This window comes from Candoia aspera, chromosome 6 (genome assembly GCF_035149785.1).
Source record: "Candoia aspera isolate rCanAsp1 chromosome 6, rCanAsp1.hap2, whole genome shotgun sequence".
In the NCBI taxonomy this organism is placed as follows: Eukaryota; Metazoa; Chordata; class Lepidosauria; order Squamata; family Boidae; genus Candoia; species Candoia aspera.
The window spans coordinates 43,848,210-44,282,062 of NC_086158.1; the positions used below are offsets into that span (position 1 = coordinate 43,848,210).

Here is a 433,853-nt window from a genome sequence, read left to right on the forward strand (position 1 = left end):
TTGCATCAATTAACTGTCATCCAATGGCCCTGTTTAAGATTATTAAATCCCTATTAGGGAGGAGTCATTAGAGAAATGTCTTGCCTTGCACTGTGACCAATTTGCACAGCACTTCATCAACAACATTGCTTGGATTTGCTACAGTTTTACCTCCACAGGGGCACAGTATGTACTGGGGACCAGAGCATTATCTTGGCCTCTGAGCTCCAAAGAAGTGAATGGAGTGCTCTCTTCTGCAACATGGATGTTGGGGGAATGGGTGGAGGAGTGACCAGGTGGATCCATGAGTTTGTCAATGCCTCCTTATATGGGGGACAGTTCCTGGCTACATTGAAGGAGGCCATGGAGCATCCTTTGCTGAAGAAGCCATCTTTCAATCCTATGGTCTTCAATAATTATCATCCAGTCTCCAACCTTCCCTTTTTGAGGAAGGTTGTTGAGATGGTGGTAGTAAATCAGCTAGGCAGCACCCTAGAAGCAGTGGATTATCTAGAACCTTTTCAGTCTGAGTTCGGGCCTATGCATGGGATTGAGATGGCAGCATTTGCTCTTCTGGATGATCTGTATCAGATCTGGACAGGGGTATTGCACTTCTTATTGTCCTTTTAGACCTCTCAGCAGTCTTTAATACTATCAATCATGGTATCTTACTAGACCACCTGTGGAGGTTGGGGATTGGGGGCACTGTTTTGCAGTGGTTCTGCTCCATTCCCTATGGATGGTTTCAATCTGTTGGAGAGGTTGGTCCAGTGACCCCTCACATATGAAGTACCACGGGAATCAGTCCTTACCCTCTTGATGGTTACCATTTATATGAAAAAACTGCTGGGGAAGGTCATCCAACAATTTAGGATATGATATCATTAGTATGCTGATGATATTAAAGTATAAATTGTTACCCTGGGTTTTGGGGGATATGCTGCTGTTACTATATCCTAGTACCTGGAGCCTGTGAGAGTCTGGATGGGGGAGAAAGGGCTCAAATTGAACACAAGCAAGCAAGAGAAAGTTGCTCTTTGTGCATTGGGGTTCTCCTTTTGTCCCAGTGTAATCCCTGGGTAGGCAGTACCCATCCAGGAGCAGATTCATGATTTAGCAGTTCTTCTGCATTTGCAGCTCCTGCTTGAATAGCAGATGGAGGCCATGGCAAGGGACCCTTTCCCAGCTTCCGACAGCATGCCAATAACATCTTTTGTGGTGCCAGTAGGACTGAGCAACAGGAACTCATGCTGTCAGCACCATCTACATAGACTACTGCAATGTATTTTACTTGGGGCTGCCTTTGAAGACTATTCAGAAATGATTATTTGTACAGAATGCAGTGGATGATGTCTTAACTGGCTTCTGAAGTTGGGAGCATATTACACCTATTTGCAGCCCCTGCACTGCTTCAGTTCCAAGTACAGTTTAAAGTGGTGCTGTTAACCTTGAAAGCCCTTTATGGCTTTGGTAACAACAGGACCACCTCCTCCAAGTGGATTCGGCCTATCCTACTAGAGCGTATAGGGAGGGGCTCCTTGTCATCCCACATTGTTGCTCTTTTCTCAGAACTGTTCAGTAACCACATGTGACTCTTGTGCATCATTTTTGTCTCCTGCTTTGATTTTGTTTCTGCAATTTGGATTACATCTTCTTAAAATTTCTTTGTTTTTATTGTGACATTGTAACCACCAAGAGTTGCAAGATTGTGTTGAGATAAAAATGGAATAAATAAACAAATAAGCAGGAGGATATATGTTGAATCAGCCTGAACAGATTAGTTATGCCCCAGCACATCTGGAGGGCACCAGGTTGCAGAATAATGTACTAGAATAGTCTGTGGCACTCCTGAATTAAAAAAAAAGTATTATGTTTATGCTTTTAATTAGTTTATATGTTAACTAGTGGTCTTAAATGTAGGTTAAATGAAATAGCTAATAATATTAATTCTGTCCCCATAACAGCCCTTGTGACAGCACTTATGACATGAAGTACATAATATTTATTTATTTATCAAATTTATATGGCCGTCCATCTCACAAAAAGTGACTCTGGGTAGCATACAACAATCAAGTAAAACAATAAGTATATAAAAAATCATTATATTAAACATACTGTATAAAACAGTCATTATAAAAAATATAAATCACCAGGCACAGGAGACAGTAGATATTAAGCACAATGATGGAGACATCTTAAAATGTCACCATTCCCCTGGGACCCCCAGGCCTGATGATGTTGCCAGGTCTTGAGGGACTTCTGGAACATTAAAAATGATGGAGCTAACCTGACTTTGGGGACAAAATGTTCCATAACGTGGGTGCCATGGCAGAGAAGGCCCACCTCCTGGGACCTGCCAAGTGTAAGTCCCTCACAGATGGGATCTGAGGCACACGTTCTCTGCCAGAACTAATAGGATGGGCAGATGTAACTGGAAAGAGGCAGTCCCTCAGATAACCCAGCCCCAGGTCATACAGGGCTTTAAAGTTTAAAACCAGCACCTTGAATTGGACCTGGAAGCAAAGTGGCAACTCACCAAGCAGAAGTATGACATGTGCTGTTTTGGAAGCACATTTAACTGCCCGTACCGCTGCATTCTGCACCAGTTGAAGCTTCTAGATACTCTTCAAGGGCAGCCCCATGTAGAATGCATTACAGTAGTCCAGTCTGGAGGTGACTAGAGCATGAGTGACTGTGAACAGGGCCCCCCAATCTAGGAATGGGCACAACTGGCACACAACATGAAGCTATGCAAAGGCCCTCCTAGCCATGACAGCCACCTACTCCTGCAGCAGGTGTTATGAGTCCAGGAGGACCCTCAGACTGTGCACTGGGTCTGTATCAGTATCAAAGAATCCATATGTGTTTAGAAGTAATGATTGAATGGTTGTTGCGCTTGTATAATGACTGATCATCAGTTTCTATTCACTCTTCACTGTATGAAACAGATATAGTTAATGTTAATGGCTAAATCAACATCTGCTGATATTTCCATCCACTGCATAAGCCCCTGTAGTCACCCCTGTCTCTGGAGCTGCAGAGTGGGTGCTGGGGGAGAGCAGAAGCTTCCATCTCATCCAGTCCCCCCAGTTCCTTTGTATTTCCCCTTCCCTTCTGACATCAAGTCATCATAATGTTTTGCCACAGTTTCCCCATTTTGGGTGTTCTGAGAAGACTTTGCCACTCCCTTGTGTAGTTGTTGAGTTTGGATCTGCTTTGCAAAAAATAAGAAGTGAGGAGATGCTCATGCAGTTCACATAAGTACTGCAGAGAATTAGTGGGGGTGAAGCCCATGGCTGTGTGGAATAACTCCTACAGTATTAATTTAGAACTGTTACCCTATTAGTTTCATGTATTCATGTATTCACAAGATCATACATATCTACCCTCCATATTCTGCCATCTATTCTCTTTCCCTGTTCCTGAGCTGTAAGTTGCCCTCCATGGATATAAGGCTATACATAAAAATCCGTTTCCTAGAAGGACGCCCCTCAGGCAGATGACCACATGTTAAAGCTTTGTATTTGTAATCTAATCACCTTAAAGGCATGTGGGGCACTACTGCTATCACAAGTAGCTCCTCATGTGGCGGATTGTCTTGCTCAGGGCCATTTTAGGATTCAGATCCATGTTCCCATATAAGCCCATGCTTCACTTTTAATCAGTTCCTATTTCAAAGTAATTTTCCATCTTGTTTTGTTCTTTTGATGTCAGTGACCAAGTGAACTTATAATATTTGAATATTTGGGAAGATTATATTTTACGTACATGTTTTAGGAGTAAAAATTATTAATCTATCTTATTTCAAATATTTTAGATGGAGTCCTTTCCATGTTTGTGACTTGGGTAGTTCCCCTCCCCCAAAGCTCTGATACATGCAAATACACATATTGATATAGATATGGATATGAATTATCTTCCAGCTATTAAACTTCTTGAAGCGGACTTTTAATTCAAGGTATTGGCATGTGCTAAAAGCAGAATATTATCAAAATAAATAACTATAGCTCAGTGAGATAAAAGCACAGACTTCCCAAAAACATTCTTTCTGTCTGAAAGCAGAGGTACAGAAGGTTTTGTGGGAAAGTTCCAATGTCTTCCAAAAAGTCAGTTGTGTAGTGATAAATAAAAGATAGGCAAAGCATTCCCCCCCAAAATTCCATAAAAATGTGAAGGTTATAAAAGAAGAGGCCATGGGTAAGGAATAACATTTTTAGAATCTGTTTAACTTTAAAATTTTGGAGCTGCAGTGGTTTCCTGGCATAGCATCCTGAGGCCCAAACTTCCATGTCAATATTTGCAGTAGTTTAATCATCAGCACATAATTCTCAATAGCTTTCTTTGGTAGCTGATCTAAATAGCACTTTGTCCTTCCTAATCAGGTAAGAGAGCACAACATTTCTAATTTGCTACAACCAAATGGGGGACTGTTTCCTTTAGGACTGTCTGTTTTTTTCCTGTTTATTTCTTTCTTGTTTCCTGTGAGACAAAGTTTCTGTTGTTGGATGTCAATAGTTATTTGATGAAATGAGCGTAATCAACTGCTGTCAGAAAAAACGAAATACAAGCTGTTCCCATAGATTGCCTCCTACAGACTTCAGTTTAACAGGAGATTAAAAGGAAGTGGCCCCTGCCTGCTTGCACTACTTTTCTTCGGATGTTTCCTCACTCGTACACATTGTATATAGCCATTGCTAGTACATCAGATCACTGATAGGAAGAGACATTTCTATCTTCCTCAACATGCTAATTTTGCTCTAAGAGCAGAATACTTGAGTTATTATTCCAGTATATTTAATTTCTGGTTTTTGAAGATATCCAAATATATTAATGGTCACAAAATAAATTTGGCTTCCTATTCCCTTTATTCCTAGGTTTGTATCCTTCTCTCCTATTCCCCATCTTTGTTTTTCACATACAAATAATCCTTATTCTCTAGTTCTCTCTTTCTCATCTCAGGTGCTCTAGGAATACCTTGTTTAGTCTTGTTTCCTATGTGTAGGTGACTGTCTACAAATCAGTATATTCTGCTATTCACTTTGGATATACAATGGCTAGTACTTCCTTGGGGCCAGCCTTGATTTTATTAATCTGCTGCTTCATCAACTTTTCACATTCGTTATCAGGTACTTATTATTCATTTCCAGTAATCACAATATGAACCACATATTAACAACCATAGTAAAGGTAAAGGTTTCCCTTGACATTAAGTCCAGTCGTGTCCGACTCTAGGGGGCGGTGCTCATCTCCGTTTCAAAGCCGAAGAGCCGGCGTTTGTCCGTAGGCACTTCCGTGGTCATGTGGCCAGCATGACTACATGGAACGCCGTTACCTGCCCGCCGAAGCGGTACCTATTAATCTACTCACATTTGCATGTTTTCGAACTGCTAGGTTGGCAGGAGCTGGGACTAGCAACGAGAGCTCACCCTGTCACGCAGATTCGAACCGCCAACCTTCCAATCGGCAAGCTCAGCAGCTCAGCGGTTTAACCCACAGCGCCACCGCGTCCCTATTAACAACCATAGTTAATGTTTAATCCCATATGTTTCTGATTGTTAGTTCAGGAACAATGCTATCCATTTTAACTTTGTAAGTGTTGCTCTGAGATGAATTTTGGAGATGAAACTCAGTCACATGTTCTTAAATATATTTCTTTTATGGATCATTTTTTTTTCATATTAAGCACAGGGGAAATGACCAAATGTCTCCTTCACCCAATTTAGCCCTATAGAATTCTGTAGATCCAGGTGTGTTCAATGGGAATATAAATATTCACTCTGAATTGAAGAAACTGGATTCATAGTGATATCTTACTCTTCATCTGCAGTATTTATGAAAAAAGAGGAGGCAAACCAGGTTCTGAGGGTTCAGAAACGTGCTAACACCTTCTTGGAGGAGATTCGCCCAGGAAATTTGGAGAGAGAATGCAGAGAGGAACAGTGTTCATTTGAGGAGGCAAAAGAGATTTTCAAGTCGCAGGAGAAAACGGTGAGCAATGGAATTGGAGGCACATCCAACTAGTTCTTGCAACTGTGAAAGGAATGCACCTATCCAAGTATCCCATAGATATTGCTGGTTCCTCAAAATAGTCACATTCATAGAGATCATTGTTTTGTTTTTATTTGTTTTGTTCTTGTTGTTGTTTATGCCTTTGAGTCAATGTTGACTCCTGGTGACTGCCTGGACAAATCCCTGCAGTTTTCTTGGCAAGATTTTTTCAGAAATGGTTTGCCATTGCCTGCTTCCTAGGGTTGAGAGAGAGTGACTGGCCCAAGGCCACTCAGCTGGCTTCATGCCTAAAGTGGGACTAAAATGCACTGTCTCCCAGTTTCCGGCCTGGTGCCTTAACCACTACACCAAACAGGCTCTCAGATTTCAGTGTACTTATTGTTAAAACATTTAAAATTAACAATAATTTGGTACTGCATTAAAATCAATAAATATAATAATTAATTAAGCATACAAGAGCCAGCAATCTTCTGGATTTCAGTGGCTAGAATAAATATTTCTATTTCTTCAAAGAGTCAGCAAAAAAATCCTCACATACCTAAAATGGAGCTATATACATACAGTACCTCTCCAGCTGAAATCATGGTTTCCTATCATTTGTCCTCCACCTCCTATAGGTCTTACAGGATGTCGCACTAAAGAGGTGTGGGAATTTTGACCTTTTTTTCCTATAGCCCAAATCCGCTCTGAACAGGTCAGCTGTGCTATGTAAGGAGGAAATGATAAAACAAAGCATTAACACAATGGAGTATAATAACCCACACCAATCTGGGTTAGCTTCAAGGTTGTGGAAGCTATATATAAGTGTTTTTTTTAATAGAAGGCTTTATCTAAGAAAAAATTCTGCACTTAGCAATTTGCCTTGAATGCCAAATCTGAATAGTGCTCAGACTAATCTTGTCATGCTTGATTACACTCGCTTTTTAGTTTCAGTGACATAATTGAGGCAGAAGGTGAATCGTTTCAACCAGACACCTCCTGCTGATACAAACACATTTAACAGCATTAATAAATTGTGCAGAGCCTTACTTTGGAGCAAACTGCTGGTGGAATTACCATGGGCCCTTTCCTTAATATAGTTGACAAGAGATCTTTCAACCTTAAAAAAAAACCAGGTCTTTTATAGCTTTTAAGGTCTTTATATTCTTGTTTGTGTATGTGTGTGGAGAGTAGAATAATACAAAAGTGGGTACCATATATATTTGTATATGTATAATAAAATATGTATATTTATGCTGGGAATCCTTATAATCTACCCAAATCACCCAGCAAGCCAGATTCACCTTCTGTCCAGAACTCTTCTACAGAACCAGCTTAATTTTCAATCATACATGTCTTAATTAAATACTTACATTGAATTGTTCAAGTTAATCTGTAAGAGTGTTTTGGCCTAGTCACATCTATTTTTATTTTTTAATTATTTTGCAGATGGAGTTTTGGTTCAATTACAAAGGTAGAAATTTTGCTCATTTTCTGTGTACTCTGCACAAATATTGTTCATTAAAATTTAAGGCCTACAAACACCTGTGCTAACTTTGGCCCCATAAATCTTGACTTTCCTACTGAAGATGTTTTTGTTCTGATAAAAATTTTGTGTACCTGATGGAATTGTGTTAATGAACTGTTATACATGTTATATAACAAACTGTTACACACTTCCCCCATTGCCTATATATTTATTTTCATACCTTATTTTATTGACATTATTTTTTGTTGTTATTTACAATTTTAATATTTTAGATTGTATAGTGTGTTATTGGAAATTGAAGTGGGTTAGAAAATGTTTTAATAAATAAGAAATCACTGTAAATACTTATCTGGCTTTGATTTGTATCATCAACCTCTCTTTTTCCAAACAGATTCCAACCCCTGTAAAGAAAATGGATGTAAAAATGGTGGAATATGCAAGGTCAAACACTATACATATTCCTGTACTTGTCCCCCGAGGTATGGAGGAAATCAGTGTGAAACGGGTGAGTGGGGAATAACATTAGCCTACCAGCTCATATTCAGATAGTTTTTGTTATCTTGGTTGTTGTAGCAATATACTACCTTTCATGGCAGTTTTCCTAACCTGGCAAGACCTTGCTGGCCAAAAGCCATACTGGTGAAGGGAATAAAGTGGTAGCTTGGAGGTCATGTGTCAGGAAAAGCAGCCATCTAGTTGGGATCAGAGAACCAAAATGATAGCCTGGTTCCAGATTTGTCAAATTGATCCTAAACAGACTTTTGCTTCAAACTTAAGATGCAGCATGTGTTATCAGGAAAAAGGACCAATTTCAGAGGTCCCACCCTGACTTTTGAAAGCTCTACAAAGAAAGGAGCCACCCCATAATCAATCAATATCATCCTGGCAGAGCAAAAGTTCTGGTCAATGTTGGTGACAAACTTCTGTTCCCCCCCAGTAGCTTCCTCCATTTTAGAACCAGTAACATTTAGGTATATATATTCCTATTGGCCTTTGGGTGTACAGTATTTAGAGTTAGATCTCTGGTGAATGTTACTTTATGGTTTGCTCTAGGATGTGATTTAAGCATAGTGCTAATTGTAGAATGATCCCATGGTGCAATTTTGTTTACATGTAACTCTTGGCATTCAAAATTCTATTGGCATTAGGGTGAACTTTATGTAATGCCAAGCTTAACTGAGTTCTCAGGTTAATGATGGAGGATTTTATTTAGAGTGAGGTTCTAGGGTTTGTCCTGTAGAGAAGCATCACAGCTATGACTAATCTATCCATATTCATTTTTCTTCCAAACTTGTGCTAAAGTTTAACTCAACCATCATAACAACTAGTGCTCTTTCCCCTTTCCATTTCCAAATTGTGAATGATATCATGATATCTGTTTTCATTCTCCATGCAAACAGAGATTGCCAAAGTCTTTTTTGTAATTAACTAGAATGTATAACCCACCCTCTCTTGAGAATTGTTTGAAGTGGCTGAAAGAGAGAGAGAAAAAAGCTGAAACACTCAAAGAGACCAAGTTTGCAGTCCTTGCATCCAGAGAATCATAGATTTCACTGGATTTCATTTTTTTGTGGTTGGAGAGAGGGTTTCATTATTCAGAATAGGATTGGGGGAGGCAGGAGGATTGTCTCCATCTGTGCTGACTGTTTGAAGCTCCAACTGCCATCCAGGGTAGAAATAAACCCTCAGAGCCATCATAGTAACCTCTTTGGACTTTCTGTGGCATCCAGCAAGAGAGAGCAAAGCAGATGCTGAGTCAGGGGAAGAAGGCAGTGAACATTTCTTCCCTTTCAAAATTGGGAGGAAACCTCAAGCCTATCTCACATGCTGGTCATCATAGCTTGGCAGACTACTTGTCATGGTGAAGAAGATGGGTAATATTACCAAAGTTTTTCTTCATTATGTGAACTACAGTATAATTATTTAGAGAGCCAGTTTAGTGTACTGGTTAAGGCACTGGGTTAGAAATGGGGAGACTGTGAGTTCTAGTCCTGCCTTAGGCACAAACCCAGGTGGGTGACCTTGGGCCAGTCACTCTCTCTCAGCCCTATGAAGAGGCAATGGCAAACCACTTCTGAAAAACCTTGCCAAGAAAACTGCAGGGACTTGTCCAGGCAGTCTCAGAGAATTGGACATGATTAAATGGATGGATGGATGGGTGGATGGATGGATGGATGGATGGATGGATGGATGGATGGATGGATGGATGGATGGATGGATGGATGGATCTATCTATCTATCTATCTATCTATCTATCTATCTATCTATCTATCTATCTAAAATCCCTTCTCACCCCTATGGGTGGTATGTGTCTTCCTCAGCCTCGGGTCCTCTACCAGAGGCCTGGGAGTCTGAAGGTTCTGCGCAGTACCTTAGCTGTTTCTAACACTGCACTCTTCTGGACAGAGAGCTCTGATGTTGTTCCTGAGATCTGTTGGATCCACTCTCCCAGCTTGGGAGTCACAGCCCAAGTGCTCCAACCACCACTGGGACCACTTTGTCCTTCACTTTCCACATCCTCTCTAGTTCCTACTTCAGGTCCTGGTATTTCTCCAGTTTCTCATACTCCTTCTTCCTGATGTTACTGTCACTTGGCACCTCTACATCTATCACCACTGCTGTCTTCTGGTCTTTGTCTACTACCATGATGTCTGGCTGATTGGCCAGTACCTGTCTGTCTGTCTGAATCTAGAAGTCCCACAGGATCTTAGCCCTGTCATTCTCCACAATCTTCTGTAGAATCTCCCATCTGGACTTGGGAGGGTCTAGCCCATACACTGTGCAGATGTTCCTGTATACAATGCCAGATACTTGGTTGTGTCATTCAGTGTATGCTTTTCCTGCCTGCATCTTACACCCTGCCACTATGTGTTGGACTCTCTGCACAGTCTGTACCTTGGGTTCTGTCTAGTGTGGTAGACCCCTTCTTCTATGGATCTGGTGCTTAGTGCCTGTTCTTGTGCTGCTATGGTCAGTGCGTCAGTGCTGTCTTTTAGTCTAGCCCTTCCCAGCCACTGGTAGGATTTCCCAAGGTCAGCCACGTCAGCTATCTGTCAATGGTACATCCCATGCAGGGTCTTGTCTTGCCATGGCACTTCCTCTGCTTGATCTTCCTTCCATGTCTGTTGCTGCCTCAGGCATTCTCTCAACAGCTCATCTTTAGGTGCCATCTTACTGATGTACTCCTGGATGCTCTGGGTCTCATCCAGGACAGTGGCTTGGACACTCACCAGACCCCTCCCTCCCTCTTTCTGCCTGGTGTACAGTCTCTGGGTATTAGACTTGGGGTGGAAGCCTCCTCCTGTGAGGAGCTTCCAGGTCTTCACATCAGCAGCCTCCATGTCCTCCCTTGGCCAGTTCACTATACTGGCAAGGTATCTGATGACTGGCAGGGCATACATGTTGATGGTGTAGATCTTGTTCTTCCCATTAAGCTCGCTCTTCAGGACTTGTTTTCTCCTTTGGTGGTATTGGATATACCACTAAAGGATATATAATCTGACAAGTACTGTATAAGGATGATACAAAGTCACAAACACTCATCCAAGAAAATGTCAAGGAATCAGGAACACCTATGCATAAACTTCTGAGGACAAGGAGATTAGGAAATAATCCATGGAAAAGTAAAGGCAAGGTGTGTGTTTTTTTTCCTGCACCCCATATGTTGGATGTGATTTACTGCAGAGTTTTTTCTGTACACAACTACATCCACCAGAAGGGCAGCCCCAAATGGATCACTTTGTGTTTATTTGAACCTGGATAATATTGGACTCTTCTTCAAAGATATGCTCTTATAATGCCACTTAGCATTCACAGGATTCACAGTTGCTTCCCAGAGAAAGAATATACAGTATAGGACATCCCCTTGTCTCAAGCAGGGTCTTCCTGGGCAGAGATGCTTACTTTAGCACACAGCAAAACAGAGATCCCCACAGTCCTCTCCCTCTCCAGGTGGAAATGTTTTTTGTTATTTTGCACATGTGGTTCTCTGGCGGAAGGGAGACAAGCAAGAGGGGGTGTGCCAAGATGGGGCAAAAGAGAGAGATAAGAATCTCCTCCAACCGTGGGTTACAGTGGAAATTTGCAGGAAGGAGGAGTTTCTAAGTAACAGATTGGCAGAGGAAGAACTGTTCCAAGAATTGTCTATTCTCTAAAGCAGCGTTTCTCAACCTTGGCAGCTTTAAGATAGGTGGACTTCAGCTCCCAGAATTCTTAAACTTGCCAAGGTTGAGAAATGCTGCTTGAAAGGAATAGGAAAAATTTGTTAAGAGCTGCACTGAGTTTAATTTCTTGTGCTGTGGGTTTAAGTCCAAAGTATTGCCTCTGATATTCATTGTCTCTGTACAAGCTCAGTCCTTGTGTGTTTTCAAAGTCTTATCTTTTTTGTTATTGTTCAGTCGTTAAGTCGTGTCTGATTCTTCTGACCCCATGGACAATAGCATGCCAGGCCTTCCTGTCCTCCACTGTCTCCCAGAGTTTACTCAAATTCATGTTCATTGCATCGGTGATGCCATCTAACCATCTCATCCTCTGCCATCCCCTTCTCCTTTTGCCTTCAGTCTTTCCCAGCATCAGGGTCTTTTCCAGTGAGTGTTCTCTCTGCATTAGGTGGCCAAAGTATTTGAGTTTCAGCTTCAGTATCTGTCCTTTCAATGAACAGTCAGGGTTGATTTCCTGTAGAATTGCCTGATTTGACATCCTTGCAGTCCAAGGGGCTCTTAAGATTCTTCTCCAGCACCACAGTTCAAAAGCATCAATTCTTCAGTGCTCAGCCATCCTTATGGTCCAACTCTCACAGCCATACATCACTACGGGGAAAACCATAGCTTTGATTATACGGACCTTTGTTGGCAAGGCGATGTCTCTGCTTTTTAAGATGCTGTCTAGGTTTGCCATAGCTTTCCTCCCAAGGAGCAAACATCTTTTAATTTCATGGCTGCAGTCACCATCTGAGGTGATCTTGGAGCCCAAGAAAATAAAATCTGTCATTGCTTCCATTTCTTCCCCTTCTATTTGCCAGGAAGTGATGGGGCCAGATGCCATGATCTTAGTTTTTTTAATGTTGAGTTTCAAGCCAACTTTTGCTGGCTGATAAAGTCTTATCTTTACTTCATTATTTTTCTGCTGAAGGTTCTTTTAAGGTGCTCTCTTGATTTAAGCAGCCCAATATATTTATTTACTACATCATTAACTGTATTGCACATAACTTTTTAAGTTAAAAAGGAATGATAACATTCTTTTTTTAAAAAATAAGACTTGTTCTATTTATTTATTATGTGATTAATCTATCTCCCCACAAAGGAGGACAGGCTGAATTCCCTAGCTACATATTACAGGTCAGAAGTTGGTGCTATAGAATGTATTTCTTTTTTATATTTACATTTTCCCCTATTGCTTGCTAGTAAGATGGCTAGCCTGTGGGCGTCCTCTCTCTCACATGCTGGGATTGGAGAAGACATCAGGTAGAGGCATGGAAAGGAGGAGGTAGCAACCAAGGTGCTATGACAAGGCAGGTGGGGAAGCTGGGATCAAAGGGGTTCTGGGGGAGAAGGTGTGAGATTCCAATTTTTCTCCTTAGGGAATAAGTCATAACACTAAATAGGCCATAGGTGATCCAGTAGAACCTGGAGAGCCCGTTTGGTCTAGTGGTTAAAGGCACTTGGGTAAAAACCAGGAGATGTGAGTTCTAGCCCTGCCTTAGGTATGAAGCCAGCTGGATGATGTTGGGCCAGTCACTCCCTCTCATTCCTAGGAAGACAGCAATGGCAAACCACTGCCAAAAAATGTTGCCAAGAAAACTGCATGGACTGATTCAAAGGCACACACAAAGGCACAAGTATAACTTGAAGAAGGTCCCTCTAATAATTTTTAAAATGAATTGTGATTTGTGTTGCCACCACTGATAGCTTGCAATGGTTATTATTATACAGATATTGTCTGTTGGACAGAGTATGTAGTAATGACTCAAGGAACCCCCCACCCCTCTCTCCAATGCAGAGAAGTTCGAATGCTGGTACAAAAATGGCGGGTGTTGGCAATATTGCCAAGATACTGAACATTCATTTCGTGTGATCTGCTCCTGTGCAATAGGATATAAGCTAAATGAGGATGGGAAGAGTTGCACGCCCTCAGGTAATGACTCATCTTACTAGCTTAAAAGGGTGGGTTTAGAATCTAAATTTTCCAGCAGACCTTTTCAGTCTCTAAATGGGTTAGTGTTATGGTTCCAGAATTTCCAGCCAGCTAGCATGAAGAACAACAGATTGGCTTCTTTGGATGTGCAGACTATGGGGTTGGATGAAATTTGATCAAATTTTCTCCTTATGTGTAGAATAGCACTCTGTGAGTGCTTTAGATAATTCATTTTGCCCATGCACTGCTGAAAGTAAGTAAGCAGTGGCGGCTCAGGACTACCCACTTAAGTTTATATATGGGTGTTTTTTAGCCAGTTTGGGCCAGTTCACATGAACTGGTTGTTCATTTTTATTCTAAGTTACGCTCATCTTTTGTCATACTACGCTAAATTGAATGAAATATACAATTTTCATGATTGTTGTAAAATATACAGTTGAAGATGGAAATTCAGCAAGAAAAAAACACTGGGAGATCAGAGCAGTTGGCTGGCAGAAAGATTAGAGGCAGCAGCAGGAAGATGCTAGGAAGATGTTGGGAGGTATATTCAAACCAGCTGTTGTCTGAGGCTATATCCTGACAGTGATGAAGCATTATGGATTGGAATTTCCCTTGTTTGGAATGTATGGATGTTGCCTGCATTGGATGGGACTGCACTCTTGCTGAAGAAGCAGATGCATAACCTAGGATAATCCTAACCCTGTTTCTATCAATGGAGGTGAATGTGTCCTCCACCCTGAGATGGTAAAACATAAAGAACCTTTTATATCCCTTTTTTTTAATCTCCCATTGTTTTATCTTCCATCGCAGGATCTTTGTTTCAAGTAGGCACAATCACCACACACAGTACAACAACTGCATAGGCTTATTGATTCAAAGCTATTCAAAGCTAGTTGTCCATTAGCACATTTCTCAATTCAGCACAAATAATTAGAGGTACCCAAGGCTGATCACACATTTTTCGCAACCAATGTAAGCAGGGAGGTTACTTAAATCCATAATTAGATAGTTACCAGAAGCTGACTTGTGGCTCCTTGATTCCAGCTTTTTTATATATATACACACACACATATATACATGTGTGTATGTGTGTATGTGTGTATATATATATATATATAAAAGCTGTTCTGTTCTATAACTTGTAATCTTAACAGTTGCCTTTTGCCTGCTACTTCTCTTGCTATCTTTTCTACATTAGGAAATCTTTATGGAATCAAGGAGCCACAAGTCAACTTCTGGTAACTATCTAATTATGGATTTAAGTAACCTCCCTGCTTACATTGGTTGGGAAAAACTCTTTTTCATTTCCTGTTTTATAACCTAAAAATGTTGGGCTCTGATCAGCTGTTTTTCATCCATCTTGTCATGGAACATTGTTACAGTTAAGAAGACAATTAATGGAGATGTCTAGCAATTAGTGGAAGTTCATGTCCTAGCTGGCTTTTGGTACTTTTATCCATCAGTCATACTTTGATCTTCTCCTAGTGTTTGGCAGATCATTGTTTTAGTCCACCATAGCAAGCCGTTGTATTTCCATTCACCCATGTGTTCAGATGGACTGTATATATTTAGACTAAGTATTCATCATATAGTTAATTAAGCTTGGTATTCATCATGACCACTAGAAAAGGTTATTTCCTAGGGAAGACTGCAAAGAGTTTACTTCCTTATTTATTTATTTATTTATTTATATTGAGAATTTTACACGAAGTAAAAGACAAATCTAAAGAAAGAAAAAAGAAAGAAAAGAAACTAAAGTTATGAAATATAATGACTTCCAACCTTCTCTTCAACAGATAACAGTCTTACAATCTTCCCTCCCTTTTAGATGTTATACAAATCCCTTCACCTCCTCACTTAGTCCACATCTTTTTTACTTCTCAGACCAGACCCACAAATCATCATATCACCTTTTTCTTCTTTCAGCAAAATGTCCATATAAGTTTTCCAGTCTTTTAGAAAAGTTTTTGTTGTTTTTTCTCTGACCAATCAGCTTTGCCATCTCAGCAAATTCTGACATTTTCACAATCCATTCCTCCACTGTAGGAATTTCATTATTCTTCTATTGTTGAGTGTACAATAATCTTGCTGCAGTTACCATATACAAAATCAATCTGCCATGAGTCTTTTCTAATTCATTATCCATAAGTTCCAATTAAAAACTTCCAGTTTCTTCACAATATTTATTTTTAAAATCCTTTGCATCATCAATGAATTTGTATCAAAATTTCTTAGCTTTCTCACAAGTCCACCATGCATGATAAAATGTCCCCTCATGTTTTTCACATCTCCAACACTGGTTTGAAATACCTTTGTATATTTCTGATAATTTCTCTGGTGTCATACTGTATATCAATGACACGTTGTTTTATAAAAGTTTTCTCTTAAGTTATGGCACAGTGTAAATTTAATACCAGTTACCCACATTATCTCCCAAGTGTCCATCTATATATTATATCCAAAATTAATAGCTCATTTTGTCATGCAGTCTTTAACCTGTTCTTCTGTTTCAAATCCTAGGAAAAGTTTATACATTTTTGCTATTACATGTTCATTGTTTGTACATAGTTCAATTTCAAATTCCATTTTGAGTTTTTCAATTCCAATTATCTTTTTGTCCATATTAAACCCTTCTTTTAACTGAGCCTATGAAAACCATTGAAAACTATGTCCTTCTGCAGTCAGCTGTTCTCTTGACTTCATCTTAAATTCTCCATCGTTTTGTATTAATATGTTAGCCATTTCTATCTGCTGTTTTTCTTCTATAAAAGGCTTCTTGTGCTGAATAAATAAAAGTATCCTTGGACACAGCCTGGGCCTATACAAAGAGGTTACATTCCATTCAGACATGAATTCTATGTGGTTCAGCTAGCCCTTGGCTCCTGTTTATCCAAAATACCCTTCCAACTCAATGGCAAAGAATGCCTTTTCAAACTTTTCAGAATATTTATTCATTAGTTCTGGTTGTTCCTAGATAGGCTGAACCATGCGTTATGCAATGCACTACATGTGGGGGAAGTCTTGAGGTTGGTCTGGAAGCTGCAGCTAGTACAAAATTCCACATCTAGATTGCCATAGAAAGGCAAAGACATGCTACATCTATTCTGAAGGAGAGGCACTAGTTACAAATTTCCTATCAAGTCAAATTTCAAGATAATTGTTATGACATACATTGCCCTGTATGACTTAGGATCTGGATACTAATCAGTGACCACCCTAATAAGTATGATGCCGTCATCAAAGTTCTAATGGGGATGTCCTGTTCAGACTATGCAACCAGGCAGAATAATATCAAAAATAGTCTTTATTAAATAACTATTTACAATAAATAAGTCCTTCATATATGAAGACTTGAGTTCAACAAGCCCAACTGGGCCACAACAAGGCAGCAGAACAGGACTTCTAACTGGAACTGAGATGCTGGAGGAGACCGGATTGCGAAATGCTGCTACAGCTGAAAATGCAGGTCTCAAACTGGGGCTGGTGACTGGAGTCTTGAAGCAAGGCTACAAACTGGAAACAAGGCTGGACTTGACTGGAAACTCTGGACTAGGTCAGAGGTTAAGATCAAGACTGGAACTCGGAACAAGGTTAGGCTCGGCTGGATACCCTGGACTAGGCTGGGTTCTCTGGACTGAAGACTTGGAGAAAGGCTGGGAACTCTGAGCAAGACTGGACTTGGCTGGGAGCTCTGGACTGGGCGGAATTTTCTGAACTAGACACTTGGAGCAAGGCTGGAAACTTGGAGCAAGGCTAGACTCAGCTGGAAGCCCTGGACTGGGCTGGGTTCTCTGGACTGGAGACTTGGAACAAGACTGGAAACTCGGAACAAGGTTGGAGCTGGCTGGAAGCCCCAGCTAGGCTGTATTCTCTGGACTGGAGACTTGGAACAAGGCTGGGAACTCGGAACAAGACTGGACTCAGCTGGAAGCCCCGGACTAGGCTGGACCACAGATCCCGAAAAAGGTAGGTGTGAAGTACCTAAACACAGCTGAGCACACAAAGCACGGTTGGACGGAACCGAGGACACACGGAGGTGCTAGAGTTTCAAGGCACGAAGAAGCTGCTTGGAAGATCACAGAGTTTCAAGGCTGGAAGCAAGGCTGAGACTGCTGGTCTCAGTGAGCAATGGATCCTCAATGGCAGCAGAAGCGGGATTCAAGTCCTCTTCAGGGCAGAGCAAAGGCGTTGGTTCCTCTTCGGCAACAGAGACTGTCTCTGATGCAGGTAAGGACTCTTCCGTGGATGCTGGAAGCTTGGAGGATCAGTTGTCTCCAGCAGCTTGCTCTTTGTGCATCTGCCTTTTATCCCAATACTTCACGCGCCTTCTGCAGCCAATCAGGCTGCCTTCTTCTTCACGCGCTTTTCTGCCTGTCATTGGCGCACACTGATTGGAGGATTCGAATCCTCCCCTGAATCCTGGCCAATCAGCACCTTGCACTCTTCCCGCGCTGCTGGGTCCTCTTGGAGTTTCATTTTCCCGTTTTCAGCCTGGTAAATTTCCAATTCCTCCTCGGACTCACAAGGTTTCGCTTTCTGAGTCAGAGGCAGGCTTGACTCTGACAGGGGATACTTCCTTGAGGTGCCACTTATGCCAGTGATTTGTTTTGTGGTGACTTGAAAGCAACCATTCTTGATACATATCATCTAGTTCTTGAACTCCTTATTTAATTACAGTTGAACCAGGGCTTGTAAGCTTCTAGCACCAGCTTAAGACTATCTAGTCATCCAGGCCTTTGGCTAACTAGTATTGTTGCCAATTGCTATCCAGGTGACATCACTGTTGGGTGTTCACAAACTCTAAGGAGTTCATAGTTTTTAAATATATGCTTTTAGAAATTTTATTGAATTATTCATTTTTTATTGTAACTACATTAATTTACCTTTAAATTTTAATTGAATTTTTCCCCACCTTGAGTGTGTTAAAAAAAAGGATAAAAATTTAGGATATAAACAAAGAAATAAAAGTTCATTACTCTTTTTACACATTTTTTTCAATGATTCAGTAAAGAAGATAACATCTAAGATATTGAAAGTAACTATTAAAAAATTTAAGAATAAATAGATCATTACTTTTTCATATGAACTGTCTGCAGCTCCCTAAAGCAGCTGAATCTTTTTCCAGGATCATGCAACTAGTGGGAAATACATTTCTGGTTTAAGGATTTGCAGATGAGGGGCTGCATTTTCATCTTTTCCCTTCAAATCTGAAGTGCTGCAGAGTCCTAAGCATGAGGCTTAGTGCTGTCTTCATTAGCTTTCTATCTACTAATGTTTAAGCTACTGAAAATATAAATAACCTTCCTTACACTCAGAGGTTTAATTTCCCTGGTTTTAGATCGCTTTCCCTGTGGGCTGGTTAAGCGATCCACACGTTCCTATGAGGAAGGAAGAACCAAACAAAGTGAAATGAATGCTCAGGAGAACGTGACCAATTGGAATCGGACATTAAGTTGGGCTTCCTCAGGACTGTTGAACTTCACAGGAGAAACTGAAGAATATGACATGGAAAACCTAAAGGAAAATTTCACAGAAGAGGATTTACACAGATGGCAAAATATCAACTACACAGATGAAGAAGATTCCAGAATAATTGGAGGGTCTTTCTGCCACCCGGGAGCATGTCCTTGGCAGGTAATACTATTGAACTTGAAGGCTTTGATAAAATGGCCTCATTTAACATTGTTAGAATTGCAGGGCCAAGCTCCTTTATGAACCAGGAGTGTGCAATCTTTTTCAGTCGAAGGCTGAAGTGTACTTCTGAGTGGCACGTTAGAAGATGAATTCCAAAAAGCAGAGATAGAACACAGAAGTCAGAAAAATTAAATTTAATTAACCTGAAATCAAATGAAAGGAAATGCAAATTATATTACTCCCAGTGTAGTTCATAATTATCTCCTTATCACATTCAAAACATTTAGCAGCATCTTTTGCAGAAACCTGGGCCTATTTCAGGCTGTGGAGAGTTGTGTGCAGCCCTGGAGCCTCAGGTCATGAACCTCTCCTTTCAACAAGCACATTGTAAACAGGACCTCTAAACACAGGTAGTCTTCGACTTACGATCACAATTGGGACTGGAACTTCCATTGCTAAGTGAGTCACACCTGATTTTATGACCTTTTTTGCCCCGGTCGTTAAGTAAATCCAGCTTCCCCCATTGACTCTGCTTGCTGAATTTTGATCATGTGACCGCAGGGATGCTGCAATGGTCGTAAGTGCGAGGACTGGTTGCAAGTCACCTTTTTCAGTGTCATCATAACTTCAAATGGTTGCTAAATGATTGGTCATAAGTCGAGGACTACCTGTAATTGTCAAGACCTGCCCTTAAACGATGCCTTTGCCTCCCAAGGTAGGACAACTCACTGTGGATGCTGTCCTATTGTATAAATTGTGGAATAAGGAGGCTTACAGTACTGTTGTGGGCATATGAAGAAATGTGTTGCTTCACATCACTGCATTTTTGTGTATGACAGTCATCTGCTTCTGATTCAGTACTAAATAATTGAAATGAGAGTGTAGAAAATCCATACAGATATGCAGTTGGGTTAGGGAATCACTGATGATTCTTCTTCTTCCTAGGTACTGATTCAGAATAATAGAGGTTACGGTTTTTGTGGGGGCAGCTTGATCAGTAGTCAGTGGGTACTTACTGCAGCACACTGCCTCGATACCGTTATCCCACATCAAGTTACAGTGGGTAAGTTGTAGAGAGACACAACACAATTACAGTCTTGTAATGCTTGTTTTTTGCCAACAATGCATTTAGAAGAAGCAGTGGACTCTCCTGTCCTGGTATCAGATTTCTATTTTAAAAAATAAATCTATTTCTTGCCTTTGAAATCATAGAGATAAGCAAACATACCTCAGTGTTTCTCAGCCTCAACAACTTTAAGATGTGTAGACTTCAACTCCCAGAATTCCCCAGCCAGCAAGTCCACACATATTAAAGTTCCTGAGGTGGAGAAATACTGATATAGCTTAACCAATTTTATAAAATGATTCTCTGCCCTGATTATTTACCAGACTAAGTGTAGTTTGGAGTGTACCTGATTGCAGATTACTTGATTTGCCCAGGCCTTTGGAGACGACCACTGATGCCTCTTTCTTTCTTCTCTTCCCCTCTGGGTTTATTTTCTTTGCCATCGTTGTTCTTTTATCTTCTGCTGTGTTTGTCTTTTTTGTCTTGTTCTTTGTTTTTAAATGTTTTAACAATTGTAAACTGCCCAGAGTCACTGGGAGTCGGGTGCCGTATAAATTTAACACATTATTATTACTATTATTATTATTACAGAGAAACCACCTGGCTTGTTCTAGGACAACTCCTAGAGCTATTAGTCAAATGGTAGTATATAGCTATTCTTCCTTTCTTTTTAAGTAGTAAAAAACTTGGAAGCACCAGTGGGAGAACAATGAGAAAGAGGATGTCTTTTCAATTTCTCACCGAGTTCTGTAAATGAGGCAGGTCAGTTGCACAATAACAACTTCGTCTAGAAGCTCCCTTGTTTTTGAAATGCCTAAGAAAAAATCTGCATACCTTAGAAACATTTTTAATTTATTGAATCAATATTTCAATAACTCAATGAGACTATTTCTAGTTGGATCTAAGGCTCTTCTTAATTCAATTTTCCTTGTTTTCCACCGTCAGCGCCTGCTTGGTTTTTGTTTGTTTTTACACCTTCATTTGCTTTTCAGGAGACTTTGACAAACATCAGCGAGAACGAGATGAGCAAAAAGTGGGAGTGCGGCACTACTGGAGACATCCTCAGTATAACTCGGTGAACTACAACAACGACATTGCTTTGATCCAACTGACTAGTGATGTGGTTTTTAGCCAGAATGTGCTTCCTATCTGCCTTCCTCGCCCTAACCTGGCTACTTTGCTGATTGAAGAGGTAGCCCAGGGAACAGTTAGCGGATGGGGTGCAACTCATGCTAAGGGTAGGTTAACTCGCTTTCTCATGAAAGTTAGGTTGCCCATTGTGAGCATGGAGACCTGTCAGCAGTCGACCAAGAAGCTCATTACAGACAACATGTTTTGTGCAGGCTATGATGCAGAAGGGCAGGATGCCTGCAAAGGAGACAGTGGCGGACCTTTTGCTGTATCTTATCGCAATACTTGGTATCTCTTGGGCATTGTCAGCTGGGGGGAAGGTTGTGCTGAAGTGGGAAAATACGGAGCTTATACTCTAGTATCCAATTATATTTCATGGATAAAGGAAGTAATTGAAAGTGTAACTCATTCTGGAGGCTTTTTGCAGACCCTGCAGTGAAAGTCAATCTGTATAAAATATAATTTTTGTGCATTTGGTAATATTTACCAACTTGAATAGCCAGATCACATTGCAGGCTGGTATCCCCTTGCTACTCTTAGCTCCAGTAACCAGTTAAGTTGCCATTTTCTTTGTGTGGAAGCAGAACTGTTCTAGAAGTCTGTACCTCAGCATCTGATCCAGATGTAAGCATAAGCAACTGGATAGGTAGAAACACTGCCTCAGCATCTCCTTTTGTGAGGTGGTTCTTCAACCCTCACAAAATACTTCACAGGCATTGACAAAAACAGCATCACAGTGTCACACCACAAGCTCCACCTCTTTCATATCTGTGAGTGAGATCAGGATCTGTGTAAAGAAAGGGGTGGGGCTTGCAGAGTGATCCTACAATTCTGCTTTCATCATCCTGATCCTCCCTTGAAACCTCCCCCTTCCACAAATGCTATGTGGTTGTGTGATCCTGCAGAGTGCAGTAGTCTATTAGGAAAAGGAAGAGCTAAACATTCAACTTGAGTTCATATAAACATACATAATTTGGTTATTGAATTAAACCATTCTCTTGGATTAACAAAATACGTTTGAAATATAAAATAACCAGATGAAAAACCTGCAGCTGCACAACTTGCCATGCTTGGTTACTGTTAATCTTAGATAGCTTTTTTGTGCTGGCCAAAAAAAAAAAAGCCACAAGTTGTGCAGCTGCAGATTTTTAATTGACCTGGTTAGTTGTCTCAGTAATATTTTCAGAATGGTGAATGCAGGAGCTGTTTCCGTCAATCCATTTCCATGCATCTAAATAATGACCTCAGTGACTGGAACAATCCAAGGAGCAAAAAGGGATCTAAAGCAGCCAGTGAAACTGAGTTAAACAAACAAATTTTTAAAAATGTATTAAAATGGTATGATTGCTTTTGAAAGTAAGAATTGCAGGCAGTGTTCAGGTAAGCACGCTGCCCTATTTGGGGTCTTTATCTCCACCCCCAGATTGTGCTGGCAAATTTTGGTGGCAGAACATGATCATTCAGCAGCGCAGATTGGTGGACAGGTTTGTTCCCAAAACATGGAAAAGAGGTCTATAAATATTCTGCAGCTTTTATCACACTTGTTTCCCTTAAAAAAAACCACCACTTTCAAACTCCTCCAGGAATGCCAAAGCTCTTGAAACCTGTCCCATAGAGGTCACATGTAAATACATAAGGGGGGGTATTGTTCTTCCCCCTGGGATGCCCATGGCTATAGCCCACTCCCTTGTTCTCTGGTGAGCATTTAGAGACATACTGAATTTGAGCCTTTGGCACAGAACTGCACTCAGTCGTTGAATGGTGTGCTGCAGACTGCATTCTATAAAGTGGGCAAGGCCAGGTGAAAGAAAGGGTTAGACAAATAATTTGATTTTACCCCATTACCTTAATTAAACTTGAATAAAATATTACTTCACATTATTACTCTTGAAGCAGTATGCTAAAGGTATGCATTTCTGCCTCAGAGCCGTAGGAATTCCAAACTTCAGCACTGTATCTTGCAACTACAGGTCAGAACAGTAGTGCCAGCAGCAAACCAAAATGATGCCAGAATGACATGTGCATGACAACATCATTCAAATGCCACCATTATGGACTTGCATTCTGGCATCTGATGCACACCAGTCATGGCATTTGCATGACACCATTGTCAGGCAGGTTTTGCCACTTGCTCCCCTCAGATGCCCATGCCTCTCCCCCCCTCCACTTTTGGAATTCAGCCACCAATATGCCCCACAAAGCCCAGCGCAGCCTCAAGCCAATCTGTTGCATGTGCCTGAGCTACAAGAACAAGCTCCTCTTCCAACATGGAAAATAGGTCTACAGAACATAATCTTCTGCTTAATTTAAGCAAATGGTGAGGGGAGAGATCTCAAGAAAGGAATGTTTCACATTCCTCAAGTCATATTCCCAAATATAGTCTGGATTGGATCAGTCGTAGTCATGGCATGTGAGCCCCGATTACGTTTTGAAGCTTTTGAGCATTATTACAACTGAACAGATGAAACCCTGTGAATGAAAACAGAGTTCATTTTAACTATTAGAACTGTGAATTTAAAAATGACTGCAGAAAGCAGTTTCTTTTTTAATTCCTAGAAGACACCTTTTTTTTAAATCTTCTGTCTGCATCATCCTTTGATTTCGAAAAACCCTATTTATCTCTCACATGTTAGAATCTAGCTGCTCCCTAGATGCCTAAGTTAGGAAAGTACTCTACTGAAAATAACTATAAAGGTCTTGCAATCTTCAAGGACATTTTAGCAGTGGGGAAAGACCCTTTAGGCATTTTACAACTGAACCAAAGAACAGCATCTACAAAACTAAAGACAATTGCGAATATATCTAGATATAGACTGGGGAACCAGGAACTTTCAATCAGGGCCCCTGGTCCCTCAAATCATTGAATAGCATGTTCCATCCAGCTATAATACAACTATATATTGCTCATGAATTGCCAATTACCACGTGGAGGTTGTAAGTGGAAAAGTTTGGAGAACATAAGCCATCTAATCCTCCTCACATATTCTTTAACGATTGCAGGTAGCTAGTGTGCCTGAAGAGAGCCAATTTTGTGTAGTGATTAAGGCACCAGACTAGAAACTGGGACACTGTGAGTTCTAGTCCTGTCTTAGGCATGAAGCCAGCTGGGTGACTGTGGGCCCAGGAAGGAAGCAATGGCAAACTGCTTTTGAAAAACCTTGCCAAGGAAACTGCAGGGACTAATCTAGGCAGTTGCCAAGAGACAACAGACTTGAAGACACCAAAAAGAAAAAAGTGTGACTATTTAGTATTTTTATTTGGTATGCACTTATATCCGACGTTTTCTGCCATCAAGATTGCATTCTCAATAGTTAAGATTTTCTCTTAAATTTTACTGTAGGCTATGCCTTTTTCTGGTACTCCTGTAACTCTAAATTCTTTTTTACAGTATAGAACTGACACCATGTTTGGATTATCTTTATCTTCCCACCTTTTCCCTCCCATTTTTCTGTGTGTAGCACCCTCCTAGTGTACTCAAAGAAAGAAAAATGGCATATATTGTATTTCTTTTACCTTATCACTAATATCTGTGGTAATTCTTAGCTGTTACGTCTTAAAACAGGTTGTGTTTAAGTTCATATTCATTTTTAATAAACAGCATATTCCTTTGCCCTCTGTTCTCTTCATTGTTCTTATAAATGGATGCCTAACTTTGAGCTTTATTGACTATTCTAAAGCCTTTGACTGTGTGGACCATAACAAATTGTGGCAAGTTCTTAGTGGTATGGGGATACCAAGTCATCTTGTCTGCCTCCAGAAGAATCTGTATAACGACCAAGTAGCAACAGTAAGAACAGACCACGGAACAACGGACTGGTTTAAGATTGGGAAAGGAGTACGGCAGGGCTGTATACTCTCACCCTACCTATTCAACTTGTACGCAGAACACATCATGCGACAAGCTGGGCTTGAGGAATCCAAGGCTGGCGTTAAAATCGCTGGAAGAAACATTAACAATCTCAGATATGCAGATGATACCACTTTGATGGCTGAAAGCGAAGAGGAACTGAGGAGCCTTATGATGGTGAAAGAAGGAAGTGCAAAAGCTGGCTTGCAGCTAAACCTCAAAAAAACCAAGATTATGGCAACCAGCTTGATTGATAACTGGCAAATAGAGGGAGAAAATGTAGAAGCAGTGAAAGACTTTGTATTCCTAGGTGCAAAGATTACTGCAGATGCTGACTGCAGTCAGGAAATCAGAAGACGCTTAATCCTTGGGAGAAGAGCAATGACAAACCTCGATAAAATAGTTAAGAGCAGAGACATCACACTGACAACAAAGGTCCGCATAGTTAAAGCAATGGTGTTCCCTGTAGTAACATATGGCTGCGAGAGCTGGACCATAAGGAAGGCTGAGAGAAGGAAGATAGATGTTTTTGAACTGTGGTGTTGGAGGAAAATTCTGAGTGCGCCTTGGACTGCAAGAAGATCAAACCAGTCCATCCTCCAGGAAATTAAGCCAGACTGCTCACTTGAGGGAATGATATTAAAGGCCAAACTGAAATACTTTGGTCACATAATGAGAAGACAGGACACCCTGGAGAAGATGCTGATGCTAGGGAGAGTGGAGAGCAAAAGGAAGAGGGGCCGACCAAGGGCAAGATGGATAGACGATATTCGAGAGGTGACGGACTCGTCCCTGGGGGAGCTGGGGGTGTTGACGACCGACAGGAAGCTCTGGCGTGAGCTGGTCCATGAAGTCACGAAGAGTCGGAAGCAACTAAACGAATAAACAACAACTTTGAGCATCAGCCCAGCAGAATGCTACCAGACAACAGAACAGATTGCAGGAATTTCAATGAATCCACATATTTCTGTTGTGATCCTAAGCATATTAACGACTGCCAGAGGAGGAGGATTATTTCATATGACTTCCAAGTATTGTTACTCAAAGGCACCCATTCTGTGATGAGCATTAAAGTACTGTAAATGAATGACTATGCGTTTATAGAAGAGATGACACAGATTATACGGCTTCAGAAAATTCTTAAGCCCCATGAGATATAAGCTTATTAAATGTTTGTGTTCTTTCTCTCTCCCCTAAAGTGTGTTATATTTGCTCTTAGTAAGTCAGAGTAAATGGTAGCTTTTTTGAAGAAAAAGATTACTTTTCACACTGTTACTTGTCAGTTAACAGAAATCTATATATGTAAACAGAGGACAAACACACCCTAATTTAAAAAATATAATGTAATCACAGCTCCTGTGTACTTTGAGGCTTCAGAATGGTAAAGCTTCTAAATACACATTCGACACACAAAACCTCACACAACCCCCACCTCAGAAACAGATTTTAATGTATGGTATTTGCAGCAATACAAGGCTTTATCTGTACAAAGGGGACAAGAGGTCAGGGTTAAATAAAACCATAATGAACCACGTCCCAGGGTTCATAACCCTCAATCAACATGTATTACAATGAGCTGAACCAACAATTTGAAGACGCGCTTAAAAAACCCAAAGTCTGTTTTAAAAATGCAGACATCTTCTGAAAGTCTATACAGGAGACATCAAAGGTGGTTCTGGGGAGGGTCACAATGGCATTTTATTGCCTTCAATGCTGATTTTCACAGCATGGGACGTTCTGCTTTTTTTCCTGATGTCTGTGAACTTCCGCATCTGTTTGTCCAGGCGACTGACCCCTTTCTTTGAACTTGCCTGGAACTTGAAAGAAAACCTTCATTTAGTACTAGGACAGTCATCAATGACCTCTTGGTGTTTATAGACAACACACACACACACACACCATCCCTTGTGGCAGCTGCTATCCTCCATTACAGAAGCTGGTAAGGCCATGAGGGACTCCCAACAACTTATTTTCAGATGCAGACTAAGACGCTGTTCTTCACATGCAGCTGAAGCTCAGAATCTAGCTCATGGACTTAACACTCAGGCATTAGCTAAACTACTCAGACCTGATTCATAAGAGGAGGATAGAACACAGGCATTCCATACATTACCCGAGTATGCAAAAAGAAGAGTTCACAGGAACATTAAGGACATAATAAGAAATCTATTAAATGACCCCTCTGATATCTTAGCCAAAGCTGGGTTCCCTTTTAAATTCAATGTTCAGTCAGGTTTCTAAGCATTAAAGGTAGCAAGAAGTACTTAGGAGATGCTGTGATGGAAGTATAATTCTGACTCTTATTCTCATGATAAATGCACATGTTCACTCTCTGCTTAAGAACTGGCTACCGACATAACAAAAAGACTGACCAATATTACAGGTAGTCCTCACTTAACAACCATTCGTTTAATGATGGTTTAGAGAGATGATGGAGCTATAAAAGCTACAACCCATCCTTGAAGTTATGACCATCGCACCACCCCTGAGGTTACGTGATCGCGATTTGGGCACTCGGCAACCGGCTCGCATTTACGGCCAGTTACATTTACACAGTTACCGTAACTGCGATCACATGGTCACAAGTTGCGACCTTCCCAGCTGGCTTCCAACAAGCCAAATCAATACAGAGCCACTGCTTCGCTTAATGACTGTGGTAAAAATGGTCATAAAATCAGTTCCGGTCACATGACACCTTAACGACTGCATCACTTAGTGACCAAAATTCTGGTCTCAACTGCAGTCGTTAAGCAAGGACTATCTGTGTTGTCAAGGCTTAACGCTATGTTTAAAAACAAAGTTCTTTTCCCTGTGTTGGATAATTGTTTTTGTCTTTTTCCTTTTTTGGATTTTTGTTGTACATTAAATAAAAATCTATTTTAAAAGATTCTTAAACCCTCAGCCTTTTGCAGATTGGCTCTGTAACTACTGTACAATATGGAAAATATAACAGTGAGGAAATGAGAAAACTGAATGTTTATGATGCATCACTACTTCTGTCTAGAGCATTAATCCACTGAACTCCACAGGATTTCTTTCAACTGGCAATTCTCTGTCCCAGAGTATGTGATTGGAAGCTCTTTCAAGGGAGATGGCACGATCTGTTGAGCAGCCCTTCTCCCAAACCGCTGTATTTCTCTCTCCTGCTTCCCTTTGGAAATTTCTAATGAAATTGGTCATAACAATAGGAAACATCTGAATCTGCATGTGAATGGGATTCAAAACCATTAAGGTCACTAGTAATACATGATATGGATACTTTACAGGAGCAACATACTGTACAAGACAAAATAGCAAAGACAAAACGTACATACATGACAAATCAAAGAAGGGTATTATTAAACAGTGTCAAAAGGAATGTTTTACAAATTCAGCTTACAGGGTGGTATTCGTGGCAACATACACAACAAACTAAAACAAGAAGCAAAATCATCCATAGAAAATAGCCTGAAATCTATATTAGGACACAACCTTTATTAGACCAGCTCAAAGTTCACAAAATAATGTAAAAGATCTTGGGTTCTTTAAACCAACTTCAACATGTACAGGATTCCTTCTGCTTACTCCTTGGAACTTAAATATGTTTCCTCCTACCAGGATACTGCCTTTCCAGGACATATTTGTTAATGGCTTTTCCAATGAAACAAAATTAAATTGCCAGTCTGGTTGTTTAAGAGAGAGACACAACTTTATTAGCCAAATAAGATACTCTTCTCACTTTACCTTCACAATGCTTTTGTTAATAGGATTAGAGTGAGAGGCAGAGGCTTGCTCTTGTCCATTCAGGGAATATGACAAGTGAACTGAGATTTGAATTTTGATCTGAGAATATCAAATGCTGGGTTTCAAGAATTACCTTCTCTAAATGGAAGACCCCCCTAGATGTTTAAGAACAGCACAAATAATTCTCCCTTGTTTGAAGAGATCTCCACTTCAGCCCCACCCCCCACTTCCCAAACTGGCTTATAAAGGAAAGGGGAACCCTTCAAAATGGATGCAGGAGGTTGCATGGGAATATAGGTTAGGCTTTAGGTAGATATATTAATGCCTATACCATGGTGGCAGCTAGGGCTTATTGCTCAATCTGCTAGTCTTGTTGTAATGAAATGGGCTGGGAAAAAAAAAACAAAGATTACCATTTCCTATTAAGAAGAACAATCAGATCCAAGCTAAGACATGTTTCTATGCAACCTAATTCATGTTTCTCTGTGTTGGAGACATATTTCTCAAATTACAGTATAATTGGGCCCAAGGAATGTTAGGATGGTGGACTACCAAATAGCTATTGTAGGCAGCATGCTGCTTCTTTTGCTCTATGAACTATGCAAAAGCAGTTCAAACCTATCTTCTCAGGAATTACATTTATTATAAACTACTTCATGCAAGGTATTTTATCTAATGTTGAGAAAAAAACTTGTTTTTTCATTTAGCTGTACTATATTTAAAACTATTTTCATCATTAAGAAATTCGGTTCAACTATTTAAAAACATACATGGCAAATAACCTTCCATAGCAGTTTTCTCTGGCATAATATTTTCCAGAGGTCTTGGATTACAATTACCATCCTCTGTAATGATATGGTCAACTGACTGATCAATAAAGTTATACTTGATACTTGACCTGATACTCATCTGCAACTAGTATGAGCTGGGATGGTACGAGTTGTTAAGATACAGTAAAAGCGCAAAGTTGGGGGAAGTTCAGGCATGAAGAAAGCTCACCACCACAAGATAATGATATATAAAACTGCTGTTAGTATCCTTGCTGAAAAGCAGTCTAGTTTTGAACTTCAACCCTTTTTAGTTTTTCAGTCATGAAGCTCCAATACTTAAGATAGTGTATTAGTTATTTTTCCTGACCAGGAAGCTTTAATGAAACCTCTCAGTAGGTGAAAACAAGCTCTTTTGTCTAAATGGACAACGCTGGCAAGCGCTACAGCACATGCATGGCTCACACCTTCTTTCAGGGATACCTCTTAGACCAGGGACAAGTGGAAACATAAGGCTACAAGGGCATCCGGTTGCCTTCAATGCTGAACTTGACAGCTCGATGCACCTTGCTGAGTCGTTTCTGTTCAGCAAACCGCCTCTTGTGTTTTTCCAGCCGATTAATACCCTTTTTAAGAGCCCCAGGCTAGAAATAACATTTCAGTTAAAGGATGGACTATTGATAACAGGTAACACAATCAATTATGGCTCATCTCCTTTGCCTTGTTTCACATACAAAAAATAAAACTCAGAGTAGATGAATGGCTCTCATTTCATACCATGATGAACAGAAAGAATGGAGCAAAGAAAGACACTTACACAAAACCCACTGTGGAATAATTATGGGTTGAATTGAGAAAAAAAACTCTTCTTGCAAATATCTCAAGGTCACAGATAACCACAGCAGCAATATAAAATGGCTAAAAAGTATTTGGGCTGCATTTTCACACTGGACAGAATAATAGCTTCTTAAAGCATATGAAGTACATGGATGGTACCAAGGAGATGATACTGAAGGAGAGCAGCAGTGAAGAGGTATGTAAGCAATTCCTGCAACATCTAACTTAGAACTGCTCTAAATTCAGTGCTATAGAACGTCTTCCTTTTCTTCTCCATTAGTCACTTACCCGAGAGGACTCCATTTCCACATTCCACTTTGGCCTCACTACATAATCCTTGTTGGAGGGCATTGGAACTCTGGCACGAGCACAGAATCCTGGATCACCAGGTCTGAGAGCTCTGAAATATATAACAAAGGTACTGCTAAATAATATGAGAGTTTCACACTTCAAGATCTCTCTAACTAGTAAGTTGGCTTTTTTGTCCCACAAAAACTCAAAACTCTTCTTCGTCACAAACCACAGAATGAAAGCATGGAGATATCAAAATGATATTAGAAGAACCAGCAACACATACTTTTCCTCTCCTGTTAACACTTTCTCCAAGTCCCTGCGGGGTGTCTGACCACCAGAGCTGTAAAAACAGAAGAGGGATAGTTAACATTGCAGAAGATGAGTGAACCATCATAATCAAAATAGTCTCTTTCCTATATATCAAAATAAAAAACAACAAAAATAGTAATAGCAATAATAGATAAAGCCTGCTTAGCAATTTGCAACCCACAGGAACAAGAATGTTTCCAACTTCAGGAGGAAGCAAATGAAAGGTTTTTGAAAATAAATAGGACTTTCATATGATCAAAACTTTTAGCAGCTGAATGACAAGTTTCAAAACATTCTAGGGAAGGGAATCTAGGGTGCGCACAAAAACTTTTATGATTACCCTTTAAATTAAACATAATTGAAATCACTATGTAGCTTTTGGGGTCAAAATACTAAAGGCACTAAATATTAGTATAGATACCCACCTGCTCAATCGCCTTCGCTGAGGCATCTGCTCCAGATCTCTCTGTTCTCTTTCTTCTCTGGTCATTCCCTTATAGTTTGATGTTAAACCAAAAATAGGCCGGGACCATTCATCTGGGAGGGGGAGGAGGAGGAGGAGGAGGAGGAGTTGATGAATTAGAAGTAGCAAAACGGCACATGCCCAGTATCTACCATCCAATAAGAAACTTGACCTCAGGCAGCCACTTGAACTGCCTAACCTTAAACAGAGATTTTAGTCCATTTAAAATAGCACAGGATGGGTTTCCTTTGATCAATTTTAACAAAATCTGAAAGTGTAACTTAGAATTATTATAAATACTAAAAAAACCAATACATTCCAGTTACTATTAAATCCAACGCATGTATAAAAGTACTATACCAGATTGACTTATATTTAAGACCGCTGTAGTTTAGGCCTATCAACTTAAACTTAATAGTAAGTTTAAAGAACTGAAACATACAAGCTTTATGTATGTTTAGGACTGCATGTATCAGCGGTAATCTTGCATAAGTCACTGCCCTGAGCTTCTCAACACAAACAAAACAAAATGATAAATAAAATGACAAATGTTTTAAAAAAATGAAATATTGAAAATACAATAAGTAAGATTGCAAAGCACTGCATCACATATTCATATTATAACAGGAGAAAAGATTGGTCTTAATTTCTCTTTTATTTTTCAGCTGTAGCCTGCAGTACATCACAGTTTACTTACTAATTAGTTTTCCTGCCATGTCCTTGTTGGGCCGTGACTCCTTAGGGTGCTTATAGAGATACATCACTGCTCTTCCAATCCCACTGTGTTTTAAGGTCTCTTGGCTCACACTAGGTAACTACAAAAAAGAGTGATGGAAAACCATAGTCTGCTCAAACTTCAGAACTGTAGTTGTGTTTTGATAGATAGCAGCAAAAGTCTCAGCATATTAGATGTAAATATCAGGAAGCTTTTTTAAAGTGGAAAGAAATAGTTGCACAGACGGGCTGTGGGGTCCCAGATATGTAAGCTGAGAGCAATTAAGCATCTGTTGGAAATAATTTAAATCCAGAGATTCCCACATTTTCAAAGGTTTCTTTCTTAACTCTCATAGAATTTGGTTTCACAGAGCAGCTACTCTTCATTATTGTATTAGTTTTAAAATGAAAGAGCTTCTGTAGGTACTGCAGGCATCACAATTCATCTTACTGTTATGTGCCTATTAATTTCTCAAAGATTAATCTGAGCAGTAATCAAAGCAAGTCTTCCATATAACTTATGCTGGCTCTGCATGTATAGGAGGCTGACCTCTTGCAGAATCTTCAGAAGCTCCTCTCGAATTTTCAGGGCAGGAAGACTCCGGTCTGGTAATGGAGAAAGCCACTCTTTGATGGCTGACATTACACCACTGTCAATGAAAGTTTCCTTCAAGTCCTGCCTAAAAATTGAAAACAAAATTTTGAGCTAGCAGTTCAAAAGTAAGGAAATAGGTGTATTTGTTTGAAATCCATCAAGTTCATTCCTTATTCCTACTGAACAATCCATGTTTAAAGTGACAAAAATATGAAGACAGGATGGGATGGCATTTTTAACATGCTTAAATCATCTATGTATGCACCTTCTAGCTACAACTCTTTGCACTGGTGATCTGTCAGCTTGATTTCTATACTGAGAAAGATCTTTGAACAGATTATCAAGCAGCATCTCTATGAGCACTTGGATAGACATACTAACAATTAACAGGAGCTGGCAAAGGTTTTTGCAAAAAAACCATGCCAGACTAACCTTATCATCTTCTTAAGACAGAATTATTAGTGGATCAGGAGAACGTTGTAGACACAGTGTTTCTGGACCTCAGCAAAGCCTTTGACAAACTGCTCCATAGTAAAATACAGACTAGATACTACTGTCAGATGGACTCACTGTTAGCTGGATGAACTCATCCAACAGTACTTATTAATGTCTCCACTTCAGCTTGGAGGGAACTTATTGAGTGGAAGGCCACAAGGTTCTGTCCTGGGCTCTGTGCTGTTCAATATTTTAACTGATTATTTGGATGAGGGAGCTGAGGGGACACTTAGCAAATTTGCATATGACCACAAAACTGGGAGGAATAGCTAATACTTTAGTCGAAAGGCAAAGTATTCCAAAGGATCTCAACTTTAGCAGTGGGCTGAAATAAATAGGATGGAATTAATGGGGAAAATGTAAAATTCTACATCAAGGTAGGAAAAATATAAAGCACAAGAATGGGATGCGGGAGACCTGGCTGGGTAGCAGTATACGTGAAAGGGATTTGTGTGTCTTTGTTAACTACAAGTTAAACATGAGCCAGCAGTGTGACGCAGCTACTAAAAGAGAGCCAGTTTGGGCTAGTGGTTAAGGCACCAGGCTAGAAACCAGAAGACTGTGAGTTCTAGTCCTGCCTTAGGCATGAAAGCTGGCTGGGTGACTTTGGGCCAGTCACTCTCTCTCAGCCCAACTCACCTCACAGGGTTGTTGTTGTGGGGAAAATGGGAAGAGGAAGGAGTACTAGGGGAAAATGGGAAGAGGAAGGAGTACTAGGAGTACTCCCCGCCTTGAGTTATTTATAAAAAATAATAAAGATGGAATAATAAAATCTGAAAAAAAAAACTAATTTGAGGTTCAATTACAGAACAGAGAATACAGATCATGAAAAATAATTGTTCTACTCTACTCTGCCCTGGTCAAAATCCATTTGGAAAACTGTGATTAATTCTGTACTATAGTTCAAAATAGACAGTGGAACAAGTTCAGAGAAGGGTTACCAAAATCATGAAAGGTCTGAACCCAAGCCCTATAAAGAATGGTTAAATTATCTAGGTATGTTTGGGCTTCAGAAAAGATGAGCAATTGGAGATATGACCGCAGTCTTCAATTATTTGAAATGTTGTCACACAAAACAGGGAATAAATTTATTCTCTGTTGCCTCAAATGGCAGGACCAGAACCAATTGGTCAGAACTTCCTGACTGTATGAGCTGTCAACCAGTGGAACAATCTGCCACATGATATGTTGAGTTCTTCTTTGCTAGATGTCTTCAAAAGACATGGATTGAGACTGGACTGTCATCTGTCAAAGATGGTCTAATGGATCATGCTCTAAACAGGTACTTGGACTAGATGAATTCTAAGTTTCCACTGAATTCTGTGATTCTATGTAACACTTGAAGAACACCTTTTAGACAATATTAGCTAACATGGTGCAAATGCCAAAATAGTCTGAGTGTACATAGATCTTTAGACCCTAGTTATTGCAAGAAAATGATTCACTGATATTATCAACAGATTTGTAGTTAGGTTGGTTATGCTCCAAACAAGTTATTTGAAAAACTCTTATCTAGATAAGTTTTATTCACCTTATTTAAAATCCTCTGCATGTACAGTATTTAAATCTTTAAGAATGTATGCTTAGGAAGAATTCCACTAGCAATTCACTAATTTTAATAAAACCTTTGAAGGTATAGCAAAAAGTTTAAAAGCTGTAACAGTTGTTTTCAACATAATGTTAGTCTTCAAAAATTTAAATTTATCTCATTTTAAAATGATGAAACAAATGCATTTAAGAGCAAGGAGAATTACAGCATCTACTTCCCTAGATAAAAGCAAATGATGATTAGCATATGACCATCCACAATACATCATACCTTCTTTTTTCCAATATTGTACAATAAAAAGAATTAGAGTTTTACTTACTTTTTAAGATGCATGACTACAGTTGGGAGCAAAGTTAATTTCTTTAGTGCTGGTTTCTTCTGTGTATTCAACTGTCTGTCCTCCTGCAAGAAATTACACATGGCATTAAAAATAAGCAGAAAAAACCAAAATGCTCAAAACACAAATCAAACCAATTAAAACTTTTTGTAATGAAATAACTAAAACAAAGAAGCCTAAGCCTAAACTAAACTAAATAACTCAGCTTAAACTAAATAACTAAGGAAAAAGAAGTAATTATGGTTGTGTAAATTTCACTGATATTTTCTCCATTTGTACATGACTTCTTTTTATGCAGTGAATCAATGAGATTTCTATACCAAGTTGCAAGGAAATGATTTCTATACCAAGGTGCAAGGAAACAAGTTGGCAGAATTTCTTTCAGTATACAAATTACCCACACAGGAGCACATATACTCTTGAGATATAAAGCAGAGGCAGGAATAGCAGCTTTGTCAACGTCTTGATACTATTCTCCTATAGAATGTGAACTCAATAAGCAGTAAGAATAGCAGCAAGCAATACTGTATTTTGGAAGTAGAAAGAACATGGAGAACCTCTTTTAAAAGATTTGCAGATTAGACATCAGCATTTAGATCACTGTAACCTCTGGCTCTACTCAATTCAGTGTGATTACCACAAACATAATGCCTTCCTGCAATCTGCAGCTGAAAATAATTTCATTTGCGTGAACTACATCCTTACGAGCCTTGGAAAGCAACAAACACACCTCTGCTGCTTCATTCATCTTAACGATCATTGCGCTGACTACATCATCAGCATCACTAATGAATGTCCCGCCATCACGATTGCGCCGGCGTTTGCCACTCATGCTCTTTTTCCGTTGTAACATCATATCAAAATCGGACATGAAGTCCATGCTGAAAGACAGAGGGTTTCACAAAATTCAAAAATTAACAGTATATATTCACAACAGAAGCTTAACCAAACGTAACCAAGAATGGTTCCCATATATATAATACATCACACAGCATGGCAAATGCAAACATTTACAGTCTGGCTTCTAAAGGGGCCTAAGTGTTTATAAAAATTGTAAATTAGCAGTAGCACAAAAAGGGGAAAATCAGAAATTGCATAGTCTTTTTTTTTGTTTTCTCCTTTTCATTTTTTGGTATTTTAAATGAATTGGCACTGTTTTTCTTCTCTTTTCTTTTTTCAATATACACAAACAACATTAAGTAACAATACAGTAGATATCTTAATACTAAATAATCAGTTCAAGATCTTTATTGTACAACAAACACTTTGATGCAACCTGCAGCATTTTTTAAATGTTATATTCAATTCTGGATGAAAAAGCCAAATAATCTTACATTCATTATTATTGACATTTTAAGCATAATTAAGATTGACATAATACTTCTTTTTCGATGTTTTAAGTTATTTAAACATTAGAGCTTTAATAATTTTTAATCAACACTGTATAAATGCCACTATATCAAAACAATATAATATATTATGTAAATTTTACAATATAATAAACAATTACCCTGTAGCCTGATGTATTTGGGTCAGGTCAATCACCACCTTAAAGAGCACTTTATCTACTCCTAAAAATTATGGTGTACAGTTTAGAACATATGCCACAGTCCTGAGATTATAAATGTACTGGTATTTATAAAGAATCAGCTAGCACCCTAAAGAATTATAAAAAGCAATGGTATGGGAAGGTTCTGTTTTGTTACTAAGGAAAAGCAACAGCTTAAAGCAGTAAATTAGGATTTAAGTCATCAGTCACACTACAGAATCTGTGAAACAGCAAACTGTTGTTAACCTTAAGACTACAGTTGTATCCTTTACCCTGAATCCAATGGGATATGTTAAAGGATCTTCACAGCCCTTATATTACACACACACACACATATTCAGTAAGACTGTAAGATGCTCTGAATTAAGCTTTCACTAAATCCACTTTCAGAAATATCCTCTCTCCAACTCACTCGTTTAATGAATCTAAACAAATGTTCTGTGAAACACAGAAGCTAGTCGGCTATGAAACCAAAATACAAATAATAGAAAAGTGCCCAGCTTTCAAAGTGTATCTTGTCCAGCATATGGGGTGGGAGCATGGACAGACAGCTTTGTAGAGGCTTTGATTAATATCAGAAATAGAAGTTTGAATTAGAGAAAGTATTACAGCTTGACATCCTCACCTGACGAACCCTATCTCCTTTGTAGAAGAAAGCAACACAGAATTCTAATAAAAACAAAAAACAGCCTAATTAAAACTTTTTGCTGAAGTTTAGTTTGTGGCTCTTCCATTTAAACTGGGGAGGGGGAGAGAAATATGTATGCTATGTTGATATTCCTAAACAAAAGGCAGAATTTTTAAATATAATATATTATTTGATATAAATCAGATTGATTTGGTTTCTTGTAACAATCACAATAGACTCACTGTTTTCCTCTTTTGATGTTGTCATCAGAGTCTGAATCATCTGCTACTTCTTTTCTTTCTGCTTTCTCCTCTTCCAAATCCTCTTGGTTAAATCCCTTGGGTTAAACACATTAGAAGTTGGCTAAATGTAATAGAAGTTTTAAGAAGATTTAACACAGATCAATCATAACATCTGTATAAAACTTTCAAGGTTCATACTAATAATTTCATCCAAGCCAATGGCCAAGGCTATCGATGACGCATCCAGCAACCAACAAAGCTGACAAACTAATACAATTCAAAGGTAATGAAATCGCATGCAGGATTTTTGAAATCTCCAGAATATTTTCATCAGGGAAGATGGTAAAAAGGTAAAGAGAGGTAACCCAACTTCAAGCAGAGCTGACACGCCCACACAGTTTTCTTGGCAATATGGAAGTGTCTTGCTATCGCCTTCTAGGAAGTTTTTCAACTTTCCAGTTGTATTTGCTAGCATGTCTTCCATCCAGGTATTAACAAGATCTGGCCTTGTTTAGCTTCCAAACCAGACTAGATTTTTTTTGCAGGGGGTGGGGTAGGAGGCTACCGCTGAATCATTGAATCTGAATTAATTAAGCCACAAATCATCATTCACAAATCACTTTGTCTTACTTTATGGAAACAAATCAAACAATGGTCTTCAGAAGGTATGAATATAGCTAGTCTCTGACTAAAGCAGACCACATGGCTTCAACACCAGCCACTTATGTTTGGTTAGGTTATTCTTTTCTTGTTTTGTTTTTATTTCTATTTGTTTTTATGCTTTTATATGTTATGGTGTAAAGTGGGGGTTGTCTTTCAAGTCCAGCAGTAGGAAAAAAACAATAAATATCTTCCCAGTGACATGTAATAGTGAACCTGAAAATGGCATACTATTTTGTTGACTGGATGCAGTCTAAAAAAGCTACTGGCCTAATATGGAATTTATTGTATGTACGTACATTGGCAGATGCTTCAAACATACAGGAAGGGGCAATGGTTGGGAAGAAGAAACAATAAAATATAAATTCATAACATACTTACTGTAAATTCCTCTTCTTCCTCATCTCCAGATTCTCCGAATATATCTGCAATGAGGTTTCTGAAAAAAATAATCTCTTTGTTGTTCATAATCATTTTCTATGCATACTATCTAAAGCCGTAACTTTTATTTAATTAAAGAATTTATATAGCCACCCAACTTAAAACACTGCAACTCTGGGTGGTGTCCAATAAACTAATAAAATAAATAAATTATATATACTGTGTGTGTATATTTCTATATAAATATCCGATAACTAAAAAAGTCTCATCTATTCACTGATGTTCCAGAACTTAATCTTGTAACTTAAAATTACTTACTCTTGCTCATTTCCTGACTCACTATCACTTCCAAAGAGATCCTTCTCTTCTTTCTTCTTTCCATCGTCACCCTTGTCATCATCTTCCTCACTATCAGAAGTGATATGCTTCTTTTGCTTTTCATATTTTCCTGTGGCAGCATCACTATCTGATTCATCACCATCTGAGATAACGCGCCCCTTTTTTGCAGCTGCCAACAGATGAATAAATGAATGAATCAAAAACTGAGCCAACTTGGAACAAAATAATTATCAACTAGCTGAGAAGAAATCTCCTTAACATTACATGCAAAAGGAATTATTAGCAAAGATAACTTTCCAGAGAAAACTAAATGTGTGTCAAGTAACAGCAAGTCCTAAGTCCATTAATAATTCCAATATCAACCAGCCTAAGAAATAAAGTCCCATTTTAACACCTTTTGTATATAGTTTGCTTAAAAACAGCATATGAAACTTTTTGTTTTCAGAAAAGTCGTTGTAGATTTCTGCCTGTTCATTTTTAATCATACTTCATGTTAATCAATTGTACTGAGACAAAATTATTTAGAGATTTTCAACCTACTGGGTCCTAATGTCAAGCAGCAGCAACTTTGGGGGGTACAGTGTATGGCCCACTTGATTTAGTATGGAAGATGAATCAAGCAAAGATCTGTTTTCTCTTCATTTTAATTTAGATTCATCTATCACATATACCTTAGGAAGTTTTTTTTTGGATTGCTGCAATACTAATATACAGTCAAAAATACAGCATTTTATACACTGAAGATTGAACATAATGTCATTTTTAAACACTGCCTGCCATATACAAACATGAAAAGAAATTTGTACTTTCTGCTTTGATATCTCCTATGTATTGCTCTCCCTACCCTACCTGGAAAAAATTATACTCCTCCAATCTTTCATTAATGGTGTGGAAAGAAGGGTAGAACAGAAAAGTGCTAAAGGGGGAGCAGAAAAAGTAAAAACCTACAATCAAACATATTTAGGGCAGACAGAGAAGTTGCAGCACATGCAGTAGTTCCAGTGCTTTTCTCTACAATTAAGTGAAGACGCTAAATTGCATTTGATGAAGTTTTCCAAACTGGATGTAGATTGAAGGCAACTTTTAAAGAAGTGCTACATTTATTCTATTCCAAATTACTAGGTGATACTGTTATATATATCAAAATGAAACAGCCCTCCATGGCTGTATTTGCACATTTATCCTCTGTTCTGCATTATGTTTATTCTACTGAGTATGCAAGACCTAATGGCTGGATTGCTTATGCATGTTAGTCACCTGGATGATGCAAATGATAATATGCTGATGTTAGATTCATCACAGATAAAACTTCAGAGCCAAAACTTTTATATCTGTCTCAGAATCACATTTAGTTTGGAATCATCCACTACTGAATAATTCAGTAGTATGTATGGACTGAAAATTAGTTCCAAATTTATTTTTCCTTACGTGTTCTTTCTTCATCTTCGCTATCAGACAGCACAACAGCCTTCCTCTTGGCCAATTTTTCCTCCTCTTTTCCATCTTCTTCATCACTGTCTATCTTCTGTTTTTTGGGACTTCCTTCTTCTTCACTGTCAAAGCCATGAAGTCTCTTTCCAAACTGATCACCATCTGAAAGCTGAGCACTATTCACTAGTTCCCCTTCTTTCTTATTTTCTCCATCACTGTCACCTACCTCTATTTTCTTTTTATTTCTGAGAGCATCTTCAGATTCAGAGTCACTGGACTGAACCTTTTGCTCCTCATTTTCAGAGTCACTGGCAAGAGGTTTTTGCACCATCTCATTTTCTGATTCAGTATCATGATTTTTTGGGTGCTCCTCAATTTCTGAGTCACTGGCTGGATGTTTCTGGGGCTCCTCGTTTTCTAAATCACTTCCATGCCCTTTGTGCAAACCCTCATGTTCAGAATCACTGCCCGTGTGCTTCGGAGGTTCCTCATTTTCAGATTCACTACCGTGGCCCTTGGGAGGCTCCTCTGTCTCAGAATCACTCGCCTGATTATTTACAGCATCCTCATTCTCAGAGTCACTGGCAGGGTGAACAGCATTATCCTCAATATCAGAATCACTATCTTTCTCTCTATCAACCCCTTCATTCTCTGAGTCACTGGCATTATGATTAGTGGCATCCTCGTTTTCTGAATCACTATGTTTCTGCCTGGGAGTATCTTCATTTTCCGAGTCTGTCATGGGATGTTCTATAGTTTGTCTGTCATCTTCCACATCGCTAAGTTCATTCTGGAAAAATAAAAATAATAGTATCAAGTAAGCCACAGAAAGTAAATGAAAGGCAAACCTAAGTAAGATTATGATTGCATCAAAGTCTATCTCAAGTCTTACACTGAAATTTTTAGCATTAAAATAAAATTTAACTGTAAATTAAACACCTGATTGCACTGAAAAGACCCTACTTGTACAAGACCTCTCTGTACCAACGTCTCAGCTTTAGCAGCCAAAAGAGTCTCTTTAACTGTACTTCTTTAAAACTATTCTTTTCTCAGTACTATTCTGTCAAGAACTGTATCCCCCAAATAACTTTGGCATTACTTATTATGGGCAGATGTAATTATTTCAACTTTATTTACAGTTTCCCCATGGACACACACAGAATGTCAACCAGACTTCAACAGTAATTGATCTCTGAATTTCAACTTGTAGTTCAAGCATCTTAGATTCTAAATTTCAAATAATATGGACCTTTTCTCTTCTACCCAGGTAGTTTTACACCTGCAAGAAAAGAAGCTCTTGAGTTATGTTCCTTGAGCAGTCAACTTAATTCTTAAAAATATTTCAAAAGCAATCTATGTAATTTGCAATAAAAAAATTAAGATTAAGGCTGCTTGCAAAAGGTCCTAGCTCATGGGTCCTGGTTTTAATTGTACTTTTATTTGGAAGAAATCTGAAAAGTATTAGTTATGGCATCTTGATATTAATTAGGGCAACCTGGCATTACTCTCAAGAACATATTTAGTTTATTAAATGTATTGCACACAAGCAACTATAATTATAGCATTTGCTTCCATTCTAGTTCAAATTAGCATTCCATAGTTGTCTGGGGATTTGAGGCAATTTTATTAACTTTACTAGCAAGTAAGCTAAACTGCACTCAAACAAAAATGAATACTAAAGGATTTAATTTCTAGATCTCGCTCACATTATAGATCATCAAACAAATCAACCCAGAAGCACAAATGACCAGGCTCAAATTATCCTACTTCAGACACATTATACAAAGACCCAGCTCTCCAGAGAAGCCTCTAATGCTGGGAAAGGTGGGAGAAAAAAGAAGAAGAGGGTAACCAGCAGCAAGGTGTGTGGACTCAGTTACAGTGGTACACCGTTGGAAGACCTAAAAGACCAGATTAGGGACAGATCATCATAGAGAGAATCTATCTATGTGGTCACTAAGAGCCGACAATGACTTGATGGCACATAATCACTCATATTGAAGGCGAAAGGTCCCCTGTGCAAGCACCGAGTCATGTCTGACCCTTTGGGAGGATGCCGCTTTCGCGATGTTTTCTTGGCAGACTATAGTGGGGTGGTTTGCCATTGCTTTCACAGTTGTCACCTTCCCCAGCAAGCTGGGTACTCATTTCACAACCAATTATTTTAAAATCTTTCATTCATCCGATATACAATCATCACTTAACAACAAACACTTATTTCCATTAAAATAATGTAGGAAAATATTAAGTGAAATAGTTTCAAAGGCAAAATTCTGCTCCATCCCAAATTACTATTTTTTTCAACCTGGACCCTTTTTTAAAATGCTTCCTTACAATATGAGTATTAATAGCTACATAGTAATTAGTACTATTACAAACTTTACTGAAATATACATATGGAATCTATGCAAAATAATAAAAAATGTTAATCACTTTTATTTCTTTGTACATTTTGAAAAAGGTAACTATAATATCAAAACATTACTATCCTTCCTTTATAGCAAAATATTGTAATTTACAGTTACCTTTTTAAAAATCATCTTAATTAAATATTAAATTCTAAGAAATGCTTCACTTAAATACTTAAGAACCATAGGCAGAATAATTTCCATTTAATTTTTAAAATTTATTTCATGACTACCTCTGAATGTTGTCCTATGCTTCCATTCTCTGACCCAGAGTGTTGTTCATTTCCGTTATCTTCCATGTCTGATCCTGAATCACGCTCATCCTGTACTGGTGTAGCTCCACCATCATCTGCAACACATTATTTGTTTAAATCAAACTGAAAGTTGACAATGACTTTCAATACATAGAAACAACTAGACTGATGCAAATGAACACCAGTTTAAGTTAGTTATCTCTATATTCTTGCCCCTTTATTTAATAGCTATATGAGGCTGCTGAGCACGGTAATCCACCACTTTGGAGTCAGATATCATCAATATGTGGATGATAGCCAATTATATATCTAAACCCCTGACCAGCCAAGTGATACTGTCAGTCTTCTCTGGAGGCTGTGGGGGACAGGATGGGGAAGAGCAGTCTTAAACTCAACCCTGACAAGACTGAATGGCTGTGAGTTTTTGGAACCCCCACAGACCAGGGATGTTTTATCTTTAGTTCTGAGTAGGATTGCACTTTCTGCTTTGGGACTGGTGCACAATTTGGAGATCTTTATAGATTCACCACTCCTGCTCTGCATCCTCTATCGCTTGTGTGCCAATTACCCCTTACCTAGACCAGGAGGCCTTCAGGAGGCCTCTGGTCACCTCAACACATTGCACTACTGCAATGTGCACTACATGAGGTTGTCCTTGAAAACCACTTGAAAACTGCAGCTGGGCGTGGAATGCAGTGACATGGGCAATTACAGGTATATCTTGTCAGGCCCGTGTAACACCTTTACTCTGTAAGTTGCACTGGTTACCAAGAGATTTCTGCATGCAATTCAAGGTGCTGGTTATTACCTATAAAACCTTTCATGGCCTGGATATCTAAAGGACCACCTGTCTTCCTGGGCTTATGTCCAGCCTGTATAATCAGGCAGAGTTGGAATGCCCCGGGTACCACCCTGTAAGCAGTGTCACCTGATGGGACCTAGGAAATATGCTTTCTCTGTTGCAGCATGTGCCCTCTGGAACACCATCTCCTCCTCATATATGTCTGCCCTACACCCTGGCTGTGTTCAAAAGAGTTCTGAAAACCTGGCTGTTTCACCAGGGCTTGGGTTAGAGGAGTGTTGAATCCTGCATGCTTTTTAATCATTGCTTTTATTACAGCATTTGGGTGTGGGTTTTTGTTTGTTTTCACTGTATTTTGTGACTGTTTTTACTGCATGCTGCCCTGGGTCATTGTAAATTGGGCAGACTTAAAAATGGCTAAAATGGCTAAAATATAAATAAATAACAGAAACAAAACTTTGAACTAGAACATTCCATAATTAAGGCTTCTTTAGGCATTCAACTTTAATTTCAGGCAGGGGATGGAATACCATGGAGCCAGAAACTGAACACAGTCACGATTCCCAATCCTGTGAAATATATAATTTTATATAATAAACAAACAAACAAACAGTGAACCATGGAAACAGCTGTTATTTGGAACATCTCAGTCCATAGTAGGTATAAGAATGTAACACAGTAGGTGCAAGAATGTAACATCTCATTCCAGGTAGAAAGGTGTAAGAGTGGGGCAGCAACTACATATATAATATGCTTGAAGAAAGCTTATGTTCTAGACCAGGGTTTCATGGAACCCTATGGTTCCACAAAAGGTCATCATGATTTATTTAAAAATTATTTCAAATTTGGGCAACTTCACATGAAAGAGGTAAGTTTCATTCTTTATTTTTAGTTTAAGAACACTGTTAATGCATATATACAGGCCTACACATGAAACGAATAAAATAATTTTGTAACTTCTGGCCTATATTTGAGCCAGAATGTGCAGGGGTTCCCTGAGGCCTGAAAATAGTTCAAGGGTATCTCCAGGGTCAGAAGGTTGAGAAAGGCTGCTGTAAACCAAGTTAAAAAAAGACGAGACAGAACTAATCAGCTACTGCAATGAAACTAACATGAGTTAAAATGTTAATGATACAATTGCACTTCTGGGGCCTTGTCCTAATAGTTCCCATTTACAAAAAGGTACTGGAACCTGCCAGCTAACTACTGGCCTACCAGTCTCCTCAGCATTATCAGCAAATTATACGCCAGACATCTATCCATTAAGTTCCAGGACTGGCTAGACCTAGAGAACATATTAGCCAAGAAACAAGTTGAATTTAGAAATGCCCACTCTATTTTTGACCATGTTTTTATTCTGCAACATCTGGCAAAAAATTACATTTCAAAACCATATTCAAGGCTATATACAGCCTTCATAGATGTTATAGCAGCCCTTGATTTAATTTCCCAGCCTAAACTTCCATATAAGCTTCAAAAGTCTTCTACAGATAGAAGGTTCCTTCTGCTTATCTATAAATTATAGGACAATTCAACTATAAAGGTCAGATGCATCCCCCAGAGTCATTGTATCAAGGAAATTTCTGCTAACAGAAGAGTTTGGCATAGGTCTATTCCGGCACCATTATTATTTATTACATCAATCTGTAGTTGCCAGGATGAACCATTTCTCCCATTATCCCCCAGAACAGGCAGATAAATATACAGCAATCTGCTTATAAGCAGATGACATTGTTCTGCTCTCCCAAACCTGTATTGGACTAAAAAGAGCATTGCAAGCTCTGACTGAATACTGAATGCAGAAGCCCTAGAAATTAACTATAATAAGACCAAGGAACTGGTGTTTGCCAAACATTCTAAAACATATGTCTGGAAATTAAACAATCATCCAATTGAATGGTTAAGTTATTTAAGTATCTCAGTGTTGTATTTCATGGCATAACCATACACAAGATACATACAAAATATGTAGCTCAAAAAGCCCAAAAGTCAGCTACAGCCCTGAAAACATACTTTTACAGTAAATGGACATTGTATGTTCCCACTGAATTTTGAGTGCACTCAGTCCAAGTTCAAACACAGTTATTATTTGGTGCCCAGATAGGTCCATATACCTCTTTTACCCCTTGGAAAGGGTTCAGACTAAGTTCCTTAGACCTTATTCCAAGTCCCATGTTGTGTTTCAAATGCAATTCTACTTTATGAGGCTGGAGTTAATAAGACTGAATCCAGTGCCTGGATACGCATTGTCACGTATTGGACTAAACTGTTATTTTCCCCAGAAGGTCTAACTCCCCAGGTCCTTTCTGATACTTTTGTTTCCTCTTGAAAACAATACACAAAAAACTAGAACTCTTGGGTATTTCCTTAATTCAAGTATGCATGCTAGGGCATGACCATACAACAGAGGCAATCAAGTTGCATTGGTATTCAATCTGACCTGGTGTCCCTCCCTAACAACACATTTTTAAATAGTTCTTGCACACCTTTCAGACCTGCCAGTTACCTAAACCAAATTACTGTCCCCAAACTAAGGATGGCCTTAATGTTGACACAGTTCAACACACTTCTAACAGCAGTTTTAGAGGGGAGATACAAGGGCATCCCATTCAAATCCAGACTATGCCCATGTGAAGGAGCCAATTAAACACCAAACATGTCTTACTATATTGTTTGTTCTATGCTAACACTTGTAGTCAGCAGCTGTTAACCTCACATTTAACTAAATTTCCTGGTCATTCTGATCAGTTTTATTTAAAACTCTTATTCAAATGACTCTATTTCTTTAAGTGTGGCCAAATTATGTCACATAATATGTAAGATGCGCAGCAATTTGATTGATATGCTTACCTAATTAACATTAGTGTTATGTAAGTAATGTGATTTATGAAATGGTCACTGACTGCAGTAAAGAATATATCTTTCTCCTTCAACTGCATTTCAGTACATTTCCATTCTACACTGGACACAAAATTGAAAATAGTGTAGCTTCCTTAACATACTGTCTTCCATGGATTTTTGACTACAATATCACTCACCATTAGCCACACTGTTTAAGGCTGACATAAGCTGTAGTTTAAATTACCCAGACGTTAATAAAAGCTGTCATCAGAAAATGCAATATTGTTATAACTACTGGACTGTACAGAAGCAGCTTGAAGATTAGGCAAAGAAGACGAAACTTTACTTGAAGATTTTGCTCAAAAAAACCCAACATTTCCTTTTTGGGGGAAATGTTACTAACTCAAAACTGATTCTAACTTTGCACTGTGTAGTAGAATAAAAACAAACTAACACAAAATAGATAAATCTGTACATTAAGTGAAATGCATGCATCCCTTTCAAACACATAGCCAACAGCTCTCTTCTTTGAAAGAATATTTGCTTTTCATAATTAAAACTTCAATATTCTGCATAGGGTCCTAGTAGAAAGAATAAGCAAAAATTACAGTATTTGGGCTGTGCAGAGAAGCAGATCAAAGGGCAAAATGTCATTTGGACAGTGTGCAAGCACAACACTTGTCCAGAACACCTCAAAGCACTTGTGTCTTTTCTTGGGCTCGCAACTGCCCTCTCCAACTGATGCATGATCCCAGGAAAACATGTGCCTGGTTTAAGGTGTTTCCAACAAGTACTATATCCACACACCAAATCCCATCTTGCCTTTGAATCTGGATTGCTGTATAGTTTATTCAGTATACTGTAAAGCTAGAATACAAATGGATGAAAGGAAGAATGCTGAGTAGTCTTCAGTTTCTGAATAATGCAATTTATGGCCTATACAATAATATAACTATAGATATGGAAGGGACCACAAGGATCGTAATTTATCACATCCCATACACCAGACCAGCTAATAAAGATCACTAAGTGGAAGGTCAATTAAATCACTGCAGTGCCCCCATAAAGATCCATTTTAGATCCATGCATGAACACAGCCCAAGCACAGCTATAGGCATACAAATCCAACTACATCTTATCTATGTTCCTTTTTTTGCTCACTGATTGGAAAATTAAACAGAAGCTTCAACAAATGAGTTGGTGGACTGAATGTTTCATTCTTTTGCCCTGCCACAAAAAAATGGTTGGCCTGAAAAATCATAGATCAAAAGAGGCCAAATCTGTAGTCCTTCCTTCTTTTGAAACTGTATTTTGAAAGATATCAATTATAAGAACATAGAGATATGACACCCAATTAACTACTTGTGGCAAATTTATCAGTAGCAGAGCTGATTTCAGTCTTTCCCTGCCAGGCGGCATCACTCTCATTAAATGTATCAGCTCCGTCCTGACTGATTACGGAAACGGTAGTCCAACAGATCTAGAAACTCCTAGGTTGAGGAAAGGGAGATTACAGGGGCTCAGGCATACCACGTACCAACAGATTCATAATATCACGGGGCCTAACCGGAACGCTACGCACCCAGTTCCCGGAACAAAACAATACAGCAAGAAAGCTCGTAAATCGCCTTGCTCGCATACGTAACCCTATAGCAGCCACTCCGTCTGCCGTTCCCATCAGCCGCGCCGAGCGCACCCTCCCGCCTCCTCCGACTGTACCTGACTGCTCCCCACCGTAATACTCCGTCTCCATAGCCCCGCCTCCCACTACCACCGGGTGAACAGCGGAGAGGGGCGCTCCGATGGGGACAGCGGGAGCCAAAGGGGAGCTCAAAGACCGGATCGAAGCAGGGGGGAAGGGAGGGAAGGGGGGAATCACCTTCCAGTTTCTAAGCCGGAAGCAACAGTATCCACGACCTTCCCATCAACCCTCGCGCCGTAGTTAGGCAGTTCCGCAGCTCTGAAATGGCGCCTCCTCCCCCCCAAGCACTTCCGCCTGCGCTGATTGGCAGGACAGTGCTGTCGCAGGAGCGTTCCAGGAGGAAAGGCGTTAGCTCCGATGAGCTTGTTGGTGTGAGGTTCTCCGACTGGGGAGATACTGAGGGGGAGAGTAGCGCTGCCGGCGCAGCATGGAGATTTTCGTCTGGTTATGAGAATTGAAATCCAACATGTCTTGGGGAACTCGATGAGAGAAAGTTGATATTTTTTCATCCTGGGATGGCCGCGAAAGCTACCCATAAAAGGTGAAGAAGAAGTAGGAAGCATGAAACAAGGAGTTAGTCCTCTTATTTTCAGTGTGATCACGTGGGGGGGGGGAAACACAGTGGTCTTTACAAATTTTTTCTTAGCTCCTTTCGCCTCGAACTTCACCGCACGCAGCTTAAAAATACAGGTGATTAAGCCGAGCGGCCGTGCTCTCTGAACGAGGATTTCAATCCTGGTTTCTTAGTCCTAGTTTTAGACTCCGCATGTGCCTCCTGCCTTTTAACTAGTTTAATGGCGCGGTAACATCAATCCGTTTCCACTTCAGCCTTGAATAAGGAGGACTACAAATTCTTTACTACAAAAATCCGGCCGCTCCCTAGATAACAGCAGGATTAGTTTTCCTGTACCTTATTGGTGCCATTTAGCGGATTTCGGATTAGATTGGATGAAAGGCTTAACAGTGTAGCCCATTGTTATTAATTGATCAGGTTAGAAGAAGATTCTCATTTGCAGTCAGACGTCCCCCTCTAAAGTACCCTTCAGAGTGCAGCAAAGTTGGGGTTCCCCCCTTCGTCTTCCATAAAGACCTCTGGCTTCTATTCCGGGGGGCGGGGAGTTTCTGAAAGCTATAAGCAGCCTGCATAAGAACATCTCCTAATAAAAAGTGGCATTCTAGGACCAGAAGGTCACACTAAATCCACTGACTAAAAAACCATTAGGTAACATTACAATGTTTCATGGAAGTGGGAGGATTAAATAAATTTCCATAAGCTATTCCTAACTAATGACCAATACCAGTGATCCCCAAACAAATTCTACAGTGATGCAACAGTGGAACCAATAGACAAAAAAGGAAGTCTTGTTCAGCAAGAAATCGAATACAGTCCCACAGCAAGTGATCAGTAGTTTTGACAGCTCCACAAACTGGACATAAATTATCATCCACCTTCCCAATAATCAACAATGTATCCCTTGTAGAGCAGTGTCCAGATAGGACCCTCAAAAGAGAGAGCTGGTGGGCTCTGCCAGAAACATCAAAAAGCTGAATGTACCCTCCAGCTGGTAATATCAACATCCCATTCCTTCTGCTTATCTCTTGTCTTACTTAATTCCTGACTTCCTTGGCCCCAAAAGGAACCTGACAGTCCTCATCTCAATGATCCAATGCTGCATCTACTAATTAATTCCCAAAATACCAACATGAAATAGAATCCACCGAAACCTAACATGAAAGTTCCTGGAAGAAACTATTATTCAGACTCCAAATCTCAGCTACCTCTGATGCGTGATCATCAAACACTATGTTTGTACAGCCTATAAGCCAGAGAAGGAATCTGACAATATCACAAAATTGCCAGGACACGAATCCAATAACCATGCTAAACTCAGATAAACTGCAGTAAGTTCAGTTGTCATAACATTAATCCCAACCATCAGGCAAAAGCTCTTACCCACTTTCAGCCTAGGAACAACGAACAGCCAAAACTCAACCACCATGTGCTGCCTTCGATTTATCAGTGTATGTTTTACAAAAATCAAACTCCAAAGCTGATCAAAAGCCAAAGATCTCTCCCCTGCCCCCGATTCCTAGCAATTTGGAATATAAATTTGGGAGGCGTGGTAAGACAATAGAATAAAGTTCTTTGTAACTTGGAACAGTTGTTATTACTATTATTATTTAGAATAATTGAAGGTATGATTTACATCTATTCTCAATATATTAAACATGGGGAATCCAAGTCAATTTACAATCAAAAATTACACCCAAAAATTTGAATTGAGAAACTAACAAACTATAAAAAGCAGTTTGGGAGTTGCTAGAACTCTCTTCCACATAAAAAACATCCCCAGTTTTAGTTTGATAAAACATAAAACCTCAAGCATTCCCACACTGTTCCAAGTTACAAAGAACGTATTCAATTGTCTTGCTGCTGCTCCCAAATTTCTACTCCTAAGTCAAATTTCACAGTCACCTGCAAACATAGTACAATTCACCTCTTGAGGTGAATTTACCTAAGGTAAATCATTCACCATTACATTAAACAAAGTAGAGCTTAAAACAGTACCCTGAGGAGTACCATCAGTCACATCCTGGAAACTAGAAAAAGAATCCTACACCATAACCCGGATCTATCTTCCACTCAAGAAAGACATTACCAACCATAAAAATTCCCCAATGATACAATTTACACAACCCTCATACCACACCATATCATGCACCTTTTCCAAATCCAAGAAAACCACAACAACAAAACCTGTAGTACAGAAGGCTCTCCATATATTTGTTTTCAATCTGACCACGTGATGTAACTCTTCCTCTCACAATCTCTTCCTCTGATAGGGAGAGGGTAGGTCCAAATATCACACAAATTGACAACAGTGAAAATGGCTTTGGTTTCCTCATTTGAAGTGGCCATCTTGTGAACCTTGTGGAGTAGTGGCATTAAGCTTCTGTGGTTTCAGGTGGAGGGGTGAATGAGGTGATGGTTTTTATTGTCATATTTATTTATTGTCATATTTCTCCCCACCCAACTTGTACTATGACAACTCTGGGCGGTTTACAAACAAAAATAGAAGAATAAAATGCCATTAAAACAATATAATATCAATATAAGTATATATAAAAATATAAAATAAGTAATATAGAATAATTAATATTAAATTAAAGATGGGAATAGTGATGTTAACATTGGTCCCAAAATTCTGTTTTGTTTTTGTAGGTGTGTTTGGTTATGGTTGTTGCAGAGATCTAACTTTAGGTTTTTTCTTCAAAAGAATTTGTGCCCTAGTCCTATGTCTTAGCTTCTAGTCTTGGCTCTTGCTTAGAGAGTTGTGAGAGAGACTCTACATTGTTAAACCCCAAAGCAGAGACTGTTATAGCAGAAGTGGAATTTTTACATTATATAACCCAAACCTATGCATGCTGTACTTGGAAGCATCCATGAATCTAATTTCTACAAGGTGGGTCAGTTTGGAATGCTGTGCAGCAAAAAAATAAGAGAATGCTTCTTGACTGAGGTCTTGTAGTACTAGCAAACATTGAGAAGCCATTGTTCTGTCTTTAATTTGGAGCTGGGTAATGAAGGAAACAGAAGTAGTAGAAACAGAAGTAGTTGAAAATAAGAGATATAAATGGAAAGCAGTGTCATTGGATTCCCTATAAAGTTCATGAACAAGGAAGCATGATAAATATGCCTCCTTTTAGTTTCATGGATTCTTGTTTGGAATAGGCATTAGGATAATAGGGAATACATCTCTGATCTAATATTTTTGCTTGTAGTAATTAGTGCATAAAATAACAGAAGAAGTTAAAATACACCTATTTTACTCTTTCCTAATATGTATATGTAGACTGTAGTGGCATACCTGAACCCATAGAGCAGAAGGGTGGAGATCTCAAATGTCTTCCAGAATCTCTCTGAGACTTCATACCCTGTCCCTGCCTCCTTCCCCCTGGATTAGTGGTTTGGTAGTTTTCACTGCCACCAAGCATGGCCTGGTGTGTGACAAAGATCATCACCTTCGTGACCTCGAATAGCAGGTGGCAGTCGTGACCAGGAGGGCCTTTGCACAACTTCATGTTGTGTGCCAGTTATGCCCTTTCCTGGACTGGAAGGCCCTCCGAAGAGTCACTCATGCCCTGGTCATCTCCCATATAGACTACTGCAGTGCACTCTACATGGGGCTACCCTTGAAGAGTATCTGGAAGCTACAGCTGGTCCAAAATGCAGCCACACAAGCAATTGTTGGTGTGCCTAGATCAGCACACATTACGCCATTGCTTCGTGAGCTGCATTGGGTACCAGTCTGCTTCCGGGTGCAATTCAAGGTGTTGGTTATCACCTTTAAAGCCCTTCATGGCATGTGTCCAGGGTACCTGAGGGACCATCTCATCCCTATTACATCTACCTGTCCCACCTGATCATGCAGAGAGGGCATGTTGTGGACCCCGTCTGTAAGAAAATTTCATCTGGTGGGGTCCAGGAGGCACACCTTCTCTGCAGTGGCTCCCGCCCTCTGGAACATCCTTCCCCCAGAGATAAGACAGATTCCATCTCTTGTGGTCTTCCGAAAACAGTTAAAAACCTGGCTCTGCCACTTCACTTGGGGAAGGAGGGGGAGTAATCATCCCTGGAGATGGTTAGTGCCCTAAAATGGCCTCTTAGATACACATGAGTGATAGTCCAACGGGTATTGTCATCTGGATTTTATACTGTATCTCTAATATTATATTTGTATTTATATTTATTTATGGTATTTCAATGTTTTTATTTGTGTTGTAAAATGCCTAGAGTCCCCCATTTGGGGGGAGATGGGCGGTGGCAAAATTTAATCAAGAAAATATAAAAATATAGAGCTGGTCGTATAATTCCCATAAATTTCCCATATAAGTGTCCAAACAAATCACAAGTTGATATTGGTCTACTCATGATTTAGAGGCAACTGTGCTGCAAAGAGATTCCAGGTTACACAGAACACACAGTTACAAAGTTATTTCTGTCTGGTTGTGGCCACTGTACTGACGGTGGTACTTCACCACACATCTCTGATGGTGGTGCTTCCAAGTGATGTAGCAGGGGTACCCATGGATGGGGCTCCAAAAAATCAAATCAAAATGGTGGGCATGATGCATGATGAAAATCCCCCCCCCTTTTTTAATGTGTTTCAGTGCCACCATCCACAGATCATCATTCAAATGGAGCATGTATTAAAGGATTTCAGATTGCGTTTACATCACCAGAAATGAATCCCTCCGCCCACATATCCTCCATAACTGCAGTATTGTGTAGATCATTGTTGTGGGAAATAATAAGAGAGAATACTTAGTATCCTACCTTGAGCTCCCATACAAAAATTGGGATATAAATCTATCAAATAAATAAAAAGTAAAAAAATATGTAACTTGAAAAACAAAACAAAAAATTCAAGACACATTCATTATGTGCATCTTTTATACAAGCTTGCCATTGTTGAGCTGAATAGAATGTCAACAGAGGAATATTTGAAGTAATAAGTGTGATGAAATTAAACGTGTTTATTAAAATAGTCTTTTCCTGCTTTCTGATGGCCATGTAAACAATTCAAAGGTAAAAAATAAAAACGTACAATAAGCAAGTTACAAGCAAGTAACATTAAGAACAAATAGTAGAACAGATCATATAAATGAAGCAAATCCCACCATACTCAATGGGACTGATTCCTGAGTAATTTGTATAGGACTAAAGCCTTAGGTTGCAGTCTGGTACATGCCTGAGAAAAAAAATCCAATTGAAGCCTAAGTGGTTTGTTCAGAGGACAAAGGTTTGCTTTGCATAAAATTATGATAAACAATTACTGAAGTATTCATGTAAAGTGCAGCTAAGCCAAAATATTTTCAGTTGATGCATGAAAGCATATAAGCATCTAAAATGTTTGGTTTACAGATAAATTCCTTGTACAATGTTTCATAAGAGTGCCCTTGAAGGGAAAATAATGCTTGATTCTGTACCTGACTGCTCTAAAATAGGGACAGAAAATGTAGCAGGACATCCTCTAAAGTAGTGTTTCTCAACCTTCGCAACTTTGAGATGTGTGGACTTCAATTCCCAGAATTCCCCAGTCAGCCATGAGTTGAAGTCCATGCATCTTAAGATTGCCAAGGTTGAGAAACACTGCTCTAAATACTAAAGTATCTATCACAATAATTTATATACATGAAAAGACTGTGAATAGGGTACCAGTTGAAGTTGTAAAACATTTATTGTGATAGATGCTTCTGTTCATCCAGGAACACAGATAGCTCCAGGAGTATATGGAGAATACTCCATATATGTGAACCTGGTCATTTATGAGAAGAATGCATTTACCATCAGCTTGGCAATGAAGATAGATTTGGCCACATAAGCCCCCCTATTTTCTGGATCAAGATTACCCACATTTATTAATCCAAATTGATGGTTCAGGATGTCTGCTGAAGCTCTGGCATTAATTAATGGAAAGGAGAAAGATGTTTGGCATCATCCTGCTGAACATTGAATAAACCCATCCTTTGTGTGTATGCGTGTAACAAGCCATTAATCATGGTAATAGTAAACTGGTTTGCTGCAATGTGCAGCTGCTAAGTTTGGAGAAGTGTACCTCCAAATGCTATTCTCACAATGTACTGCAGAGGGACATGCTTGATAGTATGGAAATTCTATTGTATCATATCCTAAATCATTCAGGCTACAGCTTCAGTATTTTGTTTACATTTTTGATATCAATGGTTAGTTTTGAGATCCAAATCTAAAACGAGCTGTATTACCTGGCAAAGCACCAGAAACGTTCAATGCATATTCTTCCCTATCTAGTTTAGGAAACAGTCAAATACACTCCTCTATAATAAGGGAATAAGTGTTTTCTTGATATGCTACATCTTTCTGGCATATGTGGTATTCTGTCCAGCTTCTCTGCAGAAACAAGGATAGGTTTGTGCATGTACCAGTACAGGGGATTTGGCAGTGAAATTCATGCAAGCAACAAAGCACTCCCAGTGATCCATCTCTGATTTTATTAGAATTCCAATTATTGCCCCAAATGCTTATTAGGAAGGATTGGGTTACTCATCTCCCTATCCATTACAACCCATTCTCCTAACATACGGTACATAATATGATGTGGTACCCTAGAATTTTTTAAAAAATGTTTAAGCAAAGAGAGACTACCCTATATGCTCAGGAATACAATCTAATATGCATATGAATATTTATAGATACATTGTTTCTTTGTTGTGTGTGTGCATGAATATTTGCTTGGATTAGATGAGCCAGGACTTGGTACAAAATAGATTCAGTGTATGCATTTAATGCTTTGTTGGCTGGGTCCCAAAAAGAGGGATGAACGGATCACGTAGGTTGTAATAAGATTGCACAGCAGGAAAGGATGACCTACCTTGTAACATCCAGGGTAAGAAGCCCCTCTTGGCAGTATTTATGTTCAGGTACTTGGGTGATAACCTATTTTGACTTTATTTTCACAGAGGCATGAATATGGTAATGATATAATGTTTGAGATTATTGAGAAAATACTAGAGATCTTTATTTTAGTCTCTCTCTTCCTCTCTTTCCCTCTCCAATATCCCCTACCAATGGTTTTTAAATTTAATTGTAGCAGACAGTGACATGAAAAAAAAAGAACTCTGACTGGATATAGAATGATGGTTAATGGGAAGTTGCAGAAGGCAAAAGGTACATCCAGTCATCTAAAGTTAGCATTAAGCTGCAGTGATGTTATATCCAGGATTGCAGAACTCCAGGGCTCACAGAGCTGTGATTGGGACAGCTTTATACCGTTTCATAGCCTGTGTGACAGAAGAATATCTACAAGGTTATTAATTTTCATGAAAGAAGAGCTGTGTAAGACCCGTGTGCTATTTAAACTCTTTAATCCAGTGGGCAGGCTATTAATTAAGACGCTTCTGAGAAGTTCTATCCATGTATGTTCACACAAAGAAACTTGTTCTCTAGAACAGCAAAATTAAGTTGCTCAGCATTATATAGTTGACGGATGGTGGTATAAATGAGTTTTCATTCATCTGATCACTAGTAATTACACTTTCAAATATATCTACTACAGAGTTGTCTAATGAAACTGTTGGCTAATTTCATTGCAACATGACATTACAGACTTTTTTTAATATGCAAGTTTGCTTTTAAATTCATCTATTGAAATATAATTAGAACCTCCATTTAACACTAGCACAATGAATGAAAAACATGGAAAACATAAGCAAACAATACAAAGGCAAATATTACAAATAAAGAGTTATAATGTGGCATTTGGAATGGGTTTTAAATAGAACTATCACTTGACTAAAAATTGTAATAGGTTAATTATTTCAGTCTTACTCAATAGCTAAACCTGTTTATGTGCTCTTATTCATAAGGTTTCTGAAGAAAAAAAACTTAAACCATAACCTGACTGCTGTTCATGAATGCACAAGGCTAATTCCAGGACTGTTTTCTTGTGTTTCATGTGATTTCTTGGAGGCACCATATCAAAAGTAGTTTTCCTTCCTTTGTGAAAAATAAGAATGAATTACTCTTTTGGGAAGGCACCTGCTAACCATGGATTTTTTATTACCTTCTCTGTGCTTGAAAAAGTTAACTGGTAAATAAAAAATAACTTAATTGATAAAGCTTATAATCAACAAATTGCTTAATACAGTACTGAAATTATTATGACTATTATATTCAACTAGGTTTTCATAACGTCTTCTCATAAACATAACAGGTATAGTGACCAACACAGCCTTTTAACTGTCAAGCTCTTAGCAGCTCTTAAAACCAAGAAGCAAGAATCTCAGAATTGTCTTTAACTAGATTTACTGAAAGGGAAAAGAAAATTATATTACAACAAGCTGGACAATTGGATATATTTACTTTAATACCCAATTTATTTCTAAGTTCATAAGGGTGGAACTTTCTTGATTTTTTTACTAACAACTTGTTGATTCCCCGGAAAGGTAGTTCCATGTTTTCCAGATAAAGGAAGAAAATGCAGAAGTTTTGTGCTTGTGGCATTTTGAAAACTGCCATCCATTTCCTAGGCTGTGCCCATTACACTGCTTATCATCATAGATTCATTTTGGATGGTACAAAGCAAACAGGGTATTGAGTAGGAATACATTCACTTTGCAGGGGGTTTTTTTCTACTTCATTTTTTAAATTGCTTAGCCCTTCAGGATAGCCAAATAAGGAAATGGACTCCACAAGCAATACTGGAACTCTATTTGATATGCAGGCTATAGTAAGAGAATGGTGAAAGCCTGGTGGTATTTTCTCTTCCGTCCCTCTTATACCAAAGAGACTCAAGGCAGGATCACTTTAAGTTTCTTTCTAACATCATCTTCCCTTCCTGGGCTTGATTCATGTTTTGCTACCAGTCTCCACATACCTTCACTAAAGTCATCTCTGTCCTTGTTCCTTACAGCTAGTACACAAAGAAAAACCTGTATCTTCCAGAAGATCTACCTTGGCTTCTAACCAAGAACATAGAAGGTGTGGGTGTGGAAGGGGGACTTCCTCTTTTTACCATTTTGCAGCCATACTGCAGTATAGATGTACATGGGAAGAAAGAGCATCTTCCAAGCTCTTTAATGAAAACCTCCTTCCACCCTCCCATTTGAATCATGATGTATAAGAACCAGGGCTTCAGTTTTTCTTCTGAAATAATTTTTATATGTTATGAATCTTGGTTTTCCATGAGGAGCTAAATATTGCCAAGATAGTCTGCTGAGCACTATAAAATCAGTTGTTGATTGATCTCACCCAATTAAAATGCCAGCTGCAAAAATGGAAGATACTCTGAACTAGGGGCAAAGTCCTAGAATAAACAACCATGAAAGGACTTCAGCCACTTCCTGACTTCCTCATGGAACAGACAGCTCTCTTTTTCAGAACAGAGTTCTTCCATGGATTCTCTGCCAGGGTTTTCTACATAGTTCTTCTTTCTTAACACATGCTTTCCCTGAAATGGAGAACTGGAACTAAGCTATAACTTCTAGGGTAGGTAATGTGATTTTGGTCTTTTCTTCACTGTGTCTTGTTGAAGGTATGATCCAGAAATGGAGAGATTGTTACTTGGAAACCATCATTGTAAATGGCTTCTATGGTATTTTATCAATTTATACTGTACAGATGCAGCCACTTGCTTTGAGGACAAATACAAGTGCTGGGATAAAATTGTTGAAGGTTCTCTAATGTGAAGAGTTAAGGCTGAGTCCTCTAAATTTTGGGGTTTATTAATTTTTAATACAAGCATTATTTGACTGTCAGTTACATTACGCCTAAGGCTATATGGTCAGGTCATGAGCTTCCTTAACACTAAACATATGGGAATTAAATTGAACTTTACCACTTTTTTTTTTTTTTTGATAACGTCACATATGTGGGCCTGGAGGAAAAATATCCCAAGACTCTGGGTCAAGAAAGGAATTTTAAAAAAATGGTTCTTGGTTTTCTACTCAGTGTTGATTTATTTGTTAATAGTTATTCTACCAAATACGTTAGGAGATTTTAAGTGTGAAATAATGAGATAAATTTTGGACAAATGTCCATATTTTGTCTTGTGGCTTCTGAAATGCATTTTTATCATAATTATATTTTGTCCAAAGGCTTTAAGTAGAAGCCTGCCCCACCCCTGACATACCCACATTTCTCTGTCTCTGCAAAAGTCACTCTTTGGCTCATCACTCTTGAGTATGAATATTTAGAATAAATACTGAGGATATAAGGTACTACATACTTATTTAACCATGGAGTACACATAGCAGCTTTAAAAAAATGTTTGCATTTCTGACCTTCAAATTCTAAATTCAGTTGAAGTTGTAATCTCAACCACTGTGGTTACAGCACAGCCTTGTATCAGAAGTGAAGAGAAGCACAGCACTTTAGAATATTCTCAAAAAGCAGCTGGGGACCACATGCTTTGCAAGAGCAGGTATTCTTGACACAAATGCTGAAAGCTGAGAGTGATGAGCCAAAGCACTGCATCTTCTGGAAGGGCCTAAGACTCGTGGCCTCCACTATCTCGACCCTGACAACTTACAGCAGTAGTAATCAAAATGATGGTGGAAATATTTTTTGACTATTGCCTTTAATAATTTTTATCACACAGAAACAACATTTGGTAAAAGTATATTGCATAATTAAGTATTTTGGAGTGTAAATATGATTGTGGGGGTTGTGGAAGCCAAATAATTTTGCCTTCTTGTTACACAGAGCAAATACAAGGAAGTAGTATATAATTACTTTTGAAAGAATATACTGCTTCTTGAAAGAGGATAGATGGCACTGAATAGATAACATCTGGGAAATAGCACTAAAATTTAGATTTCTTCTTCCTGCTGCTGTAAGGTTTCTCTTAATATTTCATGAAGGGCAGATCTGTACTTTCTGCTTGGCCCATTGCCAGTACGGGCCACTCACCACTTCCTGAATGCGGGAATGGATGACATCCGCCTCCCACTCTCAGCCCACTACAAATGCACTCCACACCCATGCTTTCCAGCTTTGCTTCAAACTGCTGTTTTCTGATCTGAGCCATCTTAAGCCCTTCAGAGGAGACAGTCTCCAGCACTTCATTTCCTTCAGGAGCAACCCAGCTCCAACTGGCTGCAGACCCTGGCACGTCTCCTCACTTCTAGTGGCTGGTCCCTGCCCTGGGCAGCCATTTTGTCCTAGGGTGCCTGGCTGCTATGTTCTCTGTGGTCAATAGCCCATTAAGTCAATGCTCTGTTCCAGGGCCACAGCTGGGAGTGGGGGCAAGCGGGGCATGTGCCCCGGGCACTTTGCTGGGGGGATGCCAAAATGAGCACTGGGGGGGGGGGGCACCAGAATGAGAGCTGGGGGTGCCAAAATGGGCATGGAATCCATGTTTGCCCGGGTGACCCCGGGTGACAGTTGCGGACCTGCTCTGTTCTCAACCCTGGAAGCTCATGCTCCACTCAGTGCTTACTTCTCCCTTAATGTTTTTGCCTAGGCTGAGTAAAGAATGCTTCCTGTGTTTCCCACCCTTTGCCTACAGTACTGCAAAGCTTCCCTTCCCTTTTCTATGTTTTTTAAAAACATCTTTAGGTTGCAATATACTTTGTTTTGTACTTTGCATGTCCTTCTGAAACAGCTGACAAAAGGAAACCGACAGGTCATTGACACTAAGCCTTGGAGGTTTAGTACTTTGTTTCTATGAAGCTGAACTATCATTTCTTCCTTGCTACAAAGCTATCGGGGTGTAACGGGACGCGGTGGCGCTGCGGGTTAAACCGCTGAGCTGCCAATCGGAAGGTTGGCGGTTCAAAACCGCGCGGCGGGGTGAGCTCCCGTTGCTAGTCCCAGCTCCTGCTCACCTAGCAGTTCGAAAACATGCAAATGTGAGTAGATCAATAGGTACCGCTTCGGCGGGAAGGTAACGGCGTTCCGTGTCGTCATGCTGGCCACATGACCCGGAAGTGTCTCCGGACAACGCTGGCTCTAAGGCTTAGAAACGGAGATGAGCACCGCCCCCTAGAGTCGGACACGACTGGACTTTACGTCAAGGGAAACCTTTACCTTTACTACAAAGCTATCAAGGTGCTACAGAGGAATGTACTGTAAGCTCAAAAGAACGACCATTCCCTGCTGCTTTGATCGCTGTTGCAGAGCTATGATGGTACCAAAAGGGAAAAAAAAAAGAAAGAAGCTGCATTAAAGTAAAAAGAGATAATGCGGGAAGGGAGGAGTGAAGGCATTTGTGTGTGCAAACATCTGGGAAACCAAAGGAAAAGCACAGGGACTAGTAAGGAGGGAACAAGCTCTAGTACGAAAGACAGGCACTGGTAGACCTAGACCAGACCACACAAGACCTGCCTGCAGAGCTTGCTCTCCCTGCACAGATGGGAACAGCAAGAAGCAGGGGAACAACCAACTGGCCTTGCAATGGCTGTAGTTTGGACTGAGCACCAGCCTGGTCCCATTGCCAACCATTGTAGTCTGGACTGGAACTTCTGAAGGTGACTTAAGAAGCAGGTGGGAGCTGCACGGGAGGCAAGCGGCTTAGGTTGTAGTGCTGAATTGCCTTAAATGTTTTAATAAAGCATGTCATCTTTCTCCATGTTTATTATTGTCATCATTTCTCAAATGGAAGTGAAAGATAAAGTCCTGCTGCAAATTGCCCAAAGATGTTACAGTTTAGCAAAAAAAATTGAAAAGTTTTGTTCCAATTCAATATGCTACTCAGTAAACCTCCAAGGCTTAGTGTCAATGAAGTGTTGGTGTCCTTTTGTCAGCTGTTTCAGAAGGACTTGCAATATCTGAGTTTTGAATCAAGTTGCTTTTAAAACAGAGGATAAATCAACTTATTTCAGCCTGATCTAGTTATATAAGATAATTTAGAATCGGGGTAAATAATTTTGATTTATATAAATTTACTAGGCATTATTTCAGTATCATCTAACACTCTCTTGTCTTTCATAGGAAAAATGCATACTAGTCCTAAATCTAAACTTATAACCTACTCAAGAATTCTGGATTTTTGTTCATGTTTTTTGCTGAAATATTTAATCTTTTTATTCTATTCCTCACCCCCATCCCCTGCTTTTTTCCCCCAAAACAGGCTGCATATATCACCCTGTTAAAGCAAGATGGTTGTTCTTCAACCTGTAAGTCTATACATGTTTGTATTCATGACATATATTAAATAACATGCTGTTTGAAATCTAAGCTAGGCCTGACAAAAAGCTATATATTTCTTTATTGTTATTTTACTTAACCAAATGCTGCTTGGGGAATCTACAGGTTGAAATTCAAGTCATATGTATTTAATGAAGGTAGGCCTTTTCCTTCCCTCCTCCACACAGTAGCTCTCCAGAAGTAGTATACAGAAGGCTAGGAAGAAATTTAAAAATGAACACACTGTGGTGCAGCTGGCTGAGAGGACAAAGAATTTCAGAACAATTGACCCAGCAAAGAAAAAGAACAGTATTTTCTTATTTGAACCTTTATGTGCCTTTGAATTTTTAGAATTTTCACCCACTTGCAAACAGAATGCTTCTTCCCAGTATTAGTCCATGGTGATATCTTGCTATCCTAGGTTAGACTATTCTTTTCTTTCAACATAAAGTGTTTGTATGTAAAATTAATTGTACTTGGATTGATCCTCCCTTTTACAAAATATATAATTTTAAACACACACATAATACTCCACCATTTGCTTATATAAGTGCTTGAGATGGTTTACAACAATAAAACAAACAAACAAAATTACAGTAAAATCAAAATGATAATAAACACATTTAAACTCAATTAACAAACGAAATTAATTTCGTTTTGATGACGAAAATGTGTTTTGGCCATTTTTCTTAATACTGAAAGAGAAGTTCCAAGCACACCTCCTTGAGAAGTATGTTTCATACCCTGCATAGCAGAAAGCTTCTGTAGGGGGGCATTTTCAAAATAGTGTCTCCTGCTGATTAAGTAACTGGGTAGTTCTTAGAGGGAGGACTAGTCAGATGCTAAGCCATTTGAGACTTTAAAGGTCAGTACCAAAGTTGTGCTCAGTAGACAGTGACCACGCAGTGTAGATCTTTCTGTATAGACATGATGTCATCCTTGTACCTTGCTCTAGTAAGCAGCCTGTCCACTGCATTTTATACCAATTGCAAGTTCTGTATACTTTTCAAAAGTAGCCCCACGTAGAGTGTGTTGCAGCAGTGAAGATGGATTGTAACCTAGGCATGAATAATTGTCAGCAAGTCTGCCTGGCTCATCTGACAACAAAGGTCCGCATAGTTAAAGCAATGGTGTTCCCCGTAGTAACATATGACTGCGAGAGCTGGACCATAAGGAAGGCTGAGAGAAGGAAGATAGATGCTTTTGAACTGTGGTGTTGGAGGAAAATTCTGAGAGTGCCTTGGACTACAAGAAGATCAAACCAGTCCATCCTCCAGGAAATAAAGCCAGACTGCTCACTTGAGGGAATGATATTAAAGGCAAAACTGAAATACTTTGGCCACATAATGAGAAGACGGGACACCCTGGAGAAGATGCTGATGCTACGGAGAGTGGAGGGCAAAAGGAAGAGGGGCCGACCAAGGGCAAGATGGATGGATGATATTCTAGAGGTGACGGACTCGTCCCTGGGGGAGCTGGGGGTGTTGACGACCGACAGGAAGCTCTGGCGTGGGCTGGTCCATGAAGTCACGAAGAGTCGGAAGCGACTAAATGAATAAACAACAACGAATGCCTGGCTCAAGAAGGGCTGATGTTGGTGCAGTAGTTTTAGCTGTGCAAACTCCTTTCTCATCACAGTTGTTTCTTACAAATTCAGTGACAGCTGAGGATCAAGAACTTCTCACAACTGCATCCTCATCCTTGTCTGAATTTAATTTTAATCCTTATCTCTCATCCCATCTATTAGCAAGATTAGGTGATATTCAAGGGTATGATTGCTTCCTTCGAGTTAGATGATAAGAGGCAGTAGAACTGGAAGTCATCAGAATATTGATGGCAACTATGAATGATCTGCATTCATACACATGCATGGCATATGGTGACTTGTCTTTCTGACTTCTATAACCTAGTTCCTATATTCGTCTCCCACAGTCCCTACTGCACTCTCCCACAGTTCCTTGGGAAAGCCTGTTCAGTTAACAAACATCCCTTGGGATGAGATCTCTCCCCATTCACTATACCTTCCATAGTGATTTCATGTAAATGGTAAACAGCATGGGGAACAAGATAGAATCTTGTGGGATTCCATTGGTCAGTGGTGAACCTTCTCAACATGATCCAAGAGGAAAGACTGCAACCACTACAAAACAGTGCCCCCAAGGTCCAACCCCACCAGATGACCCAGAAGGATATTATACTTGCTAGTAATAAAAAAACACCAAGGGGTCCAGGAGAACTAGCAGGAATCACATTTCCATTGCATACAATACAATAGAGTTTAAAAAAACAGAGCTAACAAAAACAAATAGGATAAAGACAAGATACAGAACAAGATGGCGAATCTGGCCATGTTCCACAAAGAACAAATATCAAAAGCAGTCTTGGTATCATAACCTGGATGAAACTCCAAATGAAATAAGTCCAGATAATCTGTTTCATCCAAATGTATCTGGAGCTGCAAGACCACCAGTTGCTTGATCGTTTTACCCAAGCATGGAATATTTGACACTGGACTATAATTACAAAAATCTTCCTAGTCAAGGGAGGGCTTTTTTTTAGTAAAGGTCTTATATCTGTAAGCTGGCAGGGATCACATGCCACCCTCAAGCAGGATCAACTCCCTTAACCTCCCTTATAGTCTGGCAGATTTAATCAGTCAGGAGGGGCAAGAGTCAAGCAAGCAGATAGTGACTCTTGTCTTTTCACATATATATCGTCTCTGTTGTACAAGCTGCAAAAAAATCCATATTGACAGGACAAATGATTGCCAGAGTTACATTGTAATAATTGTATCACTGCAAAATTGATGAGAATTGCTCAAGGTGAGGCTCTGGCTGCTCTTCTCTAACATCTTGGTGGAAGAGATGTCACACAGTATCAAAAAAAGCCTTTGGGCCAGTCACTCCCTCTCAGCCCAACTCACCTCACAGAGTTGTTGTTGGGAAAATAGGAGGAGGAAGGAGCATTAGGTATGTTCACCACCTTGAGTTATTTATAAAAATAATAATAATAAAGGCAGGATAGAAAATAAATAAATTAAATAATTAATAATAAAAAGCATTACTGGCCTGTTCTGTGCAGATGCAAGAGATGTAGAAAAGTAAGTTCTCTCATTACATCCAATGCCATGGACTAGGATTTAAGATGAGCCTTAAAATGACTCAGTGCCTGCTTAGCATAAAGGCTGCTCTGATGAAGGAGCAGGTGTGGGTGTTGGAAAAGAAGGATGAGGAAGTCAACAGATGCCAGGGGACAACACTGGGAAATCTACAGAGAAAGTACCTGCTGAATTACCCTTATCAGGCCTAAGTACAAACAAATTCCCACCCTTCTATGCTGCCTGGCTTTGACTCAACTCCTTGCCCAGGGAGAGAAGAGAGCTGGGGAAGGGAAGAAGTCAGAGACTACACAAGTAAGGAGTTGCTTATATGCCCACAGCTGAAGCTGGAAGGCTTACTGAGACTATTTGTGCAAGAGTAGGAGAAGAAACCTCAAACAGCTTTTGCCAGAACAGTTTATCTCTTTGGTTAGGCACTTTATTTTGAATATTACTTTTGAGTTCTTAGTTTGAACTGCTTAGGTCCCAAAGAGTCTGTTTTCAAGACCAGCCCCTGAATACTCAAGGGACTGGGGAGAATAAACTTCAGCAGGTTCTCTATACCATTGGAGACTCCAGTGTTTGCCTTCTGTTACTCTCTAGACAGTTCCCCAGCTCTCTGTCTACAAGAACCGCTTGGACAGCACGCTCACTCTTTGGACTACTAACATAAGCTTTTATTAATAAATAACTTTTGAAGGTGCTGCAAAATTCTCCTGATAAAAGCTCTTAGAGTTTAACTGTGCATGAGTAGAACTATCCTGTTCAATGTTTTCGTTGACTGGGTATGGTTTATTTATCAAATTTGTCACCACCCATCTCCTCCCACCAGAGGGACTCTGGGCAGTTTACAACAAATTAATCAATAAAACCATAGATAATACAATATAAGTATTATATAAAACTACAATATATAAAAATACACAGTAGACAATAAATATACAAAAAATAAGATCCAAATGGCAGATGATCTAACTCAGTCCTTGTGCGTGGCAAGCATTCTAGGGCACTAGCCATCCCCAAACATGACGACTCCCCTGCCCACCCCAAGCCAGGTGGCAGAGCCAGGTCTTCAGATTCCTCCGGAAGCCCATGAGCAATGGGGCTAGCCTCACCTCTGGGGGCAGGATTTACATATGTGGCTGCTACTGATGTTTCATTTTGATTGAAAGCTATTGTAAATCTGTTGGATTTGGCTGCATATAAAGCAAATAAATAAGAACAAGGAAAATCATCAGATCTTTTATAGATGATTATTTCTTCTAGGGTGATCATGTATGGCTGGAATCACTTTCAGGCAAGGAGTTTAATGTGCCCATTGCGGCAGTTGTCAAGATATCTAACTTGGGACGGCTCTTGCTGGAGGACAATGAAGGCAAGGTAGGCTAATTAACACTTTAGTCTGTATTCAGTTGTGGTATACAGGACTTAAGAGCTGGAGGAATGTGTAATTTTTTTAAGGCTCAAGATCACACTTGGACTTTTAGTGGAGTGTTTTGGTGCTCGGTTCCAAAAAGTGGGGATCCAATCAAAAGGTAAATGTGATTTCATTTAAACTTGTATTTCAATTAATGTAATGCAAATTAATTACATGCGATTAATAGGAGTTCTTCCCACGTCTTTAATAATTTTCCTCTTCTGTTATTTTAAAAATTACAGTTTGACAGCAGCTTTGGGAGGTGTTTTGGAGCATCGTTCACATTTGATACTTATGCATCCCAGAGCTAGAAGTTTGAATTCAGCTGTATAGCCACATCTTTGGATTTGACAAAGCTCTAGGATTCATAACCAAAATTAAACAGCTGTTACGCAGTGTAGTGGGACAAACCAGAACCCCATATCATGCTTTTAACTGCAATATTTTCAGATAATGTCCCAATGCTATCTATAGCCTGAGTCTAAAGCTATTTTCATGAGCAGATTAAGCTAGTATATGAAATCCAGACAGTTAAATGTACTTGTGTTTAAGGAACACTGGATCACAGCTCAAAACATTAGCACAGTGCGACCAATGGATGCTGCCTCCATCCAAGGAGTGGAAGATATGATACATCTTGGAGAGATGAATGAAGCTGGCATGGTACACAACCTACTCATCCGGTATAAAGAGAACAAAATCTATGTAAGACTTATTCTTTAATAACAATATGTAGTCAATCCAGATTCTGAAGCCCTTTTTTAAAAAATTCTTTCTAATGAGAGAATTATATATTTTCTTTTGCTAGGAAACAAAATCACATACAGAAAAAAGGCTTTCAAAAACAAGCTAAACTTCTACAGACTAATTTGTTTACAAATATATGCACTTTGCAAATGTGATGTATTCTGAGACCCTTCAAACACTTTATTCAAATCCTCTAAAAAGTATACAAAAATGTAGATCCATTTTACATAAACAATAATAATGTAACACTTATAATCGCATTGCTAATGTACAAAGCATGTACATTAATTTTATTTATTCATTCAGTCGCTTCCGACTCTTCGTGACTTCATGGACCAGCCCACGCCAGAGCTTCCTGTCGGTCGTCAACACCCCCAGCTCCCCCAGGGACGAGTCCGTCACCTCTAGAATATCATCTATCCATCTTGCCCTTGGTCAGCCCCTCTTCCTTTTGCCCTCCACTTTCCCTAGCATCAGCATCTTCTCCAGGGTGTCCTGTCTTCTCATTATGTGGCCAAAGTATTTCAGTTTTGCCTTTAATATCATTCCCTCAAGTGAGCAGTCTGGCTTTATTTCCTGGAGGATGGACTGGTTTGATCTTCTTGCAGTCCAAGGCACTCTCAGAATTTTCCTCCAACACCACAGTTCAAAAGCATTGATCTTCCTTCTCTCAGCCTTCCTTATGGTCCAGCTCTCGCAGCCATATGTTACTATGGGGAACACCATTGCTTTAACTATGCGGACCTTTGTTGTCAGTGTGATGTCTCTGCTCTTAACTATTTTATTGAGATTTGTCATTGCTCTTCTCCCAAGGATTAAGCGTCTTCTGATTTCCTGACTGCAGTCAGCATCTGCAGTAATCTTTGCACCTAGAAATACAAAGTCTTTCACTGCTTCTACGTTTTCTCCCTCTATTTGCCAGTTATCAATCAAGCTGGTTGCCATAATCTTGGTTTTTTTTAAGGTTTAGCTGCAAGCCAGCTTTTGCACTTTCTTCTTTCACCTTCATCATAAGGCTCCTCAGTTCCTCTTCATTTTCAGCCATCAAAGTGATATCATCTGCATATCTGAGATTGTTAATATTTCTTCCAGTGATTTTAACTTCAGTACGTTAATTACTTAAAATATAATCACATTTTAAAAATATGATCACATTTTTCATCACTATAAAAATACTGAATATTCTAAAGAAGTGTTATATACTTTATATTTAATCATTCTACTTCATACAGTTTCTACTTTTCCTAATATAGTCACCTATAATTTCATGTATTTCATAAAGAACATAAGATAAGAATGTTGTGAAGATTCATATCAGTAATCTATTTTGAGATTGATGTTGGTATTTCATTTGAAAACTCATAACGTATTCTGAGGTTCATGTATCCACTAGCCTAACTTTTTAGACCTACACAGGCTCTATCCTTGTAGCCATCAATCCATATCAAGTGCTGCCACTATATACCATGGAACAAATCCAGCTCTACTACAACAAGAGAATTGGGGAACTACCTCCTCATGTCTTTGCCATTGCTGATAATTGTTATTTCAACATGATGAGGAATAAGAAAGATCAATGCTCCGTCATTAGGTAAGGGGCAAATAATGTGATGGAAACAATGTGCCAGTACTGTGAAATATTTAAAAAGCTTGGAGGAAAGAAATAGAAGAAGAATTAAACCAATTTGAGAACAAGTAAGATAGCATCTTGCTTCCGTGGCATAAATAGCCTGATGTTCTCCAAATATATGTATTGGTCTAGAACAGTGTTTCTCAACCTTGGCAACTTTAAGATGTGTGGACCTTAACTCCCAGAGTTGAATGTGGGATGCTGGCTGGGAAATTCTGGGAGTTGAAGTCCACACATCTTAAAATTGCTGAGGTTAAGAAACACTGGTCTAGAACTTCTGAGTGAAAGGTGAAAGGTCCCCTGTGCAAGCACCAAGTCATGTCTGACCCTTTGGAGGGATGCCGCTTTCGCGATGTTTTCTTGGCAGACTATATTGGGGTGGTTTGCCATTGCCTTCCCCAGTTATCATCTTCCCCAGCAAGCTGGGTACTCATTTTACCAACCTCGGAAGGATGGAAGGCTGAGTCGACCTGAGCTGGCTACCTGAGAATCCAACTTCCACTGGGATCAAACTTGGGTCATGGGGAAAGTTTCGGTTGCAATACTGCTGCCTAGCACTCTGCACCACACGAGGCTCTCTAGAACTTCTAGCCTCACCCAAACCTCACCCAATTTTATTTAGAAAAAATCTTGTTGGGGAAAACAAGTGTCAGCATTATTCTTTTCATCAGATTGGCTCTGATCAGGGGCATTCGCAGCAATGATCACTGGCTTCAAAAGGGTTAGTGTGACTGGATGTTCCTTTCTTACATGTGTGCAGTGCGTGCAACACATGTTAAGAAGGAGAGCAACTTTGATCAGCTAGTTGCACCTACTATTTTGAAGGCACTGATTGTCTTTGCAGACACCTCTGGCTCTCATTAAATTGTTTGGTTCAGCGGGTGATACATATAGCCTATATAAATGTAAAGTTAAAACAGGAAGTGGCAAAAAATCAAAACATAAGTAGAGGATTAATAGAGAAATAGAAATAATAATTATATGGAAAGTAAACAGTTCTGCAAGTGTGATGGTAGAAAGTAGGCCTGTGCAGGCTTTGAAAATAATTCTGAAAAGTTACCAGGGAATACTTGGGAGTGCAAGCACAGCATATCTTTAAAGCAGTCACCTCACAAAACTCATTAAGTAGACACATCTATTTACAGATTTGTATGGAAGCCTGGAAAAGATGTGGGTATTCTAGCAAAGTTATGTAATTGTGTTCATATTCCAAAACACTTTTTATTAATTATTTTGGAAGCATGCAGCTGTGGTAGAAAATAAAGTTCACTTTTCTTTCTCAAAGATTTAATCAATATTATTTTTTTTAAAAAGTGGGGTGGGGGAAGAATAAATAACTCTGTTTGGTTAATACTTCTGATAATTGATTTAACTAGATTTACAAAATGTATTTCAGTGGAGAGTCTGGAGCTGGGAAAACTGAAAACACCAAATTAATGTTGCAGTTCTTAGCTGTTATTAGTGGTCAACATTCCTGGATCGAGCAACAGATTCTAGAGGCCAATCCCATTTTGGAAGGTAGGACTCACTAGGAAGGCGAAATATTGAGAACTTTCCTTTGCTTTACATCCTTTTTTAAAATCATCTTGCTCTTACAGCATATTTCATTTTTCTAATAACAGTATTAGAAAGATGACCTTGGCTTTCAGTCCCTAGTTTGAAATCCAGTTGGGTAAGGGCACTTCCATGCAAGGATTTTTTGCCAGTTTGAAACAACTCCAGACATCAGCAGTGCTGGAGGACTGAGCTGATGTAGTTCTAAGTTGAACGGGTTGCAGAACTGTGGTGTGGTTTGGTTTGGTTTTGAGACACCGTGGCTCCATTTCCTCAGTCTTCTAGTTTTTGAGCCAGGTTGAGAAAAAAAGCAGCCCAGACAAAAGAAGGGATGAAACTGTCAGACAGTTTCATTGCCAGACTACAGCTGTTGTTGTTGTTGTTTTCACCTTTTGTGTGGAACAAGGATGAGATTATTTTTGTTGCTGCCAAACTTAGAACATTTTGGAACAGGGTGGTGATTTTCCATACTTTACAGCATTTCAAGTCAGAAGTTATGATCATCATGGATTGCTTTGAAAATACTTCTGAGCCACCCCACCCCAGAAATCATCTCTTATTCCCAAATTTTGCCCTTTGTACATTCCTGCCTTACCTCCTGCTGTGGATCCAGCCTTTCTATATTTATTGTATCCCCCTTTCAGCGAGGGATCAGTCCTCCTCTGCCCTTCCTAGCATTGGAGCCATGTCAGCCAAGGATTCAGTGCTCCTCAGCCAAGTTCCTGTGCTACTCTATCTGTCCCTCTCTGCCTATGATCGCTCTCTCAGATCCAGCTTTCCTCCCTTCTGTAATAGTAGTAGTATTAATACAATTGCTACTGCTAATAGTAATACTAACATAGCTTGGGAAGCACGGGAAATATTATATATGTATATATTTGTCAGCCCCACTAGGTAGACCAGACCAGGAAATCAAATCCACACGAAGGCTAAAACTGCTTTTGTTGAGATTGGCAATAAAACAGAATTGCAAGTCTGATTGTGCTTTATTCCCCCCCACCCTGCCCCTTCTTATACTCCAGTGAATTAGAGAGGTATCTGCCTGAGTTGCTTCAAAATGTTACCTCACTGTCCTGGTCTTTAAAAATGTTTCAGGCCCTTTTGCCTAGGTAGTGGTTCTTGCATATTTCCATCAAGGCCATCTTCCTTACTCTCTATAATATTTATGAGTTCTGTATGAGTATGCCTGTATGTGTGTATATGTTTAATTTCTTTACTTGATGATCCTCCCGTTTTTTGTACATGTTCCCATGTGGCCCTCAGCCCACTAGAAATTTTGCCCCTCTGATTTAGGTCTTCAAATGTAGAAATATTTTAGAACTTGTTTTAACATTGCATGTTGATGAGGGCATTTTTTAGTACCAAAGTGGAAAGCCAGCTCAGTTCTGCTTACAGCAGAAAATCTGTATTGGTGCTAGCAGTAGTTTTATCTGGAAGAACTCCCAGTGTTTTAAATGATTTCAGATACTGCAGGTGTAGTGAATGTCACTTGCATGCCAGACTGTGGCTCACAATCCACATCCTTATGAGTAAGAGATGGCTGTTGGCTACATACAGAGTTGGATTACCCCAGTCCCTCCTTCTATGAGAGATAGTTTTGTCTTTTAAAAACAAATGAAGATGTCCATGGAAAGAGGCTTGGTAAAGGAATAGGACTTCCATTGTCCTCTATAGTTTCTAATGAAGTCTGGAAAATTGAAGCAGAAGACCATTTGTTTCAGGCATGTAGAAATACACATGGGCAGCCAGGAATTTGTACTAGGATTTGATTTCTTTTTTTCTGTGTTGCAGTAAGTCTGGTTTTCTTTATCTCTCTGTATGAATTATGGAAGTGGATTTTAATTTCAGCCTTCATTCATATTTCAAGCTATATTCATAAGATACAATTTTCCCCTTAGAATCGTTCTGTGATTTGAATCCCTCGCCAGTTTCTTTTCGGAGATTCCTTTCTTTAATTTGCAAGCTGCCATATTATTGTGATCTGGGAGCTCTGTGGTTATCTTCTTCCGTACCAGAGAAGATAACTGCATTTTAATTTTTAAAGGTGGTTATATTTTCCTTTTTTTAAAAAAGCCTGAGTCTATGTATCCCTTGATAAATTGGTTTTATCTCCAAATAAATAATTGATGAGAAGGAAGTGCTGAATCCTCTAATCACCATGCCTCTATGCTACATAGCCAGGAGGGGATACTATTGGAACTATTTCGACTTTTGCATTTTGACCTCTTAAATACCAGAAAGTCAGCACAAAGTGTGAAATCCCGTATCTCTTGCCTGCTGGGTTTAGGGCATAGACGTCAGTGCGATGTCTCCTGTAAGACATGTGGTGGCAGCAGCAACTATCAAGCTGCTGTCCCAAAACAGGAGGTGGGACCAGGGCGTGAGCGCTTCTGGGAGAGGAGGTTGGGGACCTCCAGCTTTCTATCCTCTGAACCCCAGCATTGCTACAATAGAGTATACCTTTTTGGTTTTGTTTCACAATATTGTGAAATATTGTGGCTCCATTATTGTCTCCATGTGATTTGTATATTTTAAAATTTTTATAGCTTTTTTTCATTTTAATAATGAGTTCTTATATTTTTATAATGATTGCTTTTATTTTTTATTTTTTTGTTTTATTGATTGTTGTACGCTGCCCAGAGTCGCTTATTATGAGATGGGTGGCCATATAAATGTGATCGATAAATAAATAAATATTGCCTCATCTCCTACAGCATTTGGCAATGCTAAAACAATTCGAAATGATAACTCAAGCCGCTTTGGGAAATACATTGACATTCACTTCAACCAAAATGGTGTAATAGAAGGAGCTCGGATAGAACAGTTCCTTCTGGAGAAGTCTCGAGTGTGTCGCCAGGTAAAGATATATACTAAGAAATACTATTTCATTGGGCAGCTTTTCTGTTTCTGCTACTATTTACATTTTTGTGGACTTTCTACTGTTTTAGGCTCCTGATGAAAGAAATTATCACATATTTTATTGCATGTTAGTGGGGATGAATCTGGAACAGAAAAAAATGTTGAATCTTGGCACTACTTCAGAGTATACCTACCTAACTATGGTAAGGAATCAAAAGTTGGATATGTGACAATGGGCACTTTCTCAGGTCCTGAACATTCCATCCAGAATTGTGTAGCTGTGCTCCAATGTATTTTCTGTAAAAATTGTTTTGTGATGGGGAAGAAGACAGTTAACTACAGATAGTCCTCACTGCTCATTCAGCCACCATCTGAAGTTTCAACAGTGCTGAAAAAGAGATATATGAAGTTGTGGCCGTCACAGCATCCCTGCAGTCATATGATTGCAATTTGGGTGTTTGGCAATCAGTGGGCATTTATGATGGTTGCAGTGTCCCATGGTCACATGATTGCCATTTCCAGCCTTCACAGCTGACTTCCAACAGGAAAAGTCAATGGGGAAGCTGGCAGGAAGTCACAAGTCATAGTCACGTGATGTCATGCTCAATGACCACAGCCATAAATGTTGTAAGTTGGCAAAGTCATGTAATGTTTCACTTTATGACCTAATTGTAGTCAGTAAGTGAGGACCCCCTGTAATTCTTCATGTGTAATTTTTCTATAGAAGTTTGTGTGTCTGTGTGTTTAATTACTTTTTCCTCTCACAGCATTTAAAAATAAGAGTTTTCATTTATTTTAAAGTACTAGATATAGGCATTTTGAGTTTCTTTATATTATGCATATTGTTGTATTTGAAAGAGATCTCTTGCATTATTGCTATGCTGACTTGCAGGGCAAATGCACTTTCTGTGAAGGCCGTAATGATGCCAAGGAATATGCTCATATATGCTCAGCTATGAAAATTCTCATGTTCTCTGATTCTGAGCAATGGACCATAAGCAAATTGCTGGCAGCCATTTTGCATCTAGGAAATGTAGAATTTGAAGGTAAGCCCAGTGCGTGTGCACATTTACAGACATATGGGACACTTTCACACCGTTATGTTTTCCTTCCCAAATCTTCACAGCTTTTCTGCACAATGACCTCACCTTCCTCCTGAGTGAATTGAGTAGACCACTGCTCTATTCAGCTGGCCAGTAGAGAAGCAGAAAGAAGTATCAGCCAGCCATTTTCCCCATCTTTTTCTTTTTCTCAGTGGTCTTGTTTTCCTAGTGAGGAAAAAAATGCTGATAAACCAGCCATTGTATGTGGGAGTAGCAATGCTGCCCCTCAGATCAATTAGGAAGGACAGGATGGTTTCAAGGTGCAATGGGGCTTTGAATTCACAAGACAGGGCAAGTTCTGAGAAACTGGGATGAGATCTCTAAACCCTTCCCCTATAACCCTCCCATACTCTTAGGGAGAGCACTTTTGGTACACTGCCACCATTTTATTCCAGAGAAAAATCCAGGCAGGGGTATACTTGTGGGGAAGAAAGTGTTATATCTCTTCTGACTTCTCAGTAGCTTAGCTGAACAGGAAGAAACTAAAGCCCTTTCAGAATGAGAATGCTCATTAGGTAAAGAAAATCAAGCTTTTGTTATGTATATCATGAGTAGGGAGTTACTACTGGACGAAGGGATAAAGGAAAAGAAAAACCCTATATAGCCAATTTGATATGGTTTCTCTCAGCTTGTTGCTTCCCCAGCCAGGATCACACACAGAAACAAGAGAATATAACTCCCAACAGCTCAGATCATTCCATAAAACAAATAAAAAATCCTGGTCTGCATCTATTTTCACTGTTCCCTCGACTGCTACATTTTTCCTCGTTCTCCTATCCTCTACCAGATTGGGTTTCTTTGCTTACTTGTCTGGAGCCCATCTGAGAAAAGATGCCCTTCTTCGTATGAAATATAAAAACATGGAGATGTTTTTGCCTTTTAAAAGCTCATCTGTGGAGGGAAATCTTTAAGCATCCTCGCTGGCTTTTCAGCTTTTGGATTTCCTGGGCTTGAATTGTCTCTACCCATGACATAGATTGACAGATTCAATTTGACTGACAGATCAGATTTAGCTTTTTCCTTTAACTCTTTCAAATCTGAACCTCTTCAGATAGGATTTCTCCCCTTCACTTTAAAGGTAAACAGTGATTGAGAGAAGATAACAAATATTTTTCAAAGGATTTCCTGTGTCATAATGTATCATTGTTTAAGTAATGCCCACATTTACATATTTTAATTTTACATTAAAAGAACAACATAAGAACTTCCAGTTTCAGTTCAGGATAATGCATAATATTATTGAATAGGAGAACACTATAATGTTTACAGAAACTAGAATTTTTGTTCTTCTTTGTTCTTTACTTTAGCCAAACAACTGCCTCCTGAATGGAATAAAACAAACAAATGCTGCATTTTTTATTTTGTAATACTTATTAAGACTTACTGTTTTTCTATAATTAGGTGTTGTGTATGACAATTTGGACTGCTGTCATATTCTCGATTCTGTACATTTTTCCACTGCAACCAAACTACTGGAGGTATTGGCTTTCTTTATTATATTTATTACATTTACTCCAGGGAATTTAGAACAGTCCCTCCCCAGTTTATTCTTGCAAACAATCTTGTGCAGTAAGTTTGATGGAGAGATGGTATTGTTTCTGTTTCCTATTAATAAGTTTCTCTATTCCTTCATTAGATATAGCTCTATTCTTCCTTGATAAATATGCTATGGATATATAAAATCATCCAGTGCAATATCAATTCCTACAGGTGGATTCTAGAGAACTCCAGAAGAGCCTTACAAACCATTCCATCATCATCCGAGGGGAAAGTGTCTCTATGCCCTTAAGTGTGGCTCATGCAGCTGATGTGAGAGATGCCTTTGCCAAGGTAAAGGAGACAGCACTGTTTTTTCAGTTATGTTTCTCTAGGGATATGTTTGTATTCAAAGCTGAAGAATAGAAACCCAAGATATTCTGTTTGCAGAAGGCACCCATGTTAGTTGAGGGCTCTTCCACCCAACCACTGGTCCCCAAAATTTTGTGTGAATACTAGGGAACTGTGCTGTTCTCATATTGATTTCCATGTGATGAAATAGATTTTGGTCCATGAAAACTTATTATATTACCAATTAATTAATATTCAAGTATCTCCAAGGCTCTTTAGTGTCATTGTGTATGTGATTCCTGTATTTCCGTTTGATCTTTTTAAAAAAGTGTGTCTCAAATAGCCTCATGTTTCTGAGCTATCTAGAAAGATCCAGTTGTCTCTGCTTAGCCATTACTTCTGCCCTTGGTGATATAATTTATCCATTTTCTTTATGTTAGTGGAACTATTTACTGCATAAAATCTAACTCTGATCAATGTATCACACCCCTCCACCTCTTTGTGATGTATACAATCCCTTCTGGAAGTGCTCTTTATGCTATTTTCATAGATCTGAAAGCAGCATTTGATCTAATCCTTCATGAGAGATGGTGGCAAAAACTAGCAGCTTCCTCCATCAATTGCTGGCTTTTTTAACTACTTACAGGTAGTCCTCACTTAACAATCACTCGTTCAGTGACCATCCAAAGTTACGATGGTGCTGAATGAGGAGACTTATGACTGGTCCTCATAGTTGCAGCCATCTCAATGTCCCCACGGTCACATGTTCACCATTTGCAACCTTCACTGCCAGCTTCTGACAAGCAAAGTCAATGGGGAAGCCGGCTGGAGGTCGCAAATGATGATCACGTGATGTGGTTAACAACTGTGTGGGATTCACTTAACAATGGCAACTGGAACTGCCACAACTGCCATTGTAAGTTGACATTCACACGATATTGAGCTTTACGACCGTGTTGCTTGGTGATGGAGTTGTTGATCCCAATTACCGTAGTTAAGCGAAGACTACCTATATGATGTTGCATGAAGGGACTGCAAGGGAGGTCAAATAGTGGAAAATTGATTGACTCTATTCCAATTTCTAAGGGAATTAAACAGGGATTATCCTGCCCTCTCTATTATTCAATTTTTGTATCGTAATATTGTTCAGGCCCTTACCAGAGCTGAATTTCATCCTTCTCTGACAAGTAAACCAATCTCCATTTTGCTATATGCTGATGATGCTGTAATATTGTAAGTAGAGCTGTGACATACCCTTCATGCGTCAGCATCCTACTGACAATGTAAAATGCTAGAAACCAACCACATGAAAATCAAGATGCTTGTATTCACCAAGCAGGGTGGTGTATTCACCACCCCTGTATTTGGAAGATCAATAACGACCAAATTGAGCAGTACCTCAAAGGCGCTATTGGGCAGACACAAAGGTATTACCTATCAAGAGCATTTGTGTATTTGCTCAGACTTTAAAAACTGAGGGGGTAGCACATGTGCCTCTGAAATGTCCTCTTTGCCACTTTCAGAGGGTAGAGTTTATGTTGCCTCTAATTACAAACTTTTTAGACCTCTCTCATATGGCAACCACATGCTACCTCCTGGCCAGTCTCTAGAACTGTAGCCAAATATTGTACCATCACTATGACAATTAAAAATTTCTGGACCTGATTGCTTCTCCAGGTGTTTCTAGTGCAGGCATGAATAGGCTTTTATTGGATAGCTGTGTAATATATTTTTAATCTCTGTGGGTTGGGCATATGAATGTATATTTTAATAAACTTTGTGAAAAAAAACTAACCTTCCTTTATTACTTTTCAAACCCTAGGGGATCTATGGGCTCCTCTTCATCTGGATAGTGAATAAGATCAATGCTGCAATTTGCAGTCCTCCCTCTCCAGATGAGAAAAATAAGTGCAAGTCCATTGGGCTACTGGACATATTTGGCTTTGAAAATTTTAGCACTAACAGGTACATTACAGTTTTATTTCTTTGAGAAATTTTAGGGAAATAGCATTTCAGGATTGATTTTTAGTGCTATCAGCCAAAAAACATTATAGTTGGTGGCACTAAAATATATTACATTTTAGTATACTTATATTTTATTGTTTGTTTATATTATATATAATTATAATATAGTACAGTATTATATTATATTATGGTTAATTGTTTTTTTATTGTAAACTGCCCAGAGTCCCTCCTTGAGGGGGGAGATGAGCAGTGATAAATTTGACAAATAAGTAAAAAATAAAAATAAATTGTAGTAGGAAAAAATGGATAAAGCCATGGGGAGCACATAAATGTATAAATAAGAGGTGTCTAATAGAATACATTTCTGTATTTTCCATAAAATTCCATAAATGAGGTAGAGCTTTTGTGTATTTACTTACTTACCTGATTTATAACTCATCTTTCTGTTCAAACTGAACATTCAATCTGAATAAAAGACTAATCTGAATGTACTTTAAGTCATAATTGGATTCTGATATTATTATTGATAAAACTTATCTTTCAATAAAGAATTAATCTCAGCGATGGCAGGTTGTTGTACATGCATCACACTGAAATATACAGGACATACCAAAAGTCAGGCCCCATAGATAATTTATTATATAAATTACATTCAGTGTTTGAATTGGTTGCCATTTTTTTCTAAACACTTCCGTACTTGTTTGATGCATGACCTTTGAACATTACTAAGTACCGTAACATGTTCTCTGAAAAAAATATTAATTAATAAAACACATTGTGATTGGCCTATGGGGCCTGACTTTTGGTACACCCTGTATATTCCCATTGGACAAGCACATGATATCATCATCATCATCATCACCATCGTCGTCGTCATCCTGGTTAGCTCCAGAACTGGCTAATTAGCCTTACAAGAGGGATATCCTGAAGTCAAGCAAAGGTTTCCAGACCTGGGCTGCAAACCTCTGTAACAACCACTAGATGGGAACAAAGAGGTACAGAAAACATCCTTACTGCTGCTATCTAGAGCAATGTTTCTCAAACTTGGAAGCATGGCTGGCTGGGGAATTCTGGGAGTTGGAGTTCACACATCTTAAAGTTGCCGAGTTTGAGAAACACTGATCTAGAACCTTCAGCTATCATCCAGAGCCTTGCAGTCTAGATCTGGTAGCCCAATTTTAACCAATAGCAGCTTGCCAGAAGTAAAAGGAATTGATAGCCAAAACATCTGGATGATATCAGATTGTGGAAGTGTGAATTACTGGCCACCATAGCAATATTACTACTCATTGATATCTAGTGTTGTCCAAGAGTCAAACTTACAAATGGAGCAGTTGTGAAATACACAGTATATATTACACCATTGTTTATTATAGTTTAATCCATGCACTATGCAATCCATGCAATATCAGTTGTCACTGTGCATCATCGATCTCATAGCTTTTTTCAGTGGACTCCTGACATTTAATATTTGTATTTATTTAGTTAGTTGGTTTTTTATCTCCTGAGGGTGGCATTTGAAACATGTTTTCAATAAAAACTGTCCCTACAGTTTTGAGCAGTTTTGCATCAACTTTGCCAATGAGCATCTCCAGCAATTCTTTGTACTCCACATCTTCAAACTGGAGCAGGAGGAATACTTAGCTGAGCAAATCACCTGGAACCACATTGACTTCAAGGATAACTGTACTGCTTTGGAAGTAATTGTTCTCAAACCCATGAACATTGTTTCACTCATAGATGAGGAAAGCAGATTTCCTAAAGTAAGTGTCATTTTTCTGTAGGCTTCTGATTGTTGGGTGTTATAGCAAATAGCCTATATTTTATTGAAAATACTGATTGTTTGATGTATAGTTATATATTTTTCATTTTTATAGGCTATCAATAGAACAGAAGTCATCTGCCTTTCAAAACTGTGAAAGGAGAAGTAAAACTGTCATCCCACCTTCCTTTTGTCTTCCAGCTACTGGCTTGTTCTAAACAAAGCAATCTTTTTAATTTGACTGCTTTTAACTTTGTTTCTAGATTCTGTTCTTTCTTCCCACCTCTGTGTCATAAAAGAATGACATACTGTACATTTGCACTATAGTCAGATTTTCTCTTGGGAAAAAAACAGATTTTCTTCTCACCAAAATCAGAATCAGTCCAATCCTTTTTCTTTTCTTTTTGGCGTTTGGAAAAAATGACTTTTCATGTATGACTGTCCTGTAAACCTAGCAGTTTTGAACTCTATACTATGCAGCTTGATTACTTGCTTTAAACAAGTGGAGCAATTTATCATGTTGTAGGGATTTTTTCAAGTAGCCCTGGCTAGAATCTTCCAGTCCATCCATAATTAGCAGAGTGTTCAGCTGTGAGTCGGACCATGTCTATGGCTGTATATATTTGCTCAGAAGTAAGAAGTGAATTTGCTGTTGCCATAATGAATAAAAGTGAGGATATTTTTCTTTTGAACCCACCATACCTCATTATAGATCAGAGTTGGCCCTTGTTACTTTTATTACAAGTTTGTTGTTGTTGTTGTTGCTCATTTTTAGCATATTAACATAAAAAGAGTGAATTCATTTTGCTTCAATTCATGTTGAATTTGAATGTTCCCAGGGGACAGACACCACTATGCTAAACAAAATCAACTTGCATCACGGCAGAAACAAAATCTATATTTCTCCAAGGAATGTCCATGACACAGTTTTTGGTATTAACCATTTTGCTGGTGCTGTTTATTACCAATCAGAAGGTGAGTTTCAGCTATTCTTCCATAGGTTAAGAGATCCTTCTTAAGCCTGAACTGAGTATTGTTATTTTGGCACAATGATGGCTAGATGTTTGTTTGTTTGTTTATTTATTTATTTTTCAAATTTCTATCACCACCGATCTCTCCCGAAAAGGGTACTCTGCAAGAAACTCAGGGCTGTTCCTCACATTTCTCCCATGCCCCAGCAACCTCTTTTTTCTGCCATGTCCTCATGACATTTCCTTTGTCTTATCACCAGCCCATATCAGAAAGAATGTAAAGTTGCCCTTAACTGTGCTGGTTTTAAAATAGGTTTCCCTCCCTTGCCCTGATGAACTATTTCTGCAAATAGGATCTGGCATACTTCCCTGAGTATTTGGTTGTCGATGAGGGCAGGTTTCAGAATCTGCTTAGCTTCTGTTGGCCTCTTGAGGCTGCTGTGGGCATTTCTGTTCCTTCTGATAGCTGGTTGGTTATCTTCCAGGGCTGGTTCAGCTTGGGATGCAGAACAGACCAGACACCTGGATTCCACACTGGCATCTGCCCATGTAGTGCATGCCTGGCACTTTTTGTAGTGCTTGTCAGCTCATTTGCAGGCTCCCTAAAAACATGAGTTTAGTGCTCTTTAAAAAGAGTGCCAGTCCCTGTGTTGCACAGAAAATTGATTTAAACCAGAAAGGAGAGCTGAGTTATGCCAGCTGTGTGTTGCTACTTCTGTTGCTTCTACTCAAAGGGCTTTTGTGTAGCTGTACTTCTTCCTTGTTTTATTATTTGTATTAACTAGGCAAGTGTCTCATAAAACTGCAGTTTCTAAACCTTCTTTTTGTGCAATGCACCCTAGTTACTTATATCTTCCTTGGTGTGGGGAAGAAGGCAGGGGCCATTCTAGCTGCTCTGCTCAGGTTCTGGCAACATGACATGCTGTGAGATTTCATGCCAGACACAGTAATGAATCTTGACTCTCCAGACACTTAACTCCATATTTAGGAACTTGCTTATGGCAGAAGCTGACAGACATCACATGGCTAGATAAGCTTCTTTATTGCAGTTCAGAAAGAAGCCATATAGAGATAGAAAATCTGCTTTCTGCAGTACACAGAAATCAAAGTGTGACACGTATGTATGTATGTATGTATGTGTATGTACATATATATGTATGTATGTATGTATGTATGTATGTGTCTGCTCCAAGATTTAAATTTTGAGTCCTTTTTCTCTTATCCTTTTGACTCAACGGAAATTTGACTGCTCTCTTTTTGGCCTTGGCATTCAAAGGTACTTGATCAATGTTTACATTATGATTCAGTCTCATCTGGGAATTTGTCAAGTAATAGATGTGGAGTAGAGGTTGCTCAGAACAGGAACATTAAGAGCACTCCCTGCCACTTCACCATGTACACACACACACACACACACACACTTGCTACCAGTAGATTGTTATGTGACGGGTGGCCAAACTCACCTGCCCCATCCCACGTTAGGAAGAGTGATTGGTGGTTGTTTTTTCATTGACAGATACTTGGCAAGAGTGGAAACAAAGGCAAGGGAATCCATCAACCCTTTCCCTCAACTTAGTCCACAATAAGTGAGGACAGACCATTTGCAAGGCTTGTTACTGTGTTGGTGAGGGGATGCGCAACAGAACTTATGTCAGTATGCTTTTCTGCTAGCTCAGTGACTAATAGCTAGCACTTCCAACTTGCCCATGAGAAACAGCCCTAAAACTCTTTTAATTGCAGAGAATCAGTTTAAATGGAGTGGTAAAAACTAGCTATTTATGCAAGGAAAAGGCTTAGCCCAATAAACTGAACATGAAAATGCAGTTAACATCAAATGGAAAGAATATACCTTATTGTGTTTCTTCCCCACAGGTTTCCTTGAGAAAAATCGTGACATGCTTAGCTCAGACATAATGCAACTTGTTCATTCATCCGAAAACAAATTCCTCAAAGAGATTTTTCAGGTGGACACAGGCACGCATGTGCTGCCTTTTGGCCGTGGGACCATTAAGCATCTTGGAAAGGATTCCTTGAAGGTTAGACTTATGAATGGAAGACACTTTCTACTCCCACTTTCTTAGTAAATTTCGATGGAGTTATGTATCAGATTTAAGCCAACTGCTGCTCAGGGCATAAGTTGAGGTCTCTGGTTCCCAAGCCAAATCTTTCAGATGGCAGGATGACAAAGCCCAGGTGCTGAGTCTCCAACACTACGACTAGGCACCAGCAATTGAGGGCAAGTGGGAAAAAAGGAAGAGAAGGACTATACAATCAGTTTTCCTTGCTCTAGCAGCAGACCTGAACACCAGGTAGGTTTCCCCTCAGCTCTTCACCCAAAGTGTCATCCAAAGTATCCTCTCCCCTTCCATTCAGAATACTGGCATACATGACTTTCCTTACTTCTTGTCTTATTCATGTATATACCTAGGAATCATTAAAAGAATGATTATGGAACAAACAGGAGCAATCTAGAATAATTCAGAAACAAAAATAGACCCAAACATATTGTGTCCCACTGCCTCTGTCTAGATTTTTGTATCTCTCATATTTCTGGTGTGATTGAAATGTACATTAAGGTGTGTTACTAGTCATCCCTTCCTTATGGGTAATTTTCTTCTCACAAAGCCAAGCAGGTAAACAGGAACCTGCTGGTAGAGACAAGGATTCATTTCATTACCTGGAAAGTTCTGTAGGCAAATATCCCCTAACTCTCCAGTCAACCCCCTTGTCCGTCTGTCTGTCTATACACACACACATACACACACATACACACATTCAATCTTGTCTGATTCTTGGAGACTGCCTGGACAAGTCTCTGCAGTTTTCTTGCCAAGGTTTTTCAGAAGTGGTTTGCCATTGCCTCCTTCCTAGGGCTGAGAGAAAGTGACTGGCCTAAGGTCACCCAGCTGGCTTTGTGCCTCAGGCAGGATTAGAACTCATGGTCTCCCAGTTTTTAGCCAGATGCCTTAACCATTTCACCAAACTTCAATATAGTTCACCTTTTATTGGACATCAAGCAGCAAACCCTATATCTCTCCACAGTTGGAAGACATCCTGGGTAACAAAAACATATGAGAAAGGAATATTAGGGTTGGTGACACTTTGGGATACAGGATGCATGGGACTGTGGCCATTCCCATCGTAGAGATGCAGATTTGCACAGTTCGTTTATCTTGGCTATTATGAAATCCTTTTCTGTCATTCCGTACAGAGTAAGGAAGATGATCTTGACAGAGATAGGCCAGATCTATTACCAAAGCCCAAGGGGAAAACATGACTTAAGTGCAAAACAAGAAGGAAGCATGCACAGAAGACATATTCCTAATGCACATGAGTGGGGGGTGGGGAGTAAAGCACCATCAGACCATCAGACTTGCAAGGCTTTGTTAGTTATAGCCAAAATTAATAAAAATCGCTTTAGTCTTTGTATGAAGTTGATTTCTTTGTTTGGTCTGCATAGTGGGGCTGACACATGCCTCCTGTAAGATGATGTAATAACATAGTATTTTACATCTCACAAGATTCAGGGAGAACTAATATGTATCCTTCTTTCTCCACATGCAAAATGATTTCACAGCACCTTCTCATGTATTTATCTTCTTTAGATTTGGATTGTCATATGATTCTTGCTGACAAATGGAATAAATGAATACACTTTCCCTTTTTTATTTCTTTCTTGCCTAACTTAGTCATTTTTCTAATCCAACAACTGTTCACATCACATACCCAAAATATATGAGTTTCTGCTTGTTAAAAGTCACCTCAGAGTAAATTAAAATCCAGGCATCATTGTTTTTCTTGCAGTTTTGGTACTCTACTTGCAGGCCATGGTACTCCAAATCCATAATTTAAAGGTGTATTCCTTCTGTTTTTTCTCACTGTCCAACTATCACAGCTGTACATTACCATGATTTAAATATTCTGATCTTTGAAATATCTTTATAGTTCATGATACTGACTAATTTTGCCATTGCCTTTGTCCCTGGTATAAATCTTGTATTTACTTTCCAGCACTCTATCATTTTCTGGGCCCAAGAAAACATTATCTACCACCTTCACTTCTCCACTGTCAGTTGTTAGTCAAGATTATCATCTAAATGTTTCAGATTTTTCACTTTCCACTTTTACTTACTTTCTTACTTTCAGCTAACGAAGTGATGTCATCTGCATATCTCAATGTTTCGACTGCAATTTTAATTCCAGCTGTGATCTCTTTCAACCCTGCCACAATATAATTAAATCAGTATGGGGGCAATATACATCCTTGTCACATTCCATTCCCCTTTGTAAATCACTCTGATTCTCCAAATTCAGTCCTTACAGTAGCTTTTTTTAAATAAAGATTCCTCAGGAAAAAAAGTTTCCAATAACCTTCACATTCCAGTTATTTGTGGGTTATGTTAGTACTTTAGTTGTCTCTTCTCCTGCAGCTTTAAACAATGTAGTGCTATTGTGTTGGTACCTTGTGCTTTCCTGTTTGGCAGGTCATCTGTTGCTAGTCATACTTCGCTGTCTGGTGAAGTCATTTCCTGAATGTATCCTGTCTCTATAAATATTTCTGCTCTTCTATAATCACATCCATAATGAGTTTCAGTATAGCCTTGCCACATACCCTTAATCTCATTTGCCTCTTTCAGATTTCTTCCATGAATGCCTGTTTGAATATTCCAATCTTAGGTGTAAATTACAGTGACCATATTTTCTTGGAAAAAATAAAAGACGAACCTGAAAAGCGGGCAAATTTGAAAGAGATTCATGTGGATAAAAAAAAAAAAAGCTTGTATTTAAAGCTTTGCTTTGCAAAGGAAAATGCCATCTGGCCTGGGGATCAGAGAGTGGTGTAGATCCCATAAAATGGTTGTACTGTTTGTGAATTATTGTGCTCTCCTGATGAATGTATTGCATGATTTTAATTGTTTTTGCTTTAATGTTTTGTATTGTTTGTATGGTTGTTTTATTCTGTGTTTTTGGTATTGTTTATGTTTTCATTGTAAGTCACCCAGAGTCACAAATGTGAGATGGGTGGCTATATAAATCGAATAAAATAAATAAATAAATAAAATTCAAGGGCAAAACCAAGAAAATAAAAAATTAAGTAAATCTAAAGGGCAGCTTTCTGAAATAAAAGACTGTCCTTTATAATAAAGGATGTATGGTTACTGTAGTGTAAATTTACATGAGTTTTATTTTTTCTTCTTTAAAAGGTCTCTAATTTCTTTTGCTTATTATATTCTTTGATTTGATGACATTCTGGATTAAGATACCTTCATTTGTCCTTTTTGGCTTGCATTCAGTTATAATGTTGCTCAAGGATTTTGTTCTCTCTTTCCCTATCATGACAGCTTATTCTACAAACCACTTGGATTTTTTTCATCTTTGAAATTTTAGGATTTTTTTCCCAATTTGCTTTCCATAATAAGGGTTTTCTTCTCTTTCACATAAATTAGGGTACTGAATCTCTTCCTAACATTGATTTTATATTCTGACTATGTTCCCCAGGCCATATCTTGTTAGCACCTCTACCCTTCTTAATTTTCCAACTCTGTGTGTGTGTATTATATATGTGTGTGTATATAACATATCAGTGATGTGCATATATAGAGTCTTCATTTATGTTACTTGAAACAGATACAGACAATAAATAAAAGAATTATTTTTGTAAAAGTCCATTAAACTAGTTACTGCAGTGTGCGTATTCAGGTTCAATGTACAGGTCACCTAATTTGCTTTATGGTTTTGGGAGGGCATTTGTTCAAGGAGAGTTGTAAGATTGCAAAATTATTGGTAAGATCCAGTAATCTGCAAAGCTCTGTACTGCAAAGCTGAAATTTGTGCTGCTCCTTTCTCCTTTGAATAATTACATGGCATTCACTGTGGGACACAGAGGACAAACAGCAAGCTTGTAAGAAATAAAAACAGAAAGAAATGGGGCAGCCCTAAAGGTGTATTGACTAGCAAAGCATCTCGAATACATTACATGGGAATGTTGTTCAGTGAAAGACAGAAAAAAGCTTTGCTACATGCATATATATCAGGTTCATTCTGAGCTCCTTTCAATACTGAGCAAAATGTGAGCTGTTGGTATTTGAAACTTGCAAAGTTAATATGTGGACAATAGCTCTGTATATCTGCATTCAACCACCTAGGTCTCATGTTTCTTTTCCTCTCAAGAGTACAAAGCTTGCCCTTAACTGTTTGCTGATGTTAATTTGGCATTTATGCCATTTCTGTACCTATTCTCCTCAGGGATCAGATTCTGCCAAACGCTTGCCTACACTAGGGGGGCAATTCAAACAGTCTCTGGAGCAGTTGATGAAAATCTTGAGTAGCTGTCAGCCTTATTTTATCCGCTGCCTCAAACCCAATGACCAAAAGAAACCTATGGTAAACTTTCATTATACTCTTCATATGTCATGTCCTGTGGTTTCTGGGGGGAAAACTAATTAATTTTGTAGGACTTTTGTAATTGATTAATAATGTACTTCTTAGATTTTTAACTATTTCCAGAAGAGGTAGCCATGTTAGTCTGTGCACCAAAAACAACCAGAAGGTGTCTCGTGACAACTTCTTTTAGCTTAGTGTTTTTCAAACTTGGCAACTTTAAGATGAATGCCCCAGCCAGCCCGCTGGTGAGGTAATTCCAGGAGCTGAAGTCCACACATCTTAAAATTGCCAAGTTTGAAAAACACTGTTTTAGCCTAACTGTTAGTAGAATATATTCCATTTTTTAATTTTCCTCATATAAAGGATATTACCACATGAAAACATGTATAATAAAAATTTCAAATTGAAATAAGTAAAATTTTAGTAAGTTTATTCTGAACTTGGAGCTTTCTTGATTAGTTTAAGTCAGATATCATAGCATCTTCAAGATGTACCATGTCTATAAGAAAAGTAATGCTGAAAACCTCCTTCTCTTGTTTTCACAGGACTATTCATACCTTGCAAATTGTAAATTATTTTCAAGGGAGCAGACAATCTTTTTAGAAATTTCCAGGCAGAGGGAAAAATTGACTTTATTTTATTGTACTTTACTTTAGATGAGCACATGTAGAGCTACACTAAGTATTCCTCATAAGTGGCAGTATCTAGCTGAGCTTGGTTGATCTCAAAAAGCTAAGCAGGGTAAGACTTGGTTAGTAGTCAGAGGGGAGACTACCAATAGCAGGGCTATAGGCCAGACTTGGGTGTGGAAAAATGGCAGGAACAAACCATTACCATATTGTTGCCAAGAAAACAACATGGATGAGTTGATGAAATCATCAGAAGTCAAATTTGATGCAAAGGTCTTTGTTTCGGAGTTATGCTTCATCCTCAATTCGCTCAGGTTCACCTGTATATAGACATACCTGAAAATATGATTAAATACCGCCCCCCAACAATATTTTTCATTAAATCAGCTCTGCGTTTCATCAGTTAAAGAGAAATATGCTTTTGTAATGTTGTAATGTTCATGCCCAGGATGCTTCTGTGGTACATTTTGTGTTGCTTTTACTTTCAGCAATTTGACAGAGAACTCTGTATCCGACAGCTGCGCTACTCTGGCATGATGGAAACCATCCGGATTAGAAAAGCTGGCTATCCAATTCGCTATAGGTTTGCAGATTTCCTTCACAGATACAAAGTCCTACAGCCAGTGTCAGCTGGAGAACAGGTATCCTCTTGTATACTACAAAGATTGGTTATTGTTTTAAATTTTTATTCTGATAATAAAGCATGTTGATCTGTTCTAAAATCTGTTCTTACAACATTTATTACAAGTGCAGCATCAGTATCTGTATTAAATTCTATAAATATTCTTAGTTATCCTTTAGTACCTAGCAATTTATTTCTTTTATTTTTGTTGAACACTAGTTATCAAACATTACGAAGTAACTGAATAACCTAAGTCTGTAATACATAGGAAAAAATAGTAATTGCTAACATTGGAAAACCTTAGATAATCTAACAACTAAGATGTGAATTAACAAGGCTTCTTCAGTCAGCATGTTAGAAAAGATTGCAGATAAAGTTAAAATAATGAAACATCAGAGGCAGGAACCACAATTCTACCAAATTAGGAAAGGTGTTACTGTAACTAGTAATTTATTATGTGTTGTAATAGCATTTCTCACGTTATGGGATATTTCTTGCAAACAGAGAAGAAAAAATCTATAAAAAGGCACTTCCTAAGCATGCCAGGGTTTGAAATGGCAATTGTATAATTATATTTCTCATGCAACCTTCGTATTTTTAGCCTAAATTGTGATCATTGCCTTCCATTCCAGCTGAAAAATGATGTTCGCCAGTGTTGCATTTGCATCTGTAGGAGAGTAATGGGAAAAGATGATGAGTGGAAAGTTGGCAAAACCAAAGTCTTTCTGAAAGTAAGTTACACGGGCAGATGCCTTTCATGACTAACTACGCAGACCTACGTCTGTATCCTAAGAAGCAAATCCAATTGGATTCAGTGGGGTTTATATCTAGGTATGTCCAATTACATGCAGACTGGCAGTATAATCTTAAACATTTTTACTCAATGAATTCAGAGAATATAATTCAGGGTAAATATTAGATCCAGGAGCCCCATTCAGTTCTGTGTGATAAACCAAGGGCCACAATCAAAAGTTAGAGTATCCAAGGAGAAAATGGGGATAGGTGGAGTCAGAACAAAAAATGCAGGGTAAAAAATTAACATTGAATACATAAAATAAATATTCTGTCTCTGGTCAACTAAATGCTCCTTAGATGTCCAAGAAAGGATGTGGAAATCATAGGAGATATGATTTAGATATACTTTTACCCCATATCTCTTAATTTGTTTCTTAAATATAAGCCAGCCTGCTCACTTGAGGGAATGATATTAAAGGCAAAACTGAAATACTTTGGCCACAAAATGAGAAGACAGGACACCCTGGAGAAGATGATGATGCTAGGGAGAGTGGAAGGCAAAAGGAAGAGGGGCCGACCAAGGGCAAGATGGATGGATGATATTCTAGAGGTCACAGACTCGTCCCTGGGGGAGCTGGGGGTATTGACGACCGACAGGAAGCTCTGGTGTGGGCTGGTCCATGAAGTCACAAAGAGTCGGAAGTGGCTGAATAAATAAACAACAAAAAAACAACTGCTCATTACCAATAATATGTATTTTTGAACATCTGAATACTTGAATGGTAAAATATTCCGATGTACATATATGCTCATTACTTTATTCCCTTCTGGGTAAGCAGTGGTATGTGGAGCACAGAAGAGGAGTAAGACATAAATCCTCCCTTTTTGAGGGTCTCCTCAACCCTTTCCAAACATTTTTTTAATTTTATTTTTATCCTGCCTTTATTATTTTTATAAATAACTCAAGGCAGTGAATACCTAATACTTCTTCCTCCTATTTTCCCCACAACAACAACCCTGTGAGGTGAGTTGGGCTGAGAGAAAGTGACTGGCCCAAGGTCACCCAGGCGGCTTTCATACCTAAGGCAGGACTAGAACTCTCAGTCTCCTGGTTTCTAGCCCGTTGCCTTAACCACTAGACCAAACTGGCTCTCAGTCTTTCTTTTCTCCCCATTTATTCCTCCTTCAAGTATTTGCTTTGCAGTTTGATCCTGATTCATTCTTTCTATATGATCAGACCCAGTAGTGTGCTGGAACTGGCTCATATGGGCTCATGAAAGCCGATAGTTTTGTGGGCTAGTCAATAGCAGAGCTGAGCCACTATGCCTGGCATGCCAACTGGCTGTTCTGCAGCTAGTGGCATGGCAGCAGCAGTGGAGCCAACAGAGCTGGTTCTTAAACATTTACCAGCATACCACTTTTTTTTTTTTTAGTATGGCATAGCAGTTCGGTGTTCATGCTGCTTTTCTTGCTGGGAAATCCTTGTGAGGTCCAGCAGCCAGATGTGTAGACTATTTAGCTATGACAAGTCACGTTGCCCGTTGTGCACCATGAGGAGGCTAGTCTACATTGCACCAAGTTGGGCTGAGAGAAAGTGACTGGCCCAAGGTCACCCATCTGGCTTTCATGCCTAAGGCAGGACTAGAACTCACAGACTCCTGGTTTCTAGCCCAGAAACTTAACCACTAGACCAAACTGGCTCTCAGCATACCACTGATCAAATCCCAGTGGGTTTAGTAAAAGATTGAATTGTTAAGAAGAACAGTTAAATCCAGCTACTGTTCTGTATGCAGAATCTTTTAATCTGTTTTGTTACAGCCTGTGCTCAAATAGGTGGGCATTTATTTGTTCCCATATCTTTGATAGGATTATCATGATACAGTCCTGGAAGTACAGCGAGACAAGGTACTCAGAGAAAAAGCCATTCTAATTCAGAAGGTGCTGAGGGGATTCAAAGACAGGTAAACGTGTTTAATGGTAGTGAGGAATGTGGATTATTGTTTATAGCTTAGATCAGGGTTTTTCAAACTGTTTTTTCTGTGGAATGCTTAGGGTCCTTGAGAACTTGATGGGGTTCTGTGACAGACTAAAAGCAAAAAAATAAAAATTCATTTCATAGAATCATAGAATCATAGAATCATAGGGTTGGAAGGGACCTTGGAGGTCTTCTAGTCCACTTGAATGAAGCCAGTTTTCTATCACTAGAGCTTTGCCTTTTGATCAGGGGTTCTGGAACTTTTTTTTTAAACCCAAGTTCTCCAGCCTGAAAAAGCTTGAAAACCCCTGTCTAGAATACAAAAAGGTCCTCAAAAAGCAAAACTGGGCAGGAGGGAGAGAAAGGATGATGGCCTAGGAGATTGCTGTGCAACCTGGCAAAACATTGTCCTTCTGTTCCAGAATGGGAAGGATGAAGGGAAAGAAAGAGAACCCATAACCAGTAGTGTCCACATTATTGCCCACCATAACGGAGCAACAGCAGATACCTAATTCCATCTAGGAGCATGCTTAGTCACTTTAACTCATTTAGGCACATGTACTTATTTCTCTCTAATTTCACAGTACATTGAGCATTAAAGCAATAGAGTTAAAGGAAAAACCATTTGGAGTAGGTCATGTCTATTTAAGATCATCTCTGTACACATCATAGAAAAGAGAGTTCACTTGTCATTATTTTCATAAAGAAAAAGAAATAACTTGGCCTTGCTACAATTAGGGTGCTTTCCTGATTTGTTTCTTGGGGTAGGTCAGTTCCTCCTCCAATACCTATTCCATTGAATGTGCTACTGAACACTCCTTTAACATCCTTTTCCTTTGTCGAATAACTTAGTTGTGTTTGTTGTTCTTTCTGTGTAAAGGAAACAGTTTCTGAAGCAGAGACACAGTGCTGTAGTTATACAGACAGCCTGGAGAGGTCACTGTGCCCGGAAAAATTTCAGGATGGTAAGAACTTGCCTTTCGCCCTGAGGTCCAGCAACAGAAGATGTTCTGCATCCACAGTTACGACAGATTCCTCTTTCTCCCATATAGATCATGTTGGGGTTTGAACGCCTGCAAGCCCTTTTCCGGAGCAAACAGCTTGTGAAAAAGTACGAAGAAGCCCGTGGCAATGTGATTAAGTTTCAAGCATTGTGTCGAGGTTACCTGATGCGCCAGAAAATTGCTGAACAGCTGAAAGCTGTGTGTGTGATACAGGCTTATGCTAGAGGAATGTTTGTTCGCAAGAGTTTGCACCGAATGAAGAAGGTAGGTATGATTGGAGGATGGAAATAGGTGTCACAGCAGCCAAGTCTTGTCCATAGGAATTCCACAGAGGAGTGATTTTGATAAGACAATAGAATAAAATAGCTATATTCCACCTAATGCCTCCAACCAGAGTGACTGCTTATAGCTTAATTATAGTTATAATTAAGGTGCATAGTCTGGGAAATCATGAGTAGGGCATGAGAACAGAATGGCTAAAAATTAGTATTAGAGCCAGCCCGTTTTCTGTATTAAATGCTTAAAAATAACAATGTCAAAATTACCCAAGATGATTTTCAATGTGGTAATCCACTAGTACAGAACCCTGACAGATGGCAACTTGGCCTCTATTTAAATATCTCCAGAGAAAGAAAGTTCACCCTTTCCTGAGGCAGTCTGTTTCGTTGGTGAACAGCTATTACCATTAGTATTTTGTCCTGATGTCCAACCAAAATCTATTCCCCTCCGGTTAAAACCTGACTGCTTCTTGTCCTGTCTCCTAGAACAACTCTGAAAAATTTTGCCCCAACTTATTTGTGACAATCCTTCAGATACTTGAAGATAACTATTTTATTTCCCTACAATCTTTTGTTCCCAGGATAAACATATTTAATACCACCAATTGTTCCTCATGAGTTTTTTTCTTTAAGGCTCTTCATTATCTTGTTTGCTCTCCTCTGGACATGCTCCAATTTGTGATGTCCAGAATGGGATGCAAAATTCTAAATGTGGTGTGCCCAATGCAGAATATAGAGGAACTTGTCTTCGCACTAAACTTATCTTGATACAGCCTAGAATTGCACTTTTTTAAGCTGCATCACTCTCTGTGGCTCATGCCCACTTTGTGAACCACCTAAACATCAGATCCTTTTTCTTAGATGGCCTAACCCTCTTATCATACCATTGATTTTTCCTATCAACATGTAGGATGTTATATTTGTCCTTGTTGAAATTCATCTTGCTGGTTTCTGCCCATTATTCCAGCTTGTCAAGATCCTCCTGAATCTTGTCCTCCTGACAGAATTGTCTTCTAATATGTTAGCTATTCTACCCACATCCCACCCCCATCTTTGTGCAGTCTTCGAATTTGATAGTCAGGTCTTCTAACCCCATGTGCAGGTCTTTTATAAGGATATTGAACAGCTAGAATGGAGCAGTGTGCCACTGAACACTTGATTCTGGTCTTGATATACTATTGACATGGGGACATATGATTGTTGAATCAGCTCTATATTCATCTAATGATAGCACAGACCAGCCCACATTTTGCCATGTCTTCTACTAAAATCTCATGTTGTTCAGATGTCTCATGCACCATTTCTAATTGTGCCATCCTTTCCTACCCCCTTTTCCATCATATTTCTTTCGAGAAAAGTTCCATTAAGGAGGATCAGGCAGAAATGTGGCTGAATGTGAATTTAGTGGTGGTGAGATTTTTTCTATGTAAACAGAAACATTAGGAATTCAGTCTAATCCTATCCATCTGGATCTGTTCCCTTTACTTTCTACTGAGTGGGCTCATTTCATTTGTAGATTATAGTCCTGTAGGTCCTGAGAATTCTTTGGTCAGAAATGGCTGGAAAAATGATATAGCTAATAAGCAAGGCACTGCCTGATCTGAGAAAGCTTATTTTAGCATGCTGCTTTTATTGCCAAAACTTTGAGAGCCAAGAACAACCATCTCCTCTTCTCTTGAAAATCCAAAGCTAGGTTACCAAAAAAAAAAAAAAAAGTGAGTTCTAAGAAGCAAACAGTTTTAAAAAGAACAGAAACTTCAGAAATATTTGAAAATCTCTGGAGTCCATTCCCACACCATTTAACCTTATGATTAAATAAATACACCAGGTCTAAGACTGCTTTTCAGTCTCTATTCTATAGTGCAACTCCTATGCAGATTAGATCTCCAGCCCAGCTTCTGGGTCAGGACATTGCTTACCTTGGCTTTGAGCCAGCCTGGAAGAGATGTGCTCATTCCTCCATGAAAGACAAGGACAAAATCTTAGCTCATTTCTGTTTGATTTTTGCAGGCTTCAGATGCCTCTACCCATTTATCTGTATCAACAGATCAGGTTTTCCTTTAACACTTTCACTGTCTGAATCTCTTGGAAGGGATTTCCTTTGTTTAATTAGATGAGGCATTTCACTGGGCCAGAATAAAAGGTACTGTAGCTTTGCTGTTATCATTTCAGTCAGAAAATTGGCAGGAATAAAACTATTATTAAAGTTTCCAGTGTATGATCATTGGATAGTAACTAATTTTGTTACCTTGTTTGTTCTGATGATGCAGGAGTAGCTATAATGAGCAATCTGTACGTATAAAGTCCTAACTCAATCCCTAGGTCCAGCTTAATGGATTCCTATCATTTATTTACAGGAACATATGGCAATTCCAGAATCAGAAGATTATGCCAAGAAAGTAAAGAACTCTGAAGAAAACAAACATGAAACACTGTATGATGTCATCAGTGACCAGGAAATGGTGGACAGAGTATTTGGTTTCTTGCCTTCCTTCATTGGGGGGCAAGAAGGTCAAGCTCCGTTGGGCTTTGAGGTAAGAAGATGTGGAGAAATAATTCAGCTGGTCATCCACTGTAATGGTATGTGGCAATGACGTCGGGAGACAGGAGGAAGAGTGACAGCCTAGACAATGGTCTGATAAACAAAATTTGAGTCCAAAGGAGGTGGGGTGGCAAACACGTCTCAGAAGGGACCCTCCCTAGTTTTCAGGAGAATAAAAGTGAGGGACAGGAGGGGACTTTCAGACTTGCAAGATTCTGTTAATGTAACCTTGCAATAAAGATAGAGCTAGTATTTCTGGTTGTGCTTCTTGTCTGGACTACCTCACAAGGCTAACATCCACAAAGGAAAAATAACAGATGAAGTGAGTTTGGGGAGCTAATGAGCCCATTTGAATTTTTCAAAATATATCATGTAACGCAAGTGGTTGCCATGCTGATTGTGATCAAAATAAAAATAATGAGTTACCAGAAAGCAAACTGATGAAGTTACTCCATGCTACTTCCTTTATCTACCACCTCAGCTTACAGTTGTCCTTCTTCTGGGCAGTGAGCACCTTCCAAGCAGAATAGTGGACTTCAGCCATTCACAATTTTTATTTTCTATGAATATATAAATGAAATGGGAGTCATGATGGACTTTGCCAATCAGAGAACCCCCATTTATCGGAAGCCAAATCTCTGAGGTTGCTCTAGCTTCCTAGGATCTTCTCTGCTACCTGAATTTACCTTTCTCCTTTTTTCTTGGAACATTTCTAAACAACAGCATTTTCTTTTCTAAGAATTGTATTTACTTATTCAATTTATATAACAGCCCATCTCACATATGTGACTCTGGCGGCTCACAAAAAAAGCATCAAAACAATAAACTACGAATGAAAACAACATACTGTACATACAAAAACATGTTAAAAACCATTATTAAAAAAACATATTTAAAACTTGAAACATAATCAGCAGCAGAGTACAATCCATTCATAACAATCAGAACAACAAGGTTCTGTGCTGGTCCTCTAGCTGTCCATTTTTTAAATTAATGATTTGGATCAAGAGGTGGAGGAATGGTCATCAGATTTGCAGATGACACAAAATTGGCTGGGATAGCTAATTCCTTAGAAGACAGAAATATGTGGAATTATTGTGATAGATGGAGGTGTTCTTGAGGCTGGTACTCTGCAGCATGGTGGCTTCCCTTTTAAAATATATGTATTATTAAAAGAAGCTAGCAAAAATAAAATAAAATCAGGTAGGACAGCATGACAGTGGAGGGATCCAATAGAGGTTTGTCTGGGCACTAGTGCTATACCGGTGACTCAGGATTTAGACCTAAGACCATTATATATTTTTTTCATGATGTTTGAAACCAATATGAATAGTAGGCATTTCCACCCAACCACTGGCCTCAGCCCTCAAATTCTTGTCAGCAGTTTCCACCACTGCACTAGTGTCCACACTGCTTCATTTTGTCCTCCCACAGAGCTAGAATGTCTTCTAGCTGGCTAGAGGGAAGGTGCAGAAACCAGCAGCAATCAGTATGCTGCTTTTGCCCTTTGCTTTGCCCTCACTGCATTTGACTGGAAGAAGAGGCTGAGAAGAATGGCAAGATGCCAAGTGCTTTTGCTACAGGATGGATAGGGGATAAGTCAGGAGATGGGATAAGTCGGGAGTTCCCACTGATGTGCAAAATTGCCTTCACAGAACTCAATTCCATGCTCATCTCAGATTGACACTATCCCTGAGTGGGTTTTTTTTAGTAATTATATTAAAGATTACAATTACAACAGTAAAAACTAGTATTATACAAACAAAACAAAGAAAGAAGAGAATAAAAAGAAAAGATACAGAGAAGATACAGAAAAGAAAAAAAGAAAAAATAGAGAAATAGAAAAGAAAGAAAAAATAAGAATATAGTAAAGAAAAAGAAAATAAATATATAAAGAAATGACTTGCTCCTTCATCACAACAAGTGTAAACAATTTTAGTAATTTATCACCCCCTCTTAAAATACAACAAATGATCTCTTCTTTCTATATCCCATCTCTTATCTATAAGCAAATCCATAAAGCCTCGTCCTTCCAGTCCTGGTGTCAGCAAAAGTCCATTAAGTGTTACCAGAGATAACAACACATCTATTTTAATCTTGATTGAATAAGCCAACTTTATATTCCTTCCTTTTAACAATCTTGATTTTTAATCCTATCAAATAATGTCGTAGGACTTGATTTCTTTTCATTTTTTCTTTGTTCCTTCTCACAAAATTCTTCAAAACTTTAACAAGCCTCTTTTGTAAATGCAGTATAGGAAAATTATCCAGGTCACTCTCTTGGTTTATTATTTGTATATCCCTTTTGATTATTAAGACATCAGCCAGTTTCTTCTGTATGTCCTGTATAACATCTTATTCCATGTCATTCTTGTAGCTTGTCATTTTTAAATCCACTTTCAGATCAGTCTCAATCTTGTCAGGTAAAATTTGTTCCTCTTCCATAACATCTTTTAAACACAGTCTATCCATAGAGGCAGACACTTGTAAAATTAACTTCTGGGTCCATTGTTCAAAAATATCCTTTAATATGTCCAATGTTAAATATTTTGCTTCATTCTGTAATTGTAAGTTGAGTTTGAGTGTTCTTCTCCTTTAATTATCATCTTTAGTTTCCCCTGGCTCCCTCTAGTGTCTAATTTATCTTATTTATCATAATCTTATCTGATTATGATTTTTTTTAGAAAAGAATTCAAAACAAAAGCATTTTCCCATAGGAAGGATTCTTTACACTTAATTCCAAAATATTATTTCAAATTTATCTGGACCCTTAGTCCATTTGTAACTTTTTAAAATCAAAGTTTTAATCACCCCTTTGTTGTTTATTCCAAACAAATTTTTTTTAAGTCCTTAAACTTGTAGTTAAAACTTCTTTCACTAAGGATTGAAAGAAACTCGCCCGGTGCTGTAAAACCTGTCTATGCGAAGGTTACTATTAGCTGAAAAGCAGTTAACAAGCAATTTTCAGAAGTGATTAGAAAAGGAAGTATGCAAACTTAGTGTACTTTCAAAGGTGTCCACCACGGTTTGAGCAAGATGGCTATTCCTTTGTTTCCCTGAGCTCTAAACCCACTGGAGACTATTGTCTTGCAGTCATCTTGCGAGAAACAGCTGTCTGGAGCACTTGCGGGCAGTCTCAAGTCCTCTCCTTGTCCAGAGAGGAATTATCGAAGAGCTGGTCTACTCACCAGTTCTTCATTCTGCCGTGGTCGTCGGCTCCACTTTTCATGGAGCCATGTTCAGTCCTCCATTTCTTCCCCAGAAAGCAATCTCTGAGTGTTGAAGAGGACACTATTTGAAGCTTTTCTGCCTGCAGCTTCAACACGTTCTTGTATCAAGACAGAGAACAGAGGTTAACAATGCTGGGGAAATAAAACCAAGCTGTTTTTCTACTTCTGTACCCTGCAGGACCTGGAGAAGAAAACACAGATACACAGGCTGAATGAGGTGGACCTGGATATGATCCCTATGACTGTGGAGCTGGATGAGGAGGCAGATGATTTGGCACAATACACCTTCCCCAAATTTGCAGCAACTTACTTCCAGGGATCTTCCACATATACACATATTAGACGTCCACTGCGCCACCCCTTGCTTTATCATGATGAAAAGGATGACATTTTGGTAATTTATTTACTTTTGTTTAATATATTTTTTAAAATCAAAACTCCCAGTTCCTTGAAGCAATTGTTAATAAATTGCCTTTGGAATAAGTTTGGAACAGCTTGTTTTCTTTCCCTGATAATCAGGCAGCCCATGATTAAAACACATGTTTTCCAGAGCCTTCAGAGACTGAAGAGTAAGTTGTTTTGAATTGGACTATGTTTTTCCTGCTAACTGAGAGAAAGGTGCTGCATAATGAATGTTATGCTATGAATGTTGATGCGATGATCTGGATGAGAATTGTATTTTGTTACGTTACTTTTTATTGTATTTGCATATTGCATATTCTATACATATTTTAAGGCACCAGGTTACAACCCAGGAGACTGTGAGTTCTAGTCTCTCTTTAGGCATCAGCCAGCTGGGTCAGTCACTCTCTCTCAGAAGCCCTAGGAAGAAAGAAATGGCAAACCACTTCTAAAAATCTTGCCAAAAAACTGGCATGGACTAGTCCAGGCAGTCACCAGGAGTTAACACTGACTCAAAGGCAAAAAAAAAAAAGTCTATTTATATTGCTATACTGTGGTATTGTAAGCTGCTTAGAGTTAGATAATTGAAGTGGTAATAAATAGTAAAATGAAAAATAAGACAGGAAAATGTAAAAACCTGGAGAACAGATCAAAAGCCTGTGTGGTCGAAGATTCTGTTCCCATAGTAGCCAGCCAAGATGCCTATCCTCTGAAGCATGAGATGAACTCAGTAGTACATTTCCTATTGTCTCTTTCTCTGTTCCTGCTCTCCTAATCACTTTTGAGAATCTTCTGCTCCTAATACTAGAGATAATATTAATCTAGATGTTTATTAGTAGAAGTTACCATAGCAATTGATGACCATGGCCTTATCTCCTATAAATTGGTCTTTCATAGTCATCTACAGTAAGTTGGTGAACATCAATAGCAGCAAATTTAAAAATTTAACTAAGTGCAGCCTTATTTCAATTTTAATTAATCTGTTATGTATAAAACAGGGAACATTTATCACTCCAAGCTCAGTGAAAAAGTTACCAGCAATATAAAGGTCAGAAACAAGGAAACCAACCTAACCTACCATGGCAAGGAGTTCCATGCAACTGACACAATGACCATGTACAAAATTGTCTGCCTTGAATCTCCATATTCTCATTTTGTCTAATTGCTGAAAGACATAGAATGACCTCAGACGAGGAACACAATTTGTCCTCAATGTTTTTAGGGATGTCATAGGCAAGAGCCAGCATAACGAACTTGGCACAGAAACAAATAAGCAGCCTTTGTGGCTATTGCAAGATGAGTATTCTGCGGAATTTTTCGTTATCTGTTGTTTTCAAGCACTTTTTAAGGACAAGTCTATGTAGAAAAGTGAAAGCTTAGTCCCTGATAGAAAACTCTGCTATAGTGTAAATCTTCTGCATAGTATATCTTATTACTCTGTCAACTGTCCAGAGAACTAAATACTAACAGCACCCTATTTGGTCCTTGAAGGCTTTAAAGTATTGTTAATTCTTTACTAAACAATCTAGTTAGAACAGCAGTCTATTTGTTGCATCAGTTAAGTGGTTTAAAATCTTTTTGTTCAGTCAGTCAATTTTGAAAACATTAACTATGTTGAACATGTTGTTGTTGTTAGCTGCTGTCGAGTCATTTACATAGCATGTAGAAATATTGTGGCATCATTTCACCATCTCTCTTGCAAATGGGAATATCCATTAAAAATGGCACATGCTAGGATATATGATTTGTTTGTTTATTGTAGTTTTATACCACCTAATTAAAAAATGACTCCTGGCAACTTACATCATAAAACATGATAAAGACCTGAAATCAAGATAAAAGGCAAATATGTAGTAAGACAATAAGTGCAATTTAGATTAGCCTTCTCCAATTTGCACACTCCAGATGTCTTATTATAATATTTTCAGATAAAAGTTGTGCCCATTTTTTCATGGCAAAATTCATACAGATGCAATTATCAATATTTAACTGTATTCACGTTTTATTTTGGGAAATACACATTAGGTATAGTAATTGTATTTAATGTGAACCACACACATTTTTCTCTTTCCTAAATTTTAGGCCTCAAAATAAGATAAACATTTAAATTATAATAAAAATTGATTCGATTGGACAAAATGGCAATATCAGCTACTGAATAAGTTGCCACTGTTACTTTTGCCACAATCATTTTTATTATTATAGCTCTGTACAGTAAACATAGAGGTGCACTGATTATCATAACTTTCAATAGGAATTAAGTACATTCATGTGCTGATGTGCAAAAACCAGGGAGGTTAATTTATGTCTAGTCAGCTAATATGTGTATGTTAATTAAATGCATCACAATGGCAAGAACAGTATCTCTACTATTCCGTTCTCACTAGGCATCTTTAGCTGTATGGACCATCATTTTGCAGTTCATGGGTGATTTACCAGAAAGAGCGCAGAATATCAGCAGCAACAGAAGTTCCAAGGTGACTCAAATTTATGAGAGCTTTGGCAAGAAGAGCCAGCCACAGCCTGTAAGCAGATACCATCCAGATATAGTAAGGAGAATATATTTTTCATTGGTATGATCTTATTAAAATAGAAAGATTACAACCCCCAATTATGCCTTGCTCCATGCCGATTTACCACTAATCGTTATTTGCCCACCAAAGTGTTATTTGCAATGACAGTTTCTGGGGATTGATTCTCAGAAGAATAAATTTATCTTGGTGCAGGAAGTCTCCCTCTCCCTTCCTGAAGTGATCCAGATTAGCGCTGCCTGATCCAGTTCAAAAGGAACATGTAGAGCCCAGAGACATTATTGGAAATTCAAATTATGCTTCATACGGCTACTTTGCTTTGCAGCATGTTAGCTTCGCATTATTTTTAATTAAAAAGATCTAACAGAATTATACACTCCATCCAGAATCAGGTGGGACAAGTAGCCTAATGAGCATCAGGAGAGGTGTCAAATGTCACTGACTATGTTGACACCTAGGATGTGGGCAAGTTCTGCAACATGTAGTTCACTGGTTCATAACATAGGCACCTGTGTGCAATTTGAGCCCTGCAGCCAACACATATTCGTAGCCTGTGAAGTGTTTGATAACCCCTGTCTTTTCAGAGCATTACCAAATATCTGGAGTGTCATCTTGGGTGCCATGTACAGACCAGAGACATGACTGATTTTAAAAATGTTTGCTCTGTCTTTCAGACTTAAATGTTAATTTATTTCAGCTAGAGCTTGCAGATTTGAATCAGTAGAGCTACTGGGGACAGGGTAGCCATCTGTAATTGTGCTATTGTTAATTGTAAGCTGTTCTGGTTTAGCAAGAAAATTGGGTCATACTTTATTGGGGCTCTGTTTAGTGAAAAGAAAGCACTACATTCCATTTGCATGATGGAGTGTATGATTCATAACACTGCCAGGAAGTTAGTCTAGAGTGTCTATAAGACACTAGAAAAGAGTCAGCATGATCCTCATCTTGCTCTCCTTAAGAGAACAACTTCTTCCTAAAGTGGAAGCAGACCCAGATCAGTGTTTTCTATATATCCTGTAATAGACTAGGAAACTGCTTAGTTTTGCTCCATATAATAAAATAAGATTAGAATGCTTTGCTGCCACAATTTCTTCTTAAATTCAGCCTTCTAAAAACCCTTCTCATCCAGTTTGGAATGTTTCTGACTTTTAAAATTTCCTTAGCTATGCTAGTTAATTTTCTAAAGCCTCACTGTACCCTGCTAGTATAGCAGTAATGAGTTAGAATATGAACATTTTTCTAAAATAACTGTCTATATGACAAATGTATTGAGTCTAATGAAGAATGTAACCTTTGTATTTGTCATACTATGGGATCAAGATAGTCATTAATTAAGTAATAGCCATTATTCAATCAATTACTTGTTGCAGCTTTTATGCCATTCCATTTCTGAAGACTCCCAAGTGGCTTAAAATAGCAACATAAAATTAAAATATAAAAAAATTAGTAACATAAGCAATAACATCTTGATGGGTAATTGATTATTGATTAAGTAACACCACAAACAGGAGCACAAGATCACTTTCAGAAATTATTTGCTACAAATAATGATAAAAAAACAGTGTTTGAGCCTTTAAAAAAGGCTTTCTTTGTATCACTCAGTGCTTATGAGTGATGACTCCTCTTTGTTTTAGCAGTTTCTACTGTCTTTTGCGAACCAAGCTAATGCTTTTTTTGTATATAAATTGTATAACTTAGGTAAACAGCAAGAAAGATATCAAATTCTCCAGGGTAATTTCTTCTGTGAAACTGAAGCGCAACTCCAAACTGACTGATGAGGTAGGTTGTGTATTTTCCTTCTCACAGTCCAGTAGCCATTACAGCCTCCTGGTGAAAATATCCTTTGTGTGGCTTATAGCAATGCAAAAATCTTCTTGGAGGGCAGAAGAGACATGCAGATGTTTTCCCCTCCTCTGTGTATCTCATATATAAAATGAACAATCTCAACAAAGTAGACTGCAGGTAAACAGGCAGACATCTCATGTCCAAAGGAACATGGGATGAATAGAGCATATGTCTTGCCTATAACAGGTCCCTTCCCACTCTGTTTTGAGATTAGGAAGATAGTGTGGTCCAAACATCTAGCGCACACCAGGCTGGAGGGCTGGGTTAGTTTTCCATTCTAGAATGGAAAATAATACTTAGCGAAAGAGGGTGAAAATGGTTTTCTGCTTAATTTAGATAAAAAGCCAGCTGATGAATGGAGAAGACATGTTTCAGAAGGAATGCTCTGAGTCTGAGAGACCTATGTCTAACCTTGAAAAAGTGCACTTTATTATTGGAAATGCTATCCTGCGTCCTGCCATCAGGTATTAAATTTATCAAATAACACCTTTATTTTGAATAGTGAATGTACAGATCCAGATTCCAGATGTGCGTGTGAAATGGGTATGAATAAAACTCAGTTTTCCTTCAGTTGTTGGCATTGTGTATGTGTATAATTTGTGGAACAATGCTATATAAAAAACTATTTAGTTGTATTGGATGGCTGATTTGGTTGGTGGCTATGGCACTTGTCCCTTATAAGTCTGGCAATAATACTCTGAAGCATTCTTCTACTGATGGCCTATGCCATTTTTTATTTTCTTTGCAAGGAGCTTGAAGCAAAAAAAATTTCACTCTTTTTGAGCTGAATTTTAAGATTTTTGCATATAAAGTATATTATACTGTTTATTTTTGCATCAGTTGCATTTTTTAAACAAAAGTCTTAAAATATTTTAGCTAAGCTTACATTCAAGTGAACAAGGATATGTGTGAGGTTTTAAGTTTCTTAAATTTCACCTGAGATCCCCCATTTTTTTGTTCAGTCAATCTCATAACAAGTGTGAAGTTTTACGAGTCACCTAGAGGATTCAGTGGCTTGATTTATTTTCCCTGCACGATAGTTGAAATAAACATTGTTACAGGTAAAACTGATGTGCAAGACATGAAATAACTCTGAAAACCAAAATGCATGGCAAGCAACAGAGAAGGAGGAGCATCTCCAACACTTCATCTACCTTTCCCCAGACATTTCCACCTATGGCTCTTCAACTGTGCATTTTTCTATTCATATTTGTTGAGAAAGTATTTGGGTTTTTTAAATCTTTTTTTCCTTTAAAATTATGCAAAATAGGAATGTCATCTAAACCCCACATTCCCAAATGAGGGAAGGCAAACCTTTTGGCTCTTCATCCCTGCTGAGGCCATCAGAGAGCAAAGACCTTTTTAAAAAATGTAATTAAATGTGATATCTGATGGAGTTTTTAAAGGTTAATAAAAGAACTCCAAGCAGCTAACAGCAATCTTGCAGAGTAGAAGCATGAACCAAAAAGAGAACTTGCACATTAAGCTTAATTACATTCAGAGATAAATTCAGTCTTCACACTGTAATTAGATGAAATAAAAATAGAGATAGCTTACTTTTATTCAGTAGATCTGGATACAGGTAGGTTCATAGTAGAAAGCACTTAATCATTACTGGTTCTTTGTAGACATTTTTTAATGGAAATAGAAATGTCTGCATGCAAGCGAGATGAAAGGATGAGAGCTGCATTCTGCAGCACCTCCTGCTTGCAGATGTGCCAAAAGGGTAATGGAGATTGTTAATCCCCAAGCCCAAGAAGGAGGAGGAAGTGGAAATCAGGTGACCCATGTGACATCCCACAAGCACAACAGAGATGCGTTTGCTAGAGAGACCCCCTTATGTTTATGAGACAATGCTGAGTTGACCCCTGATAATTCGAACAATATCTGTCCAGAAAAAATTGCCAGCCTCTGAGATAATGAACTTGAAACATTACAAAATGCCCGCTTACTTATTTTCTATAACAGGGATGAGATTTACTGCCAGATCTGCAAGCAACTCACTGAAAATAACAATAAAACTAGTTATCACAGAGGTTGGATCCTGCTGTCACTCTGCCTTGGTTCTTTCTGCCCTTCAGACAAGTTTGTGAAGGTACTGATTCTGCAGTTGTTGCTTCTAGTGAAAGCTGCCTCAATCAGTTAGTAACTGAGGAGCATGCTTGGAAGAAAGCTTTAGCTTAGGGGTTGGAAAACTTCTTCAGTGTAGGAACCAGAGGCCATACTGTTGCCAACATTTCTGGGGTACTTGTTGCACCACTTGCACCAAGGCAGCTGGTGAAAATGGCTGCCTGAGGAGGCAGCAAGTACCTCTCCCCCCCTTGTGCAGGCTGGGTAAATATATTTCTTTTTAGGACCATGGGCTGGATGATTTCAGGTGATGGGCCACATCTGGCCCATGGGTCATAGGTTGCCAAGCCCTGCTTTAGCCCATAGTTGCCTAATGCAAACTTCAGTGGCAGCTATTCCCTATTATTTCTGGTGTCCCCATTCTTATATCTTGACCTTCTTCCTCTTCACTCCCAATTCCTGACTGCTTCCATCTAGACCTAGTGCTATCCTAAAAAAGCCTTACTGGCAACATTTGGACTTCGATACCATTGCGGAGCTTTTTTCTGTTTTACAACTGAAGGTTGACATTTGCAGTTTTCAGAGGCAAGCCAAATATTTTCATATTTGCAACCTAAAAAATTATTTCACTTTCCACTTTGTCAATCCCATGTTAAAAAATATTCAAAGAATATCATGATCTCGGAGACATGATGTTCAAAGTACAAAAAGGAATGTGGAACTGACTGTAAACATATCCATATATTCTACCTACCTGGTATAGAAGTTCCTAACATTCTTATCAGGACATATACTTTCAAATAACTTATTCTATTTCATACTAGTATCTGCTAAATTTCATCCGGGATGGACCGTTATTGTATGCACCATATTGTTCTGAAAGGTTGAGGCGAACGTATATGAATGGAACACGGTCTGAACCACCTAGCTGGCTGGAGCTGCAGGTAACTATTTCCCATATTACATTTTATCCCCTCTTTCCCTTTTTTCCCCCTTATTTTTGCTTATAATAAAAAACTATGTCATGATAGGACAGAGGGTAGGTAGCCCCCTAATGATCTAATGTAATCTTTTCCAGTCTGGTGTCCTCCAGCCGTGTTGTTTTATAGTTGTCATCATTCCCACCAGAACAGGCAATTCTTCTGAATCCTTTTTCTGATGTCTTGAGTTTGCTTTCATGCCTGAAGTCACCTATAGAGAAGGTTCTACATCAGCTCTCTTCACTCACTTCTTAAGAGGAATCCATCTGATACCTTTTAGCCAGTGTTCTTGGGAATTCCATGTTCTCCCTTTCTTTGCTGCACTAGCCATTCAAAGTAGGCAAGCAAAAATCTGTATTTTTTTTTTCAGAACCTTCTTTAAATTGCACTAATGCAAGTTTATTTCCTGTGAAAGAAAATAACAAATGTTAATTACAGAATTACTCTTTCTGGTTTTTCTTTCAAAATTTGAAATAATATTTTGCTATAGAAGGGGCAAATAGATGAAAAGCTAGTAATTATCTCCTTCAAAAGAAATATAAAATGGCAGGGGAGGAAGATCAGCTATTCAAGAGAGAAAATATCTTACTGATCTCTTAAGAGAACAGGAAAGATTAAAGAGGTAGGACTATCAAACAGAAAAAGATTAATGGTGGAAAGGACTTTAGTGGATGTAACTTTAACTTTGTGAGTAAACATCATAGGAGGAACTTGATGAGAAAGAACATCTCTGGATAATACAATTTCCACTTAATTTTAGAACAGAATACTTTTTAGCATAAAAGCACTAAAAGGCATGAAAAAAGTTGGATGTTAATCTCTTCTAGTCTAACAGTTTCTTGAAGTCTTACCTAACCAGATGTAGATCATACTAGTATCTACTAAATTTCTATATACACTGTATTGTAAAAGTTGAGATTCAATCTTCTGTTTCCTATAACTGTAATTTGGAACATGTGGAGAAAAGTCCTCTGTTTCTTAGTACTTCTTTAACTTTTGTTTTTCAGGCAACCAAGAGTAAGAAGCCAATCACACTCAGTGTAATCATGATGAACGGCAACAGTACCAAAGTGCTTGCAGATTCAGCCTCCACTGCAAAGGAGATCTGCCAGCTGGTAGCTGATAAAATTAAGCTGAAGGACACATTTGGCTTCTCCCTCTACATTGCTTTGTATGACAAGGTGAAATGAATGTTATGCATCATACCCCTCTAAATGCCCTGAAAAGACACATGTTTTTATAATTTCTGTTTCTAATCTGTTGCTTTTCTATCCCAGGGTGAGAAAGTTACTTCATAAAGGGCTCTGCTAGGTGTTTTTGGCTTTTATTTTGCTGCCAGTCCAAAGCTCTACATGTAAAAATGCAATTCCCATCTCTTCCCAGATTTCGTTAGCTGCTTACCATCTTCTCATGTAATTAGCAACAAACAGGTGTTGTATAGCTGAAGGCAACAATCAGAATTGGTATTTTGCTTTTTAAATTGGTGCAGCCAGAGGATTTTTCCCATATATGCTTGTATTTAACCTGTTCATCTGAACATCATTATGTGAGAACAAATTAGCCCACATGATCTAATGGGCTATATATTTTTCTCATATCTGTCATGCTGACCATTTATTTTATGTTCATTTTAGTCAGTCTACATAAGTAGTTCATTCTTTGCACACTTAATCTGAATGGACAACAATTTTCCAGTTAGCCCAATATTTTTATATAAAGTCCCCTTTGGATGTTCATGTTGTGAATGTTTCTTGGAATTATTTGTTTAATATATGGCCATAGACCAAAAGAGTAAGAAATCAATGAAATTATATAGTAATAGGAGAGAAGATAGATAGATGATAGGTAGATAGGTAGATAGGTAGATAGGTAGATAGATAGATAGATAGATAGATAGATAGATAGATAGATAGATAGATAGATAGATAGATAGATAGATGGATGTTAGCAGTGTTTGGTGTAGAGCAAAAGCCAATATGATATGGGTTATAAAACTTGGCAGAAAATAAAAAAGAGGTTGTAGAGGTGTGTCTGTACACAGATTGGCAGGAAGGCTCTGGCACAAGACAGTCAACAAATATAAATGTAAGTGGACAGAAAAGCAAAAAACTGGATTTAGCTGGTTGTAGAGTAAACCCACTGGTGCCTAAAGACCACAGCTATGGCTAAGAATTCTGTGACCTTCTTAGATATTTCAGTACATTGATCTTACAGGAACTAATCTATAATCACTTATTGTGATAGGTGGGAAAGCTTACTAATATGTAGTTCTATGAGATCAAGGCACCAATTCCAATATAGGGGGCATTCTAGTAAGGTGCCACATTACTAGAACCTTGCAAAAGTGATTCTGATAAGGAATGCTGTGATATCTACTTGTAGTAGCCATTGAGGATGGGCATCAAATCATGCCATTGTAAATGTCCTTATGTGGGGTGTGAAGGATGTGATAAAATTATCTAGGTATGAGAAAAGGAACAATTTCTTTTTTTCTATCTTTTTGGATATCTTGGTCCAAGATTCTCTGCTTGACCTCTTCCAAGCCTTTATCTAGCCCCCAGAGCATACATCTAGGGGGGATAGGCCACAATAAGACAAATGCAGATCTATTTGCTTTTTCAAGGGAAAGGTGTAACTATCCAAAAGTATAATCTATTCCAAGGACTCACCCTAGAATGTTCCTTTTTACCAGAATTTAAGTCAGCAAAGTCTCAAGCAAATGCAATCAAGTTTCAGTTGAGAATCTTGGAATTAAAGAAATGGAGTTATGTAATAAACGTTGGTGTAGTTTACAAAGAGACATGTGCCAGCAAATTTATTTATATTCTTACAATAATTTTTGTCACTTCTGAATATATATAATTATTTATTAGATTGTTTTTTTAACCTGCTGCAATCCGACAGCCTCTTGGTGGCATTTCTTTTCCTTCTTTACCCAGACACACATAGGAATATTAATATAATCTAACTTTCCAGTCCATGTCAACTCAGAGACTGTTTTGTTTGTTTCACCCTGCCCTACAAATAATGTGGAAGAACATATAATGAGACCATCTCTTCCTCTTGCATCCTATTTACACATGGCTATACACTATGTTGTTAATTCTCCTTCATAATTTTTGGGTAATTTTTATTTTATTTACTTATTTATTTTCTATCCTGCCTTTATAATTTTTATAAATAACTCAAGGTGACAAACATACCTAATACTCCTTCCTCCTCCTATTTTCCCCACAACAACCACCCTGTGAAGTGAGTTGGGCTGAGAGAGAGTAACTGGTCCAAAGTCACCCAGCCGGCTTTCATGCCTAAGGTGGGACTAGAACTCTCAGTCTCCTGGGTTCTAGCCCGTTGCCTTACTGTATTAGATTTTTCGTGGCTATTTGTACTTTTTTAACTGAGCAGACTATTTGTCCTTAACATGGAGCTTAGGTCTGGTCACTAGGGAGTGGACGGGATCATATCATGGATGCCATTTCCCAGTGCGAACAACAGGAAGGAGAGAAGGGTGGCCATGTACAGTATACTCCTTGGCGTCTCTACTTCAGAAAAGAGATCTTCACTCCCTGGCATAACTGTAAAGAAGATCCCATCAGCACTGAACTCATCTATCATCAAATAATACGTGGCATCCGGTTTGGAGAATATTGCTGTGAAAAGGTAGATTTTTGTACTCTGGTTATGAGGCCAAAGCCACCTGAAGAAGAAGTGACTTTTTAAGGGCACTTCTCTACCAGGAATTATTTAGCATTCTAAATCCATTGCTCTACATTCATTTTAGCTTATTTCTTCTGGAAATAGATTAAAATCTCATTTGTTTGGTCTAGCTAATGAGGCACTAGGGAATGATAGAAGTTGGATTAGGAATTCTTCCAGAAAATTGACTAATCTGGTTAATTGTTATAGGAGGAGGACTTGGTGGAAGTAGGAGCCAAATATTGTTATATGAAGTTTGGAGAGTCCATCCAAAGTGAGTTGGTTCAAAATATTCTCCAGGAATATATCCCAGCAAAGCTACTAAGATCCAAATCCCAAGAGAAGTGGGTGAGCCTCATCACGTATGCTCATGCTAAGGTATGAACATCCAAATTATATAGGATTTGACATTAATATTAGCTTCTATTTCAGTTAACTCTTGTTATAATATACCTTTCTCCAGTAGTTTCTTCCAGCACAGCAAATCAAGGATATGGCAGAGAAAAAAAAGGTTTTCAATGTTTTTGTTCTGTGGCTGATTAAACAGAACTGATTGGGATAGGGATTTGTTTGAGAATAAAATACTCAGAACCTTTTATAACAATTGATGGATTTCTGCAATCTCAAATGGTGTCAGGACTTCAGCAGTGTGACAAAATGCAAAACCTACTTTTCCTCCCATTTTACTTAGCATTCCTCCCCCACCCCACAACACACACATATTTCTTTCATTCCATTCGGCAACAGGTTTTCTTTCCCTCTGTTCTCCTTCCTATTTGTAACTTTTCTCTTCTTAAATAACCAGTAGTGTACCAAGCATGAGCTCCACCGATGAGATCTTGTCCACTGCCCTGAGAATTTCCTCCTGCTGCTGCATGTGCAACATGATAGATAGCCCACTTTTGTGTGGCTCTATACATGGGAGCGTGTGACCCTCACTCCCATATTTGTTATTGTTCTGCTGTCAGTTTTGCTGAATCCCAATATTTATATACTTACCTTTTTCATAACTGATGGGTTGATTCCTCTTCATTTTCTAAATGTAGAGTTGCATTACAGATGTGTGTGCAGGTAAATTCAGTTTACTGTTTGTGTTAGGAGGGCAGTATTTGGTCCAATTGACTTTTTAAGGGAATAGTTTACAAGAATCTGTCAAATATCTTATGTTCATACCTCATGGTAATCTTTTTTTCCCACTAATTAAGGAACTTTAATGAACATTTCTAGAGAACTTTTTAAAATGTAAATTACCCTGCTTTCATTATTTGACACAAAGATCTCATTGCACACTTTTTAAATGCAAACTTTTTTTTTAAGCGTAACTACTGCTGTTTGTATCAATCGTTCAGTGGCATTTGTATTTATTTTTTCATGTATCTTTAATTAGGGAAAGACTTCATTCGCTAAAATCTGTGCTGCTGTGAAGTCAAGTATGAGTGGAATGCTTAAATTCACTTCCAATATAATCTGTGATAAAGTATCTTTTTTATCTTTAACTTGCTGATGTAAATAATAGATGATGTGAAGATTGTCTGAACCCTTTGAGGGTACTTCAGGGCCTTCATTCAAGGACTGCATTCAGGAAACATACACACTGAAGTGCAATATATTGTTTATATGTTGTAGGCGCCTTACACACAGGACCAGATTTCCCCACAATGTGTAAAGGAGCAGCTGGTAGACTTTGCCCATGATCAGTGGCCTCTGCTCTTTTCTAGATTCTTTGAAGTTACTAAATTTTCAGGTAATGTCAACATACTTTGTGTGGGAGACGGTATAGTGGGAGGTAGAATAAGGCTGCTACTCTATCTTTATATTGCATTTGCAGGGCCCAGTCTGCCAAAGAAACATTTCATTGTGGCAATTAATTGGAAAGGTGTATGTTTCCTAGATGACTCTGAAAGAAGACTTCTAGACTTGTCTTTTCCAGAAATTACTGGCATCCATACCAACAGGTACTGTCATTGGACATGCTGGACTGAAAAGAGGTCTTTGTCAACATTTACAGGAGGACAAGTGATGCTCAGCTGCTATCATACCATTGCCTGTATTTGATTTGTCTGTTATTGTGTCATAACAACTGAATAAAGAGGAATTTTTGTGTTCCTAGACTTGCAGCTTTCTCTGCCTAAGGAATAGTCCTAGGGAGTTCTGTTTACTCTGAAAGTATTAACTCTTATCTTTTTCTATAGTACTCCTATCTCTTAAAATATTGTGTCTTCCAGGTTGGGAATCTAATGTAATATAATTCATCTCTGTAATGAGACATGAAAGAGTTGAATTAACTCAAGTAATTCTATTTCAGCTTCTAGGAGCCTTGCAAATATTTCAATTATACAACCATATGATTTGTACACAACATTTTACACAGGATCTGGACCTCCATTTAAAACCTTCCTGAGTTTCCATTTATAACCCTGCTGTGTTTCCTTACCATTTTTTTTCTGTACAAAATATTGATAAAGAAGGAAAACCTATGCAGTGCTATTTCTATGGTGGCACTAGCAGTTGTCCATTTGGAACACTCCTATATTTGCAAGTGTTCTTAGATCAGTTTTAATCCTTGCTTATGTTAGATATTGAAGGAGGCCAGAGTTTTGTTTTCTAGCCATTCTACAAACTATTTTCTTTCGAAATACTTTGTGAACACAGGGCAGTCAAGACATTTGGGCAAAGCTGCACCCTTACCACACTGCGTGCAGAAGAGTTTGTCTTGACATCTGTCAACAGTGTTGCAATTGCAGAATTAATAGTCATGTTCCTGGAAGGATTGAAAAAGAGATCAGTGTATGCAGTGGCAATACAAGACAATAAGCAGCAAGGTAACTTAGTTTTATTTTATATGCTTTGTTGCTGTTTAGCAGAAAAAAATCTTTATCATGCAGAGGAAAAAGTTCAACTTCATGCTGTGCTGTAAGATATACTGTAGCAATTAACAATATTTAATTTTCAAAAAATATATTTATTGACAATTTTTAAAAAACAATAATAAAAAACAATACAAACTAAGCTTAGAAAGGAAAAAGAGAAAGAAAGAAAGAAAGAGCAAGAGAAAAGAAAAGAAGAGAAAAAATAAGAAAAAAATAAAAGAAATATTTAAAGAAGTGACTTTCGATCTTCATCACAAGTACAAGCAACTTAGTGATTCTTCGCCCCATATAAGGTTACATGTAAATATATCTTCTTCCCATAACCCATCCCTTATCTATACACAAATCCATAAATCATTAAATTTCAGTCCTGGTGTCAGCAAAAAGTCCCATAAGGGTTCCCAGAAATTTATAGAAACAAATTTATAGTTTAACCTTGGTAAAAAAAACAAAAAAACTATTTTGTACTCCTTTCTTTTGATTCTAGCTATCTTGATCTTTAATTCATTGAGATGTTGTTGTAGGATTTGATCTCTCTTCAATTTTTCTTTTTCCCATTTCAAAATCATCTTCGAGGCTTTAGCAAACCTCTTTTGTAAATCCAGTATGTAGTCATTATCCAGGTCATTCTCTTGGCTTGTCATTTGTATTTCCACTTTAACTGTCATCTCTGTCTTATAATCCGTATTTTTTTCATTTTATGGTATTTCAACAATTTCTTTATATTCTAATATTTCTGCATCAGATGAGGTTTGCTTCAGCTCTTTAATCCTGTAGATGTTCCAAGATATTCTCTTTTACATCTGTCATGACATCTATCATTTCTTCTTTAACATCTTTTGGACATAGTCTATCCATCATTGCTGATACTCTAGCTGCTAGTTTCTGTCCCCATTCTTCAGATATCTCCTGGAGTATTTCTAATGTCACACCATTTACTGTCATTTTGTTTCAATGCTGACCAGAGATAAAAGGCAAGCCTGTCTCATTTTTTTTTTCTTTTTCCTTTTATGCCTAGAATCTTTAATCCCCTCTAGTGTCTCATTTCTGAAATCATAAAGTCTCGAATATCTGTTATGACTTAAGGTAGACTAAACAATTTAGATCCCAAGAAGGCACTGTTTATTTATATAATTACTTCCAAACTCTTATAGCAAAAGTCCTAATAATCCAAATTCATCTGGTCCCTTAATTCATTTATAACTTTCTTGGATTAAAGTCTTATTTAGCGCTATGCCATTTATTTCAAATTCTTTCATTAAACTTCACGAAGGCCTCTTTTAAAGAGTCTACTTTGTTTTTGATGGTAGTTAGCAGCTCGAAGATGGAAAGCACAGTTTGTGCTGTCAGCAGGCTTTGTCTGGTTAGAAAGTCAGTTATATTTTCGTTCTTTAAGTTTATCAAGTTTGTGTTCTCACTCCCATCCTGCAAAAGCTGTGCAGCTGCTGAACAGATAGCAGCAGTCTGTTCAAGTGGGGAGGGTGCGTCCTCTTCCATAGAAGATGAGAGATCTATGAGTTGTTGGTTTTAGATCTCTGCTTGTAAATCCCACTGTAGTGCATCATGTCCATCGGGGAGATTGGAGGGGATTAGATTACTTACAGGAGATGGCTGCCTGCTTGTTAGGTAGCTGTTGACTTTCAGCTGTTTCATGGGCTTGGGAGTAGCTTGTGTTGCAGAATGTATGCAGTGTCTCTTCTTTTTTTCCCCCCATGATGATTAATGATGTCCAAGAGTTTTCCTCTACTCTTTCTGTATGTTGCGGGTTCCAATAAAGCAGCACCAGGCTGTCACATTGGAGGGGTAAATGTAAAAGATAATAAAAAGTAAACTTTGGAGGAATTCTTTACAGCAGTTGATGCCTCATCGCCATCTTGGCTCCTCTTCAAATTCTTTAAATTCTTAAGTCTGTATTTAGTCATTTTTCTTTTATTCTGGCACTCACCAGGTGGCTTTGCAAACTTGTCGTTTTGAAGTTCTCTAATAGCCTTAAGATAATTAAATAGATAATTTCTGGAAGTGATTAGAAAATGAGGTTAGCAAACCCAGCATCCTTTAAAAGGTTCCACCGCAGTTCAGGAGTGTGATGACTTCTCTTCATCTCCCAGCACTCAAAACTGTGGGAAACCACTATCCTGTGGTCTCCTCGTGAGAAGCAGGTATTCAAAGCAAAAGTGGGCAATCTCCCATCCTCTCTTTATCTGGTGAGGTTCCGTGGGGCCAGTCTACTCGCTGGTCCTTCAGTTGTGGCTGTGATGTTGTTTCCACCTGTTTGGAGGCATGCCAGCTCACCCTTCTCACAGGAAGTCCACCCACAATTAACAATATTTAAGATCTCTTGAAGATTGGTATGGTGAAGTAATATGTGCCATAAATGAATCCATTCTCATGCCATTCTCCACTGGCCCAAGTAATATAGGGTAGGCATAGTGATGTGATGCAAAAAGAGCTACAGATGTATCAGGTCCTTATCCTAATCTATCTTTTGAAAGAATTTGTTTATATATAGTTTTTACATTCCTTTTTCTGGAGAAACAAGGTTGGCTAGAAAAGGTTGGGTTTGGGCTCTTTCCCCCAGTTCCTGTCAATTGATATTGTTCCCCTACCCAAGTTCTACTTTAGGCTCTTTTCAGTGTCTTTCTTGTGAATTCGTGAGTACTTACTTGTTATCTTTATGTAATTTGGCTTTTCCTGGTGGTGTACGCTATAAGTTGCAGAGAAAAATGTCATCAGGCTGGTTTTTCCCAGTAATACTTGTAAAAAAGCCTCATTCAGTCTTCTCCTTCATAGCAGACTTTTTGTGGAAATGAAAAAGATGGAAAAAGTGGTAGAAACTGGGGAGAATGAGTTCCTGCCAAAGGGAAAATGGACCACTCAAAGCTGTGTGGAGTTTCATGAAGTTAGATGAAAATACTAGCTTTGTTTTGATTTCGTACATTGCAGCTAAGCCAGCAATTAAGCAATTTGCAAACATAATTTTTTTTTGTGGGGTAGAGATGGGTGGTGGCTAAATTTAATAATAAAGGAATTTAGTTCATGGACACAACTGATGTTGTGAGATCAAACAGTCCAGGTCTGATTCTGAACTAGCACAGTGATACTGTGTGAAAGTGTGCTTAGATTCATTAATTTGAGAATATAAAGGAGATTCCCCCAAGATGATAGGTAGAAAAAATATGTACAAAAGAAACTAGAAAGAAATTATATTAAGTCACATGAATTAAGTCATGAGCACATAGCAAGGTTTGATACATATTTTCCTCATGCAGTTTTTGGGGCAGGGGGCATTATAAGCACTGCATGACATAGCCTGAAATATCTGCACTTACACAAAATGGTATTTTGTCATTCTCAGAAAGAGGACTCATGTTTCAATCTGAAACATCATCCCATAAACTTTATTTCTGATGTATAATAGCTGAAATAATATGCTTCAGTTTTTGTTTCCTAGACGACTCTACAATTTTGGCCTTCAAGAAGGGGGACTTGTTGATTTTAACCCAGGACAAAAAAAGATTAGGAGAAAATCAAGGCTGGATCCCTGCTCAAAATGAGCGAACCAATAGTTCTGGGCTTGTGTCACAAGAGACCATCTATGTCATTCCTACGGTTACAAAGCCTTCCAGTCAAATATTGGTAAGAATCAAATCATGCAGACACAGTGCTTAACTCTGACAAATGGCTGTCATTCTATCCTCCGAATAATAAAGATAGTAAACTAAAAATGGAAAAAGGGGGCACTCTTATGTTCTTCACTACCCCATCTTATCTTTGTTCTTGTTTTTTTTCTAGCCAGGTGGCAAACAAGACATAGGACTTCAGCTACCTGCTAGGTTTATTTTGTAAGAATACCTAAGCCAAATTCCTGTTTCATTTTTTAATTACAATAATCTTTTTTTTTTAAGTGACATAGGGCAGTCTTTTTAATGGCACCATGGGAGGTGTCTTGGGGCATCCTGATGCCTGCAGTCACCAGTTTAAGGATCCCAGCATTACTCTTTAGATGCTGTGCTGTTCCTGATAATGTCAGAGTCTGTCTAATCCCTTTTGGTAGCCTGGTTGAGGCTTTCCAACAAGCACAGTAAACATTCTTAAACTTCTCTGCATCTTTTCAGGTCTGATGATTTGAAAACAGGCTTCTAATAATTGAAGGGATTAGTAGTGAATCCAGGTGATAAGATATATTGTCCCTTTCTTTTCAACATGAGGAATGTCAATCTTTTTAGGCCTCTATAGGCTTTGGCCCCCAAAAGTTTGTACAGCTTCAGCTGTACATGCTTGGGTATTGAACCATCTGCAGAGTTTTCTCTAACAGTTGATTTGAGGATGTTTGACTCTCCACTGGAGTTTCCCCTTTAACTTGGGACTTCAAGTTGTGTTCAGCTGTGGATGCTCAGAATTTGCATACACAGACAGACTACCATTTGTGTAGTTTTTTGACTTTAAAGATTAACTTTGCTCTGGTACTTATTTTCCTGCATGACTTGGTTTAATGGCAAAATCAAGCCTGCACTGAAATTATTGTAATCCATAGATAACTGATATAATAAGTTATAAATGTGATTATTTTTGTATTGTTTTAATCATTAAGGTTGTTATCAGAATCTGAGATAAAAATTCTGCCCACATTTCTAAATAGATAAATATAAAACAATTAATTGCTAAATTTTAAATTGTGTTCTGTTGGTCCTCTTCAAATACAGCACTTGCCCTTTGAGAATCCTTTTGGAATTAATCCTCTACATTAGGAAAATTTTGATTTGCTTCCTTCCTTGTCTTTTTCTGACAAACATCTTTGAGCAAACCTAGTAGAAAGAGAAGTCCTGCTCACAAATCTTACCCCAAAAATCCACACATGGGATTAAATTCTGTTATCATGTTGCTGCCATGGCAATAAGTGAAGAGTCTTCAAATGGCCATATCTTTCCAGAGCTTGTTAATGATGTCACCTGAACAAAGGAGATTAGTATCACTAAACTCTCAAGCAGAAGAACCTGAGGAAGAGAATGCAAAAGTGAAGCCATACACTCTTGAAGAATTCTCTTACGATCACTTCAGGTATACCTTATTTTGTTATGTACAATGTATACAATTCCTTGAAAAACGTACTGCCTTTTGAGCCTTAACTGAGGCAATGGGTATTGCATTGAAATCTGTATTAGTTACTAGATTCTATGTTGTCTTCCATATTGGTCTTCTCGTGTCTCATCTGACAGCTATGTGTGGTTGTTCTGTGTGATGGATGTCACTAAAAGAAATTATTATTCCTAATATGCAAAAAATAGAGTGAAGTACACAAAGAGCTCTTCTGTATGGCAATACTAAAGTGCTGGCTTAAAGAAATACTGATTGCACTCCCAAATATCTCAGACTGATAAGTGCTGCAAGGGCATATTGGCAATAAGTAACCACAGCACCCAGAAGTATTCCATGGAGAACATAAAATGACATTAGAAGAGGCAAAATGGCACTGCTTCACTCCATTTACATGGGATATTCCTCTGTAGGACAACAGGCAGGGAGAAGCAGTTACTATATATAAAATATGTGTATATGTATATATGTGTATGTGTATATGTACATGTACATGTACATGTGAGAGAGAGAGTTGTAGCCATATACATTTCCTAAATAAATAAATACCAAATGACCTGCCCACACTGACTGAAATTCTTTTAACTATTCAGCAGTAAATTGGTGTCTCACTCACATAAGACCTGGTGAATCCAAAACACCAGTATTTTCAGGTTTATATGGAGCCCATGTAAGGCCAGAGACACGACTCTCAAAGCTTAGCATGGTTCTTTCTAAGAGGGGCAGGCAGTCCGTCAGCCCAAGAAGCAATGACAATGGAGAGTACTTACCAGGAATTGGGAGTAGGGGGGGAACACTAGCTGGTAGGAGTAGACCCGTTGCCAACAGTGAAATGAAGTGTGCAGACAGACCATATAGCACTGCTTGTTGGAAAACATTACTTTTGACACAGAGAAGAAAAGAGGAGCAGAAGCTGCCCTTATGATGAGTTGGGAGTAGGTTGAAAACATGTGTTTGCATCCTCAACAGTGAGTGGAGAGGGCAAAACAAGAATTCTCAAGTACCAGTATAGTGTAGTATTATGGTTTTGGATTAGGACCAGGGTGACCCAGGTTCTATTGTCCTCTCATTCATGCTCTCTGGGTGATGCAGAGTCAGTTGTGCTCTCTCAGCCCTACTTATTTCACAGTATTGTTTTTCTAGGAATAAAATTAGGGTAGACCCTGCAGTAAACTGCCTTGACCTCTCATTACAAAGTAATAGAAATTCAGTAAACAAATAAATCATGCAGATGCACCATTTGGTAACATGGGGTATATAGCCATATCAATTCTTCAACTTGCATGATTCTTCCTGATTGATGTAACTAGAGAGGTACAGGACTTTGCTACATGGAAATGGTTTCACCCTTTTGTTATTGTATGAATTAACCAATCCTAAGGATTTGATAAGTGGTGGTTGTGCTAGAGAATCTTAGGAAAGATCCAGGTTCCAATTATTTTAGCCTGTTAGCAACAAATGTGAGTCAATTGTCTGTATTGATCAGGCTACAGTTTGAGACAGTGTTGGTCTTCTATGTTTCTCCAGAGTTCCTGAGAAGGAGTCAATCAGCAAGGCTGTTTTACCCAAGTCCCAAGGACAGAGTCATCTGTGGGCTCATTCTAGACAGCCTCTGAAAAAGCCTTTGCTAAAGAAGGTGTGTTGTAATCCAGACCTCTGGGACTTTGCTTGCCAGACTTTCATTGATATCCTTCATGCAAAGGTCAATTTATTTGGTAATGGACAAAAAATAATTATTTTCTCTGAACTGGTTTCTATGCTTCTTTCCCTGACTTGGAAATATTCTTAATAAAAAGGGAAGAAACAGACAGGTAGATGATAAATTATTTTTATTAATTTTTTGACATGGTTTGGTTTATCTGAGTGCAGAAGATCAAGAAAAGGATGAAGAGTAGACCCAGATTTTAGGTGACCAATTTGGATAATCCAGGATAAAATTTACATTAATGGTAACTGCCAGAGCAAACAAAAGGATTATGCTAAGAGAATTTGGGGAAAAGAAAAAGTTAAAAAGGCAACAAAATGAGTTATATGAGATAGTCATATAAGAGAGCACTATCTTAATAGTCAAATCTAGCTGCTACTAAAGAGCAATTACAAAGGAATACATGCTGCTTTCCAAAGGAGCTTTGAGTTGGTTTGTAGTTCTACTTAATTTTTGTAATTCTTTCCTTATATTTTTTGCTCACCCATCATGAAATACATGGGAGATTATCCCTCAAAGCAAGAGAGATCTCCTGTGGAACTTACTGACCAGATATTTTTAGTGGCAATCCAGGAGGATATTCTGCATGATGAGGTCTACTGTCAGATCTTGAAACAGCTAACTGAAAACCACAACAGGTAACAAAAAAAGTATTCCCAACCAAACGTGTTAAGCTGACATGGCCATTTTGGCTGGCATTGGAAGTGTCAGGTTGGGAATATTAGGCTAGGGGATCTGCCTATAGATAGTTTTTATACCAGTGGATGCATACAGTGAAGAAGTCTATTGATCTATGAGCTCTAGGGGGCACTTGGCTTCCAGGAACTCCTTGAGCGCAAATCAGAAAACCAGTCCACGTTGCCTAACAGATTTCTAAGTCTGAAGAACTTTTGTATTAGATTATGGATACTTGTATGCAAAGTTTTGAAATTATTCATCAAATTGGCAGGTATAGCCTGAATAGTGGTTGGCAGTTACTCTGGCTCTGCACAGGCCTTTTTCCACCTACTAAATCACTGCTGAAACACGTTCAGAAGTTCATTGAGACTCGTCCAAAAGAGAACCTGGCTTTGGAATGCAGACATAGGATCCAAAGAGTGATAAGGTACAGGGTTGTGTTTAATTCTCTGTGATTGGCTCATGCCTTTTATTCTTTAAATAACTACAGAACACTAATCAGGTCTGTAGGGTCTATATAATGTATAACCTAATCCTCTCTTCAGGAAAAAAAGATTGTCCCGTTCATAATCTACAATCATTATGAACGGGACAGTCTTCTTTTCCTGAGGAGCAATTAATTTGGTCTCCTCCTCCCACAGCTGTTTTGCTTTTCATTAAGGTATTTCTGTGAGTGCAATTTGCTTTCTCTCCCTTCACTCTCTGGTCCAAAATATATATGATGTTACTTGCATATATGGCTAGGAATTGTGTCTGTGTTTAAAAAAACTTCATACTAGCTGAAGTTGTCTCTACTTTTACCCCCCACCCCAGCCACGTTTCCTGTGGGGCCAGTGAAAACTGACCCTCTTGTGCAAGTGTTAAGGAGCCCTCCTCCATCAAAGGAAGTGCCCACTTCTAAGGTCCATTTGTATTTCTGTTTTCCAGGAGTGGCTATCGGAAGTGGGCCCCACACAGTGTAGAAGTGGAGGCAATTCAGAAGAATATCACCAAGATCTCGCACAAGATTCATTTTCCAAATGAGACAGAGCAGGTGAAGCTCATTCTCTTATTTTCATACTCATAAATATACCAAGTTTAAGAGGACTCTTCTTCAGGGCCAGTCACTCTCTTTCAGCCCAACCCACCTCATAGAGTTGTTGTTCGGGGAAAATAGGCAGGTATTAAGTATGTTTGCTGTCTTGAGTTATATATAAAAATCTCATCTTCATCATCACCTGATAGACTGTTGGTAGGGAAGAGAAAAAAATGCAAAATCAGCTTGGATGAGATGGCCCTTGAGAGAAATTGCTATGTTGGATCAGAATAGGGTTCCCTCTAGGCTAGCACTGGGTAGCCATATGTCCCTGAGCAAATCACAAGGAGGGATTGTTGAGGTTTTCCTACTAACAGATTAAGCTACTATTATACCTAATCATTTGGCCCGGTGAAAAGGTTGCAAGTGATTGTCTCCTCTCACGTGCTTCATGCAAATAGCCTGGGGGGAGGGGAGGAATCCTGCCCGGACTTGTCTTCTCACTTCTTCTTCTTTTTCTCTCTGCCGGCATGTAGCAAGCCAGGTTGCTCTCAATGAGAGCTAAGTCCTTTAAATATGTTTTTGCTTTTGTTTTTGCTTTCTGTAAATAAATTATTTTTATAGAAATGCTTGGTGTGTGACTTTTTTGACCTCTCCTGGGCTAAAGGCTTTCCCAGCATCTGCCAACAGGTTATGTGCCCAGTAAAACCCAGAGAGAAAAGAGAGATCAACTCCACACCTCGTGCACAATTTAAAGGCAGGTAGCAAAGACCTGTGAAGATTTTCTTTGGAGCCACCTGGAGATTTTCCAGCAACTGCTGGTCTGCAGGACTTAGAAGCTAGCTGAGGTGACTTGCAAAAGAAGGAAGAAGCCATGGCTGCCTCCCAGCCCTCAGCGATGCCTCTGGAGCGCCTATCAGAGACCAACTATTTGAATTGGGCCCTGAAGATGGAAATGTATCTTCGCAGAGAGGATCTTTGGCTGCAAATTGGTGAGCAAACCCCCCAAAATCCCAGTGCTGAATGGCTGAGACAGGATAAGCGGGCTAGAGCCACCATTATCTTGGGAGTTGAGGACAATCAGCTAGTCCACGTGCGAGGCATGCAGTCTGCAAAGCAACTTTGGGACGCTTTGAGAGACTTATATGTAAAGGCAACAGCAGGGAGTAAAGTTACTCTGACGAAAAAGCTGTACAGAGCCTACCTTGCAGAAGGAGAAAGCCTTCCTGAGCACCTGCATTATATTCAGCAGCTGTTTGTTGAGTTGCAGGAGAGAGGAATGGAATTTACACCTCTCACAAAATCCTATATCCTCCTGTCCTCACTAAATGCAACATGGGACACGCTGATTTGTACCCTGGAGGCTATGCCTGAAGCAGACCTCACCCCATCGTATGTTACACAGCGCTTACTCGCTGAATGGGAGAAGAGAGAGGAAAGATCCCCCCCCATCTCTTCTGGAAAGCTGCAAGACCAGAAAATGAGGGAAAAGAAGGGAAAGGAACCTGAGGCCACAGCACTAGCCAGCCAGCGATGCTTCACTTGTGGTTCAGCTGGACATTTGCAAAGAGACTGTGCCATGAGACCCAAGAGTAGAAAGACAAAGAAGAAGAACACAATGGCAACACAGAAGAAGGCTCTTCAGACAACCCAAATTGCACAGGTTGCTGAGATGGGTAATTCTGATGTATGGGTGTTAGATTCTGGGGCCAGTTGTCATTTATGTAATTGTAAAAGCTCTTTTGTGTCACTGTCTAAAACTGAAAGACAAAGTGTATCTTTGGCTGATGGGTCTGTGACCAAAATTATGGGACAAGGTGACTTGTATTTATCCTGCTTAGGAGAAACTGTAAAAGGTGTGTTGTATGTGCCAAATTTACAATCAAACCTTTTATCTGTGGCACAATTGGCTGCAACAGGGTATATCATAACATTTAAGAAAAATGGTTGTGAGATACGTAAAAATGGGAAATTGTGTGCTACTGGTATGTTAAAAGACTCCTTGTACATTGTGCAAAATGCAAGGAAGCCAAGCTGCAAGGCTGCAGTTGGCAACACTCCATAACATGACCAATGTGTACACCTGATGCACAGGAGATTTGGTCATGCTAATATCAAGTATATAGCACAAATGCCACAGCTGTGTGCTGACCTAAAGATAAAACCCTGTGATAAATACTTAGATTGTGTAGTTTGCAAAGAATGCAAAACACTAAAAGCTCCTGTGAGTAAGCACAGTGACAGAGTTACAACTAGACCTTTGGAAATTGTACACTCTGATATTATTGGTCCTTTTGCTCCAAGTCTTGGACAAGCAAGGTATGCAATGACCATCATTGATGATTTCTCAAGATACACATTTATCTACATCTTAAAACATAAAGATGAGGCATTTGAGAAATTTAAAGGTTTTGTGACATGGGCAAATGGAAAATTCCCTAGGCCTGTATCTGCACTCCAATGTGATAGAGGAGGAGAATACCTTTCTCACAAATTCAGAAGGTTCTTAGTGGAAAAGGGGATAGAACAAATTCTTTCTAACCCGTACACCCCTCAGCAAAATGGTGTTGCTGAAAGAAAGGGCAGAACCTTGCAAAATGCGATGGAATGCATGTTAAAAGATTCACGATTATGTTTTACGTTCTGGGGAGAAGCTTTATCGACTGCTTGTTATGTTCAGAACAGGTTGTATAACTCTATGATTCAGGACACTCCATTCCATTTGTTTTATGGTGTGAAACCAAAGGTAAGCCATCTTAGAGTGTTTGGTAGCACTGCATGGGTTCACATTCCAAAACAGCAGAGAAGGAAAGGAGGCCCCACAACAAAGAAAGCCATCTTTGTTGGCTATGAACAAAGCCAGAGGAGCTACAGGTTCATAATGGGAGAGAAATTAATAATTAGCAAAAGTGCTTCTTTTGCTGAACAAAACTGGGGGAGATTAAATTCTAGCTCTCCAGTTGAACTGACCACCACAAAAGAACAGCAAGGACTTGCTGATGGTGATCTTTTGCCTGATGAGGACATTAAACCAGAAAAGCAAACTGAAGATCTGTCTGATGAGACAGATGCTTCTCAGGAAAGTGATAGGAGTCAAAATTTAAGCCCTGTATTACCTCGCAGATCTCAGAGGAGTAATAAAGGCGTTCCTCCATCACGTTTTCAGGCTGAAACAGTAAAGGCTTTTCACATATTCACAGAACCTGAGTCTTTAGAACAAGTGAATGCTTTACCACCTGAGATTGCACAAAATTGGCATTCTGCCATGCAACAGGAATTAGCATCCTTGAAAGAAAATAAAACATGGAAACTGGTAAATCTACCTCCCAATGAACGCTGTCTGGGTTGTAGGTGGGTTTTCAAACTGAAAAGGGATGCTGATGGCAAAATCCAAAAATATAAAGCAAGGTTGGTTGCAAAAGGGTTCACTCAAAGGAAAGATTTAGACTTTGACAAGACTTTTGCACCAGTTACTAAAGGTGAATCAATTAGATTACTGTTAAAAGTTGCTGCACTCAAGGGAATGTCAGTTAACCACTATGACATTCAAACTGCATTTCTCTATGGTGATTTAGACCACAGATTATACATGCAGCAACCCCCTGGCTATGAAAAAGGGGAGAATCTAGTCTGTGAACTGCAGAAGTCAATCTATGGGTTAAAGCAAGCTGCTAGATCCTGGAACCAAAAAGTAGATGAAAAACTGCAGAATTTTGGTTTTGAAAAAGGAAAAGCAGATCCCTGTGTATATATGAAGAAGGACAAATAAGGCTGTATGTATCTGTGCATTTATGTTGATGATTTGCTGCTATTCACATCAACAGAAAAACAAAGGCTTGATTTTGAAGCCTGCATGAAAAGCCATTTCATATTAAAAAGCCTTGGAGTTGTGACCAATTACCTAGGTTTGGAAGTACACAGAGACAAGGATGGTAGCTTTCTGTTAAACCAACGTAGTAAAATTCAAAAGCTCCTAGATGATTTTAATATGCAAGACTGTAAACCAGTCTCTACTCCGATGATAATAGATTTTCAGAAAGATACAGGAGAAACTCAATTAACTGAGGCAGAGAACTATAGATCTGCAATTGGAAGTTTACTGTACATTGCAAATCATTCTCGCCCAGATATCTCAAATTCTGTGGCCATTTTAAGTAGACAGGTAGAGAAGCCTACATCTACTGGAAAAGCAGCATTGAAGAGGTTAATGAGGTATTTGCAAGGAACAAAGAATTATTGCCTGATGCTAAATGCCTCTGGAACTGAGAAATTGCAGGCTTTTGCCGATTCTGATTGGGGAGCAGATGTCAGTGACAGAAAATCCACTTCTGGGATTTTAATTCAATTTGCTGGATCTAGCTTAGGCTGGCATTCTAGAAAACAAACACTTGTTGCTCTTTCCACTGCAGAAGCAGAGTTTTATTCTCTAACACAAACCTGTAATGAGGTTACATGGTTTAAACATTTGTTAAAAGACATAGGCATGGAAGTGAACCAGCCTATAACTGTTTATGAAGATAATCAAGCTTGCATTGCTATGGCAAAATCTGAAGCCTGCAGAAGTAGAACAAAACATATCGATATTAGATATCAATATATCAAAGATATGATAAGCAAAGGAGAAATAATGTTAAAATATTGTGAATCAAAAGACATGATTGCTGATATTTTAACCAAACCTCTTCCTGTACCAAGACACAAAGAGTTGTCAGAGAAGATTGGTTTGCAACTTAATCTATAGTGTAAAAAGGGGAGTGTTGAGGTTTTCCTACTAACAGATTAAGCTACTATTATACCTAATCATTTGGCCGGGTGAAAAGGTTGCAAGTGATTGTCTCCTCTCACGTGCTTCATGCAAATAGCCTGGGGGGAGGGGAGGAATCCTGCCCGGACTTGTCTTCTCACTTCTTCTTCTTTTTCTCTCTGCCGGCATGTAGCAAGCCAGGTTGCTCTCAATGAGAGCTAAGTCCTTTAAATATGTTTTTGCTTTTGTTTTTGCTTTCTGTAAATAAATTATTTTTATAGAAATGCTTGGTGTGTGACTTTTTTGACCTCTCCTGGGCTAAAGGCTTTCCCAGCATCTGCCAACAGGGATAATGGTGAAAGTCATCTCCTGTTGCTTATCCTCAGCATCTGATAATCACATTGTGTTCTTAAAGATATTTAGCGTCATTTCCCAGTAACAAACAGCCAAGCAGGCAGGTAGCCTGCTTTTAGCAGACTGTACACCTGTGCAACTTGCACCCATTTTCTTTCTTTCCAACCTATTTATTTTGGTCTCCTGTTCTTACGTTCCAGGTTTTTCAGGTAGGAACAAACACAAAAGTATGGGATCTGTGTCAGATGATTGGCAAAAAGATGGAACTGAGCTCCTTGGAAGGATTTAGCCTCTTTATCAAGATGTCAGACAAGGTAATTTGGCATGAACATATCAGTACCATCTAATGAAGAGATCTGGAGAACTTGGAAGTTTGCACATTCTTTAATCTCATTTTGGTCGGTCTAAGAAGTACTTTGGCTTTTTATTCCTCATAGCTCAAAATGGCTGTTTTTTCATCTTATTTTTTATGAGCTCCACTGTGCATCATTTCTGTCACTGCTCTGCAGCTTTTGTTTAATTTCTTTATTTTTTTTTCTTTTAGTCACATTCTAAGAGGTTCTTGTTGATGCTGATGTTATTATTTTGGCTCAGTGATTTTTATTTGCCACTTAATCCAACAACTCTCAGCTCTAGGCAATTTAGAAAAAAATATAATAAGAAACAATAAAATTCAGTGCATCAGTCCATGAAGATCTTAAGTTAAATTCTGTGTTAAAAGTTATATTTTAAGCTTCCTTCTATACTGAAACTGAGAAGAGGCCACCTACAGCTTCAATAGCAACGGCAATAATTCTGTAAGATTGGCTTCAGCACAGAAAAAGTGGAGTAGCTTGCTGCTCTTAAATGTATTTACGGGGACCTACAAAAATTACCCAGTTAATGATGTAAGAGCAGGAGCAGAATGTCTGGGGGAAGGAGGTGATCCTCAAGGTAATTTTAGACCAAAACCAGTAAGGTTTTATATCCCATAGAGAGCACCTTGAATTGTGCCAGAAAGGCAACTGGAAGTTTCTTACGCTGGTTCTTCTGAAATGTTGTATCAAAGCACTAATAATCCTAATGTTTTTGTACTAACTCAGCTCCCTTCTATTGTCTATTTTAGGTGATCAGCCAGAATGAAGCAGATTACTTCTTTGACTCCTTGAGGCAGGTGACAGACTGGACTCAGAAGAATAGGCCAGGAAAAGAGGGTATGGAAGTGGGAAGATGAAATATGGGGCGCTGACATTAACCTGGAAGCCGTCTGTGCCTTTATCAGGAAGGAAGAATCTATTTGAGAGTTCAGGACGTAGCCATTTTTTCATAGGATTGGTCAATATTCTCTTAATTATCCTTGTTCTATAGTATCTATAGAGCAATGGCTTGCAATTGCAGTTACAAAAGTAATAAGTGACTGCATATTATTTATTAGCTCTTGAACTGTTAATTAAATTAATTCAAATTGCTACCTATGATGCACCTTAAAAGTTGTCAAGACAATTCTGATCCCTGCGGACAACTAAAACTGTCAGTTTAAATCTTATATTAAATGAAGACTTACTGCTTGCAAGCTATATCCGCCAAAAATGTATCTCTTTTGAAAAATAGTTGAGAATTGTGAGTCTTCCTTAAAACAGCCGCCTCTTTTTAAATTACCAGGTACCAATTGAAAAGCAGCAAAAATGCCCCAATCTCAATTTCTCCCCTTTTTTGAAAAACTCCAGTAATTGGAGGGTATTTTTTAATATATGTTGCAGGGAGGGGAAATAATTTCTGTTGCAGAAATGTATGTACTCTCCCATTTCAGCTTATTTCCACTTCTGTACCTGCTAATATAATCCTACTGTCTTATATACCAACAACTTTCTATAGAACTTTTTAGTTACAGTGTATGTCTATTTTGCACGTCTATTTGGAAATAAGCTCCATTGTATTTAATATGGCTTTCTTTCAGGTAAATGTATATAGGATTTGCTGGAGGATATGTAAGACAGCCATGGCTTCCAGTCATAACAGCTATATTTTAGTCTTAGTATGAGAGGCAGTAACCTGGTTGGAGGGTGCTATTACATCTTACTTGTGGGGTTTCCACATCATCCCAAACCAAGCATAACGGAATAGATAGACTTGACTTGATTCATCAAGCCATTGCTTTGACTAGGGTCACAATAGCTGAACTGCAAAGATTTGGATGACAGCTACCTGGCAGTAAAGAGATACATAAAACTGGGAAGTGAGTAGGAACCACTTTTTTTTGGGAACTTGCTTTATTAAAAATGATTTGCAGTATCTGAGATATTTTTTGCATACATACATAACCACAAACAAAACAGGATAAAAATGAAACCTTCCTAACTTCAAGTTTCCCTCCACAGACTTCTGAAGACTCTGAGGTAACACTATTGCAAGCAAAGCAGGCAGTGAGGCAACCATTTTCCATGCATTTCTTTGTTATTTAACTGCTAAATTGATACAGGATGCTTTTTGTGATAAGGAAAAATCACTCTAAAGTAACTTAACACTGTATCAGGAGGCATCACATGGATGCTCCATCAGCTTTCCCCCAACTGCTACTCTCACAAGGCTGAGCATGCTAATGATCATATTGGCTGAACATTTTGGGTAGGATCATGGACAATCTCAACCCATGTGGAGGTGCCTAGTGAGAAGGGCTGTTCCATGTTAATCATCTCCTCCTGAAAAAAAAATGTATTGAAGTAGGTAGACATTTATGCAGAAATGTGGATTTCTTGAATGTTTACCACCCGAACGATAATTAACTTGAAAAGTAAAATAACCTTTTTCCAGCTGCCAGAGAGCTTATTTTTCCTCCAGCTCTGGTTCAATGTACTTTCCAAGTCCTTTCTTCCAAGCAGCTTTTTATAGGACCCTAAAAGAAATCATTAAAAAGTGGGCTTGCAGAGGGTAAGTAAAAACCGTTTGCATGCAGTTATCAAAACATGAAATGCCAAGGCATAATTAGCTTATGTGTCTAGAAGCTAGCAGGAACAGAGGCAAGAATTTTAAATGTCTGTACATGCTTTTTGTAATGTTTTACTTAAATGTCTGACATTGCTTTTCTAGTGTTTCCCATCACCATGAATTATCAGGTATATTTCATGAGAAAGTTGTGGCTGAATGTGATACCTGGGAAGGATTTGAAGGCTGACTGCATCTTTCATTATCATCAGGTAAACAGGATGGATGTTAGTGATGAAATGATCGCTAGCAGGATGGACTATTGTCTTAATGAATGTTTGCATCAAGCTTGACTGCCGTAATATATTCATTTCACCACATGTATGAAATACTGCTTACACAATGTAATTGATGGAAATGAAACCAATCTCTTGGGTATATATAGGATTGGTAAATCTGAAATTATTCAGATTAAAACATCACAGTCTTCCCTATGATAGCTGAACAAAAGTGACCAAAAATACATTTTTACAGCTGACTCTGCAAGTAACTTAAATAACATTTTGAAACAGTCACAGCTAACCAGATAAACAGGCCCTCAGAATGTGTCTAAACCAGAGGCTTTCCCACTTCCAGGTTGGTGTTTTACTGCAAAACAAGAAGCTTGCAAGAAACTTTCTAGAAATAAGGTTTAGATGGCACAGGACAGCAAATATTTTCATGTTTTCATTCATGCACACATCATTTCATATATCCAAATAATTTCAGCCAGCACTCACCTACAGTTTCTCTTCTGCATGTACATTTCAGCCAAACTGCAAAATGGGTCAATGTACTGATGGGCTTTGTTTCAGGAGCTGCCAAAGTATCTGCGAGGCTATCACAAGTGCTCAAAAGAGGATGCCATCCAACTGGCTGGGCTGATTTTCAAAGTTCGCTTTAACAATGATCGAACACAATACACTGCAATACCTAAAATACTGAAGGAACTAGTGCCTGAGAACGTGATTCAAGCAATATCTCCAGAGGAGTGGAAACGGGTATAAAGAATCTTACATTATTTTAGTTATTTATTTAGCACATTTTTCCACCGCCCATCTCAAACATGAGTCTGAGCGGCTTACAATACATTAAAACAACAATTCATATCAATTAAAAACATTATAAAATATAATATACAATATAACAAAACTCTAGAAATATATAAATATTATAAAATAGGTAAATAAAAACCTAAATATTAAAATATATAAAATAAATGGTCTCCGGCTGCTGCTTCTGAACGCTGGGTCAGTCAACAACAAAGCCCCCCTTATGAGTGACTTGATCACAGAGGAGGAGGCAGACCTGGCATGTATCACCGAGACCTGGCTGGGTCAGGAAGGGGGGTAGCCCTTTCAGAAATGTGCCCAGCCGGGTTTCAGGTGTGGCACCAGCCGCGACACCGGGGCAGGGATGGTGGGGTGGCAGTTGTCATCCGAGAATCTCTAGTAGCCTTCAGGAGCGCTGCTCCACAGGTGGCCGGTTGTGAGACCCTGTTTCTCAAGTTGGACACCCGAGAACAGTTGGGAGTGTTGCTGCTGTATCATCCTCCCTGCTGCGTGGCAACCTCCCTGCCTGAGCTGCTTGAGGCCGTCTCAGGGCTCGTGTTGGAGTTCCCCAGGCTTATGGTCTTGGGGGACTTCAACCTACCTTCCCTGTGGCATACCTCGGATGCGGCTCAGGAGTTCATGGCTACCATGGCAGCCATGGGCCTGTCCCAGATCATCCGGGACCTGACTTGAGACAGTGGCCTCACTCCGGACTTGGTTTTCTTGTCGGAGCAGTGGCAATGTGATCTGAGGGGAGAGGTAGATCTGTCCCCATTGTCATGGTCAGACCACGCCCTGGTGGCCCTGAGATTCTCTTGTGCTGCCCCCCCTCCGCAGGGAGGCAGGACCCATTCAATTGGTCCACCCCCGGCGACTGATGGACCCAGTGAGGTTTCAGAAGGAGCTGGGGGTTATACCCGGTGATCTGCTGCACGGTCCAGCAGAGGTCCTGGCCGCAACCTGGAATAGAGAAGCGGCTGAGGCCTTGGACAGGATCGCGCCTGTGCGGCCTCTCTTGCCCACTCAAACCCGGCACTCCCCATGGTTTACGGAGGAACTGTGGGTTTTGAAGAGGGTGAAGAGATGCCTAGAACGCTGCTGGAAGAAGACAAAGACTGAATCTGACCGAACACAAGCTAGAGCTGCTATTAAGGCCTACCTTGTGGCTGTGATGAATGCCTATTCCAATAAAGTTCTCAGACTCATAAAACAAAGTTTAAGTTCTGATTTTATTAGAAATCGAATGCAAACATAATGAAAGCTGAGAATAAGAAAAGCGCACCTAAAATCAAACTAAATAGCCCCGATACAAACGGAGTCCCACCCACCCCCTTCAAATGTCTCAAATTCACATTCCCAGGTGCTCCTAATGAATTCTGCTGATCAACGGGCAAAAAGACCTTGAACCAAAAAGATAACCCAAACACATTCCTGCCTAACGAGCAGAGATAGAGTGCTTGGTACAAGGCTTCTCAGCAGCTCCCTCCCAGCTAGGAATGTGCGTCAGTGCCCTGGCATGCGAACCGTTACGATGTACCATGCACATCGAAACGATGAACATGACAGTGGTGAAACGTCAATATTTCTCCACTCTTACTGCATCCACAGAATGCTGCCCAACGGCCCTGTTTAAAATTACGTGATCGTTATTAGGTGGGGGGGCTCTGTCTCCCACCTACAGGGCCGTGCGGAGGAATTTGCTGAGCATCTGCAGGGTAAAATCGCTCAGATTCAGTCCAAGTTGGACTCTAAGTGTGGGGCAGAGTCTGGGGAGATGCTGAGGGAACGTACTTACCCGGTTATCTGGGACCAGTTTGATCCTGTTGGGCCTGAGGAAGTGGACAGGTTCCTCCGGATTGTAAACGCCACCACGTGTCATCTAGACCCATGCCCTTCCTGGCTTGTGAAAGCAGCCCAGGAGGTGACACGTGGTTGGGTCCAGGAAATGATTAATGCATCTTTGAGGGAGGGAGTGGTTCCAGTTGCCTTTAAAGAGGCACTGGTACACCCCCTCCTCAAAAAGCCATCGCTGGACCCTGCTGTCCTGGACAATTTTCGTTCAGTCTCCCACCTCCCCTTTTTGGGGAAGGTGGTTGAGAAAGTGGTGGTGTTACAACTTCAGAGGATTCTGGATGAAACGGATTATCTAGACCCCTTTCAGTCAGGCTTCAGGCCGGGATATGGGACAGAGACTGCATTGGTCGTGCTTATGGATGATCTCTGGTGGGAGCGGGATGGAGGCAGTGCATCCATCCTCGCTCTCCTTGATCTCTCAGCGGCTTTTGATACCATCGACCATGGTATTCTTCTGGGACGGCTCAGGGAGTTGAGGGTGGGTGGTGTAGTTTTGCACTGGTTCACCTCCTTCCTCTGAGGCCGGTCCCAGTCGGTGGTGATAGGAGATGAGAGATCCGACCCTCGACCCCTGCTCTGCGGGGTGCCGCAGGGTTCAGTTCTCTCCCCTCTCCTGTTTAACATCTACATGAAACCGCTGGGTGAGATCATCCATCACCACGGGATGAGGTACCATCAGTATGCTGATGATACTCAGATATATATCTCCATCCCGGGTGAAATAAGTGATGCGGTCAGTGCCCTTTCTCAGTGCCTGGGGGCTGTGGGGGCCTGGATGGGGAACAACAGGCTTCAGCTGAACCCTGGTAAGATGAAGTGGCTGTGGATTGATGGCTCCTCGGTATCCGGGAATTTGTCATCTTTAGTTCTGGATGGGATTGCACTGCCCCATTCAGAACCCGTGTGTAACTTGGGGGTCCTCCTGGACTCACGACTCCTGCTTGAAGAGCAGGTGGCAGTCGTGGCTAGGAGGGCCTTTGCACAACTTCAGGTTGTGCGCCAGTTACGCCCTTTCCTGGATCGAGATGCCCTCCGGACAGTCACTCATGCCCTGGTCATCTCCCATATAGACTACTGCAATGCGCTCTACATGGGGCTACCCTTGAAGAGTATCCGGAAGCTTCAGTTGGTCCAAAATGCAGCTGCGCAAACAGTGATGGGTGCTCCAAGATCAGCACATGTAACACCTGTACTGCGTGAGCTGCATTGGGTTCCAGTTTGCTTCCGGGTCCAATTCAAGGTGTTGGTTATCACCTTTAAAGCCCTACATGGCATGGGGCCAGGCTACCTGAGGGACCGTCTCATCCCTATAACATCGACCCGCCCCACCCGATCATGCAGAGAGGGCATGTTGCGGACCCCGTCTGTAAGAGAATTTCATCTGGCGGGGTCCAGGAGGCGGGCCTTCTCTGCAGCGGTGCCCGCCCTGTGGAACATTCTGCCCCCCGAGATGAGGCAGGCCCCTTCTCTCCCAACCTTCCGGAGGGGTTTGAAGACCTGGTTCTGCCGCCTCGCCTGGGATGGGAAGGGCAATAGCTCTTCCTGGGGGTGGCTGGTGATGTAGAGTTCTCCCTACGGAATGGAAATCTCCCACTTGGATTCTATATTTATATTTTTATTATTTTAGTATTGTAGCTGTTGACCTGGTGATTTTATGATGTGAGGTTTTAAGGTGAATTTTATTATAAACTGCCCAGAGTCCCCCTTTTAGGGGGAGATGGGTGGTGATAGAAATGTGAATAATAAAATAAAAAATAAATAAAATATAGTCTTTATTTTAATGAAGACTATATAATACTAAATTATATATTCTTTAAAATTGCATTGGTCTTCCTCTTTTGATCAGCATTGTAAGGCTACTGATTTATTTCCCATAATTTATTTCCCACCATTTATATGCCACCCCAGTCATAGATTCTGGGTGGCTTACAATACTGATCACACCTCAATATTTTTTGTAGAGTTCATCTGCAAATAAAACTAGTACTGTTCCTTGCAAAACTTCTCACTGACAATTCTTTCAAAAAGTCTGCAATTGTTATAGTTTTTATACTTCGGTTTCATTGTTGCAGGTGCCACACTATACTTATTTCTTTGAATTCTTATTTGGAGATTTAAGGAGTAATTTACAGTGTGCAGGGACATCATTTCTGCCTATAGCAAAATGTATTATTTTTAATCCTGGAGTGAGAAGTTCTAAAGTAAATCAATTCGTGTAATTATGGATACAAGGAAAGGATACTTGCTCCCTACTCAGGAAATCAGTTCTAATGGGGAAAAAGAACTTGATTAGTTTTGATTCATATTGTATTACAGAATATTATTTCTGCTTTCAACAAACATGGACAAAAAAGTGTGGATGAGGCCAAGATTGCCTTCTTGAAGTTCATATATCGTTGGCCAACTTTTGGCTCAGCCTTCTTCGAAGTGAAGGTCAGTTCAATAGTTCCAGGGTTTTAGTGGGGAGGGTGCCACCATCTGAAGTTGTTTTCTGCAGAAAAGAAGTGTCTTACTGATGGCCTGCTTTTGTGAGTCCTGTGAGGACTCATTCTCATGGCCCTAACCAATTTCAGTTGCCTCTCCCAGAGCACCTTTTCACTTATCCCTGTTCCTGCAGTAGTTTGTCCATAGCTCTTGTGATTCCAGTGCTTAATAACAGAATGACAACTGGTGAACAATTAATGCTACAATATGAAAAACCAGCTCTGTGACCCAATTCTGCCTTCTTCTATTTTACTAGCAAACTTCAGAGCCAAATTTCCCTGACATAGTATTGATTGCTATCAACAAGCAAGGGGTTTCCATAATACATTCAAAGACTAAGGTAAGAGATCTCTTTTAAAACTTGGCTTAATTATGGTCTCAAAAGGTGCACACAATTGATTTATGTTAGAATTAATTACATACACTTCTTAGGGTAAATGTGTAAAGAGTTGTGAGAGATTGAGGCAGCCTATAAATTTTATAAATAAATAAATAAATAACTAGATTGGCCATAGCTGTGGACATAGCAGGACCTAAGTAGTTCTACTCCTGTTTCTGTTGAGAATATATATTGGCTAAAACAATTTGTTCAAGCCTGAATCACTTTCTTTACTGCTCACATTGGCTCTCCAGAATGCTTTCACATAAAAATAAAATGAACCATAAGAAATTTATGTACTTAAGTCTGGTGAAGCTAGAAAGGAGAAACTTATTGCTAAATGAAGTTTGTTATGAGGTGGCTTCCTGGAAGGGAACTTCCATGCTGAATTGCAAGAGTGAAAATAGAGGAAAGACGATCCATGATTAGAAGAATTTAACCTAGGGACAGCCCTCTCTAAAAATAATATATTTTAAATCAAAAGAGGTTGGCAGGGTAATGTGAAAAAACATCAAGAGTGCACTGCTTCTTAGAAGTACCTGATCTGATGTCCCCCATGAGACTCAAGTCTCTTTTTAGAGAAATAGTGAACTTTTCATTTATCAGTCTTGCATGTATCATTTATGTTGTCCTACAGGAGATCTTAGCTGTTTATCCCTTCAATAAAATTTCTAACTGGAGCAGTGGTAGCACATATTTTCACATGACAATAGGGAACCTGGTACGAGGAAATCGAATTCTTTGTGAGACATTTCTGGTAAGAAAAACTGAAGATTTCAGATTTGCTAAAGACCTTGCATTAAAGAGGGGAAAAAAGAATTGGATAATGACTTGTTGAAACTGTCTTTTCTTCCTCTAATGAAAATAATATAGTGCGGCACCTAGTCCTTTTTTTTTATTGTTCAGCACTAACAATTTGGTGGCAAATCACCAAATTATGCAGAACATTCCTGCTAATTTTTTATATAAAAGGAAAGAAAAAAACATGAAAGCCTTTAAGTAAGCAGGACACTCCTCCCCAGCCCTCCAGAAATGTATGAAGTTTGGCCTGGCCAACCAACATTTTACTGCATCACAGCTATAGCCCCTTGGTTGCTAAGAGGGGAGGAAAGAAAGATGCATGGTCTCCAGCCAGCAAAACGTCAGCCCGTGTGACTTCTACATTTCCTAAACACATTTCATCAAGGGCCAAATCTACAAATAGCTCATCACAAAATAGACTTCAGGGAGTCTACTACTTTATTTCCTAGAAACAATGTTTGATTCATTATATTCCTATATACATTTGTTTTGTTTTGTTTTTGTTGTTTTGGGGTAGCATTTAGTCTAAGTGCTGAAGCTGACAAATGTGCTAGTATATTTGTGAATCATCATAGAGATGTAGAAACTATATTCAGGAAGGCATTGAACCAGATTTTGTCTCCTTCCTGTGGTTGTGTCTTTGGAATTAGTTTGGGTCCTTTTTGTGAAGTAATCAATGAAGGGGGGGGTGCTGCTTTCTACAAGGGTCAATATCATATCTTTGGAGAGTATCCATCAGTAAGTATCAGTTCATCTATTTTCAAACTTGGAAAGTAGTTCCCTGTTCTACATGATAAACAAAAATTCTGAAACAGAGGGCATCCCCAATTTTTATTCTTGCTGGAAAAATGTTCTTGGGCCAGAGTGTCAACAGGAGAAATCCCTCTTGTTTTAGGATATAGTATAAGGGTATGACTGTGTGAGGAACAGATTAATAGCCATAAGAGTAACTCTGGTTTGTACTAAAATAATACTTTAAGTAGGAGTACCAGCACAATATTTTTTGCATGGATTGATAGAGATAGATGTCCTTTCAACTATTAAAAAGTATTTGCAACTTTTTCTAAGGGATGATTAAATATTGTTTTGCTTTTTTCCAAGGGTTACAAAATGGATGATTTGTTGACATCATATGTTCATTTGCTAATGAATATTGTAAACAAACAGAAAAATCCCAATATCCCTGCCTGAAGATGCCAGCTGTCATCATGCACAGGTTGTGCCAGATTTACAATATTGAAAGAAATGAGACTTGGTTACCTCTGCAATTTTTCTCAACCCAAAAGGAGTGAACCATAAAATTGCTGCTATAGCAGAAATAAGTGTGGACTTATGCTGACTACAGTTTAATCATTTCTGGCTTGGTGTACAAGTGGTGCCGAACTAATCTCTTTTTAATAATTATAGCCTCCTTCCTTGGAAGTATTGATCACATTCTCTTACTGTATTCTAGCCATCAGCAGCAAAGTGCAAAATTATGTCTTTGCTATGTTATCTTTTACTCATAAATACCATTACATTTAAAGAAAATAGAAAACAGCATGTTCGTGAAAGATTCCATTTTCTGAGGATTACCTGAACTTGATAAGATAAAATATGGCTCTGTGTCATATATGTCTACTAGTCTCCAAATTAAAAAAAGCCATTGGATTCAATGTTGCTCCCTCCCTTTCTTATTTTCTGGAACTTGCTTGCATGATGTTACCATGAATGAAGACTGGCATCTGCTAAAATAGTTCTGTAAATTTACATAGTATTTATTGCTTGAGAGAGATTTGCAGTTGTATTGCTTTTCAATATTATTTGATCTTTTTGCTTGCTTTCTAAGGCTGTGATCTGTATACCACTGAATAAGCACAGTTCCCACTGAGCACAGTGGAACTTCAGCCTATGTAAAGTATATAGGATTGTGCTTTGTCAGATAATTTCTGACAAAGCTGTAGATCCCACCAAACACAGCCTTTGTTCTTCTTGCCCTTTGCCACCAATTATTTTGGCTGAACTGATAGTTTTCTTGGAATAGCTTTACTGTAAGAACAAGGAGCTGAAAAGCTGTGGTGGATACTATGCTTTGTGTATGAGAGGAGACACTGAACTTGTCTTTTCTAAATCAGACATTTCATATTATGAATATCATAATGTATTTTTATCCAGTTCTTGAAGTACTTTTTAGCAATTGATGAAAACCAGCATGTTGGCTGCTGCCTTTTTTTGCCCAAGTAATCACATAATTTCCTGTCAACCTTGATGAAGGCATATTATTCAGGAAGTAACGTTCATGTGCATATGTGTGACAGATTACTGATATTTCTGTGTAAGTAAAAATGCCATAGTTTTCAAAATATAGCATGTAGACATTTTATGTGCTATGTCTGTTGCTGATACTGGATGCTGTGAAATTACCAGGATCAAGATGACAGGGACTATACTGCAATTCCTGAATTCTAAATGTAAATTCAGCATTATGTTGCAGCTAAATATATTTTGTCTACTTGTTTTATGTTAATTGTATACCCAAAATATTTCTCCATTTTAAACACACATGCAAAATATATGCAATTTCCTTTCTTCCAGAAATAAATAGTACTAAATCAAATATAAACCAATAAATCCCTGAATGGTCTGGTCATGGTCTGGTGTTATCAAACCCCTTAATGATTCTGACTACGTCAAACAATGTCTATGGCAAAGCAGAAGTTAAACATAAATAGCTGCAGCAATTCAATCAATATACCACATATTAGGTAGTAAAATCCAGGACAAGCTGATACTTAAAGGTGAATGTACTTTTTACGCCCTAATCAAAGATTGCAGAGAAGATGGTAATTTGTTACATACAGATTCATCATGAAGAAGCAGATGCTGCAATAAAGCTGTAGAATTTATCTGGAAGGATCTCACAGTTATGGAGAGCTGCACTGCATTCGAATCCGAAGGAAAGAGGCAATGCCATAGTTAGGAATATATCTATTTCTCATAATATAACACATTTCTTTTCCTTAGGAATAAATGGTGGACCCATCAAGAGGAGACAAATTGGCAGGTTATAAGTGGCCTGTGGAACATTATTGGGCAGTATAGCTTAAAGCTACAGGATACTTATTAGTAACTACAATGTAGTTAATCTTACCATTGTGTTAGGCAGAGATCAACCACAACAGCAATGACAACAACAACAAAAAGACCTGCAAATAGAAGTAGAATGACTGTGGCAAAAGAAAGGAGTAGTAGTACCAGTTGCACCTTGGGTGCAATTCCAAGGCATCTGGAGCACCACTTGAACACCATTGGCATTGACAAAATCATTGGTCAATTGCAAAAGGCAGCTTTACTTGGAACAGCTTGCATCCTGCGACGATACCTTTAACACTATCAAACAATATCTGCTTATCCCAGGTCCTTGAGAAGGATTTGATAGGTGGATAAAAATGCCAGATCTAGTCTAAACATCTGGCTGACTGTGCAACCATAATAAAATAAGTCCTGCATTGAATGAAACCATATTTTACTGCAATGAAAAAGATTTTGCACAGTACCTGAATATTATATTAGGGAGCAAGATGCATTAGAATGAACTCCATTTGAAATTCTGTGACACTGGTATCTACTGGACAGAAAGAAACCAAATACAGACAAAAGCAACACAGTGCTGTACATGCAACTTGTAAAACAACTTTTAATGTTATATTTAAAAGATACATAACCGTGTTTATCATTCCAAATATAGATAGTAAATACAATATTTTAACCCAGCAGAAATTACCTTTTTGCTAGAGAAATTACTACGGAGCAAAAATATTTTAAAATGTGTGCCCACTTTGTAAAAAGTTTTACATCCACACACTGAAAGGTAATCAGAATCTTGCACAACATGAAAACTTTCCATCTAACCTTACACACTGAAGTGGTTTACATGCTAATAGTCAAGGGTGGTCTAAATAGTTGAGGGAGTTACCTTGAAAATGTATGTATCAGATGGTGCTGTTAGTCACAATGTGCTCTAATATTTTAATGCCTGCAGTTCCTTTCAATTGAAGATTATCTCTTGCAAAATATTTAGCAATGCCAACAGTACTGCATGATAACGAATGGGTACATTGCAGTGGTTAATAAAAGTTAATTTCAGGATTATTTGCTAACTTCAGGAATCCTAAGTTTAGATAAAGGAAGTGTGCATAAAATATGTAAAAAATATTTACTGTAACAATATAGTGCAAGCAAGCATGGTGCATCTACTGTACATTCAAGGTATTGTTGTAGAAAGAATAGCATACTCAATATGAACCTAGTTTGCTTTTTGTCTATAATTTTTGACATATTTGGATTGGATTTAAAGCAAGTTTTATTTGTCATGTGCTGGGTAACAGTGGCATCAACTATTGAATGTTTTTGGAGTGAAAAATATGCTTATGATCAGTGAAGAAGCTACTATTTTCAGCTGTTCCATGGTATTTCTCACGCTTCTCATATACAGTATATCAAATGCTCTGATCTATTTCAGAGTTTTTAAATAGCTTACAAACTGTGAAAGCGTTTCTTCTTTCTCCTTCATCAACTGATTGCAGTTAGTAATTATGTAGTGAACTTTATGTCACTATGATTTGTTTGATGATAAATGATGGCAAATGAAGGACACTCTATAGATGCTAATGAGCTCTAGTCATACTGCAATATACATTTAATTCCTATATATATTCCCACATTCATTTCAAATGTGTGTTCTAATGCATATCTTGCCAATACTTTGTTATGTCATTGTAGAAAAGCATGCTTACTTCCTTCACTAATGCTCTTATGGACAAAAAATGGAAAGATTTTAAGGGCAGAAAAGTGCTAACAAAACTCAGTTCTGTGTTATAGCTCAGGATTGCTGTTTACCACATCAGGCAGTCATAGAAAAGCCATGTCATGTCATTTCCACTAGAGTGGGACATGAGATAAAAAGTTTCAAGGAACAGATTCCATATTTAGAATATGCACCCTAAAAGGACATTGCAGAAGAAGGCACTTGTTTAGATAACCCAGAAATTAGTACAATGATTATTTGACAATAATTCCATATATAATTCATGTAACATTGCACTTCAAAGCTGCCATCTCACTGAATATTCCTACATTTTAAATGAATTGTAGAAAGCATATTTTGAAATGCTGGTCCTGATTTCCCAATATGACACAATGAACTGGAAATCTGTCCCATTATGGCACCCACCCATTTATATCTGTGGGTATGTAAAGGAGTAAGAATTTGTAAGAATCAGGCTGTATAGTTAGACTTCATGTTTTTCAGGGTAGGGTGGTGCAGCGGGGTTTGTGTTTTGACTTGCTTCTGGTTGCGATAACACCATTGAGGGGGGAAAAGCCTTCAGTCTTCTGGCCTATGTTATGTAAAAAAAGTGATTAAAAGCTATTTTAGTAAGAAGTGGGAGACCACCTAACCTGACCTCAGAAGTTAACATCACTGCAATAAATTTATTTATTCATTTATTCAATTAACTGCCTATCTCACGTACGGCTAAATAGCTATATAAGCGTCAAGGTACTTCTGACTAGCATTTGTGCATTGTTCTTCAGCAATGTAATCAGTCAGTTCTGCTGCTCTAGCAAAACTGGAGCCCCAGTGCTCATATACTTTTCTAATGCAAGTGTTGTTCCAGCATTTTAATGGACTGAGCAGGCCGCATAAACATAAGGCTTTGTTTACTTCGCTTAAACGGATATGGCACTGCACAGACACATAAGCTCAAGCACCTTACTGGATCACGCAGGGAGCTCTCGACGAAAGCGATCCATTCTGTGAGAATGTGCTTGCTGCTCTTACCCTATGTATAAACATTATGCCAGTCCCTGGGAAATACTTTCTTCCTCTTTTCTTTTATACTTAAAGTATGATTTCAGATTTAAAAAAACGAACCCTCTTGTGCTATTATTTTGACAAACATGAAGTGCCAATAATATAATCAGGCGGAGATAAATCATTATAGTAAAGGTGTATATTAAGAGAAATTAGTGTTTTCCTGATTTATACTATGAACCGCAAGGTTTACCAAATAAGCATCTTGCTCTTCATCTTACTTCTGCTCCATTAAATGTTCTGACCACACAGGAACACAAATACTATGGTGCAATGTTACGAGAACAGACTATTTAGGTTCAAAATGGAAAACCCAAACTATTTGGGGACAAAGTATTTGCTAGAACAACATACAGTATAGGTCTTTGGAATGCCATTAGCAGAATCACAATGAAATAAAGAGAATTTGTAAAGATGTAGCATATGGATTACACCAAATGATGTTCATAAAACCTTGTTGCTGTTAGAATTGTCACTGATGCCATTATTAAGCAGGAAGAAACAGCTGAACGTTCTGAGAAAAACCTCCCGGCCCCCACCAAATACCCATTCTAGCTATATTTGCCTGGAACATTGTATCTCAAAAAGTAGAAGCTTCTAGCTCAGCTGCTTTGGTCCATTCAGACCTTATGTTCTGCTGTTTCTAGTTTACAGCTTGAGAAAATGTAGAAAGGAAGTTTAGCTTAAGCACAAGTAGCTGTTTCAGCAGCTGAAATAGTTGTTGGCATAAGAAAATAAACACATCCAGCTTCACTATTACAGTGATATGGGCAGCCATCTAATAAAACCAGTGTAGATTTATCATGTTGTTATAATGACTTAATTGAAATTGCTAGATCACTACTTAATTCTCATTAGTCCCATGCAATTTCAAGATAATGTTCAGAAAGGGTAAACCTCCTACCTCCCCCTTACTTTAACAATTCACGAAATACCATGACATACAGTATAAATCTGGCTCTCAATACAGAAAGATGAAAAATCACAAAATACAATTACAACAGAAGGAAAATAGTGCATGTTCATGTATACACACAGCTTTCTTCCAAAGGCCAGATTCTGTGCACTATACCTGAGCACAAAACATTCAGATTGCAAGGTGTAACTGGTGAGGTTCTGTGTGTCTTGGGTCCTTTAACCATTCTTGAGTGATCTGTAACTGAGCAGATTACCACTGGGGAAGAAGAGGGCAGCCATGAGGAAGCAGAGATCTGTTTAAGCAGAATTCAGATCCAGAGCTTTGGGATGTGTTTTCTTGGAGGACAGCTCAGACAACTTCTTCAGCCTTTTTTTCAGCTCCAAAGGGAACTTCTCATAGCATTTCTTGCACACTGGCTTCATGTCAAATTCCACAAACTTATTCCTTTCAAAGAAATACACAGGCATTAATTCTACTCAAAAAGCCATATCAGGCTTGAAAACTAAGTAGGGATGAGGTGAGGTTCATTTTCCCTATATTTACTATTAATGGGCAAATCTGTTTAAATACTGTATCTCCAAAGTCCTGGTAGCACATATACATACAAATAAGTGCCTCCTTCATCCTGTTTAAAATAGAATGCTTAAGTGACTATCCGAGAATAAGACACTATTGGTGTTTTCAATACTGTTAGATATGTCTAATTCTGTTGTGTACTTAACAATTATTCTTATGCTCATCTTGTCCATGAAAGAATTACCCTTGGCAATGAAGGAAGAACCTAATACTGATCTTGTATTTTTAAAAGAAAAATTTCTTTGACTGCTATTTTGGCCTTACCCAGGTATATCCCCTTACACAGTTTTTCCTGTTAATCATGTTTTTTTTCCCTTTGCTGTTAGAATGTGCCCTTGACAGACACACCCAAAGGTGTCAGCCAGTTATTCCAGCTACAATATTATATTGTGGCAATCTCTGTAGTACTTTGGGTACTTATGGACTCTCCGGATCCATAAGAAGAATAACCCTGCTGGGTCAGAGTTTTGGGTTTTACTCAGTGGTCAACCAGATGTCTCTGGATGACCGCAAGTAGGAGATGGAGACAGACCCCTGTTCTGCTATTGTTCCCTGCAACTGATATTTAGAGGGAGGCTGCTTTCAAACCAGAGATACAGCTGAATGCTAATAGCCCTTGATAGACATGTCCTCTATGGATTATCCATTGCTCTTTTAAGTCATTTTTATCCATTCCTTTTTAAAGTCATTTAAGTTAGTAGCCATTGCCATGTCTACTAATAAATTCCATAGGTTAGCTGCACACCATATAAAGAATAGCTTTCCTTTGCCTGTTCTAAATCTGCTTTCAATCAACTTCACTGGATGACCCCTGGTCCTAATATTTTGAGAGAGGGAAGGAGAAAAACTTCTTCCTCTTCACTCTCTCCAGGGCATACATGATTTTATAGACTTTAATCATATTCCCTTCCAGCTGTCTCTGTTCCAAGCTAAAGCATCCCATACATTTTAACCTTTCCTTGCAGAGAAACTATTCAAGCCCTCCAAGCATTTGAGATGCTCAATTCTGTTATATGAAGCCTCGACACAGCATTCCAGGTGTAGAGGGACCATGTCTCAGGGTATTACAATGCAGGCTGTTTTCTTTTCAATCTCTTTCCTAATGAAAATCCCTTCTGAGATAGTCTTTCCTTGCCACTTACTTCAGTGTGAGCTTGATGTTGCAGGTAGAACAGGAGAAGCAGTTTACACACCAAGCTTTGTTGAGAGCAGATACCACTAGTGAGAATAGTAAAGAATAGGATGTTATCATACTGTGGCGTTGTTCGAAATTCAGTAGACAGATGTGAAAAGAATCATTGAACATTGTGCATGCAGAGCTGCAACAGAAGTATTGAAAGTCTCCAGCTTACCATCCCCCTCAATCACATGGCTGCAGTTGTAGCAGACGTCTCCAAAGAGCTGCATAAAAAAGAACAAAAGCAGTAATTTTCATTGAAAATATACTAAAGGAATGAATGTTTCAGTCCTTGTAGTTTATTCATTTGGTGCCCCTGGAAGAGTGATCTCAGTTATTGCTCTGAATTTCAGTCCCTTCCTAGTTTTATTTTCACAACTGACAAGAAACAAATTTGTATCCTTAATTCCTGAGAGCTGCATATCTCACACAGTTTTAAAGCACATTATTATCAGGGCAAAATGTTTGCTTCATTTAACTGTATTTTTTGAAGTTGAAAGCTGTTGAGGACCTAATGAGGGAAGGAGAGTTTATATACATGCTTGAAGAGTTCTCCTCCTTCATAAAGTTCAGATTTTTTTTTTCAGTTTACACCTAGGAATGAATAAGGTATGTACCTGTTGCTTTGGAAGAACTCATCTACCTTCAGTTATATGGTTTATCTCTTTTAGGCTTGAGAGGACTATAGATTATCTTACGTAATTTCACCTAAGATGTTCTACAGTCGAGGGGCCCCTTGGCCATGTGGGAAGGCTCCTTTAATTGGTGATAAGTCCTTAATAATAATTGGAAAGTGTTCTATCAGTATGACAGGCTGTATTTTTAATTTATTTGAATATTTAAAATATCTCTAGGTTAACCCTCCCAAACTTTAAATACTTGTAGTATTTTTTAGGCCCACTAAAATCAATGTATTGCAGAGGAAAGAAAGGAGACCGGATTTGGTGCGCAGTAAAAGCCTGCTACATGCTCTAGACCAGTGTTTCTCAACCTTGGCATCTTTAAGATGTCTGGACTTCTGGCTGGATGGAGAAATCTGGGAGTTGAAGTCCAGGCATCTTAAGGTTGCCACGGTTGAGAAACACTGCTCTAGACAATGAAAAATGGATAAAGAGGTAACAACGCAAGATTTCCCTCCTCAATTCTAACCCCATAATCTGAAATGCAGCCTTGCAGAAATTGCACAATGTGAGATGAGGGGAAAGGGAATTCCATGTGCCCTTTTAAAAAATGGGAAAAGAGATCTGAGATCCTGGTCTCCCAGTGCAGGGATGCCCCACAGAGCAGTGAGGAGACACCTAGAGAGCTGCCCCAAACTGCAGATTCTCTTGTAGCTGAGCAGTGCTACAGATTAGTCTCCTCTGAGAAAGCTGTGGAAACCTATGTCGTTTTTAAAACACCTTTTTTCTTTATAAAGCAGCATGGCACAATGAAACATACTGTAATCTACTTCTTTCAGCAGTTAGTCTAGCTTGCATCAAACAATAACTTATGCCCCATTTCCCACTGCAAGACATTATGCTTTCTTCCAGCAAATTCCAACTAGGAAACTCTTGGCATTCACTTCTTCCCTTTCTCCTGTTCTTCATCAGCTCCATACATACAAATGGCTATTTATGGTTCACAGACATAGAGGCAATGTGATTTGCATTTCCATCCCATGTATATAGTATTTCTAGCTGTTCAGGACCTTTTAAGACTGCTATGTCTGTCATAACTTTAACTTTACTTTATATTTTTAATACTCGCCCATTCAAAATTTGTATCTTGCAGGTAGAACATTATGCCTTGTTCCCCCTGTCAAAAAAAGGAAGTACCATATATAGGACAGTAGACTTTACCTGATTGTAATGTGTCTCACAGTAAGCCAGACCCTTTTTCTCATAATGCCGGTGTCCCAGGAATGGCTTCTCACATTTGGCACAAACGAAGTGCTATAAGGTTAAAAGGACATATTAGGTCAAGGAGTCTGTGTAAGGAGTTTCATATGGGGAAAAAAGCAAAACCAGAAATATCAACCTCATGGTATTTCATTGTTTTGTACATAGTGAACTCCTTCAAGGCAACATTGTTGTGGAAGGGTTGAGGTTTTCAAGTAATGCTGAACTAGAAACAATAGTCTAAGGAGGTACCACCTCTGAACATCTTTCATTTTTATGCTAGTGTATACTGACTTTCAAATGATACCAGATAGCTGAGAAGAAATGGGAATTACATATTCCAGAATCATACTCTGCAATAAAGTCTGTTCTGTCCTACTCCAGAATCCAGAATGTTACCTTCGTTTCACAGGATTAGTGATGGAATGTCAAATTTCATGTGAAACTAAATATTCTGAGTAACATTCATATTTGTGCTGGACTTGAATTCCAGTGCTTCTAAACATGTTCACAGTTGGTGACTCAAGAGTCACAGCAGTGACTCTTGAATCACTGCTATCACAGCAGTCCTAGGTGAATATCTGTTGGTCATAAGCAGGAAATATTATATTTTCTTTAAACATTTCCTTTTTTTATTTAGTGATAGTTCTACACTGGCTTCTCACAAACACCAACAAGGTGAAATACCAAGACATCAAAACATAACAATAACAAGAACAGAACACTCAGCAATAAAATTATCTTAAAACATTAAAAACAACTTGGATATATCTATCAAATATGAACTATACCATAACATCTGAATTACAGCATTTAAAACAGTATATGAAAGTCAATATGACCAGTAACTTATCAGTTGGTCTTCTAATGTAGTGTTAGTCACTGAATCATATTGTATGTATGTATGTTCCAACATTTGCATAGATGTCTGGTTGCCTTAATCACATTTTAATCTGATATTCTATAAAGCTATGAAATATCTTGATACGATTTACCAAAGAGAGTATATTTTTCCCTGTCTTGTTGAGATTAACATTTGTACTTATTTGTACTTGCTGTACTTATCTTGCAAAAGACAAAGAGAGATTCATTATAGCCAACCTCTTTTGAAGCACAGGAAGACTATTCATTGTTATTATTGTAAGATTTTAGTAATGGGATTTAAAAAAAAAAATAATTGTGGTCCTTCAGATGTTTCTCAATTCCTACTCCTAGTATCCTTCAACATGGATGATCCTTCAGAAGCTGGGAACTGTAGTACAGCACCATTTGGAGGGACACGATTTTCCTATCCTGATATATTGCTTAGTAAATTTATCTTTCCAGGCAGAAAACTGTGTCAGCCATTATTGTTTCATGTATTGTTTGCTATTAAAATATCTGGGACAAGGCAGGCTAGAAATCTAGCTAAATGCAAAATGAAGTTTGATTTTGATTTTGAGTATGACGCATAAAGAAACAGTGGCAGCATCTGTTCATTAAATCAGGAAAACACTCTGTGTCAGAAGTCACTGGGCAACATTGATTTCCAGCAAGCAGCAGATTTGGGAAGTGCTCACCTCAACGTGCCATTGTTTCCCTAGAGCATTGACCACTCGACCCTCAATAGGCCGGCGACAAGCCCCACAGATTGGAATGCCCATCTTGTCATGGCATGGCAGGCAGTAGAGCTCTCCTTTCAGCTCCCTGGCATCAGCGGTCAATTCCTTCCTATACACAACATTAGTAATTAAGACTTTGGGACCAACATTTGTCACTGACAGTAGGTGCTAATAGTCACTATATAGTCTAAAACAGGCACTGACCCGACTTTTTGCCAAACAAGAAAAGAGGAAAAGTTCTTAAATACAAATATACCTCCTTAGACTCCCTTTGCCTCATTATTTTTTATGACACATACTTTGGAAGAACTATTTTATAATGGTTGATCTTAGTTTTATGACTCATATTTTAAAACTTTAAATAAACAGGTTCCATCAGAAATAATGGAAATTCTAAACCATTGTCCATTAAACCTCTACAAAGGTTTTCCATAGTTTATCTAATTCATTTTGTAACTTGGAAACTTTATAACTAGCTTCTTAGTGAGTGATTCATGCTCCAAACATATCCAATTCAATTATTTACTATATAAGAGGAGGTTTATAACTCCTCAGCACATGGCCAACATACCCACAGTGGGTGCAGCTGAAATGATCCGGATGATAGGAGTCATTCCTAAACATAAGAGGCTGTTCATCAATTATCAAGTGACATTTCTGGCAAATATATTTCCCCAGGCCTTTGGCTTTCTCACGATTATGGCAAGGCCGACAGAGGTGTCTAAAGTGCAGTTGGAAAGAAGGAAGAATGTTGAGAGACATAATTCAAATAACAGTAATTTACAAACAAGTTGCTTGCTAGACTTCAGAGCTTCTCAGTCTTCATGAGAACTTTAATTCATAAACCATGTTTAAAGCTTGTGTATGATTGCATAAATGATGTTAACAGTGAACTGATCCTGGTAAATGTCAATTTTATTTTCTTCAGCCAATGAAATTTTTGTGCATCTACTTACAATTTTCTTCAGCAAAGGATCGTTACCTTGTCGTGGTGCTGGAGCTTGAGCACCTCAATGATGCCATGAGCTAAACCGTGAAGGGCCACCCAAGATGGGAAGGTCATGACAGAGAGGTCAGACTAAATGCGATCCCTGGGGAAGGTAATGGCAACCCACCCCAGTATTCTTGCCGTGAAAACTCAATGGATCAGTACAACCAGAGATATGTCGGTATACCATTGGAAGATGAGACCCCCAGGTCAGAAGATGGTCAAAATGCTACTGGGGAGGAACAGAGGATGAGTTCAACTAGCCCCAGATGTGATGACGCAGCTAGCTCAAAGCCGAAAGGATGGCTAGCGGCCGACGGTGCTGGTGGTGAACGGCGAATCCGATGTTCTAAGGATCAACACACCATTGGAACCTGGAATGTAAGATCTATGAGCCAGGGCAAATTGGATGTGGTTATTGGTGAGATGTCAAGATTAAAGATAGACATTTTGGGCGTCAGTGAACTGAAATGGACTGGAATGGGCCACTTCACATCAAATGACCACCAGATCTACTACTGTGGACAAGAGGACCACAGAAGAAATGGAGTAGCCTTCATAATTAATAGTAAAGTGGCTAAAGCAGTGCTTGGATACAATCCAAAAAACGACAGAATGATCTCAATTCGAATTCAGGGCAAGCCATCTAACATCACAGTGATCCAAATATACACCCCAACCACAGATGCTGAAGAAGCTGAAGTAGAGCAGTTCTATGAGGATCTGCAGCACCTACTGGACAACACGCCTAAAAGGGATGTTATTTTCATCACAGGAGACTGGAATGCTAAGGTGGGCAGTCAAATGACACCTCGAATTACAGGTAAGTATGGCCTGGGAGAACAAAATGAAGCAGGACATAGGCTGATAGAATTTTGCCAAGACAATTCACTCTGCATAACAAACACTCTCTTCCCACAACCTAAGAGACGGCTTTATACATGGACTTCACCAGATGGACAACACCGAAATCAGATTGATTACATCCTTTGCAGCCAAAGGTGGCGGACATCTGTACAGTCGGTAAAAACAAGGCCTGGCTGACTGTAGTTCAGATCACGAACTTCTTCTTGCACAATTTAGGATCAGACTAAAGAGATTAGGGAAGACCCACAGATCAGCTAGATATGAGCTCACTAATTTTCCTAAGGAATATGCAGCGGAGGTGAAGAATAGATTTAAGGGACTGGACTTAGTAGATAGGGTCCCGGAAGAACTCTGGACAGAAGTTTGCAACATTGTTCAGGAGGTGGCAACAAAATACATTCCAAAGAAAGAGAAGACCAAGAAGGCAAAATGGCTGTCTGCTGAGACACTAGAAGTAGCCCAAGAAAGAAGGAAAGCAAAAGGCAACAGTGATAGGGGGAGATATGCCCAATTAAATGCAAAATTCCAGAGGTTAGCCAGAAGAGATAAGGAATTATTTTTAAACAAACAATGCATGGAAATGGAAGAAGACAATAGAATAGGAAGGACAAGAGACCTCTTCCAGAAAATTAGAAACATCGGAGGTAAATTCCAGGCCAAAACGGGTATGATCAAAAACCAAGATGGCAAGGACCTAACAGAAGAAGAAGAGATCAAGAAAAGGTGGCAAGAATATACAGAAGACCTGTATAGGAAGGATAACAATATCGGGGATAGCTTTGACCGTGTGGTCAGTGAGCTAGAGCCAGACATCCTGAAGAGTGAGGCTGAAAGGGCCTTAAGAAGCATTGCTAATAACAAGGCAGCAGGAGATGACGGCATCCCAGCTGAACTGTTCAAAATCTTGCAAGATGATGCTGTCAAGGTAATGCATGCTATATGCCAGCAAATTTGGAAAACACAAGAATGGCCATCAGACTGGAAAAAATCAACTTATATCCCCATACCGAAAAAGGGAAACACTAAAGAATGTTCAAACTATTGAACAGTGGCACTCATTTCACATGCCAGTAAGGTAATGCTCAAGATCCTGCAAGGTAGACTTCAGCAATTCATGGAGCGGGAATTGCCAGATGTACAAGCTGGGTTTAGAAAAGGCAGAGGAGCTAGGGACCAAATTGCCAATATCCACTGAATAATGGAAAAAGCCAGGGAGTTTCAGAAAAAGATCTATTTCTGTTTTATTGACTATTCTAAAGCCTTTGACTGTGTCGACCATAACAAATTGTGGCAAGTTCTTAGTGGTACGGGGATACCAAGTCATCTTGTATGCCTCCTGAAGACTCTGTATAACGACCAAGTAGCAACAGTAAGAACAGACCACGGAACAATGGACTGGTTTAAGATTGGGAAAGGAGTACGGCAGGGCTGTATACTCTCACCCTACCTATTCAACTTGTATGCAGAACATATCATGCGACATGCTGGGCTTGAGGAATCCAAGGAGTTAAAATCGCTGGAAGGAACATTAACAATCTCAGATATGCAGATGATACCACCGATGGCTGAAAGCAAAGAGGAACTGAGGAGCCTTATGATGAAGGTGAAAGAAGAAAGTGCAAAAGCTGGCTTGCAGCTAAACCTCAAAAAAACCAAGGTTATGGCAACCAGCTTGATTGATAACTGGCAAATAGAGGGAGAAAATGTAGAAGCAGTGAAAGACTTTGTATTTCTAGGTGAAAAGATTACTGCAGATGCTGACTGCAGTCAGGAAATCAGAAGACGCTTAATCCTTGGGAGAAGAGCAATGACAAATCTCGATAAAATAGTTAAGAGCAGAGACATCACACTGACAACAAAGGTCCGCATAGTTAAAGCAATGGTGTTCCCTGTAGTAACATATGGCTGCGAGAGCTGGACCATAAGGAAGGCTGAGAGAAGGAAGATCGATGCTTTTGATCTGTGGTGTTGGAGGAAAATTCTGAGAGTGCCTTGGACTGCAAGAAGATCAAACCAGTCCATCCTCCAGGAAATAAAGCCAGACTGCTCACTTGAGGGAATATTAAAGGCAAAACTGAAATACTTTGGCCACATAATGAGAAGGCAGGACACCCTGGAGAAGATGCTGATGCTAGGGAGAATGCAGGGCAAAAGGAAGAGGGGCCGACCAAGGGCAAGGTGGATGGATGATATTCTAGAGGTGACGGACTCGTCCCTGAGGGAGCTGGGAGTGTTGATGACCGACAGGAAGCTCTGGTGTGGGCTGGTCCATGAAGTCACGAAGTCAGAAGCGACTAAACGAATAAACAACAACTTACAATTTTAAAAAATAAATTTCAAATAACCTTTATATGTACAGTACACACTAATGCATTTACATTTACTTTTGCAATTTCTGCTTCCCTATATAGAACATGCTCCATTTTGTTTATCTATAAAGCTGAATGCATGGATACCATGAAGAGCTGATAGATACAACTGTGCAAATACCTACTAGAAAAGAGCCAAGAAGCTCAAATTAATGCTACGCAGTCTCACAGGCTTCCTGAAAGATTGAGCAAGGTCATTTGGCCTCTAGGTCCTTATCAATAGAAAGAAGCTAATAATAAATCTCAGTTCCACAAGGCCACTGTGGATCTTGTGTTTCTTACAAGTCCCAAATAGAAAGCCCCAGTCAGCATAAGTGGAAAGGAATGTTATTAGCACACTTGCTTCACAAGCCTTCTCTGCTCTTCCTCCCTAAAGCTGAAGATACTGAGACAAGAGCTACAGTCCACAGAAAGAAAGCAGACAGCCTCCCTTTATAAATGGGAGTATGCAGCTGTGTTGCTCTCAGGATAAAGGCATCAATTTTATTCCTCACTGTGGAATGAAGCCTAATTATACAGGGCAAGACATAGAGACCCTACTGCAAGTGTCCTAAAAAGAATGCCCTCCCATTTTACTGAATAAGGGGCCTTCAGCCCTTTCTACTGACAAACCATTAGCGCCCCAGCTCATTTGGAAGCCCCTGTCTACTATCCTATAGATCCTTGTCCAGCGCAAAGCAAAGGGAGGTCTCAGAATCACAAAGCCGTTACTATGGTAGCCGTCCTTCTCACTCACATTCCCACCATTATGGAATTATCCCTTTCTGAAATGTCCTGTTGTGTCTGTAGCACTAGATTTCCCCTCCCCTTTTGCAATACTCTCCAAGACCTCTAAGGCAGCCAGAGGACTCCAAAGACACAGTGTAAAAGGCAGAGGGTTAAGAGAGAGGCTTTAATGAGCAGGGAAAACATTGGAATATTCATAAATACAACAACAATTAGCAACTCCCTCTTCCAACAGCCTAGTTGGAATGAATACTGTCTTTCACAACAGGCATGTTATCTCCCCTCCTCTTCTGTGAGCAAGATGATAAAGGACTATCACACCTAACAGAACTCTACATAGTCAGGCTCCCCTTTCACTGAACTTCCTACAGTCAACATCTGTGGAACTTTTCACAGCCGTGTTTTCTTTCCTAAATTTGCTGGCATTATAAGCAGCTCAAAGATTTTTCATCACAACTCAATCAGACTGCAAGCAGACTGCAAGAGGTAAGAACTTTGGTATCAGGGTTGAGAATTAACATCTATTAGCATTAGAAAATACAGCATTTCCTAACTTGTATGGTGCTTCCAAATGAACAGTTTCTACCATTACTGTTCAAAAGGTGTTGCCTATAATGCTAAGATAAAGAGTTGGGCATCCTACTTAATATTACTAGATGTATCCATAATAGATGGAAGATTCTTAATTAAATCTGACATTTATGAATGAATTAACCACTAATTAAAACAAATTACCTTGATATAGATATACTCTTAACTATTATAATACTCATAAAAATTTAACTGTGGGTGAATGAAGGATGAAAAAACCTGTTGCTGTTCTAAACCAGAAGTAGCTGTGATTTCTAATGCATTTCTTAAGACATTCCTTAATAGAGAACTGAATACAAACAAAAGGCAATCTGCTGCATGCCTAGAACTTGGGAATGTCTGTTCAAGCTTCATTAAAATATAAAGTAATATTAACTTTTTTTGCTGCAGAGGAAGTCCTTTATCTTTTTTGAAATGTCTGGAACCCTCAGTGGTCAACTTGAGGAATTAACACTTGATATTAGTACAAAGTGTTCTGTGTTCCAAATATTACTACAGTTAGATCCAAATAATACTTTTACATTTATATGATTTCTATACTTCTCATTACATCTAAAGATTTGAATAAGTTTAACCACAGGAACACAAGCTTTTATATACACAAGTCTTTATATAGCATTTATTTTCAAAGACTTGTCTACAAAGCACTTTGATAATCAAACTAATATATAACAAATGGTTCAGGCAATGCACAGTATATACCACTTCTTTGGAATTGCAAGTGAAAAATATATACATAATATATTATAAAAACATAACATAATATTGCATATTATGTATAGGGCTAATTCGGGTTTTATACTTGTTACAGCTAGGACAATTTGCTGAAATATGGCTAACCAAAATTTTAAAAATAGGACATCCTCTATCAGAATAGTACCTAATTTACACGATAGTTTATAAAAAGTGTAGCCAGGATCTGTGTGCCCATATGTAATGTTTTTGTTTATGCATCTAATTCTAGAGGATCTTCCAATTATCTGGAGGTAGCTTTTTCAAAAGCCTGGGAATGAGGTTGTCGGATGAAGCCTAATCAACACCCAATAGCAAGGAAAACAAACAGCAAGCTTTGCTAGTTCATATAATAAATAATAAAACACAGATTTCTTGGCACTGTAATATTTTTATCCAGCTTTATTTATTTGGTATTTCAGGTTCACATTCAGGACCTGTTGTGAGGAATGAACAGCCAAGCAGACTCTTCAGGCCTGTTACTCAACATCTCCCTGGCAAGTTCAGAGCAATGTGGCAAAGAGAGTCACATGGAAAACATCCTTTTTGCTATTTTCTACCTTCTCAATTTCATCCTAGCCTTTCTGGGCAACGTTCTAGCACTCTGGCTTTTCATCCGGGACCAAAAATCAGATACCCCTGCCAACGTTTTCCTGATGCATCTGGCTGTAGCCGATCTGTCTTTTGTGCTCATTTTACCAACTCGGTTGGTCTACCACTTTTCAGGCAATCACTGGCCATTTGGAGAGCTTCCCTGCCGACTCACAGGGTTTCTTTTCTACCTCAACATGTATGCCAGCATCTACTTCCTCATGTGCATCAGCATCGATCGCTTCTTAGCTATCGTGCATCCTGTGAAGTCCCTCAAACTCCGCAGGTCCATCTATGCTCATTTGACCTGTGCTTTCCTGTGGGTTATAGTGGCTGTGGCCATGGCACCACTTTTGATCAGTGTGCAGACAGTTGAGATGAACAACACTACCATCTGCCTCCAACTCTACAGAGAAAAGGCATCACGCCATGCTCTTGTATCACTGGCTGTAGCATTTACTTTTCCATTTTTTACTACAGTAACTTGCTATTTACTGATCATACAAAGCCTGAAGAAGGGGCACCGCATTGAAAATCATTTAAAGGAAAAAGCCATCAAAATGATCATCATGGTTCTTATGATCTTCTTGGTCTGCTTTGTGCCCTATCATATCAATCGCTACATTTATATCCTCAATTATGATGGTGTGAAGACTTCTTGTGAAATGCAGCGGATCCTGGCACTTGGCAATCGCATTACTTCCTGCCTCACCAGCTTAAATGGCGCCCTAGATCCCATCATGTATTTCTTTGTTGCTGAAAAGTTTCAAGAGGCTTTGTGTGGTTTGTTTTGCAGCAAAAGAGCTGTGAGGTTACCTTCAAGTTATGATGGGAAAACAAATGACAGCTCTTTAAGTGCTAAATCTGAACTGTAAATACATGAAAACAAATATTTCCTCAACAAAACTTTGCTTTAATTCCCTAGAAAGCAGAACAGCTTTTCTCCAAAAGCACAAGATCTAATACTTAATTTTTAAGGAAACAAGGCATATACAACAATCTAACTGGGGAGGGGTAGTGAGGTGGTAGATGGCTGCCACTTCCAAAGCCCTGCAGTTCCCTGCTGGCCAGGATGGATGGTATCTCCCATTTTTCCCCTTCTACTAGCATTTTTTAAGGTTTTCTTCAGGGCGGGGCAGGGGGGAGGGGATTAACTATAATAGCTACAGAGACTATTGGGAAACATAGTTGTTCTGATTCCCTGGAATACTCTTTTGAGTGTAACTGTCAGTGGAAATATTGCCACCAAAAGATCTTCTCATAAACATAATTTGGGCCTACAGACTATTAAGAGGCACCTATCCCTTATCATAACCATTTCAGGAATCAGATCAGGGTGTTTGAAATTATGAATCTTGTGATAATTTTTGCATAGCAAGTAGTAGCAAGTTATAATTCTATTAGGATATAGATTGAAATTCCAATGAACAAAAGTTTAGTAACTTCTCCAAAAAAATAGATTTTCATAGGTGATAAAATAATTGACCATCTAAAACATTCAAACAGTGGATAGTGAAGTTTCAGTAATATTCAGGAGCTGTCCAATCCTATTTTGTGCAGTCTACAATATAACAAGGGAAGGAGGAATTCAGCCCAAAAGCTGTTCAGCGTTTAAGTCTACAGTACAAACTTTTGAACAGTTTATGAATGTGGGGTTTAGTTTAAAACAACGTTACAATAGTCCCACCATAGCTGCAGAAGATTACAAAAACTGCTGATTCTTTTGACTACACATCAGACGGAATAAATTATAAATATCGTGTTAGAACAAAGTGCTGTTTATTACAGCTTTGGCTGTAGATACCATTTTCAATAGCAGTGACTGCACAAACCACATTTTATTTTATGTGCAGATTTTTATATGACTGAATATGGTTAATGAATTCTTAGAAAGCTTGCTACAAATTATTAACTTAATTCAGTTTAACAATTTAAAATGTAAGTCATGCTGGTGCACTTAGCCCTATGTAATGTAGACTGTGTCTGCCATAATGTCTTAGCACAGCCTTTCTCAACTTTCTGACCCTGAAGGAACCCTTGAAATATTTTTCAAGCCTCAGGGAATCCCTGCACATTCAGGCTCACATATAGGCCAGAAGTTACAAAATTATTATATTCGTTTCATGTGTAGGCCTGTATATATGCATTAACAGTGTTCTTAAACTAAAAATAAAGAATGAAACGTACCTCTTTAATGTGAAGTTGCCCAAATTTGAAATAATTTTTTAAATAAATCATGATCACCCAGGGAACCCCTAGTGACCTCTCGTGGAGCCCTAGGGTTCCATGGAACCCTGGTTGAGAAACCCTGTCTTAGCAGAACACTTATCATCTGAGGCTGGAGCAACTGTGCTGGTACCTCTGTCTCCTTTACTTTGCCAATATAACATTGCTGCAATTCTATCACAACAAGTCTGTACTTTCATGTTTATGATCTTCCTACATATCAGATCCTAGTCAATTTCTAATGTGCAACTAATCAGTAATGTTTTCTGGTATGTTTAGAACTTATGCACAAAAATGTTTAGCTGTAACAGTGTAGATTCATCCCATTTGTCTTTTAGCAGTTCAATTCTAACTGTTTTCTAAACTGAAGTTTGCTGTGACCACAAATACTTAATATCTACTAAAAGAAGGGCACAAGGACTGCCTTTTTAAAAAAATTTTTTTTTTAGTAATCTAAACTTTATTAGCCAATACAGCACAGAAATATAAAAACATAAAGATAGGTTCAGAGGATTCACAAACAAATAAAACAAGCAACTTTCCAATAATTATTTTCATTATGGAAAATAATATAAATGCTAAGAATAGGATTTGCTAAGAATAGGAATATGCTAGAAATCTGAAAATTGCTGCATGGTATTTCTATTCTATTCTGTTCTGTTTTTTAAAAAATGATTTTTGCATTTGTCCTTTTACTTTTATTTTCTTTATATTCAAATTTATACGTAAAAACTTATACTTAAAAACTTATATTTCTTACATAACTGGAAATATATTCAAAAGGAGAATAAAGAAATTTTGTTTTATTGTTAAGCAAAATTCTGACTATCCCCCAACTGATTGTTGGTAAGTATTATCCAATTCAATATAGATATATTTATATAGCCTCTTGCTACTTCCTGGCATTTTGTCTAAAACAATTACCATTTTGAGAATGGCTGCCAATACATTCATTCTCCAGACTTTTTAGAGACATACCTCCCTTTCCGTAACATATCTCTAGTCTATATAATGCATTCAACTTCACATTTACTTTCCATGCCTATCTCATCAGCTATTGAACATTTTAACATTAAAAAATACAGTCACAGTTCACATGCTAATATTTTTGTGTGAAAAGGAGCTGAGTGTATTTTGAAAAATGTGTTCTGTACATACATGCAAACTGCATCTGAAAACCATACACTTTTATTAATTCCGCCTTACCTATAACTTCCTCTACAGAGTGGGAAGTGGCCTGCACTCCTGAAGTCCTAATACAAATTCAAGGTGCCCTTTATCATCTCAAGAATTATTTCCTATTTGTGCCCTCTATCTATTCTTACCTGCCAGCATTCTTCACAAAGCCCAAATCAGCAAGAACTACATCACAGAGTTCACAACGAAAGCATTCGGGGTGCCAATTATTGTTCATTGCTTTGATGACTCGGCCAATGATGAACTCACCTTGAAACAGAAATAGCACACTTCATAATTCAGTTCAGAAGACTCCCTGCTCTTGAGAATTCCATAGTAATAGTTGTGTGACAAAATCATTTGTAAGTATTTTTACGTCTGCTTTATTACAGTAATGAGAAACTGAAGAGGAGTAAGACTAACTTGCTCAAGCCCACTAACTGAGGCAAAGCCAAGTTTGTTAGGTGCACAACTAATATCTATTCCACTGAACCACAAAGATTCCCCTATAAGGTTTTGAATTTCAGGATTTTTTTAAAAAAAGCTAAATGTTTCCATGTAATATTTTTGTTCTTACCTATGACCCCTGGAGTCATAAATAAATAATAAATAATACTTTCATCTTAATTTGCTCTCTACTGCCTCCCCTCAATAAGTCAGTTATAGAACACTCAGAATTTCACAACTGGATAGTTTACAAATGTTGTTAATAAACAAACAAAAATAGATTTAAATAATTTGGAAATCTCACCACATTCCCCACAGCATGGTGCAAATAGCATCTGGAAGTCATGCTCACAATATTTTCTCCCTTCAAACTGTAAGAGAGATGCAGGAGAAGGTATCTTTATCAAATATTCACCACAGAAACAACTGTAGACAGTGCTGGTGCAAAGAAATTGAATTGTTGTTACTATCTGGGGGATCTTGCACCACTGCTCCTTACTTTCTGGAAGCTCATTTCAAAACATTCTTCCACCTTCAAATCTTCAAGAGCATTTTAACACATGCTATTATAACTGTAACTTCAATTAGATTTTTAGTAATAGTGCTCTCACCTTTGATCATCTCACTTTGCTAGTTACAGTCTCTGACTTTAAATATAATGCCTTTTTCACTGGCAGTAAAGATATTCTTTAATGTATAAGAGATAATACAACCTGATCTTCTGATGTCTTGCTCTGCATTTTTATCAAATCAATAACATTTTTAAAAAATCAAAGGAAGGGAGATATAACTGGATCAATAATATTTTTCTTTGAACTCTGGTTTTGTTTGGAGACCACACTTATCAATAATTTAGTACTAGATTAAGAAAAAGCCTGTCTTGTTTTCTCTTCCTTCTGTTTAACTATCATGGCTCCTAATTTTAACTGACTACAGTGTAGCATTATGCTTAAAGCTGGATAAACTATGGTTACTCTTAACTATGGTTAACATGTAGGCTTTCATGCCTGATTTATGACATTGGCTTACAGTCATCCCAGAAAAAAATTAATAATTATTTAATATTTGGTTTTGTAATGTTCAATTAATGTTCACAGAAACAAAAGCTTCCAATATCCCCTTTGTAGTTGTGCTAGAGGATGTGAGTGGAACACAGGATCGTACACTCTAAAACTGTAATTTCTCTCTAAACTGTAATTTAGCATAATCTTAAATCACGCTGACTAGAAATTTTTTAATTCTAACCCCAAAATTTCTCCAAGATTCTAAGCTGAAGAAAACTAGTTTAGCACTGTACCTGAACTAGTCGTTGTTGAACTTTTCTAGTCACTTGTCTTAGAAAGTGAGACCTTGTTGAAAGTTGGATATTAAAAATTACATATGGAAGAAAAGGGAATTGGAACACTAAGATTAGACCTGAGGCAATCATATACACCATAGAAAACAGTTCAATCAAACTTCTCAGTCAGTGAAGGAAAAAAACTAAGCAACTTTCCAGACTATTAGAAGTATAATAAACTCACATCATAGAAGAGGCCATCTGGAAACTGACGAAAGCATTGAGCACAGACAAAGCAGTTTTCGTGATACAGTTCTCCATTGCTGTTTACAATTCGTTCAGTAGGATCAAAACGGGCTCGACAGCGTTCACACACAGCATTTGCAAGGGCATCTGACATATTACTGAGAAACAAAAGAGAAAAATGAAAAAATAAACAAAAGTCCATTTTTATACATTTATTTAGATTCAGACACAGTGGAGAAGCCAACTATAAAAATTATCAGAAGATAAATATTTAAGGTTAGTGGTTATGGACTTCAATTGTGAGTTTATCTGACTCTAAAGGTGCAATCCTACGCATATTTAACAGGGAGTAAATTCATAATTGGACTTCTCAATCTGTAACCTTTTATAGTATTGAGTGTTAATATGTACTGGTCTTTGACTGGTATAAAGATACTTGACTTGACAACTGACTGACTTATAGAAACTATACTGGCTCCATAGTCCTAGAAGTATTATTATTAATAATTAGATTTGAATACTTCCTATCCACCCAATAAAAATTATGCTTAAGAAACTAAATAAAAAGAAAAAAATATCAGATAAAACTATTGAATATAACATTCAAAACAAAACATAGTAACCGCAAACCTAATCTTTAAACAATAACAAACACCCTTACTAACCAATCTCCAAAACTAAGGTGAAAAAGGTGTTTCTTACCCACTTTCTGAAAACAAAGAGACCAGTTGTGATTCCAGAAGAAGTGTGTTCAAAAACTGGGGAGGCCCAATCAGCTTTTTGCTGCAAGCTAAACAAAGAAGCCTCTGCAAATGGGTCCCTTAAAGGGGTTCTCCTGCAGGGTTGTAACAGGACAAGTGGCATTCTCATTGATAATCTGGCTCAAACAGTCTATGCCTTCAAAGCTTAAAAATCCTGAAATAAGCCCAGAAAACCTTTAGCAACCAGTGCAGATCTTTTGATCTAAGCATGCTGTGATTATGATACTGTGCACAGCTTTGTAGCCTACTGGTCACAGTTTGCACCAAAAGAAGCTTCTAGATCAGCTTAAAAATCTGAAATAAGCCCAGAAAACCTTTAGCAACCAGTGCAGATCTTTTGATCTAAGCATGCTGTGATTATGATACTGTGCACAGCTTTGTAGCCTACTGGTCACAGTTTGCACCAAAAGAAGCTTCTAGATCAGCTTAAAAATCTGAAATAAGCCCAGAAAACCTTTAGCAACCAGTGCAGATCTTTTGATATAAGCTGCTGTGATTATGATACTGTGCACAGCTTTGTAGCCCCATGACAGCTGGGGGATTCTAGGAATTGAAGTCCACACATCTTAAGGTTGCCAAGGTTGAGAAACACTGGTCTAGATGCTCTTAAAGATTCTTCTTACAGATAACACATTGTAATTACGGAATCATGTTGTTACCGAAGCACAGATAACCACTGCAAGGACCAAAGGATTCAAGAAAGGATGCTGTTGGTACACAAAACGTAACCGTGACAACACACTTCTTGCCACTTCTCCCACCTGAACATCCAGGAACAGTGCCTGATCAAGGAGCACTGCCAACGCATGGACTTGGTCTTTTGGGGGATGTCAGTCCTTTGCAAAACAAATGAACCCCACTTTTGAAGTCTGATTGTCCGCTGACAAATAATACCTCATTAATTAAAGGTATTTGATCTGCTTTCCTTTAAAATATTTTAACTGTTGATTAAGCAGCTGCTAAGCACAACCTGATTCTATAGTGTGGTATGACTTGGCCGGTAAGACATTTTCACACATTTGTGATGCCTGGCTGAAAACATATCCTACATTTCATGTTCTGTTAAAATTACCTCACAGGGATGATGTTGCAGGAATAAATAAGAGGAAGGAGCAATATATATGCCACTTTGCTCCTGAGTGAAAGGTAGGATATAAACTAATAAATAAATATCACTAGAATATCTTCCTCTCCCTATTCAGTAAACACTAAATGTAACCATTCTCTTTCCTATACAGTATTGGTTAGGCTCTTTACAACTAATATGCTGGTTTATGTATTCAGCTCTACATGCCATTTTCGCTATATAATTACTTTTTCTTTTGTTTGTAAAAAGCAACAAAGTATTAATTTTGCTGCAATAGATTAACACAGCTACCTCTCCCATTACTGGTCTTTTTTGTGTATGTACTATATGTAAAATAATCTTTTTAATTCTTTGAGATTTTATGCTTGTTTCAGCTTTCTTGTTGTTTGTGAAGGTGACTACTTATTAACTTTTCTCCAAGATTTGTGAATTGTGAGGCCATGAGCTTAATGGGCCAGAGATCCCTTGGACTAAAGTATATTGGAAGTATTATCAGTATATCCTACTGATGCTTTCAACTTTTATGCTAACTGTTCAAAGCAAGGACTGCCAAAATAACTGAAAAGCATTAATAAAGTAAAGATGAGAGAGAGAGATTTTCATGACACAAATATCATTCCAGATGAGTGCTATGTGAAAAACTAAGTGCCACAAGAAACAGCAGTGAAAACTTCCATGAAGGAAAACATGATCTGCATCTTGGCAGAGCCATAGTTATGCCTTTTGTTACTTCTGACCTTACAAGCATTTCTGGATTTTCACACTGCAGCACTCATCCAACCCACACAGCCACCTACTTGCAAAAGGCTAAAAATGTCAAATAGTAAAGTATTTCTTGTATTAGAACAGCAGCAAGCTTTCATAACTTACATTAGGAGTTAAAGATAGGAGTTAAACGTCTTCCAACAAAATGGACACCCACACAACTTTATCAAAAAGCGTCTAATCACACAACCCGCTACAGCACAACCAACACAACCCATGAAAAGGATAACACTACCACACATCAAAAACATCTCAGAAACAACCAACAGACTATTACAACTGCACGGCATCACCATAGCACACAAACCAACTAAAGCCCTCCGAAACATCTTAAGCAGACCAAAAGACCCAGTAGCCCAAGGAAAAAAAACAGGAGTCATCTACAACATACAGTGCAAGGACACACTGGTAGAAGACCAGCAGAGCGCATCCACGAACACCAACTAGCTCTCAGAAGACATGACAAAAACTGCTTAATCTCACCACACACGGAATCAACCAGTTTCAATTGGGAAACTATTAGCATCTTTGTTGTTGTTGTTTATTCGTTTAGTCGCTTCCGACTCTTCGTGACTTCATGGACCAGCCCACGCCAGAGCTTCCTGTCAGTCGTCAACACCCCCAACTCCCCCAGGGACGAGTCCGTCACCTCTAGAATATCATCCATCCATCTTGCCCTTGGTCGGCCCCTCTTCCTTTTGCCTTCCAGTCTCCCTAGCATCAGCATCTTCTCCAGGGTGTCCTGTCTTCTCATTATGTGGCCAAAGTATTTCAGTTTTGCCTTTAATATCATTCCCTCAAGTGAGCAGTCTGGCTTTATTTCCTGGAGGATGGACTGGTTGGATCTTCTTGCAGTCCAAGGCACCCTCAGAATTTTCCTCCAACACCACAGTTCAAAAGCATCGATTAGCATCTTAGACTAAGCCAAATCCAAAAATGCTAGGGAATTCCTGGAAGCTTGGCATTCAGACAAATCAGCCGTCAACAGGCACACAGGTAAACCACATTTACACACCATTCAAAAGAGACAATAAAAAAACCTAGGAACAAAACAAAAAGACTAGAATCCCTCCAGCAGCCAACATTCAGATAAGCAGGGATCAGCACCAAACAATCAGGCAGAAAATAATATTCTAATCAAGGAACCACCAAAACTGTCAGGGCAAGCTATGGGATATAAACAGGCAGCAAGCCCTACACTGATGATGTTACCTAATGTGGTAATGAAACATCTGCAAGCAAACAACCAAGCTCAGAGAGCACCAAGAACTCCACAATTCAAAGTTAAAGATAACTTCCCTAACTTTATAAGAATGAAAGAGTCAGTTAATTAACAGAGATTGCTGAGTGTTCTATTTCCAAAGTATCTTGGAATATAGATAGGTACATAATAAAAAATGAATAAAATCTAACGAGACAAATAGATTACCACAATGACATTAAGGTCTGAAGTAATACTACTATATAAAATATTAAAATAGAATATTCCAAACACCCATTAAAAAATTATAAGCAGTCCTTGCAAATGCTATGATCTATAACCATTGGGGAAAAATATCAGAAAATACATACTTTGTAGATATATTAAGGCCTGAGTCCTTTCATTCTTGTCTCAGCCTTTGCTACAACTACTGAGGCTGTCCAATTTCTACTCCTTGAGTTTAAAAAGCATAAACCCATCATTTCTGCCCTATAAACTTGACTGCCTAATAGTATATTCCAGGCTAGAAGTAATATATGCCAGAAACTAGTTTTCTCCAGCCAGCCTGATCTGGAATATATACTTTAAGGTATACAGACAAGGTCAAAGGCAGGAAAATGGAGAGCTCTGAAAATTGCCATATGGGTTGTTTTATGTCACTTCACAGAACTTCACCCCTATTAGTATTTCCAAGCCGAAGGACTGTACAACACAAGTTGACTGATGTCTACACCAGCGGTAGAAGTAAGCAGAGCAACCAGACCAACTGTTTAGAGGGATGCTATGGAGACAAACTCAGCACAGAAGGAAAGGGAATTGGGTACTAGGCAGATCCCAAGTTTGCTTTCTTCCCGATCTTTTAAGCTGGAGGAAGTGCTGATTGGCTCATTGACACTTTTCAGCAGCTGTAGGGAGGACAATTACAGACCACTTCAAAGATGATTCTAGGGGTCTGGGGAATGTTTGAGTGAATGAAGATGACTATATAGCAGTACATTTACCTTGAATGTAACTAGCTCAGGAGGATCTAGTTGTGGCCCTTTTGGGATTGGGATAATCTCGCAATAGTGACTCATTAACTCACAGCATGACTTTGTGCTTTACATGAGGCTGCCTTGAAGATGACACACAAGCTGTAACTGGTCCAGAATTCTGTGACCTGACTGCTGATGGGAAGAAGTAGATTTGTTTATGCAATATATATGGTGGGGTTGTTACACATACTGAGAGATTAATGACCAGAAACCAAGAAGGCCAACGCTCCTGTATATTTTAGGTAGAAGACAGATGCCTAGTAAGCATGTTTTTTTCATTCTTGTATAATGAGATGGATCAGCCAACAATTTATTTCCATAAAGTTATACTGAGACACAAAATCTTGTTATCTGAGCTCCCATTAGAGTTATTCTAGTGTAATACCTATTACAGACTATATGTCATGAGTAAGGACACTATAGTTCCAACCCATCAAATCCCTCTGTACCAAAGTAGAAGGGGCCATATAAATTGTTATGTACAGCACGTAATTTTATTTCTATAGTGTTTTTCCTAAACACCTCAGAATGGTTTACATTAAAATTTAAACCAAAGTATTTTAAAGGTAAATACTGTAAACAGATAAAAAAGATAAAAATCAAATAAAAATGTAAAATTATTAAATATTAAAAGAGACTGAAAACAGGGATTTATAGCTTCCTTGAAAGCCTCTTAAGGGAGTAGACCCTTGATACCTACATGGGCTGCTTTCTACAATTTAGGAGTAATGATTAAGAAGACCATTCCTAAGCCATTACTAGATAAGCTGGAGGCACCCAATACAGATGTCTCTGATTATCTTAACATTGGGGATTATACAGAGAAAGGAATTATCTCGAACAACTCAAACTTTAGGTATTTTGGGTTTTAAACTGATAGCCAATACTTTATAGTTTGTCTGGAAGACAACCCCATTTCCTGAGGAAAAAATTATATGAATAAATAGATTTGGCTATCATTTATTTATCATAGCATATTGATAATAACCATCATCCAAACTCCTGATGACCTCACCTAGTGGTTTCACATATGTGTTAAAAAAGCATTAAAACTGACTAAAGTTTTAAACAGCATATTACACTTTTACGCAGTAACCTGCTGTTTGGCCAATGATTGTAAATGCCTCACTATACATGAAATTTTCCATTAAGGAGAAAGGAAACATTTGTTTGTCTGAACTATGCATATACATACATACATACATATCCCCTGAACAATTTCTAAAGATCACCAAACTTTTACAAGGCAGCTTTTCTTGTATTTCAAAGACAGAAAATATGCCCTGGAACATGTTGCCCTGCTTCAAAGGATTAAAACCCTGTTTCTTTTGCCGTATGATCATACATGCTGAACACAAAGAAAAAGTAAACAATAACTTTAAATAAAAAGTATTGATAATACTGTAAACTTATTTTAGATGGAAAAAAGTATCATTTGATTCTTGATGTCAAGTAAGGTTCAATCAATTATTACAAGATGCAGAGATACTCTTTAAGTTTATTTATACAGGGCCTGTTACCATACCATCCTATTATCTATTTTAATTTCAAGGGATGAAGTTTTCCATAGCTGGTTTCCTGTTTTTGTACAAAACTGATACTATCAGAGCCAAAGACACACTTCCCTCAAGCAAAATTTCAAACCTGGTTTTCTTTACTTCCTGCTTCAAAGTAAGTCAGAGCAAACACTCTAAATATATCAGTGACTATCAGTCTGAGGAGGTATCCCAATAACCTACCCTAATGTCCCAGCTGCCCTCTCTTTCTCATCATTCAGTAATGACACTGTGCCACTCAGGCGCTCTTGTCGGCGTTGGTAGAGTTTGGAAGATGCTAGACCCCGAAGCCTCACACCAGCCATGGTTCTTACCGCTGGGAAGAAAACTGCACGAGGATAACAGAGCAGCAACTCTGAAGTAGAAACTCACAAGGTTCAGGAAATGGGTTTCTTCCAGAAAAACTGTCTTCTTATATTTGCTAATTAAAAGAAGTAAAGTCCATTCTTCTTATACACCATTTTCTGCTCAGGAACTGTATAGATTTCTTGCCTTACTTCTTTCTTCAATCCATCCCATTAATAACAATGTTGTGAATTCAGAATTATTGTACTTGTTCAGAGCCATTTAACAAACACTGAATTTCAAAATCTTATTCACCTTAATTCCCTCACTAAAAATCACAGAAATCATAAAACTGAGCCATCTCAGGAAAAAAAGCTACAAGATTTTTAATAGTAGATATTTCATCAGTAAATAATAATAATAATAATAATAATAATAATAATAATAATAATAGAAATATATCCTTTAGTATCAGCCTTCCTTAACTAGTTTTCTATTATTCATGCCCTATCTACAGTTCTTTATGTCACTTGAATAAAAAGTGCTGGAAAAAAGCAGAGTGACTTTGAAACTCACTCCAAAAATCACATACCAGTAAAATATCAAGAAGCTCAATAAAGAAACATTTTACATTCCTACTCCCCCACCCCCTATACATAAACTCTGGACACAGAAAAGTTACTGACTCAAGCTGTTGTTTACTCCACACCCACTTTGAAAGAAGGATCATATTGCACAAATCAGTCTTAATTCTGAAGTTTAAATTGTTTTGGTGATCCGGTCCTCCTTGTCGTTCTCTCATTTATCTATTGCTCTGTTATCTTTTGTTATCATATTTTAAGTGAGGTTGCTTATTATTATTCCTTATTCTGTCTGTATAAATTTTTTTAAAAAAACACTTTAACAGAAACAAACTGGAGTAGAGTATCAAACTCTAACAATATGCAAGCACCTAAAAAGTTATTTTTAACAATTAAAAAAACTCCCTTCTCACCCCTATGGGTGGTATGTGTTTTCCTCAACCTCGGGTCCTCTACCAGAGGCCTGGGAGTTTGAGGGTTCTGCACAGTATCTTAGCTGTTCCTAGCACTGCACTCTTCTGGACAGAGAGCTCTGATGCTGTTCCTGGATCTTTTGGAGCCTCTCTCCCTGCTTGGGAATCACAGCCCCGAGTGCCCCTACCACCACTGGGACCACTTTGGCCTTCACTTTCCACATCCTCTCTAATTCCTCCTTCAGGCCCTGGTACTTCTCCAGCTTCTCATACTCCTTCTTCCTGATTAGCTAGCTAGCTAGCTATCTTTTGGTTTTATAAAGATTGTTGGAAGCAGTAATACTATCTTTTAGAGCAATCATTGCCAAGGGTTCAGCATAGTAGCCTGACAGATTCTCTGGTTTCTGCACTCATTATTCTCACAGATCTGGAAGTGAAAATATCTTGGGTGTGCCCATTATCTAATTTGCTATTATCATACATAGCCATGATAACATGCCTTAAATCAAAGGGTCCTATCTTTTATCTCTTAAATCCCACGAGTCATCTATTAAATGACCAAGGTTCACCATAGTATGGAAAAATGTCAAGTTTTCCCCAATAAGAACCATTATATGTTTACAGGCATTCTGTTATATTTATCACATTGACTCACCCATACTACTTTACCAGTCTGTCCTACTGTCATAATCCATTAATCATGGGTAACAAGACTGATTTGGCAACCACAGTTTCAAAAGATGTGGTAATTTATAACAGAACAGAGACAGAAATACTACGTCATTAACAATGACATTTTTTAAATAGTAGGCATTTAATTTTTTGTTTGGAAGTATTTATTTTATTAATTTTCTATCCTGACTTTATTATTTTTATAAATAACTCAAGGCGGCGAACATACCTAATACTCCTTCCTCCTCCTATTTTCCCCCAACAACAACCCTGTGAGGTGGGTTGGGCTGAGAGAGCGCGACTGGCCCAAGGTCACCCAGCTGGCTTTCATGCCTAAGGCAGGACTAGAACTCTCAATCTCTGTTTGTGCATCCTCATAAATCGTACAGCTTAATTTTATGTTAAATAGTTCATGAACACATGAACATATAGTACTACATAGATTTTTTTTTAAATCATGTAAGAAAGAAATGTTTGGAACATTATTTTTTGAATAACCCTGAATGCCATCATTTGCACTCACAAAACACAAAAAATAGAGTCCACCACTGGACTAATAGAGCCCCGTCATTTCAGTCTCTCATGATTTCTTCTTGCTATTCCTGTCATGAGTACTGATGGTGAGCAGGAGGGGGCCCCTATCCAGGGGGGAAAATGCATGCGTAGTAGAGAGTTTGAGCTGTCATTCAAAGAGACACAGAACAGACCCGCCTTGACTTTTGGGGTTTATCTGTCTGGGTTTTCCCACACTTCTTCAGTTTGTTAGGATTCTGTTTTATGTAGCAGTAATAAACACTAGAGACCTACTCCTCATCACAGCGTGATTCCTGACTGTTAGGACAATTCCTCATTGTTTGTTTGTTTTTGATAGGATTAATGTATTTATTTATGCAAAGTAAAATGAAAATGCAGAATTATTACTATCCCCATTGACAAAAAAAATCAAATAATAGAATAGTAAAAGCAAATAATAATGTAATAGTAAGAGCAAATATAATATAGTTGTGAACCTGCCTTCACAAAACTCTAGCCTGGCAGCTGCATGTCACACAAACTGCAGATTTGTGTGACATGTGCAGGTTTTCTCTGATCCTTTTAACAATCTATTTGAACAACTCTGTATTTTTATTTCCTTTGCCATTAAATGCTTTGTTCTTTCCAACAGACCTCTACACAGCATTCACCCTCCCCAATGGATAGTCATGTATTTTATAGTTTAAATTTATTTTATAGATGGTAAAGTAGCACAAATCTTCAATAATATACAGTCAATTCAAAGCCTAGAGATGGATGCCTGCAATTATAGTGGTTCAGAGAGGCAAATAATAGTGTCTAATATTTAAACAATGATGTTCCTGAAGACTCAAAGCAATGGGGTAAAAGTTTTCACTCTCCTAATGTAAAGTGCTTGTTTGCTACACCTCACCATTTTGTAAATGTTTATTAGCCAACAAGATCCCCATAAAGATTGTTTCAGATAAAGCCAGCCCCAAGTGACAAGTGTACTTTACAAGTGACTTCTTTGATTACAGGGATTATGGCAGCAGTAGGCTGCCTTCTTTCAGGATGTTTTCTGACTTCCCAGTCTAGGTGGAAAACCTGATTTCCTTGTGGTCTCCCATCTAAGTACTATCAGGACTGGTGCCTGCTTCGGTGTTTTGCATCAGCCAAGGACAGCTAGGTGCTGCCACCTGCTGTTAACAATCTAGTATTTGGTTTTCAATATCTGCAAGGCCACTTAAAGCAAAAATGATCGCATCACACGTAAGGGAAATGAGCGCTTGTAGCCAGAAGAACGAGACTTCGCCTTCTTTAGTAAATATATTGCGGCACAAAGGTTAACGGGCAAAGAAGCCTTCTCTTCAACTAGTAGCCGTGTTCCATAAAAGCCCTCCCGAGCTCACGAGACACCGCGATCGCAAAGCCCGACTACTCCTTTTTAACTCCAACGGAAGCGGGAATCCTCCCAGCTACTGAGCCCCCGGAGGTAGCTGTCGCGGGCGCAAGCGGTCCCAAGGAGGAAGGCGGCTAGGCTGTTTAGACGTTTAGTCAGCCCCCGACCTGGCAAGTAAAGCCCAACCGAGCTTCCGGGCGACCTCGCTGTCTTTCTTCTCCTACCTGCCAGTCATGGCGGCCGTGGGTCCAAGCTCTCTTGGCCAGCGACCTTCCGTGCGGGGACAGCTGTCTCGTAGCCGGCCGTGGGGAGAGCGACGAGCGGCGCGCTAGGGCACCCCGGTCCCGACTACAGCAGCCCCGCAGCCCGTCTGGTCTTCTCCTCCGCCCTGCGCTGGCTGGCGTGGCGGGCCGCCCCCGTGGCTCAAGACGGGCGGCCTTATCCTCCCGCCCCTCGGCCAGGCACATATTTTTCCTAGAAAGGGAATGAAATAATAAATAATGAACTAGCGAGGGCGGCCGGCCTGGTGCGGTGGGACCTCGTAGAGTCGGGCGGTGGAAAGCCAACCGCGGCGAGAGTATGGCTACCACTTGCTCTGTAGGGCCGGGTAGAACTCCGGAGATACTCTAAACAGCTTTTAGAACTAGGGAGTCCACTCTTTTGAGTAGGTACTGTTAAATCCACGGTATACCGCATTATGTGCGAATGGCCATTTTATGTCGCCATCTTTTGGGGAATATTCTTAATACCCCGATACACCAATTCACGCTGAAGTACTGATACTGAAACATCAACCTTTGAATGTGAAAGCTGCAATCACTTACCGACTTCCCACCGCATTAGGAATGGTTATTCAGATGCAGCTATTCCTCCAAATAAAATTAGTTTTTGTCCATTATGTTTTGAACATTTCCGATGGATGTCATACTTTTCAGGGACTGTGCATGCTGCTGTAAATGGCATTTTGTGGACAAGGGAAAGAAGATCTGTTCTGGTTGTTCAGTGGTTCTCACCCTTTAGTTTCTTATGTCCCAGCCACCACGGTCAGAATCCTGGTCCCATCAAGGTAAAAAAAAAAAAAGCCCCTTTTTGCATGCATTCTATTTTGTCAGAATACATTTTAAGAAGATAAAGATATTACAATAATATTGTTCACAATTATTATATTGAAACCAGGGCCTGAACTGGGGTCTGTGTCACCTGGGGCAAACAGGGATTCCGTGCCCACTTTGGTGCCCCCCAGCACTCATTTTGGCGCCCCCCGCGCTCATTTTGGCACCCCACCAGGGGGGCACCTGTGGCACATGCCCTGGTTGCCCCCCCTAGTCGCGGCCCTGATTGAAACCACAAAAATAATTTCATTACCAATGAAGTTGTAATAATTGTGATGCGTGTACAGCATATCAGTCTATGAGGTTGAGGAATCCTGCAAGTTTTGATTCCCTTTTCAGGGATGGGGATGGGGGACTTGGGAACATGAGGCAGTACAGCAGGACATTCCCTAGAGACTGGATCCTGTAGTACATGCATTGGTATGTATCTATAATCAGTATGATGTTACGAAGCTAACTATCTGGAACTGGAGTGCGTACATTGTAAAAGAGCCTAGGGGTAGACCATGAACAGATCAGGTGTGCTTATTGCTGCAATTACAATACCTAAGGGTTATCACAATAATAACCCAACCTTATTAATAAGCCTGCAGTTGAAGTTGAACTTGAAATTACAGATAGAAGACCTGCTTGAGTTACTAAATTTATTTTGCACGTTGATGTAGCAAAGAAAGTATGCTCACACAAATGTACTAATGGGAAATTATCACCGTTAATTTGTCCCCTTGATTACTGATTACGTGCCAACAAGTCGTTGTCAACTTAGTGACAACATAGATTTTTTCGATGACGATCTGTCCCTAATTTGGTCTTTTTGTCCCCTTATTCTGAATTAATGAAGTATTAATCAAAATAAAATTAAATAACCCCTACTCTGAGGCCATAATGTCCCCGATGTGGAGTAATAGTGAACGGCTACCTAAGTAACCTCGCATCCTTAACAAACAGCACAACAATCAAGAATACAGTATTTTACAAACCGCCCAGACCTGAGAACTAGTCCCAAGTCCCGCCCTCTCTAGAAATAGCCAATCAGGAGCGACAAGTCTTTCTCCCGACCGTAGAGTACGGAAGCACCGCCCCCGTTTCTCCTGCCTTCTGCGAATGCGCAGAAGCATTCATCTTTGAAGCGGGGGGTCGTGCGCCGCCTGGTGAGGGGAAGTCGCCCGGGGTCACGGAGCGTTCCGAGGTGCGTCCAGGAAGGACTCTTCTCGTTCAGGCGCCTGCGAGAAGGTTGGAGGGAGGCGGGGCCGGGCTGCCTGCGCAACCTCGTTCTCCGCCCATCTGAAGCCTGGACGCGCGCGCGTGCTGCCTGAACGGGGTCACGTGCCTCCCAAAGAGGCTGGTGCCAGCTTTTTTAAAGAGACCAGCGGAGGGTTGCGCGTCCCGCCGCAACAGAAACACCGAGCCGGAGAGTAGCGTTGTTGCTCATCTACTTCTGCCCTCGCCTCCCGCCTCTTCCCGAAAGACTCCTCGCCAAGATGGCAGATCTGAACCGGCAGCTGCAAGAATACTTAGCCCAGTCTAAGGGCGGCGGTAGCTCGACGGCTTTGTCAGTGCCTCAGACCCCTCCGCAGGACGAGGCAGAAGAAACTGGGTCGGGCTTGGGGGTCTGGCTGCGCCGCATGAACCCTTTCCCCGCGACAGGAGCGTGGTCGTGGGCGGCGGACCCGGAGCCGGATCCGTGGCTCCCGACAGGGGTGTCCCGTTGGCAGCGACTGGTGGGGAGTGCGCTGTGCCTGCTGCTGGCTGCTCTCTGTTTCGGCCTCGCCGCGCTTTATGGGTCGCTCCTGCTGCTGCGGAAGTTTGCGCTGCTCTGGTCCTTGGGCTCGGCCTTTGCGTTGGGAGCCGCCGGCTTCTTGCGGGGCCCGAGTCGCTTCCTGGGCGACCCCGACCGGCGCGGCCTGGCCATCCTTTATTTGGGCTCCGTGGGCGGAACTCTCTACGCTGCTCTCGGACTCCGAAGTACGCTGCTCACCGTGCTGGGAGCCGTGGTCCAGCTGGGAGCCGGAGGAGCCTACTTGTTTTCCTCGTTGCCTGGCGGGGCTGCTGGGTTGCGCTATGTCAGCAGCTTCCTGGGCAGCTTCGTGCGACGAAGCGTCTCTAAAGCACTTCCAGTGTGAGTTGATCTGTCGTCGAAAGTCCACCTCCTGGACTTGGGAAGACCGCTCCGGAAGAAGACACCAGGGCTGCTTTTCAAAGCAATGTGCAGAGCAGGATATGTAGGCTGAATCCCAGAAATCGTGGAATAGAACATTTCTTCTGCTACTACTTGGTGAATTCCAGGAGACAAAAGACAAGGGGATAATTCAGTTGCCTCACTGTGGCTGTCTTACTGCTGAGCAGTAGTAGTAAAACAAAGGTTGTGACTTAAAACTGAACTACCTACACTGGAAGGTAGAAGTAGCCAAAGGAGAATGCCTGTTTTTGCAGGCTCCACCTGTTCCTCTAGCCATTGTACAAACATGCCCCACTAACCATTTTTAAAATTTACAGCCTCATGATTTCTCTCATCCTCAGACCATAGGAGAGGCAGCGTAATGTTTCATTTACCTATTCCAGTTATACAGTGTCTTCTGACACAATTTTGGGTGGATGTGATTAGGATGCTTTGTCAACCATCTTAATTGATGGTGTTGTTGCATTGGGATTTGTCCAGCTGCTATTGGCCTTTGGGCTGCTGTGATTACAACTTCTCCCCTCTGGTCAGTGGCACTGCCCTAAGTGGCCATTTTGGCCTGGGCTGCAGAACAGACCTGCATTAGTTGAGATCGGAGCTGAACATAAAAGTGTACATTGCCCTATAGTTCTGTTCCTTTAGAATAATATCTGAATGTATTAGCATGTAAAGCCATACACATGAACAGATTTTCTGTACATGTTCTGGAATCCCTCGGCTGAATCTCTCAGTTTTGCTCTTTGTTGATCATTCCCTCCTGCTGCTCCTCTGCACTTTTTAGCTCCATTCACCAGGGAGTGTTCCTGACAATGCTTCTGCACCTTCCTGAACAGCCCTTTTGAAAAAAAAAACAACTACTACTAAACTTGTATCCACATAATAGCCTGGCTGGCAGTGCGTAGAAGAGAAGAGGGCAACTCTTAACTGTCTCATGGTCTTGCTGTCTGTCACTTTCTTACCTTGCTGTGTTTCTTGTTTCTCTCTCTTAGGTCTCCCTCCCTCTTCACATCTTTCAGAGTGGTAGACCCACGGTCAGAAGTAAGCCGACGGACTGGTCAGAGGTACAAAGCATCTTGGCTGGTGCCTGTGACCTGTCCCTTGGGCAACTTGAAAGATACCCCAAACCTTTGTCCCAGGCACCCATCTTATCTGCATGGTGGGAGAGGGTTGCCCAGTTAAGCAAGAGAGGAGAGTTTTCCGACTGAGCAGCCTCTGAGCCCTTTAAATCAGCTGCCAGCCCAACATCAGTGGGAGAGGCCTGCCCTGTACAGGGCTCTCCTCTCTTGCTTTCCTGAGCAGCCCCCTCCTACCTTACAGCTAGGTCTGGATCTAGCTATCTGAAAAATTTGCCCCCAGCCCAAATTAGGGCAAGAGATTGGTGTCTTTTTCTGTTGGGAAGTGAGGAGGAGAAATGAAGCCCGAGGAATCCACTAATTATTGTCCTTAAATTGTCCTGCATTAAAAGTGTAAGAACACAAGGTTTGCCTTGTTACTAAAGAATAGGGCTCAACATTAATGGAAGCATAACTACAGCAGCATTACTTTTGTGCCAGCTCATGGACTGGAAGAAAGGACTTTTAGTGCAGCCACAAGAATGAAACTAATGTCTGACTCCAAAGGTTGAAGGAAAGAAGAAATGCTGGGCAAACTGTCATTAATGATGGAGTGATGTTTGAAAGGACTAAAAATGTGTGTCTGCCTTACTATATGCTGCTTAGCTGTTTTCTCAGTATCTGGCAGTAACTTTTGTTTTTAATCATCTAGCTCATTACACTAACTGGTGTATGTGGCAGTGGATTTTGCACTGTATTTGCTGGGTAATAGTAAGCTGACCTCAAGTTTGGTCCTTTGAAAAAAATTCTTTAAAAATGCATAGACCAATGGTCAGTTTGTGTGTCTCTTCAGCCTTTTAAGAGGAACTTGGGTCTCCAACATTGCATAAAACCCTTGCATTCTGGAATTATTACTCTGTAAATGTATATTTATCAAGATTAGTTTTATCAAATTCTTGCCTAAGCAGAATTTGTAAAGGGTCCAGTAAACTCTTAACAGACTTCAGTTTAGTGGACTTTTAATTTAAAGGGCAAAATCTAGATCCTGAGAGTTGCTGTAGTTGGTATCCTGTGGTACTTTGCTTGCCTCTGAAGGCTTCTTCTCTGGCTCTTGGATTGGCCCAGTCATAAGGCTGGGCAATTGTTCTGGCTCTGGTGCTCCCGGGCTCCAATCCTCAGCCTCCACATGGCCCCTCAGCTGCAGCTTCTCTTTGATGTGCCAATTAGCTGGGCTTGTGTTTGCCAGAGTCTCAGGCTATTGTTAGAATGCCTATGGCTTTCATTGCTTTTTGCTCCTTGGTTGCAGCTAACATTCTTTGCGGGAGGGACATGTTCTTGGCCCTCAAGATGGAACCAAGGGAAAAGCCACAAGTATGTTTTTGGATTCACAAAAATCCCACTCCTTTTTCTCTTAGTTAGTTAGTTTCTCTTAATTAGTTCATTAAGCAGAAGTTTTACTGTACAGAACATGTCTGACAGTGTTCAAAATTGTATGACTACATGAGTGCTAAAATATACTTCAATCTGAATTCACAGTCGTTAATATATAGGTTAATTCTGCCGGAATGGGTTATGAAGTTATTGGGATTTGAGGAAATGATTTGAAAAATCTGGATAAGTTATTCCCATAACTTAATTCCTTTGAGGATTGGAATTGCCCTGACGATTAAAACTGTCATGATTTAAGTGTACATGAAACCTTCCATTATGTCTGTGTGTTGCTTTGAACAGCTTTGGCTCCTAATACTTAATGTATGGCATAATGAATTATTATGCCATACATTAAGTATGCCATACATTAATTATTATGCAGTATTATCTAGACGGTTTAGTGTATCAAGAAGCTGCTTCTACCACAAAGCAAAACAGGTTGATCTGTGATATTTTCTGCAAAACTACATTCATTTCATAGTACAACTACATCTATAAACTACATAAATTCAGAGTTGGTGTCATAATTTTGCTCTGCAAGTATAGTTTATTTCTCTTAAAATTGTAGCCTGTAAAGCAGTCTTATAACTTTTAAGTGTTGTATTCTCTAAAGTCAAAAGCATTAAATCTAGGGAAATGGGTTTAAATATTAAACTCATATGCTTAACAAATTAGCAAATTCTAGAAGGTAATTTATAACAGGTTAAACATATGCACATAACTATGTCCAAGTGTATATTATTGCATAAGGAAGGTCTTATAGTAGTTTTACTAATGAAGGGAACAACTTGTAAGCAAATGCTTATATTTAAGTGGATACTTTGACTACTTGCACAGAAAATCTACAGTAGAGCCCCATCTTAGACAATTCACTCAAAACCAAGTCTTGCTGATTCTAGTGGCACTTCCAAATTAGTGCATTAAGAATGGATCTTGGTAGTGAGCTGCAGAATAATGAAATGGTAATTTTTAATTTAAATTGGCATTTTTGAGTCATAGTGATTTGTGAAGCATATGTCATGTAATGCAATAGAAAATAGTTGTGAATCAAAAAGTTGCTAAATAATTAAATGGATTTTCATGCAATCATTTAAAAGATTATTTAAAATAGTCTCAGAGGAGTACAATAAAATAAACACTGCAATCCTTTCTCTATTTACAACTTCAATGGGACTTATTCCCAAGAAGGTGAATTATCGGACTGCAAACCAAGTGTATTTTTACTACATAGACTAGCCTACAAACTTGGAGTATGTTATTCTATTCCAGCTTTTCTCAACCTTTTTATCCTGAAAGAACCCTTGAAATGATTTTCAGGTCTCAAGGAACCTCTGCATAAAAATTGTAAAATATACAAAAACATAATATAATTCACTTCTAACCTGCACAATCCACATTTTACAACCTTTACAAGAACAGCAAACTGGCAGGTCAGCAGCTGAGTCATGTGTAAAAATTCCCATTACTGTGAGCTCTAGCATTGTGTGGTATGCAAGGTTAAAAAAAAAAGTTTGGTTTTTTTTTCAGTCGCAGTCTCTCACAGAACCCCTAGCAACTTCTCATGGAACCTTAGGGTTCCATGGAACTCCAGTTCAGAAAGACTGTTCTATTCCATGATATAATGTGGCATTTGGGGGAACAATATTTTCAAAAAATCTTTAATAAAATGTCTGAAATGCGATGTCTCTTTATTTCTCTGTTGAGTTCAAATGACCTTGCAGTAGATTGTGCCAAATGTACCAATTTATTAGCTGTACTTTTTTTCATTTACTATTTGAATTCCTATGCAGAAGAGGATAACTACTTTTCTGTGGTGCTCAACACTTGGAATTTACCAAGAATTTATTTAAAATTTTGTATTTTAATTATTTTTTATACCTTCTTAAAAATGTGATCTGTTACAAAATTTATTTGCATTTCAGTGAAATGGTATCTGCTGGTTTGGGGCAAGATAAATGAGATCAGATTATTGTATTAATGAAACACAATTTAGACTTCCCCTTAGCTACAATTAAAGACGTCATTGAAAAAAAGTATGGTCCTGCTTTTTCTACTGGACTGTTCTTGTCTCCTTTTACTTCAAGTGAAGGGCAGCATCATCACAGTCATAAACATGGCTAACACTAGTCAGTTTCCCTATAAGCAACAGCTGAAAACTTTATTGATGTAGATCCTGGTTAGAACTAATTCTGTTTAAGATTAATGCAGTATTTTCTATTTAATTTGTAATTACAGTGGTGAGACAAATTTACTTTTGAGCAAAAGTAGAAGATATTCCCAGAGCTAATTCATGACCACTACTCGGATAAGGAAAAGGCAGATATTCAAAATAGAATAGGCTTTACAGTTTAAGTATCTAAAAAAAAAAAAAGAATGGAGAAATATCTGTACATTAGATGTAATGATTCTATACAAAACTGCGTAATTTGTCATTTTTGCTCATACAAAAACAGTTCCTTACAAGGTAGCTTAGTTCACTTTTCTTTAACTGTATAACCAATAACTTAACAATAAGTGCAGAATAGGCACAAAACACTTGATTTTGTTACTTTTACAACTTTCAAAAAACAAATGAACAAATATACCTGTTTTGCATACCCCTAATGAGTATTGTTGCCTAATTCATTGTGTTTTGAATTAAGTTGGTTGGCTTACTGTACAACTGGCCCTAAAATATTTTAAATTCTTATCAAGGCTAGTCTGACCAAGATCTCAATTATTTTTTAAAGGCTCAATAGCTATGTATACAGTCTATAGAAATTCTTAGGCTGCAATTGTTTATACATTTTATAACAAATCCTACCATATATGTTAAGCTAGGTTTTAAACCATGATTTACAAACTATACTGACCTGCCTTGTCCTTTATGCTAAATCATAATGTATGGATTCACACATCATGCTAAGCCAAACCACATTATGGTGATGCATGAAACCAAACTTTGATAAATAAAGCTTGAATTGTCTCAGAATCAGAATGTTGGATAATAAACATCTCAACTGAGGACATTTCATTGCAAAATAAAGGTAAAACAGATACAGAACTATGGACAGAAACTGTGTTCTTACACCTTTAAGGGAAATATGGAGAATATTTAAAGGGTTTTTTTGCACGGGGGGTAATGTCTATTCAGACAGTGATTAGCTATTCTTGATATTGCTAAAGCTTTGTTCAAAGAAAAATTTAAAAAAATGTTAAATGGTTTGGTTAAATTATGGCTTCAGAAACAACAGATTCAAGACATTTGAATTTAAGAGGCCATTCAGACTCTTCAGTAGGTTTCATTAGAAGTTAGCTATCTTTTTTCTTATTTAGTTGAGGTCTTCCACTGCACTTCAAGATGGTCAGATGGCAGACTATATTGGAATGTTTTTCTGGATAAATCGGAATCAATCACTATTAGATCAGAGAATAGTAGCCGATATATGTTCGTATGTTTCAGCTGGATGTTCTTATTGTACCATATAAAGTTATATTCACTCTATAGACCAAAAAGTACTTAGGGAATCTATACACGGAACTCTTCTGCTCATTTGGTTACTGAAGGGAAAGGCATTCCCATCAATCAACAAAAGTGATTTTCATTTATTTATTTTTATAACATGCTAACTGAACTTGTGAAGCTTAAAAACTTCCGTAAGTAGATGCAATAGCTAGTTCTGTGGCAAAGCATGTATCCAACATAGAAATTTCCCCACAGGAATTTTAGGGGATGGTTCCTCTATGATATGTGAAAACGTGTATACAAAATCACACACACTTGTTAATTTTTGGACAAATTGCATTCTGTATTCATACAAAAACAACTTAACTTTTCCTGACAACTGTACATATAGAAACAAGTTCTTGACATAAACTGAAATCTGGAGGTGCTCCATGTCTCACATCACTAAAAAAAGAAACCAGCTTTACCTTCAGATATCAATTTAGGAAATATGGATATGACAAGGGATTGGGATGGTGTAGAAATGAAACAAAGGTAATTGTGATGGTGTTACTAGCTGGTATTTAATGTTTGAAAAGACCTTCTTAGGAACTAATGAACAATCATTTATCTCCATCTAGAGTCCATATTTGTAGGATTGCAGAATTACTTTTGCAATGATTCTGCAAAAAGTAGAAAGACTGGGTTTTGCCCAGTCATAACCTCTTCTATCGACCCCTTCCTCCACCTCTAGAACCTCCTCGCCTTGACTGGCTTGAGTTCATGTTACTTCCTCTTCCCCAGTTACTCCCACTTCTTCCTCCTCTAGAAGGATTGTTTCCTGGAGGTCCTCCAAATTCTTCTCTATGATAACCATCATGGTGCTCTCCATCCAAAGAATTGGATCTTCCAGACTTTGACATTCTCTGTGAAGGTCCTGATTTTCCACGTCCTACAATAAAAAAAAGTGCAAACTGAAATTAGATCGTGCTATTGCTATCTTCCTGATGGAAAATTCAAAGAATGTCATCTCAATTTTTTTACACTCCCCCCAACTGCAGAATCAATAGGTGTGCATGTGTGTGTGTGTGAAGGAGAGAGTGCACGAATATTTTTTTTAACAGTTGTTGATAGAGTCCTGCTGCTGTATTGGCTAGTAAAGATATTTAGAATCTATAGCTATAGAAGAAAGATGTACTCCATGCTTTGTCAGATCTCAGTCTTGGAAAGCTAAAGATGGCATACAATATTCAATGCTATCATCTTTCAAACTAAAGGCCAGCATGTGGGACGGCATCATCTACTGTCTTAGCCTTTCATTTGAACGTCCCTCAACATTTTATTTCTCTAAGCCATCCCAGTTATTCTTATTTCTAGCACAGTATGAAGAACCAAGGAAAACTGCTATAAACACCTGTTTCTTCAGTATGCTGTAACAGTGATGCTGGACAGATTTTTTCCACATTTTAATGCTGCATTTAATTTGTAATAATACCTATGGCAGTCAGACTGGGCAGTTTCAGGTTTAATTAACTTTTTCAGGTAATGTTATCTGTATGAGATAAGTAGAAATATCTTTGGCTCTCCAAATTTTTAACAATCTTCATTGTTTCCACATTTAAATAAGTATATGTTACTTTATATTTGCTACTGAAAAATCTAAGGAAAAGTGCATCTATTGAGAGTCTAAATATATTCTAGTAAACTTAATTTCTAACTAAATATTTGCATTTGTTGACTAAGACTTGCACCACATTATCTATACAATTTTACTCAGAAATAAGTCCTACTGAGTTCAATAAGCTTATTCTCAAAAATTGCCACTGGTTTACTGAATTTTGTCCTAGTTAAATACTTAAATTCAAATTTGTGTTGGTTTTAGGAAACACTTCTGATATATTAATGATGTAAAATCAGTATGAAATCTTATTTTGTGGGAAGAACTCTTATTCTTATGTTCTCAAAGGTAAATACCTTCAGAGGGAAAGCAGAGGTTAGGCAATGAGGGGATAGGGACAAAAAGTGACACACAAGCAGACTACAGTACTGAGATTTTTATTTGGTTTGAACACCAATCCTAAGGGAGGCCAGAGGGATAGTTTCTCAAATAACTAGAAATAATTTACTTCCATTTATCTAGATAAATATAAATTGGGATGAACTGGTAGGAACAAATAGTTTTGCAGACCCAAACTTTTATATATGGATTTAATTTTACAAAAAAGAAAAAAAATAATGAAGTAATAGTTTTTAAATGACATTTTTTATTAAGATTCATTCCCAGCATTTCTCAGTTTGTCATTTATTGTATAAGCTGAGATTTTAGGTGCCAAAATACACCCCCAAAATTGGGTTTGGATTATACATGGATGGGCTTATCCATGAGTATATATGGTAATACTTTTTAGAAGTACCCATATATCCCATATATACACGCAGATAAGCCGACACTCGAATTTTTAACCAAAATACCATGAAAAATGTGCCACCCAAGGATAAGCCAATTGTGAAAATTAAAACGTGGAAATTTCGAGGGTTGGCTTATCTGTGGGTGGCGCATTTTTCATGATATTTTGGTTAAGAATTTGAGGGTCAGCTTATCCACAGATGGGCTTATATGTGAGTATATACAATACTACTCAATTTCTCAAAGAATTGTAACTTACCTTTTCCTCTTTCCTCTGGATGTCCAGGTTGCATTTCCATTTCTCTGTGGTCAGAGGTTCCTGGTCCATCATGCCAAGGACGTTTGCGGGGTGGTAGCGAGGCCATATCCATTCCTTGCAGTGAGGAGGAACGTTCTCGATTTGCAGGAGAATGTCCATCGTGAGGATGATCTTGGCGGGGGCCTATCATGACAAAAGACAACAAGGTGAGAAATTTAGTCCATGAAAATCATTTCATACTAGAAATTTTCTGTCAACTCCTTTTTGTTAAAAACAAAACAAACCCCAGAGAGAGAGAGAGAGAGAGAGAGAGAGAAAGAAAGAAAGAGAGATGCATGCCTTAAATTACTTTCAGTTAGTTATCATCATTTATTACCAACTGTTAATTAATTACGCACGCACATACACAATTATCTGAAAAAGTATTTGCTCCCTTTCACAATTTATGAATGTTTGTATAACTTTGCCAATATTATCAGAAGTTCTGTGGGTCATTCTGATATGTAAGGGGAGCCTAAGTGAATAATAGCACCAAAGTTTGATCCTTGTTTCATATATTTCATGAACAAAGTCATTCAACATACAATGTACCATTGTGAAAAAAGTAATTGCCCTTAAATTCAATTAACTGTTGCAGGTGTGTACTGTCTTTAGCTGTAATTACTGCAATCAAACACTATATACTGGGAATGCAAGCTATTTGGATGTCAAAAGGGATAGAATGAAATAAAAGATATTGTTCAATTTTTTTGAAAGATAAGCTGAAATGTCTAGTAGCCCCTTATAGAAAACTGCAGCAGAATTTGGGAGGTGTATGGAAGAAGCTTTCTAGAGGAATCTAAAACACACTGATAAGTATCAAAAGAAACAAGCCAGTTTTAATCAGTAATTATATTAGCAAAAGAAAGGAAACAATAGATATAGCATGGCTTTTGCCTTTCAAATCAAGTATTCTAAGAATGCTAGTTTTTAAGTAATGTGAAAGCAGTATTAGGATGCAAGTAGAAAACAGAGCATGAATACTAATATTCAGTGGTGCTCAGTCTAGCATAACTTGATTTTCACCTGGTTCTCGATTTCCATCCATTCGGCCTTCAAAATGAGGAAACTCATCTGGAGTGGGGAGGAGACCTTTTCGTCCCCCTACATAAAAAAACAGATTGGAGTATTACAAACTACAAGATGTGCTTAGAAAAATGTGAACTGAATCATATCCCCAACTGAACATGAACTATACCTCTTGGAGTACCCCGACCTCTTCCCCGACCACTGTGATCTCTTCCCCTTGCATTTTCCTCTGACGAGTCAAAATTTTCTTCTGGCACAAAATCATCAGGTCCAGGAAAACTGTCTCTTCCTCTTGGTCCTCGGCCTTCGTGTCTTGAGGGTGTGCCTCTCCTAAAGCTTCAGCAAACAAAGAATATTGCATTATGTAGAAGTCCATGCTGATGATGGTTATGTTCAGTTTAAAAATTAATCTTTGTTTAAAAAATTCAACTTTGAAACACTGCTGTAGTTACATAGGATGACATTATTAAGCTGGAAAGGCTTCTCAGCCTTTTGGCTAAAATCAAATTTAGATATTATTAACAACTATTTACTTTGTGACTTTGACCGAAATCAGAACTTTCTGTTAAAGTCACAAAGTGACTTTGCAACAAATAAACATGTGTTTGATCATCTGAGTTCCAATGAATTAACTAATCAAATTCAATACATTAATATACTACATAACACTCATGAAGGTACCTTTTGAAAATTCTGGATGACGTGTAAATCATCTATCCATGGTGGAAAGGGGATAAGGTTAATCTTTAACATTCTTTTTAATCACATTTGGGGAAATGGCATATTCCTAATTGCAGCAAAGAACCTAGTCAAAACGGGTTCAAACATGTGAACATTCAAAGTCCATCTGTATTATGCTCCCCTTTTCTCTCTCTCAACCGTGCAGTTTTATTAGCCTCTGACATTTATTATCACAAGGAGGGCCACTGTAGTACCACCTTGCCTGCCAGAAAAAAAAGGTTCAGTATTATGACTGATTAAAAAAAACAAACAAATTACAGATAAGAACTATAGTGGATTATCTGTTGACAAATAATGGCAAATGAACTGGTAACTGAACAGCAAACCAGATTCAAAAAGAGCAAAGTGTCATGCTCCCAGATCAAGCGTTCCCAGAACAACTGATCCAACTCGCATGCATGAATGGAGTCAACACGTGTTGAGACTGGCGAGTCAGTAAAAGTGGGAGGGGGACAAGCCAGGAGTGTGAAAGCATCTTGTTTGGACTATCTCTGGCATCCAAGGTCAACCAGAAGAGCTGTTGCAGACATCTGCACAGAATTAAATGGACTGGCACAAAAAGGGGGGCTGCATACCAAAGAAGGGGGAGGGGGTTGAGTTCATTAGGCTGTTTAACTTGGGGAAAGCGTGGGAACTTCTATTCGCAACTTTTTCACTGTACTGGACACTACACTCCATTAAAGAGATTTCTACTTAATCATGTATGAATTGGATTTAATGGTAAGCTGAGTAGGCAGTCATCACACAAAGTATGATTTATGCTAAGTATAGTTTGTTATGATATCCAAGTCAACAAAAAAAATTATGCTGTTGTATAGACAGAGAGGGGACGCGGTGGCGCTGCGGGTTAAACCGCTGAGCTGTCGATCGGAAGGTCGGCGGTTCGAAACCGCGCGGCAGGGTGAGCTCCCGTTGCTCGTCCCAGCTTCTGCACACCAAGCAGTTCGAAAACATGCAAATGTGAGTAGATTAATTGGTACCGCTTCGGCGGGAAGGTAACGGCGTTCCGTGAGTCATGCTGGCCACATGACCCGGAAGTGTCCTATGGACAACGCCGGCTCCAAGGCTTTGAAACGGAGATGAGCACCGCCCCCTAGAGTCGGACACGACTGGACTTTACGTCAAGGGAAACCTTTACCTTTACTATAGACAGAGAAGTGAATCTGTGAATACTCAGCTTCATGAGAATTGAATGAATGGAAAACTAAAGTGAAAAAGTAGCTGTAAGCCATAGGTTCCCTGTTGCACAGTTTGGAACCTCAGAACATGATTTGTATTCTAAACACATGTGAACTGAACTAAAGTGTTTGGGTAGTTTCCAAAGTGCTTGGCAAAATGAACTAGCAGTTCAAAAATGAATCTACTCAAAGCATCGTGCAAGATCTTACGGGGAGGCCACAGTTTCAAACAGAATATGCAAGAGGGTACTAGGCTTAACACCTGGGCAGTAGCTACCTAACAGAAATATCTTGTTTCTATTTGCTTCAGGCTACCTTCTGAAACTGGCTTCCTTAATTTGTTCCTATATGCCTAAAAGAAACTAAACAAGAGTGAATGCTGAAGAAATTTTCTGGGAGAGCATAAAATTTTACCTTGACTTATATAGAGCTGGGAACAAGATAATCCAATTATTTCTACTGTTTTTTTTAAAACTATTCTACTATTTCTGCAACAGTGTAACAGTGTTAACAGTGCAACAGAGCAACAAGGTAAAAGTTGCTATTTTATATACAAGAACTTTTCATTTCAACTAAACTCAATTAACAATATTTGTCTAACTTAACTGGTATCCCACCTCTAATACCAATCAATTAAAGCTTGCAGCTGTATTAGAATCAATATACTTAGTAAATTAAATCTTGCCAGCTGTTTCAGAGAGTGACTATGGAAGAAAATGGGGACAAAAAAAAAAACTTCAGACAGCTTCAGTCATTCTACCATTTTCATTACCAAGCTATAAACAAATGTTTCTATTTTAGTATGCAGATGTTAATAAAATATAGCCCAATATCTTCAAGAGTAGAATTTATGCTTAAGTAAATGTAAATGTCTCAGTGAGCTCATTTTTTCCAATATTCTGAAGACATAGGATTGTTTATAATAGTGCTGAATTATTGGCAATGTTATTTTTATTTATATATCTATAGCTATCTCAAAATCAAGGAGAGACTTCAGTGAAGCATTCTTTCAATAGAATTCATCCTAATATCTATTCATAGTTTAAATTTACGTATTCTATTTTCAATGTAGTTTGAAGGAGAACATCTTCACCCTGATGCCAGTTTAATTGCATATTTTTTCACTATTAATTCTAGAAAGTGTAGCTGGCTCAACTTCATCAGCTGAGAAAGGAAGGAGGGTTACAGATTAAAGAAGAATATAATAATTAAAGGTCTAATTATTAAGCCTCTAACTTACAGCTAAAATAGTTCCTTGCGTTCTAACCAAAGGGACTGATACGTATTAATTCTGTTTCACAATTCCTTTATTTGGTATCTACAGAGATAAGTGCTGTTTCTAATAGAAAACAAAATGAAAATTGTTTTCTGCTACAAAAAGCACTTATCTCGGTAGATAAATATTAAAACTTCCTTTTAATAATGATCTGATAAACACTAACGCATAGGAATTTTAATATGTACATATATTTAAATTAATTCATTTATTAGGATTAAATACCTTTCTTTAAATATGAAACAGGAGAGAATAGTTTTACTTAATTTTCAATTAATAAAATAATTAGAATTCTTACTTTTCATCTCTTCTTCCTCGATATCGTGTATCCTCTGGATCATGAGGGAATCGCTCATCTGAAGGTCTCCGTCCATCCCATGGCCCAGGAGGTCCACGGTTTGGACCCCTACCATCTCCCTCATTGAATTCCCTGTGATCAGGAAGGAAAGGAGGGCCTGGACCACTTCTTCTCCATTTCTCTTCTTGAGGCGGACCTCCCCTTCCCTCAAATTCACGTAAACGATGCCCAAATCGCTTGTCTGGATGAAAGTCTTCACGAAATTCATCTGGTCGATCAAAGTCATCATGGAAATCTGAATGAGGTGGTCTCCTGTCTGGCATCCCCCTACTGTCTCTACCATCACTCCATTCTTGACCACCTCGGAAGGGGCCTCTTTCAGGGCCATGATCTGGGCCACCACTATTCTGGTCATGTCTCCTTTCTGAGAGTGGGCCAACTTGATGGTTTGGTGGACCACGAGAATCACCTTAAAAATAAATGAAAAATATCTGAAATATTTAAAATAATTTTTCAGTCCACTGAAGATGTATTTTTGTACTGTTTTATGGGAAAAAAAACTCCCAGCTGTTAAAGGGAAGCGTAACGGGCTATGAGAATAACCTTGAGACAGGAGGAAGACCTGCAGCCTAGACAATGGTCTGATAAATAAAATCTGAGCCCAAATCAGAAATGTAATTTGTATCTCAGAATTGACCCTCCCTAGTTCTTTGGAATGAAAAGGCAGGGGATGGGGGAAGTGCTTTCAGACTTGCAAGATTCTGTTAAGGTAACCTTACAATAAAAGTACTGTTAGTATTCGTGATTTTGGTTTCCTGGTTTGGACTACTTTGAAGGGTTGACAGCAAGCTACTTAAGGCTTTCTTTGTTCCCCAAAATCTCATAAAGCATACATATATAGGATTTATAAAAGCTGAAAGAACGTACAAATCCATATTCCTGACTTGTTTATAATCTAATAATAATAATAATAATAATAATTATTATTATTATTTTATCCTGCCTTCCAGATGGCAAGCATTGCAGTAAAATCAGTCAAATATTAAAACTAGAAAATTTCCTATAATGCAGACATTCTCAAACTTTATGGTGTTATGACCACAATTAATTAAAATAATTAACTTGTGTAACTGTAATGGGCAGTAGGAATAACTTTGAGGAACAGGAGGAAGAGCCACAATCAAGGCAACTGTCAGATAAAAGAAATCTAAGTCCAGGGCAGAAATGTAATTTGATTAAGTATCTCAGACATGACCCTCCCTAGTTCTCATGAAGATAAAGGGAAGAAAGGGAGAAGTGCATTCAGACTTGCAAGAGTCTGTTACTGTAACCTTATAATAAAGTAGTATTAGCATTCATAACTCTGATGTCCTAGTCTGGTCTAGCTTGAAGGGCTGACAGTAACCTTGCCCCCCTGAATAAAATTTTCAGACTACATTTAGACAGTTTGCTTCTGCTGGCACTAGCTGGCTGTTGACTTCTCCAGGAAGAATGGGAAAGCAATCTGGAGTGATCCAGCTGCTTCTGTGCAAGTCAGGCTTGCATACCCAGAGCTGGACTGATATCAGAACTTGCTCTTGAAGCTGTGGTTCAACAGCCTTTGCAGTCACAGCACTGACTCCTGCATTGGCCTCAATCTAGTCCTGAGCCCGGTCCAATGTGATCTGGGCAGGATTGAGGCACTCTTGCCAAGTCTTGCCTTTGCCCTCTTCTAAGGGGAAATCTTCCTAGTTTTTTTCCTGAGGGTGGTCTTGGTCCTGAACCTGTGTGCCTACTCCAAGTAGCCCAAGAAGACTGGCCTCCCATCACAAGACACTGTCCTGAAAGAAGCTATAGAGATGCAACACTTGGGCTACCTGGTGCATGCATGCAGGTTCAGTGCCAGGATCTACTGTGACACCCAGAAAGAACTGACCTTGGAATGGGTGGAGAGTCTGACTCAGTCCTGATCAGGTCACCTTTGACAGTGCACAGGAGTAGGTTTGGGCTGATGCAGGAGTCAGTGCTGTGAGCACAAAGGTCATGAAGAGCCCTGGCACCTAGGGCAAGCAACTAGGCAGAATGGAGCCATGCTCAAATTTGCTCCCAACTCCTCAGGGAGTTGCAACCCACAATTTCTAAGCCTCTGCTATAATGCATGCTATATGACCAATTAAGCTACCTGAGTTAGAACCACAAATGTCATCCCTTGTTGAAATAATGGGAATTCTTTTCTATAAACATATACCATTGAAAGCAACCTATACTGGCAATTCTTTTATTTCATTCTACTGGCTACCTTATCATCCTGTCATCAGTTACGTCTTCTAACTGAGATGTTATAATAAAGACTTTGTTATGAGAGACTTTCCCAGGAGACAATTTCATTCATGATACTGCTGTTTAACTATTGGTCAGAGCTAGTTAGTTGAAACACACAGTTAAGTATTTACAGTGCTAGATTTGTTACAGTTTTGGTCACAATTCAAGATATTATATGTTAGAATATCCCTGAGTAGCACATGAGACGCACCAATGTATTATTCTTCATAGTTTTGAAGGTTATATGAACAGTCTAGCTCATTTATTCCCTGCCACTATAAGATTTTAAGAATGCTTTGTGTCATCCATTCTGACCAAACCATATGTTTAATTACCTTTACTGGCACCAGGTCCTTGGTTGTGAGGGCCATGACGGCCTGGTCCTCCATGCTGCCCCAGTCCTGGTATCAATGGTGGAGGACCTGGATTCTGTCCTTCCTGCAAATTTAAGTGAGATGAAAAAAGAAGTTTAATTTACTATGGAAGTCTCTAATGTTTGAAAGATAAGATATAGTTAACTCTTCCTCTGATTTTAAAGGCAAACCCAAACCAACATCCTCTTTTGGAAAGGAATTCCCTTAAGTTTTGGAATAACTACAGCTATAAATATAATACACAGAACAAGAACACAATATTGCAGTACTGTGAAATTCAGGTACCCAGTAAGGGAAAGGTAAGCTGGAAAAAATAAGAATTTTAAAAAAAGTTTTTGGAGGCCATATATTTAGAATATATATTATTCTGTGGGTACCATAAGCACAACCAGCCTAATTCTGAACGAATCTGCGTATGTAAGATAGGAAAACACTGTCACAGTAAAATGAAATTATTTTTCTTGTCCTTGAATAACGCAACAAAGTAATATGCTTCCCAAGCAATATATCATCCTAGAGCAGACCTGTATAACAAACCAAGCAGCCTTGTGCAGCCCACCAGCATTTTTTAAAAAGTCAATTAAATTCACTTCCCCCAAAAGATGCACTGCCAAGCGCCTCCAACGCTTCTAGGTATTATGGTTATCACCAGCTCCACCACCCACAAAACAGCTGATTGGTGCACTAGGTATTCCTTGGCAGCCTGCAATGATTTTTAAATTATCAATGTGTCCCTTTCCCCTCTACAAGTTTTACAGGCCTGTTCTAGAGTAATCAAGTGGGGACTTTGAAAAAAAAGATGAAAGGATTCTAAAATTTATTTTTTAAATTTAACTTAATATCACAGCCATCCATAAGATTTAAATTCATACTATTTTAGTTGGCTGTAATTTATTAATTTTTCAAAATTTTCAATAAGAGAATAAGCAGCTCAATAAATAATAAGCAACTCAGTAAAAACTGTCAGGATACTGTATTACATTGGTGCCAAAATTTGCTAATGCTGATGCAATGAAGTAGAGTATGGTGGCTATAGTAAAATATCAAGAGGACTGGTAAAGGTGTCATAGCTTAAAATGTGCTGTATGCCACACAGGACTCCTGATTCAGAAGATGAATTAATTCTATACTGTCTATTCTCCTGTCATGAGGTAAGTATTTCTGATTTTCAATATTCTCTCATCATGACTATGTGACTATATTACTACTTCTATGACATTTATAAAACCGAATAACCAGTAAAATAATATACCCCGTAGGATTCATTTATGTAGTAGGACTGTGTGGTATTTCAGATTCAGTTGGGAGGAGATGCTTTGGAATGCAACACCTATTGCAACTCATTAATACAGCTATGTCTGCTTCCAGGAATACCCAGCGTTAGCAGAAATTTCATCACAAACATGGGATCCCTGGAGAAAGACACAGCTGCTTTAATGAATTGCTAAATTCCTGCTCTTGCACTTTCTGAGGCACTTTTTCTCTGTCAAACCTGAAGCACTGCACTATATAACCATTTGTGCAGGTAAAGAAGAAACATAAATAACTTAAACTCTGATGCCGTGTTCTCCATATGCATGTTCTCCTAAATAATAAGGTATGCAAGGGTTACAAAGTAATAACCGTACAATTATGTATAACCCAGTATGCGTATTTACATTATGAGATACTGCCAACCAATCCCGCCTTCACATACAGTGTTCAATATTATCAATGCCTTTTCAGTGGCTAGGCTCCATATACTGTATATTTACACACAGACACACACACACACGCACAATGATACTGATGGTAGAAAAAACTTTTGATTAAATAAGTGTTCTACAAGAAATAAGCACTATCATACAATTTCATGTAAAGTTGTAGATACCACAAGACGCTTTAGTTACATACACACACACACATACAATTTTTAAAACAATTAAACCATGCCCCCAAACTCATGAGATCTCATGAGTATAGAAAGATCTTTCTAGATTGGCCTCTCTTGTGAAGTTTTTGCTATTTGTCTTTTAACTTTTTAAAAAAAAAATTAATTTGGAGGATAGGGATGCCATGTTGCTAACTCCTTGGGTTAAACTGAAACCCAACAAAAAACAATCCAAAGAGGTAATAAAAACCTTCTTAACTGTCCCCTAAATTGAATGTGGTAAGGTTTTTCTTTTCTTGATTCAGTGATCAAATAGAGGCTTGGGGTATCATACATATCTGCACAAATACAGTGGCCACATTCAGAGGAGTGGTGAATTTTGCCCCCTTAGAAAAAGATTACAAGAGGGAATTTAGGCTTGTATTGCCTTCTTGTTCTCTGCACAGCAAGCTATTCATGTGAAAATGCCAGCTCCTATATGATTTTAAAACTACAGAAGCTTTTAATATACTGTGTCTTTATCTATACAAATGATATGCAAATACAGGTAGTCCTCATTCAGTGACCACTCGTTCACGACCGTTTAGTTACAACAGTGCTGAACAAGGGGACTTACAACTGTTCCTACGGTCACATAACCGCAATTTGGGTGCTTGGCAACCAGCTCACAATTATGACGGTCACAGTATCCCACGGTCATGTAATTGCCATTTGCCAGTTTCCAACAAGCACAAAGGCGAAGCCGACAGGAGGTCGAAAATGGCGATCACATGACTGCGGGATGCTGCAACCGTGCAGGATTCACCTAATGACAGCAAATGGAACTGCTGCAACTGCCATCACATGCACTTTATGACTGCATCATTTAGCAACAGAGTTGCTGGTCCCAATTACCATCATTAAGCAAGGACTACCTGTACAGAACAAGCTTAATAATATACTAATGATTCACTTGGACATAGATAAATTAAACAGTTACAAACCAAAATTTTTAAAAAACCCTTGAAGAACAGGGACCTGGATTTTCCTAACCTTTGGAGGCTTAACTCTCTTAATGCTTGGTACAGCAAATAGTGTTGTCAAGGTCAGTGAGACAAAATAGTTATTATTTGGAATTCACTTAGCAATGTGCTTTACATAGCTGTGAGCTCCATTTTTACAACAACTCCACGATGAAAATCCACATTTTAAGACTTTGAAACCTAAATTGTGCACCTTAAATTCCAGTTAACTTTGCTAGTACTGAAGTTACAACAATATTCATACACTGTTTTCAACTGGACCTGGTGGTCCAATTATTGCTCTCTCAGATAATTAAGTTACTTCATAACATAGATTTATTATATATTTTGAATTGATACAATTTTCTTCCTGATAGGATATCGTGCAAGAAAAACTACCTCTCCCATACATACCTGACCAAATGGGGCCCGAGGACCATCACCAAGTAAAGGAGTTTTCTGTTGCTGGAAAGGTGGAGGACCCTGGGAAGGATGGGGCCCCCTTGAAGGATTCTGTTGTCCTTGAGGCCCGGGTGGCCCTTGCATATTTCCTTGAGGTGCTACCATATTACCTTGTGGAGGTCCTTGTTGTCCTTGTGTGCCTGGTGGCCCACGCAACTCCTGTGGAGGTCCCATCATTGAACCCTGAGGTGGAGGACCCCTCAGCTCCTGGGGGCCATGCCCCAACAAACCATGAGGTCCTCTAATTTCTTGTGGTGGATGACCCATCATCATCCCCTGTGGACCAGGACCCTGGCTCTCCCGTTGTCCTGGAGGTCCCTGCATGCCTCTTGGATTAAGTCCCATCAAGGGTCCTTGTGACACAGGACCCTGCATCCCTTGAGCTCCTTGTACTCCATGGGGCCCTTGCATCCCCCTTGGGCCAGGTGGTCCCTGACCAGCAGGTGGCCCCTGAGGACCTAAATGGCCTTGTGGTGCAGGTGGACCTTGTTGACCTAAATGAGCCTGAGGCCCAGGTGGTCCTTGTGGGCCTAAGTGACCCTGAGGTCCAGTACTACCTGGTGGACCTGGAGGGCCCATGGGCCCATGAGGACCAGGATGTCTCTGCATTCCTTGATGTCCATGAAGTTCTTGGGGTCTTGGAAGTCCTTGCGGAGGTCCTTGAGGACCAACAAACCCTTGTGGTCCACCGCCTCCTTGGTGTAAAGAAAGACCTTGGGGTCCCATTTGTCCTTGAGGTCCTGGAGGCCTGAACTGTCCCTGTGGCCCTGGTGGTCCAATCTGAGGCATATTCATTGGCATCTGCTGAGGTGGATGGGCTTGCTGAAATCCTTGAGGCACCTGAGACATTGGACCTTGTCCTGGAAAATGCTGGGGTCCATGAACAGGTCCTCCAGGAGGAGGCTGCTGTTGACTCTGTTCTGCTTGCTTCTGTGCAAGCCTCTCAATCTTCAGTTGCTGTGGAAAAAAAGCAATATAGTCACACGTATGCCTAAAATTATTAGGAACAGCTATTTCTATCTGTAGTTTTTATTTTTAATCATTGCTTCAACTGGAACAAAATAAAGAAACTGAGTGGGAAAGGATTATAATATCTGGCCCAACATTACAATGGTAAAACAGAAGAAAAGGTAGTTGTCAGGAGCAGTACTCATTTATTCACACAATAAATGAACAGCATCCATTTATTAATTATTGTTATTTTTAGACTCTATTCTTCTTCCAAAGGCTTTGGTCTATATTTCTGTGCAGTCTCTCATCTAATCAACTCAAAATAATAGCAATTATTTGTTTTCTTTAAACCAAATATTACATGTATTATACCTCCAGTGATAACCCAGTATGTCCTATCAGTATCCTTACTGCTTTTCTCCATTTTTTTAGTGTGATATAGATGCTTTCAAGAATGCTAATGACTAATCTTACTTTTTTTACATACCTCCAGAAGCTGTGGATTAGTGTACTGAAGTGCTGCCATTTCTTGCTCTATCTCTGCTTGTGTCTTTTTTTTCTCCTCTAATTTAAGATCTTCCTTTCGATCATTCAAGGGCTCAGCTGGTGAAGGGATAGGAACTTTATTCTGCATCCAAGCCTAAATAGGATAATAAACGCTTTGGTTATACTAATACTGATATTACATATTCTACTGAGATTACTAAATTAATTATGTATTACTAACTGCTAAGGAAAATTTTGAAATACAATGAAATATTAAAGCCTCCTGGTGATTTGGGGGCTCCTTAATTAAAAAAAAACAGTTTATGAGAGATAAATAACTCTTTAAAAATCTTTATCTTGTAATACTTTCCTCATTTTGTCAGCCTCCCAAGTAGATCAGACAGGAAACATGACCAGATGAGGTAATTCTACTGTACTGTTAGGCTACATTTAGAGACACTTGCAAGTCTGAAAGTACAAATCTGCCGCTGTCCCTTTTTACCGCCTGATCACTTACGGCAGACCCTTTCTAAGTTTCTTCCTCTTCCCATTACTCAGCTGTGAGCAACTCCCCCTTTTATCTGATCGTTCCCTGGGCAGCATCTCTTCCTTCCATCTTCCAAGGTCATTCTCCCATTCCATTACAATTTTATTCTCTAGGGGCTAGGACTGTACTTGCCACAGAAACTATGTCTGGGTCTCTAAAAGTTGGCACCCTGCTAAGGATGATGATGGATGACGGAACAAAACTTTGGCAAAATCCAAATTATCACAGCCACAAATTACAGAAGGATTCTTACAGTTTAAAGCCATCATTTTTCTCAAAATGGAAACTCTGGTCAATTTCTTTTAACACTGTAATTAAAAATTATAGGATACAAAGAGCCTTCAGACTTGAGACAACTGGGGTAGGGATTATAGTATTGGACTTGCATCAGGGAGACCCAATTTCAAGCCCCGAGTTCTCTCAAAGTTGATTGGGTGATTTCTCTCTGCCCAACCTACCTCACTGGGTTGTTGTTGTGAAATTAAAATGAAGCCCATACCTATGTATACCACCTCAACTATCAAGGGAAAGGGCAGGATACAAATGCAATGATTAACCAAAAATAGTTTGGGATTTGTCATATATCTATATGGCATATATTCTGTGTATTCTGAAAAGTTTTGTATAGATCAGGTACTTTAGAATGCAAGCTAGAATTTTTTGAAACACACAACAATTTAGAGGTAGGCAGATAAATGCTGAAAGACGTCCAGAACTTAAATCCACTGCATTATTTTATCCATATAAGAACAGTGCAGCTTAAGGTCTAATGACATTGGCCTAAATCAATACTGCATTTTAAGTACAGATGTTCAATTTAGCTCTGTCTTTTATCAAGAGTTCATTCATTAGCATGCATCTATTTTTTACATTCTAATAGGTACTGGCTTGTGAAATAATTCTTAAGCACCAATGTGACGAAGTAGTAAACTCATTTCAATCAAATTATTTAAGATATCATATTGTTACTAACCTGCTGAAACTGGGCGGGGATTGGTTTTGCATAGGGAACTTTTTTTTGTGGTACTTTCTTTTGGTCCTTTTGCATTACCTCCTCCATACCCCAGTCCAATCCTGGGATAGTCATTTCAATTTCACTTGTCTCATCTTTCCCTTCAAAAACAGGTTGAAATAGTCAGTTCTGTAGTTTTACATTTCACGTTTTTCCACCCAAATAAGATGGCAAAGAAAAAGGAAGAATTTTCCCAGTTCCTATTATTCAGAAAAAATCATTTTCAGAAATGGCAATACAATGTCATTCATGTTTATTCAGCAGTAATATTTCACTCTGTTTAAGTAATGTACTTCCAGAAAGTTATTTATATTATTGCTGCATGATTTCTTTCTTACCCATCTGTTCTTGTTCCATGGCTAGTTTCAATTGTTCAGGAATTCCCATCCCTGGAATCACTGCAAGACTATTGGGCTCTAGGTCATCTAGAAAGAAAAAATACAGTTATCAGGTGAAACATGTTTGCCTTGGAACATATTGAAAATATTTATTTTCTATAACATTAGTATTAATTGAGATGATGAGAGAGAAAAACTGAAGAAAATGCAAGTTTCCTTCTCAAGATTCTATATTGGGTGGACTAAGTTGACAAGAATGGAACAAATATCGAGAATTTAAAATGCTATAGACTTTACATTTGAAACTGATTATTTGATTAAATAGCAATCACCACAGTTTCTGCACTGTGCTGAACTAGACTATAAAACCTAATAAAAAGAAATGCAACAGCAAAGAAAAACAGCAAAGGAGACAATGCTATTAAGATGCACAATTTCTGACACTGTCTGTTGCATATCAGTCTTTTGCAGCTCTTGAAAACTTATGTCTTTTAATAATATTTCTTAGTCAGAAAAAGTGCTACCAGACTCAGGGATTTTTTACCACTACAGACTAACATGGCTCTCCTCCTGAAATATCAGACTTTTGTCACTCCTATACTAATGACCATGAAAGCCAGTATTATGTTAGACTAGGACTGTTGACTTGGGATTGTAACATAACACAGGGATGCTGTGAGGAAAACATCATCTTAATATAGGATAAGGATGTTCAGTGTTCCAGATCTGAAACGGAAAGTGTGATTTGGAATGTGTGTGGATGCACATACAGCACTTTTTGGCAAAACATGATCTTTCCTGGGCTTATGAGGGGCAGTGACATGATCCAAGAAAAAGATACATTTGATTTAAAAATCTGCCAACAGATGTAATGTCTGTGATCATGCATACTCCGATCTGAATCTGAACTGCTGACAGCCCTTCTATATGCATGTATGCCACCTTTTCTCTGGGAGCTAAAGGTATCACGGAGGTCTCCCTTCACCTTCCCTCCACAACAACAACCCAGTAATGTAGACTGGACTGAAAGTAAATGGTGCCAAATCACTCAGTGATTCCATATCAAGTAGAGACTTGAACCTGGGTGAGTTTTCCTGGTCCAAATACAACAACTTAAACCATTATAATATGCTGTATAGGCAATAAATAACTATACCATATTCTACTCCATCTTCTGACATTCCTGGAAGGAGGTTCAAGTTATACCGGTCTCGCATTTTATCTCCAGGTCGATTCCGGGTCCAGAATTTGCTGTCAAAATAAAACTACATGATAATATCTTTTGTCCCTTCTGAAAATCAAATATATAAATAAATCATCATCATGATCATCCTCCTCCTCCTCCTCTTCCTCCTGTGGCGCCAGAGTATTTTCCTGCTCCAGAGGCAGGGCTAGAGAAGATTCTGACGTTGGTTCCAGTTGGTTCTCTTCTTCAATTCTGGCCTTGCATTGTTCCAGACAGCATGCATGCCCACAAACTCCATCTGCCAGGACCAATTCAATCACAGATCTTCACCTCTATTTATTTTTCTTCATTTGCTCTTCTTCATTTTTGCTGTAATCTTCACCTTTGTTGCTGAAATAGTCAGCAAGTTAATGGACAACAATGCACTAATGGGGAATATCTCCAAAAGTCTTTCTGGAGGCATGTGGCAGGCAAAGGGCTTGGTTTGCACAACTTCACATATTTACCACAATCTCTAGGAGCATATGATCAGTGTTGTGTCTGTTGACTCATTGGTGACACAACTGTGCACCTTTTGTAGCCATCGGATGACTCATCACTATCCTTCATGGAAAAGGACAAGAAGCACACCGATGGAATGGAAACTGGTTTCTACAGTTTTCTACTATGTAACTTCAAACTACAATAGTTACAGAATTGGATGGCCAGCTGCTTGAACAGAGAGCAGATGGAAAATACCTATTCCTTAGAAGAAGGAGTAGGTATTTATATATCTTAAAATAGTGGAAATTTGTTCACCATCCATAGATGTGTTTCCTATCTTCTTAGATGATATTTATGCCATCTCATGTTATATAAAATGCATTTGTTTAGATACCCTAACATATATTTATTAAAATATTTATATCCAATCTTTAGGTATAAATAATACCAGGATAATAAAAAACAGATCTAAATAATCTAGAACAAACTGACCAAATTTAAACATGAGCGAGTAAGATTCTACAATAAACATGATACTAAAAATGTGGATTTGCATTACTACTTTTGAGAGTGTTGTGAGAAATTATTTTCTTGTTTTATTAATCTGGTAAGAGGAGGCCAGGAGATTACAATAATGTAGATGACAATGTTTTCTTCAAACCTAAAAATATTTTATTTCTAATTATAGTTGAAACATAAACTGTCATAATTAGATGTTTGCAGCTGACTACAGGATGTGTATGACTGGAGTGTCTTCTACTAAAATTAATAAAAATAATAGTTCAAAACTTGTATATGCATGTATGAACTCCACAGTTCAAAACTAATTATAATTTTCTCTAATTGCCATTTTTATTTTTTACTGACCTTATAAAATTAAATGTGCTTTATTTTCTCTCTTGAAAAAAGGGGGGATAATTGATGATGATGATGATGATAACTGAGACAAATGTTCTTGGGATCAAAAGAATGCCAAGCATCATACTACACTCAAAATACCTGGTATGATCATTTGATCCTGAGCACAGAATGTGTCCTAGAGGATGCCAAGCCAAACTCCAAATCATTCCTTCATGGGCTATTTCCATACCACCCACTTCCTTTTCAACCCTGAAACATATAAAAAGCAGTAGTTAAATAAATAGATAGATAGATAGATAGATAGATAGATAGATAGTTTCAGAACAAGCCTCCAAATCAATTTGCTATTCAACTGCTTAAGGTCTAAAATCTTGTTCAATGCACGTTCTTTTCTCTGTTGTACACAATCACTTGTTTCGGCTTTAAAATAAGCTTGTTTATTCAGTTGTGATTTTTATTTTATTTTTTCAGTTTTTACAGAATCTTGGCATATAATTGACATACGAAGTCAAATTCTTTCCATGTATACCAGTTAAACAGAAATATTTATAATGAAAACTAATCTAACACCTGATTGTGCCAAAAACCAATTAAGCTACCTTAGATTTTTTTAGAACTAATGAGAAAGATTTAAAAATTATCTCAAAGATAATTCTACAGTTTCAAAAGGTTACATTAATATATGCTGAATGTCTACTGCAATTTCACATCTGATGGGTGAATGAGATACTCACCCCACGTGCCAGAACAGCAAAGAACCATCAGACCCTCCACTGGCAAAAAGGCCTTCATGAACAGGATGCCAAGCCACAGCTATATTACAAATTCAAAAATCATGATTACTACACATACTTTCTGTTTTCTAAGAGAGTGCTAGGTCAGAGATGACAGTATCTATCTTGAGGTTTGATGCTCAACATGGCAGAACAGGGATTAGCATGTGGGAAGGGCAGGGAAGTTTAGTGATTAGCAATGAGCATCAAAGGAGATATAGAAAAACATCACAGTATAACTTGGAGCTTAAATTTTCTATGTCCTTTTTACCTGGAGGTAAATGAATGATTCAAAACAGCATCAGTTATATTTCACACACATACACACATATGTCCCTTAAACATATGCCCCTTAAACACTGCAGCCTTAAATGACCTCGCAGCCCAAGTCACCTCACAGGATTGTTTTGTTGTGGGGAAAATAGGAGGAAAGAGTATTAGGTATGTTTGCCGCCTTGAGTTATTTATAAAAATAATAAAGGCGGGATAGAAAATAACTAACTAACTAACTAACTAACTAACTGCACAGACATACAAAATGGAATTACAATTACATCAGTTTGATGATTCAGGATGGGCTTAAGCAAAACCAACCAATAGAAAAGGAACTTTAACCTGTGGCCTCCTTTTTATGACCCCTGAAGACCTGTAGTTCTTCTTTCAGATTTCTGATATCAAAAAGTTTGCAAAGGTGATCACGAGATGCTGTAAGCAGCCAATTGCCATTGAGATTCAGCTTCACCTCCATCACAGTGTTTTTATGAGCGTGCCTGAAAGAAACTGCATTAATGAATAACAGTACAGATTGTAACAATTACATGAAACTGAGAGAAGCTCAAAATGTAATTACTGTTTCACTTAGAATTTAGCATTTAGCAACTAAATTCCAGCATTTAAAATAAGTGATCTTAAAAGAAATTATTTAATTCAAACTGTTCAGGTTTGTTATTTTACTAGAATTTAGAACTGCTAATCTCATAGTAGAGGAGGGGTGAGCAGAAACTCAAATTAACTCTTTCCTTTTCAAGATAAAATTCCTAAAAAGTGTAAGCAGTAAGCAAGTGAAAATATAAATGCTTCCATAAGCAAACATTATTATTTACTGAAGTAATAGCTGTCATCTGATCATTTCTTTCAATAGCAGATTATTGATTTAAAATAGGCCTGGAAGGGACAAAGGGATTGCATTGGGACCATGGTGCTTAAGGAATAGGGATTAAGCCCTCTCCCTCATATTTTCCATTGTAAGGCCATCCTTAGCAAAATTTACAAGTTTATTTTCCATAGTACATCAAACATCAGCTAGTAAGTGCATGGGAAATAGAATGATATTGAGAAAATGGCATGGGGAGAAAGATTAACTCCCTTCCAGTACCTTTGTCCCAATGTAATCCCATCATCCTCTTTTATGGAGATGGAAGATCAGATCATAGACTTCCAGTATCTTATTTCCCCCTTCCTGCTATAAACCCAGTCTACATTAAAAATCAGGCTATAAGAGGCAAAGACTGTATTAATAGTCGAGCAATATTAGACTAGTAATTTACTGAAGGCATGATCAATGGGGACATTAAACATTTACTACTGTATGTATATTGCACCTTTCTTCCAAAGAATTTGAAGCAGTGTACATGATTGAAAGTACAAAAATATTAGGCAACAACTGCAACTGCACTTACAGTGTAGCAAGGCTTTGGCCAGTCTTTGGATCCCAGAATTTGATTGGCTGCTGGCTATCTTTACTTCCAGAAACCACCAACCCCTTTGTTGGGTGCCAGTCAACACATTTGACATCGGCACCATGGCCTTTTAACAGTGCAAAAAAGTTAGTTAGTTAAATATTTCACACAGCAACTATACGAATGAAAATAGAACCAAATTGAGAAGCAGCAAATTTCTCTGAGAAAGCTCCACCGGTCTTTTAATAAGCTTTAAACAAGTTTGTAAATCTCTTTCAAGATTATATAAAACTTATTTATTCCCAAATAAAAGTTTTAGTTATTACAATATGATAAATACGTATCACAAATGTAAAATACATGCTCAAAATGTAGGAAACTATAATACGTAGCTAACATGTAGAGTCACTCTTTGAGTGAGATGGGCAGTCACTAAATTCAAATATAAATAAATAAATACAGAAATAAAATGTAACATTCACATTATTGTTTTTCTAATGGCACAATCAAATAAATGATGTAATGTGGCATGACTTGAGCTTACAAAGATTATTTTTAAACTTCTTTTAAATCCAAACATTTTAAAACATTATATAGGTCTCCAATAATGCAGGGATGAATGAATATAAGGTTGATGTATGGTTGAATGAATGTAGCTGTTATTTTAATACCATTTTTGTCTTATTATTTATTTATTAAATTTATATCACTGCCCATCTCCCCCAATGGGGGACTCTGTATGTATCTCTTTTTAGGTATGTATCATCACACATTCAAAATAATCAACTTTAATTAACTCCAATCCAATTTTATTTGAAAAAGCTTCTCATTTAGGATTCATTAAAAAACCTATAAATTTTATTTCACAGAATCATAGAATATGCAATTTGGAAGTGATTTTATATGTAATCCAATCCAACTCCATTCTCAGTGCAGGAAGTTTCTATTCCTGAAAGGTGGCCATCTGGAATATTCTTAATTTTTCTCCCAGAAATTTTCAAGTAATTCCAATAGTTAATGAACAGCATCTGAGTAGAAGAATTAAAATAGCAATTTCAATTTTGAAATATGTTATTGAAACTTGCTATATCAAATTGATGTATTTTCCGTCAAGCAGCTGTTTGATGACTTTCATGCAGAGTATATACACAGATATTGGGAGGCTTTAGGTTTATTCAGAGTAATCTTATTTCTTTGTTTAATAAAAAATGCTTAGCAACCATACTAGCAGGCTTCAGCATATAAGATAGCTTCAAGATATGACAGTTTTACAGTCCTAAAAAGCTATATCTAATTTAGAAGCTTGTTAAAAGAAAACATAACATGAAAAAAATAATTTTACTGAGTAAGAAATAATTATTTAGAGTTTGTGTAGTGCAATTCTAATTATATTTATTTCAATATGGAGAAATACTCATATGCATAAAGTTACAGCTAATTTAATCTATTTACATTGCTACCTGTTCAACATTTTACCTTCCATAAGATAAATAATTTGTCTATCTGTACTAGTTGAACTAAACAATTTATCAGGAAATTGGAAATAAATGATAAAATGTCTAAAAACATAAAAACAGAAAGATCTACAAACAATACAGATTGATAAAACTTTAAAAGTTTCAGCCTGGGGCAGCACCTGGCCAACATTGTCTGAGCTCAGAACCTAAGCAGAACTGGATCTGGTTAGTGTTTAGATAGAAGACCACCAGGGAACAGCATGAAACTACATGAATATGTACATAAAATCACAAGAACTTGACTTAAAGGAGACTTTAGAATTTTAAAATGTTCTGAAGGAACTTATTCTATTCCTTTTATTTGTCTAAGAAAGGAAACAAAGTTGGTCTTCAAAATACCAACACCATGCTAAAGCTTCTAAATTCTACATACAAAGTATGGCTTTTCATATATTACTAAATACTAAAAGTCCTAAGTATTTAGTAATATATGAAAAGCCATACTTTTCTTTGTACGTAAGTCCTAAGTGCAAACCACCCCGCTTATAGTCTGAAAACGTCGTGAATGCGGTGTCCCTCCAAAGGGTCAGACATGACTTGGTGCTTGCACAGGGGACCTTTCACCTTACACTTCCAAAAGTCCTAAGTGTAAAGCACATCCAAAATCAGTAAAATGACTGGAACAGCTCAATGTGTAAAAACCCACTGTATGTGAGGAATTGTTCTCCCATTGCTGCTGAATGAGGAAATACAGCTGCATGCAAAATTGAACAGAGGCTAACAGCTTCCACCTGATAGAAAGATAAATGTATCTTCCTGAAAACTAGAATAATATTATTTATGCAGTTGTATACCATAAATAACAAAAACAGTGAATACGGTAGGTGTAGGAATTTCGACACCCCATCCAGTCAGTACTTGTACTTTATAATACTACCTTGGGCAAAAATAACAGCTTCCAAATGTTTCCTGTGGCCAACGAAGTTTTTCTATTCTTGCTTTTGGATCTTCATCCCACTTTACTGGGGGAATTGTTTTGCTGATTTTTTTTCCTAGCTCAGAAATATTCTTAGATCTCTTTGCATGCACTGAATACTTGAAATTCTCTTCATAGTTTCAGTAATATTCAATGTGGAGACTGTGAAGATGATTCCAAAATCTTAACTTTTTTTTTTCTGCCAGTAGTTAATGACTGATTTGGAGGTATGTTTTTGATTGTTTTGCTTAAATCCAACCTTTTTTCAGCTTCATTTTTTTTTATCTGAGAGAGAGAAGTTAAAGGAAGAAAATGCATGTATAGGTGCTATGGAAGCAAGGATAGTCGACAAGGACTTAGACCGCTCCTCGATAATGGAGAGATATAAGTGAATAGTGCTGGGATGAATTCATTCATTCTTACCTACATTCTTATTTCTGTTTACTACTTCCTTCTATCTTTCTGAGCTCCGCATAATACTGCATACCCCAAGAGGGGATAGAACGAGGAAGCACATGCATAGAATGAAATACCTCGGAAATTTCAGTGACTGCAGGAGTGTAAGTAAAGCAAGAAGGACTCCCACCCCTTGTTATGTGGAAGCTGAAAACTCTAATTATATCAAGAATCTTTTCATGTAGAAAACAGAAGAGAAGCAACTTTATCCATTAGTTTGTTAATCTTCATATTGGCAACAGAAAGCAATAAAACACTAGCCTAGCAGAACGAATTATGTTTTCAGGACAGGCAGTTGTCAAACAAATCACACATAAACGTATCTTCTTAAATATGTTTATGTCTGATGGAGATTCCAATGTCTGTTTCAAACCTGTCCATTCACTAAGCATAGAGAGAGAGAAAAAAAATTAAGCAGCTCAAGAATCATTAGAACATGTCTACTTAGAAGAGAATCCCTTTGATTTCAGTGGGGATTAATCCCCATAAAGTGGTATAGAATTGTAGTTTAAGGGTACATTTTGAGCTTTTGAGAATTCTTCATTATATTTCAAAAAGTAGGAGTGAAATATAAAAATTATGTTATATAAAAATATATATGCTTTGAGCAGAATATAAACTTGTATGTGGTAACTCTATCTATAAAGAGGTGCTTATCAAACTTGTAGTGTAGAATGTCTCTCCAAAAACTATGATTGTCTAAAAACAAAACAACTGTTTGCTTCTGAACTGTTAAATTTAGGCAAATATATGCAAAGCAGATTAACCATTAGAACTAAAATTAATATAACTGACAAATATTTCTTTAACTGGGTGGCAGTCCTATTAATCCTGCATTGTTAACAATATGTCCAAAGACAAGCACTAATAGGATCTCAAACCACTGCAGGGCAAAACCTGAAGCAGCCAGGTTCAGTGAGGTTTCCAGTTACATGATTAAAACATGGTGGTCCATGGTACCTGAACAAATGCAAATCTTGGAGGCTTTTCATGGATCACAAGCAGTTGTCTACAGAGACAACTCTGTAACTTCTACTCCAGGCAAATTACGCCTTGCTATTGTTATACTTACAGTAAAGTGAAATATGCTCCCCCACATGTGCACACATTTGTATGTATAATCATGAGATGATGACTATGATATATTACACAGTGACTGCTATATTTAAAATTGTTGGAAGATAACATGGGTATTAGAAGACAATCAGAATAATTTATTAGAGATCCTAGAAAGTCCCTAGGCTATTTTTATAACACAATAGAAAATAAGCATTTCAATCTCAATTTTTCCCTACTATCAGGTTCACTACTGAAATTATTCCACACACCCAAAGCCTCTTTCCACACGCCCTCTTTCCACACTTTCATAAGCATTACTTTCGGAAACAAGAGCCTGCTTATTTTGTATAACTAAGGAGTTGTCAAATAACTTTCAGATTTATCGGTTAAGTAGAACACACATAGAACACAGCTCCTATAACAGCTTTTTTCAGAAAACGTAAGAACTGGTTACTTACGTAACTTCTTTGAGTGGACATCTGAGAATTCAATACATGGGTTATGTGCGTATGCAGACCCCTGTTCAAACTTTCTAGAGTTTACATAATTGTTTGGTGGGAACACTGATCCCCAGCCATATTGCACAGCTCCTGCTGGAAAATTTCAGTTTATTTTTCTATTTCTTTAAATTTATAAGCCACTCAACTCCATTAGGATTCTGGGCAGCATAGAATATATGAAATTTAAAATAAAAGAACAACACAAAATACAAAAAAGTAGTCTGGAAAAAACAACAAACACCATTTACAAATCAAACAAACCACAAGAGGCCCTCCAACCACTCTAGCTTAAGGTCTGAGAAAAGAGCCAGGTCTTAAGGGCTTGTCTAAATAAGGTCAGGGTGGGGGCCATACAAATCTCTGCTTGGATGTTATCCCAGAAGGCAAGCACTACAACAGAGAAGGCCTGCCTCCTGGATCCCATCAAGTGGCATTGCTTAATTAATGGACCTGGAACATGCTAACTCTACTGGACTGTATAAGACAAGCAACAAGTATGGAATACAGGCAGTCCCTCAAGCAATTAGGCCCTATGAAGATAGAAAAGTTGCCACAATGAAGATAGAATGAGAGAGGCACCAATTAGAAATCTGTAATATAATATGCAAAGGAGGAATTAGCTTTGTACCACCTTAAGTTCTAGATTAATTTGAATCTGCCCAAAATAACTTGGAAAATTTGGCCATGGAATTAAAGTTGATTGATATGTCATGATGCTTCTTCCTTGGACTAAGCATGCTGGAAGCAGAGAACTCAGGGATGAACCAGAGGGCTGTGAAGACCTGGTTCTTCCCCCAAGCACTGGGCTAGGATGGGGACTGAACTGCCAGGATGACTGGTCTGGTGCCTGTGGGGAAGGGTACTGTTGTTTTTAACTTTTTTTTTTTATGGATTGTCGTGAGTCACCTAGAGTCATCATATGAGATAGGTGGGCATATAAATCCTGTAAATAAATAAATACTCTCCAACTAGACATTGATGTGCCAGTAGTGACATGTATCAGAGGGGTGATGGTGATGGTGAAGGGAATGCCAGACACCAGTGGAGAAATTCCTCGACACAGGGTAGAATTGAAAAAAGGCATCTTATGTCTGTGCCCAGGAAAGTGGAATAGAAATACCACACTGTAGGGGGCACATCCAAAGACCGGCAATGTGAACAATTGAACGACTATAACAACCGAAGTCATAGCCATCAAATGTCCCAGTAATTGAAGAACAATATAGGCTGTTATTCTCATTTAAATGGATCCATCTATTTTGAGTAGCACTAGCATTTATGATGTAGCTGGATTAAAAGAACATCTAACTGTTACTGAGTCCAGAGTGAAAAGTTAATGCTGCAAAATATATATGGAATGTCAGAAATATGAACCAAGGCAAATTTAGTTTTTAGTTCAGGTGGTCCCCTAAAAGCCACTGTGAAGAAACATCAAAGATAAAATGACACTCAGAACCTTGAGGCTGGTTTCTATGGCTATGTTGTACTATGTACATAGATACTGCTGAACATAGGCAAGAGCCCATGTTCCTTCCATCTGAATGACTGGTGGCCTTTTGATTTAGTTGAGTAGGACCATGGACAGTAGCAAGAGGGGATGAAGCAGGCTTGCTGCAGTCCCCATCTGTACACTGTTGTACTAAGTTCTGGAACCCTGCCCAACTGTTATTACTGAATAATCTGTCCTCACTGAAGAAAAGTTTGCTAACAATTAATCCTCACAAAAGGGTCCTTAATCATAGTCTTAGACTTCATGTTAGTCTAGTGGTGTGAACCAGCATGGGGATGCAGAACGGAAGATGCCATAATTTAATGACAATCCATATTTAATCCCTGTTGACAAAACAAGCTGTTTCAAAAATCTGAACTATTTTCTTGTCCTCTAGCAAATGAGATAGGAATGGGGATAACTTCCCCTACAAAATAATGATGGTATTTTGCTATACATAGTACAAAAGGCCTTGAAGACTGTTTTTTGTATCCAAGACTGTCCAATTTTCTGCCTCCTTGGTCCATGGATAGAGTGGAGTCTGACTGTGATGTTTCCAGTATAAAAGTTAGATGATAGATATTGGAATAAGAAATAGTATCCCTTTCTCTTTGCTTTGTAAAGATTCCAAATGCATTGAGAGGTCAATGGCACAGAAGACGGCTTCAGCAAAACTTGAAGAATTAGAAGTAGCATTGAAGAAGTGATAGCATCTTGGACTAACCAGAATACCAGGTCTTCTATCATCTGAAGTGGCTGTTGAGTTTCAAGGCCAAAACTGTATGCCATCTTAGAAATCTGTTTGCTGAAGAAATGAATACAAGCACAAGCTTTTCTAGGGAAGCAAAAGGATGAACAGGACAGCAAATGGCTTGACAGCAATTTCATAACTGAGATCAACTGGCCTCATTGAATGTGGGCCTTATTGACAGGGGGGAAGATGGTGATTTTTGGCAAGAGGCCATGCTGGTCTGGAACAAGGCATAATTAGGCAGTAAAAAAGAATATAGAACAGAATGACAATATGGATAATGGTCTGCCTCATTGTATTTTTAGTTATTACTTAGTCCACATTGGTTTCAAGGTTCTAAAAGAACGAGTGATCTGCCCTAAAAGCAGCCCTATGCTGTTGAATCCAGATTTTCCATGTACTAAATGCTGAAACATGATGCTTTGTTTTGGATGAGGGGCAGAGGAGAAAAATATTTTTAATGTTTTTTTCCATCCCCTTATGGTTTTCAGCACTATTGCCCACTTTGATCATAAGGTTGCCTTTGCTGTTCAGAGCAAGTTGGGGGAGGGCACAGAAAGCTACAATGGGGAACTAGAAAAAAAATTACATCCCCTTTTCCCAGGGGAGAGAGTCAGCTGAATTTCAAATCTTTCTGTAACTGGAGGGACCCTTTTGTTTTTAGAATGGAATGTCTCCATCCAGCTTGCTAAACCCTTTAACTGAATTTTTAAAACTCTGGAATTTAATTTGTCTCAATCTGCATAAAATGAAATTTAGTACAATCAAGAACTGTACTATAATAAAGCCAAATCTAATATAATTGCTTTTAAAAGAAATTCTAATTTCATTTGAAAATGTATTCCAGAATTTAATACATTTCACAATAATGCCCTATATCATAAATGCAAAAAATCAAATTGAGAAGACTCATCTTTGGACAATCCCACAGACACAAGTATGAACTAGCTTTATAATTATATAAAGAATGAAATTATTTTATGCCAATTAAAATGTAAGAAATGTTGTATTTTTACAATAAAATATTATGAGTATAATTGACACAAAACTATTATCTTATGAAAAACAAGAAGTTAAGCCAAAGCTTGATCTACAGACAAGCAATATTTATTCTCCATACTCACAAAGGCCAAGAATTAGTTAAGTTACTGCATTCATTAAAGAAAAGTCTATAAACCAGTGACAATGAATGGGATTTCAAGATAACCTATTATAAAATTCTCAAGTATACAGATTACTTGGATTCTTAAATATACAGATTACATACATTAAATATGTAAGTACAACAAAGAAAGATAATTGTCCTAAAGATGTTTAATTTGCAGAAATTAAAGAATACAAAGCAAATACAAATTTAGCCAGTTTGGTCTAGTGGTGAAGGTGCTGGGCTAGAAACCAGGAGGCTGTGAGTTCTAGTTCCACTTTAGGCATGAAAGCTGGCTGGGTGACCTTGGGCCGGTCCCTCCCTCTCAGCCCAACCCACCTCACCAGGTTGTTGTTATGGGGAAAATAGGAGGAGGAAGGAGCATTAGGGATGCTCGCCTTGAGTTATTTATAAAAATAATAAAGGTGGGATAGAAAATAAATAAATAGTAGCACTAAGCAGAAATATATGTTGGGACTGATTTCCTGTGTTAGGCCTTCCATCTTTTGAATTAGAGAACTCATGGCTGATCTGTAGTTCAGGTAGTTTGGGAAAGACAGTTTGAACATATGTGAATATTAAAACTGCCCAGAGTCCCCCCCTCTTGGGGGAGATGGGTGGTAATAGAAATTTGAAAAATTAATTATTTTATTAATTAATAAAAATGAGTAATGTTTTAGTATGTTCCCAAAAAAATAATTTTAAGTACTAATCACATTTTTTAATAAAGGCAAAAAATGAACTGAGCAGTCCTTTAGCTGCTAATGCAACAAAATGGCAATTCACTTCTCCAAGATGCCAAATATATTAATGATTTCTAGCAAGTAACAAATAATAATATAATGTATACATATTTTTCTAAAGACAATCAATCAAAATATATTTCCTTTTATTCTTACATAATATTAACAATATCATCCTGGCTATGTTATTGAGAACAAGAATTTCATTTTTTCACTTGGTGAGACCAGTGATGTTTCCTATATACATGCAAGTTTCCTGAATGTATCCTACGTTGCTTTCTTTATATTCTGCCTATATAGCTGATATGTTGCACTGGAGCCAAGACCAAACTTCTCAGGTTTTGGTAATGGTACATAAGGTATGTATCCAATCTTAGTCACATGGATAAAAGATACACATATTTTATTTATCAAATATGTATAGCCCCCCATCTCACAGAAAAGTGACTCTGGGCGGTGTATAACACTTAATTAAAAAACCAATAAATATACTTAAAATTCATTATTAAAAACTATAAAATCACAAAAACAGGAGAGGAGGAGGTTAGCCGCAGTGAAGGAGCCATCACAAGATCTCTCCGGTCCCCTGGCACCCTCAGTACTGAAGGCAAAGTCAGGTTTTGAGGGACCTATGAAATGTTAAGAGGGGTGGAGCTAATCTTACTTCTGGGGGAGAAGATTCCCCAAGGCAGGCGCCACAGCAGAGAAGGCCCACCTCCTGGGACCTGCCAAGTGTAGTTCCCTGACAGACGGGACCCGCAGCATGCCTTCTCTGCCAGATCTGGTGGGATGGGCAGATAAAATTGGGGAGGGGCAGTCCCTCAGGTAACTCAGCCGCATGCCATGAAGGGCTTTAAAGGTCAAAATCAGCACCTTGAATTGGACCTGGAAGCAAACTGCAACCAATGCAGCTCGCGGAGCAGAAGTGTAACATGTGCCATTCTAGGGGCACACCTAACTGCCTGCGTGCACCACTGCATTTTGCACCAGCTAAAGTTTCTGGATACTTTCCAAGGTAGAAAGCATTACAGAAGTTCAATCAGAAAGTGACCAGAGCATGAGTGACAGACAGCAGAGCCTATATTATCTTCAGATGAAGTCAAGAGAACAATTGACTGCAGAGGGGTATACTTTCCAATGGTTTTCATACACACAATTAAGAGAAAGATTTAATGTAGATAAAAGGGTGATTCGAATTGAGCAGCATAAGACAGAATTTGAAAATGAATTATGTACAAATGATGAACATATAACTACAAAAATGTATACACTTTTATTAAGGTTTGAAACTGAAGAACAAGCTAAGGACTGCATGATAAAATGGGCTATGAATTTTGGTTATAATATATAAATGGATAAATGGAAGAGAATGTGGGTAAATGGGATGAAATTCACATTGTGTTATAATTTCAGAGAGAATTTTTATAAAGTTACAAACCATTGGTATATGACACCAGAGAAACTACCAAAGATGTATAAAGGTGCCTCAAATCAATGTTGGAAATGTGAAAAACATGAAGGCACATTTTACCATGCATGTTTTGTTTTTTTTAAATCATATGGCATAGCAGTTCAGTGTTCATGCTGCTTTTCTTGCTGGGAAATCCTTATGGGGTCCAGCAGCCAGATGTGTAGACTATTTAGCTGTGACAAGTCACGTTGCCCGGCGTGCACCACGAGGAGGCTAGTCTACATTGCACCGAGTTGGGCTGAGAGAAAGTGACTGGCCCAAGGCCACCCAGCCAGCTTTCATGCCTAAGGCAGGACTAGAACTCACAGACTATATTTATATAACTCACAGACTATATATATTTCCTTTTACATTTCTGCCTCAATAACCAAGAAAGTGGCTTTTATAAGAGGCTGTACAAATATGCTCACTGAATCCACCATTTAGTTCATGTCTAAAATAATGATGTTATAAAAGATAGAACAGAATTAAACCTCACACTGAACCATGATTTGTTGAACTAGTCTGACTGGTTTATGACACTATGCCATAAACCCTTTTTAACAAATAGTAATACTTCAATTGACACACTGAGCTAATCCAAAAGCAAACAATTTAACATTATGGTTTATCATGACATGTGAACCAGAGGGAAGGAAAAATTAGAAGCATACATTACTCATAAAGGAAACTGATAATCAATGGAACAGTTGGTTCTTAATCAACCAATCTTTGAATTAATTTGCTATTTTTGCCACCTTCCCTCTATAGCCTAAAGCTCGGAACACATAATCAAATATTAATAGCTAGAGGAGACACTGCATCTTTGTGTTGTGACTAAATGTTGTCAGCCAAGGCTGGCTAAAAGTAGGACAGAAATAAAATTATAATCATTAAAACAATGAATAGGATTATACAATAATCCTTTCTTAAGAATGTATTGCATGTGCCTGATGAACTAGGTGGTGATCATGAAAGGTTATGTGATTATATAAATCATAAAACTTTTTGTTGTCTTGTAGGAAATAAGTAGCAGGTTATCATTCTAGAAAATAATACATGGAACCAGTTAAGTTTTCCTCTTAAATTATAAAAATAACTTCCAAGAAGCACTTTCAAAGCGTCTTCTGTCATTAAAGTTTTTTGTGTATAAGCATTTGTGCTTAAAGAACAGCATATTGCTCAAAACTTATTTCAATATAGTTCCTGGCACTAATTATTTTTGGAGAAGAATTTAATAATAGTATTTCCCCCAGTACGGTTTTAAAACTCCACACAGCTACCTTGAGTAAAAAATAGGACAGAGGTAGAGAAAGGAAACATAAAAGGAACTGTGTACCCAGGAAACAAAATCTTTGAATTACTAAACCAGCAGGGAGCATCACTGAAGTTTGGTCCAACTAGATGGTAACAAGTGGGGGGAAAGAGGAGAAAACTATAGTTAATGAAAAATATTCAGACAAAATTAAATTATGAATATTGAACAATTAATATTTTTATTTCCTTATAAATGTCACACTAACTTTTTTCATATAGGAAAGACCAAACTATTGGACAGAAAATAAACCTATCGTTCTATATAATAAAAACAGCAACTGCCAATTATTCCTAATTCCTCATGTTTACAACAACAAGAAAAAAAATCACCCAATAGCATAGATCAATTTAAGACAATCAAGATTTTAGGAAATCATAGTTTAAATTAAATCATATTTTGGAGAACTGTTAATCCTTTTCTCATAGTTAATTAAAATAGCATTATATTTTTATAATGCTATAAAACGTAAAATTTTGTTTTCAGGTATGCTTGTGAAAGCAACTTAAAACCTCTACTTGTGAAAGTATATACCTTTATGGTTTCCAATGGGTAAAATATTAAGATAACTGGAAGAACCCAATTGTTACGTGCCTCCTAAGATTCTAGTCTGCTAACAGAAGCAATGTCCACTAAAAATATGTGTTTGTATGTATGTGTGTTGTAGATTCCCCTATTCCTAGCCTGAAGCTTCTGTTCCCCTGCCCTCAAATGAGATTCTGAAAGTGGACAACCCATTAGATTGGCTTTCCCAGTTAGTTATGTTTGAAGATGAAGTGACAGAATTGTTGATCTCTACTGCGCATATATGCATGATCTTCTGCTCAAACAGTTAGATCCTTGGATTCAAGCCTCCATTTTCAGACAAAGAGTTTTGTTTTTCCATTAGAAAATGTCAGCATATGCTTTGGCAATCCTTACTAGCATGAGGGCTAGCAAACAATATGTCATTTAGTGGAGAATTCATGCAACTTCTATTTCTCTGATGATATGTAGCTATATAACATCAAAACTTAGATGACTATAGAAATTTATTTATTATTAGATTTACACCCCACCTTTATTTGTACAACTCAAGGCAGCATACATAATGCTCCTATCTTCCCCACCACCACCACCCTGTGAGCTGAGAGTGATTGGCTCAAAGTCACTCAATCAGCTTTCAAGGGAGGACTAGAATTCATGGCTGGTTTCTGGTCCAGCACCTTAACCACTATACCAAATTGAAGACAGACAATTAGATTATCTTAGTTGCAAATTCACTGCAAATATGTGAGATTCCTTTGATTCTTTGAATTCTGGCTAATGTAGAACATAGTGGATCATATTCTGACCAGCTTATCAACAGTCTTCTAACTGTACATCAATGAATCAGGCTTGTTCAAGGGTACTCAGTGAAGTTTTCTCTGTCCTGCATTTTAATTCAAGAACTCCCTTCTCGCACAGATTTCCTAAGCCTAAGATATTTTTGGAAACATTACAAGATTTTTAAAAATATAACTTAGAGTGATGATTAAATACTAAAAATTTAGTGGAGTTATTTCATAATAAATACCATGGGCTTGTGTATTACAATTGCCACAATCAGTTGAATGCAGCTTTGTTTCTCCTGGACAGTAATGTTTGCAATAGAACTATAATATTTTACATTAAATTTTCTCAAGGGAGGAAACACGTCATAATGCATATTTTCCGATTCTATTTTTGTTATTATTGTTGTTTAGGATTTTATACCAGTATGGCACGAAATACTTCTCAGATAAAAATGATCTCTACTAATCTAAAATCAGGTAAATAAAATAAAAAAATAAAACTGGGACATTTAACTCTTATTATTGCTTGAATTATCAAAGCAAACTGGACAGAAGCCCTTCTAGTATTGTGTGTGTGTGCCTTCAAGACAGTGTTGACTCCTGGTGACTGCCTGGACAAGTCCCTGCAGTTTTCTTGGCAAGATTTCAGAAGTTGTTTCCCTTTGCCTCCTTCCTAGGGCTGAGAGAGACTGACTGGCCCAAGGTCACCCAGCTGGCTTCGTGCCTAAGGCGGGACTAGAACTCACAGTCTCTCGGTTTCTAGCCTGGTGCCTTAACCATTACACCAAACTGGCTCTCTTCTAGTATTGTAAGTATTTTCAAATAGTTCTTGTTGCATGAAATATAGCTTGATTCTGAACTTTAAAAAGGGGAAGTTCATATTCTGATATAAATGGGGAAGTGCTTATAACACCATTTTTTCCATTCCTTCAAGTCACTCCTTTAATTTTGTGAATATAATCTCTCATCCTGTAACACTGCTATTTTTTTTCTTACAACTTGATGAGCATTAATTACAATCTGTAAAATATTACAAAAAGAACATAATACAGCCGTATGAGCTAATGCATTTCTAATTAGCATCATTACATTTCTATTAAAACACATATGTGCAGTTAACAACTGCAAAGATCCATACACATTTTGTGATGAAACTGTTAATGATACAGTCCTATAGCATTAGTACAAATGTCTTGAAAAGGAGTACATATTGAGTTGTAGCCTGTATATATCGTATCAGTACTCTTATAATGAACTCTGACTGAAGCGTAATCTTTATATAGCCATACATAAAAGACAACATAATTCAACTTTCATTCTTAGAAAAAAGGATGAAAAAAAAATCAGCCATAAGGGTTGATGCTTAACAAAAGAATTCCAGAGTGAAAAAAAATGAATGGGTAAGTTGCTGTTACTTTCTCTTAGCTTTTTAAATATATATGTAATCATCAAAATCAAGACTTTATTCCTTCCTGTTTTCTACATCAAAAGCAAAATTACTCACCTTGTGGTTAACTCTGTCAACTTACTGTATTTTGCATTTTCATGGACTTATAAAATATTCCTAAAGTGAAATGTGCGTATATATAATTTGCCCTGAAAGATATGATTAAATGAACTTTTCTTTTCCTGTCCTGAATTGCAACTGTTTCAAAAAACATCTGCACAATGTTGATATGATGCGTAAGAAACTAATTAAAAAAGGAAAAAATCATTCCATACTAAAATTACCAGTGGGATTCAGTAAAATGCTTATGGAATTTAAAGAGGGGAAGAAGAAGAAAACAAAGAAAACTATTCCTGAATTAGGGTTGGGAGAAAAGGCAAGAAACAACGAATTTAAAAAATGGTTTATTTTTTAGCTTCTCTTTCACTAGGCTTCTGACATGATAAAACAAGCCAGAAATAGGCCAGGTTAAGATATAATGAATTAACCAGGACATTGTAATGTAAGGAAAATAGCAAGAAATTTATTTATGGCCAGAATATTATGCCATGTGAACATAAAATCAGTATTGTACATTTACATAAATGACACATTTTTAATTCTGAGCAACCCTAAGGGATATAGTCAAACTGAAACTCATATGTAGTGCAGCATTTACAATGGTTATCAAAATATTTTGGGGGTATACAAAATATGCAAGATAGATCACTATGGTGATGGCATTCTAAAATGACTCTTTGAGTATAATATACTTGTCCTAACTGGTATATGGTTGCTGTCATTCAGTAGGATACACATCAAATGTAATTTTCTGCTTTAAATTTTATGCATTCACTATCACAAATTAAGGAACTTTCTATAGATCTAATGTCATTTACAAATCACTATATGATGGAATTTAGACTAACCAACTGGGAGCCTTTATAAGAGCATGGAACTACAGAAGCTGATTAATCCAAATTATTTTCTAACTGCTCTTTTAATTTAATTGAAGCCCTTGTTCTCTGGAAATGGGAAATGCCCTCAGCATTCACCTGGTAAGTGTTCCTGAGTGTTCTTTTCTTGTGGGTAGAGCCAAATGAGCTTTCAGTTTTTTAGAGTTGACAGTAATGAAACAAACATGACAGTGGAAATAAATTCAGAAATAATCCAATGACCATTATCCAGAACCCATTTGAACGTCTGTGTTGCAGTAGTGATAGTAGCAATTGTTCTTCTCTGAAACCCTTGCATCTGCATATAGTTATCCAATATGTCTATTTTTGAAGAAGGGGTCAAGGGGCTACAACACTGGCTCACAGGACCACAATAATCCACTGAGACCAATTTGCACAGTAGTCTGTACATAAAGTGTCAAATATTTTATCTATGTGGATGCTATGATTGATACCAGTTCAGCAAATATAGCTTTCAATGACACCTTTCAATTAAAATGACAGAAATCTTGGGAAGTCATATCTACCATGTGTATACCTGAGTTTTGTTCATCCTAGCTAACAGAAGCAGCTGGAGTAGACTGGTTTAGTCAGTAACTCTAAAAATAGCAATGAATGCCTTTTGTAAAGTCTTTATACTCAAGAGGTGCTGGTTGAAATCTTTCTTTAAAAAACATCCCTGAACTCATTCATACTGGATAATTTCCAGTCAGTCTTCAAAATTCCATTCATGGTCTGGGTGCTGGAATATTTGATGACATCTTAATTCTTAAGATTGTTGGATGATGCTAATAATTTAGATCAGTTTTCAATCTCACTTCAATTTTCCAGATGATCTGCACTGGAAACTGGATGGAGGTTTGATTTTTTTGAGACTGATCATGGTATACTCTGAAGGATATTCTCGTAGGATATGACTTGGAGTCACTGTTCTATAATGGATCCAGTTCCTGGAGTTATGACTTTAACAACAGGGGGAACTATTCTTTGAAAACAGGTTATTATCTGTAGTTTCCTTCAAGGCTTCATCTGGTCCACCACAGTATTTAATTAACAAATACATGAAACCATTAGAAGATGAGCTTGGGGAATCACACACCTTTATGCTGATCATACTGCTGTGGGTGACAGCAAACATGTTGAAATATAATCCAAGATAGGCCAGAAGTGTTCTTGCTCAGAAAGAAGGCAGAATAAAAATTTAACTTGTGCTGAATCGAATCTTAAGAATATGATTCAGGTTCAAAATTTGGGGTGCTTTGGGGCTGAGCCCTAAACCAAAATGCATGTTTTAATAATTAGATTTGCATTTGCAAATTAATTTGCAATTAAGAGTCCTTAAAATTAAGAGCCATGTTGCGAAAAATGACAGATATCACAATGAATCCATGTTTTAGTTGCTGGCCATTTATAGTTTTGCAATATAACCTATACTTTTGAAAATCTTTGGAAAATTCAGATGGTCCAGAATGTTGCAGCTAGCCAAATGACCAGGTCTCATTTTTTAAAAATCTGCTCCATGGTTACCAGTATAATTTAAAGTGTTGGTTATAATATAAATCGCCTATCTGATTTGAAATCAGGCTACTTGAATTATTTTCTTTCCTAATGATTCTACCTGGTAACCGAGTTCTTCAGAAAAAGTTTTTTTTCCCCCACTCCCAATGGAAATGTAAAAATCCTTCATGGTAGCTGATTATTTGGCTCTGGGATTCAATAATGAGAAAAGTCAGGATAGCTCACTGTCATCCTTCTACTGATAAACTTGATATTTTTATTTAGGGAGATCTTTGGTGTATAAGGCGGCTTTGGTTTTTGAAGTGGAGGGGCAGGAAGATGCGTGGTATTTGTTTTATTTATTACAATAAAATAAAATAATTATTTAATATACATAAACCTGAGTCAGTTTAGAATAAAATAACTTTTCAAGTAAACATTTCAGTAAACAAAATTATTACTAACCACAGATTATCACGAAGTTAAAGCAATCCACTAGAAGACAAATTCTAGGAGTTAATGACTTAGAAGGCCAGAAAAGGTATTTTTCCAAAGGTCCCTGCCAGTATAAACATACTGTATATGTTATTCCTGAGGTACTGTAGGCAATTTCACAGGACAGGTGCCACCAGTGGTCTGCCTCTGTGTTGATAGCAAGCAGTACTCCACTAACTATGACCTCTCCCAAAGATTATGGGTGCCTATGTGGCTGATGTTACTGAAAATGGATTTTAAAACATAACTTGTTTCTTCAGTTGTTTAAGATTATATACAGTAACAGCTACTCCTTACATCTGACTCATAGTGAAATGGCAGCTGGATGCAGATCTTTTAGCTAAAGTGTAATGATGAGAAAGACATTAAGTACTAGCCACTGCATTCTGCAGTAGATTCTAGATCACTCCCAAGAGCAATCCAACATAGTGTTAAAATAATCCTGTTTTGAGGCTTCCAATGTGTAACTTGTAGAGGGCAAGCAATTTTGTCCAAGAACATGTATAGTAGTGAACCAGTCTAAGCTAGTAGTAAGTGTTTTGAGATATAGAGATCAGCTGGATTTTCAGTGCAATAACAGATTCAAAAGCAACACAAAAATGCAAACCTGTTCCTTCTGGACAAGTGTCCGTCCATAATAGGTATTTCTCTAATTTCTGGAAGCAGGAACCAGTCACAGCCCTCATTGACTATGCTTAAGCAGTTGTTTCATCATATGCAACCTCTTCTGAATTCAAGAAATCAAACTGGATGTCATTGGTATATTAATGATACTGTGTCCCAAATCACTGAATGACTATGTCCAGTGTTTTCATAAATATTAAATAGCATTGGAGATCAAACGGCACCTTAAGGAAAAATTTCCTCACAGCAAAGAGATGCTAACATTTCCAAGGGTTATTTTCCAGGTAATATACTCCACAGAGTCTGAAAAAGTTCTGCTGAAAATGTAAAATATAATGGAGGCAGAAAAGGAAGCTTTCTTTCTTGTATTTCCGTAAGAGAAGTATAACAGTAGCTCAATTAACATCAGTCAGATGCCACCTGCACTTAGTTGTCTTTTAACTTGCTTCAGAGCTTGGAGCTATTTAGAAGAGCAGAATTATTCAGGCTTCACAGTATCAGAGGGATACTCGGTAACATTCATGCCTGTTGCCTGCTACATATTTTGCTAATAGTGGCATATACTTAATTAAGGAAAAATCCCCCAGTATATTTACATATCTATTAGATACCATCTTAAGAGGTCCCATCTCCCTTTTGCAGGAGAGGAAAGTTAAGGGATATAAATCCACATTTGGATTTACAATGACCTGATAATGACAAATTGGTTAGTAAAACCTATCCTGTTCTGTGAGAAAAAGACCAAATTAAGGATATCTTCTACTCTGTGGTTTATGCCAATGACTACATGATTCACATGGAGGCCACAGTGGTAAGCAGACTCACTTATAGTGACTTCATACTAAATTCACCCTGGACAACTGATATAGAATTCTCCAGTAAAAAGATAATTTCTGTCGGGTCCGTCAAAGCCACTGTCAGTGGCTTTTTATCTTTTATCTTTAGCATGCCGAATAATCTCACCCAACTCACTCCCACAGCTCTCTGAAATTCATGCTAAATTAAATAATTAACAATCTTAATTTTGTTACAGACCAATTTGACATTAAATAACACCATCACTATGTTGAATGATACAGTAGCTAAGCTATCAAGACTCTGGATGTTAAGGGTAGTTCTGAAACAAGATGATTTGCAGCCATCTACATTTCCTCTTCTGATTCTGTACGTCATTTTCCCCTTTTCTGGCAACTTTCCCTATGGTGATCCTTCAGTGTTTTCCAGCAATGCTACATCTGTGCCAAATGCCTCAATACAAAAAAGAACCTGACCTAAGCAGCCACCCCATTTCAAGCAGTGGAAAGCCCACCCAAATCCACCCAGGTTGCACCTGAAGACACCTTTGTGGGTCTCAGCACAAGAAGCATTTTATAGATAAGAAATAACAGGCAAACACAAATGGCTAACTTACTGTGAGATACTAGAATTTTGTCAAGGGGAATGTAAAATAATATCAAGAGAAGAACTAGTGACAGAGAGATATACCTGTCAATTGTTCTCTAATTTACAATTACTAGGAAGATTTAAAGTAGACAAAATAATGTATGGTTTTGAACACTGTAAGACTGAGTTTGAAAGAGAATTGTGTACAAATATTGAACATGTAATTGCTAAAATGTATAAACTGTTATTGAAACTTGAAACAGAAGAACAAGTGAAAGAATGTATAATAAAGTGGGCTAAAAATTTGGTTATAATATACAGATGAACAATGGGAAATTATGTGGTTGAAAGGATTGAAATTTACACTATGTCATAATCCTAAATAGAATTTTTATAAGTGATGTACCATTGGTATATGTCGCCAGAGAATTGTCTAGAATGTATAAAGGCACTTCAAATTTATGTTAGAAATGTGAACAAGAAAGGACATTTTATCACGTTTGGTGGATGTGTAAAAAAAAGCTAGAAAATCCTGGATTCAAATACATAAACCGATTCAGAGGATTTTAAAAATTAATATACAATTGAGACCAGAGGTCTTTCTTTGGGTATTGATGGACAAATGGTTGGAAAAAAGTCGTGGAACTTTGTTTTTGTACATGATTAACTGCAGCGAGATTATTGCATGCACAAAGATGGAAAGATTTGGCACTACCCACAATGGAGGAATGGTTGGTGAAGATGATGGAACTTGATGAGATGGCTAAATTAACTTCTTTGATCACAGAAAAGACAATATCTACATTTACTGCTGACCGGAAACCCCTTATAGAATTTTTGCAGAAAACAGAAAAAAATGAACTTATGATTTATGATTTTGATGATTAGACAGGCTAGACTATAGAAAGAAGAGCATTATGTTGTAACCAGAGTAAGAGGTAAATTTATGATTGTATTTATAACTGCTATAAAGAAGATTGGAAGCTACTTCTTTGTATCTTTCTTTTCCTTTTCCTTTTCCTTTTCTATTTTCTATTTTTCCTTTTCTTGTGCTTTTAGCTTTCTCTTTGATATCTTTTTTTTTCTTACTTTATTTAGTTTTAGTTTTTATCTTCCTTTTAAAAAATATTTAATAAAAATTATATCTATATCTAGCCCACCCAAATCCAAACATCAACACTCTCAAACATTATTGTATTTTACCCATACAGTTTTCATTCATTGACTCCCAAACAAGAGCTCACCCTGATCAACTAAACTCTCGCTTTTGCAGCTATCTCTAGCTATCTTTATGGTTCCACTCCAATCTCTTATCTGGGAGACAAAACAAAATTGATTACTGACTAAGGAACCAAAAATAAAGGTCAGTCTTTTGTTCTGGGAAGCAGTAAAATGGAAAACACTAAAATGGCACAGTACTGACTGAAGTGCAAGGAGGAAAAAACAATACGAGTAAACCTCTTACATACAGCTCATATCTGAGGGAAGCATGAAAATACTTGCTATTACACAGGTGGTGGCACAACATACATAATTGGATAATTGGCAGTGTATCCTGTTAACTTCAGTATCCTTAGATCAGATAATCAACAAATCCATTTAAAAATGTGCAGCATAAGCATAAATTACTAGCGTACAGACCTAGTATTGGTGATCTTCAAACCTCCCCTACCAAAGAAAAATGTCCACATTGTCAAGAAGTTTCTAATACCTGTTGCAGAACTTCCAATCATTACAGAAAATCCTGGGTCATGTTCTATGGGAGGGAATCGGAACTTTCCAGATGGCATTGGATACAACAGCCACCATTCCTGACCATTAGAATCCTCTAAATCAGACACAGCCTTTGATGCCATTAGTGTCCTAACAGCCAGGAACCACGCTGAGACAAGGAACAGGTCTCTAGTGTTTTATTGTTGCTACATAACAGGGAAATCCTAACAAACTGAAGAAGTGTGGGAAAAACCCAGACATATAAACCCCAAAGGTTAAGGCGGGCCCGATCGGTGTCTCTTGGAATGGCTACCTAATTCCTCAGTGCTACGCATGCGCTTTACAGCCTGGATGGGAGCCCCCTGCTCGCCATCCTTACTCATGACAATTAGAAGTGTAATCATTCAACTTAATTACAGTTTCAACCTGCCTCCTATATTTCAGGCAATTAATAATAATGAACAAATTTGTCAAGTTTCAAATGATGAAGCAGGAAATGATACTCTGCTAATCCTGAATGCTTGTCAACTTCCATCTGCTTAAACAAAAGTTTTTCTCTGGATTAAATCTAAGGTTATGAAAACAGATTGTTTGTATAACAGGACTTCCCTTGCTCAACTCCTTGAATGAGTCCCAAATCTACTAGGGCTCCCCCAACACTGAGGGATTATGAAGGGGTGAAGGAAGAATATGTTTCGTAGGTGGATGCCATTTTGCTAGTAGAATAGCATCACCAGATAGCTCAGGATGTTAGGAAATCTAAGGCTGTAAATAATACTTGTTTGTGTGGTTCTACTTTTGGAGAATACATGAAAGTGGGATGCTTTGTAACTCTGTAATTTACTGCAATTGGCTTGAATACCTGATTGTACTGCTTTCAAGACAACACAGGAAAAGCATTTATTCTCTCTTGATGACAGATACATGATCTGTATTTTAATCTGAAGTACGTATTCTCTCTCACTTGAACTATCATTTTAGCCCATGCCACAACACATGAAATCATCCCATGTATAACTACTACTCAGAGCACAGTACAGCTTACCTATGCAGACTGTACAGATAGAAATGGTTTTGTATGATAAGCTTAAGTGGGTCAATACATGCAATAGCATGTCATGCAAATCCATTAACTCCATCATGGTTGGGGCATGAGAGAGGGAAACCCAAAATCTAAATAGTAATCAGAGCAATTGTTAGTCAAACTTTTTCTCTCCTTGGTCAGTTCTGTTATGCAGACCTGGAAGGCAGTTATCATGAAATTAAACCTCTATCCTTTTTACATTTCTCTGGGCACAAGTGACCTGTAAGCCTTACCCCATCCTGCTGACAGTGACTCAGAATCCAACTGGGACATCTTGGTTTTTTTTTTCTTTTTAACTGTATTTTATACATCACACCCAAATGGAGCAGTTTGATATTTCACCAGGACAGGACGAGTTTTTCCCATTCTCTGTTGCCAGATCACCAAGTATGTAATTATCCAGAGTGTAGAACAGCAGACTGGGCTCAAGTGTGATTTGTGAACACAGCCATACAGTTACATCACATACAGTACCACACAATCATACTCTAAGATATGAAAACTGATGATTTAGTAGCAAACTACCCAGATCCTAGCGTGTTCACATATACATGCTGATGGAATCCAGACCTGCCTAATGGGAGGCCACCAAATTCTGCATGACTGCAATTCAATGTGGATAATATATTAATGTACTGTAGGTTCATATTATGAATTCCTGGGGAACTGTGCAGCCATAGTCCTTTTTGACTGAATGGTACTCCTAGCCATTGCTGCAATTTTAAGTTCTCAGCTGCTTCATTCTTACCTGAAGTACCCAAACCTACAAGCCTGCATTATCACAGTAGTGGTGTCACACGCCCTTGCAAATTTCTGAAGAAATTGTAACAGCAATATCCTTTGGGAACTCTCTATTAAACACACCTCTCTAGAAGAGAGAGAGCCCAAGTGTGCTATCAAACTGTGCTTTTTGCACATTCCCTTTGCAGCTTCAGAACAAACAGCAAGTCAATGAAAACCAAGGTATGCATTATTAGGCTATAGATTTTTTCTGCTGCAAAGCTGGACCATCAGAAAAGCTGAATGAAGAAAAATTGATGGCTATGAATTATGGTGCTGGAGAAAATTGTTGAAAACACCTTGGATTGCAAGAATAACAAATAATACAATATTTATAATAGAGGGGAGTAAATGCAGGCTGCTCACTGAAGCACAAATAATGAAACTAAAACAAACATTTTAGACATATAACAAAAAAGCAAGTCATTGGAAAAGATGCTGGTACTTGGAAAAATTGAAGACAAAAAAGATGCCAATAAAAGACAAGATAGATACTACCACTGATAATTCAAACATGAACTTAAAAGAACTCAAAGCAGCACTGACTGAAAGGCAATCCTAGTGATGTCTATTGAGTCATGAATAGTCAGAAGAGACTGAATAACTGAACAATGTAAGGGATAATATGATTTTCTATGGGTTTGGGCACAAAACCTCTAAATCTATATTAGATTTTTAAAAAGAACTATGAAATCTCAAAAACATTTTTTTAAAAGCCCAGAAAATTTCATGCTACTTCTTCGAGTTACGTTATGATGTTCCTTATGACCCTGAGCCACACCAAAAGTGGATTAGGAAAAAAGGGTGGCCGCTGACCACAAAAAGGTCCCTTAACATGTTCTAGAATATCTAGTTTCTACAACATTATTTCAGCACATCAGTGTTATTAAAAATAAAAAAAGAGAAAAAAAGCAATAAATATAATTTGTCCTTCCAGTATAGTAACGTATCAATGGCTTCAAGCTCTTCATCATGACTGATTTAGAAGCCAAACTGAAATATATACAAGAATAGCATATAAGTATGCATGAAAGTATAAGAGCAAATTTCATGACTTCAGACAAAAGAAGGTTGGACTAGAATCAGAGAAATCAAGAAATCAGAGACAGGTGAATTCTTGTTTAAAGCCAGAAAACTTCTTAGGGTTTTCCAACCAAGAACCACCTATTTGCTTGCTAACAATCACCTATGTTAGTAAATGCACTGGATTAATTTGTATGATTGTTTTGGACTCCAACGCTTATGCTTATGTTTCCAAGTGTGTTAATTATGGAGCCAGTCATCTCTGATTTAGATGTAATAATGAAGTCTGGTTTGCTTTAAGCCAAGGACTCTACATTTGTACATGACAAAATGAGGAAGGGAAATGTTGAGAAGACACTTGATCCCTAAACTTAGTCATATTGTATTTATGAAGTCATGAATGACATCTGAATTGAACCATGTAGTGCTCTAGAAGGCAACACTTAATCTAATCGATACATAAAGGACAACACTGAGTTCCCCCCCCCCGATATCTGAACGTAATGGCCTCTATTTAAGTCAAATTCACATAATTTTCTCTGCAGACCAGTGTATTCTATATAATATACATCCAAGATGAATACAGGCTTATTCCTATAAGAAATTCCTAAATAACGTATCTGATAATGGAAGCAAATCCTCCAGAATTAGCCTACATGGAGCACTTCATTATTTACCCCTATCAAGTTTACAAACATTGTGAATGAACTCATAGAGAGTACAGTACTGACAAGAATATAATTTCATATTGGAATATAGACTTACGTAATTTATGATTCTTCCCTCTCCAATACAGATTTTATTGGAAACCTTTTCTTTAACCCCAGTAGCATAAAGATATGAATAGTATATGATCTATTACTTTCAGACTTTCTGGCTTTAAATATTTCCTTCTACATTTGTCTGTAAGGGACCTGAATTGTTGCATGGGAATCCAGAAGTTTTTTTACAGTAGCTCCTTCAAATGTCATTATTCCATTGCATTGAATTGGCAGTAAGAGCTAGAAGATGTCCATGCAAGGGATGACAAATAGCAATTAGTGGTCTTATGCATTTCAAAGGAACTTATCCACTATTATGGATCACCCAATTAGAAAAAAAATCTGATAAAACTTCTGAGGCATTGCTCACAAAATGAAAAATCCTATTGTCTTACAATACCAGCAATATATTTATGGCATAACTTCACTCCCCATAACTTCTGAAGAACGGGGAAACAGTAAAAAGTAAAAGTGAGTTTTTGCTAGCTAATAAAGTACTAAAATGTTGTAAACATTCACTTGGGGGCTGCCACATACATATCGTTAGGAAAAGCTCCTATCAAGATATATTAATTTTTTTGATAAGCAGCATGCCCACTCATGTAATATGGATGTATCGGCTCTATTTCTTTAGAGCTGATATATCTGTATTAGGTAACTTTAAATGTTTTAATAGAAAGTTATTTTATTTTTGACAAATTATTTCTATATTAAAAATTATCAAGAGGAAAGACAGGCAGTACAAGGTATACCATAATCTGAATTGTTAATATCGTAACATCAGATTTTCCTTAAAAATACTATGGTGGGCAATCCTAAATGTCCTAAATGTCACAGAATGGCTTTCAAGTTTATTCTAACTTTTCGTATTTCTTTGCTTTGCTAACGGCTTAACTGATACAAACGTTTATATCTTAATAAGTATCTTCTGTATTTGGAGTACAAGTCTGCAAGATATACCTTCATTGCTGGCCACTCACTCCACTGGAATACAAACAGACAGACCTTAGAACAGATGTGTACCAAGTATATTAAGTGCCCTGATTAAATTATTAATAACTCCTGTGTTAGAATTTTTAAGTAAACACCTGATTTTCACAGCACAATCATAATCTACAGTCAGTTATAAGTAACTTTTGCTTACCTGATATTCTTCTATTTGTTTCCTAAACAGAGTGATTAAGTACTAAGGCTACCATATTTGGGCTGCAAAAATGAATAAACTGCAGTAAAGGGTTAGTATTTTCTGTATTTCTTTACTGCCATCTAGTGGCCAACTGGATTTTTGCAAACCAGTTATGGTAGCCCTAGGAAACAGCTAAATTGGGAGAACAGATTTTTAAAACTGTATAAATAGAATTGTGGCATCTTTCAGTAGATTGGAATGGTAGAAGACATATAGAAGCTTTTAAAAAGTTTCCTATGCAAGAGTTATTAAAGGCTTTGTATATTTAGAATTTGAAGGAAAATGTTCTTTTCTAGCTACTGCAAAGGACCAGGATGAAAAGTATGTATTTTTTGCTTTCTGATGAGCAGTATTGTAAGCATTCATATTATTGCCCAAATCAGCAACAAATGACTGGTGAACTACACATGAACAACAGGATTCTATGGCTGCATATCCTACACATATTTACATAAAAATACCAAAGAACACAGGCTTTAATATATTCAGGTTATTTTTTTCATTATCAAACATACTTTAAGAGTTTATATCCAATGGATAAGGGAAAAAATGAAGCTATGTGCCATCTGCCAATGGTTTTCTTCTGCAGCCACCATTGGCCCACATCTCTCAATCTGTGGTTGAAAAATTGGAAGCGCTTTGGGAATGATGTGCAATGTAGTACAGAACACTGTAAATGTAGTTAGTAAGACTGCACTCCACCCCACCCCATGTAAGAGCAACTGAATATCCAAACCAAGATCTTTTGAGTTCAGTTTTTATAAAGTTTTACCTAAGTTCAACTAAGCTCAGTGGAGCTTACTTACATATAAATATACTGTGACAAGGCTGCTAAATGTAATTGCTTCTATTTAATTCATAGTATGAATATAGCCTCAAACTGTGAAAAGATATAAGTTGGACTGCTTTTCAATGCTCCCATTTTTTTGTCATGAGGTGTTTGATTGAATTGCAATAAATAAAGATATTCCCTTGTTTCGGTTTTATACATCAAATAAACGTAGCGTATAGTCCATTAAAGTAGAAATAAGACACGTTCAGGATCTGAAGTGTGCAAATGTTTGGGGAAAAAAAAAGATATGACAATTCAGAAGACCTGAAGACTGGGGATGTGTTTCTTACAATTTTCAATAAATATTTCTTGGAAATTGTTTGTATTTTTTTAAAGCACCATAGGGGTACTTTCCTTAGATTAGATTTAAAAATGTCTTTACAATAGTTTGTGAGCCAAAGTATTTGCTGATGATGTATCAAAAGAAACCCAATGCAAAATAAGGGCGTTTCTGAAAAACAGTAGTCTTCGGATAGTTGCTGTTTATCTTCTACCTTACAATGTCAATCCAGGTCTAAAACTATGCTAGCAATTCTACCTAAGGTTCATTTCTCAGTAATATGAAATCAGTGCTAATGTACCAAATATAATGAAAATAAAAGCAGTAGAATGACAACTTTTTATCTTCTTGGTCCAAAATTGCTTTCACACCCTTAATAATTCTAAGAATATTTTTAAACATTTTCTTTCTTTTAAAAATGCATTATCTAACTTCCGTTTATTAAAAGGTAAGGTAACATATACTCTAAAACTGTGTAGTGACCACATAAGTTGCAAAGTCAAGGGATTCCAGGTATGCTGTTTGTGTGTTTTTTACTTGCTGAAAAGCTCTATTTCCCAAAAGGTGGTATAAACCTGACATATTCAAAAGTAAAAATATAAAAATGGCAAGAGTCAAAAAGTTAGGGGCAAATAATAGTCTCCTTGAGTGACTGCTTTTGGAATAACTTATTGTAAAAGCTGGATACTGAAACATTAGATTAATAATTCAGTCTGAATTCCTAAATAGATGTTTCAACAATGCTGGGGATAGAAATAACCACAGTACAAATAGCTCCAATGAGAACAACAAAGTTAGGATATAAATAGTACTGAATTTCGAAATTTTTGTGATATAACTTTTTGAAGGATTAAGAAAGTGGTGTCAGAGTGGAAAGAAGTTTGTACAGGTCTTATTGGGCAATTAAAGAATTTTCCCCTTCTGACATATCCCAATCAGTACTTTTTTATAAACATACCTCGAAGAATTCTCTCCTCATGGCAACGGAGAAAGTCCCAGATTCTAACAGTGCCGTCATCAGAGCACGTAGCAAATTTATTATCCGTAGGTGAGAAACTGTTACATGAAGACACACAGCAGGGGAAAGAAGTCAGCATTTAACAGATCATCTAAACTTCTTAGGGCAAAATTTAGCTCAAGTGTTAAAATATATTGATGGAGGCATCTGAATATATTGTGCATGGCAAATTAAAACTTCATCCTGTTGGCATAACTGAGTCCATTTATAAAAGATAAGTTCTCATACAGACAACTGTGGAGCAAAGTAGTTATTTTTGAATTTTGTTCCTCAGCTAAATGGAGATAACTTCTGCAGAACTTATACTTTGCCATGTGTACCCTTGGCTGAATGGATCATTGCTTTCTGTTGTATTTGTTTAAAAATGCAAAACTGACAAAAGCAAGCATTTCTACTTTTGAAATAAACATAGAAAAAGGAATCCTGGAAAAGTTAATAATAGATATAATTCTTTGTCCATGGACTTCCTGTAATAAGAGAAATGGAAGGGCTAGTACTCTTTGATTATTTAAAAATCATGTAGGACCAACATATATATATATTTTTTTAAAAAGCATTTTGATAAGACTGAGCACTCTAATGAAATACAACCACCATGGAAGAAGCTTCAGAAATGGTGAAGCTTGGTATAAAATATGAAGATATGGTTTGCAGATGCTTATGGAGTTATATTAGTTATGGATGGATAGTACTGACTTTCTAATCACTTAAGAAGCATCTATTTGGATTGCCTGAACATGGTCCCCTTGACATATGTGGAACTTAAGTGTATGTGAAGAAATCCATTTCATAGCTACTTTAGTTTAGCCCTACATGAAATCACTTCTTGTTAAACTTTACAAGGAAATATTGAATCAAGATGGAAAGTGACAAGTTCAGTGGAAAGTACTTCAGGGATAATTATCTTCTCCAGTGGACAGCACAGTACCAAAATCCAAGGTTTAATTTGTTTCTCCAGTTCAGGCAGAGTTTAATTTTTTAAAAAAATCTTTTTTTTATTCCTTGCTTAGAATATTAACATTCTTCACATGCATCTACTTATGTTTGCACAACCAGAGCATTGACACTGAACCAGGAAGGTGTCCTAAAAATGTCTCATTAGCTTTAGATTCCAAACTTGAAGAACACAATCAGTATTAAACATGACTTCTGAAGGTGGAAATCTCTGTTGATCCTTCATGCTATTGGACATGTTGGCCTCACCAAGCCAAGCAGTTCTTCACTTTATTTAGCTTTCTAATATTTTGAGAACTATGGAGCTGTTTTTATTTCCGGATTATATTTTATTCAATTGTATTTTTAAAGACTGAATTCTTTATTTGGAATGAAATAGTCATCTTACACAATAGCATAAAAAAAGAATATCTAATATACATTGTGACCATATATAAATGAAACCAATACCAATGCAAAATGCAGCAGAAAAATACATCTCTAACATATTGCAGAGGCAGATACTGGGACAACACTATTTCAGAGAAATGCCAGCAAATCTGTGAAATCATGGAAACAAAAGAAAATATGTTCATGTGGTGTGAGACATCTCTCAGAATCTGACAATACCCATGCATGTTGGCACCCAGAATACACTTAGAGAATGGTTTAACCATGGAAATAGTAACTACAGAAAATTGTATATTGTGTATAAACCTGGCCTCTCTAATCGCCTCCTTATGTGCCTGGAACATCTTGACGTTGTTCATGTTGGACTGCCAATACTTCACATATCCCCCATGGTCTGCTGTCAACATCCACATATCATTGTGTGACCATGTCATAGCCCTTACTGGACTGTCATGAGCCTGCAAAGTCAGAAAGAACAATTCTAGTGAATTCAAAAACAATTACTTTGGTGAAACCATAAACACTTTTGTTAGAAGTATTGCAGGCACATATAGAAAAGAAAATGAAGTATATATACATTCACACATAATTTTAATGGTAGTTGTATCATTTATTTTATTTATATATGCATATTTATTTATTTATTTATTTACTATCCTGCCTTTATTGTTTCTATAAATAACTCAAGGTGGCGAACGTACCAAATACTTCTTCCTCCTCCTATAATTTCTCATTTTAAAAAAATTCCTGAAACTACTGTATGTATAATATTTGAATGCTTTGCATCCTGAAACTTAGGATAACATAACTCTCATACTCAATTTTAGCTTCATAATAATTCTATGAGGAAGACAAAAGAGATTTACTGAATATTGTATTTATCATGCTTGTGATGATCTCGGTGGGACCAGGATGGAGGTGGTACGTTCATCCTGGCATCCTTGATCTCTGTGATTTTCAATACCATTGATCATGATATACTTCTGGACCAACTCAGGCTGTTGCAGTGGTTCTCTTCCTTCCTCCAGAGTCAGTTCCAGTAGGTATTAACGGGTGGAAAAGGTCTAGCCATAAGTCACTGCTTTGCAGGGTTCCACAAGCTATACTCTCTCCTCATTTTGATTTAACATCTATATAAAGTGAGGTCATATGAATGCATGGAGTCAAATTATTATCAATATGCTGGTGATTCAGTTGTGAATCTCAATCCCTGGCTAACCAAGTGAGTTTTCAAGGTTCTTTCTCAGTGTCTGGAGGCTGTGGGGGCCTAGATAGGGAGAAACAGGCTTAGGCTCAACCTTAAAAAGATTTAAGTGGTTGCGGATTTTAAACCCCTACCCAGACCTGGGATTTTCCATAAGTGGCTCTGGATGGTATCATATAGCCCCAGACGGAACTCATGCACAACTGGGAGTTCACCTAGGCTCTTGGCTCCTACTTGAACAGCAGGTAGCAGCTGTGACTAAGTCACCGTTTGCACAAATACATCTTGTCTGCCAATTGCACCCATTCCTGGATTAGAAGGCCCTAACGGTCACTCATGGCTTGATCAACTCCCATTCAGATTACTGCAATGTGCTCTACACAGAGCTGTCTTTGGAGACAATTCAGAAACTGCAGCTAATCCAAACTGCAATGGTGCAGACAGTTATAGATGCACCTCAGTACACCCATGTAACGTAATTACTGTGCAAGCTGCACTGGCTCCAAGTAGATTTTTGGGTGCAATTCAAGGTGCAGGTCATTATCTATAAAGTCCTTCATGGCACAGAGCTGGGTTATTTGCAGGACTACCTGTCTTGAATTATTTCTGCCCATCCCATCAGATCAAACAGGGATAGCACGTTTTGGATCCCCTTAATTAAACTTCTGATGGGTCCCAGGAAGCATGGGACCTATGGAACAGCATATAATATTTATTTATTTATTTAATAAATTTATATGGCCACCCAACTCACACACAGTGACTCTGGGTAGCTTACAAAATTAATATAACTGAGATTTGGATGGCTCTGACTTTAATGGCCTTCAGTAAGGTATTAAAAACTTGGCTTTTCTTGTGGGCATTGAGCTAAGAAGTGAGCATGTTTTGGGGTGTGGGTATGAATGTACATAATGGGTTTTGGGTTTTTTGTAGATTTTTTTGTTTGTTTTAATTTGTTTATTGCCCAGAGCTGTACATCAACTCTGTGGAGACTTGAGCATGGGTCTCCCCAATTCTAGGTCAATTCTCTAGCCATGATATCACACTAAATCTATTATCACAGGTTGAAAAGCATTATAAGTTATGCTACTTAGCATGGTTAGCGTTTTGTCAGAAGATATACATTTATGGTCAGCAATTACTCTACAACAGAAAAGAACTCTCTCTCATATTAGAAGGACAATGCACATGATTTAAAGGAAGTTATAAAAATCTTGATGGTCAAAAAATATAAAGCTAGAAATATTTCACTCTTAATATTTCCCATATACCTAAAATTGTTACAACCAATACCACTGAAAAATTAACAGTTCACAAAATTTATATATTGATTTACCTGTAATATTGTTTCGAAGTTAAAAGTAAGCCCATTCCATAAAGTGAATTCTCCACTAGAAGCCCCAGTGACCAAGCGTCTTCCTTCAGGTGTCCACTGTAATAGTGAACATGAATTAAGGGTGTGTTAGTATACAAATTGTTAGCATATCGCTGCAGAAATTATTGTGAGATAGACTATACTCAAAAGTATATTTTGCAGAGCTACCTATGTTGCTATGCTTTTTTCTATTTATAAACCCAGAGTCAAACACTACTTTTTGTCCTATGCCCTATTATCAATATTTTGAATTTAATAAAATAACAGTTTCAACAAAACATGCAGTTATGTAAAATAGATAAAAAGTCAGTATTTACATGTAGTTTTAAGTGATTTGACATAATACCATACATTATTAACATAATACTTACTCTAACAACAAAAACTGGACATTTTACTTTATTGGTAGATGTCCTAACAAATTTTGTTGTTACAGCATTCATAGGGTTATTCAACATTCCTATAGGTGGGACCAACTAGAAGAAGAAAAAAAGACGGTTATATTGACTTAATCAAAGCAATGAAATCCTCAGACAATAGTTTTTATTTATTTATTAATTATTTAAATTTATATCACTGCCCATCTCCCCCAACGGAGGAGTTTGGTTTATGAGCTTATATTACTGAAAATATAAAAATCCACCTCCAATCAAAAGCTCTGAGTGCAAACCCAGAGCACTTCCAAAAGCATGTATTAAATACATGGCAAGTAATGATTTAATCTTAAATTTAAAACACAAATTTAATCTTAATTACATTTAAACTTATGGTAAAATTAAATGTAGTTTTTCTCCTAACCCACCAAAATTTGGGACTACAGACAATAATATGTCACTTAATGGTGAGATGTAGCTCTCAGCTTGAAAAAGGATGCATATTCCTGATTGAAGCCAAGCAGGGTCAACTTTTATGACTGTGTCTTGAGCACAGTCAAGCATTCTACTGATTCTAAAAGCCTTTTTTTCACAGTTTGATCCACAGATTCTGCTGCACAAGTCAAAGGCACTAGAGCTTGCATAATGGATATCTGGATGTTGTTGCCAATTCCTGCACCACTTTCTGAGCATTTTTTCTATTTCCCTATCGCTGAAAACTACCTTCAAATGATATAGGGAACTCTCCAAAATAGGTTGCAATAGATACATAGAACAAGTGAAGTACTTGGTCACATACAAGCAAAGCACCTTTTGAATATGATGACCTTGTTTCAGACAGACTTTTCAAATTAGGCTTCTTTAACATAAATGTCCATCCTTATTTGCCTCTCCCACCATTACAGGAAGTCTTAAAGTCTTTCAGGATGGCATCAAATAAATGTACCAAGGACGAAAAAAGTATACTCACATCATTATAATATCCTCCATCAGGCTGAATTGCCCGCATATCCTGTTGGTCTCTTTGCCATACTCTATTCTGAAAAGCCAATTTGGAATAATTGAGAAACTAGTTTGCAGTTCATACCCTCCCATCTACAGTTGAGTGTATGGGAAAAGTAAAGGAAGCACTGGTGTTTCTTTCTTTTCTCTTTTCAAAAATTATTTTAAGATTTAGGGCTTCCACTGATGCTACTGCTACTGATGACTTTCAGGAAATGTGGCCAGAGGGAACATCAGGGGCTATAAAAAGGCAATTCAGGGACTGCAAGCAATTCTGGGGTTTCCGATTACTTATTCTAGCTCAAAGATACTTGTTGATTTTGAAGGGACTGAAAATAAGTACTTTTTATTCTTTTTGCAGGGTATTTTTGATGTGATTTTTTTTTAATGTATAATGTACAAGAAATAACTCAAATCTGGTAACAGAGTTATTTTCCTTTTCTACATTAAGTCTGGCATTCCAAGCACTATATATCCAATTACAGATAAAGATGAACATACCTCTAAATATTTTATAACAGAAGGATTATAGTCTATAGTTTTTCGGTTCACTGCTTTTCTCATACGCTTTCCATCAAAAGTGAGCTGTTGCATCGCTTGCTGCTGAGCAAAATCAGGTCTCTTATAGAATAATTGCCGAGGGGCCTGGTGCTGAAACTTTGGCATATGGAAAAAACGTGGCGGTGAGCCAATCTCTGTGGCCATGATGACTTTTTCTTAGAAAATCTAAAACAAAACAACAAAATCAAGCAATTATAACAAAGAACAAAATTAAGCAATTAAAAATAAATGCCAAATGTAAGACACCTGAAGCATTTCTCAAGTAATCAAGATAGCATTTTATTTCATTCTTTAGAAGAATGGCAACCTAAGCTATGTGAGTATGCATCAATGTCAAAAATAATTTTGTATTTAAAATAAAAAGTCTGATACTGAATTTAACTTAGAAATCATTTATGGACTCTAATTTTACACATAGACTTGTACTATTTCTGAAGTTTAGGTTTTTCTTTATGTAAGGCTTTAAATCTTAGATCTTGCATGATCTGATAAGGAGTTTGATTTGAAACCTGTTGTTTATTCTGATTGACAACTGATATTGGCTGCCTTTGCTAATTATTGAATATTAATTTGATTTTAATAATGATTTCAAAGTGCTAAGTTATTTTCATATGCAGTACTAATGTTAATTTAGAAAATTCTTATGCAGTTTTATATGGCTTCCAAATCTCTTTTCTTTTTTGTTCCCTTTTTCCTTTCCTCTCCCTTTTTTCTTAGTTGTGCTTTCATATATCTGTTAATATACAAAATAACAACAAAACATGTTCAGTGACTGAGGCCTCGCCTGCTTTTAATTTGTATCACATGCATGTAAGGAGGAGTGGGGGTTGATTGTCCAGTCACATCTGCCACTGATTGCCCCTGGAGATGCCCATGAATGTGATACCATGTACAGTTGGTGGGGAAAAAAATCCGTTCAGTTTGTTACAACTCCCCAATATTCTTCCATCCCAAGCTTCTCTTCTTTCCTCCACTATTATCTCATAATTTGTTGGAAAACTGTCTTTAGCTTTTCTTTCTTTCAGTTTTTCTTTTTCTATTCTTAGTGTGTGTTGTTTCAATTTCCATTCAATCCCCTCCAAAATAAACATCTAGTGTTAAAATAAACTCCAGTTGTAACAGTTGCATACAAACAGTATTTAATAAACATAGATTGTGAGGTTATAGAGAACACACAGGGGGGAAAAAAAATCTAAAGCACTGCATGCGCACACACAATGACAAATATTTGATCGCTTGTTACATTATGTTATCAGAAACAGATTTTATTCATAAGATTGTAAGAACAGAACTGCTGGATCAGATCCAGGCCTAACTTCATCCAGCCTTGTTTTTCACAATGGACAATCAGATAACTCTGTGGTGCTCACAAGCAGGAGGTGGAGATAGACCCATGTCAAACCATTACTCCCTCACAACTGTTATTTGGAGGAATGCTACTCCAAACCCAAAGCTAACACTGAATCTTTAAGACTAATAGCTGTTGAAATACCTGTCTCCCTATAAATTTATCCAAGTCAACTTTAAGGCTGATCAGGTTAGTGGCCATCATATCTCATAGTAATGAATTTCACAGGTTGTGTGCTTTATGAAGACCTGTTTACTTTTATCATTACTCTTGTAATGACTTCCTGGATTGGCCATCAGTATCCATAGCTGAGTTTAAAGATCTTATTGTCCAATTAAAACCAGATTTTAATTTAAGATTTTATCCCCCCAGAATAAGGGAAAATAAAGACTGGTGGGCCCCAGTTTTGGCCACCTTATTTAAACACATTAATAACACCGGACAATTTCCATCTGACTGGAATCAGGCCATTGTTGTACCAATATACAAAAATAAAGGACATAGACTCAACCCTACAAATTATAGGCCTATCGGTTTATTAAATACAATAAATAAACTTTATGCCAGATTTTTGTACACAAAGTTAGTGGATTGGGTACAAAATGAAAATATTATTTCTGAAGAACAGGCCGGATTTAGGGAGGAACGGTCAACACTAGATCATTGTTTGGTTCTTTACCATTTGGCAGAAAAATATTCTAACAACCCCCCCCCCCCCCCGTGGTTCCCTTTTTGCAACCTTTGTTGATTTTAAGTGAGCTTTTGGTCTAATAACAAGGGAGAGATTGTGGGATAGTCTGAGACATTCCACGATTGACAAAAGGCTGATACGTTTTAAGGGTACTCCTATGCACCTCCGACTATGTCCATGTGGCAATGGCTCAACAGAAACCCTAAGCCATATGTTATTATACTGTTCCCTATACAAGGACTCTAGACAGATCCTTATTTATCTGTAAGCTGCCCAGAGTCGTCGTATCTGAGATGGGCGGTAGAGAAATATGACAAATAAATAAATCCAATATTGAAGAAATTTCCAGGCAGGGAGTATGATTCCTATTTAATGCTACTTCTTTCAGACAAGGACCCGAAAATATCCTCCCAGGTTGCCCAGTTTTGTGCTATCATCTGCAGAAAATGCCACACCATTACTTAGGTTTAGAATTTCTTAACGTATTTTATTTCAACTTTAGTATTTTTATTCTTAATCAATTTTAGATTGTATCATACTAATTGTTTTTCTGTTATATATATATATATATATATGCATGCATGCATGCAACATAAGTGTTTTGGAGCAATCCCTGCAAGGAACTAAGTATCTGAAACACCCCTGGACACTAACCTAAGAGAGATAGTTTTGCCCAGCTCCCATTGCTCGTAAATAAGAAAGGCATAGTACAGGCAAAATACTAGCAAGTACTGGCTTTGACCTACCTACAATTTTCCTATTTGTGAAATGTGTAAACTGGTGAAGCCCAAAGTCACTGGTTCTTAAATGTGCTCCAAAAACAAACAAACATACAAAAGCCCAACACAAAACACCTTCAAGTACTTGTTTTCAGAGTCAGCTTAATACATTTTATAGCCTTCCTTACGAGCAAAAAAAAAAAAAAAAAAGTGTGGGATATCCTGGGTAAAGGATTCCTCCAAAATGAAAGTGTCAAGGGCTTTGAAGTAGCAAGGCCTTCCTTGAGGCTCCAGAAACAAAATAAGGCATATCAGATATCCTCCATTCTTATTTTAGAACAGCAGTCTTTTAAATCTTTTAAAAATATTGTAGGAATTGTTGAATCTTTATGAAGATTCAGAATATTTCATTTCTGAAATATTGTAAGTCTTTATCCTTTCATCTGGGTGTTTTACATGAAGATGACCATGAAGACATGATAGTTTCATTGCCTGTTTTTAAAATGTTAGTTGACACAGTAAATATATTGGAACATTCTTATTAGTGGAGAACTCAATGAATCCACATGCTAAGAAGTTTGATGAACAATGGAGGCATTGTTTCAAAATTAAGGATAACTGCATAAACTCTTCTTATAATAATTATACCATGATAATAGATGCACAAGAATTAAGTTAGACTGACCTCTTAATAGGGATTATTACATCAGTGATTAATGGCCGTTGCATTATGGACATGGAAAATGAGTTCTGAAGTTACTAATTTTATTGTTGGGTTGCTAACCTATTTACCAACTAGTGATCACAGATGATGTTAAGTGTGGTACATCAAATATGAATAAAATGGCACTAGCAAAAAATTCTGTGTATTAAAAAAAATCACAACTGGATGATACTTTCTTCATTTTTGCAACATCCAGCACAAATCTTAAAATGCCCACTGATGGAAGTATTCCACAGATGGAAGACTACTATGTAAGAATAATCTCAACTCTACATAAACATGTAAAGAATTACAATTAAAATTCCCCGTGTCCTTATAATTCTTACTGTAAAATATATAAAAGTCTAGCAGCACATTTTAATATGCAGAATCACCTGCTTGGCTCCAAAGTTCCCATCAGGAAAAACAGCTCCTCTTTTCCCTGTAGATCATTTTGAGCCCTATTACAAGGAACAAAACCTTCAGAAGTCTGTGATAGACCATCTAGGTTTCTACTACAGTCTTGCAACAATCCATCTAACCTCTTTTAAAAGATTAGCTTAGTTTTAAGCCTGTTGTCCTGTTTTTACTGGACTGACTTTTAAATTTCTATGCATAACACAATGAAATATTTTTTGTTAAATAAGCATATATTTTCTAGCAAATAAATGCATATACAAATATCTGTGTCTGATACATGTCTGATGATTGCACTGCCTCCTTCTAGACCAAGTAGTTGAGACTGCATAGCAAATGGCAAAACAGAGGGAGAAGCCTTTTGAATAGAAGAGGTGACAAGCATATTTTAGGATGCAATCCTAAGCATGCACACTTGGAAGTGTAGCTTCCTGAAATCAACAGCATTTCTTCCAAATAAACATGTTTTTAACAGATTGTTCACATAAAATTAGACCTGACAATATCAATCAAAATTTTTCAGTTCTCAAGAACTGTAACAGTAGGTTAGATCATCAGTTTACCCAAAGCCATCCATAGTAAAGTTACGGGATTAGGTTTATGTCTTCTGCCAAGAAAAATACCTTTAATTTGGTTCTATGATTTATAAACTATGGTCTTGGTTTGTGAACTCAGCAAACCGTAGTTTACTTTAAAAACACATGTTAATATACCATGACTTAGTATAAACAAAGACAGTATGTAGTTTTTATGTTAACAAAGCCAGAAATAATATAGAGGTGTACCAAGTAAAAATGTCTTTAATAATCAAAAGTGCAATTTTATACCAACTCAAAATAACCACTATTTGTATGTGCATACAGTGCTATATGTTTAGTATTATTTATGTGTAAGCCTCTTAGCTATGATGCACACTCAGACATCAGAGCAAAACTTATTCATAGTCATTTGCAGCTCTTCCTTCTCCTTAACAGATATCCATCCACTGTTACATCTGACATCCCTTTAAAATAACAAAAACAACCTGCAGATCCATGGTGACCCGCCATAACCAGAGAGAATTACATTTCTCCCCTCCAAACCCCTTTTGTTCATTTTTTTTAAAAAATACAAGACTATGGTGACCCAACTGGATAAAGTTTATCAGGGTGGGGGAAGGTGAATTCCTCCCTACTTCTTTTGTTGTAAAAAGTAACCTGTTTTCAGGTAGGATGGGTGATGGTGGTAGAGTAAAAACCAAATCAGAATAGCAAAGTCACTGTTGCATTTTCTGGGGGGTGATGGTGGTAGATGTACTCTGCCTTGATTTGGCTAATTACTGCCTGCTTAATCATAACCATGATCAGAAGCTACAGTTAAAACAGGTAGAAAAACAACAAGCTATGGCCATATATTATAGTTAGAGGCCTTAACCTGAACCCAATTACAATTAGCCATATCCTAATAAACCAAACCAAAATAGTTTTAGTATGATATACTAATAGTTACTAAGAGATAAATAAGGCTTGTTCCAAGATAAATTATTTCAGGATTGCAATTAAATACATACAGCAGAATCCATGAACATCTCAACATTTTGAAAAAAATATCCTCATGTCTAACCTTTATAGAAGGAAAAAATTATGAGAGCATTCTGCAGCTGAAACAATTAAGAATGATTTTTCTGGGTATCTTAGACAATGCCTATGTTTAGACTAATAAATCCTAATGTACAAAAATGAGGTATGAATAGGATGTGAAAGGTCCCCTGCGCAAGCACTGAGTCATGTCTGACCCTTTGGGGGGATGCTGCCGCTTTTGCAACGTTTTCTTGGCAGACTGTAGCGGGGTGGTTTGCCATTGCCTTCCCCAGTCGTCACCTTCCCCAGCAAGCTGGGTACTCATTTTACCGACCTCGGAAGGATGGAAGGCTGAGTTGACCTGAGCCAATTACCCGAGAATCCAGCTTCTGCTGGGATCAAACTCGGGTAGTGGGGAGAGTTTCGGTTGCAATACTGCTGCCTATCACTCTGCACCACAAAAGGCTATATAAAAATGAGGCTGTACAAAAATGAGGTATGAATAGGAAGCTATAGTTAATTATAGGTTTCCATTATGTTCAAATTGAAAACCTGAAACCACTAAAGTTTATTTAATTTGGAAACCATTAATTATAATTCCACTTCATATACTGATTTAAGTTACTAACATCCAATTGTCCGAAGACAACCTTACCTAGTCCATATATGGAAGCAGACCCTATCTCAATGCAGAGACAGGGGAAATGGCAGCTAACAGGCAATGTTTCTTTGTAGTAGGAGGGCTTCTTGCAGGCCTTAATCCTAAGGAAATTCTGAAGAGGTATAGGGGCTATTACTATAGGGGAGGAGTTGAAAAGGCTTTGTGCATAGTTAACAAACATTTAATATAATGTTTTGGATCTTAGCTCATACTGGAAAAAAGTTTTAAGTTATAACAATGGTCAGAATAAGAAGTTACAAAGGCTGTATCTGTGTAGAAAATGAATTACTAAATCTATAAAATGAAGATGTAGTTCCCCAAGAAAACTTAGTGACGTAAAAATGCTGCATGTCTGCCCTTGATAAAACTTCACTGCCTTGTTTCATGATGTTACTTAGTACCTCATCCTGAAATTAAAAGGACAGTTTTCCATTATAGGCTTGTATTCCTTTGTAAAAGAATTGATACTGTTTTGAATTGATTTCTCTCAAATTAGAGAAGAAACTTCATATTCAATTGTACATGTACTAAATTTGTTCTCTTGAATGAGGAAAGGCAAAAGTTGATAATATTAGAATGCATTTAGCTGAAACATATGAACATGAGTTAACATATTAAAGTATTTTTAACATGGGTTAACATATTAAAGCATTTTTTAAAGTGAATGGGACAATTTAGACGTAGTGCCTGGTCTACCGGGATTTATCAGGATTGCCGCTACGTGCTACCTGGTAACTACTTAACTGCTCTTATTAACAATAGGCCTAAATAAACTGAGAGTCCTGGTCTTCTGACAAGCCAAAATACGAAACAAAGTCTCTGACTTATTAAAAGAATGAGCCACTGATCTTGTTTCAAACAGAATGTCCCTGATTTGTTTGATTATCTTTTCTGGCAGCTTACTGTAAGCTAAACTAGAGCAATCAGGCTTTGGGCTAATTGCACCACCAGGTTACCCTAGTGTGAGTACAGACCATCAGCCGTGGCTTCAAGTGCAGGGGGCCTTCAAGATTAGAAATAAATTTTATTGTCCTCTACTGGTCCCCAGCCCACTGGGAAAGCAACTCTGCCTGTCTCTTCCTGCTATGCATCAAAACTACAGGTAGTCCTTGCTTAATGGTGGTAATTGGGACCAGAATTTCTGTCACTTAGCAATGCAGTTGTAAACAAGACTGCATCACTTAGTGACAGCAATCCCGGCAGTCCTCATTGCTGTCATTAAGTGAAAATTTCCTGTCATTAAGTGAAGACCTCATGTGACGGTGACTTGCAACTTCCTGCCAGCTTCCCACAAGCAAAGTCAATGGGGAAACCAGCTGTACGTTGCAAGTCCTGGGAGGCTGGCAAGCAAGCCAGAGGGTGGGTGAGTACTACAGAGTGAGGTGTGGGGCAATGAGTGCATGCAGGCTAGGGAGGGGTTGCTGCAGTGCAAGAGTGCTACGGAGTATGAAATCCCTGGGATCTCATACTCTGAAGCAGGGCTCCTCGGGAGAAAAGGCGGCGGGAGCGACTTGCAAACTTCCCTGATGGCTTCCCTGTTGACTTTGCTTGTGGGAAGCCGGCAGAGAAGGTTGCAAATGGCGATCACATGACTGTGGAATGCTACAACTGTGTGAGCCTGTTGCCAAGCGCCTGGATTGTGATCATGTGACTGTGGGGGTGGGGTAACGGCTGGAACTTCGAGGACCAATTTTAAGTACCATTCATTCAGCACCGTCACAACTTCAAACAGTCGCTGAATGAGTAGTCTCTAACTGAGAACTATCTACAGTGTTTTCCAACATGTACTGGCAGTGTTATCCAGTTTGCAGTGAAATGAAGCTCAACCAGCAAACACACACCTGCCTTCAATTGTAGCAAGTGTGCCCCCACCCCAAGTCTTTGGTCCCTGCCTTCTGTGGCCATTTTGTCCTGGATTGCCAGCTGCCTATCACCTTCCAATCAGATCTGTACTTGTGAATCTTTTTCCCCCTTCCTTTCATTAATGAAAGGCTGGAATATTTTTACCAGGTTGCCTCTTTTTAAAAAAAACTACATTAACATGGACAACATCCCCTCCCCTATCAGGTCCTGCTGTGCTGCTTCATTATGGTGGGGGGAGGAGCATTCTCCTGGGATTGTTGAGTGAAGAACACTGGGAAGAAGTATAATCAAAGCAGGGTCACCCAAGGTGCGAAGGTCATACCAAGCTGCTCAACTAAAGCAAGCAGGTGCCTATACTGGGCAGCAGTGATATAGAAAGATGCCAAAGGCAGAAGATCACTTTAATAACAATGGCAAAGGCATCATTTCAAACAGGGAACGTAAGAAATATGAACATAGGAAAGCTTAACACAGCAGTGAAAGAGGAAATGAATTGACTGCACACTGACATCTTAGGCATCAGCAAATTGAAATTAAAACTGGAATTGGGCACATTCAGTCAGGACATCACACTTTTTGCTACTTGGGACATGAAAAACAAAGGAGTGATACTGCTTTCATAGTCAGGGAGAACATAGCAAAAACCATACTTGGCTACAATGCAATAAATGAATAATACCAATTAGACTTCACAGAAAACCTTTCAATATGACAATTATCCATGTTTATGCTCCAACCACTAGTGCAAAAGACCACTAAGTTGATGTTTTATGTTCAAGTTCAATCCAAAATTGACCGAATATGCAAACAAGATATGCTGCTTGTGGTTGGAAAGTGGACTGCCAAAGTTGGAAATGTTGAGGAAAATGTAGTTGAACTGTATGGCCTATAAACCAAAAAGATGCAGAACAAGTTATCAATTTTGGCCAATCCAGTGATTTCTTCATTGCTAACAGTCTTTCAACAACCAGAATGACGTCTATATGCATGGACATTACCAGATGGCATACAGAGAAATCAAATTGACTATATTATTGGTACAAGGAGGTAGAAAAGTACAGTTGTAACAGCAAAGGCATGGTTAGGAGCTGACAGTGTAAAAGATCATGAATTGCTCATTTGCAAGTTCCAAGTTAAGCTAAAGAAGGAAGCCAACCAGTTTCCTTGATATGAATTTGACTGTATACCTACCATTTTCAAGAACATCAGGAAGTCTGCTCTGAAGCCCAGAACCTCATTGATAGGGAACAACACAAGAGAAGCCAAAAACAAGAAAGATAAGGATCTCAGGAAGTAATTAACCAAGAATTTCAAAAAGCTGTCAGAAGTGACAAGAAGCAGTATAACAACATCTGTAAAGCCATTGAAGATGGAAACAGACAACGAAAGTCTTTGAAAAGTAAACTCAGAAAGAGGTTCCAACCTTGAAGGAGTATGGTAAAGGACACCAATGGACAGTAACTGATTCCAGAAGATCAAAGATGGAAGGAGTATAACTGAAATTCTGTACGGTAGAGATGTCAACATCCAAAATACCTTAGAAGGTATTTCCTACTTCCAGAACTTCTAAGTACAGAAGATGAAGTTAGATCAGTACTCCAATCATTACCAAGTCAGAAGGCTATAGCAGCTGATGGAATATCTACAGAAATATGGCAAGCAACAGAATAAGTATCTGTAAAGGCTCTAACCAAACTATGCCAGCCACTCTGGAGAATGACACAGTGGCCAACAGATTGGATAAGGACAGTCTACATACCAATACCAAAGAAAAAAGACTTTAACAGAGTATGGAAACTATCATACAATAACCTTAATTTCACATGCTAGCAATATATTGCTGAGGATCCTCCAATGCAGATTAGAGCCCTACATGGAAAGAGAGATGTCAAATGTTCAAGCTGGCTTTCCAAAAGGCCAAAGAACATTAACATAAACATCCAAATAATAATGAGACATTATTGCTGATACATTCTGGATAATTCAAAGCCAAATAATACCAAAAAGAAGTTAATATGTGCTTCACTGATTATAGAAAGGCTTTTGATTGTGTCAACCATACCAAATTGTGGAATGTGCTTAGAAAAATGGGAATCCCAGAACACCTCAATGTCCTATACACTGGTCAGGAAGCCACAGTCTGGATGGAACATGGTAAAGAAATGAGACAAGCATGTAAACTAACCCCTTATTTATTCAACCTTTATACTGAATATATATTGAGGGAAGCTGGAGTGGAAAAAGATGAGCATGGTTTTAAAACTGAGGGAAGAAGCATCAATAACCTGCGCAACGCTGATGACACTGCTAACAGCTGAAAATCTAAATGACTGGCAATATCTAGTAATGAAAGCCAAGGAGCACAGTGGAAAAAATGGGAAGTAAGATTAAATATAAAGACCAAACTAATGACAACAAGTATAGCAAACCTGTTTATTATTCTAGCCTTAGAACTGACAATGAAGATATTTAAGTGGTGGATAGCTTCTGCCTTTTAGGATCATCTATCAACAGAAAAGGAACCAGCAGTCAAGAAATACACACAGACTAGCACTTGATAAAGAAGCAATGAAGGCCTTGGAAAAGATATTCAGATGCTGGATTGTGTCTGTACCTACAAAAATCAGAATTGTAAAGACAATGGTTCTTCCTGTAATACTCTATGGAACTTGAAGAATCGGGATAGAAAGAGTACTGACAATTTGAACTTTGGAGTTGGAGAAAACTCCTGAGAATACCATGGATAGTCAAGAAAACAAACAAACGGATCATCAAACAAATCAACCCATCATTTTCCTTAAGTACAAATAACCAGACTCAAAATATCCTACTTTGGATACATTATGCAAAGACCTAGCTCTCTGGACAAGTCTATAATGCTTGGAAAGATGGAAGGAAAGAAGATGATCAGCAGCAAAGTGGATGGACTCAATTACAATGGTGATGGGTGCACTGATGGAAAACCTGTAAGATCAGGTTGGGAAAAGATCCTCCTGGAGAAAATCTATCTACCTTGGAGACTGGACAAATAGACACCAACTTGACAACAATAATTAATGAAAACATTGACAAGAGTTCTGCCAGTTTCCCATTCCAATCCAAGTGACAGAAGAATAAAACAGTGTTTTCTTTTCTTTTCTCATTGATCCACTGGTGAACACACCAGATAGGGAAGTATTATATATGAGGGGACTGAACAGAAGGTGGCTCAAATAAAAGATCCATCAAAAGAACATGTTCTTAAAACCTGAACACAGGAAGGAAAGTAACTGATGTTTGCTTTTCCAGCTTAGGTGGGTGGGTGAAGAAACAGGGGAATCCACCCATCTGGAGCTGTGATAAGTGAAGTCTAGACAGAACACTAGATTATCACCATGTTCAAAACAGTTGAAACAGAGGAAAGGAGATGAAAGCCAAGCAGTCTAAGGCTGTAATGCAGAAAAGTTATATGTTCATCAGTATGCTTGCCTGACCCTAAACACCAGAATCTGGATTGCTGTTGTGTTCAAACTGGGCCAGTCTATCTATTTTATAACCCAGTCTAGGCATTTCTGATTCATTCGAAGAACTGTTTAAATTGAGGCTATCTGCTTAACAGAACAACTGCCCTATGGGATAAAATCACAAAGATATAATCACCTATTAGTTTCTAATAAAATTACCTCATCTATAATGAAACCGCAAGCTTGACTGTTCTGTGAGAATGAACACAAACACAAGCAGACAAGATGTGAACTCCTGGACAATTTACCATTGCCTGGTCTAAACATATTTATTTGGAAAACGTATATGACTGATAATCCTAGGTGGCTCACATTTCATAAAAATAATAAATACATAAAATTCTATAAATATAAACCCCAAGACCACCCACAAAAGACACAATACTTCCCACCACAGAGCCACCACTTCCCACCAACTCTAAATATGCTGGGCTCACTTCCAACTTAGTCCAGTGCTTGGGTGAAGAGCCCGGTCTTCATGGCCCTCTGTTCCAAAGGGCTGTGGCAGCCATAGAGAAGATGCATGTCTGAAGTCCTTCCAGATGGCAACATTTGAGGGAAGGAACCTGAAGCGTGCCCATCCTCTCTGACCTGGTGGGATGGACAGAAGGTGAGAGGGAGAGGTGGTCCCACAGATCATCTGGCCCCGTGCCATTCAGGGCTTTAAAGGTGATAACCAGCACCTTGAACTGCACCCAGAAAAAAAAAGAACAGATGATTCCCCCCAGAAATACGCACTTCCCTGCGCCATGAAGAGTGTATTGCAGTAATCCAATCAAGAGATGACTATGACATGAGTGACTATGAGCAAGGCCTCCTGGTCCAGGCACAGGCACAATAGTTGCACAAGTTGAACTTGTTCAAAGACCCCCTTAGCCATGGTTGCCACCTGCTCTTTGAGCAGGAACTGTGAGTCCAGAAGAACCTCCAAGTTATACATCAACTCTGTCAGGAGGACTGCTATTCCACCAAGAGTCAAAGATGAGAACTCATTGGACTCCAGGGGGCCAAAACCTCAAAGCCATTCCATCTTGCCAGGGCTGAGTCATAGCTGGTTCCTTCCCATTCCGGCCTCTACAGCCTCCAGGCACAGGGTAAGCACCTGAATGGCATCACCTACCTGGCCTGGGTATAGCTGAGTATCATTTACATACTGATGATACTGCACCCCATGTACCAAATGACTTTACCCAGCAGCCTCATGTAGATGTTAAAAAGGAGACATGAGAGACCCAAACCCCGAAGCAGCCCACATAAGAGGGGCTCAAGGGCAGATATCTTCCCAACTGGTACCAGCCATAGCGGAAGGAGGAGAATCAATGCAAAACAGTAACTCCCAGTCCCAACCCCGAGAGCCGGTCCAGAATACCAGTTGATGTAACCAAAGCCTCCAAGAGATCCAGGAGGGCCAGGTGGACACATCACCCCCATCCTAAGCCCTCCAGAGCTCATCCACAAGTGGAATAATGCCATTTCAGTACTATAACCCAGCCAGAACCCTGACTGAAAAGGGTCCAGATAATCTGCTTCATCCAGGGCCCTCTCAAGCTGACAGCCTACTACCTTCTCTACAACCTTTCCTAAATAGACAGTTGTCCAACACAGTCAAGTCCAAGGAAGGCCTCTTGAGAAGTGGGCACAGCACTGCCTCCTTTAAACCAGGTGGGACCACCCTCTCCTACAAAGAGGCATTAACCACTGCTTGGATCAAACCACATGCAACCTCCTGGAAGGCCTTAACCAACCAGGATCGGCATGAGTCCAGACTACAGGTAGCAGAACTCACAGTGAAAAGGACCCTGTCCACTTCCTCAGGATCGAGTGGTTCAAACTCCTCCCAGATAACCAAGCTAAGACATGCCTTGGGCACATAAGATCTGCCTAGCTGGAGTCCAATTCAGAGGAAAACCAAGAGACTTTGCCCAACAGATGCCTAGAAAGTCCTCACAATGGTCCTGCATCCAGAGGTCCCTCCTTACCCAGAACTGACCTGGTCATCTGAAACAGGATTGCTGACTGGCTATCTGCAAACACAGTAAGAGCAGAAAAATAAGCCTCCTTTGCTGCTGTTACTGCCACAAGGTAAGTCCTAATAAAGGCTCTCACCTGTGCTTTGTCAGCTTCATTCTTTGTCTTCCTCTAGGTATCTATTGTGTTGTTTCATCTCCTGGAGCTGCTCTGTAAACCAGGGAGCACTATGGAATCCACAATCAGAGGGAGCCTGCATAGGCATGATCCAGTCCAAGGCTCTCATTATATGCTATTTTCAAGCCATGACCAAGACCTCAGCTGGACCGTGCACCAGACCCTGAGGAATAACCCCAAGCTCCCTCAGAAACCCTACTGGGTCCATCACTTGCTTGGGGCAGGCCAATCAAACAGCCCCCCGCCCCTGCAATGGGGAGCAGCTACAAAAAACTCTAGGGCCAAGAAGGAATGATCTGTCCATCACAAGGAAGTGATACTAGCATCCCCCAACCCAGATCATATTGCCACTGCTTGAGACAAACCCAGAATCTAATGTGCAATGCCTGCTGTGAGTTGGGCTCTTAATAAATTGTATTAGCTCCACGGTTGCCAAGTTGGCCATAAATTCCTGAGCTCTCTGACTCTGGTCCCAAAGAAGGCATGATGAAGTCCCCCAAGATTATCAGGCTGGGGAACACCACTGCCAACTCAGCCACAGAGTCCAGGAGCTCAGGCAGGGCTGTCACCAAATCAATGAAATGTATTCCATATATCAGAGGGCTCCAACATTTACCACTCTGACACTATGTTTTTTGCTTTGTAATCTATTCTGTACTTTAAAAGTCAGTTTTTTAGTTTGTCATGAAAACTCTATTTTTATATTTCATGTTATTAAATAAGTACACATCATTTTCTCCTTTTGTTCAAAACAGCTTATTAATTACAGAATTGACAACATGCAAGAAACAGTATGAAACATTTATCCTATCCTGATGTTTATGAGTATACATCAACTTTCTAATGATAAAATACTGACAGAAAGGAAAATTTCAGCTTCAACTTCACATTTAATGAAAAACAGTAAATGGCACAGACTTAGCTGATCCAATTTACGGAATGTATGATATACTAAGCCAACCACTGTTGTTTGTAAAACATGGTTTATGGCACAGCATGATACATCAATTTAACCACTTATGGCTCACTGAACAATGGCCACTCTTTAAATAACTGAACATTTGAACAAATCAATAGTATTGCACTTTTTAATTTTTTTTGTACTTATCTGCCTCCTTATCTGCCAGCAATAGCCATAAAAAAAATCTAATTGGTAACAATTATTTTCAGATACTCAAGACACATAAAACTGTTTTATGAAGTTGAAGTTGGCAGATAGGATACTTAAAAAACTTATGCTGCAGCAGCAGCTAACTACACTGATAGGAAAATTAGTGTGGAAAATACATTTTACTTCAAGGTTAAACTTGTTAAAACCACGAAATTCAGAATACTGTAAAGTTGTTTGCTGCTTAAGCAGCATTCCATATATCATCTCACAATGAAGTTGTATATTAGCTGAAGTGGTGCAGTTTGCTCTTCCTTCAAAATGGATTGTGGATGGTAAGCAATTACAATGCTTATCCTTTATCCTTCACTGATCTATCTTGCTGTATGGCTTGCCATTTCTGTTACTGGTCCCTAGCATAAAAAAAACGTAAGATAGTAAGAAAGACTACAGGCAGTGGAAATTGGAGAGGATACAGAAGCAAAAAGGAAAGGGAACTGAGAGAAGAGTTCAGCTACTGCAAAGTTGGCAGATGATTAAAGATCTGCACGAAGCAACACCAGAAGCAATTGCTGGATAGCTGAATTGGACATCCAGTTATGAGGCTACTGCTGTATCTCTGCAGAAGTTTCTTATATAATTCTGTGGACTGTGTGTATATATTTGCCTTTTCTCTTGTCATGTACTCATCATACGCTATATCTATCTATCTATCTATCTATCTATCTATCTATCTATCTATCTATCTATCTATCTATCTATCTATCGAGAGAGCGAGCACGCTATTGCAAAGCCAGATTCACACATTACATAAAACTAGTGGTTTTATGAGTTCAGCCACAGCAAATGGTTTATGGATTAGTGTGTAGTGCAACCCAAGACAATTGTTTAAACAGTAACTATGATTAAACAGTTCATGACTTAGTACCATATATAAACCTAAGCACTAACTTCTCCATGTGATTGTGTATCTTCACATACAGAGAACAGCTTGCATGGATAAGGTTACAGTATGTGCAAAGACAACCAACAGAACATTTTGTAATTATAGCTACACTTTTTCAGGAAATGCAGTCATGAGGGCAGCTGCTGAAGTCCTCTACATATAACTAAATCCACACTAGACTTTTTTCAGGTGGATTTATATTTCCAATATACATTAGCTGATGCAGCAATCTTGACAGAATGAAATAATAATATATTAAATGTATGTGCGGCCTAACTCCCAGCAACTCTGGGCGGATTACAAATTGTGAAATATATTAAAACAAGAAAATACAAAACAAAAAAAGAACAAAGATGGCAGAGATAGCAAACCCAGATGGGAACAAAGAAAAAGAAGCAAAAGGGGCTTCAATCATGCTTACCAAAGGCCTGGTGAAGTGCCAGGTCTTCAGGGCCTTTTGAAACACCAGCAGGGTGGGGGCTGTTTGAACCTCAGGGGAACCTCATTCTAGAGGGTAGGCACTACTACAGAGAAGGTGTGCTTCCAGGATCCAATAGATGGCATTGCTTAACTGAAGTAACTCAGAGCATGCCAAACCTGCCAGACCAGGTCAGCTGGGCAGATATTATGGCAGACAGGCGGTCTCTGAAGTAACTAGACCCTATGACATGTAGGGCTTTATAGGCAGCAAGCAGCACCTTGAATTACATCTGGAAGCAAAGTGGCAACCAATGCAAGTCACGAAGAGGTGTTACATGGGCATACCAAGGCATGCCTATCACTGCCCACACTGCTGCATTCTGGATCAGTTGGAGCTGCTGGATGGTTTTCAAGGGCAGCCCCATGTATAGCATATTGCAGTTGTCAAGCTGTGAGGTGACTAGGGCATGAGTGACTGAAGGGCCCTCCATCTCAAATATTTGACAATATAGTACAATTCTGTGCCTGCTTACTTTTCAATGGCCCTTTAATGTAACAGTTTAGAACTGTGCAAGGATTTTCATCTGGCCCAGAGTAATCAGTCATATGGAACGAATGGCACTATATTGCTAATACAGAAATACGTAGCTTTTTGTCAGATTTTTCCCCAAGATAGATAGATATTAATCAGAAAATTAGTGATATGGACAATTAATGATACTGTATGCATTTTCTGGATTTTAACAAAATAGAGCAATTTGTTTTTAGAAAATGAAAAAAGTTAATCAAATATAAACTGAACTTACAAAATTAGATCAATAAGCCTTATTCACAATATGACAGTTGGCATATTCAGTCAGACACTTAATCTTATGCAGTCAATGACTGTTTATATCACATTCAGGCAGAATTTATAAATATACTCAAACACTCTCATTTCACTTCCCCTAATAGGACAATCTAAATAAACTGGACTCTTTTCATGATTTATTTATTATGTTTAAACTGAAAAAGTTGGATTCTTCTCAAAAGCCAGAATTGGAAGGCATATTTTGTTATTTGTCTGAATGCAGCTACTATATATGTATGTATGTCCAGGACTACCTTGGAGATAGTTAATTGAACTTTTGAAATTGCATACTGCATTCATTCCTTGTATACTAAATGGTTCTGCAAAGTAAGGCACATATTTGAGGAAAAATACAGCAGTATAAAATGTTCTGTCTTAGAAGCATGCAAACATTTCAAAACATATAAACACACAAAAATCTAATTTGGGTTTTAGTTTTTACAGAAAAAATATCATTACTCACTTAAAACTAGTTCAGCAATATACACAAATTGCTTGTGAAGCCATGTAGGCCTCTATTTTCCAAACTCAGACTTTTGGGGAGATTCTGATTACTTGAGAAGTGTAACTGGCAATTAGTACAATGACTAACATCTCAATGAAGGTGGCATCCATGTTGTACTAGTACTGGCAATAGTTTTCAACAAATTTCTATATGCAATTCAAAGTGTTTGCTGGACTTCCAGTGATGCATTGATCTTTTAATTAACCTTACAAATAATTAAGCAGGGGTAGCTATCCCATCCTATTCACTCACATAATGTCTGTGGATTGCTTTCTTTATTATTATTATCATCTCTAAAGCAAATTTTCTGTAATGTAAAAATGCCAAATTTCCCCCATCCACACACACATACATTAATCAGTAATACAAGGAACATATACAATACCAGAAAGATTACACTATTTCTTAATTCACTTCTTTAGGTGACAATTCTTAAGATACAAATATAAATATCATGCTATTAGATTTCAAGTTCAAAAACAGTGTATTATTCTTCATATTCACTTGTCACTTTACTGGCAGAGGTAGTAGAGGTGGGGTTGAATTTGATTCATATCAAATTCAACCCCAGAGGTAGTAGAGCTGGGGGTAGAGTAGAGGTAGTAGAGCTGGGGTTGAATTTGATTCAGATATGTTACAGAGCCACTTCTATTTCAGAAGTGTTTTACAAGCAATTTTAAGAATTGTGCTTTTCCAATTCTCTAGCCTGACAGTTACAAATCTTGGAAACACTTTACATCAATCCTCTATATACTTTAATATGCATGCCTTTCCCTAAACTTTCAACATAGTGCAAAAAGTAATATAGTAATTAAGAATCCCAAATCTCTCCAAATTATCTGCAGAACTAGAAACTTAAACTAATTTAACTTTAGAAACTTTAGTTTCCCTGGTGACTGCCAATTTACAATTAGAAGTAAAGTTAATTCTAGGTCTCTATGGAGTACAACTTGTATGGCTTCCAACTCCACTGAGATTGCTATTAAGTTACTGTAGTTTCTTACAAAAGCCATGATTCCAGGTAATACCTCCAGGATATTTTAGCTATAGTACTTAAAAGCAGAACTAAAATTTAAATTCAGATGCCCATGATATGTAAAAGTGATCAACAAAGAATAGAGAAAAAATGCCAGAAGATACTTTCTAGACTAAACAGTAATTCCTCTGAATTATATTTCAATTGTTTCTAGAAGTATTATTACAGGGTCACATTAGGAAAAAAGTAGCTTTCAAATAGCTGGTATACTGAAAAATCTACTATCAAAGTAGAGTATTAGTTGATTACAACAAATGAGATAGAATAAACTACAAAGGGATTATCTGTACATATAGAATTTTTAGATGTAGCCCACTAACCACAGCAGGGAAAGGAAATATTTTTAGCCATTTTTCTCTTCCCACTGCAATCTATTATAGATGATTGAGAATTAGCTGGAACCACATAGGAGATAGTGTGGAGCATTTCAATAAAAAGAGAAAGCTGCATAAACGGCCTGTCTTCTGTTAGCAAGATCATCTGCTGGATAAATAGCCCTGTCTTTCACATTTTTCTGTGAACAGAACCTACTAAGCTCTTTATCAATACCAACAGTATTTTTTACAATGAAAAATACAGAGTTTGAGCCCAGCCTTTTATATTTAGTTTACTACTTTCTCTAAATACATAAAAGATGCAGTATAATAGCATTACTATAATTGATTTGACAATTCATTATTTCAATATTTATGATTTAACCAAGTATCTATTGACTTTGTATGTGCTTTCCCCCCAACAGCTTTGTTTCCACTGGGAACTGCTTAGGAAATCCACACAAGTTAGTTTGATATCCAAGTTTAATGGACAAAAATAGCTCTTCAGAGAAAACTTCATACAAATTCCACCTGGTTAACTCATTAAGTTCACATGTGACTATTAAAGATTAGCCAAATCTAAAAAATGTATGATGTTAAATCTTCTACTTCAATAGAAAATATTTTGAACCATTTTATTTGAAATAAAATAAGACCAGGATGTTTGAGAACTAAGCTATTATCTATGAACTACTGTGAGTACTTCATTGGTGGTTATGTTTATTTGAAGATTAGCTGTAGAACCACAAGATTTTAGTAAAATGCAATGACCCCCACTTAATTTTAAAACATTTTCTACCTAGATTAGGCACAATAACTTTTTAAAATACATTAAGAACTCCAGGAATACATAATCATACATTGAAAAAAAAAGACATTAAAATTCTAGTAACTCTACTATAATACCTAGCTTCTAAGAATATGTAGGCTTAAATACTGGGAAGTTATAGGTTTTACAATGAATGCATTAACTTCTATCATAAACTATAAACTGATATTCAAAATTCAGAATGAACTTATATTTTCAAAACTAAAATTTTATTTGTGATAAAAAATCTTACACATATTTACTCAGAAATTTAAGTATCAGTGTGCTCAACAGGGCTTATTAATCTATTAAGTGAATGTAGGGCTGCACTCTTTCTTACAGTTATAGCCTCTTGCCCCTTCTACTTAATCTTGTACTACTAGAAAACTTATTTTTTATCATGGTATTGTATTTGGAGAGAAGGATGCTAATACCTGCCCTCTGTGTAAGAATTTTTCAAGTCTAAAAGTAACTTCCAATGTTACCAATCTCTAATCTTTGTAGCTTGGCAGTGTAATAATTCCCCAACTATAAATAGGTTTGCACATTTTAAAACCATGACTAGAGAACGCACAATGGAGATGAGATCTGAACAGGAAAACTTGGCTCACGTTACACACTTATAGCCACTGCTCTTGACCGTAGGAACTCCGCTATAAGTATTCTCCACCTCCTAAACTTAGGATGTGACTACTTAATCACGTCCTAAGGAATGGGATAGGATGTTGGCTACTTGCTTGCTTTCGCCAGTGTCCTTTCACCTCTCGTTTAGAGTTAAGACCTTGAGGCTTTTATTGGGCTACACTTCGTAGCTTTAGTCTAGCCTCTCCTCTTCCATTCACGACGTCCTCCTACTCCGGCTTTCAATCTCAGGCCCGTTCGCCGCCAGTTAACAGCAGAACCTCGCGGCCTAAAAATGGCGGAAACGGCTGTGATCTTCCGATTTATTGGGCTCTTCCAGCCTACTCTCACCAATTTTCTTGATGTGAGACACTCACAAAACAGCCGCTCACGGAGCTTTGTACCGTGGGGCCCCGACGTCCCGAACAATCTTATTCCGGAAGCTGCCGCCTCACGAGCCGTCTCTGCCACAATCCGCCATCTTCCCCAGCAGCGACTGGAGACGGTGCACATGATGAACGTCATCAAGTACACCAACCAAAAGGAGGCGGGGAGAGTTAAGATTTCAGGATGCGCATGCGCCCTCTGAAAGAAGCACGATACGGCATCTTTTTGCGACTACCAGAGAGTAGCGACATGGTGGCTTCCGGTTAGCTTTCCGGAAAGGGAAGCGTTAATGTAAACTAAAGAACGGAAAGGGAAAACCCAAACAATAATAATACTGTATAGTCTCAAAATAGTCACAATTCCAACAGGGGAAGAATTTATTTATGGTTGGATTATACTTAATCACTGGCCAAGAAAAATAGACTTTTATCAAGCAGAAAACGAGACGCTTCCATGGTAAAGAAATATTTGTGGAAAAAATCATTAAACAGATGTATTATTTTACTACTTCGAAATAAATATCACCACCCATCAATTGTATTTAATGTTACACAAACTTTGATTTAATATTGAGTAGGGGACACCATTATGAAAGTTTATTAATTGCTGCAAGCTTCTGTTTTTTTGTAGTATCCCTTCTTGCTATATTGTTATTTGTGATGCTTGAAGAATCAGTCATTTTAAGTTATTTCACAGCCTGCTTTGGTAGTATTCTGGGAATGGGCAAGATGGAGGAATGGATTCTGCCCTCAAAGCAATTTTTAATAGCTGGATGAAGTTAACCTTTCAGTAGTCGATTTATGTTTATAATGTGCAGGATAACATCTATAATAACTGCATTTCTGCTTTGAGCAAAGTAATTTCTATTGAACTAAGGAGATATGATTAGATCATGCACTGCTTGATCGTTTTATAATATGTGCCATCAGTTTCCACTCTGTTCCAAAAAAAATGCTTTCTTCTCTTTCCAAAATGCACATGAATTCAGACAAGTATTTATAGCAATGCATATATCATAATTTAATATAGCAATAGTTCAACATACAGCAAATCAGCAGCCCCCTTCTTTTTGCTTACTGGTGTTTCCTTCCCATTTATAAAAACAATGAAAAAGAACATTTACAAGACCTTAGTTAAAAATATCCTACTTTAATTTGCAATTATTTTTGAAGGAGAGCTCAGTCTCATGAACAAGCACAACAAAACCCCACAGGTTTATCTTGATTCTACTGTTACAATTCTCAAATAGTAATATGAACTAAATATAGTAATATTTCTCCTATTTTACACATGACATATTCAAGTTAGTATTACTTGACCTCAAAATATTCTTTGCATTCCTAGGATGAAGAAGTTATGTTTAATATTCACTTCAAATCAGATAAAACTTTCCAAAGTTCTGTGATTCATGTCATACAACTGTTTAAACTCTTATCACTAAGAGGTTCATAAAGCTAGGAAACATAACTTGGCAGGAATACAAAATACTGCATTAATCTGTACTGGCCTCTCCATTATCAAAAGACAGAATTTCTCCAGGGGTACACAGAAACAAGTACAAGTTCCCCATCCCCACTGTTCAGATTGTAGAAGAATCTAGCAATTCATTTTAATATTGAAAGCTTCGTTTGGTCTGAATGTCATCAAGGATTTGCTGCAACTCTTCATCTTCAAACCGACCCTCTAAGCTGAAAGATAAGAATGAGTAGGGTTTTTTTTTTAAATAAAAAAAAGTATGGATTTTCTCTGGAAAAGACCTGCAACTCAGCAGTCTCTTAAGGATTCAGAAAAAAATACCACTTAGAAGTGGTTCTTTTTTCCCTCTCAATAGTGTTTAAAGCTAGATTAATACAATTCAGACTGGACATGCAACTAGTGAAAAAATACCAATTTCTCCCCTCCACCTTGGTATTAGTTTCATGAGATATACCTTAATCATTAACAAAATTTGATAAAATTATAAAAAACAAATTAGTTGAAACAATTTTAGACAGTAATAAAGAATATATTTAAACAAGGCTGTATTCAGACTTCCTCTTCCTTTCTTTGTTTAGTAGAATCCAGCCTGTAAGTAATTTTAATTAGAACAGAACAGAAATAAAACTTAAGAAATCACACTTTAGAATTTTAAATGCTATTGTCTCAATTGAGTCAATATTTTTCATTTCATGGTTTCATAATATTTGACCAAAAAAATGTCAATATTTGACTGAAAGGTGGTATTATACTAAGCCTAAATCCGATTTTTTTAACCAGGTGATAAGATTGTGACTGTTTGGTTATTCTGTTGTGTGAGGATTCAAAATCAATTGTATCATGACCACCTTACCCTTTTACTTAGGGCAACTCACCTGGGAATTAACGCTTTGGCCTCTTCAGCTGTTTCAGGACCCAGATTAGCTAAACATGCCAGCTCAAATTTATGGAGCTTCTTCTGGAGCAATAAACTGCAAGAAAGAAAAATATCTGCATAAAAATGTAAACACTGGAGGAAAGAAAGTACTCTAAAACACAAAAATAGGATGATTAAAATTGAAAGGTAGTAGATTTGAATTGCAATAGGAATTTTTTTTTTACAATACCTCATTCCTTCAGTACAATTTTACTATCATTCATGTGTGTGTGTGTTGTATAAACTACAATGCAATTCAATAATCAGACACACATCCACAAGCACACACAAAATATACATGTGTACTTTATATAAAGAATAAACCTTTGCATCAAAAAATAGCACTTCTATACTAACATTGCTTTGATATATTTATATCATTTTAATTGAAAAAAATGTTACTTTGCCACTGTTCTGATTAACTATCCAGAACTGTTTTGTCCGCAGTTCCTATATTCTCACAAATTATACAACAGAGAGGAAGACAATAAAGTTCCAAACTTGTTCTATTATTTTTTCCATTTCAATTTACTGCCAATATATATTATTTTTATTTATTATGTTGCTGTCCAAATCTAGGTTGCCATTTATCACTTTTTTACTTTGGGCTGAATAAGAATAGAGTAACAGCTATTATTCACTCCAACAGAAGAATAATGCTTTCAACTGCTGGATTAATGCTTGGGATTAGTAATTTGGTACATAAGAATTCCACATTTTAAAGATTATAAGTATGATCTGAATGAGCCTATATAAATTGAAGGATCTACAACTGGAGATTATTTAAAATGTAACTAGAGTATATAAATTCTACGGTCAGGAATAATTAATCCTATTGTTATAGTGACTGAAAAATTATTTACAATTTTAAAGAATAATAATGCAGAAGGTGTAAGATGAACTGAAAAGATTTTTGGAATATTTTCTGGACCTTGTTAAACTATATGAACATAAGTCTCTTATTAATCTCAAAATATAAAATCCATAAAGTTCAGCATTTTATTTATTTAAACAATTTATACAGCCACCCATCTCATAGTGATGTCTCTGGGTGGCATATGAAAGGTTAAAGCCAAACAATAAAGTGAACAACCAGTTATCCACACAACCAAGGCCCAGCGTCAAGAAAAAATCATTCCTAATTTACCAAAAAAAGCAGCAATAAAACTAACAGAGCTCGTTAGTGACTTGGGCTAAATGCCAGCAGGAACATCCAAGTTTTAAGTTCCTTATGGAACTCTAATGGGGGGATTCTGTATCAGAGAAGGCACAACTCCTGGGTCCAGGAAGATGATACTGATTAATAGAAGGGACATGAAGCATACCTCAAAACCGATAGCCACACAGTTTTTGCCAAGGTTGAGCTAGTCTCTTCTCCCCTATCCAAACCTCCACAGTTTCCAGACACTGAGAAAGAACCTCATTTGGTTGGCATCACTTTGGGCCCAGGGTACATGTACAGTTGGGTATCATTAGTACCCCATGCTGATGGAATAACTCATCCAGTGGCTTCGTATAGATGTTAAATAGGAGTAGGGAGAGTGCAGAGCTCTGAGCAATCCACAAAGCAGGGGCTTGATTTCTTTTTTATTACATATTTATGCCTCTAAAATAACGAATTATTCTCATGTTATTTCTTCCATTCTCACTTGCAGTATTTCATCAAATAGTAAAATAAATAGTTTTGTGGTCAATTTTATCTTTGTTCAGTTTAAAAGGACATTAGTTCTCTTATTACCTAATTAAAAATATTTTATTTGAAAACCAACTTACCTGCGGACACTAGCGATAGTCTCCCTATTTTTGAAGCGGCTGAAGCGACCTGTATAATTCAAGGTTTTCATAAACAGTTCAGAAAGCTCTTGCTCATCTTCTACACTCTCATTCTGCTGTTTCCGATGTTCCAGAAGCATGTGCACTTCTGAATTTAAAAGAGTTTCAGCAGTCTCAAATTCTGCATGCAAATATAGGTGCCAGGGAAACAAAATAAAAAGATACATTTATATGGGTATTAAGCCTTGACTATATGCAAGATAAAGGCATGATAGTAGTGTTTCAGGCTATGAGTGAAAACTACCTAAATGCATCTCTGTATCAAAACAGAAACAAAGCAAACAATCAGTCTCTAAGTAAAAAATGTAAGCTTGAAAGATTCTAGCTATTGTTCCTTTTCTATGCTTGTTTCACCCATAGGAATTTTGACATGTATGGAAGAACTCAAAATGTGATTTATTCTTGAAATGATTTGCAAGATAGCTTTTATCACCATTCTGCAACAAAGCATACATCACCCCTTATAATAAATCTTACACTAAAGTTAAGCTTCTAGATATAAACGTACAAGCCACACTGTCAAATTTACGATACTTCATCATCCTTCAGAGCATTTCAGATACTCAGCTGTCAGTTTCAAAGTTACATCCTATATAAGCAGTTGCCCATTCACATATTAACTAATTTTACTTTACTGCAGATTTGAACAAAAAGGTTATTATCCCCAGTCACTTAAACAATGGAATTTGCAAAAATTACCTTGAAGTTCACAAGTTACAATTCATTTAAATAAGCATATAACTCCACAACACTGTTAGTTACCTGAAATGTACATAGAGTACTGATAACATATGCTTAGAATCATAAGTAAAACAGCTACCAAAAGAGTATCTTAGTTTTACAGCAAAAAAATGTAAAAAGCCAGCGATTCCCCAAACATAGTTATGAAGCCCTTCACAAATTATTTGCCAGTCTGTGCATGTATGTAGAAGTAATAGGATAGTAAGAGGAAGGGGACACTACTACTTTATCATCATGTATGAAATTATGACGATGATAAAAATAAAACAGAAAAGGATCTCAAGCAGCCTCTCACGCAGACAAAGCCAGAGACGCTTAGCTTTAAGTTTGCTACCCCTTGTGCTTTTGAAGCCCATATACCTGGCCTGGAATGAGAACAAGAGCAGTCTTTGAGAGGAACGGCAGGGTCTGTTTGTACAACTGAGAGGAATAACACTAGGTTGCAGGCTTTCCCATCTGGGGCCCCCCAGGTTAACTCCTAAATTCGCAGCCGACACATCCTGACAATTCTGAGGAACACCAGATGAGGAAAGACTATTAAGCGACCCTCAACATCGCTTAGTTCTTCTATGCCCGCACGCGGGGTTCTCCCTTATGCAACCTTTCTTAGCTTCTTTTAATCTCCCCAGGATTTTGCCGCTCACCCTTGGGAAAAACCAGCTGAGACGCATCCTCCTCCACGTCTACGGCACGGATGTCGGTACCCCCTACCGCCATTGTTTCATCCGGCCCCGGAAAACAACAGGCGGGGCGGAAATACGAAAAACGAGCAGAAATATGGGCGACTAGCACCGACGCCCCGTGGAGGAGACAGAACAAAACGCTTCTCCAACGCTGCCCCCAGAGGGTCGGGGGGACACGGAGAGAAAACCGGGCGTGGTCCCGAAATCAATCCGGAACGTGAAACTTTGCGCTTATAGTGCGCGCGCGCGCTTTCTCCGAAATAAGTCAGCTGACTGTATTCAGTGGAGCTCGCCTCCTCACAAGGGAGTTCAGGATTTGAAGGGCTGAATTCAGTGGGATTTCGTTCTGAATTAATAAAAGAAATATGAGCTCTGTCCAGCATCTTTTTTTTCATTAGAAAGGGAGACTCTAAAACTCGGAGAGGATGGCAAGAAAAAAGAAGTGAGCACAGAAGAAAAGAGTACCAGGCTAGGGGAATTTAGCCCCTTAGGTTTATTCATTGACTATCCTCCAAGTCCTTGTAAATGTTTACTCAGAAATAGATCTCGTTGCTTTCAGTACGATTTACTCCCAACTAAATGAGTGGATATAGGTCTGTAGGCTAAATGTAATAAATTTATTTATTTATTTAGCATATTTTTATCACTGCCCATCTCCCCCCACACAGTGGAGCCCCAGCAGGACTAGGGAACCAACCAACCCCAAGAGTGGCTCTTCCTTCTCCACGTGTGATAACAAAACCAGGTCTTCAACTGTTTTCTGAAGTCCAGAAGGGAGGGGGCTAGCCTCACTTCCAGGGGAAAGGTATTCCAAAAGGCCGGAGCAGCTGCAGAGAAGGCCCGCCTCCTGGACCCCCTCAGATGGAATTCTTACAGACGGGGCCCACAACATGCCCTCTCTGCGTGACCAGGTGGGACGGATTGATGTAACGGGTATGAGACGATCCCTCAGGTAACCTGGACCCATGCCATGTAGGGCTTTAAAGGTGATAACCAACACCTTGAATTGGATCGGGAAGCAAACTGGCAACCAATGCAGCTCGCAAAGCAAAGGAGTAAAATATGCTGATCTTGAAGCACCTAAGATCACCCGTGCAGCTGCATTTTGGACCAGCTGTAGCTTCCGGATACTCTTTAAGGGTAGCCCCATGTAGAGCGCATTGCAGTAGTCTACATGGGAGATGACCAGGGCATGAGTGACCATTCGAAGGGCCTCTCGCTCCAGGAAGGGACATAAGTGGCGCACAACACAAAGTTGCGCAAAGGCCCTCCTGGCCACGACTGCCACCTGTTCTTCAAGCAGGAGTTGTGAGTCCAGAAGGACCCCCAAGTTACGCACTGGGTTTGTCTGGGGCAGTGCAACCCCATCCAGAACTAAAGATGGCAAATTCCTAGGAGCCATTAACCCACAGCCACTCCATCTTACCAGGGTTCAGCTGAAGCCTGTTGTTCCCCATCCAGACCCCAACAGCCCCCAGGCACCTGGAAAGGGCAGTCACAGCATCATTACTTCCCCTGGGATGGAGATGTATAGCTGAGTATCATCAACATATTGATGATACCTCATCCCGTGGTGATGGATGATCTCACCCAGTGGTTTCATGTAGATGTTAAAAAGGAGAGGAGTACCAAACCCTGCGGCACCCCACAAAGGAGGGGCCGTGGGCCCAATCTCTCCTCTCCTATTAACACCGACTGGGACTGGCCCTGGAGGAAGGAGGTGAACCAGTGTAAAACTACGTCGCCCATCTCCAACTCCCTGAGCTGACCCAAAAGGATACCATGGTCAATGGTATCGAAAGCTGCTGAGAGGTCAAGGAGACCCAGGATGGATGCACTGCCTCCATCCCGCTCCCAGCAGAGATCATCCATAAGCGCGACCAATGCTGTTTCTGTCCCATATCCGGGCCTGAAACCTGACTGAAAGGGGTCTAGATAATCCGCTTCCTCCAGGATCCTTTGGAGCTGTTTCTGAGTTTCTTGCAGGTGCGAGCCTCAATTATCTGCCCAGAGTCCACTGAAGGGAGGAGATGGGCGGGGACAAATTGGATAAATAAATAAAATAAATTATAATTCCTGCCTGACATCTCCAGTTGAAAGGACTGGGTAGCCAGTAAAGGGGTAGCCTTCACCTTAACAAGTGCCAGAGAGGACAACAAGATAGCCTGAATTAGTTTGCAAAGCTACAACGTTCAGAATGCCCAGTAATTCACTGGGTTCTGTAGTCTCTTACTTTTAAAGAACACCAAATGGGAGAAGGCTATTTATTTATTTATTTTATTTATTTTCTATTCCGCCTTTATTATTTTTATAAATAACTCAAGGTGGCAAACATGCCTAATACTCCTTCCTCTTCCTCTTTTCCCTACAACAGCAACCCTGTGAGGTGAGTTAGGCTGAGAGAGAGTGACTGGCCCAAGGTCACCCAGCCGGCTTTCATGCCTAAGATGGGACAAGAACTCTCAGTCTCCTGGTTTCTAGCCCAGAGCCTTAACCACTAGACCCTATGCTTACAGAAGAGCCAGTCTGGTGTAATGATTTAAGGCACCAGACTAGAAACTGGGAGATTCTGAGTTCCAGTCCTGCCTTACCACAAAGCCATCTGGGCCAGTCACTTTTTCTGACTAATAAACTGTACTAAAAGGCATGAGTTTTCCCTTCATCCAATGCATAGATTTGCTAAGTAGATGCATCGATGAAGTGAACCGCAGCTCCTGAAAGCTTACGCGTTTTAATAACATTTATTAGTCAGAAAGGGTGCAAATGGGCTCTCATTTTGCCATCATTTTGCCTTAGTGTCAGTGGGAAACCATTTCTGAAAGTCTTGCCAACAAACTGCAGTCACCAGAAGTCAAGAATGACTCCAAGACACACACACCAAAATCACATATAAGCCTAATTATCTTGTGTACAGGAAAACATAATGCTTCACTAGATGTAGTCTGTATAACAGTTTTCAAGAATCCATGCAGATACACCAGTGTAACTTGGTGAATGTATTAATACAATTACTGCTTCATAAATATACTATTGTGCCACTCTTCTGACAGAGTAACAAGAAGTCCCAACTTAGACAAGTTCTTCTATAATAAACGTGTAAGTTTTTAGCCTAAATTCATGAGGCTTACTTTCAAGTAAGTCAGCAGCTTTAGGCAATTTTGTAGAATAAAAGCACTGATTTTGAATACAGAGGATTCTAGCCTCACTTCAAAGTTATCCTGATCCAAAGTCAATGAGCCAAACCAAATCTCCTTAAGCATACAATAATGGAGTTTGCATGCTTTAGGTTATTATATTGTGTTGAAGCAGCTAGTCATTGCAATTGCCAGTAAAAGAGTTCAGTGGCTAATCATTTTATAGCTGAACGGCTTATCTAGATGTAAGCTTACAGCAAAGGCTGGGTTCACATAGTATGCTATACCATACTAAAGTTTCTTTTGTTTTTTGGTATACTATGTATTAAGCCAGGGTGTGGTGGCTCAATGGTTAAGATGCCAGGCTTGTTGACGGGAAGGTTGCAAGTGCGGTGGTTTGAGACCCAAGTGCCGCGTGACGGAGTGAGCTCCTGCACTTGCCCCAGCTCTTGCCAACCTAGCAATTTGAAAGCATGCAAATGTGAGCAGATAAATAGGTACTGCTTCAGCGGGAAGGTAACAGCGTTCTATGGCTGTCATGCTGGCCACATGACCGCGGAAGTGTCTTTGGACAACGCTGGCTCTTCGGCCATTAAACGGAGATGAGCATCACCCCCTAGTGTTGGACACGGCTAACCTAACAGGAACCTTTCTTCTTCTTAGCGTTTTTCCTGCACTATGGCAAGGTCCACTTGTCAGCATATCCGTCTCCATTTGGCTCGGTCCAAGGCATCTTCAGGGGTGGTGTTCACGCATTCCATGTCCTCCTTAATGCAGTCCATCCACCGTTTCTTGGGTCTACCACGGGACTGCCGGCCGCCAGGGTCCCGGTGCGTGGCTGTTCTCACCACTGAGTCTTTTTTGCCGCATATGACGTGTCCATACCATCTGAGACTTCCTTCCTGCAGTTTTGCCACAATTGGCGCAACTCCCAGTCATCTGAATGGGAACCTTTACCTTATGTATTAAGCCAGTGTGGTTTGCAAAACATGGTTACTGCCTAGCCTTATAAACCAGACCATTACAATTTATTCAACTTAGTCAGTGTGATGCATGAACCCAAATTCCAAATGCACATTGTGGTTTATGGTAGAAAATTTATAAATTCAAAGAATGGACAGCATGAATATTACAGTAATTTATATTAAGAGTTCAGTAGAAACACTGGTATCCCATTCTTAAATTACTTTTCTTCCCATGTTAATTATTCAAGAGTGCTAAGTGTACCGAAATCACAAAATGATTTCAACAATTAACTCTTCTAATTTAAAATAAGTTTTCTAGGAATGGAAGGGCATTGGGGGCCCATTAAAATACTGTATTTTGGCTCTATGCCACAGAAGGAAAAATAAACCTCTGCCAAGTTTCATCTGAGGTAATATTAAAAAGAGCTGCCTTTCTAAAAAGGTGAAACATTGCATTATTACAGCACAAACATGAAAGATTTCTCAAAAGAAAATCTTGAGTTAGTAGTAATTATTCCCAGGTAAATATAAGATTAAAGTTTTAACTTTTTAAAATCTATTGTTAAGTAAGATATGGGTCCAATACTGGTATTTATCACCAACAGAATGTACTGGAGTGCTATCTACCTATTGAGTTTGATATACATGCTCATCCTTAATTTTTAACAAATACATTCCTGTAATAGATAAACTAAAAAGGACAGAACTAAACTTTATTGTCTAAAGTGACACTCATTTTAAAAAGAATTTGCATAGATTCCAGCATTATTTGCTGGAATAATTAGCTCAGTTCTTGTTTATAAAAGGGGAAAAAACATACAGGCAGGGCCTATAACTCAATATTCTGTATGGATCACAAAACAAAATACCACAGCCAAACAAACATGAAGGCTTTTATTTTTTTAACAAAATATCCACTCTCATTCTTTCTGAGACTTTATCTTTTAAAACACAATACTGTTAAAGATTCCCACCCATTTCATGCTGATTTTGCCACTGTGTTTTAGATTTCAGTTTACTTTTTTAGAAAAAGAATTTGAATTATTTGATTTCAGTGTGAAAAGTCAAAATGGACAGACTCCAATAAAAAAGAGACAAGATAAAAATGTATCCGTTACAATTTATTTTCTACAATACTTCATTAGAGGGTAAAGTTCAATGATTTACACTCAGAAGTTATATAGCTAGGAGGCAACCAAGTGTAATAACAAAGAATTGGTCTGACATCTCTTGACTGAAGGTTTAAAGAGGTTCTTTAAAAGGAACAACTTAAATTAACCAAATCATTATTCATTTCAGAATTGGGAAAAAAGTAGAAAACAGCACTCAGTCAGAGAAGATTGCAATGTTAAAATGAATAGGGAAAAGAATTATGTGCAAAACATGAAATGTGGAAGGTTAAAATATGCATTTAAAAAAATAATATTCAGAGCAGCTATTTGCAGATGTAATATTTTGACTGTAAAACCTTTCTAACTGAAATGCCTCTATTGAGATTGCTATTTGTTATTATGAAAAGAAAATTCCTTGAAAAATATTAAAAACAGTGAACCTCTGATGATCAATGACATCCTCTGCTATTACTTGGAAGGGATGGGAACCTCCCCCCCCCCAAAAAAAATCCCTTAGAGATACAAGGCTGCAACAAAGGAGATTCTCAACCACTTGAAATAAATCCTTCTAGACCAAAAGGCACTTGCTTGTAGCTAAGGATGAGCCATTTTCCAATCAAACCAGAATACTATTGCTAAGTTCTTTATACAGTTACATCACTCTTTAATCAGATAGAAAATACAACATTTAGGACTCTTGAAAAGATAGCTCTCTTTTGTTGGTTTCCATATCTTTTGTATGTTTATTAGTCTGGGCTCATCACAGTGCATCACTGCTATGTATATAATATATAGGTCCCATGATCAATTCATTTTGTAGCATTGATGTACCATACTGTAACTGAACTCGTTTGTTAGATCATTCTAATGGTATCAGTTCCTCTTACTGTTCTGTGTGCTCCATTGCCCGTTGCTGTTTTACTTACTACAAGAAAATCACAATCCAACTTTAACAGAGGCATTCCATGACTATGGATTAGGTGGTTAGATGGAAACAGGGGCATGTAATGAGACCAGCTCTCACTCCAAAACTATTTTTATTTATTTCAGTATAATAATAAAATTAGACCAAGTAAGTTGTCACACTTAAAAGTCTGTTCTTTAAAATATTAAGGCCCCCATCTGGCTCCTAAACTCCCCTCCACCCATTAAAATGAGATCAAATAATTAATGCTGTACACTGCTGATTACATGTAACAGGGCAAACATTTTCTAAAAAAAAAAAAGCAATATTGAATAGTACGGCACTATATGCCTGCATGACCAGTCTTACCGAATGTGCTCAGGGGTGAAAGTTTAGCACCATTTTTTCCTTTTTGCTTTTAAAAAAATCTTTACAATTTAAATTCTAACATAGAACACTAATAGTAATTTGTGTAGCCCTATAGTTCAATACTGTCTGAGAGCAGAGATGGATGGCCTGACCAGAGCTTAACTTTCCCCTCCCATTCTATAGTCTCTTTTCTGTTGAGGGCACCAGTAAGAGTAATTACAATTCAATTCACTTTAATTTATAAGAAGGCTAATTTACTCTCAGTAATAGGAAATTGTGGGAAAGTCCCTTCATATCTACTTTCAGCATAATCAGAAGGGAAAAAGTGGTAATCCAAATGAATGATCCCAGTGTAAAACTAAAAGCTAGGACAATATTGTGCATGGCTAGTGCATATTCCTCTTTTACCCCTCCCTTCTACAAGTATGTTCAGTATCAAATAAAACTATGTGGTTTCTTCTGAAATATGTGAAGAGTGCTAGAAAAATATGCAGTCTGGAAGAATCCTAGATTCTCTTAAGTAGGCCTGTTGCAAAGAAGGTACTATACATTTGCCATCTTCTAATCAGCAATTTAAATTATGACAAATAATGTTCACCTCAATAGATAAACAATTAATGTTTATACTTCTTTCCAGGGATGGGGCATCTCTTTGGCCTTAGAGGCTTTGCTTTGAGATAGAAAGCATTTACTCCTTTCTTCCACCATGACAAGGTTAATTTGTTCAAAAGATATGGAGATTTGTATCCTGTAGTAAAAGGTAATTCCTATGCATTTTTTGGTTTCTACAAAAGCAACTGTTGTTTCATATAGTGCACATATGGTATCTATCATACTGCCATTATGCTGAATCCATCATCTAATTGTTCCTGTTTTTCAAGCTGATTATCACTTTTTTCAAAAATGCTACATTTCATTTAATGCAGATTAATGCTACATTTTGTGGATTAATTTGGGGGACATTGTTGCTCTCATGATATCACTTAATGACTGACACAGGAGAACTGAGATAGTGAAAAGTTGGAAAAGGTTTGTGTTTACTATTCAGTGTCCTGCATATTCAGTTTAATAGGAAACTTGAAAATCTATAGGATATTAAAACCTGGATCCCAGTTAACTTTTCTTGGTGGGTAAAGTTTAAGTTCCAATTCTAAGTACACTTATCCGGAAGCAATTAATTTAAATCAATTTGTTTTACTTCCAATTATATTATTTAGGGCTGAAGTATCAGTGCAGCAAGAACATGCTCAGATCTGATAACCCACTTAAGCTAACATTTATTACCTAACTATTAGTGCCACGCTAGCCAAAAAACAAAACAAAAACTGCCTGTTAAAAACACAGGCCTCATGGAATATTTTCAATAATAAAAATTCACACTCTTTTTTTTATTACAATAAGGATAGCTTTGTGGGAAAAGATCTGCCCCAATTCATTTGCAAATCCTACTGCCTGTACTTTAAGTGAGACACCCAAAAGAAACCTAAAGATTATACTTTTGGGATAAAAGGAAACCTATGCTACTTCCATACACAATCCACAGTGCTTCACCTTCTTGCATGCAGTATCTTATCTAGTAAGCTACTTTCTGTGTCAAAAATAAAAGTAGTTAGATGTATAAACTGAAACCTTCTGGATATGAATAGGCAATGCTTTTTATCTGCAGTAAATTTTATTTTACCTTTTAAATCTTTGATTAATTGCCATCTTTTGCAAGGAGGAGAACTTCCAGGCATACCATCCTTATAACAAGTCATAACATGTTTGACTGGGACATGTTAGGACTACTTAGCTTATGGCAGATAAATATTAAAGATAAAAAAAAGAAAATACAAATAACCTAAAAATCTTTTGTTGGACTCCGTTGCCAGACTGCCAGAAGAAATCTACTTGGATGGGCGGGGGGCATTGTAATTAACAATTCAAATGAACACAGTGCAATTTAACACAGAGACAGCAATCTGAAGTGGTACTGCCATTCCTCAAGGTTCTCTCTATCCAATGGCAATGGTCCCAGGTACTCAGTCCAAGTGAACCCTCATTCTGAAGAACGAAGTAAGCTTGGGCCTCTGAAATTCAGTTGCACTCACTTGGTAGCCCCCACCACCCATAATCAATTGGAAGGCAGACTTGGCAACGGAAGCTAGCATCATAAAATGGTGCAGTAATAGAAGTAACTGGACCAGGAAGAGGAGGCATCTGCTCCAATGATGTCATAGCTGGCAGCTGGGGGGCGGGACTGGTCATGCAGCTTTGTGTCAGGAGTAATGATTGTAGAGGGGTGGGGCATGAAGAGTGCCATTTTGAAAACAATGCTGACGAGAAGCCATGTATTCTGCATAACTGATTGTCACCTTCTCACTACGGTATCTGAAAGAAAAAAATGTTGGGTTTTTTAAAATGCATTGATAAATAAAACAAAGAATGAATCAGCCATAGTTGAAACTGAAATCCTATTGATACAAATATTTGTTGATGCAATCACCCATTAAAATTTGTATCATTGCAGTTCCTTTCAATTAGGCTTCCTCAACCTGGTACCAGCTACAGTTCTAATTGAAATTATTCAACCCCCATTGCAAATCAGGTTGATTGTCAAAATGTACAGACTTTCAGCTATTTGCAATGAACAAATCAAACAAAAGCAATTGAAATAGCTCAACACAACGAATGCTTCAAGTGGTGTCCCCAAATTCAACTGAAAATGCAACTTATGACTTCTCCAGTCTCAAAATTATTCAACCCCTTCATGGCAAGCATCTTCAGTACTTAGTAGAGCACCCTTTTGCTGTTATGACCTGCTGCAAATGAGATGCATAGCCAGACACCAGCTTCTGGCAGCGTTCCTGCAGAATCTTAGCCCATTCCTCATGAGCAATGGCCTCCAGTTCAGTAATATTCTTGGGTTTGTGTGCTGCAACCGCCTTCTTCAAATCCCACCAGATTTTCCATGGGGTTCAAGTCAGGTGACTGTGATGGCCACTGTAGAACCTTCCAGGACTTCTTCTGCATCCAAGCCTTAGTGGAATTTGAGGTATGCTTGGGATCATTGTCCTGTTGGAAGCTCCAATGATGCCCAAGCTTCAGCTTCCTTACAGATGGCATGACGTTTTCTCCTAGGATTTCCTGATACTTCAATGAATCCATCTTGTCATCCACACGCTGCAGGTTTCCAGTGCCAGAGGATGCAAAGCAGCCCCAGAGCATCACCGAGCCACCACCATGCTTAACTGTAGGCAGAGTGTTCTTTTCAGTGCATGCTTCATTCTTCTTCTCCAGACATACCGCTGATCCATTGGGCCGAAAAGTTCCAGTTTTGTTTCATCGCTCCACAGAACAGAATCCCAAAACTTCTGTGGGTTATTTATATGATTTTGAGCACACTGGAGCCAACTTTTCTTCTGCTTTTGGGTCAGTAGTGGTATATGTCTTGGAGTTCTGGCATGGGAACGTTCTGTGTTTAGTACGCGCCTTACTGTGCTCACTGAAACGGTGCCTGTTGCCACCAAGTCTTGCTGCAGATCTTTTGCAGTCACTCGAGGGTTTCTCTCCACCTCCCTTCTCAGAAATCTGGTTTCAGCCATTGACAGCTTCCTTTTTCTGCCCCGTCCAGGTAGTGTAACTACTGTTCCTTTAACTCTGAACTTGCAAACTATGCTTCCAATGGTGTCTCTAGGAACATTCAGTGCCTTCACTATCTTTTTCTATCCTGTTCCTTTTTTGTGAAGGGCAATGATCTCTTCTCTTACCTTTTTGGACCATTCTTTTGACTTAGCCATACTGTATTTCTAACATGCAGTCAAACATGACACTCAACAAACCCCTAGCCGGTTCAGGTATTTCATGTGTTCCAGCTCAAGCACACCTAGTGAAACTAATGAAGCCCTTAATTAGTTGCATCAAGTGTGCTTGAGACAACACCTGTTTTGCATACTGTATGTGTGCTGTTGTGACGGATTCTATTCAGAGTGTTCAGTAATTTTGAGACTGGAGAAGTCATTATAAGTTGCATTTTCAGTTGAATTTGGGGACACTACTTGAAGCATTTGTTGTGTTGAGCTATTTCAATTGCTTCTGTTTGATTCGTTCATTGCAAACAGCTGAAAGTCTATACATTTTGACAATCAACCTGATTTGCAATGGGGGTTGAATAATTTCGATTACAACTGTAGATATAAGCATGTGAATTATAGAAGCTGAAGTCTGTATACTGAGACAATATCAATTTGGGGGGAAAGGCTTTTTAAACTGTTAAATACTTTAATACCATGGAAAGATCAATATTCCAATAAAAATGGTACATTATCATTATCCTTTTTCTATAGCAGTGAGGTATCTTCCACTCACTCTGGAAACAGACTGGAAAAGGTTTTGAAGTTGCATCTGGTGAAAGGAGATACTTCCTTCCAAGTTTTGGAATGACAAGCCAGAAAGCGCAAGGGATATGAAAATGTGATACACACACACACGGGAGAATATATTAGACCATGCATATTTCAATACAAATATTTATGGACCCACAGTATGTATTTCCCTCCTTTTTGCCTCGCTGGACTGAATACTCTGTCTCAAATACTGAAAAATATTCATAGTATAAATCCAGTGTATCATTTTCTGACAGCAGAAGCAGGCAATTCTACAGTGGGATGTTCCAGAGCTGTCCCTGTGCATGGGACCCTAGTCCCTGTTAAGAACTAATGGAGGTTTTAGCTGAGATACACCTTAACCTTATAATGTTTTATAAAGGAGGAGATAGAGATCTATGTGAAAACCCTCCAGATGTCTTCCAGGACAGGGGCATTAGTGATATGGATGGCTGACCATATAACCAACAGAATAAAAACAGTAATCAAGTCAAGGACAAACATACTATGACTACCGACGAAATCAGCAACCAACCCATCTTGGCTCAGTTAACTTCCCAACTCCCATGCTTGGGAAAATAGACAGGTCTTAATGGCATTCCAAAAAACCAAGAGAGTTGGGGCTAACCTAATGTTGGGTGGTATAGTGTTTCAAAGGGCAGGTGCTGTGACAGAAAAAGGTCCCACAAGATGACATTCTTTAATCAATGGGACTTGCAGCATGCCCCTCCTGCCAGATCTGATGGGATGGGTAATAACAATTGGAGAAAGGTGTCCCTCAAATAACCTGGCCTCATTCCATGAAGGGCTTTATAGATGACAGCTAGCACCTTGAATTGCATCTGAAGCCTACTGGGAGCCATGCAGCTCACAAAGCAAAGGTGTAACAGCAGTGTATCCAGTTATACCCATAATTGCTCACACTGCCGCTACATTCTGGACCAATTACAGCTTCTGGATGTTCCTCAAGGGCACCCCCTTCTAGATTGTGCCAATATTAACTGGGTTTTAGTGGTGCTGAAGGAAGAGTGAGTAATTTCCTGGCTCCACTTTAAGACTGAATTCATCTTAGTGGTGAAGGCAGGGTCTACACATAAAGTAATGTGTCTAGCTGGATGATGCAGAACTTCTTCTTGATGAAGAACGCTCATATCTGACATCTGTCTAGCCAAAGTTATGGCAATTAGGAATGCCACTTTCAGGTGCTCCAAGATTGACTCATGCAAGTGTTCAAATGGGGCCCAGGACAGGGCTTGAAGTATTGGTGAAGGCCTCATAATGAACACGTGTGATAGTGTCTGGTCTTAGGAAAGAATCCCCCTTAGGAATCTCCTGATGCGAGGATGGGCTGAGAGAGGTCCATTGCCCATCGGTGATAGGACACAGGAAGGGACTACTGTTTGTCTTTGGAAGATGTTTGTTGTAATCCCTTGCAGAAATCCACTGACTGATGTTGTGAGATTCCATTCCTTTTGGCCTCTCTGCAGAACACTTGCCATGTGAACTTGTACATGCAAGTGGTAGAAGCTGTTCAGGATGATGTAGATGGGTTTATTATTATATTCTAGACTGGTGAAGGTCCTGCTCAATCTCCAGGAATGTAATTGCAATAACTGAGGTCCAGATGTTTGAAGCATCCATGTGATTCAGGGAGACTCCATGCTTGAGATGTCAAAAGACTGACCAGGCCTGAGTGCTAGAGTCTCCTGGGTCCATGGGGTGCTATTATTATTAGCTCTGCTCTCTGGTCTCACATAGTATCAGGAGGTTGAAGATCAGTAGGAAAGAGGGGAAGGGGTGTAGCAGGCCCTGGAGGTTTGTTGCCTCTACTTCAGCCATGGGAAGCGTGAAATGAATTGCTGTGCCATGGGGATTGCTGGGAGATCCACCGCTGACCTTCCAGGAAATGGAACTATTTGCTCAAATACCCTGGGACTGAAGCTGTTTGCCTGGGCCAGTTTTCTGTAGCTGAGCCAACCTGCCAGCATGTTGCTGATTCCCTATATAAGTTTTGCCATCAGAGATGGTACATTTTCCTTAGCCCAGGTTAGGAGTTTGGCTGCCTTCTTTATCAATGGTCTTGATCTGCAGACTCCACCCTTCCTCATGTCAAGCCTTAGTAGTTACATAAACTGTTAGAAGAATAGGCTAGTCTCTTAGGAGACTCTGAAAGATTTTCAAAGCTAAACATGATGCACATAGTTCCAGGAGGTTTATGCTAATTAGGGCTACTTCCATCCAGACTGTTGGGGCTATTCAGCCTAGGCAATGTGCCTCCTAACCCTTGAGGCTGATGTCTGTGATAAGCTGGATCTTATGAGAGGCCACATGTCCCTACCCTAACATAGGTCTTCCAAGAACCACCAGCTGAAGGAGATTTTCATCTCTGGTTGCTTTTTTCTGTCTGTCTGTTTGCTGCCTGCCTGCCTATTGCCTTGATCATGAAGTAGACTTACACGTTAGGATTAAAACAGAGTAAAAAATAACAGATAAAAATAACAAAAGAACAAAATTAGTAGTAGAATACAAAAATAATTAAACAAACAAACCACTGTCAGTGTGGTGATTGCTACACTCTACCCTACCTCGGAGCCTGTCAAAATAGCCAGGTTTTTATGGTTTTTATCACCGTCCAACGGGGTCATGGCTATGCAGCCATCAGGGGAATGTTGTTCCACAGGGCAGCTATTGAGAAAGCGTATTTCTTAGGTCCTACAAGATACTTTACAACTGAGACCTGGAGTGTGCCAACTTAGGCAGATCTTACTGGTAGAAACAACAAGAGGTCCCGTAGGTAACCAGGTGCTAAATCATGTTATTTATTTAAGTTATCAGAAGAATCACCTGGTCATTTAAGAGACTCTCACAGATGTCTCCTAAAGCTTGGATCACCAGGTATCTTCAGAACATTTGGACTGCCAAGTTCTAGAAGGGGAAGAGTATCTGCTGAAAAGAATAGGAATCTATCTGGATGGTCATCTGGCCATGGGGCTGCAGAGTGTTGTTAAGTTATTATGCCTGGTGCTAAGAAAGGATACAACTAATTTTGGATGATCTCTTTTCTTCTTCTCTGGCAAGGAAATCAGACCTTTTAATATCCAGGATGGCACCAAGGTGTTATAAGCTATGTGCTGGTTGAAGGATGCTTTGTTGATCAGGAAGACCAAGTACTCAAGGGTCTGCATTATGATCTGGATGTTCTTCTTTCTCTGCTTGATTGATGGCAATTGGGTCAGCAGGCTGTCTGATTAGGAGTACACATAATATTCTCACGGAACTGAAGTAGGCAATGACAGTCACCATCACTTTTGTGAACATTCTGGGAGCTGACAGGCCAAATGGAAGGGTCTTGAATTAGTAATATCCCTGGCATTTGAACCTCAAGAATTATATATGGATGAGTGCACTGAAATACATAGTTGGGCTTCCTGTAAGTCCAGTGAGGCCAGGGCATCTTTTTTTCTGGAGAAATTCTATGATGGATCTCAGGGTTTCCAAGTAGAATGTGTGATATATGGTGCTGTGATTCATTCACTTCAGGTCTAGGATGGCAGGGCAATTCTTGTACTTTTTGGGCACAATGAAGAAAATGGAATATAAGCTGAATAATCTCTCATCCAATGGGACCTACTGATTTACCTGTATATGAGAAGTGGATGTTCTGGCACTTTATGTGATCTGGGGGATGGTGTGAAGTACTCTCAGGATGGTGAAATTTATGAGGAATCATTTGTAAGACCCATATGTCACATTATCTAATTCCACAAATAGGTGAACTCCGTTAGCCTCCCACCCATTCAGAATCTGAGATGATTATCGTTGGGCAGAGCCTGAGTCCAGTAAGGAATCTGTGGGAGTTGGAGGTTTTTGTTCCTTGAGGCCAGGGACTTGCAGACTTTCCTGAGAAGCTAAGGAAAGTTTGATGTTTGGTACAGCCTGGTGGATTTGGGGATTGGTTACTGGTCTTATTTCTCATCCATCTTATCTGATGGTCCTGAGGATAGGTATCTGAGCCTTTTGGTACAGGCGGTAGGAACTGGTATCCCTCACTTGCTTGGCTGTCTGGCTCATTTTCCAGTGAAGGCAAAGGGGTTGTGGGACTGGGTAACCAGTGTAGCCAGCTAACATTTCCTCTAGTGCCTAGGCCAAATGGCTCCCAGGGGGGCAATCACTAGCCACTGACTGTTGGCCAGCATCTCTGGGGACAGTGCAATGGGGAAAATAGAGAGCACACTGGTGTGCCACTGGAGGCTGGACCTCAGGCTTGGCCCTATCTGTTGGAGAAGTCCTCTGATGTATCCACAAACAGGAAATTGCTGTTTGTGTCTGTGGTAGGCATAGTGGGAAGTCTGTTAAGTTTACTGGAGCTAAGTAAAAAGAAAAAGGACCAATGGAAAAGGAGGGGGGAAAAAAGGTAAAGATTGCTGCAATTTAGGGAGTTCTTGATAGAGCTGAAGGATCCATGTGCTCTCTGGACTGAAACAGGGCCTGAACTGGGAAGGAGTTATCTCCTCCCACTTCTCCCAACATCAAAAATTTTTCCAGCCCATATAATTTCCAATTTTATGTTATCAAGTGTCCCTACTTGATAAAGGCAACAACGCAGAAGGAACTTTTCAACTATACTTGTAGTACTGTATCTGTCTTTCCACCATTCTCTTTGTGCTTGCTTCCTTTTTAGTTCAGCTAAATCCACTAACGGCAGTAGTGAGCAACAGTACTGAACAATAGTTGGAATCAACTCATTCTTTTCATTAGGATGGCAGGTGTTGCTTGCTATTGCTGTCTGTCATTCCACTCACTACTGGATCCAAACTGTAAACATATGGGGAAGGAATTGCTGATGTGGATAAAAAGGCAAAGTAGTACCAGCATACATGTACAGAAATTATGAATAGAGAAACAGAACATTGGCTAATCAAGTGAACCTAGGTGTGGGCACTAAAACAGATATACTGTATACAATGCATAGTTAAACTGTAAAATTAACTGCCAAGAGATGTAATAGATGTGATGATGGACTCCAATTTAGAGAATCTGAAAAAGGAATTAGATAAACTTATGGACTATCAATGATTACTAATATTAATGCTGTATTCTACCTCAACAAGCAAAGACAGCTATTACAAAGGAGCAAAAGTAGAAAAGGATTTTTACCATCTATGAAACTAAGTATTTCATTTTAATCTTATTAAAATGAAGTGTCTAGTATGCCCAATATTATCATACTTTACTTCTAGAGATACTAAGGCCTAATATTTCCCTAATGTTTCCATTTTACAGTTTTTTCAATTTTTCGACTGGTAATTATTGAGGAAAAAAGTCTTGTTTTGGAATGGGTGGAAAACATTAAACAAGATCCTAATAATTCAGTTAATATTTAATACTGTTAAAGCAGTAAAATAAACCTTAAATGATTGCATAGATTTTACTTTTTCAAGAATTCATTTTTTTATTTCCTCTGTAGATATTAAAAAAGCATAAAATATGTAAAATAAATTCTAGTAATTCCAGATTGCTGGCTTTGCAATTTGGGGAAGGGTGGGTGGGGGAACTATAGGATCAGGAACACCTAATTTAAAATTCAAAACCTTGCATGGGAAAAAAAACAATTTCCACAAATATGCTCTTTTAGTTAGAAACAGAAGCAGTAATAATATTGATACAAAAATAACAAGAAAGTTTACCTGGTGAGTTTAATAGTTTTCCTAAAGTCATTGGTAATTGGAGCCTTAAAACCACCTTTCCTGAGCAAGGAGTCTATTGTTTGAATCTGATCCCAATCTGTTTGAAAATGACAGCAGCAGAATTATAAATACAGGCTTATTTAAGAAAAGGAGATAGCCTCTTGAAAGAAAGTTCAAATTATCCAGATTATTGGACAGCTACTGATAAACAGATTATTAACTCTAAATATTGAATACTGTATGATTAAAAATTCATACATACTTATTTCAATTGTAAACAACTAAAATCATCACTTCTAATATTACAAGGATTATACTATTTTAGTTGTATATAAGAACAAATCTAGTCATACTTTCAAAATGAAATATAATTATAATTTTAAATTTGCTAAATTTCCCTGTAAGGTATAATTACACTCTGGTCTTTTCATGCATTTCCAGGAAGAGAAAGTGTGATTCTTTGCATGTTGCAATAAATAATTTGAGGAATTATATTACTGTTTTGAGAATTACAGTTATGTTCTTATTTGTTTATATTTCAGGGCAAAACATCAAAATCAATCAGTGATTTAAACCATGATCTGTTTTCATTGCGTGACTGGTCATCTTTGAAAACCCAAACAGTTATGAATAAGACAGCATTTAAAACATGATTGCTACCTTGAGCTTCTAAACAAAAGTTAGGATATAAATGTAGCAAATAAATAAAAATAAATGAACTGTCTTAAAAAAAAACAACCCACACACTGAACATGTTACTAACATTGGATATTTTGAGCCATTTAAAGGTCAAAGCTCTGAATAATTCAGCCAAAGACAATGAATGGCTTAGGTGACTTTCACAGCAGCTGTGTAAGCCATCTCCACTATTTACATCTTTACATTTACACAGTTTTACTCAATATAGAATTTCATTTTATTTCAAACTCACCTTGTTCCTTAGCAACTTCAGGTAAGTATGTAGCTGTGCGCTTGACACCTTTCTCATTGATGAACTCAATTCTGATTCCATGGATTCCAACCTAAAAATAGGAACTTTAAGTCAGCTGAGATGTATTTCCTGGGACAAAATACAAGTGTTTACCCTTGCCATGGAACTTATCCAAGCATCAGCCTGGACAAAGTCTTGCCTCGCCTCCAATTCTTGCATTCGTCCCTTCTGGCCATAAAGACAGCTTCTCAAGGTGATCTTTGCTTGTCATTTATTACCTAAGGGTAAAAAGTGACTGACTGGTTCTTGTTCTCTGTGGTATTCTTAATAACTGTTTCCAAATCTCTAATTTAAATGTATCTATTTCTTTTCTCTTTCTACAGAGCCCAATGCTTTAATTGTAATTTTGGTTGTCACAGACAAGACCATAAAGGATATAGATATTTCTAAATTTGTCTTCCTCATTAGAATTGCTCTCCTTTTTATTTCTCCAGTGCAATGTCCATCTTTATTCCTTAGGTTAAGAAAACAAAGCTGTGTATCACTCTTTAACATGAACTTTGCTTTTTCATTTTCATAATAAGTTCTTCTCTATTTTCAGCTAACAAGATGATGTATTTTGCATATCACAATTGGTTAGTGTTTTGACTTCTAATATTTATTTCAGCTTATCCAATCCTTCCATTAGCTGTCTTTGCTAAACAGATATGGGAACAATATTCATCTCTATCTTATTCTCTTTCCTATTCTGCTTCTCCAATCTCAGTTCTTCCAGCATCTTCTCCTAGTTTGGCATCCTTTATTCCTATAGAGCCCTATCAGCTCACATGTAGATTATTCTTAGCTTCATCTCTCCCATTTTGATTTTACTGGCTTAGATGTCCTTACCAGGAATCCATGTTTTTGTTGGCATCACTCTCAAATTCACTGAAGCTATTGAGTCCTGCCATCATATCAATCTGGGAGGGACTGAAGTAATTTATTCAGTAATTCAACTTTAAATCTTCCCTCATTCAAATCTCGTTCTTTAAATTCTATCACTATAGTTTTCCTTTACAGTAAAGTAGGCACAATACAACATACTGATCTGAATCCAAATGGCATGAGACAGTGATAGAAAGTTTCAGATTCACAGTTTTACCTCCCAGTCCAAGTAGTCAGTGGCATCCTCAAAATTAGTGAGGAGGGAAACAGAGCAGAAAAGTTTAGGCAGCTCCTCACGAGTCAGGGGTGGAAATCTGCTGTCCTTAAGTGCACTAAAGTGGAAAGAAAACATTCCCACAAACATATATAAAATAGCCCATTAAACTGTAATTTGGACGCTTTGCTTCATTCAAAGCATTATTTAGTCAAATTTAGGAAAAATTACAGAACAGGTTTATACATACTACAAGCAGTACTAAATAAAAACCAAAGAAAACACTAGGAAAATAAAAGCTAGAGCTATGCAATTTGAACCATTACTATCATAATGCTTCTATCTCCAATGTAGGTACCCAATTCCAATGGCTCCTGCCTTATTCATGATTATTTTTAATCCTGAAGAAATTATTATCCATAAGAAGAATTTTCTCTTTTTCAACAGAAAGAGCTGGTGGTTATCTTTGTGGCAGAACTACTTTACAAACTACTTTGCTTGTTGTGAATTCTATTTGGAAGCTTTTTCAAGGTGGAAAACTGACTTGGAACCTCACAATGGACAATTATCATGTACATATCACATTGTACAATCATCCAAACGTTAAAGTAATATACTTCCTATCAAGATTACTATTTTACATGCTTTTTAAAGTCCAAAATAGAAGAATGCAATGTACTGATTATCTGCTGGCTGAAGCATAATATTAAAAATGATTCCTAAGATAGTATTTCTTCAGTGTTAAGTACATAGGCAACAGTAGAAAAAAACCTACCCTAGCAGCAGGATGCACATAGTCACAAAAATATATGTATACAAAATAAACCAGGTTTGGTTTTCTGAGAGATCACTGTTGATTTTACCTGGTTAATGTGTATTCCCTGAGTCCTGAGTGAAGATTCATGGCAGAGAAAGTTCCAATGCAGCCCCGAAGTCGTTTGTCTCGGCCTGTCTTCCAGGTCACAAAGAGTGGACTGAAAATGCATAACACAAAAGCTTCAAATAATTCTCGCTGAGAAAAATAAATTGAAACAAAAAAATATGACTGAACTTGCAATGAAAAAACAAGTTATGTCTTTTGCAGCTTTCAATGCCTCCTTTTCATTGAGGTAAGGCTGAAAATTACATTGTGCTTTCCATCTTTTATACTCTCTAAAACCTCATAAGTACTTAAAATGTCAGGAAAACTCTCTAACTTTTGACAATCTTATAACCAGGTTATAATTGCATTTATATGTTTTTAAGAATGCACAGTAATTTAGTATGAGTATTTGAAGAACAGGCTTTAAAAATATTGTAACTAACACAAAGGCTATGATTGAATTATCGTAATAATTTTATTTGGCTTAAGTATGTAGAAGACTGAGTACCTGCTTCCTTTCTGTGGAAGAATAGAGAAAAATACTTCTTTTGGGGAGAGGTCTTGGCAAGATTTTTGGATACCTAAGCCAGGATAGGTAGGCAGCATAATCCTATTGATTCTTCTAGAGCATTCAAATGTTGGGAATCAGAGGCCCAAACAAATTTTGTTAAATGTCAGCTACCAACATCCCTTTGTCTTTGCCAGTCATACTGTTGACTGTTTTTATTTAGCAATATCTGAAAGGCCACAGGCTCCCTGCTGCTCTGCTAGTGACTTTCAATACCTCTGGTAATGCTTTAGTATTTGACTGATGTTCCAGTTTGGGAGCAGCATTTTATGATGGCTCTTTCCTTGAGACAACAGGTTATAGAATGTATTGTTGGGGGTGTGATGTTCTTCCTCATGGAAGCCTTCCTACCCCAGTGTCCATTTAATTGTCTCTATGGTTCATGTTATATATAAAGCATTTGTTTTGTTACTTAACACAATTGCCCCTTCTCTCAGATGCATCTATCAGTCAGAAGAGGTACAATTTTAAAAGAGACAATCTAATCCTTAAATACATATGGATCAATATTACAACAATTTTTGTTACTCTGGGTATAAAATACCATATTAAAAAAAAGTCTGATCAGGCAATGAAATACCTGATTGCTTATCTAACAGCACTTTAGACTCCATGCAGATGAATAAACTTAAGTTCAGTTTACATAGAAGAGTTGGTAGATAACCCACTTAACTGCTGCCAGGAGAAATATCTGTTCCTGGACAATAAACTCTTTCCTCTAAAATATCAGATTTGAACTTGGGGAGGGGATACTTTTAGACATTTGTGTGAGTCTGAAAAAAGGTGCTGCTGCTTTCATACTAAATTTAATGCATGGATTCCTTAAAGAAACAACATTTTTTTCACATTTATTGGGAAGCCTGAAAATATTGGGCTTTTAAAATTAAGAGCAGAGAGCATATGCATTCATATGAGGTCTGAAGCACTTCTAAAACATTTGCAAAGTTTAAAGAATCCAAAGCTTTGGTCCAGAAAAGACTGGGAACAAACCTTTGTGCTCCATTTCCTTTTCCACACTTAGTGCTCACAGACATTAGAAGCTTCAGCTTGGAGTTAGGGCTAAAACGTAAGTAGTGCACCATTTCAGTCATGTGCAATGAGCTATAGTCAGCAGCAAATAATACACTTGTATTTTAGTTTGAGCTTGAACATTGTGCAAAATAGTAAGCTATCATTTGCGAGGAAAAAATCTGAAAGCTCACATGAAAAGAAAAAGAAAGGAGCACACAAGCCTGAAACTTATAAGGGCTTCCTGAGTCTGGGTGGAACTTTTCTTAAAGGTAATTTGAAAACTCTGAATGTATCTGATTATTAATGAATGTAGGTTTGATATGCTTAAGTGCATATCATTTCTATTGAAGTGCATTCACAATCTATTGTGAAATTATACTGGTTATGTTTTTGACTTTCAAGCCCAATGCAAAGGGCTATTTTTGATTTATAAAATCCTAAATGGTTTGACTCCTGATACTTTGGGAAAGGTCTCTGGCCATGCCTATTATAATTTATTTATTTCATATGGCATAGCAGAATGCAGCATTGTTGCATAAAAATCACAGAAACAATATATAAAAGTGTATAAAATATAGGCCATTGGGACAATAAATTATTTTAAAAATACGCAATACAAATGATGAATAAACTTATGAATAAATTAAGTTATGTATGAGCAGTTACTAAAGTATCTAAGCCTATGGCCGGATTGTTTAGCCATTGGACAGCAGTACCCTCAAGATGATGTAGTTCTTGCAGGGAGCCAGGAAACCTGCAGGGACATTCCATCACGATTGTGATGTAAAGTTTGTGGGATGTTCCCAGTCACAGTTAGGATTATCAACCAGCCCCCACTGATGTTTCTAATATCGGCACCTGCCATGATTAGTTTGAATCTGATTAAGCACATTTATGACCAATAAGATCCTGTTTAAAGAGTCATTTTATATGGGTGCTAAATTATCTTGTGCCCACAGCATTTTGCACTGATTTCACACTATAAGGTGTTCAACAGTCTTATCTTTGTTATCCATACTTTTTGAAAGTGAAGCCCTTTAACACATTTTCTCCAAATATATTTATCTGTACTGCTAGTTTGTTGCTTAATCAGGCACCTATTAACTGAATATAGTATATAAGTACTTCTTCCACCATGTTATCTATTTATTCTGATTTTTTATATTTATCTTCCCTTAATTTAGTAACAATCTAATGGCAATTGCTATCTATATGTCATATATGAATCTGTCATATATTTCAAGTACTCTCATACATAAGACACTAAACAGTAATAATATGTGATAGAACTCAAGAAATAAACAAATAATAGTAGTCCACCATAAAATAAACGAGTTATTTAAAATATGAGTTAATACATATACAATTTTATCTCTATTTCTCTACTCCATGATATCATATAGTACTGCCAGAAGCCTTACTTAAGGACCAAACTAGATTTATTTATTTTCTATCCCGCCTTTTTTATTTTTATAAATAACTCAAGGTGGGGAACATACTTAATATTCCCTCCTTCCCCAATTTTCCCCACAATAACAACCCTGTGAAGTGAGTTGGACTGAGAGAGAGTGACTGGCCCAAGGTCACCCAGCCGGCTTTCATGCCTAAGGCGGGACCAGAACTCTCAGTCTCCTGGTTTCTAGCCCGCTGCCTTAACCACAAGACCAAACTGGCTCTCTGTAAGACAGATCTTGCACAAGTGAAGAAAATATAAAGCAGTTGGTTTTTGAAAGAATGTCATCCACTGTAGAGGGATTCTCCTACTTTTTTCTCCATTATGGCTCTAATTGAGAGTGCTCTTCCACTATGGCTATTTGTCCTAAATTGGAACTGCAGTGGGGGAAGGGTTAAAGCTGTCCTCTGAACCAAATCTAAATAAATTCTCCTTCAAGATTATCTTTTTTTTTTAATGAAGAAATTCTAAAGCCAGGGTAATGTCATGTCTAACTTAGGTTAAACTTAGATTTTCTAATGGAATAGCTTAATCTTAACGGTAATCAGAGAAAGTAATCGTGATGCTGTTTGCTTTTAATTTGTTAGCTATGCATAATTGTGCATCTATCAAATCTGTTTGTACTTTTATTTATTCTAATATGCCTTCAAGTAAAAGCCTAACTGTTCTATAATTTACCATCTCATCTGATTTAACTCCTAACCTAGTTTCTGAGTTCTTCAGTATACTAGGGTTCTGTTGATAACCTATGATTAAGAATATCACCAATGGAACTAAACTAGTTTTAATAAGTATTCCAGATCTAAATGTGAAAATTAGTTGTCAGCTACCTAGATATATGGTTATCAATCTTGTTTCTATTTTTAACAGCATGGCAAAGAAATACTGAAAAAGCTAGTTTGCTAGAAAGTTAATTCAAACATACAAAAATCTAGAAGAAAATCAAAGCTGCCATGTCTACCTGAAAAATAAAACTGCTGCTACATTCTTTTTATCTGAACAGCAAATTATCTATTAACGTTTACCTGCTGTTATATTTTAAATCAACTCTTATGATTTGTAATGGTATCATTACTTAAATTGCTTTTAAACATGTAAGCCTGAAACCCTAGATAACAACAGTAATCCCATTAAAAGTCACAATAAAACAAAACGAAAAAGCTACAGAATCACATTTGATTCTGATTTAAATTATGCCTGTGTCCTGCTTTTAAATGTTCTTCAGCAAATGTATAAGGAGCAAATGATAAACTTTCAAATTTGGGAAACAGCTTTGTTCCATAAACACATGGAAATAAGATGAAAATTTACAATTTAACCAAAAATATAGTAATAATTTATTTCATTTGTATACTAAAATATTCAGATTTTTAAAAATAGAGTAAATTTCTTAATTCTAATTACAGATAATTCCCTTATATAGTATTTAAACAATTCCATTCACTTCTTGTTTGGTTGACACTGTTTTCTTACTTAAAGACAATACTGGTTAACAATCTTATAAAACAAAATATGCTCAGCCTCTCTGCTTAGTGTTTCATTAGAATTAGACTTAATCCTACAAAATGAGCAAAGCATAGTCAGAAACAGGGGGGAGGTTTTTTTTTCCCAAAATGGTATTGATTAAAGGATTATACTACATCACTGTGACTTTATGTTGAGATGTTCTAAGCTGGAAGCCAAGAATTCTGTACTGTTAGGCACCAATAGATCATTTAATAAATTCTCAGTGCAAAGGATCCAAAGAGATCCACTGAGATGACTCTTGTATAGTTAAAAAACAATAGGGGTGAAAAGAAATAAAAATCTGTGTCTTCTTTTCATAATAATCTAACTTTAAAATATAGGCATAGAACATAGCTGTTACCCAGTTACAAAGTAACAAAGAGTATAGTATCTTCATTAAGGCCAACTGACACATTACAAAGTAGCAAGCAAGCTTTGAAGTCAGAGCTACTCTTCAAACTGACTTTTAGGCAAATAGGTAGGTATGATTTAAAAAACCTCATGCCTTCTGAGACATTCTCACTCTTGTAAAAATATAAATTTAATTTAAATTTCAAGTGGAATCTGCAACAAAACATTGCAATGTAGAGTGCTCTTGTACAGGATAACAACTAGCAGTCATCTTCTCTTTCAGTGTAATTTCCCCTTACTCTCCATGTCTGTCCCCTTTTAAGATGAACACCATTCATATCCATTGTGCATGGACAATGTGCATCATTCACTGCTCCTCTCAAGGAGTTTTCTCTGAAGGTTTTCCACTACTTTTGCAAACCTTAGAGCTCACAGAAGATTCCCAATTCTTCCTCCTCATTATTGGACAATGTTGTTTACTATATAAAGAACCACATTTATGGAACAAAAGCCTTTTACGTAGCTCTAGATTTTGCTGCATATTTTTTATATAAGACTTGATCCCTATAAATCCCCATAATAAAAACGGAGGACATTCTGAAGTTGAAAAAGCAAAAAGCATAACATATATAGAAGTAAAAACTGTTGCATGCCACACTGCCAAACTTATGACAATCTTAACATGCAGACAGTGCTCTACTCCTCCATCAGCAGTAGCCAAGTGCAAAAGAACTTCACCCATAATGGTGTTTGGTATGAGAACTCACCAAGTAGTTTATTGCAAGAGCCACAGTTAAGCAATTTTAACAGCGTGATGGGCAATCCATCAGCTTCTCCACTGTGATCGGAAACCATCCCCAATCACCTTACTCTACCATATAAAGCACGATTACCAACACAGATATCACACACCATGACACATCGTGGTTCAGACAGCAGGAACCTAGCAACTATGAGTCTCTCACAATTCATATACAATTTTCATTTAAACAACTTTATCTATCAGGGAGGCTTTAAAAACCTAAAGACATAAATTCAAGCCCCGTTGTGAGAAATGGTACGAGCAATGTCTAATTCATCTTCTAAAATTATGTTAGAGACAGGGATGGTATAGTAAGCAGAACAAGAACTCATACTACATTCTAGAGAAACTCCTAATTTACTCAGCCATCAAATAAATTCCCTAGGCATCTATATACATGCTCAGACATTTATACCAGTAGTTCACAGGCTGTAAAGGAACATTAGCCCTTTATCGCACTATAGCAGACACATATACAGTGGCTTCAAGTTCAAGCTCTGGATGCAGCCTCACAACAAAAGAAGCTGGAAGAAGTCCACACAAACAGATGTAGATGTGTTCTCTTACGTAATCAAGGGAATGTCAAATAGGCATGCATAATAAGATAGACTTGCTATTTGTGTGTCAGATCTTTGTATTTTCTCCCCTCAACCAATGTTAAATGACTGTCTTGTTTAAAGAAGCAGAAATCAGGTCTCCTGTTATGAGCTGAAGGGCCTACTTCCTTAGTATAATTTATTTACATTTCAAATTTCGTCACCGTCCATCTTGCACAAAGTGACTCTGGGCAGTTTACAATAAAACTAAAAATAAATACAAATTAAAATACACCAGAAAACCGTATTTCTTAGATACAAGTATAAAATATAAAATCCAAGATGGTGGTATTAACCTATCTTAATTTAAATTTGTAAATTCATAAAATCATGGAGCCTCTTTAGGGTGCTAGTCACCCCCAGGATTGACTCCCCCATTTCCCGCCCCAAGCGAGATGGCAGAGCTAGGGTTTTACCCCTTTCCGGAAGGCCAGGAGAGTGAGGGCCTGCCATAATTAAAACCCAAGTGGCTGGATGACAGAACCATGCATGCACCAAGCCTTAATAGCAAGAAATCTCTCTCTCTCTCCACTAGTATCATTCTGAGAACAATGGGAACCAGGGTAGGTTAAGTGAACATTACCATCTGTACTAACAAAAAGACAATAGCTGCAATAAAGTGAAATCTTTGATTCTTTTTTATTTTAAATATATGTCCCACCCTTCTACATATAGCACTTACAGTGCTACAGTTCTGAAATAAAACAAAAGCACACAGAAGGGATTGCAAGCCACCCTGTTGCATTTTATAACCTGAAAACTGTACAAGAGAAATGGGTGGGGGTACTCTTGCTCAACCTTCCATAGCGAGCATTGCTTCACTTGTTATATAACTGGTTGCCAAAATATGGAACCTATTGGGATAAGTTTGGCAACAACACAATGGAATGGTTGGAATCACATTGGTCTGGCCTTGCTGTAAGCTTTGCTTGTAGTCTGCATGGCACTGAGAATGGAAAATATCCAGCCCTCCACATCTAGTAAGAATACTGTCTGTAGAAATCTAAAGATATAAAGGGAGAGTAACAATTAGCAGGTGTAAGGCACAGTCTCTGAATTTAAATACATAGTACTTATTTGTGAGGAGACCACTCAATGCTGCTGTAGGTGCTCAAATGGTGTACCAAATCTTCTTATCCTAAATACCTACCTTTCACCTCAAGAAACCCTGTGTATGTTTATTCTCTTGTGTTCAGGTTTTGATGCTGTGGGACAAAAGGGATCGTTAAGTATGTGATTAAAAGCAGCATGGTTTAGAATATCTAGCTTTCACTAACAGATAAGTTTATTTGCATTTACTGTTTTCATAGCTACTGTGCTGTGCATGCTAAACCTTTAAAATGCTTCAAAGTATTGTAGGAGAAAATATAATTTTGCTGATAAGGTTAATCAAAATGCAGCTTTTATTTTTTATGGGGGGTGGGCTCTATTTATAGAAAATGAATTCTGAGGTATGGTGTCAAGCCCTGTAAGGCTGGCTAGTTTATGAAACAAATATCTCAAAAGATTTCTCAAAAGATCTTTATTGCTAATAGAGTAATGTAACAAAATTAAAAGTTTACATAGTAATTCTCCCACACAGCTTAGTGTAATTAAGCTGAAGTTACTCTGAGTCTTCTTTTTCATGTTTCTCCTCTCCCCCAGACTCAACAATCTCTTTCATAATGCCCCTATTTCCTCCTCCCTTAACTGTCTGCTACCATTCTGTGTTCCCAAAGTCTGTTTGGCATTCCATCATACATAGCTTACCTGTTCAAGATGCGCTGCCCTTTTATCCCCAGTTGTAGGAGTGGTGTTGCTGATAGACATTCATGTCTTAAGGTTAGGTAGCTGTTGGGAGTTCTATAACAAACATCAGCAGTGTCCTCTAGGGTGGATTTGTACTATTGTGCAAAGCATTCTTCTTCCATATTTCCCATCATCAAAACAGCCCCTTGGTCAGTCAGTCAATTGTGCATGCTTTCTCATTCCCATTCTCAATCTCTTACCCTCCCCCGTCCTCTCTCCTCCACATACACATACAAGAGCATACAATAATATTTCAGCTATAGAAATCCTGTCTGGATTGGTGAAGGTATGCTGTGATTAAAGGCAGAATTAATCTACACTGTAGCAATATAGGAGGCCTGCCATGATTTTGTTTTGGCTCTCCATTAAATATATAGGGACATTTCTGATCACACCAACCCCTATGTCAGTGTAATTTACACTGATACAGTAGTATTAGGATGAAGCACAGTTCCTCTTACAGTATCCTACTGGTGGAATATCATAGTAATAGGTATATGTTGATGTACTGTATTACCAGTTTTACTGGGAAGAGTTAAATCTCAAAATCAGTTGGCAAAAGGAGTTTTCATTAAATCTTACGTTTCCCACCAGCATATCTAGCATACAGGTTGGCATCTTAGTTGGATTAGACTCCATCTAATACAGAATTATCTCCATTTAAGCATGGAATGGTGCTTATACAGTATTTCTGTTATTTCCAAAGAGAAGTAGTATTGCTCTTTTCTTTATGTTGCCCTGATAAAAACAGATACTCTTGCATTAGCACGTCTAATCCATGTGCCAAGACTTTATAAGCATGTTCACCAATAAATTACTTACTGGGATTTACTCCCCAGTAACTCTTGTGGAGAACATTCTTATCATAACTAATAACATATTTTTGTTTTTGTCTAATAGTTAGCCTGAAGAGCTTGTGTGAACTCGTAAGCTTGCTCACTACCTCTGACATTTCAGTTGGTGCTAATAAAATAATGTTAAGATTATTTTAATTATTTCAATGGGATCTAAGTTTAATTCTTACAAATATGTTCAGCTATCCATTGATAAGCCTGGAAAAGAGTTATTTTTCCCTCTTCCCATTCTTCTCCTAGAAACAAGTCCAGAAACAGAGGAAAAAGCTTTGTGGGTAAGGAAGGGAGGTAATGAAATAGATAAGACACAGTAAAAAGCTCCATTTGAAATTGTTTGTAGAGAACTGTATTTTGTTAAGCTAAGGCCAATGTGCATATTAAATATTCTAAATAAAGAAGAACTGTGGATGCAAGTCTGAAAAGTTCCTTTCCCTTTTTCCCACTCTCCAAGACTCTCCAAGACCAATTACATCTGAGAGTCCTAAAAGAGCTTGTGGATGTCATCTTACAGTGCCGGAGTGTCAGAAGTCCAAATGTTATACCTATATTCAAAAAAAGGGAAACCATCTGACTCTAGTAACTACAGAGATCAGCTTACTGGGCAAAACTCTGGAACAAATTAGTGAACAATTGGTTTTGGAACATTTAGAAAACAATGCATTGCTTGGCAGAACCCAACATGAGTTTGTCAAGATTAAATCATGCCAAACCAACATGATTTTCCTTTTTGATATAGTGACCAGTTTAGCTGACCATGGGAACACAGAAGACATAGTGTACCTTGACTTTAATTAAGTATTAAGTCTCCTATGAGATTCTAATAGAGAATAAGAAAAAAGTATACTCTAAGCTTCCCACTGAAAAGTAGGTATAATTCCTTTGGTAGAAGAATGGCAAATTAAACTGTGGGAGTATGCCTCAATGTCTAAATAATCTCGTATTTGAAAAATAAATCTGACATGGAAACCATTTTTAGACTATAATTGTACCCATGGGCTTATACCACATCTGAAATGTCAGTTTCTTTTAATGTAAAGTTAACATTTAAGTCATGGATGATTTGTAAAATAAGGTTTAGCTTGCTTTCTGACTGGATAAGACTGTAATTTTTCACTAACTTATATTTCATACTGTGCTAATTGCTAATGTTGATATCTGAACTAGATTTTAATATAAGGTATTTAAATATGTAGAACTAAATTAAAGTTATTCTGAGAATTTGTAGTTAATTTACTTAATATTATGCTTATAAATCTATTTACTTGTGCTGTTCTTTTTCTCTTCTCACTCATTTAATCTGCTTTTTTCCCCTTTTAAATTGTGTGTATATGTGTGTATATATATATATATATGTATGAGCGAAGATGAAAAAAGAGGTCTGTGATATTATCACCATTAGATACACAGCTTGTTGAAAAATTGTGCCCAATGAGTATACATAAATGGCTCCATGCCAAGCTGGAAGGAAGTTTTGAATGGTGTACTGCAGGGATTCATTTTTGGCCCTGTGCTGTTCAACATATTTATAAGCAATTTGGTTAAGGGGTTAGTAACTATGATTACCAAATTTGCACATGACACGAAGATGGTGGGACAGCAAACTGCTTAGAACATTGTATGAAGATTCAGGAAGATCCTGATAAACTGGAATAAGCAGAAGGAACAGCAAGATGAAATACAGCAGCAACAAATATAAAATCTTACACTGGGATAGGAAAAAATCAAAAGCATGAGTATAGGATGGGGGGATCATACTGGGCAGCAACACACATGAAAAGGTGTTTTGGCAGATTACAAGCTGAACATGACCCAACGATGTTGTGCAGCTGCAAAAAAAGTAACTGCAATCCTAGGCTGTATCAACAGAAGTATAGTATCTGAATCAATATAAATCATTGTTCCTCTCTATTCTGCATTGATCAGACTACTTCTAGAATACTACATCCAGTTCTAGGCACATATTTTAGAAAGGACATGGTCAAACTAGAACATGCCCATAGGAGAGCAACCAATATGATAAGAGGCCTGGAAAGAAAAAAACTTATGAGGAGCAGGTGGAGGTTTTGGTATATTTAGCCTACAGAAGAGAAGACTGCAGAGAGACAAGAGAGATGTCATCAAATCTCTGAAAGGCAGTCCTACTGAAGATAGGACAGAACTATTCAGAGCTGTTCCAGAAAACAGGACAACACAAAATGGGTTTAATTTACCAGGCGGCTGGGGGGTGGGGAAGGAGGGGTAGATTTTGGTAGGACATCAGAAAGAATTCCTAATGGTAAGAGCTGTCTCAGAAAGGGGTGGATTGTTTTAACAGTGAAGGACTTTAAACAGAGGCTAGATCAGCATCTATAGGCAATGTTGTAGTAGCAGATTCCTGCGCCAGTCAGAGGGATGAATCTCCAAGTTAACTTCGAGCCCTTACATTACACAAGCAGCATTTCAAAGAGAATACAAACTACAGGAAAAGAAATCCAACTACTGAAGTGAAATGTTGTAAATATAGCTGATAATGCATGCAATATAGCATGCTTCATGTTGGCCAAGGAACTATCGAAGTATCACCAAAATTAGTACCTATATTAAATATTGATCATCTAGACAGCCTACCCAAATAATCTTGAATTTCTATTTATGAGACAAACACAATAGAAAAATATTTTGCCATGAGATAAAAATCTATCAAGTAGACTTCTAGATATTTATTACATTTATATCTGACTATTCCTTCAGGTATTCAAGGTGCCATATATAATACTCCCTCCTCTAATTCTTCCCACAACACTGTGGGGTAGTTTAGGCTGAAAAAGTGCCTGGCCCAAAGTCATCCAGTGAGTCCATAGCTAAGGGTAGACTTGAACCTAGGTCTCTCGCCAGTTTTCATTCAGCATGTTGACCACTACCCCATACTGCTTTATTAAAGTCCCACCAGTCATTAATTATGAATATATCCATAATTCTCTATTCTTTTAAAAGTTATAACTGAAATGAGCAAAATGTTCATGGGCGCATATTGATTTTTATTATGGCTATAATTGCACAGTACACTAATCCATGATTAACCGTTACTGAATTAACCAAAATGCTTGGCTCACACAACACATTAAACCATAAACTAACCACAGTGGGTTAGTTAATATAACGTATTAAGCCATGAACTAGCCAATCTTATTTTAGCCTAGAATATTGTTCAAACTCAGTCTATATATCTCTAATGACAAACTACTGGTTCAGGAAATGCATGAATTACAAAACTGGGAAGCAATATAAATTGACCCTATGAGTTTATTTAAACCACGACTTTTAATGCTTGAATCTGACATTGAATTCCCCATTTTTTCTTGGTATAAGCTTTTTTAAAAAAATTGCAGCATGTATACTACATTCTATTAAATTATATTACTTTATCCCAGCCCTGATATACTACCTCTTTGGTAACTAGCAATGCTTCTCAAACATGTGCAACATACTACATAACATTGTCATAATTCAACATACTGCTTATTACTCTACTGGAGAGACAAGCTGGACTTCATGTGTAGCTGATTCTGTTTAACATAAATTGAATTCAGAGTGGTTCTTAGCTAATGATATGAGCAATACAGGGGATCAGTGCTGACCATTTCAGTTATGCTGCACATGTGATTTGAACCCTTTAACAAACGCTTTGCCCTTTAAAACCAAAAGCAATACACACATCCTGAATCAGGACAAGCTCATCAACCTTCCATGGCCTCCATCATGAGTCCAATGGCAATGATGAGGAATTGCTGTTGTATCCAGATTCCTGATACAGGAAAAAGACAGGAAAATGTATTACACGCATCAGAAACTTTAGGAAAAGAAGAAGTGCAACAAGGCACTGTTGTTGCATTCTGTTTTCTATATGGATGATGTAAGAACCTTGTATCGATAATCTAGAAGTCAATGGATACTCAAAAATAAGGAAGTGTAATACTCATTTGTTCAGTAACAGAACATTCTAAATAACTGAAGAACCTTCTGTTGCCCCTCTAGATTGTGCTGTTCTGGGGAGAGTTCAGCAGTTTCCAAAAATAAATCCTCCAAACTGGATTTTGGAACACCATCCCTCAGACTACTTTCAGTTCAAGTGATTTACATTTACAATTGCCTCCAGAACAGCATAGTCCAGAGGAGCTTCAGCATGGTCTGGAGGATAGAACAGAACACTTCTGAACTGTTTTGTATCTCCCTATTCAAAAAGCAAAGACTATATTGTAGAGGTATGAAATATTTAAATAATTTAAAAAAAAACCCTCTAGCAGAGCTTCAGTCTCTATCATTTGCATACTTCTCCACCCTTACCACACAATATTAAACTAGGGCTATATAAATATTTCTGTTCCTACAAGTTTATACTTTCCAGTACCAATAACAAAGTTATAGGACTTAAAGTTTATGCCAATAAATTCAAATTATTCTATAGAAAGCAGAACCCTTCTGCCTACTTCTACTGATATTGTGTCATGCTATGATAAAAATATTTGATTTCAAATTCCTGAAGGTAATCAAAGTTGCCTTGGGCATTTAACTTTCTTTCTTACATGTTCAAATGATTGTAACTTGGTTTAATCAGCTGGAACAGAACATGTGTTGGGTGAATTCACTTTTCAATGATCGAAAAACAATGTGGAGATGTACAATTATGGCTTGAGATTGCATTCAAGCTGGAAATCTATGGGTTAGCTGATTACAGAATTAAAGTTGGATTCAAGTTGGTTTAAGATTCTGGTTTATTCTGATCCTGGAAACTGTGGTTAATTGAAGAGTTCTGTTTTGCATTTATGCATGCAAAGAAAGAACATAATGGCTTGGGCAAATAGCAGAAGAGCTATACATATCCTAGCTTGTTAAGCCAAGACAGGATGACCAAATTGAGCTATTCTGTCTTTGAGAAAAACTAACTAGAAAAAGTGACCAGTCAACTAATTCCTTAGGTTAAAAAATGAATTAGATTACTAATTAAAGAAAATTCTGCATTCCTTGAAGTCATTTATAACTGCAGCTCTTTTTTGAGGCCTTAATTATTAAGTCTTACTCATACTGTAATATTCAATGTGCTCAGTGTCCATTAGAATGAAAAAGATGGAGACAAACCAGAATCAGCTGATTCTGCCTGCTGCTGGCCTTTCTATCCTCAGCCCTACAAGTCCCAATGCTCTCCAACTGCCAAAGCACAGAGTCGTTAGGAACTTGCGTCCCACAAACACCAACATACGCACACTTTCTGTTTACAGCAGTCAGTTTCATTTTATATGTTAAGCCATTCTACAAATAACGACATAGTAGTTTAGATTTCTCCTTAGCAGATAACCTGCATTTTGAATAACTCTTGTCTTATCCCTCTGGATGGATATTCAGTTTCCCTCCCATGCCCATAAATTTACTCACTAGGGATCATTGGTAAATCGAGGAAGTCGTGGCTGAGGGAACCCATAAAGATGACAGTAGAGTACATCAAAGCAGTAGCAGCACATCTCCGCTGTCACAACTAGATTTTTGGTGCTGTTGGCAGTTCCATTAGGCCGGGCAAGTGGGCTCAATGCTCCTGAAGTGGGATTCATTCGAGTAATTGGAGAATTTCCAGGGCATAAAGTCAAATCTGATACATTCTCCCTTCCATTGCCCCCATCTGCATGCTGGTGGTTCTGAAGAGGACCTGAACTAGAGACTGGCACAGTTGTGGCTTGATTCCCGTGACTATGTGTTCCACTTCCAGACAATTTGGGTTTCTTAACCCCGCAACAGCCTGCTGCCAACTTGGGCTCAAGTGGAGGAACACAGCGTCTTTTTCCCATCCTGATTCAGCACCTACTGTCTGAAGCACTGTAGAACCCTGGTAAAACATAAAATACGCAACATATGTCATTACATTAATGAAAAAATATATAACAAAGTACTTTTTCTAGTAATAAAACAGCATATTTCATTTTATAACATGTGTATTATATAAGAAAACTGGATTACGACTGGATAAGACTAGCCGAAAACTAAACTGAAAAAAACCTGAGATTACATGACATCAAAAGCTAGTTAATTAAAAACTGTATCATGAACTTCATGCGATTCAAGGCTAATCACAAACTACTGGACTAACTTATCACACAGAAGTAACTACATACAGGTAGTCCTTGGGTTATGATGGCAATTCAGCAGTCCCAGTTGCTGTTGTAACCCCAAGATGTGCGGGTTGTTAAGCGGGAAGAGGGGGAGTCCCAGGTAAGGAGTGTGGGGGTGCCGTGGGGGGTAGGGGTGCCAGGTAGGGTCTAGGAGGGCCAGTGCAGGCCATGCAAGTCATGGGAGGCTGAGGGAGGGCCTGAGAGCTTTCAAGCTTGGAGCTTCATCTAATGTCTTATCTGGAGTGAAAACTGGTGTTTTGAGTGCCACTTGGGCTGCTTGAGCATTTTGGAAGTATTCCAGGCTCAAACCTGAATGAGTTCTAAAATGCTTAAAAGAGCATGTTTCACACTTGAAATGGGACATTTTGTGAAATTTGAACTTGAAAAAATTAAAAATGGAAATAATAGCCAAAGAAACCCAAGAATGATATTCTTGTTTTTTTTAATTCCCTGAAGAATCACCACAAATAAAAATATTGTGTAGGTTAATGCAATCTGATTATGAGTTTCTACTCTGTAGGTACTCAGCAACATGACACAAGCAATAGTCTGATGGTGCTGAAGTCCATAATATCTAGACAAGTGAAAATAGCCATTTCTAGACCCACAAAAAGATAGGAAATAGGAATATAATTGAGTATAGACCAGGAAAGACTTCTACTTCTATTAAAAAAACCTTTTGCATCAAGACAGCTTGTTATTCACACCTATTTATTAGGGCAAAGACAAATTTCCCTTCCTTGCAGCAGTCTTCTAGAAGCCAAATGGCTCTATCTAGTTATCTCCATATCTAGTGATTGTATCCATTCTTGGAAGTGTTATTTCCTCAATCATAATTGGGTAATCTGTGCAATGTAGTACAAGCTATTCCCAATGACCCTGATCAGGAAATCCCAAATGACAACATGGATACTTCAAATCTCTGGCTGAAGAGCTAACTGTTTCTGGAATATTACTAGCTTCATTTCAAATTATAAGGTGAACAAAAAAACATTCTTAGCTGTAGGTCTCATACTCTCTTTTATTGAACAAGACCGAAAACAACTGTTAGCACCAAAGTATAATAAGGATAAGTGTAATATTTTTAAAATATTAAAAAATAATGTTCAATTACATCTGTCCCTACACTGGTAGCTAAGTTAATATGTTGAGTAAAACTTTAGCATGCAATATATAAAAATATGTTCACGCTAAATTGATATTGTTTATAAGCATGTGAGAGGACTGTATACTAATATGTGCAGAAGTTCTGAAAACGTATATCCGCAATGCAGGTTGATGTGTACTTCATGTTAAATATTTGTAAACATCAACCTCCATAATGTTAAGAATTAAGTATCTATTCAGTTCCTTTTTATTACAAAATTAGCAAATATTGTTTTGTCACTCAACCAATCTCACAGCAGACAGAAAAAAGAAGTTTTACATGCAATAATTGTTTGAAGACTTATATCAAGCAGTATTACTTAATGTTACAATTTTACCATTTTATTTCAACAAGGAGATCTAACAGCTAATCCAAAGTTCGTTTTTTGGAAGTAAAAGGGATGTCAAATAAACCCAAGCATAGCTTTCGGACTATGTGACACTTATCAAAACCAGGCTGAGAGAGGAAGAAAATAAGAGGAAAGAAATTGCACAGCTAGAAGATGACCTCCCACTTCGCCAGGTTGTAGAACATCAACAGCTGTCACAACTGTCAGCACCACCATTTACATGCTTGGACACGATTTGCTTTTTTCACAAACAAGCTTCTATATATTATGCTTCAGATAAATGCTTACTGAAAGCAGAAACCTTGTACTGCTAAGGGAGAAGCGGGCAGGTGGAAGGGGAAGCTATTTTATTTCCGGAATGAATTTCCTTTTCTCACGGCCCATTCCTGTTTCCAAATCTGAAAAGAAAAACAACAAAATCCAGAAATAGTTAAATGTGGCTGAACACCATGAGACTGTTAGACAAAATAATCCAATTTCAACAGACCTGCAAATGTGACTAAAAAAACACTGTATAACATCTATGTGAGAAAAAAATGTATTTTTTCCTTCTGTCCCCTATCCCCATTCATCTTTCCTGTATTTCACCCCTGAAATCTAATTTATTTAAATGCATAAAAATAGAATGAACATGTACACACTTAATCATTTAAGGTAACTCTATCTCAGTGTCTGGAACAAATTTTCTTAAGATATGGTATGGATGGGGGGGGGGCATGTAGAAAAAATGAAAAAAGTAAAATGGAAGAATACAAATTATTAGAAATATCCAAGAATGCGTAGGGACAAGTACATGAGCTTATCAATGAAATATGCAAGGCTGGTGGCATCAAGAGATTAGCATTTGGGAAACAAAATGAATCAAATAGTTGAAACCTGGAATAACAAATAACCACTACTAGGAAAATGGCTATAGAGAAAATCAAGAGTTTTCAGAAAATCCTAAGTATATTTCTTCCAACATTCAAGTCTCAATAAATGTGTTGAATTTTACTTCCAATTAAGGTACAATTATATGCACACTTAAGTCTCCCTGGACTTTTTTCCCCAAGTAAAAATGTGTAGAATACTGTAAATGAGTTCAGCTGACTGTAGCTGCAATTCTAAGCACATACTAGGGACCAAGTACATTGTACTGAAGTGGGGCTTGCTCCTGAATAAATAGGATTAAGACGGCACTACATACAGTATATGGCAAAGAGCGAGGAACAACCTGCATGATTTTAGCAAACGCAAAAAGATGACTTGGAATCTCTTCATTCATACGTCTTTCCAATACAGTGCTATATTGTTTAACCTGACAAGAAAGCAGCAAGGAAAATTAAGCTTGCCAAAGCCACCCAGTAAGCTCGATCCCCTTCAACCCAGGTCTTGATCCTAGTGCCACTACAGAATGCTAAGGAACTGGTGATTAAATAGGCTAAGGAGCCCATCCTAGAAGCCTAAGAGAAGCAGCAGAGGAAAACAAACGTGAAGGGAGGCTGCCTGGGAGGACTTGCTGGCCTGGCAGGAAAGGGAGGCAGGAAGGGAAGCTTCCAAGATTGCCGACGGGCAAGGAGAGCGCGCTTACGTGAAGGTCTGAAGCTTCGCCCGCGGGACACAGGCGAGACAAGCGATCTGCGGTGAGGTGAGCCGAAAGGCTGGCTACACTCCGCCTGCCTCCCCCCACCCCACCCTGGGACTGGGCTGCCCAAAGACAGCCTGACACCGCGCACCTTCTCTTTCCTCGACGCGGAGACGGCTCCCTACTCCAGTTACTTTTCAACCTAACCACCGCCGTCGCCACCACCACCACCGCCGCCACCGCCGCCGCTCCTCCTGCTCTTGCCTCCCCGCCGCCGCCGCCGCCGCCGCCACCACCTCTACTACCCCGCGCTTCATGGAGCCATGGGCCAGGGCGGGCGAGAGCTGGAGAAGTGGACCCAGCGGGGCAGGGGAGGGGAGGGGAGGGGAGGGGAGGACAAGATAGGCGGTGGGAAGGAACCGCACAGCGGAATCGGGCGAAGAATCGCGGAGTCGCCGCCGGCTAAACAGAGCTGAAGCAAGGCAGTAGAGCCCAGGTCCTCCACCTTCCCGGCGGCCCCTTCTTTGAGTGTGAGGTAATGGGAGAGGAATGTGCACATCGACCTCCCATCGGCCCCATGAAAATCATAGATAGAGTGAGGACAGTTTCTCCAAAAGAACCATAGATTAGAGGAACTTCCGCCCACCGCAACGTGAGCCGTTAAAAAAGGTCACGTGAGAGCCCTGGCGACTATAGAGAACGAAGGGAAATGGAGACAGACAACAGATATTGATTCCGTATGTTAGGATTTCCTTTGGAATTTCCTCAAAGGGCAACTTTGTCGGTCCACCGGTAAGAACTGACAGCCTCGGGATGATTAGGACAGGGCTGCTACGCCTTTAACAGCATGTAGGCAAAGGAAATTGGTCTTGAAAACTACTTCAGCACAATTGTTTAATATTTAGAAGCCCCGTCCTCTTTTGTACTCGTCTAGCTAACGATGGGAAGTTTTTTATTCTGGCATTGCAACTCAAAAGCGCTCAGTTCTATCATTCAGTTTTTTTTTATTACTGTACATCTGATCACATAAACTAGGAATGCGTTACTTTTCAGCACAAAGTCCCACTACTTCCAGTGCACTCTAGAGAAAGAAATCAAACTGCCAGTTTAGAAGCTCCGGCTACTCCATGCCATTTCTTGCATAAGGCCAGTTCCCACGGGACGAAGATCGATTGTGCTTAATAGCGTTATGTACATCTCAAAGTGGGATTTTTTTTTATCGTGCAAAGCAATCTTTTACACTGCTTCAAAACTTTACAACATAGATGTCATGCAATGTGTAGCTACAATTTACCGGATTGTTTGTAGAAAGTAAGGTGAACCGAATGGAAAAGAACTTGTAGCTTTGAAATACGTCACTTTTCACAAAGCTGCTATTAACTACTAATCTCAACTTCTTATTTGCAACATTTCAAAACAGAGCTCAGCCAATAGACTGTATATAGACCTAAGGTTTACAATATGCTGCATCAAAGTACATAGAGTGTTTCATATAATGCATCTGTGTACATGATATTCTCCCATTCAAGACTATTTCCATCCAGTTGCTTCTGACTTTGTGATTTAATGGATATCATTTTGCCAGGAATGTTTGTCAGTAACTGTTTCTTTGAGTACTTGTAAGCTCATGCTTGGGTCATTGGTGACAGTATTTAACCACTTTGTTTTCTGTCAACTTCTTTTTCAATTGTCTTCCATTTTTATGAACATCAGGGTACTTTTCCAATGACTCTTATTTCTGCATTATGTGTCTAAAATAGTTAAACTTTAGCTTCATTATTCTTCCAGTGAGTAGTCTGATTTTATTTCAGTATTAAGTGATTTGTTCTTTCTGTGATCTCAGCAATTTTCTCTAGGGTTACTATTCAAAGACATCATTTTTTCTTCATTCAGATTTTCAAATGGTCCAGCTTTCACAGACTGCTACAGTTGGAAAAGCCATTTCCTTGAGAGAATGTACTTTTGTTTTCCGTGTGATGTCTCTGTGCTTTATTTTTTTAAATCTAGGTAAATAAATATTCAAGATAAATTCAATTAAAGATAAGGACTAATGAAAGTGTCTTTTTTTGCAGATAATTAAACTGACTATTTTCATGAAGGTGCTGAGAAATACTACACATTTTTACTCAGATGAATGTTCAGCTGAACTCATGGAAACTTTTTCTTTAGTAAGTATGCTTAAGGCTGCAGATTTAAATGACAAATGTAAATGTAATTGTACTGGCAGACTGAATCGTAGAGCTGGGAAAATCTACTCCAATTGTTTGTGATACAGCATTTTAAGGAGGGGTCCTCAGATTTTGCAGTGCTGTCACCACCTAAAATGGTAAATGGCAAGGTATGATTGCTGTAGGTAAGACCTCAACAAGGGCCACAATTCCTGTGTCCAATGCTTCTGTTTGAGAAAATGACACTGTACAAAGCTGAAGGTTTTGGGTGAAACCACAGCATTCCAAAACACAAGATAAAATCTAGATTAGACAACCTGATTCAAGAGGCAATTTTGGATCTCAGGAGTCCAGGAGTGGGGGCTAATGGATCTCGAGATCCCGAGGGTTGTAGGGCGGGGCAGGTGATTGAGGTGGTGACTGGAAGGGGACGATATGACTGGAGCCAGAGGGTGGGTCATCATAGAGGAAGACGCCCCTGGTGCTTGTTACCTGTGGCATGTTCTGGCCCTCTGTGCTCGAACCCGGGTCCTGGACAGCAGACTCATGGTTGTCCTGACTTTTGGCTGCTGGTCTGTAACGCCAGGTCAATAAACAACAAGGCCCCCCTCATATGTGACTTGATCACAGAAGAGGGGGCAGACCTGGTGTGTATTAGTGAAACCTGGCTGGGCGTGGAAGGATGTGTTGCTCTTTCGGAGATGTGCCCGGCTGGGTTTCGAGTCTGGCATCAGCCGCGACCTCAGGGCAGGGGAGGTGGGGTGGCTGTTGTCATCCGAGAATCCCTAGTGGTCGTCAGGGGTCCTGCTCCACAAGTGGCCGGGTGTGAGACCCTGTTTTTCAAGCTGGGTTCCCGAGAACAGTTGGTAGTGTTGCTAGTATACCAGCCTCCCTGCTCCTGCTGGAGGCCATCTCAGGTTTGGTGGAGTTCCCCAGGCTTATGGTGTTGGTGGACTTCAATCTGCCTTCCCTGGGGCAGGCCTCGAAAGCAGCCCAGGAGTTCATGGCCACCATGGCAGCCATGGGCCTGTTCCAGATTATTCAGGACCTGACTCGAGACAGTGGCCTCACCCTGGACCTAGTTTTCTTGTCAGAGCAGTGGCAAGATGATCTGAGGGGAGAATTACATCTTTCCCCTTTGTCATGGTCAGATCATGCCCTGGTGGCCTTGAGATCCTCTCGTGCTGCCCCCCCCCACAGGGAGGCAGGACTCATTTGATTGGTCCGCCCCTGGCGACTGATGGACCTGGCTGGGTTTCAGAGGGAGCTGGGGGTTATACCTGAGTCTCTCCTGCACGGTCCAGCGGAGGCCCTCGCTGCTGCCTGGAATAGCGAGGCGGCCGGAGCCTTGGATAGGATCGCGCCTGTGCGGCCTCTCTTGCCCATCCGGCACTCCCTGTGGTTTACGGAGGAGCTGAGGGTTTTGAAGAGGGTTAAAAGACGCCTAGAGTGCCGCTGGAGGAAGACAAAAGCTGAACCTGACTGAACACAAGCTAGAGCTGCGATTAAGGCCTACCTTGTGGCGGTAAGAGCAGCGAAGCGCCAGTACTTCTCTGCTCTTATTGCGTCTGCAGAATGCAGCCCGGTGGCCCTGTTTAAGATTACCTGATCCTTTTTAGGGAAAGGGGAGTCAGAAATCCCTCTACAGGGCCATGCGGAGGAATTTTTGGGGCACCTACAGAATAGAATCACTCAGATCCAGACCGAGTTGGACTCCAAGAATGAGACAGAGTCAGAGGAGATACCCAGGGAACGTACTTACCAGGTTATCTGGGACCAGTTCGATCCTGTTGAACCTGAGGAAGTGGACCAGATCCTCTGGACTATAAATGCTACCACTTGCCAATTAGACCCATGCCCCTCCTGGCTGGTGAAAGCAGTGCAGGAGGTGACATGTGGCTGGGTCCAGGCGATGGTAAACACATCCTTGAGAGAGGGGGTGTTCCCAGCAGCCTTTAAGGAAGTGCTGGTGCACCCCCTCCTCAAGAAACCATCGCTGGACCCTACTATACTGGACAATTTTCGCCCAGTCTCCCACCTCCCCTTTTGGGGGAAGGTGGTTGAGAAAGTGGTGGCTTTGCAGCTCCAGGGGATTCTGGATGAAACGGATTATCTAGACCCCTTTCAGTCAGGTTTCAAGCCCGGTTATGGGACGGAAATGGCATTGGTTGCGCTTGTGGATGACCTCTGGCGGGAGCGGGATGGAGGCAGTGCATCCATCCTGGCTCTTCTTGACCTCTCAGTGGCTTTTGATACCATCGACCATGGTATCCTTCTGGACCAACTTAGGTAGTTGGGGGTGGGCGGCATGATTCTGCACTGGTTCACCTCCTTCCTCCAGGGTCGGTCCCGGTTGGTGTTGATAGGGAGCGAGAGATCCGGCCCGCGGCCCCTCTTTGTGGGGTGCCGCAGGGTTCGGTACTCTCTCCGCTCCTTTTTAACATCTGCATGAAACCACTGGGTGAGATCATCTGTCACTACGGGGTGAAGTATCATCGATATGCAGATGATACCCAATTATACATCTCCATCCCAGGTGAAGTAAGTGATGCTGTGGCCATCCTTTCTGAGTGCCTGGGGGCTGTGGGGCCTGGATGGGGGACAACAGGTTGTGGCTGAACCCGGGGAAGACGGAGTGGCTGTGGATTAATGGCTCCTCGATTTCTGGGAAATTGTCATCTTGACAAGTTCTGGATGGGGTTGCACTGCCCCAGACAGACCCGGTGCATAACTTGGGGGTCCTTCTGGACTCATGGCTCCTGCTTGAAGGGCAGGTGGCAGCTGTGGCTAGGAGGGCCTTTGTGCAACTTCATGTTGTGTGCCAGTTACATCCCTTGCTGGAGCGAGAGGCCCTGCGAACGGTCACTGATGTCCTGATTATCTCCCATATAGACTACTGCAATGCACTCTACATGAAGAGTATCAGGAAGCTACAGCTGATGCAAAATGCAGCCGTGTGGACGATCTTGGGTTTCCCAAGATCAGCACATGTCACCCCGTTGCTCCATGAGCTGCATTGGTTGCCAGTATGCTTCCGGGTCCAATTCAAGGTGTTGGTTATCACCTTTAAAGTCCTACATGGCACGGGTCCAGGTTACCTAAGGGACCATCTCCTCCTCATCACATCAACCCGTCCCACCCGGTCATGCAGAGAGGGCATGCTACGGACCCCGTCTGCAAGAGAATTCCATCTGGCAGGGTCCAGGAGGTGGGCCTTCTCTGCAACAGTCCCTGCCCTTTGGAATATCCTTCCCCCGGAAGTGAGATTGGCTCCCTCCCTCCTGGACTTTAGGAAACAGCTAAAGACCTGGTTCTTTAATTATGCCTGGGGCGGGAGAGAGAGTAGCCATTCCTGGGGATGGTTAGTTTCTTAGAAGGACCCTGCTCTGCTTGCAAATCACAGAGAACTTCCAGCCATTGGGGTTTTTATCATATTCATTTTATTGTGTATTATGGTGTTTTACAGTTTTATATTTTTATTCATGTTTTATTGTAAACCACCCAGAGTCCCTTTTGGGAGATGGGCAGTGATAAATTTGTTTAATAAATAAATCAATAAAATAAAAGGGAGAAAAGCAGCCATAGGCTGCAAAAAGCCAGTATATATTGTTTTCCATGCCTTTTATACCTCCTATATAGGATTTCAGTGCATTTTACTTCTGTACAAAACAGCTTTCCATTCTTGCAACTCTGTTCCTGGGATTGTGGATCTTGGGACAAGCTGAGGTTTCTGGGGACACTCCACAGGTCAACCAGCCATCATCTCCCTTCCTCCTCCTCCTCCTCCATATAAATTGCTCCTTCTCTAGAGACTGCTTTCTGGCTCAGAGGCCTTTCATCCTCCTTTGCACCCTGTCTTCTTCACTAAACTTATGGCAGTGGGAGGGAAACAAGTGTGCTTCCTTTGAGTATGGGCAGAGTAAAGCAGTCTTCCCTCCAGTGACCTGATACAGATAAGCTGCTGTATCCTTAGTAATCTTGGCCCCAAAGTTCAAGGCAGGGCTGTGGCTCAGCCAGCAAGTTGGCCTACAGGATCAAAGCCTGTAGTGGACCTAGCAAAAAAAGTTGGGGAATACTAGCCAGGAGAGGGAGACCTGCACACCTACCTTCAGGCTGGATTGGGAAATGGTCCAGCAGGTTCATCTACTGGCCCGACTGGTAGCTGGTGGTGCAGGACCTGTGGTCCCAGTGGGGTTCCTTTACTTTCAAAGGTCCACTCCCATTTTTGAAAGGGGCATGTACTATCTTCCATCCCTCTGCAAGCTGGGACAGCATGGCCAGGAGTTGACTTCTTTTATGGATGGCAAAGAAATCCTTCCTCTCCCCCCAGCCCAACTGGATCTACATGCAGCCAGTTTGCCCCTCTCTGGCAAGAGTAGTGCAATTTTGCAAGGAGGGGTATGTCTGTGTGCATTAGGCTTGTTGATCCTGCTCTGGGATAAAGTTGATCCTGCTCTGGGATAAAGTTCTCAAAGATTCAATGTTCTGTTGGAAAGCCCTCCCAAATTTGTGACTTCCCCTCAGATTTGCTAGTGGCACCCCAGGGGGTCATGAGAACCACTGTGCTAGAAAACCAGGGCAAAGAATTCTCAGGTTGAGTTTGACTGCCAGTGACTACATGGCTATGTCCTTTTTGTTTTCTTGACCACAGTATGGATATGATCTGTGATTGCCTTCTTCCAGTAAGTTTTTTCAACTTCCATGGTCCTGGGATTTCCTGATGATCTCTCATCCTAGCACTTAGCAGATCTGATCCTGTTTAATAATATAATCATTATTGTTGTTATTAGATTTATAAGGCTATCCAAATTGGAAAGACTGTAAGAGACTAACAATGCAATCCTTTACATGTTGTTTTAGAAATGAACCCGCTCATTGTATAACTTGTGAGCAAGTATATATTTATACATCAAGCCTAAAAGGTCTACTGTTTTTATGTACAAAATTCTACTGCGTCTAATAGAATGTTGCTTCATGGAGTTTCACTTTCACTTGGAAGAAATTATTTTGAACCCAGTGGCGTTTGCTTGCAGACCAGAATCTCAGTACTTTTTCAGAATTACTTAAATTTAAGTCATTTTTGATACAATAAATTTAATTCCTTATCAGAAATCAGGGAGATATGGGGACCACAAAACTTTTAGCAGGTTTTCAATTTTCTTTTACATAAAAAATTATCAAATCAAATGTATTTTTTGATTTCATATAATTGAATGTCAAGGAACCCTTAATACTGTGCTAGAATATAAGTATTCCTGAGAAGCAGGGGTGAATAGCATGCTATAGAATCCAGCATGCATAATCAGCTTTATTGTACGCTATTGACTCATGAGCTGAGAGCATATTAAAAGTCAGGTATACATTGCTGTCAATTGAGGAAGCTTGTACACTACAAGGAATCCTCAGTTTCAAGGTCCTTGTTCTATAATAGTCATCTCAGAGCTAATGGGTTTGTCTGAAAACGTGGCTTTGGAATTTTATTGTATGATAGTGTGATCTTTTCTACACTAATTCAAATGGCCTATATTTTAAAATAGTACTGTAAATGTTTGCATGGAAACAAGTGCATAGATAAGCTGTATCTCAACTTTTCACTGACTCACAGCTGCCATGCAAACTCACACAGTAACAAGCAAACAGCCTTACACCAGGGCAGTCCATTTCATAGAAAATGTCCATCTTGCCCAAAAGACAGGTGCCTAGCCTTTGCATTATGCAGGCAGGAGAAAAGAGGTGCAAGAATTTGAATTTTGATCCCACTATAGAGCTTGCATTTGATACATAACAGTCATTGCAATTTCTTTTATAATAACTTTGTTAACTTTGCTACAATAAATCTATTTATCAGACATTTGGGGCCCTTGGAAATCTATTCTCTAAGTTGCTTTCCTAAGATAAGTTGGCAACAGTCCAATTGTATAGGTAGAACACTAGAACTGTGTAGCAGAGAATAACGTAGTGCTTATATTGCTCCATTTTCAGAAGTCTTCTTTGACTTTTTAGTGTTGAATCTGTGACAGTAGAACGAGGGCAGCCATATTATTGGTGATGGGGAGTCATATTTAACATTCTATGGAAAAGCATGTTCCGCAGCAGGTAGGGTTATTTTACAGAATTTTCTATTATTTTATGGGTTTTAGATGGGGAAGTTTTTAAATGATGTTAAGTGCTGCAATAGTTTTATGGTGGGAAACTATACAATACTGTCAATTTTTGGCATTTGTAATTGGAGAAGTCTCCAGAGCCACAAAAAGGTATTAGGGTCTCACTGACCCCCAGGGCTTGCCCATCTCTTAAGTAGAAGGGGTTGACATGCTCTTATTATCCAAATATGAACATCTTTGTTATTTCTGTTTTGATGTTACTATTCTTGTCTAATGTTCAATATTATTAGTAAATAAATTGGAAATAGTAAGTGTGTGTGTGTGCTTGGGGTTTTTGTGGATTCGTCTCTCTTCCCCACTCACTACTGAAAATTGGAGCAACCTGAAGCCTCAATGCAGCAGGAAGAACTAAAAGTGAAATGCAAAACCTAGAGAATAGTGATCTTGGAGTACCTGCATGAGACTGGATCATGAGCATGATGGGAAATTCTTATAAAACTTCCTTCTCAAAAAGTATACTTAGACAAACATTATATATCTTCACTTAATTTATGTGAAAGAGCTCTGTTTAAATAATAGTGGCATAATATACTTAAAGATATTCTGTGCAGTCCTAACTGAAATCAATAGGAGCAGAATTTCAGTAAAGTTTGGGTTCTTATTCTTTCTATCAAAATGACAAATTTATATTATCTGGATACTTTTGTTTGTGTATCTTATTTTAGCATAGTAATTACAAGATTGGATTAAAAGAAGCATTGACTTCTAATTCAGAAATAAAGACTAATGCAATCTTGATGGATTAAGAGTATTATCAATCTGTTTTTAACAACCTTGAAGGAAGGTATATGCTTTTATACAGGCTCTTCTCTTTGCTATTTCTAACTTTTTCCACACAATTATACCCAATGTTCTTATACAAAATCCTCCAAATCCTTTATTTACGTTTTCAGATGTTATATAGCACAATTTCTTGCAATATAATGAACAGCTTCACACCAGCTACAGAAAGAACTGTGCTGCATTTGAAAACAATGTCCTGGAGCACCAACATGGGCACAGCACAAAATTCACAACACTACAAATAACTTTGAAATGTATTTTAAAAATTGACAGCTAGAGACTGCAGAACCACTTATGATTCTAAACGTAGCAGAGTTGCCAGTGAAAGAGCACTGGTTTATGAAGGCTGTTTCAGCCACTGCAAGTTCGTAAGGAGCCAGAATGGGCAGACTCAGTGGAAGTAGTGTCATCCTTCCAAATTTTTGCACATTTATGACAATTTGCTTCAAGACAGATGGCTCTTGAGGTCTGTTGCAGGAATCCATTGTACAAATTAGTGAAGTAATGTCTAAAACTGTAAGGTGGAAGGAAGGGGACTGTCTATCACACTTGCATCAATGGTTCCAATTAGTAGGCACTGGGACTTATCAAGAGAGCTAAACAAAGTGAGACTGAAGAGTTTAAACCGGGATCAGCCTGAGAAAAATCTTTGTTCCTTTGACAGATTATTAATAATCTCTTAAGGTCACTGGGTTCCATGTTTTAATCCATCATCCATCTCTGAAACACGTCTTTCTTACTCAAATGTTGCTTCTTACAAGAAACCCCCAATAAAAGAACCTTAACACTGTTCTGTACATGTTTTGTTTTCAGAGTCCTTTTAGTTTCATTTCTAAACCTTTTCTTTTCTCTTCAATTTGGATACTTTCTTGACAGTTCCATTCTTGTTAAGGAGCTTCAACACACGCTCTTTGTGATCCAAGACCTTTAGCATGGATTCTCGAGCCTCATTTATTTGATCCATTACAAGTTTACATCTCTGCATATTTCCCTGAAATATAACAAATATAACAACACTGAATTAAAAAGTTTAATACATCAAAGTAGTGCATTTTATCTTCAGACAATCATCTTGAAACACCAAAAATATAGAAACTGAAGAATTTCAATATTAGAAATAGCATGCCAGAAAGTACGACTCATAACAATGTTCTCACAAGGCTTCCCTCCCTGCAACTCTTCTTGCTGACAGTTTTCTAATACAATTCATTCCTATAGAAAATGTGAGAATTATTGCACACAATAAAAGTGAGCTTTAAGGAGATACAAGGTAGATAAATCATGGCAGGTATTTTATAGGGAGCCACATGTCATCCCCATAAGTTGTCCTGTTCCCACCCCCATGTCCTCTTCCCCACTCTGCCCTTCACTAAAATGAAGTCTCAGATGTATTTATGCAGAGCCTAGGGAACTTCAGTTGAAATAGATTCTCTGTCTTAGTTTAAAGTGTAAGTGAAAGATTCAACTGTGTTCAACATGAAATGGACACCAGAAAGGAGAAGGGGGAGCGTGACTAACAGAACATATCAATGTGTAGTTTTTTCCTGAGAAGAAAACTGTGTAAATGCATAGCACAAAGACTATGTAATAGTGTAGAATACTACACAGATCTCTGGACTGTATTATGTAATGCCATGCTTTGAATGCAGTATGTCGGATAAAAGAATAATTTAAAATGTGTTGATACACTGGCCTAATATCAGGGCCTAAAAACGAACTTAACTGTACTTAATCATTTCTTTATGAGAACTTTCAGTTGAGTACATATACCTTTATTTTTCAGATATTAAATATCTATTTATCCAAAAGATAATTCAGTTTTGATTTACAGTCCAGGAAATACGAATTAAATCTCTTTGCTAAAAAAAAAAAGTGGCCAAATGAAAATCTCTAGTTTACATACTGTGTAGATCAGCTTTCTTCCCTAACAGTTGTTTTGTCTAAAATATCAAGGCTTTATTCTGCAGCTGCAGCAGAGGCCAAGGAAAATTAGCAAAATAAGCAGCACAACTCACCTGTATCAATTCATTTATTTGATGCAGGTCATCATCAGTTGCTGCCTTTTTCTTGGGGATAATGCCTTCTTGTAAGGAAGTGAGTCGTTCATACACATCATGTTCCAGATTAGTCTACAAAATATTAAAATTTGGCAACACTCTTTCACACTGTTTCATATTACAGGACATAAAATTAGAAATTCCAATTTCTCTCCAGTGTTTATCTGCTTTCAGCAGATTCAGTACAGTTTCACTGCTGCCAGAACAGAAGTGAAGTCACAATATTGACAATGACATCAATATTCTTCAAAAGGAAGAAGGAACACCCTAATTAGCTGAATGGGAAAACACGGATTCTAACTACATACAGTGAAGAAACACAATACCACCTTCCACATAGGCCCAACCCCCTCTGATGCCTGCAAAAGAGATGCTCTTAGTCCTTAATTCTCATATAACCACCACTTAGTGCTTAGATTAAAATCCTGATTCAGTCTAAAGCTTCAGATGGTTTTTAAAAACCAACAGTAGTCCACATATAACAACCAAACTTTGGTTTTCTTTTTTACTCCTCTGGGAATATAAAGGCTTAAGCTTGTCACTAATGTAAAGCACCTACCTCCCTTGAAATACAAACATCCAGGAATATAGAGAGGTGCTGCCTCAGATCAGTGGCACCATCCCAGACACTTCTTTAGATCCTCCCAAGTTGCCCAGTTTTGTGCTACCATCTGCATGATACACCGCACCATTACTTAGGTTTAGAACTTAAGATAGTATTTTATTTTGATTTATTTTAATCGTTTTATTCTTAATTAATTTTAGATCCTATCATACTTACTGTTTTTCTGACAGATAGATAGATAGATATGTAATACTGTTATTAATAGATAACTTGATTGTATCTGGCCTTAGGGCTGTAATAAACTTGATTTGATACCTTCTTTAGACCAGTGCACCAGAGGGTGAGTTTTGAGCAAAATGCATCAGCATTTATGCCAACCTCAAAAACTCCTTCCTTACTAAAGTTTTAGGTTCATGTGATACAAATTTACTTGCCTCATTCTTGAAGAGATATTACTGCCAATCTTATGGTAGTCTCTATATGTAAGTTTTCAAGTGGCTTCCTAAACTGTTCTGCAGTTATTTTATATAGAATCAACATGACTCCCACTTACCAGCTGTAATAACTGTGCTGCACAGAGATGGACTTTCCAGCCCTGGGCACGGCAAGATACCCCTTTCTGATTAGCTATCTCTTGTAGCATAGCTTTCTTCTCTTCTAGAAGGAATGAGAGATGAGAAGGAAGCAAATAAAGATGCAAAAAAGAAAGTAGATTTAGTTGTATTTTCACCAAAATAAAGAGGACACACAAATTGTCTAGCAGAAGTACGCATAATTTATACATGGATTATCTGATACTCAACCTCAGTTGCTGGAATGGAACAGCAGATTTCCAGATCAGATTTATAAAAACCTTAGAAATCAAACTATGATTTCAATATGTGAAGATTTTTTTAAACGAAAACAAAACATCTATTCAGATGGAAGTGAGTGGGAAAGTATTTCAATCCAGGTAGTAAGAGTTTTAGAGTTTGAAAATAGGAAATCTTTTGGTTAGGGAATGTTGATATCTGAGGATAAAGAAGAATGGAAGTATGCAGTGGTAAGAGCTAGTGGATCTATAGCTGAAAGATGAATTGAAGAACTCGAAGAAGAAGAGCTTGATGATGGAGTTGGACAGAACATACACTGGCTTAAGGCAGTGGCAAGGTTGGCAGAGTCATGTCACACTGGAAGTTCATGTACAGTGGGAGAAGCAGCTGGAGATCTGAAATGTGGGTTTCTTCTTGTGGAGCCACTGTGGCTGGAGCTGCTGAATCTGTGGATGTTGTTGGAAAGGTTCCAGCTGCTGTTTGGTAATCAGCAAAAAGAGCTGGATGCCTAGACAGACTCCCATTAGAATTCTGCTATTCAGAGAATGAACTAAGACCTGAGAAGGAGTGGAAATAATTTGGTTACAACAAACTAGGAGAGAACATTGCAGAGAGCACTCTAGTAATGGCTAGAGAAAGGAAGATACATGGAAAAACAACTGTGACAGTGGAAATGGATTGAATTAGATGAAGGGCAAAAAAGAGAATTAAGAGGATTAGATTGGAGGACTGAGTTGGGATGTGTGGAGCATCAGAGGAATGTTCTCTCCCCCCAAGAAAGAACAGGATAGCAACAGAGGGCTCTGAAACTCTTTGCCTGGATGAGAGCAGGGGAAGCAGGGAGAGGAAGAGACAAGAAGACTAGTAAAGAATGGGTAGTGGATCTATGAGTGGGTGAATGGAAGGTGGAAAGTTTACTGAAGGTACATACTGAAGTGATGATGTTGATGCCAAGATATGCCTACTGGGGTTTCAGATACTATATCAGCCTCAGGTGGGGAAGAGTGGCACTTTTTCATTGGGACACCTTAATTGTCACTGGAAGTTTGCTGGATGTGGGCCTTTATATGTATGGTTGTGTCATGACTCGGGCTCAGGACTCAGATTCTGAATCTGAAGAAGCTGCTCCAGCTGAACCTGAGGAATGTCAGCCTCAGGAGACACCAAGCCCATAATCACAAGAGACTGATCAAAAACAGGCACCACCTGGACAGCTAGAGCAGTCAGATGAGGATGACATAAGGCCTCCCAGTCTGGGTGTGAGTAGAGAGCAGAGACATTCTATGAGGCTCCTTGCCAAGCAAGGGAGTAAATCTCTTGATTAGTGACAGCTGGCTGCAGCCTGACTTAAGAGGCAGCCCTGACCCATGTTCCCTTTGCTGGAAACAATGTCTGATCTCTGGCTCTTGTGTGACCTGTGAATCCTGTTCGTGTAAGAATCCTTGAACCTCTGACCTCTGGACTGGCTAACAACCCCAACCTGACTCTTAGAACCTTGGAATGATTTTGGACTATTCTTCTGCAGGCTCCTATTTAAAAGCCAATCATTCAGGCAAGCGTCTGAGACTGTTTGGATTGCATGCTTTGACTCTTGACCTTAAGTAAACTCCGAATTACCATAACAACTGTGTGCGAATCAGTAGCGAAACCAGAAGCAGGACAGAGGGACATGGTAGGAATGTTTTTTTGTACTGGCATGCACATGGTCATCCCTGCCTGAGCTGCTTGAAATCAGTGTGTGATTGATAGTTTCTACTCCCAGGATGATGATGCTGGACAATTTCTATCTGCTGTCCCTAGGAGTGAATTTGAAGGTAACTCAGTATTTAGCCTGTACAACATATGGTCTGTGGGCTGCATGCAGCCTGCCAAACCCTCTTGTGGGGCTCACTGGCATTTTTTTAAAAGGTCAGGAAGTTCACCACCGCTGCTGCCCCCAAAGACACACTGCTGAGTGCCTCCAATACCTCCATCTCCAGTGCTGCCACCACTCCACTGGTTGCCAAACACCAGGTATTTTTAATGTATAAATGTGGCCCTTTCACCTCTACAAGTTGTGGAGGCCTGATTTAGTGGCTGCCATGCACAAGAAGGTGGGTTTCACATGTTATATCTATTTAATATTTCAGAGCAGGGATACAGAACCTATTCAAATTGTCTGACCAAGTGCCTGGAGGACCCAGTTGGGTTCCGGAGGGTATTTGGAAGTTTTCCAGCAAACTGGAGAGCAGTTATGTTAGGAGACTTACCAACCTCTGGAATACAGAGGTGACGAGAGCTCTTGATAGGCAGTCATTTGTGCCCTTGTTACTTCTAGACTGAACTACTGTAATTTATTGTACACGGGCTTGCAAGAAACTGGCAGGTACAAATTGTAGCTGCCTATGTAGTAATAGGAATATTGTCATACGGCACCAGTACTATGGGAGCTGCATTGGCTGTCAGATTGATTTTGGATATAATTCAAGATGCTTGTAATAACCTATAAAACACCATATGGTTTGGGACCTGGATATTCGTGAGACCAGTTGTTCCATGTAGAATCTGCTTGTGTGCTGACAGAGGATGCATACTGAGGGTCACCACTCCCTGTGAAGTGCAGGAGGAGCAGACTAGGAGGTGAGCATTCTCTACCGGAGTTCCTTCATGTGGATACTCCCAGAAATAAGGCCGGTGTTAACAATCACAAAACTTGTTGAGACCTGATTATTTAGACAGGCATTTGGCAATTAAAGAATTGATGAAAAATGTATCTGGGATGTATGTTGGCATTGGTTATCGTTATTGATGCTGGATTGTATTTTATGTGGATATTTATTAGAGTAATATAATTGCTTTAGGGCTGTAGGCATGCTATGCATGTAAAGGTCAGACTCTGTGATCCAAATATGTAATGCAGTATAAACAAGTCTTTCTTTCATACAATTTATTCTATTTCTGTTAGCCATCAGAAAAGCCATGTAACGGTTGCAAAGCTCTGAAGATTCACTTTCAGCTCAGAGATGTTCCATCAATTATACAATGTCAGATTCAGTAATTTTTTTTTATAGAGACACTTCCTTTAAAGGCAGGGGGTGCAGAGGCGGGTTGCATTGGCCAAGGACCATTACGTTCATTGCCATGATGCAGTGACATCCCTGTTACCATTTAGGGGAGTTGTGCAGTTTGGTGAAATAGATGCATTACGTTTATTGTGGATCTGACACACCAATTTTTTTACAAAAACTTCTGCCATTATGAATTTCAGAATGATAATGTCAGGAGTTGCTAAGGCACAAGAAAACAGCCGGGGTATTAGAAATTACTGTACCAAATAGCAACTGGAAAAATGATGTAGATTATCTTACATATACACTTGAAAAGTTATATATCTTTAAATAGGTTTTTGGGTGCATTGTTGATGGCTAATACATCATTTCCTACACCTATACAAAATGTATTTAGTGGAAGACATACCTTTTACTCTGACATCACTGTACCGCTGGAAATGGTGATAGGCTGCTTTCCATGGATTGCGATAGTGACGAAGCAGAGTTATGGGTGGTCTTGGACGTACAGGCACATACCTCACTCCTTCTTCATCTAAGAAAAATTTAAGAATAATTATTCAGGCTTCTCTAAGAAGTTTGTATTATGAACTACAAAAATTGAATGTGATCCCATGACTGGACCTTAAACCAGAGGTTAGTTCTGTTTTTTGTAATGCTAGTTCCAGCATTAATGTGGGAAAAATACTTAATTTGTAATGGTTTTGGAAATACAGAAGTTCATCCTTTTCCCCATTCAATTGAAATATGGTATTTGGGTGGATGAATAGATATGCTTTTGAGAGATGACTAACTAGGAAATAAAAGTTTTGTCTCTGAAGTCAAATAATCACCTATATATTCTTTTGGAGGTGATTTGCGCTTTTCTGCCTTTATCAGCAAGCTTTTGGTAGTGGATTTCTCATCATCCGTGCTATTGGTCTCCATCATATCCCCTTCCTCTGTAGAGATGATGTGTTGCTGCTTACGTGGTTTTTTCCTTGGGGAAGCACCTGGCGGCAAGTCACTTTGGGGCACTGTAAGGTTGTTGGCCAGCAATGTAACAGATGGAGACACACTATTTGTGCTCAGTGGAGGGACTGCTGGAAAGGAAAAGAAGAAACATGTTTAAGAAATTTCACAGTTAGGGTTTAGGAAACACTCCAGATTTTCTGGCTTTTTCTTTCAGAGAAAGCAGTGCTAGAGACAGTGCGTTATATTGCTTGTCCTATTTGTGAAATGCGTTTATACGACATAGACCTTTAGAATATTCCATAATTTTTTTCTCCAAAGAGTCTTAAAGGTTTCACATTAGTCTGTCTCCCTATTTAGTGTTCTTTTCAACAGTTTGGCCTTTTATTAAGGAACTAAACGATTTGCCTTTTTAATTATCTTTGGGAACCATGCAGTACCAAAGACAATTTCAAGCCTCATAAATACAATAAAATATTGATCATGTTTGACATTTAAACTGCTATGTGGGAGTAACTTAAGGCAAAATTTCTTTCTGTGAAAGAAGCAAATAAACAAAAAAACCCTCAGGGGGCTTTACAAACTTTACAATTAAGATTCCTCATAATGACACAGTTTCCTCTTACCTGTGAGCACAAAACAGAATGAATTATTCATGTCATGTAGTTGCACAAACATTAACAATGCTTTTAATAGATACTCCAATTACAGGCAATTATAGTGCCTGCATAGGGAATCTTTTTTTCCCAAGTTTTCAGTGACATGCTAGTCTTCAGTTATACAGTAGTCTATGAACAAAGCCATACAGAAAATCAAGGCAATTAAAATAAAACAAGTCTTTTCACTAGTATACCCTGCTTTGAAACAGATGCTTAAGTTGGCTTTCTTAAGCAATTCTGATTTCTCTTTTGTAACAACTTAAACAAACAAACAAACAAAACCTACCTGAGACTGGTCGCATTATATCCAAAGGTTCTACCTCCTCTTTTATTTTAATCTCTGGCACAACAGGACCCAGTACTGTAGAGAGGATACCACTTATGGTTGATGGAGGTGGAGGAACAGTTACAACTGTGGCTGAAGTAGGTGGAGGAGCTGGAAGTGTTCCTGGAATGCTTGACAGAGCAGCTGTGGGCTGTGAAGGTGGACTAGCTGCCGTGATGATTGTTGGAATGGCAGACTGTGGTTGCTGAGAAGTAGGGACCGAGACAGGAGGCTGCTCATTGCTCTGTATGGATACTGCCTCCACAGACACTGTTACGGGAGCGGCCATTGACACATGAATTTCTGGCTTAGGTTTAACACTACACAGAACACACAAATAAAGAAGTTAGAAAGCCTCTTTCTTCAAGATCCCACCACAATAAAGAATGAGAACTACCAATAACAAGTTGTTTCTTTTGTTGGAGAGAAACTTATAATGGTCAGAGTAAAACAAGTAGAGCCATATAAGTTCAGAAATTAAATGACCATGAGCCCACTGCAAATTTTGAAGCCTGATCCCCAACTCAAGTTCTGTGCTTTTCTCTCACAAGAGCCCCCTGGCCCCAGCTTCCAGTTTCTGCTGAAACAGGAGGACTCCCAAATCACGAATCACCTCTTTTGGGGGAGTGCAACCCCGTGCAGAATAACTTTGGGGACCAGTGTTATTGAATGTTTGCCGATGATCAGCAGCTCTATTTTGGAATGGTTTATTCTGAACCTGTTTCACCCATCCAGATCCTCACAGCCTCCAGATACCTGTGCAAAATGTCTGGTATTGTCTAGGGTGGTAATATATAATCATGAGTGTGATCTGGTGACACCCCACCTAAACTGATGGATGACCTCTCCCAGAGGTTTCATATAAATATTAAACAATGTGGGGGAAAGCCCTGAGTCTTGTGGAACTCTATGCTGGAGCTCCCATGGGCTTCAAACCTCTGCCCGCATGACCACCAACTGAAACAATCTCCTCAGGTAGAATCAGTGTAAAACAGTGCCCCTAACTCCCAGTTATTGCAACTGGTCCAGTAGAAAGCCACAACTGAGAGACTGAACACTACCTAGAGGCCTAATAGGACCAAGACTGGATATATTCCCGGCATCTGGGTCCTGATGAAGATAATTTGTTTTCCATGACTGGTCCTGAATCCTGACTGGAAAGGATCCAAACAACCCATTTCCTCTTTGGTCCTCTCTAGCTGATTCCTCATTTTCTCAGCAACCTTCCCTGAAAAAGGGTGCTTGGAAACAGGGCATCCAAGAGTACCTTTTTAAAGAGAGATGCCCTACCACCTCCCTTAAAGCAGATGACATTACCCTCTTCCTCAAAGAAGTAATATTATGAAACCAGCAACTCATGCCCTGCTTAGCCACCTACAGGAGCCAGGATGGGCATGGATCGAGCTCATTGGAGGCAGCGCTCAAATTACACAAAACCCTACCCATTTCCTTAAGTTCCGCAAGCTAAAAAAACTTACCCAGTGAACATTTATACATAAGCTTGCTTATGTTAGCTGTTTACAAAGTTTACCATTCTGCAATTTATATGAGATACCTTTTTGTTTGCAGCACTAAAATAGCTTTGACTGTTTTGTGTGTTGTTGTTGTAAAATCTTACCCAGCTGGTCTTGGTGATCCACTTGCACTTCTCACAGAACTCTCTACACGAGTGCCAGCTACCTCAGATGGTTGAGGAGGAATGAGGCTTTTCCTCACTGCCAGCCTGCAAAATAACATACCAACTATTATGAAATTTCCTTTGTTTAAAAGCATGAATATATAAATGCTGTGTAAACAGAATAGATCAAAACTGTAACTACTTAAAAATATTATAGTAGCTCTTCACTATCATTAAAACAAGAAAGGTAATGTACTATTCTGTTCTACTGCAAGTCTAAAGCATTTATTCAAAACTACGTTCAGCAATTCTGACAGCTCCAACAAGAATTCTGAAAAATACTGTTTCTAGCTTAGATCTGCATACGATAAAAGATACAATCAGATACACAAAAGATTAATTGTTCTTCATGGTTTCTTCTGTGCTTTTTTAGCAGTATCAGTAAGTATTATCAACCATACAAAATATGGTTGATGAAACAAACGTTACAAAATAAACTTCTGATATGGTGATGAGCAGATCATAAATATTACTGCAACTGTAATTTTACTCACCCATCAGTAGTAGGTTTCTTTCGGAGAATGCTTGGACGTGGCGATGAACCCTGAGCTGATGTGCTAGAATTGGCACTCTGGCTGTGGGTTTGCACCACTGTGGTTGAAGCTGAAGCAGAGTTGAATGTATTGCTAATTGGATTGGCCATAATGGTGGCTCCATCTGCTAAGACCACTAGTGAAAGTGGTCAGAAGAATAGAAATTTAGTTGAAGTGATTACAGGGAAATTAGAACTTGCTTTCCTTAAAATAACCCATGTTTGCACCCCAAATTTGAATTTATCTTTTAATGTATAGGCTATTCTTATCTATACCTTTTCAAAACTAAATCTAATGATGTTCAATTGGGCATTCTCTCCAATAAGTCTCCCCAGATTGGAGTTAACTCCCTCCCCAGAGAAAAATTTGATAAATGTTTCTATTCCTGGAAGTTGAAAGAAAGAAGAAATTTTATCCTGCCTGATGACACAAGAATTAATATCTGCAATAAAGTTATGTACCCACCATTACTGTATCACCAGTTTGAACAATGAAACAGCAGTCTAAATAATATCCCAGTCCTATGTATGTTTCCTTAAAAATCAAAAGAACCTCTCAGAAGGCTTGTAGAGTATTCAGAATGTATTTTCCTTATGATGCAAATACTGTCGAAATAGCAGATGGCTACTAGAAAAAAGAGATGTTTAACTGGGGCCTACATTATGGTCTTTTCAAAATGGTATGCTTTTAAAGTTCTTTGCAATTTTGTTGTTTTTATTTTGGTTTTATACTGTTGATTTTATTTTGTTTTAGATTTCATATCTGCATCTTACTTCTATGGTTTTAATTATTATATTATAATCTACAAAGAAAATTTTAATTGCTGGGTATAATATAAATATTATAAATAAAACAGAATAAATAAAAACCTGATGTCTTGGTTTCAGTTTGTGGTTGTTGAGGCCCCAGTGGTGCAGTTTGAAGACTTTGAGTGCCAATTGGTGCAGCTGGATGTAGCCCTTGGGTTCCAATTGGCGTAGACTGTATTCCTTGGGCACTGATGGGTGCTGGCTGTATCCCTTGTGCACCAATTGGTGTAGACTGTATGCCCTGTATATGACGGGCGTGTGATGCATCTACTGTCATCAGCTGCATGGGATTAAGATGCACTGTTGAAGCTACTCCTACTCCAGTTTGAGCTGCTATGGCAGAATTGGGAGCCTGGGCTGAAACTGGAACAACATGCTTAATAAATATTTTGGTTTATGTGGTAGTAATTACATACAGTGTTCTCAAATGTACTTCATATCTAATGATGTATTCATATATCTGTAGTTTGATAATGGCAAAAGTTTAAGATTTATGTAAATCAGATTTAGCTTTACATTTACCCTATAGCTATACTGCTTCATATTGCTAAAGTTACATTATAATAACTTACAAGAACATAATTAGTGCTGTAAAACTTAAAATAAATTATTTGCTTTCACACCAACTCAAGAAAATATACAGCTAATTCATATCCTAAGTCCATTCATCACAGCATTTTCAATTAGCCAAAGTAATTTATAAAGTTATTACAGTAGATGATACAGCAATAAACTGGGATAAAGCCAAACCATATAATTGCAGAACTCATGTAGTAATACAGTGATTGTGAGCATGAATTAGAAAGTACCCATTTCAATATTCATTAAACTTAAACTCAATAGGTTGTTTTAGCCTGTATTTTTCAACAGTGCAATTTATTATTAGCCAGCCATAGAATGGGAAGGGCTTGTTTGCAGAGCTTACAACCCAAGCTCATTGCCTCAGTTGTTTCTTTGCAGTGCATAAATAAGAATACTAATCTCTTATATGACTATTGTAAGGATTACTGAAATAATTCATGTGGACTGACCTGGACACTTAGAAAAGCACTGAAAAAGCATTTTTCATATAGATTATTTCAGTTTTTTATGAGTCAACTGCCTTTGACACAATCTGTACTACCTAATTACACATGGAGAAACTGGTTGAATAAATTACTAACATTTTGAACAACTGATAACTTGTTTTATTATTTCTAATTAAGCGAAGAAAGATGTTCAGCTTGCTTTTCTACCTTTGTATTTAGTTGTTAGACCTTCCTTTTTAGACCACATTAATTTGCAATCACACCTTCATCTTAAAAATTGTTTTTACATATAAAGTTTGTTTATACTGCTGCTCTAAGTAAAGCTCCTTTGTAAATTAGTGAAATTAGTGAGTTCTTACCAGGATATTGGCGGATAGTGGATACAGAGCTGGTAATAGGTGTGTAAGTGTGGGCAGCCAAAGGATATGAAGGAGGATATGTTGGTAAGAAATACTGAAATTGAACAGGCACTGACTGTCTACAGGGGTGAAAATGAGAAGTGTTAAATATAATCTTGCAATTAGATCCATTTAATAAACTATAGCTATGATTATTACCTTTTATTGTGCACATTACAGTTCTGATTTGTTAGCTTATTTGGAGACAACAAGGTTTAGAAAAATCATGGAAGGCCATTTGAAAAGATTCTGAAACCAAGCTCATTTCCTTCTATACCTTGCCATGCTATAATCCAATTAAAATAATAAATATGGAGGTGAAGGAAAGTATTTCTAAGAATTGCTTGATTAATGCCTCATTTTTTTAAATAAAAAGTCTCAATTCGATAATTAGTCTAGAACAGCGCTATGTTCATCTGACAAACTTTTGAAATGCATTTTTAAGTACATGCCTAATACTTCTTACAATCCATTTCCTTCCTGTTTCTAAATATAGCAGGGTTTGAAATGCAGGACTTGAGAAGGAGCATTATTTAATCTTAATTATCCTTCATTTCCTTGCATCCACACTACCGAGCAACAAAATTCAAGGCATTCTCTGTCATATCTGGCTTCATTATATAAATGGCTTTATGGCCAGGGAATTTCAACTCTTCCAAAATCACAACAGTTTTCCAACAGAATTATACAAAAGCTTAGTTGTTTTAGAAACTGTAATAATATAAATACCAGGTAACCAAGATTAAGAAGTTCTTAACCTGTGTAAATTATTAAAATTATTTCAGTTACCTATTATCATTTCTAGCTTCCATTGCCACTGGATTTGGAGATGCACGGTGACTAGATATAGGAATGAGATTACTTCTCTCTGCTGTGTAATCAGACTGGATACGGGGAGAGGTGTGTGTGATTTGCTGAGGGACAACTTTAGCTGCATAGTAATAAGAGATAATCCAGTTATTCACAATATTCAGTAAAATTAGACTAAGCAAACAGAATATTCAGAAGTAGTTAAGGCAGCTGAGCCTCTCTGTAAGTTCCCTTTAACAGAAAAACAGTCCACAGTAATTTGGATCTGAACACTTCAGTATTTTCAGCTGAGTGGTCATGTGACATACACAATCCATTCAGTATTGCCTACCTCCAGGAAAAGCAAAAATAAAATGATACTTAAATGTTACAAATCAAATAACAGCATAATACAAAACCAGTACTCACTCACCAACTGGGATGTTTGAAGTGGTCACAGCTGTTGCATGGGATGAGTGTGAGGGCATAGTCACAGTGACAATTGTACTTGTGGCAGCCTGAGTGTGAGGTATGGAACCTAGAAGAAAGATGTAATACAGTTGAAGCTTTGTCCTGAAAATGTCAGTGAATCTAGATGAAAAGCATGGAACAATCTATGCAAGAAAATGTACCTCTATTGACAGAAGCAAGCCAAAGAAATATCAAACAGTATTTCTCACATGGTATAACAGTGCAGGGCTAACGTCTAAAAGAGGAGCACCCAAAATCCTAGCCCACCCATATTTGTGCCCCTACAATCTCACTTTCTCCCAAAATGTTACATGTGTCCCATGACCACCAAAAAGTTAGCCACTCTCACTCTTTTCACTTATTATGAAAGACAAAGGATTTTGTTTGAACAGGGTTTCTCAACACTAATAACTAGTTTTCGTAGTTTTATAAAAAGTTCTCAAGAAATGCTGAACTATAGATACTTACCAGCTGTAGTCACAGAAGGAATAGTATTTGTTGCTAAAATTGGTGCCACAGTTGCTGCTGCTACTGGAGTACCAGTACTAAAAATTGTTTTCTGTAGAGGAAAAAGTTGTACATCAAAAACTGTTGAAAATTTGCTTTAAAATCTTATTGTGTCAATTTGAACTAGTTGCCAAGCTATTAGTCCTCATGAACACAGTATTTATACATAGTTTAAATGGCTCCCATGTGGGAGCAAAAATCAGAAGACAAAAGCTGCATTCATACACAGAGCCATGGTTCATTGAATAAGCAACAACTGAATGGTCTCACTTACTGCATTAAGCTATTATTCATAGATTGTAACATGCAGTAACTGAGATCATGCAACCTACTAAGTAAAACATCACTTCCCTCCAAAGTATGATGCATGAATGCACCAATGTAGAAGTAGTAACTGGTTCGATTGTATTCATAATAATTTACCTGAGCCATGGGGTGAAGCTGTTGTTTTTGTGTTCCTATGGCTGGATGGGAAGGTAAAGTAATTCTGGTTGCTGTATCCCTTGGCTGGGCAGGACGCTGAATACTGATAGGTGCAGAAGGTGGGTGCTGTTGAATTGACAGTGTTGGCCGACTGTAAACACACACACACACACACACACACAGAGGTTATTTTTCTGAGGGTTAATGATACAAGAGATATCATGACTTAAGATATGCATTACCAGAATTAATTCATCAATAGCAAGTACAATCCTCCTGGAACACGAGTCAGGGTCATTTCACGTTACATGGACAACTTCAAGTACATGGAAGCTGATTAGCATAGCAAAATATTTTGCAAAAATGGCTTGGCTCATGGAGCAATTATCTAGGGAGGCAATCTGAAGTAGCCCCTATGTAGTAGCCAGATCATGCAAAGTGATCCTCAGATACAAACAGACCAATATGCAAATACCTATAACCTTCCAATTATATATTTGGACTACTCAATGCTGTGCTCTGTGGTGGTTACCTGAGAGCAGATTCTGTAGCATGTGTGGTTGTTGTAGTAATAACAGGTGACTGAGCCCTTGTGGCTGAGACCGTTGCAACTACAGCAGGCGGAATTGTACTTGAAGTTGTCACAGCAGGCCGAGACTATGGAGGCAAGAAAAAAATAGCATCTTATCTATCAACATTACAATTTGGTTATTGTAAGAACTTTCAACCATTTCAGGATCTACTTTTTAAAAATGAGAGCTGATGTTTAAGTTATATTCTAGATGATATTCAAGTGTATAAAATATGACAAAAATTGTCAGAAGGCATTCTTTTTAGAGCAATAAAGGGAAAAATGCATGACAACCTCACAAGAGTAAGAAATACTTTACAATATAAGTAATTTTAAAAAATTAATCAACTATCACAGACATTGAAGCTCTTAAGCAGAAGGACATCTTGAAGTTCATTATTAGGTATATTTTATTTACAGTAGCATCTCCAAATCTACATCTATAATGTTGAGAAAAGAAGCTGCCAGATTTCCCAGATTATTTACTGTAACTATGCAGTGAGCCACTGAATCTGCAAAGTGGTTTCTTATTGAAAGAGACAAAAGAGGAGCATTAAAACAGTTAAATTACAATACCTCATGACTGCCACTTGCCTGGATAGGTTGATGAATGATATGCTGAACTGCCGGTTGAGCTGTTGCTGCATTTGGCAACTGTGAAGCTGGCCTCAAAACAGTTGTTACTTTAGAACTTGACATCACAGCAGCAGCAGCTGCCCCTGAAGGGAAGCCATACACATATGGCTAAGCAACATTTAATGTTCCATTTTTAAAGTGACAGAGTAGCTGCAACTTTTATTTTATGCAGGAGGCATGCTAAGAAACTAAGAAGGAATACTACTAGTAGACATGAATCCAACTGTATATACAGCAGTGAGATCAGCCACACTTAAACTAGAGATTGGAAGAAGCCATTTAGGCCATCCAATCCAACACCGTGTTCAGTGCAGCACTCCAGCTTAGAACATCCCTAACAAATCAGCGAGTTAATCTACCCAGCGAAGGAGAGCTCATCATCTCCCTCGGAAATTGGTTCCATTATTAAAATGCTTTTATCATAAAGAAGAAAAATCCTAACATTTCTTTGTAATTTGCCTTCCCTTCAAGGCCATCATTCTGTCTCCTGCACACAGGGATGACAGACAACATAAAGAACTTTTTTCTATGCAACATCTGGTCAGGAACTTAAGCAGTGTTGTTATATTTACCCATACCTATTCTCTTTTTAAGGCTAGATATACTCAGTCCCCTTAGTCTGGTCCTATAAAAGTTTCCTGATGACACTGGATACTTTCTTGTGTATGTCTTCCATTTTCCTGGAATCTTGGACCCAGCACAAAAAGTAAGCTATGTCAAATGCCAAATATAATTCAACTACTACTTTCCATGACTTGAAAATGGCATTTTTATTGATGCAACCACAATTGCATTTGTCATTTATTTATTATGAAATATTTATTCCATATTTTGTCTATACTACAAACTGGCTTGCCATAACTATACAAATGATAAAACATAACTTTGTTATGTTTTATAAATGCGTATGTTATTTTATTGTATTTCATTCTCTTATTTTCAAGCCACTTTTCTAACTTCTGTCTTTTAGAGTATTAGTAATGCTAATCAGTTTATGTCATCTCCAGATTTGATAAAGTATTCAATCAACTTCTTCATCCAAGTAATTAATGAAAATATTACACACTATCAAGCCTAGTACCAAACACTGTGGCATCTTACTTGTTACCTTAAACTCATTATATTTTCAAGTGGTTACAAGCACATGATTCTTGGCAGTGTACAATAATTAGAAACATACAGGTAGACCTCACTTAACAACTGCCCTGTTTAGCGACTGTTTGAACTCATGACAGCACTCAAAAAGTAACTTTACAACCAGTCCTCACATTTACAACTGTTAGAATGTCCACACAGTCAGGTCATTATTCAGGTGCAGCATCCCACAGTCATGCAATCGCCATTTGCGCACTTTACAACCAGCTTCCAACAAGCAGATCAATGGAGAAGCCAGCAATAAAATCACAAATTGCGGTCATGTGATATCTCATTTAGCAACTGCGGGTGATTCGCTTAACAACTGCAGACCCATGCAGTTACATGTTTCACTTAACAACCGTGTTGCTTAACAATGGATTTGCCAGTCCCAATTGTGGTAGTTCAGTGAGGACTACCTGTAATCATGAAACATCTACAGTGTAACAGTTAAACATGGTACAAATATTAAAATACTAAAAACACGAATATAAACATTTGATTAATACTCTTGAATATGGTATTCAACCCTGCTGTGGATCTACCTAATAGATATGCATCCAGCCATACTTAACTAATCTGCTAATGTCAAATGGTACCCTGTGGAACACTCTGCTGAAATCAACATATATTATGTCTACAGTACAGCATTCTAACAAACTACTAAAGACATTACCTGATTAAAAAAAATGAGATAGGGTTGTGGCAATTACATTGTTTTCAAATTGCTTACCATATATACTCATGTATATGCCCATCCATGGATAAGCTGACCCTCAAATTTTTAACCAAAATACCATGAAAAATGCGCCAGCCAGGGATAAGCTGACCCTCAAAATTTTTGTATGTTTTAATTTTTACAGTTGGCTTACAATTTGATTTTCACAAATTTTGAGGATTGACTTATCCATGGGTGGTGCATTTTTCATGGTATTTTGATTAAAAATTTGAGGGTCAGCTTATCCGTGGATGGGCCACTAATATGTATGGGATATATGGGTACTTTTAAAAAATATTACATTATATACTCACGGATAAGCCGAACCTATATTTTGGGGTGTATTTTGGCATCTAAAATTCTTTGCTTATCTGCAAATATCTACGGTAGACTGATTACTTATGATCTGCTGTAGATTTCCTCTACAAGTATTGGCATCAGACTGACTGGTTGGTAGTTTCCCACACCCTTTATTTGTTCTCCTGAAGTTATACAGTCTTTCACCCATTCTCCATGATTTTTCAAGGAGAATACATAAAGGTTTAACCAGATCAATAGCAAATTTCTTTAGTAACCAGGAAAGCCATCCATCTGGTTCAGGAGATCTGAACTCATTTAATGTCAGAACATTCCTCCTGACTATGCTTCTATGAAGCTATCAATGAAATTCAGCTCTTCAGTCACCTTTTACAATTGCCCAATGGAATGTATATCCTCTCCTCAGAGAAGACAGAGCTGACTTATTTTAATTGGTTGCGTAAGTCACAGCAGCTAGGCTCACACGCTGTAGTAAACCATGAACTATAATTTCACAATGGCCAAGTTCACTTAGGATGCTAAGACAAACTTAAATAACCCATCTTAAAGCTTAGCATAATGTGAATGCAGCTTAAGACTAATCTCTTTAATGGGACTTGGAAGTGGGAATCTCATTGACTTTAACTGCAGTCAACATCTATACACAACCATGTTGTGATATGTCCTAAGCAACTGAGATTTTTTTTAGGATCAATGAACTATATCATACCATAGACCAAGATGTATTGTGATATCTCCCCACAAGAATGTAGTTAAAAGGATTTACTTCAGATTCCAATCTAGCCTTCTCTAGATGTTTCACTTTAGGAGCAGCATCTATATTAATCATATTTAAAACTTATCCAAACAAGATTACTATATATTCATTCTCTCCAAGAAAGTACAATTATGTTTACTACCTCGAGGCAAGTGAGAAGCTCCAATATGTAAGGGTGGCCCAGGAGCACTACTTCGGATGATTGACATCTGAACATTGGTTGTCATTATATGGTGCACGCTGTTGGGATGTCCCTGTATGCAGAAATAAAGTGAAATAATTCTTTTTAAAAAATTACATGAAAAGCCTTTTCTAGAAGTAATCCATTGGAAAAGTTTAAAACACAAATGATAATTAATTAACTTAATTATAATAACTATAATTAATTTGAAGTTTGAAAAGAAAGGTAAAATTTAGGTATACATCTTTACAGTAGAAAGGTATGCAAGGCTTTTCATTTTCTTCCACAGCCTTAAAAAATAAGCATTGTACTTTAGCAGGAAAAAATAACCACCTGTTGTCCACTGATCGTTGCTACGGGAATAGCAGATGCCTGTGGAATGCTACTCTCCATTGTTACAGTAACCTGCCCAGGGACTTTGGTGGGACCAGACAGAGTAGATGGTGGTGCTGGTGCAATAGGACGACTGGGTATTGTGGGCTTCAGAGGAGGCTGCAAATAACATAAAGATACAATTGCTTGCTCTGTATATGAATATGTAACAATTATTTTACCTTATGGCAGGAGCAGGCAACAAGTGGCTTTTCAGATATTGCTGCATTATAAACTCCCATCATCGCTCCCTGTGGCCATGTTGCTAGGGATGATGTAGTTGGAGTTTGGCAATATCTGGAAGTCACCATTGTGGACCACTGCCTTAGAAGGAAAAATATCCTGCGAAGATTTGTAACTGCTATCTGAATAATAATAATAATAATAATAATAATAATAATAATAATAATAATAATAATGTATTAAACTTCCATGCCGCCCGACTCCCATTTGATAAGTAATTTTGAAAAGAAAATGCCTTTGAAAAATTTCTGAAAAGAAAATTTGTGAATTACAGTTGTCTTCTTATATAAATTAACTAGCTATATCAGCTTTAATGTGGAGAGAGTTCATGGGAATTGCTGTGGAACCATTTCTGTGAACAGATAAATCCCACAATCTGGTTATCTCAAATCCCTTAATTAAAAATGGTTTTAACATTTGGAAAAGCAATCATCTCATTCCAAACGAATTGATCTAGAACAGAGATGATCAAATTGTTATGCCTAGGAGATGGACCTGCTTCAAGCCAAGCTGCTTGGAAGCAGATATTCAATCACTGGGATTTCATTGTTGGCCAGTGAATATAGGGGAGGATGCAGTGACAGACATATTCCCCTTCCAGCTAGCTATTCAACCAATTCTGTGCTTTAAGAAACAATGCCCCTTGGGTTCAATAGGCTTGCTCACAGGTAAACTTTATCAATATCCACTGCCAGTACTTATGCTGCCCATGAAAATGTCACAGATACAAGAAAGGGTATCATTCCATTCTTACACTGACTCCACTGGAGCAAGTAAATCCAACTTGGCAATGGGGTGAAAGCCTTGCAAGAATCTATAAAACTTTATTCAGTCCATTGCTAAGATGAGTTTAGTTGCTCCACAAGACTCAAAGTACTGGCTATCTGTAATATACATCCACAAACATAGGAAAAGACTCTTTCAGCAACTTTATGTCAGTATTATTGTTAGGAAAGAAGTAAACAATAGCCACTTCTCCTGGGGTTTTGGAGCACAGGTTGTTGGTTATACATATCACCTGGTGATTATGTTTTTGCCTTGTAGTTTTATGTTGAGTTTTATGTTCTTATGATTTAGCGTTGTATTTAATTACTGTGAAATACACAGTCTACACTTTCAGCAGCACATAGGTGATATGAAATAAATAAATTAAAGGACAGAAACATTTATTTTATTTAAATTTGCTGGCTGCCCAATTCCAGTGGACTAATCATCATGGCAATCAGGAACCAAATCAAAAAATTAAACAATTTAAGCATCCAAGTTGGAACACAGACGAGCAATTTTATTTGTATAGCATCTTCTGATGCTACATAATGCTGTGCCCCTGGGAAATTAGCTCAAGGCAACTGTTTTACAAATGAGAACAGGTCACCCTAGAAGGCTGCATAGTTATAATATAGTTAAAGGGGAAAAAATCCAGAGGGGCATTTAGTAGTATACATGATAATTGGACTACTGCATACTTTTCCTGCATATTTGTAGTGGCCTCTCTTGTTATTCAGTTATTTTCTATAGTTTAAAAAAAACTTCACTCAATTTTTAAAAAATCTAAATTAATTTTGTCATAAGAAGTCAGAGTAAATAAAAATACCTAAGGCATCAACATGCCAATGTGAGAAGAAAAATATTTACAATTCAGTCCAGTGCAAAAAATTAGCCTCCATTACCTTCATAAGCCCTTCAGAAAAAGAAAGTGGCACTGCTGGAGCCAAATGTGTTGGAGGAGCTGCCACTGTAACTGGTACACCAGACGGCACTGTATGGTGCTGTGTCAACATTTGCATTTGTGGATATGGTCGAACTACCACTGTTTCCTGCTTCTCTTCACGAGACTGAAGAGAGCCAGCAGGAACCACATGATCTCTGGGAGTCACTTCCAATTCTCGATTAGGTTCATCACTCACTACTGGAGAAGAAAAAAAATATTGAAATTTTGAACGACTACCATCAAAGGTGACAATTCATTAAACTATGTAAATATATTTGGTTTCAATGGGACTTACTTCCACAGAACCACAGTCTTGGTAAAAATGCCTTACCTGTGGTTGCTGGATTTATCAGTCCAGCAGATCCACTGGTGGAGATTGGAGGAGGAGCTGGTCCTAGACTTGGGGGAGGGGCTCCAGTACGGGGAAACTGCTGAGAACTCATTTCCACCTGTGAAGAACACATGCAATTGTAAGAAATTCAGATGGCCACATTAAATACCTTTCTGAGAAGTCCCAGTGAAATCTATTGCCTGCCTTTTTGCTTTTACCATAAGTTATTGACAACTGACATGTAAACCACTCTTAAACCAAAATTCTAGTTGTAACTAGTTTAAACAGCCAATTGTGTTTAATAACAATTTTAATAAAATAACTGTATGAATGCAACAGAAACTAGAAACCAAATCAGTTTATAGAAGTTCAAGAGAGATCACATGCTAAAGAATCAACTTAAACAGTTTCTGTTTATTCAGAATGAACTGCATTGTGTTCAGGGACAATCGGTTAAGTTTGCACAGAATGGAATTTTAAATGTGCTTGGAGTCAATTTTTTCTATTGAAATCAGTATTAGGAAGCTCAATAAATACTTCATAACCATGAACTTGTGTATGCCTGACACTGAACTTTTGTGTCTTTAAGAATTAGTTATGTGCTAAAGATCTAGCTTATTGCTTGCCACAAGATACACGAAGTAATCGGGATAAAAAATAGTGTCAGTGATTTCATATTTTTGTAAAGTGGTAATATAATTTTATGCACGTTTCTCTGGAAATAATCCCCATTAAACTTCATGAGACTTATTTTTGGACAGATATATTTATGGTAGCTCTCAAAGTGAGAGAAACAGTGGGTCTGCTGAATTGTTAATCTGCTTCTCAGTGGGTATAAAAACATTTCTATTTCAAATTCTGAAGAAAGAAAGCAACAGCAAGGAACACCATTGTCTCACAGGTGCTCAAAGGGACAAGGAAGATCTGGCTGTTTCTGTGGAACAGCAGGCAGAGATTTCTGACAATAATCAACAAATCAGCCTTAACATAAATTGTAAGAATGGTGCCATTTTATCACACCATTGATCCACATTAGCTTGGTACTCTTTGCCTGCAATTTTCCGAGGTCTCAGGCAGAGGTCCTATCCCCGTTTACTTTATAATGTGAGAGTTTCATAAGCTTCCCTGAATTTCTCTTTAAGCTTTCAGACACCTGGACTCGCAAACTACCTCTGCATGCATGCCCTAACGCAGGACACATAGGGAGGGTACAGTCCTGGGACTTGTATACTACATGTCATAAAGTTATATTTAAACGGAAAGGCTCGCAGCGGCTCCAAGGCGACCCAGCCTCTTGTCCGACAGCAACGGGAACTTCGCCTTCCAAATAATGCAGTCCAGGGTAAGGGCTGCTTTCCAACTTCGTTTCGAAGAGTGTCGCGATCAGGAGAGCTTTAAAAGCTCTCAGACGAAAAGCGATTCATGAGGAACGCAAAACAGAACTAGCTGCGAAGACCACGATCAAACACCGACCAGAGCTTCACCCGAAGCTCCTCCCTTTCTCTCTAATCCGGGCGGAATTATTCTCTTGAAATAAGTTCCGCCCACTGGTTTCGCCGTTAAGTCCAGCCTCTTCTCTCACCAGCCAATTGAAAAGTCTCATCTTCCGACTGTCTACCAATCCGGATCAAAGAAAAGCACTGCCTGCCAACCAATGGGGAAACCCACACAGGATACGCCTGGCTACCAATAAGAAAATAAGTAATGGATAATCAGGGCCAGCTAAAGCCCGCCTCCCATCCCTCCCTGGTCACTATGTGAAACAGACGCGCAGGATAAGGGACCCGGATGTTCAGACAGAATAAAAAAGCTGCAGCTACCGCCACAAACACCGCACATAGCCTCCATAAGAAAAGAGAAAGGGATCACTCGGGTTAGTATTTACTGACCCGTGACTAGAAGGAACGATGAGTTCCTTCAGGCAGAGCCCTGTCCTCAAGGCCAGCCCTTCCCTCGACCCACCGACTTACCTGCTGCGGAAAGCGCGACGGGATCCCTCCGGGAAAGTCCCCAACACCAGAGGCGCTTCGTGCACTGACACCGAGGGGGCTCAGTCGGGAGTGTTGCTTCCGCTGCTGCAGCAAGCCACCCCTCCCCCTTCAGACCGATTGGGTCTCGACCTGTCCCGCCCACCGTGGTGATACTTTCGCCTCGTTGTGCGCGGCCATTGGCTGAGCCGCGGGTGGCGGAAAGAGCCTTGGGAGTTGCAGTTCGAGATCCGAACGGCGGCTGAGGCTGGTGTCGCGAGATGTCGAGGCAAAAGGGAGAAATGCGATTGGTCGCCCAGAAGGAGGCGGCACACCTAGGCTTCTCTCCGCCCACCAGCCTCAGGATTGGCTGGCTTTCTCTTGGGCAGACGGCTTCGGGAGGGAAAGCGGGGCTCTTCATTCACGAGAAGGCGGCGGGAAATCGGCTTGGTATCGGTCAGCGGGAACAAACGTTGCACGGCCTTATTATTTTTGCCTAGTTTACTGCTTTTTTCCCATCGAGAAAAGCAAAAGCAGGGTTATCTTGTAATCTTCCGTGAAGTTTTTCTCCGTATGATGATAAGCCGGACCTGCTGTAACGCGCGTGTACTATTACTGCAATATGTAATGGGCTATCGTCGCGATCTATCTGCCAAATGTTAGGTAGTAACCTTAAAAATCTGTAGTGCAGCCTATGACACTACTAAGGAATGGCACGAGCGTGCTGTTGGCGTGCTGGCATCAGAAACCGCTTGGAATCCCAGTTTGAGCTGTGATGCTCAGGAACTACAGCCACTCAACTCTTTGCCTGTTACCTTTTTATTTCCTTAACATTTAGACACAAGTATTAAGGAGCCCTCGCATATGACGAAGAGAGACTCTGGAGTCTGAAATAAATGGAGCCTTCTGTGTTAACATAGGAGCAATTGTGAGCCTTGTTGGACTGATTAGCCAAGAAATTTAACTTCTCAAGAACAGAATTTCTCTATTGTCATAGATGATGCTTTAGGATTGGAAGGGCTTTTCTACAGTTTCAGCATATTTCAGAATATGACCAAAAATTGGCTTTGCACCTTTTTTATTTAGAGAGGTTTGGAGAAATTAGATATATGCAAGACATTCCAAAGATTTTTCTAGTGGTATCCCTTCCCGCTGCCAGGAAGTTCCAAAGTTTATAATAAGACTCGTATCTAAGCTCCTCAAATCTATTATTAGAAAGAATCTTACTCAAAAGCAGTATGTAACAAAAACTAAATATTCCAGTTTTACAGCTGTAACTATTTCTTGCATCAAACATATGAAAATTAAATAGATGGAAGAACCCACCTCTCTCTAGAGCCACACACAGAATTCTTTCACCATACCATACTAATTATGGTTGGAATGGGTTCTGACAATAGGATTAGCATCTAAAAATACTTACAACGTTCTTCCATGAATGGAAGTCTTGCATAATCTCGCATAGTTTATTGGCAGTAAAACTATCATATTTTCTCAATTATAAGATAGTGGCTCCCCTCTAAGCATGATCTGTTTTGCAGTACTTGTATGAGACATAATTTGGGGGACTCAGACTGAAAGGTCTGCTGAGATATGATGGCAGCTAACCCTCTGCTTCTGACTCTTAATTCTTCCTACCTCATGAAAGTGAAGGTATAATGGGAGAGAATGACACTCAGACGTTCATGCTCATTAGAGAAGTCATATAATGAAATAAATGAGCTGACTGCAGAACAGTAAATAGATTGTGAACAGAGCAGTTAATATTGGCATCTTTCTTGTAACTGCAGTCTAAAAATGTGGGCCTCATACGGTCTGACCTCTGCTTCAATGTGCATTGCTAAAAGGAGCGTGGAAAGGAAGAACGGCTTTTGTTTATGAGAAAGGAGACTTAAGTAATAAGGAGGTTTGGCTAAAAAACTGGAACTGAAATTTGTTCTGGCCAGCATCGTAGTACTAGTGTAATGCAACGCAATGCTCACATTTCTGTTCGAGAGTTCTCCGAACTGTGTAGATATCTTGAAAACCTTGAATTTCACCGACCAGACAGGATGGGACACTACTAGATTCTATTGTGCACTCTCTACATAGACTACAGAAAGCAAGCAACTCCCACTGATAATGAAAGAGATTATGCAATTTCTTTACTTGCGTGCGTAAATGCGAATATATTCAGAGCCAGAAAGACAAAACAGTAAGAATCCAGGATCCCGGAAGAGCACCCCCAGCATTAGCAGCATTCTAGCTGCTTCTGCTTTCCTCCATCGGAGTTCGCAAAAGACAAATATAAAAAACACGGGTATGTAACACCGATCAGGGGAAAGACGGCTTCCCGCCGTCTTCTCCTGAACTGGAGAGCCCCGCTTTCCCTCCCGAAGCCGTCTGCCCAAGAGAAAGCCAGCCAATCCTGAGGCTGGTGGGCGGAGAGAAGCCTAGGTGTGCCGCCTCCTTCTGGGCGACCAATCGCATTTCTCCCTTTTGCCTCGACATCTCGCGACACCAGCCTCAGCCGCCGTTCGGATCTCGAACTGCAACTCCCAAGGCTCTTTCCGCCACCCGCGGCTCAGCCAATGGCCGCGCACAACGAGGCGAAAGTATCACCACGGTGGGCGGGACAGGTCGAGACCCAATCGGTCTGAAGGGGGAGGGGTGGCTTGCTGCAGCAGCGGAAGCAACACTCCCGACTGAGCCCCCTCGGTGTCAGTGCACGAAGCGCCTCTGGTGTTGGGGACTTTCCCGGAGGGATCCCGTCGCGCTTTCCGCAGCAGGTAAGTCGGTGGGTCGAGGGAAGGGCTGGCCTTGAGGACGGTGCTCTGCCTGAGGGAAACCCTTCTAAACTTTACGTCAGCATTTTCCCAACCAGGTGCCATGGCTTGTTTTCATCCCTACTCCTCACGGTTACGTTGAGTGGGCATAATGGAAACTGCAGTACAACATATCTAGTCTGTCACGCGCTGGTGGACCTGTTAGGTTCGGTTAAGCTCAATAACCTAACATTAGTTTTAGGCTGATATTCTTCCCACCCGGTTTCCTCTTCCTGTATTTGCAAGGAGTAAGTGAAAGTGTCTCCTGTTCGTTGTGCCACAGTTTGTAATGTACTTAAGTAATTAGGACTTCTTCTAACTCTTGCTAGTGTAGCAGTTGGTAATGGAGTGTTAATGCATCCTCCGCTCTTTTAACTTATTGAGCATCAGAATGGTCTGTGAATATCTTTCTGTGGAAGTAATGGGAATCTGAAAAGCAGAAGCATCTCTTTTCCTTACTTTGTGTGGGAAGGTAGAAGAATGAGGAACAAAAACATCTGTGATTTGCTATCTGGTTCTTTTCAGGGGTTTTGCATGTACATCTCTGTTTTTATATATTTATTTATTAAATAAATGTATAATCTAGTACACGCTGCCCATCTACTAGAAGGAACTCTGGATGGCTAACAAATACACAAAAACACAATTCAGTTATAAAAACCATTTAAATGAAAAACAGCACTGAAACTCTGATAAAACTCACGTCCATAAATAAACCGCACCATGACAGCTCCATCAACATCCTGACCACAGTGCCTGGGGGACAAGCAAGATTTTCACTGCTTCCCTGAAGGCCATCAGGGTTGGGACTACCTGTATCTCTTGGGTTGGGGTGGGGGCTGTTCCATAAGGCAGGGGCCATGACAGAGAAGGCATTTTTCTGTGACACTCTTTCACCAAGAGGACCTGGAACCCACCCATCTAGTGAGACAGGCAGAAACTGTCAGAGACAGGAGGTCCTACAAGCAACCTGGCCCCATGCCATTAAAGGTAACAGTGAGCATCTTTAATGGTATTCAAAGCCTGGGAGCCAGTGCAGCTCACACAGCAATGGTGTAACATGGGGATACTGCGATGTGCCCACAACTGCCCAGGCCTCTGCATTCTGAACCAGCTGAAGCTTCTGAATGCTCTCTGCTCTTATTGCAGCTTCTTCCAGCTGGGCTCTAGTTGTCTCTTATGCTGCTTCAACTCCTGCAGTGCCTTTGAAAACCAGGGGACCATTCATTCATAGAATCTACATTGGCACAATCCAGTCTGAGACTACTGTTGCTTCCTTATTGCAAACAACGACTTAAGACTTTGGTCAAACTGTGCATCAGAGTTTCAGGGACTATCTCCAGTTCCCTCTGGAACTCCTCTGGGTCCAACTTCAATCCTAGCCTTATGTGGCTAACAGTTAAGGATAATAATAATAAGGATGGCACCAGATTGGTTGCTCCTGATCAGTAATTTAAATCAAGATCAGGACTCTCAACTGTCTAAGAGTTATTGGACTCCCAACTTCCATGAACTGTAGCCAGCATAGTTGGTAGACAGGAATAATGTATGTCGCAATCTCTGTACCATAGATTTTATTATCCCTAAACCAGTCCTAGAAGTGCTTTTAATATTCCTATAAAAGTCTGATAATCATTGCAAGTCTTCCTTATTGTTAGCTGGTGTATATTTCTCAAGAACTGCATTTTAAAGATAAATAATTTCACTTTTTTTAGTGTTTTTATAAGATGGGAACTCTAACTGCACTTATTGGAATTTGGATGACCTTCTCCCTAGTTGAAGCACATTCAAAAGCTGTTACAACATCCTTGACTACTAAGTGGTTTTCCACACCTCTGTTACTCGAAGCAAGGTAAAAATGTTGGTTTAGTGTCTTTTTTCCCCAAACATTTTACGTGTATGTATAAAATCTCATTTACTCATGTTATAATCTTGTAAGACAAAGCAATATAATTATATGTTGTTGTGAGTTGGGTGGCCTTTATCAGTCTATAATTCCAGTATTGTAAATGTACGCAGCTAAGCTAAGAGCATTGGCTTACCTAAAAATGCCCAGTGAATTCATAACAAAATTAAATTTGAATTGCGGTCTTCTAAATTGCAGTGTTTTCTCGGTTTTTAAGATTTAATCGGTATGCTGCTACTTTTTTTAACGAGACTAAATATTTTTTCCAGTGAATTTTTAGCAGAAGAAGATAATGAGAAATTCTGGAATTTTGTTGAGACTTGCCAAAACTTTAAGTCATCTAATCATGATGGTAATTATCTTTATCCTTGTTTGCTTTGTTGATTCAATATATTATTTAGTCCTGAAAGTTGATTTTTTAAAATGAAATATCTTTATTATAATTGCAAAAAATTAAGTTTTCATATTTATAGTTGGAAGACCTGGCTATTCTGCAGACTATTTGGGCAGCAGTGGTATTAGGCCTGCCTTAGTTATTAGTGGGTTCTTTATTTCTTTTATATTATGTTTCAGTGATTTTATGTTGATAGTTTTATCAATATAGATTTCTAGCTTGATATGACCGTACTGGATGATGATTTTGCCTTTTACTCTATGTAATTGTGTTCATTATTGGCAGAAGTTGGATAATTGTAGAGTGAACTGAGGCAATCATTGTTTGAAATCCTTCTTCTCTTCCACTAAAAACTAAATAATTTATCTTGTTTGTTGGCAGGTACTGATTATTCCTCTTACCATACAGTGCTGCAGGCTGCTTCCCAGAATCTGTTACCTTTGCAACAGAACTTGTTGAAGTTTGCTTTATCTTTACGCTCCTATTCAGCTACAGTTCAAGCCTTTCAACAGGTTAGGGCAAAGCCTTGGGAATTTTTTTGATATGTATTTTCTTTTAAGCAATAATGATGCAATAGGAAATAACAAATCTCTTTTCCTTTTAACCTAGCAGAACTATCCCTTGAAGCTGCCCCTTACTATTAAAATTGAATAAATTTACTGGGATCAAATTTGGTGTTATCCTAATAGCTATTCCCTGAATGCTAGCCTGTCCAAACACTGAAATCAGAAGGGCCTCCAAGATGTCCATACTTTTCCATTTTGCTGCCAATCCCAGGAGAAAGTAACCATAATCAATGCTGTAAAAATTATAGCATGGAAACCATCCCTTTTAGATTAAAACAGTTAAAATTGCAAAAGTAAATAACTTCTTTTTTATCCTTCCTACCTGACTGCCATTCTTACCATTAACAGTATGCATGAAAACAAAACAAATCTGCAAAGGGAAAAAAGTGCTAAAAAAGTTAGGAGAGGAAAAGAAAGCAGATAATAATATTATTTCTTGTTTTTCACATAGCTCCACGATGAATTATCTTCCTTGATTATAAATGAAGTGACAATTTCTTTGTGTGGTGTCTATTTTTGGAAAGATTGGAGAAGTTGATTCTACATTACTTGCTTGTATCTATCTGGACTGAAAGCAGAAAAATTATGAAAAAGTTCTTTTTCTCCAAGTTTCAGCTGGTCAAAATGATTTCTTTTTGCCATTTATTTATATTGATCAAATTATCCTGCATAGATGAATCCATTAAGAGAGTGTATACTAAGGTCCCATTGCTCTGACTATGATGTGGTGGAGGTTGTCATCATCTTATTAAAACAGATACATTTTAATACAGATAGCCGCTGATGAGCCTGCACCAGAACAATGCAATGCATTCTTTGTTGTTCATGGAGAGAAGACTTGTGAATCTGACAGACTTGGAATACTTCTACAGACAGCATCCAAAAGGTTGTTTTGTTTTTTGCCAAGACATCCTACTGATCTCATTTGTTAAATGAAGGGATTTTAATAAATGTTGTCTTTATCTAGATTTTATTTCTTGAGAATATGTAAGTCCTGATAAAACGATCTTGTTTATCTTGAATGATTCAATATTACTTGGATGTGATCTTGAAGGGAATGGATATTCATCTGTGATTTCAGGATTACTACACCAATGAGAGTATTTTGATCTTTTTCCTAATAGTGATCTAAGATTTGGATAGTCTTTAAGATAGTCTTGAAATAAGTTATAATATGAGGATTTCTGAAGATTCATTAGAAATGAAGAATAAAGGGATATTGAAATAATATGTGGAGGGAGCAAGCAAATAAAAGCTTTCCTTCAAGGTCCTCATTCATAAACTTCAGTCTGTTTTACTTAGCAAGCAAAGCTGTTAGTTTTCTTTTCTGTATGTCCTGTTATAGTGATAGCTCTGACATTTAGTGATTTATAGTATTTTCGCAGAAAGAATTATTAATAAAATAACATTTTGGGCTAATTTGGATCAAAGTATAATTTAATGAAAATGTAGGCCCTGTCCATTCAGTTTCATCTGTTTTTCATTGGATTGGATCTAAGGTTCTCCTACATGGTATTGCTCCTATTTTCTTCTGAAAATATACATTGTAATAGGAGGACATTTGGGGCAAGTCCTATGTCACTTGGGGTATTAATCCTGCTTCCTTATTTCAGAAAACAGAACAATTCATGTGTGCATGAATTGAACATTTGTGTGTCTATCTTGTCATCTTTGATGCAAATATTGGATGACCACACAGTAACCTTTACATACTGTTCTTATGTCTCTAGTGCCTGATTTAATAAAGCATTGCATTTATTTGTATGTATTCTCTTGCTCCAGGCCAAAGCCTTTTATGTTTAAAGGGGATCACAAGTACCCGGGATCAAACCCTGAAAGCCCTGTTGTAATCATGTATGCTGAGATAGGCTCAAAGCAGTTCTCTAAATTTCACAGACTTCTCGTATCAAAAGTCATTACAGGAGAAATCACCTACATCCTTAGGCATTACATTGCTGTAAGTTCTGCTATCATTGTACAGAGCAATATTCATTATTTAAAAATGTTTTATCTTCATTATAGTCCAATCTAAAATTGAAAGTACTGTTTTTTTATTTTGCCTAAAGGCCTTTATGAAATCAGAATAATTGCTCATAGTATTGCGTAGCTGTGTATTTTGGAGGTGTGTTTTTCTTTTGCTATATCTTTCCAAAGCATTTTGCAAAGTACTTCATGACATTTTGATTAGTTATGGATGGCATGACAGGTAACTAGATAGCTGATTGAAAATTAAACTGAAAAGACCATTGTATTGGATTCTCATCAATTTGGATTGAGTTATTGCCTAGATGTCTAGAAGGTTTGATCCTTAGTCTTCTACACTTTAACTTTTTATTAATGATTTAGATGAAGAGGTAGAGATTTTGAGATGATCCAAAATTGGATACAGTAACTCATACCATACAAAATAGAAATAATATTTAAAATGGTCTTGATAGGTCAAGGTGTGTTCAGAGAAAGGCAGTGGAGATGACTAGAGGATACAGTATTTCTCTCCTACAAAGAGAGAATGTTTAGCTTTGAGGAGACTGACGATGGGTATGATAATACTCTTTATATTCCTGAAAGGGTATCATAGAGAACAGCTTAAGCTCTGTTTTCTCTCACTCCAGCACACAGAATACAAAATAATGGATTAATGTTACAGAAAAGCAGAATCCAACTGAATGTTAGGAAAAGCTTAATAATTGTAAGGGTGCTTTGCAGTGGAATCAGTAACTCAGAGAGGTAGTTGGGCTCACATTCACTCATGCTTGGGCAATAACCACAAGTAATCTCTCAGAGATGCTCTAATTTGGATTCCTATACTGAGCACAGGGCTAAATTTGATGCCTAAATGGTCCTTCCAATGCTATGATTCTGTCAACTTTCCCTCTGTTACTACCAATTAACTGGGAACTTGACTGTAGTCAGAAAATACTCTTAAAAATTTGGAACCTGTTTGGTCTCTATTAAAGGAACAACAGGTTCAGACTGTTTCTGGTTAAAGTCCTTTTTCATGTGCTTGAGTTGTCTTTCTGTCTCTTATCACTCCAATGTTACTGTCTTGATTTCTGCACTGAATTTTATTAGTCAGCAGTGGAATGTTTCCCTTCTATCAATAAGAGGATAAAGGGAAGCTATAGTCTTACTCATCAGAGCAGTGTTTCTCAGCTTTGGCAACTTTTAGATGTGTGGACTTCAACTCCCAGAATTCCCCAGCCAGCCTTGGCTGGGAATTGAGGTCCATGCATCTGAAAGTTGCCTAGATTGAGAAACACTGCTCCAGAGTGTTAGCTTGCCACCGGAGAATGAATACCTTTGTAATAAAAAACATCACACTACTTTTGTCTAGAATTTATGTTTTACATATCTGGGCTTTCCAGAGAGTATCAGGATAAGATTTTTAGATAAGTAGACCATTGTTTCTTCCTATCCAAAGGTAATTCCAAGGAAACAAGAGATTCCCTATTGCAGGTTGTTATGCAGAAGCCATAATTCTCATCCTTTGATCAATGAAAGTTCTGAATTAATTTGTGAAGTATGGATAAGCCACAACATTCTTTGAATACTGGTTGGAGAATGTAGTTGATGATAACTTATAGTCTTGCAAAGTTGTAAAACATGAATCTAGCAAATATTTTGTTGAGCAATATTACTGTGATTTTACCTTTTTTTTCCTTGTAGAATCCAAGTAAAGAGAAAGTCTACCTGTCAGGCTATGGAGTGGAGTTGGCCATTAAAAGCACAGAATATAAGGCTAAGGATGATACCCAGGTGAAAGGTGAATTCCTACCTTTAAAAGTAGTAATAGTTCCATGATGAAATAAGATATGCTGAAAAACTCATTGTGATTCTCTTCATAGCCTAACATTCTTTCATGGCGTTTTAAGGCTATTTATTTATAATATGTGTTTGTTTGTTTATAGTATTTATATCCCTTTCTATAGCCAGGAGTGTTCTCAGTGTAACTTTCATATCAATAAAAGAAGGCAGTCCCTCTCCTCAGGTTTACAATCTAAAAGAGATATGACTCAAAAGGAAGAGGTAGTATAGGTAAAGGAAGACAAGGATACCTTGGTACTCATTCTTAATGTTATAAGGATCTTAGGCCTTCTGCCCCAACTCAGTGGAATGACTGCAGGGAAAGAAAAAGTTTGATGAATCTGGCTCCTTAGGGGTGCAATGGTTAGAGATGTTGCCTTCTCTCTTCCCGCCACAACCCTTTGTTGATATATTTACTCCTGTTCATTTTCTATAATAGTTAACCACAAACTAAATACCAGCACTCAGTGGAAAATCATCAAGTAGCAATATCCTTCTTGCTTAATATTCTTGTCACTCTGGATTTGTCTCCTAGTTGTCGGAAGCAACATTAGGCTAGATCAGAGACCTTATTTTTAAATTTGTCTGCTGGCTTGTGTGGTGAGCCACCTAGGATTACATTTATGATGTACATCAGATAGAGGCCCATTTGAATTCTGCCAGTCAAGGAAAAGGTTCTGAAGATGGTATCCAACTCCTTGACTCAAGATTGATTTCCTGTGTGGCTTGCTACTGGCTTCTGATGCAGGATTTCTCTTAGGAGTTCTTCCTTGGAGATTTGATGCATGCAGAGTCAAAACTGCCAAAAGTCTAACATCTAATGTACAGTTAGTTGCCCATTGTGATCCCCCTTTTTTAATCATAAAATTGATATATGTATGATAACAGAAAAATTGAAATATGTATGAAAAGCACCAGTCTGATGTAGTGGTTAAGGCACCTTGCTAGAAATCAGGAGACTGTAAGTTCTAGTCCTGCCTTAGGCACAAAGCCAGCTGGGTGACTTTGGGTCAGTCACTCTCTCTCAGGAAGCCATAGGAAAAGGGAAATAGGAAACCACTTCTGAAAAACCTTGCCAAGAAAACTGGAGGGACATGCCCAGGCAGTCGCCAGGAGTCAACACTAACTCGAAGGCACCAAAAGAAAAAAAAATAGCATATTTCATCAATAAAATCCAGCCTAATTATTGTTATTAATAGCTTTAAAAATCTTGAAAATATATGAGAATTTGTTGGCTTTTCCAAATGTTTTATTTGACTGCTAATAAAAACTGTATTCTAATTGTGTCTGAGGCAGCATGAGGAATGATAACACTGTTCTATTCATTTTGGTCAACAAGTGATTTCTTTTAGTTCTTTTAGTTAACGGAAAAGTTTTCAACACCAGTCTCCTGTGTACCAATAGATATGATGGGGTTGATGAGCAGATAGCATAAAAGCAGAATAATCAAGAGAGTTGGGGGGATTGGAAATTCCCACCCAGTTAGAATGTGGCCTTGATAACAGGAAACAAAATGCAAGATCAAATCTTTAGTGGGTAGCAAGAACAGTAATATGAAATTCTTAAAAAATGGGGTAATGATTCATTACACTTTAGAAAGTAGAGTGATTATCCTCATAATAGAAATGTCCTAACCTGTCTTCTGTTACTGACAGAGTATATTTACTATCATGACTTCATAATTAAGATGTTTTTCATGTTTTTGTAGGTACAGATGTAAATACAACAGTAATAGGTGACAATGACCCAATTGATGAAGTGCAAGGATTTTTGTTTGGGAAATTAAGGTATGTCATTATGCTGATAATTCTTCTGATCTTTTTTTAACATTTCTGGATCAAACATTCCAAATTGTGCATTGCAGGTTTAGTTTTTCCCAAACTAAAACCTGTAAGATAGTAGGAAAGATAACCTAAATTCATATAGACTAGGGCAATAGTTTTGTTTGTTTGTTTGATAACAGATACATTTTCTGATGTTTTTCGCCCTTTCAGGCAGTTGCATCCCCATTTTGAAGAAGAACTGAAAGAATTAAGAAAGCATCTTGTGGAAAGCACCAATGAAATGGCACCCTTAAAAGTGTGGCAGTTACAAGGTAATCTGTCCTTATTAGATTTGTCTTTTGGGCAAATCTGAAAAACATCCTCAGTGTATACTTTATAGAGGCAGTTGACTTGCATACGTGTCTCATCACAAATTTACCACATCATTGCTTTGGTAGTAGTTCTGTGACTTCAGCACCAAATATTCTGGTGTCAACAAAATAATTCAGATGTACAAATGTGCTTGGAAGTGATGCAAGATATATTTCTTCTTTATACTGAAACTTGAGAAGTACAGGAACTGTTTTTCATACAGAAACCCCAAATCAGCAGATATTGGCAGACATAACTGAAGCCACCTTAAAGTGCTAAAAGCTACTTAAAGCCTTTGGGAAACAGCTTGTTAGAAGCTATTCTAAAATGCGGATAAGAGGCATAGACTATATGGGAGTACAAACAAGCAGTCTTTGCATGATTCCCAGAGGAAAAAAACAAGTTTGTGATACAGTATGTGTGTGGGGGGGTGTCAAGGCCAAGGTTGTTCTTTCACCCTGTCAACTGATTACTATTTGACAACTGTCATTTCTTCCTAATAAGGTATTCAGGAAGATGTCTGTAATTAATTCGATAAATTGCTTGCTTGCTTGCAAAGTTCGTTGTTCTGTCAGAGAACACCCTGTGATCATAGTTCAATAAAGCAACTTCAAAGCACTTTTCAGCTGTTGATTTGTAGTTAATTGGGGTTAAGCAAAAATTCCTTCAAAGAAGTATGGGAAGTATTACAGAATGTATCTCTTGTAGCTACATTAATGTTTTACAATTTATAATATTTTTCATTGTGTTTAGCCAAATGTGTTTAAGAATGTAGTCTAAACAGGTATGGGGTTGTTTGTAAAATGTGGAATATTTTCTCCTTGGGTGACCTTTTTTGAATAAAAACACAATGATATGATATGATACGATGCTTTAAAAAAAAGTGAAACAATTAGGTTGATCGAGTAACATCCCCCAAGTATGAGTCCATCATCAACCATATGAGCAGTCTCTTCAAATTTATATTTTTGGTTTAAAAGAGCTGGCTTTTGACTGAACCAATTGTTTTCATTTGTAGATTTAAGTTTCCAAACTGCTGCTCGTATTCTGGCTGCTCCCACAATGGATGCTTTGACAGTCATGAAAGATCTGAGTCAAAATTTTCCTACAAAGGCTAGGTAATTGCTGCTGTTGCTGTTAAGGAGATGTATAAATAATACAAGTTAAGAGAATATAGAAGAATCTTCATTATAATATGTGAAAAGTTTATTTTGGGGGGATGTAAACGATACTGGAATTTCCCTTTCATAATGGATCCATTTCTATTTGATCAGTCCACTCCATGTGCCTGATGGATCCTACTGGGCTTCAGAGGGAGCTTGGGGTTGTTCCTGGGACTCTGGTCTTGCCCAGTTATCTGGGAAGAGTTTGAACCTTGGAAGTTTGAGTTTGGGCTTTAGATTTATGTTCATCCTGGTTGATTAAGGTCTTGTGGGAGGTGACATTTGGTTGAGTCCATGTGATGATTAATACTTCTTTGTGGGAGAGAGTGGTTCTGCTTGCCTTGAAATACGTGGTTGTCTGCCTTCTCTTCAAGAAGCCATTGCTGGACCCAATGGATCTGGACAATTTTTATCCAGTCCCCAACTTTCCTTTTTTAAAAAAGATTGTTGAGGTTAGCCTATAGCTCCAGAGGACTCTGAGGGAATAGATTATATGGATCTCTTTCCATCTGGATTCAGGCCTGGCCATAATACTGAGATGTACTTGTCAATGACCTTTGGTGGGCCTGGGATGGGAATAGTGCATCCATCCTGTGCTTCCTTGATCTCTCGATCATGGTATCTTTCTTAGCCAGCTCAGGGAATTGGGAGTGGGAGGAATGGTATTGCAGTGGTTCTTCTTTCTCCAGTTAGTCAGTCTTGGTAGGGTGCAAAAGATTGAGCCCAAGGCCCCTGATTCGTGGGGTGCCCCAAGGCTCTCCTCTCTTCCCTTCTTATTAAAGTCTACATGAAGTGACTATGTGAGGTCATCTGTCAATATGGGGTAAGTCATCTTCAGTATATTGATGATACCCACCTATACATCTCTACTCTGGGCTAAGTACAGGTAGTCCTCGCTTAACTACCACAATTGAAACTGGGATTTTGGTTGCTAAGCAAAGCGGTCATTAAGTGAATCTTACCCAATTTTACAACCCTTTTTGCGGTGGTCATTAAGTGAATCACCAGGGCCATTAAACGAACCATGTGGCCGTTAAGCAAATCACGCAATTCCCCGTTGATTTTGCTTGCCAGAAGCCAGCTGGGAAGGTTGAAAATGGCGATGACGTGACCACAGGATGCTGCGATGGTCATAAATGCGAACCGGTTGCCAAGCGCCCAAATTGTGATCACGCGACTGCAGGGATGCTGTAACAGTTGTAAGTGTGAGCACTGGTTGTAAGTCATTTTTTTCAACACCATTGTAATTCTGAACCGTCACTAAATGAATGGTCATTAAGTGAGGACTACCTGTAATGGTGTCTAGAGAGAGAAAATGCCCATAACTGGGAGTAAGGTCATTATTTGTCATTGTTTGGTGGTGTGAAGAAGAGGGGGGAAGCTCAGTCTGCAACAGGGGATCTTCATAGTTCATTTCTTTGGAGGAAGAAAGAAAGTTCCTGAACAGTTGCTATCTCTCAGTCATTCCTAGAAAGTTCATCATCTTATTGCTGTAATAAATACATTCAGCACTTTCTTCCCATGAAGGAAGAATCTGAGTGCAGGGATTCTGAGTCCGTAGGATTATGGTATAAGATGATCTTGCAGATGTGTGGAGGATGGTTCACCTTATGGTTAAAAAAATATGCCCATGTCTGCTTTAAAGGAGAATAAGCCCTTCCAGGCTATCTTGTTTATTGAGAAGTGAGAACATTTGCTCACTTTTGATAATTTCTGGCAATAATTTTGGAAACATAAAGCATTCAGTGTTTAACACGTGTGTTTTTCAATGGTTTTAGAATTTAAAGAGCACAACCTGTGCTAAACAGTTTAAATGACCGAGATTTCCTTGTTATAGTTGGTACTATTTGCATTTTAATCTCTATAAATAATAGGATATTCTGAAGCATCTATTTACCACTCTGTGTAACTGCATAATTGAGTAAAATAAAAATTGAAATGGGATAATGATTTAATGGAATCCTTGGCTTTTTGTAGGGCAATAACAAAGACAGTTGTTCCTTCAGAACTCAGATCAGAAATTGAAGAAAACCAGAAGGTAAGAGTATGCATGTAGGAATATATTGAGCTTCATCGCTAAGTGGGGATATGAAATTTGGTCTCCTAATCAGAGATTAAGCTCTACATAAGTAGTAATGTGTGTATATATACTACAGTATTTATTGCCAGAATCCTGCACTCCCTTTCTAACTAGGCAACTTTTTATACAGCTAGGTACTTTCAAACAAATAGTTCTTTTAAGAACAGACTGTACTAATAAAATGCTTACTACATTTTATATTTTTTGAAATTCTGCAAAGCTTGTGCAGACTTAAGAAAAGCAGAATAATTGCAGAGTATCTCTTTTCACACAAGAGTATTCCTCAATGATGTCAAATAGCTATTTAACTTCTTCTAACATTTATGGATGTGAATTTGTCATGTAAAATCTTTTCTTCCCAACATTATGGTATATAAATCTAAATGTTAAATAAAAATAAAATAAAAATAGCTGTTGAAAATGAAGCTTATAATCACAGAATCAGTTTGACTGATTTCCCGAGGAACATCAATTAAAAATATTTCAAACTTGTATATAGCTATGAACCCTTTTTTTTTGGAAATGGTAGTTTTCCCTGATAAGCTCTTGTGAGACTTTAGACAAATGGTATCTTAACTTGGTGACCAGTTTTCTTCAGGGTATGTTGAAATACATGCTGACTGAGTTTATGTGGGCCACAATATGGGGCTATGGTTACCTGAGGAGGAAAAATGTAGAAAAAGCTAATAAAATGAAAGCCATGGGGAAATTTTGTCTTGGATATGAACATTTACTTGTACTGCTGTAGCTAAAATCTACAGTATTCAGATGAATAGTATTGTTTGTGCTTTTGGATGTAAACAGAATTGATTTCTGCATTGTTGTTAGTTCTAAACGAGACAATCTGTGGCCCACTGGGTCATTGTTTCAGAGATATTTCCTTGCCAGATTCCTCAGTGCCTTCAACAATGGCAGGGTTTCTAATGTACTGCTTTCACTGGAAAAATTCTTAAAAATTCAGGGAGATATTCAAATATATATCTGCCTTGCAAATAGCCCATGTCATTCATATTGAACTGTACAGCAGCACAGTCAAACATCTGGAGTTGACCACAGGAAATGTTTTATGACATTTTTGTATTATGTTATATAATGTTTTATGGTAATTTTTATGTCATAAAATGTTTTATAATACTTGCCAAATTTCAATTCCACTGGAGTCCTGGGTCCCGGATTTTAGACACATTCTGTCTAACCTCATTTGAGGTTTCTTGGTTCAAAAATTGTTGGCCTGTGATGCACTATTTTGCCCAATTAAAGGTTACAAACAAACAGACATAAGAGTTTTAATAGTATATAGATGTTCAGAAACATTGAGCCAATATGCTCATAACTGGTTTGATCTGAATATTTCCTTGGAGATAACAGTTAGGAGTTACCCATGAGAAATCTATCCTTGTATCATACCAAAAGGAAAGCTAGAAGGCTTAGGCATTAAAAAAATCTATATTACAAATGGATTTTTTAAAATTAGGTCATTAGTATAATAAAACATTTGCCATAATACAGAAATTGACATTGTTCTTACATGTTTGCCTTTGAATAATTTCCCACTTGTGTGTCAAAATTTATGGCTCAATGTGAAATGTTCCAGGATTAATTCAATACAGATCTAATTGGCAGAATAAATATTGTGAACAACTTTTCATCTACATTTCTATAATCTGTCTCTTCGGACTAAAACCATCATTTGACTGATAACCACTGCCTAATATTTGTTTCATTTCTGTTGGGCATTTCTGTTGGGTCATAGTGGGAACATAGACTGTGAAAAATATTCAGGGAGAAAGATATAGTAAGCTATTTAATGAGCCCTCAAGAGTCCTATTCTAGAAAAAGAATTACCTCAGAGGAACTGGGTTGTCACAACACTAAGGAAAGGAATGATGGGATAAACTTAATATATCCAGATATCTGACCAAAATATGAAAAGTCATTTATGATTCAGTATATCCTCTTTGAGTTCCTTTAAATCAGCATTCAATCAACCTGGTACCATCCAGATAGACAGAAGAATTTCCAGCCAGGTGGCAAAAATACTGCTTAGAATTTGCTTCTTTTTCTTGAAGGTTGTGTGGCTGCAATGGAAGATGAAATTCTATGGTCAAATTCATTTTATCGGATTTAGTATTCATATGTTATTGCGCTGTGATGATTTAATTGACTAATTTTTATTTCATTCAGCCATTGTTGCAGATGTTTTCATCCATGAAAACTTTTACATTTTGTATAGGACACCTTGTCATCATGGATTAAGCTTTTCTTTTCCATCAATCATTTTGCAGTCGTTAAGGCCACTCAGTTCAACTATTATTAGCAATCATAGATCTTAAAGCTATTTGTTATTTCTTTTTTAAAACTATTCTGAATCGCTACTCTGGTTGTATTTATTTCAAATAAATGTACATATATATTTTTGTAACTCTATACTTAAAAGTTTAAATAAATGTTTTATTTATACACTAGTGAGAGGTGGATGATATGTAGCCTCCCCCAGTCTGGCATCTTGTAGTTATGCTGAGGATGCTACAGTACAGTACTAATAGTTTGGGAGAACACCAGGCTTGAAAATACTGAATTGCGTCTTCCTTCATCTTACCTTCATAGTAGAAACTGAAATCTTAATAGTAGCAGTAAAATACATAGCAAAGAGGGAGTAGTTACCATGTTCTTTACAAAATGTTAACCTCTCCATGCTGACATGAAAGTGAAATGGATCAGCTGCTCACTTAAAGTGAAATTCAACTTACGATGATTATGGCTCATTACAGACAGTAAGCCCATCTTTATTTTAAAATGTATTCTCCCATTGTTCTGTTTCTGTGGAAAACCAAACCACTTATTTCACTGTGTTATACTCATGATCATAGTTGATGTAGTATATTGTCATTTTTATTAAGTAGTAGGAAAGCAGGCAAAATGAATTAACAACTTTAAATGGGAAGGCTAGGCCAACCTAACCCAAATCCCTGAGTATGAATGAGAATTATGTTTAAATGCACATGTATAAACAATCTGACATCTTTATGTATGAACAATTTGAGAAAGCTTTTCACAAAAATGACTGATTTCAGTTCCTCAGAATGTATTAAAGGCTTTCTTACATTCTTTTTCCAGTATTTCAAAGGGACTTTAGGATTGCAGTTGGGAGATTCTGCCCTATTCATCAATGGACTGCATATAGATCTAGATACACAGGATATATTTAGGTATGAACTCTTCAGAATGTCCCTTCTTGCTTAGAATTCAGTATAGTAATTCTAAAAGACTAGAGTACATCAGTACCCATGTTTTAAAATTAGATGTGATCTGATTTGTGTTTTTTCTAGCTTGTTCGATGTCCTGAGGAATGAAGCTCGTGTTATGGAAGGCCTGCATAGTTTAGGGATTGTAGGGCTTTCCATGCACAATGTGTTGAAGTTGAACATCCAGCCGTCAGACTCTGACTATGCTGTAGATATCAGAAGTAGTGCAATTTCAGTAAGTATGTGCTCTAACTGTCTAAGTTATGGTGATATGATTTCCATCACCAGCACACAATTCTGTCTGAATTGATTCTGTAAGTGGCCTCTCATTATAGAATGTGTGTAAAAGCATTGCTCCATTGATATTGCTAGGGGAACTAGAACAGATCTTTGCACGGAGTTTGTACTTTAGCAAAGGAGCCCCAAGGGTGGGCAACCTTTTCAGCAAAGAGTTTGCTCTGTGGAATATTAAGACAGAAATAGTGGAAAAATAATTCTGTACTGCAACTTACAATTTAACATATACAATGGTATATATTCACACCCATCATTTTCATTTAATATCTACTGTATCTCATTGTTTCACTTAAGTAGAATCTCTAAATGTAATGTTTGGGTAAGTGGCAAGATTTAGCTCACCTAACTTAATGTCTTCCAGTTGTATTGACCTATAATGACCATGCTGATGGGGAATATGGAGTTGTGCTCAATGGATCTGCTTAGGAAAGTGTAATCTTAGTCATCCGAGCAAAAGGCTTATTTCTCTTGTTGGGAATTTGTTGTTTTTTTAGTGGATCAATAATCTTGAAGTTGACAGCAGATACAATTCCTGGCCTTCCAGTGTCCAGGAACTACTTCGTCCTACTTTCCCTGGTGTGATCCGACAAATAAGAAAAAACTTCCATAATTTTGTGAGTAATATTAGTTTAATCTACTCTAAATACCCAAGATAGGGTGGGTTTACATTTGCTTGTCTTTTGCCTTCTAATTGTGCATTTGGACTATTACATTTTTATTCTGGGTGTTTATTGGTTTCTTGAGGCTGATTATAATTTTAAAATATGACATTCTTTCATGAATCACTGTGGCAAATTTGAGAGAACAATTCAGCCAATATTGAAATGTGAAGTCAGATAAAACAAACCTATGTATTTGTTTATTTGCATATTTTAAATATGCAGCTGAAAGGAGAAGAGTTGGAAGCTTTTGCTTCTGCATTTAGTTAATTATAGCTTTTTCGCCCAAACTAGGAATTAAAGCTAATAAACTAGCTTCAGAAACTGCAATGTTATGTTAGCTTGTCTTAAAAAATACTATCCAGAGTTGTTTGTTCTATGGGTCAGGCAAATCCTTGCCTACAAGGAGCAATATGACTTTGTAAGTCCTTCTTAGGTGGAGAGAGAAGAGTTTGTGAACTTGGAAAGAGATTGTGGTTGTTCATGCCATGGATTTACATGTTGCTTAATTTGATCCTTGGACCTGCATGCTAAAGGCCTAACTTAGACAATTGAAGCCCTCATTTAGAAAGCTTGCAGTGCTTTTGGAATTTGGCTGGACTTGGACACAATTCAGTATTGGGCAAACCTGTTTTAAATGTTGATATATTTTGGTTTGCTTGCTTTTGCTAGACCTAACTGTACATTTTAGTTTTTTGGAAATATTAAATGAAATTCAGATTCCTAATTTTGTTACGCTTTCAGGTGCTTCTCCTAAATCCATCGCATGAGAGTTCAGCAGAATTGCTAGGTGTGGCTGAAATGTTCCTGTCTAACCATATACCACTGAGGTAAAATTGTGGCTTTTTCTATTCAGAACTTTTACGTTTATTTTTGAAGCTGAGTAATATTCTCATCTATTCACCTTTTTGATCCTGAGAAAAGAAAACATTTCATCATGCTGAAACTCTCATTAGTATTCATGCAGTCCTCCCACCTCCTTTTCCCAGCCATCTGAGAAAAGAGAAATAAATAAAGCCCTGTTGAGTCTGATGACAAATGTGAATTATATATACATTCTGATACTAATTTTAGAACTGATGTACATGTTCCTGACTGTATATTCAGTACTATAAGGCAGACTTGGTTGCTGATTCCTTCAATAAGAGTTAAAATTAACCTTAAACCACTTCCCCATGCTTCATCCTTGCTGTGTGTTACTTTTCTTACTGCACTGGGACATGATTTGGTCTGTCTACAGAGTTATCTATCATATTTAATGTCAACTAGATTTTATTCCAGACTCAGGATTTAAATGTTAATGTGATGTAAATTCCAAATTCTTGCTAGGTTTAACTTTCATAGCACTAAACATATTTAATAACAGCAGAGGCAAAGTGGTTTGTCTGTTTGGGTTGGTAGAAGAATTTATGCTTGCAGTTTTTCATATCGGGAAAATTACAAGGGGGAAAATACAATCTCATAGTTCACTGCCATTCTCTTTGTCACAGTTGAGGAATGGGCAGAATCTGCATGATCCTCAAATAAGGACATTACCATCGAGTCATGTACCTGATCCCAGAATTTTCCACTAATAGTGCTGATGCTTTCAATACTTGATTATGATTTAATCTTCTTTTTTAAATAGGATTGGTCTGGTCTTTGTGGTTGATAATTCTGAAGATGTTGATGGGTTACAGGATGCTGGAGTTGCTCTCCTTCGGGCATATAATTACGTGGCACAGGAAGTAGATACTAATTATGCATTCCAGACAGTTATATCTGTGAGTAATCCTTCCCATATGAATGCAAATATATTTGAAGTATCTTGAAAAAGCCACAACTTTGGTTGTGGTAGTGAGAAGAGATACCCAAGTTACCTCTTTGGTATTATTGGGTTAAATATTATGGAAAAGTTAATGGGCCTACTGTCAATTTACTCCTATTTGCTCCTGAAAGGACTTCCTTCTGAAAAGGCACAATAAGATTATTTTTCTTGCCACATCACCTTTCTCCTATTTCTTTGTTTTTCAAGGTAAACTAGAGTGCTGTGATTGTTTAAAACAGATGAACTAGAGAGAAAAAGCGATCAAATACTGACCAATGCATCTTCAGTTCTCCTCCTCATTCTGTAATTACACTGATACCAGTAAAGGGCAATATATAACCTTCAAGGAATTTGTTAAAATTTCTCTGTCTCTTTCAGTTTCCACCCTGTTTCCTCTCTCCTTCATTGCCATTATATCTATCCTATGAGAAGCTAGCTATCCCTTAGAGAAGAATGATATGCATTAAAGAGAAGGGAGTATTTCCATCTCTCCTATCTTTAATGGTGTAGATTTTCACAAATGATTGTCTTCTAGAAGCTCATTAAAAGTTATCATAAGCTGTTTATTATTCCTTCATGAGGTCATCCTAGACACTTCAGGGGAAATACGGAAGTTGGAAAAAATGCTTCATCAGTAAGAACTTGGAAGAATTGTAACAAGAACAGTGTTTAATGTATTTAATATATTTATGTGTGTTATTAATATTACTAATTTGATGGTTACACAAGCTTGCTGGGAATCGGATGATAAAGGTTTTGTGTTCCTATACAAAATGCTGAACATGTGTATAAAGTAAAAAGAGTACTTCTTTAAATCTCTTGGTTAGATTTATATTGTTGGGGGGGTAAATAAAAAATTAAGCCCTAGACATCAAGCAGGTGTTCCAGGAGAGAGATTACAGTAATCTCCTGAAGGTTCTCCCTTTTCCTTTATAGATATATAACAAAGTAAATGCAGGAGAAAAATTGAAGGTGGAACATGTGGTTAGTGTTCTTGAAAAGCAGTATCCCTATGTAGAAGTAAACAGCATCTTAGGAATTGATTCTGCCTATGATCAAAATAGGAAGGTAAGGGATTCATATTATTGTTATTGTATACTTTTTAACATAAATACATAAAATACTTACTTGCATACTTTAGATATCTATGAAAAGGAATTACTTTTGTATGCGTGGGGTAGCATCAAAAATGAAAGTTAGTACAAAAGCTTTTTGTGCTGGAAATAAATTACATATACTTAGAGAAGATTATGTTTTCATTTAATGATTATATATCAAAATGCAGAGGGAATAAGAAATAAGCAATGCAACAATTTTCTTTCAATACTGAATCTAGAATATCATTGTGATGAGTAAATACTATGCATGGTGCTTAAGATCAGTGTTCCCCAAATGTATGCCCTCCAGATATGCTGGGATTATCCATGATGGTTGGGAATAGTAAAAATAGTAGTCCTATCACACCTGGAGGGCATTAGGTTGGGCAAGGCTGGACTTTGAACTTTAGGGAAATTATATATTATTTATATAGCTATAGAGGAGTGCTTTTCAAACTTGCCAACTTTAAGATGTGTGGACTTCAACTCCCAGAATTCTCCAACCAGCATTGAAAAACACTACTATAGATCATATCTCAGCACAAAATTCTTTTATTAAATATGTCTTAAATATATAAAGAGCTACTAATTCTGTTGGCTACCTGCTGTCTACATAAAGGAATATTGTCTCCAGATGTTTACATTTAAACTAGATTGAATGAATAAAGAATGCATAAAGAATGTGTAAATTACTGTAAGTATACTGTGCTATGTTGGTACATCAATAGAGTATATGGTAATAGAGTCGGAAAAAAATAGGGAAGACATTGTATTTTCTCTGTCTTCTGTGTATTTCAGGAAGGTTATAATTACTATGAGCAGACAGGTGTTGGTCCTCTACCCATTGTGCTTTTTAATGGAATGCCGCTTCAGAAAGAACAACTAGATCCAGATGAACTAGAAACAGTAATCATGCATAAGATCTTGGAAACCACTAGCTATTTCCAAAGAGCTGTGTACTTGGTAAGTTAGGTTTCTGATTATCAGGAGTTTCAAGAAATTCATCTAACATTTTTGTGTTACAACTTGTTTTGTGTTTCTTAAAGAGCTTTAGATCTAGATTTGTTAAACGATCTTTGCTGTACTGCCAAATATTTTTAAATGGAGCATGTATGTTATATAGTATGTTAAAAGCAGTTAATATGGCATTGCGATATACTGTTACAGAAATGAATCAAAATTTTAGTAGATGTACAGAAGTAACATAGTAGCATCTTTACAATAGTGGAATAGAACATGTACTGATTTTTTTATTTTAAAAAAAACTTGATTTCTTTGGATTATTCTTGATTTTCCAGCTACTTCCATCATTTTGATTTTGATCTGTGTTTCAGGGAGAATTGTCCAATGATCAGGATGTGGTTGAATATATCATGAGCCAACCCAATGTTGTTCCAAGAATCAACTCTCGGATATTGATGTCTGACAGAGAATATCTAGATTTAACTGCAAATAGTAAGGCCAATACAAAGCATTTCTAATAGACAATTTAGACCTGGTTTGGAACAGAACAAAAAGTCATTGTTTGGTACAGCACAATCCTGCTTTCCCTCCTCCTCCGTTCTAGTTTTATCATGGCGAGGTAATTGAAAGCATAACCTTCCATTGTAAACCAATTGCAATTGCTCCTTTATTCTGAAAAACAAGAAACTGGTTAGCTTACACTATAGAATGTTTAGAAAACCCAGGTTTTCTAAACATTTTTAAATAGAAACCATGGTTTGCTGTTTAAACTAATTATAGCTTGTCATGGATCAAATGAAATAACAAACAGAAGCTATTTTAAAATGAAAGCAATATTTCCAAATATTTCTTTTAGTCATACTAGTTGAAGGGAAGAAGATCTGCATAAGTTCAAAGGAACCTAATATTTAGCAATAGTTTAACATGGCCTCTGAACCCATGTTAACTGTAGCCTTTTCCCGGTTATGTATATTCATCCTTCGTTTTCCTCTTAAATATGGCTTAGTTAATCCTGTCAAGAACTTTGTCTTTTTTTTTCCTTGTTTCCAATTTTTTTCCAATTACTTTGTCCAAGTTTCATGATCCTGACCAAGATGTTACTGTGACTCCATCTCTTGCACCTCCTTGCCGTATTATAAATGGATGAATGGATAGATTGAAAGCATGTAGAGAGTACCTGGAACAGGAAAAGAAAATATAGTGGAAGTATGTGGTGTGCGTTTGTTTGTCTGCCATGATGCAGTGTTATGCACGCATACACAGTCTTTTGCCAATCAAGGAATGTATTATTAAAATAATTATTTTCAAGAGTCAGGAGATTTCTTCTTTTTTTAACTAATTTTTTATTAAAGAAGTTTTCAACAGAATAAAAACAATACAAATTTTGAACTCAAGAGAAAAAGAATAGAGAAAAGTAGTAAGAAAGTAAAAAAGAAAGAAAGAAAAAGAAAGAAAAAGAAAAAGTAATAAAGAAATGGCTTCTGATTTTCTTGACAGCAGTTATAAGTACATTTATATTTTAACCCTCTCTCACTAAAGTTACATCGTAATTTCCTTCTTTCTATAATCTATTCTTTCTAATAATCAAATTCATAAATCAGCGGTTCATTTTTTTCTTTTTACAGCAAATAGTCCATAAGGGGTTTCCAGTCACTAATGAATGTAGTCGCTGATCTTTCTTTGAAGTAAACAAGTTAATTTTGCCAACCCTGCTAGTTCTGTCATCTTCACCAATCATTCCTCCTTTGAGGGTATTTCAGAGTCTTTCCATTTTTGCACATATAATAGTCTTGCAGTGGTGATCCCATATAAAAATAATCTTTAATGGCTCTTTTCTAATTGTCTGTCCATTAGTCCCAGTAAAAAAATTCCGGTTTCAGTTGAATATTAGTTTTTTAATTTTTTTTATATCGCTGTATGTATTTGAACCCAAAATTTTCTGGCTTTTTTTATAAGTCTACCAGGCATGATAAAAATGACCCTTTATGTTGTCCCCATTTCCAACATAAATTTGAAGTAACTTTATATATTCTAGATAATTTTTCTGGAGTCATATACCAATGGTACATCATATTATAAAAATTCTCTTTTAAGTTTTACTTTAGTGTGAATTTCAATCCTTTCAACTGCATTTTTTCCCACTGTTCCAACAATACGTTATGACCAAAGTTCCTAGCCCATTTTATTGTACACTATGTCACTTGCTCTTCTTCTGTTTCAAATTTCAGCAGAAGTTTATGCATTTTAGCAATTACGTGTTCATCATTTGTACATAATTTAACTTCAGATTCTGTCTTTTGCTGCACAGTTCCAAATGTCCTATTGTCTGCTCTAAATCTTTCTCTTAAAAGCATCTACGAAAACCACTGAAAACTAAATCTCTCTGCAGCCAGATGCTTTCTTGATTTCATGTTATATTTTCCATGCTCTTGTTCTGACATCTCTCAATTGGTTAATCATTTCTCTATACCTGCTGTTTCTTTTCTATAAAACACTTCTTGTGCTGAGAGCCATAAAGGCATTTTCAGGCATAGTCTGAGTTTATAACTATTTTATATTCTCAATATGGCACTTCTAATATAGTGATTTTTAAAATCTACATTAGCCTTAACTTTATAGTACCATAGAAAACCATGCCATCCAAACCTCAGATCATACTCTTCTAGTTCTAAAATTCTTTAATTTTTCAGCAACACTCACTCTTCTATCCAAACCAAACAGCAGGCTACAAAATACAATTTCAAATCAGGCCATCCCAATCTTCCTCATTCCTTTGCATCTTGGAGGACTTTGGATTTAAACCTTGACTTTTTCCCTTGCCATATAAACCTAGATATATCTCTTTGCCACTGCTTAAATGGTGCATCGGTTGTCAAAATAGGTATTGTTTGAAACAAAAACATTCTAGGCAATACATTCATTTTTATCATAGAGATTCTCACCCACAGTGACAATTATAGTTTCTCCCAGCTTAGCATATCCTTCTTAATTTCATTCAATATCTTAACATAATTGTTCTGAAATAACATATAATTCATATTAGTCATAGTAATACTGAAGTATTTCCCTTTTTTCAATCTTAAAACCAGTTCTTTTCTATCAGTTTCATTTGATTTTCCATTTTCATATTCTTTGTTAACATCTTCATCTTTGAGTTATTAATTTTAAAGCCAGCTAATGCCTGCAAGTCCTTTAATTTTTTCATTAATATTTCTATACCTTCCAAAGGATCTTCCAGGATTATCATCAAATCATCAGCAAATGCCTGCAATTTATATGTTTTCCTTTTAATCCTCACTCCAGCAATTCTCTCACCTTATGCCTCTATTCAATACTTCGAAAGCTAAAATGAATAACAATGGTGACAGGGGGCATCCTTGTCTTGTCCCTTTCTCTATCTCACAAGATTTTGTTCATTCTCCATTTAGTTTATATTATGCCTTTTATGATGTATAATCGATTTTACTCATTTAATAAAATTCTCACCAAAGTCCATATCTTCTAAAATTTTAAACAAGAAAGTCCACTTCAAATTGCCAAAGGCCTTTTCTGCATCTAGAAAGATCAATGCAGCTTGTATTTCATTACTTTGTTCTAAGTATTCCAGAAGGTCCAATATGTTTCTGATATTATCTCTCAAATGTCTTTTGGGTAAAAACCGACATTATTCTTCATGAATAAAGTCCTGTAAAATCATTTTCATCCTCTCAGCTAAAATAATCATAAATAACTTATAGTCATTATTCAGTAATGATATAGGGTGGTAATTTTTTTGGTGAGGTCAAGTCTTGACGTTCTTTAGATATTATTGCTAGGAGGTGAGATTTCTCAGGTGTTTATAGGTTTTTTGTTTGTCTTCCAGAGTAGGTTGAGCATTTATGACAGCTGTCATAAATTTTGTGTCAGTTTTTCTGTGTGTAGTAATTTTAGTGGATTCTATAGGCCATAAAAATGGGATTTGGACCTACTTCCACTGGGTTGTGTAGGTGACATGAGGTTGATTTTTTTCCTGTGCTTGTGTCAAAATCCCAGAACCCATTTCTTGGCCTTCTGCAACCTGATGCCTTTCAAGTCTGGTGGCACTTCAATCCCAGAATTCTACAATCTGCAGGGCACCAAGTTGCACAATATTAGTGTATGCAATTCTTCATCCTTTTCTGAGAGCTGTGAGGAAACTATTTTCTGTAGTTGAAATAATTCTGACCATTGCATTTGTTTTTTTAATTATCTGCCTTTCTGCCTTTTACTTTGAAATTTTAAAGACTTTTAGTTCATTTTGAAAATGGAAAAAGCATGTAAACTGTTACTAGTATTTGAAAAAATGTAGAGGCAGGATATAAATGCAATTTGCAAATGTTGGGATCCAAGTGGCGTTATCCATTATTATCAATTATTCATCAAGATATTTCTGCCCTCTATTTTCTTTTAATTTCTTCTCAAATTACCAAACCTGCTTTTGAAGGTTGTGGGATATTTCAGTGCTGATATGAAGGGACTTTTATGTAGGAAAGAAAATAAATTAAGCCCCCATATGTGCATCAAAGCATTTTTAGGCATATATGAAGGAACTCTTTGCATCCCAAACATATCCGAGGGGGTGTATTTGCACAGAATGCATACTGTACAAATATAATTTTAATTTTGTCAGATCTATAAAAAAATAAAATCTTAAACATTAAAATGTTGGTATGAGCGTGTTTGTGTCTCATCTATTCTACTTGCTCATGTTAAGTTAGATATTTCTCTTCCTGAGAGTTATCATAGTTGTACTGCTTCTTTTCTTGTAGATAATTTCTATGTGGATGATTATGCTAGATTTACTACCATGGATTCTAAGGACAAGACAGCTGCTGTAGCCAACAGCATGACTTACTTGACCAAAAAAGGTACAGTTGTGAGTTCTTTCTTTGTGTACTGCATCTGATGAAGGCAAATGCTTGTTATACTATATTATGCATGGTTCCCTTGGGTTGAAAAGAATAGTGAAGCTTTAAGAAAGGTTCTCTAGTATCTCTTTTTATGCTAATTTAAAACACATTTTCCCTTCCATTCTTAGTACATAACCAACTTCATTTACATTTTGTAGTTTGTGGGGCAAATTATAAAAAGACAGCCTGTGTTAGTCTGTTTATAAATAATATAATTTCTGAATGATTTCCATTTGAATAACCCCAAAAACACTCCAAATAATTTAGAAAAAGATCTTGCAGGGAGAAATGCTTTTCCTCAGTCCTTTTGTCTGCTATACTATACTATTTTTTATTTGCAATGCATAATTCTCTGCCACCTCTTTCCTGCCCTGCTATAATGCATTTGTTTCTATAAATCCAGCTGTGGTCAACTGCCAAACTTGTTTATGAAGAAGTGTTGAATTTTACCTGTATAACCTGTGTTGGCTGTAGTCATAGTAATCTGCAGCTGAGAAATGAGGAATGCTGGGGAATGCACATACAGTAGTTCTGTGCTGGATAGTTGCCTTGGTTTTGAGCAGTTCTTTAGAAAGAAACCCAAACTTCTTAAATTGACTCTGTTCACATTCTGCAGTAAGCCATTGTATGTTTTAAGCATGGCTTGCTGATTAAGCTACAGTGGCTGAGTTCACAGATTGTGCTAGGCCAAAATGTACTTTGGATTTGTTATGTTGTATGAATTCAGTCATTTAATTGTAAACAATGGTTATATTGTAAATATTATGTTAAAAAACCAGTGTGGGTAATTCAACCAGTCATAGCTTAGCATGATACTGTATATATAAATTCTACCAGTATTTTAACAGTGTATTATAATTATGGTACATACTCCCTAGAGAGGCTGATAGGCCACCTCTGTGCATAATGGAAACTCTCTGATTGCTAATATATTATCTTTCATTTCCTTTTTGGATTTAATAATGGAATATTTGATATTTTGCATTGATATTTGTATCTGAGATACTTCCGATCTAATTCTGTTTCTTATGTCACCTTAAACATTTGAGGAGAGGTGGTGAAATTCTATATTCCAATTAAATCAACATGCACATCCAGATTTTTAACTAGCAACTGTATTAGAAACATTTCATCCAATGTCTAGGAGTCAACATTTTAAATGTATCAGTATCCTCAACTTTCTGTTTTGTTATTCTGTGGATGAGTTTTAGTAATGGAAACTTGAGAATACAGATGAGAACCCTGGAGCTGTTACTCCAAAATTTTGCCTTACTTCTGTGGTAGAAACTGGCTTGAGGCCAATAACCTAATTGTCCATTTTATTTATGGAAGGGGTAGTTTCTAGTTTAATTAAGGGATGCAGAGTTAAGCCACCTCTTTAGACATGCTGGGATTGTATGTTTGGAGAGGTAGTAGCTAGTCTCATCCAATAGTACATGAAATTGACTGGCTGGCTTCAGATTAGGTTTCACTGCAGAAGCTGTTTTGGTCACATTGGTGGATGATTCTTGCTAAGAGATTGGAGTAATGCATCCCCGTGTATTCTTTTGTTCCCCTCAAAGAACTTAAATATCAAATATGGCAATGGCAGGCTAGCTATGAGGCCTCTGAAAACCACCAGTATGGTGGGTTGCAGATCCCATGCTAGATAGCTGATTAGCAGATTGCAGAGAATCATTGTATACTTGAAGCACAAGTGAAGCAAGAGGCTTCTCTTAGCATTAGGGATAAACATTCTTGTATAACACTTATCTCTGGCAAGGGAAATGCAACAATTTTGCTTGCTGTCTTTGGGAGAAAAAGGCAATTCATGGGTATCCTCTTTCTTCCTACTGAGGGAGAAGAAAAAAAAGTATAATAAAAGGAGTTCCAAAGTACAGCTGCAAAGAACAAGCCTTAGAAGTCAGGTGGTGCTGGTAGGCAGGTGTATGTGGAAATCCAGGTAACAAGTCCCTGGCAGATAACTGCAGAGAAGGAAACATTGAAGAGTCACTTGCTGAGATGGGCGGCTATAGAAATTGAATAAATAAATAAATAAAACAAGTAAACACGGAAAGTCCAACTCATTTAAATCAGATGTGATACAAGCTTGAGATATAGAAGACTGCCCCCCCCCCCATTGCTGGAAACAAAGTCAGTCTTAGCTGATTCCCATTTGAGCAGTTGGTTATAAGGGTACTACTTGACCTACAATGGCTCTTGGATACTTAATGAGGTCTATTCTGTAAACTAATTTTATGTTTTTCCACTCTTTTCTGTTTTACTTCTGTCAGGAATGTCCTCCAAGGAAATTTATGGTAATAAACTTGAATGTTTCTTTTTTTCTCTTTATATTACTAACTTTAATCTTTTAAGGAATGTGGATGTCTTAATGGCCTTAGAATTTGTAGGGAATGAGAAATCACTGCATGTTTTTTTAAATCTTTGAATACAAATCTGAATCTATGGTATTCATATAAACATTAATGTATCTCTTGATTTTCTTGCAGGTTCTCTATATTTCTTTTTGAAAAATATAATTCTTAAATTAGTAGTGTAATAGTAACTTCATTAAAAGAGCAGTTATGCACATGCTTATTTTGCGTTCTTTGCAAAATAGGCTTGATTTAAAATAAGTAATATTCTTCATAAATATCAGTATCCCAGTGATTTTGATATTGTCTTTACATTGCTTTCTACACACTGCATATGCACAACGTGTACATTATGACTGAATCATGTTGTTCAATTTTCCTCCTTTTATCATCTTCTTACACAGATGATACTTTTGTTAGGCCAGTGACGTTTTGGATTGTTGGAGATTTTGACAAACCATCTGGAAGACAACTGTTATACGATGCTATCAAACACCAAGTATGCAGCTAGCAATCTTCATTGAAGAATTGGGGGTGGGGGAGGTCTGAGTTTTACTATTTGTTTGATTTTTGTAGACAAGAAAAACTGTTGGGCTTTTATGTTTTCAAAAGGGGACTATCCAGTTGTGCTTTCATATCAGAAATCTTTGCAACCTGGGATCTCTGAAACAGGTGGAGACACTATATTTTAAGACCATCTTTTTAATGCTATTACAAAATCAGGCTAAGGTTTTTTTTAAACATGTTTCCCTCTCCTCCATTTGCTTAAAATTTATTCTGAAAAAATAATTTTGATACACTTAATAATAAAGTAGTGAATACATTTTCATGTGTTTTAGTTGATCCTGATAAATGTATTGTGGTTAGATCATCACTCCCAAACATCCCATTTTAACCTAACTAGAAGTTTTTCAATGTTATTCTGACCTTCCTAGAAGTGTTCTGGTACTGATATGACCTCACAGGAATATATCTACACTGAAATGGACCAGACTGACTTCCAGACGGAGGTTGGAGCAGTCTGTTTCAATTCAGGACATTTCTGGCAAGATTGAAATTTATAACCTATTTACAGTCAAAGACAAGGTAACAGATTTCAAAAAATAAGGCAATACAGAGAAATAAAATAAGATACAAAGAGACATAAAAACAATAAAGGGAAATGTCTAAAGAGTTAAAAACAGATTGAGCTTAACCACGGTGCGGGGAAAATATATAGGACATTTAATATGTAGTAGCTAAGAGCTCTAAATTGTTAACCTCCTGATAGCAGTAATAAATGCAGAGAACTGGGCTACCTTCCTAAATACTTTAGCAGACACAATATCCAGAAGAAGGCAGGTTTCTCTCAGACTGGTGAGAACAGTTGAACAATAAGGGTGTTATTAAATCTTCATGCCAAGTGATGTAAAAAGGGCAGTACAATGCCACCTGAGGAATGGACTCAATAACTCCCATTTGGTAGCAGCATAATTGATGTTATATTAAGTTATTGTTCTGTTTCCTCTCTGTTAGCATAGAAGATAGAGAGGTAAATCTTGCCAGGAAGAAAGCTCTTAGATGTGACACCCTCAGGATATTCATTAAATAGTAAGCTGAGATAAATGGCCTTTAACTTAAGTCACCCTGATAATTGGGCATAGTGCTCTAGTTGCTGTGAAGTAGTTATAAAAAATGTGCTACCATTTCTGTATTGGCTCCCTTAGGTCCTAATGGAATTAGATAATGAACTGAGAGACCACATTGTCTAAGATCTAGCTTCATGCCATTTTTCCAGACTGGATGAGTCACCCAAGAGGAGCAAAGAGGCCAAGGATGCCTCATATAAAAGCGAGTCCTCATTCCAATCATAACAAGGAATAGGAAACATTTCAAGGCACTTTGAGAATAAATCTTTAAAAAAGCAATTGGACAACTTCACTAGGTCTTAGATTATAATACATAAGCAAATCTAGGAATCATACAGCAAAAAGCTAATCATTTTGGATCTAAATATTTTAATGGTGATAGGCAGATATTTATCACCTCTGCTACTTGCAAAGCAAAAAATTGTGAGGTAATAATTTTATTAAAAATTATAACAGTAAAAAAACTAATACAAACTAAAAAATAGAAAAGAAAAAAGTATAGAAGGTGCATAAAAAAACAAAAAAGGAAGAAAGAGAAAGGAAGGAAGGAAAGAATATAGTAAAGAAAAAGAAAAGAAATATATAAAGAAGCGACTTCCCACCTTCATTACAACAAGTATAAACAATTTTAGTAACTTATCACCTCCTCTTAAAATACAACAAATGATCTCTTCTTCTCATATCCCATCTCTTATCTATAAACAAATCCATAAATGATCGTCATTTCAGTCCTGGTGTCGGCAAAAATCCATTAAGGGTTACCGGAAATAACAACGTATCTATTTTAACCTTGATCAAATAAACCAACTTTACATTCCTTCCTTTTACTTCTAACAATCTTAATCTTTAGTCCTTTCAAATATTGTCATAGAACATTTCTTTCCATTTTTTCTTTGTCCCTTCTCACAAGATTCTTCAAACTTTTAACAAGCCTGTTTTGTAAATCCAATATAGGAAAATTATCCAGGTCACTTGCTTGCTTATTGTTTGTATATCCCTTTTAATTATTAAGGCATCAGCCAGTTTCTTTTGTATGTCCAATATAACATCTTTTTCCATGTCATTCTTGTAGCCTGTCATTTGTAAATTCACTTTCAGCTCAGTCTCGAGCTTGTCAGGTAAAACTCATACTTCCTCCATAACACCTTTTAGACACAGTCTCTCCATAGGGGCAGATGTCTCTGTTGACACTGTTAAAATTAACTTCTGAGTCCATTGTTCAAAAATATTCTTCAATTTGTCCAATGTTAGAATATTTTGCTTCATTCTGTAATTATAAATTGAATTTGGGTGTTCTTCTCCTTTAGTTGTAATCTTTAATTCCATCTAGTTCCCACTAGTGTCCAATTTTTAAAATCTTATTATGTTTTTTTAAAAATAATTCAAAACAAAACCATTTTCTCACAGGAAAGATTCTTTATAATTAATTCCAAAATCTTATTTCAAGTTTATCTGGTGCCTTGGTCTGTTTGTAACTTTCTAAAATCAAAGTTTTAATCAGCCTTTCGCTGTTTATTCCGATTTTTTTAAAGTTCTTAAACTTGTAGTTAAAACTTTCTTTTGCTAAGGGTTGAAGGAAACTCACCTGGTGCTGTCAATCCTGTTGATCCAAAGGTTCCTAATAGCTGAAAAGCAGTTAACAAGCAATATCCAAAAGTGATTAGAGAAGCAAGTATGCAAACCCAGTGTCCTTTCAAAGGCGCTGGCTGCAGTTTGAGCAAGATGGCTATTTCCTCATCTCCCAGAGCTTAAACCTGCTGGAGATCGCTGTCTTTCAGTCTTCTCAGGAGGAGCAGCTGTCTGGAGCACTTGTGAGCAATCTCAAGTCCTCTCCTTGTCTAGAAAGCAGTTATCAAAGAGCTGGTCTACTCACCAGTCCCTCATTTCACTCTGGTTGTCGGCTTTGCTTTTTGAAGCTGTATTCAGTCTGCCATTTCTTCCTCTGGAAGTGCTGGTTTGTTGATCAATTTAATAGGCACCTAATTTTTGCCCTAAATTCAGGAATGACACAATATATGTTTACATATTTAAGAATAATAGGTAGCCTTTACTGTCATGGCTGAAGCTTTTAGCAAATGTCCACAGCAGCACTGTTTCTGGGTATGTGTATATACAGTATAAGGCATGCTGATTATATCTCTGTAAAAGAAAATGCTGAATTGCTGGTTGTAACAGCACTTTTTTTGTGGCACTTCAGTACTGTGTAAAATAACCCTTTTAATCTGCATTTCATTCCGTTCTGTAGAAGTCCAGTAACTATATCCGGATTGGTGTGATTAACAATCCCAGTGAAGACCCAGGAACTGAAAACACAATCATTGCCAGGGCCATATGGGCAGCCTTGCAGACACAGACATCAAACAATGCCAAAAACTTTATCACAAAATTAGTTAAAGAGGAGAATGCAAAGACGTTGGAGGCTGGAACAGATATCACAGAATTTGCTGTTGGAGTAAGTGTTGAAGGTGGTTTTTTTTTATTGTGAGGTAGACAAGCAAAGTAGGAATAACAGCGAAACATAGCTACATTCTTTCTAAACTCCAGCTTCCTTCTGAAGTAACCAGGCAGCATAAGATACATCACATTGTCTTTTAATGAGATATTTCCCCTCATTTTAGGGTATGGATATCAATACATTTAAAGCGGCCCTTGAAGCTCCTGAAGTGGATTTTATTCTTTCACATGCTGTGTACTGCAGGGATGTTCTTAAACTGAAGAAAGGACAGAGAGCAGTGGTTAGCAATGGAAGGGTGAGCAAATTATATTTATAAGAGAAGAAATGTTTTATTTGCAGGTGTCTTTGGTCTTAAATGTGGTCCTTTTTTTTTTTTTTGCAAGAAAGTACTAATGGTTGGATTCATTTTAATGTAATTGAACCCCTGACCATATTTTTTATTTGAAGTCCTTCTGTGGGAACCCTAAAAAGATTAAATGGGCTTCTGAATTATATTATTAGATATATCGTTTGATGCAGTGTACATTCATAGCTTTTCAACTACTTGAATCGTTTATCTCGGAGCTTGGAATTCTGCTGGCCTGTTATTGGTTTGTTTGTTTGATTTTTACCCCACTATAATCTAACAGTCCCTTGGTAACTTACAAATACAATAAACCAAACATACAGAAATATAAGAAAAGAACTAAAAACCATGAAACATACAAAACTTTACAAAGAGGTGTCACAACCCAAGAGTTCAGTCTTCAACATCTTTCAGAAGGTGGCCAAGGCTGGAATAGCTCTAACCCCATGCTCTTCCAAAGGTCCAGCACCACCACCAAAAAACACCTCCGACCTCCCAGAATTGGGGAACGATCAGCTGCTTCTCCCAGCATGAGTGTAATAGTCGGGCCAACTTTTATAGCAGATGCAGTCCTGTAATCTGTGATAATATGTTCCAACTCCAGCTTTGTTGGTGATTATTCAGGATGGCTTTACAATAGCTTTTATGTTCTGTAAGTGAAAAATGTCCCTGCAGTCTTCCTGTCCTCCATAGTTAGTTGCTCCAAACAGCTCCTTTGTGATATTAAAATCTGCACAAGAAAAACTTAATAGGCTGCTATAAAGCTGAAGGCATCTCTCTCCCTCTCTATACCTTCAGTTCTGAAATACTTTTCCAGAGAGGCAAACCTGGCCCTCCCTCAGTTGTTTTCTATTCCAGACAAAGACATCTTATTCTCCCAGGCATTCTACTTTCTCTTTTTGTGCTGCAGAGTACCTATGTCACTATTCTATTTTATGTATTAACAGCTATTTAAATTTACTGTTTCAATAGCTTATTATTTTAAGCTATTGTAGGATTCATTTATTCTGCTATTCTCAACTTCAATTTTTAAATGCTGTTTAATTTTGTGTATCCAAAATATATCTTAATATATAGCAGTGAAATGTTTCTGTGTTTTGTACCAATAATGATGTGCAGTAAGCAATCAAGGTAGAAATGTTTGCTTTACATAAATAGATAACTTTTGTGAAAGACTATCAAGTGTAGTGGTTGCCCTAGCCCCAAATACTCAGACTCACAAGAGGCTGCTAAATGAAATCTGATTTATTTAGAGTACTAAAGGCAGATACAGAGAAAGCTGAGAATGAGCAAAAGCGCGCCAAATACAAACTTAAACCCTTGGTGCAAACGTATCCCGCCTCCCTCGTAACAGTCCCGCCCGACACAGGTGCTAGCAATCGTCAGAGTTGCTAGCCTGGGAAAGTAACCTTGAGCGCAGTAGATAATACAAATACATTCCAAAGCAAAGCCAAAAGATAACCGTTCCCATCCTCCCGAGAAAGATGAAACACGCATCCAATTAATGACATGCGAAACGTTACGATGCATCAAAGACATTGAAACGGCGAACATGACATACCGCCCCCCTAAAAATACACTTAGGGACCCGGTTTTGTGGGATAAGCAGAGTGGAAGCGGGCTACCAAAACAGGAGAAGCCACATCTGGTGCAGCGACCCACTCAGGATGAGGGAAATGTTTCCAACGAACTAAGTATTGCAAAGAATTGCGAAGGCGTCTAGAGTCTAGAATTTCTTTAACTTCGAAGTGTTGCTGACCATCAATCATGATGGGGGTGGGAGGTGGAGGTTGACGATGCCATCGGTCAGAAGGAATAGTCGGTTTGAGTAAGCTGCAATGAAAAACAGGGTGTAAGCGTTTAAGGTTATGAGGCAAGTCAAGTTTAAAAGTCACAGGGTTAATCTGAGCGACAATCGGGAAAGGACCCACAAACTTAGGCGCAAGTTTCTTTGAAGGTTGGGATGACTTGATAAACTTTGTGGAAAGGTACACAGAGTCCCCCACTTGGAATGCCGGTTGGGGGGCCCGCTTCCGATCAGCATATAGTTTATAATCTGCTTGTGCATCTGCCAATGCCTTTTGAATCATTGGCCAGGAGTCAGCCAGTTGTGTTGTCCAATCATCTGGAGTGACTGCACCAGCCGGAGGTTGTGGTAGATCAGAGATAGGTACAAAGTCTTTACCCAGGGCTACCCGAAAGGGGGTTTGGCCAGTGCTTTGATGCACTGCATTGTTGTAAGCCACTTCAGCAAATGGTAGAAGGTCGACCCAATTGTCCTGCTGGTAATTCACAAAAGCTCGAAGGTATTGTTCTAGAGTCGAGTTAAGCGCCTCAGTGGCCCCATCCGTCTGAGGATGCCAAGCCGTGGATAGGGCTTGTTTCGTGCCCAACAGCTTGAGAAACGCCCGCCAAAATTGCGAGGTAAATTGTGTACCTCTGTCCGAAATTAAGCGGGAGGGACATCCGTGTAACCTGTACACGTGTACAAGGAATAGGCGAGCCAATTGACGGGCCGACGGAATGGACACGCAAGGGATGAAGTGAGCCTGTTTGGAGAAATAGTCTTTGACCACCCAAATGACCGTTTTGCGTTGGCTGGGCGGGAGCTCGACAATAAAGTCCATGGAGATTTCCTCCCAAGGGGAAGAAGGGGCTGCCACCGGTTGCAGCAGTCCTTGGGGCTTGCCCACCTTGCGCTTGGACATTGCACAAACAGTGCAGGAGGCAATGTAGTCTTTGACATCTTTACGTAATGTGGGCCACCAGAATTGCCTCCGAACGAGGTGCAAGGTTTTTACAAACCCGAAGTGACCTGCAAGTTTGTCATCGTGTGAACGGAGTAAGACATCTTTTCTGAGGCTTTCAGGGACGTAGAGGCGGTCGGATTTCCAAGCAAAGCCTCTGTCAAAAGTAACATTGTCTTTATTTGCAAGCAACCAAGTATCCGTTTTCAGCTCTTTTAGAAACTTTTGTTGCAACTGGGAGGGAATTGACAGAGGACTTGGCTGAACAGCGCTTGTAGTGGGCGGCTGCTGCGCGCGCGTCTGGCTTCGCGTCACAGCCTGCATGCCCAATTGGGGCGCCGTCCATAGGGTGCTTACCACATCTGGCGCTGCCCCAGAGTCCTGAGGTTGCCTTGACAAGGCATCAGCCAAGAAGTTCTTTTTCCCTGGAATAAATTTAAACTGAAAATTGAATCGGTTGAAAAATTGAGCCCAACGAACTTGTTTAGGGCTCAGTTTTCGAGGGGTACTAAGAGCCTCCAAGTTTTTATGGTCAGTCCATACTTCAAAGGGATGATTTGCCCCTTCTAACAGATGCCTCCAAGCTTCTAATGCAGCTTTTACTGCAAATGCCTCCTTCTCCCAAACATGCCAACGCCTTTCAGTCTCCGAGAATTTGCGGGATAAGTAGGCACAGGGCTTGAGGCATCCTGCCTCATCCTTCTGCATCAACAATGCCCCAATAGAATAATCGGAAGCATCTGCCTGTACAACAAACGGCTTGGAGGGATCAGGATGCTGTAAAATTGGCTCTTTGACAAAAGCTGCTTTCAGGCGCTCAAACGCCGTTTGACAAGCAGGCGTCCACCTCAACAGCGCTCCGGGATTCTTGACTCTCCTAGTATCTCCCACCCCTTTGGTTCGCAGCAGTTCAGTTAGGGGCAAGGCAATCTCAGCGAATCCCCTTATGAACAATCTGTAATAGTTGCTGAACCCCAAGAAACTTTGAAGTTGCCTGCGGGTGCGGGGACTCTCCCAGTCCATGATAGCCTGCACCTTGGCAGGATCCATTTCTATGCCTTTATCAGAAATTCTATACCCTAAGTAGTCAATTTGGGTCTGATGAAAGGCACATTTCGACAGCTTAGCATACAATTCAGCCGATCTGAGTTTACACAATACCTGCTTTACCAGAGCTACATGCTCTTTCATGGTTTCAGTATAAATCAATACATCATCCAAATACACAAGTACACCTTTGAACAGATGTTCATGCAAAACCTCATTGATTAATTGCATAAATACCCCAGGGGCCCCAGCCAACCCAAACGGCAACACCTTATACTGGAAAGCTCCCAACGGGCAATTGAATGCGGTTTTCCACTCATCCCCCTCCTTGATCCGTACACGATAGTAGGCTTCTCTTAAATCCAGTTTAGAGAAGATCTTGCCCTTGGCCAGATGTGACAACATGTCCTTTATCAATGGCAAGGGATATTTGTTGGAAATTGAGACGGCATTTAATCCGCGGAAATCCGTACAAAGTCTCAATGTCCCGTCCTTTTTTGGGCGAAAAAGAACCGGCGCCCCCACGGGTGAATTTGCCGGCTCAATAAATCCGCGCGCCAGGTTTTTGTCCACAAATTCCCTCAACAGAGTTAGTTCCTTCTGAGTCATGGAATAAATTTTTGGTTTAGGCAATTGGGTGTTGGGCAACAGTTCTATGGCACAGTCCGTCTTTCGATGGGGGGGCAACTGATCGGCTTCCTTTTCACCGAATACATCAGCAAACATCCAGTACTCGGCCGGCAAGCCTTCCAGAGGAGAGGCCGGGTAAGGCGGAGTCGCAGCTGCCGCAACCCCCACCATCTCCTCTGGGGCACCCTTCCCCTCGGCCGCTTGATAAAACCCATCCCTAAACGTGATAGTTCGGTAGACCCAGTTTATGTGGGGGTTTTGCTGCACCAACCAGGGTACCCCCAACACCACCAATGGCCCCCCAACCGGAGCCACCACAAAAGACAGCTTTTCCTGGTGACTGCCCAGTTGCAAGGCTACACGCCCTGTAAAATGGGTGACCGGTTGGCCCCCTGCCACGGACCCATCCAGCTGAGTAAAAGCGATGGGTCGCTGTAAAGGGAACGTGGGGAGCTCCAAAGCCGCCACCACGTCGGGGTGCATAAGACAGCGGGAACACCCCGAATCAATCATGGCCCATACTTCCACAGTCTTGGATTGGGAGCCCAATTTCAATTTCACCATGAGTATGCGGTAAGTGCCACTCACCGATGGAGGCTCGCGCCCATCCTCTACCACCTGCCCAGCGGCGCCCTTTAGAGCAGGTGGCTGGCGTTTCCCGCCGGCTGCGGGATTTCGGTCTCCCCCTCAATTTCGAAGAACATCACATCGTCTCCCTCGGTTTCAGCCACCGCAGCTTTTTGCTTCCTCGGCAATGCAGGGGACTTTGCTGGCGGTTTTCCGGGCCGTTCCTCCACCTTTGCCTTCGGGCATGCTGCCACTCTATGCCCCTCCTTACCACATCTCAGGCACAAGCCTTTTGCGTACCGCTTCTCCCGCTCCTCGTCCCAGGGTCGTTGTCCCGGTTTCCCCCCGGTGGTCGATGGGCGGCTGGGCTTCACCTCCCGCCCCGACTTGGCGGTCCTCCGCTGGGCAAAGATCTCCTGTGCATGTTCAGCCCTCCCCGCCAGCAGGATCCACTCATACAGCGTGTATGGGTCGTCCCTCCCCAGGGACCAGCGCAGCACCTCTGTATTCAAGCCATCCTTGAAGAGCTCGATAATGGTGGCTTGGGACCAGTCATCCACCTTCCCAGCGAGCGCTTTAAACTCCAAAGCATAATCGGCCACTGATCTGAACCCCTGCTTGAGTTCCTTCAGGGCTCGCTTTGCTCTCTCCTTTGCTAAGGGGTCCTCGAAGTGTTGCTTCAACGCCCAGAGGAACTCCTCGAGACTGTCCAGTTCGGGCGCCTCCGACTGGCACATCTGGACATACCAGTCTGCCGCCCTCCCCTTCAGTTTGGTGGCAATGGTGATGATCCTTGCCTTTTCCGATTGGAAAAACGCCCCCCATTCTTCCATATAGGCTTTCGCGTTCGTCAGGAAGAACGAGAGTTTGGTCGGGTCCCCATCAAACTTGACAGGGAAGTCTCGCATGCCGCCTCCCGCCGCGCTGCGCCCCACCACCGGTGCTGCCGCGGCTTGTGTTCCCCTAGCTTGGGGCGGCACGGGGCCCCGGGGCGATCGCCCTGGCGATGCTGCGATTTCCATCCGGACCGACTGGTCCCCTTCGCGCCTCCGCACCACCCGTCGCCGTTCCGGGGACAGCCCCTGGGAAGAGGGGGTTGAATGCCTTTGGCTTGATTCTTCCCGGACCTCTCGCAACGAGGTCACATCCAAGCTCAGCTGTTTCAATATAGCCTCCAACGAATCCATTTTGGACTCCAACACTCGGATCCGATCCGGAGTGGGTGAGCCCTCCGTTGGCTGCACCTGCACCACGTTGGGGGACAATGGGTATCTCTGCCTCCAGGAGGGACCCCCCGCTGCCGTGGCATCTCCTTGGGTCGTATCCCAGGTGAGCAGCTCACCCGGAGAATTTACGGTGGTCTCTGGGGCCGTTTTCAGCCCCCCGGCTTCACTCTCCGACTCGGAGCTCGCCTCCTCTCGGATGGCTGACAGCTCCCCACCTTGGGACGGTCGGCCGGACTGCCTCACGGTCGAGTCCGGTTCCCCTTCCTCCATCATCATGATGTCGGGTTCAGTCATCGCGGGCTCTCTCCCTCACAGGGTTAGACGCTTGTCTTTCCTGGACAGGGGCCAGCGGAGTTAGGAACTTAGATTCTCAGCTTTATGTAGTGGTTGCCCTAGCCCCAAATACTCAGACTCACAAGAGGCTGCTAAATGAAATCTGATTTATTTAGAGTACTAAAGGCAGATACAGAGAAAGCTGAGAATGAGCAAAAGCGCGCCAAATACAAACTTAAACCCTTGGTGCAAACGTATCCCGCCTCCCTCGTAACAGTCCCGCCCGACACAGGTGCTAGCAATCGTCAGAGTTGCTAGCCTGGGAAAGTAACCTTGAGCGCAGTAGATAATACAAATACATTCCAAAGCAAAGCCAAAAGATAACCGTTCCCATCCTCCCGAGAAAGATGAAACACGCATCCAATTAATGACATGCGAAACGTTACGATGCATCGAAGACATTGAAACGGCGAACATGACATCAAGGTAGTTAGCTACAATAGCAACGAAACCTAAATAAAGCCATTGCATCAAATAATCAATGAAGCAGGATATTGATCCTGCAGGCAGTATAAGCTGGTACAACCTCAAATATCAGTGAGCCCAAATACTGAGGAAGAGAAACTGAACAAACATCTTGAAAGAGAATATTCTTATGCCTAGGTAATGTAATCAAATTGGCCCTGTTTCATGTGAAATCTCACCTTATATAGCAGGGTAGCACTGATACTGTCCTAAATGAAGTATTGCCACTTTTAAACATTCCAGGAAACTTAGAAAGGTATTGTTTTTGTTGTACTTCCAATGACAATACATATTGAGATACTGTTCATGTTGTAGGATATGTCCAGTTCAGATCACTTTGTAGTGATCATGATCATGATCATACCATTTCATCTTCATTTCAGATTATTGGTCCATTGGAAGCTGGGGAGCTTTTTAACCAGGATGACTTCCACTTGCTAGAGAATATTATTATAAAGACATCTGGGCAGAAAATAAAGTCTCATATACAGCAGTTAGGAGTGGAGGAAGATCTGTAAGTAAAAAATGAGCAGATTACAGAAAGGAAGTAGAGTTCTTCATTGATCTTTGTTGGTGGTCTCACTGGTTATGGAGTATATAAGAGAGGTTCTTCCTCTGTCATGCCCTCCACATAATGGTACTGATTCTTGTGTACTAAAAGCAGAAGAATAAGGTCTTTGGCAAAACCAGGGCTTATTTGGGCAGAAGTAGCATATTATGTTCCAAGTTTATTTTGGGGATAGATACCTTCCTTTAGAATCCAGGTGATTTTAAGTGTAGAGAGATTGTACAGTATGCATTTAACTTATATTGATTTTGTTATTACTTTTACTTATTTTTTCCTGGTAGCACAATATATTAGATGTGGCAGGGGGTATCTCATTTATTTAGAACATTTGACCATGAACATTTAAACCTTATTTTACAATAACAGTGTATGAACAGATAGTATAAAACATGGTACATTGCTTCTTTTAAAAAGTGCATAAAAAAGCAACTTCACTGTTCTTTAATTACAGAATGACTCTCTTCTCTTATTTCCCCTTTCCCTCTTAGCCTTCTGTTTGCATTAAGTTACTTCTTCATTTGCATTCTAACAGAACAGTAAACTATGGCTTCATCCTTCTTCTGGTTCTTCCATCCTCCTGGATCCCTCTGTGTCCCTCCCAAGCCAGTCCTCAGAGTCAGGGAAATGAAATAGATCTCTCTTGTAAGCAAGCAGAGAGAAAGAGCCAGTTTGCTTGCATATACTGCCACTGGATCCCAGATACAGACTATTTTATCATTTGCCAAAGTAGCACTTATGGTTTGTTTGTTTGTTTGTTTTTTGTTACTACATCTCGTTAAGTGACCTTTTTAAGGATAATAATTTTGGAAGGAAATATTGGCAAGATGGTCTTTTCTCTTTCTTCAGTGCAAGTGACCTTGTCATGAAGGTGGATGCTCTTCTGTCTGCACAACCAAAGGGAGAGGCAAGGATTGAATACCATTTTTTTGAGGACAGATATAGGTAAAAAAAAAAATCTGTACCAATGGTTCTTAATTGGTCTTGCCTGTCTGCTATGAATAATATATGTTCAGGTTCTGTAAAATATAAATAATCCTGAAAAGATCTCATTATTCATTAGAACTTCTGTACATGCTTTCTTTAAAAAGTGTTAAGGAAGTATTTTAAATATAAGATAAAATAGTAATGGATTATATCTCCACATAAGTTGGCTCTTAACTATTCTAAAAATGGCATTCATAAATGTTTTAGATTTTTGCTGATGTTTCTGTCATGGAATGAATACAAAAATTGAGGTTGCACATATGTAATTTCTTTTTTTCTTTTTCTTTTTCTAGTGCAATTAAGTTGAGACCAAAAGAGGAAGAAACATATTTTGATGTTGTGGCTATTGTTGATCCTGCCACCAGAGAGGCACAAAGACTTGCTCCGCTACTTATGGTGTGAAATTATCATTATCATTATTAGTAATAGTATTATATTGGTAGCTGAAAATTTTTGGAGTATATTGGGGAGTTATGGATGTTCCTTCTCTGATCAGTACAGGAGACAAGCTTTTCATTTTACAAGCAATGTGTGAAACCTATTGTTATAAAAGAATTCACCCTTAACATGCAAAATATGTTGGCACTTGTTGAAACCCTTTCAAAATATACTATTATCATGCCTTGTCTTGGTTTATTGTGAGTAATAATAACTCTTAAGAACACACTTGTAAAGCTTTAAACAAAAAAAACTAATTATGTGTTAATATGGAAAACACTGAAAGACATAATTCATGGCCTATGCAAATCCTTTGGAAGAAGTGCTTCATTAAGGGATGCATATGACATACTTCAGCTCAAAAAATTAAAGCAAATGTACCTTTCTCCAGATTTGGGTGACTGTTTTGTCAGCCATTCCTGTCTATCCTCTCATGCACAGCTACTTCACTTAACTGAGGGGGAAAAAAAGCAAAGGGGAGTGCCTGAGCATGCACACACTCTACGGAGACAGGAGTAGTTGATGAAGCAGCTGCATCTTAAAAAGATCTGTGGCTATTTTAATGATTCAGATGTTTCAGATGTGCTCCTTCATGTTGCAAAGCCCCTCTGTCAAGGGATTTGCGCAGCCCAAGTAGCTAAAAGATTTGAATTAAATTGAACATATTTAGAGAGGGCTTTGGTTTATCAAGTAACTAGCTTTCAGGTTTTCTTACGTTAACTATATGTGTAATATCATCCTCAGAAACTCTTGTTGTACTTTCTTTTATACAGTGTTTCAGTAACTTTATGGTGATTCCCCTACAGCAAGTGATAAGTGCATTTCAACATTAGTAAACTAGTAGACAGAACATTTGGGATATGTGAAGAGAAGAAATCTCAAGAAATCTGTACTTTAGCTGTATTTAGATTTATATGTGCTTTGCCTTTGATATAGGTATTGAACAAACTCATAAATATGAACCTCAGAGTTTTTATGAACTGCCAGTCCAAACTCTCAGACATGCCTCTGAAAAGGTGAGGAATAATGAGCTGTATCAAATGTAATATATAGCATTCCTGATTAAATGTTATGATCAGCATGCTTTTTAGTACTAATGTTGGAAAGTTGTAGGCTGCAGCTAGTTATTAATTACATTTTTGTTTTCACTCTTCAACTTTTTAAAAATGTCCTTAAATGTTTTAGTAACTTTTAATGTTTATAGTAACTTTTAATCTGCGCAAAGAATTATCCTGCCAATTATACCTGAAGTATAATAAGTAATCCGGTCTTGTTTGAGGGATGCATCTTGAACAGTTTCAACAGTATGGGCTTATTGGAATATTGATTAAAAACAAGATTTTGTATTCCATCCTCTTTGTTGGGGCTGTTGATCTTGTGTTTGTTTGGTGTCACTAATAAAAAATATATGAGAGGCATCTGCAGCTAGTCACAATGAGGTGTCACACATAGGCAAGTAAGAGGTGAAGTTTGCATCATGATGTTGCAGTGCAAGTTTTGTCACTTGCCCCTCCCCCTCCCCCCATTATGTCATATTTTAGTTTATGGCCTATTCTGTGTTTTTCTGACAGATGCAGGACTGGTGAGAACAATGTATTATTCAAAAGGCTTCAACTTTTCTAATGGTTTTAGATTCAGTGGGATAGGAAAGAGCTCCAGCATATTTTGAAATGTTAGAATTAAAATATGGTTCTATATGAAGGGGGTGATGTTTTCACAACAACATACTTTAGACCAGGATGGCCAATCTTGGGGCAGGACTTTATTTGTAGTCCCTTGTTCATTGTTTCCATGGGGTGTGTGTGTGTGAAAAGTTTTTAAGAGCTCTGTGAGGTTTTATGAACTCATTTCAATCCTTAAAAACCTTGTGAAGTCCCCCCAATCAGTCTTTTTTCTCCATAGGGAGTGTTAAAGGCCAAATAAGGGTCTTGAGTCTCTGAGTCTTAAGACAGTCATGTTATCTCTTAAAATCTGTCAAACATCCCACACCAGTTTTTTTATTTCTGCATTATCATCTGCAGTTTTTAGATAGAGTAAGGCTCTAGAGCCAAAGATTACCCATTCTAGGTCTACAGAGTGAAAGTTGGGAAGGCTGTCAATAGTATAGGCTGAAAATTTGAAGAAAATTGATGGTAGAAACTGGAATTGGATACTAAAACAAGTATTTGTCATCTTTAAATCTTAGCTTTTATCGTTACGTTCTGGAGCCAGAAATTACTTTTACAGCAGATAAATTCCTTATTCCTGGACCAGTTGCCAAATTCCTGGATATGCCTCAATCTCCCTTATTTACTCTGAATCTAAATACTCCAGAGAGCTGGATGGTGGAGTCAGTAAGAACATCATATGATCTTGACAACATTTATTTGGAGGAGGTAAATTTATCAATATGTATCCAAATTTGAAAGAAGGATAGAAGTATTCCATTTGGAAAATAAAGCTTGCAGCTAAAACCTTTTAGTTAACTAATTGAAGATTAAAATCTGCACTGCCTTAACTGATATGATGGTTTGGAGGAAAAGATGCATATATTTTATTTGCTTTTATTTCCTAATAATATATATTGATTTTTGTTTCAAGGAGTTTGGTTTCTCTATTATAGAATAGGTATTTCAATAAAATTGTGGGTTTTTTTTTAAAATACTGTGATGTTAAATGGCAAGAAGAAAAGTGAAGCTGGCAAACTGTATGAGTGCTAATTGTTAAATAGAAGTTGAAGGGGAGGAATTTATTCCTATCTTTCCAATTCTATGGAATTAATTTTGAAGAATAGATGATCGACTTTCAATTACAGAAATCTATTACAGAGGCAAAGGCTTCTGTTATTATAGCTTCACATGAGAACTAGTAGCTGTTTCAGGTATACTTGATTGAGATTATATTAAAAGCCTAAAAAGAATTTCATTCCATCATTATTTTGCAATTAATCTAGCATAAATACAGGTAGTCTTCGCTTAACAATGGTAATTGGGACCAGCAATTCCATTGCTAAGCAGTGCGGTCGTAAAGAGTGATGTCATGTGACCATGCTAACTTATGACGGCAGTTGCAGCAGTCCCAGGTGCTATCGTTAGATGAATCCTGCATGGTCACAGTGTCCCACATTCACATGATTGCCATTTGCAACCTCCTGCCAGCTTCCCCATTGACTTTGCTTGTTGGAAGCCCACAGTGAAGGTTGCAAATGGCGATCACATAATTGTAATTGTGAGCTGGGTGCCAAGGGCCGAATTGCGATCACATGACCGCGGGGATACTACAATGGCCACAATTACAAGGACCCATCGTAAATCCCGCTCGTTCAGCACCATCATAACTTTAAATGGTCTCTGAACAAGTGGTCATTCAGTGAGGACTACCTGTATAGGTAGGGTCTCTTGGAGCACTTTCCAGAACAATTTTCCCAACCTGGTACTCCCCAGATGAGCTGGGATTGCGAGTTCCAAAATGCTTTACCTGGCATAACTATTAACCTCATTTGCTGGGAATTTGGGGAACTGTGGGTACCAGTATCTCTGAACAACACATAGTTGTGTAAGGCTGTCTTAGTAAGATGGTTGCAGAATCAAAAATTGAGAAAGCTTTATTGATATTATAACGTATCTGTACAACTCCTAGTTGTAGACATTATGTTGGAATTCTGAGTTGTGAAGTATTTGGGATACACATGTCTGTGTACAAATCTAATAGAAGGAACTGTCTTCCTAGCTGTAGGTATGAAGCCTGGAACACAGCAGTGTCTAAAATTATAAGACAGAATTATTTATCTTATTTTTCTTACTTCAGCTGTAGTTTCTTGGTGCTGATCACTGTTTTTAATAACTGAAGCTTTTGAATGCTGAAATAGTGGTTACTTCTTTCTACACAGGTGGAGAGTGTAGTGGCAGCCGAGTACGAATTAGAACACCTCCTTTTGGAAGGACACTGCTATGATATCACTACAGGGCAGCCTCCCCGAGGCCTTCAGTTCACTCTTGGAACATCAACAAACCCTGTTGTTGTTGACACAATTGTCATGGCCAATTTAGTAAGTGACTGATCATCTTATTGAAGTAAAATAGAATATCATATAAAATAGATTTGTAAATATTTAATTGGCCCTGCATATGACAGACAGTTTTAATATAAGCAAGCAAGGCATTTGCTGGAATCCTAATATTCTGCATTGTATCATATCTTGTATGTAGGCAAGATATGCCACTCCTTTTCCTTATCCTAGGCAAGTAATCATGTAAAGAGGAACGAATCCCATGCCTCTTGACTTTCATATTAGATCTGACTGTGGCTTTTGCTGCTCCAGAAACATATAAACAAATTAGAGGGTAAGTTGAGTTAAGCATTAAGCTTTATTGATAATTTAAGATTTTTTGAAATCAGTTTTTTGAAAAAGCAGCTTGCAGTCATAACATAAAGAAAAATAATCTTATGACAAAATACAGTACAAAATACTAAATTAACAGAGCTAGGACCCCTTGCAGCATTTTAGTGTCCTTTGTTTTAAAAAAGAGCCATAAATTATTCTTTTTCCTGCGTGATCATACTGGTACCTTCCTGAGATCTTGGGAGTAACAGAATTCATATTTGAATAAGTATCTATCCATAAAATAAGCTTGTTAGGATTTATGATTGAATCTAACAGCTGATAGATATTTAGTTGGCATATGCAGTTGGTATTATTTCTTAGAAAGTATTTACATCCCACCATCTTCCTTTATTTCTAAAATGACTGGAGCATCAAGATATGAATAATAATATAAATAATAAAAAATACAACAATTTTGTTTGCTTGAATGTACTGCATCACATCAAACAAGAATACCAACTTACATTAGAAATTACCATTTCAATGTTAATGCAGTTGGAATGACCCAGCATAAAGAGAGTTCATTCTGATAGATTTATCAATAGTAGAAAAAATGAATTATAAATATATTTATGTTCCCAAATCTGGTCAAAATACGTTTTGTAAATATCTTTGTAAAAACTTGAAAAATTTCAGAAAGAGAAAAGAATGCGAAGCTGGTGCAGCTGTAGGGTCTAAAAATTAGACTTCTAGTGGTGCAATATTTTGCACCAATTGTATAAGAATGTTTTTCAAATGCAACTTTAACATGTATTCTTTATTAAGAATACTGAATAAACTGGTCACCTTAATAGGGTAATTTAGAGTCATGTAATTCTTTTGTGTGATCCTTGATATTTTATGAAAATCCTGTAATTCTTTTCAAATATTTTTTCTTGTGTTAGTTTCAGATTATATTTTATCAAGTATCAAACAAGGTGTTCTTTAATTTCTAAGGTCTAATTAAAGTGTATAGATAGGAAATTTTTGGACATCAGAGGCTGGTATCTACTTGTATTAAGGACACAATATTTGCTATGTGATATGTAACTTGCCAGGTTTGGTGTAGTGGTTAAGGTACCAGGCTAGAAACCTTGGGCACAAAGCCAGCTGGGTGACCTTGGGGCAGTCAGTCTCTCTCAGCCCTAGGAAGGAGGCAGTGGCAAACCACTTGGAAAACCCTTGCCAAGAAAACTGCGGGGACTAGTACAGGCATTCGCCAGGAGCCAAAAACTGACTTGAAGGTGCACACACACACAACTTGCCCAGAGAAATCCAGCTGAGTTAGTCATCGTACTGGGATGTTTGGTACTAAGTAAGTTGCCTGAGGTCAACGAGAGTGTTTCTTTTTCCTTTCCCTTTCTCCTTTATAGGGATATTTTCAGTTAAAAGCCAATCCTGGTGCCTGGTTTCTGAGACTCAGAAAGGGAAGGTCTGATGATATTTACAAAATTTACAGGTAGGTTGGTAAAAATAATGATTCTGCTTTTTTTTTGTTTGTTTCTAAACTCTATAGGATATAGGCAGCCCATCAAGATGGTATTGGGTTATTTATTTATTTAACATATTTCTATGCTGTTGTGATCAAAATAACTCCTCTTGGCTTATATAGGGGGGGAAAACATCATAAAACATACCCAGTTTTAAAAAAGCAACAACCCCACAATGGCACAACAACAATATAGAGAAGATAGAATAAAAGAGATGGCAGCATCAAATCAAATCAGGGGAAGGGTCTTGGAAATAGCTTGGTCTTCAAGAGCTTTTGAAAGTCCAGCAAAGAGGGAACTAGCTTGATCTCCACAGGGAGGCTGTTTCAAAGAGTTGGCACTGCATTAGAAGAACATGGCTGGTCTTATGAACCAGCACTTCAGACAATCCAAGAGTCAGGGTGGCTTCATTTCACTTCCCTAATTAAATCATTGGGCAACTTTGAAATGTTCTGAACTTGAAATGCCCTCCTTTGAGTTTAGATCAGCTGCTCTAAACTTGCTGGAAGTGTGGTGATGTCCCAACTATTCCAGAAGGGTCCTGAGCTTGAAACAGCCCGATTTCAAGCTTTAAACAACTCTCCTGAATTCAAATAAGGATGTTTCTCTCTCAGATTTTGGAATATTTTGAGGAAGATCATTTCAACTTTTTAACTTTTACATACCTCAATAGTCAGGTTTTATGTTTCGTACAGTACATAAAAGTGTGTACTGTATACAGTATATCCATAGTTGGGTTAATATGATTCTGAAACTGTAAGGATGCCTATTCTAAAACACCATCAGACTCATAAACAGGATCATAAAGATATCTGATTTATTAAAGAATAGTATGCAGGATCACAAAGAAAGCTGAGAATGGAAAAAGCGTGCCAAATGCAAACTAAAAAACCCTTGGTACAAACGAGATCCCTCCCCCCGTAGAAACTTCCCAGGCTCACAATCCCAGGTGCTCCTAACGGCTTCTGATGGTCCGCAGGAAAAGTCCTTGAACAGAGCATATAACCCAAACACATTCTATTGAAATGAACATAAATACAGAGCTTGGCACAAGGTTTCACAGCAGCTCCCTCCCAACAGAAATGCGCGTCAGCACCATGGCACGTGAAACTTTACGATGTACAGTGCACATTGAAACAGTGAACATGACAGAAACAGAATTTGGGGAGCATAAATTATTTGAAGAAAAACTACTTTTGAGATAGATTTTTGACAAAGGGGAGAAAAGAAGTGGCAGCAAAACAGTGATTTCTAAGCTAATTTTTAAAATGTAATTAACTTTTAGTCATGATGAGACAGATTCTCCTCCAGATGCCAGTGATGTTGTCGTCGTTATCAACAATTTTAAAAGCAAAATTATTAAAGTGAAGGTGAGTTTGAAAAGGACATGGTAAAGTACTATTTTCAACAAGATTTTCTTTATAGATTTTAAAAAGATATCTTTTCTGTTCTGGTATAATTTGTAATTTAATTGAAAAAAACCCAAAATATTAACACTGTTAAAAAAGCACCTGTTTGTAGTTTTGTATAGATACACTTAAGCTAATTTACTATTTTCTCTTTGTTGGGTTCTTTGTGTTCTCTGAGCTTAGTTTTCTTTTTACTGATATTTCATTAACAGATGTTTCTGCAAGAAGAAAGCCAAGCTCAGAGATCACCAAGAACCCAAAAGTTCAACCCTGAGCACATAGATTCTCCACTATTGTATTTTCTCTTTGTAGGTTCAGAAGAAGCCAGATATGCTAAATGAAGATTTACTTAGTGATGGTACTAATGAAAATGAGTCTGGATTTTGGGAATCTCTGAAATGGTAAAGACACTTGCAAGTCCTTCACTGCCTCTTGAGTCTCCTGAACCTAATCCCTTACAACATAATATTTGGAATATTTGGATAAATATCTGGAATCAGTTTATATTATTTACCAATATGTTTCTATTGAAGCCATCATGCCACTATCTACAGCAATGACTACTATTAGTTAAGAGAATGACATAAAATGAAAGAAACCATTTTTTTAAAATGAACGATGCTTTTCTTTTCTGTTTTAGGGGGTTTACAGGTGGCCAAAAGAAAGAAGAGATGAAACAGGATAAGGAAGATGTGATCAACATCTTTTCAGTGGCATCAGGGCATTTATATGAAAGATTTCTTCGGTAGGTCTAGAATTATTAATGCTTTATTCAAATTGAAAAATGCTGCTTATACATGGACATTTGTAGGATTTTCTGTCTTCTTCATTATTTAGGGTTTTTTTTTACACAAGATTCATTGCAGTGAATATCAGAATAATTTTACAATAATAGATGCATACCATTGTAGAGTTGGAAGGGACCACAAAGACCATCTTGTTCAACCCTCTGCAATTTGTAAAAAAGCCAATTAAGCCATTCTCAAGAAGCAGTTGTCCAGCCTCTTCTTAAAAATGTCCAAAGAAAAAGAATCCACAGCATCGATAGATTGATGTACAGATCTTACCATGAGGAAGTTTTTCCTTATATTTAAGTGAAACCTATATATCTGCAAGTTATACCCATTATTTCAACTCCTAATTTCTAGTTTCAGTGGCAGTGGCAGTGGAAAATTACTTTTGACCATTTTCCCTATGGTACCCTCTTAAGTAGCGAAACACCAACATTGTATATCCCCACAGTTGTCTTTTTCTCCAGTGTGATCCATATCTTCAATGGCTTCTCCTGTTTCTCAGTACTAAAGCTATGCTCTTTGCTGACTTAACAATTATTTGCTTACACTTGAGTGAGGATTTATTTTATGGTATTAACACATTACTTCTGCACTCATGAGTTTCTGTAGGTGGTGATGAGAGACTTCAAGATCCCCACTTTTCATTTTTAACACACACAAGTATTATCCCCAGATGTTCATCTCTGATGGTACTTCAGTGGAATTTCATCAAGCTTTGTATCAGCTGGCATCTGCGTCAAAGAATATGAATCTTTTTGAAATTCTCAAATAAGGCAAATAAGTTAGTATAGATTTGTTTTTTAAACTGTTAGCACAATCTTTTAATGATATATTTTAAATTAGCAATTATTACTTTTTTATTTCTCTCTTCCTTCCCCCACCTCCCAACTGTGCATTTGCAGAAATCTCAGAATACCTTGTAGCAGAAACCAAGAGGTCTCATTTAAGACTCAATATTTCAGGCTTGGTATTGACTATATGCTCAACAAGCCAGAAATATGAACCCTTGTTTAACACATTATCGGAACCAGGCTCAAAAGTTTTATTGCCGTCATATATGCATCAAATTTTTAATTTCTGTTTCAGCAATCTAGTTTAGTGGGAAATTAGAAACTGTAACTAATCCGCTAGAGAGTACCCAGAGAGAGCCAGAGATCCTTATCTATTTTCAGCTTATACCTGTTCTTAAATTAAGCAGAATGATTCTAGCCAATGGAAAAAAATTGCAGTTCTAAAATAAAATTTAACTACCTACAGATGTGCAGTGCTGCAATTTATGTATTCTCATTCAGCTGCTAATACAACAGTGCTAGTGGGAAGTCCTAGAATCTGGTATGTTTTCTTTCTTTATAGCTCTTTTTGCAAGAACACCTTCAAGGAATTAATCATATCTTTTAAAGTGCAAAAGTAGTTTTATCATTTTCCAGTACTCTCTGAGATGGTTAACTTGTTAAGACTTTTTGTAAGTTTGTAGTACAGTTACAAATTGGGTGAAAAAGTAAGTCACAAAGATAAAGGTTTGAGTGAGTTCCAGATACTTACATTTCTTTTTTGTTTTACTTCTTTTGACAGCATAATGATGCTGTCCGTGCTGAAACACACACAGACTTCAGTGAAGTTCTGGTTTCTGAAGAATTACTTATCACCTACATTTAAGGTTTGTTGTAAGAAAAAAAGGTTTTCTTTCTTATATTTAAAGAATTCTGGTTACATTTATTTAATAATAATATTTGGCTGCCCATCTTACAAACCATAACTCTGGGCAGCTCACAGCAGCAGCAGAAAAGCAATAAAATCACAATCCGAAAAAAATGAACAGCTCCAGGCATCCTAAACCAACCCTCCTCAGTACAGAAACAAGTACAATCATTGGGCTCCAGCCTCGCCCTGTTGCTCAGGGGAAGGCCACCCTTTAAGCCCTGGGGTCTCAGAGGGGAGGGTTTTTCCTAGGGCAGGGGCCGCTCCTGAGAAGGTGCATTTCCTAGGTCCCGCTACAGTGGATGACAACATCCAAGAGAAGGAACCTGAAGTGTTTCCATCCTTTCTGGAAAGGAGAATACCCCAATATTTCTTAATTTCATTTACTTCTTATAATTATTTTTCCCCACAAAAGTCTTTGCTTGTAAGAAATGTAGGATTGCAAGAAAATTAAACCTGGCTGGTTATCAAATCTGGGCAAAATATGAAGATTCCTGCTTTTCCCTCTTGTACATTTACCCATTATCCTGAATATTTTTCATAGCCATGTATCTGGATTTGTTAAGAATAATGTAACATGCTCTTAATGTGTGTGTATCTGTGTGTGTCTTTCAATTTGTATTAGAAACTGTTAGGACAGTAACTAATATTTTGTTCCAGGAATTCATCCCATATATGGCTAAAAAGTACAATTTCCAGTATGAACTCGTCCAGTACAAGTGGCCACGCTGGCTTCACCAGCAAACAGAGAAGCAACGTATTATCTGGGGTTACAAAATCCTTTTTCTGGACGTGCTTTTCCCCCTTGCTGTTGATAAATTTCTTTTTGTAGATGCTGACCAGGTAAGTGGCATTGAAGACTCAAACGTTATTTATTTTAAAAAGAATGTCTGAGGTGTTTTTTCCAGCTAGAGTCCCCAAAACCTTGCATTTTAAATTTTAAAAACAATTTACAAACATTGAAGTATTATAGGCAGAAAAAAATAGCTAATAAATATGAAACACCTTGAAAATTAAGTCAGATAAAAATGGTTTAATAGCCCAGATATATCTAAACAAAGAAATTACATGTCTAATCTCTCTAAAGAGAATGTTTCACAGTTTAGATGCTACCATAGAGAAGGCCTGGTCCACTGTCCTCATAAACTATCCTCTTGTTGATGGTGGGACATTCAGAACTGTATCTGAAACAGGCTCATCTGAACATCTGGATCCGGGATCCAGATTGTTTAAGGCTTTATTAGATCAGCCCCTTGGATGCATGCCTGGAACAAAATGGCAGCTAGTGCAACTGGTTCTAGGATCATATTGTAGACAAAGTGCAAATCAATCTTTTGACAATAACTGCAGTTTTGAAAAGCTCTAGAGTGTTTGAAAAACTCTTTAGCATAGCTCTACATGTAACACACCTCCTAATCTGGGTGGCGATTAAGGCATTGATTGCTGTGGCTATCTCCAGTAAGATGCAACAATGATGCAACAATAAAAGATGGTCCACTGTAGTGCCACCTTATCCTTCATGATTGGTACCAAATCACCAAAGCTGCAGAAAACTCGATCCTGCATTAGACTGTCTCCTCACCAACAGACACCTGCCTTAAGCCACATCTGATTCATTATTGTGGCTTCCTACATTAAAGACTTCCATAGCCTTCTTGATGCCAGGAAAATGATGAGACTTGACTCCAGAATTCAGGATGACCTCTCCCAGGGAATGAGAGAGATTCCCTAAGAATCCTAATAGATCAGTGGGATACTCCCTTCAGCACCACCTTTTAGGAGACAGTGTTCTTATTTTGAGACAGCAAAACTGGGAAATTATTGTCATGGTTGGCTTCAGCCTAAATCTGCAGGCCCTCTTAATACACTTAGATATTTTTGTTTTAAAATGTATTAAATTAAGCCAACTGATTAAAAAAAATATGTACCAAGCTATGGATTCAGCCTGGCTTTTGTTACACTACTTGTAGTATATAGACCAGTGTTTCTGAGCCTCAGCAACTTTAAGATGTGTGGACTTCAACTCCCAGAATTCCCCAGCCAGCCATGGGACATAGTCATTGATACAGACCATCAAAGACAAGTGGAGATATCCACATGGCTCCTTATACCTCTTCTGAAGGCAGCTCCAGGCTTGTAGGGATATAACAGTATTTTGGACATACCCTTTCCCATAGAAGTCCATATATTTGGAGTGTATCTTTTGGGAATGGATGGGAAAGTATAGGTCATGTTTAATTAAGAGGAAAGTGGGCTACACATCTGTTTGGATAGGCTGAGATCCCAGTTCCAAGTTACCCACAGAGCATCTAAAGTTGACATTCTAAAAAGTGAACTATTTTTCTTTAGATTGTGCGTACAGATCTCAAGGAGTTAAGAGATTTCAACTTGGATGGGGCACCGTATGGTTATACACCATTCTGTGAAAGCCGCAGAGAGATGGATGGCTACCGATTCTGGAAGTCAGGATATTGGGCAAGCCACTTGGCTGGAAGAAAATATCACATTAGGTGACAAGTTTGCATCCTATTTTTAATATACCTACTTCTGATCTATTTACTCTGAGAGTCCAATCTGAATTTATTTTGCATTTTACCTCTTTAATGTATAATTCATGTACAGGTGAATCCAACAGCTGTTCTTTCTCTGTTCTTAGTGCTCTTTACGTCGTAGACCTAAAAAAGTTCAGGAAGATAGCTGCCGGAGATCGGCTCAGAGGCCAATATCAAGGACTTAGCCAGGATCCAAATAGCCTCTCCAACCTTGATCAGGTAATTCTGTCTTCTCATATATATTTATACAGTACACTTCTAGTCTTTTGTTCAGAAGAGATGCAAATCCTACAGTAGTACTGAATTTTAGACCAGTTTTCCTCATTATAGGCAGGTATCAGATTCCAAAAGCTTGAGTTTTGCAGACACATAGCTGTTATGTGCAAAACTCAAGCTTTTAGAAACTTGGAGAATAGGCATTCAGCTGTAAAGCTTTGTGGGATACAAAGGTAAGATAGGCCAAGAATAGCAAATATTGAGGAATAATATTGAAGTTAAGGAGGATAATATTTTGTGAAGAGATTCATGAATATGCATTACAGTTGCTAGTAAATGGACAGATAGGAATATCAGTAAGTATGTGTCAGTGGCATCCAGAGTGCTGGTTATAGGCCTGCAGGAAAGATGGACACAGTAGAAAGGTGTCATTCGCAAACTACCTACCCACTCCCTCTACCTGCCTTCCGGAGTACATGGAAATAGCTGTTCCCAAAGCAAAAGCAGTCCGCCTGGATTAGTCAGGCTGCCATCTGTGTTCTTAACTGGACAGATGCCCCCTATTTTTCTGGAATTTGGATGGGACAGAACAGGAAATCTGTTCAAAACTGCTCAGAATCCCTCTTGTGGGGGAGGTGGGTGGTAGCAAAAATTTGAGAAACGAACAAACAAATCCCCGTTCCCTAGGGCTAGGTTTTAAACAAATATGTTGTTCCTTGTAACAGGATGAACAGGCCCACGAAATTTTGGGATGATGGTGCCAGTACAAACACAATACTGGAGTAGCAACAAATAATGAATTTTGATTTTTAAAAATTACTAGAAATATATACTTGGGAAATAACATAATGGAATCAAGTGGTAGGCATTTTAGATCTATGTACAACAGCTAGCTATTATTAATCCATAAACAGAGAAAAGAAAATACAAGTGAATGTAAAACTGTACAGGTGAGTAAAACAGCATTGACACACCACATACACACCCCCAACACCAAAATTCTTTTGCTATTCTTTCTCTGCCAAGTTTATCCTACTGGTTCCAGTTCTCTCAAGACTTTTGCCAGAAAACTTAAATCCCAAGCCCAGTTAAGAAATCTGCTCCTTCATTTCTTGATACTCTTGAGGACTTGCAGCCAAGACTACAGAAGAAAAATAAACTTCCAGTTACATCTTCTTGTTAGAATCCCACCCTATGCCTCTCATTGCAAGAGGAGAGAGGCTTTACAGAGCTGTAGAATATATGAACTCCCCAGGTGGCCTGCAGGCCCATTAATCTCCTCAGACACTCAAATGAGATTTCGTTGCCATCTGTTAAATGTAAGGTACTACAACATCTTGAACTTTTCAGTTATAACAGTGTATGGCTACATATGAGGTGGGCTCAAATGTAATTAAAAACTAAATGTGTTCCATTGTTGGTTGCTCTATCCTAAACTTTTATTCTGCATATACTGCATTCTGAGAAATACAGCTTCTATGTAATTTCTTGCCATTAGGTTTTATATTTTGTTTTTAAATTTTGTAGACATGGATTAATCATAATTTATATGTAACTGTAATGCCATTGAAAAGTTTTCAGAAAGTGTATTAAGGAAAAAAGAGAACTGTAAATTTCTGTTTTACAGGATTTGCCCAATAACATGATCCATCAGGTGCCCATTAAATCACTCCCACAAGAATGGCTTTGGTGTGAAACATGGTGTGATGATGCTTCAAAGAAGAGAGCAAAGACTATTGATCTGGTAAGGTTGCTTCTATATATTGGGGGGTGGGGGGAACTTGTAGGTCAACTAATCTTATCTCCTGCTCCACACAGGAGTTCACCATGCCTGCCAAGTAAATTCAGGAAATCTCCAGTAAGAGAGAGTCCAGCAAGTTTTTAGGCAGACTGTTCCACTGTTTCATTGTCAATGTCAGGACGTTCCTCCTGATATTCACCCTGAATTGTCTTTCTTTTAATTTCACGCCTTTTGTCTTTGTCCTGCCCTCAGTTTCAATGGCCCTGCCTTCTGTTGCGTGTGGCAGTTGTTCAGATATTTTTATCCCCTTTAGTTTTCTCTTTTGCAAGATAAACAACCCCCAGTTTCCCTAACATTTCCTCAGGGTAGCTCTTCTGTGAACCTACGCTTTTCCATGTCTAAGTGCAGTGCCCAGAACAGCACATCAACTATAGTCTGGCCAGCGCAAAGTACAGTGGGACCCCCATCTCCTGTGAACGGGACACAGTGCTTCACTTAATTCAGCTCAAGACCATCGTGGCTCTATTAGCTGCTGGAACATGCTGCTTGCTCATGCTTAGCGTTTCTAGGTCCGTCTCATGTGAACTGCTACAAAACCAATTCTCCTCACTCCTCTTTACCAATGAATTTTTGGGCTAGCTATTTATCATATCTAGGCTTTAAGTTTGATGATACTGTAAGAAATTAAAGGTATAGTTATCCTTTTTGAGGGTGATGTTATTTAGGAATCCATTTGTTAAAAATACGGGATTTTACAAATCTGGAAAAAATGCAGCCCTTGGTGACAATAATGAAACTGAAATAGAAGTGCAATCTTGCTTTTTTATTGCTATTTTAATAAAATATAATAAAATATAGCTATTTTATGGCTATATTTATAGATTTTATTAATCATGCTGTAAAAGAGAAGAAGAGAAGGCTTATGGAAACATGATAGCTGTCTTCAGGTATCTGACATGTTGAAGACAGGGTAAAATTGTTCAGAGTTATTTCAGGAGACATATCAAGAAACAGTGGCATTAAATTAAATTACAAATTAAATTACAAGGAAGAAGATTTTGGTTGGACATCCAAAAAGTGGTAAAGACAATAGCTGTTCAACAATGGAACATATTGCCTCAGGAGGTGGTAGACTTTCCCTCACTGAAAGATCTTAAACAGAGCCTGGATAGTTTGGTCAGAGATGCTGCAGTAGTGAATCCTTCTACTGGGTGAGGCATTGGACCAGATGATATCAAGGTCCTATCCAGCCCTTATGCTGTATGATTCATACCTGGAACTTGAGTTCCCATAGAGTGTTCAGTAAATTTTTCTCTTGTATGTATGAAAGCTCCCCATTGTCACTGACATATGTGTTACATTGCAGTGTAATAATCCAATGACGAAAGAACCAAAGCTGCAGGCAGCAATGAGGATTGTCCCTGAATGGCAGGATTACGATCAAGAAATTAAGCAGTTATATAGTCAATTCCATCAAGAGAAGGAGTCAGGAGTACTAATTACAACAAATGAAACTGAACCTCAAAGTCAAGAAGGTAATTATTTTTCATGGCATTCATTATTTTAAGATGTATTTGTTTGCCATAGAAGTTGGGAGGCACATGGTTGTAACAAGGCAGAAAGGGACTAAAGTCATTGTGTGCCCATTTCCAGAGAAGAAGAACTTACATGTGAGCTGCATAATTTGAGCTCGGCAAAAAGGATATTATAGAAATGGGATTTTTTTCTTTCTTAAGATTGTTTACAGATAGTCCTTGTTTAAAGCCCACTCGTTCAGCAACCGTTTGAAGTTATGACGGCGCTGAACAAGGGGTACTTACGACCAGTCCTTGTAGTTGCAGCCATCACAGTGTCCCTGCAGTTACGTGATTGTGATTTGGGTGCTGGCAACCAGCTCGAAATTATGATGTCACAGTGTCCTGTGGGTGATGTGATTGCCATTTGCGACCTTCACTGCCAGCTTCCGACAAGCAAAGTCAATGGGAAAGCCGGCAGGAGGTTGGAAACGGTGATCACGTGACCACAGGATGCTGCGACCATGCAGGATTTGCCTAACAGCAGCAACTGGGACTGTGACATCTGCTGTTGTAAGTCAGCGTGGTCACATGATGTATCTTATGACTGTGTCACTTAGCAACAGAGATCCCAGTCCCAATTATCGTCAGTAAGTGAGGACTACCGGTAGTAATCTTCGTGAATGTATTGTATAATTGTCTATGAATTTGAAGTTATTTTTTCTGAAAACCAACCATTCTGCATTTGCTGTGAAAAGTCTTATTAGCTATAGAGTTGTTGTGTAATTTAACTGTGTTTGTTTTCTACTTGAGACTTCTCAGTCAAAAATAGAGGAATATAGTAGAAGGAATGGTATGTCACTGCTCACTTATTTTATTCTTTTTCCATAACAATACATTAATTGCCAGACCTATGCTGATAATAGCATTTAAATGACATGCAGTTGTTATATTTGTACTTCTTTATATTTACTTGTATATTTATGTCTCTCTTTTGTTTTTCTACAGACACACTATTGCATGGGGAATTATGATCATGGTGACATACTGAGTGAGACTATTTCATAGACAATTTTTCTATCAAATGCTAGTTTTTTTCTAGTACACTTGCAAAACTGCTAAATAAAATGGAAGGTGGGGGTGATGCATATTAATTGCAATTCAATTGATTCTGACAGAGCGAAAAGGAACTGGATTATTTGAATTAGCTGAACTGGTTTTCTTTACACCTGTGAGAGACTGAAGAATCTACAGAGCGATATAGAAATTGGGTAAAAACGAAGTGTGCTGAAAAGCAACAGGTCTATTTTACCAGCTTTTGGCCAAGCATACCACTTTATGTCAAGTCATCTCTACACCTTTCTCAAGAGTCCAGAGAAAGGGTAGCTACTTAGAGGATGAAATATGGAGAATACACAGGCATTTCCATCATTTCAAGGTGTTGAAATAGTGATTTCTCTTTCAGATTTGAACAGGGCTTTTTATGACATTTTGGACTGACTAATGCAGTCAGAAGTCAAATGGATTTTGTTTTTTTTATCATAGCCTTCGTCCTCATGGGAAAGTCATGATTCCTGTATTTAAATCAATTTCATTGTGAATATCACATCAGATAACCCATAGCTGGGCAAAAATGTCAAAGCAATCCACAACTTTTGAAATATATATTTGCAAATGTGTATTTTAATGAAGCAAACTTTCTGTGGCACTTAACATCTTTTTCCACTGACGACCTAAAAGGACACTTCTCTCCAGTTTCTTGAAAACTGCAAAATTATTAGGGCATTAAGACTGTTGTAATTTGTCATCTTTCACTGAATGTATTTTTTGTTCATGCAAATCTATGGAAGCTTTTTGATTATGTAAATTTGATAAGTTTATTTTTTTTCCTCAAAAAAAAAAGTGATGTCAGGTGAATAAAGCCTTAGAGTTCCTATACTTTTTTCTTTAATTCTTCTCTTTTGTATCCCATGTTAGTAGAAGTTACCTTGTTTTTGCTCTTTATTTACACACAAGTTTCTGGTCAGATTTTCAACTGTACAAAACACATTTATTTAGATGTATAATGGAAGCTAAAGGATGACTAATCGTGTAATTTCCCCAACTTCCCACTTGTAATACTTTTTGTTTCTGCTTTTCATATGAAATAAGCAACTTTTGCAGAAAAACATCATGTTGTGGATATACTGAACAACTGCCTGCAACTCTGAAACTGTGTCAAATTGCTATAACTAGGTTTTTTTTTAATGTAAAGATGTACTTTGCTAGAAGGATTAATACTAGAAAACCATGTTGATAAAATCTAATCTGAGGGAGAAAAAAATAGCCTTTACAATTCACACCTAATACTGGACATTTGAGAACAAACTCCTAGCTCTTCTGTGCAAACAATAATTGCCAATTTTGCATTCATATTATGGATTCTATGAGATCTGTGATTCCAGCAATTGAGTATAGCATTTTAAAGTGCAATCTTGTAAGATTCAAATCATTGTGCAACTGTCATAATGTGGGAGCACACTATAATCTGTATTTGAAAAGTCATATTTTGGTTTGTGTTGAAGTGTCTATAAGCTAATACAGGTAGTCCTCGCTTACCAATCGCTTGTTCAGCAACCATTTGAAGTTACACCACTGCTGAAAAAGGAGACTTACGATCGTCCCCAATGTTGCAGCTGTCGCAACGTCCCCATGGTCACATGATTGTGATTTAGGTGCTTGGCAATAGGTGCACATTTAAGCAGTTGCCGTGTCCCATGGTCACATGATCGCTATTTGCAACCCTCACAGCTGGCTTCTGACAAGCAAACTCAATGGGGAAGCCAGCAGGAGGTCGCAAGTTGCAATCACGTGATGTTGCACTTACGATTTGCCTAATGTTGCAGCTTAATGACCACAGCCAGAACTGACATCGTAAGTCAGCATGGTCACATGTTTTACTTTATGACCACGTTGCTTAGCGACAGAGTTTCCAGTCTCAATTACAGTAAGTGAGGACTGCCTGTAGGCAGGATAGTTTGTTGCAGCAGCTCTTGGAGAGCTCATATCTCCAATAGGTCACATAAGGATAAGCCACTGATACAATTCTATTCCTGAAAGGATCAGTTGTTCTAGAATAGCCTTTCTCAATCTTTTTACCCTGGAAGAACCCTTGAAATAATTTTTAGGTCTCAGAGAACCCCTGCATAAAAATATCCCCCTGCAGTACAATTCACTTCTAACCTACAAAATCCATGTTTTGCAACATTTACAGTAACAAAAAGGCTGCAGGCTAGCAGCTAAGTCATGGCATGTAAAAATACCAATCAGTGCGTATTGTGCAGTACATAAAGTCCAAAAATGTTTTGGCTTTTTTTCAATCATGTCTTGCAGAGCCCCAGGGTTTTGTGGAATCCCAGTTGAGAAAGGCTTTCTAGAACAAGGGCAAGCAATTGTTTTTACAGCCAAAGGCTGCACTTGGTTTTATATTATTTTTAGGCTACGAATGATGTATCAGTAGAACAGTAACATCACAGGAAAAGGGTGAAGAACGAATATTCAGCTTTCTTGTATTTTTTATGTTTTTAATTTTACTAAGATTGGTATAGTCAACATGTCCTAGCTTTAATTCATGTACTTTACATAACTGTTCTTCAGAAATTTGGTGCCAAGTTTTTACATTTTGATGTTGGGTGAAAAGCCACTTGTCACAGACTGCTCTCCCTGGTCCTAGATGAACACTATCAGTTGAAAATTACATAGTATTTTCTAGAATCCAGGTAATATTTTAGGGACATAGCAGTTGTTTGGAAAGTTAGAAAATCACAGTATTCTGTAAAAACATGGCTTCTTGTGCTGTTCCTTTTAGTAACCTAATGTTGAGATATAGTTTAGCAGCAACAGCTTTTCTGTTTTAATGCCACTAATTATTATTTTTTTATAAATTATTCAAGAGTTCTGTGCCAGTACAGTGCTCTTTGGAACATTCTTGAGTGAAGACTTGGTGGGTGCTCTGTCCCATTGCTTGCTTGCTTGCTTGCTTATTTGTTTGTTTGTTTGTTTGTTTATTTATTTATTTATTTTTCAAATTTCTATTACCGCCTGTCTCCCCCCAAAAAGGGGGACTCTGGGCAGTTTACAATAAAATTATCTTTTAAAAACCTCAGCATATGAAATTACAAAGTCAACATCCACAATACTAAAATAATAAATATAAATATAAAATCCAAGTGGGAATACTTAATATGGCTTCCACTGTTTTCCTCAGATCCTTTTTGACTGCCCTAGTGAAAATATATTTAGAGCTTTCAGAGCAATGTTTTCTATCTTATTCTCTTACTTTCTCCATTAGCATTTTCTTTTTTTATCTATTAGTTGTTCCAGTTAATGGCCTTTGCTTTTATTTAAGCACCACATGGTATTACAGCAGTTTTCACACTTGTACTTTAATAACATCCTATGAGTGAGCAGCCTCTCAATTTCATCTACTACTCACAGCAGATTTAATGAATGGCCTGTTTGATCCATCGTCTGGAACAACTGTTACAAGTTAATGTATTCAGGATTGTGTAGCTTTGCCATTTCTGATTCTGATGACTATCTGTTTCTGACAGTACTCCTAATTCTGTAATTGTTGAGATGTCCAGTCTAGATTTTGAGGAAAAACTCATCCCACACTGGGAGAACTTAATACCATGGCATGAAAGTTTTCTGCCTCTGGTTCAGCTGACACTCAGGATTTTCAACTGTCAAGCATGCCTGTTTGAGTGCCAGCAGTTCTTAAGGGGGAAACTGGCCTCACTCATAAGACATTTGCCTAATGATGAGGGAGACTGTAGATAAATTTTTAGGAGACATTACTAGGATCTCTAAGTAGTGAATGAATGTGAAGGCACAATGAGGAAGGTGGAGTAAAAACTGCTGTGATACCTGACCTCAGTCCTCAGCCCTGAATCAAAAAACCCAGTCTAGGATCATGGACCTTCTCTTTGGGGATAAGGGTTTGTGTACTGAAAAGCCAATAACATCTTGGATAGGATGCAAGCACTCAAGACAATGGCCAGAATGATGCATCTCTAATCTATGAAACAGTTATCGTACTGATCTTAATACTAGAATTGGAAAAGTCAGTTGTGGCATTATTTCCCCTCATCCTACACTTAAACAATTTCTAAAGTTTGTTACACAAATATATACCTGTTAGGCATCTATCCCCAGCTTGCAGTCACTCTATTCTTTTAATATTAATGAGAAAGTTATCTGAACCACTGTGTTGTCCGTCTTGTTACATGAAATATGCTTTGATGGCAGCTTTGATCCAGGGTGCTAGTGAGTTATGTGTACTTTGGTTAATTCTCCCCATATGAACTTCCATCATAAAATTTTGTACTGAGGCCAGATCCAAACTTGCCTTTTACGTCTTAGGAGGAAGCACTGTGTAATCTGAACAGTCAGGTGATGGTTGTAGTTACCCATCTTTACCCAATCCTCATTGTGATGAAAGTAGACTTTTCTGTCATATAACAGTCCAAACTTTCCCCACCACCATCAGAAGTCAATCTATTCATGCCATGGTGACATCTACAGCTGGGTTTTGACACGTTCCATTGAATGAACTATGCAAAGTAGCCACATGGGCAAAACCATCAATATTTGTAGTGTATAACTAGATGGAAATATAGTTATGCCAGAGAGTTTTAACTGGAATGTTTTAAATGAGGACATTGAGTAGATGCAGAATGTATGAATTCACAAGCGACCACTTTAAGATCCTTAGTTTCAAATGAGTAACTAGTTATTAGCCACTTCCCAGCTTTTCTCAATCATTAGTAAACTTACAGAGACAACATTCTCTGGCTTTAATATTTTGCTTTAAAATCTGATTGTACTTAATATCATGTAATATTTTAGATACCAAAATTTGTGTTGGTATGCTGGCCAGTATATGTATATAAGATATTTAAAGAGCATCCCCTCTTGTACTAGTGATCCAAATTTTATGTGTTTTTTATGCTGCTTATGAGCTTGAGAAATATGTTATACATGCCATCTGTCATGGCCTGCAAAATAGGAAATGGGTATCTTTCTCCATACTGAAAATAAACACAGTGTAAGTAATGTAGAATGGAATGTGGCACACTGTAGTATCTTATATTCAGGGCAGAGCAGTTTTATCTTCATTTTGTAAAGATGGAATTAATTACACCATACATTCTCTCTAAAGAAAAGGCTTTGCTACCAATTCCCTTGCTGATTGTTGCTGGTTGTGCACATGGGTAAACCTGTATCTAGCTCTAGATTAGGTCTGTCAGCTTTGTATAGTTATCTGTAATGTACAGTATATGGATGAGAAGTGCTGAGGACAATTGACAAAAATGAATTTGCCATCTGAAATGTATGTGACTCAATGTGAAGATTTGTGGATATCCTAATCAGGACAATATGATGAAAGTCTTAAGTGAATAATCATGAATTAAAGATTTAATTTTATAGTTCTTGAATGAGCTAGGAGCATCATAACTTAAACTTTCCAAAATTGGATTATGGTTTTTTAATGTACATACTGCCAATGAATCATAAAGTATAACAGTTATACTTGGAAAACTGTTTAATAAATTTGTTTTAGCTACTCTGAGAGTTTTATCTACCTATAAACAAGGTTTATTTTAACACAGCATATATTCTGGTTGTGTGTGAAGGTCAGCTTTAGCATAAATAAAAATAAAATTATTCAATTGAAGTCAGTTTTCCCCTTACCCCTATATTACAATTGCTATACTCAGTTCAAGTGATATACAGGTTATAATGAGCAACTCCCAGACATGTGGAAGATAAGAATGCCAATTTTGCAATGGTTGAACACTTCCTACCCTTCACTGGCCCTTAGCTTCAAAGGGGGAACCTAGAGCCTTAGGTAGTAAAAGTTCTAGTGAAATTTGGTACGTTAAACATTAGTGGGCCAATAATGTTTTGTGAGTCACATGTTTAGCAAGAGTGGTCAAGGATAAACAAGGACCTGAAGCGTGGATGGAAATATAAGAAACCTAGCTAGGTCAGTTGTGGCTTTTATGAAGGATGGGCTACAGTTGACCCTGGTTTTTCTACTTATATTAAATATGTTTGCTTATTTCCAAGTTTGTGTACTTTCAGTTCTGGGAACTGATACTAGGAGGACATGTTTAGTTATGAAACCCAGCTGGATAAAAATAGATGTTGACTTCCAAGACCATTATTGTGTGGTCCTTAATATTTGGATTGTGCCGTGCTTTGGATTCAGTCTTGAAAAGGTGCTTTAGAGCAGTGTTTCTCAGCCTCAGCAGCTTTAAGATGTGTGGACTTCAACTCCCAGAATTCCCCAGCCAGCATGCTGGGAGTTGGTCCACCTATCTTAAAACTGCTGAGGTTGAGAAACACTGCTTTAGAGTATCTGTCTGCAGCACCTTAAACAACTGCACCTTTCCTGAGGAGTGTATATGGCTTTTTTAAAGTGTTGCAGACAGCTGCTATATATGCATGCTCCCTCACTTTGAAGAACTTTTGGGAGATTGTATAGAGGCAGATCCCTATCCACTCCATGCTTTGAATATTTTAAAATGTAAACAATGCCTCATCCTTTTCCAAATTTCATTCTTTGTCTTCTAATTTCTATTTATTTTCCCCTACCACATTAATGCAAAGGGACGTTTCATGTTTCCTCTTTATGCACATATTTTAGCAGGTGTTTATCTCTTGGAATTAAAATCTGTGAAATCAGTTAAATAATACAGTGTTTTGTAAAGATCCTGTGTCTGTTTACTTAAAAAATATTCACTATCTATCTGACATGGTTTTCTGTTGACAATTTAAAATAATCAATTTTATTGAATGTATTAGTCTCCCTTTACAGAATGTTTCAGGACAACATAATGCAATAAAATTTAGATGTACAAATAAACCCACAAGATCAAATAGCATCATGTTGTAAAAATACAGCCACAAATAACGGAGCAAAAACTAACCAACACCTTTGGTCACCTAGTCATTAAATCAGTTAAGGGAAGCCACACAAATATAGTCATGGGGTTTTATTTATGTTTATTTAACGGATTTGTATAGCTGCCTAGCTTATGTAACATAACCCTGCCCAGCTCACAAGCAACAATAAAACAGTAAAAAAATAAACAATAAAAAACATAAAAGCCAACAAAAAACTTCCCAGCACCCAATCACGACACATCCCCACACATCCAAAAGAAACTTTAGAGTGTCCCGAGGCTCCAGCCTCACACTACCCCAAGGCTTGTGGGAAAAGCCAGGTCTTTACAGCTTTTTTGTCTAGTGGTTAAGGCAATGGGCTAGAAACTAGGAGACTGAGAGTTCTAGTCCTGCCTTAGGCATGAAAGCCAGCTGGGTGACCCTGGGCCAGATACTCCCTCTCAGCCCAACTCACCTCACAAGGTTGCTGTCGTGGGGAAAATAGGAGTAGGAAGGAGTATTAGGTATGTTCCCCGTCTTGAGTTATTTATTAAAAATAATAAAGGCAGGATAATGAATGAATGAATGAATGAATGAATGAATGAATGAATGAATGGCCAGGAGAGTAGGGGCCTCTGGACCTCATGGAGGAGGGTGTTCTAAAGGGCAGGGGCAGCCACCAAGGAGGCACACTACCTAGGTCCCACTAGGTGGCAACATTTAAGAGAAGGGAGCTAGAGTGTGCCCAACCTGTCAGACCTAGTGGAATGGGCAGATGCCCTCAGGGAGAGGCAGTCCTGCAAACAGCCTGCTCCTGTACCATTCAAATCTTTAAAGTGATAACCAACACCTTCAATTGTACCCAACAACAACAACACATTTATTATAGCCCTAAGGCCAGATACAATCAAAATATATAATAGTAACAATCTTACATTTGTTGTTGTTAGTTGCCGTCGAGTCGTTCTGTTATACATGGCGACCCTATGTATAACAGAACAAAATGCTGTTTGGTCTTGCGCCATATGCCTGACTGTTCCAATGTTTGCATCCACTGTTGCAGTAATTGTATCAATCCATCATATTGAAGGTCTTCCTCTTTTCTGCTGGCCCTCGACTTTACCAAACATGATGTCCTTTTCAAGCGATTGGTCTTTCCTGACAATGTGCCCAAAGTATGAGAGTCTAAGCCTAGTTATCTTTGCCTCTACGGAACGTTTTGGTTGTATTTCTTCTAAAACTGATTTGTTTGCTCTTCTGGCAGTCCATGGTATTTTCAATAATTTTCACCAACACCACAATTCAAATGCATCAATTCTTCTTCTATCTTCCTTTTTTAATGTCCAACTTTCACAGGCATATGTAACAATTGAGAAAACCATCTTACATTTATTTATTTATTTATTTATTTATTTATAACAGAAAAACAGTATGATATGATCTAAAATTAAGAATAAAAATACTAAAAAAAATTGAAATAAAATACTATGTTAAGAAATTCTAAACCTAAGTAATGGTGCATTATGCAGATGGTAGCACAAAACTAAGCAACCTGGGAGGATATGTTTGGGTCCTTGTCCAAAAGAAGTAGCATTAAATAAAAATCACACTCCCTGCCTGGAAATTTCTTCAATATCGGATATATAAGGATCTGTCTAGAGTCCTTGTATAGGGAACAATATAGCAACATATGGCTTAGGGTTTCTATTGAGCCATTGCCACATGAACATAGTCGGAGGTGCATAGGACTACCCTTAGAACATCCAAAAAGGACTGCTGAGGGCAGAGTGTCCAGCTTGGCTAAGGTGAAATCTTTACGAAATTTCAGAATTGTAATGGATGATAAATAAGCTGGAACGAACCCTTTTGGAAGAAAATGACAAAAATTGGGGTGTATCACCTTACTTAAATTTGTTTGGAGATCTATATCCCAGATTCATTGTTTAAGGGCGATTCTAGCATTATCAAATCCTAATGAGCACAGAGTTTCCATAGAGAAGCCCAGCACTTGAATTTTATCTAGGGTATTTTTTTTAGCCACAATGATTTAAAATGATCTCTAAATAGTAATGGGTTTCCTACTAAACCTGTAGGAAACAGAATTAACTTAGAAGGTAAGAAGAAGGAACCATGCTCTGGCATCTGATGAAACTATACCTATTTCTAAGACTTTAGTTTTCTGATAATTTATGGAAAGTTTTTGATCTGTGCAGAATAAAGCTAGTGCCCTAAGTGCTTTTCTCATTCCCACTTGTGAAGCAGACAGAATGACTACATCATCGGCATACAATAGTGCTGGAACTGCACGATCAGCCAAAATACTGTAGGTGGATGATGGGCTGAAACAGCAAGTGCTTTAATTACTGGATTTAGATAAAAAATTGAAAAGTAATGGAGCTAATATGCAACCTTGTCTTACACTTCTATAAGTTGGGACAGCTTTAGATAAATGTCCCCAGGAGGTGCATCTCATTTTCAGAGAGGTGTTAGAATAAAGTGACTGAATAAGAGCTAGCAGCCTTTTGTCAATCATGGAATGTCTCAGACTATCCCACAATCTCTCCCTTATTATTAGACCAAAAACTCACTTAAAATCAACAAAGGTCGCAAAAAGGGAACCACACCGGGGTTAGAATATTTTTCTGCCAAATGGTAAAGAACCAAACAATGTTCTAGTGTTAACCGTTCTTCCCTAAATCCAGCCTGTTCTTCAGAAATAATATTTTCATTTTGTACCCAATCCACTAACTTTCAGGGACGCGGTGGCGCTGCGGGTTAAACCGCTGAGCTGCCGATCGGAAGGTCGGCGGTTCGAAACCGCGCGGCGGGGTGAGCTCCCGTTGCTCGTCCCAGCTCCTGCACACCAAGCAGTTCGAAAACATGCAAAATGTGAGTAGATTAATTGGTACCGCTTCGGCGGGAAGGTAACAGCGTTCCGTGAGTCATGCTGGCCACATGACCTGGAAGTGTCCTATGGACAACGCCGGCTCCAAGGCTTTGAAACGGAGATGAGCACCGCCCCCTAGAGTCGGACACGACTGGACTTTACGTCAAGGGAAACCTTTACCTTTACTACCACTAACTTTGCATATAAAAATCTGGCATAAAGTTTATTTATTGTGTTTAATAAACTGATAGGCCTATAATTTGTAGGGTCGAGTCTATGTCCTTTATTTTTGTATATCAGTACAACAATGGCCTGATTCCAGTCAGATGGAAATTGTCCTGTGTTACTAATGCGTGTAAATAAGGTGGCCAAAACTGGGGCCCACCAGTCTTTATTTTCCCTTATTAATTTTGGGGGGATAAAATCACCTCCAGATGCTTTATCTGGTTTTAATTGGGCAATAAGATCTTTAACCTCAACTATGGATACTGGTGGCCAATCCAGGAGGTTATTACAAGAGGGAATCACAGCTGAGATTACAGCAGATTCCCTTTTAAAGATGTTATTAAAGTGATCCTCCCATTTATCTGCAGATATTTGTGTAATAGGCCCAAAACATCTATCTGTAAGAGACTGATTTATTAAACACCAGAACCAAGTGGAATTCTTGAGCGTTGCTGCTAAAATTAAATTACTCCAATTCTCTCTTATAGCATGCCGTTTCTTTATCTTCAAGAGAACTTTATAATTTTTTTAAAAATCTTAAGTAATTTTGAAGCATTTGAAGAATTTTCCTGGCAAAAGGAAGTTATTCCATTTAAGAGAGCCTTTGTAGCTTTAATGCAGTCATTATCATACCAAGATTTAGATTTTTTATGTGCATAAACAAAATTAGCTGCTGTTGATCTTGTCAGGGGGGCTTGAAGATTAACAATAATTGATTGATACAGTGATATTACTTGTTGATATGAATCATATGAGCAAATTGGGTATGTATTTGAAGCAGGGGCTCTGAGGTCAAAATTCCAGACATAATTTTAGCCAGATCTTGAGACCATTTATTTTGTACCTGCCCCTTCATTGTAATGTCAATGGACAGTGGGTGACTTCTAATGATTCAAGATTTGATTTAGAATCAAAAAGACAAATTAGTGGAAAGTGGTCATTATCAGGGTGAGTTCCAATATAAAAGTAAGCTATATGACATACAAAGTTCCTGGAAATCATAATATAATCAACCACACTGGCCCCGTTTGGGCACCAGAATGTAAATTCCCCTTTTATGTCACCCCTGACAGTGCCATTAAGTATAACTAGATCTAAACTGTCCACAAATTGAGCCAAATGAAATCCTGCAATATTACATTTTTGGTCTTTAGATTGTCTGGCTGATAAATAGCCCACATCACTTTTAGAGGGCATTGGCTACTTAAAATAAGTTGCAGAGAAGCATCAGATTGGCCAAAATGTGTGTTAAAATCACCAGCCATTATTATGATAGAGGCTGGGTACTGACATGATAACAAATTTATGTAGGTATCAAGCTGATCCCACAAATTACTTATTTCCCTATGCCCATGAACTGGGGGGAAATATACATTAACAAGTAATACAGAGTAAAATTTAAATCTAAGTAGGAGGGCTAGAGCCATATTTGAGCAAGACTCCAGCATAAATACTGGGACACTAAGTTTAACAGAAACCATAGAACTCAGGCCACCTGATGGTCTACCCTTTTTGTGTACTGGGAATCGCATTCAAAGTAAAGGGAATATATCCAGGTATTGATAGATCCTCCATAGCCCATGTTTCTTGAAACAAAAGAATATCAAAAGAAGAAATTCCAGAAATGAAACATCTGACATCTTTGTTTTCCAGCCTGCAACATTCCAGGAAAGGATAGAGATGCCCCCCTCTCTAGGATTCAGAGTCTGAGGGTACTGTCAGTGAATTGCCTGTAGATACGGAGTCTTTCTTCTGGAATGGGGACAGAGTTGGAGTTTCATCTAGTGTTGCCTGTTGTAACACCACCTGAGTTTGGGGTGTAGCTTCCAGTTAGATGGTTTTAGAACTTCCAGTAGCAATATCTAGATCTAAATTTTGGGGAAGAAGACTAGTAGGTTCTAAGGGGTGTAATAAAAGGCCATCATGTGGAAAAGGTCTAAGATCCAAAGAGCATTGTTTGGCATCTGTGTGTTGTATGGGAAATACTTCCTCCTCAATAGTTAACAAGGTTGGCACCCTCCAGCAGGCTCCCCATTCACCCCATAAGGGCTGGAACAATTGTTGTTTGGGTGGCAATTTGCATTTCATTGTCCTCTGAATAATGGCAATTTGTGTCAGTATTTGGAGACACAAGATCATTAAGTGACCAGTAAGGTTTTCTTAAAATTTTCCAGTTTATATATTATATTATCTTGTTCGTTCCTGGGCAGAGAACCTGGCTTCAGCTGGATCTGACACATCTTCATTTTGTAAGAATGGCTGACTCCCACTGCTTTGCTTTTTCAAGGTCATATGTGGGAAGGAGGACTTGCTAACCTCTGTTACAGTTTTGGAGTGGGTATGAAGTCTTGATGAATTAAAGCTGGATAAAGAATTGACTTTTACATCGGGAAAAATTTGAAATGATGCTAAGTATGGTCTCATCTTAAATAGCATTAGTGGAATAGTAGACTAATTAAAAGATAGCAAAATCCGTTTTCGGTTTTGTACAGTAGGAAGCCATGTTGAGGTTTTCCTACTAATAGATTAAGACTGCTATTGTGCCTAATCATTTTGGCCGGGTTAAAAAGGTTGTATTAGATTGTCTCCTCTCACGTGCTTCATGCAAAATAGCCTGGGGGAAGGAAACCTGCCTGGACTTGTTCTTACTTCCTCTTTTCCCTCTGCCGGCAATGTAGGCAAGCAAGGCTTGCTCCAAAGGGAGCTAAGTCCTTTAAATGTTTTGCTTTTGTTTTTGCTTTCTGTAAATAAATTATTTTTATAGAAATGCTTGGTGTGTGACTTTTTTGACCTTTCCTGGGCTAAAGGCTTTCCCAGCATCTGCCAACAAGCCATTCAATAGTACATAGATCTATCTGTCTGTAGTGACAGTGCAGAAGTTGCCCTAAAGAGGTTTTGATTGCTCTCCTAGAATCCTAATGTCCAGTATTGAGACTATTCAGGGAGATACAGAGAGCAGCCTGATGAGTCTAAAGCGAATGGTTTTGCTTGCAGGGAATTTCCTCTTTTGTATCCAGAGAGGTGTTAGTCTGTATAAGACCACCACTCTTTACCTTATCAGAAAGTAGGGATTTATTAGCACAGTCATTTGGTCATTGCACACTTTTGTCAGTTTGTTTTACTTTAATGACTTGCCCTTTATCAGAGCACATGCCAGGAATGTCTTGCTTTGCTGGAGCTTCTGCATTAGTTTTTTTTTCTTTTAATTTATTATTAATTTTTCAAGATATAATTAAGATACACAATGCAGAATATAACAGAATACAAGTCTAAAAAAGAAACAGGAAAGGCTAAAACGGTGCAGGAATAAGCAAAAAAGCATATCAGACCAGTGGCTTCTGACCTTTTCCAGCAATTTGCTGAACTTTGAAGAAGGGATACCTAAACTTAAAACAAGGGAACAACTAGAATTGGAAGGTTATACTTGTCACTGGTTTAATTATGCACAATTGTCTGCATTAGTTTTAATGGAGGTGGCAGGTCTGGCTGTGTATTTTTGAACAAAGGCCTGAAAGTCTTTTTTCAGCAGATCTAAGTCATATTTTATAGCTGACAGCTGCTCAGTCAAATAACAGTTTGAGCTGTAAGAAGACTTTATGCTTTGCCATAAACTCTGTTGTATTTTCCCATGGGAGCCTCTCCAAATTCCGACTGTGTATCTTATTTTTAAACTTACTTTTATTTCCCTTGAAGTTATTAGGTGAGCTAGCAAGTTGTACTGGGGACATACAGTGAGAGACCAAGTGGGAGTCCAAATTTTCATTTAGCTCTTCCCTGACAGATAGTGAGAGCTCTAACAACTGTTGTTTTTCCAGTTCAGTTTGAAAGTCCCATTCAAGTGATTCAAAGGCTGCAAATCTGTTATACTTACCTGGCAGGGGAGGTACCATGACCATGATTGATCACACCCAGAAAAAAACAAAGCCAGTGCAGCTCCTACAGCAGCGGTGTAACATGGCAATCCATGGTACACCCAAAACTGCATGTGCCACTGCATTCTGTACCAGTTGTGATTTCCAAATGGTCTTCAAGGGCAGCCCCATGTAAACAGCACTGCAGTAATTCAACAGGGAAGTGACCAGGATGTGAGTGACTATGAGCCAGGCCTCCCAGTCCAGGAATGGGGCAATTGACGCACAAGATGAATCTGTGCAAAGCTTCCCCCAGCTATGGCTGCCACCTGCTCTTTCAACAGGAGCTGTGAGTCCAGGAGGACCCCAACAAGGGTGTGCAACCCCAGGAAAAGTCAAAGATGGCATCTCACCTTAATCAGGTTAAAAATACAACAGAATAAAATGAAGAATAAAAATTGGGAGATTTTGAGTAGTCAAATTCGTGGTGTCTCATATCCAAGTAGGCAAATCTTTCAAGAGAAATGTTCTGCTTTTAGTCTGTACAGTCAAATGCAGCATGAAAACGTGACTCAAAAGATAGCTCCCCAAATAAAGAGATAGGGCTTAGTTCAGCGTTCACTAAGCATTGTGGGCCTGGAGGCACATTTGGAATTTTGAGAGCATGCTGCAAAGGAGCTCCCCTCATGTTGTGATGTCACTGTTCTGATGGATGTGGTCAGTTACTAAATAGCATTTACTCAAAAACCTATAATGATTGGGCTACTTCTTGTCAATCTCTCTTATAAGTCATTTCCTCCATTTACCTCTTTTTCTGTGCAGAAATGCATCTATATAGTACTAAAACTCTCATTGTGTTTATCTGTTTGTACCCTCAAGTTAGCCCAAACGGTGCATTATACTGCAACAATTTTTGAATCAAGTACCTAAAATTCGCTAACTTAAAGAAATTTAAGTTAAAAATTCCAGGGCCCATTCTTCCTGTGTAACTGAAATTTCCATGATGTTCAGACCAGTTTTATTCACAAAGTTGTGGCTGTTGCAGAATCCCTGTGGTCACGTGACTGTGATTTCTGACACTCCAGCTTCCCACAAGGAAACTCAATGGGGAAGCCAGCAGGCAGTCAGAAGTCACTCCCACTCCCACTGCTTTTTTGCCTGCCTGTGGTCATTCTGTTTTATCTGTTTAGGTAAGTAAATATTGACTTATTATTGAAGTTCATTTGCCACTACAGTTATTTTTTTATTTATGATATATACTCTTCTTAGATGATCATGGAAATGTCCAGCACTGTGGTAAAAAAAATATGGTCAGCCTAAAATGTAATGTTCATTCTGGTCCCATCAGACTGCACTACCTCTTTCTCGAAGGATGACCCAACGGGTTGCAGGGTTGTCTAGTACTTCATAGTCTAATACTTCAAGTATTAGACTTCCAGTACATTATTATCCATTATTTTTATTATTTGGTGGTGCATTTGGTGCCCATGACCACCATGTTGAGAATCCAAGCTTAGAAGAAAGACATATTTAGGGTAGGAATAGAGAAACTACATTCTTCAGGCCTGATCCACCCCATCTAGATCAAATAAATATTTCCCAATCCGTAATCAATTATACATCCCAGTGAAAGTTGCACCACATAGTAGTTTTAATTCTGTGTTTGAATTCTGTGATTGGTTCTGCCATCTTCAATATGATGATGGCACTGAGAACAGGCTTTAGCTGCCACTTGCCAGCAGCCTGATATGTGTGTGGGCAGAGAGTGAATTGGAATTTTATCCCAGCCAATTTTATTAAAACTTAACCTAAAACAGGCATTATTACAACATTTCTAGGGGAAAAAACATAGCAAAAGGAACAGCAGATGCTACTCAGAAATTTGCCAATTATTAAGGCGGGTGGGGGGGAAATGGAATTCCATGTCATGGAAAGAGATTATAAGGAATAATACTATCCAAGTGAATTGCACCAAGCTTTTCCTGGTTTCAGGCTCAGCTAATAAACCAGGAATAGTATGCATCCATTGTCTTTAGAACAAGTAAGGAACAGTGAAAAACCTATAGGTGGAACACTTGCACCGCCAAAGTGCCGCACATAATGATATAATATGAAATATTTTCATCTGTGGAAGCAGAATTCAGGGTAGAAATCCAGAATCCAAGACATTGGAGATGAATTCAGGCTTGTTTGTAATTGCGATTAAGTTGAATAAACAGCAAAGTAAAGTTAAAGTTAAAGTTAAAGTTAAAGTTAAAGTTAAAGTTAAAGTTAAAGTTAAAGTTAAAGTTAAAGTTAAAGTTAAAGTTAAAGTTAAAGTTAAAGTTAAAGTTAAAGTTAAAAAGTTTATTGTAACCACAAGTCATAACATAGGAATGCAATAAAATACAATACATTAAATAAAAATAGAATAACAATAAAACAATGAAATAGTGAAATTATAAAATAAAGTAATAAAAGAAGCATTAGATATAAAAAGGTTACAACAAAATAAAGCCAAAGCGACAGAGCAAAAGTAGCAATTTGGTTGCAAACAGCTGGAAACACATCTGCAAGAAGATAATTCCGTTTTTTGGGGTCAGAGCCCTTGAGTTCATCTGCCATTAATAATTTGGCTCTGATCTCGTTGTATATGGGGCAGGGGAGGACATAACGGATAACTTCCTCCACTTGACCAACACCACAAGAACAGAGGCATTGTTCGATAGGGAGCTTACAAAATCTCCCTTCGAGATATGTGGAGGGCACAGTCTGCAGGAAAAGGGATGTTAAAGCCCTTCCCAGTGAAGCACTGGTTATGTTAACCAGGTACTAGGAGTGGCTTCTATGTTTTTTATAAGGATGATACCAAGATGACAATTTGGATAATTGTACTATGGTGGCATCTTTATTAGCATCCCTTTCAAAAAGCCAATCTCCAATATTTCTTCTATTCCAAGATTAAGTTCTCCCAAAGGTGGTAGGGAAAACATTTGTAGAATGGGTGACAAAAGTTTAGTCCATTGATTCCCAGCTGTGTAATGGAGGAAACAGAGTTTGGCAAAGTGGGATTCTTGAAGGCTTTCTAGTTTCTTATAGTGGCCCAACAATGCAAGGTGTATTCTAACAGTGATGGAAGGTAGCCCTACCTCCATCCTTAAATAGGCAGCAGGGGTGCCCTGGGGGAGGCCCAAGATCTTCCTTATAAAGTTGTTTTGGACTGCTTTCAATTGGGCAATGACCTTCCCATCTCACTCCCAAATCTCAGCCCCATACAGGATCTGGGCTATCACCTTGCTGTGGAATATTTTAAGGGCAGGGACTACCAATTGCCCTCCTTTAGAATAGGAAAATGTCAGAATAGCACCTACTGTATGCTGGGCATACACAGCTTAGTAGCAAACACTATTCAATGGTAGGAAGTGACACTGGGGAGAGGGGAGAGATGTGTCTGCAGGGCTGCAATGGAGGGGGAGCAAGCGGGGCATATGCCCCGGGCACCACACTGGGGGGCACCAAAATGAGTGCTGGGGGGGGTGCCAAAATGGGTGCAGAATCCATGCTTGACCTGGGTGACACAGACCCCAGTTGTGGGCCTGTGTGTCTGGTTTGCATTTGCAAGTGAAATTACCTAATTTTTATTTTTTGAACCAATATATAAACAGAACACAAGTATACTTTGATACATACTCATATAGAACATAAAATTCAATGATGCATTTTCTTAATTATGTAAGTAGCAAAAACGTGCATTAGGGAAATTGCTTGTAAAATAAGTTTTATCAGTAACAAAAATGCATGCATTAGGAGAAAGGCACACTAAACTGCCTGAATTTTTCAATGTGCAGACTTTTTAAAGTTGCACAGTAATGTGAAAACCACATGAAACAAATGATAAAGTTGGAAAAAAATGAAATTTTAAGATTGAAATTGACAGAGACTTCAGCCCCTGGTTCCAAGTGCCTCTACTTCTGATCAACCCCCTCCCCCCCCCAAATCACATGGAAGAAGTCAGTTAGAAACAAAGAGGAAACAGATTTCCAATTCTGCCCCTATCTGTTCCCAACTCAACCCACGTTCACAGTTTGCAGTGCCATTTGCTGATGGCGACAGAGGGCTCGTCCTCACATCTTGCTCATCATGGCAGAAAGTTGGTTCACTGAAGATGTTGCCTAGTCTGGCAATGAAACGTCTGCAAGAAAACAACAAAGCTCAGAGAGCACCAAGGACTCCACAGTTCAACCCTGAGCTACAAATATTCACTTTGATTGGTAGTTGTTTCACTGTCTTCATGACATTGCCTGTCTCATCCTCAGCTGGTTAGGGAGGAAGTCTAATATCATCTTTGTTCAGCTGTTAAACCACAGTGTCCATCTCTAACACGTCTTATCATTTGAACAATCTATGATGCCTTGGTACGAAGCTGGCAATGATGCAGGCAGGGATCAGTCCAGCTCCTATTGTTTGTTAAGTCTGCCATGGGCCTCCTTACTCCCTGGTTGGTCACTGGGCATGCCCTCTATGGACATTTTGATTTGTGCAGTCTTTTTTTTTCACATGGGAATATTGATCTGGCAGACTAGTACTTTCCAAACAAATGCCAGTCTTCCTGGGAATTTATACACCTGTGTCAAAACCAAACAAAAATACCAGCTGAGAGATTGCTGGGGGTTAGGAGAGGTGCTCTTTTTAAAAAAAAAAAAAATCTGTTCAATCATGTCCAGTTCTTGGAGACTGCCTGGACAAGTCCCTGCAGTTTTCTTGGCAAGGTTTTTTGAAAGTGGTTTGCCATTGCCTCCTTCCTAGGGCTGAGAGAAAGGTCACCCAGCTGACTTCATGCCTAAAGTGGGACTAGAACTCACAGTCTCCTGATTTCTAGCCTGATGCCTTGACTACTACACCAAACTGACTCTCAGGAGAGGTGCTAAGGAATGTGAAAATGAGATTTATTGATCTGCTTGTGATTTACTTGATTAACAGTTTGCAGTTTTTTTACATGAATCTCTACTGATGTCCTGAAAGACAAACGTTTTTAAAAAAAATTAGTGGAGGGTGGGGTAACCTCCTTCCTGAGTGATAAGTTTGGGATTTTGGTTTGTTTGTTTTTGTTTTTAGATGGCTCTATCAATTTCTCAGAAGATCAACATTTTGCACCTTTTCCCATAGGAATATTGATCTCCTCTCCCCTTGCTGGGTACTGCCCTCCACATCCATTTTGGCATGTGCTTCAAGAGAGACTAAACATGGATTGCATAGAGTAGATGAAGCAGGAGGAAGTGCCTGGAGTCCCCAGCTCCACCCCACAACCCATAACAGAAGGTGATTGGCAGTTGTTTTTCCCATAGGACGTGAGGGGAAAGGAAGTTGGTGACTCCATTAATTGCTGCCCAGAAACCGTCCCATGTTAAACCTTTATGGAGCGCACCACTCCTACTCCTGGCTGTGGAGAAAATGCAAACTGTGTTGACATTCTGTTCTGCCAATTCAAGGACGTGAGGAATGGACATTAACACGTCTGTGAGAAGCTATTTATTTATTTAATTAGATTTAGGCACTGCCCAACTTCAAAACAACTCTGGGCTGCTCATAGTATCAAATAGAAATAGAGTAAAAACACAATACAGTAGAAATGATCAAGATGGTATCTGACTCTTCAGTGCAAATACATACAAATACTCATCCAGTGAGGCTTAACTGATGATCCTCAGATATTTGGAGGGAGGAGGCTTTGTAGAATGGATGTTACCTATGAATTCCCTCAAACGGGTCCAGGAGCAAAAGCACTTTCCCAAGGCCCCGTGCTTTTCTGCCATCCTGGAGTCATTCATCTCTTTCATACTTCTCTTTCATCCATCCACACACATGCAGGAAGAATATAAGGCATGACAGAAATAATTAATGGTGGAGGTAATGTCATGAGTGCCGTTGAGCTGAAGACATCAGCGCAATGGCACACATGACAATAACAAGGAAACAGGGGAAGGGGCTCAAGATAAGTAGCCATCAACTTACAAAGACTAAAGAACAAGATACAATGGCTAAGCGGATCGCGAGGCACACCCAAGCTGTTAGCGCTAGCGCAACGGAGATCGCCCAGCTGACAGCAATCACCGGAGGAATAGGGAAACCGATGATGGGCGATCCCGGAACGCCAGCGGGGCCTCGCAACCCCTCACCTACCGGCAAGACAGCATGTTGGACAAAGGGGGGTGACGTAACCGCGAGTGAGGGGGCGCTGACCGGCGCGGGGTATTTAAACCCCGCACTGGCGTGCTCCTGTCACTCTCAGCTTTTTTCTACCACTGTATCTACACTACGAATAAACCAGAGCCTGCTTCAACGGAATCAGTGTCTGTGTGTTACTCGGAGGTAGGCAGCGCATGACAGGTAAGAACTAAAGAGATATAGGCTAGAATGAGGTGGTTCCTCAAAACTGGTTCCTCCATCTGTTTGGCTTTGTCACCTTCCTCCAAACATGGAAAGAAGTAATGTTTTTCTTAGGGGAACCAGATGGAATAGCCCCAACCCTTGTTTTTATCTAGTTTTATGTTTTTCACAATGAGGGAGGAAATATCTTCCTTTTAAAACTTCTAACTTATGTTCCCATATATATAAGAATTTGGGTACTTTTTCATAATGTGGAATTATCAGATGAAATAATTCTCAGCTTTAATACTGTTTGCTGTCCAGAGTTACTTGCTGAGATGGGCGGTTATACAAATTAATTACTTACATACAGTACGTGTCTGCATCACCATATTTTCACTTGCTTCACAATCCTGTCTCAACACTCAGGACCCTTAAATTACTCCATATGGATTTTGCTTTTTTTTTTTTTCATTCTTCAGAAGACAAATCTTAAGACTGGTCTTAAAACATTTCTTCTTACAATGTGCTTCTTTGCTTTATGCACACTATTAAAATTATATAGCTCCATCCTCTTCTGTCCTCCATTCAGTTCTTGCAACTAGTATTGTGCAATAACGCAAGACTGTTCTGTCCAACCGTACTGCTTGGAGGATGTTTTCCCAATGTGTTGAATAGGGAGGGAAGCAAAGTTTAAGAACTCAGTCAGTAACTTGGTTTATCCCATCCTGCTCAAGCATGATCAGGACAGTACCGTTTTGGAGTGACTTGGAGCAGATGCAGTTGAAGCAGGGTGGAGATGGACAGAGAACACTTTAACTCTGTAATGGGGGAAAGCTAATGGAAATTAGAATTGTGTTCCAGGAGGATGGCTCTGATTTTCTAATCTGGTTGGCTTGGAGAAGAGAAATGGCCTTTCCTTTGCAGAAGCAATTCAGAAATCAAACTCTACCACCTTGAAGTAGAAAGAGGAGTCAGCCAAGCCAAAGGGATATCCTCAAGGCATCAAAAAGGACAGAAATTCACAGTAAAAAAAACACCCTCCACATTTTCCAGTCACTGAATTTTTAATTTTATATCCTTAAAGCCTAAGACTGTATTTTAACATATGGTACTATACATCCAGAAGTAATTTCTTGCCAATAAATGTGTTCTGATGAGTCATACCAATCTGGGGAACATTTAAATGGTACAATTCACATATTAATTCTTTTTTGTTTTTTTCAGTTAGCAAGCATGGATGAAGCTTTAACTTTTCCTTCTTCTGAAAACAAGATAAATATCAAGTTGCTACTCACACATGTTATTTTCTTGCATGTCACTTCACTTTCTCAGTGAATGAAATATCTTTGAAGTAAGAAGCCTGAATTTTCCTTCCATTTTCATATTATCACCACAAGGCCTGTTTTCAAACTCAGCGAAAACAAAGAAAACAAAGCTGGGTTCATACAACTTAACATAACCAGTTTGATGTAAAGGTGCTGGACTAGAAACTGGAGACTGTGAGTTCTAGTCTTCCCTCAGGCATGAAAATCATCTGAATGACTTTGGGCCAGTCACTCTCTCACACAGAGTTGTCATTGGGAAAATAGGAAGAGGGAGCATCATGTATGTCTCCTTGAGTAGCACAAAATAAATGTGTGATAAAAACATACTACATTTAAAAGCTCAGATAACTAGTGTGCATCACCATGCCACACCCCCTCCCTGTACATAGCGCAAATTGCATTTTAACAGGATATGTCCGTGTATCAGGAAAAAAGGGCAGAAATGGGGCATGATGGATAATTCCCCCCCAAAATTGTCCAGGGTGCCGCTGACTCTGATTACACCACATTTTTCTTTAACTTTCCTCTGATTAAAATAATAAATGGCGATTTCCCAGATTTCTTACCACCAACTGGAAGTACTATAAAAATGGTTAGCTCATAAAAGACCCAGTTATTGAGTGTTGTGCACTGCTGATGCACAAATGGAGTCTGCAAGGTGTGGTCAAAAGTCAAGATGATGGCCACAATGGTGCAATTGAAGCTCTGCTTGTTTTTTATATGTGCTGTGTGTGCAACGCATGTATAGAGTGGGCAGAACTTCAATTGCCACCATCATGACCTTTTTGACCACACCCTGTGGACATCCTGCAGCATAAAGAGATGCTAACTGATTGAAGGAGGGAGTTGCCAGGTTGCTCATGCCATTTGGAATTTCTGGAAACTAAGGCTTTTGTTACGGGTTACAAAACCTGGTTTCTAGACATTCAAAATGGATAATTTAATAAACCATAAAGCTTAGTTAGCTAATCTGTGCGATGGGCACAAAAAGGTGGCATGGGACATAGGATTAAATTACAGTCCTATTTTACTGTCCTTACAGTTCTCTGTAAGGCCGCCATGTCCAGTTTAAAGATAATAAACCGTAAATGGAAAGAGCAGGGCAGGGCCCTCAAGATGGAATTGATAGCACCCAGAAAACAAGCTGGTAGACGTTCAGACCACCTGAGATGTACTTTCATTTTATATAAACAAGTGAAATTATTTCTAAATTTGCATTTACCCTTTGTAAATTAACCTACTGATGTTTTTGCAATCCCTCTTTTGTCCTTTCCACTGCTGTTGCCTGGCGATGTATTTCCTTTTCCTGGTGATGCCGAAGTGGCCGCCTTAGATTGCAACCATTGTCTGATCTGCCACACAAGGGCTGATGCAAGAGCTTTCTTCATTCACCTATGGAATAAAACATGTATATTTCTCATTTATGGAATTAATCAAAGAAGAGCTGTGTTTCATAAACAGAAATCTGTTTGAAAAAAGGTACCGCAAATAGCAGTAATATTTTGCAAAGGTGCATTTTCATCCAGAGTTCTTTCTGTAGTTCTTTTGAAGAGTTCTTTTGAACAGGGGAAAAGCCGCAGAAGGAACTATCACTTCATTTCTTCAAAGGCTCACTGAGGAATGGCCTGACATTCTAGCTGCCAAAGAACAGTCTGATGCATTCCTTTTAATGGTTGCTTCCTTATTGTGCCCTTCAAGTGAAATACTGTATCTTTTGTCCCCAGAACTAGAGGGGACTGGTTTCAGACAGTGCCCTCCTGTAGGCTGGCTGGGCAATGTGTAAAACGGATGCTGTCCTGACCCTCCATTGAGATGGGAGATAGGAGAGTTCAGATTTTAGGTGCTGCTGAAGCATTTGAAAAGCAAACAGCTCCAGAGGACCTAACAATGCTGGTGAGTCATAAATATGATGAGGGCAGGGACTGAAGCACAAAGAAGGAAACCAGTCTTAAATGTTTATTCCTCCCACCCCCTCAGTGTGCAGTAGCAATTCTCAGCTACTACAGTCTTTGAAAACAGCAATGCTGGCCGTGCGGGTTTTTCTAGATGGGTGACAAGAAGCTTGGCCTGTGGGCCTGTGGTGGCAGCAGTTTTCCATATTGCTAAGAAGGGGAGAATGTGCTTAGGATGTACTCAGTTTTCCACATGTAAACAAAGGGCTTTTCCATACTGCTTCCTTAAGATGCTGGACTCCCATGTGTAATCTGGCTGGAAAGGAAGCTGACTTAAGACTTTCCTTTCCAGATTTAACTCTTTCTTTCACTTTGTCCACAGTGATGGCCTGATCTTCTGTTTAAACCAGTCTTTCTCAACCTCAGCAACCTTAAGATAGGTGGACTTCAAGTTCCAGAATTGTGAGGATTCACACCAAAATGTTCCAGTATATTCCTGGTAGGTGTTCATTACCTTCCCTTGTGGAGGAAGGAAAAATAAAATAAAATCATTCAAAAAAGTGTCAGGAGGCCTTGGGGAGGGAGAGGGTCTCAGGAGCCAACCAGACGAACTTCAGCATGCAAAACTTTCATGTGGACTTTTTTCTTCTCCTGCTTTATTCATAGCATTTGAAAGATAGAAAGTACTGGTTTATATTTTAACTGTGCAAAGCAAATAATATAAGTGGTATTTTAGCTCAAACATTCACAAACAATCCTCCCCTTTCCAGCTTCTGCCATAAAGACTCTCACATGTATTAAAAACAATGATATATTGCTACTTGCTCTAGTGTTTCCTGGATAACTGTTTCCATGCCTGAGAAACTACAGCTTCTGCCACTGACCATGTGCCTGACATACTCTATTGTTATCTTCATTAACTACAGGTAGTTCTCGTTTAACAACCATTCATTCAGTGACTGTTTGAAGTTATGGTGACACTGAACGAGTGGTACTTACAATCAGTCCTCAAAGTTCCAACCATCCCAGCACCCCCACGGTCATGTGATCACGATCTGGACACTTGGCGACCGGCTCGCACGTATGATGCTTGCAGCATCCTGCATCACGTGATCGCCATTTGTGACTTTCCCTGCTGGCTTCCCACAAGCAAAATCAATGGGGAAACCAGCAGGGAACGTTGCAAGTCACTCTGGTAAGTTGCTTGCACTCCAGTGGCCTTTTCCCTCAAGGAGCCCAGCTACAGTGCTGGCATCACCCCCCTACCCATGGCAGCCACCTGCACACCCTCCCCCACCCAGCAGCAGCCACTTACCTGCCCACTGGCCTGCTTGTGAGCTGCCTGGGACTTGCGACTTCTTGCCAGCTTCCCTATTGACTTTGCTTGTAGGAAACCAGCAGGAAATTGTGAGGGGGTCTTTGCTTAATGGCAGCAATGGGGGGTACCAGGATTGCCATCACTAAGTGATGCGGTCATATGATGTCATACTTTACAACCGCATCACTTAGCGATGGAAATTCCAGTCCCAATTGCCGTTGTAACCTAAGGACTACCTGAATTTCTAATCTCCCTCCTTATCAAGGGCATTAATTATGCTTAGTGGGTGACCAGTCAGATTAGTGGGTGACCAGTCAGACATGTTGATTTTCTTTCTTTGGATATCTTTCTTCCCCTGGCCTGATCATGATCTTTCATTATCTCTTGAAATCTGGTCCTCCCCCATCTTCATTTATCTTCCCTTCCCCCTGGAACCCTTCTGTGGCCTTTATCTACCCTGGGACCAGGAAATCTTCAACAGCCAAACTGTCTAGGTCCATTTTGGTTCACTAGCCATCTTCTTCCCCTCCAAAACTGCAACTCTCTCCCTTCCTGCCAGCTCATCAGCCCATTTTCACTTGCTGTGAGAAGGTATCTGTGTTTGTATGTGCGAAACAGCTTTTCCATTTTTCTCCCTGCTATTTTCTTAGCGCAAACTGATCACTCCAAGTACAATTTGTCTGTCTGGGGGAGCACAGAAAGGATGGAAGACAGGGCTTAACTTCTATATCTGTCACATAACTTTTCCCTTAAAATGAAGGGTTCGGGTAGCTTCCCCAGCCCTTACCTTGGACTCATTGATAAATGTTTTGCAGATACCAATCTCTGGGTTAGTTCCATATCTAGACAGAAAATCAGCCACTTTATGCTATTTCTCTGGCTGATGTTGAACTACAACCTTGAGGAATAAGTTCTTTTTTATGGTGCTGTATATTTTTCCTCTGGGTAAGAATTCTGCTGAAAGATAGAGAATATACTGGATAATGAGCAGCATATGGGGCTGCACCCCACCTTAGGAAGCATCTGATGGTTACAGTTTGGAAGCAGGTGTGTCTCTGCATTAGGAATGTAAACATGGCAGATACCTGTCAGAGTAAGATCCTTGAACCAAATCCATTGACAATCTGTGTTTTGTACATCAGACAAATCCCCAGCACATTCAAATATTTGTTTGTGAAACTTGTATTTGACCAATAATGGCTGAAATGAAATTTTAAAAGGGTAGTTACATTTTTAAATGGCTATTATTAATAAAAGACTAAATACTTTTAAAAAGCATGTGTCATGAACATTTGCATTAAAAATTGTGCTAAGGACTACATATATCGGGATATTTGGGTTCAACAGCTCTGTCAGAGAAAATTTTTAATGAAAGCAGATTTGTTTTAATCAAATGCACCTTTAAAAAAATCTGTTTAAAAAGTCCATTTTTTCCCTGTCTTGCTAACACACAGAGGTATAACCGACTGGATCTATACTGAATTGTACATCTTTACTTAATATGTACAAAGAGACCTAGACTTTCCATGTGTATGCAATTTATAAATTGCTAAAAGATTTGGCATGGTGCCCTATTCAAGCTTAGTATCTTCTACAGTATATTGGGATAGAACTATCTCCTCCTGAATGCTCATTTTAGAGTTGCTTCAAGAAAAGATAGTCTTGACTTTTGTGTTTTGGGCTTTTTTTTATTTTACTCCTAATAACATGATGCTTTTCAATAATGCTGACCTTCGTGGTTCAATGCTTTGCTGACAGAGATCAGATACACCTGGCCAAGCAACGCATAGAATGACCAAATAAAAGCAGTTTGTGAAGTGGAGGCTAAGTTTCTGGAAAAAACAAATACAACAAAAGTAAGGCTATTGTTGCTTAAGCCAAACGTACACTGCCTACTGGTGATACATTATTTAATTGTATTATTTATTACCTGTCATCATTTGCTTGTGGACAGGATTTTTGATGTCACTGGAGAATCATGTGGTCATTAATAACTCATAGGAATGAATAATATATCTGCAGATGCCTCAACAGAATTTTACAGCTGTCTATACTGTATGGGGAGGCACCTACTCATTTATGGTAGAGATTTTGCAAATGGTGAGTTTGAATGATGTGTGCTAATGACTTTAAGAAACAGCTGCTATTGAAAGCCTAGAAGTCTCCAAATGTACCAAATAGAAATTAACAGTGGGTGTTCTAATGATAGTGCTTAAACTGGAAACAAAGGCCCTCAAAACCATCCAAATCAGAGCAAGAGCCCAGCATTTTATTCTCAATGAATATCTTGAGGCCTATGGGAAATCCACCCATAGGGCATGAATGCACGTACTACTCTGAAGCAATACTGCGATATAGTTGCATTTGGTGGTAAGGGTTAGAAATCCGCGATCCATAAACTCTTTGAATATTTATAATATTAATTTAATGAAGAGCAAAGCAAATGATAGCAATTAAGCATGGTGTTGTCACTATCAGCAAACCATGAATTCATGAAGGAATTATGATAAAGGGATGGGCAAGTTCTGGTCCCCACTTAGTGTTGATCTTGCTGCTCATTTTTTGCAATTACAAATTCAAATACAAAACCGAGAATTCTGTCAGCTATCATGGCCTTGCTCCCAGTTACGGGTCAATTGGAGAGTTGGATGTACATTGTTACAGATGCAGAAAAGACAGCATAACATGAGTGAATAAACAGGTGATTAGCTAAATTCTGAAAAAGAACTCCACATTTAAAACAATCACTATTTCAAACAAAAGATATACCCTGATCACCTGAAAGTCTATAACATCAGGTTTGGAACAGAGTTTAGATGATTCCCTACTGATCACCGAATAAATAAATATGGATCAGTGATAGACAGGATACATATATTATGCTGAACCATGTACTGCAAAGAAGTTTAGTTGAACTGAATTTTGATTATGAAATTAAGCAGTAGCTTTGAATGGTTTTAAAAGATGGACGTGCATCAGGAGTAACCAAGAAAACAGTCTTGTTTTTTAAATTTAAAATGTGTGTTTTCTGCATATTGATTCCAAAATATATCCTGAATTAATAGTACTCTTTCTCTTGTACCCCGTGCAGGTTGGTTAGCATACCTTGGTATTACTCATCTTGGAGTAAGAGACAATTCTGTTAGAATGCTGAGATGTATATTATTTGTCAACCCATATTAAGGGCTCTAATGTAAAATGGTGATATTTATAATAGCTTATTCATTACAGGTATGGATAGACATTTTGCTGGAGAAAGAGAAATCTAATGAGGACTCTGTATAGAAGATACTTTTAAGATACTTTCCAGATGATCAGTGACAGTCAGCTGAGATGCATTAAAATACTGTAATTTATATTTAATACTGAAATATCTAGTGAACACTCGGTAGAGTAGCTGTATTTCTATTTTTCCTACTCTTTTAAAAATAAGGATAAGTATGTGCCAATTATTTTAATAAAGCAGTGAAAAGAAAGGCAAATGAAATAACAGAGCATTGTTGTGGAACAGACTTTGGCAGGCTGGCATCCTTCAGGAATGAATTACAATTCTGAGAATTCCTGAGCATTCCAATTGGGGATGATGTACTTGCAGTCCTGGAAATTGGCAGGTTGGGAAATTGAGATGTGGGAGCCCAATTAGCAATGGCATCTTTTGTACAATTTAGCTGACCATTTCTGTGCTAGAGGTGATTCAGCAGTGATAAAGGTGAGATAGAGTTTGGCTTCTAGGGCAGTTAATAAAAACCAATTAGCATGGGTATGTGCCTTTGACTGCTGTGGCACAGGCCAAGTCAAATAGGTGGCTGAAACACTATAACAAGAGCAGTTTCCTAGTTGGGGATATTTTTAATAGAAAATATTGTGCTTTGAATAAATACAGAAAAAGACACTATTGCTTAACACAGAATCCCAAGAATGTATTGGATCACCACAAATACTGAACAATAATTCTATACCACTACTATAACTCTAGGGAGATAAACACTTTATAATAATGAGATGTATAATGAGATTCTGATGGGAGATAGAGAACACTGTGGTTAAAATCTTTAGAGTACACCAAATTTGGGAGAATTGTTTTATAATTTGTCCCTGGGAAAAAATTTAAGTAACTAACCTAACAATCATGTGCCAAGATCATAACAAAAGCATCCCATTATTTTTTTCAGGAACACTGATAATTTTTTGTTAAAACATATTTTTTTATACTTCTCAGTTCTTATCTTTCCTAAGCAATTTATGGTCCTGTTGGTGGATAGCCAGTTTAAAAACTGTCTGAACAGTTTTCATTTATCTAAGGGACATACTGCCTTTAATAATCGTAATGTTTAGTTAAGATTGGCTCTAACAGCCTCTAGCTATGTTAATTAATTGTCATTTGTCAGACTATTAATCATCTGTCATGTGGAACTGATTGTAGTCCCAAAAGGTAAATTGTATCTTCTTGAGTTTTTTTTTTTCCAAGTTAGAAGCAATTCTCAAAGAAGTATTAATCCAACAGAAACCTGACTGGTATTATAAGTTTATAGTCTCACCTCATAATATGATGAAAAAACTTTGTGGAGAATGGGTGGAACAGGAGCTCACTAGACCATCTGGAGATGCAATAAATCTGACAGCCACAGCAATCCTAGAATCAAGTACAACTTCATTATATTAGGAAAATGATTTTCTAATTAACTCATGAGGAAACCTTGTGATTCATTTCCCCTAATAGAGTTGGAGAGTTCAGACTTCCCCATCAGCGTCATAAAATCATTGTCCCTTATAAATTATCACTTCCTCTAATCTCAGAGAGGAGCTTGATAGATTAATTAAGTATTTAGATGGGCTACAGATATCTCTAGTAATGATCTTTACATTTCAACATGTATCTAGCTTTAAGCATATTTAAGAAAAACTCTGCTGAAGTAAATACAATTTAATTCAGAAGAATCATCTCCATAGAATCTAAATTCATATTGAACTAGATTTTGAAAACAGAAGCATTTGTTTTCCTTCAACCCTGTCACGATCACTTCTTTTATTTTCTTCTGGTTATATGTCTAGGAAGGTATGTGGTATTTATACAGAGAAATAAGTATTATAAGGGTGAGAGAAGCACAAATATATGTCCCCACTGATAATTAAACCCTTAAAACCATTCTGGAACATATTTTGCACTTCTTAATTTGACCAATTTCAGAGGCTTTTAGAAAGACATGATTTACTGATTCACCATTCAAAGCAAAAGTGGAATGTAACACTACCAATTAATCTTTCAAAATCTCTGTTAAAAAGACACCCACACCTAATGAGGTACCCAAATAGAACCAAGATACATTTCAAGAAAGTAGGCAATGCAAATTTAGCTTCTAATTTTATTCTTACCACAAGTGCTGTCAACATTTTGCATTCTGCCTACTGTCACAGTCCTGTCCCAAGTAAGCAGCACTCCTGTATGATCAGAGTTGGTTACAAGAGGCTTTATTGGCAGGTGACACAAGATGGATCAAAGTTCCGAGTAATTCATGAGTTACAAGCAGCTGTATAAGTACACTTCCCCCCCCCCTTTTCCACTGAAAAAATATGTCTCTGTCTCTTGCTTTTGGTGTGAATCCCTTGATTGGGCAGCTGCCCGCTTTGATCTGTCCAGGGTGCTGATTGCCGGTAATTCACACTTCCCTGTCTGCCGCTTCCCTCCAGTCAGCCCATCAATTTGCATTGATGGGCTGACATGCATTTCCTCTCCTGGCACCGTGTGCGAACAAGGTGGTGGAATTGGTGTCAGAATGGTGCCAGGGGGTGCCCTCCTGACATGCCGCCCCCCAACATTCCCCTCCCCTGTTTATAGGTTGTCTTCCTTTGTTGTCAGTTAATGTCTGTTTTCCCCCTCCTCTGGTTTTGTTGGGAATTTTTTACAAAACTCCTTTGTCAGTCTTGGTGCATGTACATCTCTGCTCTCGACCCACTCATATTGTGATTTGAGGAAGTGTTTCCAGTGTATTAGGCATTGTAGTTTCCCCCTGTGTATTCTCAAGTCTAATATGTTTTGTACTTCAAAATGTTCCTCCTCATTGATCATTATGGGTGCAGGCGCTTTTCTCTCTGGGTGCCAGTGTTCTGAGCTCTTCACTGGTTTTAGCAGATTGCAGTGGAAGACAGGGTGGATTCTTCTTAAATTTTTTGGCAACTGCAGTTGTACTGCAGTTAATCACTTTTGTGATAGGGAAAGGTCCTATGTATTTTGGCCCTAGTTTTCTAGACAGTTGGGTGGATTTCAGAAATTTAGTTGATAGATACACCTCCTCCCCCACTCTTAGCTGCCCTTCTGGTGTTCTCTTCTAGTCAGCATACTCTCTGTATGTGTCCTTCATGTGTTTTAGTGCCTGTTGTATTACCGACCACCCTTCTGTTATGTGTTTTACTCATTCATCTAATGTGTGTGTTTGGGGTTCCCCTATTGGCAGCTCTGGGAACGCTGTGAATTCCTGTCCATTTACTACTCTGAATGGTGTGAATCCAAATTATTGTAAGCAACCTCTGCGAATGGGAGGAGTTCTACCCAGTCATCCTGTTGATAATTAATAAAGCATCTAAGGTATTGTTCTAATGTTTGGTTAGCCCGTTCAGTCGTGCCATTTGTGCAAGGATGATTACTAGAACTTAGTCCCTGTTCTACCCCAATCATCTTTAGAAAGCTCTCCAGAATTTGGAGATGAATTGGACCCTGCAGTCTGAAATTATTCTTACAGGGGTTCCATGTAAACAGTAGACATGCTGTACGAATAAGCTTTGCTAGTTGTGTGGCAGTTGGGATGCTGGTGCAGGGGATGACGTGAGTCTGCTTTGAAAATAGGTCTGTTACCACCCAGGTTACTATTTTTTTATGGCTCTCTGGTAGGTCTACTATGAAATCCATGGATATTTCCTTCCATGGTTCAGTAGGGTTGGCTATGTTCTGAGGTAATCCCCTGGGTTTGTCCCCTCTTCTCATAGCCATTGTGCAAATTGGGCAGCTACTTACATACTCTTCTACATCCCTTCAGAGCATTGGCCACCAGAACTGTCTCCTCACAAGGTGCATGGTCTTTAAAAACCCAAAATGCCGAGCTGATTTTGCATCATGGCACTTCTCTAGGATTTTCTTTCTTATGGGGTCGGGGATGTACAGTCTCCCCCCTTTCCACCACAGTCCCTGCTCTTCCCTTAGTTGAGCTTGGTCACTTTGCAGCCATGTGTCAGCTTTCAGCACCTCAATTAATTCCTTCCTCCCTCCTCCATCTCCGGGGTGGTTTTTACTTTTTGGCCTCGGGTTACTGCTGCCCCCCCTCCCTGCCATGCCGGGATGATTGCGCTCACTATTTCTTCCCTCTTGCTGTTGTGCTGGGGCTTCTGGATAATGCATCCACCAGGAAGTCCACCCCCCAGGAGGTACTTAAGGGTGAAGTTGAATTGGCTGAAGAATTGAGCCCATCTGACCTGTTTGGGATTTAGTTTTCTCGGGAGGCGTAGTGCTTCCAAGTTTTTATGGTCAGTCCAGACCTCAAATGGTTGGGTTGCCCCTTCTAATAAGTGTCTCCAGTGCATCAATACCCATCGCACTGCAAACACTTCCTTCTCTCACACGTGCCAGCGGCTCTCCGTGTTTTTGAATTTGATCTGTCCAGGGTGCTGATTGCCTGTAATTCACACTTCCCCATCTGCTGCTTCCCTCCTGTCAGCCCATTGATTTGCATTGATGGGCTAACATGTGTTTCCTTTCCTAGTGCCATGTGCGAACAAGTTGGTGGAATTGGTGTTGGGATGGCATCAGGGGGGGGTGTCCTCCTGACACCTACATACTTAACATAGCTGTCCTTTCTGTGACAAATCAAAAAACCCATGTTGAGAATAAACCTAGAGAAGAAATGTAAAAAAAGAAGGGGTAAAAATACCTCAGCATGATATTTCTATAAGCCTCATTCCAGCACTACTATTTCTCATCCCAAAAATGATATAAGTGATAATTCTCTGTATATTTCTTTCTCTCTATATTTATAGAGATGCACATGGAATAGACATACTTCTGTTTTACATAGTAAAGAAAATAGACACAGAAAAATCCTCCAGTGAAAGCATATCCTACTTTTCTTGGACTTAAGGCTCAGCAGAAGGGGTAGCATAAATAGTCAGGCTTCTTTTATGTAAGCTAGACCAGCCAGTGACCTAGCATCAGGTCTTGTCAGATAAGTTCTAAACAATGGTTAGACTCATAGACAACTTATGGTACGATGCAGTGGTGCTCATCTCATATATTATTGTAGCAATGATGAGAAGCTGCTTCAGTTGATAGATGAAGACCCTAGTAACTGACATGACCTCTACAATGGTTTGTCCCATCTTCCTGGAATAGCAGGATATAAAGGGGAATTGACTGAGTTTGTATCTTTTAGTATAGTATGTGCAAGTTCAGGAAAACCAAGACATTATACTAGGTTTGCCTTCTGGTAATGTTGTTAAGGGCGAAGGTAGTCATATCTTCCCATAAATAAAGCAATGGTACAGATCCTGATGGCTCTACCCTGGGTGGAGGGGTCATTAACTTGTCCTCCTCTAAGTATTCCTCAGAATACTTTAGTTGAATGCGCTTCCTTCCCCACTCTGCCTTCCTGATTTGACTGTGCTGAATAGGAATTCTAGGAATTGCAGCCCACTGAGAAGGTGTGTTTCAGTCTGGGCAAGGCAAACACAGAATAACAAGCATTATAGATGGACTCCATGGGCAATCAATGTATCTTGTGGGAAGTCAGGGTGGAAGTGCATTCCCCTGCTCCAAGTTGTGCTCTGTTTAGCTTCTTGTTTGTTTATTAGCAAGGACTCTGCCCTTAACAAAAAATGGATGAAGGAACAGTAAGATCATCTGGCAGTGGTGCAAGTCAGGTAATTTTAAACTGGGTTTAATAATCCTATGGGGAGAGGCTTTATTTAGTTGGTAATTTCTATTTGTTCAACTAAAATTGTGGTAAATGATGTTAGGTTGAGGAGTTCTCCTATTCATTCTACTGAATGGGCTCATAGAGAAGGATTGCATCAGAATGTACCGTTCTCATTGATTCACACCTGATCTGACATGTAGGGAAAGAGCTCTGCAGCTCCTTACTCTTACTGCTGATTTCCTTTACTTGTATCATGTCCAGAATTAAGAAACTAAGAGGAAGGGTACAGAGTCTGCTGTACAGGAGGTGGTAAAGGAGCCCTTTGGTTAAGGGTTAAAGCAAGGCTTAAATTCTGGGCTTGTCTTTCCCTAGATGTGTTTAAAAACAACAAGAAGAAGTACTACAGTATTACTCTTCCTCTTCTGCATCTTGACTATTGTTGGGGAAAGTTTTTTAAAAAACCTTTCTATCGTATGACTTTCTACTGAAAATTGCCCTTCCAGCTGATATAGATATATATAGATATAAGATACTTTGCTGCAAACAATCACTTAAAAAGAATTTCTGAAGAGAAATGGAGTGGAAGTAGGAGGAGACAAAAAAATCTTATGTGCTCTTTAACTTCTATGAGATGCGATTCTTGGCAGCACAAAACAAATGACTGGCAGAAGCCTTTGCTCCAGTTACAAATAATTGTGATAGGCCAAAGCATGTGAATGCCAGGCATCAGTTTTTATGGACCAGCATCTACTTTATGATATGTAAGAAATGCCCTTTTAAATTATGAGGTGTACATTTAATTTTACATTCAAGTTCTGAGTAATATTGTAATATGCTAATTGTGTCTCTTGAGTTTCCCTGGCATTTTGACACTACTTTATGAAACTCCACCCTCCTACTTTCTGTAAATCTGTGAATATGCTCTTACCAAATTAGGAGATTATTTAAGGCATCTGTCAAAGAGAACTGTAACCTATAAAGTCTTTTTGGAGTCAAAGCACTTGATTCATGTTTGGGAAGGTTATACAGGGAAATCTGATAGTTTAAATAATGTCTATTTTGTGGTTACTGCACCGGCTGCCAGTAAGCTTTGGGCCCTGGTCAAAGTGCTGGTTTTCCACTATAAAGCTCTATACAGTGCAGCCTTGGATCACGTTAGGGACTGCCTGATGATAGAGCTTCTGAATTCTTGCTCGTGTCCTTTTCTGTGTTTGTCTCTGATTCACCTAAGTTGTATATGCAGAAGTTATCAGACAAAGGCAAACAACAAGGTAATCCTCTCTGGCAGCAGTTTTCCAAGTGCAGATTTTAAAAAAAGTGAGAAGATCACTCAATGTGTGAGCCCTCTCCATTTTGAAACAATGCATAGGAACAGAAAAGCTGCTTCGTACTGAGTCTGACTACTGATCCATTAGCCATCCATATATTGTTGTTACTTACCGGCAGCAAATTTTCAGTCTAGAACATCTCCAACTGTACCTGTAAGTGCTGGGGATTCCCCTGGGAATTTCTGTCTATAAAGCAGGTATGATTTCACACCTGCTGTTCTTAAGAACTGGAACCAAGTCTTTGGATACAGCAGGCACCATTTTCGTAAATACATGGCATAAAAGAGAGGCACTTGGAATTGCTATATATCTTTGTTTTGATGTGAATTATGTGTTGCTAACTATAAGCATCTGGTTTCCATAACTACAATGGAGAGAAAGGAAAAGTTCTGCTATTTGTCAAATATTTTGAAAGCATTCGCCTCTGTTCCCGGCACTCCTCCTTTTTAGTTAGTTGGAAAACGGACTTCTTTTAGCCATAGAATCATAGAATTGGAAGAGCTGGACCCTTGAGTCTGATCCCTTGTTCAGTGCAAGAATCCAAGTAGAAACAGCCCCAAGAGATGGCCGTCCAGCCTGCGCTTGGACACATCCAGCAGTGGAGAGCCCGACACCCCCCTCAGTAATTGGTGGTACTGTCAGTTTGTTTTTCTCTGCCGCATTCAGCCAGAATCTGCCTTTCCTGTATCTCATGCTGTGCCAAAATAATTTAATATCCCATCTAGAGAACATAGCAGAGCCATTATTGGCATTTTGCAATTTACATTTCTTAAATGAAGAAGGAACTGAGACTCATTTGCCTTGGCTGTTAGAGCACTGCTGGCCATGCAAACAACTTCAGGGAAAGAGAACATGCCAAGGCTGTGACAAACCCTCCCACTGACTATAGTCTTGGTCACCTAATAAAACAGATAACGTAGATTGCATGCAAAGGCCTCCCGCACCTTTCATTGCACAGAACAGCTAGAACAGCTGCAACCAGTATTCTCAGGTGAATGAATTATACAGAACAAACACTTTTGTAGCTGATGCCTCGTTTCCCCTTAAAAGGGTCCGGGCTGTGGCAGGATAAGCTTCCATGATACAAAGGAATAATCATTTATATCACATCAAGAAGAACAAGAGAAGGGAATTGTGGTCATTTCCATCCTACAGCCCACCTGTCCCCTGAAGACAATCTGTCAACCCATTTCTGTATACTCAGATGAGGAAAATGGACATTTACAAGTAAATAAGAAGGAAAATCTTTATTTCTTTCTTAGGCTATAACTATAGGTTGGATTTCTGTGGTAGCTGCAAGCTTTGTCAATGCATACTTTTTCCAATCAGCTCAGAATTTGTCTTGGTTAGCTCGAATAGGATAATGACAGGTGGAAAGGCATTTACAAATTTGAGAGTTGCTTTGTATCTCAGGAAGTAGCAACGGATGACTTCTAAATAATACAAGTTAATACAAATAGTCTTTTCTGCTGTGACCCTGCTGTGTTTTTGAGTTTGGTTAAGTCTCTCAGTATTCTCCCTTGTTTCTATAATTCTTTTAGCACTGCCCTACTTATTTAGAGATACTAAAACCAGTCAGATAAACAAGACCACTGTAAATTGGACGTTTCAAAAGATTTTTTGTGTTATTAATTCAGTAATTAAATCTTGCAATCTGAATGACTTATTAACTTTCTGCTGAATGAACTTGATACTTTCCTCTTAGGAGATATGTAATAATGAAGTAAGATGGGTAGAGGGAATCTGAACTTATTCTTTTCTTGTATTTATCCAGACATTCAGTAGATCACTTGTTATTGCATGATCTTTTATATATTGCTTATTTCTCTTTGTATCAACACAAAGATGTTTTTGCAGACCATCCGTAGAAGAAGCTGGGTCCAATCCATTCCAAGAGTTAATCAAGTTAAGCAACTAGTAAGATCATACTAGCATAGTAATATAAAGTTTGGAGACACTAATCTACCTTGCTTTTTTGAATTCTGTAAAATCTTTAATTTAATCTGTAGTATCTTTAATTTGATTTAATCCTTGGCCTATTATTAGACCATGGGTGGTTTATGCAAGTCACTTAATGCAGGGGTCCCTAAACGTTGTCAGTTTGTGATGCCCTTAGTGTCCCAGTATTTTTTTTCATGGCATCCTAGGCTCCTCGGTCACACAGTGTCTGACAGATGTTGAATATTCTTGTATTATCCCACAGGACCACTTTGAGTTTGCTGTGGGATCCTGGGTGTTGCAGTGCACAATCTGGGAACTGTGGACTTAATACTTTATTTTTAGTAGATATTAGAAACATTAGAAAATTAAGTCTTAGTAAAATATTCATTTTAACTGTTGCATTTGTTCTAGCTCTGACAGGTTTTTCTAATATCTGCTATTATGGTTTCGCAGTTCAATAAATAATTACTTTAAAATAAATCTTATTTTTTGTCAAGGAGGTTCCTAAATATTTAACTTTTTTTTACAGTAATGTTAAACCCTGTCGTTAAATGCAGGTATTGCTTTTTGTACTCTACCAAATTCTAGGTCAACATTTTTTTTTAATTTATCCAATAACCTGAAACAAGAGCATATTATTGTATATAGTCAATCAGCGGCCTCAAATAATTTTCTAGTTGGGTGACTGTAAAAATGGCATACTTTCTTTTCTTTTCAGTTGAACAGTATAATTGGTTAATCTGATAGGAAACAAGAAGAAATAAAGTCAAAACAAATACGTGTCAGGAGCACAAATCAAGGATGTGACAGAACAACTTTCGACACTTGGAAGGAAGCTCAAGAACGTGGGTGCCCAAGTGGTGTTCTCATCTACTCTTTCAATCTGTGGAAGAGGATTGGAAAAGGGAAGAAAAATACTGCAAAAGAATGACTGGCTAACAAATAGTGTTTATGGGAGAAATTTGATTTCTGGGACAATGGTTTGAATTATTTAGATGCACAAAAGGGGTTGCATCTCACAAAGACTATTAAAAATATTGTTGGCCATAATATAGTGAATTTGAACAGGTGGGCTTTAATTGGAAGTATTTATGGATTGGAGGTTTTAAAAACCTGACGTAAGACCCTTGTGCACCGTAGAAAGAAGTAGAGGTGTTGCTGTAACAGGGCCTATTAAACTACTGAATGAAAAATCAGGCAGAACATTGGCTCATAAAGTTCATAGCCTTCTGTATACACTAATGCTCAAAGTATGGGCAATAAACTGAATGAGCTTGAATTCTTAGTAAAGAAAATGTAAAGATGCAGCCACCCACTAAAAAAATAGGGTAAAGATTAGGACTTCATCCAGACAGTTTTTTTTCATAACATTATGGAAATCTTTTGCCATTGTTTTCTTCTAGGATGGCATATTGACTTCCCAGTTTAGCCAACAACCCTGGAATTCCTAGGTGGCGGTGGAGCTGCGGGTTAAACCGCTGAGCTGCTGAGCTTGCCGATCAGAAGGTTGGCGGTTCAAATCCGCGTGATGGGGTGAGCTCCCGTTGCTAGCCCCAGCTCCTGCCAACCTAGCAGTTCGAAAATATGCAAATGTGAGTAGATTAATAGGTACCGCTTCTGCGGGCAGGTAACGGCGTTCCATGTAGTCATGCCGGCCACATGACCACGGAAGTGTCTATGGACAAACGCCGGCTCTTCAGCTTTGAAACGGAGATGAGCACCGCCCCCTAGAATCGGACACGACTGGACTTAATGTCAAGGGAAACCTTTACCGTTACCTACCAACTTCCCAGTGCTTAGCTTCCAAAATCAGCCAAACCTGACTAGGAGCTGTTATCCGCTGTCAGTATAGGGAGGCAAATATGATTTAATAGGTAGAATGGAGACCTTGTGAATCCCATGTTAATATAGCAATTGAAAGATACAATTTGTTCATAAGGAATAGAAGCAACAGAAAGGGAGGATTGGCATTGTATGTTAAAAGCATCCATTCCTACTCAGAATTCCAAATGAATGATTTTGGAGAAGGCATTTGGATTAAAAGAAGGGGGTAATTGTAAGGCTCTGACACAATGAACTGTTCTTTGCAACTATTTAAAATAAAAAGGGCTCAACATGCAAATGGGGAATTAAGGGGAATGCAAAATGTTTATTTAAAGAAATTCCAAAGGACAGAAAAAAACATAAATTGATATAAGAATTATTAGAGGGTGAATAAAACAGATGACAGTTGGAATTGTGATATTTCACTGTAGAGTTTAGGAGGTGGGGCATTGACAGGTGGGACAGGATGGAAGAAGGGAGAACATCATTTTTCTATTGTGTATACTTATTGTGTGATGGGAAAACAAGAATACGGTTAGTAAGAATGCCTTTGTTCTGCTTCTCTGGCACCATCTCATCTTCTAGATGATCCTTTAACTGTTGTTTTTATCATCTGGTTTGTTTTCTTTTCACCCTGCTTTTTTGGCTGTTTGCATTTAATTAGTTGATGTAAACCCAGCCCAAGAAGACCCATACTGAAGGTCTGTCTGACTTCTCTACTTATTTGTCTTCAATTCAGATTTGATTCCATATGAATCTTATAAATAAAGATAGAAGAGGTATTCAGTTATAATCTAATGGTCAAAGTTTTGCAAATCTCACTGTACTTTCCTATCAAGAAAACATTGTGATGAAATTATGACTTTGTAGGACTCTAGACAGAATTGGTACAATGGGAAGGCAGTAGGGACAGGATGCTCTGAGCCTACCAAATTGACAGTCAAGCTGACAGACTACACTTGAAAAAGGGTTCACTGTTACTATGAATCCAAATGTGGAAACTTCTTTCCAGCCAAATCAATAGTTTTGGATATGCAACTGTCTCCATTGTACTTATCTTCTGATGTTTTACTTTGGAGCAATATTTCTCAGATAATAACTCACTACAGAATCGTAGCATCATAGAACCTCTTAACAGCTCTAACCATTTGGAACTTTCTCTTAATATTTAGCCAAAAACGACTTCCATAATTCTAGCTATTTGTTTCAGTCCTGCCTTCATCAGGCAAGGCAAGTCTTGTACATCTTCAAAGAGATAGGCTTTGAAATCACCATGTTTCCCCAGCAATCTTCCCTTCATGGTCAATCTATCCTGCTGTTTCAAGCACCATGCCTTATGTTTGCTTACAACCACTATGAAAGCGGTGTGGTGTGATCAAAGTTGTTGTCTCAAATGCCAGTGCATGTTCTGCTATGCTGCCTTGGATTATGGGAGGCTGAAGGTTTTAAATGTGCTGGCAAATGCAGATAGAGCAGTCATGATCCCACACGTTTATTTAATCAAAGGGTATGATTGTATTCCCATTTTGAGTGAAATGTATACACACATGCAATAATGAGATTATGGTTTCATTATAAGGCTTAAGAATTTAGTGCAGACACATGAAGTCAGTCCTGAGTATTGAACAACTAATGTTTGCTGCACAGAACAGACGCAACTCGTTTTCCCTTGTGCTGGGGACACAGGCTGTGTTTGGATGAATTATACTGTATAGAGCTTCTTCTATTGCTGTGTGTCTTATGTGTAAATTAAATGGTCCTTTCACATTTCTCTGCCTGGCAGGTCTATCTTTTATTTAAAAACAGCCACTCCTGTTTTTGTTCCCCCAGATCTTTATTAGAAATTAGTGCTACATAGAAAAATGCATTCTCCTGCATTTGCTTTTACCAGTTTGACGAAAGAGAACTTGCCTTTATGTTTTCTTCCAAAGGAGGACTTCCATTACCTTCTCATGGAGAGCATGGTGTTAGTCATGAGTTGGCCAAAGGTTGGGTAGAATTGTTCTGCTTTTTCTTGTATATTTTTCTCTCCAGTGATCTGCCTCGTCTTTCCATGCTTCCATTAAATTTCAAAGGAGGATGCCCTGAGGGGACTTTTCTCATGGTGCCTTTTCAGATTGGGAAGTGTGGGTAGCCATAGGGTGAAGGAAATAATACATAACAAAAAAATGTCAGCAGTAGGACTTTCTGTCACCTCTATGCTATCATGCACCACCAGGAAAAGTCAAGGAAGAAATTCTGAAGCACCCTGGGAATTCAATAGAAAAAGCTAAATCTCTTTCATGCAGGAAGATTTGAGAAATTGCAAAGCCTAGCATTATTAGAAATACTACCTGCAAATTGTTTTGACTTTCAGTCTGTTATAGGCCATGGTGTAATGGAATGTGGACTAGATGCTGCAGAGCAGGTATCTCTCTCTCTTTGGCCAGAAATCTGTGCTTGGTCCCAGCCGAGAGCTTTTAGTAAGGGAGGGAGTGGGCACCCTCCTCCCTGCAGGTATCTTGTAGCAGCCATTAATTGACTCTTGTTCCTGTGCAAAGAGCTTTTGGTAGCCATTAGTGCAAGCCAGATGGTGGTTTCATACTAATGAGACTTTGGGTTGTGGAGAAGTAGAAGCCGCCTCTGTTTCCACGGGTATTTCTTCTTTAGAAGCTCTGTCAGCCAGAACAGCAGGAGAGAGATTAATTTCTTGTTTCTGAGATGCAAGTCTGCCATGATATAGAATATCTTGCTGGGATGTTCTTTTTTCTTTTTAAATTGACAAGTAGAAAGCATAGTTGTGTTACATTAGATCATCCTTCTGCTAAAGCTTCCTTGAATATTGAACAGCCTTTCAGAAGTTGCCATG

At 38.4% G+C, this 433,853-nt stretch overlaps 11 protein-coding genes and 2 long non-coding RNA genes across 33 annotated transcripts; 6 read left to right on the plus strand and 7 right to left on the minus strand.

Moving 5' to 3' along the window:
* The first annotated feature begins 2,318 nt into the window (after positions 1-2,318).
* On the plus strand, positions 2,319-25,029 carry LOC134499967 (coagulation factor X-like). 2 transcript variants are annotated; one of them, XM_063306913.1, is made up of 9 exons: positions 2,319-4,361; positions 4,982-5,105; positions 5,807-5,967; positions 7,417-7,441; positions 7,848-7,961; positions 13,454-13,588; positions 18,927-19,222; positions 20,168-20,285; positions 21,281-25,029. In XM_063306913.1, exons 2-9 carry the CDS (start codon positions 5,030-5,032, stop codon positions 21,856-21,858), a joined length of 1,503 nt encoding a protein of 500 aa, XP_063162983.1. In that variant the 5' UTR covers positions 2,319-4,361; positions 4,982-5,029; the 3' UTR covers positions 21,859-25,029. The 2 variants fall into 2 exon arrangements, with proteins under 2 accessions (XP_063162983.1, XP_063162981.1); XM_063306911.1 differs by having other exon boundaries at positions 2,319-5,105.
* A 1,670-nt stretch (positions 25,030-26,699) lies between these two features.
* On the minus strand, positions 26,700-48,861 carry IWS1 (interacts with SUPT6H, CTD assembly factor 1). Of its 4 annotated transcripts, none has more exons than XM_063306918.1 (14): positions 48,764-48,861; positions 43,221-43,336; positions 40,577-41,369; positions 39,128-39,317; positions 38,810-38,867; positions 37,769-37,863; positions 36,080-36,230; positions 35,332-35,414; positions 32,924-33,053; positions 32,357-32,474; positions 31,622-31,733; positions 31,171-31,227; positions 30,882-30,993; positions 26,700-27,083 (listed from the first exon to the last, which is right to left on the minus strand). In XM_063306918.1, exons 2-14 carry the CDS (start codon positions 43,284-43,286, stop codon positions 26,952-26,954), a joined length of 2,097 nt encoding a protein of 698 aa, XP_063162988.1. In that variant the 5' UTR covers positions 43,287-43,336; positions 48,764-48,861; the 3' UTR covers positions 26,700-26,951. The 4 variants fall into 4 exon arrangements, with proteins under 4 accessions (XP_063162988.1, XP_063162986.1, XP_063162987.1 ...); XM_063306916.1 differs by lacking the exon at positions 48,764-48,861 and adding an exon at positions 48,604-48,750; XM_063306917.1 differs by lacking the exon at positions 48,764-48,861 and adding an exon at positions 48,619-48,749.
* Positions 48,862-62,194: 13,333 nt separating this feature from the next.
* On the plus strand, positions 62,195-147,482 carry MYO7B (myosin VIIB). 2 transcript variants are annotated; one of them, XM_063306921.1, is made up of 48 exons: positions 62,195-62,242; positions 66,616-66,729; positions 67,319-67,471; positions 68,920-69,104; positions 70,540-70,661; positions 73,412-73,554; positions 73,646-73,759; positions 74,449-74,602; positions 76,061-76,137; positions 76,370-76,489; positions 78,309-78,451; positions 80,004-80,214; positions 81,053-81,188; positions 83,057-83,220; positions 87,431-87,568; positions 88,686-88,838; positions 89,452-89,550; positions 91,421-91,515; positions 92,410-92,494; positions 92,582-92,801; positions 94,999-95,024; positions 95,208-95,345; positions 98,762-98,977; positions 101,373-101,510; positions 101,903-101,917; positions 103,698-103,825; positions 105,330-105,456; positions 106,256-106,375; positions 107,419-107,592; positions 109,844-110,071; positions 110,318-110,485; positions 111,734-111,851; positions 111,936-112,062; positions 112,760-112,929; positions 116,429-116,613; positions 117,908-118,035; positions 119,599-119,756; positions 120,261-120,414; positions 120,726-120,881; positions 121,382-121,487; positions 126,768-126,881; positions 127,673-127,760; positions 129,634-129,740; positions 130,323-130,508; positions 134,730-134,846; positions 135,154-135,237; positions 135,914-136,033; positions 137,179-137,451. In XM_063306921.1, exons 1-48 carry the CDS (start codon positions 62,225-62,227, stop codon positions 137,266-137,268), a joined length of 6,330 nt encoding a protein of 2,109 aa, XP_063162991.1. In that variant the 5' UTR covers positions 62,195-62,224; the 3' UTR covers positions 137,269-137,451. The 2 variants fall into 2 exon arrangements, with proteins under 2 accessions (XP_063162991.1, XP_063162990.1); XM_063306920.1 differs by lacking the exons at positions 62,195-62,242; positions 66,616-66,729; positions 67,319-67,471; ... (20 more) ...; positions 101,373-101,510; positions 101,903-101,917 and adding exons at positions 103,227-103,295; positions 147,124-147,482 and having other exon boundaries at positions 137,179-137,293.
* Positions 139,748-171,001, minus strand: LIMS2 (LIM zinc finger domain containing 2). 2 transcript variants are annotated; one of them, XM_063306923.1, is made up of 10 exons: positions 170,796-171,001; positions 160,321-160,480; positions 159,102-159,168; positions 158,500-158,620; positions 148,656-148,805; positions 148,043-148,193; positions 146,445-146,537; positions 144,779-144,827; positions 144,569-144,644; positions 139,748-143,294 (listed from the first exon to the last, which is right to left on the minus strand). In XM_063306923.1, exons 1-10 carry the CDS (start codon positions 170,804-170,806, stop codon positions 143,147-143,149), a joined length of 1,026 nt encoding a protein of 341 aa, XP_063162993.1. In that variant the 5' UTR covers positions 170,807-171,001; the 3' UTR covers positions 139,748-143,146. The 2 variants fall into 2 exon arrangements, with proteins under 2 accessions (XP_063162993.1, XP_063162992.1); XM_063306922.1 differs by lacking the exon at positions 170,796-171,001 and adding an exon at positions 166,910-166,996.
* On the plus strand, positions 153,270-156,072 carry GPR17 (G protein-coupled receptor 17). The gene is made up of 2 exons (XM_063306924.1): positions 153,270-153,520; positions 154,780-156,072. Exon 2 carries the CDS (start codon positions 154,807-154,809, stop codon positions 155,821-155,823), a length of 1,017 nt encoding a protein of 338 aa, XP_063162994.1. The 5' UTR covers positions 153,270-153,520; positions 154,780-154,806; the 3' UTR covers positions 155,824-156,072.
* A 1,940-nt stretch (positions 171,002-172,941) lies between the features above and the next one.
* SFT2D3 (SFT2 domain containing 3) lies at positions 172,942-178,026 on the plus strand. Its single transcript, XM_063306929.1, has one exon. It carries the CDS (start codon positions 173,165-173,167, stop codon positions 173,804-173,806), a length of 642 nt encoding a protein of 213 aa, XP_063162999.1. The 5' UTR covers positions 172,942-173,164; the 3' UTR covers positions 173,807-178,026.
* A 701-nt stretch (positions 178,027-178,727) lies between these two features.
* Positions 178,728-255,616, minus strand: WDR33 (WD repeat domain 33). 3 transcript variants are annotated; one of them, XM_063306926.1, is made up of 21 exons: positions 234,832-235,056; positions 234,299-234,367; positions 233,326-233,430; positions 232,916-233,011; positions 230,682-230,833; positions 228,972-229,069; positions 201,321-201,447; positions 200,257-200,411; positions 199,603-199,681; positions 199,007-199,117; positions 197,495-197,589; positions 196,339-196,425; positions 195,962-196,101; positions 194,443-194,595; positions 192,957-193,961; positions 189,633-189,735; positions 186,997-187,465; positions 183,673-183,839; positions 183,501-183,578; positions 182,436-182,618; positions 178,728-180,721 (listed from the first exon to the last, which is right to left on the minus strand). In XM_063306926.1, the coding sequence occupies exons 1-21, from the start codon at positions 235,033-235,035 to the stop codon at positions 180,498-180,500; spliced, it is 3,900 nt and encodes a 1,299-aa protein (XP_063162996.1). In that variant the 5' UTR covers positions 235,036-235,056; the 3' UTR covers positions 178,728-180,497. The 3 variants fall into 3 exon arrangements, with proteins under 3 accessions (XP_063162996.1, XP_063162997.1, XP_063162998.1); XM_063306927.1 differs by lacking the exons at positions 178,728-180,721; positions 182,436-182,618; positions 183,501-183,578; ... (10 more) ...; positions 200,257-200,411; positions 201,321-201,447 and adding exons at positions 212,594-212,745; positions 255,486-255,616; XM_063306928.1 differs by lacking the exons at positions 178,728-180,721; positions 182,436-182,618; positions 183,501-183,578; ... (10 more) ...; positions 200,257-200,411; positions 201,321-201,447 and adding exons at positions 227,410-227,515; positions 255,486-255,616.
* Positions 255,617-256,490: 874 nt separating this feature from the next.
* Positions 256,491-261,220, minus strand: POLR2D (RNA polymerase II subunit D). Its single transcript, XM_063306930.1, has 4 exons — positions 261,106-261,220; positions 259,661-259,841; positions 257,847-257,942; positions 256,491-257,183 (listed from the first exon to the last, which is right to left on the minus strand). Exons 1-4 carry the CDS (start codon positions 261,176-261,178, stop codon positions 257,105-257,107), a joined length of 429 nt encoding a protein of 142 aa, XP_063163000.1. The 5' UTR covers positions 261,179-261,220; the 3' UTR covers positions 256,491-257,104.
* Positions 261,221-266,343: 5,123 nt separating this feature from the next.
* On the minus strand, positions 266,344-299,265 carry AMMECR1L (AMMECR1 like). 6 transcript variants are annotated; one of them, XM_063306932.1, is made up of 9 exons: positions 298,888-299,265; positions 297,814-297,858; positions 297,461-297,570; positions 294,949-295,393; positions 280,612-280,722; positions 279,752-279,866; positions 278,611-278,701; positions 277,680-277,776; positions 266,344-269,998 (listed from the first exon to the last, which is right to left on the minus strand). In XM_063306932.1, the coding sequence occupies exons 4-9, from the start codon at positions 295,353-295,355 to the stop codon at positions 269,887-269,889; spliced, it is 933 nt and encodes a 310-aa protein (XP_063163002.1). In that variant the 5' UTR covers positions 295,356-295,393; positions 297,461-297,570; positions 297,814-297,858; positions 298,888-299,265; the 3' UTR covers positions 266,344-269,886. The 6 variants fall into 6 exon arrangements, with proteins under 6 accessions (XP_063163002.1, XP_063163003.1, XP_063163001.1 ...); XM_063306933.1 differs by lacking the exon at positions 297,814-297,858 and adding an exon at positions 298,386-298,469; XM_063306931.1 differs by lacking the exon at positions 297,814-297,858.
* Positions 299,266-299,416: 151 nt separating this feature from the next.
* Positions 299,417-316,638, plus strand: LOC134499980 (uncharacterized). Its single transcript, XR_010068184.1, has 3 exons — positions 299,417-299,528; positions 300,809-300,904; positions 316,295-316,638. It is a non-coding gene; the product is annotated as an uncharacterized LOC134499980 (long non-coding RNA).
* Positions 307,920-331,863, minus strand: SAP130 (Sin3A associated protein 130). Of its 7 annotated transcripts, none has more exons than XM_063306942.1 (21): positions 331,846-331,862; positions 329,876-329,993; positions 329,504-329,739; positions 327,552-327,710; positions 327,180-327,291; positions 324,069-324,193; positions 323,436-323,560; positions 322,904-323,054; positions 322,442-322,532; positions 321,936-322,040; positions 321,503-321,644; positions 320,675-320,793; positions 319,348-319,650; positions 318,440-318,614; positions 317,886-317,990; positions 316,229-316,587; positions 315,166-315,411; positions 314,742-314,867; positions 311,027-311,130; positions 309,867-309,980; positions 307,920-308,842 (listed from the first exon to the last, which is right to left on the minus strand). In XM_063306942.1, exons 2-21 carry the CDS (start codon positions 329,985-329,987, stop codon positions 308,684-308,686), a joined length of 3,168 nt encoding a protein of 1,055 aa, XP_063163012.1. In that variant the 5' UTR covers positions 329,988-329,993; positions 331,846-331,862; the 3' UTR covers positions 307,920-308,683. The 7 variants fall into 7 exon arrangements, with proteins under 7 accessions (XP_063163012.1, XP_063163010.1, XP_063163013.1 ...); XM_063306940.1 differs by having other exon boundaries at positions 329,504-329,742; XM_063306943.1 differs by having other exon boundaries at positions 315,301-315,414; positions 329,504-329,742.
* Positions 331,864-334,441: 2,578 nt separating this feature from the next.
* On the plus strand, positions 334,442-393,170 carry UGGT1 (UDP-glucose glycoprotein glucosyltransferase 1). 2 transcript variants are annotated; one of them, XM_063306945.1, is made up of 41 exons: positions 334,442-334,610; positions 336,362-336,498; positions 336,822-336,904; positions 337,328-337,458; positions 338,286-338,398; positions 339,295-339,469; positions 341,179-341,275; positions 343,025-343,103; positions 343,311-343,411; positions 344,470-344,569; positions 346,592-346,652; positions 349,812-349,903; positions 350,024-350,174; positions 350,731-350,850; positions 351,640-351,725; positions 352,523-352,658; positions 353,639-353,770; positions 354,598-354,762; positions 355,134-355,254; positions 359,550-359,648; positions 361,964-361,987; positions 362,449-362,543; positions 365,918-366,124; positions 366,291-366,422; positions 373,872-374,002; positions 374,903-374,998; positions 375,334-375,436; positions 376,415-376,494; positions 377,664-377,853; positions 379,347-379,505; positions 381,194-381,279; positions 382,596-382,680; positions 383,032-383,120; positions 383,360-383,464; positions 385,086-385,170; positions 385,872-386,054; positions 387,561-387,721; positions 387,868-387,982; positions 389,607-389,723; positions 391,087-391,255; positions 392,243-393,170. In XM_063306945.1, exons 2-41 carry the CDS (start codon positions 336,374-336,376, stop codon positions 392,266-392,268), a joined length of 4,605 nt encoding a protein of 1,534 aa, XP_063163015.1. In that variant the 5' UTR covers positions 334,442-334,610; positions 336,362-336,373; the 3' UTR covers positions 392,269-393,170. The 2 variants fall into 2 exon arrangements, with proteins under 2 accessions (XP_063163015.1, XP_063163016.1); XM_063306946.1 differs by lacking the exon at positions 361,964-361,987.
* Positions 393,171-413,581: 20,411 nt separating this feature from the next.
* Positions 413,582-424,865, minus strand: LOC134499464 (uncharacterized). The gene is made up of 3 exons (XR_010068148.1): positions 424,840-424,865; positions 415,025-415,194; positions 413,582-413,887 (listed from the first exon to the last, which is right to left on the minus strand). It is a non-coding gene; the product is annotated as an uncharacterized LOC134499464 (long non-coding RNA).
* Between the last annotated feature and the right edge of the window lie 8,988 nt (positions 424,866-433,853).

Excerpts from the sequence above, each read along its gene's own strand:
- LOC134499967 (XM_063306911.1), top strand. The coding sequence starts at position 5,030 with ATGGCTAGTACTTCCTTGGGGCCAGCCTTGATTTTATTAATCTGCTGC. Across the intron at positions 5,968-7,416 it reads TCAAGTCGCAGGAGAAAACG|ATGGAGTTTTGGTTCAATTA; the intron begins GTGAGCAATGGA and ends ATTATTTTGCAG. Across the intron at positions 7,442-7,847 it reads GTTTTGGTTCAATTACAAAG|ATTCCAACCCCTGTAAAGAA; the intron begins GTAGAAATTTTG and ends TTTTCCAAACAG.
- IWS1 (XM_063306916.1), bottom strand. The coding sequence starts at position 48,637 with ATGGAGACGGAGTATTACGGTGGGGAGCAGTCAG. Across the intron at positions 32,475-32,923 it reads TTCTGAAGATTCTGCAAGAG|TTACCTAGTGTGAGCCAAGA; the intron begins GTCAGCCTCCTA and ends TCTTTTTTGTAG. Across the intron at positions 30,994-31,170 it reads GTGTTAACAGGAGAGGAAAA|AGCTCTCAGACCTGGTGATC; the intron begins GTATGTGTTGCT and ends TATATATTTCAG.
- MYO7B (XM_063306921.1), top strand. Across the intron at positions 66,730-67,318 it reads TGGAGGACAATGAAGGCAAG|GAACACTGGATCACAGCTCA; the intron begins GTAGGCTAATTA and ends CTTGTGTTTAAG. Across the intron at positions 81,189-83,056 it reads TGTTTATTACCAATCAGAAG|GTTTCCTTGAGAAAAATCGT; the intron begins GTGAGTTTCAGC and ends TCTTCCCCACAG.
- GPR17 (XM_063306924.1), top strand. The coding sequence starts at position 154,807 with ATGAACAGCCAAGCAGACTCTTCAGGCCTGTTACTCAACATCTCCCTG.
- LIMS2 (XM_063306923.1), bottom strand. Across the intron at positions 148,194-148,655 it reads TTCAGCTGCACCCACTGTGG|GAAGGAATTGACCGCTGATG; the intron begins GTATGTTGGCCA and ends TGTTGTGTATAG. Across the intron at positions 144,828-146,444 it reads GTGAGACACATTACAATCAG|CTCTTTGGAGACGTCTGCTA; the intron begins GTAAAGTCTACT and ends TTTTTTATGCAG.
- SFT2D3 (XM_063306929.1), top strand. The coding sequence starts at position 173,165 with ATGGCAGATCTGAACCGGCAGCTGCAAGAATACTTAGCCCAGTCTAAG.
- WDR33 (XM_063306926.1), bottom strand. The coding sequence starts at position 235,035 with ATGGCCACAGAGATTGGCTCACCGCCACGTTTTTTCCATATGCCAAAG. Across the intron at positions 201,448-228,971 it reads TGAGGAGAGAATTCTTCGAG|GCCATGGTGCCGATGTCAAA; the intron begins GTATGTTTATAA and ends CACTGTTAAAAG. Across the intron at positions 199,118-199,602 it reads TTGCTGTTCTGGCACGTGGG|GGTTGAAAAGGAAGTGGGTG; the intron begins GTGAGTATCTCA and ends TATATGTTTCAG.
- POLR2D (XM_063306930.1), bottom strand. The coding sequence starts at position 261,178 with ATGGCGGTAGGGGGTACCGACATCCGTGCCGTAGACGTGGAGGAGGAT. Across the intron at positions 259,842-261,105 it reads TCAGCTGGTTTTTCCCAAGG|AATTTGAGACTGCTGAAACT; the intron begins GTGAGCGGCAAA and ends ATTTGCATGCAG. Across the intron at positions 257,943-259,660 it reads ACTATCGCTAGTGTCCGCAG|TTTATTGCTCCAGAAGAAGC; the intron begins GTAAGTTGGTTT and ends TCTTTCTTGCAG.
- AMMECR1L (XM_063306931.1), bottom strand. The coding sequence starts at position 295,355 with ATGGGAAAAAGACGCTGTGTTCCTCCACTTGAGCCCAAGTTGGCAGCA. Across the intron at positions 278,702-279,751 it reads CTGACTACTTGGACTGGGAG|GTTGGAATCCATGGAATCAG; the intron begins GTAAAACTGTGA and ends TCCTATTTTTAG. Across the intron at positions 269,999-277,679 it reads AAAACTATTAAACTCACCAG|ATACCGTAGTGAGAAGGTGA; the intron begins GTAAACTTTCTT and ends TTTTTCTTTCAG.
- SAP130 (XM_063306938.1), bottom strand. The coding sequence starts at position 329,987 with ATGAGTTCTCAGCAGTTTCCCCGTACTGGAGCCCCTCCCCCAAGTCTA. Across the intron at positions 322,533-322,903 it reads AGCTTCACCCCATGGCTCAG|AAAACAATTTTTAGTACTGG; the intron begins GTAAATTATTAT and ends TTTCCTCTACAG. Across the intron at positions 318,615-319,347 it reads AACTGAAACCAAGACATCAG|TGGTCTTAGCAGATGGAGCC; the intron begins GTTTTTATTTAT and ends CACTTTCACTAG.
- UGGT1 (XM_063306945.1), top strand. The coding sequence starts at position 336,374 with ATGGGAACTCTAACTGCACTTATTGGAATTTGGATGACCTTCTCCCTA. Across the intron at positions 362,544-365,917 it reads ACGATGCTATCAAACACCAA|AAGTCCAGTAACTATATCCG; the intron begins GTATGCAGCTAG and ends TCCGTTCTGTAG. Across the intron at positions 387,983-389,606 it reads GCCTCTCCAACCTTGATCAG|GATTTGCCCAATAACATGAT; the intron begins GTAATTCTGTCT and ends TCTGTTTTACAG.